This window comes from Coccinella septempunctata, chromosome 4 (genome assembly GCF_907165205.1).
Source record: "Coccinella septempunctata chromosome 4, icCocSept1.1, whole genome shotgun sequence".
Classification (NCBI taxonomy): domain Eukaryota; kingdom Metazoa; phylum Arthropoda; class Insecta; order Coleoptera; family Coccinellidae; genus Coccinella; species Coccinella septempunctata.
The window spans coordinates 8,167,429-8,636,579 of NC_058192.1; the positions used below are offsets into that span (position 1 = coordinate 8,167,429).

A 469,151-nucleotide genomic window follows, 5' to 3' on the forward strand; every position below is an offset into this window, starting at 1 on the left:
CTACAGATAATGCTGGACACCTATTAACATATACACGAAGCTTTAGGCCTTAGACTCAATATCGACAAAACCAAAATCCAAAAGTCCGCCAGCAGAAAGCCTTTAGACACATATTAGCTTGGAGAATGAAACTCTAGAACAGGTCGAGCAGTTCAAATACTTGGGAAGCTTCATAAATGCTAGGGCTAACCTAGACACGGAAATACACAACCGTATCAATTCGGCATTACGGGCATTCTGGAAGCTATAGGTCAGAGTGTTTCAAAATCACGACCTCAATCTGAAGACCAAGACAGCTGTTTACAAAGCAGTTGTCCTTCCTACGCTTCTTTACGGAAGCGAAAGCTGGACGCCCTACTGGCGGCATACAGCTTGAACAAACGCAACAACGTCATCTGAGACAGATGCACATCAGATAGTTCCAGAAGTTTCGAATGCAGAAGTGTTGCAACGCGCGAGTTGTACAACAATTGAGACTCAAGTAACGAGGGCCCGACTCAGATGGAGCGCCAATTTCTGAGGATGCAAGGTACAAGACTCCCCAAAATAGCTCTGTGGCGAATTGACTGTGGTAGCCCGGAAACCAGGAGGTCAGTATAAGCGATGTAAGGATACACTACATACTACATATATCCGTAAAATCAGTTAATGCCAATCATAACTGGGAACAACTAGCGTTAGACATAACAGGTCACAGTGGAGGTCTATGTACAGCGTTGGCCAGATGTGTGGAATGATCTGTTGGTCACGGTTGGGTCTCTTCAGTCACAGGAGGGCACACAGTCGCAATTAGCCCTAAAAAATTATAAATCTGTTCTTTTTGTATGTCTTTTTTCAGATTTATTCCCGGAAACGGGATACAGAAATGAATAAATGAATGTATTATGTACAAAATAGCCCATAACCGCTAGTGTAGGCAGACCAAAGATTACCTACTGCGATAAACAATGAAAAAACAACAAATTGAAATCTGGAAGGACATGAAATTATCTTCTTATCGTTATAAGTACTGCTGGACACTTAAACCATGAGTACAATAGGTGATTTAGTACAAGTGAAACCGTTATCCGGTATAACTGAGTTCAGTTCCCTTCTTATTGAAACATCTATCATCGGAACGTTTCAGAACGTAGAAAACTAGATAAAAATTCCTCATTCCCATGCCAATACGAAACTCTCGTAACGGTGTTTTTATGATCGAATTGCTTCAATAAAGTTACTTCAGTTTTTATATATGCCAAACGCGCAAGGTACAGAGACCGCAAGGAATCCATATGGGTATAATATACCAGAATTAACATTAAAAATGTATTTCCACAATAGGAGCCTTACAGCGATAAGCTGGAATAATGACGGTATGATAGATCAATTCACCTCAACGGAACAATTTCACAATTACAGATTTTCCCATTTAAGCTTCACAATGCTCATTGCAGATATCATATCGAGGCATTTCGAAATAGCTGCATATGATCATAATGCTTAATAAGGTGTTTCAATTAGGAGCAGAACAATAAAGGGGGCAGTAATGCGCATAAAAATAGAGACTTTCTGTTGATGATTGTATTGAACACCTGTGTTATGTACACAGATATGGAGAGATGAAGGATTTATCGGAATTTTCATTTCAGTTTCAAGTAAGAAGGTATTTATAATACAGTCAGCTTTTACAGTAGCTTTTTAGGGAATTTTTTCATATCATAAGAGGGTCACAAAACAGGTAAGAAAAGTTACAGGTTACAGAAAAAGGTATTAATATGATAAATAATAATACTGTTAATAAGAATAAAAATGAGAACATTAGTGGTGAATTATGACAATTTTGTAAGAGAAAATGCATGAATAATTGAAAAACCACCTAATCATATTGAAGAACCAATCTATAAAAAGTCCTACTCAACATCCACAGCCTCAGAGAACATGAATTTATTGACCATAAGATGCTGGGGTTGTCTGAAAATGGAACTTTCTTTCCTCTTCTTTCATCTTGCAGTTTTGTAGCTTCACCAAGGTAATCAGCAGATTTTGTTTTGTCTTGTTAGCTGTAGATACCCTGGAACTAACTTTGAGAAGCACCAGATGCAAAGTCCCTTAGGAACACGCTCTTCTGAAGCAACTTATTATATCTTATATACTCTGTATTTATTTGACAGCTTCACAAGAAGCAAGGCAAGGTGAAAAATTAGACATTTGAAGCTATTTTTCAATAACTGAACAATTCTTATGTGAAACTTTTTATAGATAAGTTTTTTGCAGACAAATCTTTTCGATGAAAGAGTGGTACCTATATCAGTTTCATAAGTTCGAAATATTAACACTATGTTTGAAATTTACGGACTTTCAAACCCAATTAGTGATTTATCACATCAGAAACACTCCGAGCTCATTCTCTATTTTATTGGACTTCAGACTACAAGACGATTTCAATTATAAGATATAGGTATAATTCAGGTAATTTATTCAATTATAATATAATTGTGATCGTAAAAACATGAGTTTGAAGAATTTGAATATTGAAAAATTATTAATTCACGTTATTATTGTTGTTTATAACAGTATTCTTCAATTAAGGTGCAATAAAGGAAAGTTTGATAATAGAATTCAAAAAAACGAATAGAGGTTTTGATGCTCATAAGTTGGCAGATAGTTTTAAGTGATGAAGAGTTGCCATTGAATCGTTTGTTATTTTATATAGGTATATTTTATTCATACAAAATGAGAACTCCGAGATAAAGTTCGAATATTTGGATTATTCACAACTTAATAAAAATTGATGGCACTATAAGTTCAGTGATCTTGATCCAAAGTGGCTTAGTACCTATATATTGAATTATTCATTTTTTTAACGCGTAACAATTGTATCTAGAATTTTTGTTTATATTTTCATCAACAAGGCAATAATCTCAGTATGGATGTGGGTATTCCATTCCAAAAGATACCTGCTTGGTATTCCTCTCCTAAGTCGTATCCCCATGATGTATACACTCCAACGAAATCATTCATGTCATAATTTGTACCGGTTTTTACCATCAAAGAGCTCAGTTTTTATGAATTAATCGTCAACGAAATATAAATTCTTATGACGTCAAAAAAGATCATAACATAAGTCGGAGACGCATATCCTAAACGAATACTTTTTCATCGGCCCGATAAGATCATCAAATTAGTATTAAGGGGACCTCCAAGTCTCCGCTATGCAGTTACTTAAGTCTTCTTCACACGTTAATGTGTTTAAATAATCTTTTGTCCGGCTCGAAGGACCAAAAAAGGCATATCTATTTCTGTGGTTCGGCTGGCGGGGATGTCCTGCTGCAGTCCTCGCTTTGTTAAAACGTCTGATATTTCAGTGACGTGGCGATGCAACAACTTGACAGGTTTATTGCGTCGACCGAACATCATTTAAATTCGACCGTTGTGTCATCTTCTGCTCACTCCATTTTACATTCCGCCTCGACAGTCTTTCATTGGTCAAATATGTCGCTTTTATTTGAATACTTCCCGAGAGAATTCAAAGTAGAATCGGCTATTCTAGCAGTGTTTTCGAGATCCAACAGTAAAAAATTGAAATGGTCTGGAAATTATAATATATATCATAATTTTTGCGTGTTCGATTTTTGCTGGGTATCTTCAATAAGAATTGAGAGAAAGAGCTACCAGGCCTTCTATGTTGTGAATAAGTGGAAGCTGCAAAAATATGCTTACTAAGATGATGCCGGTTTAGGAGTCGATATTGCTCAATAGCTTCTCCTCCACGACGTTATTCCAAGAACTCTAAATCGCAAAAAGTCCATTATTATAAAGCAAACGATCTTCCAGTCTTCAAGTTCCGCATGAGAATGAGCACCTGGGCAATCAACAAATAAAATAGCACAACAGAACGAGAATCTGAAATAATTCTCATCTGTTAATTAAACAAAGTGACCATAATCGTATGTAACGTTATGAAATAAAATATGTCCCCGTTCTCTCCTTTTTGGTACGCGAATTAAACGTCGAAGAAAAGGAATAAAAAGAGATAATTGCTAACGAGGTCTTCGGCGAATAAAGGAAACAAGCCATTGCATCTTTCTGTATATGTACATTAATTATAAATCTCATAAAGTTGCTTGATTTAGAATGAACGCGACTCGATTCAATAGTTTTTAGGAATCTTCAAACAGTGGCGACGAGGTTGAGGACGCAGTGTCCGAGAATTTATGTACTGGGTGAGTAATGGAGTAAACTGAGGTTGATACAGGATGGACCATGAGGATTTACGCATCAAATTCCTCGATTATCACTTATCCAAGTTCTCAAGAATGTAAAAGTTAATACAAATCCTTGATCACAGAAAATGGAGTGATATAGATAGGTGTACAGGGTGGGCAAAATCTACAGAGGAGTTCTCGAGAACTTTAAGAGCTAGAAGAAAACGGATGACATATTTCCGAGCTTTTTTTCAGAGAAACAAAGAATGATGAATACCGTAGCCTCCTACGATTCTTCGTTGTTGAGTTATTAGCCAAAAATGAGATTTTGACGATTTCGAAATGTTCTCATAACTTTTTTGTCTTTGAAGTTACAGATCTGAAACTTGAACCCTCTCATGTACTGAGAATCCAGAATCGTATAAAAGTGCCTGCAGATGGTTAAAGTTTCAGATCTGTAACTTCAAAGATAAAAAAATTATGAGCTATTTTCGAAATCGTCAAAATCTCATTTTTTTTTTGGTAATAACTCAAAAGCGAAGAATTGTAGGAGGCTACGGTTTTCATCATTCTTTGTTTCTCTGAAAACAAACTCTGAAAAGAGTTTGGAAATGTGTACAGCCTGTACAGGGAGAGCAGAATTCGTTGTCTACAGAGGGGATCTCCAGAACTATAGAAGCTATAAGAAAATAGATAAATTTTATCGAAAATGGCAGTTTCCCAATTTTTTTCCAGAACGCAAAATCATTTTCTTCCCACATACCATATGTGCAAGAAGTTTCGCTTTTTATTTGAAAGCTAATAAGAATTAATCAATATTTCATTTTATTTTTCTCTTTCTTGTGTTCGGAGTTTTTCACCTAATGTTTGATTGACATTCTGTCCAGACATCACAACACCTTATAAAATGTTCAGTTTCAAATACAATTAATTGAAAACATACATAGTGCTATCACACATAAAATACAATGAAAAACAATTCAATTAAATTTCAATATGATAAAATCATAATTCAACACCATGAAGGATTCAAGCCACTTTGAATAAACGAAAGATTCAACTGTTTTCATCAAGAGTGTGAGCAGAGGCTGCTCAAAAAAAAATGAATGAAAGTCCAACACCATTTTTTAAAAAAAATTTTTTGCAACTATTCATTTATACCCTGTATAAGAGGTAAGATATGATTTCTGGGGATAATATGACTGAAATATGGACATACTTATTTGCGTTAGTTTCTGATTGTTAGAATCCAGATATTGAAGAGCAAAAACTGAAATTAAAAATGTTTTACCTTAGAAATTAAAAAAAGGTTTTCATCATCATGATTTTGAATCCGTTTTCACGGTATAATCTTGAATTCTTGGAGCAGATTTTGCTGATAGTATTTTGAGCTTTTCAATCATACAACGAACCTATGATAATTAAATAAAATTTTTTGATATTCAATAAAAACATACCAATAAAAATTATTACAGCACTTAAAATATAACGCATGATTATCACCATAAAAATGAGGAACCGAATCAAATTTCAAACCATATGTTCGTGAGTAAACCGAAGCAATATTGTTATGGGAGATCGCAGAGACTTGTCGACCAATCCAAAATGGCAATTTCATCTCAAGCGAACACTATCCTCGCGATCGCCGTAGTTTATTACACCGATTATAAAATAATTTTTGTCCGATGTTTCTCATCCACGATTCAATTTTCGGGACGGAGAGAGGACATTAAAATAATTTTAATACCGGCCCAGAGCCATAAAAAATTGAAGAAAAAAGCCGAACAAGCGGAGAACTGGTTGATATGTTTATATCAAGGGGACACGGGACATTTTTCAGGTTCAAAACCGTCCCACGGAGGAAATTTGAAACTGTTAAAAGTGCTTTTTCGGCTCATTATTAACCGTCGCCCAAAAACAGAGTAAAACAAAGGGTTCATATAAGTTTATTAGGGTCCGCAGTCATAAATTAACATTGATTAGGATTTTGTGTGATTATATCTGATTGTGCGATGAAAGACACATAAATAATGGCCAATATAGGTGGATTTACCTGCTCTGGGAGTTGACTCTCAGAGGAAGACGCTGCCTCGCTCGTTCTTGAGAATGGAGGTGGCTTGCGATTGCATTGATGTATTGGAAAAGGGGTTCTGGCCCTCATTTGCATGATCTACTCACAGATGCAACGATATTTATTAACTGATCCGCTGCAAATTGAAAAAAATTGACCGTGGGCCTTCGGGAATACAGATTTGGGTCCATCCCTCAATCATTAACTTGGAATGATCTTGAATTCAGATCAGAAATGGATGAATGTTTTTATGGACGCTAAAATATATATATATATACTCTATTCACTTTTATTTTAGCACTCGGTTGGCCATGGAAATTCGACACATTTCACTCTGTATAGTACGAAAATGTGGGATTATGAAGCTTGTCAAAATATTTTTGGGTTTTAAATCAACGGTATGTCGCCCGTTCTACGTAAAAGTTTCTGTTATCTATTACGTATTTTATCACAATGTCGAATCTCTTCGGAAAATATGGGACAAACATAATTGACGTTTTTACAAACTGATTGAAGGCATACCAAATCCAGTTATTTGCATGGAAAATATAAGAGGTCAGTATAATATCATAGTATGGGCTAGCTTGAGGAGAGTAAATGTTCGTTATCTTCTCTGGCCAAAGCTTGAATACGTTACATCAGTTGTAGATTTCAAAGATATTAACCCGAAGATGAAATGCATATGATGCAGTGGTTGGGAATAGGTATCTCCCGAAGGAATTAACAGATAATTACAAGAATGTTAAATTCTTCAACAAAAATCATCTTGCATCAACATAAGTAAAAGGAATTAAAGGAAGTTTCACGTCAAGATGAACTTCACCTTTGAACAAACATTTCACATGAATAAACAAATTAACAGGACAACTGGCACATATTTGTGGCTGATGTTCCTCTTAATACAGTGATAGAATAATAATATTTAGGTTTTTATTGTTACCTTAAGATATTTACAATGTATAAGACGAGTCAAATGAAAAATAGATAAATCAATTTTCGGGAATTTATTCTACGATGACATTCTTCGAAAATCCTATAGTAAACTTTTCGCATCAATTCACTCAAACATAAAATTCTCAAATACCACCACTTTTTTGGGTCTCCCAATAGAAGGAAATTCTTTGTCATCCTCTTCATTCATAATCTTTCTGATTGTGAAAATATTCAGCTGAAATATAAGTCGTTTAGATTCAGATGGAACATTATATAAATTCTCTTACATTGAGTATGTTCGCTACCGTCTGACGTACTGTGGATTTTAGAATATCAGGGTATAACTATTTGAATGAGCGGACCTGAATTCTAAATAGCACTTCCTGAAACCCCGTCTCTTTTTTCAATCACTTTCAGCATTTTCGTAATAAAAATTGATATTAGTTGTGGCAACGGCGTTATGACATTAACGACATTTCATGAGTGCCAACCTTACTCCGTTCTAGTTACAAAAACTTGAGAAAATTATTTCATGACCAACCGACTGCTAAAATAAATGTGAATGGAGTATAGTTTTTTTAGGTCTATTCAAAAATTTACCAGAAATTGTAATTTCGATAAGTTGTCCCTACAATGAGGCCATTCCCTTTGTCGAAGACAACATAAAGAGTTAAAATTAAATGATCTATGTGCACGTCAAACGGATGAATGCTCAAGATATCATTCGAATGCCCCTGGTCGTAAATAATAACGTTTCACAGCGTACCTTGGAAGTGTTAGGAAGGATGATCTGGATCTTAAGAGATAGAGAGCAACCCTTTTACGCCCTACTGGGCCGTATAAATGACCGACGAGCAAGTGTCAACTGGGTGGAAAATATATTTACCTTTTTCGTAGAAACGTGCAAAGTTTGCCCTATAAAGAATTTGCAAAAGTAGGACGAACGGACAAAGGGGGCAAATGTACCATGGACCGTATTTATGACACCATAAGAAAAATGTTATTATGTTGAAAAGGGTTACGAAACAAAGGATTGTTTCGTCCTTCAGTATTTCGTCTTTGAAGAATCATGATGCACCTATACATTAATTTCATTATGTTGCATTATTCCAGATCTGCCAGAAAAATCCCAATTGTGGAGAATAAAATAGAAAAAGAGCAATAGAGTATGAATAACAGTAACATAGAATTCTCTGTCTATCCGTTTGATCAATCACTGATTCTTTTTCTAGGCCTACCAGAGTTAGGCACTTTTTATACATAGACTAGTATTTTTAACAAAGGGAAAGCGAAACATATGAAGCTTTTTCTCTTATTAAATCTTATTCAACTCAAGTTATTTCAAAGTTGAAAATTCTATACCGAAATGCAACAAAAATTTCTCATAGCAAGGTCCTTTTATCTTTCGTGGTGTATTCAAGATTGTGATATTTCGCAACGTTTCACAATTTTTCACTCAAAACAAGAGGATATGTTGAAAACAACAATCCTAAAAGTGCAGGTATCTAATCCAAAGAATATGGTGAAAATGACCAACGTTTGCAGAGTTATAAATACTCTGCGGCTGTAATTTTTGATAATTTATCACAGCACAGAACTTTTTCTTCGCGCTCATAAATATAGAGTCGGACTGTCCTCAGTAACACTTAGGCGATTACGCCCTCTTCAATTCAATAGCGGAACGACCATACAGGAATCTAGTGTCATCTAAGGAAGTGGACTGTTATTCGTTATACTCAACCTTAATCAATATACATAAATAAGGACTTATCCCTACTGAACAATAGTCCGTTGCATGATTCTTCACCACCGAAATGTACAGTACACAACATCTCATCGTTTTGACCCCATTACACCGACTACAGCCAGCTGAATCGTTTCTGAAACATCTCGCACTATTATTGACCCCATCAGTAATCCCCAATGTACGCAAAGCATTATGATTGAGATTATGACAGCATCCGAAGGATTAAATTTGCCATTTTTGAGCGTGCCAAGTACATTTCGATGTTCTTATTTAATCCCCACTGTCCTATCGGAGCGTATATTTGTTATCACTGGCATCAGCATAATCTCCATTATTCCAAATGGGGACAGAAGCCGCTGTGGATTTTACCGATGTTTACTTATGTTATATCCGAACTTATGTACTGGATAGATGGACGCAGGTTTCGGCAGGTGTGGTGGTTCCCATCAGGATTCTGGGTGGATAATAGAAACGATTTTCCGGCATATTCGTGCAGAACGTATTTTTGATAGTCACAGTTATACTCAGACCTATACGACAATCTGAGACACAAGAACTTGATATTTAATGATCGAATAAGCGGACAAACCTGACATGGAAATCCAGCAGGATGAAAATTAATAGACTAAACTCGAAATAAACCTATATGAGTAGTAGGAGAAGGAATACATATGAAATGAGTAAAAATTACTCAACTCAAGAGAGAAAAAAAATTTGAGCAGGGTCGATTAGGTTTAGGAAAGGAAGTTACAGAGAGGCACTCTGTTTTTTCAAATGGCAACGTTTACTTTTTGGGCCAGATATAGATAGACTTTCAACTGCTGAACCCTGAAAGGACTGAACTTATTAAAGTCGAATCTCATCACAGGGAAAAGATGTATCAGCTGTGGCTTTACTCCTTTGATGATCTCTACAATACCTACATGAATTATAGGTGGTTCCGAACACAATAACCTTGTAGAAATTCGACTAGGTGCTAAAATTGATTTCACAAGGAGGAAACATGGATTTGAGCCAGAGGAAATGAAGGAAATTCATTCCAGAAAAAATTTTTGTATATGAAGGGTGGGTCTTTGACTAATACAAATATTTCAACAGTCGATTCTTGAGGTCAAAAGAAACACTTTTTTCCTTTACCATTTTTTCCAGTTCAAAAGATACAGGCTGTTGAAAAACCATAAAAAAATATTTTTAGTTCTATCTCACAAACGGTTTTATCGACTGAAATCGATTTCAGCATATACCTAGTTTTTTATTTATTTGATGAATCTTTTTCGAACACAGAATATCACCCACGTCTTCCAGTTTTCTCATTATGACCATTACTTAACACAAAAATACCAAAAATTCAAAGAACCCAACACTTGAAACTAAGTTGGACGCTATCTATTGAATATTTGAACGTCTTGTAAAATATGTAATCTCCATATTTTCTCGTATAATGCGCCGTTTTCGAGTAATTTTTTGATCAAAAATTGAAAAGCATCTGAAAAATTTGAAAAATTGGGTACTTTGGCTGATTACAACTCTGTTAAAAAAATCCACTGTTGGGTAGTGTCACAGATTTAGCTGGTTATTCTGAAGGTAATTTTGTTCATCCAAGGGTGGCACATAGCTCATTAAGAAAACTCAAAATGGCTATATCTTTTTATCAAGGCCGATTAGGAAAAAATGGTATTTGAAAAAAGCGTTACTTTTGACCTCAAATATCTACTGTTGAAATATTTGTACGAGTCAAAGACTAACCCTGTATAAGTAGATATACTGCCACATTTGACACAAGAAGAACACCTAGTATCTAATACCTGGAAATTTAATATTTTAATGTTTGCCAAGCTATGGATTCAAAAACAATTCAATGCAAACATCAAAATGCGTTGGCACATGCTTCAAATGAGAGGATATAACAATCTTGTCAACTGTTAAGCTGCGTTTACATTAGAGATTAGTATTTTTTATAATCGAGTTCTCGATAAGATTCAATATGTTACGTGAAATGAAATTTTGTGTTGAGAAACTTAAATTGTTTAAGAAAAAAACAGTAGGCAATTGAATATGTTCAAGATTTCCAATTCGTATAGAAAAAATGGATCATTGTACACCACCACCAACACCAAACAGATTTTTCCCCTCATATCCATGAAAACAATTGCAAATCCTTCAAAACGTCATTCCACCCCTATTGCCATTTAATTTCTGTATGGCGTTTCCTGAAAAACTTATACTTGCGGAAATATCAAGATGGCCTCTTTTTGGTGGGCCACCCGGTATATCTTTGGTTAAAAGCAAGATTTCGAATGCTAGAAGATAAAAATATTTCTTCGCAGAAATGGAGTGAAGCAGAACCTGCTCCTCAGAAGCTCCCAAACCCCACGTCATAACTCCAGCATCATCCTCGAGAAAGGTAGCTGATGTTTACTAATAACCGCGCATCCCCATTGTTCCGATCTTGTCCCGAGATCGCGTAAATAATCCCAGAAGGCGGCTCAGAGTTATGAGCCCGCTTTTCGGCACCGCGAACATAGAATAATATTTCCATAGAGGAATATTGTTTGTCCCGACGTCAGCGCTTATCCCGCTCTCCTTTGACGGGCGACGACCGGGAACGACCGCTGCCCATTTATTAGGGCATATCCAGTTGTCCATCGGCATGTTAGGCTCACAATTTCAGCTTTTCAGCCATCATACAGGAACATTTGCATGTCTAGCAAACGTCGCGCGTGACAGATTTATTGGAGGCATAGAACTCGGACTGTTGAATCGGATGAGCAGATTCGATGGATATTAAAAGGAGAGATCAGGATTCCTTCATCCTTTATTGCATTGTTGGTTTTGAGGGGCTGTCAGATTGCATGTGGGGATATAGATTTGTAGCGAGCTATTCAGCGGGGTTCGGAATGTTGGTTACTGGTGAAGTTCAATATCGATCAGCCGTGTGGATGTGGCGGATAGGAAAGAAGCTTCCCTACCAATTGAAGAAACAGTGGATCCTATACTTCAACTACTTCCAGTAATAGCTTGTATTGAATCAGTTGAATAATTATCACCTAGGAGGTTTGAAACTAAACTATATATATGCAATTATATAATTGAATTGATTTTCAACGTTATTTTTGTACAATTGAATCGACAGAGAGCAGATTCACGAAGATATGTATATGCTTAATAACCTAGGTGATCAATGTCCTTTGTTTGCGACCGTGAAAAATTGGACTGCAAGCTTCAAAAGAGGTGAATTTTCCATTGAAGATGATGACCGATCGGGAAGGCCAGTTTCTGTGTCAGTCCCCGAAAATATCGATGCAGTTCATGACATGATTTTATCAGAACGTTGAATTGGGCTGAAGCGGATATCTGAAGCACTGAATATGTCATACGAACAAGTTCATCATATAATTCACGTCAATTTGGATATGAGAAAAATTGCTGCTAAATGGATCCCCAAATGTTTGAATGTTGACCTACAGCGTGCAAGAGTAGAAACATTGCGTTCGATCTGTGCTCGATTTGAAAACGATGTATAGATTTCTTAAAGCTTAAACCGAATTGTTACTATGGATGAGACTTGAGTACATTTCTACGATCCAGAAACAAAGCAACAATCGATGGAATGGCGACATTCTGGTTCTCCACGACCAAGAAGTTTCGTGTCCAAAAACTGCTGAAAAAGTTCTTGCTTCAGTTTTTTGGGATTGCCATGGTGTAATCATGATTGATTTTTTGGATAAGGGTAGAACAATAAAAGGAGATAAAATATTTTGACATTGAAATTTTGTTTGGTTCTATAGTAGGCTAAGAAGTTTTCAATAGGTATATCCTCGTAAATCAAAACTGAAAGATTCTTTGGATTTGATATTTTAAGGCATCTGTCATCAGCATATATCTGATACCCGCAAAATCTGTTATGCTGGCTTGGTAGTTTCATCGAATTCGAAAGATAACCACAAATTGTACAGAATATCAACCTTCAAAATCCCATAACCTACTTGACAACGAATTTTTCGAACGCACGCTATTCGGTGAATGATTGACACTATAGAAACTGCTCGATTCTTCCTATCAACCTATAAAAAATGAGTACAGTTTGATGAAATCAGCATCAATTATATAGTTTCTTCTTCCACAAGGCTGAATTAATGATGTTGTTTCACCTAATAAGATAAAATGCACTTAGTTTGGATCTAATTACCTATTAACCGTAGGCTATCCAGTTACCTACTAAATGCTTCATCTTATACAATACAACATCACAATTCACTACATGGTGTTATATCCAATTTTCCAATTCTAAGTAGTTAGAACTTCTTAGTCGGCAGAAATCTATGATATTATATCTATTTAGTTGAAGTAAAGTAACTTTCTTTGTTCATAAGTTTTTAATGAGGAACGGTTAGATAAAAAGATTTCAATGTTATTTGCTTATAGGACTGATAATATTTGACGTTAGGTTTGGTTCTTCCACTCAAGTGAAAGAAAAAAATATTCATTGAATGAAAAAAATTATGAGGTTTTTATTGTTGCTTGAGGGTAAGACAGTGAATAAGCACACATAAACAATCCGATCTATTTTTCTTCAATTCTTATTGAGCAAAAATATCCCCATCACTTGAAACATTTACGTTTGGATCAGGTTAGAATCAATCTGAATCCTTTCTCCTTCAGTTTTCCCCTCGAAATGAATGCACGAAAGGAAATGACGAATGGATATATTCAAGAAAACACATTTTATAACTAATCAATCGTTCTCGTCCAAGGAGCATGCTGTAAAACGCAACAAATCCTATCCCAATGGCGATAAAAACGAAGCGCACTTATTGGTCCTTCGAGCCGGATAGAGCAAGGAAACACCATCCCCCTCATTCATCATCTATGAATATCATAACCGCGATAACAAACGGGCGTAATATCGCCTGAGTTGATTTATGAATACCTCGGCCGAACTCTAAACCACGCTTCGCCCGTGAATGAGTACGCGCTCCTCCCCACCACTCAGGTAAATCCATTTGGGGGCGGGGCCTCCTCTCGCCACCAAACTGGAATACACAGTCATTTAGTCAATTTCCAAGCGTAGCGGCAACAACGTCACTTGACGCGTCGTATAAACAAAACAAAGTGCGATTAACTACCGAACCACAGAACCCGGAGGAACTGTGTCTTCTTGAGATTTTCTTGGACTTGACATGTCGCGAAACTAACCAGCGGTGTCCAGTACGCGGGATATCCACACGATTTTGCTTTCTTACAGACTTGCGTCGACCCGCGAAGGGTTGTTTCGACGCAACCGCCCTTCGGAGTCCCCCCTACGTCGACGTCGCGGTGGCAGAAGGCACCGTGGCGCCGTGCGGTGCGTATCAGAGGCAGCGTCTGCTCGTAATTCAGCTCTTGCGGTATGAAGAATGAGTGTTTGGTTGAGTTGAGGTGACTTGTGCGAAAAAGATTCGCTTTGTGGTGCTAAGGTGAGAGGGTGATGTCTCGCAGGAAGCAGGCCAGGCCCATAAGGGTGCTCGAAGACGAGGATGGACCACAGGCAGGCCCTTACCCCTCTACAGACCTCGGTAAGTCGAGGATCTGACTCTACTCTAATCCGGATTTCACATGGTCTTGACTCTTGACATTCCGACACTTGCCATGAACTTGCAACTTGGACTGGTAGATCAGTTTCTTGAACCTACCCGAATTTCGACGCCTAGGCAGACTTTGACATCTTCAAAAATCGCTCCAAACGTTCAATTAATTCATTTTTGATGTAGTCAATTTTTGGTCCAGCACAAAGTGTTGATCTTTCACCAACGAGATTTTGGTACATATTTTTGGCATCACTTGGGCATCAGACCAGAAATCATACTTTTTCACATTCGATCCTGTCTTCCAAGATGTTCAGTTGCTTTTCAAAGTGAACACCAAAGCCATAACTTATAGATCCTTAACTTTCTCCAGTAGCAAGAAAGGAGCTTATCTCCCACAAAACCCACGATTCCACTCAGATCAATCTGGGGCATTAAAGATCGAACGAATTGTATTCGAGCCGTGGTTCTTGAGAAATTTTGCGCGTTTTCATAAACAACGCAAAGCGAAAGGGATTTAAATATGATCTCTTTCGTGATCGGCAAGGCTAATGGTCCAGAACTACGGGCATATTATAGTGCTCGATTCGATGATAGCTGGAAATTATGCTCACGATTAGTGTTTATCAAACACTAGATGTAATATAATATGCATGGGTTGCCGAGGGATTAAGAATCTAGATAAAAATATGAGAGAATCTCAGTGTACACCTGGTTAGATGAAGGCGGTATTTCTGGTTACGGTTTATGTTTAAGAGCGATGAGGCACGATCATTTTTCGAGTTGTATCTCTGTTTCGGATCAGTTCTTTTTTTTCTGGACGTGGAGAATGAACATCTGTTTAATCCCAAATACTATAGATGGTCTCATTCAAATTGTTGAAAATGCTTTTGATAATGAAGATAAGAATTTTTATATGAGAAGTCAGAATGTCTATTCTGCCGATAATGTTCCATTATTTCCTTAGAGTTGTTTGCATATTTCTACTCGAAATCATCTTTGTTTCAATTTATCATTTTGTTAGTAATTTAAAGAATTACATTTCCTCAGTGTTGAAGACATGAATTGATGAATTCCCAAAATCTTCAGACAGTTGTTATCATGTAACTCTTAATGTCTTCGTTATTTTCTTCATTTGCTCATTTCAACTCTTTCAATCAGGAACATTCATGGTTTATCATTGATGGTTATTTGTTAAGCTTAATAATTTCATCAGGCAATTTCGTTCAATATTCACCATCTAAATTTATAATTTATTTTTGGTGCAGAAATTCCGAGGATCACCAAATTTTGTTCTTTATTATCAACATCGCGCCCATAAAGACAGTATTCATACATTATTTATTCATTTATATCCGATTTTATATCGTAGAAATTCACAGTACAAGACCACAGAAAGATATATTTTGGGATTTTTCCAAGTATAAATTGAAATTTGTTTTATATACTATACAAGGAATCGTGTAAATGATGCTTTCAAACCTGAAGTATCACACCACCAACTTTTAGAGAGCAAAATGTAGATTCCCAATTTCAAAAACAATTAGGATTTGCAACGTTCTTTCTGAAAGAATTGAAAATATTGATTGTTGTCAATTTAGATTGATTTCTTAAGTGCTTGGTTTGGATTTTGTATTTAAATTTATATAACCATTGAAAATACATAGCAGGTACATATACTTATGCCTATACCCACTATCATCAATTTATAATTCAAGCTCCTGTATTGTTTTGTATCAAGGTTCAAATTCGTTGTTAATTTTCGGATTAATTTTTAATGCCTAGGTTAAAGAGTTATTGTTAATCATCGACATTAAATAAAAGCTACTTATCTATCACCTTGTGGTTCAAGAATTTTCGGAGTGTCCTCATATTAGAGATAGATTTTCGCACAATATTGAATATGAATGAAAATTGTAATACTCCTTGTCACAACAGAGGAAATAATTTGTCAAGCACGTCCACCGTTGACCTTGACGGTCCCATCTTTCAATCCATGAATCGGGAACGAAAGTCCATTGTAACAAATTCCTCTTCTATTCATTCGAATCTGCTTCCTGATGAAATTGATCTACATATTTTCCGCCGATGGGTGTCCTTAGAGAATTGATAATTGCATCATGTTTACATCCTTATGAATTATTGAGTTTGGGCAGTCAGTGAACTGAATATTTTCAGTCGACATCAGTTCGATATGGATTGCTCTCTGCATATTGATTTTTTCAATGTACTGTTTATGGGTCATGAATCTGCCGTTATTGGCCGTGTATTTAGTTCTTCTTTTTATACAGGAATTCACAGAACAATTCAGAAATTTTTTTATTATATTTTCATTTATTCGTTCTTAATTTTTTTTCTTGTATATTGATGAAAAGGTTTTTTATGTTGTATCAGTATCCATTTTCTTATATTCGAAATGAATAATGTTTTATCTATCTATTGATGGAATTTGATGTCTAATCATTGTATGAGGAGTCGAAAATATTGCTTTTTCTCAGCGTCCATTTGCTAAAATCTTTTTCCAAATTTTCCACATATGAAGAATTTGATAGAATGTTAAAAATCAATGATCTGAGAGCCATATAGGTACCAAATATGTGATGGGATTCTAACAAGGATGTTAACATCTATTACTCAATAACAACTGGAGCAAAAGTCATCCAGTTGTGAGCTTAATACTGAGTGTTAGAGGAGAACAAGTTTATGTTTAATTACTTAATTTTTCAACCTTGAAAGTCACTGGAAAACAGTTTAAAAAACGAATAAGATCGTTGTGAGTAGCATAGTTTTCTCAATTTTTTTTTCGAAATCCACTTATCATCTGGTCTAAAAATATAAACACACATTTCAAGATTTCAAAGCTACAGTATGGCTTTTGTACTATTTTCTTGATCATCTTTAAGTTATGGACATCATCAATTATTTCACGTCAATAAATTATGGACATTCTTGAATTCTTTATCACTGAAAAATAACGGACAGACGTCTGTTCCATCAAGAAGTGATTCCGTGGCATAATTGAACTCCATAACGAAATACAGCAGAAGTCGCTGCTTCTTTGGACATAATCGCCATCATATTTATGTCAGAGCTTATGATCATCATGCGACGGCTCTGCGATATGAAGATGGGGCATAACGCAGTTTTTATCGTGGGGAATTATAAATATATTATAGGCCGTAAATTGTTCGTAATTTGTTCTCATTGCCGCAATTTTGAGCAGTTTTATCCGAGCTGCGGTCTGAGGCATGCGGAAAATTCAAATCCTCCTCTTTCGGTGTCAAGTTCAAAGGCGCCGCCTCGCTTCGCAGTGCCGCGATCGCTTGTGATCTATCATAAGTTCTGATGGGTGGAAATCCAGTTAATTTTTCACCAGGGATGAATAGAAGGGAAATCTTCGAAAGAGATTCGATTACAGGCAATTTCAGTTTCGGGAGACAATTTAACTCGTTTTAATTTTTTTTTGGGTCTTCTATTAGTTCATTGCTTCTTAAAATGAAACTTTCAAAAAAAATTGAAGCTTTACAAGAGTATAGTAAAATGCTTCAGTTTATTCTGAATTTTTTTATAGCATTTTTATGAGGAATCCAATTGAATGGAGGTTGTTTTACAAGGAAGTATTCTCATTCGTTATTTTCTATCCAGTTTTAAACAGTTCAAGTAGCAAGATGTAAATATTTTTTCTACATCTGAAAAAAATTTAATTCTAATGAACTCTTACATCGAGGTACCGCCTACTTCTTAGATCTCGCAATGTTCTCAAAAAGCTTTTTGGAGTGTTGATTCGAAAATTCCTACTTACATAGTACATAATTTTTTTTTCGATTTTTTCCTTCTCCTATTTCTTTCAGGTAGATTTTCCTTTATGTACCATAAAAAGTTCTAGGCCAATCAAAGGACATTGTGTTTTTTTCCTGGCAAGTGAATTGACCTTTTTGTTTCCTTCCTTTGAATATATGAGCAATACATGTTTAGATATCAGATAATATACAGGGTGATTTTTTGACTCGTAGAAATATTTTAACAGTAGATTCTTGAGGTCAAAATAAACACTTTTTTACCTTACTATTTTTTCCGAATCGGCTCGGTTTAAAAGATACAGGTTGTTCAAAAACCATAAAAAAATGTTATTTTTAGTTCTATCTCACAAACGGTTTTATCGAATGAAATGAATTTCGGAATATAGTTTTTCATTTATTTGATGAATCATTTTCGAACACATGATATCACCCACGTCTTCCAGTTTTCTCATTATGACCATTACGTACCATTAAAATACCAAAAATTCAAAGAACCCAACTTTCGAAATTAAGTTGGACTCTATCTGATGAATATATGAAGGTTTTGTAAAATAAAAGTATTCTTCATATTTTCTCGTATAATGCGCCGTTTTCGAGTAATTTGATGTTCAAAAATTGAAAAGTATCTGTGAAATTGGAAAAATTGGGTACTTTGGCTGAATGCAACTCTGTTTAAAAGATCCTCAGATGTGTAGTGTCACAGATTTAGCTAGTTTTTCTGAAGGTAATTTTGTGTTTCTAGGGGTGGCACAGCTCATTATGAAAACTTCAAATAGCTGTATCTTTTTATCAGGGTCGAATCGAAAAAAATGGTATAGAAAAAGAGTGTTTGTTTTGCCCCCAAGAATCTACTGTTGAAATATTTTGTCAAAGACTCACCCTGTATGAGCGCTTATAGGTGGAGATATTTCTTCCAGCTTCAAATTTAGAGCGATTTCCAATGGAGCACATTTGTCAGGTGATTAATGAGAATGATATTCTCTGGTACCATCCACCAGAGACATATTTCTCCGTTCTAAACTGACCGCATGATCGAAGGTTCCCACGCATCCAACTCCTATAAATAATATGAAATGGACCTTCAGATTTCATCTCCATTCATTCACCAGCACCGACTCAGTCATTCCGTTGGTCGGCATTCCTGAAATGCATAAAACGGACGAGAAAAAAAATAAAGCGACCAAACCTATCCTCATTATATCATTTAATAAGTCCAAAATCCGTCAAGATCCAGCGTTTCTGGCCGCGAATCCCGATAATTTCTTTCGATTTTTTTTTATTTTTAAAACGGGCAGTCGAGTGACCTATGGTCGACGGCAAGGTCCTGCGTTTGTTTATTTTACGCCGGTCCGACTCATAGCCTTCTTGACATAAAGAGATTATCGTTTTCGAACAGCCGCGACGACGTTTATCTATTAAAAATGACAGATTTACTGGTGTCCATTACCGGTGTGCCTGTGTGTGTGTGTGTTGTCCGTAATAACGAACAGGTTTCGCCGTTTGCGCCCACTTGATCTTACCAGTTTAGTCAGCGACACTTCTCCGGCGTTATATCGAAGTCGGCGCTCTTCGATTCTTTTGTTTTTTTCGTTATTTTTCCAGGTATTCGCGCCGAAATTGGACGCGGTATGCCTCGGGAATTTTTGGTTGTACGGACCTGTATGCTATAGATCTGTTATTCTTCATCTATTGAAACTGACCCCATCTTGGACCTGGCAGAAATTGTGGAATTTTCATCGTCTCTATCATAATATTTCTCGAAATTAGATTGATAAATCTATAGTCATTCGGGGCAACTGTGAACACTTTTGCCTTTTTTTCTAATCTATAAAAAAACATCAAAAAGCAAACAAACAAAAACGTTTTTTTTCCGCAAAAAAAAATTTAATAGTGAAAGTCGGAGTGCGTTCACATGCCCCGTATCGCGGGTAAGTGTGCGCACCCTCACGGGGTAAGTGAACGCAGTGCTTAGTGAACCACACAATCAAAACAAATTACAAAATAATGTCATCAAAATGTTAGAATATTAGAGAAATGTTTTTTATTGTCAATACAGAAGCGCCTTTTAGAAGAACTGCATTATTGTTCCTGCCACCATTCCTGGTGAACACAACAGTTGATACATTCCCCTGTTGGTGGCTCTTCATATTTTTCTGAACAAATAGGACAATATTGATCGAGTCTTAACCAAGAAAATCAACAATGTCATAATTTATTCCTCACTGAACTAATGCCCATATAATGAATCTATGCGCACACTTACCCGCGCACACTTTCCCCAGTAAGCCAAAATTTGAATTGACGTTCTTATAGAGTTGAGCAGCTGAAGGAACCTAAAATTTTTTATCATATGTTTAGATTAATATGCGCATGATCGAATAAAATATTGTTTAACACTGTCGGACTCGGAACTTGGACCTGGTAGAATTTGCAGAGATGCTAAAAATTAACAAGAAAACTAGTGAATTTTATTGATTGCAAATAAAAAGTTAACGAAACGTCGCACGGCGCATTCCTATGAAAAACTAATTTGGTGATTCTGCGCCCTTGCTTCACCCAAATGAACCCCTCTTTCATACATTGCATAGTTGAGATATACGCACTGCGCACACTTACCCTCTGCGCTCAGTTACCCCGAATGATTCTATTCTATAGATCGGTAATTCTTCTTCTTTGAAACTGACCCCATCTTGGACCTGACAGAAATTGTGAAATTTTCATCGTCTCTATCAGAATATTTCTCGAAATTAGATTGATTAATAAGTGTCTCTAACAGCAAAGAACTTCATCTATGAACTGACAAGTGACAACCTCCTAATTAAGAGAAAACGTAGGGCGTCAAAAATATTAGCTCAGTACTTTGGCCCCCCAACTAGATTGCGAATTTAGGGGGCTGTTACTCTGAAAAAGGGAGCCTACTTGCTAAAATCAAAAACAGGGGTAGATATATCCTCATTTTGCCACGAAAATCTGTGACGGAATTTTGTTGCATTAATTTTGGGACACCCAGTCATATGTGATGAACCAGTGGTGTCTTATCCCCCAAAGATATAAGTAAAGAGGCATTGGGGGTCTGACCCGATGTGGACAGTCCAATTTTTTCGACATAATGAACCAGATTTCACTGGCTAAAAATTGCCTGAAACTAGTCTGTCCCGTACAGCATTCTTCCATAGCCGACTTGATCTCGGGGGCAAAAATCAAACGAATAAATATTTCGCGATTATCTTGTATTTCCATACATTAAAAATTTTTTTCATAATCACTCGCAATCGTGAAATATTATAATATTCTTCGACGGCCTTCGGATGTCGAAAATTTATCTACTTGATTGGGGCTACTGATGCTCGTCACTCAACCAATAATTAATTAATTATATTGATTGAATTCAACAATATTTCCCCTTATCGAAGGACACCAGGAAAACGTATTATGACGTTACTCAATATTCGATTCTGATCGTTTCGCATATCGACTGTTATGAATTTTTACACATTGGTCCATCTATAATTTATGCGTGAGAGTGTAAGATTTGAAATTCGCATATTATGGCGAAAATCCAAAAAAAATTCCACGTGTTCCTAAGGACTTTTATCTTATTCTTCGTCTGATCTGATTGGGATTTCTGGTTCTATAACTAGCATTGCTAAGGCTTCCTCCCTAGAACAAAAACTCGATTTCGAATATCTCGATTTTTTGGATCAAAAATGAGCAAAAAGTTAGACCCCCCTAAAATGACCTATTTTCTACTCTGTCTGAAAATCAGTATGTTCTATCACTGTCTCAGGATATGAAGTGCATCTCACTCTAAAGATGACATTCGAAAAATTGCCAAAAAGTTGGGTTCAGTTAAAACTTCCTCAAGACCGAACGGTTGTGCCGATATGGATGAAGTTCTCAGATTTTTTACTAGAAGAGTTGCTCTTTCAGAATATGTATCACGTTCAGATCTACGATAATTTTCCTAGAAGTTAAATTACTCTAAAGATGACCTTCGAAAAATTCCCAAAAAGTTGGGATCAGTTAAAACTTCCTCAAGACCGAACGGTTGTGCCGACATGGATGAAGTTCTCAGATTTTTTACTAGAAGAGTTGCTCTTTCAGAATATGTATCACGTTCAGATCTACGATAATTTTCCTAGAAGTTAAATGACTCTAAAGATGACCTTCGAAAAATTCCCAAAAAGTTGGGTTCAGTTAAAACTTCCTCAAGACCGAACGGTTGTGCCGACATGGATGAAGTTCTCAGATTTTTTACTAGAAGAGTTGCTCTTTCAGAATATGTATCACGTTCAGATCTACGATAATTTTCCTGAAAATAAATTACTCTAAAAATGACCTTCGAAAAATTCCCAAAAAGTTGGGTTCAATTAAAACTTCCTCAAGAACGAACAGTTGTGCCGACATGGATGAAGTTCTCAGATTTTTTACTAGAAGAGTTGCTCTTTCAGAATATGTATCACGTTCAGATCTACGATAATTTTCCTAGAAGTTAAATTACTCTAAAGATGACCTTCGAAAAATTCCCAAAAAGTTGGGCTCAGTTAAAACTCCCTCAAGAACGAACAGTTGTGCCGACTTGGATGAAGTTCTCAGATTTTTTACTAGGAAAGTTGCTCTTTCAGAATATGTGTCACGTTCAGATCTACGATAATTTTCCTGAAAGATAAATTACTCTAAAGATGACCTTCGAAAAATTCCCAAAAAGTTGAGTTCAGTTAAAACTTCCTCAAGACCGAACGGTTGTGCCGACATGGATGAAGTTCTCAGATTCTCCTGAAATAAATTGATGGCAGGTCATTGATCCTCAGTTGTTGAGCAGTGTATGCAGATACATTGTGATGATGTGAAGAAATGGAAGGTATAGGTACCAACCACCCCTGTGGAGATAACCTCCGTCAGTCGCCATTTTGTTCATCCGTTAACCCTTTCTGGAATAATAATCTCATTAGAAGGGGTGACGTTCGAACCAGGCCAAGCGTAAGAAACTGCAGGGTGAAAGGGGCCACAGGGCCCGAGGGGTGTGCATATCTTTGATCCCGACACAGCGTTGGTCAAACTAAACACATGTAATAATAACCCCCAAACGCAATTAATCGGGTGGTAGCTACTTTGATATTTGATTTTTGCGACCGGTATATATAGAAACGACGCACCGCTCGAAATTTCACCCCTCCGTTTGGGGTTTGGAGCGTCGAATCGTTTACTTTCATCGTTGGAAATTAAATTTCGGAATGGCGCTGCCAGAGTTTAAACGCTCGAGACTAAAGGGCTTATTAATTTTACATCGTTGCGTTGAATTGAATATGGCGCGTCTCTTTCTTGCACTCGCCCCCTGCAGTAGTAGACATCGGAAGAAGTGGCATAAACCTGCGGGTACGATTCATGCTATCAATCTTTGAGATTTCTCAGGGTGGAGAATAAATAAGCGGGAGATCGAAAGTTTTGCTTCAATTTGTTCAGGGAGTAATTCTATAAAGAAGAAAGGGAGATGATGACCATCTTTAGATATTCTCAAATTGAAATTATTTCGTGGAATTTAAATGAAAAGTTAAGTAAAAATAAAAAAGTAATACGAGGTACGAGGATATATGGAAAATTCTTACTAAAAAACCAAACAAAATTTCAATGTCAAAATATTCCATTACTCAACATATTCTCCTCTTAATTGGATACATTTATCACAGCGAACCTGAAACGTCTCTAGACCTTTCAAAAAAAAATGTTTCTTCCTGCTCTGCAAACCAGACCTCCACAGCTTTTATTATCTCAACGTTGGGAGAAAATTTACGATCTTTTAAATTTTTTTTCAGTTGAGGAAAGAGATGATCGTCGGATACAGCCAAATCTGGTGAATAAGGGGGGTGTTCTAGTAATTCAAACCCTAAATCACGAATTTTTTGCGTGGCAACATGAGATTTGTGTGCATGGGCGTTGTCCTGCAAAAACAAAACACCTTTGGATAGCTTTCCACGTCTTTTCTCTTTAATTTTTTACCGTAGAGTGGTCAGTAGTGCCGAATAGTAATCTCCGGTTATTGTTCTACCCATATCCAAAAAAATCAATCATAATTACTCAGTGGTAATCCCAAAAAACTGAAGCAAGAACTTTTCCAGCAGATTTTTTGACACGAAACTTCTTAGGTCTTGGAGAACCAGAGTGTCGCCATTCCATCGATTGTTGCTTTGTTTCTGGATCGCAGAAATGTACCCAAGTCTCATCCATAGAAACAATTCGGTTTAAGAAGTCTACATCGTAAATCGAGCACAGATCGAATGCACGCTTTTGGTCAACATTCAAACATTTGGGGATCCATTTTGCAGCAATTTTTCTCATATCCAAATTGACGTGAACTGTATATGATGAACGTGTTCGTATGAAATATTCAGTGCTTCAGATATCCGTTTTAGCCCAATTCGACTGTCCGATAAAATCATGTCTTGAACTGTATCGATATTTTCGGGGACTGACACAGAAACTGGCCTTCCCGATCGGTCATCATCTTCAATGGAAAATTTACCTCTTTGAAGCTTGCAGTCCAATGTTTCACGGTCGCATACGAAGGACATTGATCACCAAGGGTATTAAGCATATCTTCGTTAATCTGATTACCTTTTAACCCTTTTAAATACAAGTACCTGATGATGGCTCGATACTCCAGATTTTCGATTTCACAATTTCGTTGGACATCTTCTTTATTTTACATTATTGCGTCTCTATGGTTTACTTTTTGTTCGTTGCTATGGTAACGCAATATTTTTTCATGCATGGAACTGGTCTAGGCTAACTAGAGATCAATACATCCTCGTATATTATGAAGAAACATATTTGCATTAGATATGTATAGGAGCATGCACACAAAATTTCATATAAAAAAGGAACAAGCAGTAATCTTTGAGAAAATTGAAACAAGGCACGAAAAAAATATAAAACATAGAACAACTTTGAAAAAAAAAACGACTGTATAGACTGGCAACTCATTGAACAAGAATTTGAAGAGAAATGACCTCAGAGACTGTCCTTGTGGGACACCGACATCATTGGGAAACTCTTGAGGATTAGGTAGAGTCGATCAACTAAAATAATGATTCATAGAGTTCCAAAGAAGTATTTAGTAAAAAAAATAAGGACAAAATGATACAATACAGCCTGTGTGTGTTAACAGAGTTTCGGGATGGATTAATGGGACCGATGACCTTGTCCCTTATTCGGGAAATATTCTGACATGTCCGGACCACCACAAGAGGTCTCCTCGTCAAGGAAAAAACCAACATGTCGCCCGATAAAAACTCGACACGTTACGGGATCAAAAACGCCGCAATACAATTATGAATGCCAATATATCCAGAAATTGACAACAAATTATGGTCCTTTGTGATGCTGCGGCCCGATCGTCTCGGAACCGGTAGCCGAGGCCAGTTATGATTTGACGTGCAGGCTACACGAGGAGCTGTCGCAGGGGCATTCTCGCAGAGTTTTTCTTGACAGATTGGCATCTTCGCGATGACAAACGCAATTAGCAATGGTGGGATTCGTTGCCATCTATCGTTTGATACGTGCACGAAGGCTTTCTGTCAATTAGTTAGCTGGAAAACTGACTGTTACGTCTTTTGCTGCAGGAAATGATTGAGAAGTCATCCATGTAGAAACAGAACATGCTGAAAGTGTGTCCACAAGAAGGTAGACGTAATTCAGTCTACCTTGCCTAAGATCCATTATATTGATCAAACGAAACTGCAGACGGTTTCAGGATTATTTGAAAGAAACGGTTGGATAGTTCAGAGATATTCTCGGTTTTCAGCGCCATCTATCTGCACCTGCTGATAATCTGTAACAACCATCGATTCCACATGCACAGCTCAAAAGTGCACATTTATTCTTGGCTAGCTAACGAGTCTGGATTTCCTATTCCAAGCATCTTTGAAAACTCCAACTACGAACAATATAAATAATCCTTCAAATGTCTACCTCTATGCGACGGAGGATTCAAACTACCACTCAATGTTGCATAAATCATGAAATGAATTGTGTGGGTTCCTCCAAATGAATGATTATGCATTGAAGCCCCCAAATGTTCTCATGATTATAAATGACGTATAATCTACTCTGCTGAATTAATGATTATCATTGCGGAGACACGTAATTGTTCTTATATACATAATTTGGACAGAGTGACCCAACTTTTGAATATAAATCAATAGATAAATATGTATAATAGGCTTTGTTGAGCCCTAATTTGTTTTGTTTTACATACGCTGCAATGATAAACGGTGGCACGCAAGACTTGGCACTCGAGTCTCTGTCCTTTCGGGAACAACGATAAAAAGTTTCGTTATTTATTCGGAAACGTCAGGAAGTTTATCTTTCGTGGCAAAGATTCATGGGAAATAACAGAAATGGCCGATTTGGTATGAGTTATTCCTAAAGGTTCATTATTAACTACCTGGAAGGTTCCTCTACAGTGTTTCTCTTTTGGTTTCTTTTTTTCCAGAAACTCTTTCTTATAGATTTTCCTATACCACAGAAAGGTTCTGGGCCAGCAAGTGGCATTTTTGTGCTCTCTTCCTGAGTTCAGTGCTTTGATAGCAGCGTGGCTACCAGAATGGATAACTATGTCACATCCTTGATAGTTTCTTTCCAGGTTTATGTCCACGTATCTTTTGATTGCTAGTATTTCTTCCCGAAAAACACTCCAGCAGTAGCCTGAAAAAACTATAGACTTGGTGCTTGCCTCGTATATTGCAGTGACAGCTCCTTCGTGGTTTTTGAACCATCAGTATACCATTTAATGGTATCAACTTTGAAATTCTGGGTATTGTATTCTTTTTCCCATTCTTCCCTTGTACAAAGCATCGTGTTAAAGTTCTTCAAAAAACCCCTAGTAAAAAATTATTCATCTGTGGGATCCACGAGCACAGAATAGTCACACTTGATGACGTTCTTTACAAATAAACGTCAGTTTAAAAAAAGTGAAATGTCACAATATTCTGTGGTCAGATATTCACACGTAGGTATTTTCTTGTTGTTTCAAGACTTCTCTATATAGTTCAAACTGGCCAATTCTCAGGAAGCCTGAAAAAAGCGGAATACCTTCGGTCTTTAACTAATGACTCATAGAAATATCTCGATAGGAGTCACATCCATTGAGAAACGCGTCTTCCTCATAGATACCTCCGACTAGATAGAGAATGGCAGGCTGCAAACTGCTTTTTGTAACTGACAAGTCCCCGAGTATTCGCAACATCGGTCCCTGTTAACAAGCAGCCATTTGATTAGAATTGCGCTGGAATCGTTCAAGATTTATGTCATCGAACCCGTACTATTAAATCTAAATAGACGGCATAAGTTTATTAATTGAAAATTATTACCTTATTTCACGGTAGATGGAAATGTTAAACGCGCCGTATATAAGGCCCTTATTTATAGGTTGCCGTTTAATTTATGCCGTAAAAATTCGACTTTTGCTTCCTGCGTCGATCGTCAACTCGTGTATGTTAATGTTAATGATCGACGTTGTTATTGCGTTGAAATAATAAAAGTTATCAGTTTGATAAGTTGGTGGTTTGTGCCGGGGTAATTGAGCGTTAAAACGTCCAAGGTATTATACCCGCAGCACATCGTCCTAATTCAATTTAGATACGTCTGTCGGTCACAGGACACTCCCTGGATTTTATCAGCGATAAATTTTAATTTGGCTCCCATAAAAAATATGTGACCATGTCGTACAAATTAGGACCGCATCGCACAACTCTGTATCACGAGAATATTTTATCAATGAGCTGAGGGTAGTATATTTCCGAAATCTTTGGGGTATAAGATGGTCTTAACAGCACAATTTTTCAGTATTCATTTCAAATTTCATCACATATTCGATAAATGTACCTATATACTGCTGAAGGTCGGTTACCTATACAAAGGGTGTAAATGAAAAGTTACGAAAAAATTTAATTGGCGATTCGTTGTCAAAAATAGTGGGAATTTGTCATATAGAATGACATTTCTGTCAGTTTTCTGGTTTCTAAGAAAAAATCGCTTTTTATGGTGCCACCTTTAAGGAGCAACTATCGATTTACACTCTATGGCAGGAAATGCCTGATTCCTGAGAGCAAATACTTATTACAAACTCGAACTCTGCCACATGTTCAAACTTGCAAAGCCATTCATAGCTTCTACAGAGGATAATACTGATAATTTCCAGTTCTACTTCATTCTTCCTCAAAAAAAAAATTGGTCCAATTTTTAGCACCTCACAAGAACACCTGTTTTTTCTGAGAACTCTCCATTCTGTTTGCATTTAATGTACGAAAAAATCTACCGTGGATAATTTTATGCCGAAGTTAACCTCACAACGGGGATTTCTACAAATCGTAAATTATAACAGTGTTTACGTTTTATGACAGGTTCCAACACCACCAACAATATTCCCATTGTTTGTCGCTATACGCAGGAGAAATTTGACCATTATCGTCTACGCACAATGAGGGGACCTCCATAAAATACCAACAATTTGTAGAAATATTCGCATTCATATTCCATCCACGTTTCACTACGACCTGAAATTATGGAACAGGTGTCCTTATTCTACCAAAATTGTGATTTTGTGAATGGGGAACCAGCGTGAAGGGTAACATACAATTTGGAATATGATACAACAGCTCGAAAAACTCTTTCTCCATGATAGTGGTGTGAATTGTAGAAAATGACACTGAAACATTTCATATTTTAGTTACTCGAAATACTTATATCAAATAAAAAGGAAACATATCAAAAAGAAGATCAAATATTTAACATAATGCAATAAATCAATTCAACAATGATTCAAAGACAGTATGTATAGCTCTAAAACCATCTTGAACTTCATGAATGGGGTATTTATTAGCCAGATTTTCACATTTTCAAGATCAAAACCAGGAACTCTATTCGAAGGATCAGTGACTAGATCTTCGTTGGAAATAATGATGTATGTAAGTATTCATTCAAACTGTCAAATGTCCTTGTTCCTTCATTTCAAATTGGGAAAAGAGTTGGGCCACAAAGGTTTACGCCACTTCAGTATAGGATATAACTGGAAATGAATCAGGAAAGGAGTGAAATTTATTCCAAGAATTCCTAACTGTAGTTTAGCAGCAGAAAAACTGAAGCTACATCCTTTCTTGAGATTCCTACTATACGAATTCATAATTGCACCATTTCATGACCAAAAATTTTCGTGGACCAAATAATGAGGATTATACTCGAGCTATTAGCGACCCCATTCAGATTTTATCAGACGTAAAGTAGCGTGCGACATTCCTAACAAACTACTGGTGGGTACACGGTTCACTGGATAAAGGCTAAGAACGCCTTATTGGTTTTGTTAGGTAGTTTTGTCATCGTACATTCGATATTTTGCGACTATAAAGATGACAATGCCGTCACAATATCCCGCATAAAGGACTGGAGGAATAGTTTGCTCCGGTGTTCCCTTTCGAGGGCCAAGCCTCGATGTCATAATAGGATGCGGCAGTTGTCTTCTATTCTACTTCTGGAGGATATATTGAAATGCGTTTTCAGATCCTGTTTGAACATTGAGAAATATAATAAAATGTCAATGATATCCTATATACGGAGAAGTCACGGTGCTTTATATCTTGTTTGTGAATGTTGAGGGTATATTTGCCATTCAATGGGAGGAAGATGAGTTTCTTCCAATAGCTCTCTGTTATTCGAGAATATCAAGGAGAATGTGGAAGCCGAGGTGGAAGCATAACAACTGGATTTTTGGATGTATCGAGATTCATGGAATAAATTATTTATTTTCCACTGAAAACAGTCTTTCACTGATTAAAATTGGACAACCAAATGGTCTATTCGAGAGATAACTTTCCTGACTTCCCCAAAATTTTCTTCATTTCCTTAATGTTGCCTCAATTTCTTCTAATTTTCCTTCATTGTCAAGTCAATTCCTTTTCCCTACATATCTACCTATATGAATTAACTAGGAAATCTCAGGCAGAATAAGTGAAAGATTCGTCAGGCTGTATTGTTAGAAAGAATAAGCTCATACAACTCAACGTTTAGACAAAGAACATCAACGTTCAAAAGTGCACAGTCCCCTCGACAACGATTTTATAACGCACGTTATATCCACCTGAACGCCAATTCGAATATTTGAAAGTTTCATACCCTTTCTCATTGAAATACTAGATGATCCTATAAAATTTTTGCTGTGTGTACTTTTTTCCGAATTTCCTTCAATTGAGTCAAATATCTGCCTTAGCAGTAACATCCCCATCAGTCTAATATCTAATATACCCACGTCTCACCTTCCGCATAGCTTCTGTCCACAATTTCATCCCCCCTACGCTCGGAAAATCCCTTATACCAATATTTCCCACCGTCTACGTGCCTCCAAAGATAGCTGCGGCCTTATGAAGGGAAATATTAGCAGGCTGGCTAGACGCCAGAGGCGTTTTGAATTTCATATTTGCAAAGTTAACATTGGTTCACCACCTCCCCACAAAGCGGCGTCTCGACGCTCTCTGTAACGCCCCGCCATGGCGCAAACAATGAAAAAAAATCGTTTACTATGATGGACTTAATATTCTCTTGTTGGGGGTTCGGAAAATTGAAATGAAAATTCAGGGTTCACGTGAAAGGAATGATTTTTTTATTATTACATTTGGAGGACGCTGAAGAAGTTTCGAATAATGGAGAATAAATGAAAGCTACAACTTTCTATTACTGCTCGAAAAAGTTGCTTTCGCTATTGATTCGATAATTTTGGTACATATTCAAGACACTTGTAACAGTTAACAGTGTTTGGGATAAAAATATCAGTATTCCAAAGTTTGCAACCCCTATTAAGACCTAATTATAACGAGTTTGAAGAAAAATGCAGATTCAATTTTATGGAACCAAAAATGAAGAAAGGTTTCTGTATCCAAAGCTTGTCGGTTCTATTTCGAAACACCCAGTATATTCATTCAATTCCTTGTGGAAACTGGAAACCCCGAATGTAAAATGATGAACCAATTTGGGTTTCTTGTACAACTAAATTGCCTTTCACTGTTTGGTTCCCTGTGGTTATAAATCCGTACCACGAATGCAGAAGTTTATTTGAAGCAATTCGATGACAGCTGGATTTATTTCATCGTGAACTGTACCTACGCAGGACCTTTGTGTCTGCTGAGAGATTATCCAAGTGCTGCGTTCATAATATTGAATAAATACGCCTCTTTTAGGGTCGTGTTCCTATTGTGGAAGGGGATTAATTTTTTGTACGAGTTTTGATTTAAATTGTGCATCGTTCGGAGTCACGCTGGGAGAAAATCCATAACGGATATTTTGACACATTATTACGGACAAATCGGTAGAAATATTCGTCTAATTTAATCAGCAGCAGCTGAACTGGAAAGGAATGAATGGTTTTAAACGTTATATAGGAGAACAGAATGAAAAAAATCATCTATTATAGGCACATCTTAGTAAATTGACATTCAAAATGTAAAAAAATTTAGACACATCTATTCTGTATTTCAGATCTCATCAGGTTGAAGTATTTCAACAGTAATTCCGGACACCCTGTATACCCAATATTCAAAATTCGATTAATAACCTCAGAATGCCCCCTTCGACGACGATACCATCGGTCTGAGCTGTCTAAATATTTAATCAGTACAAGCTGGCATACATGCTTCGAACAAAATGATAAATTAATATGTTTGTACTAAAGACCTTTGCGGCTCCAGAGATTTGTGGTATTCACAGGCAATATTCCATAGCTTCCATAATCCATTTATCACGGGAGTGGTACTATTTGTTAGAGATGTGTTATGTGTTCCAGCCCCAGCTCAGGAGAATAATTAATTATTTTAGCGCTTCTGAGCTCAAAGGAGCACTCATCTCAAGGCTGGAGAGATTGATCTTAATAATGGGTATCATACAAGGCAGAATCATTCAGCTTCTCAACATTGGTTTATGGGTTTGTTTCACTATGCAGAAAAAAATCAAAGTTGAGTTGAATTGTTGGCTGATATTAACAACTGGAACATTGGCCTTTAATCTTGTGTGTTCTCTCTACCTGTAACGCCTTCTCTACTTGAAATTTAATGGATTCGCATTCGAGTTAGGGGGATGATAACTCCGTCATCTTGAATATCTAATGTGGGCGATTTTTGGTGGAATGACTGAAATGGATTGGTTGTGTGACAACCTTCCTTATTAAAAAAAAGCAGCTGTGCAAAAATGTCGTTAATACGTTAATGTCATAACGCCGTTGCCACAACTTGTATCAATTTTTATTACGAAAAACATAGATAAACGAAAATGCCGAAACTGATTGAAAAAAGAGACAGGGTTTCAGGAAATGCTATTTAGAATTCAGGCCCGCTCGTTCAAATAGTTATACCCTGAAATTCTAAAATCCACAATACGTCAGACGGTAGCGAACATATTCAATGTAAGAGAATTTATATAATGTTTCATCTGAATCTAAACGACTTATATTTCAGCTGAATATTTCCACAATCAGAAAGATTGTGAATGAAGAGGATGACAAAGAATTTTCTTCTATTGGGAGACCCAAAAAAGTGGTGGCATTTGGGAACTTTATGTTTGAGTGAATTAATGCGAAAAGTTTACTACAGGATTTTCGATGAATGTCATCGTAGAATGAGTTCCCTAAAATTGATTCTTCTCTTTTTCATTTGACTTGTCCTATACATTGTAAATGTCTTAAGGTACCAATAAATACCAAATTATTATTATTATATCAATATATTAAGATGAACAGCCACAAATATGCGCCAGTTGTTCTGTTAATTGTTTATTCGTGTGAAATTTTTGTTCAAAGGTGAAGTTCATCTTGACTTGAAACTTCTTTTAATTCCTTTCACTTATATTGATGCAAGATGATTTTTGTTGAAGAATTCAACTTTCTTGTAATTATCTGTTAATTCCTTCGGGAGATACCCATTCCCAACCACTGCATTATATGCATTTCATCTTCGGGTCAATATTTTTGAAATCTACAACTGATGTAATGTATTCAAACTTCAGCCAAAGAAGATAACGAACATTAACTCTCCTCAAGCTAGTGCATATTATGATATTATACTGATCTCTTGTATTTTCCATGCAAATAACTGGATTTGGTATGCCTTCAATCAGTTTGTATAAACTTCAATTATGTTCGTCACATATTTTCCTAAGAGATTCGACATTGTGATAAAATACGTAATAACAGGAACTTTTACGTAGAACGGGCAACATAGCGTTGATTTAAAACCCAAAAATGTTTTGACAAGCTTCATACCTCCACATTTTCGTATTATACAGAGTGAAACGTGTCAAATTTCCATGGCCAACCGAGTGCTAAAATAAAATTGAATGGAGTATATTCAATAACTGCTTCTGCTGCTTATTCGGGCGTTTGCCAATTCAACGCGTCCGTTTACACAAAACTAATGATCGATTTCGTTATCTACCTCCCATTTTCGAGTATTTCGGACCGGCTGACTCCTGACAGAAATAAAAATTCCCCGCCAATTCCAGAAGGGCAATTACAAAAAAGCTACCTCTTTAAGGAGCCCCGGATCGCTCATGGAAGCATTTGTACTTGGGCATAAACCTCTCCGAGACAACTTCCAAAATTGTTTTGAGATAGCATTGCTTTCGAATTATATACCGGACTTGATTGAACGCGGCCATAATGCGACCATTAGTATTCCGCCATCTCATTTAGTGAACTGCTTCTGAAAATCGGGGACCACCGCCTGAATGAGTTGTCAATACCGAGTTGTCCAATTAATTTTGACGGGACCAGTCTCGGCTACCGGCGATTTTCGTAGTTTGACTTCAATTATTCTCGATTGTATTTATACCTTGTTTGTAGAATGATGGTCAGAAGATTTGATTCTTTTTAATCGGATTGTTGAAGTACAGGATGCGCAAAATTCGTTGTCTACTGAGAGGATCTCGAGAACTATAGCAGCTAGAAGAAAACGGATGACACATTTCCGAGAATGGTGAAAACCGCAGCCTCCTACGAGGCTTCTGAGTTTGACAATTTCGTAAAGTTCTCATAACATTTTTGTCTTTGAAGTTCCAAATTTGAAACTTGAACCTTCTACAGGCATTTTTACATAGAATCCACTGATGAGCTCAAAATATTTTTTCATTTCGAATCATTAGGTGAACTTTTATTTTTTTAAATGCAAACTTTTATCGAATTTGTTATTTTTAAAGTGGAAAAAATCTTTTGTCAGTAGATTCTACGTATGAAAGTGCCTAAGAAGGTTCAAATTTCAGATCTGTAACTTCGAAGACAAAAAAGTTATGAGAACTTTTCGGATTCGTGAAAATCTCAATTTTTGTTTATAACTCGAAATCTAAAAATGATAGGCCGATTCTGTTTTCAGATTTGGATTAGTCATGATAAAAGAGCTCGAGAATGTGTCATACGTTTCCTTCTAGCTGCTATAGTTCTCGAGATCCCCTCAGTAGACAACGAATTTTGCCCACCCTGTACTTACATCCTAATACTCGCACAAATAAAAATTATGTTAATTTTGATATTGAGCATCAAGATTAGGCTAATTTAAATCAGCTGATTTTTTTTTGTTTCAAATCATGATTTAAATCAATTGTTTTTTCCTCTTATACGGTGTGTCAATTTGGCAATATCTCCGCCACCATGCAAAAAGAGGTAGGACATTTTATACAGGGTAAGTTTTGACTCGTACAAATATTTCAAAAATAGATTGTTGAGGTCAAAAGAAACTTTTTTCCCATACAATTTCTTTCCATTTTTTTCAAAAATGCCTATCTGAAATTCTGAAAGAAACACTCAATAAACAAATTGGTCGATAACTACTAGGATAAGAAGAATGGATTCCACTAAATGTCAATGTTTTCGATATAGAATCATCTTCTACCTTTTTGACACATTTTGCGAAAATACCCTGTACATATATGGCTTGTATTCAATTATCGAGACCCAATCAGTACCAAGCTCTTACTTACGTTTTGGAATTGATGGTAATTTTCTCATGAGCACTCCATCGATAATGATATAGTGCGGATTAGAAAAAATATGAACGATTTAATATATTATGTTCTGAAGAATTGAATCTTGAATGAAAGCATTCAGTTTTTGCTCTCGAAGGAAGTCATCATCCGTAGTTCCAAGGTTCAGGGGCTCAATTTGCATAAAGTGTAACCAAACGTATACGCGCATATATATTTTATCGACATATCCGATCTGATCTCATTACGCTGAAACTTTCCATATGAATGGAAAAAGGGGACCTGAATAGAAGACATAAATATTGAATCTTTAGATGGCAGAGCGAGCACCGATCATACCATTCCATAAATCTTATTTTATTAATAGAATTTCATAGGAAAATACGTCCGCTGATACATTTGATTCGGCTCTGCGATATTTTCAATCAGGATCTCTCACCCCATTGACTCCCAGAGTGAATCCCATTGTTTCACGGTCGATGGAGATATTGAAAGGAATTAAGGATACTTTGGAACTTTCCCACTGAATCTATCCCGAGAGAGAGATATGGAAATTTGGCAAGACATTATTGTAGACCTTATCAGTACAACCAACAATTGATTTTTCAGTTTTGTGATAATTATTCTGGCACATTTGATACTATGGCTTTGTTTGAGTACAAATAGTATTCTTTCCATTTTTTCTGGGTAAGTGAAGTAAACTTCTTTCTGTACTCGATATCGACTCGAATTGATTTGATATGATACGAGACCTAAAATTAGAAACCCACAAACAATAACCTCTGCCAATGTTTTGTCTATTTCCGACTTCTGATCAATGTTCCTAAAAAATGAGGAAATAGGGGCCCCAAAGACAGCAGTTGTTCCGGAATCCTACCCCTGTGTTATTTTCGTCTAATTGTTTCCGTCTTTGTGGAATTCGTTTGTCTGAAAAACAGTAGACGCCGTAAAATAATTCACATTTTTTTCGATGACACGAGATACTGTGTAAATCCAGATGATGCCTCGGTTTTTGGTAACATATGGCACTTTATAAATCCGTATTCCCTGCCACCCCGGCACGAGCCACTAGTGTCTGGTGTAATATTTCTAAATATCCTTGACAATGTACACACGGAGTTGACTTTCGTATGGGGGACTGAACACGTGATTCATATTAGTAAATATGGTATTTTAAACGCCTATTTATCTTACGGTTTCGTACTCGAGTGAGTCCATGTTAATACGAGCTCTCAAATTGGCTGACAAGTTTCATTAATATCGGGGAAATTATTTTTTTACGACTCAATTCCAGGGAGGTCTCTGTCACTCGGTCTTTTTCAAGCCTCTGGCGAATCTCTGTATCTCGTTGAGTACGTGTCAGATGGACCAGGCCGTTCATAAATCATAATTATGACAACCTCTCTAGTACCCCTCAAAACATTCCTTTCCTGCCTCTTGAAAAATGTTATCAGTTTCTCAGATACCATTTGTATCTTTTCCATGTAATTTTGGGTAAAAGATGATCTCCACACGATCGAAATATGGAACTAAAACTTCGACATTCGTAATATGAATTGATTGGCGATGGTTAGGAAACGATTCTATGGATGCGGACATATGAAAGACTTATAATTTGGCAAGGGGTGTAGGCACTGCTTAATTCTTACAGCCGCATGAGACCCTCTCCATAAAGTCCGATCCACAATACCAGCCATACCGGTATCGATGTTCATCGAGCATAAAATCCCTTCGAATCATTTTCGAATCGACAAAATAGAAAATTGTCCTCCGTAATCCCACTACAACAGAGCCTAATTAAATCCATTTGCACTGATGCGATGCACATTGTCGTGCGAAAGGAGCTTTAGTGAATTTTGATCGAGGATGAAAAGAGCGATATAACATCTCTATCTGCAACAATAGCGTCACAATGTAAACACTATGACAAGCTGCTAATATGGGACGGAGGATGGGAATATATGTCGTCGGCCCCTACCGCTTGCTCGATTTTCCACAAGGTGGATCCAACCGGATTCTGTAACGAATGCACCCCATATCTCATATGTCCCTAAAGGTTGATGGTGATCTATTATAATATAACCTTATAAAACTGTGTCAGACTCATTTTTCTTGTTTTTGGAATAGGAAAGTTATTCAGAAATTAGGTTGGATCACCCAGTATAGATACGTCGATCAAATAGTGGACTCGAATGAGTGAATTCTCAAATCAATATCTCATACAATGAATTTATTATTGATTTTATATTTTTAGAATACATATGTATGTTTTTCATGAAAATGTCCTATTGAAGTGCATATAGCTGCAAATCTACTATTCTGCAAGTTTAAGAATAAGGCACTTAGAATCAATGAATGTGAGTAAAATGATTTCGACCGAAACTAATGAATAAAAACTGTTTTAACGCCCTAATACAAAATTATCTCTTCGACTCGTCGGCGCATTCACCATTTTGCACCCTGGCAATTTTCCACTTTTTCTCGAAATCCAAAAGAGTTTTTTCATTAAAAGTTTATGCCATTAATTGTTCAACTCTTTGGATGAATTTATCAAGCTCTTCATTGATGGAAATTGCAAATTAACTTCAGAAAAGGTCGAGAATATCGGACTTATTATGTACTTGATTAACATTGTTTCGTACTCAATTAACATTCGTTGTATTCGAGTTATTCAGTATATTTTTCATCTTTTGCCTGATTCTCAACAATTTATTCTATTTTCTGAAGTGGGGAATCGTATGTCATTGCTGTCACCCAGCTTTTTCTGAAAAAAAAAACATCAAGTGGACTTATATAAAATAACCTTTATTTTTTTACTCCAAACGAAGTACTTTTGGTCGTAGGTGGGGTACTACATTCTGTACCTACTCACTAGATAGTGAATATATCAAGAGAATTCAATGTATCAGTTGGTGAATTAAAATTTACCTAAGCAGAAGAGGTAAAAATGCAGGAGGAGGCATTTCTTCAAGAAAGATGGGGTCAAATATGCACAACTTCTAAGATGTAAAACTATTCTCACGTTTTCTCTAATTAAATTGAAAGAAAGAGTGATTTCTATGAAATTTTCGGTGTGTTTATAGCCTTTCATTGGTTTCTACTATTTCAGTTTGGGAGCATTAGACCAGGGGTAACTTTTTTATCAACAAACTGTCGAAGGTTTCGAAGAATGCCACCTTCATCTGAACCTTTAAGAACGTTTCAGCTTTCATATCCAAAGAACCAGCAAGTGAAAATGGTCTGAAATAATGTAACAATATTCTTGCTTATCTTTCCCTCTCTGACCAAACCTAACACAGCTCTACGACCCCTTATTACAGACCCTTCCTCGCGTCTCCGGCAAATTTCACGGGTCGCAAATTTCCAATAAGCGTTTTTTTGGCCGCGTAGCGTCGTTGTCAGGCGACACCGACATATGTCGCTCGACGCTTTACTAATATTAGTATTCCCCGTATGCGCCCCGGTAAGTAACCCAAGGCCTCGGAAGATATACGGGCCCACCTGCGTGGTAGACTGATGTCCCACCGCATGGGCTCTCTATTAGTGACATTCGGAGTGAATGCTCGTCCTCCCGTCCAACGGGGAACCGAATTGAATTGATAAGGATGTTCGATTCAATAAAATGGTAATATGAGTACTGGACAAAGACCCATTGAGCGTAATTTGTCGTTGGATTGTTCTTGGAAATGAGGACGGATACCGATAGAATCGCTTTATTATAATAAGTGGAATAAATTATAACGTTATGATTGGTGGTCTTTGTTTCAACGATGTGGGTTCGGTGGAAACCATTCAATGGGAATAAATCAAGAGCAACTGGTTGAAGACAATCATTTTTACATGTAAGGTATACATTTTCCGAAGAATTCGTTAAGAAACTACAGAGTGAAACAAGCCAGTGAACCAAAAAGCGCCTATATAAAACCTTCAAAATAACAAAATTATCATCCCTTGAAGTCGAATTCGATTCAATGATATGCAGCGCACGGATCTGTTCAAGAGAAAGTCTTTCAGCTTTCTTCATCAGTTATGAATAGGACAGTCGAATCGCGGAGGTATACTCCATTCACTTTTATTTTAGCACTCGGTTGGCCATGGAAATTTGACACATTTCACTCTGTATAGAACGATAATGTGGAGTTTTGACGCTTGTCAAAACATTTTTGGGTTTTAAATCAACGCTCCCGAAGGAATTAACAGATAATTACAAGAATATTAAATTCCTCAACAAAAATTATCTTGCATCAATATAAGTAAAAGGAATTAAAGGAAGTTTCAAGTCAAGATGAACTTCACCTTTGCACAAAACTTTCACATGAATAAACAATTAACAGGACAACTGGCGCGTATTTGTGGCTGTTCATCTTAATACATTGATATAATTATAATAATTTGGTATTTATTGGTGTACCAATGTAAATGTCTTAAGGTATACCTTAAGGACAATTCAAATGGAAAATAGTAAAATCAATTTTCGGGAACTTATTCTACGATGACATTAATCGAAAATACTGTAGTAAACTTTTCGCATTAATTCACTCAAACATAAAATTCTCAAATGCCACCACTTTTTTGGGTCTCCCAATAGAAGGAAATTCTTTGTCATCCTCTACATTCACAATCTTTCTGATTGTGGAAATATTCAGCTGAGATATAAGTCGTTTAGATTCAGATGAAACATTATATAAATTCTCTTACATTGAAAAAATATGTTCGCTACCGTCTGATTATGGATTTTAGAATATCAGGGTATAACTATTTGAATGAGCGGACCTGAATTATAAATAGCACTTCCTGAAACCCTGTCTTCTTTTTCAATCCATATAAAATCGGTCTGGTTCTGACACCTTCCTCACATTAATTCCGTCAGTAAAAAAAATGCATCGGTTGAAATCCATGTTTCACTTGAGGGAAACAGTGCAACTTCACGTAAAATTTTAATATTCTTTAATGGGGCTCTCCAAAATCTGGATATCCTGGAAGTGAGATGTTTATCTGAAGTAGCTATACAACTTTGCGCTTCAATGTTTTGAATACAAAAGCACAGCTGCTCGATGTCTTATCTGAGCCATCTTGTCTCTTCAGCAGATGTCAAAGGGCAACACAGTTATGAAATAGAATGGTACATCAAATACTTTCAAGGATGATAGTGAAAAATTGTCATCCACTGATCAAGGACTACATTATTGAAATTATAATACTTGAATTCCACCCTCGTGATATCATCGAAAAATTGTTGCAACGTTATATGAACAACAGTTTGCAAAATTCCTGATATAATCATGAGTCTACAAACGAAAATGATCAATAATACCTCTATTGAGTCATCGACCGCTCGATGCCAAATATAACAAACCAATATCGCGAATTACACGGATAGCTAGGGGGTGAAAAATCTCATATGCTGTTATGTTATGACCAACAGTCAATACAGGTCGCATTATTATGTTTGCATGAGGGCAAGCCTTCTCAATTCCACTCAAGGGATTGTCCACCCCCAACAAGTTATATTGCGCTCGTAAAAACCCGTTTTGTATTGTATTTTTCCGATTTTGCACGGGATATTTTACTACCCAGATATTTTACGATTCTCAATTTATAACTTTAAGAACTGGAGGTTAGTCGAAATAGCGAAGGTCAATTTTTTACGTTGAGAAATTATTCCAATTCTCGGGGTATCAAATTTGGGCCAAAGCTTGACTTTCAATTTAAAACAGTCTCTTAAGTTCGCGACGAAGTAGCTGGAAAAAGAATGTTCGAAATTGAGGGGAGACTGTACTAAGTGACTTATGTCCATAATAACCCCTAATTAATGACTTCGCAAACAGAAAACTAATAGACTCCATGACAAGAATGATGAGAGACAAGCGATTCGAAACGAATATTAAAAATGACATACCGAACTGCTGCCAAGTCTGGGGGCAGAGTATATAAAATATCGTTTTGCAGAAACGCAGGCTGTCATATCGTTGAAGTTGAATAAGAGGCAGAAGACTTGTAAATCGCCCTCTTTTTTAAAGTTAATGAGGTGTGGATGATCGCTTGCTACCGTAGACACCCGATCTAAATTATAAATAAGGCTGTGACAGAGTCTGTTGGACAAATGAGCTCCACTGACAGAAATGACAGCACGACGGTTGCAGGAATGAAAGAAATTTCCTCCTGATGACCATTGTTCTGTTCCTTGCGGGTTTGCTGATCTGCTAATCCATGGACATTCTTAGTTTGTTAGTCTAATTTCACTTTATCTGAGTAAATATCGAAATATGGCTACTGACCAAAAGATATATCTAAGTCAATGAGTGCAGCATTTCGTACTATACTTTCTGGATATTTTATTGCACATCCAAATGATGAATGTATTTAACTTGTCAATGCTTGTTTTATCCCATCTAATTATACGTTTTTGTTACAGGTAAGAGTCCTATTCCAATACACGCTCTAGAAATCCATTCGATTGGGTGAGTGCCGGTTTGAAACTGAGTTTTTTTTATTTCCTCTACTATTTGTGTCCCACTTAAAACCGTAAACAATAAGATAATGCCTCCGACTATATAATAGCCGGTTATATGGTTTTTAAATCCTTCCAGATCTATCGGCGAAATAGTAAATGATTCGAATCAGTGGAACGAGTTCATTGTTACCAACGAAAATAGACTTGGCATGGACTTGTCACTAGAGCGTTGGGATTTTTGGCCAGTAAATCAGAGTTCCCTAGTTGTTCGATGATTGAGAAGAATTTGAGGAATTTTTCGAAATGACAGGATATTTTAGTCGGGGGTGACGAACTCCGATGAAAATATGCATAAAGCTTCAACAAAACTGTGACAAAAGTTGATGAATATTGAGTATACAGACTGCTCTCTCGATTTTATTTGTTTCATTTGTTTCTCTTAATACTTTCGGTCTATTCTTACAGTAGATTCTTGAGGTCAAAAGAAACGCTTTTTTCCTTCACCATTTTTTCCGGATCAGCTCGGTTTAAAGGATACAGGCTGTTGAAAAACCATAAAAAAAATTTAATGTTGTTAATGATGAAATGAGTTTCGGAATATAGTTTTTCATTCATTTGATGAATCTTTTTCGAAAACAAGATATCACCCACGTCTTCAAGTTTTCTCATTATGACCATTACGTACCACAAAAATGCCAAAATTTCAAAGAACCCAACCCTTGAATCTAATTTGGACGCTATCTAGTGAATATTTGAACGTTTTGTAAAATTGAAGTATTCTTCATATTTTCTCGTAAAATGCGCCGTTTTCGAGTAATCTGATATTTAAAAACTAAAAAATATCTGTGAAATTTGAAAAATTTTGGTACTTTGGCTGAATACAACGCTGTTTGAAATATCCACAGATTTAGCTAGTTATTCTGAAGGTAATTTTGTCTCTCCAGGGGTGGCACAGCTCATTATGAAAACTTAAAACGGCTATATTCCTTTATCATGGCCGAATTGGAAAAAATGGTATAGGAAAAAAGTGACCTCATGAATCTACTGTTAAAATATTTGAACTAGTCAAAGACTGACCTTTATATCGATATCAAATATGCATAGTTAGGCACCGATTAAACATAAGAGAATGCGCAGGAGTGATACAGTCAAAAGCTTGCCTACTTTTGACCATCTTCATCTTGGACAACTTTGGGCATTCAGCATTCCGCATGAAACACCCTGTATATATCGATATCATCATCAAAAATCCGCGGAAATCCGATTAATGCTAAGCCCCTAATGAAATTTCAATTAGCGTAAAAATCGAATTCCGAAATGATATTTTGCACCGGCTGAAACGGCCATAGGAAATGCAAGAGATTGATATAAAGCCTTTAATGAATTCAATTTCAATTTGGCTGCGCGTTATATCGAGCTGATATAAATTCATGCCGCTACGAGGGGAACATTTCGAATTGAATGATGAAAATTATAGGAAAAGGAAGGATATGAATTTATACGATTCCGACATGATTAAATTCTTCTCTAATTTCCTGGAAATCTTTATGGGCCCTTTGTACGAATTTCCTTACGATAACGAATTATCTGATTGAACTCGAGGGGTCGCAGGATATTCGAATTGATGATTTGGAAGACTCAAAAATGGATTCTGATTCCGAAATTTCATTCCAGTCAAAAGTGCAAAAGACACGAACTTACAATGTTGGTACTACAATAATTCAATAATAATTGTAGGTGCATTTCGAAATTATACAATTATCATTATTTTGGAAAAACATACTCGGTTGATGTCCTGAAATACTACCTACTTTTACTTGTACTTTTCGAATACATTATCGTTTAAATGAGTAACTAATGAGGATAAGGCTTCATTTACGAAGCTAATGGAATTTTTTCACACATTTTAAAATCGAGTTAGACCCAAAGTAGTTTTCAAGAAAAAAATCGAAGCATCATTCAAACTTTCAATGGGTTACATACTATCTATGGCAATTTCATCAAACCTCTTCATTCTATTTTCATTTTTTGATATATCTGGAACAATTTTAGATTCATAGGAGGAAAACCATTGTAGATGTTTGGGTTATTGGTAAACTCATGAATCAATAACATCCTGTATGTTTCCTCCCCCTGAGCAGTCTAGGTGATTTTGTCTGAGCATCATAATAAGTCAATCACACATCAGTTATGCCGTGTGTATTTCAGGAACTCCCATAGATAAATTCTAATTAACGTCCAGTCTTTCGATTGATATAATACTCGATTTCTGGAAAAATATCGGCTATCTAACAATACAACAATATTTCATTACCATTAATTATGTATGCCACTACCTGTTGGTGGAAATAAATAATTACACAGCGAATTATGAAGGTACAGAACAAAGTTCGAACATTAGTTGGTAATACATAATGATATACCTTTTAATATGCATTTCTTTCTCTCGTCATTCCATAGTGCAAATATCATTATTTATTCTTTATGGCCATAAAAATTCTTGGAACGTATTGCAAGTAGCATTCGCTTTGAGTAAGCATGTAATTAATTCAATTAGATAGAAGCTATTCAGTTTTTTCCCATCAGTGTATGGCACAACTCAAATCATTTTGTTCGAATGTAATGTTTTCGAAATACTGAGAACAATTCGAAATGATGTATAACTCGATAAGGGTTATCTTCAGTACGAAGGAAGAATTATTGTTTCGATTTGTTTCCGTCGATTCTTTGTAATCCCAGGTTTTCTGTTGTTCGTGTAGAACAGGTAAACCAATAAAATGTCGTAATATAACAGTGATATTACGTGACGTGGGAAAATCATAAAATAATTCAATTTCAAGATAGAGCTGTTTATGGCATAATTCCTTTCGCGCCCATTTACAATACTTTTTTAATACTTTTGGTCACGACACAGTTCTGTGGGAGGTAGGGCACGCTACCTTATTGTCATTTTCCGTATAACCCCAAGAGTTACTCAGGGGTGAAGTGTTGGAGCTCTAATTTATACCTACTGTATGAGTGCATAATTCTTGCCTGGTGATTGAAGTCACCAATTTGATCCAGAGTTAATATGATTTTGTCTTCCTAAATCAATCAATCGAGAATTGTACCTAGAAGAATAGTTACATAATTTTCTCCATTTGTTTTTCGTAATACACTCCAACAAAACTCCGGTGAGAGTTGAAAAATCAGTTGAAATTCGATGATTTCGTGTGGGTACAAAATTTTGACAAGTTGATTAATGATACCAGTGGTCCTACGAACTTATTCTTTAAGGCTTGAAGATGATTTAGTGCCCGATATAATCGGTATTGTTGTCCCACCCCACGAGAATCTTCAAATCTGCACCTGTTCCCTTTTCTTAATGCTTACGGACAAATGGATCCATCTAGATTTAGCAATATTTCACCTTCAAATGAATACCTTTTAAATAAAGCATATGCAGAGCTGATTTCCATAATATACTCTGCTCAGCCTCAGGCGTAAGCGTGTTCATGATTAATCAACAAACTCCCCGTGGGAGTCATGTTCTGCAGGTGCCTTACCTTCTAATGAGTTCGAGCTCCAAAACGTTTCACTCCAGAAACGAATATAGGAGACATGAGACCTCAGGGATAATCAAAAATTTAGCCGAAAATTTAGTCAGCGTAACCCCTAGGAAATGTTCAATGGATTTATTAATTATGTTTAAAATTAATTCGTTGAACAGCATCAAGAATACGTAGCCAATTTTAAGAAATATTTGTTTGAGTAGTAGTCGAAAAACACATCGGTATGCCATTCTTCCGTGGAAATCCCAACAGTCAGTTCCACGCAAGTATAATTGGTTTATTTTCATAGGAACGAACTGTATATAAAACATAAATGTAGCCTTTTAATCCGCATAATCCAAATTTAGTTTAATAGATCCATAAATCCGGACAATAAAATGAAATTAACACATGTTGGGCATCAATTCGAACAGGCATCAATTTATATTTCATAGAAACGCCATATCGTTCGTAATTCGAAACTGTAAATACACCGTGTATGTGTTTGTGTGTGTGTGCAAGTTGGAGCTTGTTATCGATCCCATCGCCGAAAACAAAACATGATCAAAACGCGACTCTGCATACACCTACGGATGAATATTTAATAAAAATGGTGTATTTCAGTAGTGTCTGAAAATGGAAATGGACGTCCATTAGGTAATTAACCTCACAAACGATGATTTACAAACAGTATTAAGCGAAGAACCGCAGTGTCATCAATTATTGTGATATAAGCCATAATTACAACAGAACCCATTAATAACTTGTAGTTATACTCGGAAAATACCCTTTATTCATTAAGTGGCACCCCTTGAGGCAAGGTTCATTCTACCAGCATGCTGATACTTAGATAAATAATCTTTTTCTACTTACATATTTCCTTTTCGTCAATTTTCCAATATTGCCCTCTGAAAAATCCCCGTGGAAATGAAAAAATCATCAATTGTATTGAGTACTACCGTGGTGGATTTTATTTGGCACCTTTTCATTGAAAAAGTCATGTTTTTACCTCGAACATGATTTGTCTAGCTCTTGGAAATATTCTTCCATTGCAGAATATCCTCTGACCTAACGTCAATTCATGCTTCAAAGCGAATTTACGAACCGACACATCCTTCTAGGCAGCCTAATATTTCTTAACACCTTCCTCAGTGATACAAGAAGGTATTGCATCTGTGAAGATAATTAGTTAGCCCAAAAGATTTATCCTGCGTCAGAATAACCCACGCAGAACTGAGATCCAGATTATATCTTCGTTATAAAGTGTGGGGCATATTTAGAACAGTTTCCAGATCTTATCAGAGATGAGAGGGGTCTTCTATCTGGTAATGGATAGGAAAACACTATGCTTCAATGTAGACGCATTAGTATTAAGCTATATAAATAGCCGGCATGTCATTCAAGTTGTGTACCTCGGGAGGTGAATGGGGTATATTGAAGATGTAGATGGGCATCGAAATAACTGGAGTAGGTCCTTTAGTTATTGCACACATGAGTTGCCCTCACTGGGCTTTGAACTCATTGTGTATTGTGAGCTCAGTTTTGTACTTGATAACCCGATGATCATTGGTTCCAGATGCATGATCCTACTGGCATTCAAGAGAGTCTAGAATGAAAAATACCCGGCGATAACATCCCGAAGAACTTCATGAAATATTTCAGCGGTTAATCACTAGTCTATTTCACGATCAACCATGAAGTCTGTTTATTTGCATTCCATTCCATGAGTAACAGAATCATTTCCGATTTCATCTTCCTACGGATGATAATGGGAAAAGGAGAATCGTGCGAGTATAGTGCGATGTGAAAATAGATTTCTCGCAAATACGACATAAAGCAGGAGTTGACGCGTGGACCTGCTGATTATCATGATTAATTCAAGCGTTGGTGACGTCTAGATGAAAGTTTTAAAACGTTGAAGGGTTTGATTACCTCCGCTAGAACTTTGCGAGTGTCAAAACTTGAATTGAGAAGATGAGGCTGAATATTTCATCTTTAACGTGTCGGTTGTCGTTGTATGCTTTTGTTCTACTTGCACCAACAAGTGAATTATTCAGTTTCGTGAATTAGCAGGGATAATATGAATATTAATGAAGTCTACGTCTAGGTCAACGGTAGATCAGAGATGCAAACGGTTGGAAAGCACTCACAAATATGGGCAATATCGTTGATTATTTATTAAATCGATATTCGATGGCAGCATCTGAAATTTATACTTTGCTAAGTAGGGCCTCAATGGTATGGCCGATGTGCTCATATACTTATCCTGCACTTTTATTTCATTCGTATAGTCCTAATATGTGTAGGGAAGTGATCAACATTATTGGTTGTACATGATCTAGAATGTTTTAGATGACAGTAAGAGTAACATGTATCATCATTATCATCATCATTATCATAGCAACGAACAATAACTTATTAAAAGTGTCATTGTGAAGTTTGAGGTCAAAAAAGTAAACCAGAGTTACTCAATGAATTAAAAGAAATTGTGAAAATCGAAAAATTGGAGTATCGAGCCATCATCAAGTACCGTATTTAAGGGTTAAGAGGTAAACAGATTTACGAAGATATGCTCAATACCCTTGGTGATCAATGTCCTTCGTATGCGACCGTGAAAAATTGGACTGCAAGCTTCAAAAGAGGTAAATTTTCCATTGAAGATGATGACCGATCGGGAAGGCCAGTTTCTGTGTCAGTCCCCGAAAATATCGATGCAGTTCATGACATGATTTTATCAGACCGTCGAATTGGGCTTAAACGGATATCTGAAGCACTGAATATTTCATACGAACGCGTTCATCATATAGTTTACGTAAATTTGGACATGAGAAAAATTGCTGCAAAACGGATCCCCAAATGTTTGAATGTTGACCAAAAGCGTGCAAGGGTAGAAGAATCGCGTTCGATCTGTGCTCGATTTGAAAACTATGTAGACTTCTTAAACCGAATTGTTACTATGGATGAGACTTGGGTACATGTCTACGATCCAGAAACGAAACAACAATCGATGGAATGACGACACTCTGGTTCTCCAAGACCTAAGAAGTTTCGTGTCCAAAAATCTGATGGAAAAGTTCTTGCTTCAGTTTTTTGGGATTGCCATGAACATGATTGATTTTTTGGATAAGGGTAAAACAATAACCGGAGATTACTGTTCGACAATACTGACACTCTACGGGAAAAAATTAAAAAGAAAAGACGCGGAAAGCTATCCAAAGGTGTTTTGCTTTTGCAGGACAACGCCCCTGCACACAAATCTCATGTTGCAATGCAAAAAATTTTATAGCAAGCTAAAATTTTTTCAATATATCCTCGTACCTCATATAAAACATTCATTTCATAGAGGTTGGAATGGATCATAATTAATTTTCCAGTATACGATGAAAAGTTCGAAATAGAATTTGAAAATTTTCAATTCATCAGACGAATTCTTCTGTAAATTTGAGCACTTAAGGATGGTTTCGACAGTCTGACAATGTTTTCTTTCCTATCACTGAAATACTGGAGTTATTGCTGAAAAGAACTGACTATACGCGAGGTCCATTGAAGATCCTGAAGAGGTATTTCAGACATTGAACTGTCACATTGAAAATGAGAGTCTCAAGTTGGGCATAATCCAGTAGTTTAGATAAGTACTTGACTGAGTAAATGAATTTCTTAGCAAACAAACGATCTTCTTTCGAGGAAAAAATGCAGATAATGATCAGGACACCCTGGTACGAATCCCAAAGAATTTAATTCCTAAATTGATTCAGTTAAGAGAATTTCGAAATATCAATCTTCCCGACACTACAACCGATAATCCTTTCTGCAATTAAACGAGGAATCTTGTCCAAACACTTCCGCCCGAGCCTCTTATAAAGCCGTAAACGCCAGCAAGTGACCATTCGTCGAATTTATTCCGTTTTAGATGCCACACATTCGGAGATACCTTTATTTTTTCACCTGCCCCCCTCGCTCGAGATCAGCTGCGTTACGGCAAAGTCAGTTGCTCATTTGAATACCTACAAATACTCCCCCGCTCGCTGCGTTTCCGTCGACGTCTCCCGCACCTGTCGCCCTGTATCGATGTCGAAGTCAAATAAGAAAAACACCCCCCTACATGGGTAACCCCAATTAGGCGGACTCACCCTTTCGCATGAACCCGACGACAGGCCGATAGGAACGGGATAGGATGGATGGTTTTGGCCGGCGGACGGGCATTAGCATTTTTTCCGAAGCGAAAATGAATTATGGGCCTAGTGATAGTGTCACTTCCTGAGAGATGATTCCTTGCGCCCGCCTGTCGGCGGTAACGGTGGTCGCCGGGGGTGCATCCGGAGAGGAAGGAACAAAGGTGGTTGTGTATTTGGAATGTTAAAAAGTGGAGTCCATTTATTTCAGCAATAGCATTACGTCACGTGTCACGAACCGTATCCTATTGGTATCAGCGGAGGATCTGCTAATAAGTGAGCTTAGAGCCCCATAAGCTTGGTTTTCATCCAGTCGAAAAATCTTTCACAATTTACCCAAAAAGATGGAGTCAGTCAAAAATCGTCAAGACGGAAGGGTTGCTCTTTCGGAATATTCATCACTCAAGATCTGCGATGATTTTTCTGGAAGTTACACGTGTAGAAATTTGACCTTCGAAAAATTTCCAAAATGATGGGGTCAGTTGAAAAAAATCGTCAAGACCGGTTGCACCGAGCTCGATGAAGGTTCGAGATTCATTACAAGAAGAGTTGCTCTTTCAGAATATGTATCACATTTCTATCTACGGTTATTTTTATCGAGAGATAAACCTCTCGCAAGCTGACCTTCCAAAAATCCTGAAAAAGCTGGGTTCAGTTAAAAATTCGTCAAGACCGAACGGTTGTTCCGAGATGGATGAAATTCTCAGATTTATTACAAATAGAGTTGCTCTTTCAGAATATGTATCACATGTCTATCTACGATTACTTTTCTTGAGAGATAAATGACTCGAAAGCTGACCTTCGAAAAATCCTGAAAAAGATGGGTTCAGTTAAAAATTCGTCAAGACCGAACGGTTGTTCCGAGATGGATGAAATTCTCAGATTTATTACAAATAGAGTTGCTCTTTCAGAATATGTATCACATGTCTATCTACGATTACTTTTCTTGAGAGATAAATGACTCGAAAGCTGACCTTCGAAAAATCCTGAAAAAGATGGGTTCAGTTAAAAATTCGTCAAGACCGAACGGTTGTACTGAGATGGATAAAATTCTCAGATTTATTACAAAAAGAGTTGCTCTTTCAGAATATGTATCACATCTCCATCTACGGTTACTTTTATTGAGAGATAAATGACTCGAAAGCTGACCTTCCAAAAATCCTGAAAAAGCTGGGTTCAGTTAAAAATTCGTCAAGACCGAACGGTTGTTCCGAGATGGATGAAATTCTCAGATTTATTACAAAAAGAGTTGCTCTTTCAGAATATGTATCACATGTCTATCTACGATTACTTTTCTTGAGAGATAAATGACTCGAAAGCTGACCTTCGAAAAATCCTGAAAAAGATGGGTTCAGTTAAAAATTCGTCAAGACCGAACGGTTGTACTGAGATGGATGAAATTCTCAGATTTATTACAAAAAGAGTTGCTCTTTCAGAATATGTATCACATCTCCATCTACGGTTACTTTTATTGAGAGATAAATGTCTCGAAAGCTGACCTTCCAAAAATCCTGAAAAAGCTGGGTTCAGTTAAAAATTCGTCAAGACCGAACGGTTGTTCCGAGATGGATGAAATTCTCAGATTTATTACAAATAGAGTTGCTCTTTCAGAATATGTATCACATGTCTATCTACGATTACTTTTCTTGAGAGATAAATGACTCGAAAGCTGACCTTCGAAAAATCCTGAAAAAGATGGGTTCAGTTAAAAATTCGTCAAGACCGAATGGTTGTACTGAGATGGATGAAATTCTCAGATTTATTACAAATAGAGTTGCTCTTTCAGAATATGTATCACATCCCCATCTACGGTTACTTTTATTGAGAGATAAATGACTCGAAAGCTGACCTTCGAAAAATCCTGAAAATGCTGGGTTCAGTTAAAAATTCGTCAAGACTGAACGGTTGTGCCGAAATGGATAAAATTTTCAGATTTATCACAAAAACAGTTGCTCTTTCAGAATATGTATCACATTTCTATCTACTGTTAATTTTGTCGAGAGATAAACGTCTCGCAATCTGACCTTCCAAAAATCCTGAAAAAGATGGGTTCAGTTAAAAATTCGTCAAGACCGAACGGTTGTGCCGAGATGGATGAAATTCTCAGATTTATTACAAAAAGAGTTGCTCTTTCAGAATATGTATCACCTTTCCATCTACGGTTACTTTTATTGGGAGATAAATGACTCGAAAGCTGACCTTCGAAAAATCCTGAATAAGATGAGTTCAGTTAAAAATTCGTCATGACCGAACGGTTGTGGCGAGACGGATGAAATTCTCAGATTTATCACAAAAAGAGTTGCTCTTTTAGAATATGTATCACTTTTCTATCTACGGTTACTTTTATCCAGAGATAAACCTCTCGAAAGCTGACCTTCCAAAAATCCTGAAAAAGCTGGGTTCAGTTAAAAATTCGTCAAGTCCGAACGGTTGTGCCGAGATTATATTCATCACATTTAGATCAACGATGAGTTTATGACACTAGTAGGATGACCTGAATCGAATTTTTGGATGAAGCCTGTTTTCATATTTCTGGATATGTCAACTCTCAAAATGCAAGAACGAGGAGTCGCCACAAACCATTTTTTCCTTAGAAAATTGCAGTTTGTTGTGCTTTCAGTCAGATGCGAACAACTGTATGACCCATTTTGAATGAAACTTCAACTGCAGAACGTTTAAAAAAAACTTAACAGGTTTTCAATATCTGAATTGAATTAAATCAGTCAAATTGAACTACAATTGAGTTGAATAATGTGAATGCTTGTAAACTGTAGAAAATAATATGTTGAGAGATTGCCTGCAACGAAGTTATTTATAGGCTAATGCTTCCTCTCATCAAATACTGTTGATTATATCGCCATCGTCGATTTTTTGGCTGGGTTGGACCACATCTCGTTACCTCCAGGTCTTCGAATGGCGCAAAAGGCCTCGTGCATTCGAGAGGTATCACGAAATATCCAAAAAATTCTATAAATTCGCACTAGAACCGGTTTCGCGAATCCGATAATAAAAGGAGTTATGACCACCATTAATTTTATTTCGCTTTATCTCCGAATCCTGTCAGGCTTCGTTCACATTAACGTCATAGTTAATTATCGAATTATTTCATTTCGTGTTTGTTACCATAAACCATAATTTCGACTCTTCATCCGTCATGATCCTGCAGTCGTTAACTGACCGCTGATAACTCTGGAGATGATCTCGATAGTGGCTTCAAGGGAATGCGAAATTTATAGGTTAGTCATGAAGGGACAGTTTTCTTGAGTGATGCTCATTTCGTCCAATATACAAGACAAGCCTTAACGAGCCAAATTCTGTTTGAAAACTGTTGCTTCATGTTCAATTCGTTTTTCATTGATTACCGGATGAGCATGCTCATCTACAGATGACAAGAAGGCCACTTCAGGTAACAATTCGTACCCTGATTTACATCGGAACATTTCTAACCCTTTTTTCTGAGACCCAGATATCCGTGATTCGAAGAAATTAATTTTTGAACGTATCGGCTCGTTTACTTTCATCGTTTCGTTAAGATGAATGGAAAATATTTTAATGCGTTAAAATATAATTTCTGAGATCGCTTCTTTTTCTGTTTCTCCCCTCGAATTCCTTCCAATTAGTGAGAAAAAGTATCGGAAAGAGGAATTTTATGGCTTCGAAATGATAATTCGAGGATTGGTGGTCGTTATTTATATATGAGGAGTTTTATTGTATGTGATAGTGTGGACACTGGACGGTGTCGTTCTCTGGGGCAGGTAGTATTTTCGGGCAATCCTAGATTTTTTTTTAGTTAACTGAGACAAACACACCCGACGTTCAAGAAAAGATATATTCAATGCATCCTTGTCGATCAGAAAGGTTCGATATATCTTCGATGAGGTTCGTTATTGGGATTGGGGATTAAAATTGAGACTGGGGACGTTAAATTTCTGGATAAAATCACGGAAGAAGTCTTCTTATTCTACACAAAAACAACATTGTATGTTCGCCCATCTTTCAGTGGCAATTAAAGAATCATATGGCTACCAAGCAAGATCGTAAATTAAAAGGAACGATTTATGAAAATAACAAATCCGACAGCATGCTTCCATACACTCTGACTAAATAAAAGAGTCCTTTGCTTAGTGGAGTGTTTATTACTTTCATTTAAAATGTTAACGGCATCTCAACAATCTTCTGGATAAATATTTATTATGAGTGCGAAGAGTTGATCCGTTGTTCCCTTCACGAAACTATAAAATATATTTTATTGTCGCATGTCCGGAGTTTCAGTAGATGCCCAGCATATGGCCTGTGTTGTCATAATTTTAATGGATTTGCCAGGATGGGGCGCTTCGGCCTCATCTTCTTCGATACATATCCTCGGAAACCATCCATAGAAATAAAAGTGACGTAAGACATGTGACATGTGACACATGACAAATGACACGTGGAAACAAAAAATACCTTGACGACACCATCAGCATGGTGTACCTGAAAAGCCATTGTATAATCATTATTCAACCTGGTCCGGCACTGTACCTCGATTCTCATCCGATTGGTTTGATTTAAAACCATAGGCCTGCAAGCCGTCAAAATACCCAACATGTGTCGACGAACAATTTTCCATTTAGCTACTATTTAACGACGATTTGAGACGACACACTGGAAATAAGAAAAATGCGGTTGTTCAACTCCTAGATGACGGATCCGGAGCCAATTAAAATCTTATAAATAAAAGAGTGTGCTGATGATAGCTTCGAGATGTGGCACACAAGCACCAGGATTTCTAGGAGGTGTCTTCTTACATATCCGATCGATTTTATTGCTGATTTGATAGTCATCGATTCGAGATTGAAGGCGAATTGGAAATTTATATTATGTCATAATTAAATGAAGATATTTCCTTTTTAGGAATTGGATATCAGCATTTGACAGACAGTTTCCTACTCATTTAAGTTCTCCTGGTTTCGATGGAAAGAAAAACTGAAAGAAGTTTTTGAATCGATTATGAAACTGTCTGTTAATATTGTAACTACCAGTTGGATATTTGTTTTATGGATGTACTGGATCCACATCGAAGTTTTCCGCTATTCTACAATATTTTGTACCTGAGAAAAAGTTTGACAGTTCATGCTTGAACTTGCAGACTTCTTTTGTATGTTCCAAAAAGGATTGTTTGTTGATCAGAGTCGATAATACTGATAGATATCGTCTTAGCAATGGATTCATCCCTAGAAACACCACTAAATCAAACAGTAGGCAGATGACCTTATTTTTTGTGCAATGAAATGAAGAAAATTTCGAAGATATATCTCTTTCATTAACGAAAACGCGGAAAAAGTTCCACTTATCTCAAAAGCTATGCTCCTTCACGAAATATTGATGGTTTTTGGAGAAGGAATCAGCAGATGGTAAAGGAAAAAGTGTTTCTTTTTACCCCAACTACTCTTAAAACATTCTTGAGGTAAAAAAAAACACTTTTTTTCTATACCATGTTTTGACTTTTCAAGTTGTCCTATTAAAAACAAAATTACCTTCAGAATAACTAACTAAATCTGTGACACTACACATATGTGGATCTTTTAAACAGAGTTGTACTCAGCCAAAGTACCCAAGTTTTCAAATTTCACAGATACTTTTTAATTTTTGAACATCAAATTACTGGAAAACGGCGCATTATACGAAAAAATATGAAGAATACTCTTATTTTACAAAACGTTCACATATTCATTAGATGGCGTCTAACTTAATTTCAAGAGCTGGGTTCTTTGAATTTTTGGTATTTTTATGGTGCATAATGGTCATAATGAGAAAACTAGTAGACGTGGGCGATATCTTGTGTTCGAAAAAGATTCATCAACTTAATGAAAAACTATATTCTGAAATTCATTCCATTCGATAAAACCGTTTGTAAGATAGAACTGAAAATAACATTTTTTCATGGTTTTTCAACAGCCTGTATCTTTTGAAGCGAGCCTATTCCGAAAAAATGGTAAGGGAAAAAAGTGTTTCTTTTGACCTTAAGAACTTATTGTAAAAATATTTGTACGGTTCAAAGACTTGCATTACACGTTGCATCATCATCAAAACTCGGCCGATATGAAAGACACAAGCTTTCGTGTAACATCCAATCTATACCACGATTATCTCGCATGTTATTCTGCAAGAAACCGTAAAACGGTGCGGAGGTCAATTCTAAAACTCAAACGACGAGCTCACAGTCTAAAACCTAGTGTAATACCAGCTAATTCCATCAAAAAGAAGCGCCAAACCCGCCGACAACGAAGCCGTTCCGCTTTCTCGCGCGTTTTCTTCTCGGATGTCCCCCAGTCGGGCCGTTTCTCTCCAAGTGGCTTTAATTGAATTGTGTGTTTAATCTTACATTTCGCAGTTGTGCAAAATCGCAATTTCGTGACGTCCGAGTATCGAAGAAGGCGCATGTGAACCCGGGTCCACGGTTCGCCTAATGGAGTTCGTGCCTGTACGTCGATTGCATCACGGTGTCATTTGTTGTTTATTTATGACGTTTCCGCGGTGAAGTAGTGCTCGGTCACCATAGAAATATAAGCTAGATGGTTGATAAAAAAGTAACGAAGACGGAGGAGATCTTCGGATCTGCCGTCAGTCGGACTGTGGAAGCGTTAACGGCAAGATCGTTTTGGGCGATACTGATGCGCTGATGACTTGGTGGTGGGTAATTTGAGGGAATTATGGTCGGGAGATGAGCTTCCAACTGCCAGCAGTTGCTAGCTAAAATCTCCATCACTTCTATCGAAGGGTAGCAGAGTTCTACGTCAATGCCAACTTTGAAGTGGGTATGACTGCCAAGTAGCATACGGAGGTTGATGCAGCTGCTGAGGAAACTCGTGAACTAGTGCCCAGATTGGTCCAAAATAGAAAGAGAGAGAGAGATCTAAGGATGTATATAACCCTTAGAATAATCGTTTTCAACGCTCCAAGCCAAAATTTTGGCGACAAATAACAGAACTCTGCCTACCTAGACAAAATCAATGGAGAGAAGAGTGAGAACTTTGATTGCCACAAATAGTAAGGAGTTCTTGAGGCAGCATCAGTTGAACTCGTGATCCTGCAAGCGCCTCACTGTGTTTGACTGGGATCTTCATATAGTTATGCTTCTAATTCTTTGCCTTCAAGTTCTTTTGGCCGCCTAAAGAGAGGCTTGTCTAAAAAACGCCGAAATAACTATCCTTGAAACGTCGAGAGTATTCTTCAACATATCTGTTGGAGCATTGTCATTATAAACTATTACAACTATTTGATGTATTCCACATATTCAACTATGTAAAAACAAGGTTCTTGCATAGGTATAATTGAACTGAATGTAATGACTGATGGCGAATCAGTCAGCCAAATCTGCTGCCACTATGAGATTTATTACAGTCAAAGCCTGATCACTAGTTCGAAAGTTTTGCACAAATTTTCAGTATAATCAGCAAATCCTCTACCCTAATTTTTTATGGATCCTACCTCCTCTTCCCGCTGCTAATTAAACTATAGTTTGAGTAGCCCGTGGTCGTTTTTGCGCGCCGCCTCTATCAGACAAATTGATCCCGCGACCTAATGGGATTTTATGATCTACGCCGCTACGCCAACATTGGGCGGAAAATTCATTAGAAAATCCCCTTTCCAACTCGGATTCCTGGCCTCATCAATTAAAGTTTATATAGCTAGATGTCCGTGCTCCGCAGTGCGAACTAAACGACGATATCACACGCAGTTAAGGTTTTACGTTCAGATTACACTAATTTCGTAATTTCCACCGACCTGCTGAATTATTGAGGTTCGTAATGGCGCCAGAGGCACAGAGATGAACTCTCTCCGATGGAGGCGGAAACGAAAGTGGCACTACTTTCCGCAACATTTCTGTGGTTTCGTTGACGTTGTCTTGAAATGAAGGTTATTCGTTTCGATATTCAGCAGTGCAGTGGCGATATTTGACATATGTCAAATTTTTCATCCAACGAGATTAATGGTGGTATTCTGCTTTTATCTGTAAGCCAATCTGTAACTTTTCATTAGCTTACAGAAAAATTGCAATTCTGGACGTTTTTAGTGATCTGTAGCTTACAGGAAACCGTAACTATTTACGATAAGTAACACTGTTACGTACAGGAACATTTCCAGAATGGCTTTATTTACGAATCTGACAATCGGAAACTGACAGATCGATCGTAAGCTACAGATTACGTTTGCTACAAGTTACGTTTGTAACAGCCGAGAATTCTCTACCAAATTTTGCTAAGAAAACGGCAGAGATTATTTTGTATGCAACTGAACAGTGAATTCTACCGAAAGTGCGTATGTAACGGTAAAGAATTCACGGCCCATGAATTCTCGAGTAAATTCTCTAGAGAATTCTCGGCTGTTACAAACGGGCTTTACAGTTAAAAAGCAGAATACGACCGTATTTCATGGAAATTCTATGATCAAACGTAGATAAGAATGTTTTCTTCGTTTTAAGGAACGGAATGATAATTTTCAGTAGTTTTGTCACTTTTTTTTTGAAAATCTCGAAAACTATTCGATTTAGCGCAAATGTTGTTTCATATGAAAATAATCTATATTAAATAACGGACAAAAATGGTTCTACACATAATCTTACTAGAGTGGACAGTTTTAGAGTTACAGGGACTATAAAAGTAATGATTTTAGGTAGGATTCAGAGAAACCTACGCGAACTTTTTCTGAACAATGCGCACTTGTTTCCAAAAAAACGTTCAAAAGATATCTGCATAATGTCAATTGCGAAGAAAATATCTATCACTCCGGAACCATTAGTTCGATTTTGCCCACTAAAGAACAGTCGTATTCTCTACCTTAAAAAACTTGAATCCCTCTGGAAGCTGTCTGCTGCAGGGCAAATGGTCAGAAATAAATGAGAAAATTACAGGCATCCTGGAAGAATGATAAACCCTCTCGTTCCTAGACACAAGCGCGCAAAAACCGCATAATTTAATGCGCCGCGCGCCGATGAAAATCTCCATCTTGATCCGTTCAGCAACTTCTGAATGTAAGTGACGTAGAGGCAATACCGAATTTTGTATTCCATATGCAAATTCGACTCGGTCCGTAATCAAAAAACCTCATCTGATATATTGCCACGGAAGTTCCGCCATAATCCCTACTCCATAAGCGTGACCGCGTAAACTAAAACCCGAGAAAAATGGCTCAATTTGTAGTGGTTTCTGGCCTTAATTGGAACCAACCGGGGGGGAAAATTTGTACACAGGAAATAATTCTGATATCAATGGAATTACGTGAACAAACAACATTCCATTCTTATGTCGGAAATGTATGGGTGGGATCCACGATTTCATAAACGGGAGAAAAGTGCGCTCAGATATGGCAGACATTTTAATTAGGACCGTTTTCAAACAGACCGAAACGTTTCCACTTTGTATTGTAATATAATTAGATATTTGTTTAATTGAACTTACGTTAACAATGCCAGTATGAGAGCAGACGAATTTGATGGCGAACGAAATCATCGTGCGGGCACAGGGCCGTACTCGAAAATTGTTCGACATGTGGAATGTATCTGACTACTCTGTCAGCGTTAGAAATACTACAAAAACGTAAAAAAAAACGATACGGTGCATTCAGAAACAATAATTTTCCATTTCTTCTGTACAAATCAATCAAAAGTGTAATTACTACAGTGGACAATATTTATTTTTTTCTAAAAACATTGTCACACTGTACGAGGATATATTAATATCTAGTTAGACTAGACCAGTTCCATGCATTAAAAAAAAGATTGCGTTACCATAGCAACGAACAATAACTCATTAGAAGTGTCAGTGTGAAGTTTGAGGTCAAAAAACTAAACCAGACTTACGCAATAAATTAAAGGAAAGAAGATGTCCACCGAAATTGTGAAAATCGGAAAATTGGAGTATCGAGCCATCATCAAGTATGCGACTGTGAAAAATTGGACTGCAAGCTTTAAATGAGGTAAATTTTCCTTTGAAGATGATGATCATTCGGGAAGGCCAGTTTCTGTGTCAGTCACCGAAAATATCGATGCAGTTCATGACACGATTTTATAAGAACGTCAATTTGGGCTAAAACGGATATCTGAAGCACTGAATGTTTCATACGAACGCGTTCATCATATAGTTCAAGTCAATTTGGACGTGAGAAAAACTGCTGCGAAATGGATCCCCAAATGTTTGAATGTTGAACAAAAGCGTGCAAGGGTAGAAGCATCGCGTTCGATTTGTGCTCAATTTGAAAACGATGTAGACTTCTTGAACCGAATTGTCACTATGTATGAGACTTGGGTACATTTCTACGATCCAGAAACAAAGCCACAATCGATGGAATGGCGACACTCTGGTTCTCCAAGACCTAAGAAGTTTCGTATCCAAAAATCTGTTGGAAAAGTTCTTGCTACAGTATTTTGGGATTGCCATTTTCGCATTTTGAGCCGAAAATGGTCTCAATTCTCCGCTTTTATATCCCAAAAAACGTCAAAAGTCCAGTAACTTTTACTCGGAATTCCAGTTTCACTGAAAATGCAGAATTCGGATACCGTAACTCACGTCCAATTAGCAAAAAACTACCAGCAGGAAATCTCATATCGATGGGTCTTAAATCCAAGACGCGCACTTGTCACTTTCAGCCATCAGACTGTTCCTCGATTCTCAGTTCCATTTTCTGTCTCTTCGATTGATTCCATCTCAACTCTGCCATCAGTTCTGCACGGTTATTATACTATTGTTCCTTCCATCTATATGCAAATAAATGAAATCGTGGAGACGCTTTTCGTTCTTGTCGTGGATCTTATGCTCACTTTACGCTGAAACAGGATTGTCTATGGATCATTTAAAATATTCATTTTCAGTTTCACGCAACGAAAAGAGAAATAAGGCTGACAATAACATGGAGCAAAATATGGGAATTTTCTGTGGTTTAACTGTTTGTGATTCCACAATGACATAGGTCTGACGTTTATTGATTAATTTAGAATGGTAATTATAGTTTGCGAAAGTTCAAAAAGATAAAGTTCTCATTTCGATAATCTCCTACAACAAATAGACTCTAGAACCGTCATAATATCCGATGTAACATGGTAAATCCCAAGCTTGTCAGTGTCAACTGTCTCGAAAGTGACCCCTTTGAATTTCCATAATATCGTAGTCGACTTGTCCAGAATGACAGTGATAATTTTTTGTATGGCTGCAATCTGACATCAGCCGCGTTTTAAGGTCTTCCCCAACTCTGATTTCACACAATTTTCATATCGAATTAAAATGACGCGCATTTCATGGTTTTCGTAGCAATCGTCCACGTCCAAATGACATCTGAAATTAATCGGGAAACCATATTCTGTTAGGGGGAAAATTACTGGGATAAAAAGTGAGACGTTTTATTTCGAATGACGGTTTTCAGAAACTCTATAGGCATTTGTATTGATTAAGTGCGAAATAATAATGATGAATTTAACAAACTTAATTATATTTCCTAACTCGATTTTTCTCTGATTTTGAATTTTTTGTTTCAGGTTAGTATGGAATCCTTCTTCTGCTTCTGGAATCATCGGTAAAGGAATATTTGGGGGGCCCAGGATACTAAATCTTGAGCGTCGTGGAGCAAGGTCAATGTAGAACCCTAACTATAACTATCCTCCTGATTTTAAATCATTTCCGAAATCGAAATTTCGATATGTTTCACGCACAATATCCCGATGTTACAAATTCCTCCTGGTTTTAATAAATTAAACTAATCAAACTGATGAATATGCAACGGCAGCTCTGCAAATATACCTATGAAACGAATATTGAATACGTGAATCCATCATGAACGGTCTATGCTAATTTTCGTTTGTGTGAAGCTAATCACGTTCATTCACGACACGATATGCGTATATCAATTACCCGTTACGTCAAAAATGATGTCTGTCAGTTCAGGGGGCCATGGGAACCTGATGGTTTTTGGGAGTGACTTCCCAGAATTCAGTAACGAAAGAATGCGGATGGAGAACGCCTGGTTACCCTCCATAAATCGAACATTGATCCATATTGGTTCGTTACAAACTAGACGCACAAGGAGAAGTTGATTTTGGCATTAAATTCTTCAACATAGAAGTGGAGTTTGACATTTCGGAAAAAATGAGATCACTCACTTAAAAAATCGTCAAGACTAAACGGTTTGACTGAGGTGGATGAAATTTTGAGAATTCCTACTTCAAGAATTTGCCTTTCAGAGTGTGTAAAACACTAAGCTCTACGATGATTTTACTGGGAGATACGCTTCTCAGAAGTTGACCCTCGAAAAATTCCGAAAAAGTTGGGGTCACTTAAAAATTTGTCAAGGCCAAACGATTGCACTGAGGAAGATGAAATTTCGAGATTTGTTACTAGAAGAGTTGCCCTTTCACAATATCGCATTATTTTTCAAGATGATTCTTCTGGGACGTTCCAGATCAGTGCATGTTTCTCATCATTTGAGAGATTTCCATTCATAATCCAATGTTTCGAGGATAGAAATAAACACTCTGTATATTTTCTTCCTGCTATAATACATTTGTCAGAAGTACCACTAGGTATTCCACGAACACCGTCGATCTTCAAAGTCGAGGCTAATAAAAAACGTGCCAGTTTTGCAGAAGGAGACCAAGAACCCATCCGCAGTAGATAGATGGAGCTGAATTCTTCTCCCGTAAAACGTTAAACCACGACAACGTTATCAGACAAGAAGTACGAAAGCTACAGCTCGCATATTTCGAATCAATTAACGACATTTACAATTACAAACTTCTAATCTGTTACAAATAAGGCAGCACAAAGTCAGTTGTGGGTACCCACTCTCCTATCTCGAACTAACGACTCTTTTTTCCGCGCAGCCTCTTAACAAACGAGTCTTTGTTAATTAGCTAAGTGATTTCGAATAGACTGCCTCAGGCCGGACGGTAGAAGAAGCTCTACTTGGAGGCGAGATGTCTCGATGGATATAACCAGGCGCGGTGGTGACCTTTCTTATTGAGTTGTCATTTTTCTGGTTCCGCAATAAATCGTGGGCTTGCAATTGTGGAAACTGAATTCAAACCCATTTAATTAGCACGCCTGTAAAGCCATCATCTATCTCTCAACGGACTGATGTCCAAAAGGCGACAACCTTGAGGAATACTTCGCATTCTGACCATTTCGCACTCTTACCAGGAAGTCTACACAACAATGAACCTCTCCCGCTGCTCGGTCGTTTAATGATCCATTTTTACCCTTTTCAAGATCACCCTTTATAGGGCAAAAACCAAGATTTCTCCGAACCCATAAATTACGAGACAGCGATACTGTTCCAAACAGACCATGAAAATCGTATTCAAAACTATAATCGACATAAAGGGGTCAGTTTTTCTGAACGCTCTGGAATTTCGTACCCAAAGGTTTGAGCTCCTGTTGAGTCGTTTCATTGCTTTTTGGACAAAAAATTAACGATGCCATCCGGTGGATTTTGGCATGAGTCGTATTTTTCGCCCATTGTGCGTCGAAGATAAAATATATGCTGCTCATTCTGGATCATGTATTTGGTACATTTGTTTTGAGATAGGTAATTATGGGAATTCTTCATGTGAAAATTACCTTTTACACTGGACCACTATCTTTCTATCCCTAGCTGAAAAGCAAGAGCTGGAAGCTCAGTACTTTTGAGGTCATTTGAATTTTGATTATACAGGGTGGTCCTGATCGTAACCAAGAAATTTTAACCACGTATTCTACATCAAAAATAAGCCCTAGTTTGTCATATAAACATATGTCGAGAAATGTTTCCTTTCCGAGATACGGGGTGTTGAAATTATAGAAAAAAAAAATGTTTTTTATTAATAACTCTCACACTGCTTGAAATATTTCTATGAAATTTGAGAAATAGGTTTTGAGCGTCAAGGAGCACTTTTTGCATAATATCATTTCTTTTTTATTCTACCAATGGCGTCCGTACTGCAGCGAGAATGAATATTTTCAGATAAAAAAATGATACAACATTGGTTTTTCCGACAATAAAAATTACTATTTAAATTCCTATTTAATTTGGAGCAAATTCGGTCTCTTGACTTTTTGCTGTAAGAGGCACCGTTTCCGGTGAAAAAAATAAAACACATTCTCATGCATGAAGAAATCGCCAAAATTTGATATGGTAGGTACATAATAATAATAAGATTATTTTTGCTGTATCAAATTGTGGCGATTTCTTTATGCATGAGAATGTGTTTTATTTTTTTAACCGGAAACGGTGCCTCGTACAGCAAAAAGTCAAGAGACCGAATTTGCTCCAAATTAAATAGGAATTAAAATAGTAATTTTTATTGTCGGAAAAACCAGTGTCGTATCATTTTTTTATCTGAAAATATCTTTCTCGCTGCAGTACGGACGCCACTGGTAGAATAAAAAAGAAATAATATTATGCAAAAAGTGCTCTTTGACGCTCAAAACCTATTTCTCAAATTTCATAAAAATATTTCAAGCTGTGTGAGAGTTATTGATAAGAAACACTTTTTTTCTATAATTTCAATACCCCGTATCTCGGAGAGGAAACATTTCTCGACATATGTTTATATGACAAACTTGGGCTTATTTTTGATGTAGAATACGTGGTTAAAATTTCTCGGTTACGATCTGGACCACCCTGTATACGGGTAATCTAAGTACCTACTTCATTAATGAAAGTGTTTAATAATTAATTTTCTTAATGAATAGTCGACTTATTAGTCTTTGATCTGAATGGACTCAGAGTGTTCGAAAATCTATATTTTTGCAGCAGTTGTGCAATAGTTTAATTTGGGGCCCTTACTTTTGCTTTTATATTTTTTCATTTTGGTTTGAAGAGATCTCTGAAGTGTCTGACTCTGTTCGTTTTTGTTTCTGTCATTTATGTCGAAATGTAAAACTATTTTCAATTTTCCATCCAATATCTAGTAGTCATACTAACCCTTATTTTATGTTTCAGAATTCAACCCTGAAGTAATTTTCGACGGCATGCTAGCAATGCATCCAAATTGTATAAAAATATGATTTTTTTTAAGTTGAAATATTTGATGACAAAAATTTTGATCAGAGGCATTCTGCGATCAATCATCCTTTCCGAATTGATCGAAAAACTTCCTGAAACATTGCTGTGTACGCGCATCGTCCGAATCAGCCGTGAACCAACCCTGTATGAAAAATGGGGTAGTAGCGTGAGCCATAAAACTCGGGACCTTCTAAAAGATGAGTTTGCACCTGTTTATTGCCCCAACTTTACGACACCTCCACCTCTTTCTATTGTTGCCAGGAAGATTTTTTTTCGAATTCCGGAAAACATTGAAAAGCACTACCCTCTTGTGCATCAGTCTACCAATGCAAGGGTTGTAAATTTCGTAGGTCATTTTTTGTCCGAATCCTGAACGTTAATGGTCGTCTTTCATTTTCGAATTCTTAATAAAACGGGAAGGTGTTCTTGGGGATGCGTGAAATCTTCGAATTTCACATCGATAGATATGTAGAAGTTGCCTGAATGGAATTGCTAATAAATCAGTGGGACTTTGATGGATGTGTGAAGGGATACAAAGTTGTTAAGGTTCACATGTTCTTATTATTGTAGAAACCCAGCACTATAGGTATTATACATATACAGTGTGTCACGTTAAAGAAACTCTCTCATAAAAAAAAATTTTTTTTGAATTGAATTCAATAATTATCTATTACAAACTTTTACAAAATGAGAAAAAGACCTGAAAAACTGATAATTACGAAAGTAAAAATTTATGGTGGCCTTCAGAACCTCCTATATATGTGTTTTTTATAAAATTATCTCCACTTTTCAGATGAATAATCATTTCAAAAGGAATAAATCAATTCCTAGAAGTTGTTTTTCGATACATGCTAGTAATTCCATTGTAGCTGAACAGGAGTCGCCTGCAGTGAGTTTGGGAGTGGTTTACTGGTTTCGATGAAGGGGCAGCCAATCGTTAATAAAGCCATAATTTTCTGATATCGTAATAAAGTGTGCCAAGCCCACCTATCGTGAGCACTTCTCGATTAATTAATACATTTATCAAGTGGGAAACAGCCAGTAGGCAGAAATCTGCTCTAGCGATATTAGAGACTCCATTTCTCCATTCAAATCAGAAAAATCGAAAAAAATTTCGACTACGTAAAGAGTTTTGTGTATAAATTTTGTTAGTTTGTGCACAAAACTGTTGAAAACCATGAATATAAAATTGAGAACTGGGGAACTGACTCTCTTTGAATCCAGTGACTCAATTCACAACTTAATCAATTTTCCAGTGAACGTGCTCATTGAATCCGTCAATTCTGCGGTTTAAGACCCCAAATCGATTGAAATATTGGCCTTCGTCATCTTCCTACGATGATTTTGACGAAATAGATCGAGAACCAAGTGAACCGTTCTTTAAAAAACTCACGCTGTAACCTGCCTATAGTGAAAAACACGGAACGAGGGACAGCTCTGTCACTTTTATGAAGTGGTGATCGAGTTCTTGTATAAAAATCAATTTGAGTGGTTTCTAGAATGATACGACACTACTGACGAGGGTTCATTGAGCGCAATCGACTTGGAAACCGGAATATAAGTATTTATTGACGAAATAAAGAATTGAAAATGACGTCCAAGACGGGATCTTGGAAGAAGACGTATAAAATGAAATTCCCTCATAATTGTCCCAGACATAAACAATATAAATATGCTGTTAGCGGAAAAGACTGTTCTTATCTGCATAGAAATAGTTTGGTTGGAAGGTAGTTATTTCATTCTGCGGTAATTTGTTGCCTTCGAGATGCATCCCATGTGCAAATAGGAATAAATATCTGTTTGAGTATTGGCACTTTTAATCCTGACTACTTGAATTGAATAGCCGATGAATAGATTTATCTCGTTATCAAAGGAATAATCTGGTCTGCTGTAATTTCTATTGGCTTAGCAACTTCTATAATATTAATTTTTTCCATACAAAGTACGAGGATATATTGAAAAATTCCTAGGCTATTATAGAACCAAATAAATTTCAATGTCAAAATTTTTTATTACTCAAGAATATCTCCTCTTAATTGGATACATTTATTAAAACGAACACGCAACGTCTGTAGACCTTTAAAAAAAAATGTTTCTTCTTGCTCTGTAAACCAGACCTCCACAGCTTCCATTACCTTCTGGTTGAGGAAAAAATTAACGACCTTTTAAACTTTTTTTCAGTTGAGGAAAGAGATGATAGTCGGATGGAGCCAAATCTGGTGAATAAGGGGGGTGTTCTAGTAATTCAAACCCTAAATCACGATTTTTTTGCATGGCAACATGAGATTTGTGTGCAGGGGCATTGTCCTGCAAAAACAAAACACCTTCGGATAGCTTTCCGCGTCTTTTCCCTTTAATTTTTTCCTGCAGAGTGGTCAGTATTGTCGAATAGTAATCTCCAGTTATTGTTCTACCCTTATCCAAAAAATCAATTATGATTACTCCATGGCAATCCCAAAAAACTGAAGCAAGAACTTTTCCAGCAGATTTTTGGACTCCAAACTTCTTAGGTCTTGGAGAACCAGAGTGTCGCCATTCCATCGATTGTTGGTTTCTGGATCGTAGAAATGTACCCAAGTCTCATCTATACTAACAATTTGGTTTAAGAAGTGTACATCGTTTTTAAATCGTGCACAGGTCGAACGCGATGCTTCTACCCTTGCACGCTTTTGGTCAACATTCAAACATTTGGGGATCCATTTTGCAGCAATTTTTCTCATGTCCAAATTGACGTGAACTATATGATGAACGCGTTCGTATGAAATATTCAGTGCTTCAGATATCCGTTTTAGCCCAATTCGACGGTCTGATAAAATCATGTCATGAACTGCATCGATATTTTCCGTGACTGACACAGAAACTGGCCTTCCCGATCGGTCATCATCTTCAATGGAAAATTCACCTCTTTTGAAGCTTGGAGTACAATTTTTCACGGTCGCATATGAAGGATCACCAAGGGTATTAAGCATATCTTCGTAAATCTGCTTACCTCTTAACCCTTTTAAATACAGGTACTTGATGATGGCTCGATACTCCAATTTTTCGATTTTCACAATTTCATTGAACATCTTCTTTCTTTTGATTCATTACGTAACTCTGGTTTACTTTTTTGACCTCAAACTCACACTGACACTTCTAATGAGTTATTGTTCGTTGCTATGGTAACGCAATATTTTTTCTATGCATGGAACTGGTCTAGGCTAACTAGATATCAATACATCCTCGTACAAGGTATTAGCACTGGACGATGAAGCATCCAGGTGGTGAATTTCGGTCATTTCAAACAAGGGCGGATCCAGGATTTTTTTCTGGGGGGGGCACAACGGGCAGACGAGCAAAAAAATCAACAGTAACTGTGAGAAATTTTTAAGAGTTCAAGTATGCATAGAAAGATCCGTCCTGGGGGGGGCACGTGCCCCCGTGCCCCCCCCCTAAATCCGCCCTTGATTTCAAAGGATCTCCAAGAATACTTAGTCGGTGAAAATCAGGGTTCAACACACAGGGCACATGAAGAAAGGCCCGCAAATTGATTCTAACACGTTGAACAGGGTGATATACTACGTGGACGTGAAGAATACGCTGGAGAAGGAAGGACGCATTGTTGTGACTTTCGGAATGATTTGCCGGTAAACAAACACGACATTCTTCGGCTAATTTTAGTGGGTATCGCCAGGATTTCCACACGTGCCGTGCATTTGTGACTATCTGTTAACGCCAGACGACGTGGCTAGACCCGACTCCCCCGTGAGGGCGAGAAAGGTGAGGCCTTGCCAGCCCTGTGTGGTCACCTGGGGGAAACCCGTATGTAACCGAGGTTTGCGTTGGGATTACGCCAAGTTTGATGCGAATTTCGAACCTGAGATGCTGTGGAAGGTGCATTGGTTATCAGTACCTGAAATAGAATTTTACGATTGATGTTTTTTGCCTAAATCAGCCCATTGAAGTAATTGATAAAAAATTATTTATTCAATAAGATAAAAAACACTTCTATTTGAAAATTTATGGAACTTGAAGTAAGATTCGCAGGAATAACAATAAAATCACCATGAAATACAAAGAGAGGTCTATGTCTTTCGTTTGATTCTATTCTTATACAGGGTGTCCCAAAACTAGTGAATCAAACGTCACACCACGATAGAGTAGATCAAATACTATCGAATGACACCAATATTACTTGAGTAAGGCCAACTTGTGATTAAGGATAGCGTTTTTCTCCCATATTATCACCCCTATAGAGGGGGTTCATTCTGAGTAATAAAAATCATGTAGGAAAAACAATTGTTTTAATTTACATTTACTCAAGTTATCGATTAACTACTTAAACAGATTCAGCTAGTTATTCTGAAGGTAATTTTTTTTCGAGGGGTGACATAGCTCATTATGAAAACTTAAAATGGCTATATCATTTTTTCAGCGCCGAATCGGAAAAAATGGCATAGGAAAAAAGTGTTTCTTCTGACTTCAAGAAACTACTGTTAAAATATTTGTTCGAGTCAAAGACTCACCCTGTATAGAAGATGAAATTCTGCCATTGTTTGTCTTAATAATCTCTACTTGTCTTGATGCAAACACGATATTATCAATAATTTATCGATATCTCAGACATTCTTAGAGAACTGTTGGAAATAGTTATTTCGCGTGTTATTTTGAGCATTTTTTTAAGGTTCTTCATCACCAGGTTGTAATAATGTTCAATGAATTTCATTTTGGGGAACAAGAAGGCTAAACTACTTTCGAACTTGCGAAAAAAGCTACTCAAAATGTGAATTATAGGGTGTTGCACCAAATCCACATAACTCTGATCATTTTTACCTTGTTGCACAGAGCAACGTAGCTTGTTACCGTTTCATAGATCAATTTTAGTGTGTCTGGATAGCTGTTGAATTGTTATTGGGCTTACAATCATGAAGTCAAGAAATTGCCTGATGATATCAATTACTGAAGTAGTAATTATACGTGTTGTATAGTTTTTGCTATGAGAATTCATTAGAAACTCCTATGGCGAAATGTGGGTTCATATGTTTACATCTATATATGTTGTAGGTTGTTAGAGGTGCTGCTGGAATCGGAGCTTACGGCACACTCAGGCGTTTTTCCAATGGGAATTCATTTCTGGACACTTAGGTTCCATCTTGTACACGGTGTCCCCTGTAAGATCGGTGCTCAGGGCAAGTGTTAATTAACAGCCATAAATAAGCAGTAAAACACGGTACGAATTGACGTGTACGCCATAGTTAGCCGTAAAAACAACGAGATCAGTGAATATTACGAGCAATTCTGATGGGCATTCGACACACCGAAGGGCGCAATCTATATGCTAATGACGTAATGTCATTGACTGCTGCCTGGACAGCTCGAGAGGTTAACTTGGCACGACTAATCGAACGTCCAGAAATTTTCTTAGACCCCGGCCCGTTTTGCCAATTCCTGAACGGAGTATGGCAGCGGGTTAACTGCCTAATTGAATATTTATCTTTTCGGATGGTCGTTGCTCTCGAGTTCAAATTTCACACCTTGTTATACGATAATTGAAAAGAGGGGTTACCACACGTGATCCCCGCAATGCGTCATGCCCAAGCTGCCAAATATGCATGTCCGCTATGTGCTCAATAAAAAAAAAATGAGAGCACCGAGACGTTCAGATGGAGAGGTTTTAAAATAGATTATACATATTGGAGTAGGTCTAGGAGGCTGGCAGTGTGGCTACTCATAACTCCAATCGACAGAAAAAATTTGATCCGCAACGAAGGACCATAAAATACCTGATATTTGAAGAAGTGGCTGCCACTTTAGTATATTCAATTTGGTTTGTTGAGAATGAAAACGAAGATTTATCACACCTGCTCTCATGTTCTCTTTTCCATGACCTAAAATGAGGTAAACACCTCAATATTCAACACCCTGTGTTTCAAAGGTTGCTGGGAAGCAAAAGCATTTATATGTCAAATTGCAAAGTGAATGAAGAATATACTATCACGTTTGTTTGATATTTAAGTGCTACTTGCATTGTTGAAATCAGGATGGAAGTTCATCTTGAGCTATTTTCATGTTATCAATCACATGAATCCTGCAGACAATTTCTTCATATCCTTTAATGCCTGAAACACTTGTAATATCGGGGGAAATAAGGATTTCCTTCAAGGATGAAATAAGGACAATAATTCGATTCGAAATGTGCTTGTGAGAAAGAGTACTTTCAACGACAATGCAGCGATTCTAGACAGACCAATTTTCAGCTGAACCTTCGGGCAATGGCACTCTCCAGTTTGCCGATAGCCGTCTGTCATTCATAAAAATGAAATCAGTCGTTTCTTCTCAACAAAAAACGATCAGGCGAAACAGTTCGAATGGGCTTTTTCTCAATTTTACCGTTAGCAAAAATCGACTAATGACAGGTTGACTTTTTCACGTCTTCCGGCCGTGTATTTAGTCATCCTTGTCACCTTTCCCGAATAATTATAGCCTCCGCTGACACTCTTTGAAATATGAACCGCGCATTGTCATCCACTCACGCCAAAAATGAGCAACTACCACTTAACCTATTCCGACTATCCAGGAACGGCGGTTATGGCAATTTAAAAGAGATTAAAATTCTCTCTCGGAACGATCTCTCGTTCCAGATGTGTGAAATACCGAAATGTTCGGGGGTGCTCGAATTGACAGATCCTCGTGAAAAGCGTGGGTGACAAAAGAAGGCGCAGCTGTCTGACATGTGTCCGAGGCCTACCTTGATGGACAGTGGTCGCACGCGTCGTATTTCTCTTCATCGCAGCCACCCCCGCTTCTACAAAGGATCCGAATTTTAGTTCCGGATAATAATCGTGGACTATGACCCCGCAATTGTGTAGAGGTGTTATTTATTTCGTTCGCTGTAGATTTGCGCGTTATTAATGTTGATTTTGAGGACGCCTGAATGGACGTCTTAATGAAGGGATTAGATTGCTGCTCGGGTTGGTGTTCGAGCGAGGGGTGCCTTGTGATAGCTTTCGTTATAACTGTAGATCACAGTCAACATTTCAACTCCATAGTCGTTCTTCTTTTACATTCCTGAGCCAAAATGTAACATCACTCTCAAACAACGAATGTCACTCAGAAGAACACACCCAAAGACTCATATTGTAAGAAACTCTCCGATAAATTCTTCGGATGGTGGTAACAATTAAAATCCTTACATTATGTGCCAGTCCGGCATGAGCTGTTAACACGCTGAAATATCTATTGTGTAGGGTTATTTACCAGCTAGATGGGGATTTATACTACCACGGCTAATGCATGCAGTTTGTAGATTCAACGTTATTAATATTTATTGCCCCAGAGCCAAGGTGAGCTCGCTTTATGAACCATCTTCGTTGTATAAAATGCCAGAGAAAGCTTTTGACGCAAGCCGACGTTTGAGGCTACTAGAAATTTAACTACACAAAAAACAACGCTCTGTTAGTGAAGAATTCGTAACTCGTGGCCAATCAGTAATAGTCCATTATAGTCCAGTCAAAAAGTCAAAAAAAAGGGCAGAGTTTTCATCGATTCCCAACAAACTCGATGTTGGTGAAGATCTTCAATACGTCATTACAAATACTAGGTCTAAGTCTCCTTCAAATCCAGTTGTGCCTTGTTTTTTATCAGATATTAAAGGTCGCCTATTTTGGTTTTTCGCTTTTATCTCTGTAATAGTGAAAGCAACTGGAAAAATCCAGTTTGTTGTGAATTAATGCAAACTGGAATGTATATTTTCCTTGACTGATTAGGGGGTACGTGCTTCTTAAGAGTGATGTAATTTAAAGCCCAGAAAAAACAAGTATGGCTTCGTTTTTTTTATATGGTCTACTTGAGGCACCAAATCAGATGATGAAGGGCTAGGAGCTCTGATCAATCATCAGTATCTTGTTTGGTTATGACATCTTTCGAAAATTCTCAAGCCTCAGCTATTTTGCTCGTGTTACGCCACTGCATCGTCCACAATTACCATCTTCCTCGCTTTTCTAGCAGACCAGCCTGTCTCTTATTTGTAAACATTCATTAATTCTGGTTTTATTTGTGCCCTGAAATATAACTGCCGTCTTGGCTTATTAGTAAGCAGTTAAACTAATGAAGTAATATTCCTCGAGATATTCTTCAGCTTGGAGCTCTCACTTCTCAGGGCAAATGGACTTATAAAATGATCTCGTACGTATGATTATGTATTGATAATACAGATTTTACGAGGTCGCTCTGGAAGCATGACAGAAGAGGAATGTATTGAAATTATTTTCTTGTTAATGTTATTGTAGTGCGGGTATGGAGAACGATTTGATTTAGAGCAGGTTTTTCGATAAGTTCAATTTATTCCGAGGTTGCTGGACAGACAGACTGTCTGGATTTCTTTTGTCGATCCAGGATACACAAGCGGTACTATCACTGATGAGTTTCCAATACATCGTGAATACAATGGAGGAAAATTTAGACAGATATATGAATCTTCTACACCAGCTCGTAAAAATCGATCAGTATAATAATATACAGGGTGATTCTTTGATTCGTACAAATATTTCAACAGTAGATAATTGAGGTCGAAAGAAACACTTTTTTCTTATACCATTTTTTCCGAATCGGCTCGGTTTAGAAGATACAGGCTGTTGTAAAACCATAAAATATGTGATTTTTAGTTCTATCTCACAAACGGTTTTATCGAATGAAATGAATTTCGGAACATATTTTTTAATTCATTTGATGAATCTTTTTCGAATACAAGATATCACACACGTCTTCCAGTTTTCTCAATATGACCATTACCATAAATAAAAATACCAAAAATTCAAAGAACCCAACTATTAAAACTAAGTTGGACGTTATCTAATGAATATTTGAACGTTTTGTAAAATAAAAGTATTCCTTATATTTTCTCGTATAATGCGCCGTTTTCGAGTAAGTTAAGTTCAAAAATTCAAAACGTTCGGTAAAATATGAAAAATTGGGTACTTTGGCTGAATACAACTCTGTTTAAAAGATCCACAGATGTGAAGTGTCACAGGTTTAGCTAGTTATTGTGAAGACTTAGAACGGCTAGAGTCATTCGGGGCAACTGTGCGCACTTTTGCCTTTCAAGCCATACCCTGTTTCAAATGTTGAAGCTAGGAAAATTAAAACATATTCGTGAGATAGAGAATTTTCTAATCTATAAAAAAACATCAAAAAGCAAACAAACAAAAATGTTTTCTTTCCGCAAAGAAGAATTTAGTAGAGAAAGTCGGAGTGCGTTCACTTGCCCCGTATTGCGGGTAAGTGTGCGCACCCTCACGGGGTAAGTGAACGCAGTGCTCAGTGAACCACACATTCAAAACAAATTACAAAATAATGTCATCAAAATGTTACAATATTAGAGAAATGCTGTTTATTGTCAATACAGAAGCGCCATTTTATAAGCACTGCATTATTGTTCGTGTCACAATTCCTGGTGAACACAACACTTGATACATTCCTCTGTTGGCGGCTCTTCATATTTTTCTGAACAAATAGGACAATACTGATCGAGTCTTAACCAAGAAAATCAACAATGTCATAATTTATTCCTCACTGAACTAATGCCCTTATAATGAATCTATGCGCACACTTACCCGCGCACACTTTCCCCAGTAGGCCAAAATTTGAATTGACGTTCTTGTAGAGTTAAGCAGCTAAGAGAACCCAAAATTTTTAATTATACAATTAGATTAATATGAGCATGATAAAATAAAAAATTGTTTAACACTGAGGGACTCGGAACTTGGACCTGGCAGAATTTGCAGAGATGCTAAAAATTAACAAGAAAACTAGTGAATTTGATTGATAGCAAATAAAAAGTTAAAGAAACGTGGCACGGCGCACTCCTATGAAAAACTGATATGGCGATTCTGCGCCCTTGCTTCACCCAAATAAACCCCTCTTTCATACAGTGCATAGTCGAGATATACGCAATGCGCACACTTACCCACTGCGCTCAGTTACCCCGAATGACTCTATATCTTTTTATCAGGGCCGAATCAGAAAAATTGGTATGAGAACGAAGTGTTTCTTTTGACCTCAAGAATCTACTGTTAGAATATTTGTACGAGTCAGAGACTCACCCTGTATGCTCGTACACACGTTGTTAATGGTTGAATTATTGTGTTTACTTCATTTTGTACGCATTCAGACGTAAAATCCAGTGAAGTGTCAACATCTACGTAGTGCCCAATTCCAAAGAACAACATTTGATGGACAACGTTGAGTTTTCCTCCATACTTTATACTATAGAAGCACAATTCTTTCAAAAAGAGCACAACTATTCTATTCGTCATGTCACCAACTATTTCCGATCACTCGAATTTTGACAGTAGCTGGCCAAAATTATGCACAACTAGACCAAGAAGAACTTCTGTTATTTTTATGGGGAATTTTTATGATTTCGATGTGCTGTTAAAAAAATGCTGGAATTTAATAAATTTGCAGCCGTTTTTTGTCGAGAAAGTACCACCCACCTTTCTTTGCAAGGAGAAAATTGGGTAAAAACTGTCTCTCAAACTTCGCGACCCTGCCACAAGATTCCTGAACGTACGGTGCCTACGAACAGTCCCGCTCTGCATCTACCGCACCGAATCTCCAACGCTGGAATTAGCCTATCAATAATTTCCAACAAATTCCCGTCGGGGAATCAGCAGGAGAATTTATTTATCTCGGCGCGTCCATTGGACACCACTTCTGCAAGCGCGCTATCGGTTCTTGTAAAATGCGGGCATTACAATGGCAAGGATCGTTATCCAGCGCTGTTCCATCGATAGCTGCGATTCTCTACGACGCCGTTATGGCCGGATCGTGCATAGAAGACTTGTAAACTGCCCACTCGCCCCAGAAAATCTATGCGATTATACGGCCGGATGATTCCTCTTTGAGTTTTCGGTGTAGCCACTTCAAAGATGCAGATGAGGGGGATGCGGATGCAGATTCGTATTCGCGCCGGTTCGGTACCGGCGTGTGTGTGGATTTTCTGGGGCCTTATTGGTTTCTTTCGAGAATCCGAGGCTTGGTCGCGTCTTGTTTGATCATGCCTGAACGCATTTGGCTTGTATGCGTATCATAGGAGAATTTGTGGCAGGAGGAGGCTGAAAAATTAGGCTAGCACCTTAGACTCTTTTGTCTAAGGCTAGCACTGACGTGGAGTCAGGAGCTTCTGCGGCCTGTCAAAATTAAGAATCAGGACCTTGAACCATCTAGATATTGACCCTATTCATAGCTGCTTAGTACAAATGAAGATTGAAAAAGGGAACCCAACCCCCCAACCTCAAAAGAAGCACCATGAAAAGTTATACAAATGGTTTTAAAATTTGAAACAACAGGAATTGGCGCTGGATGTTTCAGTGTTGGCATCAAATGCTCGCAAGCCTCAGGCCGCTGTCTTTCTAATCGTTATTCAGGCAGAAATGTTTGAAACTGTCATAAATAAGACATAGCAATACATTATGATAGTCTAGAACATATCAAAGTATGGGATTGCCGAAGAAACTCAATGAAATAGGCAAGAATAACAAGGTATTCCTGGTCACTCGGGGACCAAAGGCATTGGAGAGGCCAATAAAGGAGTACCGAACCTCTTTGGGGTATAGAAAAAAGTACCTAGAAGAAAGAGATTCTAAAGGTTAAAAAATAAACACTATGGTGGTATCTTCCAAGGCTAGATCATTTGGAAAAATTCCTCTAGAACTTCAGCACTGATAGATTTAAGGAGTATCTGGATCTTGGCAACAGTATGCTGCAAGCTCACCTCCTGGATTACTTAATCCTTACTGGATTAAGTAATCCAGATTACTTAATCCTTACTGGATTAAGTAATCCAGATTAGGTACTTAATCCTTACTGGATTAAGTAATCCAGTACTGTAACCCTTACTGGATTAAGTAATCCAGTAAGATCAGAACTGCCATTGCAACAAACGCAAAAAATGCCTTGTTGTTGAAACTTGCAGAAGCGAGAGGAAAACATCCTTGAATCTCTTCAAGGGCAAGCTGTTGACGACGTAGTAGCGGAAACAGCTTCGATGGAGGCACAATAGATCTTCAGTTTGAAATGGTACTTAAAATCTACAGTCTACAATCCACCACCAATTCAACTTTATCAATTTTCTTTTCCACGGAGGACCAAAAATTCAAGATATGTACCTACAGCTATGAGTAGAAGACATGATATCATACATTAAGATTCATCATTAGAAGCTGTTTTCAATTCGTGTAGAACTTCGCAGGATATGTCAATTCTTAATTGAATGAATTACAATTCTACTGTTTTTCCAAATGTAACATGTTGATCTCCAAACCATGTACCCTTTTGTCATAGTTTTCTTCTTTGAATGATCATTTCATTCTCGCTCTTTTCTACAATTTTTGCTTCATTTTTCTTAATTTCACAATAAATCTTCTCTACAGGTTGACACGTACAAATATGTCAATAGTAGATTCTTGAGGTCGAAAGAAACACTTTTTTGTTCCACCATTTCTTTCGAATCGGCTCGGTTTGAAAAGATACAGACTGTTGAAAAACTATAAAAAATGTTATTTTATGTTCTATCTCACTAACGATTTCATTGAATGAAAAGAATTTCGGAATATAGTTTTTCATTTATTTCATATATTTTGAACATAAGATGATACCCACATCTTCCAGTTTTCTTATTATGACCATTACGTACAATAAAAATACCAAAAATTCAAAGAACCCAAGTCTTGAAACTAGTATTGAATGCTATCTTCTGAATATTTGAACGTTTTGTAAAATAAGAGTATTCCTCATACTTTCTCGTATAATACGCAGTTTTCGAGTTATTCGATGTTCAAAAATTAAAAAGTATCTGTGAAATTTGAAAAATTGGGTGTTTTTGCTGAATTCAACTCTGTTTAAAAGATCCACAGATGTGTAGTATCATAGATTTAGCTAGTTATTCTGAAGGTAATTTTGTTATTCCAGGGGTGGCACAGCTCATTATGCAAACTCAAAATGGCTATATCTTTTTATCAGAGCCGAATCGAAAAAAATGGTTTAGGAAAAAAATGTTTCTTTTGACCTCAAGAATCTACTGTTGAAATATTCTTACTGGTCAAAGACCCACCCTGTTTCGCTACAGAACTCCAATCATAAATTTTTTTATGATACCGTAGAAAAATTCTACCAGGATACACCAGCTTTATCCTTGTCATTTTCTATCGGTAGATTAGCCATAAGGAGTTACCTACACCGGGTCCATGCGAACCCCACAAAATCCGAAAAAGTACGCGTAAGTCACATATCCGAATAGCAAACCGGCGTTCTCATTAGCGCGCACAGCCGACCAATCAACCGGTTCGATTAAACCCCATTTAAACGCCACGATCACGATAATCGTCCGCATTTAACGCATTTGTACCGTTTAATTTTAATTGTAGATGATCCTTGTCGTTCACCACAATCGGCAGGCGAAAAAAAACCGATCGGTCCTGTCCGCGACAAACGCGCCAAGCTTGAAAATGTAATCGGGAGATATGAGCCTTGTAGATCGTAAGTCTTCCACGGTGGTCACCGGACCGCAGTACGGTGGAGAAAAAGTCGGGCGGGGGGTAGGTGGTGGCGGCTGCACCTCCGTATTTTAATTTTAATTAAACCTACTGTTGGATCGTTAAATGTGTGTCTGTCCCCGGTGTGTATGTGTGTGCCTGTATCGATCAGGTATTGAGATTACCTTGAGACGGTGCGTTGCCATTGCTGACGACCTCTTGTGGTCTTCTGTTGTCGGATGGATTCATGAACACTTTCACTGACACCTCGCAGCGACCAGTACAGCTCGCCGCGTGATCGCCTGTCCAGACGGTTGATCCTTGTTGGGTTGGCTGCTTGTATTTGAGGTATGCAAAGTTGGCACTTCGATGCGTGTTTCACGATGTAACTCAACAGTATGCGAAGTTCTTCTGACAATTCGGCCATTAAAATCCAAATATAGATTTCCATGGGAACTCAAAACATTGTCCCAATCCACTGACATATGGAAATGAACTGAGAAATATCAGCATCAAATTGGCTACTTTATAGAAAGAGAGAAATGATCGTCAGGCCAATACCTGCCTCTTTTCTGTTGCCATGGACCGTAGTGTGGACCAATCAAAATTCAAGAAAATGACCACTAGCTGGCCTGATAATCAGTTTATCCCTGTCACTTTTCCTGACCGTATTTCAGGAAATGTTCAGTCCATTTCTCTGTGTCTATGTTCCATCATAGTTTCTCGAGTCTCGTGGTGACTTCAAATCAATCGATGCGATTCTAGGTCATGAAGTATGGCTCTAGGCCTTCTTGTTCATTGAAAAACGGAAAGCTAACTCTAAGCACCCTAATTTTCTGAGCTGGAGCAGGAATATAACAACCATTGAAGAGTTGAGATAAGAAAAAATGAGGAAGAATTTAGTGAAGTAAGTGGATCTTGTAGCCTATTCGAATTCATGACCAAGGCTGTTCCATATTAGAGCTGCAATGTTGTCTACAGCTCCAGTTATACATATAGAGTTATAATGAACTCCAGTACCTGGAATGGCTTCCAGGAGGTTATACCCTTCCTTCTTTCTAGACCAAAGCATCTCTTGCGTTGACTATCAATGGCGAGGCATTGTTTCCCCATCAGGTGACCTGAATTACTGAATTTCATCCTTCTCTCCACAGAATGTACACACGTCAATTTTTGATACAGGTCATTAGATGCTTCATGAGGCGAAAATGTCCTGTAATATGAAGTATAAAGGTGCAGCATATTCTTGTAAAGATCCAGATACCTACTTTTTAGATCTCGTAGAGCTACAGGTCTCAAGGAACATACAGATCCTCTCGAGTTGATAACTAGTAGGTACTTGGCTCTAAAATAACGCTCTGAAAATTCTTGGCCATGGCATTTTATCTCAGATTACCCACATAATTTTCTTCGTTTTTCATCCCCAAATGATGAAGCAGTAATGTCCTGCTATTCTGGTGAAAATTTTGATAGTGTTGCTCTTCTTAAACGGCATCTTTTTTGCTCTTGAGTGGAGCAAAAGATATCCGGAAGGCTGATAGGTCCATACAAATTGATATTCAGTATATTCATCTGAAGAATTTGGTGATTTACCTCTGGTGAAAAATAGCAATGTAGCTCCTCAAAATGGCCAAAATTTCATGGTCAGCCATATGTTATTGAGAAGGGTGTCAGGTGTCATACAAGGTATTATTTGATTCAATCGTAAACCTTTGCAGAAGAATATTAAACATAACCAAATTCCTTGTTCTGTAGGTAGGTACCTATATAAATATCCATTTCGTATCTCCCTCGAACCTCCAAATAACCACGATCGCAGCTTGCAGCAACTTTTGGTCCCCCAAAAAGAAGAAGCAAGGGCCGACGTCGATGTGAAATACCGACGACCAATGGTACCACCATCCTCCCGACCGAGGCCGTGTACCAATGGTACATCCCATACGTCTTGCTCATACGAGCTGGTTAAGTGACACACAGCTATTTTATGCGACCACCGGATGAGAAATGGCCTTTCTCATTGGCTTAATAAACGAGTTATGATGTTTCGAGATTGGCCGTACCTTCCCGCGCGCACCGCCCTCTTGCGGGCATGTACGCAAGTGGTTTTATTGGCGTGACTGCAGGTAGATCGAGGACCGAGAACACCTCAATAAATAGAGTTGAGAATGAAAATAGACCGTACCGAGGTACCGACTGGTAATGAAGTACTCCGGCCAGCCATGGGAACCAGTTTGGGACGATAACATGGCGGTTGGAAGGGTCCAGACCGGTCCCCAGACAAAGAGATCTTGATTAAATTCAAATGATGAGCAAGTAAATCTTCGGTGTGAATATCTCGCTTATGAACTGTATGCGGACGGGTCGTATGGACTGCTAGATGGGCCAGACTTCGTGCTGCCATAACTTCTGGCATCATCTGCATAACCAGATCTAATGGGTGCATAGCCACTTGAATCGAATCATGTAAGATCAGAAGTGGACTAAACTACTGTTTCTTCCATGACAATGGAAGGCTCCTATTCAACAACTTTCTTTATTTGATTTCCGTCATCTTCAGATTATTTCCTAGTTGCCATGAAACTTCTCTTTCTAGTCTTTCTGTTGTCAAATCATACTGTCTTCTGATATTTTCTGTCTTTTGATGATTGTTCTAGTTATCCGTCCTATCCATCCTTATAGTAGCTCTGGAAGACCTTAATATGTCTCTATTTCCTTAGAAGCCTCAAGGGGAAGTTCACCCAAAGTCGCCATTCCATCGATTGTTGCTTTGTTTCTGGTCCTGGATCGTAGAAATGTACCCAAGACTCATCCATAGCAACAATTCGGTTTACGAAGTCTACATCGTTTTCAAATCGAGCACAGATCGAACGCCATGCTTCTACCCTTGCACGCTTTAGGTCAACAGTCAAACATTTAGGGATCCATTTTGCAGCAATTTTTCTCATTTCGTAATTGATGTGAACTATATGATGAACGCGTTCGTATGAAACATTCAGTGCTGAAGATATACGTTTTTGCCCAATTCGACGGTCTGATAAAATCATGTCATGAACTGCATCGATATTTTCGGGGACTGACACAGAAACTGGCCTTCCCGATAGGTCATCATCTTCAATTGAAAATTTACTTCTTTTGTAGCTTGGAGTCCAATTTTTCACGGTCGCATACGAAGGACGTTGATCACCAAGGGCATTAAGCATATCTTTGTAAATCTGCTTACCTCTTAACCCTTTTGAATACAGGTACTTGATGATGGCTCGATACTCCAATTTTTCGATTTTCACAATTTCGTTGGACATCTTCTTTCATTCAATTTATTGCGTAACTCTGGTTTACTTTATTGACCTCAAACTTCACACTGACACTTCTAATGAGTTATTGTTCGTTGCTATAGTAACGTAATATTTTTTTTTGTCCATGAAACATTTTCATTATTTGAAAGACCCACACAATTTTTTGACAAGGATTCACCCCTTTTTTCTGCAGCTATTCATTTCATCCCTGCATATTCTATACTGAGTGTTCGCTCACAATAACCATATGACATTATTTTCGTTGAAAAAGAGCTGAAAATTCGCTTTCACTTTTTCTCCCCATAAATGTTACATTCATCAATTTAAGAACATAATCTACCTTTTTTTCAGTACTTTATCGCATCATAAATCCATATTCTTGGAAATCTCACAGTCCCGACACCGAGTGGCTGGTTTATAAATCAGCGATTTAAAAATAGCCAAAAACCCAGTCCTTACCCAACGTTGCTCCTGTAGATGCAACCTAGAGCCTTGTTTATTTTAATGAGAGAAGACATGTTTCATTTATTTCCCTATTTTTCTATTTTCGAGCCGGGCCAAATATTTATGTACAGACGCATAAAGCGGTCGGAAAAAATTCAATTATTGTACTAATCGAATTGCTTCCGGTCCACAGACACGTTCCATCTCGTATTCACGGGAACTGAAAAAATATTGGGGTGATGTCTAACAGCGCCAAGGGATGTGAACTTTCTCCTCGAAAAATGGGAATTGGAATATTTCTCCGCTCCTCAGGTATGCGGGGTTTATGTTTTTTCATTTCTATTTATTCCCCTCAGTTCCGTTGTTTGCTTGCTTTTTTCCTTTGATGTGAATCATATTGGTATTTAATGATGCAATGTTCTTGAGTTAACTGGTGAAATTACCAGAAGAAAAGCTTAAATTTTCTGAAATACTTGGACAATTTTAGTAAAATTATCACATTCTCATTCTGATTCGATTCCAAAAATTGATAGAACCTTTTAAGGTTCGCCTTTCGCATTTACATAAAGTTTAACATGCTGGCAAAATTTTTGTTCATTTTGTTTTCTCTCTCATCTTTCTCTGTAAGAAAGCAAACGAATTGAGAATTTCGGTATTATTTATACCACTCATAATAAGGTTCCCCTTTTCGTATCTAGCAATTACTCAAGAATACTTTTTGCAGAGTGACTCTCACTTGAAAGTTCATATATCTCTTTATATTTAACATTCCTCTCAACTATACCATGTCCAATTTATTCATTGCTTACAGGCGAAACAGATTTCAAAGTATTCTCTAGTAGTTTATGATGGTGAAGAGTAAGTAAGGAGCAGTCCAATATTGTTGGCCCAGCTATGAGGAAATAACAGAATTACAGTAAGCAAAAACCTCTTCACTTAACGAAGGGTTATAGGAAAGAAACAATATCATTTGTGACTCCTAGGCAGAAATTTTCCCATCTTCTGGGACACTAAACGAGGCGATTCATTTTTCTCATTTTCCTGCAATTTCCTGTATAATCCTTGTTGATAATCACGCAATTATAAGCACATCGCATCAGCTCAATCTTAATCCGTTATAGATAAAAGCGGCCATTATTCAAGACCCTATTCCGAGCTGCTCCTGTCTTAATACCCATTCCTCTTAATTCTCGTTAACAATAAAAATTAATTTTACTAAACGGCCATAATGAACAAACTTCATTCAACTGCGCCAAGACTGATGGCTCGCATTTAAAACGTTACCTTTTGCGAGCACATTCAGACCGTGAATAATAATGCCAGATTGGGAATTGTGATCCACAGATCTGCAGAGGATCAACTTCAATACTGCATTTATTACACTGTTAAATCCGTAGTCGACATTGGAATAATCATTTTACCAGACGTTTATTCCTTGTACTGATTAGATTTATATTGCGTTCCTTTTTAGATAAGACGTTAATTTCGTTTAATGACACGTCCATCTATAAACGTTAAGGTTGTAATGTCCGCTACTGTTTCCAAAGATGTAGATTCATTATGTTTTATATGCCCCCCTTTTGGGAGGCTAAAAATTGTTTTGGAGCTTTCCGATAAACAATCGTTAAAACGTTGAGAAGTATACTGAATCAAGGGTCTCTTAGAGTCATACTGGGGATTTCATCTGACATCAGTATTCATAAATTATACTACTCAACTTCCATCAATTTATTTCAGAAATATTCAGATAGAAAAAAATTTCACAGGAGCCAAAAGTCTCTGAATCGATTTTTTCAATGATTGTCAATTTCAATCGAACTTATGCGTTCAAACTGGGAATAAGCAATTGCAGCAACAAATGACACGTGGTTTTTTATGCCACTATATGCAGCCTATTACATTTTTACTCCATTTACATTCATTTTAGCTGTCAGTTGGTCATGAAATAATTTTCTCAAGTTTTTGTAACTAGAACGAAATAAGGTTGGCACTTATGAAATGTCGTTAATGTCATCATAGATAACCTGAATGTCATAACGCCGTTGCCACAACTAATATCAATTTTTATTACGAAAATGCCGAAAGTGATTGATAAAAGAGACAGGGTTTCAGGAAGTGCTATTTAGAATTCAGGTCCGCTCATTCAAATAGTTATACCCTCATATTCTAAAATCCACAATACGTCAGACGGTAGCGAACATATTCAATGTAAGAGAATTTATAAACCCACATTTTCGCACTATACAGAGTGAAATGTGTCAAATTTCCATGGCCAACCGAGTGCTTTTATAGAAGTAAATGTAGTATAGGTACTGAAGCTTTTGAATAATCTGAAGTAAAAATTGAAGAGATTTTGGGGACGACGAGTCAATCTCAACAATATTATGTATTTCGGGTTTTCGGGAACAAGACTCTATGTTCGATATCTGAGGACAAAATTGAAAATAAACAATCTTTCAATTTCCAGAAATCCACCGCGGATTTTTCCAGCCCCAGATAAATTGCCTTACTTTTCGGCAAAAACTCGCATGGGACAACATCTCTCCAACTTTCCTCCCCCAATTCGAACTCTGCGATATGGGAGATATTTCCTCCATTTCCTTGTCACCGTCTGTTTGTGTCGGAGCATGTTACATGCACGGGGTATATATATGTTTGTTTTGAAGGCATAAACTGCATAGATATAGTCGAATATTCCCCCCAGAGAGAGACTCCGCTCCCTTTTCCGTTCGTATTCGGTGATTTTGCGGATGTAGCCAACAAGGCCGAAACGTGAATATTGGAGAGACTCGCTATTTTATTCAGATTGGGGATACCGCGGAAGTTTGGAATTTTTATTATTTCGCAGAGACGCGGATGGGACTGTAAAGATGCCTTCCCGATTTGCTCGCTCTTGAATTTTTCAAATTTCGTTCTAGGCTCGGAAAATACGCTGCTCAACGACTGATAGGGATCACGTATGAAATTCGTGGCTTTTAATTTATCTGAAAAATCGGTTATACTTGTGTTCTTCTAGGAAAAACAGTTGCTTTTGTCATTACCTGTTTATTTTTTCACTTCATCAAATTCTTGTCCCTGAAATAGGTACCTATACCTACTCCATTCACTTTTATCCTAGCAGTCGGTTGGCCATGGAAATTTGACACATTTCACTCTGTATAGTACGAAAATGTGGGGTTATGACGCTTGTCAAAACATTTTTTGGTTTTAAATCAACGCTATGTTGCCGTTCTACGTAGAAGTTTCTGATATTACGTATTTTATCACAATGCCGAATCTCTTCGGAAAATATGCGACGAACATAATTGAAGTTTATACAAACTGATTGAAGGCATACCAAATCCAGTTATTTGCATGGAAAATACAAGAGATCAGTGTAATATCATAATATGCACTAGCTTGAGGAGAGTTAATGTTCGTTATCTTCTTTGGCTGAAGTTTGAATACGTTAAATCAGTTGTAGATTTCAAAAATATTAACCCGAAGATGAAATGCTTATGATGCAGTGGTTGGAATGGGTATCTCCTGAAGGAATTAACAGATATTCACAAGAATGTTAAATTCTTCAACAAAATTCATCTTGCATCAATATAAGTAAAAGGACTTAAAAGAAGTTTCAAGTCAAGATGAACTTCACCTTTGAACAAAAATTTCACATGAATAAACAATCAACAGGACAACTGGCGCGTATTTGTGGCTGTTCATCTTAATACATTGATATAATAATAATAATTAGGTGTTTATTGGTACCTTAAGACATTTACAATGTATAGGATAAGTCAAATGAAAAATAGAAAAATCAATTTTCGGGAACTTATTCTACGAGGACATTAATCGAAAATCATGTAGTAAACTTTTGGCATTAATTCACTCAAACATAAAATTCTCAAAAGCCACCACTTTTTTGGGTCTCCCAATAAAAGGAAATTCTTTGTCATCCTCTTCATTCATAATCTTTCTTGATTGTGGAAATATTCAGCTGAAATATAAGTCGTTTAGATTCAGATGAAACGCTACCGTCTGACGTATTGGGGATTTTAGAATATCAGGGTATAACTATTTGAATGAGCGGACCTGAATTCCAAATAGCACTTCCTGAACCCTGTCTCTTTTTTCAATCACTTTCGGCATTTTCGTAATAAAAATTGATATTAGTTGTGGCAACGGCGTAATGACATTAACGACATTTCACGAGTGCCAACCTTACTGCGTTCTAGTTACAAAAACTTGAGAAAATTATTTCATGGCCAACCGACTGCTAAAATAAATGAGTGGATGAATAGTGGAGAAATTGAAAATTTCACCATAGAGAAATGTGTTACATCAGGTCCAGCCTGAGCTACTCTACCCTGATGAAAAAGACAAAGCTTGCGAACTCTTCAGTCGATTTACAGTAGCAGATGTATTTTTCTTCGCGTTCTTGTAGATTCCCCCAGCGAACTTTGCCAGGAGCATCGGAGATTTAACATTGTTTTACGTTAATTTGGAATCGCTGTGTCGTTAGTGTCAAGGTAATTCAAGCAGTCGTCATAAATAGACTTCAAGGCACGTGCGTTTTGGTAGGAATAGGGTTGTGATATATTTAACCGTGGGGCGAGGTTGACAGGCAAATGTTTCTGGTAGTCTCGTGCTTGGCTTCCGTTTCCCTAAAGCTGGAAACAGCCTGTTATCATATGCGGGGATGAAGATGTGATGGGTAGATGAACCCGAGGATACAGTGGTGGGACCTGACTCTGGGCTAGAGACAGTCGATACAATAAGGCACATACTTCGAAAAGCGTTCCTGGTTTTGATCTTCTCAGGGAAATATAATGTACCTATCCTAAATCTTTCATTTACGTTGCAATAGATGGAATTCAGTTGAAACCCTTGTTGTGAATGCAATAAATGGTTGAGAATCAACCAATTTCTAAATTTCAGGATGGTTTCAAGGCTATACATGCAGTTTCCGAATCAATTTTTAGATTGGGTTGATATATCAAATTTTATTTTACATTTTTCTGCTCTTGTTTTCTTTCAATTTCAGATGAGTGTTTCTAGTGACTTCTAGACTTCTAGAAAACTGTGGATTCTTTTTTTTTTCTATAGATTAATCAATTTTTCCAGCTCGAAATGGCCTGCAATGTCAGATATAGAATATCTTATTTCGTGAACAGTCTCGACTCTTCGTGATCGAGTCGCACGCCAATGGGGTTAAATCTCATCCGAATTCCAGCTTCCGTCTTCAAATTTCGTCGCCCATTATTATTACCAGTCTGGATGCGCCCCCCCTGTCCTCACCCCGAATTACCCCAAAATCGAGGGGGTTTTGTTTATGAAATATATCCGCGTTCAGCTGAAGACTCGCAGACGTTCTCGATCATTTCGCTTCTTAAATAAACTTCGTCGCACCACCGGATACGATATTATAAAACGGGCTTCCCATATTGTATTTCCATTGAAGCCTTTCGTTCAGCCGGTATTTTAATTTCGCGAACATTATATTATCTGCATTACTGCTTGATATGATCCCGATACGACGAGGGGTCAGCGGAGGTTACCTGCGATCCTGTGACGGCGCGGACCCCTTGACAGACCATTCGCACGCTTGTCAATGCTCGGTTTCTTCGGGCTCAGAATACGATGTACTGAAAAATGTTTTTTTTAGGTTCGTCGTCGGAATTATTACCAAGTTTTATTCTTACTGCCCTTCTAAAGAGTACAGGGTGAGTCTTTGACGTTGCCACGTTTATATTTTTCGTTTTTTCTAACTGAAAAGTTGATATCACTCACCTGTCATCTTCGACGTCGCTGTCAAAGAGAGGCTGCTCGTGTCCGGCTGTGAATTCCCTGAAATCCGCCTATCTGTATGGAATACCTCGACGAGAGGCACGTGAAAATTCCAGAGGAGTTGTGCGGGGTAGACGTGTGCGAAATGATCGCGATATGGAACATGCAAAGGCGAGTTAACAGCTCGTTGCATATCTGGGATTGCGAATAACGCGTATTAAAGGCCCAGGCAGGTTGAGGCGAAACGAACTGGCGTATCTGGTCCGCACAGTGGCGTAGATCATGGGTCAACTCGTGCTCTAAAAATCAGTTTTAGGTGCCATAATGGTCTTTATGGTGATAGGTGAGGCAGAGGTGAGGCAGTGTGTCAGATATATGGAATATCCTGTTTCATCTTACTTCTTCAGTCATTTTTTTTTCATCATTTGCATGCACAAGGATTTGACTTGCTCCTTAGGAACATAGGCTGAGATGCAAGCCTGAGGGGTTCCTTGTCTAGATTAGTCTGCTTCTTTTAAACCTGGGAAACGAAAATGATCAAAACATTCACTTCTACCTACTAATATCACCAGGGCTGTTATGGAAAACGATTAATAGCACTTATTTCATTCAGCCAACTCCAAATTAAAGGAGTAGGGGAAAGTGGGGGAATTGGGAACACTTAATTTCAAGCGCTGAAAAATCATACAAAAAATCAATAGATATTTAAAACTTCCATTAAAAAATGAACTCTGCTTATTTATGTACTAATCGGAAACAAAAAAACTATATAAAATCAACGTTTCCTAAAAAATATCAACGAAAACAAAAAATACTATCGTTTCTATTTACCCGACACCCTATGGGGTAATTGTGAACAGTCCCGAGAGGCAAATAAGAATGAAATGGGATAATTAGAAATGGCACATATCACAAAAGTATCAACTATCCACTGCTTGTTTCTCTCAGTTGCAGCTCAGCCTAACGTAAGCTTTTCGTTTCTTGAATCTTTGAACACACAGCAGGGATATTCACTTTTATATTTCGTTTCGGTCTTCTTTTTATAATTTCTTGGTATCTAGATACAACACAATTCAACGTTAAAATATTTTTGAACTATCAACCAGAGCAGCACAAAAGTGATTGGAAACGCAAGGGATATAAGGGCCGTTCCCAATTACCCACCTGATATCGTTTCTAATTACCCCAAGTTATCAATAGAATTAAAAATGGCTGGCATTCACTTATCCATTTTCTTTCAACTTCAAATCACGTAGGTTTAGAAAACATATAGTACCAGTATGGAATCAACAAAATATGGCACATCTAAATTTCAAAATAAGATAGTTACATCTGTTATAACACACGAAAAAATTATAGTTGAAATGCGAAAACAATTTTTCGACTCGCCGTTACAAGAAATATGCAACTCATCGTCGCAACTTTTGACATAAGCCCTGAGAATCGCTAGATGCATCCGTTGAAAATGTTGAAGACAGGGTCGCACATGAGGAAGTATTTTTTATCTAGCTGTTCCCAATTACCCGCCGTTCCCAATTACCCCACTCTCCCCTAATGCTAATATGTATGTATATTACTCAATTATTTCAGTATCATAAAAAGTAGAAACTTTCTTCCTGGTATTTCTCGTATTTCACTTTACATGTCATTGTGTACATCACTGTTTTTTCATTTTCCCATTAATTATGAATGCACACTCAGTTCCAATCAAGGGAATAGATAAAGCACAATGTTTGAATGGCACCTGAATAACCAATTAAATGAACCAATGAATACGAAGTCGATTCACATCATCGGCCAGTTGCTACTAATTAAAAGTGCTGTTGAAAACAAGAGATCCATAATATAGAGTTTTGATTCCTTAAAATTGAAAACAATAATGTATTTCGTGACGTTTTCTCTGATGAAATTTTGCCGTATCTTAGTATATATTCTTGTTTAGAAAGAGGTAACTTTGATACGGTGATTAGTATACAACATAATTTCATTAAAATCAAGAACGAGTGAACTTTCTGCTTTATACCCGAAATGACATACTGGAGTTCAGGTAGCAGGGGTCAATCAGAAGGCAGATGCTACTTGTGACGACCCCACCCTATATTTATTAGATACGACAAAAATTGATCTCACTTTTGGTTTACGTGACAGTTGCGCAACTGACCGGCTATTAAATGGCATACTCCCCCACTCATGATGATTTATTGCGATGCATTATCTTACGGCAATAAATTTTGTCCATTCTGTTGTCGAATAAAGATCAATTCCCTACTGCACACGAGGGTCCAACCCTGAAATTAGGCCATTAAGATATAACTTTGGACTTTTCAACTCCGAAACTTGCAGTGGAAAATAATGGTCGGATCATTCCTACGACCAAACTCCAATAATTTCAGACTTTGTTTTCTGAATGGAAACTATTATTTTTTGATGCAACCGATCAATTTAATTATGAAATTATGTATGTATGTACGTTAGAATGGATGTTAGAAATTAAATTGCCTCCATTATTCATTAATTAACTCGGAATTATGCGGACAACACTTAACTAACAATAAATCCTTTTATCGATTGGGAATAACTTGAAAAATGGAATCCATTCTTAATTATCAAGGCAAATCAGTCTATTTCGAATTGAATTAATTGTATTGTTGGATATTATGTATAAATTTCGCATTGTTCAGTCAGAATACCATAATTATTCCATTACTAGTAAAGGAATAAACATACTGGTAATTTGGGCTCAAAATTCGAAAATTTATCACATTTTTCAAAAGTACCACTCTCTTATTTGTAGAAATAAAGGCTCCAAAAGCGCTTTGATGAATCGATTAAGAATGAATGTCTCTCGATGAATCGCTGGAAGACCAGCATCCCATTCACGTATCACGCCCAGCAAAACGACAAAAGCGGCACAATGAAAAAATTGGACGACAAGGACCCATAATGGCACAAATAAAGGACATTTTCTGGGGGTTATTAATAGCCGGGGCACTTTTCCACGTAATAATAAGTGAGGGTAAGGCCATTTAACGGTGCAACGAAGCGTGTGCACGGTAAGATGCGAGAGACGACAAATCCAGTGGTGTATTTCCTTTCATGCCGCAACAAATTCATGTCTCCAGGACCTTTTATACGAATTCTATGCAACGCTATGTAATCCTAGAACTTTATCCATTCTACCTGACCGCATAAGCGAAGATATCGAATGCAGGCCAATATTTGAAGACAAACAGCGTCTATATTTATGTCATTGTAATGTCATCGTTGCCGGTATTGTGCTCTGAATATCTACTTGACAAATATTCCAGGTAGTTAGGACGGTAGCTGCAGATGGGTGAAGTATAGATGCCTCGCGGTGATAAGGCGTAATTTTCATGGTTTTGGGTAAAGGTATTCCGTAAAAGATACCTTACATCCGCTGACTCGATTTTGAACATCCAGATCTTAGTCCAAGATGTTGCATGATACAGACGACAATTTATCGAATTTCAGTTTTGAAATAACGGAAAATTCAACACAAAGGATAATTTTTCTGAAAAAAAATTAATTCGAAATTAAAAGGAAAAGACTTCAAAAGATTCTGAATCAGATGAAAAGTATAATACTGTACTTTATCCATCATTAAGAAAAGATCATTTCTATATGTATCTCACCCTATTTACATCATCTACATCAACTCCTGACTTTTAATATTGATATACAGAGTGTTCCTAGAGGAGCTGTACATATTCTTATCAGAGATAGAGTAAGACTAGCTGGGTACGGATTGACTATAAAAAATTAATTTCTGGCTTCTCCTGAAAAGCTACAGGGTGATTTTCGAAATTCTAAATTCTGAGACAATCATCAAAGCCAAACTTATCGACGGAATTTATTGAAACTTGGGAGGTTATCGACACAAGCTGAGATTGAGTCAGGGAGATATCAATTATTTCAATAACTGATTAATCCTCATTCAAAGTGTTCAGGGTGAAAACACCACTTTGTATTTCGAATTTCAAATAGCTGTTTCGATATTAAGAAAGAACCTAAATTAAGCTTTCATGCGTGGTACAACTCAAAGTTGTGACATCTATAATTCTTTTTTCGTGAATTTTTGAAATTGGACAAAGTTCGAAAAATTTAATTTATTATCAGAAACCTCAAGGATCTCCGCTATCAACATCAATATATAAATTTTACTGTTATGATGTGTCCATCAATCCATCTAGGAAACAATATGTACTACAATTTGCTGACGACACAACACTGATAGTACATGAAAAATCATTGCAAAGTTGCATACAAAGCCTGCAAGAACAAGTAAATACCGTCACACTATGGTTCCACAAATGGAGGTTGAAACCAAATCCAACTAAGTCCCAGTTTATCATCTTTGATCACATAATCAACCCAAATTCACCAACTATTAATATCAATGGAGTTAACATAAGACCTTCGCCGACTATAAAATATTTGGGTGTTCAAATAGACAATAGATACAATTTTAATGCCCACACAAAGATGATAAAGAAAAAGACTATCTCCAGAGCCACATATTTTGCTAAAATGACATATAAGAAGCAAGGAATCAACATCTACAATGCAGCAAAAAGACCATTTGTAGGCCATTGATTGAATATGCTCACCCAATATACGCAAACTGCAAATCCAGAGCAATAAAAAATCTGCAAGTTGCAGAGACAACAGCCCTAAGAAAGATAACACGAATGCGACACCCAAACAATGTTCTCCATAATCCACCGAATCAACTCTTATACGAAAAGACAGGAATTGAACCAATAAATGAAAGAATCAAGAGACTCAATATGAAGTTTCATTCTAAACTGATAGAACAGCATGATATAATTATACAATACCACGATGATGGAACGAATAGGACTAAACGAAAACATCCCACACAGACTCTTCTGAAAATGTTGAATACCAACTAAATAATTATTGTATTGTATTTTATATAAAAAAAAAATGATAAATAAAACTGTAAATTTAAAAGGCTGAAGGACCCTAGGTCGATGGCCATTTGTTTAAAGACAATAAAGAACTGTTATATTATATATATATATATATCAGAAACAGAACTGAAACGTGGAAGTATTCGTGAAAAATCATTTGGATAGTCAGGAGCTTTAATGAACACATTTATCAAAGAAATAGAAACAAATGAAAAACATCGAAAAACAATTTTTGCTCGTGGCATTTTCGAATTGCTCTCACAAAATATTTCCATTTTTGGAAAAAGGTACCTACATTTTATCTTCATTCTTCTCCAGAAGACGCAGATGCCACCATCCACTCTTTATGTATTCATTATGTCCGTCTTATCTCAATTCTATCACCAAGAGCCTACCTTTTTTTGTGTATTCTCGCTCTCAGGCCGCATCATAAATATAAACTAATATCGGCCATTAACAGTATCCAATTATGAAATTCCACGATAAAATGGAGCTCGTTAAATCATTCAAATTCCCATAACAAAGAGCCCAGTCCGATCTGGTATCCTTTATCGGAAATTTTTCAACCTAGGCCAACGATACCTTGAGATTTGTTTGGGAAAGTGTATAGATGAGATTCGATAGGATCTCACCCGATAAAAATAAATCAAGGATTCGGCACTCGTGAAACGGTAAGCGTAGGACGTTGATCGAATTATAAATAATTCTTGATTAGTTCGATTGGAATCGATACCAGTAGATAGTGTGAGTTACCGAAGAACATTACAAATTTGGAAGAAACACTCTTCTTCATAGTGGGCATCGCCAAGAAGTGATTTCAGTATTTCATGACAAGACAAGAAAATTTATGTGAATACCAAGATTTTTGGTCGAGAAAACAAAAAATCTCGAAATATCTTGTCTAACCATGAATGAGCTGAAATGTGTGAACAAAATAACATATTTTAACATGAGAAACCTACTTATTTCTATTTATTGCACACATTTTTTGCTAGATAAATATAAATTGAAAAGAATTAATGATAATCTTGTTGAAACTCTAATTGTAATCTAGTTTTACAATTTTTACTTTCAGGCATACGTTTTTTATGAAAACATGGTGAGATTTTGGCTTACCTTTTTATTATTTTCGCTGTTGTTACTTGTGTCCACCTCAGAATTTCGAAAGAACAACAGAATTTCTTTCTGTTAGTATTGCCCCTAGTAGCTCTACCACTATCTTGCATTGGCGAATGCTGCTGCTTTGTCCTTTTAAGGAAAAACTTTCGCAGCTATGGTTTCAGATTCAGATTTCTCATTTTCAGTTTTCACTCGAATTAGTTGATTTAGCTTAAGTTTCACTGATCCTTTTATATTTTTACTTAAACTTACGTTTCTCTCTATTCCTTGTTAGTGAAGATTCTTAATCAAAATCGGATACAAATGGCTCAGCAGACGTTCTGTTTACTGAAGAGTCAATGTCACTTATGGTAACATTGACTGTTCACCAATTTGTCATAATCAAGAGTAAGTATAGAAAGAAGTTGCAATTCAGTCGATTCAAAAGGTGATGACGTAGAAGGTGGCAAACTAAAGTACAATCGACAGAACTAGGTCTGTGACGATAGATAATAGTAATAAAACAAGTTTAAAAGTGTGTTATGCATGAAAAGCAATGAAAAATTCGCCGGGGAATCACCATTTACTGTGTCACTGGTTAATCAAGAAATTTCAACATCTTGAAGACAAGACAAGATTCAGAACGTCAAAAAGATGTCAAGATAAGATTTTTGTTTATTTCTTGACCTTTTCTCAAGACAAGATAAGAAGTCAATCATCAAGACAAGAATTCTTGTTATAATTTGTTTGAAGCGTTGTTTGATGGATATAATTTACAGTGGGAGCAGTTGATCAAAGACAGTTTTGTTGTTGTGAATATATGCCTTATTCACCCTGTAGGTGGATATCATGCTGACATTAGAGGTGAACACCACCAAAATTTTTCCAATGGACCTTTCGCTCTCATAGAATGTTTGCTAAATTTCATTTCTGTCACAATTGCGGTTTCTCAGAAAAAAATCAAAATTTCTTCAGAGGTGGCGTCTTCAGTAAAGAGGGGCTGATCAAAAAAAATCCTTTTATATGAAAGACCCACACTATTTTTTAACAAGGAATCACCATTCAAATTAGTTTGAGAAGCTCGTCGTTATACAGGGTGCGCGATAGATAATAGGCCCCATCCTATCTCTCGCATTCACTCCGTCATGCATACCTACCTATAGGGGTGCACGGGATCAAAAGAAGTACTTCGTGACCATCAATTTACATTTCAGTGTTACATACCATATTCGGTCTCGCTCGGCCAGTCTCCATTGTTGCAGGGATGTGTTACATTTATATTTACACCTCTACATTGCTTTGTTATAAGCAATTTATTACATTATTGTAATATAATGCAGTGAGCTCCGGTTTACCGTAGAATTATCACCCAGAGTGCAGTAATTTTTACGCCCATTATATTCTAATAAAATCGAGGAATGGGGTTTGAGTGCTCGAAAGTTTTTTAGCTTCGAGCTTTGTATGCGAACTCGATTTATTCGAGATAAGCGAAGAAATTGTATTATGAGCTGGATGTCACCTTTCAACAATTGATTTCGATGAAGCTGACCTTCTCTGTCGGTAATATATTATTACCTCTTTCTAATGTAAGATCATAGTGGCCTGGCTGCCATCAAACGCATCCACCCCGTAACTCACAACCCGCCAATATCCCACCACCATAAGTCCATTTAATTAAGCAGAAATTAGCCCATATATCATGGCATACCTGGACCCAGCCTGCCCATAAATACGTCCCGTTGAAATTTGCTGAATCCCAACCTGTTAACTCAACCTGTCGCATCCGTCTAAGTTATACAGCAACTGCACTGGCTGCAACAAGCCAGCGATTTAATATGCAAGAAAAATAAATCTCCAATGCACTGCCTTCCCGAGGCCTTATAATTAGTGGTTTTTAAACAATGCCCCGGGTTTTATTCTCTCTGTCTTTCACTCTCCCATATTTATTTCCTTCATCCGCCATATTGTTGTGGACTTATTCTTTTGTTGGCGAGTACTGTCGTTCCTCTCGATCGGATTTTGTTCTGTCGGACCACGTCAATTTATTGCGCATCTTTGGGCGATGTCAGGTTCGTGTTTTTTTAAAGATCGCTGACGTTTTGTGGGAGTTATCCTTGGGGTCTTTCGAGTGGTTGAAATATTGAAGGTTCTCCTTATTCTAATAACTCTTGTCTATTTCAACATGAAATACCTATTTCTAACTATTGCACACAGTTTTTGTTAGAAAAATTCAAATAGAAAATAATTAATGATACCTAATCTTGTTGAAACTTTAATTGGAATCTACATTTGCGAACTTTACTTTCAGGCATATACCTTTTCATATTTATGAAAACATGGTATAATTTTGGCTCTTTTATTACTTTTGCCGTTGGTACTTATGTCCACCTAATTTTCGAAAGAATAACAGAATATATTTCTGTAAGTGTTGCCACCAGTATTAGTCGAAGTCGCTTTAGTTTTACTGATCATTTTATATTTTCATTAAATTGCTTGTTAGTGAATATTCTGAGTCTGAATCAGAGACAAATACCTCAGCGGACGTTCTGTTTACTGAAGAGTCATTGTCACTAATGGTGAAATAAGACTATACCATTAACCGTATAAATAAAGATTTCAAATAACTACAACTTTTGTGCCAAAACGCAGTTATTATTTAAATTGCACAAAGCATTTCTCCTAGCAGTTTTTTCACATGATTTTCCACTATGGTTCTGAGACGAAGTTACCGCAAGGAAAACGACCAATAGAGGAAAGACGACAAGCATATCTAATCGATTCCCAGACTGTGCATTGACCGCTTTTCGCTAGCTTGTTTGAGCAGGCAAACAAGCAACCACGAAATCGGTTCTCCAAACATTATAATAAATGTGGAGCATCCCATAAAGGGGAAAACCGTGTAGGTACTTTATAGTTTAATGCAGGATTGCGGAATATATCTTGGTAACTTTTGCTCACCATTCCTAAGGACACAATATCTAATATAAGGTATAATAAGGTCCCCATGCAGCCGAATGGCTCTATAATTCGGGATTAAACTCACAAAATATTAAACGGATTTTTATGCGGTTTTCTCCAAATGATAGAATGATTCATGAGGAAGGTTTAGGTGTATAATTTGTTGAGGTTTTTTCCCGGGTTTTGTATGAATCGATTGAGATATGACCCTTAGATTTTTTAAAATGTCGTTATCCAACCGTTCCTTTTTGACTTTGATGGTCCGCCACGAGTAAACTATAAGAGATAGAGAAAAATGGTCAACTACAACTTTGTAGCGCACGAAAAGTTCTACAAAAAAGTCCGCGATGTCTCATATCTAACTTTCAAGGATAACCCATAATAATCAGTTTAACATTGTGAATTCATTTCAAAATATTGTTCCATTTGGAGAGATCTTTTGACTATCATCGAATCAATTCATATAGGAATGAGTATGACCATCATTTTCGGCATTTATTCCTGATGGAAAATGCCCTTTACAGCATATTCTTTCAACGAACATTTCGCGAGATATGGCAGGTTGAAGAATGGCAATTTTAGGCGAGAAATGATATTCATCGCTTTGCACCTTAATGTAAGGGGTGAGGTATTATGGTGCATCATAGAATCTGCGTCTGCGTGAATCGGCATCGAATCGAAAAGTTAAGCTAGTATTTTCACGGTAGATCAAATTGTGTCATAAGATTGGAAACAATTTATCGAATACCTACTGTTTATTTTTTATTTTGAGGTTTGTGGTTGTCGTGGACATTGGTCCTGATTCTTAGACCCTCAACACTAAATAGTGAGTCTCGAACAACCAGCCAGATCGAAACTGTTGTGAATCATTCATCGTCCAATAAAAAGCGTCGACGGTGAGACGAAGACACTATGAACAACCGTATTAAATTCCTCCGTACGAGAAGCAACGACTTCCAATAAGTAACAACTAAGAGTCTCGCAAATCGATACTGTCGTTTCTCGTTTCGCTCTCGAAGAGTCCGTCTCTGTTACTTTTTAGGTTATGTGTGCACAAAGGGACGTGAACATTTATCGATATGGAAAGGGGCGGAGTCATAACCTATATCAAGGCGGAGATTATAAGCGTACAACAAGTCACTTTTATTTATGAAGATATTGCTCCTCCTACCTGTCATAATCGGTATAGCGTTTGGTCCTTCGACTCTTCATCATCTTTGCGCCTGCTCTGTTCCACTTCTTTCCCCTTAATATCGTCATCCCCACCAGGTTTTCATAACTCACTAATAAAGGAACCTATAACCGGGTATTCATATTTCGACCATTCGTGGAGCAGGTTCTTCGGCGCATAACTTGGCGACGAAGAGGGGCACCTCTCCCTTCTAATTCGAGTGAGAGAGTCATGCGTTATGATGTATATTCATATTCAGTTTGTGTTGGGTTTCCGGCGTGAGTGGAACGTTTAGGTTAGGAATATGTGTTGTGACCTTGCCGATATGGGAATACGTTGCTAGTGGTTACAGTGACGGTGTGCATCATGTGGCTCAATTTGTTGTGGTTGCTTAGAGGTTAGAGTCGATTGATTTTTGTTTGAAGACTAAGAAAAATTTTGAAATCGTCTTTATCTCTTTGGTTTGTTTTTCCCACGTTTCGGACGTACACTTGCCGTCTTCAGGGTGGGCTTCCATTTTTTAATTTTCTAATGAGCTGGTAATGAATCTATTGGACAATGGCTTATATGGCTGAAATTTTCAGGGTAGGGTGGGGGACGAAACGCTTTCCCTACTGAAAACTGATAGATAAGTTTAGATGATTTGGTTGATGATGGTTGATGGTATTCCTAATTTATTGTCTGAATTTTATTTATTTCCCCCTACCCTTACGCGTACCTGCCATTGCTGATATCTACTTGAGACCTTCGCAGGTTTACCTACAGAAATTTCAAAAAAACTGATTTTTGACTAGTGTAGAAAACAATAGATGAAATAATCCATAATTGATTCACTCTTGACTTTGCTAACCATCGTGTTAGTAGTACATAGCTAGGGAAGATGAATTGTGTGTCCTATTCTGCTTGGCAAGATGTTTCATCCTCTTCAAAGGCAGCAAGGCTCATCGTTGTAGGCAAGAAAGCACGAATATTAATTATGTACATTTCTAGCCTATCATAATTTCCATAAATATGTAAATTAATGAAGACAGGGAAGCGTTTATTACAATTCGTATTTGACGGATTCGTTACTATAAACTTTGAGAGTTTGTTTTCAAGGGTTAATACTGTATCCAAAATATAATGGATAAAAAAGAAGATATTGAACATGGCACCTCAAAATTTCAGCCTTCTCTGGTCAAAAGACTACGAGCGGCCACTGATCAGAGGCCAGCTTGCCTCAGAAGTCTAGGAAGATTCTTCCATAGTGAATCTGAACCTTTATAGGTATATGATACCATCTGGGGTCATATTTGTGAATAACCTTAGGCAATCGAAAAGTTGGTGAACATACTCTACTCAATAAATACGAAAAACGAAACGAAAAACAACACAAAATCAAATGATATACATATAATCAAGAATCGACGCAAAGAACGATAATAATATCTGTCTATTTTTTTTGCAGACGGACCCAAACTCCTACCAGGCTTACCGAAAGTCCTCATGTGTCAACGATGTCAGGAGCAATTCACAGAAATCCAGGAATACCTAACGCACAAGGAAGAATGCGACAGAAAAGCGGTGAAACACGATGATCCCGCCCATTCGGACCCTGAAGACATGGTGGTGTCCGAAGATGACGAGGAGGAAGAGGAAAACGGCGGTAAGAAGTTGGAGAGGATGAGGAGGCACAGACAGGACGCAGCCAACAACAACAGCGTGGAGGAAAACTCCCCGTCTCCCCCAGAAGAAAATACACCTCCCATCGCCTTCCCCTTCGCTCCTGCAGTAGCCGGGCATGTTACTCTGGAAGCCCTACAGAACACCAAAGTGGCTGTGGCGCAGTTTGCCGCCACCGCTATGGCCAACAATCCGGATAACGAGGCGGCCATGCAAGAATTGGCCGTCTTACAATCCACCCTGTTCACTTTGCAACACCAGCAGGTTCTCCAGTTGCAACTGATCAACCAGTTACAGAGCCAACTGCAGATCGATAGACCGAAAACTGTTGACAGTCCGGTGTCGTCGCCGCCTAGTGAACACGAACGCGTGAAGAGCGAACCTCCGCCGTCTCCCCCAGAACCGGAGAAATCCAGGGAACCGTCTCCGATGCCGGTGGAACAGCCACCAGTTTCCCAGCCGCTCCAAGCCTCCAGTATGATGACGGAGAAGATGACTGAGGCGATCGCCAACCAGCCGCTGCCGCCACAGATACAGCCTCCGATGTGTTCCATATCCTCATCGCTCGCGTCTTCGATCATCACCCATAATAACGAACCCCCACCGTCGCTTGACGAGCCTAACACCCTGGAGATGTTACAGAAGAGAGCACAAGAAGTATTGGACAACGCGAGCCAAGGGCTTTTGGCCACGAACCTGGCCGACGAACTCGCGTTCAGGAAGAGCAAAGGGTCTTTATCGCCTTACGATTCAAAGGGAAGAAACGAGCCGTTCTTCAAGCATCGGTGTAGATATTGTGGTAAAGTTTTCGGTTCAGATTCAGCGCTACAAATACATATCCGATCCCATACGGGAGAAAGACCCTACAAGTGCAACGTTTGCGGTAGTCGGTTCACCACCAAAGGTAACCTTAAAGTTCATTTCCAAAGACACAGTGCCAAGTTTCCTCATATCAAGATGAATCCGAATCCTGTACCGGAGCATCTAGACAAATATCATCCTCCCCTCTTAGCGCAGCTTGGTCAACAACCAGCTTTATCCCCGGGAGGACCAAATCATCCACCACATTTGGGTTTTCCTCCCGCACATCCGTTTCCCCCTAGTACTCTGCCTTTATACAGACCTCCAATCCCTCCGCCCGAGATGATAAGCGCCAGTAGACTGTTACCGTCACCTCAAAGACCTCAGGATCCGCACAGACTCTTCCCGCCTCATCCGTTATTCCTGAAGAGGGAAGAGCAAGAAGCCCCGGAAAATCTATCCAAACCCCCAAGATCTCCATCACCTCCGAGAAACTCATCAAACACGGAGCCTCGAAATCCCGAAAAAGAGGACGCTGATCATCAAAATGATAACGAGAACGACGATTTTGCGTCGAAAAAAGAAACGAACGAAGCCGAAAACGAAACTGAGCACCAAGATATGAGGTTTCCCTCGCCAGGGGCTTACGATGACTGTAGTTCAGATAGCGACAACGAGGAAATGAGAGAGAGGAGAAGTCCATCAGCTGATGAAAACAACGTCAATATGCAGGATGAACCAGAGAACCTTTCCCATAGAGCGAGCAACAGCATGTCCGTTCCTCTGAGCATAAGCACAGGTCAAAGGTTACCAGGCAACTTTTCGTTTGGGCAGGGAAATTCACCACCGAGCAGTGCGTCATCCGGGAGCTTAGGGCATTTTCCAACAACTCCCTTAGCGGATATCACCAAGGATCCAGCTATATACACTAACTTATTACCCAGACCAGGTAGTAACGATAACTCTTGGGAAAGTTTGATAGAGGTTACGAAAACTTCCGAAACCAGCAAATTACAACAGTTGGTGGATAACATAGAGCATAAACTGTCGGATCCAAACCAATGCGTGATTTGCCATAGGGTGTTGTCTTGTAAGAGCGCGCTGCAGATGCATTATAGAACGCATACGGGCGAACGACCTTTCAGATGTAAAATCTGCGGTAGAGCCTTCACCACCAAGGGCAACCTCAAAACGCACATGGGGGTACACAGGGCCAAACCGCCGATGAGAGTGCTCCACCAATGTCCAGTATGTCACAAAAAGTACACGAACGCTTTAGTCTTACAACAACATATCCGTTTACACACCGGCGAACCCACTGATCTCACCCCAGAGCAGATTCAAGCTGCTGAAGTTAAGGATTTCCCATCGCCGGGTGCTTTCCCCAACCTGCCCAACCCTATGAACCCCTTTATGAGTCAAGGTTTCAACGTTCCTGGCTTGTCGCCACTTGGTCACATGCCGCTCAACATGAAATACGAGGTTAAACACGAGAAAGAAGGAAGATCTGAGCATGAGAGCATGGATGATGATGATTACGACGATGATGACATGAGCAACTTCGATCAGAATATGAGCCAGTTCAGTTCACCTCCACCGGGTGATGTCCAGCAGAACCAAAACGTACCTACAAGCATCGCCATGGCTTCCAACCTTTCCACGAGCGGTCTGAGCATGTCTGCCGAGGATTTGTGTTCCAACAGGACCACAAATTCCACCCCCATGCAGAACGGGGAGAAGTCTCCGATGCAGTCTGGAGTTCAGAGTCCGGGAAGTGCGTCGCCCAACCAACAAGCTCCAAACACACCCGTCCACCAGGTAAGATCGCATCTTCGAGGTGTCTCCGACGTTTCTAACTGTCTTTGTTTCAGATTCCAAGACCTCCATCGTCTCAGCAAGCGCCCAGTCCGGCGCCCTCTGATTGCAACTCTTTGGGTGCTCTAGATCTCACACCACGTACAAACCAACCACTCATCACAAGTCCTGGACCGAGTCCTGGTCCAGCGCCGTCGATATTTTCCGCATTTGGACTTCTCCCTCCGGGCCAGAACAGCAGTCCGCTGATGTCATCGGCTTTATCCTCTCTAACATCTTCAGTTCTCACGTCTACAGCGTTCAGCCCTCTGAGACTCGCGGTAGGACCACCAGGTAAATTTGCAATTCACGCTCTTTATGGTATCTTGTATTCCATGCTGAAGGTCTTGATTTCAAATCTGAAGGGTACAACCCAAATTTGCAGAACTCTTGTTCAACTAAGATATAAAAAGTTTCTAAATTGCTGGGAAGTCGAAGCATTGCTGGAATGTTGTATAAGAAATAGAGCGTTGAAAAAACCATTTTTACACATGTGTTCTACCTTCTAGGCCGTGGGAATACAACCTGCAACTTGTGCTTCAAGACCTTCGCTTGCAATTCAGCGTTGGAGATCCACTTCAGGAGTCACACGAAAGAGCGTCCGTTCAAGTGTTCCGTCTGTGATAGAGGGTTCTCAACAAAGGTGAGTTTGCTTCTTGGCTTCAATTTCCATTAAGTACCTTCATTCGATCACCGAGAAAGCTCTACAGTCGTTCGTGGTATTCGAATTTATCGAACCAAGCTCCCAAATAATGGACCACTATCGAGATAAGACAGTCTATATGCTTGACCACCGTAACCTATACGCGATTAAACAACTATTTCGATCAATAAATTTTTTTGACGATTTATCTGGGTTCACAGACAAAATGTGGGACGTCTGAGGACCAATTAGTCGACTCTGTCGAACTTGGAAATATTCGAATATTGTTCCGGTGAATTTATGGACTGATGCATCAACAGGATACTTTGTTTATCGTTTCGGAAAGGGAAAGAATAGATAAAAGCGGTATTCTCAATCAAAAATAGACCACTTAGACATCGACATAAGTTATTGCTGGCCAGGTGCCAACGTGTTTAATCTGCTATACGGCGACAAGTCTATTGTGTCTGAAAATAGCTGGCTCATTTCTGAATTCAATCATCTCAGTTCTGTTGTCTCGTGAATGCTTAATGACATAGAGCTTAGGCATCTGAACTTTTCTTTCGACGCCGGGTTCGAGCGATGCCAATGTGTACAATCGAACTAACCAAATACATTTGGAGCTGGTGCGGCTAAAAATACGGGATTGTCGTCTCAGAATGTTCAACTTTGCCTCTGTCCTGAGAAGCGGCAGTCGGCAGTTCGGAAAACAATTTTTTTGGTCATTATTCCTAATTATAAAGCCGAGACGTGTGGTTCACAGAACCAACAGAAGATCCCCTTTTCTGGATAACTATTCGAGTACCTTATGCATAATATTGCACTTTTTCCTGAATCAAATAGTTATTTTTGCGGTTTAAATACAAATTTTATGTTATACTACACTTTATTCTTAAATTGACTAGGAGCTTCTCTTGTATCATCTCAATTTCGAATTCAGACCCACATAGTAAACTTCATACAAAATTTCCTACATGAAAATTGTATTGGGAATAGTTAAACTCTTGTGGAGCCACCATAGGCGTCGATAACTTAACCTCAATTACCATCCCCGTTATCGACACCTTTGGGGACCTATGACTTCCAGTCGAAGAACCTTTGAAAGGCTGTTTAACGATTATGAAGCTGAATCTACCTGGAAGTTAGATCAACTAGCTGAAATCTGTCGTTTAGTCGTGTGCATCTGTTTAGATGCACTCACAGAATAAATAACACTAGTTTTCAAAAATTCGCATTCGAATATGGCATCATGACCTGAATTCCAAAATGAGAAAAAATCATTGTTCACCGAGTCTCCAACCTCTATGATGTTGTGATACTAAACGTGTATATTTCAGGAACCCTGCATGTGCAGGCAGGGGCGTATCCAGGATGAAGCAGAAGGGGCAGAAAGTAAACGAAAATCTGCCCATCACAAGTCCATACATCCTTCAGTTTTTCCGCTACCCATGACACCTGGATACGCCTCAAATTGGATGCATATGGCGGTAAGCCCGCCAAATATCAATTCCAACATCAAGGATAATTTCTCTATTTTCACAGGGAAACATGAAACAGCACATGCTCACCCACAAGATCAGGGACATGCCCCAGCACATGTTCGAGAACAAGCCGCAGACGATGAAGGAGGACTCCATGCCCTCTTCTCCTCAAGTACTGTCTTCGCGGGAGGTTCCACCTCCTCCACCTCCACCGGTGAAGCAGGAGCAGCACGTCAATCCTCCTGAACATATCGAGCAACCCCCACAGCAGCAGCCAGTCAAGAGGGAGCCTTCTGAAGCTGAGCTACCCCTGCCGAAGAGGCCACCAAGTGAGTTTGAATGAATTTTAGGGTCTACGCCCTGGTTCAACATCTGAAGAAATGGAACCGTTTTGGTTGAGAATTATTCCAAATTTAACTTTTGAGTTTCAAAAAATTGAGATATTGAAAGTGCCTTCAAGAAGCATTTACCTACAATCAGCATCATTAAACGATTCATTCAAGTGTAAAGGACTTGTTTCTCTGCTATCTTTTGATTGATATCTAGAGAAACTGTATTTATTGGTCCATTTTTGTTGTTTGAAGAAAACTCTGTTGATAGAAAGTGTGCATCCACAAAATATAAACATAAATCTCCAGTCGAAAAATAATGAATACAGTTCAAGGTAGGGCCAAAATAAAATGTATTGGAAGAAACGGAAGTCAAGAAGTCCAAGAAGAAGTAGAATTGTCCACTGTATCAAATGAAGTTCGAAATGATTTGAGACATGATAATAGAATTGCAAGAATAAGAGGCACTCTTTGAAGGTGCCTCTTCGATAAGTATAGGATGATCTTAGATTAGGTTTGATCCCAATCTCTGGTAAACTTCAATGTCGTTTGATTTTGATCAATTCAGGGTATGCAGAGTATAAACAGTCTAGTTGAAAAACTGTTGAACCAAATGGGGCGAACATAACATGAGGTTACTTTCAAAATTTCAATCATGTCTTACCATTTTTGCGATCATGAACCAGATGGCGGTGTAAATACCAGAGAGGGCGATTTTTAACAATATCGTCATCGCTTGCACTAACTTTGCTAAAGGTTGAGGGTTCATGTGTGCCTTGTGTGTTTTCGCAGGCTTGCAGTCTAACAAGCATTTATGTCACGTGTGCAATAAGAACTTCAGCTCCAGTTCGGCGTTGCAGATACATATGAGGACCCACACAGGAGACAAGCCGTTCAGATGTAGCGTATGTCAGAAGGCTTTCACAACCAAAGGAAATCTCAAGGTAAGCAACTTAATGCTTGATGCTTAACTAATGCGACTAACTTGGCTATCATCCTCTGAGATAATTTAACATTGAATTCATGGAAAAGTCTGATAAGGAAATGATTGGCATCGCTATCAGCGGTTTTTGATTGTTGCTGTATCTGGATGAGGCTTTGGAAGTTTATTTTTGCTTATGGCTTGCTCTTTTTCAGGTTCACATGGGTACCCACATGTGGAGCAACGGCGCGTCGCGACGCGGTCGTCGCATGTCCCTAGACCTCCCACCCATACCCATGACGCCAAAGGATTCAGAATTTCTACAGCGGAGGCCAGATCTTTTCTATCCGTATCTACCGGCGCCATTCCTTAACGGCATGCAAAAGGTTAGTTAAATTCTTCAAATTTTTCAGTACAAGGGCTCCAAATTTGGCAATCTTCAATTGTTCACCTCAAAATGAAACGTTGAAAACCTAACCGAAGCCTTCTCTTCCAGCTTAACGAGATGTCGGTGGTTCAGAATAACCAGAATGGTCTCAATTTGGCCGCCAAATACGGTAACCTCCTGAACTTCGGCTACCCTCCGCCAGAGCCCCTCAGATCTCAGAGCGGGTCCCCGGAAAGGGGCCCGGAAAGGCCGCCGAGTAGGGAGGGCCCGGAGTCCCGGAGCCTGTGGGACCTGCACTTCGAGCGGAAGGCAGCGAGCGAGAGTTCCAGGGATGATCTCCTGCCAGCCTCCAGAGAAGGTTTGGCCGCGTAGGCAGAACTAGCCGTTCCTAAATAAACTAGTCTTCAAACGGATTTGGGGCAATGATTACTGTGATATATCAATCAGCAACACTGTGCGACAATTAGCTTTTAAGTTTTTCCGCGTGGGAAAGGATTCATCGTCATTCGTTTCGATCTGCCCAATATATCATTTTTCAAAGTGGAGATATTTTTGGAATTTGGGAATCCCCGCGGGAAAAACATCCTCTGTTTTGTGTCCACCATAGTGTGCTGTTCTTAGAGTTACTCTTAGGCCTATACTTTGTATGATACTGAATAGCTAAATGTAAAATGTACATTAAAAATAGACTTAGAACCGTATAAATATCGTTCGCTGTGTTAAGGAGTGCATAAAGGGCGCCAGTAATTAGCTTTACACTTTGTAAATAAAAAAGAATGCAGGATATCTGATGCACTGTACTATTATCAAACTTAAATGTTGTCTATGTGAAAAATGGACATTTATCAAGGACGTGCGGTTATAGTTTGTAAATATCACAATGTATATGAGACTGTTTAATATTAATTGATGTATGCTTGACAAGAACCTTCTTCCCCAAGTACAAACAGATCCCCTCTCATCTCGATATATTTCTATAAATCCTACATACTCTGCTCGATTTACAGCCGGATCTGAGGCGATCTCATCTCAAATGATTAACCTATTTATCACGATGAAAATATATCAGTGACATCGAACAGAGCATGTATGACCAGTAAAATATCGAATTGTGTAAATGTAAGTAAATCTGAGATGTTTTTATTTAAGAATGAATGTACAAATATTTGTAACTGGTAAGTTGAATTATCTATATGTATTTATAAACTCGTAAATGCCAGTTAAACTCTGTTTAATTATAAAATAAATATTTATCACAGATACTTGACTTTTGATGTTCTAACCCAAGGTGATCGATTTTCCAGATATAAATATGAGAATTAATGATTTGTATTAATTTCGAAATACGCAACTGGATGAGAAGGAAGCAGTAGGAGTAGTTTTGAATCTCGAATTGAAAGCTAGAAACTGTTGCTCTTACCTGTGCGAACACGTGTTTGGGATTTTTCAATATCTTCCGTTTTTTTTGACAGATATTTCCGCGTTTATATCAAAATAAAAGAAACGAATTTCTTATATCACCTTTATTTCCATACCTCTATGAGTCAAGTACCCAAAAAACTTCACAATAAAATAACAGAAATGTAAACAGTCAATTACGAAACTTGATTCAATTGGGACATCAAATAATGGAATATCCCTAATATCAAGAAGGAAAAAGACAAAGGAAACCAGCCAGCTTTCAACCAAGCCCAAAATGTTAACCTGCAAAAAAAGTTCAGAACAATAATTTAACATATAATAAAGGTAAAGAAAGAACAGATCTTTTCATAATTTTTAATACTGAAGTTTTGGAATCGACGAAGACACAAAAATGCATTTTATGTTTTGAGACTTGTAGATTTCAGAATTCATAGAGGACATATACAAGAAAAGTCCAAAAATTTAACCTAGAAATCGATTTGTTGTAGTGTTATTTTGCGTTTCTTTTCTTCCCAGAAAAGGATACCTCCCGGTAAGAGGTAGGTATCTACATCTACTCACTCCAGAGAAGAGTTAAGAGTTATAATTCTTCGAGATTAGACATAGGTTTAGCGCAGGAAATGGGGAGCAAGAGTACATCAAAAATACATACTCGTAATCCTTTTCTGGTTCCATGTAAGGACTGGGTAGATCCATCAATCCAGATCTCACAATAATAACAGGTTTCAAAGGTCGATCTTCAACATCTCTTTTTACGTGTTCGATTATGTGGACTACTTCTTGACCTTTCACCACCTCAAAAAACAAGTTAAGATATTTACCATTCAAATACATATTTTTCTCCTTACTTTGCCGAATACCACATGTTGTCCATCCAACCATGGGGTGGCCATGGTGGTAATGAAAAACTGACATCCGTTAGTGTTTGGACCAGTATTTGCCATACTGATCATTCCAGGGCCGGAGTGCTTTATTATGAAATTTTCGTCCTCAAATGTGTTGCCATATACGCTTATTGTACCTGATCCATTTCCGAAAACAATATCACCTCCTACGATCATAAAATCATATAATTTTCGAAGCGCACTCACACAAAAATGTCTAATTAAATGTTATTACTACCTTGTATCATAAATCGGTCGATAACACGGTGAAATGGCGAGTTTTCATAAGTTTTTCCTTTAATTCCTTGCATTGCAATTGTTTTGAAGTTGAAAACTGTTTTTGGCACAATTTCACCAAATAGTCCGATTAAAATCCTACCTATAGATTTGTTGTCATGTTCGATATCAAAAAAGACTTGTTCAGTCACCTTGTATTCTTGTCCCTGAAAAATTGTGAACATATATAGGAATCCAAAAAAAAAATATTATAACATAATTAGGTACATAATATATTGTTTTTTTATTATAGACATACCTCAACAATAGCGTCAATAAACAAAATTATGACCAAAATACATGATTTTGAAGCGAACATGTTGTATTATGAACCAATGAAATAATCCTAAGAATCAATACATAACTAATCTAATAAAAAATCTTGCGTTTGTGACACGTTTCTTGTTCTGGTATGTTGTATTTAATTTCTTCTCTGATACCTATATGGGGAGGCTTCAATTATCAATTAATAATTTGGAAGATTAAGTATAAAAGAATATTATTACTCTTTATATTCAAAAGGTTGTGTTCTCAAGAGAATCATTCATTAAATTTTAAATTTGTAATGAAATTTCGAAACTAGGTCTTCTATACTCGAGAAACTGAACTAATAATTCAAATTTGCTAGAATTCGTTCTTTAGCTTTGAGATTTTAGTAGAAACCTTGTTGAAATAATCAGCAGTTCACTTTCAATTCAACAGATGGCTGACCAGTCATTAAGTGAAAGTTTATTTTTTATTATGATTTAAGTTAGGTTATGATATTTGACGTTTTCATTTTCTTAACAAAAAAATTTACATGCAAAAGTAACAATGAACGAAGAAATCGAGGAAACAGAATTTTATCAACAGGATTTCACCACTGCTTCTGAATGGGAAATATTTATTTCACGTATAGAAGAAATTATCAATCAGTGGAGGGTAGACGATTTGAAAGAAACACAAAATAAAGAGTGCATATGGATAACAAAATCTGAAAAACTTATGTTTGCTGATGTGGAATTCGAATTCTTGTATTATGAGAAAGTCAAAAAAACTGAACCTCCCTGTGAAGACACGAGCAATAGAAAGGAAAGATTCAAAATTGAGAATTCTATAGATTTAAGACATGAATTCCACTTATTTGATGAAAGTTTATGCCACTCTCATTCCCTAATATATACTTGGTATGGAGTTGAGAAATATTTCGTTTTAACAACCACTGGTAACATTGAAATAAATTCAGAAAGCAAAATAAAAGTTTTGTTGAGCTCCTTAGTAATTGCAGTTAGCAATTTAAATTGTCATATACCAGCGTTTGTACAGATTAGAGAAAAATGGCAACGCTTATATTTAGGAGTACATCAAAATGAACGATTCAGAACAAATTTCTCAATGGTTCACTTAAAAAGAATCCCACTAAACTGTCGGTATCTTTCAGATCTGATTCAAATGTTCTTACAGAAAGTTAAAATTTCCCATGTTACCAATACAGTCTGTTGTGGAACTCAATTCACTTATGATTTGACAGATTTTGGGAGTAGTGTTTGGAAACAGGATATTTTCTCACTTGATAATGATAATTTAGATGTGAAATCTTTATATCGTTTGCCATTTGGTGTTGCTGTAGATCCAATAGCTACATTGAAATTAAAAGGCTCATGGTTGAAGCAGCCAAGCACTGCTATTGGAGAATATCAATTTCGTTCAGTATTTGAAGGAGACAGAGCGAAAAATTGGTCCATTTTAGTAGAAGATGCCGAACCACCTGTTTGCCTTTTGTCTGACTGCTTGAATGATTATGTCAATTCACTGAAGAATAACTCAACCATTCAAGATATCCTGGCAGAACTCAGCTTTGATTCCTTGGTAGAAACAAAATCTTCAACTATTTCATCAATTTTAGGAAGAGCTGCTAGGAATTCACTATCAGGAGCTCAAAAGTTAACGAGTACTATTCCAGAAAATGTGTTGGTCGCTATTTTGTATTATCTATTTCCGGATGCAGATACAAGAGAGTCAGAACCAAGTTATCCTTATGATAAAAAGGGCGAGAATAACTTAGATGAGTCAAAAGTAAGTATCCACTTAGCATACATTTTTTTTCAACACATATAGGAATTTTCAAATGTTCCTCAGTGTAGTACTTATCATTCAAGTACCTTTACTTCTTGATTTCAGAAATTCCTCAATGTCAACAAGGAATGCAAAGGATTTAAAACCTGTCCTTCTGATTCCCTCCTATGGAGGTTTTGCATTATTTCAGCAGGCTTATTGAATTCTTCTGGATTTAGAGCTTTTGCACAAATATGGAATGAATTCATTCAGGAAATGAGGTATAGATGGGAGATGAATATCTTCATACCAGGGTAAGTGAATAATTAAATCAATACATAAACTTTTTATTTACATTTTATAAGTTTATGGGGAAGGTAGAATGGAACAATGTAATGCTGTTATCTTATTAAATAGAGATTAATATGGTATTCTTTTTGGTATACCTTTCAATACTGCATATTCACAAAATGTATCTTATGTAGGTGCTTATTTTATCTATGAAAGTGTCTGACTGAAACAAAAAATTTGCTTGGTTGCATCATTTAATGTTTCAATATTTAATTCAGATGAACAACATCTTGTCCATCTGAAATTTATTACTTACTGCTCCAATATCAAGTGTACATAAACATATAATTTTTTCAGTCACTTTCAAGAAAATGCCTAAGAAAAATTATGATTCAGACTTGATAGTGGAGCAGCTAGAAATAAAATTTCGTTTTGAAAATTAAGAAAGCAACTGCACAATGAGTATTATTTCGTTTACCTAGAATCTACTATATACAAAAACAATACTTATGATATGAAAATTTTAAAGTTAATTTTCTCAGTTTAAATTAATTAAGAGTATACAAAACAATAATTTAAGTTACTCAAATTCACAAATACTATTGTGAAATATCATTAAGTATTAGAACCCTCAATGATATAACTGAACTATACCCTATAATAATCAGTCAAATTTACAATACCAACAAAGGTATTTTCATTTGAATAAATATTTTGAATTGAATTCTATTCCAGCCTCCTTCAACTTGAAGAAAACAGACGTATTGTGCAATTAAAACTCGAAGTTCATGATAACCCCATGATTTTTTCAAAGGAATTTTCCCAATGTTTATTGTTATCACATCACATTCTGGTTTTATTTTTTTTATTAACTTCTCCATTATGCCATATCCTTCCATTCAAAGTGGAACAAGTCCATTTCTTGTCGTTGGATTTCTGGCCATGTATATTTCCATATCGTGATCTGTCCAGTTGTCCGAGTTATCACAATAGTTGTTCAGCGTGTGAGTTGATCCAGCGATGCTGTATCTGCTGCTCGGCCGATTGTGGTCTCTGGACCTAGACCTAGGTCTCGATCTCCTAGTCGACGAAGCTACCGATTGAGCTGGACCCAACCTAGTGGATAATCTATCAGATTGCATGGCTAGAGATTGACGGGACTGGCGTAGATCTAAAATATAGGGGTGTTAGTAACACAATTGTGCATGAATGGTATGTGAAGTGGCAGGTTATTCAATTAATTGATGAAATGATTGATTATTCAGACGAGTTAAATATCAATGTAATACCTGAATGAAAACGGTATATGGAGGTACTTAATGGTTCAATAAACTATTACAATATTACAGTATAAATTGTCGGCAATGCAGGATTTATGTATATGTAAGTTATACAAGATTAAGTTTGGGGCCTTGAACAAATTGTTCTTTGTCTTTATAAACTCTGAATCCGATCATTGCGCCTGCATATGTTATTTCACTCATTTAATGTATTTTGGAGGTTTGGTGTGGAGAATTGAAGATAAAATGAGCTTTTACAGAAAAATGATACGAAGGATTGAATGACATGTAAAATGTAAAAATCTGGCATGAATTCATTATTCTTATGGACATAAAAATCATGAAGTAATAATAATATTGATGTAGGAGAAGGAACAGACATTTCATGCATTTGAATGAATTATACGAAATATAAAGAACCACTTATTGAAGATGAAGAATAACATATACAATAGATTCGACACTAATGCTATATTACAATGCAATATACTGAGGATTTTCTCTGCTACTGATGCTTCAATATATATCTAGGTATAGTTTATTTACAAGAATTCAGATTATCCTTCATGCAATTGATGATGTTTGTCGATATACACTCCAGTATGCACCAAGGTGAAAAAAGTTAGTAAGTAATATTTAACAGAGCCAAAACACAAAGTCTACTCAGAACGTTATCAGGATATCCCAGTTCTGAACAACGGATATTAGTCAATTAATAGTAGATTTCAAGCCCCGCCTTTTTGAAGCCGTTCCCGCTTTTCTCACCTTGCCTTGAGGACAACAAATTATTGGGAAATGCGTTTGCGGTCAGGTACCTTCCCGAGTGATTCGAGAAGCTGTGCTGGGACTGTCCATCGGCTATGGACCTCGGTTTATTACCTTTGTTGCTAAAGTGCGATCTCATGTCATCTGGGATCAGCGATGGGGTCTGGTCAACTGAGAACATACGTGGTCGATGGGCGCTGTGCGTGCTGTATCCAGATACTTGATCCCAATCCTTCAACACAAACAAGGACGTTCGTCAAGAGTCAGAATTTTACGAGTTTCCTCAATATACTCACCTTGCTGTTATTGTAAGCGTTCAACGCGGCTAAGGACGACAGCGGACCACCTGGACTAGCTCCCTGTCCCATTCCTGTGCAACAGTTCACGGGAAGACCGGCCATTGGCAGCCCGTTTTTCAATCCCATCTTGTGCTGATGCAGTTCGTGCAACTTCCTGGAACGTCTTCTGGATGCCGCCACGAATATGATGATGGCCACGACTATCGTGCCGCAGATGGCGGCACTGGCAGCTATTGTTATCTTGTCCATGTTGGAAGACGCCGACGATACGGTCCTGACTTCTCGGCATTGCGAGTACGGCACTGTTTCGGGAGTTACGTTTATGTCTTCTAGGGATACCACGCAGACAATTATGCATTCCTAGGAAGAAAGTGTCCATTTGTTATTTTCGTGAAACGTGTCAACTTAAAACTGGAGACCCCAAGGAACACAAAGAGCCCCTCCGCATCTACCTGCGCCCACCACAGCCCGAGCAATGACCCTTCAAAACTAGAAGCGCTCTGCCGAACCTGTGGTACTAGCCAAATTATACGCAATTGTGAAATATTGAATTCACGGTACACCTGACTGATTGCTACTTAGATCACAAAGTTGACCACTGCGAATTCAAGCAAAGCGTCGTAAATTCTAAGATGCTCAATAATCAATATATGGGTAAGGCCGTCGACAGATCTAATACGGTCTATTCCTTCTTCAAATTGAAAATTTTTCGTATTGAAATTTCAAATTTTGCAATTCGTTATCTTCTCACGAAAGTTAGGAAATATCCCCGATGGGAATATATTTCCTTTCGCTGTTATTTTCACACGGTAGAGCACCCTAGAATTGGATTAGGTCACTAGTTTATTAAACTACATGATATAATTCAATTTACCCACACTTTGGCACCACATTCATGTGTCTCATTGTTTAAACTCTCTGTCCGGATTGCTAAATTGGATCAGGTTAAATAATACCATGGGAATTTCGGTTGATCCCATTGAAAGAGACACTTTTCTCGTGAAATTGAGGCGGCTACATAACGTATATTGTTTTCGATGTGAGAAGATTGAGTTTTTCAATACGGAAATGTTACTATTTCTTTCAGGCTGCTGTCACATACTTAGAGACTGCTATAACATTAGCAGTGTTATGAAATGACAATGATTGATGCACTTTTTTGGTTTATTATTGCCAAGTGAGATAGCATTAGGTTTTTGTACCAATTTCATTGATTTATCTTCTGTAGTTTCTCTTAGAAACCAGGAGATTGCCTCATTTCAAAGACCGAATAATCAACTAGATAGGAATGTGGAAATGTTATTAAAGCTTTCAAATGAAGATGAAGAAAAGGCTCTACCTTTACTAACTAACAATGATCAAACATTCACATACCTGGGAAGGCACATTCTTGATTTTGAACTCCCTCTCGCTGGCCTCTAAAGGCGGCCCTTGCTTGAAACTCTTGTCGCCGAACAGCCTGTAAACCACCCTGAAGCCGAGTATGTTGGCAGTGTCCGATCCCCACTGGATTATCACTGAATTATCTTGCCTGAAGGCGGTTTTCACCAGCACTTCCTTGGATTCATCAGCTTTGTTTCGCTGTGCGTAATTCTTGATCAAGGAAGGCCTTTGCGTCCAAGGCGTAACCGTCGTCTTTACTTTGGGTTTTTGCGTCGAGTGTTTAGGGGTGGTAATTTTCGAGGTCGTTGATGTGGTCGTTGTACTGGTTGATGCTGTGCTGGTCGCTTTCGATGTGGTCTGCGTGGTGGTAGTAACAGTTGTTGAGGTGATTATTTTCGGTGGTTTTTTCGTTGTCGTTGTCGATGTTGTGGTTACTTTTGGAGGTGGGTCAGGTGCTGATAAATTAACATCGTCCAATTCTGCACTGACTACAGTTGCCACTCCCATATTTTCTTTTCTATCTTCGGTGGTTGTGCATAGTTCTTCAGGTTGGATGCTATAGAAACCTCTGTCTCTGAATCGTGGTGGACTTCCGCAAAATTGTGGATTCCTTTCCCTGCTCGTCACTTGAAGGTCGCCCTCGCGTATCCACTTGATCACCCACGCTAATTTACAGTCGCAATGCAGGAAACGACCTCCCAAACTGAGACCTCTCAACGTTTTATTCAGATGCGATAGGGATTGGTAAGGTATAGTTACGAGAGGATTTCCATCTAGTGCTAGAAGGGTTATCGAAGGATTTCCCTTGAAAGCATCATGAGGTAGATCTGTTAGAAGGTTGAATCCTATATCTAGAACTCTGAGTTCGTTCAAGCTACTCAAAGCAGCCGTTGGAAAGTCTGGTAGGAGATTGTTTAAGAGACTTAGTGAACTCAAAGTTTTCCTAACACCTTTGAAGGCGTTTTCGCCCATATGTTGGATAAGATTTCGTTCCAAATTGATGGCGGTTAGAGATTTCAACCCTTCGAATGCGTTTTCGTTGTTCTGCCCTCCCAATTCTATCAGACTGTTTTGCGATAAGTCGAGGAACGCTAAGGTTCTCATCCCTTGTATAGCTTTCGGCACTTCTTTCTGCTTCGTTCCTTTCAGGTTTAGATTCTTCAAGCATCCCTCTAGACCGCTTAGGGCGTTTTCTTCGAGGGTAACGTTGTTATCGGCCAGTTTTAAGGTCGCCAGTCTGGTCAAATTTTGAAAAGCGTAGGGTGGTACCCTGGTTATTCTATTGTGCGAGAAGTCGAGAAGTGTGAGAGTCTTGAGCGACCTAAGGCTCTCGACTGGGACCTCGCCTATGTCGTTATCCTGCAAGTTCAGGTTCTTCAGGTGACGCTCTTGACCCTTGAAGGCGTCGCTCTCGATAGTCTTGATCTTGCATCCCGATAATTGTATGTTCTGTATCTTCAGGTTCACGAATATGTTATCTTTCAGCGACGTTATGGTCGAATTATTGACGTACAGCAGATCGAGAGGTGTGTCTGTCGCGTATTTGTGTAACGATGTCAGTAATTTTTGCCAGTCCACCATATCGCATTGGACGGACAATTCGTGACCGAGATTGTAGCTGCACAGGCAGGAGGATTGCAGGTCCGGGACCTCCAATTGCCAGGGGCACTGGGCTGCGGTAATGACCATCAGCATCGCTGATGCCAGCCATAGGATGAAGATTCTGCTTCTCATGACCTGAAACGGAGGAAAGTCGTTGAGGTAATTGGTTCTGTTGAACAAATACATCACATGTTCCAAGAAGTGGGTGGGGTTGTTTGGCATAGATTGAATATATTGAAAACTGTTCCCGAGTTTGGTCTCGTCAAATGTAACATCATCAATCACTTTCAACGAAATTTAGGTTGTGTTTTGAACGAATCGCATATCTGGAAAATGAAAAGTAGCTCAATCTTATACCCCAGAAACAAATGGTCAACAGTTTGCAAGATCCTTCAAGACGTTAGTTTTCAAAATGATCTGATCAATATTCATGGAGACTTTGGAAAAAATATATTATGATACAAGTGTAGTTTTGGAGCACGCACAAGCGGTTTGCAACGTTGCATGTGCCATATATTTGAATACATCTAATCAGGTATGTGATGGCTCTTTTATATCACTTGTCTTGTTGACATGGATATAGCAATTGTCCTTTACAAGCTTATCTGACTGTTCATATGGGTGTAGAACTCTCGCTTTTAAGGGTTATGTATAAGCCAAGGAGACTACCTGACCATTCTGTATTACAGGTACTTATGTATAGAAGGGCGTAGGGTTCATTAGTATTCCGCTTGAATCTGAAAAAGCGTTGTTTTCCCATTACAAAAGAGCACTATTGTTCGTTGAAGCTTATCGTACCGTTGACCTCAACGGAAGTTGAAAGTGATGTAGCGCCTACAAGTGGCTCTCACAGAATTTGAGAATGGTTTTGGTGGGATTTAATGGGTTTGTGAATTTTTTTTTGTAGTCTGTCCGTCTATCCTTTCATTTATTCGTACTACAAGAAATATTTGTTTTTTTTTTCACGTATCTACTCAGTATTTGTAACTTAAGTGAGATAAAAATTAGATCACCCAAGAATACTTTGAACACTTCGATGAATTTTTGTATAACAATGTCTGGTTTCACAAAGCTTCAGTTTTATCCATCCAGATTCCAGAAGATGATCAAGTTATCATCGACAAACGTTCATTCATGGAGATGCAGTTGGTATTTTACAGTTTTCCAAATAACAAAAGGTATAACATTTAATTTCTCTCCCTCCATCAATGAATTGTTTTTTTCTCAGTTGAAACCAATGAAATTAGAAATATCATCAGTTTTCGACAAGCCCACGAGTGGTCATGACCCTGTAACCCCCCTATTGAGAGATTAACTTATAGGTATACTCATCATCTATGATTCAAAACTTTGTGTTCAGTGAACGTACCTAAATTTACATTTCATTTCATCAATATGTGGCAAAAGGGAGCTCATCCAAATTAATGGATTGTGAATTTATACGTATGCAATTAATTAATTCTGAAAAAAATCACTAAAACTAATGTTAATTTAATCTTCGTCCTTTAATTCTATGGTGATTGCAGCAATTTCCTAACTCATCTTTCGAAAATAGGTCTCGACATCGAGAATGATTTCAATGATTAAAGTTGGACAGCGCTTGTACCAAGTTTCTTTATTAGCCTTCAAATTGTTGATAATTTTCTCATTATTCATGCCGTGAATGATTGTAGCTCTGAGAGAGAAATTGACAATTGGGTTAATTATTGGACAGAGGTTCTTTCTGATTCATTCATCTCCTGGAATGTGAAAATGCAAGAATACAAGGATCTGGAATCAGAATCTTCCTGCGAGGTTTAAAATCTTTGGTCTTGGAGAACAGTTATAAGCCACCCTGAAATTTTGTCATTCAGTATGTGCTAACCATGTTGCTAATTACTGGTAGATCTTGAATTCTGAGAATTTATTCGACTCTTATTCACTGCAGGTTCGCTATCATCCATGACAGATTTTTGAATAAGTTGAAAATCTTTATTTTTCTCATTTACTATTCCCATTGATGTGACATATGGCAGAAAATGCAAAGTTTTTGTGCTTTTCTTTGAAGATGCTTCACTATGTTTCATTAAAGCTTCAGAAGAATGTAGAACATCTATTCAATTTATAAAATATGAATATCCTATAAAGTTTATATCATATGTTTGTGTGGCAACCTGAACCAAGCGAAACAATACTTCGCTTTCATCGGTTTTTTCAAAATTTTTTCCACCATCCAGCGTCTACTTCACAGGTCCAAGAAAAACGGCCACCAACAATGTTTTTTATGGTAATAAGCCGAAGGAGCTCCATTTCAATGTTGCATGTACAATTCTTCTATTGTGCCCGAGAACAATCGGTCAAAAACCGAAAGTAAATCGAGAAATAAATACTTTCCAATCGACTCATTGTAACAATGGGATTTCAATTTTAATAAAACTGAATCGAATTATCGGAAAGTATCTATTTAGCAGTGGGAAAACCGCATCAGTATCGTCTAGAGAACTTTTTCATGCGCTGATTAATCCGAGTCATCTCACGTTGGCCATTTCAAGTTACAGTTATTGTACTAATTTCACGCTTATGCTTTTCCTTTCGTGAGAGCATTCTGGACCTGTATGGAAGATCGATGTGTTCAACGCAAAACATCAGTTCTTTGGAAAGCGCATAATTCAGGGAGAAGTTTTTCAAAAAACTTTCTTCTTGTGGAACGAATTCAACTCTATACAAGGATATATTGAAAAATTCTCAGCCTACTATAGAACCAAACAAAAGTTCAATGTCAAAATATTTTATTACTCAACATATTCTCCTCTTAATTGGATACATTTATTACAGCGAACCTGCAACGTCTCTAGACCTTCAAAAAAAATGTTTCTTCTTGCCCTGCAAACCAGACCTCCACAGCTTTTATAACCTCCTCGTTGGAAAAAAAATTTACGACCTTTTAAACTTTTTTTCAGTTGAGGAAAGATATGATAGTTGGATGGAGCCAAATCTGGTAATAAGGGGGTGTTCTAGTAATTCAAACCCTAAATCATGAATTTTTTGCATGGTAACATGAGATTTGTGTGAAGGGGCGTTGTCCTGCAGAAACAAAACACCTTTGGATAGCTTTCCGCTTCTTTTCTCTTTGATTTTTTTCGGTAGAGTGGTCAGTAATGTCGAATAGTAATCCCCTGTTATTGTTCTACCCTTATCCAAAAAATCAATCATGATTACTCCATGGCAATCCCAAAAAACTGAAGCAAGAACTTTTCCAGCAGATTTTTGGACACGAATCTTCTTAGGTCTTGGAGAACCAGAGCGTTGCCATTCCATCGATTGATGCTTTGTTTCTGGATCGTAGAAATGTACCCAAGTCTCATCCATAGTAACAATTCGGTTCTAGAAATGTACATCGTTTTAAAATCGAGCACAGATCGAACGTGATGCTTCTACCCTTGCACGCTTTTGGTCAACATTCAAACATTTGGGGATCCATTTTGCAGCAATTTTTCTCATGTCCAAATTGACGTGAACTATACGATGAACGCGTTCGTATGAAATATTCAGTGCTTCAGATATCCGTTTTAGCCCAATTAGACGATCTGATGAAATCATGTCATGAACTGCATCGATATTTTCGGGGACTGACACAGAAACTGGCCTTTCCGATCGGTCATCATCTTCCTTCTTTACCTCTTTTGCAGCTTGCAGTCCAATTTTTCACGGTCGCATACGAAGGACATTGATCACCAAGGGTATTAAGCAAATCTTCGTAAATCTGCTTACCTCTTAACCCTTCTAAATACAGGTACTTGATGATGGCTCGATACTCCAATTTTTCGATTTTCACAATTTCGGTGGACATTTTCTTTCTTTCAATTCATTGAGTAACTCTGGTTTACTTTTTTGACCTCAAACTTCACACTGACACTTCTAATGAGTTATTGTTCGTTTCTATGGTAACGCAATATTTTTTTTGCATGTAACTGTTCTAGGCTGACTAGACATCAATACAAATCGTAGATTTTTGCTCGAAAATGGCCATGGCTGTAATCCTGGCAGTGATGATGAAATCATTGCGTCCTTATTTCATCTCCCAGCAAAACAAAAACCAGCAGATTTCGATAACCATCTCTTTCTCACACGTAGTCCAGCGATCAACTCGCTAAGTGACAAATAATTCGAAACGGCATTACAAAAATCCTCTTAATAGCCGAAAAGACAAAGTCGACAACTTCGTAATTCACTTCGACATCTCGCCAAGTTCCCATCATTAATTATAATGAAATTTCCGAACAAAAGTTTTCACCTGGACATTTTCTTCATTGTTCTTCATTGTGGAAAGCGTATTTCCCTGGGAACGTGGCCGGTGCAATTCTGAATTGAAGATGTGAACTATTCTTCTTTGCCTCATAGGGCGTGGAAGAATTATTGAGCAAGATCAAATTGCTTCTTAGTTATGGTTTACGTAATAATAATCGAGGATACATTTTAAACTAGTTCCTGCTTGCGATCTGTTATTAAATCGGTCTCAAGAAGTTGATGACTCCTTTGTAGGTACTTTATAATTATTTCATTCTGGTACCTGACGCTTCAATTCTGACCAGTTTGTTGCTTGGTGCAATACCAAGCGTCTAAATGTTAGCTTGAACACTTAGAAACAAAGCTTGCTGCTTGACAACGCACCCTGATAAATTTATCAGTCTTCTACAAATAAAACATTTACCGTTTACCGAAATTGAACACAGGAAATTTGTAGATGCAGCGAATTTTTTCAGTGCTGAAAGAACGGCCAAAATAAATCAGAACCTGCCTTAGAGGTTTCTAGAATAGCCGCATGGCATTTTTCCCGAGGATAAACCAGGCATGCAGGCAGCCATTACCAGTTTGTCACGGACGTATTTCGAAATTCACAGGAAGTCGTGAACATGTAGAGCACGTAATGTCGAGTTCGAGGTTGCTTTTACAGTCTTTGAAAGCTGATGTCGAATCGACGTTTTACGCGGATTGGAAGAATCTTGCATTATCCGATTCGATTCAGCCGGGAGCCGTTAAAACAAGAAATGTTCTATAATCTGGAGGAGACGGATGAGAAGGTCATTCGATATCCTTATAGGAGTACAGTAGTAACTCGAAAAACACCAGAGCTTCACTCCTAACAGGCAGGATGTTCGAAGATGCTGGAAGGTCTTCATAGGAGCAGTGAGCTAAACTACTGAAGAAATTTCTGTAGTATAAATCACACCATTACAAGTTAATGAATCTTTCTATGAATATCATAGTATCATCTGCGAAAATTTCAACCCCTATCCTACCATTTTCAAAGACCACAATGAAAAGAAGTTGCCCCAGAGCTGTTCCTTGTGTAATTCCATATAAGAATCTGAAATATGCCACGCAGTTACGATCTAAATATTCTAAACTATCTTCGATTTTCTCAGTGGAAGAGTTTTGGATTTTGGTGGGTCTTCGTCACGTACGAATATTTTAAAAGTAGATTCTTGAGGTCAAAAGATACACTTTTTTTACCATTTTCCGAATCGGTTTGTTCAAAAGATACAGACTGTTGAAAAACCATAGAAAAATGTTATTTTTACTTCTCGCAAACGGTTTTATCGAATGAAATGAATTTCGGAATATAGTTTTTCATTTCTTTCGAACTCAAGATATCACATACGTCTTCAGTTTTCTTCCAGTTTTCTCATTATGACCATTACGTATACTCCATTCACATTTATTTCAGCAGTCGGTTGGCCATTAAATAATTTTCTTAAGTTTTTGTAACTAGAACGGAGTAAGGTTGGCACTCATGAAATGTCGTTAATGTCATAACGCCGTTGCCACAACTGATTTCCAATTTTATTACGAAAATGCCGAAAGTGATTGAAAAAAGAGACAGGGTTTCAGGTGTGCTATTTAGAATTCAGGTCCGCTCATTCAAATAATTATATCCTGATTTTCTAAAATCCACAATACGTCAGACGGTAGCGAACATGTTCAATGTAAGTATTTATATAATGTTTCATCTGAATCTAAACGACTTATATTTCAGCTGAATATTTCCACAATCAGAAAGATTGTGAAAAAGGGGGTGACAAAGAATTTCCTTCTATTGGGAGACCCCAAAAAGTGGTGTCATTTGAGAATTTTATGTTTGAGTGAATTAATGCGAAAAGTTTACTACAGGATTTTAGATGAATGCCATCGTAGATTAAGTTCCCGAAAATAGATTTTTCTATTTTTCATTTGACTTGTCCTATACATTGTAAATGTCTTAAGGTACCAATAAATACCCATATTCAAATTTCAGCCAAAGAAGATAACGAACATTAACTCTCCTCAAGCTTGTGCATATTATGATATTATACTGATCTCTTGTATTTTCCATGCAAATAACTGGATTTGATATGCCTTCAATCAGTTTGTTTAAACTAATTATGTACGTCCCATATTTTCCGAAGAGATTCCACATTGTGATAAAATACGTAATAACAGATACTTTCACGTAGAACGGGTAACATAGCGTTGATTGAAAACCCAAAAATGTTTTGACAAGCTTCATGACCCCACATTTTCGTCCTATACAGAGTGAAATGTGTCAAATTTCCATGGCCAACCGAGTGCTATAATAAAAGTGAATGGAGTATGCTATAAAAATACCAAATTTTCAAAGAACCCAACTCTTGGAACTAAATTGAGCTCTATCCAATGAATATTTGAACGTTTTGTAAGATTTAAGTATTCTTCATATTTTCTCGTATTAAGCCCATTTGCAACAGCCGAGAATTCTCTGGAGAATTCTCTACAAAATTCTCGCAAGAAAACGGCAGAGATTATTTTGTACGCAACTGGACAGAGAATTCTACCGAAAGTGCGTATGTAACGGTACATTGGGCTTGTTCGTAGAGTGGTTTGCAACGGTTGTGAACTGTACAGAGCAAGCGCAAATAGATTTTCGCTACCCTAAAATGAAATTGCGCTTGCTCTGTACAGTTCACAACCGTTGCAAACCACTCTGCGAACAAACCTATAATTCACGGCGCATGAAATCTCGAGTAAATTTTCTAGACAATAATTCTCGGCTGTTGCAAACGGGCTTAATACGCCGTTTTCGAGTAATTTGATGTTCAAAAAAAAAAATATCTGTGAAATTTGAGAAATTGGGTACTTTGGATGAATGCCAATGATGTGTTGTGTTAAAATATTTGTACGAGTCAAAGACTCAAGCTTTACCAGTTTAAGGAATACTCATCGAGTGTAGGCAATATTTTTTATGAACATTATATAAATTTTCATATTGCATTACCGAATCCACTTCACAGTCCTGAAATTTTGAAGAAATCCTTCAACAATTTCTTCACTAGAAACATCTTAACGAAACCGATTAACAAGATTAACGTGAATTTACATTCAATTAGGAAGAGTACCGGATAATGCTCGCGAGCACGAACAAGCCAAATTAGCGTCAGTAATTCGTACTCACGAGAGGCCCGATAACCAGTATAATAATAAAATCGTCGTCGAATCCTTACCTCTGATTTCACTAGCACTAATTCGTCCTACTTTGTCGTGATCTGGGCTATGACAGGTCCATTCCTATGACGCAAGGAACTGCATCCAGTATAACACCGTCTGCGAGGATGCTGACGAACGGTTCATCTGCCGTCGAAGACGACGGTGAAGGTCTCTGGGCCAGGTTAACTTATCGGTATCCGTTGCTCGGAGCACTAGGTGAGATTAATCCGTTATTGTTGCTGGAATGCTGGAATCAGAGAAAAACGTCGTCAAAATATGGGTGCTGCGGAGTAGAGGATGTTGGAAATGCCGTAGGTTTTAGTTGGCGCATCGATAAATCTTCTGCTTGAGGTTTAATCGAGATGCTGAAATGTCAAAGTCGCGGAAAAAGTTTCGTTATTAGTATTCATGCAAGAGCGATCCCATACTTCGCTCATAAAAATTGCGCTACACACCTTGATTGATTCTATCTGAATGCATCTCTTATCGAAATATCATATGGTGAGGTATATGCATTATAACTCCTCATAAATTTATACTAGATTGCATTGTTAAGATGTGAGTAGGAAATTCCTTAATAATACGCTGGTTCCATAAGATGTACAAAAAATACAAGAATCCAGATCAATCCCCTTTGTAATACAGAACCCTTCATGTGATATCCGATCATACTTCGTTGTGGTATAAAATTTTATCGTATTGCTTCATCGAAATATTGTTCTCTTCACACCAGACTACAACTTTGGCTTCCAATATCTTGAAAAAATTCGGTATTTTGGTGTGAGCTTCGAGGTTGGTAGGAAAATTGAAAAAACACAAGAAATGTTGAAACAGGAGCTAGAAAGATCGAGCTACGGACCATAATCTGAATTTGGTATAGCAGAAGATGGTAGGAAACGATCACACTTCCAGAATCTGATGTCTACAACTGCAGAGTGGCAGGAATCATTCAGTGTGTCTGCGAATCTACAGAAGATAGCCTAGGTGGTTCTGCTCTAATAGAAAGGGTAGAGTTCGCTATGAGTGCATCGGAAACCACTCGATATTCCGCTTATGGAAAAAATATCTGGGCATAATCCTGGCTAAAGAGCTTAAGTGTAACTCCCATGTGGATAAAACCATCCACAAAGCCAGACAATCCTCTGGGCCTGTCAAAGAATTCGTGGAAAAAACCTTGTCTCGGTGGTTTGGCAGATAGTCACTCACTGTAGCATTGCCTAGTAGTCCTGCATAAAGCCCCAACTAACCCAAAACAAACTTGCTAGACTCCAAAGAACAGAATGCCTCTAGATTTTGTAGGCATTACGATCTAACCCAACTGCATTTATGGAGATGCTATTAGATCTACCCCCTTCACATTTTTTTGTGAGGGGAGGAGAAACTAACAACTCACAGGCTCTGCAACCTAACCTTGAATGATGCTGACAAATCTTGATATTATTTCCAAGGAACTGCAACGAACAGAGAAATAAACTCGAAATTATGTTGTCCAGATTGTTGCTGTGAAAGAAATGCCATGCAAGACCAGAACTTATTCTCAGTAGGTTTTCTAGAAAACTCCTCGATTAAGATAGCCAAAGTGAGAGCAGTCCAGGATCGAATAAAGTAAGGTAGATTGACACTGATGTCGGAGTTTGTTTTTCATAATTCTATTATATTAGCTGGATAACAAAAACGAACAATACTGATACCATTAGTATGATCTGCCTTAGATCGCACAAATAATGTATTGTATTCGCTAAATATATGGCTATTTTCGATGAGCATGAGACGTCAAGAAGGTTACACGGATGGTAAACACAGTTTCCAACAATCACACTTGAAGTTTATTATCTCTCATTATGTCACATGAATGAACTGTATCATTAGGCCATCTTCCAATTCTCATCACGATTATATTTTCGAGTTTGCTCAGCAGATATAACAATTAAATCTTGGAAGGAAATTGGTGGCACGCTTGGAATTCCATCATTAATAACAATTATTTCATTTTCTTGGAGGAATTAGGTTGATATGGTGTCCATTCTTCATTCATAAGCTGCTGGATCTCATGATAGTGATTGAAATACGAGGATTCGATAATGATCAAAGTTTTAGAGCTCCTGAATTTGAGACATTTGTATACCGAGTATATTCTTTTGTTAAGGGGTGATTTCTTGTCAAAAAATGTGGTGGATCTTTCATATGAACTTTTTTGAGCAGCTCTTCTGACACAGCAACCTTATAATGACACGTGAAAGCAATTCTTAATGTTTTCCTTTTAGAAACTAGAAAACTGATTAAATTGAATTGTAATTCCCGAAAATTATTGCATAAACTGATATGACGCCCCCAATCTTAGACAAAAATGCTGCTGTGAAATCCCACTGAAAGTGTTTGTGCTAATATTCGAAGTTTGTCATTTGGAACATACCTATATCATAACATGGAAGCTTACGCTTCCGAAGAAAGCTAGCTAAAATAATAGCGACTAATGTTCGTCATATGAGACAATGTGCTCTGGACTGTTAAATCACCTAATCTCATTTGAACCACCTCGAGTTCACATAAATTCGTTTGGGAGTACAAATGCGATTTTACTTCACTTTCTAGTGTTGCATTTTCTCCGATTCTTCGTTTTTCCCATGCCAAATTGTCGCTAAACGGTTCAATTAGTAGCGGATATTTATTCATCTCTCGTGAGAACTTCATTTGTCGATTCACGTGACGTGGATGCAAAAATGTAGCAGAAAAATTTCTAGTTGTTAGACCAAAGAGATAAAAGTACACAATTCGAGTATGATTGAAACATTTTCTTGAAGGTTTATCAATATTAATTAATAATCATAAAAATATTCTTCTATGAAGGGAGAGACAAATCAGTGTGGTATTAAAAAAAGATCACAACGTGTGTGGACGGTGTGAACTATATAATAGATTCGTATATTCACGGTAAATCTCTGGTGTTAATGAGGTAAAAGTTAATACTGACTTGATGCAAATTCAGAAGTTTCCTGTTCTACAATGAGAAGGTACTACGTTAATAAAATCATGATTTCTAACCAGAGCAATTTCACTTGCTTCATGCACTTGCAGTTGAGTGTGAAAACCATTCGAAATCCTCTGGAAACATATGCTTATAGTTTGACATGGGATCTCAATTAATGTGATGTCTCTTGAAGTTGTTGCGGAACTTCGAAAGACCTAACTTTGAACATCCAGCATAATTAGATATAACCATTTATCTTATTTTTCCTCCAGAGAATTGGACTACATTGTGCGTCATTCTTCAATGTAATCGAGGTGGTTTTTTTGGTTTAAGTTCATTGATAATCTTGGCCGAACAATAGTTTCGTTTTCCTGATGAATCTGAAAAACCTGTACGTTTTGTCGTTTCTCTATTCATATAATCAATCTGAAGTACCAATCATCGAGTTCTTTTCTACGAGGTTATTACCTACTTCATTTCAAATGGGGACAACAACACCGGACCAAAATTATCTCATAAAGAAATATAAAATCGTGTTGTTTTCTATCGGCATCACATAATTATAACGTTTTGTCCTTTGTCATTGAACTACTTAACTTTCTTTCACGCCATTCTCAGGTATGTGCGAATTACACCTCAAGCTACATGTCATTTTTTTCGAATTACATCATCCTATATGTGTTACACCTGAGTCAAATCCTAACGTATTGAGAACCATACCACGCCCCAATGAGATATCTATGAGTTGGCCAAGATATCAATAAGTGTGTTAAGTTGTAAAAGAATTATATCATCTCTGTTTCGTAGACTTCGTGAGAAAAGTCTAATGCTTTGGATGGCAAAGAGATGGCGGTTGAAATTGATGTTGAGAAATTTCTGTCAAATCTATGCTTGTATCGATTGTTGTGGCAATATTCCTAAGGTGAACACCTTGCTCAATTCTAGATATATTGGTTTTCTGGACTGTTAATTATTGGAATGCTTTGGGTACTCGACAAGAATCGTCTAATAGATCTCTTGTTCCATCACGATGTATTGTGTTTCTCGCAATTAACTAGTTTACTTTCACTTTCATTTGATCTTTGTGGACGACATTGACATTGAAACCGTTTTGCGTTGGTTTTTATTGATGTTCCTGGTGGCCTTGCTGGAAGGAAAACCGATTGACATTGTTTACAACCTACATATGTTGAAGAAATGGCAAACTGAACGACATACAATGGAAAAATTCAAACGAGTATGTATGACAGGCGAATTTTCTTTCGGTACCTAGTTTTTCCACCAAATAAACTTTTTTTTCATGGTTCTAGGTTTGCATAGATCGTTGAATTGATGCAGGAACTCAAAAGGTTCAATCGAGCCTAAAATCCATTCCCTTCATAATTCAGAATCTTTGTTAGTGCACCATCACAGCAATTTGTGAAACGTACCAAATTTTCTATTTGTTGACTTCCATTTTCAACACCCTGTAACTTACAACTGAATAGTTCAAATAGAAAACAGCGAGAGAAGAGAAATTCACGAGATATCCATCACTACATCTACCTGAAATTATTGAAACATGTTTCAAAAGGAAATTGTGTTTTTCCGAAGAGAAAACACAAGATGTTTCAGTATATTCCATTTTTGGCGGGCAGTTTGGGCGTCCATCCTCCCCCACAAGCGGAATCGAGTGGCCATCTCTGGCGGACGCCTTCAGGTTCAACAATCCACGGTCAAGAGTGCCATCTTGCTTCCTTCCCGTGCCGCAGGAGTGAAGCCAAGGTGAACTGCAGGAACGTTGGCTGCGGATTGCATTTTTCTGGCATGAGGTCGGCTCTCCTTCGCCTGTACCTACTCCCCTACGTCTTTCACTTCTTCGAATTGTGCAAAACCCCGCGCGGCCAGGCGATCGGTCACGTTTTAATGGGGAATTAGCATTTCTAATCCGCTAACGCGTCCTCCGAATTATGGTTGATTTTTTTTTTCGTTGACGTCCTAAGTATATGCCTCATTTGAAACGGTCTGTGAGATTGCGAAATGTAGTAATACGCGTATATAAGGTGAGTCTTTGAGTCGTCGTACAAATATCTCAACAGTAGATTCCTGAGGTCGAAAGAAAAAATTTTTTCCTATACCATTTTTCTCGATTCGGCCCTGATAAAAAGATATAGCCATTTTAAGTTTTCATCATGATCTGTGCCACCCTTGGAAACACAAAATTACCTTCAGAATAACTAGCTTAATCTGTGACACTACACATCTAAGGATCTTTCAAACAGAGTTGTATTCAGCCAAAGTATCAAATTTTTCAGATTTCACAGATACTTTTTAATTTTTCAACATCAAAATACTCGAAAACGGCGCATTATACGAGATAATATGGAAATAAGGATATTTTTATTTTACAAAACGTTCAAATATTCATTATATAGCGCCCAATTTAGTTTCAAGAGTTGGGTTCTTTGAATTTTTGGTATTTTCATGGTACTCAATGGTCAAATAAATGAAAAACTACATTCCGAAATTCATTTCATTCGTTAGAACCGTTTGTGAGGTAGATCTAAAAATATGTAACATTTTTTTACGATTTTTCACTAGCCTGTGTCTTTTAACGTGTGTCTGAGCCGATTCGGAAAAAATGGTAAGGGTAAAAAGTGTTTTTTTTGACCTCAAGAAGCAATTTTAAAACTATTTGTACAAGTCAAAGACTTACCCTCTATACCGGGTGTCCCAGAGCTTTTAGGCCAGCAGATATCTCAGTTACCTGCGGAAAAAAAAATTGAAAAAAATACTTGTCGTAGGAGACCATACGCTCTTTCATGCAGCATAGCAAAATCCACCCCCTGACAAACAACCCCTGAGAAACAACCCCTAACTTTTGTTTTTCAAATGGCACCCCCATGTTTGTTTGGCTTCAACTGACAGCTCTTTTTAATTCTCAATCAATGATATATCATAATATGTAGTTGTAAAGATAGTCACTCGATAAAATAGAATTCGTTAGTGGGTACTGTTAATTGGACTGATCGAATTAGTCCACATTGTAGAGACAAGAAAAAGTGGATGTTGAAAAAAAAGAGTCAATAAAATGTTAGAACTTTTTGTGCTTTGTTTTATTCCTACGGTATCGGAATCTTTATTATAATGTTGCAGTAACAATACAGCTGAGCGTATAAATTCGTATTTCATTTGTATTTTTATTTTCCATAATTCTGCATGCCATTCTAGCTACCATGATACATCATTGAATGAGAAATGAAAAAAACTGTAAGTTGAAGCACAACAAACATGGGGGTGCCATTTGAAAAACAAAAGTTAGGGGTGGTTTCTCGGGGGTTGTTTGTCAGGGGGTGGATTTTGCTATGCTGCATGAAAGAGCGTATGGTCTCCTACGACAAGTATTTTTTTCAATTGTTTTTTTCCGCAGGTAACTGAGATATTTGCTGGCCTAAAAGCTATGGGACACCCGGTATATTTATGTTCGTTGATTTCGCAATTGTAGTGTAGAAGACCCACCATGATGATAAGGTCTCCTCGGTGCCTATTTTACCAAAATAGAATACTCCAATGAAACAATTTTACCAGTGGTAATCAAAAAATGGTGCAATTATGCTAGATAATGTATGGGAAGTAGATTGTGTAGATCGACTCCATCCTTCTTGCGGATGGAGATCCATGATTTAAGCTATCTATTGCAGATCTCACATTCCTGTTCTTTAACTCAAGTGAAGTTTCCCATCATGGCGTTATCGGTGTACAGGGTGGGCAAAATTCGATGGGAGTGAATGACAGCTCTGTGACCATAAGAGATAGGGAAAAATTGATGGCCTGAAAAAAAACTTTGACTGCGTCACTGAATTCTACATAAAAAAGTGTCTCTAGAAGGTTGCATTTATTCCTCGATATCATTGAAGCTTTATGAAACAGAGGCATCAATTCAAAGAGCCGAAAAATTAGTTTTCACTTATAACTCGAAAACAAAAGAAGATAAAGGTATCTTTTGGAAATATACATAGGTCGGAAACGTGCCATCCATTTTTCCGTAGCTCTTACTTTTGAAGAGCTGCCATTCATTCCCATCAAACTTTGCCCACCCTGTACGTTCCCAAGCCAAAAATCCTCAAGCATAGGGACTTCAACCTTTGCGGTTTCGCCATCATAGACAAATAGGTGAACCTCATACGGTCTTCGTTCATATCCTCGCTCTAACGGTCACGCTGTAATAAATTCACTGCACTAGAACTTGCCATTACTCTCAGGTTCGGCTAAATGTGCTGTTGGAAATTAATAATAATTATCATTGTTGTTACGAACTCAGAAATGATCGTTTATGGTCTTTGAAAGTGTTTCTAATCCGCTTTGGGCGGTCTTTGTTTTAATTAGTTTTCTGCAGCCATATACGCTTGCCGCAATATCAAATAGCAATTGGATCAAGTGGTGTGGTCAACAGCCTTGCAGATGCAATTGATTTTGAATGTGTTGCTGTCAGCGCATTCCCGGGGTTTATTCAACTATGATGTATGCGTACATGTTGGCGGTTTTTGTGGTTTTGCATAAGTTGCAAGTGGAGTATTACGATAGGCGAAATTTGTGGAGCTTGTGTATGAGAATGATACACTGGGTGGAGTTGAAATTGTACCCATTTGTCATGAAGTGTGATTAAAGTCAAGGCTTTTTCTCAGAAACCAGTGGGGGTTGGGGATAACTCGATGAGATTCGATGCAAAACTCATCTAATATCCAACAACACAGCTTTCATAACTTGGCTTGATTTGACCAAGGGTAAAGGGTAGAAAATTGAGGAGTGAATCATAGAAGTTCATATCTTTGGAAATATGTTATGACATTTTGTTTCTGCCTCTAGATTTTAAAGGGAGATCTATTGTGACCCCCATCAGATCACTTTTTGCTGCTTTGTCGTCTACATCTGGTTTCTCATGAACTCCAATATCTACACATACTAGCTCATCTCGAAAATGCACTGTTTAGCAATACTGGACTCGTTGAGCTTGTGCAATTAGCTGTACACCTTCAGTGCCAGACGTCGTAAAAAGAATATTGTGCTCGATTCAATTTGCAATTCTGAAACCAATGCAATTTCTTGTATTTATATTTGTTATTGACCGTAACATGAATTCCTAACGGGTATGCGAGTGTTAATGAGTCTTATACTGTTGACAATTAGAATACCTGCTCATGAAAACTTTCCATTAAAGGTCAGCTCTTGCTGTGGCATTAGGAATGCAGAATATATTGAATTGGTCATCTTATTCGATATAATTCGTTGAGAAATCTGAAATATAGTTTTAGATTTGGCATGGAATGCTTGACTGTCCAAATCCAGCACTATTTCTTGTGATGCTCATCGGAAAATAGCCAAATCAGGTAAATTTTATTTCCATTCTTATGGAAGCTCTTACCCTGAATAACTAGGCAGCTATTTGGAAACAAATGGAGAAGAATCTTGGTGCCCTTGAATGAGTTCTTTGCCTTTTCATTATTATGAGTAATTTTGAAGCAAATAACGAGGTATCTACTGATTTTCGATTATTTTTATGTCTTTAGGAAATCGATTGAAGAAATTAGCGCTCGTCATTGAGTTTCTAGTTATTTCGAAAACGAACTGCGGAAACTATGTCACTGTTTCCTTTGATCCAAGACAAACGATCTCCGATATTTTTCCCACAGATTCTCAACTTTTTTCTCGACGTTATTGATTGTGTCCTCAACTTTTCTCTTGGCAGTTATCGGTGAAATTAAACATTTAACTGAGTGTTCGATCTTCGATTCATCGAAACCATTACATTCTCTCGACACTAACGATTTCCTTTAGAGGAATGAGTGTAGGTTCGCAACATGGCCTTAAGGTTGCAATAGTCGCAAGATGATTCCCAGCATCCATGATTCATGCAAGATTATATAGAGATGATGATTCGATTTAGGTTTCCCAGATAGTTTGAGACATTCCGAGGATTTTAGGAAATATGTTTGTGTTTTACTTAGCCTTGCTCATCTTACTCTAGACATGATAACCATCTCGATCAAATTATCATATTTCAACCATTCTTTATTTTACTGTCGCACATAAGTTGCATCGAAGTTGCTTCCGTCTGAAGCTATCTAGATCATCGTTGATGAACACGCTGTTCTAACTGAACTGTTTGTATCATCGATCTCCTTGTTATCATAATGCTATATTTTGCTTACGGTTTCTGAAGACAGGAAGTTCTTGATTCGTATGGTTTACGCTCGAACGTTCATTTTGTAGAAATTGCAAATATACGCACTTAGAGGAAGCGGAAAATGAATTACTTTTCCCGTTTGTTTGGTTTCGAATCATTCATTTCTGCATAGTTCTCTCAGGTAATGTTTTATTTGAAGCTTTAAATGCTGCAGAGGTGTAAGTGCTATGAATTTTCATCTGAGCCTCATATGCGATTGATTTAGCCATAGGCGATGATGAAATCATAGAGCTCTCACATGAGACAAACTCTAGCTAGAAGAATATTGCCTCAAAAAATCTAAATATACTGCAGGGTGCAAAACAGGTAGCACTTTTTCGAGTTTTTTTTCAGAGGAACAAAGAATGGTGTTAGCTTTCTACGAAGCTTCGTTTCTGAGGAATTAACTAAAATTGGGATTTTGAAGATTTCGAAAAGTTCACATGAATTTTTTGTCTTTGAAGTTCTGAAACTTGTATCTTTTACAGGCATTTTTTACGTAGAATCCACTGGCATTCTGCAAAAATTTCTTTTCTTTTTATTTTTCAAATTTTTTATCACGTTCAGAAGAACTCAGGGAACATGTGAATATTTTTGAAATCTGCGATTTGTTTCCAGTTCAAAGGTGACAAACTCAAACATAGTTCTGATTGAAAAATAAAAACTGAAATCGAAAAGACCAAAAAATTTTTAAGAATGACTGTGGATTCTACGTATAGGAAAGGGCTTCTGGAAGGCCTTTAAGTTTCAGATCTTCAACTTCAACGACGAATTTTCCGAAATCATGAAAATTTTCGTTTTACTCCAAAAAGAAGAAATGTGGCTACGGTTTTCAACATCCTTTTTTTCTCTGAAAAAGTTTCATCTGTTTAGATCTAGCTATTGCAATTTTCAAGATTCCCTCTAATGAAATTGCATCATTAACTACACATTCTTCGAAATCATAAATCTCAGGGATAACATCCAAATCGACGAAGTCTTGTACAGCTGAAGGTCTTCGAACTTCTGTTTCAGATGACGAAATGAGAATTTTTTCACCTATTGTAAACCACGTCTTCGAATCGACAATCTGTTACGCGGTTTCGTTGCCAGCTATCAATACAATTTCCCATCTACTACATCTGTTTCGTCGGAGAAGATACAGTTTCGATACCGTACAATAACTGTTCGACGTCTTTATGGTCACACCGCTGTCTTATATCTGGAACCTGTTCCTGTAATTCACCTTCCATGAAGATTGACAAACGACGTGTGACATAGTTAGGGAGAACGATCCAAAGGGTAAAGGCGATCGGCTTGGTGCTGATTCATTTTAATCGGAGAGCAAGATTGGGGCATCTTTGATCTACATACACTTGTTGAAAATAAGTAATTGTTGGATCACTGATATCGGGCATCATTGTGATCGATATCAAGTCATGGTAATACAGTTCTTTCCTCCAACACTGAATGATATTGATGTGGCCGATATGTGCTGGAAAAAGAAGGTCCAAAACGACATATAGCCCAAGAAACTCAATTGCTACATGACACATCTTCGTCGTGTATGTTTCGGTGATGAGAATTAGCTCCTTAGAGCGTGTGATTTCACACCATTATATTTCTATGGAATTATTATAAGTCAAAGGTCTACTTCTTAATCGCCATTACATTACAGGTGTAAATTAAGCGCTGCATCATCATTATGAAGACTGAGCACTTTGCCTTTTTATCCTTATCACGAATTATGTATATCGTAAATTGAAAAATAGGTACCCAATTCTCACCCAATGGTTTCATCGGGTTCCCACAAAAAACTTTCGATCGAAAATCGTCATGTTCCACATCATCGGTCAACTTATCCTTCGCATAGAGTTCTCAGCGATGATGGGCTAGTAAAAGTCCATTCTTCGTTACACCGGAAACTTTTAGAACTCTTCCGTCCGGATGAATCTATGTCAACATCGCAATTAAACTATTTCGATCAACTTGTAGTCGGCGAAGAAATTGGTTTCTAAAGAGACTGGTGTAGGGTTATCGATAGATACTTATGAGAACGTGCGTTGAACGATTTAAATGGATCTTTTTATCTTTTTTGTCGTGGTTTTGGGAGATTAGTTTGCTGGAGCATCAACTGGTACCGATTTGGTGAATGCTTCAATTTGGGTTTTTTGGGATCCAATGAGGACAGTTTATGTGGCAGGTAATCGTCTAAATCGAAAACTATCTAAACGATTTGTCTAATGATTTAGTGCAACTAAAGGATAGAGATGCTATCAAACTTTGACTTGGACATTCTTATACCGATTGAGGTTAGATTCAGGAACACTCTCTTTGAACTCTTTAGCATTTCCCTGAATTTCACCACATCTTCACAATATAGATGAGCTAATCCTGCCAGATTTGATCACGATAGCTTCGAAATTACGACCACACACTGACAGAAAACAGTTTCAAACGAATTTTTAATCTATACAGGGTGAGCCTTTGACTCGTACAATTATTGTAACAGTAGATTCTTGAGGTAAAAGAAAACACTTTTTTCCTGTATCATTTTTTCCGAATCGGCTCGGTTTAATAGATACAGGCTGGTAAAAAACCATTTAAAAAATTGTTATTTTTTGTTCTATCTCACGAACGTTTTCAACGAATTAAATGTTTTTCGGTATTTAGTTTTTCATTTGTTTGATGAATCTTTTTCGAACACAAGATATCACCCACGTCTTACAGTTTTCTCATTTTGACTTTACGCACCATAAAAATACCAAAAACTCAAAGAAGCTAACTCTTGAAACTATGTTGCACGCTATCTAATGAATATTTGAACGTTTTGAATTGAAAAATTGGGTATATATATTCTTTTGAATGTCAGCAATACATTTTTAGTTATCAAACAATATAGCATATAGCATATGTATGAGTTTTAGCAAAGGTTAGTGTAACGGGGTACCATACAATTTAGAGTATGATACAAGAGCTTAGAGAAAAACCTCACTAAAAAAACCCTGTCTCCCCGTGAGAAGTGTAGTGAATACAAATTTGTTTACAGAATAAGGTTTAAATACTGAAGGGCTTCCTTTCCATTGACATAAAAATTTCTTTATCCTCTTTCTATTTCGAAATAATATCTGAAACAAAGAAACAGAGCAGAAAACGAGAAAAAAGGCGAATAATAAAGCCTTCATTCAAGCTTATTTCAAGACTTGATGATGACTGAAGAAAAAAATAAATAATCATAGGTACACAACTTGTTTTTCAATTGCATTGGGAGGAATATCATCTCTGCGTCAAAAATCTTCTGCTGATCTTGGTGGAGGATCACCCTCGTCGTTAGAAATGCCTTCAGTACTCAAATTAATAATAGCTAAATCTTACTTTTGACTGGGAGGGCCTTTCGACCAGGTCCAGTCTTCCAAGTGATGATTCTTCTATTCTTCAGTTGTTCGAGGAACGCTACAGGACCCTTATATTGGGGAATCATCTCCCATAGATATACCAGTGGTTATTCAGTAGAAAATTGAAAAAAGAGGGAAGGAATTGAAAAAACTTCTGATACTTTATTGACAATTTGTACTTTGGCTGAATACAACTCTGTTTAAAAGATCCACAGATGTATAGTCTCACAGATTTAGCTAGTTATTCTGAGGGTAATTTTGTTTATCCAGAGGCGGCATAGCACATTATGAAAACTTTAAACGGCCATATATTTTTATCAGGGCCGAATGGGAAAAAATGGTATTGGAAAAAAGTGTTTCTTTTGACTTCAAGAATCTCTTGTTGAAATATTTGTACGAGTCAAAGACTCGCACTGGGTTTTCGATCATTTTTTTTCCAAAATCAAAGGTGGCACATAAAAGGCAACCACAAGGCCACAAACCCACGCACCATATCATGGGTGAGTCTAACCTCGACTAGGAGACCCCTAAAGAAGTGAAACAAAACGTCTGATCGATCCCTCGCGGAAATACCTCTTCCGATGAACACCTGTGCTCGATCCAAAAAAAAAAAGTGCGTCCAAAATATGCGGTCATCGTTCCGCAAAATCAGGTTACGGAGGGCAAGGATGCATTTCGCATGTATAATATCCGAAATACTTCCACTTGACTCGGATCTGGGTTCGATTTCGTATTCCGAGCGGTGGCCCTGGCCGCGGGCAACTTAACCAGCACGTTCGTTGACTCTTAACGGGTCCAAGCCGAATTTGATCGGCGAGCTGCCCGGCTCGACGGTACCCGCGGCCATTTAAACCGAACGCTGTATGTGGCTTAGATCAGCGGCGTACGTGACCGTCCATGTGTGTATGCCAGCATTAGAAGATCCACGATCCGCGTAGTTTGGACCTAAATACAGGGAGTACCGTGGATCAATGGAGTGCCGGAATAGAATGATCATTAATGAAGCACTCGAAGGTCTGTGCTAAAAGCTCCACAAAGTCTTGTTGCTCTAGGTATGTAAGTTCGGTCATATTCAGCTCTTCTAGATGTTTGGAGCTCTAAAATACAGGGTGAGTCTTTGACTCGTACAAATATCTTAACAGTAGATTCTTGATGTCAAAAGAAACACTTTTTCCAAATACAATTTTTCCCGATTTGGCCCTGATAAAAAGATATATCCGTTTTATGTTTTCGTAATGAGCTGTGCCACCCCTGTAAAAACATAATAACCTTCAGAATAACTAGCTAAATCTGTGACACTACACATCTCTGGATCTTTTAAACAGAGTTTCATTCAGCCAAAGTACCAAATTTTTTAAGTTTCACAGATAGGGGAGACTGGGGAGGGTTGATACGTTTTTGGAATATTTATTTTTGTAAAATGAATTATATGAAGAAACAGGACTTTTATAACATTATATAATTCTTCGATTAATCGTTCAACGAAATAAATATAGAATTCTCAAAATATAAACATCCTATTCTGTACAAAACGTTTAACACAAAAACATGCAAACTGTCTCAAGCCTCCCCACATATGGGAGGATTGATACGGTGTACTGGGAGGCATGAGACACATAAACTGAAAATATAAGCCCCATTGTAATCACTTGCAAATGTCACATATAAACATTTTTGTGCCATTTCTAACACGGTCACATTCTTCGTGGCACCATTGCGAGCACACCTGACGCCTGATCCAGAATTACTAGATCAGTAGGTAGGTCAGCAATGATTCTGGTTTGCTTTGGTCCCGTAGGTGCAGAAACATGTTCAGAAGGTAGGTTGGATGGTAAAAACGCCTTTATGTAGGCCTGTCCAACCAGCTCCGGAATATTTTTTAAAGATGATACATGTATCAGACCTCCCAACCCTAAATGTCTCAAACCTCCCTGAAAGCAAGTTTTAAAGTAATTTATGTTTTCATTTTATACCCTTACATTTTGGCAACCTAATAAAACAGTAAATTGAGTAGGTTTATGCATATTTCCCAGTCAAATGTTTGTTTATGCCGAAAAATTAATGCATGATCATAAAATCCTTAGGTAACGTGAGTAAATACTTACAATTTCTCACCTCGAAACACTCTTTGTTGAATATTTCACGAACTACTGTTAGCCTTACAGATTAAGGTCATGTAGTGCTTTCTGCAGGAGAATAGTGTTCACCAGTATATTACTTTTGAAAACGGCTTCAGACCGCGGATATAAGCCTGTATCAAGCCTCCCCATGTATCAATGCTCCCTAGTCTCCCCTACTTTTTGATTTTTACATCAAAGCACTCGAAAACGGTGCATTTTACGTGAAAATATGAGGAATACTTTTATTTTATACAACGTTCATATATTCATTAGATGGAGTCCAACCTAGTTCCAAGAGCTGGGTTCTGTGAATTTGTGGTATTTTTATGGTACGTAATGGTCATAATGAGAAGACTTGAAGACGTGGGTGATATCTTGTGTTCGAATAAGATTCATCAAATATGTGAAAAACTACATTCCAAAATTCATTTCATTCGATAAAACCATTTGTGAGAACTGAAAATAACATTTTTTATTGTTTTTCAACAGCCTGTATCTTTCAAACCGAGCCGATTCGGAACAAATGGTACAGGAAAAAAGTGTTTCTTTTGACCTCAAGAATCTGCTATCAAAACATTAGTACGAGTCAAAGACTCACCCTGTATACCCGTAGAATTCAGCTATTCGGCGACAGTGAAAAATCAGTTGAAGAGTCCTATTCTGGAAGGCGTGAAGTGGGTGCTGCAACAACCCCAAATATATAAGCAGCATTTCCAAGTTGGAGGGTGAAAATATTGGCGAGCTCTAAACAAAAATCCCAGCTTGTTTTCAGCTGCAATTGCGAAGTCCAGAGTTGTTACTAAATAAACAAATATACGTAGAAAAAACGTTAAATTTTTCAAGTAACACCATTGTTATTTATCGTTGAATAAACGGCAAAATGTAGTTTCATCCTAGTTTGAAATCAACTTTGCTTCCTCACGTTGATTCTAGGTTTGTTACACGCAACAAATATCCTCTTTGTAACCAAAATTCTACGGAAATGTAACGTTGGAAGTCATTTTCGAAATTACCTTTTTACGAATTACGAATTTTAGACTTTAATACAATGTATCTTAGTCTTGTCAGCTAAGGTTATTAACCATCAATTTGTCCATTCATCCTGGTCCACTCTTCTATAAACATAAACGATCAATTTTAGTGTCCATTGTCATACGTTTGATGTAACTATGATTAGGTAGGTATTCTGTTTTGAACACCTATCATGAGATATTCCGCCACGCCACTGCCTTATGTTTTCCCCGTGTCCATTCCCCAGAACTCGATCTGTTCATTCATGATGGGATGATTCATTTTCTCCGATTTCGGACGAGAAGTGGGCCAATATATTCTGAAAGCAGGCTATGTGTGCGCACATACCAATTTTCTTCTCGATTACCGCGAGCTCCCTCGGACTTCACACTCGAAAATTATTATTCGACGATGAATAAAACAATAGACAACAGTACACCGTCGAAAAACGGCGGATGGTTTGTTGGCCTCACTGTCCTTCATCTCCGCTCAACATTCTTCTTCGAAATTCTCGACCGATTTCACCTGTTGGATATGGGTCAGCGTCCGTAGTGAACATAACAATATTCAAGTGCCTGGTGTATCGGCAAGAGAGGTTACGTTGACCTGTAGATTGAGCGAAACTTAAGAATTAATTCAACCTTATTATACCCATGGGTATGAACAAAAAGAAGACCTAAGAGGGGTTCGAATTTTTGGATCAAACGATCGTATTACTTTTCTCTGATCTGGGTCAGAAAGTAGGTATAGCAGGGAATGTCTTAAACCTTGTATAGCCGAAGATCCAGGTGTTAAATATTTTCTGGCTGGGAATATGTGCCTTCCATGTTTTTCCTAAGATACTGTCGAATTGACTGTCAAGTCAGGTCTGTTCTAGAGTCTTCACTCTGGGTATGGTGTCTCGAATTAAAGCCCTATGAAAAACCTTTTTTTGTGAAAGGCTCAATCTGTTCAGACATCAACTGGAAATTGAGTTTTAAGCCCCAAAATAATGCCTTAATGGTATCTCCAGTTGCCAATCGATGTCCCGATTCTCAGAGGTGAATATCTTTCGTTTCCATAGTTTATCATCGCCAGTAATTATACAAATTACTCCAGTGCTTCAAACATATCATCATCGAATCGGTAAAAGGGATATACAACGTGAAACAATGACAAACGAAATGGAAAAATGGTCAGACGTCATTGAAGTATTCGACGTGGGAGATCGAACAATGCCGTTGATTTCGGATTGTGTGAAAACAATAAATAAAAGACCCATCTTCATTCTCCACGTCCGTAACCTTTAAAGGATGCACCTCTCCACGTTCACCTACGGGTAATGCCTTAGCCCTGTTAGCCAATTGTTATTATTTATTACCCAATGGCCATATTTCTTCGATAGAATTACCTCTCGCTCCATCTGATTTATTGGAAGTTAACCGGAGTCGTCTTCTGCACACGGTTACCGGATGCTTAATCGGATCTTGACGACCGAACCGAACGAATGCTAGGATTTTTGAGGGATGCTAAGCTTGAAAAGAAACAAAGGGGGATAGCTGGAAATCATCCCCTTTCATAAACGAGTAATGTAGATTGAAAAAGCTAATAGATTTCGATTACGCAGGTTTCATTACGAAACTACAAGGTGTCCCAAAAATGTTTCAATCAAGAAAAGTTACCCCCGTCCTTTTCTACCTAAATTCAGCTTCATCTAGTATAATTGTGGATTACCCATGCAGGCAATGAAAAACGAGTCGCTGTACACATAAAAGTCGGTTGTCTGGTTGGGAGTTGATGCTGCTCATATCACGATGATGTATCCTCAGTAATAATTCTTTATGGCTAGACTCGTTGCTGTAGAATGTTAGTTGTTAGTTGGAGGAATTTAAGGCGTTTCGAGGGTCATTGGGCATGTGTTATTTTAGTATATAGTTTATCTTTGAATGGATTATGATGAGTTTTTATATGAACGCCGTTTATTTTCAGTTATAGGATTCCTTTTTAATAACGTGATTTTATTGGCTTGAAGTTGTGTTGAAAGGATTTCAATAATCGATTTGAGTCAAAAGTCATTCTGTCTGCGAATATTTTGTTGGTTCGATGGAATGTTTGAAAATCCAGGATTTTCCTGGAATCTGCAAATATGATGTGGAAGAAATGTTGAGGGAAAATTTTCACTAACTGAACTTGCAGTGATTTAAAAATGCATTGCTACTTCATTTTGTAGTTCGATTCTTCCCTAAATTCACTGATTGAATTTTGGATTGAAGAGTTCTTTTCTTGCTCTGTCTGTTTTACTTTCCATTACGTCAATTTGAAACAAAGTCAAAGTAAAGATTAGGGAAATTTGAGGAGGCTGACAATAGTTGTTGTAGAGAAGGAATGTTGATGTTTCTTCTGGTTTTGAATTAACATTTTATACAAGGAAATTCCCAATTGCCGAAAAGAAGTTTCTCTTGATCGAGAATGATAACTGAAGTTAGTAACTTTATTTTCTCAATTATTCCTAGTATTGGATATGGTTCTGCTAGATTTTCATTTAATTTTCATACAAGATTAGATTCTGTTCAAAGCATTCATCATTATCAAACCATAAATTAAAATTCAACCTTTTACGTTATTTGATGGTCCTCAGAACACAATTATGAGGTAATTTGGATCTTCGTTAATCCTGATGGAAAATAATTAAGTAAGATAACATTAAAAATTGCAGCATCCAAGTTAACAACCATTTTCTTCATAAATAAGCATCTAGTCCTTGCAAAAACCTTTCTGAATGGACAAATAGTTCTTACAATTCTATCAAACTAACATTCATTGGGTCAGAAGTACGACCCGAAGAAAAATTTCAAGAATGGTGTATAACAATGGAGGAGTCTCAGAATTATAAACCAATTAACATTTCGGTTCCCGAAATTCATACATAAGTTATTAGAGGTTACAAAAGTGTCGGCGGTAGCATTAGCATTAATTACCGTTAAAGTTAGCTGCTTTTCTAACATAACATAATGCAAATGCCGAATCCGTTATATCAGATATGGAGAATCCGATTTATATTACGAAATTTCTTATGTTTGACCCAAAAAGCGAACGATGAATTTTTACGATCGCGGCAATCCTACCTCAACTTATGGATTTCGATCAATTAGCGAGAAGAGTCACGGTCACGTGATTTTTTATCGGGTTCTTTATAATTGGGCGTACCGAGGAATGCAACTGCGTGAAATTGGGCAGGAAGCATTGAGAATTGTTTCTAATTCACCTCAACAGATAATGGGTTAGTTTTACGTACGCGATGAGAATTCTTGAGATGTCCGATTTAATTGGATTTCTGTGATTTCGAATCTTGGACGAGGTCTGGCAGTTTGAGGTCTTGAAAGAAGTGCTAAATTTGAAACTGAAGATGCGAAAATTCAACCTTGTTTAAGACGAATTCAATAAGTTTAACCATCTGGTCCCTGTAATGAAAAAGAGTAGATGAAAAACCCTATCCAAGGCCAAATCATCCTGAAGTTCTATCCATTTCTGACACAAAAAATTCAAAACAACTCAACTATCCTTCACCCCTAGCAAAGGGTGCATGAAAAACTCCTCAATTAAACATGAAGTCACGTTATTCAAAATGGAAATTGTCTGTCCCAGCATTTTTCTACAAGATAGTAATTACCGAAGCTTAAATAGATCACACGATTTTCACAAAAAAAGAGATTTTAAACCACGACACGTTTTTCGCTCTCACAATAAGATCTACAGTTGGGTGAAGGTAAACTGAAATATTTGATACTACCTAAAGATGCTATTGTGATAGCTGAACAAATGTCGTGGTGTATAAAATTATTTTTGTGCAAATCGTATGATCTGTTTTCAGTTCAGTTCAATTTCAGAAGAAAAAAACATGTATACTCCATTCATATTTATTTTAACAGTCGGTTGGCCATGAAATAATTTTCTCAAGTTTTTGTAACTAGAACGGAGTAAGGTTAATTAATATCAATTTTTATTACCGAAAGTGATTGAAAAAAAAAGAGACAGGGTTTCAGGAAGTGCTATTTAGAATTCAGGTCCGCTCATTCAAATAGTTATACCTGATATTCTTAAATCCACAATACGTCAGACGGTAGCGAACATATTCAATGTGAGAGAATTTATTTAATGTTTCATCTGAATCTAAACGACAGCTGAATATTTCCACAATCAGAAAGATTGTGAATGAAGGGGATGACAAAGAATTTTCTTCTATTGGGAGACCCAAAAAAGTGGTGGGCGTTTGAGAATTTTATGTTTGAGTGAATTAATGCGAAAAGTTTACTACAGGATTTTCGATGAATGTCATCGTAGAATAAGTTCCCGAAAATTGATTTTTCTATTTTTCATTTGACTTGTTATACACATTATAAATGTCTTAAGGTACCAATGAATACCTAGTTATTATTATTATATCAATGTATTAAGATGAACAGCCACCAATACGCGCCATTTGTCCTATTAATTGTTTATTCTTGTGAATTTTTTGTTCAAAGTTAATCTTGACTTGAAACTTCTTTTAATTCCTTCTACTTATATTGGTGCGAGATGATTTTTGTTTCAAGAATTTGACATTCTTGTAATTATCTGTGAATTCCCATTCCAACCACTTCATCATAAGCATTTCATCCTCGGGTTAATATTTTCGAAATCTACAACTGATGTAACGTATTCAAACTTTAGCCAAAGAAGATAACGAACATTAACTCTCCTCAAGCTAGTGCATATTATGATATTATACTGATCTCTTCTATTTTCCATGCAAATAACTGGATTTGGTATGCCTTCAATCAGTTTGTATATACATCAATTATGTTCGTCACATATTTTCCGAAGAGATTCGACATTGTGATGAAATACGTAATAACAGAAACTTTTACGCAGAACGGGCAACATAGCGTTGATTTAAAACCCAAAATTTTTTCGACAAGCTTCATAACCCCACATTTTCGTACTATACAGAGTGAAATGTGTCAAATTTCCATGGCCAACCGAGTTCTAAAAGAAAAGTGAATGGAGTATAGGTATATTACGATACGTCACTGTTTTCTAGCAGACCTGGATACACGATATTTTGGTCCCTATCTCAATAGCTCAAATAGTTTTAATATCAGTCCTGATTGAGAATAAAAAAAAAACAATACAATAAAAACAACACAAAAATTGCAGCAAGTTTTTCCCATAAGATATCGATCAAATCAAAATGAGATTTTTGGAGTTGTTCGTAATGAAAAAAATTTCAGCATGAGCTTCTGGAACTGTAATCTTTTCTTGCCTTTAAGCGCCAAAACAGCGCAAACGAGTATCCACCTTTTTCACCCCTCACCAACACTACCCCAAACTCACCTCAGATGGCTTTGGATAAATCCGCTTATAACTCAGAACGAAAGGAAAATCCGAAGTCAGGTCATGACCACAGGTTATAGGCACGTAAACGTAGGCACGGTTACTCGCGACAACCTCACAGCGAAGACTACACAAGAATTGTGAGTACCGGTACCGATTGCGAGCACGGATGAGTGGTACTACTCAGGTGGACTGCTGGTACTAACGCGGCTTCTTACTAGATATCTGCACGGATTATTGGATCCTACCTTCCCTCGTCATCCACCGTCTTAAGACGGTCGTGGAATGCTCGTTGTTGTGGTCCATCCCATCGTTTGGATCGTAATTAAGATGCTAATAACGTCTGAGGCGTTGGGGCGCTTGTTCAAATGGTGCCTTTCGATGGTTGGTGTCGGATATTGAGAGAGAAAAGGATCGGTTTGGTGTGTAAGTTACAGGAGGATCGGAATTTTATTATTTTTGCGAGAATTACGTCCAAAAGTTTCTTGTCACTTCTCCCCTTAGCTATCCCGAAAGTATTGCACAAGTTAGGAGAGCCCTATTTTTTATTTTGGCCAGGAGGCCCCTTATTTTGGTCCCAAATGTAGTCGTTTCTTTTTACCTCGCTTTTGTTGTAAGGCAAGGAAGTGTTCTATTGATAAAAGTTGCAATAAGTTGAATGATGCTCTCATCTTGAATTAGACCACTTCAGAAGTTATTATAAATCAGATCTCGAAAATTATTACGATTTGAAAGGGGGGTTTTCTTATTGGAAACAAGGACAATCACAGAAGAAATTATATTTGGTAGACCAAAGATGACTATAATATACAGAACAGTACAATTCACCTCTATAAATTTGAGTTTTTTTAACAGATCTCGATCATACATCAAAAGCTAACATCAGTCATCAGCTTTTGATGTATGTTCGAAATCTGTTAAAGAAACTCGAATTTATAGAGGTGAATTGTACCGTAGTGTTCTGTATATTATAGTCATCTTTGGTCTTTTTTAGGCCTGATGAAGTAGATGAAAGTCTACGAAACGTAGCCAAATATAATTAAAGAGTTCTTCTGTGTTTGTCCTTGTTCCCACTAGGGAAACATTTCCAATTCACCCTGAATAATACTAGCAGTAAAACGGAATATCGGAATTGAAGAAATTCATCACTTTTTTCAATATTTCTCTGCTGTTAGTGCTAATTTCAGTATCCACCTTTCCCTGGGATAGAAAATTGTAATTTTTTAACTATGGCTAGTGGCACTAACATCAGCGCCTTTATTTGAATCGTTGAAAAAATATCTTGAACCAATTCGGGAATTTGTAGAGCTAGAATTTTGAGGTTGATCTTGTTAGCCTAGATTACTTTCAAATTCTCTGAGCGCACACTTCTTCCGAAACAATCGTTACGTCCAAATCGAAATGAATTAATTGGTCGAGGAAAATTATAAATTATTTATCACGTAGTAGTTAAATACCTAACTGTAATCCGTTGCTCATATATTGTGATGGTTGTTCGCTTGACCCCATAACGAAATTCAAAAGTAATCGGTTCAATCCGACTCAGATTCATTTTTGGAGCACTCGATCGTTTAAAGGTGTAACTATACCAGGAATGTGGACAACAGTCCTTATATGAAAAATTCAGTCCGGCCCTGATGATGAACATCGAATACCAATTGATTGCAGGGATCATATAGCAATAGTAGATAAGCTCTACTGTATTTCCATGATGTTCATCGATATTTTCGATTGCATTCATTTTTTTCACTTTCATCCATCGTTTTACTCGAATATCAAGTTGGCAGAAAAAAATGCGAATTCGGATTTGATTAATCCGCTTATTTACGTTTTTGTTCCACAGACGAATTATAAATTTTCCAGATTCTAACTGATTATTACTGCTGAATATGAATTTTGTACATCGTGCCCAAAAAATTCTAATAATTTAAAGGAATACATGATTCTACAGACCTCTCAAATTATAACAGAATTTGATCAAAATAATAATAAAAATAATCTCCTTTCCTGGAAGTTTTCAGGATAAGGTCTTGCAAATCGAATAATATTTGACCGCAGGTTTCTTGAACATCGTGGAAGCTATCTTCACCTTCAGATTCATTCAAATTTGGAAAACAGCCTATATATCAGAATTTGGCACTCCTAGACATGGAGGTTTTTAGTGATCCTCTAGATGTTCTCTGTCTCCCATGAAAATGTTCCCCATCTTATCCGGTTCATCCTGTATTTACTCTAAAGTAATTATTCAAAGGAAATTGTATTCTCGAAATGCCTTCAATGTATTATGACACTTCCCTCATGTCGCAATGTTATCAAGAGGCAGCGTGGCCGAGCGGTCTAAGGCGCTGGTTTTAGGCACCAGTCCGAAAGGGCGTGGGTTCGAATCCCACCGCTGTCAAAAAGTTTTACATTTAAACTGTTTCAACTTCGTTAATCCCGATTGTTCGACTTAGATTCTATCGTAGCTTTCATGCTTATACGATTATATACCTGCCCTAGGGTAGAAATAATATATACTAGGTTTCCAGTCAGTCAACTGAAAATTTTCCAGGAGTTTCATTTTCATCAGTGACTGAATATTACAGGGGGACTTCTTGCATCTGGTTGTTATTTTTTGCAAAGGTAGGAATTACCTTTTTGCAATAGTATTTCAGCTATACAAAGTGGGCATACAGAAGGTGTACCACAAGGATCTGTCCATGGGCTGTAGCGCAAGTGTAAATAATTTAAAAGGGTCAATTCTAATAGAGCTCAATTGATTCAGGGTGATTGGTGTTGCATTCCGAGCTTGCGTTTACAGCTAACCATTCAAGTTTTTGCTCTGTGGATATTGGTCAATTGACGCATCATATCGAAAGTCTTTTATCGATCAGAGAAGAAGGAAAATGGATGTTTCAGTATCAGATATTGAACTACATAAAAGATGATCGTCATTATGTATTTGGTATTGTTTACTTTGAAGGCGCATTTGAGGTTTTTCCTTGGGAAAAAGGCATCATTTACAAATCTTTCATGCAATTGGTAGCTTTTCTATGAACTGTCCCCATTTTATCATCTAACCAGTAGTTTTTTGAGTTTGCAACCAGCTCAACCATCTTTTCTTTTCCAGATTGTCTCGAGATAATCCGGATTTGCGTACGTGCCTTCTCCATCAAAAACTCCAGATGCTGAACTGCTGCATCGAAAGGAAAAAATCGCGCGAAGATTCCCAGAAAGAGCTAGACTTCGATTCCGCTGAAGGTTCATCATCCGACGAAGAGTTCTTCGACTGCGCGGAGAAGCCTGTCGAGGAAGTCAAGAAGATGCAACCTGTCGGCAGACTGGGCAAATACGAAGGCCTGAAACTGATAGAAACCGGGGAGTTCTTGTATATCCCGATCACCCAGGAACCAGTCCCCAAAACGGAAGATCAGCTGGACGAAGACGCAGACGTCCTGCTCAAACTAGGTTCTGACGCTCAAGGATCCGAGATGCGAGCCAAGCTGATGAGCGCGTCTCTCCTATCCGACATGGAGGCCTTCAAAGCTGCAAATCCGGGCGCCATTTTGGAAGACTTCGTTAGGTGGTATTCTCCCAGAGACTGGACCGAAGCAGACGAAGAGGATCAGTGGGGCCAGAAGAAGGGCGAACTGAGTAAAAGAATGCTCATCGAAGACAACATCTGGGCGCAGACGTGGAAAACGGCCAAACCTGTACCTGCCAACAAACAGAAACTACTCTTCTTAGATACCACAGAAGCGGAAAAAGTCATGCATTTCCTCGAGTCCAGGACGCTCCAACAAGTTATAGAACTATTGATTCCGATAATGTTGCAGGTTGCTGTTTATAGACTAGCGGAAGAAATCCTTCCTTTCGAAGTGGAGCTGCCCGATGGTTTGGAAAGGTTGCGGAACGTGATCAAACTAGCGGAGAGGATGACTAGAGAAAGTAACATTTCACCGCGTAAAATCGAGGGCATCGCCCAAGAGATGGCGCAGCTAGAATTGGACATATCGAAGATACACTCTTTGTCCTATAAGCTCAACCCTACCGGTGCTGATTCCAAGGAGACGAGGGAGCTCCTGAGGGATTTGGTCAAGAGAAAAGAAGTTCCCGTCGAGAAAAAGTCTGCAATAGGAGAGCGTTTAACCAAGTTATTTTATGAGGCTCAACAGAGGGCTAATCTGGTTAAAGAAGAACTGCCTGAGGAGGAAGCAACACCGTTCTCTACAGACAGATATCCGCATCCGTCTATGCGAGAATTTGTCCTGTGTGTTAACACTAGAAAACCGGAATTTTATTCCTCGTATTGTCCTCAATACTTGAGGGCCATACAAACGAACGAAGGAATGAGGTTAGCCGGGGCTTTCAGCGAGGACATTTGTTTCTTCTGAAAATAGGATAGCTGCTATATCGAAATGTATTCATATGCTTTATTTTTTATTGATATTTTAATTTGTGATGTGCGTTTGTTTTTTACATCGAATTATTGTGAATTGATTGTCTTGGTGAGGGTTCTCAACTTGTTGCAATGTAGAAATAATATTTTTGGATTGAAATTATCTCGTTATCGTATCATATTTATAGTGTATAGTGTTGAAATTTTATAAATGAGAATTCGAAAGTAAAGTCTTTTTGTAGTTTTTCTACCCTATTTTTGATGATGGAACATTGCCTTCTGTATTCAATTGGAGATTTCAAAAAGTCATGAAAAGCAAAGGCGACCTTGCCAAAACCATTTACCAACTCCTATTCTTAAGGCTGCTAAAATGCCAAAGAGTGAATTGTAAGAATCAGGAACTGCTATTACTTACAAATAGTAACTGATCTCATTGGCCTGAAAATATTTGAAAAAAGTCATAATTCGAATTCATCAAGTTTAATCATTTAATCCATAAAATAAAAAATCCCATCAATGACATCTTCAGCAGAAAAGGGCTATCCTTTTCTGGAACAAAAAGTTATGGTTGCTATTCGAAAAACTCAACTACCCCTGTTGATTGAGGTGCACAACAACCTCCTCAATTATAAACATGAAAAGGGTTGTTAATTGGAATGAAAATTGACCTGTTCCAGTATTTTTCTACAAAAGAGTAAATGACGAAGGTGAGGGTGTATTACTTTTTACTCACTGTATATTCTTCGAAGAAAGGAAGAAACATAAAAAGAGTGGTCTCAAATTCACTTTGCGCCTATCTCCTTATATACACCACTTTGAGAGGGTAGGATGTAAAAACTTTTCTACTTTAATTGTTCTGCGTCGGTTTTTCGAGGTGTTCTTTCATATAAAACACATTTGAGATGCTCTCTGAAAATATCACATCGATATAGGGGAATATGAAAAAAGAAGAGGTTTAAGATATTCAAAGCAAAATATGTTTTTTTATTTGATTCCCTTTCTTTAAGGATATCTAGGAATAACCATATATTCTGAGCAAATATATGGAATTTCTTTCTGATTTATATACTGTAGACTCAAAGTTTTCCAAACAGTTCTGAATCTGATTGAATATAGAAAGTATTAATTCACAGAAGGGTCCACATTTCACATGCAAACCTTCCATGTTGATTGGTCAAAAAAGATGAGGATTTTTCCAGGAAAAAGATTCGTTTCTCGAAATAATTTGTCCAGAAAGAAGCAATGCCCATATTCGAAGTAAATTCTGATGTCCAGTTTTCATCGGGAAGACTTTTCAAAAGGCTCCATCACATCATGGAAATGTTTCCTGAATGTACGCATCAGTATCCTGAATAAACATATCATCCCTCGCTGGAAACCCGTGTAAAGTGGACTTGATACTCATGCACATATCTGTACACAGTGTTTGAACATCTCTGTTTCTGACAAACCAAGGACTCGTAAAAACTTTCGTCTGCTACTCCTCTTGTTTGAATAACTGCCAGACCGTTTGTTTGTCGAGCAAAAATATGAATTTCTGGAATTCACGTCAGTATCAACCCTCGATGCAACATTTCGATTGTAATCAAATCAGAAGGCTAATAAGTGATAACATTACACGAAACATGTTATTTCAATATAGCGTCAAATCTTCCACAGTTACATTTCATTTCTAAGGGTTATTATATCCTTCTTGTCTATTCTCTTTTCGACTACACTACCATTGAATCCTGCTATAGATTCTTTTAATAGTGATTGCATGAACCACCTACTGGAGACCTGAAAACCAGCTCTCATTTCCTTTCCATACCAATCATCTCATTCATGTGCGAAAACAAACAATTGTCAAAGATTATTAGTTGGAAAACTATTATTAGAAACTTATTATGATCCTAAGAGTTTGTTTTTATAACAACGGTTTCATGACCTCCAAATAAAGTTGATCTTTTCGAAAGAGCTTCATATACATACTTTGAATATTCTACATTATTTTGGCATATATTTCAAGGGCTAAATACCTGAGAATACAGTCGATAACTCTCAGTAATTTAAAGATATGAAAATTTTCAAATAACCTGAACTATCCTGTGAAGAAGAAATTCCTAGATGAATAAATGAAACGTTGTGTAATATTTCAATACTATAGGCACTGATCCTTATTCTCCGCCAGATTGAGACAGCTAACAGACTCCGAACGAAGACTTCAGTAAATCAGCTCAGAAAATATGCAAATATAAAGCGGGGCTTCGATGCATCCTTACGTGAAAATTACTTTTCCGAGCGCACGTAAAGAAGGGGAACATTTGCAGACGGTGATACAAAATTGAATATTTCAAGGGTATACTGCTGGAAATGTATACTTCCCCGAGTAAAATAAGAGCGTTTTCGGCTGTTCTGCCAAGAAGAAAACGGAAAATTCGCCATCCAGCAGCCATGGCAACGTTGCCTGTGCGCGCTTCAGATTTCCCAGATGATCGCATTCTTGCCTCAGTCCGCGGTTTTGTACCTCCCCGCTATGCAGTTCTGAGTTTTCCAGCTCCCGAGCAAGTTTTCGCACGTTTTATCTGATCGACTGTATGCATCCTGGATAATATGTTCTGTTAGTGGAAAAATTGGTTCTGTGTCATCTCGATATGTGAGTATACCCTTTAAAAAAGCTCTATTATTACAGATATAATTACTTGATTGGTTGGCTATAATATAAAGTAAATTTTGAAATCAAGAAAATTCTTTATGAAATTCATATCCAGCATTAAATTCAGAAAAATTAGTTAGGATTGTTCGAATGCAGCTGGAGGAATTTTTTGATTTTGAACGATAAAAATGGAATTAGAATAAAAACGAAGCAAATATTATTATGTTTAAGGATTATACTCCCAACTCTTTCTGAGTTTTCTATACAGAGTGTGAATGAATTGTTCGAAAATAATTCAAGGGATAATTCCTTGTCAAAAAAAAGTGTGGGTCTTCCATATAATTTTTTCAAGCAGCCCCTGCTAAGATACAGTTCCCTAAAGAAAACAGGAAAGTGACAGAAATGAAATCAAGAAAATATTCCATGGAAGCAGAAATCAATCAGAGAAATTTGGTGCTGTTCACCTATAATTGCAAGGAGTAGGAAAAACCACCATTGAAAAATATTACTTTTTGATAACTTTTTTTGAATTTTGAACAAATAAGGTTTCCTGTAATTTCTTGCTTGAATAACCAACAAGTAGTGAGTCGTATAGGCTAGAATTATCTTCGAATTTTCATGGAGTTCGGTCTTGACGAATTTTTAAGCGACCCTATCTTTTTTGGAATTTTTCGAAGGTCAAATTTTGACACGCGTATCTATCAGAAAAATGATAGTAGATCTAAATGTCATACATATTCTTGAAGAGCAACTCTTCTTGTAATAAATCTCGAAACTTCATCGAGTTCAGTGCAACCCTTCGATCAGGACGATTATTCAACTGACCATATCTATTTGGGAATTTTTCGACGGTGAAATTTTGACACGCGTATCTTTCAGAAAAATCATCGTAAATCTCAGTGGGATGTGGGATACATATTCTGAAAGAGCGACTCTTTTAGCAATGAATCTCCTGATTCAAGAAGAAATAAAAGATCCACAACTCATGTTTCGTGCTCAGAGACAAATATATTTTATGCCTTAAAACTCCAAATAGATATTATTACAAATATCTCGTCCGACTGTGAGAATGAAATACCATTCTTCTCGAATAATGGAAGATATCGTATCCAACAAACTAGCATTGTCAAATTTATCGGTCAATCTCCTCTGGATGAATGCGGGGGCAAATGCTGCGGAAGCACATGGAAATGAAGCAATAACCAGAAACAAGAAGCACATAAAGAGGACTGATGCTGATTCCTATAAGACCATATCAGTTTCAATAACCCCTATTCGCCAAGCGAAGATATAGTGAAACATCCAAGAATTTTTTCATTGGAAAATTCACGACCGAAAAAAAGGCTTACATGGAGAGAGATTTTCATTATTACCATGCACAATGTCGTTGAAATTTATGGATGGAACGGGAACGAACATGAAATTCGCTTAGATCCTTGTGCGTGGGCTGCGAAACCCCAAATTTCTGTTGTTGACGGTATCGAGTAGGGTGGGAATAAAGTCATTTATTACGTTCATATTTCAAGAGAACGGTGGGGGGAGTTTTAGATCCGAAATAATACGGAGGATTCTACAGCCAACCCGAATGCAATGCCCTCACAATCTCTCCTTTTCTCTCTGTGTTTTTTTCTAATTAGACAGGGTGTCCCAGACCTTTTGAGCACTCTAAAAGAATACCAGAAAAATCTGTCCCCCCCCCGAAAATGTCTTTTTCTTTCGAAATAACGATTTTTTTAACACCAAGTTACGTTTCTGAGGATCACGGTAACAAATGTATAGAATATATCAGCTTTTTCATGCTAAAATATTCTTCAAAGAGTACTCCAATAGAAATGCCAAAAATCGTATCAATATCTATTGTCATTATAAGGAAAAAACGTATCTTCAATTTATTCACAAAATGTGATCATGTGATCATCCATTTTGTCAATGTTTTCGTGAGAAAATATATATGGAAGCCTTACTGGTCAACTATTCAAAAAATATGCGGCCTTAATCCAGATTTCAAAATGGTACGATGCTGCGTCATAACTTCTGTCTTTCACTTGATTATTTTTCGAATTTTGTATTGGATGGATTATTTCTCTAGTTGTGATTGATGTTTTTCTATTGTCCTTTTCTTGTTACGATAAAGGCATACCCCACTTATACCTCTACTCAATCATTAGAAGGAATAAAAATCAATTAGAAGGATAGCCTTGTCTATACTGAAAAAAACAAGAGGAATCCATTCGATTAATTGGACAGCACTTTGAAGAAACTAGACACTGTTGAAGGATGTGTACACAATGAAAGAAAACAAGAGGTGAATGGTTGTTGACAGTATGGATTGAACAAGCTCGAATGACGAGTGGACAGATATTTCTACCTTTTCAGGAGGTATAGGTTTGCGTCAGGAACTTGAAATGCCCTTTTGCTTGAATTCTACAAGAAACTGCATCGATGGAATTTTGCGAGATTAATTTCGTATCGGCTAAAATCCTAGTAAATCCTCCATTCCTTATTCCCATATTTCTCACTGTTGAGAACGAGTATTAAGTTTTCCTATTCTTTTCTCCAATAAAACTCAAAAAGAAACATACTCCATCCTTTCCAAATCATCTAGTTCTAATCTGCCCGCTAGAGTTCCTTATTTTTACTTCAATAAAGCAGATCGTAACATCGAAGGAAATATAGCTAATAAAGCGTTGCTGAATGACATCCACATCAACAAGCTGAACTTTCTCCGATATTAATTTTATATGTTTTTTACGAGCTTCCCAGCTGGACAGTCGAATTCTACAAGGCCCTGATCTGTCAATTCGGTTAGTGAAACTGTGGATGATAAGACGCATCTGGCATTCAATAACCCGAATGGGCAGACATTAATAACACTTTCTTCGCAAGGACTATCAGGATACGTCATTACTTCGAGTCCTCTAGCGAACACATATTCCGAACAAATATCAAAATATAAGCAAAAGATTGCCATGTCAGTTAGTAGTGGAAGGACGTTACACAGCTTTCCTCCTAGGTGTGCTACATTGAATTCTCTCAATATCTCTGCGAAGATAAATAACAGTTTTTGCCACAACAGCCCCAGAGCAAAATAGCTATTATTTTTTGTTTGTATAATTGTGGAATTTAAAAAAACTTCCCAAATAGCCCTGATTTGCAAGATTATCATGCAAATCCATATCAGTGTATCCGCTCTTATCCTTCAAACGAAGCTGTTTGCGAAGTATATAATCTAGTGATCTCTCTGACAGGGTAGGGAAAATTTCTCTCATAAAGACTCGAGGAAGTGAAGCGACATGTTCATAACATTATGGATCTGGAAAACATTGTTACCCACCCTACCTAATAATAGGCCCAACATGTCCTCTAATCTCTAATATACTTATCCAATATTGAAATCACTCAATAATTATTATTATTATTAGCGTTTGACATCTCCTGAATACCGTTAATTTGTCTCGAAACAATACTCATTCCAAACGTGTCAGCAATAGTGTACAATATGGTAAGGTACCTATTGAGATTCAAGACAAATAACAATTAGCATATTACGTCGATCTACGGTGCCCATGATTGTTGACTCGAATCTAAATTAAGATTCATTGTAAGAAATATCCGAGGATTGTATTTTACGTCCATGGGTGTACAGTCTTCTTTTGATGTTAAAAATATACGGTTTGGTCGATGTGTTACTTTTTAAGTTCGGTGGCAATCAAACTCTCATTCAAAACTGGCGAATGCACAATAATAGTGTTGTGGAGCATTTTGGATGTTGGACATATATATTTATGTAAGTCCGGTAATATGATGATCTGAATTTGAATACCAAGAATGTCTATGAGTTATTCCTCGTAATTTTTATGAAGGAAGAATGTATCAGTTTTTAAAAGAAGGCTAAAATACTAATATCCTCACATTTCCTATTGTTTGGTTGAGTAATGTCTCTTCTGTTTTCAAAATCTATACTCTATCATCTTTTTTTCAGCAGAGAATCACAATCAACCAACTTAGAATGAGAGAATAAGGTGAAAGTTCACATATCTAAGGTGGTAGAATACAGGAATACAGGTTTATATCGACCAATGATATTTTCCTCTTCAATGGCCGAGTAGCTGCATATTCATGAAGAATCATGTAATATTCAGTTCATCGGATACACGTCTGATGCAGAAATTAGGGTGGTTTCTTGAGTATGCAAATAACTTGCCTTTCGGAGAGGGAACTTTGGGAGGTTAGAATAGAAAATAATTGTTTAGGATAACGCCAGAAAAGGTCGCAATTTGAAACTTTTTCCCAACGATATATTCCCTTCAGTCTCCTCGAGAAAATTCTTGAATTCTTGAGTTATAAATGAGAGAAGCATAAGGGTATACTGAAGCTGAAAATGAACATACTTCGCAAGTACCTACTTTTGTTTATGCCAGTGAACATTTCGATTTATTTTGATAACATAATATTAAATCTAAGGACACCATAATGATTTAAAATAGAAAAAAGTTTTTTTGGGCTTTTAGAGATATACCTACAGCAGCATCTGATGAATATTTTGATGTCAAAATTGAATAACTGAATGACTGCAAACAAAATAAGTGAATCTTTGCATATATGAGAAGAATTAAGATGAAAATTGATTAGGTAATGTGAAAAAACCTGAAGCAATCAACTAATTTTTTCCTTTTTCAATTCTTTTCGGGAAATATTACGAACTGTAAAGATTTAAAGCCATGAGTTTCTCAGGTATTATTCTGCAGAAATTACCACGTGAAACTCTTTCAATTCTCATTGTGAGAGCTCAGATTTACCGAGGAAATAAATTCAAAGCTCGATATCAAAATTTAAGGAGCAATAATTCTCCTCCGAGTTGAACGTATCAAAATTGAAATTCGAGTAGTATTGGTTTTTCATTTCAGTAGAGGTGTTATTTATTTACTGGCATAGCAGCCCAGGAAAGCGGATTTATAGCATCATATCGGGTTTATTTTCACCATTCAGTATAATGTATCAAATCCGGTGATATTCATGCGCTGTTATGAAGAAATATATTTGTATGGCTGTATCAAACAGCATCAATCTTTCTTTCCTGAGAATATTTTCATATCTTCGCCATTCCCATTGGAGTAAGACGGAAATATATACTGCGATTCAGCACACCAAAACACCCTATAGTTATTCTCACTTCCGAGAATCATTTTCGTCTGAAAATACGTCCACATATTGTAAAGGTTTCAATTGTTCCTGCTGCAGTAAGAATTCACTTGAGCTTTATAGCAGCACCAACATCTACTTTACCCTTGAAGAATGGCCTTTTCTCAGGTCCTGAAAGTTTTACTGCAATTATTCTTGAGTGCGACTATTGTTTCGATGCTAAATTAAAAGGGCTCAGTCGAGGCACTCGTACGTTGTTTCCCGTAGAATCTTGAACAGAAGATCATCTTGCGAATTTTACTGCTCTTTATGAATGATGAAAACATACGACTGATATATATATCATTCTCACTATGGATGTGACATAGCAGGAAGGGAAAACCGTAAGGCAACAAATTGGTAATTGCAATCCCATCAGTATGAACTATGACATCTTCTTATCTAGAAGCTCACAATCTGTAAGGGTGTAAGGTACCTTGGAAATTGGGACTCGCTTGCTGCGATGCCAAGAATGTCACTCAAGGTTGGAACTAAATAATTCTCTGGCCCTCCTTCAAGTCGATTTAGTTCCGAACAATATACATAATTCAAATACATACATTACTGCAGTCGTATCTGAAACTCCCAGTGAATTAGTGTCATTTGCATAGAGACGTCTTAATGATTTTCCTGAAATTCATACCTAAAATAACTGAATATTCCCAAATTGATCATTATCCAATAACTCCTTCCTCACTCCGCAGAGAAATCAGGAATATTTAATCAAAAATCAGATAATAAAACTGAAAAAAATTTGAAACTATCAACATCTACGCTCTGATTTTTGTCCGACAAAATAACCTTGAAAATTGCCATGAATTCCTCTGGTGAAATTACCAAGATCGCTACACCGACCATTCTGTTTATTCATAAGACTGAAGACTTTTCTTAGGAAATCACGTGTGTTAACCCCTCATTTCTTTTCTAACTTCCTGAAATATAAATACTTCTGATCGTTTCACCCCTGCAGCTATGTCATGGAATGTGAAAATGACGGAAATGAAGGTAATTGAGATTCACGTCACGTACAAAAAGTTTAACGAAGTATTCTCGACACTTGTGATAAACCCGACCCATCCCTTTCAAGTTCTGAAGTAGGTCGAAAGGGGGCTCTTTCTATTAGGATATTAGGAGAATCTTTACAAACTCGTGAATATCAAACATGAGACAGTTAGTGACGTGTAGAGATTGTGATTAAGTAAGGGAGGTTGGGTTGGCTCTTGAACAAATCTACCTGCTACAAGCCAGTGTCATGCTCATCAGCATATTCTCTCTAACAAATCCATGAGCCATCTTTCTGTTTTGTGTTTCTTAGTAAGGACTGAAATGAAAACGAAGCTGATATCTGATGCATCAGCCTTTCAACAATCCCTCCACATACAAATCCCTCTCACGAGAAGACCCGAAGAAGAAGAAAACTGGGACCCTACAGCAGCTTACGTCTTTTTTTAATAAGTTATGGGAGAGCACGTAGACCGTTGAACTTTTTATTCAGCCTTCACCCTGTTGAATTACAATTCAACAGAATGGAATCCGACTATCGTGAAAAGGGAGACCGTTGAGGTTCCGTATATATGAATGCCCTAATTCCGTATCTCTCTGCTGATATTTGGGTATCTGCAATATTGGCGCAACCTTTTCGCAGTTTGGCCATGACGAAGGACGTTTAATCGATAGGAAAGCTCATCTGGAATGTTGATGTCAGTTTTAGAAGGTCGTTCATGATGAGTAAATATCGAGAGGTCGAAAAAATTCTTCTTTAAATGGGCGCTTGAAGCTTGACCATAATAGCTATCAGATTTATGATGTTGAATCACGAATAGTAGCGAAAAAGTTCATGGGGTAACTCCCAGTCAAAAATAGCCTAGACATGGCACCTGCGAAAAGTGAAATTAAGCAGACATTCTATGGGTCGAGAATGCTATAAAAATACTTTGGTGGTGTTCCCCTATAATGTCAGCATGATATCCGCCTACTAGGACACCTTATTTGTTCAGTAGCATCAAGCTATCAAAATTAATTTATCGATAGTATAATATGAATAAGTAAGAAAGTGTCTTTCCAGAAAAATTATTCTTTCAGGAGCTATCTTTAAGGGGATGTTACTGACAATATAAGCAGGCCCGCCTTCAAATTCTTTCGGAACTTTTCCTTTACATCCTGTATATCGTTACGTATTAAAACCAGAATAAGGAATTCCCTCAAGATGTTTTTTAGGAGATTCCTTATATCTATAAATAAAAGACGCATGTCATTGCTTGCTGCGAAGAAAACAGCGAACAACAAGTGAATTACGCCTCACTTCGGAAAAGTCGAGATAATGGCTTCATTACACGAACACAAAGACTCGTGAAAGAAAATGGCTCGGGGATGAAAAACAAATAACATAGGCGATGTTTCTTCGTATATTCCAAGTTTAATGCGAAATAAACATCCTTTGTTGGAAGGGTGGATGTCAGTATCACCGTTAGGAGATCCTTAATCGAAATTTGATTCACACTGAAATCAGTATTCGAACGAAGGATCTCTAGTGGAAACTATAAGGCTTATTTTAGCTTCCATCTTCATGAAAATGGGCACTGCTGAGAAAATACTCTGCGTTCAAATATTTTTTCGTCAAGTTGGATATGGAATTTTGAGTCAGATTAGAGAAATGTAAGCATTCACAGACGATTGGTAAAATTCTTGAATGAATCGTGGTATTATGTACATTTTTGGTATTTTCAATTAAGTTCTACTGATTTAAGTAATATGAATGAATCACAGTAAGAATCGTAATGTGATCAATTTGGTGAGTGGATGAAGTATTACCAATATTTTTTTTGATCAAAATGAGGTTCTTTCACAACACACTAGATCAAACACTCTAGCATGATTCCTGAAAAACAAAGAGAGATGATTGTTCAACTTCTGATAATAAAAAACAAACAACATATTCTGAAAGATCAACTCTTAGTGATAAATCTCGAAATTTCATCAATTCATCGGTCTTGACGAATTTTCGACTGATCCATCTTTTTGGCAATTTTCCGAAGGTCAATATTCGACACGAGCATCTCCCACAAAAATAAGATGTAATATATCTAAATGTGACACACTAGACTGATCAGTAGATCAGTACAGTAATCAAATTTGCATCCCTAATTGATGGCATTAGTTCCTAATCTGATGTCGGAATGAATGCCAGATTCATGCAAATTTCGTCAGATTCCGCCCTAATCCATTCAAAATTATAAGATTATGGAACTACAATTCGACTGTGGCTATATCAGCAACCTTCACACTTCTGAAAAAAAACCATATCAACTAAAGATACTCTGGTTTTGTTAACTGATCTAAATAAACATCTTGAAGCGAAGATTCGTGGAATAAATTGATGAAAGTTCAGCTATCCCGATCAATTGTTGAATAACCTAGCTTCGATGCGTTGATTGTGCTGCAAGATGGCGAATGCGCTGGTCAAATTGCACGAAATGTTTTCTCATACCATTGATTCAGTTTTGATAAGAAATGACGGAAGTTCCTGTTTGTAGGAAATGTTTTCTGATTGATTCAGTTTTAATTGGAAAGGATAGAAGGCTACTTGATCTTGGCTCAGAGTGAGAAACAGTAAATTCTCATCTCTTCTGTAGAAAATACAGGAACAGGTCCATTTTGTTTTTAAATGCAACTTTTCATGTTTAATTGAGGTTTTTTCAACCTCTAAGGCAGGTGGAGGGTAGTTTTTCAAAATGACGAACCGCAAATGTGACCTGGATACCTGAAAGCTCGATTATTCAGGCAGATCGAACTCTTTTTTACTTTCACACTGGAGGAAACAGAGAAACCGAAATGAAGTCTGCTTCATCCGTCATCCTCGTTAGTTGACAACTCCTGAATCACCAGGCAGGCTCAGAAAAAATTCTCTTTCCTCACTTCCCCATTTCTCTGTTCGACCCCTTTGAAAACGAGGAACGTCTCGCTTGGGGGGATGCTTGGGGTGTCTACGACTATGTTTTCCCTTAGCTGGGCACCCACACGTTTCAGAAGCGCTGAACCCTGAGTTTACTTTCAATTATATTGATTGATTCCGACCCAAGGAGCACTTTATCAAATCTACGCCAGTTTGATGTGTGCCTACTATCAGTTTGTGGTCGATAATGGGGCTGGATTGAATTATATTGTTCCGTCTTATTATGACAGAATCGGCTATTTAGATAATTAGATAACGACCCTACACATTGTCCGGGGAAGGACAAGGTATCCAATGTTGCAGCCCTTGTCAATGGATCGGTTTGCGCTGTATTGTCCATTGTTTATCTGGGGCAGATTCCAATGGGGGATGGGCGAATATGAAAATCGATGTAGTCACAAAGCCAGTTGACCGATAGCGGGAAAAACCTTTCATTAGAAGCCATGTTTATTGGAAATTTTTCTTTATTTAGGACCCGATGGAACTGGGTCAGTTCCCATCTCAGTATAGCTTATAATTCAGAAATAATGGCCCTGGAACAAAGCTCAATCAATGCTTTTGTTCATGGCAGTTCATTTTTCTCTTGGTTGGAAACTATTACAGAAAATTTTCAGGGAGTAAAGGAGCAAAACCTTTTCCAAATAATTCCATCAAATATTCAGTTGGCATATAGAGTTTCAACATGTAGCATTTAGCATAAACTGCTCGTCGAAAGTTAAGGAAATTTGGGTTTATTTGGGTTTTTTATTCAGCCCTTATTCCGTTTTTTCACCAGTTTATTACCGACTGCTAGAGAAAACCATTCTCTATAGAAATATAGATTTTTCGGTATAAAAATTTTCAGGGTTACATTGCAGGCCATTGCATGGAAAAAAACTTCCAAGAATATGGTAACTTTTCGCTGTGAATCTCAGCAAAACCAACTTTTCTCTTAAACAACCGTTTCACGTTCTCCATCCGACTAATTAAGACCTCTAACGTCAAGCAAACAACTTTACGAAAAGGGAAAACTACAAGTTGGATCCAACGAACAATACTACGTTGGCGTGGAGTGAGCAATCAGTAGCCACAATGTTGTTTTCCACAAACTGACTACATTTTCAGCAAATATTTCGTCTTTCCTGATGAGGTACACTCTGAACTAACTTGAAGACAAACTTTGTTCCTCCCCTTGGAGAAAACAGTTTTTTATGAGGAATTATGAATGAGGGAACATTGGTTGCGAAGCACTCTAGGGATGCAGGCTTCTCTATGGCAGGTATTTCAAGGAATTTTCCTTGAAAATCATTTGTGATACTGATGTAGAAACAGAGCAAAAAACAAAGCATTGCAGTTTTAGTGATAGTATAATCCTTCAAATATGCAGAGAATCATCCTGTCATATGTTTCTTCATCATGAAATACGAAATTGAACAATAAACTTCAAATTCAACAGTTGTTGACAGAGTGTAGCAAACTTGTGAAACAATCAGTCCAACGTTTGGGTTATTTTCATCACAGCCGTATATCAAGAGCGTGTTTCTCCTTTTCTGATTTCCAAATGGATAACGTATTCATAAGCTAACGCGAGCACTCAACCCTAAGAAGGCAAATTTGCATTCCTGCTCAAAAGCCTGTTATGTCCGGCTTGGACTCGAAACTGAAGGATCCTAAAACGGGCATCGTAGTAGTGGAGAGCATTCAGTTTAAATATAGTAAATGTTAAGGCCTTTAACATAAAGACGAGATCTTGATTCGAACATGCTCAAAATTCCTGAATGAAACTTCAGATCAGGATATGTGTAAATTTTTGATCTGAAATAACACTTGTCTATTAAAAATTTACGATAGGAACAATTTTCCTTTTTTATAAGACGTCGAATTCTGTCTTTTCTTTCCAGATTACGAATGTAACAGGTCCAGGTCACATAAAAAATCTCATCATTTATTCCGTAGCCCATAAAAATCAGTTGCAACTGCGTCTTCATTGTCCTTCGCACGACTAGTGAAATATACATCTGATCCCACTGAAATACTCCACTTTCCTCTGCCTTGAAATCACGCTTCACTAGATTGCCTGATTGAGCCTCCGGAAAACAAAGGCTCTTTGTTCTTCCCCAACCAGGGCTGTTGGGAAACTCTGGGGAAAATGTTCAACCTCTGAATTTCATGTAAACGAGTGGGGGAAGAATGGGGAGGTCCAGTATGGTTGGGTCAGGAATCGCGAAAGCCAATTTAGATGGTGAAAATGATATCTTGCCACTGTTGTCCATCACAGGATGGAAACATCGGGCAACGATCGGAAATACCAACATTTTACCAGCTGGAATAATAACGGACGGTTTGTGTATTCTAGAGTTTTTGGGGAACTGGAGTTGATGAGTGTTTTTCTAGTTGAGCGCAATTTTTGTAAAAAAACTAGTATGGATAGTTTATCAGTTCTAGTCTCTCCACATTTCAGAAATACATACATTCTTACAATTATTTTTTATGTATCGATAACGATTTTTGACGTGTTTGAACCATATACTTATACATGCAGCATCAAAAAACCTGTAAAGCCCTCTACTATTTCTAAACTCTTCGCTAAAAACTGGAAATTCTTGACTGTCTTACATTCACACCTGTACAGCATGAAGAATCTCTGTGCCAGTGGCATACTGATGAAGAATAATACCTTGAAAATCCAACTTGCCCAAGTATTATAATATCGAAATTTCAACTAGTCAAACTCAGGCCATTTTCAAACTGCCCCACTTATTTGCTGCTGAGTTTATATTTGTTTTCTCAATATATCAATTCAAACTTTAAAAAATTTATCTATCATGAATAATTCCTGATATGTAATTCTCTCCACATATGATGGAACTCTGGAACCCTTTTATCCTCATGAAGTATTGAAGTAATTTTTCCACGAGATTTAATGTTATAGAGAAGATGGAATTGGGATAGCATAACCAAGTATATGTTGAGTGCATCATTTCATAAAAATCCTGAATGTCTGATGGAAATATGCATTCCTGACAGGCGCCGTAGGATACCCACTTCATGGATGGAAAAATTTGCATTATCGTCTGACTAGATTGTTCGGTGGTAACGAATTTTGTCGTTTATATATCCATTCTGTGTACCTGGTGAAATAAATTTATAAGAATAATCAACTACACCTCATTATTCAATCGACATGTACCAAAAAATCAAGTATTTCGTGAGATTGAGGATTACACTCAATCCCATTCTAAGTGAAGTATGAAATATCGGTTTGCTTGTGATTCCATCTCATCTGAACGATTTTATGAAAGCAGCCACAGATTTTCAATCAAAAATTATGTTTAAGACATATACTGGTTCGACGAAAATTTTATTTTTAGGAACCTCGAACCTCGCCAATAATGTAATCAAACCCTGTTTGTTGAGAACTCTCAACGACTCAGTTTTAATTGAAAACCTTACAAGCATCTCTTCGAGTTGACGCAAGCAAATTAACAATTTTCAATTCGATTCAACGTTTTTATGGTTCATTTATTTGGATTCTCGGAAAGGAAAGTTGTTAGATCAATCATTTTATATAATAGGCCTTTGATCCAAACTTTTTCGAACTCCTTCTGTGTCAATTTGGTATCATGACGGTGTTTTTGCATTTATTATATAACTATTGAAGTTTGTGATGGTCATAGTGAGGATTCTTGAGATTTGGAGGACAGTGTTGTATGTTTTTTAATCCGAATTGGAAATTATCTTTCATTTCATCTACAGACCACCGCTTTACCAACTGACCTTTCGAAGGTTGATGATTAAACTTATTATCTTACCATATAAAGTATTGAGTGGTTCATTCTTAGATATACTCAATCCAGAATCAAAAAATTGATCCTTCGAGCCGGATTTGAACCAGCGACCTATGGATACCTAAGTTAAAGTCAATCCTCTACAGTCCACCAAGTCAAGTCAAAAATAGTTTATTGAATGTTCATGTGTACAATTCTACAATCTACAGTCCACCGCTCTACCAACTGAGCTATCGAAGGTTGATGATTAAACTTATTATCTTACCATTTGAAGTATTGAGTGTTTCATTCTTAAATATATTCAATCGAGTATCAAAAGATTGATCCTTCGAGCCGGATTTGAACCAGCGACCTATGGATACCTACGTTAAAGTCAATCCTCTACAGTCCACCGCTCTACCAACTGAGCTATCGAAGGTTGATGATTGAACTTATTCTCTTACCATATAAAGTATTGAGTGGTTCATTCTTAGATATATACAATCGAGTATCAAAAGATTGATCCTTCGAGCCGGATTTGAACCAGCGACCTATGGATACCTACGTTAAAGTCAATCCTCTACAGTCCACCGCTCTACCAACTGAGCTATCGAAGGTTGATGATTAAGATTATGATCTTACTATATAAAGTATTGAGTGGTTCATTCTAAGATATATTCAATCGAGAATCAAAAGATTGATCCTTCGAGCCGGATTTGAACCAGCGACCTATGGATACCTACGTTGAGGTCAATCCTCTACAGTCCACCGCTCTACCAACTGAGCTATCGAAGGTTGATGATTAAACTTATTATCTTACCATATAAAGTATTGAGTGGTTCATTCTTAGATATATACAATCGAGTATCAAAAGATTGATCCTTCGAGCCGGATTTGAACCAGCGACCTATGGATACCTACGTTAAAGTCAATCCTCTACAGTCCACCGCTCTACCAACTGAGCTATCGAAGGTTGATGATTAAACATATTATCTTACCATATAAAGTATTCATTGGTTCATTCTAAGATATATTCAATCGAGAATCAAAAGATTGATCCTTCGAGCCGGATTTGAACCAGCGACCTATGGATACCTAAGTTAAAGTCAATCCTCTACAGTCCACCGCTCTACCAACTGAGCTATCGAAGGTTGATGATTAAACTTATTATCTTACCATATAAAGTTTTGAGTGGTTCAATCTTTGATATATTCAATCGAGAATCAAAAGATTGATCCTTCGAGCCGGATTTGAACCAGCGACCTACGGATACCTAAGTTAAAGTCAATCCTCTACAGTCCACCGCTCTACCAACTGAGCTATCGAAGGTTGATGACTAAACTTATTATATTACCATATAAAGTATTGAGTGGTTCATTCTTAGATATATTCAATCGAGAATCCAAATATTGATCCTTCGAGCCGGATTTGAACCAACGACCTATGGATACCTACGTTAAAGTCAATCCTCTACAGTCCACCGCTCTACCAACTGAGCTATCGAAGGTTGATGATTAAACATATTATCTTACCATATAAAGTATTCATTGGTTCATTCTAAGATATATTCAATCGAGAAGCAAAATATTGATCCTTCGAGCCGGATTTGAACCAGCGACCTATGGATACCTAAGTTAAAGTCAATCCTCTACAGTCCACCGCTCTACCAACTGAGCTATCGAAGGTTGATGATTAAACTTATAATCTTACCATATAAAGTTTCGAGTGGTTCATTCTTTGATATATTCGATCGAGAATCAAAAGATTGATCCTTCGAGCCGGATTTGAACCAGCGACCTATGGATACCTAAGTTAAAGTCAACCCTCTACAGTCCACCGCTCTACCAACTGAGCTATCGAAGGTTGATGATTAAACACATTATCTTACCATATAAAGTATTCATTGGTTCATTCTAAGATATATTCAATCGAGAATCAAAAGATTGATCCTTCGAGCCGGATTTGAACCAGCGACCTATGGATACCTACGTTAAAGTCAATCCTCTACAGTCCACCGCTCTACCAACTGAGCTATCGAAGGTTGATGATTAAACTCATTATCTTACCATATAAAGTATTCAGCGGTTCATTCTAAGATATATACAATCGAGAATCAAAAGATTGATCCTTCGAGCCGGATTTGAACCAGCGACCTATGGATACCTACGTTAAAGTCAATCCTCTACAGTCCACCGCTCTACCAACTGAGCTATCGAAGGTTGATATTTTCTTAACATTCTTCAATTCACAAGTCTCTCGATATTTATATTCAGTAAAATTTACTTTCACTCGCATCCAAACCAAACGAGACCGAGAGATTTCATGCGGAGATATTAATCAACGTATCGCATTAAGTTCATTCGCATCTTAGGCAAGTTCGACCCGAATTTATATCTGTCGTAGTTACGAAAAACAGGTTTTTAATGACCGATTTCTGAGTATTGTTGAAAACACGAATCAATAATTTTCCAAAAGTCGATTGAAAATGGATACCTACTCTGCAAAGGTCAGTTAATCCCTAAAATTATGAAACAAACTCCATCGCACCTGGGTGTAGTAATTAAACTGTATTATACTCAATGAAATATTAAGTTCAACCAACTATAATGATGAAAGCTTTCAAGCCAGGATATTATTCGAATATTAGAAGTTTCCGTGCTTCAAAGCCTGGATCTTTTCAATGTTTATATAATCTTAGACCGAGCAGGATTATGACAATATAATATACATATATTTCAAGTGAAAATGTAGCACTTTCGAAAGTACTATTCTCTGTATGATGATGAATAACTATTAGTGAACCAATTCTTTTATTTTTTCAGGTTCCTCATAGAGGCCATGTCGTTCTACTTCGAATAATGACGTTATGAACGAAGCCCTACTATTCCTCCTTCTTCTCTTGAATCCTGCCTTCACAACATCCACTAGAAATGACACTTGTCAGATTAAGTTCGTCTCCAGACAGACCCCGTCATCCGGACTGACTTTCGATGCATCGCAAGTAACCTACGAGATCTATCATAAGGTGAGAAAAATCAGTCAAAATTTGAAGTTTCTCAGCTTACTAGACGCAGTATATTGCAAATCATCCAGCCTATATGCTGATAAAGAAATTCACTCAATTGTACTTATGCATTTCCAAATCCAAAGCTCCCTAATCATTTTTTCAGGTTGTGAACAACAATTTATTCAAATTCGCCAACATCTCACGGGACATCATAACCCGAAGAAAAGAAGTCGTCGGTGTCATAATAACCAAAACGAAAGAGTATAACTTGGCCTTGAACATCTCGGGGAGGCTCAAGGTCTTCCCCAATCGAACCTCGGAAACCGAAGGCTTCTGGAGAAGCTTCTCTGAGAGCAAAACAGGTTGGACCCCACTTTTCATGGACTGTTACTTCTTCCGGAGCCAGTGGTTTTACGGGTACGTCTTGAAAACGTCAGATATCAGCATTGGACTATTCGTGAGGGTTATCCTGAATCCCTGTGATGAGAGCCTGGAAGGAATCCTGCCAAAGCATAGATGTCACAATGAGTCGACCACGGTAAGCGATCGCATCTTCGATAATCATACACTGCGCAAAAAATTAACGCACAGTCTGAAAATCTCAATTTTAATGAAAGTTAACTCTACATTGACTTTATAACTTATTTTTTATGTTCTCTCGGGAAGGTTTTGAACGAAACAAGACACATTAAATGGAAGAAAAATTCAGAATTTCACCGAATCTTATGTGAAAGAAGAGAAATGAACAATTTTCAAAATACTGAAATGCTGATAAGTGATTTAATACTTGGTATTTCCACCCCTTGCGTTAATCACAGCTCGGCAACGACGATTCATACTCAAAATGAATGATCTTAAAATGTTCTGATCTATTCCTTCACAGATTTCTCCGAGTTGGAATCCTAAGTCATTAAGAGTAGCTGGATGATTTTCTGAACTTCTCAGCCTTCTATTGAGGTTGTCCCAAACCTGCTCAATCGGATTGAGATCTGGACTTCTTGCTGGCCATTCCATTCGAGAGACTTCAACCTCTTCAAGGTACTCCTGAACGATGCGCGCACGATGGGGTCTGGCATTATCGTCCATAAAAATGAAATTTTCACCAATGTATGGGGCAAATAGCACTACATGCTCTTCAAGAATGTTTCTTATATACTCATCAGTATTCATAGCTCCATTGTCAACGACCACTAGGTCTGTGCGAGCAGTCGAAGATATTCCACCCCATACCATAATCGATCCTCCCCCGAAACCAGTAGTATTCAGGAAATTGCACTGAGCATATCTTTCATGTGTACGTCTGTATACAAGGGAACGTCGATCACAATGGTGGAGGCAGAATCTAGACTCATCTGTGAAGAGAACTCTTTCCCAATCGGCCTCTTCCCAATGGATATGCTCTCTCGCAAAATCCAAACGCGCCCTTCGATGGGCTGGGGTAAGAGCTGGGCCTCTTGCCGCGACACGGGGCCTTAAATCATATTCTCTGAGGCCTGAGGCGATTTCTTATTGTCTGAGTGCTAATTTGCACCTAATGAGTTTGTTCAAACTGAATTTGAAGGAGGCGAGCGGTTGCCAACCGTTTTCTCAACGAAGAAACTCTCAAGTAACGTTCTTGAATGGCAGTTGTTACCCGTGGTCTACCCTGTCCTGCTCTTCGGACATTCATACCTGTCTTCCTGAATCGCTGCAACATTCTGGACACACTTGTATGGGAAACTCCAAACCTTTCTGCAATTCTTGTGTATTTCCACCCTTCTTCTCGCAAAACTACCGCTTGGGCACATTCCTCTTGGGTCAAATTGCGTGTTTCGCGTTGCATAGCGATCGAGTGTAGAAAATCAAACGAAAGAAAAACTATTGATCACTAGAATTGATCGAGAGCAACTGATTTTAGAATGGAGCCAATACATTCAAAATCTGATAATATCATCTTTCTTTATTCCTGCTGGGAAAAAACATCTGTATTGAAAAAAACCGTTGAAAGTGGATAACATATGCATGCATAATTCTGATAAAAATAATTATCATTGAGAACACCTTCAGTTGTAGAATAAATTTGAGATTTCCATAATGTGCGTTAATTTTTTGCGCAGTGTATATTTCATACATAGGCAGAACAAATCTAAAAATGAGTCCAGAAATATCAGCAACTTTACCACAAAACGATGCTTCGTTTATGTTGTATTCTTCAAGACCTCCATATTCTGAATTTTCCTTCTTTCCTAAGGAATACAACCTGTTGCTTCATCCTTCAATTTCACTCCCGGAAAAGATACAGATAATTCATTTTCCGCTGTGTCTTCCCCGGGAAGCAAACCTCGATTTCAATCAAAGTAGACACAGTTTTCTCACGGACACAAATTCGTTAAATCTCCTTCGTTTTCAGTGTGAACCAATTCCGAGCGAGGAAGAGCAAGAGGGGGAAGAGGGCTACAGATGCATTTGTCGCCCAGGCTACTTCAATCCTCAGCCTACGAATCAGAGCTGGAGAGAATTCAGAAATGCTGATGTCGACAGAGAAGTGGCTGATTCGATAGATCCTTTGCGGTGAGTGTAAAGTCGATGTAGAATAGTGGAATCCAACTGAGATGGTGAAAATGTTGTTAGCTATCTGAGGTAGTCAAAAGGGTCACTTTTAACTCAATTAGTTTAATATAATCTGGAATCTTTCATTTTCTTTAGAAAACCCCTTTTTTCCAATGCAAACACTACCATTTTCATCTCAATACTTGCAGACACAATTTGTCTTGAAATTAATTGTATTATTCAGTTGTGAATATCATTTTGGACCCTAGTCTTTCGTTGGTTTCATCCTGCATCCTCAAAAGAACCTACAATTTCACGAATTATCAGAGAGGTGGGTGGTGCTTCAAAACAGGTCAATAGATCTATATCCTCTCGTATTTTTCGAGTTCCTTCTCCCAATATTTCCATACCTAAAGCACCAAACTCTTTGGAAACTCATCCCTCCTCCAGTTGAGTGCGATCCAATCCCACTGCACATCCACAACATCAAATCAAATAGGCGATATCGAGGATTCATATTTACCCACAACTCGCATTGAAATTTGCCAACTTTCGTAAATACGTTGTGCAAATAAACCAAACAGTATCGGCTCCGTTTGAAACTTGGGTCTTCATGCTTGCTGCAAACCAATTATGGTCCGAAATTCACTGGAAGGTTCTGTGAAAGCCACCCCCCCTCAAACAGCAATTAACGTAAGGTAGGAAGGTGAGCCACAACTCGTTGACAAAGTGAAATCCAGCTGCAGAATATAGCGGATGGCAGTTAGCTTCGAGTTAACGTATTGATTCCTAGTTCGGAACTGAATTGATTGCTGGGGATTCTATAGGGATATCGTATTTCGCTAATTGCTATCGAATTATCTGGATCCTTTGTGTAGGTGCAACATCAAAGAATTTCTCGTAATTCTTGCCGTTTATTGAAACCGATTTGCTATCATCAGATTAGATTTAGAGTAGTCGTTTTCTTTCAGCTTCTGAGCAAATTTTATATTTTACTGACGATCCAAGAAATTTGTTAGTTCTTCAGAAGAACTAACAGAACTGCTTTTTGAGGTACAATACGATGTTGAGTTATCAACCTGACACACGCTGAATATACAGGGTGTCTGTAAACAAATGAGAAGGACTTATACTTCATTCAAATTTATTTTAGCAGTCGGTTGGCCATGAAATAATTTTCTCAAGTTTTTGTAACTAGAACGAAGTTAGGTTGGCACTCATGAAATGTCGTTAATGTCATAACGCCGTTGCCAAAACTAATATCAATTTTTATTACGAAAATGCCGAAAGTGATTGAAAAAAGAGACAGGGTTTCAGGAAGTGCTATTTAGAATTCTGGTCCGCTCATTCAAATAGTCATACCCTGATATTCTAAAATCCACAATACGTCAGACGGTAGCGAACATATTCAATGTAAGAGAATTTATATGATGTTTCATCTGAATCTAAACGACATATATTTCAGCTGGATATTTCCACAATCAGAAGGATTGTGAATGAAGAGGATGATAAAGAATTTCCTTCTATTGGGAGACCCAAAAAAGTGGTGGCATTTGAGAATTTTATGTTTGAGTGAATTAATGAGAAAAGTTTACTTTCGATTTTCGATAAATGTCATCGGAGAATAAGTTCTCTAAAATGGATTTTTCTATTTTTCATTTGACTTGTCCTATACAATGTAAATGTCTTAAGGTACTAATAAATACCTATAATTATTATTATTACATCAATGTATTAAGATGAATAGCTACAAATACGCGCAAGTTGCCCTGTTACTTGTTTATTCATGTGAAATTTTTGTTCAAAGGTGAAGTTCATCTTAACTTGAAACTTCCTTCAATTCCTTTTACTTCCATTGATGCAAGATGATTTTTGTTGAAGAATTTAACATTCTTGTAATTATCTGTTAATTGCTTCGGGAGATACCCATTCCCAACCACTGCATCAAATGCTTTTCATCTTCGAGTTATTATTTTTGAAATCTACAAATGATGTAAGCCAAAGAAGATAACGAACATTAACTCTCCTCAAGCTAGTACATATTATGATATACTGATCTCTTGTATTTTCCATGCAAATAACTGGATTTGGTATGCCTTCAATCAGTTTGTATAAACTTCAATTACATATTTTCCGAAGAGATTCGACATTGTGATAAAATACGTAATAACAGAAACTTTTACGTAGAACGGGCAACATAGCGTTGATTTAAAACCCAAAAATGTTTTGACAAGCTTCATAACCCCACATTTTCGTACTATACCGAGTGAAATGTGTCAAATTTCCATGGCCAACCGACTGCTAAAATAAAAGTGAATGAAGTATAGGTAGATGATTCCTCGATGAAAATAAGCAGGGGTAGTTCCTATAATTTTTTTTTCGAAATCGGTCTCCCTTCCAAGATACAGCCTTTGGAAGGCGATGACGAGTAACATCTACTTAGTGCTTCATATTATGTATAGTTTTATGACTCAGTGTTTTTTAGAACCCTTGAAAAAAATCAAAAACTGTCATCGTCTTCCAGAGGCTGTATTTTGAGAGGGAGGTCGATTTCAAAAACAAATTATAGGAACTACCCCTGCTTATTTCCATCGAGGAATCATCTCTCTGAGTCCTTCACATTTGTTTACAGACACCCTGTATTTTACTTGAAGTGCAGTTATCAGATTTTTTTTTCTAAAGTTTTCTTTCGGAAAACGAGCGAATGTACCAAATTTAAATTCTCTATTCGAAATATTCGTGTCTCAAAATGAAATAAGCGAGAGTGTAAAATTTTAGGGGTGCAATAATTTTCTTTCGTGCTTGATTCCGAAAGTTCATCTGATACTTGAGTTAATTTATTGCGCTTAAAAATTTTCTTCAACTACCTTCAATTAATTCTTAATATCTCCCTCCTTCAAGATTCCCCATCACATTGTTCATTCTTCTGGTTCTCAAATTTTATGGCCCGAGTTACAATAAGGGCGGGAATATTACTCCATAAAACTCATTTACGGGGTCGTTATTTCTCACCGATTTCACCACATCAAATTCCTTCGGGATTCTCACATAATATCCATAGAAACTAAGAGAGATGAAATTGTTATATAGGTACGTCTGCGGAAAATCCTATTTCACGCGCAACTGGAGTGAATTTTGAATGACCGATGAAAGATCGTCTCAAATTTGAAACGATTTTTCTCAATATAAATTTGATTCTAGTCGTTTTTTAAACATCTGTATACCTTGTGGTGAACTCCATTTTCAGTTGAGTCAGTTATCCTGTAAAGAACCACGTCGATTGAGACTAACTTTTACTTCCCAGTTTTCATCTGCAAGAACCAAACTTAATCCAATTTTTGCCGACTCGCTGGAATTTTTCTATCGGGGGATCTGCAGTGCGATCTCCCCAACGAGGTTCCTGACATTCTAATTATGTTTGTGTCCCCATCCTCCTTCTCTCAAACGAGTTGAAAAAGACCCGTAAACTTCTAAAACATGCGTTTAACTTTGGCGTTCACGTTATCAACTTTCCACGGCTTGTGATCGATCCGAAGTTTTTCTTCAAAGGAGGTATTGTTAAGTTATAAAAAAGAACGGCTTCTGATTGTTCTTTCCACTTGAATACTTTGCAACAATATTCCTTCGAATTCAAGCTAGTGGACATTTCATTTCGAAGGAAGTTTTCCAATTTATTTTCCATAGAGCAATTGTCCTTAAAGAGTTTTAAGGTTTCATTAAATTTGAGACATTAACCAATATATTTTATCATTTTTATCAGGTATCTCTGGTATCAAATAAGTAAAAACAATCAAAGTAAGAATTTTGGCTTCCAGATTGGAATTCGTGTAAACTCTAATTATTGATCATTCATTAAAGATTCCTGGATTTGATCTTACATCTTACATTGTATGAAATTGTACTATATCAGGTAAAAAGTATCGACTGTCTGCTTATACTCAGATTGGGGGTTTTGACTGCAATCCCAAATAACCCCCAATCTGATTGTACTATATCTTCAGATCTTGGGTTTAATTCATGTCTGCACCGATAGATTTCACTGAAATCTGACCTTAAGTGCCTTCAAGTGAGTCGCTGCAAACAGGCATAAGTCACATAGTCGAAAAAAATGCCTAAGAAGCTTTCAAGTATTCATGAATATATTAAACCTTTTGTTCCAGCAGATGCATACAGCAACAGTCTTCACTAACGTGTAATGTAACGAATGGACCATGTTTAGTATCTGCCGATGTTTTCCTGAAAACCATCATTTTTTCCATCCACTTAGGCTGCATGGCGATTACTGTTATCCTTGGTATATTAGTCTTCAAACATCGAAAAGCGAAAGTGAGTATTTTTACATATTTTTAGGTTAAAATCACATCAAGTTGAAGGGAATTTTTCGCGAAAAATCTACTGGTGATGCTCGCTTTGTCAAATTTTCGATTAATTCGCTCCAGCCAGTGTTTTATGAAACATATCATTAAAAGTTCATTGTGATGGCGCAGTTTCATTCTCGACTCCGCCAAACATCGTTTTCACCCTGAAAATCCACATGCAAACGAGTTTCTTCATAACGATGAATGCGACTGTCATAACTCACACTTCAGAGGCGATTTTATATTCATATTACATTTCGTATCATTCTCTTTTCAGGCAATTTCGACTGGTATGTGGACCATATTAGAGATCATCCTGCTTGGGGCCTGCATTTTGTATTCAACTGTGAGTATTGAGATAACGAAGAAAGTTATATTGAATAATTTTTCGCGAAACGCATTTCTTGAATGAGAGAACCAATGAAAATGACAGACACAATGATATGACCTTTGTTTTTCTTACAAAACCGTATAATGAAATAGTTAACACATTTATTATCCAAGATATATCGACTCAGTTATAAGATTTTCACTATGATGACAACCTCGACCAAGGAAATATAAGATAGTCAAATAGGTCAAGTTATTTCCATTTATCGATTCATACGTCAAAAACGAGGGATGATACACAAAAATTTCGAGTTACCAGATGTTGAGAAGTATTTTTTCCCATATCTAACGATTTTCACTTGTCAATAAGGGTGAATAATTCAAACATGAATTGCATCGACTTACCATCGGTGGGTTTGTTTGAAAGGATAATATTTGAAGAAGCGGTAGATCGATATTTAACTTGTAATTACGAGAGGCTAAACATGGCTCAATTGACAGAGCGGGACGAATTGTTTTAACTGGGTTAAGTTTGCTCAAGTTGCGTTTTGTTGACCGATTTGGACAGGAATATCAACCTTCGTCAAAACACAATGAACACTGTTCGATTAATATTTGTCAATTATGTGATTTGAAGCGCAAATTATAGCTGATACTCGATATTGCTCTTAGTTGGAAAGTTTTACCTACGACTCTACAGCAAATTTAGCATAAGGACCATAAGCTACCATAAAAAATGTTGTTTCTTGCTGACTTTGTGTGGGGTGCGCCAATAAACCTGAATATCAAGTCAATGCAAAATCATTTTGAATAATAAGGCATATATTCATGATGAATAATAAGAAAAATAAGAAGAATTGCTGCAAAACTCAATCATCATTGTTTCCACATCTTGTAGTTACTTGATGCAGTTTTTGGCAGAAATTATCGTGGCTTATCTATTCATGACATGATTAATGATTCCTTATGAAGGGCGCAATAGGAAAATGTGTAGCATTTTTATTTCTAACGACAGAAAATTCATGCATGCCATTAACGCAGAATAGGCTCCAAAATGTACCAAAATTTTATCAATGAATCATAGGCATGCAAACGTCGTGGATGCTCTGCTCTTTGGCTATTTTTCTTCCTTATCATTGGCCAGGCCACCTTCCCATATTGAATGAAAGGAACATTAAATTATTTTTTATGTAACTCCCAATGAATCCAACAGTTTCATATCAAACTTTGACACAGCTTGATCAAATGCAATCTCCTTCGATCATCGATTGACCGAGCTTATTTCCATGTTTGCCAACTGCACACTGACACACACAGGGGATCTATATTCCTCTTGAAACAATCAGATTCAAAATAGCAACCAGCGGCATACATCCTTCTATCAAGTTTATACCAATTAACATTCCAAATCCCGAAATATTCAAATGTAATATACCAACGTTCCGGTCATAACAAAGGAACCCCTATTTTCCGGTTTCATTTCAACCTAATAAGCTTAGGCTTGCCTGGAAATGTATATTGTATTCAGTGTAATTTGAAACACATCAAACGCTCTACGTTGCAGGATTATAACTGAACAATTGGAATGCGGAATGTATGTTTGTCATCCGAAGTGAGGCTCCAAAACATTGTATGCTTAAAAAGATTAATATAGTTGGAAATGGGCACCATCAACAGCTCTGATCATTTAGATTTACAGCATTTCTGCTCTAAATACTTGTGTATCCAACAATGAACAAATATTTGGTCTATATTTCTTGGAGATTCCACACAAACATTTTTCAAAGTTTCTCTTTGGGTAAGAATATTTTTTTTTTTTTTTTGATGTAGCAGGGGGAAAATCTGCAAGACAGACGAACCACCCTCATCTCCTGAGGGGGAACAGTGTGGGGTTTCTCACTCTCCTGAGCTCGAGACCCACTAAAAACCCTACTGCTTCTTGAATTTTGGTTCCGGGCATTTGCCTATAAACCGTTCATCTCTTGATCGGTTTTCTTCTCGCACACTATCGTGCTGGGATTTATGTGTTTATCCTCTATTGGATTAACACTTTATTGAATTTTTTCAATAAGTTTCTGTTGTTATTTTAATCTCTTTTTAATTGATCTCTTGGTCTCCTTCGGTAAATTCGCATTCTCCTTTTGTCTTCCTCTAGGTCGTAGTCCACTAGTCTCCTGAGTTCTTGATTCGGATGGTTTTTCGCTGTTTCGAATAATTTCTCTGCTTTTCTGTTCATGAATTCCGTTATGGTTTCCCATTTCAGGTCCTTATAAATCTGTCTATTCCTGACAAACCAAGGTGCATCTATTGCACATCGTAGCAGCTTGTTTTCAGTGGCCTGAATTCTTTTGATATGGCTCTTTGCCGCGAAACCCCAGGCAACTGATCCATAGGTCAGTTGAGGCCTAGCAACGGCTTTGATTATCTTAAGTTTTGTCTCTTTCGACATGTGGCTTCTTCTTCCTATCAGAGGATAGAGTCTATTCATCGCTGCTTTCGTTTTGTCGATTACTTGTTTGATATGACTTTTCCAAGTAAGTCCTTTGTCAAGCGTTATTCCTAAATATTTGGCTTCATTTTTCCAGTCGATTTCTTCGCCGTCAACATCCAGTTTCGTTGTGGGTCGCAGTCTTCTCTTCTGTAGTAATATTGCTTGGCTCTTTTGTCCATTGAGCTTGATTTTCCACTTTATGCACCAGTCATTTGTTTCGTCAATCGACTCTTGTAGAACTCGTTCTATTATTTCAGGGTTTCGGTGTCGAGTTGCTATGCCTGTGTCGTCAGCATATAACGTTAGCATGGTTCTTGGATTTTTCGGAATATCGTGGATGTATATGTTGTACAGAAGTGGCCCAAGTACTGATCCTTGGGGTACTCCAGCCTCTATATCTCTTGTTGAGGAGCATTCTCCTCCCACGGGTAAGAATAACTTCTTCTGTTCTAACTGTATCCCTTTTTTCGAATTACGTATTCATCCTATCCAATAACGCCAACCTTAAGCGTAAATTTCATTAATGTACATCCCCACAATTCGCAGTTTACGTTTACAGTCGCAAATAACACAGCAAAATGGGGATATAATTTGGAGGAGAGCAAAATTATCATCATTCCAGTATCCTGCAATAATAGGTGGAAGGAGCAGTGACAGTAATCTCGTAAAATCTGATTTATTCAAACAGCGGATTAAATTTTTGAATTTATCGCTAGCCATTTGGGCGAATATGAGATGACCTAAGCGAAAAAGTAATCCAAATGGTATGAGGGTTGATATTTTTCATGGTGGGTGGAAAAACCCTCTTCGATTCTTTTTTGGATGAATAAACTACAAAAAACGTATCACGCAGAAAAGTACACAAAAGTATCGATTTTTTTTTAAATATTTTATACCCCTTCGCTAACGAGTCGAACATTATAAAATAAATTTTCAAATGCTTCACGAAAATTAAGTTTCCCGATTCGGCACTATTATGTTTAATTTTTTTTTATCGGAAACCTATGTCACCCTGAACGGAGAAAGGAAGTCTGTATACTCTTATTTCAAATGTAAACATCATTTAGACAATTTGCAGAAATTACAAACCGACGCGAACTCAATGTAAACTCTTTCATATGAATTATTATGTGACGTAGATATTCTTTAAAGCCCAAATCGACGTCCTGATTAAATAATTCATGAATTGCACGGGTATTTTCGCTGAGGGAGGGATACAGAACCTGCCCTGCTCCATCGATGAACCTCTTCAATGAAATGTTCACCTCTTTTGAAGCTTCCAATACAATTTTTCATGGTCCTTTACGAAGGATATTGATCGCCAACGGTATTAAGCATACTCTGGGGAATCTGCTTATATTCGACGGTGTCTTGTTACTTCAATTTTAAGATTTTCACATTTCGTTCAACATCCCTTAATTCAAACAGCATTTCGTAGATCTGGTTCTGTATTTGGATGCAAATCTTCACTGTAACACTTCTAATAAGTTGCTATGTGATAACAATAAACAGCTCGTAAATACTTGATATGTTCTCTTCCTGTTTTTCACTAATTTATTGAGAACATCCCTCTCAATTTGATGTTAACGTTGTTCAAAAACAAGTTAGTGAAAATTCGATTTTTCATTGCGTTGAAGCGTTTGTTCCTATTGATCCTCTTCACTCTTCACTGAAGAAGAAATCATTATTATGTGCATTTCTGCATCAATATCCTTTTTCGATATCTCAAGGAAGGGTCTCTGAAATGAAGAATTCAACAATGGATTCCCCAGCCCCCCTTCATCGCAAGCCCATGCACAATGATTTCTCGATGCGGAAACTTCCTTCGATAAAAACCCGATTACCGTGGAAAAGCGACATCTGTATTGTAAGGGGTAATTCCTCCCCACAATTTCTCAGATGAGAAATGAAGTTGGAAAAGTTTTGATAGGAACACCCTTTCCTCTACTCCCAAGTTTCTGAGATTGGGTTCTCCACGGTAAGCTTTTGTTCGAGTGTTTTATGGACTTTCTAATTTACGGCCACCTCGATTCTGTGCCGTTGTCATAACTATCTCATTGTTGATAGAAATCGAATTGGACTTTAACAAATATTGTTTCGGTTGCTGTTGCTGGGAAAGTTGAGCGATCTAATTGAAACTGCGTAACAGAGGGGCGTGGAAATTTGGGGCTTAGGAAACACCTAGAGAGGAAACGATGGTGTGAAAATATTCTTGAACCAACCTTCATATGAATTCCTAGAAGAGAAAGTTCGAAAAGATGAAAATTGCTATAGTGTATTCACTTTTATTTTAGCAGTCGGTTGGCCTTAGAAATTCGACACATTTCACTCTGTATAGTACGAAAATGTGGGGTTATGACGCTTGTCAAAACATTTTTGGGTTTTATCAACGCTATGTTGCCCATTCTACGTGAAAGTTTCTGTTTTCACGAATTTTATCACAATGTCGAATCTCTTCAGAAAATATGTGACGAACATAATTGAAGTTTATACAAACTGATTGAAGGCATACCAAATCCATTTATTTGCATGGAAAATACAAGAGATCAGTATAATATCATAATATGCACTAGCTTGAGGAGAGTTAATGTTCGTTATCTTCTTTGGCTAAAGTTTGAATACATCAATACTGAATACATCAGTTGTAGATTAAAAAAATATTAACCCGAAGATGAAATGCATATGATGCAGTGGTTAGGAATGGGGATCTCCCGAAGGAAATAACAGATAATTACAAGAATGTTAAATTCTTTAACAAAAATCATCTTGCATCAATATAAGTAGGTAAAAGGAATTGAGGGAAGTTTCAGGTCAAGATGAACTTCACCTTTGAACAAAAATTTCACATGAATAAACAATGAACAGAACAACTGGCGCGTATTTGTGGCTGTTCATCTTAATACATTGATATAATAATAATAATTAGGAATTTATTGGTACCTTAAGACATTTACAATATATAGGACAAGTCAAATGAAAAATAGAAAAATCAATTTTCGGGAACTTATACTACGATGACATTAATCGAAAATCCTGTAGTAAACTTTTTGCATTAATTCACTCAAACATAAAATTCTCAAATGCCACCCACCACTTTTTGGGTCTCCCAATAGTAGGAAATTCTTTGTCATCCTCTTCATTCACAATCTTTCCGAGTGTGGAAATATTCAGCTGAAATATAAGTCGTTTGGATTCAGATGAAACATTACATTAATTATCTCAAATTGAATATGTTCGCTACCGTCTGACGTGTTGTGGATTTTAGAATATCAGGGTATAACTATTTGAATGAGCGGACCTGAATTCTAAATAGCACTTCCTAAAACCCTGTCTCTTTTTTCACTTTCGGCATTTTCGTAATAAAAATTGATATTAATTGTAGCAACGGCGTTATGACACTAACGACATTTTATGAGTGCCATCCTTACTCCGTTCTTGTTACAAAAACTTGAGAAAATTATTTCATGGCCAACAGACTGCTAAAATAAATGTGAATGGAGTATATATATTTTCATCAGGGACGAATCGGAAAAAATGGTATAGGAAAAAAGTGTTTCTCTTGACCTCAAGAATCTACTATTGCAATATTTGTAAGAGTCAATCACTCACCATGTATAATATACATATTATCCGGCATATTATCATGAGAAAAAAATTCGATGGTGTATTTTTGTTCTCAATTTGAGTTAGAAAAAATTTGGAATATTAAAAATTATAATTTTCCTTCCTTATTATGCGCCACTTACCTACTAGTTTGAAAATTTTAAGAATCTCGATTTATTTTTCAGATATTAGTGAAATTCTTCGAGCCATCCGTGATACAGTGCTTCCTGGAACCCTGGGCCCGAGAAATGGGATTCATAATATGCTACGGAGCCATCATCCTCAAACTCTACCACCATCTAATCGAGTTCCGCACAAGGAAGGCTCACAGATGGGTGGTCAAAGACACAGACCTCCTCAAATACCTTCTGATCATGACGTTTTCGGTTTTCGCATACATGGCTGCCTTCACCGCGTTCATGCTGAACTTCAGACAGGAAAATTATGATCTGCTCGTGGAGGAAACAATCTCGGAGAGCGTATCCAAGTATCAAACCTGCAAACCGCTCCTGTGGGATTTTGTGACCGAGGCCGGCGAGCTCATAATATTGATATTCGGGATACATCTCAGTTACGCCACAAGGAACGCAAGGACTCAATTTCACGTGAGTTTGCTTTGGAAATTTGCTGTAAACCGGTGGTTTTCACGGTGGGCTGACGTATTTTAAACAGACACGAATCTGTAAACATTATTTTCTAAAGAGTTGAAAACCTTCATTCAATCCTTGGGTCTCAATTCAATCAAGCGTATACTTCGAAGAAAATACTTTTCTTATTGTAGGAAATATGAGTTGGTTGAGACAAAAATCATCAGCCTCTTAAATTCTGCATCACACCTCACATAATTTAATCTCTGTGAATGGAGTATTCGAAAATGCCTCCTGAGGAATCTGTGAGCTATATAAATCTTTTATTGAGAATATCCTCAAAAATGCCGATTGGAGGAGAATGCACATCGGGATATTTCAGCGATTGAATTCTCGCATTTTCAATTCACGTTCCACGCCAATGTAATTCCTGATTCAGGGGAGACATTTTCTCGCCATCCGTGAAAATGATAAAGAAAGAACAAATTGGAAAAGTTTCCGACTCTGGTTATGGCTTAATTGAAAACTTATCGAGAGAACAGCGTAGAAGGCATACGTAATTCGAAAGAGGCAATCAATTCTCGAGATTTTTTTCGTAGTTTGAAGAATTGAAGATTATCGATATGAATTCCAGTCGAAGAAAAATTGAAGTTTTCATTGGAAGCATCAGAGTTTGGTGATTTCGATGTTTAATTCAAAAAATAAGCCAAATACAGCAGGTGTATTCCCCACCTATTCATAGATCTGATACTAGACTTGCACTAGTAAAAGCTTAATCCTTTTGACACTTTCTAATTAGGCTAATAGTCCTTCCTATAAACGATAATGTAAATCATAAAATGTAAATCAAAAAAGTCTTGTAAATACAAGACCTTTTTCATCATATTTTTGGTATAAACACCAGTTGTTCTGTGGAGACACATCATATCGAAACCTTCATTCAACGATAAATCACTCAGGATTACCTAATCCCTCATACCCCACAGGCTGTTAGAGTAGCAAACAAGGTGTAATCCAAATCCTCCCCATCAATAAGTACGCGGGATTTAGTCCCTCCGTCTCAAAATTTCCATCTTAGATCGTATTCCGGAAAGAGAACAGATATCCTGATGCGGTCCACATCTTGAAGAGGGAATTTTATTTATCCTTCTTCGCATATCTACCCGCATCCACTTGTTCTGGTAGATATAGAGTTAAGGGTTGAAAGGAGCGTATCATGTTTTCGGTATATCCTTAACATTTATCGTATGATATCCCACGACATTATTGGAAAAGGGGATGAATATATTGGATGGATGTGACACAGTCGACTGCTGTTTTCGTTTGAAATCTTGAGAGCTTTTTGTCGAAAAATATACAAAAAGACGTGACAAGACAGGCCCAGAAGAGGTTCATAAGTAAAATCTTATATGGAAAACTAACGAAGTAATTGTGATGGACGAGTTGGGAAGAATTAAGATCCATTATAGGAGTTTTCAACCCCTATATCGTGGTAATTTTTCACAACCACGGACACAATGAGGATTTAAGCAGTAAGTTGCAAGTAGTGAGTCGCTTTCACTATCAATTATAAGTGAACAGAGATGGATTCGAATTAATGATTTCTCGAAAACTGATTGAGTCGGAAGCTTGCACTGAAAAATATCATATTCAATAGATAACATGGGAATACACTTTCAAAATCATTAAATGTTTCTTGCCCACTGTTTTCATGTTTTCATTTTGAGATATGCAGGTTCAAACAAAGTTCTACCTTATTATATCCAACATCCTTCAATGAAGGAATGAAAAAGCCCATATTTGTGAAAACATCCCTTGTAATGTTTCATTTGCTATTCGAAATCAAAATTATTTCAATTGATAAGACACTGTGGAAAATTAAGTTTCTTGCTCAAATACAGAGGATTATTTTTCAAAGCAATAAAGCAAGATTCAATACAATATTTTGAATACTGATTACCACTCACACACTGTCCATTTATGGAGAGGAATAATAGATCTTTACTTCATAACCCTTAAAAACCCAGATTACTGTTGTGACTCCAAAACCTCTTACTGCTCGAAATATTTCACCACAATAATGCTGCATGGATCATAGCTCTTAGAGTTAGGACGCCAGAGAGAAACCCTAAACAGTTGGAAACAGAAACAGCACGTGTTCATATTCATCCTGGCTTGATATTCGAGAAACCTTAACCCACCCTCATCTCGAAGATTAATCTAACTTTTGTTCCTGCAGAAAACATTTCCGTTTGCAGATAGCGTTTTAGTAAGAACACACAATTATCCCGGTGAGAACGATAATCCAAATTAATTTGAAACGCGGGAAATCTAGGTAAGTCTATTAACTCCCAAAATAACTCCGGTTTTCCAGCCTCGAGCTCGACTTGTCTCGTAATAACAATAATCACCTCCAATCTAGAGGGAAAATCACATTTTCTACCCGCGCTTATTCGACTAGGCGTTGATGCGTGTTCAAATTTTGAGTGGGGACCACCAGTTTCATTATCAATTATTATCTGGTTTCTTCAAAACTTACCAGACAGCCTGAAGACCCTAGAAAGGGAAAGGAAAACACGTAATGACAAATTTGATGAAATTAATACCATAAATCTTTACATGCGTCAAGTTTCCTCCAAGAGATAAGGACTACAACAAAGCACCAAATCATCTAGCTCCACGAGGAAACCTCTAACAATAGAACAGAAAGCAACAAGATACAAGCAGAATCTTCATTGTTAGCTCATGAATTATCCAAGTATGACAGCAATATCGGGATAGAAAACTTGTAACTGTTGAGTGGTCAGATAACAGAGAACACAAAAGTGTTTTGTTGGCCAGTTTGTAGTCCATTTTAAGCTTCCTCTAGTTTCCAGGGACTGAACGCTCTTGAAGTCTCGGTCAAGGGCGTTTTATCACTGTTCCTGTGTCAGCCACAATTTGTTCTTGTTCAATGGCAATTAGGGAGAGTTTGCTGTCCAGTAAAGTGGAATAAGTTCCTGTGCTGTTTACTACATCGAATAAAGTGTGGCAAGAAATTGTCACCGAGGATTTTACGGAACGTTCTTTCTCATTATGTGGTGGTCAGTATTTATATCGTCTGCCGCATCTGCTACAGACTTTCTTTCTCTCAAGTGAAACAATTATTTGAAAAATTTTTGAGGGTACAGAGTTTTCAGCAATTTATAGAAGAAACCAATTGATTTCCAGAAAATATCAACTTATTCATATTTCAATAGAAGTACAAATGATTCATTACGAGGATGATACCTTAATACCTTTGGTGATCAATGTCTTTCGTATGCGACCGTGAAAAATTGGACTGCAAGCTTTAAAAGAGGTAAATTTTCCATTGAAGATGATGACCGATCAGGAAGGCTAGTTTCTGTGTCAGTCCCCGAAAATATCGTGGCTGTTCATCACATGATTTTATTAGACCGTCGAATTGGGCTAAAACGGATATCTGAAGAACGCGTTCATCATATAGTTCACGTCAATTTGGACATGAGAAAAATTGCCGCAAAAAGGATCCCCAAATGTTTGAATGTTGACCAAAAGCGTGCAAGGGTAGAAGCATCGCGTTGGATCTGTGCTCGATTTGAAAACGATTTATACTTCTTAAACCGAATTTTCACTACGGATGAAACTTGTGTACATTTCTACGATCCAGAAACAAAGCAACAATCGATGGAATGGCGACACTCTGTTTCTCCAAAACCTAAGAAATTTCGTCTCCAAAAATCTGCTGGAAAAGTTCTTGCTTCAGTTTTTTGGGATTACCATGGAGTAATCATGATTGATATTTTGGATAAGGGTAGAACCATGACCGGAGATTACTATTCGACATTACTGACCACAATACGGGAAAAAATTAAAGAGAAAGACGCGGAAAGCTATCCAAACGTATTTTGTTTTTGCAGGACAACGCCCCTGCGCACAATTCTCATGTTGCCATGCAAAAAATTCGTGATTTAGGGTTTGAATTACTAGGACACCCCCCTTATTCACCAGATTTGGCTACATCCGACTATCATCTCTTTCATCAACTCAAAAAAAGTTCAATAATAAATTTTCTTCTAACGAGGAGGTTATAAAAGCTATGGAGGTCTGGTTCGCAGAGCAAGAAGAAACATTTTTTTTTAGAAATGTCTAGAGACGTTGCAGGTTCGCTGTAATAAATATATCCAATTATGAGGAGAATACGTTGAGTAATAAAATATTTTGACATTGAAATTTTGTTTGGTTCCATTGTAGGCTAAGCATTTTTCAATATATCCTCGTATCTACCCTATCGGAGTGCCTAATGTGAATCAGAGCACTGAATTATTGCATTAGAGAGTAGTGTTGAACTGGATTGTGGAAAAGCTAATGGCATAATAGAAACGGAAGTGAACGAAATATGATTTTAGCTGGAGAACAGCTCATATAGCGACTTGAAATTAGATTATTGATTCCATCTACTGATTATGTCGACAACAATATTAATTAAAGCATGAAATTGGAATTAGGAAGGAACGAACACGTTGCTGATCCCAGTGTTCCATCCATGGTATATTCCGTAATGCTGCCTGAAAATTCCAGGAATGAATAAATGTGTGATATCGGGTATGAGAGTGAGAATACGAATTCTTTTCATTTTCAAATTTTCATACCTCAAAATGAGTTCATCGAAACCAAGAGCTCGGAAAATAGTACCTATTTTCCATTAGGACACTCCTTTTCTTCTAAAAAATGGTAGGAAAAAGCTATAAGGCGTTCTGGTGTACATAATGAATCACTTTGAACAATATTTTCTTGTGAATCCTTATTCAAGATTGAGAGTTGAATTTTTCAGACGATGTGAACAATTCTGTTGCACTTAATTCAAGATATACTTGATTATACCGAGGAGCCTATGTTCCCTGTCGCTTGCAGTGTACCTTTTGTTTTCCCTCCATCCAAGCTCACTAAAACAACAGTGCCCCTGTGTTCGAACATAGGTATGAATTTGATGAACATTATAAATTTCGCAATTTCCATCAGTTCGCAAATTACACCTCGGATACGATACCCGTAGACGTGACGTCCCCCGAAACTAATTAACTCACAGGGATGCTATATAATAAGGACCTGAATTTTGCAGCAATTATAAATCCCCAAGCAGGCAGCAACCTTGGGACTTGGGAGCGTGGGTACTTAGCAGATTGCTGCATCGCTAAAATTGAAATGCCACCGAAATTTGCCAGAGCACTCGCTCGTTCGAAACGTTTTCATATTATCTTGATATTGTATTTCCTTTTTATTGTGGGATGCCAGCACCACCGAATCACAATCTCGGTGGTTGTGGCTTGAAATTAAAGAATTTTGAGTGCGAGGTTCACTTCAGGTTTCAATTCATTTGTTCGATGCAAACGCGACATTTCTCTACAATTGCCTGCGCATTCGCCATTTTGTAAAACAAATTGTACAAAGTTGATCGAAAATGAAGAGCAATATTACTAAAGATGAAAATCAAATGCCTTTTGCTTTTCAAAGTGCAATAGTACTCTTCGCAGGTTTTTTTTTTAATAAGGTAAATTCAATCCAATCGGCCTAAATACCGAGAAATATGTGTTTGTTAAATGACTTACGATCGGAATCACTTGATCGGTTTTTCAACTCTGTGACGCTTAATTTTTGGATGATATACCAAGAGTACCTATCTTTTGCCAAGAAAAAACTTCGAAGAATAGGTATAACCATAAATCATGTAGGAAAAAGTTAACTCTTATGTCTTTTCTGATTGTAGAATCCGTGATAATTATCAGACAACGACCACTTATTTTCGATTCATCCTGTATATCACTAATTCGAAATATCTTGACTTTGTGGTTTGTATGGCACATGGCAAATAGAGACCTCATCTGAAAGTTCACAATATACATTGAGCAGCTTGCTTTCGCCATTTCGCTCTACCTAATTCTACATTTCCTCCTCTTCCTAATATATCGAGTGAAGTATAGAAATACTAATATTTCGTAGGAAAGGATTAGTTTTTCTCGTCTGAAACACTGATAATGTTAAGTTCATCAAGAACTCCGGAGTCAGTTTCCTAATTTAACTGTAATTATAAATGCTGGCGCATTCGGCAGTTTGCAACTTTCACTCTCTTCAAGTTTTATAAAGAAACCTATTTCAATTTGGCAAAAAAAGTTATGTGCGATGAAGTCAAGGGTAGATCATATTATTTGAATCGTATGAAATATCCCTGAAAATGGTAATAGTCTTCCGAATCTATTTGAGCGAGAGTTAATAAAAATTTCACCCTTTTTAAAATCTTTGGATGTTCGATGTTGATTCGAGTGATATATTTCGCAACAGTTGCCGAGGAAATATAGATACGAATAAGACAAAAAAAAATGAATCTTCACTTCGAAATCTATTGGGTTCAATGCGGACGCAGCTGGAACTAACGAGAGCCTTTCCCTTGAATAATTGAGATTGGTTCCCAACAAATTCATTGCTATTTAAACGTATCACATGTGGAATGAATTCCTGCACAGAACATCGTTCTGAATTGCAGATGTACGTTCATGTTTCATACGATGTGGAATGTTTTATGTGTTTGATTATGCAACACTCGTCTGAACTGGTAACATCACTTTTTCATTAAATTCTGTTCCGAAATGCCGCAAAAGCACCCTGTAAATACCAAGAGTAGTATTTTCCAAGCAAACTTGAAGGTTTCCAATTATTCAGACTCAGCAATCCGTATTAAATTCCGAATCGTCCATCAAGAGTCTCCGATATAATTGAATCTTTCTCGACCATAAAGCTGAAAGTATCAGATTATCTGTGAGGTAAGGAAATGTGCTACCCTTTCTATATCGAAGAAAGTTTGTGAATGGCTCACAAATTAGGAAGTTTTAATTCAATTACCAATTTCCTCCAGATTGTTACCACCATCTAGTCTAGAATTGGAAACGTAGTTCAGAGGAGAGTAGATGAAGTGAAGAATTCATTTCTTGGAGAGAATAATCTCATTTATACTTAGGTCTAACGTGGATCAAAATGAATCATGATATCTCTGAATTTATAAATTGAAAAACCCTTCAATTGATCCCTATGCTAGATGAATTCAACTCTCCTTTTTTTTTCAGGAGAGGAACTTCTTGTGTGCTGCCATCAGTCTTGAATTAGCAGTCAGCACAATTTTCTACGTAAGCCGAATATTAATACTGCCAGGTTTGCACCCAGACTACATTTTGATAGTGTGTTGCGTGAGGATCCAACTATCAACCACAGTGACATTATTGCTAGTTTTTCTTCCGAAGTTCTGGTACCAGCAGAAGCAAGTAAGAAGCCTCGGTCAGGAGTATTCTTGCAGAGTGGATGCTTTTAAGGTAGGTGCACAGATTTTTTGATTATGAAATGTGCAATTGTGGTTTTCATTTCATTAAAGCTGGTATGTTTCCTGAACTAGGCATGAAAAATATTCTTCATCGAACTTGATATTTCGATTTTCAAGATACATTACAGCTGGATTTCCATCTAACCCAGTTTCAAATAAATCGATTAAAACTGTATCGAATAGGCGGTAGAGCGTGAAGAGATAAAAGTTCTATACGAAATGTGCAGAATCATCGAATAGGACCGGTGAAAGATCCATTAATCAACTTCTTAATTTATCGATTTCAGCCGTTGAAAAGGCAGAAAATGAATGAGAAAGGTGGGCTGAGCGGGTTTCCAGAGAAATTCTTCAGGCTATGATTTATGAAGCCGAATTTTCATCTCGAAAACAATGTGTGTGATAGATTCATCTCCTGTATTGTTAGATTTTTGAATAGAAAAGAAATGCTGCTATTGGAAGAGATAACATGTGCTCTTTGGACTGAGACATCATCTGTAGATTGGAGCGAGTCACTGTTATAAGCTATTTTGAAAAATAATCTCACATTCTTTTCCCCAGTTTATTATCGATTGAAAAAATAACTAAAAGAAGTAGCAAAAAGACATCGATTTGAGTTTCACTTAAACACATTCCTTGCATGTTTCGACATCACAACATCCTGTTCAGTTCATAGTCACTTAAACCAATACAGCCATGTCATCCTGCAAAACTACAATTTGTTGCATTTTTATTACAATTCATTACACCACGTCCGAAGTTAGTCTTACCATTTGGTGCAGGTTCAGAGGTTTTGTCTGAAGATACACCACTCACTTGTAACTTTTGAAGTGATTTTGATAGTGAAAATAACTCAATTCAATGTGATATTAAATATAAATCTCTTCCTCGTTTCAATAATCGCGAGATCAGCTGAATTTCATTGTTCAGTTTGGTTTTGGATACCTAGTGAAATTATAGTTTATATGCCTGAAATTGAATCAGTGAATTCCAAAACCTTCGAACACACCAAAAACGTGTAATGATGAACATGTGGGAATATGTAAATTCATCTCTAATAACACGTTCCAAGCATTGCCCAAAGAACAATAATTCACACACAGATTCGTGACTTCGTGAGAAACCTTCATGTTTGTACTGTTATTTTATGAACCGACTGTTTGGGTCTGGTATCATTTGTGATACTAATTGAATTACTATGCCATTCGGCCAAGTCGTGAATATTTGGCTCTAATCGTTCCATCAGTTTTCGTTGAATTATAGAGAACACAGAATATTTTGATAGCGTGATGCGAGGATGTATCGAAATTGCTACTCTACTGAAGGAAAAAGCGAAATATTTCATTATTCGACAAACTTTTTCTCAATAATATAGAACCTACAGAGCCGCACAATACTATTAAATGGTATACTGGTGGTAGATTTTTTCTTTATCTGTGGAACTGGCTCTTTTTGGTCCAATCAAAATCATGTCATGTTTTCTTATAATCTTTATCTTTTATTTTAATTCGTTGGCATTGACTGATGGCGAACTGGAAAATTAAACCGATTTTTCACGCATTTCATTGATCAACATCAGAGATGAAGGTCAAACGAGGAAAAACGGATAATCCAGACTACGAAAAAAAAATCCAATACTGATCTCACTCCAAAGGCATCCAATTAATCCCAGTTTAGTAAGAAAATAAACCAAGACTCATCAATCACAATTTAATCTATCACTATTCCATTAATGAAGTATACATCACCAGGATCCCGCGTTATTTAGGGCTGTTTTTTAACTAACTTTCCGTATGAATCACCCTGTTCCGGAAAGAGCTACTCTTTCGGTCCAATCATGACGCAATCTTGATAATCGCCTACCCGCCCCCCCATTCTGCACTATTCACGGAGACGCCAATGATGAATTGCCCCGGACCCGTTAGCCTCCCCAGTTCGAGTTACGCGAAATCTTCCAGAACTTCCCAAGGTCGCCGTCCGGATGATTAGGGGTTGAAATTCCATTTTCTGGATCTCTCCCTCCTATACCGTCGAATTCAATTTGTTCCGCGATGTTTTTCGGTCTTATTTAATTATGTCCGACAGGACAAGGGGATATAGGTTTCTGTTAAATTTTCACGAAACCCACCGTTTTCAGAATCGGAATTTGGAAACGGACACTTTTCGAAACCGCAATACTTGTCATTGTTGATTGAAAATATTGTGTATTTTATATTTTATTTCATTTACCCATCGATAACTTACATGGGATGTCAAAAAACAATATGAAAATTGAAAAAAGAAACAAAATAGAAGACCATCGAACCAACAAAGTACAAAGGATTCACAAACAAAAATACGAATAGAACAGTAACAGTTTAAAATTCAGCAAACTCTTCTACTGTATATAAAGTTCTTTGGAGGAGTAACTCTTTAACTCTCCTCTTGAAGTGCGTTTAACGACTTCAGCTGTGCTCGAGATTTTAGCACATAAGCAATATTTACTCAAACGGGGCAACAATATGCAGCAGCAGAAAAAAACTTTCGATGAGTAGTTGCAGCAGCACCCTATGAAGTACCATATGGTTTATGCAGGATACTATTCCTTGTTTTCAGCTTCAAAATGTACTTTGAATTTCAGCCTTTTCTAAGGAAGATCCACATAATTTTCCATCAATCATTTCAGATATATTCAAAATTTTTCCCTTTTTTTCTTCCAGGACATCAACGCCCATGGACCGTTGACTAGTCACAATAGCGATGTAGAAGTGGGAGAGATCACGTTGGCTGACATGTCCCCTGATGACATAAGAGCGGAACTCAAGAGACTCTATCTTCAGCTGGAGATTTTCAAGAGCAAGACCATATGCAGGGACAATCCTCACATATCCAAGAGAAGAGGAGGCAGGAAAGCTGCCCATAGAAGATTCAGTTTACAGGTAACGTACAATATTGATATAATAATAACCACATTTTAATCGTCTTTCTCTATCGACTGAAAAAATGCAGGTCGCGTGCTATTCAAAGATTTCTATCCACAGTTGGAATGTGTTCCTGAAAATCACAAGGTGTATGATCATACTACCTTTGATAGAAAGAAATTCATTTCAGTTAATGAGGCTGAAAAAATTCCTTAGAACAGCTAAGGTTTCTCTAGTCGCGTTCTGTTTACACCCTCTTTTTGAAAACAACTGCCAGACCATTCATCCAGATTTAATTAAGCCATGAAAAGCCTACTTATTATGAAGTTCTTCGTCGAATTTTCATGGAAGAAAATTGGTTCAACAATTCGCCAGGGAGAATGAAAGCAAACTTCAATTTCCTGAGAAATTAGTGGTGTCTCAATGAAAAATATTCAGGTATTCTCCACGTTTTCATATTTAATGAATTGACATATCCGGAAATTTGAAACCAGAATGCTGAAGAAGAAATTGATTCAGGTTGTCGATAAATTTGGTGAGCAACCATCAGCCTCTTAAATTTTTTCATAGCTTCGATGGTGATCTATCTGGCTTCAAGGAGATTACGTTCTCACTCCTCCAAGTTTCTCAATGCTGAGGCATTTCGTCAACAGGTGCTCCAGAGTTAGTAGCTAGTTCATTCATTGCTGCATCCCGTTACCGAGAATGAATCGGCAAAAAGACACACAAAAAACTATTGGTGCTATCAGACTATAATTTCTTAGGGCTAATTGCGACTGTATGCCCTCCTGTGACTGAAGAGACCTAACCGTAACCTACAGATCCTTCCACACTCCGGGCATGGATAGTCACCAACCAGATCTGGCCGCCGCTGTATTCTTCTCGAGTCTCCATTATAACTGTGGACCAAAGATCTCCACTGTGATCTGTCTAAAGCTAGTTATGCCCAGTTATGATTGGCGTTAACTGATTTTAGGGATTGATGCAGTTTATCCTTAAACCGCTTATACTGGTTTCCGAGCTCCCTCTGTGAATTCGACATACAGAGCTATTTTGGGTAGTCTTGTGCCTTGCATCCTCAGAATGTGGCCGCTCCATCTGAGTCGGGCCCTCGTTACTTGAGTCTCAATTGTTGTACAACTCGCGCGTTGCAAGACTTCTGCATTTGAAACTTTGTGGAACCATCTGATGTGTATTATTTGTCTTAGATGACCTTGTTGTGTTTGTTCAAGCTGTTTAGTATGTCGCCTGTAGGGCGTCCAGCTTTCGCTTCCGTAAAGAAACGTTGGGAGGACCACTGCTTTGTAAACAGTTGTCTTGGTCTTCAGATTGAGGTCGTGATTTTGAAACGCTCTGTCCTTCAGCTTCCAGAATGCTCGTGATGCCGAATTGATACGGTTGTGTATTTCCGTGTCTAAGTTAGCCCTAGTGTTTATGAAGCTTCCCAAGTATTTGAACTTCTTGACCTGTTCTAGAGTTTCATCCTCTAAGCTGATATTTGTAAGGAATCTAGTATGTAATGAGGTGTAGCATATGGGTCCACCAGAAATTAACTAGAAGAGTTACAATGGGGAAGAGGTAGAATCTGAAGCCAGCACAGATAAAGGAGTTCAATAAAATTGTAAAACTGGGGGTTGAGCTGTATAGACGACTTAAAGGCGAGAACAACTCTGAAGGAGGTACACTAAAACTGAAGATTGCAGTACAATGCAACGCTCCCTAAAATCTACGTCTACGTCTGATATTTCACTTTTAATCTGTAATATCATGGTACAATAGAAGCCAAGAAGTACCTACCCCTATATAAGCACAAAATATCAACGTTCAAAATTCCATGAACGGCCCTGTAAACCGTACAGGCAAACCCAGTTAAGTCACAGGTATTCTATTCGCCGATCATAACTCACAATAATGCAGAAATCGAAACTTACGACTGCACCGGCGGTGAACGATAAATTTGATCACGAATTTTCCACGTTCGTGCATATTCTGCCCCGGATATTGCCGTCGGCCCTCCGAGTTCCTGCCGCCAAGTCGACAGAATCCAACAAATCCCCCGTGGATTTGTCGAAAACTCCGCTCAATTCGGAAACATTGATCCTGCGGCACATTGATTCATGTATTCGCATAGTAATGAACCCCACAATGCCATTCTGAGATATTGCTCGTTACGTCTGTTGAGCTTCAACGGTTGCTTTCCTCGAAAATCCGTCATATTCGTTATGCCGGCTCGTTCCCGTCGACTATATGGAGGGATGGATCATCCCCCCCAGAGATCTGGAACGTGGGCTTCTTCACGCTTGTTTGTTTCCGAAAGCGCTTCGACTTACTACGGTTATTTTTCCCAATTGATAGCGATCACTGACCTACCATCAATTTATTTCAGAAATATTCCTTTCAAGATGTTTATTTTGATCAGATACCAGAGTATAGTCAGTTGATATTCTTGTTCTCTCAGAAATAATGAAAGAATAAAGAGTTTCATAAAAAAATTCAATTTTAAATATGAGAAATTCTATATTTGAACAACGAAAAAAAATTAAATGAAGAATGAATTGATTGTCTCGGTATAAATATCTGCATATGTATATTTCACCCCCAGTAAAAACCCCTTCTCCTCTCCCCAGAATTGTAGTGGATTGTGAGGGATGAAACTGTTTACAAAAAACTGAAATATTTGATATTTAAAGGACAATATTGATTCTTTTTTCGGAGAAAAAGAAAATCCAGGGATTCTTCTACAAGTTACCAGAAAATTTCATCTGAAATGAAGAAAAAACAAAAGCAGAAAATGTGAGAAAATAAAATGTAGTTCTTTATGTCAGATTCACCTAAAATTCACAACCCAATTCAACAAAGATTCGGAAACTGCATGTATCTATAGCCCTGAAACCATCCTGAAATTCAAATGGGACGATGATTAACCAGAAGATTTATGGTTTCTTCTGGTTACCCGCATTCATAACTGGTGCTCTCAACTGAATTCCATCGGAAAAGCATTATATTGCAACGTCCGTGACCTGTTCTTATACAATGCAGAATATACCATATTTTCCTTGGAGAATCAAAACCTATTCGAGGAATCACTAACCAATTCTTGGTTGAAAATAGTGTTCGTATTCCATTTAGACTGCCAAATGGTCCCTTACATTCGAATTAAGAAAAGTATTAAGTGAATTCAGTCTTGGAATCGTATTTTGTGGCATATAGGAATTGAAAATGAGTCGAGAAAAGAGTGAAATTTATTTCACGAATTTATAACTGCAATTTCTTCACGAATATGAGGAGGTACAATGATTGAAATAACTGGTACCCGTGGAATAGGGGAAGTTCTAATAGTTCCAGTAGGAAGATTTAGCTGTGTATCAATGCACATGACCCAAATGGGGCAGCAATATTCAGCAGCCGAAAAAAACAAAGCTAGGGCTGCTGTTCGAAGAGTATGTAGTTGCATCAGCACCTCATGAGGTATCAGCTAGTTTATACAGGATATTATTCCTAGTTTTCAACTTCAAACAAAAATTTTCCAAATTGGCTCTGAAATTCAGCGAGGAATCTAGCTTAACTCCTAGATATTTCAGATAGATATATGTTCCAATATATATGTTTCAATCTGAAGATTAAGACAGCTGTTTACAAAGCAGTGGTTCTCCCAACGCTTCATTACGGAAAGCTGGACGCCCTACAGGCGACATATTAAACAGCTTGAACAAACATAACAACGTCATCTAAGACAAATAATGCTCATCAGATGGTTCCACGAAGTTTCGAATGAAGAAGTCTTGCAACGCGCGAGTTGTACAACAATTGAAACTCAAGTAACGAGGGCCCGACTCAGATGGAGCGGCCACATTCTGAGGATGCTAGACACTCTCCTAAATAGCTCTGTATGGCAAATTCACTGAGGGAGCTCGGAAACCAGGAGGCCAGTATAAGCGGTTTAAGGATATACTACATCAATCCCTAAAATCAGTTAATGCCAATCATAACTGGGAACAACTAGCGTTAGACAGGTCACAGTGGAGGTTCTTTGGTACACTAATGGAGATCTGGCCAGATATAGTTGTTGACTATCCATGCCCGGAGTGTGGAAGGATCTGTAGGTCAAGGTTGGGGTCTCTTCATTCACAGAAGGGCACACAGTCGCAATTAGCCCTAAAAAAGTATAAGTCTGTTCGCACCGTTTTTTTTTGTCTTTTGGTAGATTCATTCCCGGGATGCAGCAATGAATGAATGCATGTACCAAAAAAAATAGCTCGTTCTTTGAAACACAGTGCAGGAATCATCGAAATGAGCGAAACATATAATCTCTTTCCAACTGTTAATGACGAAAGATCACGCATATTGGTGCCTCTATGACCGATGTTAATATTATGAATCTTCCACATTTTTCTCCTATTGTAATAGCAGAGATGCTCGCCTGAGTGGCTAATTAAACGGTATGAACGAATTTCTGAGGAATCAGGAAATGCACTCTGTACGTTATAAATCATTGCTAGTATATTATGTACCGTTCTTTCAGACCCATTGTTATTCATCTCAATCTTTCACGCTCAACTGAAAAGTCATCATTATATAACTGAAAAAATAGGTAATGAAATTTCGAAGATGAACGTTTTTATTATCACATGCAACATTGACCTGTTGAGAATTGCTTCTTAACATTCCTTTCGCTACAAACATATTGACTGCTTAAACTGTACAAGACTACAGACTATCTTTCGCAAGAGTTTAGGCATCCTTGAAAAATTAAGAGACCACGCACTTTAGGTGAATGAAAAAAGGCTTTCGGGTAATTTTCCAGAATTTTGACTTCTCGAGCAAAAGTGTTCAAAGGCATGAATGAATCGTATAACTAGTGTTTTGAGATACAGAGTACCTATAGGCACTTTTGATAGGGTAGTCAAAATCTAGAACGTATCAAAAATTCAGGAAATTTTTTCGAAGGCCATTTTCCATTGAAATGGTGCTTGGTCCTTTGAATCAACTATTATTGGTGGTTCCAGTTCACTTAGTATTTTCTGTTAGGCCTTTCAAGTGACTCAGTAGTCAATAGGTAATAAATTTATAGACTATCTTCATCTTCACAAAGTATTATTGGTTCAGAATTAAAATTTGACGTTAAAAGAGGCCCCTTTTTAATGGTGGCATGCAATAGAAAGGTATGTTAGTCACAAACTTCGTTCTCCTTCTGATTGAAATAGTGTATTCTATCTATCTTGAAGGAGAAATGTAGTTGGCTGATAACCCACTTACAAAAGCAGGAACGAATTGAATTTTTTCAGTCGAAGAGAACTACCGAGTCGTTCATTTTTCAAACCATTAAACTCATTATTTCATTCAATGCCTGCAGAAAAAAGGGAGCAGAGAGAAGGTAAGTTGGAATTAGTACAATTGAAACAGAACCGTAACAAGGAGGACTGAACCGAATATTAACATGTGGAAGAAATATAACTGAGAGATGAGTAATTTGGGGGGTGAATCCTTGTCAGAAAATAGGGAGAATCTTCCATATCAAATTATTTTGAGCAGCATCCTTAAAATGACGCCAGAAAAGCCATTCTTAATTTTTTTCTTGACAAAGAAAATGAGCACATTCTATGGTAGTGAGGGAGCAATAAATAAAATTTGGTGGTATATTACGAGGAGAAAAAGTAACTGGTAGAAGAAAGAATAAACATATAGAGATAGAGAAGGTCTTTCAGCTTCTGTCAAAAATAAATTCAACACTATCTTGAAAATTTAAACTATTCGGATTTCAACTGTCTGGAAGATAACCCCAATCATAATTTTTCTCATACAATTGAAAAGGATGCAAGAAATCCTTCTCTTGTTTCTGGTGTTAATTTCAGTGCAAGTTTCGTACAGAAATTCTAGCATGATATGATTCTCGGACTTATGCCTTACTTTTTCCATACCATGAATATAAAGCCACGAACCTTTTCGTTCAATGCATGTTTGAATGTGAAATTGTTTCTATCCTCGTCACCTTGTTACGATCCTGTTTCCTTGAGCTTGGAGAGCTGTCACATAACGCACGAATTCTTCTCGTAATTCACTAGTGTTTGCCTTCCATAACGAAGCTGATAAATGTCTGCCGAAAAATTGAATTTTATAACCGGATCATGTCCCTTTTCTGTCTCCCGTTCATTATTCCAGATGATAAATATTCGAAATTCGATTGCGAATTGTACGTGGATTTGGTCGTGGTTTTTTTAGACTTATTCGAATATCCGATGCCCCCTTCTATATGCTAATTCAAGTCACAATGCATTTTGATTCATTCATTTTTCAGTGAGTCTTTGTTGTAACGCAATATATGTTTCTGTGTATCGGTATGACCGTATATACAGGGTGATTCCGGGGGATTTTTCTGGTTTATGTGCTCATAAAGTAATTTTCTTTAATGAATCATTTTATTCAGGGTATGAGCAATGGATTTCTTCTTTGATGAAACTGAAACACAACTTAGTACCAGCTTTGCATGTTGCATCCTTTGACGATACAGCTTTACTACCCACTTCAGAATATTTCCATTGCATTGGAACTAAATTTCGATATCGATATTGTTCTTATTTTAAAAATTATTTCTAGGAAAACCACAGATGTACCAAAAAAATTCCAGATATCTACTGGAATGATGACTCATTATGGTTTCGTTTTTCAACCCAACGAGATAGAGGAAAATGCATGGCACATTACGGTCTTCTTTTTTCGAGAAACTAATAATGCCATCAACTGCATTACTCTATCTTCTTTTGTTTTCGAGTTATAGGTCAAAATTGAAATTTCAACTTTGGTCATTACCTCCGTTTCTGTTTAAGCTAGGATGTTGAAATGAAAACATTACACAGACACTTTTTTATAGCAATACAGTGGCGTACTATGAATTTTTCCAACAGGTCTATTTGCTGAGCTAGAAAATAAAGATGTATTTTTTTCTTATGAAAACAGTAGTTTAAAATGACTTAGAAAGACTGAGGGTGATGTATAATATATTTTTGAAACGGTAAAAATGGCGATTCTTTCTAAGTCATTTTAAACTACTGTTTTCATAAGAAAAAACACAACTTTATGTTATAGCTCAGCAAATAAACCTGTATAAAAAAATCATAGTACGCCACTGGATTGCTATCATGAAAGTGTCGGAGAAAATGACCAAAGTTGAAATCGCCCAAATTTAAATTTTGGCCTTTAACTCAAAAACAAAAGAAGATAGAGGAATGCATTTGATGGCATTATCAGTTTCTCGAAAAAAGACGACATGAATGGTACATTCATTTTTCTCTATCTCGTTGGGTTAAAAATTTGTAGTTCAGGTATCACCAATTTTGCCCACCCTGTACAGGGTACTTTGCACAAATCAACTGAAATTATATCAATAACAGCTCGGTATTTTGAAGAACGTTTAGAAATATTGAATTTACTCTTTCATATTGTACTACACTGAAAATTTCATCAAAATTGAATGATTCATACCAAAGTTATTGATAAAAGTGAAATCGGTCGAATCGGACAAATCACTCTGTAGAGTCTCGATAGGGGTCCCCAGCCATAAACCAAACATCACCCGGTTTATAGGCACAACTTTGAATCCAAAAATATTTTTACCACATAGGAAACTCTCTATTTATATTTATTAATCTCCACAACATTGAAGGATCCACAATATGGAAAACATACTTACAAAATTGAATAAAATTGATAATTCTTTTTCGATTGAATCTTTTCCTTTAAGTTTTCTCCCAATGAACTGCTCTCTATTGTGAGTATTCGATAAAAAAAACGCAAAACGGTTATTCTGACCAAATAACGGCTCTCAATTTCCAATCACAATGAAAGATTGATTTCACATCTACATACATACACTATATCACACTAGTAACAAGTATGTAATGAGTACCTTCTTTGGAAAAGTAATGTTACTAATAAGTTTCTAAATGATTAAACCAAAACACCGTTTCCGCATTGATAACCACAAAAGAAGAGAATTGATTCAACCAATAATTGACGATTATGCGTGAGTATAGTGTTGACCACTACTCTACTAGAATTAAACAGAACCAATTGACCAATTTTCAGGCGTTTTAACTGAGGGAAAAAAATGAATATTTTCTGGTCGATCCGATATTGTCGATACAGTTAACTCATTGAGGTTTATTAGAATAATGTTCAACCAAATAATATGTGGGCATAAATACGATTCGATTTGATTAGCAACTTGCTATGTTGTCAATGGTCATGATCAAATTGAAAAACATAAAATCAGGTTCAACATACGGGCTTAATTATAAAGTTGACGTCTTGCTGAGGAGCATATAATACATCTTTAACATTTATGATCATTAAAAATTAAATAATCGAATAGATAATTTCACAAACATATATATCAGTTTCGTTTTGCATTCATTCTTGATTTTTAACTGCATAGCGCTTTCAGCTTTCCGTGTATTTATTGACTGAATGTTTGACTTTTTGTTCGATGACCAATTTTTCTTCGTCAAATTATTGTTTTTTTCCCCGTGCATAAACAGTATTGATTGTATAGAATAGAATTTGTTGCGGCATGATGAAACTGGTTGTGTTAACTGAAAACTGGGTGTAACATTTCAGGCAGCTCAGCGTTCAGAGACTTCTTCTTCTTCCTCGACTAGGACGAAACGTTGGTCATCGGTTAAAACCGTAAAACAGCGTTCTACAGAAAGTCAAGTATTTAGTTTAACTGTCTCTGGCCATGAGACCCTCTGCTCAAAATCTTCAGTATGTTAACCGTAAGTCTGTACCTTACGGATTCAACAGCATGTTTAGTTAGGTATTCCTTAATGAATGTTATTATTTCGATCGATGTCTACTTCTGAAAACAATGCACAGAAATCGTATTCATCAGCTCATATTTTTTCAATTCGTCCAAAGAAGAAAATAATATTTTTTATTCCTGATTTGCACCTGGTTTCTGAAGGTCAAATGGTTCGCATGTTTTTTTATTTGTGAGCTTTTCCCCACTCAGGATCGATCTGTGAAATTCCTACCAAAATAAAATGGAACATGTTGTCTATTTACAGAATCTTCACAGCAAAAAATTCAACAGACAAGAAGATTCAACAACTGAAGCTGAACCATCTAGAACACCAGAAGATTCTGTTTGTAGTACAGAAGGTCCAAGTGGTATCTACCAGGAGTTATTGTTATCCACAAATTGACTCGAGCAGTAGATGATAAACATCTAAAGTGTCAAATAATTTAGGGAGTTTCGTGATATCAGAAATTGAAAGTACTCGTTCTTAATTTAACATGGAGATTTTGGAACGAATCATTTTTTTCTCCAAGAAATCTTGTACACTGTTCAATCCAATAAAGTTTCAATGAAATCAAAAATTGTATGTATTTTTTGTTGAGTTATAGGAGCATTCACTAAAACGAAATTTTCATTTTATATGCTTCATTTTCATGTTTGAGCTATAGAACAATCATTACATTCATCCATCATTGTTTATATTCACAAATTGTGTCTAAAACTTTCAATTCTCTGAATTTTTCAAGCTACAATTTCTCTTCCTTAATAAATACTTCCTCTACTAGAATGTACCTGTAGATGAACCTATTAGGTTATCTTGTTGTAATGAATAGTTGAGTGAGAAATTTTGTACAAATTGTGAACGAGCGTATTCAAATCAAATTTTTTCTTTCCTTCCGATGAGTTTCACTCGCTTCACCTCAAATGCTCGTAGATAATTCGATATACTGAAATCAAATGTAGATAATGAATATCATGAAAATTTATAGTACATTATGGAATATTTGTATACATTTTCAAGTGGCATATACTTATATGAAGAAGTTTTCGAAAACATTTCGTTCTAAGTTCAACATGTTGATATTGAAAATAAAGTGTTGACAAACATGGCAGTTTTTAATTACTATTTTCATCTGAAATTGAACAAATTGAGTGGTATAGGTATGTTACCGTGAGTTCTCCAAATTTATACGGACAGTCAACATATATGAGTTATACTCGTTTGGAATAAATCCGCAGAAATAATCACAAAAGAACATGATTTGAAATGGAAATAAGCCTGATTTGCTGGTAACGATTGGGACACCCACATGGGTGCCCGTTGGTGGTACAGTTTGTTTGCGAACTGAAGCGGAATAGGAATGATTAATACAACCCACAGTCCTGACCTAGTTCACTGATTTTACCTCATTATCCCACTACATATATAGCTGAAAGCTATATCTTGACATGAATAGAGAGTTTTCCACTGCTCTCCCAATTCGGAAAGCTATACTGAGTGACTGAGAAAACAAAACACCCGGAATTGATAAATTCATTACAGGAAGAATTTCTAGGAATATACAGGGTGAGTCTTTGACTCGTACAAGTTTTTAGCAGTAGATTCTTGAGGTCAAAAGAAACACTTTTTTCCAATATCAGTTTTTTCGATTAGGCCCTGATAAAAATATATAGCCATTTTAAATTTGGAAAAACAAAATAACCTTCAGAATAACTAGCTAAATCTTTGACATTACAGATCTGTGAATCTTTTAAACAGAGTTGTATATAGTCATTATCCCAATTTTTCAAATTTTACAGATACTTCTCAATTTTTGAACATCAAATTACTCGAAAACGTCGCATTTTACGAGAAAGTATGAAAAATACTTTTTTTTTATAAAACCTTCGAATATTCATTAGATAGCGTCAAATTTGGCTTCAAGAGTTGGGTTCTTGAATTTCTGGTATTTTTATGGTACGTAATAGTCATAATGAGAAAACTGGAAGACGTGGGTGATATCTTGTGTTCGAAAAAGATTAATCAAATAAATGAAAAACCATATTCCGAAAACAGTCTTTTTCATTGACAGAACGAATAACAGTAATTCTATTATTCTTCAAAAATAACTATTGTGGAACAGTACAGCAGATTTATCATCGAATTATCAGAATAAATGATTGAAAATTCGATTAATTTACACACCTATACTCCATTCACTTTTATTTTAGCAGTCGGTTGGCCATGGAAACTTGACACTTTTCACTCTGTATAGTACGAAAATGTGGAGTTATGAAGCTTGCCAAAACATTTTTGGGTTTTAAATCAACGCTATGTTGCCCGTTCTACGTAAAAGTTTCTGTTATTACGTATTTTATCACAATGTCGAATCTCTTCAGAAAATATGTGACGAACATAATTGAAGTTTATATAAAATGATTGAAGGCATACCAAATCCAGTTATTTGCATGAAAAATACAAGAGATCAGTATAATATCATAATATGCACTAGCTTGAGGAGAGTTAATGTTCGTTATCTTCTTTGGCTTAAATCATTTGAATATTTCAAAAATATTAACCCGAAGATGAAATGCATATGATGCAGTGGTTGGGAATGGGTTTCTCCCGAAGGAATTAACAGATAATTACAAGAATGTTAAATTCTTCAACAAAAATCATTAGGCAACTTATATTCTCCGATGACATTAATCGAAAAACCTGTAGTAAACTTTTCGCATTAATTCACTCAAACATAAAATTCTCAAATGCCACCACTTTTTTGGGTCTCCCAATAGAAGGAAATTCTTTGTCATCCCCTTCATTCACAATCCTTCTGGTTGTGGAAATATCCAGCTGAAATATAAGTCGTTTAGATTCAGGTGAAACATTATATAAATTCTCTTACATTGAATATGTTCGCTACCGTCTGACGTATTGTGGATTTCAGAATATCAGGGTATAACTATTTGGAAGAGCGGACCTGAATTCTAAATAGCACTGCCTGAAATCCTGTCTCTTTTTTCAATCACTTTCGGCATTTTCGTAATAAAAATTGATATAAGTTGTGGCAACGGCGTTATGACATTAACGACATTTCATGAGTGCCAACCTAACTTCGTTCTAGTTACAAGAAAATTATTTCATGGCCAACCGACTGCTAAAATAAATTTGAATGAAGTATACAAACCATGCTTCAAGGGAAAAAAGTTCGTTTAAAATTGAAATTTGAATATTTCGAAAACAAATGAACCGAATGAAAAAATATTAACTATGCTGAACAGAGAATAAGAAGGCCTTTCAAATGAGGTATCACTTAGTTCATCTTCTCTATTCAAAATATAAGGGTTGGGGTTGTAACACTAAGGGTTGAAGTGATATCTACTGTTTCGAATTTGATCCCTCTAGATTAAAAAATCGACAGTTTTCAAATGAACATCTACTTTCTCCCAAAAACTGCTGTATGAACTCAATGAAATTGAAATTTGGTGCCAAAATATAGATCACAATCTGGCAACGGTTATCCAAGTTTTTCGCCCCCATCTGGGCATATTGCTGAGACTGCTGATGATGGCTTTAAATGCATCATCGCTTATTTTATTACCTTACGTTTCGTCGCAATCTTTTCCAGTATGAAAAGGCTCTGGTTGCTACTAAACCTTGAAAAAAAAACGGTACCCGTAACTGGAATCAGAAGCGATAAAATAACCGAATGATACAGATTCCTCAAACAAGCCCGGTGATTTCCATCAGCATTTCGCATATATAATCGGCTCATTCTTGCAATGCACTGCTACGTGATGTGATAGCTCCGATAAAAAAAAGTTGGGGACATCGAATGACGTCAGACACAATTTAAGAGAGCACTGACCCCGCCAACTATAAGGATAAAGTCTTCGGAGAAGAACTGCAATATACCTCCGGCGGGTTTCGTTTTGGTCTCAGTAGGCTCCGGCGTTAAAGTCTCCGAAGCACTCTTCGATTCCGCATGGGATATTAGCCAACCGCGGCTTGTTTGTGCTCGTACGTCGAACATCGAAGAGCGGCGTGCTTACGATATATTGCTACCATCAAACAGTATATCTTTCTTTTTCCGCCAATTGTCCTCGTATTAAATTCCCTGTGATATGTACAGATAGTTTCTGGACCAATTTATAATTTTTTTTTTAATTTTTCGAAAAATGTGCTGTGAGATGTATCGGTTCGTTTTTTTAACACTGACGATCGCTGTTATTTCAGCTAAAGATGAATCAGGTAGGTTCTCAAATCTTCCAAACTGTGACATGCTCTTTTTATCCAGTAAAATAAGTTCAAAATGAAGAAACGCAAAAGGGAAATTAAATCAGATATGAAGAAAAAACTGCTTCGAAATTTTGAAACATCAGTTGGTTATGGCCATTTTTGACAAGGCCATAAAAAAAAATTTTTAATTCCATACAAAATTTGTCCTTGAATCGTTATGAAATTTTCATCCTCAACAAAAAGATTTTCAAACTGAGTCTATCCTGTAAAGCATCTCAGTCAGACAACAAAAACGTCATATGATCATGAATTTATACTTGTCCTTTGACAATTGATCAAAATCATAGGATAGGATAATTAATTCAATGTAAGGAAGAAGAAAATTCGGTACTCATTCGGAAATTATTTTTATGAGCTTTATTCTTTTTCCTTACTAATTTTTTCCTCAGATCCTTTATCGTACCTCTTTATATTATAAGTTCAATAATTTCAAAATACAGTACAATCGCGATACTGTGAACACTCGCTCGTTAGAACGGCTCAATAGCGTGAACAACATTGTTTCTGCCAAAAAGGGTGCAAACTAAGATTTCACAATTTTTTCAACCATTGTAAATCTTCTATAAGAATGTATTTTAGTTTTATTAGATAATAAATCTGTATAGCGATATATTTTAGAGTTAGTATTTCAGTGACCTCCGGTAACATGAACAACCTCTATTGTGTGAACAACCCTGGTTTTATTCTGTTCACGTTATCGCGATTGTACTGTACTTAAAAAAGAAAATTTTCATTATAAACAAAATCTGTTTTTTCAACCGTTTTGCTTATTCCATCCCTCCTAATTAAATTTCGAATATTTGGGTTATACCGCGAGGCTTTATTAAATAATAATATGAAACTCGAATATATTCATAAAGTCATCACACTAACTTCCGAATATACGAGTAAATATCACAAATCAGTGTGCGGATTTATGAATTCATGCAGGTCCAGTAGGTAATCCAACTTCTGCAGCTGAAAACCGCATTAGAACTCAAACCTAATTTGAAATTCATCGATATATTGCTACCATCAAACGATATATCTTTTTTTTTCCGCCAATTGTCCTCGAATTAAATTCCCTGTGATATGTACAGATAGTTTCTGGAACAATTTATTATTTTTTTTTATTTTTCGAAAAATGTGCTGTGAGATGTATCGGTTTGTTTTTTTAACACTGACGATCGCTGTTATTTCAGCTAAAGATGAATCAGGTAGGTTTTCAAATCTTCCAAACTGTGACATGCTCTTTTTATCCATTAAAATAAGTTCAAAATGAAGAAACACAAAATGGAAATTAAATCAGATATGAATTAAAAAACTGCTTCAAAATTTTGAAACATCAGTTGGTTATGGCCATTTTTGACAAAGCCATAAAAAAATTTTGCTAATTCCATACAAAATTTGTCCTTGAATCGTTATGAAATTTTCATCCTCAACAAAAAGATTTTCAAACTGAGTCTATCCTGTAAAGCATCTCAGTCAGACAACAAAAACGTCATATGATCATGAATTTATACTTGTCCTTTGACAGTTGATCAAAATCATAGGATAGGATAGGTAATTAATTCAATGGAAGGAAGGAGAAAATTTTTATCGTACTTATTTATATTACCTATTAGTTCAATAATTTCAAAATACATAAAAAATGAAAATTTTTATTATAAACAAAATCTGTTTTTTAATCGTTTTGCTGATTCCATCCCTCCTAATTAAATTTCCAGTATTTGGGTTATACCGCGAGGCTTTATTATGATACTCTATTATATTCATAAGGTCATCACACTAACTTCCGAATATACGAGTATATATCACAAATCAGTGTGCGGATTTATGAATTCATGCATGTCCAGTAGGTTATCCAACTTCTGCAGCTGAAAACCGCATTAGGACTGAAACCTATTTTAAAATTCATCGATGAAAATTATGTTCATTCACATTTTTATTCAGTTGAAAGAAACGAGTGAAGCCTTCTTCGAAATACCTGAAGAAATGAAGCACCAAATCTTTTTGTTCGATAAAAACCAACCGGCATTGGAGGATAATTAGTGGAAAAAGCTCTCTTCTGAAGCTTTATGATTGCTTGTAATTATCTTGCAGAGCTTCCCGACCTGAGGTTCAAATAAAACACTTATATTTCTTATTACCTCATTAGTTTTCTCAATGGGATTTTCAATATCATGGATTGTATTTGTATGAAGAAGGTAGAGGCGCTTAAGGGTAGCACAGCAGTTTTATTATGATGCAAGATGATTAAATATATCAAACCTCGACTGTTGAAAGAACAGTTAATTAATTAATAAGCTAAATAGAACCACTTAAACAATTCACAAAACTTGAAAACATTGGCATGAAGGAAATTATATAGGTTTTATACACACTTATGCGAAAGCTCTCTTATATGAAAAGTTATCATAAATTCAAATGGAATTTTATGTTCGGAATAACTGCAGGATAAGTTCACAACATTGGTTACACTCGTTATAAATCCCCCAGTATAGAGCTAAACCACGATTAAAGAAGATAATGGGATCCACTTTGTAGACCACTAACCACAAAGTCGTTACGAAATAACTTCATACTCAGGTGCTCATGTGAATGTGGCTTGAAAACAAATAGAAAATAGAGCTTGAATATTGCTCAACGTATAATGTTCTAACTCGAAATCGAAACGTTGATGATAGAGCAATTTATATTTAACGGTCAATATTCACGAACAGTAATCATAGTATTTTTTGGCCCGCATGAAAATCTAACAAATCAACTTTGCTGACGAAGTTTTTGTCTTTATTCACTTTTTATTTGTTATTCAGTTTTTCACTGAAGTTCTCCATATATATTACCTTTGAAATACTTTCGCATTATAAAAATAACTTCTTGGCTTGATTGTGAATGATTATCCGTTTCCTGCTACAGTTCCAGAGGAATGAGAGGAATTAAATTCAACCCAAATCCGTCACTTTTAATCAGGTTCATCTACACAACAAAACTTTCCAAACTCGTTCGAGAAAGTGCCAAAAATTACTTCAGAATGGTTTCACCAGAATGCATCGGATAATTTGCGATAACAAACATTGAAATCCAACCTGTATAAACTCTGAAGCATAACAAAATTACCGCTGAGCAATCGACCACCGTGAAAATTCAATTCATCAAGAGACAAGGTCGTGATGTATCCGTCAGATTTGTTATAATTCAGAAAGCCGAAACAATGGAGCCTGTTCCTGTTTGGTACGTTGGAAGTTTGCATTCAGGCTGTTAGGTCAGGTTTTTATGAATACTTCTCAAATGGTCTCCCATTGAGATCTAATGGTCGTGGATTTGAATATTTGTGGTGAAATTCCTGTCGTTCCTACTATCTAGAGTTAGAGTGAGAAATTCAGCACAAAATGCTCTCTCTATAGGAAAAGAAATCAGAGAGATCGATCATCTGAAATTAGAGAAGTTTTTAATGAATGAATGTGAATCAGCTCCTCCTGATTTGCTTAGCAAACTATATTACTTCAAAAATGTACCTACAGCGTACAGCAAATTTTAATCTCACTTTAAAACTCCTTCAATACAACAAAAATCTTCATTATTTAGTAACGGGAAGCAACCAAGTTTAATAACATCATAAAGAGTATAGAAATAATAAACTATAAAACTGTTTTTTCATAGTAATCAATTTCCTTTCTCCTTAATAATAATTACAATCAGGATATTGGTCATGCATTCACTTCAAGTAATTTAAAATGCACTCTTTTATGACTACACGGTCAGAAAAAGATTAACTCAGGTTCATTTTGAAAATATATCATTTCCCCTTTGTAGAACAATATTAATTAGGTGAATAACTAGGGCATAAAATTTGGGTGGTTTTAATATCTCACCTAATGAGCCTTTGTAGCTATACATATGCTTGGTACGGCCTGTTATTAGAATGTTCTTTACTGGGAAAACAACGGATTTTGCCATTTGAGGCAATCATTGTACAAATTATGACGTATCATTGCATGTTCAGTACCAAGTGGGGTGAATGTGCATAGGACTCATTTCAGAAACCGTTTAAATTAGATAAAAAAAAGAACCCTTTTTAAGAGAGTAAGAAAATCCATAGTACGTATATCATTGCTTAGAGTCCATAAATTAACAAAACCTAGAACCTAGAACTTACCATAGGAAAGCTAAAAACAAATGAATTGTTAGTATTTTCTTCATAATTCTTAATACCTCAAGATATTTTACTACCAATTACAAAGCATACAATTGAGAATATACTGCAGAAAGTGTAATAATTTCTTCAGATGGAAATGCTATCCGTTTCCCAATTTGGCCATAGCTCATCTGCGAAGATTTCCATGAACTATGATCCGGATTGGGTTCCTAGGAAATAAGCGAGCTGAATGATAACTTAACACATATGGTCATTGACTTCTGAAAAAGGAATGACAATAATTAGCTCCTAGGTTCTTGAATAGAAAGAGTTCAACCAGTTTTTTATAGGAGTTTGGATGAAGAGTTCGACACACTGCTAACCAACAACGGAGAGAAGAGCGCTTTGTAGAATAGGAAATGACGATAGAAGATGGATCAGATAAATTTTGAATTGAATCGAATTTATACGGTGTTCGGATGAAATAATGATAGTATTAAGATGTGGTCTATGGAGAATGGTTTCGTTTGTTCTCGGGTAGGATAAATAGGATCAGAAAATGTTCGAAAAGCGGAACAAAACCATAATCTCACTATGGATTTCCCTCCTACCATTAAATCCTTTCATATTCTGAGGATTAGATAAATATCAGAATCAATAGATTCAGCACTTATGTACTACCTTTATTTGAATAATTGGAATCCAAATGTATTAAATGGAATCATTTTGAGCTTTATAAAAGTTGATAAATGTGAGATGGAAAAAAATCATACAGCATGAGTATTATCTGGTTTATATGTAGATGATGAGAAGCTATATACAGTCAATGGAAAGTAAACTAGATCAGTAAGGAAGCTTAAAGCTCTAATGCATTCGGATATTTCATAACAAAAACATAATATGTTTCGATACTCATTTCCTTTCCAATATATCGAATGCTTCTCTGATTCGAAACGTGTTTTCATGTTACTTCATTAATTTTATTCTAGTATATAAACGTAGATCCCATCATCGGGAAATCTTTAAGGATCTAAAGATGTAATTAATTCATTCGAATAACCATTCAAATGATTCTGCATTTTGTACTCCAACTATTTTTTTTATTGTGATTTGTATGAATACAAGTATGAGAAAACGTTGCAATTATTTGGGTTTTCCCATTCATGATATTTTTAGCTCAGTAAAATATCTTTCTATTAGTGGCATTGCAATTTCACTTCCATGAATTGAACCTGCAAATTTCTTTATGTATCTGAAATAAACCATAATAGCAAATCACCAAACCCTAACTTTTTGCGCTGTCGCTAAAACTCAATTTTTTTCATGAACAAAACAAAAGCAGCCCTCTGACCCCCATATGGGGAAAAACAGTTTTTCACGGTTCAGTAGAGCCAGTGCAATCAATAAATTCCCATGTCATTCTTCTAAATTTCAAATCATTCGACCGTGTATGTGTTTAAAATGTATGATTCTGGATTCCACACATTGACGGTGCCTTTATTGGCTGATATAAATCTCGTTTTGACGGATGATGTACTCTCGATGAATATAAATGGGGGTTTATATATACAGATGTGACAAACGTGCCTCCTAGCGTGGAGTTTTTGCATAACTGCATGGCCTATAATATCTGGGAGAATGCTCCAGGATTTCGAACACTTTTTCAAATGAAAAAGTCAACCAGTTCCATAATCAACTGAAGTCAATTTTATTCTGAAGCTTCAGAGAAACCAAAGTTGAAATTCTCATTTCCCAAAAAAAATTAGATACTACTGCATATCTATTGGTGTATTCCATGAAGAATATTAGGTATATCGAAGAAAAATCAATTCATTTGCTTTTCATTCACAGAGCCCAATAGCTCTACTATGAGATGTTTCAAGATTATTTCTTCATTCTGTGACACCCTACGTATTTCGACTAATCAGAAATCATTAATTCCAGAAATAAAAAATCTCATAGGAGAACCAGACTATAGACAGGTGCGTCTTCATTGGGAAACAGATAAATCTGTTTCTCCAGAAAAATTCGAAGTGAAATATTGCGAACTTCAGTCCTGGGGACCTCAGAGATGCAGGATGCAAGACGTTTCACAGCCTGACGATAACGAAATCGACTACAATGAGAATTTGCTTTCCTACAACGCTGACATCAAGGGACTCAGGATGGCAACTACCTATTCCTTCGAGATACGAAATAGTAAAGATGTCAGGGAGAGGGAAGACAGATCTCAGGGAAGCGGGAAAAACCAGAATGTCATAGTTATACCGACCAAAGGATGTGAGTATCAAAACCGAAAAAAATTACCGACGTAAATTTCTTCCAAGAAAAATTTCCAGATAATCTGAATTGGCGAAATTCTTGCTTCTTGATCATTCTAATCTTATTCTCTGCCTTGTCTTATATCTAATTTGCAAACAATTGAACAACTTTCAGAGCCGCTTCACACAACAATATGGCTGTTTAAGCCGTATTATATTCGGAATAAAAAATTAGATCTCCTCATAATGCATGACTAAAATGTTATAGCTCTTAGAATATTCAATGGTTCTACCGTAAACAAAGAACTCTTTGTATAACTCATAATAACCTGTTGTTTCGAATTTTTTCCGGTTTGTATTTTCATAATATTCAAACGAAGAAACCGCATAATTTAAAATTTCCCTGAAACCACCCATGGATGGAATAAAATTCTTGCTCCTCTGAATATATAGGTGAATTTGCATAGTTTTCGCATCACTTTATTATTCACTTAATTGAATAACGTTGTTGCAATTAAAAGTGCATTAAACTGATAAAGCTTTCATCTTACATAATGTATAGGCCAGGAACCTTTAATGGATGTGTCAATTGGTTCGAAGACAATAGGTTATTCTTGATATGAGAGTGAAAAAATCAGTCACCACAATGTTTCATTACTTTCGAGTAATGTCAGTAAAAACCTTTGACATTTGAATCAGCCAAACAATGCGGATACATGAGAATATCTCATAATTTATCGATTGTTCTACTGCCAGCTTTGTCATTCGACAGTGTTTTAATTAGGAGAGAGATTTTTATCTTACTGTTTCCTCATATTCTTCTCGAGGGGGATGTCTATCTTCCTTATTTGTATCTATGAATCTCATGAAGTCAGATCGTAGATGGTGTTGTTTTTACGTCTGTAAATAATGATCTCGAGAAAATTTTAGAGAGAGTTGAAATTATCTGTTCTCTGTTAGATTTTAATAAAGTTTAATTCGTGGAAATATTAAACCGAACGGCGTATTGAAGCATCAGAGATATTCGCTGAAATGAATTAATGAATATGTACTTGCTGGGGAACGTGTTTATCCAGAAGCTCTTCATGACCGTCCTTGATTAACTGTTGTTAAATAGTTGGTTAGAGCAAATATATGAATTTTTCGTCGAGCACAGCAAAAAGGTATACTTGACCCAATAATCATGAGTGGAATGTAATGATGTGTTTACTTCTGTATAATAATGATAACGGAATACGAGAAGAGCATTAGTAGGTTAACAGATGTTCCTTTAATTTAACTATTTAATACTCCTACAGATTGATTGAACGGATTCGTGAATACATTATGATCTTGCGCTACCACTAATGAGAATTGAAGGAAGAGAAATCATTTCAAAACGGGTTCCAGAGGATTATGACAATTACTCATCAATATAGAAGTCCATGTATTACTACATATTTAAATTAGTAGGGTCAAATTCTCAATACTGCTACTGATACACTACACTTCACTTTAGAATGATGGATATAGTGACAAATTATCTGCAGTTTTTACAGTGACAGACTGTTTCTAGTCATCGTTACAGAATATATACAGTCGAATAGGCAGAATATTTCCAGTTACTTTGACGGAATAGTGCCAAACTGTCGTGTTTGATGGACCTGCTTAAGTCGTCGAGAATCGATAGAGGCAAATACTAGGTATATTATATTAGCATTTTTATGCTATTAAACTTAATCTTTGTTATCGTTTCCGTTCGAGCTTCTGGGTGAATTCATTAAATCAATTAAATATGATTGGTTTGGACACCTGCTTCAATTAGAGGTGTAACAATGTATCTCGATATTCCTACTTTTGCATACTGCCAGTATCGCTTGTATAGAGGTTTTTAAGACCTGTCAGGCCATTCCGCCTTTGCCTGCATGTGTAATTATGGCTAACAGCTAACTGTAAGCACTTATCAGACATCAGTGTGAAGAGGAGTACTTGACTTATTTCGAATAAACGTTTTCTAACAGTTTCTGCAGGATAATATGAATAATTTAGACATGCTTCGCTGTTGTCCGATAAAAATGCACTTTAATCGTTAGTATGCCCGAATGTGATGTTGTCTGGAATTTGATGGTCGTAGTCACGAGGAATACTGGATCTCACGCTTGGTATTAAGCTCGCAGCAATTTGTATCACGCACTCGCCATAGATCATGGTGGGTTTTTTTTATAAAAAACTAAATCAACGCTTTGTTGGGCATGATGGTTGCTGACCAAGGCTCTGGAGAAAATATAAAAACCGTTCTTAGACGGATATTCTTCTTTTGGTCTGCCATGAGAATATGTTTCAGTGCACGAAGAGTGCTACGAAAAGTTATCTTGACTCCCTTAACTGTCATACAAAACGCTTCAAGCCATGACTAATCGTTATTATTTCCTTCCCAACGACTTCGCAATTCATGAAAACATCCTCGAATTTCGTAAATCGATGAATTAATCGGTATCTAGGGTAAATAGCTTCACGTTCATCCAAATAACGTTCTGAATAAGTCACATATTAACCGAAAGAGTTTAGGGGCTCTCTGGTTTGATGGGAGAAAACCAGAGAAAGCATGAGACAACAGAAGTTTCGAAAACTTGGCCCTCTACTATACCAGAGTAGTGTTTGCCACTTCAACAAAAAAACTACTAGAAAAATTGGGTTGGGTGCCTTTGGAATAAGTTCAATTTTCAATAATCCTGGGTAATGGATTTAGTGAGAAAAGAATTTCTTATGAGCCTCAAAATTCTGAGCTCATTGAGTATGAATCCAGTGACAACTTGATGATTTAGAGGGACCATACATAAGGTGACCGAACTTCAAACCTTCAGATATAGCCTTTAAACACGATATACTGATATAGATTCAAGATTTTGAGGTGGGTTGCATTGCAATGCAACTACATAGCTCAAAGCATTTTTTCGTTGGGTAGAAATAGCGAGCCATTCTATCACCAGGTGATCAGCTTCCTCCCCACAGCACTGCACTCGTCAGTTTCTGCTAGATCCATTCTCATTAAATGCTTCCTGAGGCTACAATGCCCTGTGAGGAGGTGGTAAGGAGGTGTACCATATTCTTCTTGAGATCCAGATACTTCTCAGATCTCGCAGTGTTAAAGTTCACAAGGAACTTTTTGAAATGTCTTGAAAGATTCCTCCAGAATAATTCTCTTTCAGTTTTTTCCTTCTCTTGGCACTCTTTCTTATAGGTACCTACATTTTCCTATTGCAATGAAAGGAGCTTAACTTTTCCTGGCAAGTGTATTGGCTTCTGCAATTCCAAGTGACCAGAAACCTAGGCTTAATACTTAGGCATTTGATACTCAGTGTTTCTTTTGAGGGTTTTGGGAGGTTGGTCCCTTTTCTGATCTTCCTTTCTGCATTATCATGCAAATACAACGTAAATCTTAAAAATCATGCTGTAGAGGCACGTTGGTAGGTTTTGCTTTTCTAACAAGTTGTATTCTTCTTCGTTACTTCGAATTTCACTCAACATCGCCAATTAGGTGGATCTTCCAAGATCCTCCAAGAAAGTCCAACTACCACAAATTATCTCTATTTCTTCATCATTTCTCATAGTTCAATGTAAGTACCAGTTAGTCGGCGATTTACTGTTGGCCGGTTGCCTCGGGCGATGTACGAGCCGCCCGTACTTTTTTCAAAGTACCCAGGCTCCAAGTAATGATGCATGCATACAAGTAGACTTCTTAGCATATCTGAGCACATTCCATATAGGAAATTGAGGTAGCTAATCATATCGGGACATGGGATCGATCTTGAACTCCGAGTTGGCGGAAGAGATAGTACCTAAGAAGTAATTAGATTTTTTTGTATGCGAATGGTGTCAGTGGAGTTCCCTATTGATGAAGACCAGAAGCATGCTCTCCTCCATTTAACGATAACGGGACACAAGCTGGCTGAAGGCGCCTCGATCATAATCGGATGCTGGTAGGCGAAAGGAAAGAGCTCCATCAAAAAAAAATGCCATGCAAAAAACGATACATCCGTTCGTTCGCCTTGGTCAAAGCCACCATGATTATAATTAATAGGTGAGGTAGGAGATCGATTAAAAGTAGGATGAATCTGAGCCTTTCTTATAGCGTTCTTATCGATGTGTCTATTCCAAACAAACAAAAATTATGTATGGCTAGATAGCCATGAGTGGTGAACGTAGATTGTTCCTTTATTGCATATAAGTTGAGATGTTTGTAGCGGTTCTTTCGTTAGGTCACAGATGAATATGCACTAATGAATTGAACAATTGGTATTCTAAAAGATATTGACGATCGATCTACTTGAATGGTGCTCGAAAAGGCCATATATTGGCTAGATTATTACACCCAATTTTTCAACACAACATATTAGGAATCAGGATTTTGCTCGAATGGTCGCAATACGGATATCATTTAATTTATGCCATAATATAGATTCTCATTTTCTATTGACTCCAGGCTGCAGATTTGTGTCACTCTAGAACCATTCTATTCGGCAGACAATGAAATGTAATGAGGTTATTCTATCCAGAAGTGCTCACCTCGTAATGTTCATTCCATTCGAAATGTGGAATATAATTAGAATGAAGGTATAATTGAATGATTCGCGAAGAGTTAAGCACCATGAAATCATCCTGCAGATATGAATGGAAATAGATGTCGGTTAATGTTGATACGAGTACGTACTCTCACAATCATCTTCTGCTTGGATGATAATTAATCGACTTAATTTTGCTGTAGCTGGTATTACGAACTTGACAGATAATGCAAGGATAAACTCCATAAAAACTCATTTTAATATTAGGTATTGTTGGAATAAGGGAATCATTTCTGTTCTAAATGAATACGTTGTTGATTCCAGGCACCAGGATATGAATTTAAATTGTTCACCCATTAGTATATCCATACAGATCAGAACATTTCTCTGTTGAGATCAAAAATACTTTTTATTTTCATTTGGTCTCAACTTCTTCTTTAACTTTTGTGAAATTGGAACGTCTAAAAGCATGTTTTGAATTCCTGAAAGTAAGTTTTGCCTCTTGGACCTCTCTAACGAATATTACTATTTCAGTTTCAGCCAGAGCTACCCAGTGTCTCTCTCACGCAAGTGAAATAGAAGTGTCAACTGGCCCTTACTTCGCGGGAAGGATAGCAGTGGAAGCTGCAGACGGTGAAAGATGTGCTCTAGATGGAGACCCAAAAAGTCCCAGAGACAGCTACACCCTAAGGATCAACCACGACGAGTGTGGCAGCAAGGTCAACGAAACCACTGTGGCCACCTTCGTCATCGTTCAGGAGAACCTGCCCATTTTAACACACAGCACTAGGAGGTTCTTGGTTATATGTTCTTATCAGCCGGAGACTTTAACAGTTAGAGCTGGACTGAGCCTCCCTACCAACAATAAGGGTCAGGCGCAGTTGTCGGCAGTTAATGTGGATGATGAAAACGACCATGTAGGAAGGAGGGGGAGGAATTTCAGGGTTGGGAGAGCGTATTCTGAACCTCAAGCTCTCGGTGAGTTGCCCTTCGTCAAATTATGTACTAGATAGTGCTTTACCGTACTTGCGAAAAAGCTCTACAGTAATTTTTTCGGAAGATACGCCTTGGGAATGAACCGATGGCATAGCATATACAGTATACAAAGTAACTATACATTCGCTATTTCGAGAGTGTCTTACCAAATTTTTTTTTCAGTGAAAGAGAAGAACGGACAACTTGAATACATACCAAGCAACAACATCGTACCCATGTTCGTTATGTGCCTACTCTCCATAGCTGTTCTGATCGGAATTGTGGTAACAGTGTACAAGATATCCATGAGGAATCAGAGATGTTTCGATGACGTTTCAGTCAGCGGATTCTCTGTGAGCACAGTCGGAAGCTGTAGCACTTTGGCTGGATCAATTCCGGAAAGGGAATGTTCCAGAATTTCTGTTTGACTCAGAATTACTGCGCCCTATTGCGTTAACTGAAGAGACACACCAAGCAGATCTTTTCAAGTTCTTGAGAGGATTTTGTTGAATATATCTAGATATAAGTATTTCCTTTTAGAAATGATGCGGTCCATCGTTTCGCAACAAAGTCTGTTTTCGATATAAGTCCCGAATGTCAATTGCGTATCCCTTCTCATATACTAGGCGTTTACAGAAATTCGTGTCAGCTAAACAAGAACAACTGGCTTGCATTTCGATTAACGCTAGGTATAGTATGCAATTGTTTAGTCTTAAGTACTACTTGACTATGTGATTCTATTAGATAGAAATAAAAATATTTAGTGAAAAATATAACTTTTTTTGCCATTGCACCAATTTCCTAGTAGAATTTTAACAATTCCTAATTCTCTCCCACAAAGTTCATTTTTTCAGGAAAATGAATGAGAATTTTAATATGGCATAATTAAATTACAAGTAAATAAAACAATTAGAGGAGAATTTTAGAAAAAATTCAATAAATTTCTTTTTTCTTTTATTCAATACTCTTATCTTTCAATATCAACAACAAACAGTTCGTCATTTATATCCTCACATATCCCTTGAATTCAGAGATGCTGTTTCCCTCCAATTCATGTAATCTTGAAAAGCAGTCTGTACCTCTCGAGGATAAAAAATTCTGGAGATTTGCTAGAACAAATAATATGAGCGAATAATTTGGAAAGTGCCACAAAACATCATATGTGATATTTCCTGTCATATGAGACCATTTTCTGCGAAGTTATTTGATATATACCCATACATAGTTGAAGAATGAAGCTCACCCCTTTCCTATGTTCAGAAACACATGCGTATATTGCATGAGATATCACCGGTATCCACACAACAACCAAATACACAACGAAAGCAAAAATATCATAACCATCAACACCAATTTGACAGTATTCAAAACAGGTTACAGCCAAAACGATCTGAAATGAAGAAAAATCAAAAAAATTAGATTATTTGTTCGAGACCCACATCTACAATCGAGAATCTATTCTCCGGTATCAACATTCAAGAAAAACTTCACAGTTTTAACACAGTAGAATGTGCTTTATTGATATTTTGGTGAAAACCCATTAACTCAAATCTCTTCAGCAATTTACTGAACAGCATTAATAAAAAGATTGAAATATCTTACCAAATAAATGAAAGGAGTGATGTACCAAATTATTCTATACCACCAGTTGGGTTTGCAACCAATCATGAACTCCACATCTTCGCAAAAGTTGCGCATTCTATATATAAAAACCACAGCCATAGTTTCCAATATTACCAACGTTAAAACGGAAAAAACCGTGAATATATTCGTTGCTCCCCAGTATAGCAGTCTGATACCATGCTGAAAATTGGATGATTTCGATATTTACAACCTATTAGAGAAAAACTACACTGAAGAGACCAACCTCACTGAACATGCCAATGGCTATGAAGAATTGCCCAATGCAGAGAGCAAATATAATCCTGGTGTTATACTTGGGGTTAATATCCCATTTCGAGTATAAAAGCTGCACCAACAATTCTGAGTATTTCACCTGAAATTTGCATGAGAGATGGAAGGGATTCGGATTTGTTGTTGAATTAATGGTAGGGAAGGTTCAACTCTGCACACAAACGATGTTATATGGAATTACTCAGTATTTTATTGTTTTTCTGAGATTTTCACTTGCACATGAAAGAATCCTTTTTTACTGCTTGAAATATTAGGTCCTTTCGTTTGCATAAAAAGTGTAGCACTTTCTACACTCGATTTTAGTGTGGGTTGAATAGTCTGTTGAGCTGGAACTATCGTTAGTATTTTCAGGGAAAAGGGAAGTGAAATAAAATATTCCCACAGAATATCACAGTTTTTATTCAACCCAACTTTTATGAGGGTTGCCCTGAAGAGTAAAATATGTGCAATGTCGTTTTAACAAAAACGAATTTGTTTCGCCCTAATGTGCGGTCACTGTTGACGTCCGGAATGCAGGCTCGGGATGCAGGTCAAGTGTCGCCCTGATAATTGTTGCCAGATGTGTTGGGACCGCAGGTCTTCGAGTAGCTGGAGTGGTTTTAAGAAAAACCTTTTTTGTGCAGGCTTGGAATGCGGAAGCGATATGCGTAATTTTCTTAGCTGGTGGTCGTCTGTCTCGATCGCTGAGTGTGAGTGTGAATGAATTTTGCTTTCCATATGGGTTCTTTTTATACCATTTTAGGAACATTTTCTCTGCACCAATGAAATTGTACGACGAAGGAGGAGTGGTTTCCTATGTTTCTCCGTTTTGATTTTCTCGTCGAATTTGTTGTAGGAATTCGGCATGTGAATTTATTTTCGAGGAAATTATTACATTTCCTACACACTCCCCCACCAGTGACGAAGTTACGAAACATATTGTAGAAATCTCTTGGGAAAATGAACTCTTCTGCCTGATCTAGTAGTTGTTCTTTCCTGGGCTGGAGTTTGATCTTCTCTATCGGGTTCTACAGGGTGTTCTTGCATCGGCTGGTTCTTCCTATCGTCGTCCGCGATGACGTAGGCTGGTTTTAACCTGTCGATTGTCACTGTCGTTTCCTTGCCGTTTATTTTTATTACGAAGTGTTTTGGACTTCGACTCAACACTTCGTATGGTCCGTCGTAGGGGTTTTGCAGGCCTTTCTTCGGACCATCATGCCGGACGAAAACGTAAGGTGAAGTTACCAAGTCCTTGAATATAAAGCTGGTCCGCTCTACGTGGTGGCTTCCATCAGTGGGCCTTATTTCTCGCATTTGTTGCCTCAGGTTCACTATGAAGTCGGATGTGTTCTCGCTGTCATCCGTACTTCTGGAATCCATGAACTCTCCAGGCAATCTGAGTGGCTCTCCATAAACTAGTTCTGCTGCCGTTGCTTTTAGGTCTTCTCGCCAGGCTGCTCGCATTCCGAGGAGGACGGTTGGGAGTGTTTCGGTCCATCGGTCGTTCTGGTGGCATTTTATTGCTGCCTTAAGTTGTCGATGGATTCTCTCCACCATGCCGTTTGCTGCTGGGTGATAGGCGGTAGTTCGGATATGATTCGTGCCAGTCAACTTATTTAATTCGTTGAACAGGCTCGACTCGAATTGTCTTCCCTGATCAGTGGTGATCCGAAGTGGAGTACCGAACCTCGCTATCCAGTTTGTGTAAAATTCTCTGGCGATGGTTTTGGAGTGGGATGGCTTCTGGCCATCTAGTGAATCGGTCGACGCAAGTGAGGCAGTATCGGTAGCCCTCAGAGTGTGGCATGGTGATGATGTCCATGTGCACGTGGTCGAATCGACGTGTTGGTGGCATGAAAGTACCTAGTGGAGCATTGACGTGGCGAGTGACTTTGGCTCGCTGACACTCTATACAGCTGCGGGACCATTTTCTGCAGTCTGCGTTGATTGAAGGCCATACGAAACGTTGTTTGACCATTTTGATGGATGCATTCACTCCGGGATGTGCCAGTCTGTGAATGGTATCGAAGGCTGCTCTGCGGAATGATTTGGTGAGAAATGGACGTGCCTGAGGTGTGGATGTATCACAGTACACAGCGATTTCTGACCCATGTGGTTTCATCTTCCGTAGCAGCAATCCTGTGTCACCTTGAAGATATCTCTGCAGTTCGTTGTCATCTTCTTGCGATGTGGCCAATGCTGCATAGTCCAAGATTGGAGTCACTTCGTCTACTCTTGAAAGGGCATCAGCGACGACATTCTGCAATCCTGGTACGTAGCGTATGTCGGTGGAGAATTGCGATATATTATTCAGATGGCGGAACTGTCTGGGCGAGCACTTCTCTGGCTTCTGCTTGAAGGCATACGTCAATGGCTTGTGATCCGTGAAAATGGTAAAGTTTCGGGCCTCTACCATGTGTCTGAAGTGTTTGATGGCTAGGTAGATGGCTAGCAGTTCACGGTCGTATGCTCCATAACGAGTCTCTGGTGGTGACAGTTTCTTGGAGAAGAATGCCAGTGGTTGCCATTCGCTGTTGACCAACTGTTGTAGAGTAGCTCCTACTGCAGTGTCTGACGCGTCGGTTACTAAGGCTAGAGGAGCGGCGTCCTTGGGATGCGCAAGCAAGGCTGAAGCTAGCATCTTCTTCCCTTCTTCAAAGGCTGCAGTGGCTTCTGGGGTCCATGATATCTTCGCCTTTCCTTTCAGTTTTGGCACAAGCAGGTCGTGGAGAGGTCCAAGTGTCTGTGATGCTCGGGGTATGAAACGACGATAGAAGTTTATCATACCCAGGAATCTTCGAAGGTCTTTGGCGGTTGTTGGTTGACTGTACCCCAGTATGTCTTGGATTCTGTGTGGCAGTGGTCTTGTTCCATCGGTAGAGACGAGGTAACCAAGGAACTTTACTTCTGGTTGTCCAAAGATACACTTGGCTGGGTTGAGGACGATGGAGTAGTTGCGGAACCTCTCGAAGATGATCCGAAGATGTTCCATGTGTTCTTCTTCCGACGATGAGGCGATTAGTACGTCATCAATGTAGCAGAAGCAGAAGTCCAGTCCTTGTAGAACCTCATCGATGAATCTTTGGAAAGTCTGTGCTGCGTTCCGTAGTCCAAACGTCATGACTGGGAACTCGAACAGTCCAAATGGCGTCGTGATGGCGGTCTTGGGAACATCTTCTTCGGCCAAGGGAATCTGGTTGTATGCCCTCACTAGATCGAGGGTTGAGAAAATTTTCTTCCCCTGGAGGATATGGGCGTAGTCCTGGATGTGTCTCACGGGATACTGATCGGGGACAGTCCGGGCGTTTAGGGCACGGTAGTCTCCACACGGTCTCCATTCTTCAGAACCTTTCTTTGGTGCGAGATGCAGTGGGGATGACCATGGACTCTTGGATGGACGGGCGATTCCTAGTCGTAGCATGGCTTCGAACTCCTTTTTGGCTGCTTTGTACTTATCTGGTGCCAAACGTCGTGGTCTCGAAGCTACTGGTGGTCCAGGCATCGTCTTGATGTGATGCCTCGTGTTGTGCCTGATGCGTCCTGGTGCTCCTGCAGGTCTGGTGATCTCTGGAAAATGCGTTAGTAGATCATGATACCTGGAGGATCCGTTGACAGTCTTGACTTCTGGGATGGAGCACTCAGCCACTTCTCCTTGGGTAGTGAGTTGGGTGGTTCCGTCCAAAAGTCTTCGGTTCCTCACGTCCACTAGCAGGTTGTAAAAACTCAAGAAGTCGACGCCGATGATGGGTTTTGATACGTCTGCTATGACGAACCTCCATGTGAAATCTCGGCGTAGTCCTAGGTTCAGCGTGAGGGTGGTTGTACCGTACGTGGCGATGGGTGTCCCATTGGCTGCTGAAAGGACGTAGTCGGACTTCTCTCGTCTGCCAGTGACTGCGCTGCGTGGGAAGACGCACAGGTCTGCTCCAGTGTCGACCAGGAACTGCAACTTGGAGTCCTGATCCGTGATGAACAAGCGGCGCGTCGTTGGGCTGGGATCACTGGCCGCTTCTAGTGAAGGCCCCCTTCGTTTCCCGAGGTGTAGTTGCAGGGCTGCACGCACTTCGTGGACCTGGCTCCAAATCTCGTATGGTACCAGCAGTGTCCGTCAGTTGGCGATCGTCTGCGACTCTGGCTTCTTCGACGGTCGTGGGAACGGCTTCGGCTACCATCTCTCTTGGGTCGCTCTCGGTGGTGTGCTGCCAGCTCTGCCCGCAGGGTTGCTATCTCCAGGTTCAGTCCTAAGAACATCTGCTCCAGCTTCCTATCGATGATGGCCTCTATGTTGGTTGTCTCTGCTCTCTGGTGGACGGGTCGGGAGGCTTCCATTATATGGTCTGCATGGGTTGCCAACTCTTCGAGATTTTTGTCCTTGATGATGGCCAATGACACCTGGACACACTTGGGTAGCCGGCTCATCCACAGGGATTTCATCAGGGCATCTGGGACGGTTCGATCTGCGAGTCCCTGTAAATGTCGAAGGAATTGTGATGGCTTACGATCTCCCATTTCCTCTCGTTCCAGTAGGCGGCGGGTCTTCTCTTCTTGGGAGGCACTCAGACGTCGCACCAGCTCCATCTTCAATTTCTCGTAGGCCCCGTTGGTAGGTGGATTCATGATTATGTCCTTAACCTCGGCGGCAAATTTTGCTGGCAGGGCTCCTACGATGTAGCCAAACTTAGTCCGGTCTTGTGTCACTCCGGAGCAAAGAAAACTTCCTTCAGCCATGGCAAACCATAGTTCGGGATCGGTGGCTACAAATTCTGGGATCCGAACGGCGACTCTTGAGACCTGGGCTGCTTGTTGTTCCATTTTTCTTCGGGGCTTCTTTTCGATCACGTCGGGGTCACCAATTTGTGGGTTGAATAGTCTGTTGAGCTGGAACTATCGTTAGTATTTTCAGGGAAAAGGGAAGTGAAATAAAATATTCCCACAGAATATCACAGTTTTTATTCAACCCAACTTTTATGAGGGTTGCCCTGAAGAGTAAAATATGTGCAATGTCGTTTTAACAAAAACGAATTTGTTTCGCCCTAATGTGCGGTCACTGTTGACGTCCGGAATGCAGGCTCGGGATGCAGGTCAAGTGTCGCCCTGATAATTGTTGCCAGATGTGTTGGGACCGCAGGTCTTCGAGTAGCTGGAGTGGTTTTAAGAAAAACCTTTTTTGTGCAGGCTTGGAATGCGGAAGCGATATGCGTAATTTTCTTAGCTGGTGGTCGTCTGTCTCGATCGCTGAGTGTGAGTGTGAATGAATTTTGCTTTCCATATGGGTTCTTTTTATACCATTTTAGGAACATTTTCTCTGCACCAATGAAATTGTACGACGAAGGAGGAGTGGTTTCCTATGTTTCTCCGTTTTGATTTTCTCGTCGAATTTGTTGTAGGAATTCGGCATGTGAATTTATTTTCGAGGAAATTATTACATTTCCTACATTAGTATTCGTTTGCTGATTGAATTTACACCAGTGTAGAGGAGGTTTAGTTTATCTACATCTCCTTTTGACTATGAGTAGATAAACTCATGTAAATCAAATCGAGTGTAGAAAAGTGTTCCACTTTTTATGCAAACGAAAGGACCTATTTTAATTGATAATATAGTACTTTATAATACTCTCAATTTTAATCGAAAATGATCCTCAACTTGGTGAAAGAATCACAAAAACAAGATTGCATGTATGCGTTAATTTGAGCAAATTACCTTGTTCTTTGTTAAAAACGTTAAAAACTTCTGATTTCATTTTTATATTGAAACGAAAGCATAATTTTATGTTCAAATAACGGTATTCCTTTAAATTACAAAACAAAACTTACTGAAACGTAAAATCCTGCAGAGAAAAATGCTCCATAAAATAGAAATATGTTCAAATTCTTGTATCCCGTTGGCAGTCTTATGAAAAGTTTGGATAGGAGTGTATGAACGTAGTATTCTGAAAACAGAATTCGAATCCTGCTCAAACAAATACCTTCGAAAGTAGGTATTTCATCAGGCAGTTTAACAAGAAAAGTAAAATTTGGGTATTATGGTATTAACTGGTTTAGTTTCTATCAGAGAGGAAAATTTGTGAACATCCATCGAGTAACTAGAACTCCAGGTACTTCCACTCGTTTGACCTAGTCTGTCTGAGCAGAAATTAGACAGATTCGTGAATTGCATCAGCCCTTTTTTCTACTAATTTATTAAAATGAATCTTTTACACTTTCCTTTTGTAGTAGCTTCAGCGCAATTTTTTTCAGACAAGTGAAGGTTTAAATTACGACAATATTTCACCTTTCCAGCTCTTCGTAGTTACCTTGTCCCTCCAAAACAGCAGGAGAGTATCCTAGTTCATGGCCGTAAACACCAACTGCAGCAAAAACTATCCACGTCATAATGCAAGTAGCTACCAAGGTACACAAGGTAACAGTGACGGCATCGATATTTATTGGGGTTCTGAAAGTGGTATAAGAACCAAAATTTATCAGGGGCCCCATACCCAACCCTAACGTAATGAGAACCTGCTGGAACGCGTGAAGATACAGCTGAAATCGGTGAAATTTTAAAAGAAAAGGCCGTTAAAGTTTCAAAGTGTGTCAAATTACTTTATAGGAATTGAAATTCGACCAAGGCGGGGATAGAAGGCGTATTATTCCATCTGGTGCTCCTGGTACTGTTGTAGCTGCTATCAAGGTGACGGTCAGTACAATAATCGTACCTACGTAAACTGTCATCGTGAACTAAAAAAAAAATATGACTTTGATTTCGGTTGGTTGGATCGATGAAGACTCACGTGTTTCTTCACAGTGTATTCGTTGGCCGTGTACACCCAGATCATCAACCAGAAGACGAAAATTATGCACAGATTCCTGGCGTTGAACGAGCAGTTCAGATCATCGCTGACCATAACAACTTCGTTTCTGAAAATGTTGATGACGCCCCAAGGGGAAAATTTCATCAATGCGATTTCATTTCGAAAATTTTCCACTTCGAATTGGCCCACGAAGGCAAAAACCTGAACTCTACGATTGGGATTTCATACAAATCACCTATGATAGTTTACTCACAAGAAATGCAAATTCTCTAAACTGTTGGTCCGATTCTCGTAAAAACACATCTCACCATAATGGTCCCTGGTGGACAGTGGAGCTCTTGTACGGACGAAGGAGAAGAAATATATAAAATTGAATATGTTGATCATATCAAAAACATGAATAACAGTATTACTGTAGAAAACCATCGAGCAGCTTATACCTGCAATAAAAGATTAACCATAAGCAGGATAAAAAATTGGCCAACCGGCACTTAGCATTCTATTTCGAACAACAGAGCTTTAATACTCATACAATATAGACAATATGGAATAAAACTCACCTTCAGCTACGGGAATGATGTGAAAAACTTTCATCAACCCTTTATTTGTATATTGTCCGATTGCGACTTCGAAAAACAGTAGTGGAATGCCAAAAATTACACTTAAAATTATGTAGACGTAAAAGAAAGCACCTGAAATAGTAATAAAAATGATTTCTCTGGATTAGAACTGCCTCATACAGAGAGGAAGTTCTGGCACTCAGGAGTACAAAAAAAACATAATTTTAAATCATCGCTTCCATTCAAATATAATTAATTTCGCTCAGACTCTATAAATGAAGACATCTTCGTGTGATGATAAAAATCAAAAAATCTAAATTTACCTTCTCCATATCTCATGGCTTGCGTTGGAAATCTCCATAAATTTCCTATATTGAGACAATAAAGTAATGTTGCAAATACAAACTCTGCTCTGCTACTCCAAAAGTCGCCAAAATCCTGAGAAGAACCCGACAAGTTATAAAAGAAGCGACGCTTTAGGTACTTCCTATGGTATAATTCCTAGAGTTTAAAAAATTAGTAAAGAAGCCGCTGGCTGACAAGGTTAAACCAAATAAAAAGAAAACACGATTTTTCCGCCAAAAGTAAAATAACTGCATTACGTTAATCGTTTCTCATTAAGAAAATATGCCTGCTTTCTCAATGTCTCTACCTGGTCAATTCTCGCACATTCATTTTCTCATGATAACGAAATTATGGAATGGTATCAATTTGTGCTTCTGGTAATGAGTGAACCGCACATTTAGGCTTTGTCGCATCCACCATTAATTTCTTTTTGATGAACCAGAATTGAGATTAATGCATTAATATTAAGAATATATAATCTTCTTGATATGAACCATAATTTGGGTATTGAATTCAATAGATTTCAAAGAGATTAATTTGAATGACGAATGGTAGTCATTCAAAACCTTAAAAATTATAGACTCACGTTCAATGTGATAAGATCTCCCATTCGGGAACCTGTAGCAGGGGACTGAAATAAAATCGATGAGAGCAAAAATACAAAATTAATAGTTCACCTACTTCTCGAGGATCCAGTATAGTTACATGAGAACGACCGTCAGCAGATTCTCTTTGAGAAATTGATTGAGCAGCATTCGCTGCAGTTGCATTATCTTTTTTCTTCCAGAATACCATTTTCAACTAGTATCATTATAATTCAAAGTATCACCCTTATTTTTGAATGCTTTGATGCCACTGTGACATTTGCATTACAAATATTGATATTTGTTCATTTTGTTCCTATCAATCCCGTGTCTCTTACTAAAAATACAGTTTTTCCATGCTGGTTAAAAGAAAAGCCATAGGGGCTATTATGGATTGATCAACACCGATAGTTCTATGGTGCGGATTTTAACACATGCGAACGACTTTGTTTATTTCAACGGAAAATTGTAACGGTCATAATTCACAAATCCTTTTCAAATCTGTCTCTTCAGTCCTTTTTACAATTTCTACAATAGGATACACTAGTTGACTGTGCCCTGTGGCAACTAGTGGACAATATTTCGTTCTCGAATCCAAAGGAACAATATGGGCTCTTCAGAAAGCAAACTGAAATCTATCGATGGAAAAGCTGGAAAAGTAAAGACTCCGACTAATAGTCCTCCGTCCACGCCAATTAAATGCATTAATTCAAATTCTGAGGATGTTTCTCGCCTAGACCCCAGGTCACCAAGTGACGATATTTTTCGAACACCCATAGAGGTAAGTTTCAAAACTTAACAAATCGTTTAATAATTTTCGTGTTTTTTCACCTGGCCTATCTATTGCCTTCCTTGGTACTGTGGTTCTTCTTCCTCTACTTTACAAATATTTTTGAGTTGATGGAAGTTCCCAATCTTTCAGATACCGATACAGACAAATGACAAAGCCATGTCACACTTGAAACATGTCGTAGATCCCCGTTCACCAACTGATCAATTCGAAAGAACTCCAATCATTATCAAGGATAATCAATCCAAATGTCCAAAAAAACTGCATAATAAAATACTAGACAATGCTCGAAGAAACATTAGTTACTCTCCTACTCTGTCAAGCAAAAATAAAAAAGACTGTGATTCTGCTCCAGTATCGCCTCCAAAGCTCATTAGTAGTGTTCCAACATTCAAAAAATGTAATGAGAAAAGAAAATCTTTTGTGGGATTATTGGAGACGAATATTGATTTCACAGAAACAAATTTGGATGATTTTGTTAAAAATAAGTCATTAGATAAGAGTTTGACTATAAGCATCAATGAAATTCCTATGTGTGATATTGTTGAACATAAGAATTGTGATCCAAGATCTCCAAGTAAAGATATTCTCAGAACACCCATACAGATAGTTCAAAAGATTGGTGAAGTTGATTTCAACAATACGACTGATCAGTGCCAACTGAAAGAAGTTGCAGATACTGTAGAATGTGACAATTCTGAATCACTTCTGAAACTGGCTGGTGAGAATAACCAACTACAAAACACCGAAGAAGTAGAGGTTCATCCTCACAATATAGAGGCAATAGACGTGGCAATTGAAGAAAATGTAGCTCCTCAACTGAGTGATGCAAATCCTAAAGATGCTAATATTTCTGAAAATGTGAATGAAATGCCTCAATTAGAAATTGAGTCACTAACCACAAATGCAGCTAATACTGAGCAAATAATGGCTGATATAGTTGAAGATCTTATCGGAAATATTTCTGTTCTCACCACTGAGGACACCAAAACAGTTCCTCATATTGATAATAATGATTCAAAGGAACCAATCATTGATTTGACTGCTGATGTTCAAGAGTTTGATAAGAAATTGACAAAAATAATTCATGAGAATAATGAAAATTTCTCCTTCAAAAAAATAATTTCAAAAGAATATTTGAACGATAAAAATCAATCAAAAAAACGTACTCCCATGAAAGATAGAAATCAAATCTCTGAACCAAAAAGAAATAAACTCAAAGTTAGTGATAAACCTACAAAACTCAATTATGATATTAGTAAAATCCCTGTCTTCCGAGACAAAAAAGGACTTAAGACTAAGGTACAATGTGAGAACACTCCGCCAACTGATAGTACCATTAGGAGACGGAAGAAATCTCATCAACCAAAGTGGGACTCCGACAAAACGTTGGTCATATAAACTGATTTTGAACTAGTTCAGATTTTAGAATTGTTTTTGTTGATGTACCTACTTGTGTTATGATCATAACCAATTTTGAAGATGTGAATAGATTTTAACTTGCCATTGATTCAGTTACCTGATAACTTCTAGGTGTTTTGGATGTAATTAGATGAGGGAATATCTTTGTACATATGACTATTTATTGAGCTTGACTTTCTTTCACTTTCAAAATCTCAATGAATCAAATGGAATACGATAATTGTCTTCAAAGTTTATACCTATTAGTAAACTTCATTCTTGTTAATTTTCTTATGTTCCTCTTTCTATGAATAAAAATGTTTTATAAAAAGAATAGCTATAGTTCTTGACTTCCATTTATATATTGTTCATTTTGATTATTCTAAAACCTGTAGAGCTCTTTTAATGTGGGATAAATTGTCCAATTGTGGACTATAAAAGTGATTTAATATATCTCTAAATTTTTATTTTGTTTTACAACATTGACTAGGTGGCACTGACCAATTATAATGGTAGAAATTCCTCTTAAGATGTGGACTAGAGCATAACACTTTATGCGACTTTATATTTGAGATCATTTCTTGCATTTTCTCTGGTTGAATATTATGAGAAATGAGGAAAAAGTTCTGGCATCCTCTTGATGTCCATTCTGTATCAAATCTAATGTCATGAATCCGTAGTATATTATCAATAGGAGACAACCAAAATCCCACACTCACATCCTCAGCATTGAACAGCCTGAAAAGGTCCAATTTACTTATAAATTGGTGGGCAAAACTTGCTTTGGATGAAGATATATCAGATTTACAGAAATAATTCATAAGCATATTGATTTTACTTGAAGCCTACCTCAAGTAATCAGCATTTTTTGCAATATAAGTTATGAGTCTCTTCGAAAGAATATAACCACCACCTAAAGCATATAGAATATATTTATCACAGGCAATCCAATTTTGATCTTTCCATTTCCCTTTTCTCATCATAGTTGCCCTCCCATCGAAATATCCCCAATAAAGTGAAAGGTTATTTTTCGTTTCATTGGAGTTGATTTGCAGATTGATTCGAAGATATGGAGAATTATTTTGAGCAGACATCTTCTGGACACTTGATAATTTTGTTTTCAAATATAAAAGTTCAATATGTTTTAGCTCATGGATGAAATTATCCAAACGAACAAAACTATCATCATCACATTTCAAAACATATTTGAATCCCAAGCCATAATCATATTGCTCATTCAACCATTCGAAGCTCTTCAGTACTTTCAATGTTAAATTTGCATAACTGTCTTGAATAGGGATGAACAATATATCGTTATATTCATATTGCTCCTTCTCTATTTCCTTCAGTTGATCTTTGTTCAGGGCCAAATGGCCTATCGCGAAAAAATGTTTCACTTTGAATTTTTTGCTATCCCTAATGTTTTCCTGATCTGGGGGAATTAACGATAACCAGGTTTTACGAATTACTTTTCTTCTTTCAATGTTATTAGGTGCAGATAAGATCAGGATTATCAGCTCGGGATTTTTTAATTTGGAATTCTTCATTATGTTGAATTCTCTATCAGAATCTTCTATTCTACAAGTTCTATCTATGGGCATAATACTGAAGGAAAACATACAACCAAGAAGGAATGCGAATGCAAAACACAAATGAAGTTTGAAGCGATTCAGATGAGATATTTTCTTTAATGTTGTAGTTTGTCCCATTTTCTTTCCGTTCTTAAACTATGACTTATAGGTAATTAAAAAATGTCTAATTATTTTGTGCTTCATCGCTTCGCTGAGTTTAAATGTGAGGTTATTTGTTTGTAAACATTCCCCACAGAATAATCAACATCTACCAAGGTCTATGGAGAGTATAGAGATACTTTCTTCTTCTTCGGTTCTAAGCCAATCATTGTCGAGGTAGTGCCGGCAGTGGCCACTGGCCAAACGTGTTCTCTAGACATGAAGATTATACACTATAGTATAACATATACTTATAGTATAATCTCCTCTGTGTGGGGGTCTATTTTTGAGGGAATGAGTATAAAAGGCATTAGCAATGGTGGAATCTCCCCCAAAAGTCGGTGTGTATGTATAATGAATGCTTTCCGAAAGAGCTCTACCTACTCCCCCTTTGCAAAAATAGTTCAATAATCAAAAAGGGTCTACAATCTTTGTCTATAATGACGAATTTGTTCTTTTCAACTTCAGCTGAAGGGTCTTGGATGATGGAGAAGAATGTCTTCGAAATGTTGAAGCAAAGATTCCTCTATAAAATAAAAGCAGAGCCAAAGTCTCCGATAAAAGCCAATTAGCAAAGGGAAACTTTTTAAAAGCGCATGCTTTTATATTTTATGAACGTCACATTTATAACCTTATTTCAACCTTCAGTTTCGTTTTGTTCATACGTGGTTTTGTCACGTTTTTGCCAAGATTAGAAACTAATTTTTTTTGGTATATCCATTGGACTGCTTTGTGAGTAAAGCTGATTTACTTGGTGACTAATAACCGGTAGTTAACACTTTCCTCTCATTTCCATTCGTTGAATTCGCATTCCTGAAAAGCCTTAATTCATTCTTGGTGAAATCCACCTTCATAAACCAACTACTACCCTTCGGCTTTGAATGCTTCATCAATACTACCAGATATTACGCTCATTTCATTGACTTATAAGAATGATGTAAAATTGCACAACTTGTAGTAAATCGATGATGCACTTCTGCTGCTATATCCACCCAATCATGATCGCCTAGCTTTCGAGATTTTCGGCTTCCTTCATTTCCTCATTGACTGCACTGTAATTTCTTTACGCTAGTTCTAGATTTTGGAGGAGGTTCCCCATTACCTGCTTCTTTGTTTTTCAAGGAATCACCCGCCATATTCAGTTTTTCTATTAGACACACAATGTCACTCAGTTCTATTTGAAAGATTTTAGGAAACCTCATCGGTGAAGATATACTTTACACGATAATTCTAGCTGTTAACCCAGATAAGATAAGATTAGAGGTGGTCATTCAGGTCATCGGATCTCTTTTGTGCGTAACCACAATGTTAACGAGTAAAGAAACCTATTTCCTGAGCAAAACTAATGAATCTGGGAGGCAAGCTGTGCAGAACAGTATGCATAACTCCTTATTATGTATTCACAGTACCTATCAAAAATTCTAAATTTGAAAAATTATGAAATTCTACGAAACACCGAAATTTATAGTTTTATTCGCCCTCAGTACAAAGTATGGCCTCCACTTGCATCAATACCTGCTTGGCATCTTCTCTGTGTAGAGAATACCACGAAGGTATTGTGAAAATCCTACTCATTTTGTTGCCAAAGTTGTATTTGGTGCCAATCGTGCTCGATTGGTCAGGGGATTTTGAAGGTAATCCTTGATGTGGAATACCTTGTTTTTTCGCTGATAGCTGCGCGAAGTTGTGGGACTACTCCATGAAGAAATGCAGAGTTCATGGCTCTTAATAAAAACTTATCTATTATTATCAAGCCTATCTGATGGGATCAAATAAATATATGTATTATAGAGAATCACTCTAGTTTTGTCGCCCTCATCACTCTGAATCATAGACCTTTTTGAGCTTCGCAGTAGAGCATTTTTCCGAAAAGCATGCTAAATGTTATACCTAACCCTAGTGGAGCTTTTGGATTGCGTAGTGCCACTTAGTTTGAATATAGCAAATTGTGATTCTTTTATGCAGTTACAATCTACCCAAATTCTGGCCAGAGAAGGAGTTTGGGGGTTACTAGTTTGGTGGAAGAAAACTTCTGAAAAAATACGTATATATTGCATTTACGCCTTTCGCATTACACAATCTTACTGCCTTGAACCACAATGTCTTTTGAGAAAGTAACACACGTTATATTCGATATGGATGGATTATTAATAGAATCAGAGTCGATCTACAACAAAATTTTATCAGAAATTGCCGCCAGTTTCGGTAAGGTCTACGATTTACAACTGAAACTGAGAATTTTGGGTACACCAGAACCGGAAACTGCTCGAATTGCCATCGAGGCATTGAATTTACCCATAACAAGAGATGAATTTCTGAAGGTATATCGTCAAAGGGTCGACGAAGAATTGACCAATCCTGTACTTATGCCCGGTGCTCAAAGGTTGGTTGAACATCTCCACAAACATAAGGTTCCCATCGCTGTCGCAACTTCATCTGCTGAGGATTCTATGAAAATAAAAACGCAACACCACAAGAAGCTTTTTTCGCTGTTTCATCACATCGTGTGTGGAAGTACAGATCCTGAAGTGAAGCATGGAAAACCTGCTCCGGACATATTTTTGGTCTGCGCCTCTAGGTTTCCAGATAAACCAGATCCGTCATCGTGTCTCGTGCTGGAAGATGCCCCCAACGGCGTAAGGGGAGCAAGAGCAGCTGGGATGCAGGCAGTTCTTGTTCCAAACGAGGATGTCTTGGAGGAGTTGAGAAAACCAGCCACCTTAGTATTGAAATCTTTACTAGATTTCAAACCGGAATTGTTTGGTTTGCCTCCTTTTAACGATTGCAATTAATGTGATATTAAATTTTCCCTCGAAAAATGCTTTAGGAAATTTTTATTCCATACTTAATTTAGCAAATGAAGACGATGTTCTCACTTTTCAATTAACGGTTATTGTTTGGCTATGAATTTTACTACGTACTCTTCAATATACCTACGTGATTCAATATCATTCGACAGTATTCATTATAGAAGATATAGGCCGCAAGATATCGACAAATATTCATCGATATTACCGATGCTTCCTTTTGCAAAGATGTTATCTATTAATTGTATGCTTGTCTTAGAAAAGTTCCTCCATTAAAAAAAAGTTACGTTCCATAACTGAAGAAACATTGTCAGAGCCTTTTCAATCGTATTACGTTTATAGAATGCAAATGATATTTTCTATATATTATATTTCAAGTCTATTGTCGCCTATTTTCAATATTTTCATGATGTATCAATTAGTTAAATTTAAATTTTTTTGGTTGTTTTTTAAATTTGTTTCAAACATCAAACATTGCATGTACTTCGTCTATTAATTGTTGTAATACCATGACTGATGTTGAATATTGGATCATCAAAAAATATTTTTTCATCATTTGAATGAAAGTGTACACCTTTTGTTAATTTAAAAATCTTCGCGTGGAATACGATGTACGAATATTAAGGGTTGTAGGGTCCACGTTCAAGAGAGTAACTGTATACTTTTTAATGTGGAATTGCTGATAATCTTATACCTATTGTGTACTTACTTTGTTTCAATTTTTTGATATTATTTTGTGTGTTGTTGATTCTGATTTTTTCTGTTTGTTATGTTTAGTTAGAGAAAAACAACCACTAAATTCTAGCTTTGTCCATAAAATTTTATTGGATAATGTTCCTACTAGCGTAATGTAAACGATATAAACGAATATTTTTTTTAGTGGAATTTAATAGAGGTTTAATTTTCATATAATTGTTTATTTATTTATAAATATATTTTATCATTACATGTTGTGTCCCAAAATACTTTATATTCAATAGATGTCTTTATAGACCACACCCTCCTAACAATGTAAGAATTATGTCTGTGATTCTTTCTCCATTCGAAAATAAATTTCATTCAGATATATCTGAAAATTTGAGATGTAACAAGATATTTAAAATTTAAACAATATCTGACAATTTGCCTTAATCTAAAAATTCAAAAGAAAATTAATTCTAACCAATAGTTATTTTTCATGTTCCTAATAATAATTTGATTTATAAAAATCAGTAGTCGAGATGTCACATGGTTCATTAAGTAATATCATACTTTTTGTTGTTGATCGATAGGCTGGTCGATATGGCATGCTACTACTGACTTAAAATTTGAGGATTCTTTTTGAAAAATATCAGTTTCGGAAATTTGAAAGGGGGGAAATCAAAGTCTCATGGAAATTATATTTTTATTTTAATATATAGATATTTCAAAACTCCAATAATGTACAAAAAATATCTGTGTAATTAAATAATGTTTGTCTGTCAATTTGTTCCTTTAAAATTTAATGGGAGGGGTGTAATTGACAATAATGAAGTATGAATGCTAGTAACTAGTAATAAATGTCTAGGAACCGTCCTAGCAACAGTAACATGGCGCTTGCCTATCACAATCTCCAACAACTAGCTTTCCAAATAACGTATTTTAAATTATGTATAAAATATTAACAGTTAGTATATCCTGGTAATGCGTAGCTTGAACATTCACAAAAGGAAGACAACACTAACATATTCAAATCATAAACGAGCGCAAATCTTTTCCTTTCAACGCGCTAAATAATCATTGGTCTGAACATCAGGGCGAGGCATCAATCAACTTTGGTATTTATAGCAGATTTACATATTTCATACATTGACTTAAATTACAAAAAATAGATCATTCTGTTTCAGTTAATAATAGGGATATCACACATTTCAACAAATATCTCTTAAAACCACCACCTGATGCTAAGTTTGTAGTCGCGAGTTAAGTAAGTATTATTCCATTTATTTATAATAAGTGAATATTCGTCGTTTAAAGCTCAAAAAATTACAACCGCCAATTCATTGGTCCCATACCATTTTTAAACATTTCCGCGCAACATTCTACTATATCCATTATTTAGATTCATAATTATGAAGAATAATTTGAATAACTTTAATTTTGTACATTTTTTTGAATATTGTGAACATAGTTTTATTTTCGTTCATTTTGAAAACTGAGTGAAGCGGTTGTATACCAGACTTATGAACTAGGTCAATGAAATTTCCTGGAATTTAATTATACTTTCTTTGACAAATATCTTTTATAATTTAATCTCTTATCCATCTTTATTTTATAATCTTAAGCGAAATATTATTTCAACAGTATATAATGAGGCTCTCATTAGAAAAAATTTACATGGCGCATCTGGCAGCAGCAGTACTGTCATCGGGTTCATCACAAATAATCCCTATTATTTGTAATTGTAATTATCAATCCTATTTACAGTTAATTATTTCATTATATTCATATACCTGTGCATCGCCGTGACATTTCGACCAAATATCGAATTCTAAATCAAATTTATAAACAACTCCAATAATAAAATATAACATATATATATATAAATATAAACAATGAGTCCTTATTATATTTACAATTGCACATGCTGCGCACTACCCACTTCAAATGAACAAGCAACGTAGTAATGCACTTTGATACAGCTAACCTGTCAAAATTTACAGCCTGGTGGTACAGAACCGATGAGGTACCTAGTAGTGTATATTTCTATCTTTATTTACAACTGGCAGTCGCTCGATAATAATTTCTGCAGTAGCGGTGCTGAAGATTTATGATCACCTTGCAGAGCCTCTTCCATAGTATTCTGTAATGGAGAAATCGAAAATGTTTTAGTTGTTGAATAACCACGTGCTGAGGCTTTTAATGTAACACATAAGGGCAACATGCAGAGCTACATTAGTAAGGCAAGCGGGACAAGCGTAAGTCGACAGGTGTGTGGCTTACCCTGGAGGTTGCCTGCTGTGGAGACAGTGAGCCCATGTCTGAACCCAGAGCACACCAGAGCTTCGGGCTATCACTCGCACCTGTACGCAACAAGGACATCATTTTATGCTATCCCTACAGGTCTACCACCACTGCGACATTATCAATTAACCCAGTAGCAAAAATCATTTTTTCCAAGTGGAAAAATTACGAAAATTAAGATACTCGTGTGTAGTAGGCTACTGAATACATTATCCTCCGCAGAAGTGGTAATTCCTGTCCCTAAATGTTTAGTGGACAAAACACACAAGGATAAAATGAATGCAAGCGTAAAATAATACCCATTAAGAATAGTATGCAATTTCCATTTATGAATTATTCAAAAAAGGTTGGAGGATTTCCCCTTTTGGATTTCAAATGCCACTCTGTAAGAGGTAGCATTTTTGCTTGCCTTAACCTAGGTTAAATACAGGTTGGGGTAAATTTGTGTAATGTACAAATTTCGTAAACGCCTCATTTAATAATGGAGGGTGACACAAAAGATACGTTCAATTGAAAATTCAGATGTGATCACATGATGGCTAATATCGAGCAACGGAACTTTTGAGTCACCTTGTAGAGTACCTATAGATCCCCGACCAATGACCACATGCAGTATAAACGACTACAAAGTTAATCGAATGATCAGCTTGAAGAAATTTATACTGTTTCCCCTAATGAGTAAATGTGAAATAAGTGTCGCTGGATGTTGGGAGTATCATTTAAAATTTTCGAACTCTGTATAAAAACGTCATTTTAACATTGGACAGAATTAATTTTTTTATTGTTAAGGATGATTCTGCTGATACTAGCCACAGTCTATGTGAAATATGTACCCCAAAGTGAGTCGCCGATATGGTCATGATCCATAACATGTCAACATTCGCGAAGAGCACATGATATGTCACACGAAGCGACAGATAGCTTCTTGATAAAAAAATCTCATAACGACTAATAACGATAACACCGAAATTCATGTGGATAATTGGGAGTGTGGAAGAATAAGTGGGAGAAATGCTACATACCACTTTCGTAAGTCAGTCCAAGAACCTCCAGATCAGCAACCTGCTGTTGTTGAGTGAGTATCTGCTGCTGAGGGGCTTGCCGGTTCTGCTGCGGCGCCTGTCCTTGTGTTCTGGCTCCTACAACTGCACGCAATTCCTGCCTTACAAATTCTGAAGTAGGTCCACTCCCCGACACACCTATCAGGGGTTAACATATTAAGCTCACAACATCGCCCGCAAACATGCTATGATTGATGATTGTTGATGAATGTTGCCCAACAACTGTACTTTTTGAATGACAAAGCTACTTTTACATAAAGTAGGTAATTCTTGTTTGAAATTCCACTTTTGGTGGTTTGCCTCTATCTATAACATATCTATGTTTCTAGCAACCCGATACTTAATTGTTCAGCAACATTCAACCAATTCCATTGAAGTTATTGTGCATGTAAGTCTCCCTATTACCTATCAGATAGAAGGCTACACTGATTCAGATGAGAAGGAAATGTCTGATACCTTGCCTCCGATTGGTGACTCCTTGGAATGACATATAAAACAACTGATAACCTCCAAATCCTAACAAATGCATCAACTAACATGCACATAACTATGGATACATGAAATACTAATTTTATCTAAACATAAACATGATCTATGAAGTTTTAGACACGTATAAGCGAAAACCATATGACAGCATGTCGAACAAAAAAAAAAACAATGCGAAAATAAAATTGTGGAAAAAGCTCAGAACACAACATATAAAGCACACACATAAAATAGCATGGAGAGCTTGCAGATGTCGGATGAAAATGGCGATATATTTTTTCGTTGGTAGGTATAAGGGATAGAAGGAAATGCAGCCGGTGTGGATCAAGGATTCCCCCGTAGGATATTTTAGCACAGCCTATGGGCGAGCACATGTAATGTTTATGAGTGTTAGACACAGGGCGTTTGTGCCAATGAGTGCTTGTGATGATCCAAATCTTCAGAACGTATGAACCTTTGCACTAAAAAACTATTTTCAATTGAATTAAAATGTTTGAAGAACATTCAGATTTCTTGGTATTCCATCGAAGTATTGTTGATCGATTCAAAATGACCTAATTGAAAAAAATCAAGCACTACTTCCCAGGTTTCCAAATTTCAACATATTCTTTTATAACCCTGTTTTTGCTAAACGAGATGCTCCCTTTTAAGTCTATCGTGTATTGAAGTATTGAATGTACATCGATGGAATACTACAAATGAATGAAAAAATTTTCTGTAAGTTCTGGAGATTTTCCATGGGTGTTCGGATGATTCTGCCCGTATTTGGCCGTTGACTTACCGGGGTGGAGGTGAGGGGGGGCTCGACCTCGGTCGGCTCCATTGTACGCTAAATGTAAACCCGTCTGATCATAACAGTATTGGGCATCTTGTTGGTACATCATGGGGTGATGAGATGGCGGTTGTGGGGGGATAGAGGAATAGGGATGGGGGTGATGATCTGCCCTGCCATATGGCCGGGGGGAGCCCAGGCCACCTGTAACATACGCCACCCTCTCAGAAACTCTCGGCTACTAAGTCCAATCTTCAATTTCTTTTCTATCCTCAAGATTAGCTTCCTCAATTACTCAATATGAAATAACGTCGGTTGAAATTCCCGATCATTATTTTAAAGAAATACTACAAAAATTATCACTTATATCATCAGGTTCACCCAGAGTTTTCAATAATGTCGATATAGTTTTAGTTCAGCTGTGATGACAGGCTAGTTGAAATGACAAAAGCATCCAGTTTGGTGCGTTCAAATAGAAATCAGGTTAGTCCAAGTTATCCTTGGAGTACACCTGCGTCAGGTAACTCTTCAAAAAGAAAGCATAAAATAATCTACCATGCACCGTAAAATCACATTTTCTAATGAGAAAATCGTCTACTAATGCATGGGCAGAGCAAAATCCAAAACCATGCTTCAACCTGACGCCATAATGAAAAAAAATTGTTAAAATAGTAAAATCGAGTCGAGGACACTCTAAAGAATCGTAAAGGAAAATAAACGAAACAAAACTATGCGTGAAACTTCACGTACTTCAAAGACCTCACTAGAGTGGAAAACTTCTAAATTCACAAACAAATCGGTGCACAAAATGAAAGCTTACCTGGAAGGTGAGTAGTGGCAGTTGGTGTGTTATTAGTACGTTGCACTCCTCTCAGGTACTGGTTTGGGGTGAAGACAGAATTGGGCGAGGTAGGTGGAGGGAAAGAGTCTGTTGAAAAGGGCGAGTGCCTGTTCCCTGGACTGTTCATAGTCCTCTGTTGAGGTGCTCTCTGCGAAAAGCAAACATATTAGAAAAATAAATATTTTAAGCTTATTCTTCATGTATTTCAATCTTGTATGGGTACTTACTGTGAGCTGGGCGTTGAGCATTGGATTTTGAGCAGCCAATCTTGCCTGCTGTGCCCAATTAGCATTCGGAGCTGTCCCTTGTGGGTAGGCTTGCCTAGGCGAGTGTTGCTGATTGAAAGCTGACTGAGGTGATAATCTGGCAGTATTCTGTTGGAAATTCCCTGCAGTACTCTGCTGGAAATTCTGCTGAATCGGTGAAGTGAGTTGTGAATGCGGCGAAAACTGCTGCTGGTTGCTCACTCTTGATGCCTGAGTGATTTGGTTGTAGTTTGGTGATGACTGAGGCTCTGGAATACTCGATGAACGTTGCAGGGTTACGTTTGGTGCGACAGTGTTGTTCAATAAACTATCAATGTTTTGAATGCCGCTGTTGATTTCAGCTGCAGTTGCGTTGGGCGGTATGAGTAACTGTTGTTGCTGCTGTTGTTGCAGTAATCGTTTCTTTTCCTGTTGTTGAGCCATCGCCTTACGTTGCTGATGTATCAAAAGCTGCTGAGGATTGATAGCAGTGCCGCCAAGTGGATAATTGGGGTTTCTTACCACTCTCTGACCAATTTTGTAGCCCTGCTGTGGGTAATTGGGAGGAGGGGGGAAACCTCTATTTTGACTGTTTTGATTCGATAGCTGAAATTCGAAAAAACGTATTATCACTGTACCAATGTTCACAGAGCATTTTTATTACCGTAACAGATGAGTAAGCTGGGGGCGTTCCAGATATTGAAACGTTAGGCGATGCTGGCTTCTTCATCAAACTTTCCATTTGCATCAGCGAGTTTTGGATGATGTTGATGGCCATTTTCTCGCTTATTTCCGAATTCTGATAGCTGTTATGCTGAGGGTCCAATTCCAAAATCTGCATGATACTATCAGGTACAATATCCATAACCTGAAAAGGATAATTTTATTTAAAAATCTATCGATTCATCGATCTGAGGGATCTCGCGTACCTGATCAAGAATTTCAGATAGATCTGGATCGTTTGAGCTCTGGATATTGTTGTTTTCGGACCAAGAGTTGTTGTTGTCCAGAGAAGAGGCATTGTTGGGAGATGTGTAACAACCACCGGAAAGTGCCTGAGATAATCTGTTGTCGTTTCGTTGTTGCATGTTGTTCTGAGGGGATAACATGGCGTTGAGGTAGCTGGTTTGTGGGCGGCTAGGCATTCTTGTCAGTCTATTATTCATCATTTGTTGTTGCTGAACTTGCTGTTGCAGCTGTTGTTGTACTTGTTGAACTTGCTGTTGCTGGAGAGTTTGCGAATTCACTGTCCTGTTGTTCAAGTTTTTCGTCAAATTGGGATCGACTATTTTGGGCAGTTTTTCTTGGGGTGTTGCGTGAAGAACGCTGGCAGGTATTGGTGGGATAGGTTGTGGAGGGTTGGGTGACTGCTTTGCCAGTAGAGATACCAGCATGCGATTCCTTCTGCATAACTCACTGCCAGATGATGTTACCTGAAATAACCAATACACATGTAGGGACCCAGAAAGTATAAGAAGAGGAATTTGAAGGAGAATGTTCAAACTTACCGCTCCATCTGAATTGCTCCTTTTGCTAGCGCTATCCTCTCCGTCGCTTGGTCTCTTCCTTGATCCAGGAGGAGAGGGAGAACTTGTGAATCCCAAACTCCTGAGGAGTGTATCATCATGGGACTGATCTTTCTTGTCGTCACCCTCATCATTCCTCTCTGTTTTAAGCAAATGCTCTAGCAATTCACTCTTCTTCTTCACGCCACTGCGAGCTTCGAGATCATCGTCATCGCTTTTATCGTTAAGTAGCTACGAAAAGTAAAATTTTTCATTTAATAAAAAACATTATTGCCCATTTTATGTTGCTCTGATTTTCTGTTTCTAGAATGTCTAAAATTTTTTCGTTTTGCAAGAAACGCTACTACTTTCGAAGGATATTCCGAAAAATTATTGTTCTATTACAGTTTCATCGATTCATTGTAGTCATATATTTATTTTTCGAATAACTTTTTTCAGTACCTCATCCTGAATGACATCACATCATTGCTCATTTACAACCTCATCAGAAGGAGTAGATCGGAGCTGATCAGATGGATAATATTTTCAGAGCTGATAGAGTTCAATATTCAAGGGAATTCTGGGATCAATGCAGCAAAAAATTGCAGAAAAATTCGTGCGAATATTTTAATCTATAAAGTGAAGTTCCTGATGATATATATTCATTTTATTTCAGTGGAAATTAGCACTTACGGATACTGTTAGTGTTATATCCATTTTATCAGATAATTATTATTTATTTCCAAAGTCTAGAGATATTACAAGTATCAAAGACAAATATAGGAGAAATCCTTCTAATTTATCCAAGATAAAAATACATGATTCAGGCTCATGAACAGCTGCAATGAAAATTTTTTCCATATGAATTGAAATATTTTTTTATATTTTATAAATGTGGAAAAATATTGAGTATTTGATGTTAATTAGATTATGATGTATATTTTGCATGCATATACTATCAGTATTTCTTCAATTTATTTTGAATTCTCAATTTACCCTATCGAAAAACGTATAGGCAGTGTCATTCACATCATACAGCATCTTTCGAGAATTTAAGAAGTCTCCTTTCCTATGGTCACTTCCTTTAACAGCTTCTCAACAAATCTTTCGCTGCAAAAATTTCATTTGTATGAACCCTCTGAATAATCATAATTGATATCCAAGTTAGTAACGAATGCTGATAGAAGTTTGGTTAAACCACGGTGCATGAAGAAAGAAGGAGTAAAAATGTGCATAATATTAGATGAAATCAGATCAAACGACAAAAATCGTTGGGACAAGTATGTAACTATTACGGTTTTCTTGAAATCGTCAAATTCGTGACTTTCACTTACACAAACGTTATAATTATATATTCTTCGAAATGGTTCGGTATAACCTTAAAGATTCGAACACGATTTACATAATACGTGTTTCTCTAATATACACACAATGTTTTTGAACGCGATTTATGTTGCTTAATTTCGATTCAATTCATTGGAACTTCATTTGTATAAACTATGTGGACATATTAAGTATTCAATATAGACGTGATTTAATGATGGACTGTCTTACCAAGGTAGTAAACGACCGAGTGAAAAGCAATGGTTAGCTAGGATTCCTATAAATTTTCGATTCCCTAGCGTAACCAAAAATCGAACTGAATATTTGAATTTATTGGGCTTGAAATGATTTATTTTTCACAGATAAATCTTCATCAGGTAATCTGTGGATGTATCGGAACATGATGGTTTAATATCAGTTGTGTTTATTTTGGTAAACATATTTGTTTTCTCAGTATTGTTTTGTAGATTATCACAGCTTTTCACTTAATTTTGTGCCCATTCTGTTCTTTCTTTCACTAGTTTTCGAACTACATAGGTTATAACTAGGCCCTTGTGAATTATATAAATATTCGCGATTTTACCGATGTATTATCACTGTTGGTCAGATTAGTTGTATTATGATTATTAGATGACGCTGAAATTCTATTTATTGATTTCTCTTAGTGTGTGTGTGGGGGAGTATGGAGAAAATGAAGAAATAAAAATAGAACTATGAAATTTTCGAAACATGCAAACCTTAGATGGATATTATTCGAATAGTTGTATCATAATGATGGTGAAGATAACCCAAGCGGGGATACATGTTGTATTCATACACCAGTATTAACCGAATTGAAGAAATGGCGTTTTTACAATCGGGAAAGATATTAGTAAATATTGAAGAACATGAGGCATGGTATGATTCAGAGTTATGCGATTAGGAATGAAATGAAAAGGGTGAGATGCTAGAACACATCGAATTAGTAACAAAACCGAATCACTCACCACCATATTTCCTTGATGCTGAAAAACAGTATCTCTAGTTTCACGCACACTATCACTTCTATGAACCGACATTAACTAACCCGTTTCGAACTTATTATCAGATAAGTATGCACTTCAGACTACACATAGGTGATATAGAAAGACAGGACGCCCAGGCGATAACGTCATAGCAAGACTGGGTACGCTATGCACTAAAATAATATTCTTCGGCTTCAGTACTTAGTACCTAAGGGTCGAGACTCAGGTAGAAAAGGGACTACACCGCCTGCGCTCGATTGGGGTGCAATAGACAACTACGATGCCAATGCCAATACCTACAATAACCCACGACATACTACTTATTTTCGAAATTGACTTGTATCACAAACAATCCGAAGGTTTCTGTTAACTTTATGACCCCCTCCCTTTCTACGCACGTCCGATTATGATGAGGAGCAATTGTAAATCATCTTTATTTGGGGAGTTTTCAGTTACAACGTGTCGGGGATGGTTTATGACTGTGACTTAGGAGGACGAAGGCACGTAGGCAATAAAGCGGTCTGCTCCTTTTCCACCAGATTTGGGAAGTACCGACTTGACTACGTTAGGGATTTGGTTTCGTTTACTCTCATTTATCAGCATTGGAGATGGGCTACGATATGCGGTATCTCTACAAAATTGATTAATCATCTTTGGGTTCGAATTCTGAGTTTTTCATTACCAACGCCATCGTTTGGAGATTTTTCGTGCGTGTATCGAGTATTTGTGACGTCAGCAAGATAAAAAATGAGAGAAATGGGTAGTTTAACTGAAAATTTATCATCATATCGGACTAAATTTATATTCTTCTAATTGTATCACATCTGAACTAAAAATAATGTAGAATTATCACAATATACAGGGTGTTAATGAATATTGGTGATTTTTCGTCAAAAATAGTTTGGGTTTTTTATATTTATATTGGCAGCATCTGCTATCATTGCAATTCGTAAGAAGATAATTTGGGCCTTTACTACTCACGCTACGTACCTGTTGATAATTTTTTTCTCAGATAACGCTACTTTCAGCGAAAAATTACAAGAGACCTTATTTGTTCCAGATGAATCATGCTATCAGAAATAAATTTTTCAATGGAATAATATGAATATTCTGGCATTGGTAAGAGGTGTAGACAGGGAGAGAGAGATTCGTCGGTTCTTCAGTGAATATGAACAAGGAAAAAAGTTTCCAGCGGAACAAATTTAAGGGGTGGCTTTTTATATCTTTTGCAATTGTAGAAAACACCACCCAATTTTTTTATTGTCTTCTAGCTCCCTTAGAATGTCTACTCAATTTCGTTTCTGTCAGTATTTTCTAAGTAAACTACTTTGATGTCGAAAATAGGGTTGTTAACTCTGTATTAAAATTAAAATCTTTCAGTCTCGAATGCGATTTTTGTGCAGGAATAAAAAAAAATTCCTGCTCATTGTGGTTCAGTGGAGCTATGGCATAAAAATTTATGGCAAATATGCCAGAGTGGTGAGGTATTGAGATCTAGCGATTCTGTAGAACAGTTCCATCTTGTTGAAAAAAATGATACCAACTGACGTGAAGTCGGGAACTTCTGCCCATTTATTCAAATCCATAACTAGAGCGGTCATCCATTCGGATAATGAAATCTCCAATACTTTTTGGCTAATAAAAAATTAATTTTCGTATTGGTTTTTTAATGAATCATGAAAACTAATTCAGATGCCTATAATTTTAGTTCTTCTGATATCTGATGTAAGAAGATACGGCTTCTTGTTCAATTAAATTATCATCTATGAATATCGGTACCACTGCAGAAAAATCAAGAATACAGGGTGTCCTATTAGAATTTTATGGAGAAATAATAATTCGATCTCTTCCAAATCTTGTATGAAGATATAAGTCAGAACTTAATCACTGAAATATTTTCAAATACCAATGACTTCCCTTTGTACCGGAAATGGCACCAAATTTCTCATTACAAATGGAACACCCTATATATTATGACAATATCACAAATGGAGGCTTGTAGAAGACTGAGGCTTCCATAAAAGCGCAACGCACAAGCTCAGATCTGTTTATTGTGCTTTGTTACCGAAAAGATATTCTACGTCGTTATGTAGAGAAAATTACTTTTTGATATACAGAAAGATCAAATGTGTCTCAAAATTTTTTCGGAATATCCTGAAATGCAAAATTTGCATGGAAGAATAAACGGACAATCAGAACAACTCAAGTTGGTAGAAAAAAAAATAAATAAAAGCGACTTACTTCGAGCAACATTGCGTTGTTCCTTCCCGCAGTCATGGAGTTCGAATTTTTGGCTAACTCCGCAGTTCCAGAGGTGCCCGGCATCGCTCCCCTGCTCACCAAGCCCCTGGGACTGGTCCTGTTGTCGTTCCTGCAATCGTCGTCATCCTGCTGATTCAACAGACCCTTCAATATGCGATTCTTGTTCCTGCTGTCGTTATCGTTAGCAGAATCTACAACAGGCGTGTTCGGAGGTTTAGACAATAAAGATCTCAGTTTGGTGGAGTTGGACATCATACTCGTAGCCTCCTCCAACACATTCACTTTGGAATCTTTCTGCTCTTCCATCGCGTAATTTTGTTCGGTTATGGGGCTGAAGGAGAAGTTGTTGTTGTAGGAGTTTGCCGGAGTCGGCGGGTTCGGAATGGTGGGGCTGGGCTGAGCCACGAAGCTCGCCATGGGGCTCTGAGCCAAGGAGGTGACGGGGCTGAAGGCAGGGTTGCTCGGGGGTCGAGGTGTGGGCGTGGAGACCGGCGTGTTGCTCTGTCTAGATTCAGGCCTAGGCTCTTGCCAGCTGGTGGAGTCCAGCTCCCACGTGGAGGATGGGAACATGTCGAAATTGAAGTCGTTATCGATGTTGAAGGTGGTGTAGGTGGCCGAGGTGGTGTTCAGGAGGGTGTTGGTGGATGAGGTGGTGGAGTTATCTGAGCCAACTCCAACGGGGGCAGTGTTTCTTGATCCGTTCACCGCGCTGGTCATGAGGGGGCCACCGAGGCTGCTGTTGCTGTTGCCACCACCTGGATCTGATGGTCCTAGAGAGTCGCTCTCTCTGCAAAAGAAGAAATCGTGATATTATGCTGGTCTAGTTGATCCTACAAAGCGCACAGTAGATGGAGATGAAACTTAGAACTTGAATAGTCATATTTAGATCAACTCTGTTATCACCACAGACGAACAAAGAACTTAAAACAAAAACGAACAAATGGACAGGCTGACATCGCTTGTTCCTTGACTAAGGAATTCACGTAGAAATAGTGTTGTGAAGTTAACGGAGTTCCTTTTAGTATTTAGTTACTCGTGAACAATACAAGATCTAAAGCACAAAGGGAAAATGTTTCAAATTTGGGAAACACAACCATAGATAACAGTTTTCACGTGATCACCATCTGCCAGTAGAGCTAATTTTGACATAAACGAACTACACAAATACCGTGATACAAAATTTTCTCTACTCCGAAACCCATGATGTAGAAAGTATTCGACTGTGTAACATCCAAGCGAGGTGTAGAATATTCAAAGAATATCGTTCACAGTAAATATTAAAATTTTGTAACATGCGTGAAAGTAGCTGCGGTATGACCATCATTTTCACTTCATCGGTCTTCCGAATGAACATGCGTGTGAAAATTTGGTGAGGTCCATTATTTAACAATGATCAGTAACCTGAAAACATCAAGAATATCATACTGGGCGGAACATGTAATCAAAAGTAGGAAAAATGAGTTGACGATCAGGCAACATCGCACAGGACGATTTTCACCAACAAGAAGTGGCTGAGAACGGGGGTTCTAGGAGCAGATGGTGAAATCTGTTAACATCTGGATAGCGTCCCTTTTTGAGCTCAAAGTATGGCGTAATGACTTTTGTAAATAACTTGAGATTTCGTTGTTTATATCCCTCTACAGGGTGAGTCTTTGACGCATACAAATATTTCAACAGTAGATTCTTCAGGAAGAAAGAAACACTTTTTTCCGATTCGGCCCTGATAAAAATATACAGCCATTTTAAGTTTTCATAATGGGCTATGCCACCCCTGAAGAAACAAAATTCTCTTCAGAATAACAAGCTAAATCTATGACATTACACATCTGTAATCTGCACATCTTTTATACAGAGTTGCATTCAGCCAAAGTGCCCAATTTTCCGAATATCACAGCTATTTTTTATTTTTGAACATCAAATTACTCGAAAACGGCGCATTATACGAGAAAATATGGGGACTATTTTTATTTTACAAAATGTTCAAATATTCATTAGACAGCGTCCAACTTAGTTTCAAGAGTTGGGTTCTTTGAATTTTTGGTATTTTTATGGTACGTAATGGTCATAAGGAGAATACTGGAAAATATGGGTGATATCTTGTGTTCGAAAAAGATTAATCAAATAAATGAACAACTACATTCCGAAATCCATTGGATTCGATTAAACGGTTTGCGAGATAGAACTAAAATTAATTTTTTTTATAGTTTTTCAACACCCTGTATCTTTTAAACCGAGCCGATTCGAAAAAAATGGTATGGGAAAAAAGTGCTTCTTTTGACTTCAAGAACCTACTGTTGAAATATTTGGACGAGTCAGAGACTCACCCTGTATAGTGAGAACAACGCAACATGCACGTACTATATCAAAAAATATTTGATAGACTCGGGATCTAGTTAGCTCCAAGATATGACCTTATATGGGCATCTTCGATCACTTCGGTTAACTTCGGATAATTTCAGAGAGCGGCGTTCATAGAAATGGATTCCAGAAATATTCAACTCTACTCAATTGATCTGAACATAGAAAAAACCCCTTAGTTATACTTTTTTGTGCATCTCAATCTTTCAAAAAATTTATAATTGATCATATAAAAATGGAATATAGGAATATTTGACGGAAAAATTTCAACATAATCTATACGATTTGATAAAACTTCATATAAAAATTTTTTACAGTTCACTTATTCAATTAAATTAGTTTTCAGATGATCCACCTTCGGTTTTCTAGTGCTGCTTGTAGAATCTGAATCCGCGAGTCCAATGTCAGCTTGAAACGTGGGTGGATTGAAAAACAAAATATTAAACAATATTGTGTATTCTACAAGACCTTGCTCATTTGCTGACATCGATGCGCGATCATCTAACTGTCTAACAGATTGGATTTTGCATTTCATCATGAAATGCACCGATTCGAGAATGAAGAACGAATTTATTAGAGATGATTGTCTCAGGTTTCGTAATGAAAGAGACAGGGGTGGATCTAGGACAGAAAAGTACCTACATATGATTTCACATATTATGAATTCGAAAAGAAACGGTAGTTGAATTTAACTGGTTTTAGGATGAAAATTGAAAGAAAATGGGAAAACTGTGATCTACAATCTTACACCTCAGATGGAACATTAATAAAATGGCACATTTGAACATTATTTGAAGTTCACGAGTGCGTAATTTCTTCAAGAAGCACTATCGGATTTCGAAACCTGAGATGGAACCAAACCTAGCAACAGTAACGGCCGATGCGAAGCGTTTATTGTAGGTACCTTCTCAATGAGCCCCTTTATTATGGAACACGTCACTCAAAAACAAATTTCACCACAATGCTCGAATAGAAAATCTCAGTAAGATCGACAAACAAAAAGATTTCTTACTTTGCCGGTAGAGCGAACAGGACTGATTTCTACCGATTCAGCCCGATAGCTTATCACAGATTAGGTTATTCTATCCAGTTGGAGATTATCTGAGCTCATGTTGATATAAATTTTCAATCGAGATTCCTCGATAATAAAAAAACGGACGATCACGGAAAACAGCCACAAAATTTGAATTTGTTCGAAAGTTTCTACACCAACTGAACAAGCGGGCTGACTAATAGCTGACGCAGTAATTAGATAGTAATTTTCTGAACGACCTAACGTTCACTGGGAGCTATTACAGAAAGATAACTATTTATGACAAAACGAATGATCGAAAGGTACTCAGGTATTTTTTCAAGGCACAAATAGGTACACTTCCGGTTGCAATTTAGGAGAACTGCCCTTTGTTGCATGATATCAGGTATGACAGAAGTGTTCAATATTCAGAAATAGTGCTTAAACATTGCGAGCCAGAATTTTTTTATCATGTATCTGAGTGACAAAATTTAATGAAAAAAGTTGATATCAACCAATCAAAGTTTCCCTTTTACTTAATCGAATTCTCTGCATTGGAAACTATGTAAAACCACTCTAATTTTCGGCAAAAATCTTCAAAATAATGGAAAGATATAAATGCTGTAAATAAATAACTTCGAAAAAATTTAAGAGTTGATTCCTGAAAACCAGAAAACTGATAAAAATCAAATTGAGCAGGCATTCAGTGGCAGCTGTATAAATAAATGATTCTGCCTTATAATTAAACTGGCCGAAACACCACTGAATTAGAGTAAATTATAATTTATTCTAAAAAATAAAGAAATAATTAAAATAGCCAAAGACAACTTTGTTAAACAGGATGGAAAGATCAATAGCAAATACTATAGATGAAACCAACAAGTAAAATCGGTGATGACCGATCAAAAATTAGTAGATTGCGGGAATTCGAACAAGCCTATAATATTTTATGTATCTACGATAAATTATCATGAGAAACAACAAGACTTGACGGAACTTCATGAAATAAACCGATCAAATCATTGAAATTGAATGAAAAAAATAATAAATTTTACTCAAATAATAAAATAATGAAAGTGAATTAAGATTAACAAAACAAAGTGTGAATAAGAAATTTAACCTGATTAAAATGATATCTTACCCAAGAATTGTGTGAGTGGCCATCACAAAATCGGATTCTGAAGCGTGCGAACTCGTTTTGAACAATTTGGATTTCGTTTGCACTTGAATGAACTTGTCGGGCCCGAACTGCAGTCTATAGAGCACGCTGGGCGCCTGTCCGGTAGTGAGAGTCTCTTTCAAATGAGAGACGAGCTTGTGGACGTCCTGAGGTGCGACCAACTCTTTAAAAACCCTATTTGTCAGATCTTTACTAATGAATTGGCAATGGGCAGGCGACACCCCCGAGGTGTCTACGCCAATGATTTTACCCGACGTGTCGAGCTTCGTAGTGAATTGCTCTACGTCGGTGATAGTCTTATCTTTGTGGGATATTCTGCTGGCCACGCACAGTAGGCAAGGTCCGTTATCACCCCCTTCTTCGTCACCAAGCGCCAGCTGATCCACCAGCGGGGCACTCAAAATATTCATCCACTCGTACTGGCAGAGGCGCTGTTGTTTCTCCTCCACAGTTTCGTCTACGTCTTCCAGCGGCTTGACCAAGAGCCTTATGGTGAACGATCGCGATTTGTTAGTCAGCTCGTTGCCCCATGCTATAGACATGGGCAGCAAACTCGAACTGAACTTGGCATGATCTCCATGGTGGATGAAATTGTAGATGCTTTTACCGAGAATGTCTTCTTTAGTGAACTTTATATAGTTTGTTACGTTTTCCGTCACTTGCTCTACCCTCCCTTCACTGTTCACCACGAAAAGGAACCCTTCTAAAGCTTCCAGAAGGAGGGGTCCGAACACCTCGTTCGATAAGATGGTTGGCCTCGACGATGACACTTCACCCTGCTGCACGGGGTCAGAAGACTGGACTGCGTTCTCTTGTTGCTTTATGTTACGTATTTGGTTGACGGTTTCTTGTAAGATGGCGCACTTATCCGGCTTTACCGACAGCGAGCTCATGTCCGCGAAGTTGGCTGAGATCAGTTCTGCTAGTTCCTCTATGTAGATGTTCTCTTGTTCGCGACGACGCTTCTCATTATTACACTTATTACTGAAACAAAAGGGAAAAATTTAGTTTTCTGCCTTCTAGGTTCCTTCGAAACAAAATTAGAATGAATCATCACAATTTGATCTTGGAGGATATGAGATATAGCCATAAAAAATCCATAGGGGCTAAATCAGGATAGCAACAAGGCCAATACTTGCCCCTTCTCTTCGACATCCATTTTTGAGGGAAAATTTCTAGTCGCTTCAAAATTGGGAATACTAGAAAGAATTTTCCACATAAAGTGAGTATGTAGCACCTATTTTGTATTCATCATATTGATATCTGTTGAAATATTCATGAAAGATGTTGTAAATCGTTGAGTTATTGCAATTTTCGGAGTTGGCATTGGACACAGTTTCAAAATTACAAAAATTCCAAATATTTAATGATTCCAGTTTTCGTATAAATTCCATTTTTTCTTCAATAGTGTTGGAAATGTTATCTATCCATAAATGTTCGCAGTGAAGTGATCAAAGATGAACAAAGAGCAAATGACTCATGGACTGAGAAATCACAAGGTGAATGCAGGAATTCACGTGAACAAATATTTATATTATTCTCAACAAATATAATGAAAAAATATAAATTTGCAACAGAAAAATTATATTAGGGAGTGAACATGTGAACCAAAGATGATTATAAAAAATGTTTTAAATTGAAATCCACAAAAAACTATTCAGAAGGAGGAATATCCTGCAATCATCGAAAGTCTCACCTCATTTCTTGATATAATCACTACACTATGACAATGAAGTTGGTACTGATATGAGTTAAACTTGCTATGAGACATGTGGAATATGTTGAAGTACACAGAATGCTTACCTAAGCATATTGTCGATCAGTCGCATCCTATTCTATAGAATAGTGTGGGTAGACTCAATTGTATTACGTTATTTAAATGAACTAGTTATAATATTGTCATGTACCTTTCTGAAAGTTGAATTATACGTACGTGAACTATTTTTACACATTTTCGACTGAATTTTTAGAAAAAGAAGTGTATAACTTGAACCTATCTGAATATTTCAGCATAACGTAATTGCTTGAATATTTTAAAAGGTCCTCAATACTTTTTCATCGAAATTTGTATCTGAAGTTGGACCTGACAAATAAAACAAAGGTGTGAATGCAGTATATCATATAAATGTGTAGCCCATGTGTAGCTACAACTCCAAGAAGAATTGTTCAAACATATAAAATCATATGGAATATAGACTCACATCCTAATGTAGCTATAATTCTTGAATGCAATTGAGAGTTTCAAATCCATTTTCGATTTTTATTGGTATCTTGTTTTTTTTGTGATTTTGGGATTAATAAAAAAAATATACACTATCGAAGCGTATCCAATCTTGTTTCGTAATAGTTCGAAGTTATACTTTTTCCTCTCTGTAATTCCAGGCCATGCAATGATTTCTAACACTACCAGCAGCCGACTTTGCGTTTGATATAAACCATTAACTGTGGTTTCGAGTAGTTATTTTCCAACTGTAATATCTTTTCGTGGCTTTGAAAGATAATCATTTCATTTTTAATTCGATTTTAATAGAAGGCCAATGTTATGGTTGCGCCATAATAAGAATCTTCTGCAGATAAATGTCTTCTCGAGAATAACTGTTTGCTTCATTCGGATCCACAAACGGGTTATTTGAAAGCTTAATCATTGTGTTTATGATAGTTAAATGAATTTCTTCGAAGACCCTATTTTTATGCAAAAAACCAAGGTCGATGCGAGCTTTGGATAACAACAAATTATCGAGATTCATCTCGTAGATTTCACTTGTGAAGGAAAAAAGTTTCTTACCGACAAATTTGAGGGGTGACCTTTTCTATTTATGTATTTCAATTATAGGTATACACCACCAAAATTTACTTCTTCTTGTTTTCTCGCCCTTCTTGTTTTCTCGCCCCAATATAATGTGTGCTTAATTTAATTTGTTTTCCTTTTCAGACTGATTTTCAGGTGTTATCTTCAGGAAGCTCTATCTGAGCAGAAAAAAGTTGAAATGAAAGAACCACACTATTTTGCTATTGTTACTAGAGGCATACTTCACGAAGGATGGTGTACTCTCGGGTGTATTTACGACGTGGCTCTTTTTTGGATGTGCGGCGGTTAAAATGAGGCATATTTTCAGTGATTAAGCTCATCATTTCGTGGAGTCAAATCGAGTTGCATTTTTTCCTTTCACCTCCAAAAGAATCCAAGATACGGAATGAATCGTAGGGAAGGTCACAGTTCCACTCTTGTACGTACTTGGGAGAACATTAAGAAGAAACCAGTTTTCTCTCACCAACGTTTCTGCAGCTTTGCCACACCTCCATTACAATTCGGTAAAAATACCTGAGATTTTCCAAAGGATAAACAGAATTAAGTTGGAAATACCGATACTGAAAGCCGCTAATTGAAGGAATATGAACGTTGTTACAGAAAATAAGGTAGAATATATACGAGGGCACTTTTTTGAAAACAGATTTTATCTCAAATCTGATCCAATCTTCATATATCGTTAAAGTCGATTCACACTGACACTTGATGAATTGAAACTCCCATTTTTGCTTGTTTTATTCATGTTGAAACGTGAATAATTATTGATGATTGTAGGTTTCGTTTTTTTCCTCCAAATCCAACAAAACTATAGGATATTTGAGTCGTACCTTTGCCTCAACTACGGCTAAATAATGCTCAATTACAGGAATACATTGAAAAAAGATTTAAATTACGTTGAAAAATTTATATTTATATATATTAATTTAGGTTAACACCACTAGAGAAATTTGTGTGAAATTGAACAGAATGCAGGACTTCGTAACAGTGCATGCTTCAGGCTGAAGGTAGATTAACACCAGTGGCGTAGAGACAGGCAATCCCTGAAATTTTGAATGAAATATGTGTTGTGCCTATCCTTTCTCATTTCTTACAATTGTTTGTTGTATTTTAGAAAATCAGTAGCCCTTTCCATTTTTTGTGGGACACGTCGTTTCCAGTTTAAAAAAATTGAATGCCCTTTTCGGTTTTTCAATTTCTTTTACTCGAGATTAAGGGCAAGATGAACTTTTCCAATAAGAATATTTTCTCTTACCATATATTTTTCTATATTTTTGCTAGAGTAATCGTCTTGAGTTTTCATAGAGCCTTCGGAAATTCACCAACAACATAAAATAACTAGTAAAACTACTAAAAATAGATATTTCTGAAAGAAAACGGGATATTTGAACTGGATACTTTAACAAATCCATATTGATTCCTAGCAAATTCTTCATTCAGAAAGCGTTCTTACAGAAAATTAAATAAAATTTGGAAAAGAGCAACGCAGATAAACAAGCACAAAACTATGAAGATGTTTGCACAAGAAATATAATGAAATGAGAAATAAGTATCACGACAGAAGATGGCCAACATTCTTCTTCTTATTCGAAGGCTGATCAAATATCTTTCGATCAATGAATATTCGTTTTTCTCAACCCCAAATATAAGAGTTGAATACAAAATTTTTTAATCAATGAAGGTTTGCTTAAATATTTCAAAAAGGGCTTTTTTGTTTGATTGAAATGTCACGACAGAGTAGGTAGTCATTTTTTACAAAAACTGATCAAACTATGTGGAATCTGGAAATATTGCTGACCATATCACTCTAAACCCAATCCTTTGGTGTTCAGAGTTGAATATTTCGATAACCAATAAACAGATTTCATTGGTTTCCGCAAGGGGGAAAAGATCTTGGGGGATTTTCCCAAATTATATTTCGAAATTCCCATGATTCTATAAATTCAGAAGGCAGCGGTATCCAGAAGTTTTCGGTATCGTGGCAGCGTTGCTCTTCTCCGATGGTGTTTGAATGCCACCACACGTTGAGAGGCTGGCTTGTCATCGCCGTCGGCTGCTTCTTTCTTATGACCATGACGTAAGGTATCATGACCCACATATCCGGTGTAAAGGAAGCCCGCGTTGTGCAAGCTAGCGCCAAAGTCAGTTTTCTTCTTCGTTGAAATAAATAAAGCGGCGAATGGAAGTTTCTATACGGATAGTTTTACCGTTACAGTGGAGTCTTACACGAATGCTGTTTTGAATTTTTAATGCGACGTACGGAAAGTAGAAGAAGCGGCTTCTCGAACGAGGTACGTCGTTAATTGATGATTAGCGTGACGCCAATGGACGTTGGATTGAAGATTGGCTTGGTGGAGAAGCCCTGAGACTATAGGAGAAGGGTTTATTGGGAATCCCAGGGTGGGATGAAAATTCTAGATGCAGTGGTATTTTTGACCTTAGGCTGAAGGGGGACAACTCCCTTCATCAGACCAAAGCACCTTCTCTCCCACTCCAACTGTATCAGCTGATAGGATACATGAGTCCCAATATTTATCTCAACACGTATCGAAAATATCTAGAAATTTGTTATTTATTTGGGATACATTCAACGCCCTGTATCTTGAAGACGAAGCAGTTCCAAACAAGGTCTGATAAAGGCCTGATAGAACTTTTCGACTCAAAACTACAGGGTGGGCAAAATTCGTTGTCTACTGAGGGGATCTCGAGAACTAACGTCCAGTTTCATATTTCATAATCGAATTTAACGTCACCTTAAGCTTAAAGTCATTTACGTCCAGTTTCATAATCAAATTTAAAGTCAATTCCTGTCTGCATGCCGCTAAACCTTTCATTTCATTATATTTTCAGACACTAAACTATCATCATAAAGTCAATTAAGTTTAAAGCTTCCTTTACTGTCATTTTTAGTAGGGTTACGTCCAGTTTCATAATAAAATTTAAAATCACTTTAAGTTTAAAGCTTCCTTTACTGTCATTTTTAGTAGGGTTAAAGGAAGCTTTAAAATTAAAGCGACTTTAGGTTTGATTATGAAACCGGCCGTTAAAGGAAGCTTCAAAATTAAAGGGACTTTAGGTTTGATTATGAAACCGGCTGTAAAGCAGCTAGAAGAAAACGGATGACACATTCTCGAGCTATTTTTTCATGACTAATCCAAATCTGAAAACAATCGGCCCATCGTTTTTAGATTTCGAGATGTAAACAAAAATTGAGATTTTAACAATGCCGAAACGTTCTCATAACTTTTTTGTCTCTGATGTTACAGATCTGAAACTTGAACCTCCTAAGGCACTTTTACGCGTGGAATATACTGACGAAAGATTTTTTTCCAATTCAAAAATCACAAATTCAATAAAAGTTTGCATTATAAAAAACGAATATTCGCCTAATGATTTGAAATGAAAAAATATTTTGAGCTCGTCAGTGGATTCTACGTAAAAAAGTATCTGTAGAAGGTTCATGTTTCAGATTTGTAACTTCAAAGACAAAAAAGTTATGAGAACTTCACGAAATTGTCAAAGTCAAAAACGTATCGTTGTTTCTTCGAAAAAGAGCTCGGAAATGTGTCATCCCTTTTCTTCTAGCTGCTATAGTTCTCGAGATCCCCACAGTAGACAACGAATTTTGCCCACCCTGTACAATATCCTGAATTTGTTCGCAATTTTTACGAAATTATCCTGAATAGTTCACCATGTTTTTTAAATTTAAAAAAAAGAGAATGGGAATTGAGGCTGTAGTATTATTGGTCTTAAAGAATATTACACAGAAAAACCGATGGATTTAATTTATTTTCATGTATCTATGCACAAATGCAACGTGTTAAGAGACCAAACCTAACGCTCTCACACTAGTCCTGTAAGTTCTAATAACTTTTCCATTTGCGCCTCATAACTCATCCTTTAACGATCCAACAAAAAAAGCAATGAGACTTTTTTCCTGCCTCCATTGTCCGTTAACACGCATGTGATACAGATATCCCAGAAAAACAGCGCTACGCTAGAATTTTCCACGTAATAACAGCGAGTCGGAGCAAAAGTATTTCTGCAATTAAGCAAAACGTTTCGTGGAAGTAACTTCACGCCATAAAGGTCCATTATCTTGGAAGCGCATCTTTCTAAATGAATAAAATTCTTTCAGTCAGCGAACTGCCGCACTTCAACGGGTATTATGACAGGGTTATTCTGCTAGATGAGCGTATTCTGACGGGCCTGCTCTTTTGCAAGGGGGTTTGAGGAACCCTTCAACAGACTGTTTCGATGTAATCCTATTTGTTTTGTCATCTGGCTGTGAGATGTCACGTTTGTGCACACGTTAACACCCCACAGATTTGACTGTGAAAGTTTCGGTCGTTTATTGAAATAGCTACAAAGATATTACCAGAAAAAGAACGAGAATTGGTCCATTACAGAGCCCCATTGAAGGATTGTTGATTCTTTTCTCGCTAAGGTGGCACAACTTTCATTTATGTATGTTCACGTAGTTTGGGCTTCGTCTCTCCTTTTTTCTTGGCTTGTTTTCAGTGATCTACTTTCGATTTCAACAAAGCTCAGCAATGTTTCAAATTTTGCATGAAAATTCGCCCTCCAAGGTTTTCGAATAGAAAAATAAATCGAGTACCAACACATTATTAAAAAGATTTGGCACTTCTTGCCTCTCCTATGTTGAGAATTTTAGGGGAGTTTTTAAAAACGATATCGTTCCATGACACCAATAAGTTTTTTTGAATATTCTAACCCATACCTACGAATTTCATCTTCAGGCACCCTTTCATTTTCAATCTTGTTCATTTTCCCCACAATGTCTAATTAAAATAATTATTGAACACTAAAGACAAATGGATTCAAAGCGTACTCTGTTGTTTCGCTAGTTAGTTTCATTAAAGCGATAACCATAAATAATTCGAAACATAATAACAAACACCTGTTGACCGGTTTGAACCGATTTCTTCAGTTCAAGGTGTTGGATGATTTGATGGGATTGCTGATGGTTCACAGACCAGGTGATAAATATTAATAGAGGTTTAGAAATAAAGTTCATTCATTAGTCAAATTGCTAATATCTACGTCACTGGAAAAATCTACATTCGATTGCATAATCTCATCGGACCTTTTTTCAGTTGAACAACTCAGAAATTTACTTGAAACATACTACTACCCCTGTAGGGTTAGGATTATCCGATATTCACATATCTCTTTAAAATTGGAGCGACTCTTTTACAAGTATGATTATTGGGTTAAAAACTGTTGACCTCACTTGAAGAGAAATAAAAAAATTTTAGTATATTTTGAAGGATACCGAAGGCAAACTGGAGAAATGAATCTATGTATTTCTTTATGTTTCAAGTGAATATTATCTACGGGTAAGTAACGACGCCAAATTTACAGCTTTTTCTGTTTCCAGCCATTAGCCTGTTGTAATTTTCGATAATATTCGTCACTTTCACATTTTTCGTTTGGTGAAGCTTATCTTCATTTATCCACGTTTATCGCATAACAATAAAAGTCTATTATTTTGGTAGTTTCGAAAATAATGATATTACTATTATACTTTTTTCAAATTGTCCCAAATGAAACTGAGAAATGTATTGATTAGAAAACCATTGTATTAAGAAGGAGCTTCTTTCATCGCAGGTCTTCTTTTATGTTGAATGATGTCATGATCATTAAGTTGTTTGGGTTGTGATGAGACAAATATAAATCTTATTGTTCCGAACCGAATTACTAAATTGAAGCACTGAATTCTCCGTAATCTATTTTAGGAATATTAATAATTGAACCTGATGAAGAAATCGAATAATATTCCCTAACGATGTAGGTACTGATTGATTGGAAATATGCAACAATAGCTTGGACAGATGATTCATTCTAATTCTGTTTGTGTTTTGCTTCTTTGAAACAAATTACATACATACTAACTCATGCAGAATAACTTTCTTACATTTGAGCCTGAGGTTTAGTTTCAGACTTTTTCCTCCTCTTATTAGCTCCAGACAATGAGTTCATCTTAGCCCAACCGGGATCTTGGAGCTCACATGGACCGAGCCTGGAAAAAACAGAAAATTGTAGTTTCAATTTATAATAAAGAGATGCAAGCTTCAGTCTCAATATCTCTCATTCGATATCGAATGATAGAGAAATCTCAACGTGGAAGATTCGCTTTAGTTGAAGGAGTGATTGTGTTAACTTTCTATTTTTTAATTATTACACCATCAAGGTCATATAACTATTTCGATATTAGGTACTCCCCTGGTAGAACCACCGCGTAAATTAATGGAATTATTTATTACTTGCTGTAGACTGGATTCTATGTATAAGAAACTAACTTAAATCGAATGGAAAATAATGAAAAAAGAACTTGAAGGATTCTCACGTATCTACACAAATAATGCGACAACTGACAAAGGTGATGCAACTCATTAAAGAGCCTTAATAATGCGACCGCTTAACCTATATATCTTTTTGAAACAAAGGAATTATAATGAAACGAAAATAATAGATCTGTACTGTCATGTCGTGACGAAACAAAGGGAATAACTTTGTTTATGTAGGTATATGTTATCTCTGCATTATCAATAAATTTCAATGTAACACCACTCATATTGATCAACATGAGCTGAGGCAGGGAGGTGAATAGAATTTGGGTAAATTATTCCCAGTTGTTGAACCCGTTTCGGAATATTTAAGGCATGGATCATTTGAAATTCAAGCGAAAACTATTCGACACGATTATGTATGTATTTGGTCGATTATTTCATCGGAATAACAAATCTCCGATACATTCCTAGAAGTAAGAAAGCACTACTAGTACTTAAAACTCAACGAGCAAAAACTAAAACACGACGAATCAAAACAAACAGTGACGCATCATTTTCGTGTTTGTCTGATTCAACAGAGGATCTAATCATCTTCTATGGTAATCATCATAATGTCCAAAATAGTTATGGCAAATGAGACGTCCTTTTAATGGGTTTTTAGATAGACCCCTTTGTCACACAGGCCTGAGGTTGTTTTGTCGACCTTGAACAACTGAAATAGGACAGTTTTTTGCCCCAACTGAAATCTGTGATAACTGTTTTTGTGTATACAAGGTGTGAAGGAATAGTTGCAGTTTTCAAGTGCCATATTTAGGGAGGTTTTTTATATATAAAGACCCTCACTATTTTTTATGAGGAATCCTTCTCAAACATTCATTCACACTCAGTATATCAAAGCACTAAGTATAATACTTAAATGCAAATATTATTTCTATCCTCCATTTCAAAATAAGAAAAAAACATCGATTGAAGGATTTTATTCTCGGAAATAGGTATGAGGTATGTATTTGCATTTTTTGGAAGATATTTAAGGAATTTCTCTCCCAACGTGAGGAATGCATGTAGAGAATTATTTGTAGAAAAAAACACTTTCATTGTACTGTGAAAGATTGATGAAATATAACGAGCTATTTCAGAAATTGAATAGCGAAACGAACAATCAACTACAAAAGTGCTTGTGCATGACTGACCACGAATCATAAAAATGATCTGAAACGAACATTTCTACGAATAAAATCAGGCAGAAGTTTTAACATGGCATCTGCAATACATATAGTCGTACTCACTTAACAGCTAGAGTCATTCGGGGTAACTGAGCGCGGTGGGTAAGTGTGCGCAGTGCGTATATCTCGACTATGCAATGTATGAAAGAGGGGTTCATTTGGGTGAAGCAAGGGCGCAGAATCGCCATATTAGTTTTTCATAGGAGTGCGCCGTGCCACGTTTCTTTGATTTTTTATTTGCAATCAATCAAATTCACTAGTTTCCTTGTTAATTTTTAGCATCTCTGCACATTCTGCCAGGTCCAAGTTCCGAGTCCCTCAGTGTTAAACAATATTTTATTCGATCATGGGCATATTAATCTAAATATATAATAAAAAAAATTTAGGTTCTCTTAGCTGCTCAACTCTATAAGAACGTCAATTCAAATTTTGGCTTACTGGGGAAAGTGTGCGCGGGTAAGTGTGCGCATAGATTCATTATATGGGCATTAGTTCAGTGAGGAATGAATTATGACATTGTTGATTTTCTTGGTTAAGACTCGATCAATATTGTCCTATTTGTTCAGAAAAATATGAAGAGCCACCAACAGGGAAATGTATCAAGTGTTGTGTTCACCAAGAATTGTGGCACGAACAATAATGCACTGCTTGTAAAAAGGCGCTTGTGTATTGACAATAAACAGCATTTCTCTAATATTGTAACATTTTGATGACATTATTTTGTAATTTGTTTTGATTGTGTGGTTCACTAAGAACTGCGTTCACTTACCCCGTGAGGGTGCGCACACTTACCCGCAATACGGGGCATATGAACGCACTCCGACTTTCTCTATTAAATTCTTTTTTGCGGAAAGAAAACGTTTTTGTTTGTTTGCTTTTTGATGTTTTCTTATAGATTAGAAAATTCTCTATCTCATGAATATGTTATATGTTTTAATTTTCCTAGCTTCAACATTTGAAACAGGGTATGGCTTGAAAGGCAAAAGTGCGCACAGTTGCCCCGAATGACTCTACATATTATGATCAGAAACCAATAGGAACTTGATTTCCATACAAGTAAATTCGAACGCTAAGGAAGTCTCGCAGATTGTTCTAGTATTGATCGAAATTACAATTACACAATTATTATTATCTATACCTGGGTAAATAAAGAAAAATTTCGAACCAAAGTTCAGTTTTGAAAGTCCGTTCATTAAAAAAAACCCTTCTGCAGAGTTGAAATTTTATCGATATGTTCATGGTGGAAGTGAAAGGCGCTAGCATAGCACAGGGCTTTCATTTGCATAGAAACCTGGACAAGGAAAGCGACTGCACTTTCGCTTTTTCTGGAAAATCAATATTGCGCATATGACGTCATGCCGCAGAAAGCAAACTACAGGGACATGCGGCCGGGGCCGGATGCGACAAAAAATACTGGAATTTGGGGAAAACAGAGTGCCCAGCCAATTTTGGACGGGGGTGAGGAATTAATTTGGGGTTCCTCGACTTGAGTGTCTCGGGGGAGACTTATGGATCACATACGAGCGCCGCGATGTTGCCGGTTGTTTGTACAATCCGGCACGGTAAACTTTACCGGACTAACTTACTTCCTTAGGAAGGTGAATCTTATGAGGTGTGTACCTTGGCACCTTTCCATGTCTTGGGAGTATGGCTCGGTGTTACTGGGACTTTTATTGTACTTCATCCCCCTAGCATCTATCTATACCTCTCAATAAACTTTCCCAATATATAGGTTCTTTCAATCGGAATATGATGAGGCATGCATTGTATGTCTTATAAAAAAATTTTCCTCTTTCTGATGATCTTCAGCTATTTCCATCCAGTATACTCATAATAACACCTCTCATTGGTATTGAAGTAAATCAATAACTTATTTTTTATGGATCTCAGCTGCCTCAGATACCTGAATAATGTTATCAGATGAGGATATTGAGATAAATATGGGTCAAACATTTCCCCACATAATTTTATTGTTTTCACTTCAATACACCGAGATTGGAAAGATATTTGAAATGATGTGTGTAGTCTCCCCTCAAACAAATATAGATGGAACTAGAATCTGAATTATATGATTTTCAAACCCTGGTGAAAAAATTTTGAAGATTTACATTCACATAAATCTAGAAATGCAGTCATTTAATCGAAATGTTTAACAAAATTGTGCAATTCTAAATCAAATAAGAGATAACCTTGTTCCACCAATATTCTTTTCTCAATAAATATTCTGCTGTAAGTTCCCAATTCACCGATATAACATATTTTGGGCATAAAAAAATTGTCAAACGCAATACCGAGATTCTCTGTGAGTAGATGGGTTTGTCGAATCGTAAAAACATCGTAATTTGGAAAGTTACTCAATGTAGGATGTCCAAAATAACATATGCAGAAGAATTTAGTCGGTCAAACAGGTTTCAGGTAACTCCTAACAGGTGACCGCTCAATTTCACATGAAACTAGTGACAAAATATTACCTTGTAATAATCTCACAACACTGATTCACGAAGAATCACTTGAATACTCGACGAAAAGTCAATACCGATCAACATGCTTTGGTGTTTCTCAATAACATCGACTCACTTGGAGTATTACTTGTGGCAAAAATAAAAAATGGGCCCCTCATAATTTTTCCGCAATTCTATAAGAGATAAAACTATTTCCTGAAGAGAAATGCACTTTTATCAAGAAACCAGAGGTTATATCGATTAAAAATACATTTCTGACATAGTTATAAGTCAATATAAAACGTCGTTTTTGAGCATAAATTGATTCAACAATACATTGGTGATATTTTTTCGATTGAACATATCATCTTTCATTCAGTATTCTGTCTAAATATGAAAATATCAATGGGATTGGTTCAGAAACATAATGCAAAATAATGTTCATTCAGAGGGATGTTTTATGATGTATCAATTCTTTTTTCAGCTTGAATCGACAAGGGACATATGGCAAACAACAATCTGTCAATTTTTCACGAAAATTCAATTGCAGAAATCGAAAGAGCAGAAAAACCATCTTGCTACAATACTTTTTATTGTCTTTCTCAGCCTCTTGACAGTCCAAAAACGCAAATGAAACTCGCTATCTTACGTTTCGGTTTTTCTCAAGATCTTCCACATAAATCCAAATGAGTAAGAACCAGTTCCTATATTTGATAAAGAAAAGTATATTATCCAATTTTCGAAAAAAAAAACGTTAATTGGCAACATTGCAATGAAAAACCGCCGGGGAATCAATACCGAGAAAGTGGAAGGTGGAGGCGTCTAGCCGTCGACACGCAACAGGCTGCCGCGCGTGCGTTTTTCTGACCAGCGTCACTGTACGCCGCGCCGCCTTGCAAGAAGACGTCCAGCCCTGCCGCTGCCGCTCATTCGGTTGAGGCAGGTCGGAGACGTGTTCCCAGCTACAGCTGGGAGCATCAGACATGCCAAGAAGGGGACCAGGGAGAATCCCTTCCCGGGGATGCTAGCTACCCTTAGTTGTGCCGGTAAAAAGGGCCCGCATATTCTAGACCCTACACGAACGCTGGAAGAATACGCCCGTTTATTTAGAAATTTGGTAAAACGTTTCCATCGATAATCCTCAATTCGAGCAGAATGCTAATGAAGAGGGTATAGGGGATTTTAGCCACCTGAAATAGCAGGACCCTTAAATAGTATCTGAATGGCATTAATTTGGGGTACCAACACGTGAGGTTTATTGTGAATGAGTTCCATTCGTCTAAAATGGAATAACTATCCCTGTAAATTATTTCATTCAGACTTGTGGAGTGAAGGACATGGCGAGGATGTAGGGGAAAAACCCTTAACATTCTCAATAGAACCATACATTGCCTAAGCTGTTCTGTAATTGAAAAATATTGGGAATTAGTGGATATTCTTAGAAGGACCTTTCACAAGATGGAAAGGTGTGAGAGCTTTAACACAGTGACTATGATCTCCACTGCCCTATTAAAGCTCCAATGGTGTCTTCTGATCTTACTTGACTTGGCATACCATACTGTTGCCCCATGAGTGATTATGACGTACATATATCGCAGAATTTTTTGATTGAACCCCCAAGTTATACACCGACAGCAACCTGTCTCTTCAAGAAAGGAAGTTTGAGATCTAATTGCAGAGTTCATTGAGGATAGTAGTAAAATATACCTAACATTCTGGAAGACCACAAAAATTGGTCACCATTTATTTCTAGAGTTGATTGTCATTTGTAATTTCAATTATCGTGTTCTGAATTCAGTTTTATTATTCAATCAAAATTGCACTCCCAACGTAACCTCCACATTCGGCACACATAAAATTCTGGAAATACAATCACCTATTTCTATCTTTATCAACTACATCATCGGAATGCTCAATATTAAGTGTGGTCAGTCCGAACGAATTTTCATCGTAAAATTACATCCTGCATTTCCTGCATTCCTGCCACGAATAATACACCAATCTGACGTCATGGGAGTAAAAACCCAATAAAATACGGTCGTCAAAACTGGAATCGCTGTTGGACAACAATAGAAAATAATTTTCTAAAAAGTAATAAGGCGGACATAAAACTAGCCAATAAAATACGAAAAAAGTCGAAACTAGAAACGCCAATGCATCCGACCTAGCTGGAAACGTTCTATGTTTGTTTCCGCAGGTTTATGGCCGTCTCTATTTTTATCCAGATTCCCCTGTCGTCGTTAAGAGTCTTTTCTGAATTCTAACCGGCGACTTTCACAACTTGCGAGCTGTGACATATCGGAATGCTTGGGAGAAGACTAGAGTTCACTTAAACGTTTAAAACGAGCCTTAGTTAAAAGTGCTTTAGAGATAATGTAGGAAAAAATCGAACAGTTTTAAGTTCTATTAGGGGAAAAAAATCTAGATTCTTTAGGGGAATCTGTAACTTGGAGAGAAATTAGAAATTGTTGCACAGCAAGTTTGAGAAAGGAAATCCAAATGTGGCCAAATAACTTGTTTTTCTAAGACCTTCAGAAGTTTTTAAATCAATGATATTCTCGAAAACTGCAGATGGTAAAAGATTTGGAAGTTTAGACCCAAAAACCTGACATTTTCCTTTCTTCAAATGTGCCATACGACCATTCTTCTTCGTGTTTAAGCCTATTGCAAAACATTTAACCCTTCAGAATGTTCTTCGATCCTTCAATTCAATTTGAAGTGTTAAATTTCACGACCGTTGGAGAAGAGGCAAGATAATACAAATTTTTGGAGAAACATTACGTCATAATAGTTGCTTGAATCAATTGAGATAACAGGATTCTTGCATTTTGAAATATCTTCGTTTAATTATTAATTTTTTTAATTTTCTAATAACTATCATGATTGATAACTGTTCTGCCATAAAATGAGGAAATCGTTTTCCAGAGCCGAATCAGTTCTTTTCATAATCTCAAAAACGCCTATATGTTTTTACCCTTATCCGAAAAAGGCTGCCTTTGTAATTTTTATATTATACAAAGAGCAGACAAACTACAAACCGTTAACAATCATCACAAAATCAGAGGCAAGACTTCCGATTGCAAATTCGACAAATAACCCTCAATGTCAATAACTCGATAAAAGTGGCAGTCTCAATCTATTGCCTATTGCGACTGTAAAACGTGCAAGCACAGGAGGCACGCGATCCAATCCAGTCGACAGCACTATAGTAGCCTTGGCAATTTGCGAATAACATTAATGAACTCCCATATCGTGGCAGATCTCATAAATACTAACCGACACGGCTCCCTGGTCGTTATCAGAATAGTTTGGCGATAAAACAGAGCCAACATCACGTTTGGTTTTGTTTCTTCTAGCCCACGAATATCAGGAAATTTGGGAGAAATTGAAAAAAATTGCAAACTGAAAATTATGGAAAATTCCCTATACGAATTGAATGGAGGGCAATCTTTGATTTTCTGAATGTGGACTACGCCACATGAAATACACCGAGTCTATTTTAATCTGACACTTTCGTGTATGTTTGTTGATGTTTTCAGAATTCAGATGCGCTGATGTCATACGCAGATCCCCCTATATACAAAGCTAATTTTTGGTATAGGCTATCCTAGGAGTGTAGAGCTACCCAACAATGAAAACTGATCAAGAATAAAAAAGAAGCTTCCAATTTTTCTTTCAGAAAAACTCCTCAGATATAAATTGAAGATGAAAATATTCAACTCGAACTGTTCTTGAAGTAAACCCATGAACGTTGATTTTTTTTTTCTGTAAAAAGACCTCGAAAGAAACGTTTCTGAAACACTTTCATTCGATTAATGTTTCTTCAATAGTATTGGAGAAATTTATTGTTCAGACCGAGTGAAGCAAGACCTCCTTCTAGACCATTGTCTGATACTACTGAAAATTCCAATACACGTAACAACGCTATGAATGGACATAATTATCAATAATTATTAATAATAATCGATACAATTATTCCACTACACGTCACAACTCGGTTTGATCGTTGCATGAAACATGTCATATTAAAAGTGACATTTCATAATCGATCAGCAATAGAAGCTGAAACTCGTTTATGTTTTATTTTTGGAAAATTTTCTGCCTTGGTGTGAGTGTAGGAGCACGCTTTTCTGTTTCATATTGGCACTAAAATGTATCGGTGAAATTTCATTAGGCATATTCATCTGGAAATTGATAGTCTAATTCTTGATATGAAGCCATATCAAAAGAGAAAAAGCTTTAAAGGATGACTAAACTGACTGATGATGGACAAAACATTGAGGAATTTCAGCAAACTTTGAAATGGTCATATATGTTTGTGTATTCTTGTATTAAATCACGAGAAATCATGTCAAGCATCTTCAGAAAGTAATAATTATGTTATTTAAATACTAGAGATATCTGAAAATTTCATGAGAATAGATAATTACACCAAAACAATCGTGCTGCATATACATAACTGTTTGAACCTACGAAAAAAGCAATATTTCATGAAGCAATCATAAGGAGACAACTAACAAGCCATTAAAACCCATGAAATTTGCTGGCGAATAATTTCAGTCCTACCTCTTCACCTCAAATACATTAATTCAGTCAGCAGCGCACATATGAGCTTGCCACATAGTCAAACCTTGAGTGAAAAAAATATATTTGATAACTCTGATGAGGAGATTTCCCAATCAACTTAATTGCTCCACGTACAAGGATTACTAAATGGATTCGCATTAGCATTTCATGAATGAATTTTTTTTTAATTGCACGATCATATTGTTGTGGAAATCCGGATTTTTTATATAAACAATGGGGCTTTGAATTCAAAATGAGCGGCTCATTAAGAGGAGGAGTATACTATTAAAACGAGAACATTGATTCATTAAATGTTGTGGTATCACGATATGTACGGTTTCAGTTTCATATTATTTTTTGTGTTTACTTTTCCATCAAATTTTTTACGTATACACATTCTATGTGTGTGGGCTATTCTTGTTCAAGTGTTTATTATGATTTAACAATGAATTAGATTCTACCTCTCCAATTTCATTTCATTTCAGTATTGGACATTACAATAAAGTTATGAATTGAGAAAAGAATCGATAAATAATTATACGATTTGAAAAGCAATTGATATAATCAAATTCCGTTGCTGTAGTTTACTCACAATAAAACACACAATAATGAATGTACTCACGCTCGCTCGGAACATAAATTCAATATAACATAATGTTGTATTTTTTCGATAATTTGTACACAACTGAATTGAAATTTATCTCGAGCATTCGGAGCACCACAATTGGGCGATAGCGATAATGTGGGATCATTACTTTGTCCATTAGATACAAAACAAGGATATTGTGCGTCGCGATACCGATATGATTGACATGTTACTTCCGATGAAACCGACTTCTCGAAAGTAACCGAATTCTTCCTTATCATCGAAGATGATTCGTCGTTGAAACGAAGTTGTGCTGAGATACGCCACGAAAATGATTGAAAAGTCAGCAATAAACTCTGCTCGAAATTTTGTACTGGTAACCTAACCTAACTCATCCTCGTTTCAAAATTTTTGCCTGTTTGTCTATTTGTAAGGGGTAATCTACAGATTGGCTCAACTGATTCTCACGGGACTTTGACTGTTGGAAAGAAAACTCCCCAACGATGGTTTTTGACTTTATTCAAAATTTCAACTTTCTTCTATTCCGCCGCCATCTTGGAAAAAGTGAATGAAGAAGTAAAGAACACGTAAATATCTCGTTGGGAACAAAACAACGCAGAAATATCATTTCTCAAGGGAAAGACCTCCAATCGAAACTTAGTGAGAAGGATAATATACAGGGTGTGAAAGAATAGTTGCGTACAAATTTAAGGGGGTATTCCTCGTCAAAAAATAGTGTGGATCTTTATAATTTTTTTTGAGTAAATCCCTGGGCTGAAGTGCTAGAAGTCCAAAATCTGTAATATACAGGGTGATTCCATATGAACTAGGTGATGTATATTCTTCCTTGGGTTTTCACTATAAACTTTTCATAATAACGAATTGAAAGTGTTCTTCTGGAAGATGGAACAATCTAGAAGCGGATTTATCTGCTGAGCTCGGAGAACGATTCAAAAGTTAGCGGCGAAACTCGTTGAACTAGTTTATGCTCAACGACCATGAATATGCAAGGAAATATAAATGCATCACACGATCTGACGAAACAAGGTTGCCAGATCTCATTCGGGGAACTTCTCTCGTTTGAAATATATGGAATGGTACCTGAAATTCCCATGCAATTCGAGGTATACACACAAACATGAAAATAGGATCAGCGCACCCAAAATATTCGGCCTTGTGCGTCCCTGGTGCAATGCTCCGGACTTAATTCGTTGACCTATGTGAGTATCCTTCGCAAATAATCCATTTTTCTTACATAAAATGTCAGCCACGTAATTCTTGCACTGAGCTGTATCGGTTAGTGGCGAATTATTTCAAATTGTAATCGTTTAATTAGGGTAGACATTGATATATGATTAAACATTTATTGATATCACAGCTACCTTCTCGAATTATCTCGATTAAATTGATGGCAGAATGAGAAAACAAGGTGTTGAACGTTGAACTCGAAGTTAATGGGTGTGGATGAACCTTTATATTCGAGAAAAAAATTGCGCAGGCGAACTGAAAGAGCGAGATTCCACAAATGTTCGGCTTGATATGCTAGCAAAGGCCACATTGCTACATTCTTAGGTTGTTTCTCGATATTCGATAAAAAATAGTATGGGTACTGCTTAACAAACACGAAATTTTAACCCTTATTATATATATATTTAGTGGAAGAACCTCCACCAAGGAACAGCTCAGAATAATTCAAAGCCAACTGCGACGCTATACAATCATTTATTAAGCCATTTTGTGATCTGCTCTTATTCAAATTTTTTTTTGTTGGGATGGAAATGAAAAATATGATCGCCCCATCATTTTTTTTATGAATTGATTGTGGATCATACCATTGAGAAATGTCCTCACGAATTGCTCACTAAAATGTTCAACAATAAAAGGCACAATTTGTCATTTTCACTTTTACCTAATGCTTCTATATTGAACATTGTAGGTACACTGCTGAAGAAAACTGGTGATCTGCCTTCCTTTCTTGTTATTTGTGTAGGAAGTTGTGTTATGACCAAAAATGCAGTTATGACTCCATTACCGTAACGGGTAAGGCAATGAAATCGGGAACAATATACCAGCAAATCACCAACCCATGATCAATCACATGAACCCATTATTAATATAGACGATAAAAAAGGTTTTTTCTTCATTTATTTAAGAGTTACTGGAAAATCGAGATGAGTGTGACCATAAATATCTTAAGAGTTTTTTTTAATCTAAGAAAATTTTTTCTGCACAATTTTGGTTTCAATATTTTCGTTTATCCCACTATTTTTGGGTTGTGAACGAAAATTTCTTATTCACTGAATAGTTTAAATGCAGGAGAAAAGTTTTGAAATTCAGCCTTCTCATAAATCAATTGTTTTATTTGACTGCAGAAATTCAGACTTTCGTTATAACATTCTTGTTCCTCCTTTTTGTTTTTCTGAAAAGATTTTCAACTTTGGGTGAAATAAAATGCAACGTCTGATTCCCCGAATCTTTAAAAGTTTTCATGTTCAGGTGAGTATATAAAAAAACGAAAAAAGAACACATGTATACGTAGCCCATTCTTTTTATTTAACAATCGAAAGAAGTTGGCAAAAAAATCGACTAACTCTTTGACAGATTGGCACACATACATTCAGAAACGTCATCCCTATTCGAAAAAACTCAAAATCTGGCTCAACAGAATAAGGAAACCGTTGTTTCCACCGGATAAAAACCCATCGAGCTCCATTCCGGTAGTTATAAATTTAATAACCGACAACGCAGCATTCTAAAACGTGGAACGTTGTGTACGAAGATGGTAAGGTGTCAGGGAAAAAGTATTATAGTCTCCGTAGAAGGCATTCAATTACACAGACCTTATGGAATCGTAAACGAAAAGTGGTCTATTAGTTTTTTATTATTTTACCTGGTAAAGGCGAGCACTACGGAGAACCTGAATTTTTTTTTGAAGCGGTAGGATCAATTACTTGCCAAGCAGCTTGAAATTTGGAGGCTCTTAGGAAATTGAGAAAATTCCGGCTGCCTGATATAAAGAATTTGTTATTCAATTATTTTTGCCCATTTAGTGATCTTAATCAATTGAACACCAAGCTCTACGAAGTAATTTTCTCTGAAATATCATATTTTCCTCCGAAAATTTGATTTCCATTTGACGATGATACACAGGGTGTCCCAGAATCGGAAATTAGAATATGTTTTTTCGAAAAATAGAGCTGCCGCCTTCAAAAGTTATAACCCTTCAGATTTTGTTCCTTTCCTACCTCAGTAAAAATAATGAAATTAGGTATGACTCATTGTACTCAGCAGCTCAAGATAAAAAAATACAATCATTTGCGTCTGAAACTGTTATCAACACTCAACAAGCACACTCAAATTCATTCAGTAATCAGCAATCAGTTTTGACTGTTATAGCAATTTTCGAACAGTTTTATTCGGAAATAGTGCATTCCATCGAGAAAAGTATTATTTTAGTATAGAAAATTGGGTTTTCGGAAAGAGTTGTTGAGGAATATACTGGATTTATTCCAAGTTAGAGACTGAATGTAGTGAATGATTGCGAAATTCTCGGCATTTTCAGAAAATTTTGTTATTATTCAAGAACATGTTGATGGAATTATTATCTGCTCATCCTTGTCAGATGAATTTCCATGTTGCGTTTCTAATTAAAAATGCAACCTCATTTGAATCAATTTTTAGTGTCAATAAAAACCGTTTTGAATAATTCATGAATAATAATAACTGAAATAATTCACCACCTATCAATTACAAGTACGACGATAAAAATCAATGGACCAACAATGAATGCGGCTGGTACCTCTCTTTTCTTGAACGTATAGGGCCTCTAGTGGAGTTTGTAATTTCGATGCGGTTGAAATATATTTATATACACGTAGAGAAGTTAATTAATGGCCAGAATGCAGGACTAAAGTATTATCATTTCCTTATAATTATGCTTGTAGGGGAGCTTCATAATACTGAATCATAAAAATCAGCATATTGAGGTTACCATTATTAAATGAACCCATTATATTGTAATATATGGTAATAAACGGAAAAACTGAAATTAATAATAGGTTTTATTGAACGAGTCTTGAAAATATCAAGCGGTGGTGGGGGAAAACCCAACGAGACACCTGCTTTCAGCCAAGAAAAAACGAACTCTCTCATAGAATGGAACGCACAATTAAGGAATTCATTTTTCAATCAGGTTTTTTATACAAGTTGAACAATTTACTGATTTTTTGTGTGAACGTAATTTTTCCCTAACTTGTTATAAATAATAATTGTTATTACGGAGATATGGAAGCTCACAAAATTAATTCAATCTTCTCAATTCTCTATCCGTTCACGATGATTATGTTCATACTGTTTGAAACAAACGGAACTAGAAATGTCTTGTTTACTCACTCCTACTCGGTAATTCAGGTTGTTTATTTTGGCTTTTATTATCACTCGAAATGGTTATCCCTCTTGTGACAGACATACCTGGAACAATTCAAAAGTTATAGTGATTTATGACATACAGATCGTCTGTCAAAAAATTGTTTGGGCTACATGGATAGTTCTACAGAATTCTACAGCGAGCATACATCTTTGGAGCACAGTATATAATCTAGCTTTAGAATCTACTGAATTGATATCGAAACCAATGCCTTTGGACATAAGATGCTTGAGACCCTTTCAGAAAGTGAAGATCAACAAATAGGCAACTAATATTTCGAGAATTGGAAGTTCGTTGATGATATTGGTTTCTTTTAGGATAATTTTCAGATGAGTGGTGTTATAGGCTCACCCTGTAAACCTACTCCGCAGTTTTGTTTTGCAGTTATTACTCAGCTGATAGAGTGAATAATAATGATGAATCCTCATTGTGAAATTGGAAATTCTGATACAAATACCGAGAATTTTATTCTGTTCATTCTTTGTCATGGACACGAAGGGAGATATTTAATATTCCGAATATTTCATGATTTCCACAGATTCGATGGAGTACAAATATGAACGTTATCCTTATTACAACTCCTGCCAAATTAGACCAGAGATGTAATATTGAAATAATAACGGAATTCTCTATTCGCAACGTTGGAATTTAATAACGCTGAAATATTTGGCAGGTGAATCAGGGATTCGTTGGAAATATGTCCGATTCATGGTAATAACGAGAGTGAAAGCGGCGTTATGAAACATTCTTCGTACGAAATTCGGCTTCCTCTTCAATCACCTTGTCTGATTGTCTAAGGATCCTGGTGCCTATAATCTATCCGCTTGAAGCATTCCGCACTAGAACAAAAGGCGGGTTATTCGCTGAATCCGCTTTTTTTGCTACGCCTTTCCGCGAAACCGAAACAGAAAAACTAATCAGCTCCTTTGTAGATCTGCATTCTTTCCTACCGGCCGGGACGCCTGTACCTACAGGAATTTTTCAAGTCGTCGGACTTCTTTTGTATGGTTGTCGTTCGTGATTTTCGGCGATTATTTCTGTTGGGGATTTTTACGGAAAGAATGTGTTTTTTTTTGGTTCTACAGTTCTGTTTTCTACCTCTTTCAGTCACATTTAGCGTCTATTACAAAGACATTTAATTAATAATTAATCGATGAAAGAAACCACCTTCCATTTTACGCCTCAATCGATTGCATTATAAACGGACTGTATCATTTTCAGTCCAGTGCTAATTGAGTTGCAAGAAATTAACCAGTTTTAGAGACCAATGCGCAGGGCAAGGTCTGATCCTTATTTTTAGTAATCGAACTTGTCGCGTGAAAACAAAAACGACTTGTACGCAGATAAAAAGTATTTATATTTAACCAGGAGAAATCAAGCGCTCATTAGAAAAGCGTTCTTCGATGGGCTGTTGCAACGAGAAAGTCAATTTGCCTGTGACTACGGACATTTCTCTTTTAATTGCGACTGGAAAGGATGGCTGTGCGTTTTTTTTTCGATCACAAGTCAAAAATCGAGAATTTATCGCGTGTTTGTAGTTTTTTGAAATGGTTCGTTCAAATGAACTGATAAATGTAGAGTACCCCCAAATTTTGCAAGAAATTCGAATGACCAACTGCTTCTAATCGATTTCTAAGGACTTTTTGAACTTATAGCTACTAGAAATTGACAATAATTGAAATGGGCCGGCAATAAGTACATAAGGAGCAATACATGAAGGCAGTCAAATGAGCAAAACTGAAGAAACGAGAATCCTGTTGAACCAAATACGTTGTACCTATGATCATCGATTTAAAAAATCAGCGTGAGAAACTCCGCACGAACAAACACCGAAATAAAGGTCTGTTTGCCCGAAAACGTCGATAGGGAAAGGATGTTAGTCCTGGGTCAACGTACAAACATTCTAACGGGTCACTGTCCTATCGAGAAAAAACAGAAACGGAATATATTTTGGCATACAATACGTGCATGCCCACCTATTTGCACTTTTAAATCACCTTTTGGGAAGAAGAGAGCGTAATGATGAAGTTGGCAACGATTCCGAATTCTCAGAAATGTTTACGAGTTTTTTGGCCACCGAAAGTTCACAGCGATTACGGTGAACCGATCGATAATGAACTGTTTTACTGTTCCCATGTGGCCCCAGTCAGACATGTCGGGAAATTTGTTCTATTGACTAATACACAGCTCAAAAATTGAAGTGGATGATTGGCATACATATAATAGCTACAACATGTATAAGGGGAAATAAAAGTGTGCAGGTTAACTTGCCTGCAAAATAGAAACAGTGACAGCTTTATTGCGACAAGATAATAAAGATGGTATCTGATGGAGCTTAAAAAATGTGTTACAAACATTTATTCTCTTAAAAAAAATTGTCTCGAAATCCTTCTTGGAATATTATTTATAAAGGGACGCATTCAAATGTAAAATAGCTACTGTAATAAAATATTTTATTGAGGATACGAAATTAACCACTATCCATGAAATCGATCGAATTCAAACTTTTCCTGACCTATCTTATCGCCAGGTAAAATTTAGAAAACGCATTAAATCCAAATCGGATAGGTGTATATAAAGCCGTAATAAAACAACATGCTAGTTATCCACCGGATACGAGAAAAGGCTACAAAGTTGCCGTAAAATTGTTTCAATAAAGCCCAGGCTGTTAAGTTTTTACAGTGGCATTGACTTGGCATTTGATTAGTTATGGAGTTTTTGATCATTTTCATAACAATAACAGTCCATTGTTGGTGGAAATGACCTGTTCTGATTACATACAGTGTATACGACGATTAGATTGAGATTATAATTCAGTTCGTTATGCCACATTCTGGAAGTTTTTCGAAGTGTGGGGAAATTGAGGAGAATTTTAAATTTTGCATAATTAAAGGACATTGAACGTTACTGGATTTATAGGTTGAGTCCTGAAGAATTATGCATTAATTTAACAGTGGAAACACTCCTTTGTTCAGGATATTTTCCATGATTTGACATATTGGGCATCCACGTTGGTTACTTAGGTTACATTGTGATTTGTGAAGGCATTTAATAAAAAACGCTACTGGGTAACTACCATATATAATATTTTAGTCGATTAAGATGGAAATACAACGATTTCAGCCAAAACCTAGAATAATAGTTGTCGTTTAGCATCTGCAGAAGTGTCTGCTCTAGTAGCAAGAGTATGCAACAGCTTCTTACTGGATCTCTTACAGAGCATTATCGCTCCAGAAAGCACAAAAGATCTCAAAGTAGCAGTGTAACGCCCCCATTAAAATCTAGAGTGTAGCATGTTATTTCCGTAAGAATTTTAATCCGTTTAGTGTAGCCAGAAGCTAGGAAAAGCCTGGACAGTAAAGCCTTCCTTTATTTTTCGAAATTCTATGAAAATAATAATGATTGTTTGTTTTCGAAAGTTTATTGTTGAAAAAATTCAATGTTGTTGCTATAAATATCCTGTGATTTTCGTTATGAAACGTACAATGTTACTTCAGCCATCTACGCATAGACCTAGATGTAATTAGTTTCAACATCACCGCATATTAACCGTGAGAGAATGTTTTTATTGTAATACTTCTCACATCAACCATAAGCGTATACAACAAACATCGAGATAATAATGATATCAGTGAAAAAATCGGAATATCCAAATGAACACTCGATCCTGCTTTGTTAGCTGGCGGAGATAAGGTCGAAATTAAGCCAATTTTAATTTGAAGGTACCGTTAAAACGAGCCACTAGATCAGGCCTGTCCAAGTGGCCCTGCCTTCCGCTTCTATCCTTCTTGGCCGTTCTCTAAATGGAAATGACGATTTTATGTGTGTGTGGTCTTCAGGTTTGGCCAACCGAATGGAATCCTGCCAGTTCGTCGCTCAATTCGATTCTCTGGCGATAAAACTTGTTTGGCCCATATCCACCTATGCCTAAGCGTCGACTGAAATCGGTTCCGAATTTTGTCTGTGCACGGCGACTGCATGATGAAGGATGAAGCCGTTACTGGGTTTTATGCATTACTTGCAGTCGTATCACGAATTGAATGAGGAGGGAGGCAATTTTATTTTAGAATATCGAAGGAAAACCAGCAAACATCAGATGAACCACATAAGTGTCACCTGTGTGCGGAGCATAAGTGTCACCTATGTGACGATCGATCGATGATCAGAGGAAATTTACACCGCTCACAGAGCGGGAGCGTTTTACATCGAAGGGGGACACAAAACGGCGTATTCATTCTTTGTATGTCGTTATACACCTTTAGGAATTTTCAACTCCAAGTATTGACACAATTTGACCAAAGATTGACTGATTACTAACTCATTCTAAGATTTTCAGTTACTCAACCAAATGCTTCATCAATGATTCGCTGAAACCTTGTCCGACATTTGTGACATCCGGTTAAACTTCTTGCTGAAGTGGTGACTCTTTCAGGAAGATAGATAAAACTCCTGTCGTAACCGTTATATTTCTAATAAATTCGTATATATCTAAAAATTGCACATTCCAACTCGATTATTCTTAGGTTTTTGGCTTGAGTCATGTGACGAGTATAACAATAAAAATTTTAGTACAAGTTTGAGATAACTTTCATTTTTTATTATAACAAAACAATAAAAATATGAGTAACTCTTCTAAAGTTCTCTTTCATCTTCTTTTTCATGACGTCAAATTTGGAAATCCTTTTCTTCACAAAATTTCGAAATCTTCCATGAAAATCTGAGACTTTTCTTCAAGGTCGCCATTTCTTCTGCTTCGAGTTTTTCTTTATGAAACAATTTTTTTAGGGTCGTGCCGTTTTGGTAATTTTGAAAAAATTTCGGAATTTTCTTGCAGGGCTCCAATTAATATCCATTCTGTTCTTCTGAAAAAATTTCTTGCCAAGCTCCGCTACCCACCTTGTGGTATAAAAATCCGGAAAGAAAGAAACGTCAAAGTTTTCTTCGAAGGTTGGTGAAACGTTCAAATACTGAGCACTATGTTCGAGCATTATAAAGTTGGACACACTCTGTGAAGTATCCAATCAAACATCTATCAACTGAAGACACAGTTAACTTTACCGGTTATAACACACTTAAGTAATCCAAAGGAGAACACTGCTTCGACACATGGCCGCACGAAGCATCGCTATTACGCACCAGTCGATCATTCAACAACACTGGAAAGTTTAACAGTAATATCATAACTAGTTTCATTTTTATTCCACGACACGGTAATGTTATTGTCACTCGACGGCTATGTTCACGCACGGTTCTGCAGAACGTAGGCGACTAGCTCCAGCCAGAGAGGAAAAGTCGGCTTCCACCACCGGGTCCTGCTGCGAGTGCGTCTACAACCTTCCTCTGCGGATGCCGGCGACTCAATGGCAACAGCAACGTCTACGTAGTGCGCGAGGATTTCAATTTGGGTTAGTAGGTCGCTATGACGCCTTCCTTCGATGTTTGCCGAGTATCGCAGCACCAGACCAACGCTTTTCATCAAAACGGCAAGGCTATCTCAAAAATAAATTTTTTCCACTCGCACTGACCTTCCTGCCGGTCGATTTTGCAGAATGTCGCGAAAATATGGCGAATTTCGACGGCACAGACCTTGCTTCCTCGTTTGGTCGGACGAACGTTAGCAGAGCGAGAGTGGGGAGAGCGAGGATCCTTCTGAACTGTTGCCCAACACACTCGGCGGAATTGGAGAAGGAAATCTTGTTGAATCATGAAGATTACGAAAGTTTCACGTCATGTTTTCTCTAATTGCCCTTCGTGTTATGTGATGGTTTTCATAAACATTCACGTGATGGTCTTCGTGAAGGTCTTGACCAACTCCATGCTGGAAATCCCGTTCTATCATGTGACTAATCACTGCTTGGATCAAGAACTTCACTTGGGACTGAAAGCGGCCACCCTCACATGGTGAAATATGTTCTCCATAACTAGAAAACCGCCTCATTTCCTGGAAACCTTATTTTGGAAGGTTTGGACCACCTAACCAAGGAAATACCTAATTGTTCTGCAAGCTTCTAATATTTTCTCCTTAGGAAGAGTTGGGTATGACCTGGCTACAGCTGGCATCACCTCCTTCAAGAGACTACAGAATCTTTCACGTTGGTATCAGAATATACTACCCAGAATAGCTCCTGTACATGGTTATTCTAATGACTGCAGATCATTATGAGTTATGACAGGGTAGCCAATCAATTGTGCTACTCTGTTTTGAATCGAGACGGTTTGCAGAGAGTGTTTTGGTGACGAATTCCAAAGACCAGAACAACATTCGTGTACTAAACTGACTTGGAGGTGCTAGTCCATAACTAGGTTTGGTACCTGGAACTTGGTCTTACAGTTGTTTGCTTGTGGTGGACGTTGCGATTACACTCAAATCTCACATGTCTTTCACTGATGAAGGAAGACATCAAGAGCTATTCGATGGGCCAAAAACTACCAAGAACACTATTAGAAATCAAGCTTAATCTGAGGGCCTTCCCTGAGATGTAGCCTTCTCAGATTGGGAAGACAGGCAGGAAGAAAGGTCGATATGCTTTTGGATTATTGCTTCAGTAGTTTTGGAGCTATTGAGTATGATGTTGAATTCGTTGTAGTCGAACTTGCATTCACCAACTTCATTTTTGAATACGTTAACTGATTCCTCATCATTGTTGAACCTGCTTCATTCACACTTCTATGTGTTGAAGCCACTTGTCGATTGTCTCTCGTAAAGATGTTGAATATAGGCATAGGCATGCCCCCCCCCCCCCCAACAAATTCGAAATGAAATCGTGAGTAGAAACTAACCAAAGAGGTTCATTAATTTCGAAAAATTAGTTTGCACTGATTTTCCACTTCTATAGCTTTACTTTAGCGCTCGGAAAATTTCAATCAGGTTGAAAATCCCCAGATAGAAGTCAGACCTAAGTTCTGCTAGAGGTACCAAATGCTAATTGCTTCAAACCCCATCTGAAAACGCACAGATGCACCGAACAAAATAAATAATCGAAAAGAATAAGACAAATTAAAAACCAACAGGCAAACTGCTTTACCCGAAGACGAGTCTTCTGAATTCATTGGCATGAATTAACAACAAGCATCGCCAAATTTGGCAGTAGGCATTCCTAATTAGTGTCAACCTATCTCAAAAAGAAACCGAGTATCAGCCTCAGTTCTGGTACTTCTCGTTACTAAATTATTAATGGTCCCTGTTACACGGGAAATTTGCAGGCTACGCCGACTAAGATAACTCCGAAATTAATTACTCTGGAATTGTGGGACGAATTCAAAACAGGCGTTTAGATTGTATAAACATATATCTGGAAAGTTTGTTGGACTAAACACATAAGGAACGAGAAGGTTTTCGCAGATTGGACACGGATTTTGAAACTGCTATAGTAGTTTTCTTCAAGAAGTTCATTTATACGTATATTTTTATGTGTTATACGTTTAAACACAAAACATAAAGATTAATTTAGTTGTGATCCCTATTAAGTAAGTTCATAATTGGGTATACTGAAACAAAAACGTGTAACAATATTTAGGTCGATTATAGATAACCCCACATTTGGGAATATTCCGCAATATGCTTCCTCTTCTCGAAGTTGCCAGATTCAATCCTGTACAAATTTAAACAGTTTAGAGGATCAGTTATTCGTTATATAATATGACTTTCTACTTGAATTAATTCAATGCCATCAATATCCTCACTGATAAAGTAATGTAAGTCAGTAGTTGCAATGTTAACGTGCCAATGTCATCGAGCCAATTAGGAAAGGGGCCCTGATTATAGTGGGCCGTCGTAATAGAATAGAACCACTAATTGGGAGACGGCATACCATCTCAGAAATCACCATATGAATAGATTGAATCAGCATCTAGGATGAGCATTTTTATTACGAGCTGTATATACAATTTTTTTGATCGGAGCGTCAGTATGCTATCGCCTTTAGACGACTTGTGGAGAGACTCATTTGTATGAACGTGAATGATGAAATTTGCTGCACGTGGTTAGTAGAACTTAAAACTAAGAAACTAGAGAACCAGAGTTTAACCTACTTACAAGAGTCGGGTTTGAAAAATGTCATTTCCGAGATGAAAATCTAAACGAACGGAGATAGGCTTTCGAAATTGCTTGCAATAGATTCAGCGTGTTCGAAAACCTATATTTTCATACCGAACTTCTCAATATCTGACACTGTTCAGGAGAAAATAATTTTTTTTGTTTTTCCAGTTTTCATTTTCGAGTTGACTTCGAAGAGCTCTCTGGAGTGCAATTCTCTATGGAATCATCAACTGTTTGATTTTCTAGAATCTTCAAAACGAATTCTATGCACTCCATATCCTAAGACAGTAATAGGACATCCTGATTTTCAGACAGAGTATCAAATAGGTCATTTCAGGGGGGTCTAACCCCTTGCTCATTTTTGACCCAAAAAATCGAGATTTTCGAAATCGAGTTTTTGTGCTAGGGTGGAAGCCTAGGCAACGCTGATTATATAATTGAAAATCCCAATTGGATCTGTCGAATATAACGGGAGATATCGCAGATTGAAAATTGGCAATTTTCGAAAAATGCCATTTCCAAGATGAAAATCTAAACGAACGGAGATAGGTTCTCGAAATTGCTTGCAATAGATTCAGCGTGTTCGAAAACCTATATTTTCATACCAAACTTCTCAATATCTGACACTGTTCAGGAGAAAATAATTTTTTTTGTTTTTCCACTTTTCATTTTCGAGTTGACTTCGAAGAGCTCTCTGGAGTGCAATTCTCTATGGAATCATCAACTGTTTGGTTTTCTAGAATCTTCAAAACGAATTCTATGCACTCCATATCCTAAGACAGTAATAGAACTTCCTGATTTTTAGGCAGAGTAGCAAATAGGTGATTTTAGGGGGGTCTAACCCCTTGCTCATTTTTGACCCAAAAAATCGAGATTTTCGAAATCGAGTTTTTGTGCTAGGGTGGAAGCCTAGGCAACGCTGATTATATAACTGAAAATCCCAATTGGATCTGTCGAATATAACGGGAGATATCGCAGATTGAAAATTGGCAATTTTCGAAAAATGCCATTTCCAAGATGAAAATCTAAACGAACGGAGATAGGTTCTCGAAATTGCTCGCAATAGATTCAGCGTGTTCGAAAACCTATATTTCCATACCAAACTTCTCAATATCTGACACTGTTCAGGAGAAAATATTTTTTTTTGTTTTTCCACTTTTCATTTTCGAGTTGACTTCGAAGAGCTCTCTGGAGTGCAATTCTCTATTGAATCATCAACTGTTTGGTTTTCTAGAATCTTTGAAACGAATTCTATGCACTCCATATCCTAAGACAGTAATAGAACTTCCTGATTTTTAGGCAGAGTAGCAAATAGGTGATTTTAGGGGGGTCTAACCCCTTGCTCATTTTTGACCCAAAAAATCGAGATTTTCGGAATCGAGTTTTTGTGCTAGGGTGGAAGCCTAGGCAACGCTGATTATATAACTGAAAATCCCAATTGGATCTGTCGAATATAACGGGAGATATCGCAGATTGAAAATTGGCCATTTTTGAAAAATGCCATTTCCAAGATGAAAATCTAAACGAACGGAGAAAGGTTCTCGAAATTGCTTGCAATAGCTTCAGCGTGTTCGAAAACCTATATTTCCATACCAAACTTCTCAATATCTGTCACTGTTCAGGAGAAAATAATTTTTTTTGTTTTTCCACTTTTCATTTTCGAGTTGACTTCGAAGAGCTCTCTGGAGTGCAATTCTCTATTGAATCATCAACTGTTTAGTTTTCTAGAATCTTCAAAACGAATTCTATGCACTCCATATCCTAAGACAGTAATAGAACTTCCTGATTTTTAGGCAGAGTAGCAAATAGGTGATTTTAGGGGGGTCTAACCCCTTGCTCATTTTTGACCCAAAAAATCGAGATTTTCGAAATCGAGTTTTTGTGCTAGGGTGGAAGCCTAGGCAACGCTGATGATATAACTGAAAATCCCAATTGGATCTGTCGAATATAACGGGAGATATCGCAGATTGAAAATTGGCAATTTTTGAAAAATGCCATTTCCAAGATGAAAATCTAAACGAACGGAGATAGGTTCTCGAAATTGCTTGCAATAGATTCAGCGTGTTCGAAAACCTATATTTCCATACCAAACTTCTCAATATCTGTCACTGTTCAGGAGAAAATAATTTTTTTTGTTTTTCCACTTTTCATTTTCGAGTTGACTTCGAAGAGCTCTCTGGAGTGCAATTCTCTATTGAATCATCAACTGTTTAGTTTTCTAGAATCTTCAAAACGAATTCTATGCACTCCATATCCTAAGACAGTAATAGAACTTCCTGATTTTTAGGCAGAGTAGCAAATAGGTGATTTTAGGGGGGTCTAACCCCTTGCTCATTTTTGACCCAAAAAATCGAGATTTTCGAAATCGAGTTTTTGTGCTAGGGTGGAAGCCTAGGCAACGCTGATGATATAACTGAAAATCCCAATTGGATCTGTCGAATATAACGGGAGATATCGCAGATTGAAAATTGGCAATTTTTGAAAAATGCCATTTCCAAGATGAAAATCTAAACGAACGGAGATAGATTCTCGAAATTGCTTGCAATAGATTCAGCGTGTTCGAAAACCTATATTTCCATACCAAACTTCTCAATATCTGACACTGTTCAGGAGAAAATAATTTTTTTTGTTTTTCCACTTTTCATTTTCGAGTTGACTTCGAAGAGCTCTCTGGAGTGCAATTCTCTATTGAATCATCAACTGTTTGGTTTTCTAGAATCTTCAAAACGAATTCTATGCACTCCATATCCTAAGACAGTAATAGAACTTCCTGATTTTTAGGCAGAGTAGCAAATAGGTCATTTAAGGGGGGTCTAACCCCTTGCTCATTTTTGACCCGAAAAATCGAGATTTTCGAAATCGAGTTTTTGTGCTAGGGTGGAAGCCGAGGCAACGCTGATTATATAACTGAAAATCCCAATTGGATCTGTCGAATATAACGGGAGATATCGCAGATTGAAAATTGGCAATTTTTGAAAAATGCCATTTCCAAGATGAAAATCTAAACGAACGGAGAAAGGTTCTCGAAATTGCTCGCAATAGATTCAGCGTGTTCGAAAACCTATATTTCCATACCAAACTTCTCAATATCTGACACTGTTCAGGAGAAAATAATTTTTTTTGTTTTTCCACTTTTCATTTTCGAGTTGACTTCGAAGAGCTCTCTGGAGTGCAATTCTCTATTGAATCATCAACTATTTGGTTTTCTAGAATCTTCAAAACCAATTATCTGCACTCCATATCCTAAGACAGTAATAGGACATCCTGATTTTCAGACAGAGTATCAAATAGGTGATTTTAGGGGGTTCTGACCCCTTGCTCATTTTTGACCCAAAAAATCGAGATTTTCGAAATCGAGTTTTTGTGCTAGGATGGAAGCCTAGGCAACGCTGATTATATAACTGAAAATCCCAATTGGATCTGTCGAATATAACGGGAGATATCGCAGATTGAAAATTGGCAATTTTTGAAAAATGCCATTTCCGAGATGAAAATCTAAACGAACGGAGATAGGTTCTCGAAATTGCTTGCAATAGATTCAGCGTGTTCGAAAACCTATATTTCCATACCAAACTTCTCAATATCTGACACTGTTCAGGAGAAAATAATTTTTTTTGTTTTTCTACTTTTCATTTTCGAGTTGACTTCGAAGAGCTCTCTGGAGTGCAATTCTCTATTGAATCATCAACTATTTGGTTTTCTAGAATCTTCAAAACCAATTATCTGCACTCCATATCCTAAGACAGTAATAGGACATCCTGATTTTCAGACAGAGTATCAAATAGGTGATTTTAGGGGGTTCTGACCCCTTGCTCATTTTTGACCCAAAAAATCGAGATTTTCGAAATCGAGTTTTTGTGCTAGGGTGGAAGCCTAGGCAACGCTGATTATATAACTGAAAATCCCAATTGGATCTGTCGAATATAACGGGAGATATCGCAGATTGAAAATTGGCAATTTTTGAAAAATGCCATTTCCAAGATGAAAATCTAAACGAACGGAGAAAGGTTCTCGAAATTGCTCGCAATAGATTCAGCGTGTTCGAAAACCTATATTTCCATACCAAACTTCTCAATATCTGACACTGTTCAGGAGAAAATAATTTTTTTTGTTTTTCCACTTTTCATTTTCGAGTTGACTTCGAAGAGCTCTCTGGAGTGCAATTCTCTATTGAATCATCAACTGTTTGGTTTTCTAGAATCTTCAAAACGAATTCTATGCACTCCATATCCTAAGACAGTAATAGAACTTCCTGATTTTTAGGCAGAGTAGCAAATAGGTGATTTTAGGGGGGTCTAACCCCTTGCTCATTTTTGACCCAAAAAATCGAGATTTTCGAAATCGAGTTTTTGTGCTAGGGTGGAAGCTTAGGCAAAGCTGATTATATAACTGAAAATCCCAATTGGATCTGTCGAATATAACGGGAGATATCGCAGATTGAAAATTGGCAATTTTTGAAAAATGCCTTTTCCAAGATGAAAATCTAAACGAATGGAGATAGGTTCTCGAAATTGCTTGCAATAGATTCAGCGTGTTCGAAAACCTATATTTCCATACCAAACTTCTCAATATCTGACACTGTTCAGGAGAAAATATTTTTTTTTGTTTTTCCACTTTTCATTTTCGAGTTGACTTCGAAGAGCTCTCTGGAGTGCAATTCTCTATTGAATCATCAACTGTTTGGTTTTTTAGAATCTTCAAAACGAATTCTATGCACTCCATATCCTAAGAGAGTAATAGAACTTCCTGATTTTTAGCCAGAGTAGCAAATAGGTGATTTTAGGGGGGTCTAACCCCTTGCTCATTTTTGACCCAAAAAATCGAGATTTTCGAAATCGAGTTTTTGTGCTAGGGTGGAAGCCTAGGCAAAGCTGATTATATAACTGAAAATCCCAATTGGATCTGTCGAATATAACGGGAGATATCGCAGATTGAAAATTGGCAATTTTTGAAAAATGCCATTTCCAAGATGAAAATCGAAACGAACGGAGATAGGTTCTCGAAATTGCTTGCAATAGATTCAGCGTGTTCGAAAACCTATATTTCCATACCAAACTTCTCAATATCTGACACTGTTCAGGAGAAAATAATTTTTTTTGTTTTTCCACTTTTCATTTTCGAGTTGACTTCGAAGAGCTCTCTGGAGTGCAATTCTCTATTGAATCATCAACTGTTTGGTTTTCTAGAATCTTTAAAACCAATTATATGCACTCCATATCCTAAGACAGTAATAGGACATCCTGATTTTCAGACAGAGTATCAAATAGGTCATTTCAGGGGGGTCTAACCCCTTGCTCATTTTTGACCCAAAAAATCGAGATTTTCGAAATCGAGTTTTTGTGCTAGGGTGGAAGCCTAGGCAACGCTGATTATATAATTGAAAATCCCAATTGGATCTGTCGAATATAACGGGAGATATCGCAGATTGAAAATTGGCAATTTTCGAAAAATGCCATTTCCAAGATGAAAATCTAAACGAACGGAGATAGGTTCTCGAAATTGCTTGCAATAGATTCAGCGTGTTCGAAAACCTATATTTTCATACCAAACTTCTCAATATCTGACACTGTTCAGGAGAAAATAATTTTTTTTGTTTTTCCACTTTTCATTTTCGAGTTGACTTCGAAGAGCTCTCTGGAGTGCAATTCTCTATGGAATCATCAACTGTTTGGTTTTCTAGAATCTTCAAAACGAATTCTATGCACTCCATATCCTAAGACAGTAATAAAACTTCCTGATTTTTAGGCAGAGTAGCAAATAGGTGATTTTAGGGGGGTCTAACCCCTTGCTCATTTTTGACCCAAAAAATCGAGATTTTCGAAATCGAGTTTTTGTGCTAGGGTGGAAGCCTAGGCAACGCTGATTATATAACTGAAAATCCCAATTGGATCTGTCGAATATAACGGGAGATATCGCAGATTGAAAATTGGCAATTTTCGAAAAATGCCATTTCCAAGATGAAAATCTAAACGAACGGAGATAGGTTCTCGAAATTGCTCGCAATAGATTCAGCGTGTTCGAAAACCTATATTTCCATACCAAACTTCTCAATATCTGACACTGTTCAGGAGAAAATATTTTTTTTTGTTTTTCCACTTTTCATTTTCGAGTTGACTTCGAAGAGCTCTCTGGAGTGCAATTCTCTATTGAATCATCAACTGTTTGGTTTTCTAGAATCTTTGAAACGAATTCTATGCACTCCATATCCTAAGACAGTAATAGAACTTCCTGATTTTTAGGCAGAGTAGCAAATAGGTGATTTTAGGGGCGTCTAACCCCTTGCTCATTTTTGACCCAAAAAATCGAGATTTTCGGAATCGAGTTTTTGTGCTAGGGTGGAAGCCTAGGCAACGCTGATTATATAACTGAAAATCCCAATTGGATCTGTCGAATATAACGGGAGATATCGCAGATTGAAAATTGGCCATTTTTGAAAAATGCCATTTCCAAGATGAAAATCTAAACGAACGGAGAAAGGTTCTCGAAATTGCTTGCAATAGCTTCAGCGTGTTCGAAAACCTATATTTCCATACCAAACTTCTCAATATCTGTCACTGTTCAGGAGAAAATAATTTTTTTTGTTTTTCCACTTTTCATTTTCGAGTTGACTTCGAAGAGCTCTCTGGAGTGCAATTCTCTATTGAATCATCAACTGTTTAGTTTTCTAGAATCTTCAAAACGAATTCTATGCACTCCATATCCTAAGACAGTAATAGAACTTCCTGATTTTTAGGCAGAGTAGCAAATAGGTGATTTTAGGGGGGTCTAACCCCTTGCTCATTTTTGACCCAAAAAATCGAGATTTTCGGAATCGAGTTTTTGTGCTAGGGTGGAAGCCTAGGCAACGCTGATTATATAACTGAAAATCCCAATTGGATCTGTCGAATATAACGGGAGATATCGCAGATTGAAAATTGGCAATTTTCGAAAAATGCCATTTCCAAGATGAAAATCTAAACGAACGGAGATAGGTTCTCGAAATTGCTCGCAATAGATTCAGCGTGTTCGAAAACCTATATTTCCATACCAAACTTCTCAATATCTGACACTGTTCAGGAGAAAATATTTTTTTTTGTTTTTCCACTTTTCATTTTCGAGTTGACTTCGAAGAGCTCTCTGGAGTGCAATTCTCTATTGAATCATCAACTGTTTGGTTTTCTAGAATCTTTGAAACGAATTCTATGCACTCCATATCCTAAGATAGTAATAGAACTTCCTGATTTTTAGGCAGAGTAGCAAATAGGTGATTTTAGGGGGGTCTAACCCCTTGCTCATTTTTGACCCAAAAAATCGAGATTTTCGGAATCGAGTTTTTGTGCTAGGGTGGAAGCCTAGGCAAAGCTGATTATATAACTGAAAATCCCAATTGGATCTGTCGAATATAACGGGAGATATCGCAGATTGAAAATTGGCAATTTTTGAAAAATGCCATTTCCAAGATGAAAATCGAAACGAACGGAGATAGGTTCTCGAAATTGCTTGCAATAGATTCAGCGTGTTCGAAAACCTATATTTCCATACCAAACTTCTCAATATCTGACACTGTTCAGGAGAAAATAATTTTTTTTGTTTTTCCACTTTTCATTTTCGAGTTGACTTCGAAGAGCTCTCTGGAGTGCAATTCTCTATTGAATCATCAACTGTTTGGTTTTCTAGAATCTTTAAAACCAATTATATGCACTCCATATCCTAAGACAGTAATAGGACATCCTGATTTTCAGACAGAGTATCAAATAGGTCATTTCAGGGGGTTCTAACCCCTTGCTCATTTTTGACCCAAAAAATCGAGATTTTCGAAATCGAGTTTTTGTGCTAGGGTGGAATCCTAGGCAACGCTGATTATATAACTGAAAATCCCAATTGGATCTGTCGAATATAACGGGAGATATCGCAGATTGAAAATTGGCAATTTTTGAAAAATGCCATTTCCAAGATGAAAATCTAAACGAACGGAGATAGGTTCTCGAAATTGCTTGCAATAGATTCAGCGTGTTCGAAAACCTATATTTCCATACCAAACTCCTCAATATCTGACACTGTTCAGGAGAAAATAATTTTTTTTTGTTTTTCCACTTTTTATTTTCGAGTTGACTTCGAAGAGCTCTCTGGAGTGCAATTCTCTATTGAATCATCAACTGTTTGGTTTTCTAGAATCTTCAAAACGAATTCTATGCACTCCATATCCTAAGACAGTAATAGAACTTCCTGATTTTTAGGCAGAGTAGCAAATAGGTGATTTTAGAGGGGTCTAACCCCTTGCTCATTTTTGACCCAAAAAATCGAGATTTTCGAAATCGAGTTTTTGTGCTAGGGTGGAAGCCTAGGCAAAGCTGATTATATAACTGAAAATCCCAATTGGATCTGTCGAATATAACGGGAGATATCGCAGATTGAAAATTGGCAATTTTTGAAAAATGCCATTTCCAAGATGAAAATCGAAACGAACGGAGATAGGTTCTCGAAATTGCTTGCAATAGATTCAGCGTGTTCGAAAACCTATATTTCCATACCAAACTTCTCAATATCTGACACTGTTCAGGAGAAAATAATTTTTTTTGTTTTTCCACTTTTCATTTTCGAGTTGACTTCGAAGAGCTCTCTGGAGTGCAATTCTCTATTGAATCATCAACTGTTTGGTTTTCTAGAATCTTTAAAACCAATTATCTGCACTCCATATCCTAAGACAGTAATAGGACATCCTGATTTTCAGACAGAGTATCAAATAGGTCATTTCAGGGGGGTCTAACCCCTTGCTCATTTTTGACCCAAAAAATCGAGATTTTCGAAATCGAGTTTTTGTGCTAGGGTGGAAGCCTAGGCAACGCTGATTATATAATTGAAAATCCCAATTGGATCTGTCGAATATAACGGGAGATATCGCAGATTGAAAATTGGCAATTTTTGAAAAATGCCATTTCCAAGATGAAAATCTAAAGGAACGGAGATAGGTTCTCGAAATTGCTTGCAATAGATTCAGCGTGTTTGAAAACAAATATTTCCATACCAAATGTCCGAATATTTGGCACTGTATTTAAGTGATTCCATCTTTTTGGAATTATTTCGATAGTCACCGTTCAAGTAGTTTTTCTTTCAAGAAAAATAACCGTAGATGGAAATGTGATACATATTCTGAAAGAGCAAGTCTTCTTGTTGAAAATCTGAAAATTTTATCGAGCTCGATGAAGCCGTTCGGTCTTGACGATCATTTGAGTGATTCCATTTTTTTGGAAATTTTTCGATAGTCACCGTTAGAGTAGTTTTTCTCTCAATAAAAATAACCGTTGATGGAAATGTGATACATATTCTGAAATAGCAACTCTTCTAGTTAAAAATCTGAAAATTTTATCGAGCTCGATGAAGCCGTTCGGTTTTGACGATTATTTAAGTGATTCAATATTTTTCGATAGTCACCGTTAGAATAGTTTCTATCTCAATAAAAATAACCGCAGATGGAAATGGAAAAATTGGGTACTTTGGCTGAACACATCTCTGTTTAAAAGATCCACAGATGAGTAGTGTCACAGATTTAGCTAGTTATTCTGAAGGTAATTTTATTCCTCCAGGGGGTAGCACATCTCATTATGAAAACTTGAAACGGCTATAATTTTTTCCAGTGCCAAATCTAAAAAAATGGTAAAGGAAAAAGTGTTTCTTTCGATCTCAAGAATCTACTGTTGAAATATTTGTACGAGCAAAAGACTCACGAATAAGTTACGACAAAAGCAACGGTATGACAAATGATAAAGAGTGACAAGTTTCAATTGGTCGGGACAGCCTGTATACAATCGTAAAGTCTTGCTTTACAGCGGGACCTTGATCCGTGGGGCAATCATCCATGTTATTAATGCAAATCGAACAACATATTTCTCCATCTGCAATCAAAATCGGCTCAGAGGTATTACCGCAAATACAGTTCCAATCCGATCAGGTGGGAAATGTTGATGATTCAGATCCGCGATTTCCAAAGCAATTAGAAATCCGCGCGGCCGACCAAACAGAGTCGAACGCGTGTCAGTAGTACCAATGTTATTGTGTCAAGGCTCGGTCGGGGATCCTCGATGCAATTTTCGAGCGACTGATAGGGGAAAGACAAGGTTCTAGATAGTTGTTTATCGCCGATGACGGAAAATATGAGGGTGAGCACTCATGTGTGCGGAACGTCGACGAAGCGCCGCGCGTCCATCGTTTGAAATATGTGCCAAGATGGCGACTAGACGTGAGAATGTGGGTCTGGGAGATCTGGAGGCCGTCTCTGATCCCATTAAGAGCCGTTTTGCATATGTCACATCGGAAGGAGCTATATTAACACATAGTATTATTACTGAAAAGGGGATGTATAAGGGAGGATATGATTTATATCCTTGGGAACATGTTCGAACTGGCAAGAACTAAAGGTCCCTCTGTACCACGTTGTGACACAGAGATGAATTGGTGTTGAATTGTTGGGAAAGGAAGAATTGGCTGCTGAATATTTCTATGTTCGATTGCCCATGACAGAGTTGGCTATTTTCCTAGATTTCAAAACATATGTCATTGAAATCCTTATGACTCAAATATGCCGCAAAATATTTTTTTGCCTACATTCACTTACGAAAATTCGGAGTTCAGAAGTGCTCTCACAATCCGAAAACGCCCAGCGAGTCAATAATGGTCATAAAAGTTTCTGATCACCATAGACTTAATAAATATTAAGTTTGGAGATCACATTTCACAAGGAAAACAAACGACAGAAAATGTCATCGGTTTTAAGAATAGATACAGATTACAGATGAAATTTTTCATGATGTGTGGATACAGAATTTTATAATCTTCTTGGTCGATTCCACTGTTGTCGAATTAACAAATACTAATACTTTCCAAGAGACTGACAATATTCACAGCGGTCCTTTGAAAATGCAAAAAAAAAACGTTACTTGTACATACTCGAGCGTGTCAGATTTTCATTTCATTCTCGGTGTTGCAGAAGTATTGACCCATTAATCTGACACTTATCAGGGGGGTTTTCTTAAGCTGACAGTTTGAAGTTGATAACAATGCTTTTTTTTCAAATATCTCCCTTCCTGTACCTCTAATCTTTTCTGTAATCATTATGAAAGTTGTAGATAATAAAATTCTATACAACTTTTGTCTGAAGCAATTTTTCATACCCTAAACCGTTTTCGAGCTAGAGGGCGATAAGTGTGAGGAGCTAAGACGCACATGCACACCCAGTGTACATTCATCGCCATACATCTCAAAAACGTTCCAACGTAAAAAAAATTGCTTCGGTCAACATTTGTGAAGAATGTTATGCTCTACAACTTTTATAATGAATGCGAAAACAATTTAAAGCCCAGGAGAGGAGATAATTCAAAAAAACTGATTTTTGTGACCTTTAAGGCCAATTTTTATTGTTTCGGCTTGCTGAAACTGCCAGATTATGTTTTTTCCGTTATTCTTGAACCATCAGCTTCAAAATAAGATAAAGGCCACCACCCTCGAGAATATAGATACACGTGACGCTTTTTCTGAAACTTTGGCGCCCTCCCACACATTTTCGTCAAGCCTAAATTGCCAGACTAAGAGAATATATACTTTTTAACGTGTAATTAACCACATATATCTTAATCTGACAAGCTCGAATATGTACAATGATCGTTTTTTTACTATTCTGACAGGCTGTCCTAGACTGGTCTAATTCTTGGTAGAGGTATTGTACAGGGACCAAGGTATCTCCCCTTATATTAATCCTATTAATTTCCCTCTTGGGTTCCCCAACTATTACAGGCTCACCAATAATTCTCGATGCTCGACAAATTCTAACACAACGGTAATTTCTTTCGATTTAATTCGGTCGTTTCCCTGAGCGAACCATATAAAGATCACGGTTGCATGCAGAATCTCACTAACACTTCGTTAGTAACTAGCGTTCGCCATGAAATCGAATTGCCACCATATCTGGAAAGAGGAAGATGCGATATGACGACATGTGCACATTATCGCTCGCAAGAACTGACGACTGGAAATTCTCTGGAAATAACACCGTATTCCGTATGCCGGGACATGTTTTCGCCGACTAAGCCGCCTGGATTCGGGTCAATTCTTCCACAAATTGTCTCGCCGAAGCTGCAACACGTTCCGGCATTCAGGGGGTCTTATAAACTGTTTGCGGATCGCGAATTGCCCGAATAAGTTGTAATGCGCTCCGCGGAAATGTAGGCCAATATATAAAAGCGAGATCAACATGAAAATAATCGGATATTGCCGTGAAAATGCCGCTCGCCAACGGCTTATTTGCATGTTCTGCCAATGTTCACTCGACATTCGAATCGGCAGAACCATTCATTTGCCCGCGACGCCTCCATTGTACGTGCCGGTATGATGTCACGTTTTCCCATGTTTTTTTTTGTCGCAATAGCCCATTCGCTCCAGTTTATGTTTCGTTGTATAATTGAGCGGCGAATTCATGTTCCAGAAGCGTTGGAAAACCGAATGAAAACGCGATCAATGAAAATATTCGATATTTTCGACGTTCGAGGTGAAGCAGAATTATTCAGAATACGATTGTCCTCAATAGATATCAGGTGACACAATTCCTTCTTTTTTAGGTGATGATCTCAGATGAGATTAGAAGAGAAATACTTTTTAGTTTTGTATTTGTGGCTTGTGATCGGTTATTTCCGGTTTAGCTCACTCAGTGGTCAAAAGGATATTGACGCTTCACAATAGTTATTATTTATTTTCAAGGTACTCATAACGATGGTACTGTAGCTTCTAGTGCACCATCTGTAGACTTTTTTGGGTGATTACTAATCACCCAAAAAAGTCTACAGATGGTGCACTAGAAGCTACAGTACCTGATTACAAAGTGTCACCTATCTTTTGCCTGAATTTCCAATCCTATCAAGAAGATTTGCCGAGGATGCTGCATCAAAATGGATACTAGAAGATGATTTTTGTTGAATATGTCTGATTATGTTTTCACTAAACACCATTTGCATCAGGTTTTAGGTTTCTGCTTTGATGGGAAAGAATGTGCGACTAAAATTCCTCAAATACAGGGTGTTTTCAAAGGTGAGGCTTTTTTTTCGACAGAAGATAGAACTCATCAAAATAAGTCGTTTAACCAAAAATTGTCTATATAAAATATCTGAGATGGCTGAGATACAACCCCTAGAATTTCGACAAAATTTCATTGAATTTCAAGTACGGGACTGTGGAAGGCGACTCCGGCATCGCAAAAACGAAACAAAACATAAACATATGGCTGGACAATGAATGGTTCAGTACCAAGTTCATCGGATTAGATGCATCAGGTCACTTCTGAGAGAATCATAACTGTTGTATCGTGCAATTTAGGGTGAAAAAAAAATGTAGAAAATCGAGGCAGTTTCTTGAAAGTGCTTAGTTAGTTATGTTGAAAAAGTGCTATGATGTTACTCCATTTCATCCCATTTTTACGACGATTGTTGGAATGTTCGAACAAGAAGATTGTGATGCCCATTGTGAAAAAATTCGTGAATAATTTAGACGAATTTAATTGGTGAGATTTTGAAGAATTATTCTATTTTTTTACTCTTATGTTCAGTTGGTATCGAAACGGGCCATTTCATAAAATCGTGTAAGTTACTAAAAAATAATGAGAACAATTCGGCAATCCTAAGTTTTTTCATTACCACTTAAATATCGAACGAGCCAATATCCTAAACGAAACTACATGGTCGAATCAGGAGATACGTTGTTTCCCACTGCTTTGCGATAATCCATCTAACCAACGGTCTAGGGTCGTATTAGGATCTATTTCAGTAACGGTTTTCAATTTTTCTTTCAACTTTGTCATTTTGAAAGTTTTGTATAGGTGATTTTTGGTGAAACGATTTATTTCGAATAGTTCTACCTTCTCTTGAAAAAAAAAACCTCACCTTCAAATACACCCTGTAAAAGGGGAACTTTATGATGATAAAGCTCCAACTGATGAATAGTGTAGGGAAATCTTTCGATGTTTCAAGAATGGTGATTTCAGCATTAAAGATATAGGCATCTCCTTGGACAAAACTCGAAGGCAAAGAATTGAGGCATCACTTGAAGCATTTAAAAAGTCAAAACCAAGGGGCTCTCATTTTGTGTGACCATAAGAAAACCAAACGAAATAATTTGTACATCGAAGAAACATCAGTCTTTCCCAATTTCTTGCCTCCACTACCGTTTGCACTATTTCTAAAAAAAAAACCTCTTGCGGCTAACCTGCGGTATCGTGCTTCATTCTGATCGCTTCACTGACGACACAGCCACACTGGCAACCGGCCTCAAGGCCGATATACCCAGTGCACCACATAACAGTTTCAGCATTCTTCAGCCGAAACGTTTCCGGCTAAGGAATATCTCGAAAGGAGCTTTGACGTTTCTAATTAGAGGATAATTAGCTGAAGGAAGGAAGAAGCTTTGGTTGTCTTTCGAATACAGGTCGTAATAACTCATGTAGACGTCGATAACAGGGATAATAGGACCTTTGATTTGCTGGATAGATACATATAGTCGTTGAAACATATGCAGTTGAGTAGAAAAAGAAAGAATATCACAAAATTCAAGGAATGAGTAATACAGTAATGAAAAACTAGATTTTTTAGAACTTAATTCAAAGAGGGAGCTAATTACTCGAAACATTTCCAAAATTGGGTATCTACTAGTCGCACAATACTTGTCTCCTGATCGGCGAATCACTCTGATGTGGACCTAGCCTTAGAACAAGGCTTAAGGCCGATTCCAAAGCTACTTCGAGAACCGATCAATTCGACCGATTGTGAAATAAGTTTCACCAGCAACGTCGAAAAATGAAAACGCGTTTTTCGAGCGCAATAAAACTATGCCCGAGAATGTCACCAGAAATTAACCAATAATACACTCTCGTTTCATTGTGTAACGTGTCATAATCGTCCATTACCGCTAAGCGCGCATACATAATGTTACCTTTGAATTCAGTGTCAATAGTAGCGGAAAGAGAAAGCTTTTGTTTCAACATCGATCGGTCAAGTTGTACGCTTTGAGTCGGGCTTTGAAATTTCGGATCTATACGCTTGTATACTACGAGCCAACCAGCTGACATTGTAACTACTGACACTCTAACTGGAACACCCGTTTCTTTCTGTTTCTTCATCTTGAGAGCATGATTGGTGTTTGCTAAACACTCGATTCGAATCTGTACTTTCCAAATAACATCGTCATCCTCAATAAATGTTTATAACTACTGGTTGCTTCAAATTTCCAAGAAGAACTTCCCCAAATATGTTGATATAAGCGATTTCCAATTAATATTGAAACAGATACTACTTCTTCAGACTTGCACCTTCAACTGTATAAAAACTAAACACTCAATTAATCAAAAATCGAAATGAATACTCGGCAAATCATCAGAAGGGTTTGTGCAACTGATGACTTTAACTCAGTAAGTTGGACATGGAAGCTGTAACCCTCAGTGAATGTATTTGAAATGTCTTGTGGATGGAATGTACCAGATTCTGAGATTGTAGAAGAACAAACCTGAAGAGTGAAAATTGGGTCATTCCAAAGCTTCATTGTCCTTCATGTATCCTGAGAAGCCGATGCAATCAGTATACTGCCGTATTATTCGATAATAATGCATAATACAAAAACGTACCTAGCATTATTAGCCCACTTCGCTGAACTATTCAATGAACAACAACAAATTAAGACAACATCAATAGGAAATTGCAGAGGAATTGAGGAAATTCCCTGCTTATAAGTATTATAATTCTCCGATAACAACCTTCGCTTCTTCTACACAACATTGATATTATCTAGTTTCTGCTTCACGCATTTAACGGGATTTATCGAAAAACAGGTTTCTGTGATAACTGTTACTTCTATTCTCGACTGTCAAGATCGTGTTTCTATCCACTTTTATTGAAAAGAAACCACGAGTGAAATTGGAAGACATGAAATGGATATCAGTAGCAGGAGTAGTAGTAAATACTCGGCTGGGAGCTGTTAAGTATCACTTAGCTAGGGCGCTTTTTATTCCTCAAACCGTTCAACCATTCCGTGAGAATCTCATTCTTCACCAACAACCAGAAAACGAAAAATTTTGAACTCCTAATTACTGAAAATCTGAAAAATGTGTTTGAAAAATCGGGATAAAAAAATCCATAATAATTGACAAAAAAAATGCAACATTCGAGGATGTATTGATATCTAGTTAGCCTAGACCAGTTCCATGCATACATACAAAAATATTGCGTTACCATATCTACGAACAATAACTCATTAGAAGTTTGAGGTCAAAAAAGTAAACCAGAGTTACGCAATAAATTGAAAGAAAGAAGATGTCCACCGAAATTGTTAACATCGAAAAATTGGAGTATCAAGCCATTATCAAGTGCCTGTATTTAAAAGAGTTAAGAGGTAAGTAGATTTACGAAGATATGCTTAATACCATTGGTGATCAATGTCCTTCGTATGCGACCGTGAAAAAGGGTAGAAGCATCCCGTTCGATCTGTACTCGATTTGAAAACGATGTAGACTTCTTGAACCGAATTGTTACTATGGATCAGACTTGGGTACATTTCGACGATCCAAAAACAAAGCAACAATCGATGGAATGGCGACACTCTGGTCCTCCAAGACCTAAGAAATTTCATGTCCAAAAATCTGCTGGAAAAGTTCTTGCTTCAGTTTTTTGGGATTGCTATGGAATAATCATGATTGATTTTTTGGATAAGGGTAGAATAATATCCGGAGATTACTATTCGACATTACTGACCACTCTACGCGAAAAAATTAAAGAGAAAAGACGCGTAAAGCTATCCAAAGGTGTTTTGTTTTTGCAGAACAACGCCCCTGCACACAAATCTCATGTTGCCATGCATAAAATTCGTGATTTAAGGTTTGAATTACTAGAACACCCTCCTTGTTCACTAGATTTGGCTCCATCCGACTATCATCTCTTTCCTCAACTGAAAAAAAGTTTGAAAGGTCGTAAATTTTCTTCCAACTAGGAGATAATTGAAGCTGTGGAAGTCTGGTTTGTAGAGCAAGAAGAATCATTTTTTTTGAAAGGTCTAGAGACGTTGCAGGTTCGCTGTAATAAATGTACCCAATTGAGAGGAGAATATATGTTGAGTAATAAAATATTTTGACATTGAAATTTTGTTTGGTTCTATAGTAGGTTAACAATTCATCAATATATCCTCGTATCTACGAATCAAAACATACTTCTTCAATCCATATTCAAAATTAGAAATAAAAGGTCAAGATCTGAGATTTGGAAACAATAAAGGACTTCGAGAATGATGAAGGTCTCTGTTAAAGAATAAATAGTAGAATTCCTGATCATACACGAGTAAAACTTATTATAGAATATTGCAATAGTTTTGTCTATGAATATTGGATGAAAATAATTCCTGCATGCGCTGAATTTCCTGTACTGAATTATATACTGTATCAAACAGTAATAAATTACTGTGGAACAGAATAGTGAAGCTTTATTTCATTCCAAAGGCTGAATTTATGGACAACTGTTTGTCGTAAGCGGAGGAATGAAACGTTTTATTTATGAACATTGAAATGCAGAATTCCTAGCAGTCTATGCACAATATTTCATATTTCTGGAGTAGGTACCCACATTACATGAAAATATATATTAATAACTCCAACTATACGAAAGCTTACTCGGCTAAGTGAATGCAAATATTGATTTTTCCCGAGAATCGTATAATGTTGACTCGCTGAAATATACTTATACGATCCTTCTTTTTGTATTGCTCACATTGACGCTTAGGAATGCTCGCAATAACACCACGATCGGAGTGGAAATCTAAGCATTTTCCGGATTAAATTACGAGAGGACCTCATTGAGGAACACGAGCTGATTCGTTCGGATGAAATATTCGGGAAGTTTCTTTATAACTGGAAGAAGTTCAGTTGGACAGTGCAAGTTTGGCCGTTTCAATTTCCAGACTGCATTTCCTGATCATATCTTCAATGGCTTTCGGTTATGCTTCGGATGTTATGAGTTTGAGGACTTGGATGTGTTTTCAAGAGTGGGAATCTTGTAATTGGGTATCTTTCATATTTATGGTTATTCGCGGATTTGACTTTAGTCGTTCGAATAAGATATTAACCATTTATTTCTGGAAATGTTCGAGGGAACAAACATCGAAGTTGGTCTATAAATTTGAGATCAAAATTCGCTTATTTTACCGAAGTGGTGAGGTCATTTACGTAAAGGACATTCATTCTATCGAAATTCCACTTCGGTTTGGCAATTTTGGATACTTGAAGACTTAAAAATATGGTACTATAAAATGAGGCAGAAAAGTAACATTTTCAACAAGTCGGTAATTTCTTGAGAGTGGCTAAATTTTCAGTGTACAATCACAAAAATATAATATTGCAAATGAATCAATGGCGTCGCAAAAAATGAGCCGTCGAAGAATTTCCTTTCTTCTCATAATCTGATACCTTCCGAGGCAAATGAATGCAACTTTTGCGATAAAAATAATCGCATATCCGAAGCATTGACCTTAATGATGTTTATGAACTGATAAACTTTTTGTTTTCTTCCAATCATTATCGCCATAATCCGAGCTGATTATTCGTTTGTCCTTCCAAAGCTTGCCCTTTACAACTTTTATCCATAAAAACCACCATGTGGTTATGGATATTTTCAGGGCCGATTATACATACTTCTATTTTGTATTTCGCACATGTCGGAGAATTCAGATTATTTTTCAGATAGATGGAATTTTTATATCAGGAAATAGATGATTTTGCTGGCCACCATGGTATGCATGTAGTACATAAAATTGATAAATTGATCACTAATCACTAAGACTAACAATAATCAACTTACTGATAACAAAAATTCTGAACTTTCAGAACATTAAAGCAATATTGAAATCGTGTTCTTCATTGAGTTCATTTGTCAACTGTCAACCGCCAACAAGTGTCAAGTCAAACTCTTGCATACATACCATTGCGCACGAAATTCAAATATTGTCTAGTTTTATTGTTTATTCCAGTTTTTCAGGCATTTTCCGAATTTTTCTACATAGTATGAGGAAGGTTCCAAAGAAAAAATAAATAAAATCGGTTCAGCTCATTTTACGTCAAGCCATGACACCACAAAGCAGGGCTCCATTTTTATTTATAACAAGATTTGTCAGATTTTTGGACACGAAACTTCTTAGGTCTTGGAGAACCAGAATGTCGCCATTCCATCGATTGTTGCTTTGTTTCTAGATCGTAGAAATGTACCCAAGTCTCCTTCATAGTAACAATTAGGTTTAAGAAGTCTTCATCGTTTTCAAATCGAGCACAGATCCAACGCGATGCTTCTACCCTTGTACGCTTTTGGTCAACATTCAAACATTTGGGGATCCATTTTGCAGCAATTTTTCTCATGTCCAAATTGACGTGAACTATATGATGAACGCGTTCGTATGAAGTATTCAGTGCTTCAGATATCCGTTTTAGTCCAAGACGGTCTGATAAAATCATGTCATGAACTGCATCGATATTTTCGGGGACTGACACAGAAACTGGCCTTCCCGATCGGTTATCATCTTCAATGGAAAATTTACCTCTTTTGAAGCTTGCAGTCCAATTTTTCACAGGCGCATACGAAGGACATTGATCACCAAGGGTATTAAGCCTATCTTCGTACATCTGCTTACCTCTTAACCCTTTTAAATACAGGTATTTGATGATGGCTCGATACTCCAATTTTTCGATTCTCACAATTTCGGTGGACATCTTTCTTTTAATTTATTGCGTAACTCTGGTTTACTTTTCTGACCTCAAACTTCACACTGAAACTTCTAATGAGTTATTGTTCGTTGCTATGGTAACCTAATATTTTTATGCATGGAACTGGTCTGGGCTAACTAGACATCAATACATCCTCATAGATATAAACTGCATTTGGACATAGAACGACTTCACGAATCCTTTCTTTCTGTGAGATACCAGATAACTTGTATAATTTTAGTCGTATGTATATTTTTGTACGCCATAACTCGGGCTACGCCAGAAATAATGAGCGTTCATCCCAAATAATGCCTCCAACGAGATAATAAAGTAGTATTTCAAACCATGTTGCGCGTGCAATTGAGCTCAAGGATTTGGAATAATTAGTTTCGGGTTTCCTGATCGATATCTGGCGAGCCATGAAAGAAAATTACATAAGAGGTGTACACAAGAATTCGAACTAGTCGGAACTCGTGATTCATTTGTCTCTATATACTGTAGCTCTTCGGATTGGTAAGTCACGAATATCTGCCAACCGCCTTTGCGGTCAAACCGAATGAAGTATGACGCGGCAAACTTATTTCATTTGCTGCCTCAAAACGAAGCCGTCGTATTTCAAAATTGCCCTCTCTGGCTCTTGGCCGCCCGTCGCTTTACAATATTAATGAAGGATATAATGAAAAATGAACGAATGAATTATTGTTACTGGATAGATGGGAAGGAATTAAGAGACCGTGCCGTAACCGTCATATTCTGCTTACATACGCTGTTAGTGGAATCGGCTACACTTTACTGAGAAAAGTTTGAATTAAGATTAATTTGTTCAGACATAAATAATAATCCCGCGACTGTGGAAAAAAGACGGTGATCAATCATTCAATTTTTCTTCATCGCAGACTGTTCTTTTTTTCTTGCTATCTGCTGCAAATGGACTGCTTGTGTCGCGAAAATTGTCATCTAAGATCCATCATCTTTATCTTATTTAGTTACTTTGTGAGCTTCTGCACTCTACTTTCCTGATGTTGACTGCATGTGTATCAAATTAGGTACACACAAGTGAACCATAATTCTTTGGGAAAGAAAAAAATAATGCTCATATTATACAGCTTTCCTACATCACCCAATAAGTCCATGTCTGACACATATAAGGCAACATCGTTAATAGACCCACGTCATTAATGGGCAGTAATGACATTCAACTTGTCAAAATTTCATGGCATTCTGACAGCTGTATTTTGGAGGCTACAGTCGTATTAGTGACCTAAGTTTGGTTAATTTCAAGAATCCCTTTCGTGAAATTGATTGTATTACTCAGAACAATTCGAAATGAGGATTCAAATATTCGTGCAGGAAAATTGTCCTTCTCTATGTGTTAGGCAGTGTATTCATTCTATTATTTTACGATCACCATTAAATTGGAAGATTTATCGGTTGTTGATTGAATAGGCCGATGATAAAGTGGAAGTTAACATAAATGAGATAACCGTGTCAGGATTGATGGATATTTATGTTTTCGAAGGAGTTTTACTCACTATATCTTTTAGTTCCACACAGGATTTGTGACATCGTACATACCTGAAACAAACAAAACTTACATTGAAGTTTGAAGTAGAAGTAAGGCAAAAAATAAGTGTCGTTTAATTTGCTTTCAAGTTCCTCACAAAGAAAATAGATACTCTATGAGTAAGAATAACTAAGGCAAGCCTCTTTTACAGAAAAATAAAATGAGTAACTATAGAGAATGACGAGCTACAAATGACATTTGCAGAATGTTTTTCTTGCACCATTAATGCAAACCATACTAGTGAGAATTGAAATTTGAGCATCAAAACTTGTTTTGGCTTATTACACAGGAGAAATTTCTGCAAACCAATAAACAGTTGGGAAAGAAGATTGTACTGTGGCTGTAGAAAAATATAGGTAATCAACATTCTCTGTTATTCAAATCCGTGAAAATATGATGATAATATTCAATATTCGTCCATTTCAGTTTCAATTTGGTGTTCGAAAAAATAATCATTATTTTACGACCTCGATCGTCCATCATTCTATAAATGCAAGAGACACCATCTTGTCCCATTTACCTAGTACTTGAGTATGCTATAGAGAATCTTTGGTAACGGTACAATACAGACGCATGATATTGAGGCAGTAGTTTAATACGTGGAATATGTAAATGGAAAACAGTAAATTCCGGAATGAAACATGTCCCACTGCGAACTCCGCATATATACCGGGAAATTTTACTTTCTTACATCGACTACGAAGTCTTCCATAATGAGCATGAATAATATTCGAATGTGAAATGAAAACCACAGAAAATAATTCATTCGTGACAAGTGTCATGCTTAATTATAATTTCCAGTTATTTTTTGGTATTTATATGGTTATGTCTGAAACCTACAACCCTCAAAAAGCTGAAATGTGCACCAAAAAAATCTGATGACCACTGACCAAAAAAATTGGTACAGACGAGGGAAACTGGCCCCTTACAAACTACCCTGATGAATGGACTGTAGACTCGAAGATACTCTATATCTGTATCATCTTTCATTTCGGAAAAGGAAGCAAGAAAAACGAAGATGAATGAATGGTATCCTGGCTTATGAATCAATTAATTTCCAATTCCTTTATCAACAAAGGTGGACAGTTGGTAGTCCCTATACAAGATTCGTTTTCAACAATTTGATCCGACCCAAAAATCCTAAGATAACAGGATTTATTTCACTCGTTCATTCGTTCGGAGCACTTCATTAATTTAATGTTGAGATCTCGAATAGAAAAGTCGGTTTCGAAAAATTTATATTATCAGCTCACTGTCAGTAAACAAGATACTAAATAACTTTATCAAACCAGAATATATCCAATCGCAGTTGATTCGAAACCAGTTTCCATTTTAATGAATCAGTCTTGCATTCCCACAAAGTGTGAATGGGTTAGATGTTCTCCAATGGAATTCCATTTGGAGGGAATATAATCTGGAATTTCCCTAGAAACAATCCAGAAGGGGTTTCGGCTTAAATGAATCTCTGTTTATACGAAACTTTCAGGTGTTTTGTGAACTGAGGTCCTGCAGGCATTTTGGTCTTTTATTTTTACTCTCTCTCCTAAATTGTCCAAGATTACTCAATTATTTATAAGGTTGGGTATTGTTTGTAAGGAAATAATTTTAAAAAATTCAAAATATTCTCAACTTTTTCCAATACGTGATTCTTTTGATGTGGTAATATTTATGAAAATTAAATTATTTCAGGATCAATTATCCTGTACGTAAATAGTATTCGAGATTCACAAAATGGATATGATGCTGCTTTATGTGTAAACGGAAAAATAATGTCAATAATTTCCTGATTAAGTGAAAGGAAGACCCTTTTTGGGTGACTTGACTACTATACGCTCGGCTTTCACGAAACCAGTTTGTCGTGAGCGACAGAGATCACATAATGGACGTGAAACGTGTAGGTTTATGAAATATGAAAATTACACGAGACTAAATAACGTTACATAATAAACTGCCTCGTCTAATTTCCGGCCAGAGGGTTTGAAGTGTCTATTTTAAACCCAGATTGGGGAATAATTCACTTCGCACAAGATTCACCTCCATCATTATTGATTCCGGTCGTTTCGAGCGACAACCTGGTATTATAGAAGTACAGGTGGATACGGAAAAGTGGTTTGTAGATTTTGAACTCGGTTGAGAATTCGATAAATCATAGAAAAAAGGTACCCATGGGCAGACACAATAATATTCTTCTCTACGAAGGATTACGAAGGATATCTTCATGAAAGTAAAATCAAATGGGAAGGAAATAAATTTTGCAGATGTTAATTCCATACTTCGGTGGAAAAATTTGAAATGAGGAGGATTTCGATGAAAAATCAAATCAAAATTCGTCATATTTCTTGAATACCCTGTATTGACTGTAACGACAGTGAGAAATATATCTATTATATACACTGCGCAAAATAATTAACGCGCTTTCTAAAATCTCAATTTCAATGAAAGTTAACTCTACATTGACTTTCTAACTTATTTTTTATGTTCTCTCCGGAAGGTTTTGAACGAAACAAGACACATTAAATGGAAGAAAAATTCAGGATTTCACCGAATCTTATGTGAAAGAAGAGAAATGAACAATTTTCAAAATACTGAAATGCTGATAAGTGATTTAATACTTGGTATTTCCACCCCTTGCGTTAATTACAGCTCGGCAACGACGGTTCATACTCAAAATGAGTGATCTTTAAATGTTCTGATCGAATCCTTCCCAGATTTCTCCGAGTTGGATTCCTAAGTCATTAAGAGTAGCTGGATGATTTTCTGATTCTCAGCCTTCTACTGAGGTTGTCCCAAACCTGCTCAATCGGATTGAGATCTGGACTTCTTGCTGGCCATTCCATTCGAGAGACTTCAACCTCTTCAAGGTACTCCTGAACGATGCGCGCACGATGGGGTCTGGCATTATCGTCCATAAAAATGAAATTTTCACCAATGTATGGGGCAAATGGCACTATATGCTCTTCAAGAAAGTTCCTTATATACTTATCAGCATTCGAAGCTCCATTATCAACGACCACTAGGTCTGTGCGAGCAGTCAAAGATTTTCCACCCCATACCATAATCGATCCTCCCTCGAAACCAGTAGTATTCAGGAAATTGCACTGAGTATATCTTCCATGTGGACGTCTGTATACTAGGCAAGGTCGATCACAATGGTAGAGGCAGAATTTAGACTCATCTTTCAAGAGAACTCTTTCCCAATCGGCCTCTTCCCAATGGATATGCTCTCTCGCAAAATCCAAACGCGCCCTTCGATGGGCTGGGGTAATAGCTGGGCCTCTTGCCGCGACACGAGGCCTCAAATCATATTCTCTGAGGCGATTACTTATTGTCTGAGTGCTAATTTGCACCTCATGAGTTTGCACAAGCTGAATTTGAAGGAGGCGAGCGGTTGAAACCGTTATCTCAACGAAGAAACTCCCAAGTAACGTTCTTGAATGGCAGTTGTTACCCGTGGTCTACCCTGTCCTGGTCTTCGGACATTCATACCTGTGTCCCTGAATCGCTGCAACATTCTGGACACACTTGTATGGGAAACTCCAAACCTTTCTGCAATTCTTGTGTATGTCCACCCTTCTTCTCGCAAAACTACCGCTTGGGCACATTCCTCTTGGGTCAAATTGCGTGTTTCGCTTTACATAGCGATCGAGTGTAGAAAATCAAACGAAAAAAAAACTATTGATCACCAGAATTGATCGAGAACAACTGATTTTAGAATGGAGCCAATACATTCAAAATCTGATAATATCATCTTTTTTTATTCCTGCTTGGAAAAAACATCTGTATTGAAGAAAACCGTTGAAAGTGGATAACATATGCAGGCATAATTCTGATAAAAATAATTATCCTTGAGAACACCTTCAGTTGTAGAATACATTTGAGATTTCCATAATGTGCGTATATTTTTTTGCGCAGTGTATTATATCTCAATAAACGAAAGAAGATATCCTTCCGCAATTTAGTTTGCACAGTAAGCTAGCGAAATATTCAAAATTTGCCTATGACGTTTTCAAAAAATCAGTAAGTCCAACAAAAAACTCCAAAGGACTTTTTCCGATCGCCCTGTCTGTATTTTCCCATCTTTTAATTTGTTCGGAAAAACTGAGTACAAGTTAATTTCGGTATGAATTCAGTGAGAAATTTCGAATTACCCTTGCGTACTTTTATGCCCGTATCTCTCTTTGTGTGCACTTTTTCTGTCGAATCATGTTTTCAATTATCTCTCCCGCTAAATGAAAGTTCGCGAAACACAGCCCCGAGGAAAAAAGTGGCCGAGGTACTCGTAAAATACGCGAGCCGAGAGATGTCAGATATTCGGCCCATTTCAGATGCGAAATGGATGTCGGATCGGGGATTTCAAAGATCATTAAGTTGGCAACATGTAATAAAATCCATTACCCAAACGCTTCTTCAGCTCCTCAATAACCCTCTCTGTTTCGAAAGAACTCGCTTCTAGTGTACGGACGGATGTGGCGGAATTGTCTTTTTCAGTTTCACCGCTATCGTAATCATTAGGGAATGAATAGGCACTCATCTTTGTCATTTCGAACCGACTTCATTAGGTCCACGTATGCTGTAGGGGCTTCTACTCTCTAGTTACAGAAGGAAAGTGCACATTTTCAAGTGGTTTTATGTGCTCAACACATTTTTTCAAAATCTACTGAATCTGTGATATGTCCTTTCAGATTTTATAGCTTGTTATTATTATCCTGCAGCTCAAACTGTAAAATTGAATTCCAGATTGATGGCGAGAGTCTGTGAAAGCTGGCTTATTTGGTATACTCCTATGTTTAGGGCTTGTATAGGCCGATTGTGGATGACACAAGGAAATAACGACATATGTTTTTGTTAAATTCACAAGGAAACATCTTTCTCAACGAATTATATGAAATTTTTTAGATGAGGTTAGATTATAATTGAGACTAATTCATAGACTGTGATTCATATTGGTCTCTTCATTAGCGAACTAAGGCTATACGTCTATGGCCAGTAAAAGCTTGGGAAGCAATCCATTCAAAGAGCTTTCAATAAGCTTCGATATAATTCCAGAGGTGATAACCCCTTCTGCGTTCACAATTCAATCAGTTTGACTGAGCTGTAATCAGAGACTTTGGCTCCGATGGATATTGACCAACTTCTTTGGAGAAGGGGAAATGGAATCCATAGGGACCATCTAATGATTTATGTCGAGGTGTTTCACGATGAGACCGTGCCAGACAGTTTAGTTTAAATGGATCCAGGGAGAGGCTTAGACGAAGTGACGTCGTTTACGGGCGCACAGATTGGAAGGAATTCAAACGAAATGGAAAACTGGAAGTGCTTTCTATTTTTCACGTCGAATAACGGTTCAGCACGAAACTCTCCAGAACTTAGAACATCAATTCATATGGATTCAGTAATTAAAAGAGAGTTGGGCAGGCTATTCTGCTAACCAACCGAAAAACGTCAAGATAAAACAAGAAATTTTCATGATATAGTAATTGCCTTGCAAAAAATACCCTGAAAATCTGTAAATTCTCCTGTAAACCTCATCTACCACCAGATTCATAATCAACTTTGAAGTCGTTGACGTGAAGTTACTTGAAAGTCCTTCTAGTTCAAATCTACTGAAAAAAGAAACTAAGGTAAGCTCTGAAGTTGAAGGGACTTCAAGATCTTGAAAATTCAAGTTTTCAAAGCTTTTAATATATCTAGCTCAACCTAGTCTTCTGTATTTTCATTGAAGACATTTGGTACATTGTGGTACAAGAATGTGACTTCCTCTCATCATTTAATCAATTTCTAACATCAAAGGAAAAAAGCATTCTAATAAATTCTGACATGAATTATTCAGGCTTGTCTGAAATGTATTGTGTTCAGAACACAGGAACCGTGTGAGTAAACGTTGTGAATAAATAAAATCATCAAGTCCTATCTTCTCACGTTTATCGTCACCACCTGTGCAAATATCTGCAAGATTATCATCTGGTCATGCTGGTATATCCCGAGCATGGACATAGTCTTCAAGATAAGCGCTGAAAGAGAGCTACAGTAAATATGCATATATGTATATGAGCTTATTCTTTCTGCGATAAGGGGAAATTATGGGGGGATGATAGAAGAGACATTTCCATATCAGAAAATAAGACAGGGATTCTTGTAAATTCGATACAGGGTCGTAGCGAGGCTGGCAACTCCAAGACCTTTCCATTACTTTGAATAAACTGCCCACAATAACATGTGTTATTTCAGGAAAAACTAGGATTTTTCAAGTTGTTCTAAGCACATCTTTTCAAACTTCTTCAGAGTGCTGGAACTTGAGGAGCAATATATAGACCATTCTGTAATCCAAATACACTGCGCAAAAAAATTAACGCACATTCTGAAAATCTCAATTTTAATGAAAGTTAACTCTACATTGACTTTATAACTTATTTTTTATGTTCTCTCGGGAAGGTTTTGAACGAAACAAGACACATCAAATAAAAGAAAATTTCAGGATTTCACCGAATCTTATGCGGAAGAAGAGAAATGAACAATTTTCAAAATACTGAAATGCTGATAAGTGATTTAGTACTTGGTATCTCCACCCCTTGCGTTAATTACAGCTCGGCAACGACGGTTCATACTCAAAATGGGTGATCTTAAAATGTTCTGATCTAATCCTTCCTAGATTTCTCCGAGTTGGATTCCTAAGTCATTAAGAGTAGCTGGATGATTTTCTGAATTTCTCAGCCTTCTGTTGAGGTTGTCCCAAACCTGCTCAATCGGATTGAGATCTGGACTTCTTGCTGGCCATTCCATACGAGAGACTTCAACCTCTTCAAGGTACTCCTGAACGATGCGCGCACGATGGGGTCTGGCATTATCGTCCATAAAAATGACATTTTCACCAATGTATGGGGCAAATGGCACTACATGCTCTTCAAGAATGTTCCTTATATACATATCAGCATTCATAGCTCCATTATCAACGACCACAAGGTCTGTGCGAGCAGTCAAAGATATTCTACCCCATACCATAATCGATCCTCCCCCGAAACCAGTAGTATTCAGGAAATTGCACTGAGCATATCTTTCATGTGGACGTCTGTATACAAGGGAACGTCGATCGCAAGGGTAGAGGCAGAATCTGTCTCTTGCCGCGACACGAGGCCTTAAATCACATTCTCTGAGGCGATTTCTTATTGTCTGAGTGCTAATACGCTTCTCATGAGTTTGCTCAAGATGAATTTGAAGGAGGCGAGCGGTTGCAAACCGTTGTCTCAACGAAGAAACTCTCAAGTAACGTTCTTGAATGGCAGTTGTTACCCGTGGTTTACCCTGTCCTGGTCTTCGGACATTCATACCTGTCTCCCTGAATCGCTGCAACACTCTGGACACACTTGTATGGGAAACTCCAAACCTTTCTGCAATTCTTGTGTATGTCCACCCTTCTTCTCGCAAAACTACCGCTTGGGCACATTCCTCTTGGGTCAAATTGCGTGTTTCGCGTTGCATAGCGATCGAGTGTAGAAAATCAAACGAAAGAAAAACTATTGATCACTAGAATTGATCGAGAACAATTGATTTTAGAATGGAGCCAATACATTCAAAATCTGATAATATCATCTTTTTTTATTCCTGCTGGGAAAAAACATCTGTATTGAAGAAAACCGTTGAAAGTGGATAACATATGCAGGCATAATTCTGATAAAAATATTATAATTATCATTGAGAACACCTCCACTTGTAGAATAAATTTGAGATTTCCATAATGTGCGTAAATTTTTTTGCGCAGTGTAATTTCATCACGGCGCACAATCCATCCTTTTCATCTCGATCATATATTCGAAGCGGCTTGGACCAAAACCGTACGATCAAAGGACATCGATTAATAACAATCTCCATACTCTTTAAAGCTCACCTCGATGACTGAAAAGGATCCAGTTAAACCTCCATAACAATCACGGAACGTTTCTCATGTTTCGCTAGCTATTATGTGTTTTTTCGAGTTGTCTGAGTGCTTTGAGAGCCACTGAATTAGTAAATCTATCAGCACTGGGTCGACGTTAATGGGCTTACGAATATATATGTGTGCACGAAAATTGACTAGCGTCCAAAGTCGTTTGCAGTAATTGATGTGTTTGGAATCGCGAACAAGGAGACTGCGAAAAACTGGAAGAAACCGAAAGTGTTGCTGCATCTGCCGGCTCAATAGCGCCTTCCTTTCATTACTCCTGTTATACGAGGTGATTCATTGGTAAATGGGTGAAAGGTAAGGGTATATGGGGGACACTGGGGTGACTTCGATAAACCTAAGTGTCTATCTCCCTTTATGATCTAGATACAGAGTTTCTTATTGATTTTTCAATTCCTTCAATTACCTATAACTCTTGAGCCATCCTATATAGGGTGAGTCTTTGGCTCGTACAAATATTTCAACAGTAGATTCTTGAGGTCAAAAGAAACACTTATATAGCCATTTCAAGTTTCCACAATGAGCTGTGCCAACAACTTTTAAACAGAGTTGTGTTCAGCCAAAGTACCCAATTTTTCGAATTTCAAAGAAAATTTTCGATTTTTGAACATCAAACTACTCGAAAATGGAGCATTATGCGAGAAAATATGAAGGATACTTTTATTTCACAAAACGTTCAAATATTCATTAGATAGCGTCCAACTTGGTTTCAAGAGTTGGGTTCTTTGAATTTTAGGGTTTTTACGGTACGTAATGGTCATAATGAGAAAACTGGAAGACGCAGGTGATATCTTGTGTTCGAAAAAGATTCATCGAATAAATGAAAAACAATATACCGAAATTCATTTCATTCGATGAGACCGTTTGTGGGATAGAACTAAAAATAACTTTTTTTCAATGGTTTTTCAACAGCCTGTCACATACATTCGAATTAAAAAAAGGGTTGGTCATAAGGGTTTACGCGACTTCAATCTTGGAATCGTATTTTGTGGAATATAGGATAGATTTGGAGACGAGTCAGGAAAGGAGTGAAATTTATTACAAGAATTTTTAACTGCAGTCTGTCTACGAATATGGGAAGGTGCAATGTTTGAAAGAACTGGTAACCATTGAATATGAATAGGTGAAGATCTAATAGTTCCACTAATAATTCTCATAGAAAGATTTAGCTGCACATCAATGTTTTGCACATGAGCACTATTAACCCAAACAGGATAACAATATTCAGCAGCCAAAAAAACTAGAGTTAGGGCTGCCGTTCGAAGAGTTGCTGCGTCAGCACTCCATAAAGTACCAGCTAGTTTATGCAGGATATTATTCTTAGTTCTCAACTTCAGACTCAACCTCTCCTAATGGACTTCGAAATTAAGCGAGGAATCTAGCTTTAAATTCCTAGATATACAAATGGGGGATGAACTACAGGAATGGATGGATTATTCATCTTAGAGTCATTCGGGGTAACTGAGCGCAGTGGGTAAGTGTACGCAGTGCTTATATCTCGACTATGCAATGTATGAAAGAGGGGTTCATTTGGGTGAAGCAAGGGCGCAAAATCGCCATATTAGTTTTTCATAGTAGTGCGCCGTGCCACGTTTTTTTAACTTTTTATTTGCAATCAATCAAATTCACTAGTTTTCTTGTTAATTTTCAGCATCTCTGCACATTCTGCCAGGTCCAAGTTCCGAGTCCCTCAGTGTTAAACAATATTTCATTCGATCATGGGCGTATTAATCTGAATATATAATAAAAAATTTTAGGTTCTCTCAGCTGCTCAACTTTATAAGAACGTCAATTCAAATTTTGGCTTACTGGGGAAAGTGTGCGCGGGTAAGTGTGCGCATAGATTCATTATATGGGCATTAGCTCAGTGAGGAATAAATTATGACATTGTTGAGTTTCTTGGTTAAGACTCGATCAATATTGTCCCATTTGTTCAGAAAAATATGAAGAGCCACCAACAGGGAAATGTATCAAGTGTTGTGTTCACCAAGAATTGTGGCACGAACAATAATGCAGTGCTTATAAAAAGTCGCTTCTGTATTAACAATAAACAGCATTTCTTCAATATTGTAACATTTTGATGACATTATTTTGTAATTTGTTTTGATTGTGTGGTTCACTAAGCACTGCGTTCACTTACCCCGTGAGGGTGCGCACACTTACCTGCAATACGGGACATGTGAACGCACTCCGACTTTCTCTATTAAATTCTTTTTTGCGGAAAGAAAACATTTTTGTTTTTTGTTTGTTTGCTTTTTGATGTTTTCTTCTAGATTAGAAAATTGTCTATCTTATGAATATGTTTTAATTTTTCTAGCTTCAACATTTGAAACAGGGTATGGCTTGAAAGGCAAAAGTGCGCACAGTTGCCCCGAATGACTCTATATAGCTTCATTTTCAGTGAGAGAAATATTTGAATCAGGGGTTCAAACCAATAGTATACTTTGAGCTTGTTTTTGTTTTGTAATAACATCGACGACATTTATTTTTTAGCTCTTAGGTTCAGCTAGAAGTAGTCTCATGATATTGTGCCAAAATCTGTTTGAAATCAATTCAAGAACCACTAGATTTCGTTGACGGTTCGAGGCAGGCTAATCAGCCTGCTGAACAAATAGTTTCACCAATCTGTCGTCTCGATTCTGAAACCCGATGATTTCAGCCCTTGTCCTTTCAATCAGATTATCAATCAAACATCCTGCGGTGTCGAATTCACCGCAAAAGGTCGAGAGGAATCGACGAACTCCATCCAGGAGTCACTGAACTTCACCCAGATAACGCCGCATTGGGGCGCCGATATCCCAATCTTGCACATCTCTACGTCCCTGGTTCCAAGAAGGAATGATCGATCTCCATCCCCTCAGCAGTCAGTGGCGATATCGAACGGCAACGGCCGTGAGGCAGGTTATGCAAGGGTCAAGTTCAGACGCCGCCTATCGGCAACCCTTGTTCGCTACCTCCGAACGCGCCGTTACGCAAGAGAAAAGAGAATACAGCGCCTTCGCTACGAAACAGAAGTGGAATCGTTGCGGTATCCACGAAACTGCGAACGACCCTCGCTGTGATCGATTCATATCTTGAAAAATTCTTAGCCTACTCTAGAACCAAATTAAATTTCAATGTCAAAATATTTTATTACTCAACATATTCTCCTCTTGATTGGATACATTAATTACAGCGAACCTGCAACGTCTCTAGACCTTTCAAAAAAAATGTTTCTCCTTGCTCTGCAAACCAGACCTCCACAGCTTTCATACCTCTTCGTGGAAAGAAAATTTACGACCTTTTAAACTTTTTTTCAGTTGAGGAAAGAGATGATAGTCGGATGGAGCCAAATCTGGTGAATAAGGGGGGTGTTCTAGTAATTCAAACTCTAAATCACGAATTTTTTGCATGGCGACATGAGATTTGTGTGCAGGGACGTTGTCCTGCAAGAACAAAACACCTTTGGATAGCTTTCCGCGTCTTTTCTTTTTAATTCTTTCCTGTAGACTGGTCAGTAATGCCGAATAGTAATATTCAGTTATTGTTCTACTCTTATCCAAAAAATCAATCATGATTACTCCATGGCAATCCCAAAAAAATGAAGCAAGAACTTTTCCAGCAGATTTTTGGACACGAAACTTCTTAGGTCTTGCAGAACCAGAGTGTTGCCATTCCATCGATTGTTGCTTTGTTTCTGGATCGTAGAAATGTACCCAAGTCTCATCCATGGTAACAATTCGGTGTAAGAAGTCTACATCGTTTTCAAATCGGGCACAGATCGAACGCGATGCTTCTACCTTTGCAAGCTTTTGGTCAACATTCAAACATTTAGGGATCCATTTTGCAGCAATTTTTCTCAGGTTTAAATTGACGTGAACTATATGATGAACGCGTTCGTATGGAATATTCAGTGCTTCAGACATCCGTTTCAGCCCAATTCGACTGATAAAATCATGTCATGAACTGCATCGATATTTTCGGGGACTGACACAGAAACTGGCCTTCCTGATCGGTCATCATCTTCAATGGAAAATTTACCTCTTTTGAAGCTTGCAGTTCAATTTTTCACTGCCGCATACGAAGGACATTAATCACCAAGGGTATTAAGCATATCTTCGTAAATCTGCTTACCTCCTAACCCTTTTAAATACTTGATGATGGCTGGATACTCCAATTTTTCGATTTTTCGATTTCGGTGGACATCTTCTTCTTTTAATTTATTGCGTAACTCTGGTTTACTTTTTTGACCTCAAACTTCACACTGACACTTCTAATGAGTTATTGTTCGTTGGTATGGTAACGCAATATTTTTTTTTATGCATGGAACTGGTCTAGGCTAACAAGATATCAATACATCCTCGTATATAAAGGAGCAGTAGATGTAGAGTTTCCCAAATTCGTGTCCAGCGAGAAACATACTAAGTTGACGCAGACCGACGCCACGTTACTCACGAATCTGGGGAACTGTTTTCCATAGACCCTAGCATACTGACAGAATTCTACAGGGTGAGAGACGTAGCCCTGTGGCAAGCGTTCATGATTTGCAGTGTCCACTCCTTCCAACAGATCTGAATCAGTCTGAATGGAATACGTGCACTATTTTCAATAACCAAAAATTAGCTGGTGATCCCTCGGATCTCTTGGTTTTGATCTTCCCAGGAAAATATGGTGGACCTACTCTGGATCGTCTTGGACGTAGCAATAGTATGCTCTTCCCATGGAATTCAGTTGAAAGTCCTAGTTGTGAATGCGGGGAACCAGAAGAAAGTAGTTCACTCTACAAATATAAGTGAACCAGTCGACACTCATACTCGTCGATTATCAAAAGAGCAGCCATATCTGGACTTGTCAGTAGAGAGCTATCGGCTATCGCCATAATGTTGAAGTCTTTACAACTCGACGCTCAGTTCAGAAAGCCCATCCTTGTCGTGGAGGTTTGGCAGGAATTTGTTTCGATGACATAACTGATTTATTGGTACTCCCGGGTTTTCGTTGAATTTATTCTGCTTCGAAACTTTTTTGGTTTCTGAAATCTCATTTGGGGAGCAGTTTATTAATTACACCTTCAATCCAAACAAGATTTTTTTAATTTTCTCCCCAAACTCTACGAATTCCAGGCGTATTAACAGATTATACCCAAACGAAGTTACCAGACCGTGTTTCGAATTTTCCTACGCGTTCTCGTCGGATATTCCAGTCAGCTTGTTAGGGTAGTCCGATAAAATTTTGCGTGTCTGCTTGGCTCCAGCGTGTACGGGGTAGGCGGGACCGATGGGCGTCGGTTCGATGGAATTGTGCGTCTTGACAACCAGAACTCTAGCGTCTAGGGAACGTGGAGACGCGTCGGGCCTAGATGCAAGGCAGCCAAAATCAATTGGGCCTCTGTTCGTTACGTCACAAGGCATATTTTTCATGTTGGTGGCACTGCTGCCGTTATTAACGACAGTTTCGAGTTGTTTCTTGAGCGAAAGAAACTATAAAATATTCCCACTATCCAAATGCAGTAGAATTGTCCCTCTATTAGGTAATGCGAGCTAGTCATGAACCAGGAAATTTTTTTTATTCATTTGCAGTATTCGTTTCTCACCTTCCACTTCTTGTACATAGTTTCCGAATGAACTTTCCATCATTTTTTAGAGCTAAGGAATTTAAATCAGAAGAGTAAAGAATGGTTTCTGAAGATCACACAGTTTTTGAAACCGGAGAAAGATGGGGTCACTTAAGAATTAGTCAAGACCAAACGGTTGCACCGTAGTCGATGAAACTTCGTGATTTATTACTAGAAGAGTTGCTCTTCCAAAATATGTATCACTATAAGACCTACGACGATTCTTCTGGGAGTCGAGAGCCTTTGAAAAACTACGTAAAAGATGGGATCCTCGATGGGATCACTTAAGAATGCGTCAAGGGCAAACGGTTGCACCGAAGTCGATGAAATTTCGTGATTTGTTACTAGAAGAGTTGCTCTTCAAAAATATGTATCACTTCTAGCCCTACAACGATTCTTCTGGGAGTCGAAAGCCATTGAAAAACTACGTATAAGATGGGATCCTCGATGGAATCACTTCAGAATTCGTCAAGACCAAACAGTGGCACTGCGATCGATAAAGCTCAGTTATTCATTACTAGAAGATATGCTCTTTCAGAGCTGTGAGGTGTCAAAAATGGAAATTTTTCATATATACGTATTCTTCGATCAAATTGAAAGTGCAGGAGATATTTTGTTCAAATATCCATTAAGTTGATCCTCAGAAAAAAATATAGCTCGAATAAAGAGTATCCTACTACATCAAGACTACTAAAATATTACAAAATGCTTTAAAAAGAGCCAGTGTTGGATTTGGAGCTCAAGTCTAACAATACCTTTCTTGAAATCACTCCAAGTTTTCAGAGAATGTGGTTTTCAACTGCAATTTTGCATCTTGCGCAAAGTTATGGTGGTTTTAAGGGTAGAATACCTAAAAATACTACTACAAATACTAGAAAGGTGTTTTTCGAATAATGAGTGAATATCAGCATATAGAAATTCAACCAAATATCTCTGGCGCTTTCAATCTCATCAATGAGAAGTTGAGAGAAGTTTCCATTTTCGATACTCCATATCTTAGAAGGGTGAATTTTGAAACCCAAATTTCTCCACGAAATACTAATTTTTTCCAATAACAGGAATCACCTTCTGCATTTTCGCCACATCTTGAGAGAACATCCTGACTCCATGTGCTGAATTGATCAAAAACCCTCATCAAATGCTGACAAATTCGATCTTTATGTATCATAAAATACGTACAGCACTTTGATGAGTTCAAATAGATCCAGTAGAATGTTCCTTTCGTGCTTTTGATGCAATGAATGGCGGCGCAATTCTACGTTTCCAACCGAAGCTATTCGTTCCTTTGAAGTAGGAATCGTTCAGGAATGAAAAAAATTGCATTTCACCTGCATCTGGCTTCAGATCTCAGAAACACGAGGCAGGTGGGCGAAAACCTATGTCTGTTTTATCAGGAGTCTGTAGTGAAGTATCAGCAAGTTAACGAAAACTTCTGTGTATTTCTTTTTCAGCACTGAATGTTGCTCAGTTTTTCTGTTTTATCACCTGCAGTTGACACGAGTGTTCAAGGTTTTATTGTGTATTCTGGACTTCAAAGATAAATAAAATACACAGAGATCAGGAAAAAAATTTTCTTGCAGATAAAGGGTGTTCTGGGAGACACAGGAGAAGCAGGTAGATGTCTGCTATCTTCTCCGAGAAGCGCCAGTGTAAGATGTAAATTCATCCACCGTTGAAACACTAACGCTTTTCCAAACGATGCATTGTATAATTTGCAACAAAATTTCGTATTCGTTCAACTTGAAAACAATAACCCATCGCGAATACAAATGGTAGTTTAGTCCTCCCACAATCGAATGATCATTTCCGAATGAATTCGAAATTAATTTCAAAAATAATCTCGGACGACAAATTCCATTTTTGCATTGTTCCGACCGCTTGTAGCTGAATCTCTGTTGACGAGCACGTAGTTAGCGATCATAAATTATTCATAGATTTCAGGAACATCATGTTTATTACGCCACATTGAAATAAAACTGGTGTCGACAAGTAGGTAACTGATTTCTGAGTAGAAACAAATTGTTTTGAAGACGCTGAAGATAAACAGAGAAGCCAACAATATATTCCATGTTAAAAAACGGACACAGGATAGAAAATTAGGAGGAATATATTACCTTCATGGTGAACAAATGGATTGAAAGCATACGGTGACTTAAACCATAATATTGAGAGATTTCCTTTTTCTACATTTCTCACAGCATAAGCACAAAATGATCAAAAAAAAAGAAACTGGAAAATTTCAACTCGTTTGTAGACTGAAAAATAAGGAATAAACTGGAAATTTAAAGTGTGAAGCTACTTTCAAGCGACGAAAAATACTTAAGCATGCTGGTTCAATTCTGAAAAAAGCTATCCTTGTGCCCAATCTCTATTGTTTACTGAACTAAAGTTCTCTTTACTCTATATACAAACAGGGTGCATATAAATGAAAATTTGGATGAGGAGGCAACATACATAAATAATTAATAATTAATGACCATTGGCCGGCACTTCTGGAAGTCCGGTCTATTCAAATGCTAATTCCAAACACAAGCTCATTGAGGCAGTTGTTACAAACGTTCTAAGCTTTCAAAATTTCTTACGAGCGTGACACAAATACAAACAAGACCGTGGAGTGGAATATCGAAAACGACACACGGTGAGGAGTATCCGAAGAATACCCAATAACCTAATGCAACAATAGAAAAGGATCCTTCCAACCTCATTAAAAAACACAAAGAGATTCATTGAAAAATTCCAAAAGGGACCTCGATCAATGATGTAATAGGAAGATCAGAGTGCGGCTTTTCGATAAATCTTCTGATCAACCCAAAGTTTACTTACTATTTCAACGGAGGAAGTTGGTCGGTAATTCCTTGAAACGAATTACTATGGCAATTTTTTGGTTGAGAGCAGAGTAATTATTTGAGTGAGTTGTATAATTTACGAAATCAGCATTGTGTGATGTGGCTTACGGTGATGGAACGAACGTGTATTAGCCTTCAAGGAATTATGAAGATTGTGAAGTGATGATTGTCTTTTATGTTTTATCAGGTGCTTAACATTGAGCAAGAATTTGAGCTGCAGTTATAGCTACAATTATTATGGGTAGGTATGGAAATAAATTACAGCACAGTACCCCACAGAACGTCGACTATTCTTTAACGATTTTTTCATCTATTTGTGTAAAATATACATACAGGATGAGCCTGTGACTGGTATAAATATTTTAACAGTAGATTCTTGATGTCAAAAGAAACACTATTATCCTTTACCATTTTTTCCGACTCAGCTCGGTTTAAAAGATACAGGCTGTTGAAAAATCATTAAATAATGATATTTTTAGTTCTATCTCACGAACGGTATTGAATAAAATGAATTTTCAAATATACAATATCTTTTTATCAGGACAGAATCGGAAAAAATGGTAGATATAGGAAAAAAGGGTTTCTTTTAACCTCAAGAATCAACTGTTGAAATATTTGTACTAGTCGAAGACTCACCCTGTATTATATTCATTTGATGCAGAGATTATGTTTTTTTGTCTTTGAATGTGCCGGACATTCACTTTGATACAAGTATGTAATCCACTTTACTTTAGGTTTATTTCTGGAGCGTTTCTCTAACAGACAAATTTCATGACGACCCAGTAAAATTGGTCTCTTTGCCTCATTTTCATCACGAACAGAGACCGAAGTACAGTTTGAATGGAATCATCCATCTGACAAAGCTTCAAGGGTAGACTCTACTCGTGCTTGTATCCGTAGCGAAAATTTCTGTCGTTGTTCCAACTAATTACTCTGCACGAAGACTACGCTATGTCGGTGTTTGCGCAATGGTCTATGAAAGAGACGCCTTGAAAAAGCGTCTTATCCACTCATTAAAACAGCACATATTAATTAATGACTGCCGGGACCTTCCGCTACAACTAATTAGGAGTAGGTTTTATCACCGGCCGAAAATGGTTCTAATGAACAACGTCTCTTGACGAGGCCCTTGGAATTGAAAGGAACGCTAACTTATGTGGAAATCGCAGCGTCGTCCATGATTTTTAACTAGCAGAAAACTTATTAGACGGTCTGAAATTGGACGACCTGGAAAGTCTTGGCGAAAAGTTAATACTACGAAAAAAGTCCAAGATATCCTAATTCAACATCTTTACTTTATATCCCTGCTTATACAGGGTGAGTCTTTGCCTCGTACAAAGATTTTAACAGTAGATTCTTGTGGTCAGAAGAAATGCTTTTTTCCTATACCATTTTTTCCGATTCGGCCCTGATAAAAATATATAGCCATTTTAAGTTTTCATAATGAGTTGTGCCACCCCTGAAAAAACGAAATTACCTTCAAAATAGCTAGCTAAATCTGTGACATTGCACATCTGTGCATCTTTTAAACAGAGTTGTATTCAGCCAAAGTACCTAATTTTTCGATATTTTTTAATTTTTGAACATCAAATTACTCGAAAACGGCGCATTATACGAGAAAATATGAAGAATACTTTTATTTTACAAAACGTTGAAATATTCATTAGATAAAGTCATTCGGGGCAACTGTGCGCACTTTTGCCTTTCAAGCCATACCCTGTTTCAAATGTTGAAGCTAGGAAAATTAAAACATATTCATAAGATAGAGAATTTTCTGATCTATACAAAAACATCAAAAAGCAAACAAACAAAAACGTTTTTTTTCCGCAAAAAAAAATTTTATATTGAAAGTCGGAGTGCGTTCACATGCCCCGTATTGCGGGTAAGTGTGCGCACCCTCACGGGGTAAGTGAACGCAGTGCTTAGTGAACCACACAATCAAAACAAATTACAAAATAATGTCATCAAAATGTTACAATATTAGAGAAATGCTATTTATTGCCAATACAGAAGCGCCTTTTACAAGCACTGCATTATTGTTCGTGCCACCATTCCTGGTGAACACAACACCTGATACAATTCCCTGTTGGTGGCTCTTCATATTTTTCTGAACAAATAGGACAATATTGATCGAGTCTTAACCAAGAAAATCAACAATGTCGTAATTTATTCCTCACTGAACTAATGCCCATATTATGAATCTATGCGCACACTTACCCGCGCACACTTTCCCCAGTAAGCCAAAATTCGAATTGACGTTCTTATAGAGTTGAGCAGCTAAAAGAACCTAAAATTTTTTATTATATATTTAGATTAATATGCGCACGATCGAATAAAATATTGTTTAACACTGTCGGACTGCGCTCAGTTTCACCGAATGACTCTAATGGTCATAATGAGAAAACTGGTAGACGTGGGTGATATCTTGTGTTCGAAACAGATTAATCAAATCAATGAAAAACTATATTCCGTAATTCATTTTATTCGATAAAACCGTTTGTGAGATAGAACTAAAAATAACATTTTTTAAGGTTTTTCAACAGCCTGTATCTTTTAAACCGTGCCGATTCGAGAAAAATGGTAAAGGAATATAGTGTTTCTTTCGACCTCAAGAATAAGAATCTACTGTTGAAACGAGTTGAGGACTCACTCTGTATATCTCATCTTTATATCAAAATACAAAAACCTATGAGTCGAATCCAACCCTGAAACTACTGGAAATTCGGTTGGCTTTTCCTGCACTGTTTGCTCATCGAAAAACCATGAGCCATTCGGAAAGACATGTCGAATGATTTATGACTGTCAATTCCACTATTATTAGTAATCGATTTGCGTTGAAATGTTGGTTGTTGTGGCTCTATTTCGGTGCTTTTTCACAGTCTCGTAGACTTCATATCCGCTCACTCTAGGACATAAAATATATAAATATTCCTTAGCCTGTGCCTTATACTGCTTGAAATGCTTCCAGATAAGCGACCTAATTTGTCAGGCGGTAGCGTTATAAAAACTAGTATTAGCATATCAGCCTCCTATGACTTAATAAATCATACTCCAAGGGCGATACAAAAGCGATGAATTATGTAGACGAACATGCAGCTCGGATTCACCCATCTCGAAGGCAGCTCATGCAATCTAACTTTAGATACGTCAATTTAATTGCGACTAAAGATAAAGCAAACAAAGAAGTTTGAATTGCAAAAGCGAAGATAATTCTGCACGTTGAAGGGCATTCATTATAGAATCGCTGTTGTGTGCGTTGGTTTTCCGGAAAATTGTTCCTTAGGAGATAATACAACCTTGGATACCAAATTATCGTCTTGATTTTTTTTCTAGTCGCCAATGAACGAATTTTCTTCTCCGAATACTTTAAAGGCCTATTCGGATTTCTGTTTTGAAGTTTATGTAGCTCTACGATTAAACCAAAACTCTGAATGAATCCAAATACACAAAGATGATATTATCAGATTTTGAATGTATTGGCTCCATTCTAAAATCAGTTGTTCTCGATCAATTCTAGTGATCAATAGTTTTTCTTTCGTTTGATTTTCTACACTCGATCGCTATGCAACGCGAAACACGCAATTTGACCCAAGAGGAATGTGCCCAAGCGGTAGTTTTGCGAGAAGAAGGGTGGACATACACAAGAATTGCAGAAAGGTTTGGAGTTTCTCATAAAAGAGTGTCCAGAATGTTGCAGCGATTCTGGGAGACAGGTATGACTGTCCGAAGACCAGGACAGGGTAGACCACGGGAACAACTGCCATTCAAGAACGTTACTTGAGAGTTTCTTCGTTGAGACAACGGTTTGCAACCGCTAGCCTCCTTCAAATTCAGCTTGAGCAAACTCATGAGGTGCAAATTAGCACTCAGACAATAAGAAATCGCCTCAGAGAATATGATTTGAGGCCTCGTGTCGCGGCAAGAGGCCCAGCTCTTACCCCAGCCCATCGAAGGGCGCGTTTGGATTTTGCGAGAGAGCATATTGCGAAGAGGCCGATTGGGAAAGAGTTCTCTTCACAGATGAGTCTAGATTCTGCCTCTACCATTGCGATCGACGTTCCCTTGTATACAGACGTCCACATGAAAGATATGCTCAGTGCAATTTCCTGAATACTACTGGTTTCGGGGGAGAATCGATTATGGTATGGGGTGGAATATCTTTGACCGCTCGCACAGACCTAGTGGTCGTTGATAATGGAGCTATGAAAGCTGATAAGTATATAAGGAACATTCTTGAAGAGCATGTAGTGCCATTTGCCCCATACATTGGTGAAAATTTCATTTTTATGGACGATAATGCCAGACCCCATCGTGCGCGCATCGTTCAGGAGTACCTTGAAGAGGTTGAAGTCTCTCGAATGGAATGGCCAGCAAGAAGTCCAGATCCCAATCCGATTGAGCAGGTTTGGGACAACCTCAATAGAAGGCTGAGAAGTTCAGAAAATCATTCAGCTACTCTTAATGACTTAGGAATCCAACTCGGAGAAATCTGGGAAGGATTAGATCAGAACATTTTAAGATCACTCATTTTGAGTATGAACCGTCGTTGCCGAGCTGTAATTAACGCAAGGGGTGGAAAACCAAGTATTAAATCACTTATCAGCATTTCAGTATTTTGAAAATTGTTCATTTCTCTTCTTTCACATAAGATTCGGTGAAATCCTGAATGTTTCTTCCATTTAATGTGTCTTGTTTCGTTCAAAACCTTCCCGAGAGAAGATAAAAAATAAGTTATAAAGTCAATGTAGAGTTAACGTTCATTAAAATTGAGATTTTCAGAATGTGCGTTCATTTTTTTGCGCAGTGTATTTGATATTCGAACAGTAGCAACAGATACTGAGCAGCTAAATAGAGAGACATGTATATCCTTGTGATTTTCTCAAAGGAGTTTTTGCAGTGGTTATTCGATCCAGAATTGAAGTATCGCTCGCACAATTCTCCTCTTATCGAATTTTGAACTGAAAATTCACACGGGGATGTGGGATACTGAATTTTTGAAGTTGTTCCCGTTCTGTGTCATCCCATTGTTATCTGCACAGATGTGGGTCTCGAAAAACCAGTTCGGACATGGATCAATGCTTCCGTTCGCGATAAATCCGTTTCGACTGGATCTCCACACAAGAAAAATAGCGAACATCCAAGGGGTGTTTTGCAAATCCACCCTTTCAAGTACTGGACATTGTGAGTATGAATAGATTTGCGAATATGAATATATATCATCCTTTATACGGAATTCGCATAGGTATTTGTGGGTACCTTTGGGAACCAATGCTGAACGTATTTCCCAGATGTTTTTCATGAAAAAAAATTACTCGTTCAGACCAAATACTAATACTATAGATTTCCCATACCTTTGAAATGGTTTCATCCTTGTAGTCAAAATAACATACCTGAAAAAGAAAATTTCGAATGAGGAGAAGTTGATACACGATACAGGATATACAGGGTATCAATAAAAAGTTGCGAAAAATTAAAGGGATGATTTCTTGAAAAATCGAGAGCGAGAAAAAAATTTTGGTGGTGTTCCCTCGCCAGCAAGGTAAATGTAAGTTTAAATTCCATTTTTCAATGGTTGGAAAAATTGGAAAAACAATTATTTCATTGAAAAGTATTTTTTGTTTTATTATTCTGATATCAATAATAATTACCACGATCTTTTTGGATACATCGGAAAAGAGAAATAAGTACTGATTTTTCATTCTGAATACGAACGACTTTTGAAGAGAAATTCTTTGCTGGCCTGAAGCCACAGTTCACAATGAAACAATGATTGTTAATATCATTTCTGTATGTGAGTGATTCACAGAAACCTATATAAAAACCGGTTCGCTGCCGCAGCAAACGTGTTCTGTTACTTCTTGTAATGATGTGGAGGAAAGAAATAGCATTTTGGCTCGTACAAGACGAAATGAAGGACAACTTTAGGTTGATGATGAGGAATCGCATAATTCAGGGTATTGCTCGAGTATAATTGGGAGAGAAAGAGATATATTCAACTATAAAATAATGTACAATTACCGAAAAATTCAGCCCTGTTTTTTGGGGAAATCTAATATCGTTGAGAAGTTTCATTTTGATTCCAAAGAACGATAAACGAAAAAATCGACAAACAACTCAGGAATCTGAACGAAGTGTTTCGGCAATCGAAATAGACCGGCGTTGCCTAATGTATTTTTCGTGTAGATATAAATATAATCGGCCTGTTTACACTCTTGGTAACATGGTTTCCGAGTTTTCACTCCCCTCAGACCATGTGGGTTGGTGAAAAACATCTCCGGCCAAACGAAATCTGGAGTGAAATATTTCTTCTGAACGTATGTGAAATCAGAATCTTTGAAGCCTGGAAAATTTTTAGGGCAACTGTTTTTCGAATTGTTGGAATTACAGTTTTTTTTCTTTCAATTAGGTAGGCTTATCAGTTCCGATAAATCGTTCCTACGTATTGTTTACTAACGGAACTCAAAATGACAGAATAAAATTCAACTGTGTCGACATTGCCTTGAATAATAATCACCTCCATTTCCTTTTCAACGAAAATGTGAATCATTTCTGTTGTTCCATACACACAAGATTCATTGGATCACAATAAAGGACTTTCGATTCGAGGTAACAATTACCCACATTTGAAAGTGAAATTTTCGAAGTTCAAGAAGGACGCCTATTTTGGTTGAAACTACCACAAACCGTTAACAGTCATTGAAATCACAATGACTCGAGTTCGAGCTTGTGAAGACTATCGTTCTTCTTTCTTGGAGTTTCCTCTTTCAGAAATGATTCTTTATTTATATTGTTCTATATTCGTGTGAACAATTTTAGTAACCTGCATCCAACTTATGTCTTTTTCAAAATTCAAAGGCTGCTCCTTATCTGCAGAGACTAAAACCATAATAAGTTTTCCTTATTTTCCATCTTTATGAGTCATTTTCAATAGCGTCATCAAATCCTCGTTGGGTTAATATAAAACTTAACCTCGAAGTTTATTTTTCACTTATAAAAATGAAAAGACATTAGGTGCTAGACCTAGACAGCGAATGACCTATTATTTCAATGTTTTGGGCATTCAAGTAGGTACACTCATTTGTTCCAGCAGCAGTGTGAGCTCGAGCGTTATTTTGGACGTTTTTCTGAGGCAGACAAAGTGTAGTGTTTGTCTATCCTCCAGTTCAGTAATTGAAACAAGGAGGGACCAGTTATGTCATTTAGTTCATTTCAATGCACATTCTTTCAGGTAATTCCATGCTCGAAATTGAAAAAAATCATAGCTTGATCCCCTTTTTCGAATCTATTTTTCGTATTTAGATAGTGTTCAAGAATAAGTAAGAGCTATTTACTTTTACCGTTATGGAAACTGACTTCATTTTGAAGTCTGTGGTTATTTGTGTCCCTATTTGAAAAAAAATTAGACATCTCCCTTACTACTGCTGCAACTCCTAGGTATTAAGCCATTTTTTGTCTGAATTCCTTTTAAGGCATAAATAATAATAATAATTTTGAATTATATGCCTCTGATCATCTGTTGTGGTGCTTTCTGGTAACCAACTCATTCACTTCGGGCGACAGTTTATAAAAACCTTATCGAACCTAGTTTTCAAACTCTCACAGTTAAGTATTTTCATTTTGTCCGAAAAAGTGTTAGTCTTATCCAACTTATAGGTCTCATAAGCTACATTATGGAATCATAAAGAGAGTTCCATGTAGTAGGAAAGGGATACACGCTATACAGGGCGAGTCTTTGACTTGTACAAATATTTTAACAGTAGATTTTTGAGGTCGAAAGAACCACTTTTTTACCTTACCATTTTTTTCGAATCGGTTCGGTTTAAAAGATGAAGGCTGTTTAAAAACCGTGAAAAAATGGTATTTTTAGTTGTATCTTCCAAAAGGTTTTATCGAATGAAATGACTTATTTGATGAATCTTTTTCGAACACAAGATATCACCTACGTCTTTCAGTGGTCTCAATATGACCATTACGTACCATAAAAATACCAAAAATTTGAAGAACTCGACTCTTGAAACTAAGTTGGACGCTATCTTATAAATATTTGAAAGTTTTGTAAAATAAAACTATTCATTATATTTTCTCGTATAATGAGCTGTTTTCGAGTAATTTGATGTTCAAAAATGAAAAAGTATCTGTGATATTCGGAAAATTGGGTACTTTGGGTGAATGCCACTATGTTTACAAGATCCACGGATGTGTAGTGTCACAGATTTAGCCAGTTATTCTGAAGGTAATTTTGTTTTTTTATTGATGGCACAGCTCATCATGAAAACTTAAATGGCTATATATTTTTATCAGGACAGAATCGGAAAAAATGGTATAGGAAAAGTGTTTTTTTTTGACGTCAAGAATCTACTGTAATATTTGTACGAGTCAAAGACTCACCCAGTATATAAACGCATTTTGAAGTCATAAGTATCGAAATACAAAAAAGTTCAGCATCAGGTGTTTGAAATACCAATTACGAATGACATTTTCGTCACAATACAAATATCAAATATGTATTCTCATTTAAATTACAAGTAATTGAAATACTGATACCCAATCTATCCATCAGCCACCTACCATCGATTTCCCCTAACTACATCCCTCGTAGATGATTAATAGATTTTCTTTCCTTCGAAATCGATAACGATTTGTTCATGTACAGGGTGGGCAAAATTCGTTGTCTACTAAGAGGATCCCGAGAACTACAGCAGCTAAAAGAAAATGGATGACACATTTCCGAACTCTTTTTCGGAGAAACAAAGAATGGTGAAAACCGCAGCCTCCTACGATACTTCGTTTTTGAGTTTCACACTTTCATAAAGTTCTCAAAACTTTTTTGTCTTTGAAGTTAGAAATCTGAAACTTGAACCTTATACAGGCACTTTTTTACGTAGAATCCACTGATGACCACAAAAATTTTTTTATTTCGAATTATTAAGTGAACTTTAATTTTTTTAAATGCAAGCTTTCATTGAATTTGTTATTTTTGAATTGGAAAAAAATCTTTTGTCAGTAGATTCTACGTATGAAAGTGTCTAAGAAGATTCAAGTTTCGGATCTGTAACTTCAAAGACAAAAAAGTTGTGGGAACTTTTCGGAATCGTCAGAATATCAATTTTTGTTTATAACTCGAAATCTAAAAATGATAGGCCGTTTCTGTTTTCAGATTTGGTTTAGTCAGGAAAAAGAGCTAAAGAATGTGCCATCCGCTTTCTTCTAGCTGCTATAGTTCTCGAGATCCCCTCAGTAGACAACGAATTTTGCCCACCCTGTACTTCTTCAACAGTTACTCGACACTTACATCTTGCAAGATATTCGGGGTGGCGTTGAATTCTTCCGAATTTACGGATTTCTTCTATTCCTTCATGGCAGAATCTCCCTCTGACTGCCATTTAGGATACCAGACCTCCTTTGTCCGGCAAATCCTGTCTATCAGCGTCACTCTCAAATCTCTTCCTCACGAACTTCCTGACACACCTGCCTCTCCATTACAGGTAACCACCACCAACAAACAACACGACACAAACCTGCCCGGCAGATGTTAGATCACCTTGGATTTCTTGGGGTTCCAGCTCACCGATGGCCTGCCGCGAAATCAGATACGCTACCCGATATTCGATCTAGCTTAGACAATAATTCCGTACATATACGAGAGCTTAGAAATCCACCGGTGCACCCGTCTTCATTTCCTGCCATTTGTTGCCGGGCCCGAAAACGGGCTCTGCCAGCCCAGCCAGGATCGTCGCCGGTCGTTTTTCATTCGGCGAATTTGTTTAATTACCATGCAGTCCACATTTTTATGGATTCGCAGAAATTCCGTGTGGGACATGGGGAGTCCGGGCAATCATTTGCCGCTGCGATAGATAATCTCATGCTGGGAAGTCAAGTTGAATATCCGGAGAATGCATCGATGATCTACAGGATCTTTGTCCGAGCTGTCTTTACGACTCCTGGATGTCCAAGACTGTGGGACGCGGTTTTTTATCGCTGAAGGTGGAGGTGATACACCAGGATTAGTCACATACCAAAAAAAGTTGGTTAAACTTGGCGCTTCCGAATTTATCTCCTATGACTCCCTTTTATTCGCAGAAGCATACTGAACGCCTCTTTTGTTATGAGATATGGAAGGAACAACCTCCCTTCTTCTCTCTTAATGCATCCCTGAAGGCGAAAATCATCGAAATACAGCTACTAGATCTAATCAAGACACACAATCTTTTCACATAACAGATCACCGTTCAAATCGTATTGTCAGCACGAAAGTTTGTCAAGCTACGAACAAAGATTATAGAGTAGAAAGATAGGAAACGAAGCGACTAGAGTGATGTGAGCGCCATCTGTGTTTCAAATGTGTTTTTAAGGCCCTAAGACTGGTTAAAATTTTAATTCGAGGGACATATGAAATTTTGCAAGATGTCAAAGTCAGATGGCCATTTTGATCAAACCGGTTTTGAATGTTTTGATTCTCGTATCCATAGACAACCTCGCCTTTTGTTTTTCGAGCCCGTTCTAGTTGCTGATTGTTGTCTAATTCCTTGGCGAAAACCTCAGAATATCGTTCGAAAATTATTGTATTGTATCAATTTGTATATTGTGTCATAAAGACGGGCTTGAATACAAGGCTTGTATACCTCTGTAAGGTTTTTTTCAATTGTGGTTCTGAAAATTTTGTGAATAATATGTAAGTAACGGAAATATGTATCCTATGACGGTAAATTGAATATTGGTTCATATCTATTCCTGATATAAATTGTAAAAATTCAACTCAGTTTATTAATTCGAAACTTTTTCACAGAAAAAACACCTTTCACGTAACTATAGCAGATAACCATGTACTCTTGTATCCAAGTCAGAGCTCTATTCGTTGTCCATAATTTCAAATTTTTGTAAATTTTTTATAGATTGCAAATAAAAATTTATCACATCCAACAGCGTATTTCATTGATACCAATCGATTCCAAACAATGTTCAGATGAAAACTAACATCCTGGTCACAAAACAAAACCATCCTTTCGTTTTGTCGCTCAAGATGTTTGTTTTCTGGTCTCAACAAGGTCAATATTGAAATTGAATACAAGGAATAGAATTCGAATTTCGCGCCCCTCAATTATAAAAGAGAAAACTGTTATTAAACAGTTTTTCTGTATTGATAATACGTTTTCAGCGCCATCTCATTGTCAAATGTGTTTTCACTGGCCAAAATGTAGTCGGTTTTTATAATAGTACTAGCGATATGAGGGCGTTTCCTATCTTTCTACTCTATAATCTTTGGCTACGAATAGAGATAACCAGGAAAACACAACGAAGTGTTCAACTATCTTTATCCTATCTCTGTGAAGGCGTTGTTTCATGGGAGTGTATTCGTGATGATACAAAACCACCATATATAAAAAAGGGATATCGATAAAACATTACAACTTTGCACTGCTTTTAACTGCGTTCAAATTTTACACTTATGCTCTGGAGTCAAACTTCATAAGTGTAAAGTATTCTTTTGATCTGTGGAGTTGACAGTTAAGCCAAGAAAATGCATCGACCTTTCCATGGATGAAGGAAGCAATAAGATTTCATTTTTCAATATTGGGTGGTAAACTATTTCGTATGATACAAAACCCTTCTAAAAATTGGTACAAATCGACCTCTAGATCATGTAAAATCTTGAAATAATACACTAGAGAAAGACAGGTGAATGTGAGATGTTCGAATAACTTTTTCTCTTGCGGGAATTAGATACCCTGGATTCAACCCCCTTCAAGTCAACTTACGCTTTGATCTATCTATCTATTCAAGGCTTACCAGTTTTTATAACGTCAAAACATGATTATCTACCCCACTAATCCATGGAATATAGAATGAAATGGGACTAAGTCATATTCAAGAAGTTCCAAGTTCGGACGTTAAGAAATCTCCCAAGAGATAAAGGTTCAGAGAATTTTAATCGTAACACAGAAAAATTGACTGTCAAAAAGACCTAGTTACACGTTTCAGTTGACAGGTTGAAACACCCTGTATATAAAAACACCAAATCTGGTATTCGACGATCTAAAAGAGCCTTTCCTTCTTATAAATACCTAATTTATATGACTATACCATTATAAATTATAGCTGCTGTAACCTTGGATGAACAAACCATTGGGCAATTCCTTGGAGAAAGCTGATCCACTGATCAGCATTCTCCTGCTACTTCTAGATATTTTCCACACGCACCTCTCTATTGCGTTGAGTAATAATGAAGGAAGCTTCACATATTATTTCATAAATGAAGAACCAGTAGGATACTAATTTTTTAATTTATTCAACTTCAACTTCATTTCTGAAAATAACAATGCTTAATTATTCACATGATGGTCCATTGACGGTCATATTGAATTTCAGCTATATTTTGAACCATTCCCAATTATAATAGATCAGAGAATAGACACGGTAAAAAAAAAAATTGACTTGGCAACGATCTTCTCCTGCAGATATTTGGAAGAATATGTACACTTTAGGTACATCCCTAATGGAATATAAACTTCTTAGTTGATGAGAATAAAAGTGAAAGGAATAACTCCTCCAGTTCAAGGTCCAATAAAAGCAATCACATTCACTATTCGTACATTATTATCATCGGATCAACTAATGCTACTTGTTTTTCGTTGATTAAACTATAGGGTATATGGTTTACCGTTTGTTACGTGTATTATTAGTGGCTCAACTAATGACGCTTTAAGCATAATGATAATTGTGCGCTGTTGTTGAGCATAGTTGCACATAAGTGAGGGTTCATTAACAGGTTGTTCGAATTTATAGGGGCTTATAATGATGATGGCTACCATACTAGTTCGTCGGCTTAAGAAAAAAGTTGCAGAAGTATACCAGATAGAACACGATACATAGTCGTACATCACATATTGTCATCTGACCCGATTTTTCATTTCAATCATAACAACGAACGGTTTTTCAATCGTGAAAATAGTTTTCAGCCAAAATGTTAATAATTTCCTAAAATTGAAGGGAATCCAGATACTTCGTCAATAATTCTATTGAAGTGTCAGTATCGCATTCACCATTTTGCAAACCAGCAGCTTGTTAGTGTGAAATCGACTAGAAAAGTGTTAGAATGATGTGGATATTTTTTTCCTGAGATCGCTTTAATACTAAAGGAATTAGCTGCAATCTTCGATGTCCTTCACGAACTATCAAATAAGTGATACAAGGCGAAATTATCGGTAATGTCCAGCGATAAGTATCACCAAGAACAATTTCCATTTACGAACGCCAAAAAAATGTTGATGATCATTAAGGTTGCAACGGCGTTCTTAAAAAATGTAAACCACGTTCTTGCATCGTAATTATAGTGATTGGGGAAGGTACTGCCCAGCCTTATCGCAACCAAATTGTCTGAAATATTTTCCGATTCCAAGACCAACACCTCATAATGGCCAATAAAGAAGTCTGTATGGGTGAGGCTGAAAAAGGATGAATAAATGCGTGGAGAAATGTGAAAGGGCGGATTGAGAAATTGATTTGCGAGGAGTTTCAGGTGCAGAAAGTATTTTTAGACTTCTGCAGCCTGCAGCTTCTAATGAACTCCAGTATCTGAGTGGCTTCAAAGAGGCTACCTCCTCACTCCTGCAACTTTCTCGTCTAAACTAAGCATTTTTTGAGTTGCTTTGGTTACAGATACTTAGATCTCGAAGTACACTGCGCAAAAAAATTAACGCACATTATGGAAATCTCGAATTTATTCTACAACTGAAGGTGTTCTCAATGGTAATTCTTTTTATCAGAATTATGCATGCATATGTTATCCACTTTCAACGGTTTTTTTTCAATACAGATGTTTTTTCCCAGCAGGAATAGAAAAAGATGATATTATCAGATTTTGAATGTATTGGCTCCATTCTAAAATCAGTTGTTCTCGATCAATTCTAGTGATCAATAGTTTTTCTTTCGTTTGATTTTCTTCTACACTCGATCGCTATGCAACGCGAAACACGCAATTTGACCCAAGAGGAATGTGCCCAAGCGGTAGTTTTGCGAGAAGAAGGGTGGACATACACAAGAATTGCAGAAATGTTTGGAGTTTCCCATACAAGTGTGTCCAGAATGTTGCAGCGATTCAGGGAGACAGGTATGAATGTCCGAAGACCAGGACAGGGTAGACCACGGGTAACAACTGCCATTCAAGAACGTTACTTGAGAGTTTCTTCGTTGAGACAACGGTTTGCAACCGCTCGCCTCCTTCAAATTCAGCGTGAGCAAACTCATGGGGTGCAAATTAGCACTGAGACAATAAGAAATCGCCTCAGAGAATATGATTTAAGGCCTCGTGTCGCGGCAAGAGGCCCAGCTCTTACCCCAGCCCATCGAAGGGCGCGTTTGGATATTGCGAGAGAGCATATCCATTGGGAAGAGGCTGATTGGGAAAGAGTTCTCTTCACAGATGAGTCTAAATTCTGCCTCTACCATTGTGATCGACGTTCCCTTGTATACAGACGTCCACATGAAAGATATGCTCAGTGCAATTTCCTGAATGATACTATTAAATCACTAATCAGCTTTTCAGTATTTTGAAAATTGTTCATTTCTCTTCTTTCACATAAGATTCGGTGAAATCCTGAATTTTTCTTCCATTTAATGTATCTTGTTTCGTTCAAAACCCTCCCGAGAGAACATAAAAAATAAGTTATAAAGTCAACGTAGAGTTAACTTTCATTAAAATTGAGATTTTCAGAATGTGCGTTAATTTTCTTGCGCAGTGTATTAAAATTTCCAGGTAACTTTTCGAAGTATTTTAAGGAGATCTTCTTCTCCTGAAACTCTTTCTTATAGGTACCACAGAAAGTTTAGGAAGAAATTGAAGGAACATGTGGGTAGAACCCTCAATCCTTCAAAAAAACTAATCGGGGTGTTGAAATTTTCATCTTACGCATGTGGGAGGTTTCATTCTGGCTTAGAATGAATTGATATTCTCAACTGCACTAATTGTCGAGATTATACAGTATTGATGTATTCAAACTAATTAATGATCTCTTATATGGCTTCGCTGAATACGGAGAAGCGAAAAAAGCTAATTAGATGGAAGCACCATATGGTGGATAGAATTCCACTTGGGCATGGATAAGAGGGACTACGATGACAGAAGAGGAGGTGTATGAATTCATATCGGGCAAGGATGAGGGTAATCTAAGCAATTTATTTCTACCTAATGTCAGACCTCACACGATATTCAATACGAATTTCAGTAGACTGTAGTCCATTCTTTGACTTCGATGCTGAATTTTTCTGCAACTAATGAAAAGATTCAGGTGAGTTCATTCAGGGTTAGTTTTTAATCTCAAATTAATATCTTATTAACAAAAGCTTCTGCAGCTTCAATTAATGATACTGGTCAAGTATTTCCTTTTTTTTTGAATGATTTGATCTGATCAAGAAATTTTAAAAACGATTTAGTTTTCTGTGACATTTGGATCGTTTTCTATTGAAACCAAAGGAAGTTATGGTAGAGGACAGTTGTCTCACTAGTTTACCTTCAGATAATCTTGAGAATACACAAGAATATGAGCTAAATCAGAGTTTTGGACGAATCGTCTTCTTATTATGAAGAAAACCAAGCTATGAAGAAGTTGGTCCAGACGTCTGTAGGACCAAGATCATTACTAAACGCCCATTAAATAACTCGGTGTAACCAACTTTATACCAATTCGTATCGATTACGAAACAACCGATGTTGGATAACCAATTTTGGTAGGAACTAGACGGTCGATATTCCCTAGGTATACTTTATTGCAGCATTAAACTTGAATCGTTTCAACTACGTTTTTATTCCGCTAGCTAAACGGCCGGGATTGTTCTAATCATCGAGCTTTATCCAGCTCGTAAATTTCAATGGTGCAATCTAACGAATATCAACGGATTTCAGGCTCCAATCCGGGTATTTTACTGGTGCCTTGATGACACGTGATGGGTATATGAACTGTAGATCATAAAAATTCGAGTAGGAGAAAGTGAACTTCCGGTTTGAGTTGATTCTGACGAAGTTTTATCTGATTTTTTGGTCATTATTGAACCTTTGGGAATAAACACTTTGAAGGTGGGGTAGGTAGAGTTCAAGGAATCAAATAAAACACACTGAAAACTCATGATTGAAAAGTAAAAAAGGCATTAAACCTCACGTAATACGTACATTGCTTATTGCATTGCTAGTATGATACATACAGGGTGTCTGTAAAGAAATGCGAAGGACTTAGGGAGATGATTCCTCGATGAAAATAAGCAGGGGTAGTTCCTATACATTTTTTTCGAAATCGACCTCCCTTTCAAGATATGTATAGCCTTTGGAAGGCGATGACGAGTTGACAGTTTTTAATTTTTTTTACGGGTTCTAAAGAACACTGAGTCATAAAACTATACAATTGAATGGAAAACCATAAGAGAATATTATTTTTCAAAACTCTTTCCCACGAAAACAATTTTTGAAGGAAAATCATAAGGGGTTGTTATTTTCAACCCCTAATAATAAAGTTAGGAGATCTTAAAAAATTGTGTGAGCAACATCTACTTAGTGCTTCATGTTATGTATAGTGTTATGACTCAGTGTTTTTAAGAACCCGTAAAAAAAATTAAAAACTGTCAACTCGTCATCGCCTTCCAAAGGCTGTATCTTGGAAGGGAGGTCGATTTCGAAAAAAATTTATAGGAACTACCCCTGCTTAATTTCATCGAGGAATCATCTGCCTAAGTCCTTCGCATTTGTTTAGAGACACCCTGCATGAAATTTCTTATTGCATAAGCCCGACTATTGATTATATTAAATTAAAAAATCCAGCAGTAATAATGCTTCTGCACACTTTCAAGAGAATCTTCCTCACCGAGAAGAACGAATTCACTTCTACCATCGTCTACTGACTAACTGCAGATAGGAAGCTGATGTAGGTTATAGCCAATTCGATCACAATTTACAAGAATGACTTAGCGAATTAGAAGGTTAATTTCCTGAGTATTGAACTAATCGTGAAATATTCCGAATGATGACAGGTTAATTTTGTGCTTCCTTCTTTGTCCCTGTATAAACATTCAGGTGAGACACTTTGGATGAAATTGAGATTGTTAGCTGAATAAGGTCAGAATCTTATTGGTCTTATTTTCAAGAATTTCGTGCTGATATTTAGTGGACTAAATCATGGCCGAGCAGCTATTGATAGATAATTGAGTTGATATAAGGTTGTAGACAGGGTATGCTCTACAATGTCATGAAAAGATTTGATTCGAATTGGTCCAACCCTTTTTCTAAAATCGATCTATCACTGAAATATCCTTTTGTACTGGAGGTATTGAACTGAATTTTTCAAAACACATTTCAACATCGAAGACATGCTACTGCTCCAATTTGGCTCGAATTGATCCAACACTCTTATCGTCTCATACTTTGTCGAATCGACCATCGAAAACATTGAACTGGAAGTCAGGACTGAAATTCTCTTCAATCTCAATTGGGATTGGGATTGGATATGTTTAAGAAATTTTAAAAAAATTCATTTTACTACCCGAAGATCATTTTTTACTATCGGTTAACACACTGAAGGAATCTGTTAATGTCACAACTGGAGTCGTGTATCTAATCTCATTCGAATACGTCGATTTCAATTAATTTCCATACGTCACAAACGTCAATAACCATCAAGATCATAAATATTTTCCTTAATTAGGTTGCCAAGTTTTTGAATCGATTATCAGTCGTACATAATTGAGTGAATATTATTAATTTATTCCATTATCTGTGTTCACTGTCATTCCCTATCCACCAGCGAATAAATACAAACTATCTTTGCGCTCTGCTGTTGGAGCACTTTCATCACATCCCACACGCTGATAAACTTAAGACAACAAATCAAAGTTATTTGTGCATTAGCTATGAGCCAGTAAACATTTCAATATCCTACCATTCGCAGTTAGATAATAAATCGTAATTAGCGAGTTGTAGAGGTGCAAATTGTCGGTGCAAATTGAATTGTTCCACAATGCGAGAGAGGCATTAAAGATAGACTTTCACGTTGTAAATTTTGATAATCATCATTTGCTTTAATGGTGGAAATTGGTTTTGTCAATAACCGAAAATTGATGTCGCGTAGGTGATGTTTCTATGGAAGAAATCAAGTCACAGCTCCGAACGTGGATGTATTCGCTTGTTTTAAGCGATCGTAACTATACTACATTCACATTTATTTTAGCAGTCGGCCATGAAATAATTTTCTCAAGTTTTTGTAACTAGAACGGAGTAAGGTTGGTACTCATGAAATGTCGTTAATGTCATAACGCCGTTGTCACAACTTATATCAATTTTTATTACGAAAATGCCGAAAGTGATTGAAAAAAATGATAGGGTTTCAGGAAGTGCTATTTAGAATTCAGGTCCGCTCATTCAAATAGTTATACCCTGATATTCTAAAATCCACAATACGTCAGACGGTAGCGAACATATTCAATGTAAGAGAATTTATATGATGTTTCATCTGAATCTAAACGACTTCTATTTCAGCTGAATATTTTCACAAGCAGAAAGATTGTGAATGAAGGAGATGACAAAGATTATTCTTCTTTTGGGAGACCCCAAAAAGTGGTGGCATTCGAGAATTTTATGTTTGAATGAATTAATGCGAAAAGTTTACTACAGGATTTTCGATGAATGTCATCGTAGAATAAGTAATTGATTTTTCCATTTTTCATTTGACTTGTCCTATACATTGTAAGGTTATTCAAGGTACCAATAGATACCTAATTATTATTATTATATCAATGTATTAAGTTGAACAGCCACAAATACGCGCCAGTTATCCTGTTGATTGTTTATTCATGTGAAATTTTTGTTCAAAGGTGGAGTTCATCTTGACTTGAAACTTCCTTTAATTCCTGTTACTTATGATTTTTGTTAAAAAATTTAACATTCTTGTAATTATCTGTTAATTCCTTCGGGAGATAACCATTCCCAACCACTGCATCATATGCATTTCATCTTCGGATTTATATATTTTTGAAATCCACAACTGATGCAACGTATTCAAACATTAGCCAAAGAAGATAACGAACATTAACTCTCCTCAAGCTAGTGCATATTATGATATTATACAAATCTCTTGTATTTTCCATGCAAATAACTGGATTTGGTATGCCTTCAATCAGTTTGTATGAACTTCAATTATGTTCGTCACATATTTTCCGAAGAGATTCGACATTATGATAAAATACGTAATAACAGAAACTTTTACATAAAACGGGCAACATAGCGTTGATTTAAAACCCAAAAATGTTTTGACAAGTTCCATAACCCCACATTTTCGTACTATATGAGTGAAATGTGTCAAATTTCTATGGCCAACCGAGAGCTAAAATAAAAGTGAATGGAGTATAGTCTAAACAAGTGTTTTCATTTAACCCATAATAACCTAGTGTTACACATATGTAACGCATATTTCACTGGCAAATCTATTTTATTTCTCAGTAACTGTAGCTATTAGCGTTACATATATGCATGTAACTCCATTTTTCTAGAACAAAAGCCATACAATATTCAAACAGAAATTGAGTCGTTTTTGTCTTGTACACTCTATAAAGAATGTTCATTTAATTAAAATGGCATTTTTATGGAAAAAAAAACTCAGGTTATGGAGGGTTAATTCGATTCTGTCGACCCACAGAGATATCTTTCGTTTCAATAGCACACTCTGTATATCGGCGCTTCAGTGTGATATTCTTGTAACGCAACAGAAACACAAGATACATTTCTTCTCCGTAGATACTCTGTGAAATCACTTGGATTACTTTGTCACGAATAAAAAGGACAGTGGGAATCGGCTAACTGATGGATTTGCGGACACAAATCAATTTCGCATCCCCCAGATTTAATTTGGACTGGCGAGGGTCGAGGAAAACCCTTCCGGCAACGAACAAAACGAGCAAATTTCCTTTCGAATTTCGGACTATCAATAAGCCCAATCAAACATGACGACTGGAAATCGGCAACACGTGTTAAATTTTCTCGATTTCATCTCCCATGTCTTTCGGATAGATACATAATCAAGGTTCCTTTTTACTCAGGAGCCAGATTAAATCGGTCTTACTTCCTTCGAATCGCTTCGCAGAGTTTGAGGCACGTGCTCAAGCCCAGAAGTAGGGGCTTACGGTTTGTTTGATCTATAATGTTGGAGAGAGCTCCTCTTGTATTGGCGGTGGGGGTCGCTATTCGCAAATTTTCGATACGTGTATTTTTTCCTGTGGGAACATTATTGGATTCGCTGTTTGGTTTTTGTTTATTCACGATCGAAAAATGGTGATTTTCAATTTGTGGAAATGAAAATATTGGACAAAACTCCGCCAATTGAGTGAAGATAATATAAAAAATGATTTCAATTATGGATTCCAATCTGAGTGAGGAATTCCTGCGAATCTTTGTATTTTCCTGAACGCCATGACTAAATGAGAAAATATACAGGGTGAGTCTTTGATTCGTGCGAATATTTTAACAGTAAGTATTCCACTTTTAGCTTTCAGTGGAAAATTTCGAAAAACTTGGTCAACTTTGAGGAGCTGTAGCGGCCAGAAAAAGAAACTTTGACATATGCTGATTTTTTTTATGATAGATGGATCCTTTGCAAATAGAAAATTCTAGTTTTCATTCGTCTTGCTCGAATAGTTCAGATTTTATGATTTTTTACGCGAAGGTCCTAATTTTCTAATTTTTCATCATCATTTTTGAAGAAAAATATATACGAATTGGTCGACAGTATGAATTTGATTCCAATCGGAGACTAAAAATATTTTTCAAAAAAATCGCAATTTTTCCATACATATGCATGGAAAAATTCGAAAAATTTTCGATCTCCCCAATGTCCACCAAAACTTGAGTATTTAATGAATCGAGGGCGTAGATCACGAATATGCAGCCAGAATTTTGCTGAAAGAAATAGTTTTCAAGTTATGGTCGATGAAAAATTCGAAATTTGGAACAGTTGAGATTTTATGATTTTTTCCGCGAAGGTCCAAATTTTCTAATTTTTCATCGACCATAACTTGAAAAATAAATTTTCTTAAAAATATCTGTTTACATATTCGTTTTCCTCGCCCTCGAATTAGTCGACAGTATGAATTTGATTCTAATCGGAGACCAAAAATATTTTTCGAAAAAATCGCAATTTTTCCATACATCTGCATGAAAAAATTCGAAAAATTTTCGATCACCCCAATGTCCACCAAAACTTGAGTATTTAATGAATCGAGGGCGTAGATCATGAATATGCAAACAGAATTTTGCTGAAAGAATTAGTTCTCAAGTTATGGTCGATGGAAAGTTCGAAATTTAGAACCTTCGAGGAAAAAATTTTAAAATCTGAACTATTCACGGTAGTTGGATGAAAATTAGATGTTTTCATTCGCAAAGGAATTAACTATCACCAAAAAAATCAGCATATGTCAGCAGTCTTTTTTCTGGCTGCTACAGCTCCTCAAAGTTGACCAATTTTTTCGAAATTTTTCACTAAAAGTGATTTATTTCCTAAAATACTAATCCTGAGAATAATCTAACTGCATATTCGTAATCAACGACCTCGAATCATTCGAAAAAATGACCCGGGTCAAAATATTTGTACGAGTCAGAGTATTGATCAAAGCAAAAAACTCACTAATAAAAAGATAACAATACAAGCCTTCATTTTGACTTTTTGACCACAACAACAAATCAAGTGAAACAAATAATTCCTTCTTATATCCCTGATTATATTCCAGAAGATTTCGACTCCGAACCAGTCTCACGAAATTGAAATAAAGACCAATGCTCAATGCCCTGTTATCGACATCTCGAAAGGATAAACAAATTACCACCATTACCCCATGTGGATCGACAAATTGGACCTGTTGAATACGGTATCTATGGGACATATCGTAATTCCATTGAACAAGACGAGGTAATTTTTGAGATGGAGGAAACGATAGAGGTTTATTAGGTAGCGCCTGCAACGGCAATTGTGTCTCATTACACGAGATAATATCAAGCGAGTCCATGTAAATTTACATACATAAAACGCTTCAGTTACCGTTGCCGTCAATGTTACAGGATGATAGGTTTATGTTGGAGGTATCTTACAGCTCCCTGGAAGTTTTACTGGGTTCTTTCTTTTAGTGGGGAAGCCCATGAGGGAAATTCGAGATTTACTCGAGCGTGTCAGATAAGGGGAGATACCTTGGACCCTCTACCAATAATTGAGTACCTCTACAAATATTTCAATAGTAGATTCTTGAGGTCAAAAGAAACACTTTTTTCGTTTACCATTTTTTTTCAAAACAGCTCGGTTTGAAAGATACAGGCTGTTGAAAAACTATAAAAAATTATATTTTTAGTTCCCTCACAAACGGTTTCATCGAATGAAGTGAATTTCGGAATATAGTTTTTCATTTATTTGATGAATCTTTTTCGAACACAAGATATCACCCACGTCTTCCAGTTTTCTCCTTTTGACCATCAAATATCATAAAAATACCAAATATTCAAAGAACCCAACTCTTGAAACTAAGTTGGACACTATCTATTGAATACTTGAACGTTTTGTAAAATAAAAGTATTCTTCATATTTTCTCGTAAAATGCGCCGTTTTCGAGTAATTTGATGTTCAACAATGAAAAAGTAACTGTGAAATTTGAAAAATTGGACACTTTAACTGAATACAACTCTGTTTAAAAGATCCACAGATGTGTAGTGTCACAGATTTAGCTAGTTATTCTGAATTTTGTTTTTTTAGGGGTGGCACAGCTCATTATGAAAACTTAAAATGGAAAAAAATGGTATAGGAAAATAGTTTGATATAAAGATATGACCAAAAGAATGAGTTAGATGAACGGGTAAACATTCAGATTTCTGATATTCAAAATAGAAAAGATGGAAACTTTTGAAACAGTCTCAAAATTTCGGAATTTCCTCAACTTCCACAGAGCACTATACTCGTATATCACTTCACGATAAGATAAAATGGAAAGCAAATGGCAAAAAGTGATCGTTCGGTTAAAATCGATTTTCCATCATTGTTAAGCATCTAGAGCCTTCAAAATCATGAGAGGGTATGGCTGTTCCATTCGAATTCGGCGATAAGCAGCTTACCAAATCGAAAAGGTATATTCAGGTGTAAAATCGAAATTTCCATCTTGCATGGGGATCAACAGAATACTGGATTTTTATCGGAGGTTTCAGGGTTTTATTTCAGTTTAAGCGGCCTATATGGGCTGATAGCGGCGCGTCAGTTCTCCGTTTATTATGCAGAGAATCCAGAAGTGAAAAAAATATTTATATCGATCAAGGTGCTATTCATACAATAAAGATTTTATGATGTTAAGTGTGAGCTTTCTTTATTACCTATAAATTCTCCACCTTGGTGAACAACCTCGGGTATGGAATCGAACTCGAGAATGGTTTCCTTGGAGAATTGGGAAATTTCACAGATTGGATTTCTCAATATTCTAAATGCCGAATATTGAATTCATTTATTGTTCGTCTACTCGTCTTCACGATATAGTTGAGATCATAAAAAGATGATGTGGATAAATAATTATAAAATTTAATTCAGATACATACAACATTGACAAAAATCACCAAATCTGAACTGTCTGCTGATTAAGAGTTTAGAAAAATGGATACATACTGTCATCTTCATTAAGAGAGTTGAAAGAGTGAATTGCGATGATCTTATTACCTGTCAGGTGAAGAATATAGTGTCAAAAATATCGACATCTTTGAAATGAACCAGAAACAAATTGTTCTTCTCATTTCCTCATTTTATTTGTTCGCTTGTTCCGAATAACCAGACAGTTTTCATTCAGCCCTGTCCAAACGCCAGTGATATACGAATTTCACATCGGAAATGAAATACAAATAGAGTCATTCGGGGCAACTGTGCGCACTTTTGCCTTTCAAGCCATACCCTGTTTCAAATGTTGAAGCTAGGAAAATTAAAACATATTCATAAGATAGAGAATTTTCTAATCGATAAGAAAACATCAAAAAGCAAACAAACAAAAACGTTTTCTTTCCGCAAAAAAAAATTCAATTGAGTAAGTCGGAGTGCGTTCACATGCCCCGTATTGCGGGTAAGTGTGCGCACCCTCACGGGGTAAATGAACGCAGTGCTTAGTGAACCACACAATCAAAACAAATTACAAAATAATGTCATCAAAATGTTACAATATTAGAGAAATGCTGTTTATTGTCAATACAGAAGCGCCTTTTTACAAGCAGTGCATTATTGTTCGTGCCACAATTCTTGGTGAACAAAACACTTGATACATTCCCCTGTTGGTGGCTCTTCATATTTTTCTGAACAAATAGGACAATATTGATCGAGTCTTAACCAAGAAAATCAACAATGTCATAATTTATTCCTCACTGAACTAATGCCCATATAATGAATCTGTGCGCACACTTACCCGCACACACTTTCCCCAGTAAGCCAAAATTTGAATTGACGTTCTTATAGAGTTGAGCAGCTAAGAGAACCTAAAATTTTTCATTATATATTCAGATTAATATGCCCATGATCGAATAAAATATTGTTTAACACTGTCGGACTCGGAACTTGGACCTGGCAGAATTTGCAGAGATACTAAAAATTAACAAGAAAACTAGTGAATTTGATTGATTGCAAATAAAAAGTTAACGAAACGTCACACGGCGCACTCCTATGAAAAACTAATTTGGCGATTCTGCGTCCTTGCTTCACCCAAATGAACCCCTCTTTCATACATTGCATAGTCGAGATATACGCACTGCGCACACTTACCCACTGCGCTCAGTTACCCCGAATGACTCTACCTATTTTCTGAGAATTTCTGGTTAGATTTTCGAGGATCAATATCTGAGGGTATTTTTCTCAAACGTGATTGATATTATTTCTCCCATAACGTATTTTCTGTCAATCACGAAATCTTATAAGCCGAAACAATGCGCTCTTAGCCCCAACTCTTTATATTCCGAGCACAATTGGATTAATTGAGATCAAAGTATACACATAGTCAGCGTGTCGCGTTTGAATAGGATCTTTGTTAATCCATTATTACAACCAGTGTATGCAATGCTTCGGTCTCACGTTTATTCATCGACTTGTACTGTTAATTGAGCCATTGTTTTCGCTTCAAACGGAGCAGTCGTCAATGTTTTGGGGAGGAGCATTTGACAATATTTTGTACGTTCTGAAATTCAGGATACCAGCATACTTTTATTGGTAGGCAATGGAGCGGAAGAAATAGCTGAAACTCTGATTGTACTTTGCATAATCAGTCAGCTATTCATATGGTAAGTTGTGCATCTGTTGAATGGCAGGGGATATTCATGAATAGTTATTGAGTAAGACAGATTTTTTTGATTGAATGTCTCAAAAATTGAGATAACACTGAATATCTTGAACGGCTTGCACTTTTTTACCTGGAGCGTCTAGACTTTAGGACCACCGGACGCTTTAAGCATTCTTTTGATTCACGGTACAAAAAAATAGGCTAATAAGATAGCATAGAACTTCTAATCAACTGATTCTGTACGTATGAGAAGGATATATCAATCAAGTCATTTATTCTGAATTTTCGAAAGATTATCATCGGAAATGTTGAACCAATACATGGAGTAATTGGGCACGAATTTCATGGGAAACCTCCCATATACGCGAGTAACGGGACGCTGGTTTGTTTCGCTGCGTTGCGTCCAAAAAATTCAAACTAGGGGCCCCACCCACATATCCAGCGCCGTCAGTTTTTGCCGAAAAAAGGCTTAATCACAAGTCGCAATTCCGAATAACGGTAACGATTCACACCAGTCGCCAGTGTGCACACCCGAATCACGATCTACAACGCTGAAGAAAATTTATAATGGCGGGTAATGCGACTGACAGAGATTAACACCGATTCTTGGAGTGGCTTCCTATCCACGTTAAATCGACAAATGAGATGGGCGTGATGCCTCGTCATTCAGAATCAGGGTATAATCCGTCCAGAAAGAGCTGTTCTTTGTAATCGATGGAGCCCTGATGGGTGTATTATTGTAATTATATCATATAGTTGAGGAGCGACAGTGTTAGAAGCGGTTTATCTAAATCACACCCCTCTCGAGGAAATGAAGATTTTTTTCTTAGAACAACTACTTGTGCTTTGGCAATGATCCAAGTCTTCACTATACCTACAGGGTGAATCTTGGACTTGAACGCACAGCTTTGACTCGAACAAATATTTTAACAGTAGATTCACGCAATTTGACCCAAGAGGAATGTGCCCAAGCGGTAGTTTTGCGAGAAGAAGGGTGGACATACACAAGAATTGCAGAAAGGTTTGGAGTTTCCCATACAAGTGTGTCCAGAATGTTGCAGCGATTCAGGGAGATAGGTATGAATGTCCGAAGATCAGGACAGGGTAGACCACGGGTAACAACTGCCATTCAAGAACGTTACTTGAGAGTTTTTTCGTTGAGACAACGGTTTGCAACCGCTCGCCTCCTTCAAATTCAGCTTGAGCAAACTCATGAGCTACAAATAAGCACTCAGACAATAAGAAATCGACTCAGAGAATATGATTTAAGGCCTCGTGTCGCGGCAAGAGGCCCAGCTCTTACCCCAGCCCATCGAAGGGCGCGTTTGGATTTTGCGAGAGAGCATATCCATTGGGAAGAGGCCGATTGGGAAAGAGTTCTCTTCACAGACGAGTCTAGATTCTGCCTCTACCATTGTGATCGACGTTCCCTTGTGTACAGACGTCCACATGAAAGATATGCTCAGTGCAATTTCCTAAATACTACTGGTTTCGGGGGAGGATCGATTATGGTATGGGGTGGAATATCTTTGACTGCTCGCACAGACCTACTGTTCGTTGATAATGGAGCTATGAATGCTGATAAGTATATAAGAAACATTCTCGAAGAGCATGTAGTGCCATTTGCCCCATACATTGGTGAAAATTTCATTTTTATGGACGATAATGCCAGACCCCATCGTGCGCGCATCGTTCAGGAGTACCTTGAAGAGGTTGATGTCTCTTGAATGGAATGGCCAGCAAGAAGTCCAGATCTCAATCAAATTGAGCAGGTTTGGGACAACCTCAATAGAAGGCTGAGAAGTTCAGAAAAGCATCCAGCTACTCTTAATGACTTAGGAATCCAACTCGGAGAAATCTGGGAAGGATTAGATCAGAACATTTTAAGATCACTCATTTTGAATATGAACCGTCGTTGCCGAGCTGTAATTAACCCAAGTATTAAATCACGTATCAGCATTACACTATTTTGAAAATTGTTCATTTCTCTTCTTTCACATAAGATTCGGTGAAATACTGAATTTTTCTTCCATTCAATGTGTCTTGTTTCGTTCAAAACCTTCCCGAGAGAACATGAAATATAAGTTATAAAGTCAATGTAGCCAGGCGCTATGTACCACAGCAGTCTCTTTTTTTCTGTTGATATTATTTTTCTGTTTCCTCAATTATGATGTTGTATCCATTCTTGAAGGTTCTGTGACGAATAAATCTGAAAAATCTTACTGGTCTCAAAACTACCCAAGATATGTTCCAAGTTTTACAGTATCACCCTGAGTACCTCTTCGAAAATCCCTCCAAATCGATCGGTTTCCTTTTCCAAACAACAAATTTCGCTGATGCAGCATCCGGGCCCGGTCGGCAGAGTAATCTGATCGGGAATTCATTGGTATATTTCATTTTCCGAAACGCAACTGTACCCCCCGACTAGAATGTTCACTTAGTTAATTACTTCCACTTCAGAAACACTCGCTTCTACTTCGGGCGCTTGCTTCAGGTTTTAATGGATCAAATTCAATTTTCCGTATAATGGCCTCTAAATGACGGGAGTTTCGGAAAATTGCTCTGCGGTTGGTCCGCACAGGAGGCTGGGAATTGATTGTGCGATGCGTTCGTATCGAAACAATGATTATCGATAATAGCCGTTTTAATTATACTGAGTGACAGAAGGAAATGGGGGAGTATGTAAGACAAGCTTGCCTTCGAATGCACCAAAAGGCAGGAAAATTTTTTTTAAGAATTCTTATGTATATAGGTTGTTCTATGAGAACAAGATCGATTGACAAGGATTGACTCTGTCAAAATTGCGACCATTCATAGCATTTTTCCCCTACCGCCTGTTTCCTTAGCCCTCAGAAAAACGTTCCGTTTGCTAAATAGTTCGTTGGTTTGAAAATTATTCTATACAAATGAACTCGTATGAATATTTTAACAGTAGATTCTTGAGGTCAAGAGAAACACTTTTTTCCTTTACCATTTTTTCCGAAACGGCTCGGTTCAAAAGATACAGGCTGTTGAAAATCCATAAAAAAAAATATTTTCATTTATATCTCACAAACGGTTTTATCGAATGAAATGGATTTCGGAATACAGATTTTCATTTATTTGATGAATCTTTTTCAAACGCAAGATATAACCCACGTCTTCCAGATTCCTCATAATGACCATTACGTACAATAAAAATACAAAAAATCCAAAGAACCCAACACTTGAAACTAAATTGGAAGCTATCTACTGAATATTAGAACGTTCTGTAAAATAAAAGTTTCCTCATATTTTCTCTAGTCCAAAAAACCCATATTGATAGGTCTAATCAATTCCATAACCGAGATGCAGGGTGCTTCATATATTCACCTAAAATTTCAATTTCTCATAACTTTTGAACAAACCAGTATGGTCGGTTGATATTTGGAATATATGATTCACTTGCACAGGTCGATAGATTCACATTTAAATCTCCAAAAAATTCCAGGTCCGTAATTGAAAAATATGGGACATCTTCCAAGCTGGGATTCAACACACTGTATATCAAAATTTCTGGATTTGATGGAGATATTTGAAAAAAACAGAAAATTTTCAATGAGATTCAGTAGATCTCTCACGTCATTTTGCTCAAAGGAAACTTCAGGGAAAGCAAAGTGAGAAATGTTTTCTTTGCTTATTTTGGTTACAAATCGTTCTAAGACCTTTGTAAATGAATCATATATTCCAACTATCAACCGACTATACTGGTTGGTTCAAAAGTTATGAGAAATTCAAATTTTAGGTGAATACATGAAGCACCCTGTATCTCGATTATGGAATTGATTAGACCTATCTAATATGGGTTTTTGGACTAGCCTAGGGTAGCTCTAACTCAGGTTACCGTATGTCCATTTACCAATGAAACACCCTGTATAATTTCACTTCAGAGGAGTACCAAAATATTGATGCTATGTTGTTTTCCGGGTATGAGTTGCCACATAAGGTTGTTCAAGTTGCGAGGTACTTTCTTGAAACAAATTGAAGACTCTCAGGAGCTGCTATTAATAGTACACCATTTAGTTCCTTACTAAGTGGTTACATTGTGAATAGCTTGATGCAAATGAGGATAGTAGCAGACGCCGCAGACCTACGATAAGCTTGCAATTTGCGACGTTATCTGAACGGGAAGTTCTGTGAATCCGCTATATCAATTTACCTAGAATAATCTCATGATCATTTGTACCGATATTACCTATCGTGGAAGCGAAAGCTCTGTCCATCCATTCTGCTATAATTTTGATGACGTTAGATGGTTTTCCTTTCCGTCTCTTACGATTGAAGGGTTCTTCATCAATCAACCTTATTCCAAGTGATATCCAACGGAAGCTTTATATACAGAATGAAGGAAATGTGAGAATCTAACGAAAAACGACAGGATTCTCGTCTAATCCGTCAAAACACACTTTTCAAAATCATGTTTTGAACTATGACACGTAGATTTTGTTGAGCGTTTAATTCCAAATGAATCAAATCAGTTGGTTTAGTCCAGAAACGAAAACTATACTTTGGTTATTCGTGAGTGAACTTTGCGTGCAGTCTCGTAATTACGAGGATTGGAATGATTTAAAACAGATTGGGATATGGATTAACGTCGATTAGCTTTGGTTTAATTTTAGTAGAGACAGGTTATCATCTAATCGATAGTTCATAGTTCTCAAACTTTCGCTATTTCCAATTAAAAAAACCATGCGATAGAAAGACAAACTTCTCTAACAGATAATTTTTTCATGTTAGGTTCTGTAATGGACAAATTCAAGCAAATTTTTGGGTAAATTCTTCATGCGTTCATTCACAATATACATCAGTAGAAAACGCAAAAGTTCAAAACAAAACCGTTATCGATTTCAGTGAAAAAATAAAGTTAATTTCCGATGTGTTTGTGCCATGTCGCGTGCCATAAACAATTTACAATACCCTATCAAGAGAAATGAACCGGCGGCACTCTTGCTAACAGAATTATTCTCTGACGTCATGGTAATAATATCAGTGATAGATCTAATTATATCTGTGTACACAATGTATTTGACTATGGGGTAGACAAATGAGGTTGTACGATTGATGTTGATAAAAACCGTAGTTTGGGTAATGTGTTTTTATGGATGGAGAAGGAATACAACGAAATTTATTCATTTTATTGTCCACGTAAAAAATGGATGCTTATTTGAAACTCTCCATTTTACGAAAATATATTACAGATATACCTAATTCTGACCCTACCAATTTTTGCCCTTGGCAAACAAGCATTCCCCATTGTTATATACAAATGGGATGCGTCCAGTGTTTTTCACATCGAAAGGGGTTAACATAAAAAAACAAGTAACACATGCAAACATTCGCTTTTATTTTTCGGGCAATAATATAGCCATATTTTCCATGTTAAATACCCTGATACCCGATAAGGGAATTAATTTATTATGCACATTTTAATTATCGAGATTGGTATAGGGTCTAAAACAGCCCAATTTATTGAAATGATAACGATCTGATAAATCTACATACAGACTGAATAATATCTTTTGAACCCCCGTGTTCTGGAATTGAAAATATCATTGTGGATATGGCATTATGAGGAAATGTATCTACATTGAATTTTTTGTTGTTTCGACAATAGCAAAAGAATAAATTAAGATCAGAAATAATCAGGCTTTTTGTTCAAGTATCGGTTTTTGAAAAAACAAACGATGATCAGAATGTGAAGAAATAAGCGGCTGAACATCGAATACGTATTTGGAATTGTTATCATTATTTTTGTGCGCGTTTGTTTCTTCGATAGACATTGTCATAGATATATCTTAGGTCGAAAACAAAGAGAATATAACAGTCTGTTGAGCCTTCAGAGGTAGGGAGAATATAACACTCCGATAGATCAACCAATTATAAACAGGCAATTATAGTAGGAAATGCTCTCGAGTTCACATTCCTCAATCAAAAACTTTATTATCAATGGATCTGGTTTAACTAGAGGTTGTGAAATCGAAGTAGGAAATGTATCCATTAATTAAGCCCATCAGTATTCCACTGGAAATTTTCAAGGAAATTTATGCTGAGAATAAAAGACAAATTGCTAGGTTCATAACATATAACGCTGGAAGTATATGCGGAGGTTGAACTTCTTTTTAGAATTCTGGTGACAAGCAAAATATCCGAGAAATCGAAGAAAAGATTTTCGCTAATTAAGCCTTTATCTTAGACCTTATCTATTACTTCCATACACCTGTGCAATTCTAAAGGTGTGTCAAGCCATTATGAATTATAAAGTGTCAAATCTATCTTACGCCTAGTATACAACAGATATACCGCATTCTGCAGCTCCAATACAATACTACTTATTCATTTTCTGTCAGACAATAAATATTCATCCTCTAGTGCAGATGAACATGTGAGATTCGTGTGTTTCTTAGTAGGAAACACATTATGCCATTGTTTTAATTACGTTCGATTCCTAGGGCACATGTTCATGTTTGTCTGACAGTTGCGATAAAGCCGACAATATTTCAGGATTTATTGTTTTGCTTTAAATTCTGCACTCCCAAGACATTGCCTCTATTGTTTCTGAGGGTTGATGCTTATCATAATGAGTTATCGATAACTGTACTTCATGCTATAAAAAACCAGGACCCCTGTACTATGTCACAGCATCTTTGCGACTCCACAACTGACGTACATCAGATGCAGATTGCAGAGTCAAACTAGTGGACCATATGGACTCAATTCAAGTAGATCGTTGTAGATTATTGAGGACGCAACTTATACGCCTTCCGTGTATATTGAAATATTATGAAAAAAAATCCTTTCGAGGCGTTCTACAGAGTGTCCATCATTTCCTCTATAACGCAACTATTGCACCATTTGCGTCCAATCGAAATTGTAATTACGAAATGGCAATGTAATTTCCCGTGATGGCAGGTCCGTACCGTTCATTATTCTATTTAAATGAATAAATTACCCTGCACTTGAAACGTTAGGTACTTATCTCCGCGTCTAACGCGCCTGAGTTCAAAGGTAATAAGCTTCTTTGGTCACGGTACTTGATCTTGAATACAAGACCGGGATTTGCCAGGCTGTTCGGCGATAATTATAGATCAGAGCCAAGAGGACCACTTTCCTAGAGCCAATTTTCAGCGAGCTTGTGTCTAAACTACATTTCAAGGTTGGTAGGATATGACCGCCGAATGAAATTGGGTATAGAAAAAATAAATTGGTTAGAAGGCAAGTTCGTTCTGGTGAGACGGTTTTGTTTTGGTTTGGCGATAAATGCGAGCTTTTATTTGTGAAATGTGGTAACCGAATGACAATAATGCACGTAATGAACGATAAATCACGAAATGAATGAATGGTCTTATTGAGAGAATAAATTCTTTCAATGAATCGATATCGACCTGGTGTTAAAATTGACTTAATTTGCTCAATGATTTTCTCACAACTCCTGGGCGAATATCTATGAAATATATCGTAATAACAATGGGTTGGGAAGAAAATATCCATTGTGACATCGTTATTCATAAATATGAATGAATAAAAATTTATTGCCCTCCTGGGAATATCGAATAATGGAATGAAATAAGAATTGTTACCAATTAATCATGCCTACTTCGAAAACCATTCATCAGGCAGTAGCAGATTATCAATTTTTCCCATAATAGTAGACTTATACTGTCACAATTAAAAAAATATCTATCACAACTTAATGGATCTGAGCACTTGAAAAGAGCTTAGATAGAATTAAATAGTTAGGCTGATACTTTTGAACAATAAACTTGAATTTCTAGGAGAGTTTCTCAAAAAAACATAAGTTTTCCAATGGTATTATATTGAATTTGCGTAAATTTCAAATAATGGAAATAGTGGAAGTGGAGCAGGAAATGTAGCAAAATCTGTGTACTCAATATTTCACGATATAAACTAGTGGCTTTGCAAACACCCAACATGACAACCTGAAGAATTTTGAAGTGTTTAATACTGAAATTCGAAAATTTCGTTGAAATTTCAAGTCTAATTGCGAGTAAGTAGTGCGGAATTCTTTTGAAGTATCTCTCAATTACCAAACGAAGGGAGAGACAGAATTAACTGATAGCTGGGTTTCATATTACTGTTAACCATACTTGTACAAAAAGGTGTGAGTGGGTGATTAATTAGCATATTCATTTGGTCATACCCAGCGTTCACTTACATTTGTCCAAATATAGATCTGTATCAAGTCGATGTTGATTTGAAGGTTCTGAGTGAACCAGGTGTAGCTGCGAACTTTTATATGATCAATTCTGTGTTTTTACGTGAATTGGAAGCGTTTTACTATGCTCCAAAAACTGAGTAGAATTTTGAAGTCTACTGGTAAAAAAGGATCAAGTATGTGTGTCTTCAATTGATAAGAACTCGTTCAGTCAGTGGGAAAATAATACAGTTGGCGAGGTTTGATTTCTAAAGTAGTTAGTGTCTAGGTTTTTAGTATTTTTGTCTAGAGATCGTCATAGAATCGTCGAAAAATTCCCATCACTTTTATAGATTGGCATTATGCGGAACGCCGATTTGGAAGAAGCGGAAATGACATGAATTCCCGACGAATTGTGCTCCCACCAATATTTTGTATTGTCCCCCCGGATTCCGAGGACTTGGTATCTTCAATTTCATCAGGAAAGCTCCGCAAATTCGCCCCTTCTCAGACTAGTTTCGATAACGGCGCATTCCTCTGAAATTGCAGGCTTCCATGTCTTCTTCTGGCGCCAGATGATCTTATCACGTTGCTTATAGTGGCTGCAATCGAGAAATAAGCCCGACTTACCCTAGATTCGGCGGTATTCCTACGTTGGCAGCAATGCCCCGGAATTCCGACATGCATGCATAAGTAATGCAGTAGGAGGATGAAGATCATGTCAATTTTCCTATGCGAGTTCCATCACGGCCGTCTATAGAGAGATGGATAGTTTGAGAAGGCTGTGGTGAACGAGAAAAATTCGATGCATGGCAAAATACTCGAATAAATATGGTCCTAGTGTTCGCAAAATTAATGGTGTTTTCAAAAGGATTTTCTTTCTTGATCAGCGATTCTCAAAGTGGGATTTCAGGTTTATTGAAGGGGTTTTATGATGAAGTTCATGCTTTGACTTGCATTATTTTACTGTATCTGACACAGTATCTCTATGAAACTATACTGACGTTAAATACCAATTTCTCGGCCTACCTATGAGTCTCCATGAGATTTCCATCAATCCCAATCATTTTCCTCCTGTCATATTTTCCTTGTGTTCAATCACCTGAAGTATCCTTGAGGAAACTTATCGATCACCTCATAAATAATGCGTCACCTATAGCGTGTCTCGAATAAATTGATTCCAATTACCAAAAGTTTCTGCACTCGGTGAATTCCACGAAGAATTATACATCGAACTTCGACAATAATTTTCGAAGGAAATTCAGCCACCGTCGAATAACGATCAACTTTACGTCAAGAATGGAAACTTCTCAGCTCCGAAGTTAAGAAAAAAGTTCGCGGAATCGAACATCTTCAGACGATTTTAACGGAAATGGATCCATCATTAGTATTTGACTTCGCGAGAAGTTGATTCTTGAAGGTATCGAAGTTTGTGTTTTTTCGAAAAATGTTATTCGATTGGTATCACCATTAAGTGGTATTCCAATGAGCCATGATACTTTTGGAATTGACCTTTCAAAATTTGTGTCCTTGTACTTCATAGCCATTATTGAAACTTTGAAAATGATCGAAAAACCTTCGGATAGCTCATTCGATGATACTCCCTTCAAAACAACAAAAAGAACTTATAAAACGTCTTTCCCATTTCATTTTTCTGATGGACTTGGATAGTTTGGTTCAGAGTTTCAGTAGGGCGCTTACTAGGGCCATAATTTTATTGACAATTACGTCAAATCATTGAGAAAAACATCGATGGCATCTATGGCTTGCAATTTGCAAGACACAACTAAAACATCGATTGCTGAGGAGTTAAAATATTCTCGAAACCGTAGTCTTCAAGTGTTTATTGATTATGTCTGATTCTCTGGAATAACCAAGATCTAACTCTCAACATGTCGAGAGACAGGAAATTATTATTATTTCTTGATAAACCTGCGCGAAGCCATGTTACGCGTGAAACTATATCAATGGTTTCTTAATCACACAAGCTCATTCACAGCCGAAAGCAATATTTCCTTCGACTCATTGTGGTTAATAGATGGAGATACGTTCCCACGTTGTACCATGGTGTGCATACGCAATGGGTGTGTCGGACTTGAGGCTAGCATTATTTGTGTACAGTTAGAGACGACAGATTATTTTCAATATGTACCCATACACCCGACTGTGAGCCTGGGGCTAGGATTTTCTGCAATAATTGTGATTTGTGCACGACAGGGAAACAGAATCAGTCGGAATAAGTAATAAGTGTGATTTGAGGCCCATAAATGGTGGTTCGTCTGCGTTTGTGGGTGTCGTGAAACAAATTACCGGATGACAATGACCTAAATTCCAATCCAATGAAGTATAATCGCGAAAAGTACCTCAGACTTAATGTAATGAGCATTTATTTATTTAATCTGATATAAGATAGATAACTCGTTGTGTTTGCATATATGTCTGCATCCTTACTCAACTTATGGTTTGTGATTATTTTATCAAGTTACTAAATTTTTATTGAAATAGTATATTCTACAGTTTAAGTCTTATTTATTAAGAAAACAAGAACCCGAATCTATTCTGTCATATTTGAGGTCTTCGGGGACATCCAGACAAAAATCTGTCTTCGAACCCACAAGTGCCTCAACTCATTTTCAGTTATTACACCATTAACCTGTTTGCGCTCTATTTCACAGACCCTGAAATTTGTTCATATTTCAGTTTATATTTGACAGAATCTACAACGAGGGCCATAAAGGCGTCGAACGATGTATCAAAATCTTATATTAACCAGCTCGGAAAATTTATGAGGCATAAAAATCCCATTTCCAACAAGGCGAATGGGTGCATAAGAATCAAACGGAGTTGATGAAGGGGATCTCCAAGTGTCTATCGTATGATCGACAATAACTGACTCTCGGTTCGAAATATACAGTGAATGATAAATTTTCACAAAGAAAGTGAAGATACCGCGAATTTTACATGTGATTCGGAAAAACTGGTTGAGCTAAGCTCATGCAGTGAAAAGTGACCTATTGAGTATATCATTTCAGCAGTCTGGCCTGAATACTTTCGAAAAAATGATAAAAACCTAATCGGAACACAAAGTTTGTAGGATGTTTGCCTGATTTTCGTACCGAATTTAATCAAGATTCACAATGAAAATCTCCACACAATCGTCTTAGAGACTGCTGGTTTCAAATCTCTTCAGAAAATTAAGTTATTCGTATGAATTCCTTACCAAGACTGAAAATCTTCTTCACTCACCTGAAACAAAAAGAAAACCGATAAGTTGGATTCAAAAATAGTTATAGAAGTGAATTAACGAATGAAATATAATATTGAGAAATATTCAAGATGGGTATTTTATCACGAGAAAACAGTTATTATACCTAAATCTACCTTCTGCAGAATACATCGGAAACCGTTTTCATAAGGCTTATCCTCTTATAATTAACTAATAAATTTTTCCTTACGAACCATAACGCCATATCAACTTCCAATCCCTGTTTTATTATCATACCATCATTACAGACGATGCACTTTTTCAAGTCTAGCTACAAGAAATGCATTTTGCGGTCGACACATTGTATCTAATCAGGTTTGATTCATTATTGGAGCATTATAAGCATATTTTAACGACATATAGTAGAGCAAGCTGACAGTGTAGTGTAATAACAAGAGAACTTCCTGTTGATAAGGAATCTAAGTCTAGTGGACGTGAATTAAATATTGATTAAAGGATATTTTAGGAGGTGCTTGCAGAAGCGTTTCTCACTGACAATTTTCATAATTATTCCTTGTATTTCAGATATTGAGGGAGAAAACCAATAAAAAGTTATAGGAAGGACCTAAACTTGGCCTTAATTTCCGATGTAGGTCCGGTAGTTTACAGAAGAAGAAGACTCATAACGCATGCAAGATAAGGGGTGAAAAGAAGTAAAAAAATTAAAAACGTTTACAAATGTAACAAAATTATTACAGTAATCAAATACCTAGTGTTGAATTGTGGTCAATGATCGCCATCGCACTGATAAATGTTGTACCTGCACCCATCGTAAATGTCCCATCAACGACAAGTTCTAGTTGAATTGAAATCGTTACAGGTGATGTCAGAAAGGCAATACTTAATAACCCGGAAGAAATAGAATGCTACTGACAGCTGCATCATCTCTTGTTACCGAGATATAAAAAATGAACCAATCAGAAACAGTTCTTGGAGATAACTGTTTATGAATTTGGAGCAGGAAGAGGTTAAGTAGGAATAATGGAGCTTCCTGTATCTTCTATATCATATGATAAAAGGTGTATTCATCTCTTGAACACAGGCAAGCTCTAATTCATGTGGAATTCATTCTTCTCTCTTCGCAAAATTATTAAAAGTATTCACAAATGGTGAAGAATTTTCTTTCAGAAAATTGGGTTTTAGAATATACGATAAGTTCGGTCCGTTTTTATGGCCAAAAATGGATTAACCTCAGAATAAAATGAATGAGCAGATCATCTGAAGCATAATCCATCGCTGGCTGCTAATTTTTTTAACTTCTCCGGCATTTTTCGAAAAAACTGTTTGTTGAGTCAGCCTACATGATCCCACAAACGGCCCTTGCGTTTGTCTTTTTTTGGCTGTCGAGAGAAAGAGAGATCTTCAAAGCTGAAATTATAATTCTTGGAACGTCGAAAACATTCCCTACAGCCTCCTACAAATGCTGTTTGGTTAACACGTAATCTAACAAAGTCAAAAAGTAAAAATCAAGGTTGGAATTCGAAGCGTTATGAACTGAATATTACAGCGTGAGTGTCTGACTCGTACAAATATTTTAACAGTAGATTCTTGAGATCAAAAGAAACACTTTTCTATAGCATATTCCGATTCGGGCCTGATAAAAAGATACAGAGATTTCAAGTTTCATAATGGGCTGTGCCACCCCTGGAAAAACAAAATTACCTTCAGAATATCTAGCTGAATCTGTGACACTACACATCTGTGGATCTTTTAATAGAGTTGTATTCAGCTAAAGTACCCAATTCTTCAAATTTCACAGATACTCAGATATGAGGAATAATCTTATTTTATAAAACGTCAAATATTGTGGTGTGATATCTTGTGTTCGAAAAAGATTCATCGAATAAATGAAAAACTATATTCCGAAATTCATTTCATTCGACAAAACCGTTTGTAAGAATTAAAAAAAACTTTTTTTTATGGTTTTTCAACAGCCTGTATCTTTCAAACTGAGCAGATTCGAAAAAAATGGTATGGGAAAAATATGTTTCTTTCGACCTCGAAAATCAACTGTTAAAGTGTTTGTATGAGTCAAAGGCTCACCCTGTATAGACTATCTGAAACCTGAAACAACCAAAATCAGCACTATGAGACAAAGAATAGTCGAAGTAATTTTCTTAAATTGACCTAAATAAAGTCGTTCCAGCTTAGATCTGTTTTTTCGCCTCCTCTTGTCGAATTACCCTTCGGCTAAGAAAATTGACTAAATATTTTGGTGAAGATGAACCTATATGGGCGGTGTCTGACAGCTCAAAATGCTCAAAGTTGTTAATTGCCAGTTAGTGAACGCACCCTTACGTTAGGATTTGGGTTCACGTTCAATCTATCCCAGTGAATGGGTTTGATAGGTTTTAATTACTACGATAAAATGAACCTCGTGTTCGATTTGTCGTCAATCTTGTAATACCAGACCGACATTCGGAATTAATCACTTTTCCATGCCGTTTTCCCGTATTTACCGGAAATCGGGCTCTAATGGAATTCGACTATTTGTCCCAGCAAACTTAAATGAGAGAGAGGCCCGAAAAAGCTCGGACAGGATTGTTCCAGGAAAACAATTCAAAACCGCATCGCTTCAATTATTTATATGCACGAGGATATATTGAAGAATTCTTAGCCTACTATAGAACCAAACTAAATTTCAATGTCAAAATATTTTATTACTCAACATGTTCTCCTCTTATTTGTATAAATTTATTACAGCGAACCTGTCACGTCTCTAGACCTTTCAAAAAACATGTTTCTTCTTGCTCTGCAAACCAGACCTCAACAGCTTTCATTATCTAATAGTTGGAAGAAAATTTACGACCTTTTAAATTTTTTTCAGTTGAGATAAGAGATGATAGTCGGATGGAGCCAAATCTGGTAAATAACGGGGGTGTTCTAGTAATTCAAATCCTAAATCACGAATTTTTTGCATGGCAACGTGAGATTTTTGTGCAGGAGCGTTGTCCTGCAAAAACAAACCACCTTTGGATAGCTTTCCGCGTCTTTACTCTTTTATTTTTTCCCGTAGAGTGGCCAGTGATATCGAATAGTAATCTCTGGTTATTGCTCTACACTTATCCAAAAAATCAATCATGATTACTCCATGGTAATCGTAAAAAACTGAAGCAAGAACATTTCCAGCAGATTTTTGGACACGAAACTTCTTAAGTCTTGGAGAACCAGAGTGTCGCCATTCCATCGATTGTTGCTTTGTATCTGGATCGTAGAAATGTACCCAAGTCTCATCCATAGTAACAATTCGGTTTAAGAAGTCTTCATCGTTTTCAAATCGAGCACAGATCGAACGCGATGCTTCTACCCTTGCACGCTTTTGGTCAACATTCAAACATTTGGGGATCCATTTTGCAGCAATTTTTCTCATGTCCAAATCGACGTGAACTATATGATGAACGCGTTCCTATGAGATATTCAGTGCTTCAGATATCCGTTTTAGCCCAATTCAACGGTCTGATAAAATCATGTCATGAACTGCATGGATATTTTCGTGCACTGACACAGAAACTGGCCTTCCCGATCAGTCATCATCTTCAATGGAAAATTTACCTCTCTTGAAGCTTGCAGTCCAATTTTTCACGGTCGCATACGAAGGACATTGATCACCATTGATCAATACATCCTCGTATCACCAGTTTGGGGTTTCTTTTTCGTTTTCAATCATCCTGTACATTATAAGGATTTTCCTCATTAAAATGACTTTTTTCTCATTCTAATGAGTCTCATTTCTGTAATCTCAAATTCTATAATTTCGAAATGATAGATCCTAATAGATGAACTCTCGAAAATGCACCTCACTCTGATCGGTGCTTCCTAAAGAAACATGTCCACCTACGCGCTTTCATATTATATACAAGGGTATAGATACATATTCATCATTCATCTTCTACACCGCAAACTCTGTCAATCCAAAGGTTATGATTAATGCATCCGAATCGAGATATGATATTAATTCAGTCCCGTCCCTTGTACAGAATCTTCGCGAATTGAAGTTGAAAGAAGTTGTACGCCCTCGCGGCATCTCTCAGGTGCATGTGCAATGCATCAACCGCATCTTATATGGCGAGCGGTGACGATTTTGTTAATTTCTTGCAAATTCATCAGTCTCTGTCAGACGATGTTCAAAATACGGCTTGACGTGTGACATGAAAAGGATGAAATTAATCCTTGATATTGAGTTGTATTCGGAGTTAAACTCGAATATAATGAGGTGGGATTTGAAATGACACACGTAGGTGGCTACTTCAATGGAATACCAGACGCCGGCGTATGCACAAAGAGGACTTTTGGCTGCTGCAACAAGAGTTTTTAGAGGTAAAAAGGTACTGGTTTGGTCCTTTCTGCTGGGCTCTCAGAATACATTAAAAGAGATACCCAAGTAACTCTATAACAAAAGAGTCTGTTTGTGGATCAATTGCTCAACTTGATCAGGCTACAAAGTGGATTTGACATTAGAAAATTGGACCATACAATATAATAGCAACGCAGATGGGATATCTCTGGCGTATATTAAGTTTTACTGAATAAAATGCAGAATAGAACTGTATAGGTTAAAGGTACTGTCAAAAATACGCACATACTGTTTGTACACCTTTTCTTAATATTACAAATATGTAATTGCATTCAGCAGTTTCTCTGGACCAGGTGGGAGTGAAGTCTAGATTGACTAGAAGGCTACTAACACAGTAATGCTGAATCGAATGCGATGAATATTTTTTGTAATCAATGAGAATCTTACTAACATTACTCTATTGTCAGGAGAGTCAGCAAAAATTTAGGATAAAGAGACTGAAGAGGAGAGCCCTTTGACGTAGGCCACTTTTCATGGTTATGATGGTTTTAACTAGAGATCATGTTTTGAAAATCGTTGTTTATTGAATTCCTCAAGAGTTTATAAGTCTTCTTCAGTTTCTCGGATCACTCTACGGGTGGTTTGAAAGATATTGCAATTATTTGAATATGATGTTAAAAAAAGGCCAATAAGTCCATGCATGCCCTGAACTTTTTTGTCTCTTTGATTGCCCAATGTGACTGTAGCAGGACTTTATTTCAGGCTTAGAATGAAGAGTGTTAAAACACATGTTAAGCCTAAAATGTTTCCATAAACATAAATTCTTGACATATTTCTAACAAATTATAAATTGAATCCCAAAAAATCGGGAAGAAAGCAACTCTGGAGTTTGGGTTACCGAATATCCAATTTTATTCATCTCAGGCGATGCCGTCCATCATGCCGTCGTCGATATGTTGGCTGTCAAGCAAGAGGATGAGCGCAGGTTGGTTTGGGGGCCAGTGGGACAGAGCTGGGGCTCTGTGGGGGGGACGCTGGGATCACTAGCCGCGCCAAGGCCAAGGCTGACTAACCAAACGGCAGAGCAGCTTTCCTCTGGACAGGAACGTCGTCGGTTCGAAACCAGCTGTCTTGTATTGTTTGCGGGACGTCATAAGCCAATTTTATCAACGTGATGGATTGTTTGGCGTTCCCGTTTATTATGGGAATCCCAGCAATCTCTTCCAATATGATGAAATATGTCTGCCAATTTGGTCCTGTCGAATAACGATCCGGATCGATTCTCCTCAGGTTCGAGATTCCTCGACTGAAGAACTATACGCTGCTTTATTGGTCCTTGGGTCTCACAATGATTGATACCTAATCTTCAGGGACCCACTCTGAGACGAGTAGGTCTACCAGGACTATCACAGGCCATTGAAAACAGCGGCTCTGTAGGTCAGCAGAACCGAATTGTATAACATATTGACAACTCCTAAGATCAAATTCAAAACCGTATCGTTTCAACCTTTAGTGTTACAAAACCCTATATATAACTCCTATATTTTCAGTAGGGAAGATGTGGTGAGTGGTACCTCATTTGAAGGGCTTTTCTATTCTGAATTGAGCATATATATTTTTTTTTCATTCAATATATTCGTTTTACGAGCTTAAGATCGAGATCTCAAGTATCTGATATCGAATGTTGTGTGGAAAACGCTCTCAAACGGATCTAATGGTTTGGGACCATTGAAAGTGGTCCAACATCCAAAAGAAATGTGCTAGGGGCATGAAATTACCAAATTAGGTTAAGGACAATCGAATTGATGCTCAGTGACAGTCCATTGAATCTTTTTTCTTATCAATCAGTTTCAGGAACCATCATAGGTGATAGAAAACCTTTTAAATCACTAGAAATATTTCCTACAATGGAATCTGTGAATCAATCATGTGACATGTGACCATCAATCTTGTTTCGTGCGAAATATTGCCCAATATAGGAGGAAATGAAGTGGGCTGGGGTCAGGATTGATCGAGGATCCTGCCCCATACACTAATAAATAGCACACACATGGCACCTGTGACTCGAAATAAACCTCAGGTATGTCTACGAACGTCAGTTTGATCCAACTTTTCCCAATTTGTTCGTCCACAGATATAAACACGCTGGTTGATTTATCTTATAAATTAACCCGACTTGTTCTTGAATGAAAAAATGAGTTGATGTTACAATAATCGTCACAATCTGAAAAGAAAATGGGTCAAGAAACTCTCAATATTTTCTGCTATTCATTACCATGGAAATCCTATACATACGTGAAAAATTGACGGGGTTATCCGAACAAATAAAAGAATACCTAATTGAATGGGGTTATCGGACAATAAAGAAGACTTCTCTCCAGAATTAACTGGAGGTTATCAACTACTCCGAATTTGTACTATGCCCAGAAGAAAAAATTTAATTTTTCTAGGATTACACAGCCATCTCAACATAATATAGCATATAGGGAGACAACTACTTCAAAGAAATGATTTGAAGTAGAGATTAGACTGCCAACATTCACATACAAATTCACTATTCATTTCTCAAAAGTCGACCTTTGATATCCAAAATTTAGCGAATTTTTATCAGACATATACTAGACGAAAAAAAAATTCTTCGGAATGATTAAGAAACCATCATAAGTGATGATAATCGCCAGTAGTACTCGAAGGAGGTACAACACCGCATTTCGCTTTGCATACAACCATTTGAATCGGCTGGATACGACAAGGAATGTGACATAAATTTGTCAAACAAGCGCGTGCCTCAGATAAAACCATACGTAACGCCTTCGTCTAATGTCTGGTAGTAGAATTCCGCCAGACCACCTCAGAGGTTCACTTCTCACGTCAAGAAGTCGCACGAACGGGGAACAAGAATATTAACGAAGAAGTGAGGCTGTAAACATGTCATCTCAAGTGGTGCAATTCGGGCTTCGTTCTGAGTAAAATGACCAAAACAGCGAGAGTCCAGTTTGGTATTTGCACAGCTAACCACATCGGCACAAGCTGAATAGAGTAGTAATGATCCTGCTCCTAATAAATGTTTAAATAAATGACATGCAATCATCCTAATCTAACTCATTAATTTTCTACTTAATTTTCTACAGCAAAGAAAATCTTGGTAGTAGGATTCACTGAGCAATTTCCATACTGCGGTTTATTCTATCCTATGTCTCGCTAGCAATCCTTCTTGTTAATATCAAGCCGAAAATGAAAGTGAAAATGGGTCTACCATCACCTGACCAGGATAGCGCAAAAAATAGCAGTGGGACACACCTGGTGCTGAACATTTCTCGGAATATCTGTTAATTGGTGTGGGCCTCTGACGCCAATAGTGTTTCGCTTTCCAAATTATTCTCAGACTAGAATCGTTTCCATATTTCAAAACGGCTCGACGACGGTTTTCTTTGATGTGGAAATCCGAAAATTGGAACAGATGTTCCAGTGGCAAAAACGAGAGCTGAAAATGTGGATTTCGATTTCTTTCAACATCTGTTTTACAGCCAATTATTCGAATTTCGTTTGCGTCGTGTAGAAAGATCGCAGATTCGAAAGAAATTACAAAATGAACAGAAACAGACAGCCACACATGCCGTTGAAATGAAAAAAGGCTTGCCCTTCACTTTGAAAGTTCATAATAACGAACTTGGGCCTAGCATTCTAGTTTGATGTACTGGATGCTGTTTTGATCTGTTCAGGGAGGAACAGAAGGAAGAACTGGGACACCCTAGTGTGAAATTTTTTTAAATAACTCACCACTTAAATTGGCTTAAATTGCTAGGACTTTGGACAAATTTATTCACTGTAAATTACAAAAAATGAGGTTAAATGGTCCTCGAAACGTTTTTTAACTGGCAGTGAACAAAATTGTCCACATTTCTGGCAATCGTTTGAGTATAGTTCAAAGTTGTGACCATTATTTTGATGTGCGTCTAGTCTTAACTTAAGCACAAATGGAGATAAAATAAAGTATGTACAAGCAATAATACTTGAGCTCAAAAAAATTGGACAACCAATACAATACAATTAATTCTTCTACATCGCTTTAATAATGAACCAAACATAAATGTTTTCTGAAGATAACTATTGCAGAAACATCTCCTCTTATGGATTATAATTCACTGCCATCTAGATCCCTTCAGGGGTTAACTGCTAGAGAAGGCAGTGTAGTACATATATATGGATATGATTAGATATGAAGATCCCCTGACCTACATAAAATAGAGCACGCTTTAAACCAATTACAGAGCCTTTGATACCCACAGACCATAGCCAGAAACGCTTGAACAGGTCTGAGGCCTTTTCCCACAACTTTGGCAAAAAAATACCGAATTGACCTAAACTTACTCAATAGCTTGTTGGAAAGCATGCAAAGAAGATGCCGCGCAGTTATTGATGCACGTGGAGGTCTTAATTCTTAATTCTACATTTACTGCGAAATTTCGAGGAAATTTCGACAACTCCTTCACAATTTACAAATAACGAACATAAGCTTGAATCAGGAGGAATTAACCATCAGTATAAAATTTAGTGATGATCCGCAAATCCTCACTGATGCATTAAAATTTCATAATGAAATTTTCCACGTGCTTACATAACCAATTTCTAATAACGATATATAATTTCAATCAGTTTATAACGAAGCAGGATCTCCTCCCTGGTGAATCGATTCCATTTAAACTTCGTTAAACCAGAATGGAGTAGGTGTAAACACCGAACTCTGATTCGAATCCAGATATACACCAAGTAATTACCTAGTGGGGCATTAATGTTCGGCTGATTCAATCAGCTCAACCAGAGTTCTGTGGGATAATTTGAAACAATACATGTTTCTATGCTCTCAAGATTCCAATCGAGGTGATTTGTTGTACATGCACTCGTATAACGTTATTTATGTACATGATTCGCAATATTTGTAATGGATTGGGTGAGATCACGATTTTTAAGGGTATCACAAGGAAGTACACCATGAAGGTATCTGGCATTTCCTTAAGCCTTCCGAGGGAATCAGCGTGTTTGACCACCACCAGTTCTTTGGATTATTTGGAGCTGTACAGGATGCAAATCACTCCACAAATTGTGATGGCTTTACGATCGGTAATTGCATATTTCTAGCAAAGATTGGAAGGTCTCCCAACAGCCAGACATTCCTCTAACCCAAATATGCGCCTGTCGGCGATCATACGTCAAAAACGTGAATTTAAGACCTCGTAAATCAAAGTACACCAATCATTATGTCATGCGATGGTTAACTTTATTGCTATATTAGACCAAAGATGGGATTAGCTGCATTTCCTACTTCGCCAAATTGACCAAGCATGGGGAAGATAAAGATGCACGAGTTTCATTAAGTTGAAAATTTTTCTGATTTACTTAGTTTGATGACTTTCTTGTCGGTGCTTAAAATGCAGCATAATGCGGGATTATTTATTGATCATGAATTTTCCATTAAGTGTACAGACTAGGTTTTATGAATACTCATTATTCCATAAAGTCGCATGACTATGGAGATTATGTTGAACTGCATTGTCATCCAATTCATTGGTTGTATGTCATCAATGCTGCCACTCAGTGCACTCGGATATTATGAGAATTGCATTTATATTCAACGAAATGAATAATATTCAGGGAGATATTTTAAATGCAGGAGGCAAGATACTCCTAAGCACAACGTGGTTCAGAATCAAAACACCATCACTTATCTATGTTATAATGTGTATAAATCAGGTATTCCACACAATACCTGGCATTGTATAGAATGCCCAAGGCGTCCAGGCAATGTTTTGACTATGTTCTTCTCCATTAGATACATACTTTGCCTAGATATTGCATACCATACCCAGGGATTGTATAGAATATCTGTTAGACCGACAGCAATGTGTAGAATAAGTTGAATTTGGTCCATTTCTCAATGTTATGTAAATAATTACCCACCTTGGACCAATTTGTGGAAGAAAATTCATATGAACTTAGATTTGAGATACGAGAATCCCTGTGACGTGTCCTCTGATTGAACAATCCCATCAGAGCATCGAGAAACTCAGATGTCGGCGAAATAATCGTTAGATTCATCTCATCTCATCACCGATCATTACGTCAATGCAAGTGGGATAATTTTAACTGTGTTGGCAGGCACGGAGCGAGCATATTTAATAGATTCAACGGCGTCATAATAGACGTGGAAGTACCTCTTCCAACACGTTCATATTGACATATCTGTTTTATGAATTTATATAGAAAGAAGCGCATAGACTGCTAAAAATACATGCATGTTGGACAGGTCAGGTTCATAACTCACGCGGACTGGTCTATTCGAGGCTGAAACCAAACCGCAAGGCTATAGGTAGCTCGGTCTGCACGAGTAGAATTAGAATCTCTTATCCTTGAATATATGAGGAAACTGTTTATGTATAACATCCATATTAGATTGGATGCTCCGATTATGAATAAAATATTATTCGAATACGATAAATCCTGTGAAAATTCTAGAGCCAAAGGGCATTTGATAAGTTTAAAGAAACAAAACCAAGTGATGCTGGATCAAATTTTCATCTTAGGTTTTTTTATAATAGGTAAAAAAAGATGATGTCAGTTGAAAATTCGTCAAGACCGAACGGTTGCTTCGAGATAGCTGTGGTTCTCAGATTTACTACTAGAAGAGTTGCTTCTTCGGAACGTGCATAGTTTTCCGATCTTTGATGATTTTTCTGGAAGATCAACTTTGGGGAGCAACAGTAGCCAGAAAAAAAGCACTGGGCATATGCTGATGTTTCTGCATATAGAATGAACCTTTGCGATTAGAAAAGTCTAACTTTCATCCTCCTACCATGAACAGTTTAGACTTTATGATTTTTTCCGCGAAGGTCCAACATTTCCAATTTTCCATCGCCCATAACTCGAAAAATAATCCCTTCAGCAAAATTCTGTTTGCATATTCGTGATCTACACCCTCGATTTAGTACATAGTCCAATTTTGGTGGAAATCGGGAAGATCGAAAAATTTTCAATTTTTTCCATACATATGTATGGAAAAAATTTTTTGAAAAATATTTTTGGCCTCCGATCGAAACCAAATTTATAGTGTTGACTAATTCGAGGGCGTAGATAACGAATATGCAAAAATAAATTTGCTAAAATGATTATTTTTCAAGTTATGGTCGATGGAACATTCGAAATATTGAACCTTCGGGGAAAAAATCATAAAATGTAAACTGTTCACGGTAGGTGAATGAAAGTTGAACTTTTCAATTCGCAAAGGATCAATTTATCACCAAAAAAATCATCATATGTTCAATGCTTTGTTTCTGGTTTCTAGAGCTCCTCAAAGTTGACAAATTCCTTCAAAATTTTAAACTAATTTGGAACTATTAATAATTTTTTTTCAGTAGAAGCTGTGTTTTACTTTACTAGGTTCAGCTCTTCAGCTGGTCCTTGTATTTGTTGGAAAAATTATATTAGAAAAATTATGAAACTGAGTTATACACAGAGAAAGGGTGAGCGTTTCATTTGATGAGAGAAATCTTAAGATTGGACTAGTATATTAACCTGCAGTTCTCTCACTTCAATTCTCATTAGTTCCTATACATATCAGTTGACCATCATAATCTCTAGCACAAAAAAGTGCTTTTAGAAGGATAATTATTACTTTCCTAATGGTAAGTATGTATAAATATCATCAGCTTATCTAGAGAATATTTCATTTTCCACAAAAAGCGTCGCTATCTCCAACCCTAGGAATCTCCGTGAAAGGAAAAATGAATCAAAACGAATTAAATATAATCTGGTATGTCGTAACAACCATATTCCGGTCGGGTTACACATGATTAGTCGAAATTGTCATTTGAAGAACCGGTCTAGGTATCGCAACCATTTTAATGCATGGGAAGACAGACAATCGTCTCAGGAAATTTTTTTAGCGCTCATTGTTCCACGCCATTACACAGATTGATGAAAAGAATCATATTATGTTCATAATGGCTATGTAAACGCGTATGCAATAGGTTGTCGAGTTCTTTAATTGACTGAATTGAGAATGAATGGTTGTTTCAGTCTTAAATCTTGTAGATATCACTCACGATTAATTGTTGAATGCGTAATAACATAGCGCGAAAAATTCCATACTGAATTTGACTTTTATTGCTTTCTACTTTCTGCATTTCTCGGATTCCTGTTCATGTTAGTCTCAATAGAACACTTATTTGGATAGATATAAGGTCAAAACACGACAATTTTCACTGTTTCACATATAGGTATTGCTTTATCATTTCAGATCGAGCAAAGAACAAAAATCATCTAGTTCCCAACTGTGAGAGGTCTGCTTTTCAAAGTTTTGAACATTGTAGGAAAAACTGGACCAGAAATTCGACATAATATATGTTCATCTGTAACATCAATGGAAGTTCGAAATATAAGTTACGGTATATTACATTTCATTCTTTCTGAGGTGCGAAGACCTTGCTTCAGGTTGGTTAATTAATTTTTTCTTACAATTTGGATTTTACTGTTCTTGAAAAAAGATACCAAAAAAGGATGAAAAAATTGGGTATTACAGAAGTACTCAATTAGACTCGATAATAAGACAGCGCAGTAGAAAAAATTTAATAACCGAGTCTCTAATGACAGAAAAAACCTCAGCATATTTAAAATCAAACATTCTGGACATAATTGGTTAATAATATAGTCAGGAGAGTTATATCTTCCGACGTTCGTAGTAGCATAATATATAAAACATGCATGACTTTTGGCTGTTTCGAAATCGGTGAAAAGGAAACGGAAAAAATTATAATAAAAATTTCGGCACACTTCAAAGGATCGAGTTTTGTGGCTCATAACTAATGCAATGTTGGAGCAGGTAGAACCAGTTCTAGAGGCTCTAATGAAACATTTGATAGCAGGTCGAAGAATGAACAAGTGTGCCTTATTTGAATATTGAATGTCTTCCAAATAACTCGAATTATTCGAACTTGCTGTTTCCTCGGCAGTTTGACATTTCATTCAGAATCTAGTTAGAGTAATAAAAAAGTTAGAGTGGAGTTGGAAGCACCGCTTACTGCGATATGCAAATTCAATGTTCAGTAATTTCGTTTGATCCAATGAAATAGTGTTTTTATTATTTTGTTCATTAGTTTGCAGACAAAACTGTGTCGATTAAACGGTACATATGTGTATCTCGGATCTAAAGTCTGGATCGTATAGATTTTTGAAATTCAAAACGGGTACAGACCGCACATATATCATTTCCAACATTGTAAGTGAATACATGGCAGGGTATACCTACTGCTTCTGAAATAACGTTGTAACATTGATGGATGGAAATTCCCAAATATCAAATATCTGTCAAGATTATTTTCAGCATAATTTATTGCTCTTACTCGATATAGCTACAGTGCAATAAAGCTGTAGGCAATGATTGTAATATGACAGATACAATGAGTCGTATGCAAGGAGAAGAGTATTTCCATTTACTTTAATACGTTCTTTGTCAGTTGTTTATAAAATGTATCTATGAGTTCATTTCAATAAACTGAAGTAAAAGTATTGACTACTTCTTTATGTATATGGTCCTATCTCTTCAGATAATTCAGTGTACAATGATGTAAACAACTCATGTCTCTAAAATATCATCAGTCATTGTACGTTTTCAATAATTTCACTTGGATAACAATGAGGTGGACAAGAAAATCGTAGTGCTAGGCCAGTACAACGATTCACATTAATGTCCCCATTCCACATAATGCTCAAAAATAACAACAGTTCTATGGTCAATTGAACAGTGATGCAATAATAGAAGATAATGATCCCCCGTCTCGTGTTCTATCACGAAAAATGATGTGTTAGGTCCAAAAACCTATGAATTATTCATGGTGAAACAAATTTTATTCGGACGTAAGAAAGGAGGACTATTTGTGAGGATTCCATTATCCTTGTATCGCTGAATAATACCTATACTTCTTTCAGATTCCAATTGCATCGATAAATTTTTATTGCCGAGATTATCACTTTTGTAAATGGCTGATTATAAACAGTTTTTATGGCTCATAATTCCAGGTTCGGAAATTAATCCAAGACTAAGGTTATTTTAAAGTCGATATCATTGTGAATCAAGAGTCACAAGAATGGTAGTTTCTCTTTTACTGCGCATTGGAAAATCAAAAGTGTCGCAGGCATCTGCGAATTATAATCGTATGTATAATTCCAATAGGGTGAAACATTCCACGTATTCGTGAAATCTACCCTGAAGAACTGAACACAATGACAAGTGATGTGAAATAATCTTCCAGAACACCTATTTCATTGGGATAGTTTTTTTTTCTGGAAATATCTCACATTTGAAGTTTACGGCCCATAAATCAGTTGAGTCATAAATGAAGAACGGATTCGAAAATTACAGTTGATGTAAGTATCGATTTTAGCGTGACCGCCAGCTCCAAATTCAAAATTTCACATTTTGAAGGGAACTAATTGATTAAAAACGAATACAGCGAGCAAATGTTTCGGGCCTTGATATTTTGCCATCTCATTATTTCAATATGGGAAACGGCGTATCAAAACCATCGGGGCTAATCCTAAAACCTCGTAAAACCAATTTAACTTGAATCGGAAATGCGCTACGATTATATTCCCATGTAATTCAAGCGCGAAGTTAAAGTGATGTGTATATTCAATATAGCTAATTGCGAAGTTGAAAGGTCAAGCACGTTTCCAATAAGTTTGGCGATGCCTTTCGCAGGTTATTTAATGCTCGTGCGATGAATTCGCGTAGATCATTGATAGAAATCATTTTTTCGTTTTGAGGTGCGGACAGAACCGACTCCAGTAGAATTTTGTTTGTACAAAGGGTTGGTAACGTTTTATGAGGACGAACAGGGAATCAAGCACTCTCATTTTATTATCAGAGCGTATTATTTATTGTTTTACACCTGGATCAGCGGGTTCAAATCATCCATTTTAACTGTCAATTGAAAATTCCTGTTTAAATACAAGAGAAGTGCAAAATTCATAAGATTTTCAAGTTGTTCACATTTTCATTGTCAATTTCTAAAAGCCTTCTTTCAAAGTATGTTTCAAGACTCTTTCAAGTATTTTGCCATATCCGCATTTACTGTATCTGGACTGATAAAATATTCTAAAATTCTCAGCTAAAAGAAGCACTCAAGGATTCTTGAATTTTTCACAAATATTGATAGATAAGGTTTTGAATAACCCGTAAAAAACTAGATGCAAACAAGAATATGAACAGATGAGCTAAATTGGATCATAAACGAAAAAGCTTTGTTAGATCTAACCAAAATTCAATGTAACTGAATAAGCATGAGACTTTATAAAACAATTGATTTGTATGGAATGCCAACAGAACAGAATATATTTGGCAGCTGAACATGTCAAAAGGTGAATGAAGATGAAGCAATTTTGAAAGAGGCGTTCAATATATACCTCCAGAGTCTTGGATTGTATCTTGATTAATCCCAAATCAAATAGAAAGAAAAATGTTTGCCTGTAGTGAGCATTTTCAGATGGTAATCTTTCGTACCAAATTTTATGGGGTTATCTCCAGATTGATGAGATGTTTTAGTTCCTTCTTGAAATAAACATTGTCGAAATTCCAGAAAAATATCATTGAAAATAATGAATGAACAAAATTGTTTTACTAGATTATAGAAACCTACTGTAGGAGGCTCGTCCTGTGTATTTAAATTTCACGAGAGTGCTTTGACCTCATTTGCTCCAAAATAACGATTTTCCGAAAAAAAAATACACTTTTATATGAATTCAAGCAAATATGGAATAATTAAAAAAATCCAACTCCTCATCAGATACTCGTGAATAAAATTATTTCGGTATCACGATGAGAAACTCTCAAAAAGCGCCACGGCACAGGTACTTGTTTATGAAACGTTAAGAGAGCGTCCAGAGTCGATGTCCCCTGCGCCATGACAGCTCAGAAAGTACAAAACCCTTATCCAATTTGGGCGAACGGATAATGAACTTGAAACTGTTGTGGGATTTGTATCCCAAGTTCGTTGACCGATTTCAGCGTCGAGTGTCATTTGGGTGATATCGCGATAGATTGTTCCTTGAATTTTCGAGTCCGGTCGCCAAACTTGACGATCTGACAGTTGCAACTGGCTGATACCTCCTGATTCGAGATCCGAGCCCAGATCATTTCCAGAATATTCAACCAATGGCAAAAAAAGGATTTGATATGTCATTCCTCTGTCCGAAAAAATTCGTGAATCGATTATTAGGTATAAACAAGCTGTCTAGCAGAGGTACCATTTAGGTAGATTCGCATTTCGCAGGTAGACTCGGACTAGGCGAATCCAATGCACTAGCTGCGTCAGCGTACAACGGCCGATAAAAAAAATTCGTTATCAAGTAGGCCATGGAATTTGGGAGTCGGTACCATTGATACCATTTTGTTTTAGTCCTTGATGACAACTGACAGTAAGCTTTTGGAATCTTGGAAGAATCTAACAGTATTTCTTTTTCAAAAGTTTGTTTAGATACGTCGAAATACAGGTTAATGGCATTGCTATGTTCATTATATTATATATTTCTCGAATTTCAAGAAAAAAACTTCAACTCTAGATTTACGTGTAGCAAAATTTTGTCTTAGCGAATATATTCACTTCTTCTTGGTCTACCTCTTGAAAAGGGTACCTATACCAATAGTTTCAAAATAAAAACAAGATCTTATTCTGGAACTGTCATCGCAAGTTATTGCATTTATGGATTTATTGACATCCGGGAAGATATGATTGGCGTCAGAACAATTTTCTTCGCATTTTATAAGGTCGACATTCAAAAGAAGTCTAAATGTGTTCACCCCTCGGTTCAACCAAATGGATCACAGCAGATTCAAGCATATCGATATGTTTACGACATTTACCGCTAGCTATAGGTTTATCTTTGTTGAAAAAAATACTAGCAGATCCTTGGAAAAAAACATAAATCCAACTCATGGTAAAAGTAAGAGCTGAGCACGACACTCAAGTATATAAGAAGCTATTCCACAAGTCCACAAGAACTCTTTATTGAACTGTTAGGTCAATACCTCCATGATTGCTTTTATCGAGATTCTGTACACAACTCTTCAGCTCACACGTGATGATCTTTACCAGGCTCATTGCCTAGTTCATTGCTGATTGATGAATTTTCATCTGTCGTCAGCCACCATTCACACATGTTGTGAATAACAGTAAATGCTGATCTTCAAAGCCGATTAATTAAGCAATACAATGCACCGCAAGAAGCATATGGCGTGACACATATATTTTGCCCTAATGATGATTTATTTTGTCTGCACGATCTTTAGGTCATCTTCTATAAGCTCCGACATCCTCATCGGGTAGAGAACACGACATTTGATCAACTCACCCTGCATTTTCAGACGGTCCGGCAGGAAAACCAACATCTGTGGGCGCAGCAGCTGGCGGCACATAGTCGAGCCTATCCAGAGAACCAAGAAGAACGGATGAATCGCCAAGAGGAAATTCCTGCGAGAGCAGATCCACAGTATCCGAAAAGGAGGCGTTGTCCACAGCCTCTCTTCCCCACGAGTAAAACAGCTTGAAGGCTTTTTAGAACCACAAATATGAAGAATCAACTGACTAAGTCAGTTACGGTTGAACTGGAGGAAACGCACAAAGACATGACAAGAACGTCATTGTACTCACAAAAAGTGGCGAAGAACTGTTGTCACAAGTACCTTATCACAGGTATCACTTTTTATGTCACAGTTTTTCTTATATTCAGCTGAATATTCACTGTAAGGAATGTCAAGGCGTCAGTAAAATTTGATAATGTTGATGAACTCGTGATTAGGATGAAATGAAGGTTAGGAATGGGAGATTCTAAGGCATTGTTATATAATAAGAGATACAAAGAAGTGTAATAGAGTTTATTCTAGGTTTTACGGTGATAACTCAACTTCAAAAGGTTCGAGAAATGAAAATTTCCTATTTTTCTGGTTCTCATTACTAGGAATGATGGAACCAAGCATGACAACTGACCCTTCTCATTCCAAAAATGCTGATGTTAAGCCTTATCTTCGTTCAGTAAACGAACGCCTTGGAATGCATGCTGTTGACTACCGAAAATGTATTAGTAGCGAATAAATGAAAGTGAGAAGCTTTTTGCGCTGAATCTATTTCTTGGCAGCCACCGAGGATGTGGAATATGGACGCGAACATTGTCCGCCTCGCAGTTTGAAAATTCCTGATGAAAATACCGCGTACGAAGAATGACGACCGCGAGATCCAGTTGGTGACAGAGTGCTTACAGTGAACATTCAACTAGTTTAATCCTGTTCAAGAGGAACACAGAGAGGTTCACACACTGAACACCGACGACTGATGAGTCTTCTGAAAACTTTCAGACAGCACAAAGGTTGCACTTCTCAGTTTATGTCTTCGGCAAGAAAACTTTTCTGCCAGAAACTAGATATGAGTTGTCGAAGAAACGCGTTTCGGCCTTTTTAACGTTGAATCGTCACGAATAGGCGCTGTGGAACGGAAAATGAGTTGAGAACTTCCCGCTACGCCAGCTTGGTGTAGACTGATATTTAGAAGTTGTATCGTGGCGCGCCGCTAGAGGGCCCCCTGGAAGTATATGGTGTTCTCGAACGTCTAGATATACAATGACGACCGCTGCACCAACTTGGATAAACCGAGGAATGTTTATCTTTCGTAATGTGTTATAGACACAAACTAAGAGCTATGACGTAGCGTTGCAACTTGTGAAAACAATAGTGGGAAGTTGGTCAAGTCTATGACGGCTTAGTTGTGATGTAGGAGAAGAAATTTCGGTAAATCTATGGTTACTGTCAAAATCTATGAGCGAAGATTCTGTGATATATGGATCGTCAGATTGGTCCTTCCCACCGGATCGCAGGAGGATTCAGTGCTCGACGATGAAACTTCATATCCACTAAATCAAAAGCCTTCTAAGTCAAAAGTATTTGGACAATGAGTGTCTCAACTTTGTACATCCTCGCATTATATTCATAACTTATTACAAAGAAATATGCATTCAGAGTCTACATGAATGTTTCTAGGAATGCCAGAGCATGTAAATTTTGATGTCCATAGATGCTTATGTGATTTACAGGTTTATAACATAAAAAACACTGTCAACCTTGCATAGGATATCTGCAGAAGAATTTTCAATGTATCATTGAATTTGCAAAGAAATATTTGAAAGATACTACAATGAAGAATATCTGTAGACTGAAGAAAGGGATCAAGTAGGTATTTCCTGTGGACAGTTACAATCAGCAGATCAGATCTGGTATCTAGAAGCATGCAGCTTCTAGATTTTGTTCAGAGAACTGATCTGGAGCGAGGAAATAACCTCCTTGAATCCATTCTATTGAAAGTCTGGAACTGGAAGAAGAGCAGCAGATGACTTAGTGACAAGAACATCTCTGACTGGTGGCACAATAGATCTTATAATGTCCCAGTGCAACCACTTCTTAAATAGACGAACTACAATCCACAGGATATCTGGACCAAATATGCATAAGATATCTGTAGACTGAAGAGAGGGATCAAGTAAGTATTTTCTGTGGACAGTTACACTCAACAGATCAGATACCAGCCCATGCAGCTTCTAGATTTTGTTCAGAGAACTGATCTGACACTTGTGGATTGAGGAGCGAGGAAATAACCTCCTTGAATCCATTTTATTAAAAGTCTGGAACTGGAAGAAGAGCTGTAGATGACGTAGTGACAAGAACATCTCTGACTGGTGGCACAATAGATCTTATAATGTCCCAGTGCAATGCAACCACTCCTTAAATAGACAAACTACAATCCACAGGATATCTGGACCAAATATGCATAAGATATCTGTAGACTGAAGAGAGGGATCAAGTAGGTATTTTCTGTGGACAGTTACAGTCAACAGATCAGATACCCTCTCATGCAGCTTCTAGAGTTTGTTCAGAGAACTGATCTGACACTTGTAGGTTGAGGAGCGAGGAAATAACCTCCTTGAATCAATTCTATTAAAAGTCTGGAACTGGAAGAAGAGCTGTAGATGACGTAGTGACAAGAACATCTCTGACTGGTGGCACAATAGATCTTATAATGTCCCTGTGCAATGCAACCACTCCTTAAATAGTCAAACTACAATCCACAGGATATCTGGACCAAATATGCATAAGATATCTGTAGACTGAAGAAAGGGATCAAGTAGGTATTTCCTGTGGAGAGTTACAATCAGCAGATCAGATACCAGCTCATGCAGCTTTTGTTTTTGTTTTTTGATTTTGTTCAGAGAACTGATCTGACACTTGTGGGTTGAGGAGCGAGGAAATAACCTCCTTGAATCCATTCTATTAAAAGTCTGGAACTGGAAGAAGAGCAGTAGATGACTTAGTGACAAGAACATCTCTGACTGTTGGCACAATAGATCTTATAATGTCCCAGTGCAATGCAACCACTCCTTAAGTAGACAAACTACAATCCACAGGATATCTGGACCAAATATGCATAAGATATCTGTAGACTGAAGAGAGGGATCAAGTAGGTATTTTCTGTGGACAGTTACAGTCAACAGATCAGATACCAGCTCATGCAGCTTCTAGATTTTGTTCAGAGAAATGATCTGACACTTGTGGGTCAGGATCGAGGAAATAACCTCCTTGAATCCATTCCATTGAAAGTCTGGACCTGGAGGAAGAGCTGTAGATGACGTAGTGACAAGAACACCTCTGACTGGTGGCACAATAGATCTTATAATGTCCCAGTGCAATGCAACCACTCCTTAAATAGACAAACTACAATCCACAGGATATCTGGACCAAATATGCATAAGATATCTGTAGACTGAAGAGAGGGATCAAGTAAGTATTTTCTGTGGACAGTTACAGTCAACAGATCAGATACCAGCTCATGCAGCTTCTAGATTTTATTCAGAGAACTGATCTGACACTTGTGGGTTGAGGAGCGAAGAAATAACCTCCTTGAATCCATTCTATTGAAAGTCTGGAACTGGAAGAAGAGCTGTAGATGACTTAGTGACAAGAACATCTCTTACTGGTGGCACAATAGATCTTATAATGTCCCAGTGCAATGCAACCACTCCTTAAATAGACAAACTACAATCCACAGGATATCTGGACCAAATATGCATAAGATATCTGTAGACTGAAGAGAGGGATCAAGTAGGTATTTTCTGTGGACAGTTACTGTCAACAGATCAGATACCAGCTCATGCAGTTTCTAGATTTTGTTCAGAGAACTGATCTGACACTTGTGGGTTGAGGAGCGAGGAAATAACCTCCTTGAATCCATTCTATTGAAAGTCTGGAACTGGAAGAAGAGCTGTAGATGACTTAGTGACAAAAACATCTCTGACTGGTGGCACAATAGATCTTATAATGTCCCAGTGCAATGCAACCACTCCTTAAATAGACAAACTACAATCCACAGGATATCTGGACCAAATATGCATAAGATATCTGTAGACTGAAGAGAGGGATCAAGTAAGTATTTTCTGTGGACAGTTACAGTCAACAGATCAGATACCAGCTCATGCAGCTTCTAGATTTTATTCAGAGAACTGATCTGACACTTGTGGGTTGAGGAGCGAGGAAATAACCTCCTTGAATCCATTCTATTGAAAGTCTGGAACTGAAAGAAGAGCTGTAGATGACTTAGAGACAAGAACATCTCTGACTGGTGGCACAATAGATCTTATAATGTCCCAGTGCAATGCAACCACTCCTTAAATAGACAAACTACAATCCACAGGATATCTGGACCAAATATGCATAAGATATCTGTAGACTGAAGAGAGGGATCAAGTAAGTATTTTCTGTGGACAGTTACAGTCAACAGATCAGATACCAGCTCATGCAGCTTCTAGATTTTGTTCAGAGAACTGATCTGACACTTGTGGGTTGAGGAGCGAGAAAATAACCTTCTTGAATCCATTCTATTAAAAGTCTGGAATTGGAAGAAGAGATGACGTAGTGACAAGAACATATCTGACTGGTGGCACAATAGATCTTATAATGTCCCAGTGCAGTGCAACCACTCCTTAAATAGACAAATTACAATCCACAGGTTATCTAGACCAATTATGCATGAGATATCTGGATCTACCGATGGTGACTCAAAATCAGTCTCCTGGAAATATTACGAGAAGGAAAAAATGCCGAAAAAACGTCGTTTTATAGGTTAGTCGATTTCAATTTTCTACAATTGAGGGAACCCATTCGCAACGCATCGAAATTTCACCAAAACCTTAACCCAGTTTCTTCGGGATTTAATTCCAACATTGTTCGAGTGTGTCGTAAGAGTTGTGGAAATTTTTATATTTGTGCAATACTTTTAATGGCATATTCAGCTCGGTGAGATTGTCTCTGTACGAGCTGACGTTTACGGAATTCAAATATGCATGAAATGGATCTGTCATTCGCTAAAACCAGAATGTCTTAGAGGATTGTTATCCAAGGGGCAATTTGTGGCTGAATCTGAATGTTATTTGTCTTATGATGATAGAATCTGAAGAGAATGTAGGAACGAGTCAGTTTTCACTTGATGGAAATTCATTGGTGTTCAAGATTGATACTTTCTGAATATGTTACCAAGAAAATTCTTCTGAATCAACATATACCAGAGGTCTCTTTTGTTCAATATCTTCGAGTGAATTCGGAAACTTCAATATTCACTTCCATTAGCAGGGCTGGTATAGGTATCTAAGTGCTAAGTGTATTTCAAGATGTAAGCAATGCCTAATGGAATTTATTAATCCGGTCCTGACCACGCACTCATTTTTTCTGTCTTTCATCGCGTTATTCAATCACTCCAACCCACAGATACAATTGAAGAATACCGAGAAAAAAGTACCTAATGAAAGGCTGATATCCATTTTTGTCAACGCCAATTACAACGATCTGGAGATAGAAAGAACACATGTGCTTAATAGCAGCTGACACATATCCCTCCTAATAAAGCGTTTTTCAAATGAGGGAACACCTGCAAGCTCTATCTTCTCATCAACCCTTTGGAGCAGGTATTTCAGAAATGAGTTACTCGTTGTGAGAGAGGCCAGAAGAGTTGTATGCATCTTTCATGCAATCATTCTATTTTTGATTAAATTTTTTTCAGAACATGCAAATCCGTGAAAATCCCAGAAAATCTATACTCAAATTTATTAGCACTTAACTCCAGCGGACTCCATCATTAAAATTGGACCGAAAAGCTAATAAAATCACATCTGATATCCGGAGCAAATGCTGCGATAATTATTCGAATTGAATGAAATGTTCGAATTGCTACTTTATTACGTACAGAATAGTTTCCTGAATACAGAAATATGCCCGAAGTATATTCAATTACACGCGTATTAATCCGTGAATTGAGTAGTTAAAATTTTATTATCCCATTTTGGTTGCAGTTATCAGATCAGCCTATGTCTGTGCATGGAGTGGAATTCGATATTTATGTTTATTTCATATCCCATGGTAACAGATACAGGTGAAATGGAATCAGTAGTCCCAGTAACAGACTAACAGCATATATTATGAAATATTGTTTTATTATTTCCAATAATTGAGTGGAACAGGATATCAAAAAAGAAGCATACATTCTCTAAAATTTATAAGGCTACTTATCCCGAATTTTTTGTCATGATTTACGATTCACTGAAGGTTTATCGTTGGAAATAATGAGCTATAGCATGGAGCCTAGTCGACATCATAATAAGCAACCTGAAATTATCACATATTCAAAACCACAACATTCAATTTACAGGCCCATTTAATCAATCGAAACACCTCGACATTCTAATAATTGTCATCCGCAATAATCCGATTGATTATCATGGAAGATCTGTTTAATTTCCGTTGTGATGTTGGATACCTAATTATTTATGAACAGCCCACAGCAATAATATCTTGCAGGGACAACATAGGTTTGATGAACTGGAAATATTGCAGCAATACCCATGGTTTCACCTGACAAAACAGGCATATTGTACAAATCCATCAGGAAAACGAAGCCAATTTTCCAATTCCAGATTTCCCAGCTATGCTACACACCCAAAAGTTGATTAATAATGACACCGATAAACATTTCAGATCAATTTGATTTCGTGGATTGCGTCTCATAGATTTTTTCGATATGCCGAGAATAAATGAAGAGTCATATGGGTTTCAAACAAACAGTGTGAGTAAACGAATCGCTCGAATCCACATAGATTGCACTTTTTCTGTTCAATTTGTTGTTTATCTGTTTCCACGAATGCTGAGCTTATCCGCTGAGGGGAAACTATTTATTTGGATCGAAACTCGGCTCTGTATACAAGATCCGAGGAGTAATACGAGTTCAATTGTCTGTGTGAGACATATACAGTGAGTTCTTCATCCTCAGCAAAAACAGTGTTGTGTTTACATTGAGCATTTTTTCTCCTCATTTTTTCATCATCGGGAACATATTCACTATGATGAGTAGAAATAAAGATTGGCAAAGGAAACTCACTAACAAATCCTCAAAATTAAATGGTAGATACCTATACAGATGGTTCGTAAACCACGACAGTGACTGATGTAGGAGATGTTCACTATCGCTAGGTACTATCCAAGAGTCTTTCAGGCAGAAATATTCGAAAAGAAAGATATTTGGGATGAGGAAGTTGCCAGATACTGGATTTCATTAGAACTCTACAACTGAACAATAGATCTTGGGGTGGCATTGCAACGCAAAAAAAACCTACAATTTGCCATGCAGAATTAAATTAATTTTATTGCCATATGGATCTCGATGTTTTGAATCATTTAGCTATTTGTCTGCAGCTTCTTCCTATTTCCCATTATAAATGCTCAAACTTCCCAGTAGACAATTCAAATTTGCTCTTAAATTGCTTCGGTAATCCCTGGATATGGGAAAAACCACGCAGATATCTAGTATTCATTAATAATTGATGCGTATCTGGGTCATGAAAACAACTCACCTGGTTGGTCCAGATTGGCCTGGATCCAACTAACAAAATTGTTTCGGATTCTGCGACATCCGCAACTAGACTGTTTACTCGAAGATTCGATAGAGAGGGGTATAAATTTGACTTAATAGTTAGGTAGTTTTGACTCTATGGCAGCGAGAAGACAACCGAAAAAAAATTCTTTCATCCCATTTCTCTTACCTTACACTTAAGGAGGAAAAAACAGTAATTGTCCTTACCTGAAACAAATGAGATAAATTGAGTCAAATCAATGACAGAATAGCTGAAATTGGATGGTGCTTTTCGAATTCGAAATTATGAGGGGTACATACAGCTACATCCTTTAATATGATGCAAAGATACCTACAAATTTTGTACATTTGTTTATTACTTGATCCCCTTTTCAAACAAGTACCTCGTCACCACTTACACAGGCTTTTAAATGCGGTAATACTGGAATTACCCTTTCTTCACTCCATTGATTCGCCCTACCTTCTAGTTGGGGAGCCGAAGAGGGAAATTCGGGATTTACTCGAGCGTGTCAGATTAATAGGTATAAGGAGACATACCTTGGACCCTGTAGAGTACCTCTACCAAAAATTAGACCTGTATATAGGAGGAATGGGCAAGTTTCCCAAAACTCCAAAACCGAATTTCAGATTATTTATGGAAAGCCTTTTCTACTAATTATCCAACACGTAAAAGATTCGCTTCAAAATTCAGATATTTCAGAAATACACCCTTCGAAACTTCGACTATGTGAAAGCTTGTGACGTAGAATGCCTTTATTAAAGTATAGTAATTTTTGTTAATTCGACAACACTGGAACCGATCAAGAAGATATCCACAGATTACAAAAAATTGTTTCTGTAATCTGTGTCTTTACCTTCTTAAAACCGATGACATTTTGTGTCATTGTGTGTTTTTCTTGTCAAATGTGAATAATGTGATCATCAAACTTGATATTTATTATATCTGTGGTGATCAGAAAACTTTCATGACCATTACTGACACAAATGGGCGTTGCCGGATTGTAAAATTGACGTAGAATGTTCACAAGAGCACTTCTGAAATCAGAATTTTCGTAATGGAATACAGACAAAATGCAATATGTTAAAATTCGAAAAAAATATATTTCGAGATATTTGAGTTATAAGGATTTTTATGACATATATTTTGAAATTTAGGAAAATACCCCATTGTCTAGGACAGCCTGTCAGAATAGTAAAAAAAAACGATCATTGTACATACTCGAGCGGGTCAGATTAAGATATATGTGGTTGATTACACTTTGAAAAGTATATATTCTCTTAATCTGACAATTTAAGCGTGTCGAAAATGTGTGGGAGGGCACCAAAGTTGCAAAAAAAAAGTCACATTCTCGAGCGCGGTGGCGTTTTTTCTTATTTTGAAGCTATTGATTCAAGAATAACGGAAAAAATATAATCTCACAGTTTCAGCAAGCAGAAACAATAAAAATTGGCCATAAAGGTCACAAAAATCTGTTTATTTGAATTATCTCCTTCCCTGGGCTTCAAATCTTTTTCGCATTCATTATAAAAGTTGTAGAGCATAACATTTTCTACAAATTTTGTCAAAAGCAATTTTTTCTACGTTCAAACGTTTTTGAGATATATGGCGATTAATGCGAGGTGTTTAGCGATACATGCTGAAGCGAAAATTGACTCGTTGGAAAATAGTACATTCTACGGTTCAGGCACCTAGAATTTTCGTGACTAATTTCGAAATTCTCATCATAGAAATACCTTTGTATTTTGACAATTGTAGATTAGACCGGGATTCTATACTTCATTCAACTTTATTTTAGCAAATCTGTTATCCATCCTGTTCATTGGAGTTTGATAGATAATGAAAAAGACGAAGTTTTCGTGTCTGCTCCAAATTCTTTATTAAAAATTGCTGCATATGTTTCGGCCCTTACAAAATTAGGGCCATCTTCAGGCATCTGCAGACGAATACAAAGATGTATGAAAACAGCAATAAAATAAAAGACAGCAATTTTATTTTAGCAGTCGGTTGGCCATGGAAATTTGACACATTTCACTCTGTATAGTACGAAAATGTGGGGTTATGAAGCTTGTCAAAACATTTTTGGGTTTTAAATCAACGCCATGTTGCCCGTTCTACGTAAAAGTTTCTGTTATTACGTATTTTATCACAATGTCGAATCTCTTCGGAAAATATGTGACCAACATAATTGAAGTTTATACAAACTGATTGAAGGCATACCAAATCCAGTTATTTGCATGGAAAATACAAGAGATCAGTATAATATCATAATAAGCACTAGCTTCAGGAGAGTTAATGTTCGTTATCTTCTTTGGCTTACATCATTTGTAGATTTCAAAAATATTAACCCGAAGATGAAATGCATATGATGCAGTGGTTGGGAATAGGTATCTCCCGAAGGGATAAACAGATAATTACAAGAATGTTAAATTCTTCAACAAAAATCATCTTGCATCAATATAAGTAAAAGGAGTTGAAGGAAGTTTCAAGTTAAGATGCAACTTCACCGTTGAACAAAAATTTCTCATGAATAAACAAGTAACAGGGCAACTTGCGCGTGTTTGTGGCTATTCATCTTAATACATTGATGTAATTATAATAATTAGGTATTTATTAGTACCTTAAGACATTTACATTGTATAGGACAAGTCAAATAAAAAATAGAAAAATCCATTTTAGGCAACTTATTCTCCGATGGCATTTATCGAAAATCCTGTAGTAAACTTTTCGCATTAATTCACTCAAACATAAAATTCCCAAATGCCACCACTTTTTTGGGTCTCCCAATAGAAGGAAATTCTTTGTCATACTCTTCATGCAGAATCTTTCTGATTGTGGAAATATTCAGCTGAAATATAAGTCTTTTAGATTCAGATGAAACATTATATAAATTCTCTTACATTGAATATGTTCGCTATCGTCTGACGTATTGTGGATTTTAGAATATCAGGGTATAACTATTTGAATGAGCGGACCTGAATTCTAAATAGCACTTCCTGAAACCCTGTCTCTTTTTTCAATCACTTTTGGCATTTTCGAATTTTCGTAATAAAAATTGATATTAGTTGTGGCAACGGCGTTATGACATTAACGACATTTCATGAGTGCCAACCTAACTTCGTTCTAGTTACAAAAACTTGAGAAAATTATTTCATGGCCAACCGACTGCTAAAATAAATTTGAATGAAGTATACATTGACCTTGCCCTTCCGCATGTGTGGCTAAGCTTCTCGTACTTATAGCCCTCTAACTCGAGAACGGTTGAGAGTATGTAAAATTGCTGTGTAGAATTTTATTATCTACAACTTTCATAATAAATACAAAAACGATTAGAGGTACAGGGAGAGAAATATTCGAAAAAAAGGGATTTTTATCATCTTCAAAGTGTCAGATTAAGAACACCCCTCCTAATTAGTGTCAGATTATTGGGTCAACACGTCCACAACACCCAGATTAACCATCTGTATGAAAATCTGACGCGATCGAGTATGTACAAGTACCGATTTTTGTTTACATTTTCAAAGGCCCACTGTGACCTTGCGTCACGTCCAAATTGTCAGTCCCTTGAAAAGTAGCTTCTTTTGGGTCCAATTAACATATCCTCCAAAAATCTGACACGCTGGAAATTGTTTTTTACCATTTTCAACTCTTCCGTACGGCCAGTCCCACCGCGCAAACTGTCAGATAAGCATGAATTCATTATCAGAGACACGTAGAGCATATACAGTATCTTAATCTGACACGCTCGAGTATGTACACCTGACGATTTTTTTTTTTTACATCTTTGAGATCCTGCAGACGCTTTCCCCACCGCTGAAAGTGCATACATCATAGAACCTTTTTTCTTTCAACCATCTAATCTTCAAAATCCACTAGGTCTCCACGACGCTCGAGTAAATCCCGATATAGCATCGTCGGCTCCCCAACTATTCTTATTTAGGTTTAATTTCGGTTAAAAAATATTGACTTATCATCGAAACCTTCTTTGCATCCTACTTTAATTCACATAGTCTCCTACCACCTTCGGTGAATATTCACTTTTCCGTGACAAAACCCCAATCCTGAGGCTGCTGTATCCCTAAAATTAGCGAGCTAATTTAGAGCTTCTAATGCGTAAAATTCCATCGGCGTAGCTAAGGTTGCGCTCGTCTCTTGCTTACCAAACAACATTATCCCGGATAAATTGAGTTCCCAGGAATCAAAACCCGTGACGCGAAGTTTCCGATGTCGACAAAATAATTATGCCCTATGTTCGTTCGAAGTTCGAATATACAAAACCAATTCCGACTGAATCAACTTCGTTAATTAAGTTCGGAATGATATTGTATCAATACAAGGACCGGATTATTCGTGAGCGATATCAGGATTGAAGAGCGCGATGAAAACAAGCATGTACGCACAAGTTGGGGAAACTTTCATACCATCATGCGGTGAAAATTCAACCGGAGCTTTTCATGTTTGTTTTCCCGAGGGAAAGCTTCGTAAGGAGGGTTGCTTTTTTTGGCTCATTCATTTAAGATTGACTAAAAACCAATTAGTTTCGGGATGTTCGTTTCTTGATTGAACGCATACGAGATGAAAGAAAGAGGTTATACAGAAAATAATATTTGACCTCCTAAAGCTCAGTTTTGGAATTCCAGAATATCATCGAATTGTCACTTCTAAATGTTTAATTTGATTTTCTTTACTTCTGTGGTCTAAATCGATCAATACCACAACAATTGACTAAGGCAAGATGTGCCGGAGTGTGTACTCATTAAAAATTACTAAATCCTTTCAAATATTTCATGTTGTCGGTACATTTTACGCAGTAAAAATGAAAAATAAGGCACAAAAACCATATCCTTGGTATTTACCTACTATTTCGTTAAAAAAATCTCGAATAGGGCAATTTTTGTGATTTTTTTGTGAAAGATTTCATCTGAAATGTAGGAGTTGGTCATGTACCAACCTAGAGTTGAGGGGTAGTTGAGTTTTTTAAATTGCTCCCTAACTTTATGTGCCAGAAATTGATAGACCATTTGTTGCTGAGTATGATTTCATCATTGATGTTTTTTTTTTTTAGTGAGTGGCTGCTTTTTTTTAATCGTAAAATTGGAGTATCGAGCGATCATCAAGTTCCTGTATTTGAAAGGGTTAAGATATGCTTAATATCCTTGGTGATCAATGTCCTTCGTGTGCGACCGTGAAAAATTGGACTGCAAGCTTCAAAAGAGGTAAATTTTCCATTGAAGATGATGACAGATCGAGAAGGCCAGTTTCTGTGTCAGTCCCCAAAAATATCGATGCAGTTCATGACATGATTTTATCAGACCGTCAAATTGGGCTAAAACGGATAACTGAAGCACTGAATATTTCATCATATAGTTCACGTCAATTTGGACATGAGAAAAATTGCTGCAAAATGGATTCCCAAATGTTTGAATGTTGACCAAAAGGCATGCAAGGGTAGAAGCATCGCGTTCGATCTGTGCTCGATTTGAAAACGATGTAGACTTCTTAAACCGAATTTTTAGTATGGATGAGACTTGGGTACATTTCTACGATCCAGAAACAAAGCAACAATCGATGGAATGGCGACACTCTGGTTCTCCAAGACCTAAGAAGTTTCGTGTCCAAAAATCTGCTGGAACAGTTCTTGCTTCAGTTTTTTGGCTATTTTTGGCTGGATTCACCCCACAAATTTTTCCATTTATACCCTGTATATATTTTCAGTCGGCGTTTATTGCGGAGAATAATCATCAGCAGAATCCTACAATCCAGTGCATATTTTCCAGTGTATGAAGAAATCAATGAACAATTTATCGCCACACCCTTGAAAATGGATTGAGTCATTTATCATCACATTGTAGCAGATCGATGAGAGCGTGGGTTATTAAATTCCTCCATGGAAAAATTACGAATCGCAGGCTTATATACCGCAGTCATTCCACTTAGATATGGAATAATTACCTGATAATAATGGTTATATTTTCATCCTCATGAAATATGGCTTCACAAAGCTTTTGGTTCGATTGTTCACTCAGACGGTCTTTTTGAGGGGTTTATGAGGTCGTACACGTGGATTTATCGACAGAGCGATTTGAAAATTATCATTTTCGTTATTTGAAATTGAACGACTGATGTTCAATATTGGCAAGTTACATCAAATAACACATTTATGGGAATATGTGTGGATCAGAGGTTATTTGAAAGGAAATTAATATCACATAGATGCTGTACATAGGAGAGGCTCTCCTGCTAGATGCATATCTCTAGGAATTGCATGATTTTTATTGAAAATGAAAGGGTAAATGGTTCCTCAAGGTACACATAGGGTGTCATTCAGTCTATATTCAAAGTAAAATGGAAGGAGCGAATAGAACGAGAGGGATAACATTCCCAAAATATTTCACACAGATTTCTGTATGTTTTATGAGTTTTATGATACCAGGGGCATTTTAAGTTCGTAAGCCAGGTGTATATTACCTATATAATATTGTATCGAATAAAGGATGAGTGCATGGTGATTCAGAAATGTCTGCGTGGCTGAACTCCTTGATTTCCATTACAGAAATGGGTATATTATTGAATTCACTGAAGCATTTCGTGAAAGTTTTTCTCCTGTGTAAACTATCTTGATTTATTATTCAACTAGTAAGCCTTCGAGTATGAGGGTACGTGTCTTTCCGAAAAACTGCTATTGCAACTTTGTCACGTTCCGGTGCTCAACTCCAAACAGGGGATATGAAGGATTAACTCGAAATGGTCGGTGAGTAAGGCCTTAATTTTAGTGCAGTAATGAATCCACACAAAAAATATATTTACATATAATTTCAAAATCGTGAATTTGAACAAAGAATCAATTTTTCCATTCAGATTTATTTGTTCCATCTTGCTACCCATGAACAGAGAAATTCGATTTTAAACAAATTTTTCGAGGAAAACACGAGGATGTATTGATATCTAGTTAGACTAGACTAGTTCCATCCATAACAAAAATATTGCGTTACCATATCGAAGAACAATAACTCATTAGAAGTGTCAGTGTGAAGTTTGAAGTCAAAAAGGTAAACCAGAGTCACGCAATAAATTAAAAGAAAGAAGATGTCTACCGAAATTGAGAAAATCGAAAAATTGGAGTATGGAGCCATCATCAAGTACCTGTATTCAAATGGGTCAAGAGGTAAGCAGATTTACGAAGATATGCTTTATACCCTTGGTGATCAATGTCCTTCGTATGCGACCGTGAAAAATTGGACTGCAAAATTCAAAAGAGGTAAATTTTCCATTGAAGATGATTACCGATCGGGAAGGCCAGTTTTTGTGTCAGTTCCCGAAAATATCGATGCAGTTCATGACATGATTTTATCAGATTGCCGAAGCACCGAATATTTTATACGAACGCTTTCATCATATAGTTCACGTCAATTTGGACATGAGAAAAATTGCTGCAAAATGGATCTTTAAATGTTTGAATGTTGACCAAAAGCGTGCAAGGGTAGAAGCATCGCGTTCGATCTGTGCTCGATTTGAAAACGATGTAGACTTCTTAAACCGAATTGTTACTATGGATGAGACTTTTGTACATTTCTAGGATCCAGAAACAAAGCAACAATCGATGAAATAGCAACACTCTGGTTCTACAAGATCTTAGAAGTTTCGTGTCCAAAAATCTGCTGGAAAAGCTTTTGCTTCAGTTTTTTGGGACTGCCATGGTGTTATCATGATTGATTTTTTGGATGAGGGTAGAACAATAAACGGAGATTGCTATTCGACATTACTGACCACTCTACTGGAAAAAATCAAATAGAATATAGTTTTATTCTATAGTAGGCTAAGAATTTTTCAATATATCCTCGTATTTCACTTAATAAAATATTCACTAAACTTTATTCTATATAAGTAGATGATACCCAGCTCGATTTCCTCCCATCTCAAGCAGAAACAACCATTTCCTATTGAAATTAACAGAATTTTTCCAGAGCGCCCCATAAAGGTATTGTGTCCTAAACATATTGTGTTCGATATCGTGTCATTCGAAGCTAAAAACCCACGACCAGTTCACGGCGAAAGAATTTGGCAACAAAGGACACTTGAAATATGGCCAAGTATCCTTCATATTTCAGAGCAACACATGCGACATCGTAATAATCACGATGCATGAGCGAACTCCATAATGGAGCATCAAGACAGAGACAATTAGGTCTGATCTTGACCAAGCCATTCGTGCTGGTACAATGCAATATGGCGAATAATCCGAGAGGTGAGATAGATGCAATAAAACTGGGGCAATATCATGAAAGCAGGTCATATAAAAGAGTGAAAGTCATGACCGTCCTTTTCCTGCCTTGAATGCAGGCTCTGGCTGTCTCCCTCACTCTCACTATTTGCCTTACATAACTAGCTAGTGAGATGACATTCGTTCGGTCCAGGCTCATCTCTCCCGCATTGAATTGGAGCAGTGGTCTACCAACTTCATTAATGTGACTCATTGTGGATTTTACCGTCATTTATTCGACCTGTTAGGGTGTCTTGGAAAATGATGAGCTGAACAGGTTTCCTTATTCTATATAGTGTGAGTTTTGACACAAGGTTAGCCTCATCCAATAAAACACCTTATTCCTGGTATTTTCTGTTTTTACTGTATGGAAGCTATCATTTGTGAATAAACTGTTAAATCTGTACACAAAAATCAGAGGGAAAACGTACAAAATGGATTTGAAAATTCATCGTTCTAACTTCAAGGAGGAAAATACTGTTCTTGTGAAGATATGTCGATAATCAATTCCATTGCCTTTATCGATTTTCCCTCGAGTATCATAGCTATGCGGGTCACACGCCTAATTTACTGTACCCTCATAGAAGTTCTCTGTACTGCCTCATCTATAAACAATTTGCATTATATCTTAGCGCTAATAATAATCTCATACTCATACTCAAATCAAAAGGTCTTCGAACCCTCATTCTGTGGCATATGTTGCATAGATATGCAACAAGGGATCTGAATGTAGATATGGACACTTTAGTAATTTCAACAAATAGGTTGCGATGGAAGGATTGCATTATTGTGAGACGCCGAGGCAAGTCAGAACAGTACGAGGAAAACCCTGGATAGAATATAAAGGCTAGTCTGTTTTTGCAGCTGTGAGAATCAGCCTAGAGCCCTTGAATCTATACTGGCGCAACTAAACATATTCTTTGTATTGTAAACCATTGTGTTAGTATGATTGATAAAATAATATCTTTACCTGTCAATTGCCTCAGTCACTTAGTTTAAGCTGGCAGTCGAACTTCTATAGATGATGTCCCATCTTTAACTTTCCTAGAAGTGGTAAGAAAACATGTCTAAGTTCAGTTGCCTAAAAATTTCGCCAATGTTTTGAATACATCCAATTCATGAGAAATTCCAATTCGAGGAGGAAAAGGTGTGATTTTTGGAAGTTGCTTCCTTCTATCTTACTTTATTAGATATAATGAAAAATGGTGGAATAAAGAGAAACAATAATTCTTCTAGAGGTTCTGGAAAATGTGTTAAATTCTTGCGTTACGATTAGACATTTCAAACACCGCAAACTAGCCATGTTACATCTGTAAAATCTCGTTATCGTTATTCTAATAAACTAAGATAACTTGTCAGGAACATAGGTATTCTTATGTTGTCGTGAAACAATCAGAGGGAATAACAGAATAATTGAATTGGACAGGTTTGCTCTTTATGTAAAAATTATTGTTATGTTATTAAATACATAGAGTTGATTATCAGTTATTAAGTGAATGATAAACCAACTAACACTAATATTTTCCTTTCATAGTTCTATGCTTCTATGATTAACCGCATGAATATAAAATCCAATCAAGATAATAATAAACTGAACACCTTGACAATAACTAGATGTTGTTCCGAGTATGAGGAAGTTTAACGAATGTTATTTGTAATAGAATGACTGAATCATATCATAATTATACGCGAAAGGTAGCAAATATTATACAATTATCAATCATATTCATTTGCCCGATTTGATATAGCCATTCTATCGATTTTTCAGTGTAGCTATTCGCTGGGGAATCAGGCAAAACACACTGTTACCTACAGCTCTCCTACACTTGAAAATTCAGCCGGTTTATCGATTGGTAGTTTCCGTGAGTAGAAAACATTCTGCTTTCTAGGTTGCGACGGAATGTTAAATAGCTGGAATTCGACTGGGCTGAATCGATACATAAAGGATTGCAACATTTTGGACGAGAAAAGACTGAAAACTGATTCTGTATGTTAGAAACCAATTTTATCCCAAGACTTTGCTCTCTGCCAGAGCACTTTTGGTTCTCGCTCATCGCAGTTCGATTCAGATTCTTACAAACATCGACAACTGATTACTGACGCATGTAGGACTCACAAAGTCACAAAAATGACAGGGAATATGGAGTTTAGTCTAATTTATATTGTTGTATGGAACTTAAATCAAAATTTGAAAAACTCTTAGAAGAAAGTTTTCAGAACCTTGGTTGAAAGAATTTAAGACCTTCATGAAATGTTTCCTTATCGTGTAACCTGAAGATTTGAAAAAAAATTAATGAAAAAGGTCGCAACTCTGCCTTTCTGACAACTACTATCTCTAGTTCCTCGAAACTATGGATACCTTTCTTCTCACTCCACAATCGATGTGATAATTCCAAGATTTCATTTTTCAAATGTCTCAAGTCAAAGATTTCCCTTTCAAGTGGAACAAAATTCTGAATCGTCAGAACACGTGTCTGACCAATATCGTTATAGCCGTTTGTGGTAAATTTGTATTCCAATTTTTATCTCAGAAGCTCGTCTTAGTAATTAAAAACTCATTCGGAACTTGTTTAATATCTGAAATTCCTTGTTATTGAATGAGAATGAGAATGAAATGAACTGAATCAGGGAAGTTTGGCATAATTGAAAGTTATAAGAATTGGTGCCTTGCGACGTTCACATTGAAGCAGTGAACTGAGGAAATCAGTCTATGAGAGTTGACTGGCATCAGAAATATTTCAAGCAATTGCCATCTCATGAGTGAAATAAATTTCCACCGTATAGCTGAAATTATTTTAGATGCCAGTTTCTTTTTCAGAAGTGGAAATCACAATACGAAACTGCTGGTGAAAAATTCCAATATATTCTCATATTCCGTATAGGATTCATATTACATCAAGACACTTGACTGTAATTCAATTGATATAAATAATTTGACGTAGTCTTCGTTTTCCACATGATGGCATCATTTGAGACAATGAGGAAAATATAGATACAATTATTTTATTCGAGAGATTTTGAACGATCTAATAAGTAGTTTCTTTTTTAATTAATACACTTCTCATATTCCATTCGAAGTATTGAGAGTGTCATCTCAATCTACCCCATCTTCTGAGAAGATACGACACCATGCTGTATTATATTGAGTGACTGAAATATGGTACAAAATTTTGTAAATATATTCAACCAGGAACTATTTACAAGTATTCAACTCAAGAGTCAAAATATGGTTTCAGATGTTCATTTTCAACCTCAAAACCAAGTATAGGAAGGCTGCCTTTTCCATCTAGTCAAAATCTAATGTCTCTTCATAATTTATATTAATTTTTTTGTTGTGTACGTTTCTATTCAAAACTATCGATGACACAGAGATTCAATATGATGGCGCTGCCTGACGGTAATGAATGCATAAATAGAGCAGTCTGTTGATTAGTTTTGGAAAAATATCTATTGCACGGGCGTTATACGAAATATACAGAGTGAGTCTTCGACTCTCACAAATATTTTAACAGTAGATTCCTGGGGTCAAAAGACTTTTTTCCTCAACCATTTTCTGTCGGCCCTGATAAAAAGATGGTCATAACGAGAAAACTGGAAGACGTGGGTGATATCTTGTCTTCGAAGAAGATTCATCGAATGAATGAAAAAATATATTCCGAAATTCATTTCATTCGATAAAACCGTTTGTGAGAGAATTGAAAATATGTAACATTCTTCAAGATTTTTCAACAGCCTGTATCTTTCAAACCGAGCCGATTCAGAAAAAATGGTAAAGGAAAATAGTGTTCCTTTTGACCTCAAGAATCTACTGTTAAAATATTTGTACGATTCAAAGACTCACCCTGTATAGACACTTGCCTGTACAGGAAAATGGTTTTGTGGTCTGAACGTCTAGAGATTGAGAACATTAGCCGAATAAAACAAGTTTTTTTTAATACTGAAGCAACTCGATCTTCAGTGAATCAATAAGAAGAGACACATGGTTTTCGTCTCAATCGGATCGTTTCGAAAAGAACACATAATGAACATCCCGAGCATAATCTTCATCGATTGACAGGTGTTCGAGCCTCTTCTGCCATTCTGTAGCAGCTCTTTGTTCTCCCCGTAAACAGCTGCGACATGATCAGTCAAGACGGTAATGAGTCCGTCATTACCGACATAATTTGATCGCGAATCGAGCTGCAAAGTTCCGCCGGCGACCGCCATCTTGTACGCGATGCCTCAAAATTATACATACACAGAGTACTCCGTCGGCGGAAATGTTCTAAAACCGAAAGTTTCATTCATTCGGTCGAGCGAATCCGCAATCAAATGCGAAGGTCGTGGCTTTCGTTTGTTGCTACATTGTTCTCTTTTAAAGAGGAAGAATCAGGCGTGGTTCGCAGTAGTTGGGATGCAGGATCCGTGATACTTGTTTGAGAGCATAGATCATCCCTTGAAAATTTCTCCCAAGATTCAATTTGTTTTCTAGCGTTACAGGTTACAAAACAGGAGGTTTTAGCTACAATCGTAAGGCATCTTTAGATGCGAAGTCCTTGAAAGTTGCACTACGACCTTATCAGAGCTGTTTCCTCTGCAACTACATCTAAATCTCGACCTCCAGTTGTAAAATTCTAATGAGCTATGTTAGGGTAGGACGCGTAGGCTAATAAGGGCGAGGCATTCCGTAACCAGGTGATACCCTGTAGGTCGTTTTAGGGGTTTAACGTGGTTAATGAGTAAAATTTGATCCTTCGTGATAAAACTTAGCCCGTCTGCGATATTTCAAATGGCTTTATGCGATCCCCTGACCCCTAACGTTTTGTCTCCGGAATTCTGTTTCGAATTCAGGGAAAGATGTCCCTATTTCTAAAAAAAGGAATAATTACGAGGATGTATTGATATCTAGTTAGAGACTAGACCAGTTCCATGCATAAAAAATATTGCGTTACCATAGCAACGAACAATAACTCATTAGAAGTGTCAGTGTGAAGTTTGAGGTCAAAAAAGTAAACTTTAGTTAAGCAATAAATTAAAAGAAAGAAACCGAAATTGTGAAAATCGGAAAATTGGAGTACGAACCATCATCAAATACCTTTAAAAAGGTTAAGAGGTAAGCAGATTTACGAAGATATGCTTAATACCCTTGGTTATCAATGTCCTTCGTATGCGACCGTGAAAAATTGGACTGCAACTTCAAAAGAGGTAAATTTTCCCTTGAAGATGATGACCGATCGGGAAGGCCAGTTTCTGTGTCAGTCCCCGTAAATATCGATGCAGTTCATGACCTGATTGCATCAGAACGTCGAATTGGGCTAGAACGGATATCTGAATATTTCATACGAACTCGTTCATCATATAGTTCACGTCAATTTGGACATGAGAAAAATTGCTGCAAAATGGATCCCCAAATGCTTGAATGTTGACCAGAAGCGTCCAAGGGTAGAAGCATCGTGTTCGATCTGTGTTCGATTTGAAAACGATCTAGACTTCTTAAACCGAATTGTTACTATGGATGAGACTTGGGTACATTTCTACGATCCAGAAACAAAGTAACAATCAATGGAATAGCGATACTCTGGTTCTCCAAGACCTAAGAAGTTTCGTGTCCAAAAATCTGCTGGAAAAGTTCTTGCTTCAGTTTTTTGGGATTGGCATGGAGTAATCATGATTGATTTTTTGGATAAGGGTAGAACAATAACCGGAGATTACTATTCGACATTACTGACCACTCCACGGGAAAAAATTGAAGAGAAAAGACGCGGAAAGCTATCCAAAGATGTTTTGTTTTTGCAGGGCAACGCCTCTGCACAAAAATCTCATTTTTTCTTTTGAATTTCATTCTTGTATAGGTGCTTCTTCCCTGGCCATTGTATGTACAGCCATTGTATTGTATGTACAGTTGTTCTGAGTACGGTTCTGGAGTAAGTGGGATCAGATCGACAATGTTCAGAGTCTACCAGAGAAAAGTTTTAGTAGGTAGGGTTCTATCGTATAGCGTCTAGTCGTTCAGTTCAAACTAACAGAACAGCAACAATTCTTTGTTGTAGGAGACATTTTCGTAAATATAGTCTATACATTTGTTGATGTAAGGATTTTTTCAAGTCAAAACGGCATTTCTTGTTATTTGTTACTTCTGTCATTATAGATTCGCTTTCTGTTGCTATATTTTCCATTTTATTTATATCAATATTGCATTTCTGATAGGAAAATAAATAATTTCAACTTCTTTTCATTAAATAAAAAGGAGAAATCGACCTCGAATTATTTCAATAGAATATAGATAAAAATATATACTTCCATTGTGAATCCTCTGCCAAGACGACGTCACTGTATCAATATTAGCATTTCCTCCTATCTCGAAATTCATGGCAATAACCTTCATTTTTATCGGTTGTCCACCCTGCTAAACTAGATCCCAGTCAAACATTGATAATGAATTTGCCCTTTTCATCATTAATTATTGTCATTTACGATAAGTTCTCACAAACGCAATATATTCGATAAAAAAAGAATTATAAACTTGCAGTAGTAGTTCAAACTCTCGAACTGAATTTTTTCCTGCATTCGTATTTAATTTCCCATCACAAGTTTTCTATAGAAGATGCAATATATCATATTATGCATATATAATATGACACATCGAACAGTTGCAACATTAAATCGATATAGAAATGTCTCTCCTTTTCATTATTGGAAAACATATTTTTTAAGTTAAAAATCAAATGTTCATCTTATGGGTGAAACTCCTTGAATGGTGTGTCCGAAATTTTTTGGGAAGTACAATTTAATGATAGACGATAGACCAATAAGAATATCTTCGTGGTCAGTCGATGTCATTAAAATTCCATTTAAGCCGGCTTGTTGACGTGACTATCATGATTTTTACGGAAATGCGGCGATGAATAACAATACGGTAAATTCCCAGAATTTCTCGGGCTATTTTCGACATTTTCCAGGAATCAAAAACCGAAAACCATCGGTGCAAAACTAGTCTAGACTGAGTAGGAAAAACGATTTCGAACAATAAAAACCAAGATGGCATCAGCAGAGCGAGGTGTGCTCGAAACCCATCATTAAAAAAATGAAATAACACAATACGATGGACTAATTACAAACCGAGGTAGATTAGAGAATTTACATAATTGCTGAGGCAAAAATTACACTAATCATTCAGGGGTCTTTGTTGAGTTTAATCCGATGAGTAACACAGATAGGTTTCGTTTATGTTTATGCCACTTGAATCTATTTAATGTGCGGCTTTTCAATCCAATTTTTTCACATCGATAATTCGTCTGACTATCAAACCTAATTACCAGCATTTCCACTGTAATTGAGATCGGGCGATAGTTATTTGCAATAATTTAGCCGTGTATGAACCTCTCTTAACGTTCGTAAGAATGGACAGATAGAAAACGAATTTGGTCGATCTCAGGATGAGGTATTTTCCCACTAAACTTTGTATATATAAACTCAAAATACATCAAAAATTTGAGAGTGAAACCTGAGTTGAAGTAGTAACAAAATATATGAAATCAGGAGCGTTATGCGGCTTTGTATTTGCCTCCAAAATTTCATAAATATCATCATTTTCGTTAAAAATAATTACTTGGTTCCAAATTTTATCCCTATTGCCTTTTCGAAGATTTTTCCTTATTGTTTTGGGATGAAACGAATAAAATTGTTTGATATATGAGATCATATCGAAAACCTGTATTATTCTCAATCAAGCCATAAACGCAGGGTGTAAATGAAGAGTTGAAAAATTTAAGAGGTGATTCTTCAAAAATTTTTCTGTCAGCTTTTCAGCACTCCAAAAATGTTGATAGTGTTCCCCTACAATTGCCTCAATTCCCTCAATTCGTTTTACAAAACTATTCATTCACAACCCGTATGTTTATTCCGTGTATAAACTGAAATATAAGCCTGAAACGTCAGATTTTGATCCAGCCTATGTTTCTCCCTCAATTCCGAACATTTCAGTACGAATTCAGCTCAGCTGCTAGAAACACTTCGAACTAAAGGCATAAAAGAGCTCCAAACTTCATTCCTAATTCAATAACCACGTCAATTTTCCTCACATAACCCGATTTAATAATCTAATCAACTGCAAATGTGATTTCGGACACCACGCATTTGTCAGTCGCTACATTGCCGTTTAAGTTGATTGTCGGAACTACCAACAAAACGTAATCTCAAAGGAATATCTGTTAGCTACGCGTCTGTTTTTCCTTGAAGAGCACAACATTGGCCTTTCGGAAATTGAGTCTTGTGTCCAAGGCGATATTTCATTTGACCCTCGAAGGATAGATTTGATGGAGAAGTCCCCTGGGAAGAAGCTGGATAAAATGTTATGCTGTAATGCATATGTCGAATGTGCTAAATCGATCAATATGATGTAGGTAAAGGGTTTTTCCTTGAAGACACGAGATACAAACACCCTTAGTGTTCTGCTCATTTCATTCTTCAGTAGATAGGATATATTTGTCCTGATTTTCCATATTCAAAAAGACATAACTTTTATTCCACCATGGCAGAGAAAAAATTGTTTCACCCAAATAAACGAAATATTTTAAGGATCCCTTATCCTTTCAATCGAATAGTTAAAACTACAGTTGCACAACGAGCTTGTGCTGATCGATACCTTACTGCTTGTAATAATGCAATTTCAAAATAATTGGATGAGTATAAACTCTAGAAGTTAATCTCCAAAGTATACTTATTGGGTTACCGTTTTAAACCAGGATTTGGACCTTGCGTGAAGTAATATTTTCACTCGGGTGATTCAACACCACTCTATCAGTTTCACATGGAATGAAGCCTTCGCGTAGATGAGTAACATGACTCAACCTAACGTTAGCATCGACCTTTCATTCATAAATCGAAACTGAAACAAATAGGAAACATCACAGAAATCATTTCGAATGAAAATCATCAATTCGATGAGTTCTTTGAATTTGGTCATTTTACAAAGCACCTCAATCTTTCTTCGCGCATCATCATGAAAATTATTCAGAAGAGTAATTCTCACGAGCAAATAATAAACTGCCAGAGTTGTCCTGTCATTCCGTTGACGTAGCTTTCGATATTGATTCATCCAATTCGGAATACTACCACCTACAGTTTCCTTCTCCATTGTTATCCCACGAAAGCAATCAAAGAAAGTGTATACATCGACTAATGCACTCTTATCTTCAGGAAACCTTTTAAGAAAACATCTCCTTTCTGTTATTTCATTGTCAGATGAAATCGAATGAAAGCTCACCGATTGCAACGGATATTGTGGCGAAGAAAAGCGTTCGATGTTGTAAGGATACAAGCTCTTCACCTTAAATTGGCTACCATGGGTGATGATCGATTTTATCGTATGGTGGGAGCCTAGAAACTCAAGGCACGATTCATATTTTCAACCATTATGTTGAAATCTGATTATCAGGGTGAGTCTTTAACTCGTACAAATATTTCAACGGTAGATTCTTGAGGTCAAAAGGACCACTTTTTTCTCATACCATTTTTTCCGATTCAGCCTTGATGAAAAGATACAGCCATTTTAAGTTTTCATAATGAGCTATGCCGCCTCTGGAAATACAAAATTTCCTTCAAAACAACAAGCTCAATTTATGACACCACACATCTGTGGATCTTTTAAACAGAGTTGTATTCAGCCAAAGTAACCACTTTTTCAAATTTCACAGATACTTTTTTAACATCAAATTACTCAAAAACAGTGCATTATATGAGAAAATATGAAGAATACTTTTATTTCACAAAACGTTCAAATATTCATCAGATAGCGTCCAACTCAGTTTCAAGAGTTGGGTTCTCTGAATTTTTGGTATGTTTATGGTACGTAATGGTAATAATGAGAAAACTGGAAAACGTGGGTGATATCTTGTGTTCGAAAAATATTCATCAAATAAATGAAAAACTATATTCCGAAATTCATTTCACTCAATAAAACCGTTTGTGAGATAAAACTAAAATTAACATTTTCCTATGGTTTTCCAACAGCCTGTATCTTTTAAACCGAGCCGATTCGAAAAAAATGGTATTGGAAAAAAGTGTTTCTTTTGATCCCAAGAATCTACTGGTAAAATATTTGTACCAGTCAAAGACTCACCGAGTATAGGAGGTAAATGAATAGTGGCAAATATATTAAATAGGTGTGATTCTCTGTTAAAAAATAGTGTGAGTCTATCATATAATTTTTTTTGGGCAGCCCTTGGTGGAATCAAAACTTTTTTTTTTTTATTTGGTGGCATTGAAATTTGAAACGAAATTAAACAGGGTGTGCGGGGAGAGTACATACTCTTTCGAGTGATAGAGTAGGAATATCTGTCCTATTTATATGAATAAATTGAATTTTTCGAACTTTGTCCAATCTCAAAAATCCATAAGAAAAGAATTGTAGAAGTGACAACTTTGTGTGATACCTTTTATTGAAGCTTAATTTCTGTTCTTTCTAACAAGCGAAACAATTATTTGAAATTAGAAATACAAAGTGATATTTTCACCCTGAACACTTTGAAGGAGGATTAATGAGCCCGGTCCTGGAATTTCGAAATAATTGATATCTCTCTGACTCGATCCCAGCATGTGTCAATAACCTTCCAAGTTTCAATAAATTCCGACGTTTGGCTTTGATGATGGGCTCAGTATTTCCACGAGTTTCGAAAATCACCCTGTAGCTTTCTGGGGAGATCCAGAAATTATTTTTTTATAGTCAATCCGTACTCAGCTAAGATAAGTGTATGTACAGTTTCTCCCGGGACACCCTGTATAATTATCATTTTCCCGTTGAGTGATTGAGGATAAAACATCAATAATAATCATATCAGTCCACGAGCTAAATCAATCGTCATTTTAAACTGATTCGATTCTCGTCTACAGAAGCGTGAAACATCCAAATCGAATATGTATGATATGAAAAATTCCCCATGAATTGAAAATCAGGTAATATCGAATGTAGGAAGACAGCGAGATCGCTGAGTTAGCACCCTACGGATCCTTGAGTGTGGCATCGGTGTATGAGGGGTAATAACCGGTGAAGGACCCTAGCAAGGCCGATGCGCTGGCCACAGCTTTCTGTCTCAATATTTCGCGATTTCGGTACCTTGACTGTTGTTACACACTCGGGATTGTAGTAGGAAGGTTTTATCTCGAACGACGTTCTGCGGATATTTAGAGATGAGCGAGTTGGGTCCAGAATGCGTGGGTGGAAATAGGAATTTTTTCGATTTATGAGCATTATGCGTTTCTGATCATGAATCATGAAGCACGAACATGAACTCCACTGTTAAGTGACAGTTAATCATCCATTTTGAACATAATCTTCTATTTATCGAGAAGACAGTTGTGTTCATCGATCAAACAAAAAATAACACAGTAGGAATTATGTTGAGATATCAGTTAAGTCGAAACCTATATCAATTTCCTATGGGCAGAATGATGAATGAGAACTGATGAAGAAAAATGATAATGCCTCAAGAAAGCCAACTATTCGTTAGCATACTCAAATTTTGCATAAAAAAGTCATACTGGAGGAATAGTATTGGGAGGATATTGACTACCAAAAATCTCTTTTATTACCTCAAACATGAAATAACCGATGAATAATTATATTAAACCCTATATTGCATGAATATGTTCATTTCATCTTAAGTATGGTTTAATCAAACGTAACCAAATGAAATACTTCAAATATGGGATATTTTCCACTTGTGAGAACTTAGTTGATCAAAACTTCAATTGGAATCGAATATGAATACCCTATAGTGTGTATTTTCTTCGTGCATGGAGTAGGTCAATATCCAGATAGGGAGAAGTGGGTACATATTTGAGAATTATAATTGGAATGTTAAAATAACTTCTGAGCCTATCGGAGTGAGGATCAGTTGTTTGACTTGAGTTTTCTTCTTGGTTTGCTGAGGCCATATTAGAATCTTGATGGAATGAACATACTCGCACACTTCCCAATCATAACATCATTCTATGATGGGTATTCGTTGAATAAATTTGTTCTCTACCAACCGAATGAAGTGGAAATGATGAACTGTGTTGGTAATTTGGTTTTCGAGGCTGAAATTGTGAAGAAATTCGAAAAATCCCTGGATATAAATATGTATTGGCAAACACCTACTTTCATTTATAAAGGGTGGCCCATTTAAAAATTGGAATTTAATTTTGCTATAAAAAAAAAACTGCTCAATATTTTTCAATGGTTGAACATTTATTTAAAAGGTTGGTTCATGACATTTATTTATGAAAAATAATTTCGGCCAAATGACCACCACGGCTGACTTGGCAGTAGCCTATTCGTTCCACCCAATTTTTTAATACATTTTCGATTGTTTGGGGCTCTATTTCACCAATAGCAGCTTGAATTTCGGTCTTGAGGTCTTGAATTGTTTCTGGATTGTTGGCGTAACACTTATCTTTCACCGCTCCCCAAAGATAATAATCCAATGGCGTCAGATCGCAGCTTCTTGGTGGCCAATTCACATCAGCATTTCTGCTGATTATTCGATTTCCGAAAATGCGGCGTAAAACATCGATTGTGGCGTGTGCTGTATGGCTCGTTGCACCGTCCTGTTGAAACCAAACATCGTCCAAGTCGTCAGCTTCAATTTCTTGAAAGAACCAATCGTTCAACATTGCGCGGTAGCGCTCGGCATTGACGGTTACGGCGATTTCTGCTTCATTTTCAAAGAAAAATGGACCGATGATGCCGCCAGACCAAAGTCCGCACCAAACAGTCACTCGTTGTGGGTGCATTGGCTTCTCTATGACGACGTGCGGGTTTTCTGTGCCCCAGATGCGACAATTTTACTTATTAACATAACCACCGAGGTGTAAATGAGCTTCGTCCGAAAAGACGATTTTTCGATAAAATTCGTTATCCTCCGCCAAACAATTTTCCGCCCAATTTGCGAACCGTAGACGACTCGGATGGTCAATTGGCTTTAGCTGTTGCACCAATTGAACTTTATACGGCTTCATGGCAAGATCTTTACGCAAAATTCGCATCAAAGAAGTGCGTGAAATGTCCAATTGTTGAGAACGATGGCGAACTGATGTTGATGGTTGTTCACGCACACTTTCAGCCACAGCAGCAATATTTTCGGTTGAACGGACCGGACGTGTACGTACACGTGTTGGTTTATCCACCAACATTCCGGTTTCACGAACACGCTTCACAAATTGATCCACAAATTGGGTTTTTGGAACATTTTTTTTGTCGAATTTTTTTCTTAAATTTCTCACAGTTTGAGTAGAAGACTCACCACTTTGGAAATAAGTTTTTAATATTTCCCAACTTTCTTCAAGCGAATAGCGTCCCATTTCGTAAACTTCAAACTTTCAACTTAATATTAGTCACGTCAAAAAGAATAGTTGACGTTTATAAAGTCAAATAATCGGTAGTTCAAATTCCAAACACTAGATGGACCACCCTTTACAGTATATACAAAAATCAAGCATTCAACTACCATCTCATCTTTGAAACTACTGAACATGAAACTTAAAAAAAAAAAACTTCAGTCTAAAATTGGCCAAGAAAAAGCAAATATTCGTGAGTACAAATAGGTTGAAATAAAGTCTCACACACATGTTGTGAAGTAAGGAAGGATGAGTATGTATTTTAGTATTGCAGTGACAGTGTTGATAAAAAAAAACTTTTGATTTCAATTCGACGCTGAACATTTCCATGTGTCTCAGTCAGGAAACTGCCTTGTCGTTTTAAGAGGGGTTGTGTGATGCTTTCACAAGCAATCTACCTGCCTTCAAGTTTGGGTACACCTGGTTCGAAATTAGATATTCACGTAGGTTTAGGAGCTGGTGTCGTCTGGTATGCTATAGAAGGTATTATTAGGAAGCGTCTCAGACAGAGACCGCTATTATGTAATAGCCTGGTTTCATACAGACATCTAGAGAGCATTCCGGTAATGATACGGTCGAATGTCGAATTATCTACGTATAATATCTCATTAAATCGGCTTCGAAAACTCATTGGGGAGCTATCAGACGAACCGGATGATCTGGAGTGATCGGAGACAGTTATCCCTACTCGTGTTTTTGCACCGATACAATTTTTAACGAGCGAAACGAGCTAAATTTGAATATTGGATAAAACGCGTTAGTTTAGACAATATTGGGCATTTTGACATCTTTGGACAAGAAAATCTTATGAATGGTATTCGAAATACATCGAGTCAAAGCTGAAAAGTTGAGCATTCTGCTTAGATTTTCTAGAATTGATAAAGGTCCTTGTATAGCGCGAATACAACCCCTCAATGATTGTATGATGCCACGATGATCCTTTAATCTTTATAATTTTTTAATGAAGCCATTATTCGTCATGAGGACCATATTTTGTTTGTGTAATACGCCAAACATACGCCTCTCTACATGGTACGAACAGCAATACTGAAAATCTGATTCAAGTTCAAAGAGTGAGATTTCCCTCGAATATACACTTCAATATTTTGAGCAGTGTATAATGATCAATATCCTCCAATTATGAGGAAATATTGCGCAAGAAACGAAGTGGCGAGTCGCTCGTTCAAACTGATTGATTCCATCATCGCAAAGAACAACAGTTCTGTACGTGTCCAAAATGTTTTATTGCCAGCCTGTGAACGAACGTAACTTTCCCCACAGTCGATTTGTTCTTTTCATACTCGAAAGAAAAAACGCGCAAGGTATCGGTCCATGGAACCAGCGGGGAGTTGAATAAAACGGATATGGTCAGGATATTCACACAGGAATTTCAGCCACAATTAATAGCTTCACTTTATTAGCTGCTTCGCTATTTAAGGATAGGCACAATGAGGATAGAATTTCATGCAGTGCAATATAGCATTCTTAAGATGGTACGAAGGGGAATTACTTCCCTTTGAGCTTTCTTGAAGCGATGGAAATGTACCTGTTTTTTCAGTGGTGATTGTGCTTCAGATAATCAGTCAAACTCAGACGAAATGATTGCATTGCATGCCCGAAAACCACCTCAGTTATATGTTCAAGATACAGAGGCTTCAACATGATGTGCGTCATAACAATTTTTGATGAAGTTGAGGTTCATTCTCGTTGCAATACCCAAGAGAGCTACGATGTCTTTTGGTCAGCTGACTCTTGTACTCACTCGAATCTGTTTTAGTTCTAATTTAGTGTAAAATCATCCAGAAGTTGTAGTTTGGTGAAGGGCTTCATTTCACTGAGACCTTATAAGGTTTATTGTATCCCCCATCAGAGCTGTTCTCACAACTGCACCCTTATTCCTCCAATAACTTTCCCGTACAAGACATTCCTTGCGCAGGCTTGCTATGGAGGAGTTTCCTCCTCTTTCTCACAGAATCCACACTTGTCAGTTTTTGATAAGCCCATTCATATGCTTTCTATATAAGGCTACAATTTCTTGCGAAGAGGCGTAACTTGGTCTTACTCTGATCTAAACACTTTTTGGATATTGGTGTTCCATGTGGTCCAGGAATGATCCATTCCTGGCAGATTCCTCCAGAGTGTTTCCCTTTTGGTTTTCTCCTTCTCCATGAACTCTTACCTACACATTTTCCTGTAAGAAGCGTTTAAGCTCTCTTTCTGGCGTTTCCTTTGATTCCAGAGTGACCAGCAACCAGCAACCCAGATAAGAGAAACCTTTTTGTTCTTGTCTATTTCATTAAATATCCTTCTTTCCTTCCTATATTAAACAGCTTGAACAAACGCAACAACGTCATCTACAACGGATAATGCTTATCAAATGGTTCCACAAAGTTTCGAATGCAGAAGTCTTGCAAAGCGCGAGTTGTACAACAATTGAGACTCAAGTAACGAGGGCCCGACTCAGATGGAGCGGCCACATTCCGAGGATGCAAGACACAATACTCCCCAAAATAGCTCTGTATGGCGAATTGACAGAGGGAGCCCGGAAACCAGTAGATATACGCGGTTTAAGGATACACTACATCAATCCCTAAAATCAGTTAATGCCAATCATAACTGGGAACAACTAGCGTTAGACAGGTCACAGTGGAGGTCTATGGTGCACAGTTAAAATGGAGACTCGAGAAGAATACAGTGGCGGCCAGATTTGGTTGGTGACTATCCATGCCCGGAGTGTGGAAGGATCTGTAGGTTACGGCTGGGTCTCTTCAGTCACAGGAGGGCACACAGTCGCAATTAGCCCTAAGGAAATATAAATCTGTTCTTTTTTTCTTTTTTTTATGTCTTTTTGTAGATTTATTCCCAGTTACGGGATACAGCAATGAATGAATGAATGAATTAGCTTTGAGTCGATGATATAGGAGTTCAGTAATTTGATAGCAGCTTGACTATCAGAATGGATCACTATGTCAAATCTTTGATAGTTTCTTCTCAAGTTTGTGACTACGCATCTTTCTAGTGCAAGCATTTCTGCTTTAGGAACACTAGAGGATTAGCTTAACTGCGTAACAATAGTACACACTTGGTGCCAGCCCCTATCGTGGTTCTTGAACCATCAGTATGCCATTTAATGGTATCAACTTTGAAATTCTAAGTATTGCATTCTTTTTCCCATTATCCCCTTTTGAAAGCATCGTATTAAAGTTCTTCTCAATGCTGTGATTTCTTGCCATCCAAAAGTTACATCCTGATATTTGATAATATACAACTGAGACAGTTTGGTTAAATTAATACACTCTTTTCCTCTGTTACTTTCGTGCGACGCTCTGTTGGAATCCCTCCCTGGACTTTCGATTTCACCATTGCGTAAGGCTGTACGATGTCCATCGCTTAGGTCACGGAGTGTACCTAGGTAATAATCGATTTGCACCTGACTCACCTAGGTACAGAACTGTGTTACTACGCACAAGTTCACGCCGACAACGCAAACGCAGACAGCTCCTCCGGTATATACGGCGCTCAATTCAGTACCACGAAGATGTGGATGGTAGGTGAGTGTACCATCCTGACATACCTACCCACATTCCGGCAGTCTTACTAACATATCTACCTGGTTTGATCTCCGTGGCTTGGCCCACGTTTTCATTCAATTAATTTATGGTCTCGCAGTAATTTTCTCTTGGTTATTGCAAGTCTCGAACACCAATTTGGTTTATTACCCCCGCGAGGACAGATAGATGGATGTGGAGGATTTATTTTATGTTGGGCTGAAATTAGCTGCTTCTAACGGCGACCGACTGACAGAGGGAGAGAATTAGAAGTAGTTCTGAGATCACCATCAATATTCTATTCAGTCAAGTTCACCGCACAAGGAAGTGATTTCTTGTCCGGAAACATCAATATTTCGTGGAGAATTATGATGATGGTGGGTTAAAAAGGGACACAAGTTGTTGACGAACACAAGCATATATATACTGCTCCACAAAAGCTAAGGAAATTTTGTCACCGGTTCAAAAGTTGCCGATTCTACTCCACCAAGTGTTCATTTATGAGAAATAAATGGTTTACTCTCTTGTATCTGAATGTTTTTTTGACCCTCATTTGGTAACTTTTTCAGTTTCAGACAAGTTTTTGTCTTTTGCGTTTTCAACAATTTTGCATCAGTTATTGTTTTACGTTCTTTTATATTATACAATAGACTTGGATGGAAAAACTGAAAATTTGTTTTGTAATGCTCAGACGTAAACGTAGTGCCGATTAAGCCAAAAGACTATTGGTATAACCGTAATCAGAGAGATGTTGCGAATTTTTTCGAGTTAGTGAAAGCGTAGCTTACAGGACCATCGATATCGAGAAACTGGAAACGTTCTGAGGAGTAGACGGTCAAGATCTACTATTTCTACACAAGATCGGTTTCTGACTGTAAAGAGCCTTGTCGAATCATGCAACAGCTGCTTTTGAACGCTTCTGGTGTTTTGGTTTCAAATGAAACAGTTCGTCGAAAACTTCGGATGTTATTTTCCATGGAGGTCTGTATTCTTCTCAGATGAATCTAGATATAGACGATTTTCGTATAGTCGGCGTGTTCGTTTGATGCGGTACTTCGCCACTGGAAGACTGGAACTATTCGTCAAAGATCCAGAAATGGTTGACCACGTGCTACAACGCCCGTAGAAGACCATTTTTCAATTATTTCGGTGGCAACACAGCTTCTCAGCTCCTTAGGAATGGCTACTTCTTCGAGATGCCACTGGTACTTCAATTACCCAAACCACAGTCAGAACTAGTCCCCTGGCAATGTAGATGTGGCTATCTTTCTGACAGCCATCGAGTACTAGTGTAGTCATGTCTGTGGTCACTGTTCAAAAAGTACATTCCCTTTGAGAGGCACAATTATGGTTTGTGGTGGAATTTGTTTCGATGACAGGACTGATTTCCTGATTTCCTATTGTGAACTCACAGATATACGTTGATGATGTTATCAACGAAGAAGTACCACAATTTTACGCGGAGAAAAATGCTCTCCCGCATGGATTCTACCTGGTGATTGAGGAAACCATCATATGCCACATCTAGCATAGCCTCGAAGATCTCGAAGCATGTTTGGGATCAATCACAAATACCCTCTGATGCCCACAGATCACAGACGAAAGAGCTTTGACATCAGGTTCAGCAGTAGTTTCGCAATAACTTTGAGGTCATGCAGAGAAGATAGACTTATTGGTGCACGTGGTTGTTATACTTTGTAGTGAGGGTGAAAAGAACTACTTATGAATTCTGGTCTTTCAGAAAATTTCGAACTAGAACTTAATTTTTCTTCGTTAGTTTCGAACGTCACTTGTTGATATGGCAGCAGTTTTTTATTGAATTGCATGAATTCATTTCCGTTTCATCATATTTGTAAATTCTGATGATTCCGAAGGTTTATTACCTATATCCAAAAGTGGACCAAAATTCGTACAAACTGAAGAATTAGTGACGTATACAGAAATCAGAAAAGACCAATCCAATGATGTCGCAAGAGAGAAGGATCTTTCAAAGCGCTGTATAGAACCGTGACGCCAAAGCCTGACCTGCCCCAACTCGGCACATGAAAATGGGAAATTGAAAACGAAACTGCTTTCCCATTTTCATCTCGACTCTAAACGAAAACGAAACGAGGTCACGTTCTTATGAATTTTCACTCGTTACAGTGGTCTCCGAAGGTCATCATCGGCTTCTATGATTCTGAAATTACATGAATCATGCATTTATGGCGTCCTCGACGGCAGACAGAGGTGAATATTCGCTGGCGCGTATACATGACCGGTAGCTTGAAAAAGCATAAATGGTATATTTATTGGGAGGAAACGCCAAGTCGCGAAGGAGGTTCAGCAACTGCTGCCAAAATTTCACTCGATGTGAATTGGGATTTTTTCCACCTTGGTGGCGGAATTGCTCAAGGCAAGGACTTGCATCGTTCTTCAGTCTCAAACTTTGGACGTCAAAGATCGAGAACTGGGACGAAAGGCTACATGAGCCAACTGAACATCCATGATTTCTCTGCTGTTTGTAAGTTAGGTAAGTCCAGCGAAGTAACTGTATTCTCAGGATAGGATGTTGGTTATTGTTTCAAAATGAACTAAATTCGATTTAATTTTACTTTTAAGTACAAGATACTTTTCGTACATGGAAAAATGATCTCACCGTGGTATTTTGATATCTACCAGGTTTCCGAGAAACATCTCAAAGTGTTAAATAATTCCCTCTTGTACAGAATTGTTTACCCGTCTAGATCCTCAAAAAATTACCGAGATAACCCAAATTCAGCTCAGATCTCACAGCCTCCTAGTGCGAAACTGAGAAGGCTCGAAAAGAACGAACATAATCCGAGTCAATTCATGTCGAAACAAGCTGAAATCATCTCCTCATCCATAATTGGGAATTCACGAAGACCCCCTCTGTTGGAAGCGCCAAAAAGATCAATTCCTCCCTGTAACCACACAGCCGAGGAAAAGACGGCTGTCGTTAGGGACTCGGATCACCATGGTAATAACCACAGCCGTTCCTGGGAAGATAAACAGTCTGTGCATATGTGAAAATCGTCAAATTTCCACATGCTCCTCAGATTTCAACGAGTCCATGCGATTGAGGGATGTACACCAGAGAAAAACGATCATAAGTTTTCTACCCTATCGTCTCTATCCATGTGTTCAGTCTCAACAATTGTAATTTGCGTATTTTGAATGTTGACATCACCAAAACTCTCACACTCAAAGAATTCTTGACCCTACTCTTTTCACGTGCCAAAACAATATGGAAAACCAAATTGTCCTTCACTTGACATTTCCACAGAGTTTTCTCCTGCGGCATCAACTATGATCGAGGCGAAACGCCCTCTCTGATCTTAAAAAATTATTTTAAATCTGGGCTACCATGTTCTACCCACTGAAGCGCGATAAAAAGAACTTTATCTGCTGATTTGTTTTCATATACCAAAAACAAATAGAATGCAGGTCGCATTGAGATCTTGACACCATTTTTTATACGTCATAATGCTTACACAATGAGCAATTACACTTATTAATCTCTTTCTTGTCTTTTATATTGGGTCTTGGTCTGGTGCTCTTGCTGTATCTTGCTTACTTCGGGAATTTCTACAAAAACAATCTTTGGAAAGTTGTTTCGACCTTTACATTCGTTCGATTTTTCTTCATGAAAGCTTATTTCTTCCTATGCACTCATATAATTACTATCAATAACTTTTCATATCTATTTTATGAACAAATCCATCAGATTATTTTGGGCTATGCGATCCTGAAGCATTTTCGTCAAGGCCAAGGTGGAACAACCTCTTATGTCCATCACTTTTGGTGAATATGTAGAAATGTCGATGGTACCTAAGTGATGCCAGTTTGTTTCCCAACACTAAAAATAGAAACTTGTTTCTAAAACTGAAGAAGAATAAGACTAACCAAATAACAATATATATTTGTTAATTAAAAAATTTTGACACAAAGGTAACATAATTTTATGATAGGAGTGTTACAAATGATCGATGGGACTCGAAAAGTTCACTTGTCAATATCAAGCGTGCTCCGTCTCAGTTGCACTTAGGCTAGAATACTTCAAAACTGATCTAACCTAACTCTTCGTTCATAACTTCAACTCTTGGACATTTGGCTTTTTCGTAGGCTAGAATGTTACATAACCATGCTGAGCATATTAAAACTAGGGTTATTACCTGTACTGAAATATTTCATAATGAAACGTCTCCTAAAATGTCTTCACAGTCATATTCAAGCCAAACATTCATTCAAGGTCCTTTGATATACTCAGTCCAAAACACAACCGATATAGAGCTGGAAAATCTGTTCCACTGCACACACAGTCACTGGTGCACACAAAAACATATATCGATATCTTCCAAATTATCGTTTGTCATCAGATTAGTCGATAAATAACGTAAAATCGTGAAAAATAGCGAACGTACAAGTAAAGGTTGTTTTCAACATGGCCGCTTACAAAACTCGGCTATTTCACAAGGATTTGTTGACCCTGGCGTGAATATCGCTTTCATTGGTCGTAGCAACGCGCTTTAGAATCCCATTGGCGGAATTCAAGGTCAGGGGCAAAACATGGGCCTGCACCTGTCACCTCGATTTTGGAAGTCTTGATTCCATTTCAATCATTGACATTATTCAATTTAAGGAATACATAAGTTTACTTCTTGTGATAAGATCTTGTCCAGAAGAATCCGACATCAACCAAACGGAAAAAGCATAGATAAGGCGTCTGTTGATCTATTGTAGTGACATCTGGAACCTTGATGGGAAATAAATATTCGCTAAATTGGGTAATATCTATTCGCCTTTCCTAAATCTTTATTGTTATCAGCTTAATTCATTTATTGCGTCCATGGTACAGCTCATTTTATCTTAAAGTCATTCCGTTGCTCTATGCTTTGATTGACAACCCTGAGCTCGGTCTAAAGCTGGATTCAGCAATGTGGCGCCATCTTTAAAATCACACGCTCACTGAAATCCAGCATACGGGCCATCAAGAGGTATCTGTGTACATGGAGCTTTAGTTGGAGAAAATGTTTATCGATTTCCATGTTACAGATGGTTTCTAGACTTTGGCAGCCAAGTCTTTTTGACATCCAGATGTCGTGAGATACTTTTCTATGGGTCGATTGACCTTAATCTTCTCTAGAATCCGTTTAACTTAGGTATTTGAATATTTTTTCAGAAATATGATATGTTTTCGCAAATTAACCTATTTTAGAGCCCGATTTATAGTTTCGCAGTCTTCTTAAACTTCTCATTTGTGCCTACATTCGCCCAATCGTTGTTTTTAGTCCAGATCAGCTTGATCTGTGGTCAAACCGAGCAGTTTTACCAATATTTGAAGCATCAGTGATACTTTCAAGGCTAAATTATCCATTAACTAGAGCAATTTGATTTGGACTGATAAATATTGCGCTTTGGATTCAGCGCCTACATATCTATACTATATCTATATCTATCTAATAACTTATTGGCCATGCATGTTCATCTCAACAATCGATTTTCTTTATTTGTACTACTTTTTTGAAGTTAAGTTGCCTAATGAAATGAAATATGGTCGATTAAAAAGTAGGAATAAGTTTTAAAAATGAAATATTCTTTCTGAATCGACTGCCATTTTGAGAGGCCATATTCGAAACGAAATATGCACAATATTTCCAATATTTAGATATTATTGTATTTTTTCTACTTTGTATCCATAACTCTTATATGGATAGATGAAATTTAAGCCTTTGATCATAAGGATTCATACAATTAAAATATACGTTATACATTTGAGAAGAAAAACACAACATCAGCATATTTATCTTTATTCGAAATCAGAACATTTCGTTTCAGGTCGTCCTAATTAACATGAGTAAATTCCTATATAAATTAAACAATATGCTTCTATATAATTTCTTATCACTTCCATTCTTTCTGCCAATGACGTTCGATGGAAGAAATCCATACCAACACAAGCAGAAGAAACGATGGAGTCTTTCAAACGTATCAACTACAACTATCATTAATATCACAAACATTGATTGACAATAATGAGTAACATATTCGAATATTTTCTACTTAAGGGATATTCTGAAGAAAAAAATAGAAATCGTGAAATATGAAAAACGGAAATTTAAAGGTATCTTTGACGAAAAAAATACCATAAATGTTTTCAATCTCGATCTGAACACTACAAAATGTCATGAAAACTTGCTATGGCGTGACAGGGTACCACAAAGTTACAAAAAGTATTAAAAGGTAGTATTGAATAACAATATCTAATCGATAAACATCCGAGTACATGGGGAATACGTATATCAAATGTTTCGGGGGATACTGCGTTCGAATAATATGTTTCAGATGGCTTTGGATTATGACTAGGTGCGACATCTTGCGGGATGATTACTTCAATCTCATCTCAGGATGGTTCATTCCTAGGGTGCGCAGCGATCGTTTGTCCACTCTCTGGATGTCGCTATAAGATCGTTCTGGAAAAAAGAAACAAAAATAATATCATACTAAATTTATGCTATGATTATTGTCCATTTGATGAAAGTGGACACATCGATTTTTTATTCCAAAAACAACTTCTAAGATCAAATTTCAAACCGTATCGCTTCAACCCTTAGTGTTACAATCCCCGAATTGTATTTTAGAAGCTGTTCCCCTTCAATCAAAAAGACCAGCATTTTTATATATAATTCGAATCTGCCGGTCTACAGAGAAGCTATTTCAGTGAGACACGCTGTATATTTTAGTTAAAGATAAAGTATAACATTGATTCTGTCCATAAACATATAGAAAACATTTCTGTTAACAAAAATACATTGAGAAATGTAACTGGATGTATACGAATGGCTAGAAAATGCCGATCAGCACACCACAACTGCTGTGAAATATGGTGTACTGTCGAAAATATATCCTGTTCCGACTATCACAGCTCATCGATCCTGTTTGTGTATAAAAAGAGCGCACTGATTGCCAGCCTACGCTTGTTAAACCCCATTTTATCGAATTACTGCTATTGTTTGATACTGCGAATGATTCAATACTGCCAATATTTTCCCCGCTTTTCGACGCAACAAATCATGGAAACATGATATTTCAACGAATAATTCACAAATCATCTTACCCAAGTAAGATTCAATTTGCTGGATGAAAATTCAGAAAACTTTATTGATTTGAAGTAAATATTGTCTTTAGGTGAGAGTATGTCGGTTTCTTTTTTCTTAAACATCTGTATCTAGAGTTTTTTACTCATTTACTTCGAGAAAAGCGTAAATAAAGGCATAAGACAACAAGATGTCTATTAAAAAAATATATAACCATACTAAGAGTGGATAAAAAGTAACGCACAAAATTCATATCCTAGGTACCTAGTAACTAGTAACTAATGTAGAAAAGTGCTGTTACATGTCGATTTCATTTTGAATTACGAAATTTTTTGTGTGCTTTTCCTACACCCTCCATGAGGAGTGGAGTGTTGAAAAGGCAACTTTTTGTGTCAGAATTAGATAGACTTATTGATGCTGAAGATGATTTGGACAATGACGAATTCTGATTACTCACTGTGTATATGTCCTTCTACGACATCTTCACATAAATGAGATATTATACAGTTATGATATGGATTTCGTAATAAAGAAAAAATCGATAAAAAATTTAAGAAAAGATGAAATCTTTAGAGCACAATTCCATCTGCACCATTTGATTTAGAGATGCCAAACTTCCTGTGGCTCACCTCTGTATTTGATGAAATGACATGGTCTCTCTTCCATTTTCGGCTGACATCTCTTGGTAGAGTTGACTGGTGTGCTGTCTCGCGTTGATCTGAAGGATCCTGATGGTCGCAACGAGGGTGGTTGAATGCACAGAACGTCTTTGCTAAGTCTATAGGATGTAACAGACGGCGCTTCTAGAGTACTGTCATCGTAGGTATTGATGTCAATATCAGTGAGCACTGCAAAGAATGTTAAGAATGTTAAAAGTTATCACTGAGGGAAAGTTTGAATTTATGATATGGGTATGGGTATATACTCAAATACATTGTTATGGATCAGTCATCATTTACATAATTCATTATCTAACATAGAAGAAGCGCTCTGAAGAATTAGGATTATATCACCCATTATATGGTGATAAGATCGGAATGTTCCTTTTATAATGGTAGTTTCATCAATAAATCTTAATAAGTCCTTATAAAAAGGAAAATCAGCATATGTATTTCACACATTAGTTCATCATTTTCGAAGCTTCTTCGCATCTATAGACCCCTATTTAACACTTCAGTATATTATGTAGAAATATTCATTATATGAAAATTGAGAAGCCTAGAGCTACATAAAATGAAGAGTACTCCCTCGAGTTATATGGCCCGCATACATATGTCCACGAGGTATTATTCTCTCTATGTTTTTGTTCTGAATTTTCGACCTTTATGCATATCAACCTAGAAATTTTCCTGATCAGTGGGAAGAAATGTGAGCATATCTTCACTTTCAAATATCTGATGTGTACTCTACGAGGTATTGCAGAATAAATTTCGCTGTTAATTACTTATTTGATGTAATAAAAGATTACGACATGGCGCACCCACATTGCTTCAAGACTTATTACACCTCCTGTATCCATAAATTAGGATAAAAGATAAACAACCTTACGGTAATTTAAATATCACCTGTTGAACTTGGAATTTTTCAAGTGTTGTGTCATCGGACAAGTCGTCAATCTGGATCTTTCTCTGTATGAAATTGAAATATTTTGGAAGGAATGAAGAATTTCTACTTCGTTCTTTATCATTGGGGATGTAAGTACTATTATAATATACAAGGTGAATCTTAATTGTCGAGCAATATATTTCTTAGGATGATAAAACATCAGAATGTGTGTATTATGGTACCTCCTTCAGAAGTAATGTAAGAGAAACTTAGGTCCTTTTCGATTCACTTTGGATTTAGGGAAATTCGTTGTCAAAAAGACCTCGACCGATGAGGTTCTGTGAAATTTAAACTATTTTCAACTTCTACAGTTATCAAAACTGTTTTACATAATATAATACACCGCAGTCTACGCCTAAAATTGCTTTTGCCCGTAAATTAATTTGATTGAATAGTGAATGAGATCAGTGCAGTGTTCTTGGACTGAGTTCTAGATACTGGCGTTGTTCAAATTTCACATGATTCATTCAGCCCAAATATTTGTGGTCGACAAAGTAGTACAGTAAATTGTCTGAGTCATTCTCGAATTATTCCCATTTTGTAGTACTGTAAAAGTGAAGTGAAATATTGCAAGGAAAGAATGGATAATGTTCTGAAATCGAATGCCTTCAAAAGAATTGTTATGCAGTAGTTTTATAAATCTGTATGTTTGTCTTTGTACTCAATAATGAAAACTACTTCAAAAATAATCATGTTATTGAGTCCAGTAGCGTAGAAAAGGAAAAAAGCTCTAGAACAATTTAAATCTCAACTGATTAGCTGAAATATAAGTAAAACAGAACGTAAGCTCGAAGGTTCCTTCATTCTTACGAAAAAAACAATGCTCCGAAGAATTTTCAATCAAAAAATAAGTTTTCAACCTTAACATACGCAAAACAATACACAAAAAGGAGGAGAACTGTGTACAACTAACAGCTGAAGAAAATTCAAAGATTTTCTCTTTCAGTAGGTTAGAAGATTCAATTCTGTAAAATTGCGGATAAGTATCTATGTTACGTCTGGCAGATCTAAGCTTTTTCCCATTCCCAGAGGACGTATACAGTTATGATTCGGTTTTCTTACTTTCTTCATGCTAGTTATCGAGGAAATGACCGGAAAAATGGCGTCGTTATATGAATTATTCATTGGATTCAACCGCTTTTATAAATCTGAGGCCATCTTTTCGAACGCTGTTTCCGCCGTACAATCAGTAGGTACCTATCTATATCTGGCAGCAATGATTTATCAGGATTATTACTTGATATTCAGAATCGGCAATCGATAAGTGTCGTGCTAATAGAGGTATAAAAACTTAGTTTGAATTAATTCCCGATCTTTAGAAAGAGGTATTGGAGAGGTTATTCTGGTCAACGTAAATGAACCGTTGATTTCAAATAAAATCGAATTCTTCGTTATTTTGATTCATTAAACGGAGGATATATATGGCAAATAAGCTCTTGAAATGAGTATCTGAAGGTTTTTACAAAGGCTCATTCCATCGAGAAGAAGCTGGCCATTGTTTCAGTCTTATTTGGCCTCGTCAGAGCAGCACAACTCATACCTCGATGAAAATTTGACGCCAGCAAACGCTATGGTGGTCGACTAAACCCTAGCGCCACCTGCCAGGAAACTCAATTGTATTATTTAAAAGCAAGATGAAATCTTTCCTGGTAACTTCATCACTTATGATTTTCCTTCGTTTCTACTGCCTACTAACTGATGATGGATCATTTCATTTTTATTGTAATTTGAAATTGAATTTCCTATGAAGTAAACAGACTCAATGATTTCCCCTGTAGCACCACTTCTTCGCTTACCTTGATATTCTGCAGGTTTCTATAGAACCAAAATCAAGAAGATTTTGAATAACGAAATCATTACATTAAAAAAAATTGACCCATATCTAAAACGAATGACGATTTCGGTCTATGCTACTAGTCCCTAGGGAGATATCCACCGCACCACATCCCCTGGAGTAGATCCTACCTCTCAGCGGAGCTTGGAGGTTATTTCCAGCATCTCGTCCGAGATTTCGCCGTCCCCAGCGTCGCTTTTGGATTTGCGAGAAGATAAATATTCCACGAGAATTTGCGACCAATAAATTTCTAACGATCGGAATCCCCGTGCGACCCGCAACGCGATTCCATAATCGAATATTCATTTCGCGACTAGCTTCCTGACGCCCATCTTTTCCGCCATCCCTTGACGTCTGATCTGCGACATTTTCAATTTTAACTGGGCGGCCGACGACGTTGACAAAACGGATTACCGCGTTCGGGATCTGTTCGATTTTTAGACGGCGATTTATCGGATTCGGAGACGGATAAGTGGATGGGATCGTTGACGGATTCGTTCGACAGCCAGAACCAAGACTCACACTTAACGGGCAATTTTGACAGGGTTCAGTTTCAAAATTACGGGATTGCAGGGTTGGGAAACTAAGCACGGCGTCGGGAAACGGTTCTCTACTACGTTTTCTGCTTCCAGCGTGTTTGCACGCCAGCCAAAATCGTACTCCCATCGAAGAGAAACGAGAAAAGACAAGGAATAAGGGCGACCAATTGTTCACGACTCTAATTTCGGCTTCCAACAACTCATTAGGATAGTTAAAAAGACACACAAGTTTACCACTCGCGTTTCTGCTTCCAACAGATTTTCACGCCAGCCAGAAAGTCGTACTCCCAGAAGTGGTAGGAACTAGATAGGATAAAGGGTTGAAACAGAGGTTCCCAATTGAAATTGCTGACTGCTGTCTAACCTATAGACTCTGTGGACGGAAGTTGTCTCGAGCGGTTTCTCTGGCACTAGTTACTTATTGAGCGCATAAAGTTACCGTGGGGTACCTCAGATTAGACTTTTGAAAAGTAATTTCAAGAATCACTCGAATATGGCCACTAAATAGGGAATCACTACTGATTTACGAATCAAATACTCAGCTGGATGAGCGGGGGGACATCTCTTTTTGTACTCATTGGTGGGGGTGGAAACGGAATGTCTCCCATGTGCCGAAAATCGATAAAATTCGCATCGATGAAGCTGTTTCGACTGCTTATCCGTACCAGCTTTCGAAAATTCGGTTATTTTCGAATTCAGGATGTTTTTCAAGGTGCTACATTGTTTTTCAGCACTCGAGAAGGCATAAAAACGGTTTTCAACTATGTAGGAATCCTGAATTGAAATTAAAAGTACGCAAGTTGAAACCAAACGGAAAAAATAAATTCTCGAATTACTCTGAAATGAGGGTGCGTTTTTGTAAGAAAAAAATGAAACTTCATTACAACTGCCTGGGATAAAAGAATCGCATACCACCCCCACAGCCCAAGAACAGCGAAAAATCAGTTCACATTTCCCACCATTCATTATCTCTCTCTTGAATGCTCCATCATTTAAAAGCACAATACAATCGATGCCGCAGAAGTGCATGAATATTGATTCCATCCCAACCAATCCAGGCAATTCCAAATTCTAGAAGAAAAACACGAAAGTCTTACGAACCGCATCTCGTACTGAATTCCAATTAGCGAACTTTCGTGACAATACATACTTCATAGAAATTCTTGCCGATTAAATTAAAGCGATGAAGGATTCGTTCGAATTTCATCGATTAGAACGAAAACGACCATTGAGAAAGAAATTGCACGATTCAGTAATTAGATTCGATAGATATTGCAGGCAATTGGCCAGTCCAACTGTTTCGTTTCGTATCTGGAAGTGGAAGAAAATGGGTGGAACCAGACCGAGCGGATGCAAGTTGACGGAATTTTGATTTCCATTCGCGATGTCGTAAATGTAAAAGAGGTTCTGTTATGTGGAACTGAACGGATTTACGTGATTTTCCCTGTGAAATTATGAGGAATAGGTACCAAATGTGATATTAAAATGAAAGCCTCTATAGATTCTTATGACTAAAGAGTATAAAGGAAATGAAATTGTTTTTTCAAAGTTTGAAATAATCTTATATTTCTAAATCAATTCTGATCGAAGGGATACAAGTGTGTAACAGCAAAAATTTCAAATTCCGTTTTAAAATTCCCTCTGAAGTCAAATATGTTTCTCACTCGAATGTTTTCTATCTTTATTCGATGGAACATAAGGAATGCAGACTTATTTCCGGATATTCCCTCTCTGGAATACTCCATACAATTACAAAAGCTCTCGGAAGATGAAAATTCTGAATTAAACTTTACTTATTCAAGACTGGAAGTTTTTTATACTACTTTATTCAGAGTGATCTTACCAGTGCTCTGAGGGGTTGATTTGTATTTTAACCTGGAAGAGTGGAAACCTTTGGGAGATAGGAAAATGGACTAGATCCTAGATCCAGGAAATATTGAGATGTAGACATCTGCTTCGATGTTGTTTATTTGTTAGTTGTCTTGTATTACAGTATCAAAGTAATCTCAATAGCAAGGGGTAATGAGGATTTTCTGGCTTAGGATTAGGACGAGATTGCATCGAATATAACATGAAGGTTCAATCTCAATTTCGATATCAAAAGCTGATATTTTGAGTATCACTCCTTCAAAAGAATTTAACTGTCCAACTTTCGATATTTTGGTTAATTTATGGTAAAATAGCTGGAATATGCAGAAAAAATTGTAATTTAGAGTAAAATTACAGCGTCATATGGTGCAGCATAGGAGAGAAAACTTCTGAACAAATAGAAACTCATCGTTACAGAACGAACATAAAAATTAACGTGTATTTATGTGAAATCCAACCTCGCCTTTGCATCGGATAATTGAGTCGTTCCTTCAAATGATAATATGTTCTTATTCCTCACAGCTTTCACAGCCCGAACATCACAGAACGAACGATTCGAATTCAAAGCGAAACTCCTTGTCTTTTTTATTAAGGAAATAAGTCTCGGAGTTGGAATCAAATAGGGTGAATCAATTAAGAGAGCTTTCAAGTTATTCTGGTTCATTTTAATTGAATCGAGGCTTTCCTGGATGGAAGAAGAAGAAAAAACTTGTTGAGAAAGGGGACGCGTGGAAATGGGATGATTGAAATTAGCGTGCACGGCCACAGTTCCTCCTTTGAAGCTGCTGAACTTCTGAAGAAGCGGAAAATTTTCATAATGATGTCTCTGGCTTGCACTATGGGAGGTTTGTGGGATGGAAGTTCTTCCAGTTCGATATAGAATTTGAGGGCTAGATACTACAGCATAAAACTACGTTTCAGCTCATTAAAATAAGAACCTGTACAGGCACAGAAAAAAATTATAACTCGCTGCAGGAATTTCAGTGTAGTTTATGGATTTTGGCTAGAAAAAGATTTTCATTGCTTCAGCAAATCTAATTTTTAGTGTTTTCGATCTACGATACAGCAAATTCCGAGTTTTTCTGTCAGACTTCTACCCTAGAAAAATAAATCCTTTTCATGTCAGTTAACCGGAATATCCTTAAACTCTGTCTATAAAAGCGCAATTTCCACTGACATATATGGCGCAACTTCACAGGAAAAACCAGAAATGGCAGGCCGACAAGCGGTGCAGAAAACATACTTACGTTTGTGGTCGGACTTAAAGAACGAAGTCCCTGTGGATTTTCTTTTCCGTTTATATTTCGAGCGATTTACCACGTCATGTTTGCCGGATGAATAAAAACCCCGAGTGTTGTTAACAGCGAAAAAAAGTGAGATTAATAAATAAAGAGAAACTGGAGAAAATAGAGAATTGCTGCGTATTACTTTAATGGAGCAGCTGTTGTTTGATGAATGGTACATGGCTCTAGCAAAACTGCATGCACGATGAAGAGGAGAACAGAGGGATAGAAATATTCTGAGAATTACTAATTGGCTGGCATGGTTCTGTTAATTAGGTGTGCGAAATATTGCAATGCCGGATGAATTTATTATTTGTCTTCTGAATTCGACGCTCTAGTGCATCATCGAAAGCGATGTGGTCTGGATTGAGTTTGTTCTACGAAAGCACCTTTACATTCACGTGGAGGTAATTTTATTTGGAAATAAAGAAGCTTCTTCAAAATATTTCTTTCATTCAAATCATTATGGAAGTCTTTCCTTTGAAGGAACGAAAATTCAGGTAGTTGTTATAGTTTTTCAGAAATGTATGGCGATTAAAATTTTATAAGTTTTACATATGTTGGTAGAGGAGACCAGGGATGAAAGTAACAATTTTTCTCGTAATATCTCGAAGACCTTTAGCACTATGAAGGTTCTAATAAGATCACATAATGCTTTGGCCTTTCAACACTACACTTTTCCTCCCTTTTCAATACAGGTCTGCCCCCCTTACGAAAGGGGTCAAGCTATTGCTTCATATTTCTTGATGTATTCGGCAATTCGAAACTCGAAACACTTTAATGAATGGCCCAGGAACGTCCCAGGGTGAAATATCACGTTAATAATGAAGCAACATCAAGGAGCATCGGTTCGAGAAGGGTTGTTTGGGGATGAAGCAAAACCCTTGAGTGAGCTTTCGGCAATGGACCAAGTTGTAATTTCCTGGGGAATTCGGTAAGAATGCGGGGAGCCTGGTTGATCGTGTGAGAAAACGGGAAGTTACGGATCTTATCAAAGGCATTTCGCTCTTGATCAACACTGGTAGAAATCGTTGTTAGCATTCTGAATGGAATTGTACGGTTAGAATACGAATACTATCGTATTTGTGACTACAAAGCTTATCCAGAATGGATAATATGGTCGCAAAAATGAGTAAATCCAAAATATGATGCCTTGAGTGTTACAAGTAACTATAGAAAGGTATCTACATTAAATACTACAAAACAGACGATTAAAATTTCCCTCGAATCAATAACTTATGTATAAATGTCAGTTAAACCTAGCAATTATGAATTATTGTCAGTTAGAATTGGCAGTTATGGATTTTTGTCAGTTAGAACTGGCACTTATGTATAATTGGCAAATACACTGCGCAAAAAAATTAACGCACGTTATGGAAATCTCAAATTTATTCTACAACTGAAAGTGTTCTCAATGATAATTATTTTATCAGAATTATGCATGCATATGTTATCCACTTTCAACGGTTTTCTTCAATACAGATGTTTTTTCCCAGCAGGAATAAAAAAAGATGATATTATCAGATTTTGAATGTATTGGCTCCACTCTAAAATCAGTTGTTCTCGATCAATTCTAGTTTGATTTATTACACTCGATCGCTATGCAACGCGAAACACGCAATTTGACCCAAGAGGAATGTGCCCAAGCGGTAGTTTTGCGAGAAGAAGGGTGGACATACACAAGAATTGCAGAAAGGTTTGGAGTTTCCCATACTACAAGTGTGTCCAGAATGTTGCAGCGATTCAGGGAGACAGGTATGAATGTCCGAAGACCAGGACAGGGTAGACCACGGGTAACAACTGCCATTCAAGAACGTTACTTGAGAGTTTCTTCGTTGAGACAACGGTTTGCAACCGCTCGCCTCCTTCAAATTCAGCTTGAGCAAACTCATGAGATGCAAATTAGCACTCAGACAATAAGAAATCGCCTCAGAGAATATGATTTGAGGCCTCGTGTCGCGGCAAGAGGCCCAGCTCTTACCCCAGCCCATCGAAGGGCGCCTTTGGATTTTGCGAGAGAGCATATAAATTGGGAACAGGCAAGGAAAGATTTCTCTTCACAGATGAGTCTAGATTCTGCCTCTACCATTGTGATCGACGTTTCCTTGTATACAGACGTCCACATGAAAGATATGCAATTTCCTGAATACTACTGGTTTCGGGGGAGGATCGATTATGGTATGGGGTGGAATATCTTTCACTGCTCGCACAGACCTAGTGGTCGTTGACAATGCAGCTATGAATGCTGATAAGTATATAAGAGACATTTTTGAAGAGCATGTAGTGCCATTTGCCCCATACATTGGTGAAAATTTCATTTTTATGGACGATAATGCCAGACCCCAGCGTACGCGCATCGTTCAGGAGTACCTTGAAGAGGTTGAAGTCTCTCGAATGGAATGGCCAGCAAGAAGTCCAGATCTCAATCCGATTGAGCAGGTTTGGGACAACCTCAAGGCTGAGAAGTTCAGAAAATCATCCAGCTACTCTTAATGACTTAGGAATCCAACTCTGAGAAATCTGGGAAGGATTAGATCAGAACATTTTAAGATCACTCATTTTGAGTATGAACCGTCGTTGCCGAACTGTAATTAACGCAAGGGGTGGAAATACCAAGAATTAAATCACTTATCAGCATTTCAGTATTTTGAGAATTGTTCATTTCTCTTCTTTCACATAAGATTCGGTGAAATCCTGAATTTTTTTTTCCATTTAATGTGTCTTGTTTCTTTCAAAATCTTCCCGAGAGAACATAAAAAATAAGTTATAAAGTCAATGTAGAGTTAACTTTCATTAAAATTGAGATTTTCAGAATGTGCGTTAATTTTTTTGCGCAGTTTATAATATTTTTTCTGAGCTCAGAGCTTTCGATCATCACCTATATTCAGAATAGATGAGGTTATCCTGCCATTCCACAGGCAGAATCCACAAGTGAAACCGTCCGCGAAGGGTAAGGGTGTCCTAAATAGAATTTTCGGTTATGTACATTCATTCTGGCAAAGATGAAACGTTATTTGATTTATTGTTCCGCCATTGCTGTCGAACACTCAGGAAATGATGTGAAAGCCATTTTGGGGTCTCAGAATGTATGAGCCTCAAAACGACGGTTTCACGTGAGTCGATTCAACAATGGCGTTCCGGAGACACTTTTGTTACAACAGATTCTGGAGATGATGAATGAAACGACGAACGAAATACTTTCCATTTAAGTGGGGAATGTTGAGGAAATGACATCGGGAGATTTTTCTGAATAATTGGCCCATTTTTCGATGGAAAATGAGGAGAAGTTTCAGCCGCTTTCGTTGGTTGCACTATCTGGTGAAATCTGGTAATAGTCATCGCCATTTCCAACAATTTTGATATGAAATTCCAAAAAAGTGAACTTTTGAAATCAATAGGGATTCTTCATGGTTTTCGAGCCGAAATTCAAAAAAGAAAGAGATGATTTTCACTAGGAAAGAGTTTCTGCACCTCATATGCTCGGCTACACGTGTTTATATGTACAGGGATGCCATTATAATATTATATTTGTACGAATAATCATCGTAATTAGAATTCAGAGGATTCAAGGGTAATTCCACCAAAACTACTTTTAAATTTGTAAATATTCCCAAGGAGATTTCACGGAAACAAATGCTATGTCAGATTTCACCCCTCAACCTATCATTTTACCAGCCCCCACCAAGTATGTAATTCTCATATTTCGCGGAACTCGTACAAAAGCTGTAAATATTTCTTACACTCTCATGTTCTATTCATAAAAGTGGAAGGGTGGAGATATGACGATAATATTTCGAGCCATTACTCGAATAAAAACCAAGGCATCCCCAGAGAACCCTTTGTCTTGGGGGATGATAATTTGGGTTTCTTTCCCTACTCTTCACTCTCGTCCAGTTTCATCAAATGTCGCTGTCAGGCATTTTCCTGCGGTTGTTGTTTCCCTTGTTCATGGCGCTTCGTTTATGCATTTTCATTTTCTCTTCTTCGAGGTGAAAGCTTGAGAACACCGAAAATTCGAGGACGTTAGAAATCCACGTCAAAATTATGTTACTTTGTTCCGGTTCTCGAACAGTGAAACTTTGAATTTCCGGTGACATGTAAAATCAGTTGTATATCTCTATTTATAATGTTATCACCAAATATTATAGAGTAGAAAGATGGGAAAAGAAGCGACTAAAGTGATGCGAGCGCCATCGGTGTTTCGAATGTGTTACTTAGACCCTAAGACTGTTTTTGAATGTTTCGTCGCTCAGGATGTTTGTTTTCTTGCCTCTACAAAGTCCAGGACTGAAATTTCGCTCCCTTTAATTATAAAAAATAACACTGTGATTACAGTTTTTCTGTAATGACAGTACGTTTTCAGCGCCATCTCATTGTCAAATGTGTTTTCACCGATCAAAATGTAGTTGCTTTTCAGTACTAGAGATATGAGGGCGTTTCCTATCTTTCTCCTCTAAAATCTTTGGAAATCATTTGGAATTTTGGTTATATTTCACTGCAATTAATATCATTCTATGGTTTCCGGAAAAAATTAATAAAAGTCATGCACAGAGATACTGGAGATGAACGGACGTTGTTCGTTGACCAAAGGATCTCCATAAAGGAAGACGATTGAGAAATATTTCAGAAAAACAATAGTGGGTCTTGTTTCGAAATGTTTTTTTTTGCCATCCTGTATTATTTGAAGTATGGTGAAGAATGTAACAAAGCAATTTGAAAAAAAAAGGTACAATCCATTCGTGAAAATTGTATCGCTTTCATCAGCACCCAGTTTGACTATGAACCTTGAAAAATCTACATTTCACAGCCCTTTTAATTATGCACAATCTCGATTTAGCTGCATAAAAAGACGAATTCTTCGGAAACGAATGAGAAATTTCATGCAAAGTGGATCTATCGATCTTTCCAGATGGAGGGAGACGACTTGTTTCTCCATGACGCTCTGATTTGAAGCAACAGCTAGACCAGGCACCATATGGTGCATATCGGGATTTAGGGGTGAATAATTCTGGGGAAAAAATGAATTATTCAGTTATGAAATGAATAATTCGTCACATTTCGAAAGCCCCTATTCTCTAGTAAATCGGAGTTCGTAGAAACGCAAATAGGAAGGAAATGATCCATTCTGAGCGGACTGATAGGTGCAATTCCATTTTTCGAATGGAGCGGAATTGTGAAAGGATTGAAAATAAATTAATTACCATTGTTACCTGACTGGAAATATTTTTCACGGAAAAAAGGGGATTCAATTAATTGAAATTCAATTTCGGTGTGTAAACAGACAATGCAGTTTTGATTTTAACAACTGTTGTTCATCCAATGAAAGTCTAGTATGGAAGTAAATATTCCGAGGACACATTTCATATTTAGGTCACAGCTGAACTGGATTGATAATGAATTCATTAAATCAGAGCCAATAAACAACATTCGGATGAGCTTGGTTAGAAGTTTTACAACAAATAATATCAATGACAAAGGCTTATTGGAGTACACGATCTTTTGGCAATATTTTCTTTGTTTAGAGTGTTTTTATCGGTTTTTATCTCATCTGCTAGATTTCAAGGGACATCATTGTCATGAAATGAGGACTTCCAATATAAATTTTACACATAACCCTCACAATTCGATATTTGGACCCGAATACCTGGTTTGCAGAGACGAACGCCTTCATTCTAAGGCCAACCTAACAAGATTAATTCGTTAAATTTCATCACCATACCAATTTGATTGATCACTACTTTCTTTAAAGAATACAGGACATTTCATGTCGTTTTTCTCAATCGATTCTCGGATGGAAGATGATCCTCTAATAAAGTTTGATGTTTTGCTACATTATCGGTTTAGAACGCCTACCCTTATAATTGTGGAGCACACAATTGCTCAGTTGGATCGTATTATTTCAAGAGTGCTCCACTATTCTGTTTTGCAGTCATTCCCTTATGGAAATTTCTAACAAATATTTGCTCGTTAATGAATTCAGTACTTCACTGCGAGGTGACAATTAACAATGTATGAACTTACTTTGCATTTAATTGTTTTGGTTCTACCTACGATGTGAAATGAGCACAAGTAGTAGTAGTTCAATTCTGCTGTGTCAAATTTCGTTGTTGAAAATATTCGTAGATGCAAAAATAGAGAGATTCAAGGGGTGATTTCTTTTCAAAAAATAGTATAGGTCTTATAATTTTTTTCCAGCAGTCCCTACTTAAATACAACTCCCAAAAGATGTATGACCCTGTACATCAACTTTTGGCAGTTGTAGCTTGTTAATCCTCCTCGAACACGATCGTGTCCAAAATTCAATTTGTTTTTTCGATCATGGTAATGGACCTAATGTAAATATTTTGTCAACTCACGTGATAGCCTGTTATCCAGTGAGGGATGGTCCCACTCAGCCTCCCTCGGAGTCCAATCTCTTTTCCGCAAAAAGCTGCTATAGTCTTCTTGGTTCCTTGTGCTGACAGTGTCTGTGGATACCCGAGCGGTTGCTAGAACAAATAAAAGAAATGTAAATATATCAAATTAAATTGAAAGCCAGATGGTTCAAATCGTAATATTTGTTTGAATTCATCAAGGGGAAGAGACATCGTTTCAGACAGGGATGAGATGGTTTTTCTTTCTTTGTGGGGGGGAGCATCAATTATGTTGATTCGGACTAATTGAACAATTCACACTGTGATTCTGATGAAACAGTAACTTTGTCATTCTCAAAATTTCTATTGCATATGGCACAAATATTCGTTATACGAGGATGTATTGATATCCAGTTAGCCTAGACCAGTTCTATGCATAAAAAAATATTGCGTTACCATAGCAACGAACAATAACTCATTAGAAATGTCAGTGTGAAGTTTGAGGTCAAAAAAGTAAACCAGACTTACGCAATAAATCGAAAGAAAGAAGATGTCCACCGGAATTGTGAAAATCGAAAAATTGGAGTATCGAGCCATCATCAAGTACCTGTATTTAAAAGGGTTAAGAGGTAAGCAGATTTACGAAGATATGCTTAATACCCTTGGTGATCAATGTCCTTCGTATGCGACCGTGAAAAATTGGACTGCAAGCTTCAAAAGAGGTAAATTTTCCATTGAAGATGATGACAGATCGGGAAGGCCAGTTCATGACATGATTTTATCAGACCGTCGAATTGGGCTAAAACGGATATCTGAAGCACTGAATATTTCATACGAACGCGTTCATCATATAGTTCACGTCAATTTAGACATGAGAAAAATTGCTGCAAAATGGATCCCCAAAGGTTTGAATGTTGACCAAAAGCGTGCAAGGGTAGAAGCATCGCGTTCGATCTGTGCTCGATTTGAAAACAATGTAGAGTTCTTAAACCGAATTGATACTATGGATGAGACTTGGGTACATTTCTACGATACAGAAAAAAAGCAACAATCGATGGAATGGCGACACTCTGGTTCTCCAAGACCTAAGAAACTTCGTTTCCGAAAATCTGCTGGAAAAGTTCTTGCTTCATTTTTTTGAGATTGCCATGGAGTAATCATGATTGACGTTTTGGATAAGGGTAGAACAATAACCGGAGATTAATATTCGACATTACTGACCACTCTACGGAAAAAAAGGAAAGAGGCGGAAAGCTATCCGAAGGTGTTTCGTTTTTGCACACAAATCTCATGTTGCCATGCAAAAAATTCGTGATTTAGGGATTGAATTTCTAGAACACCCCCCTCATTCACCAGATTGGTGGATCTCCTGGCTTACTAGTTATGAATGAATTATTTTCAATTATTTCGAACTTATCCATCAGGAAACATGATATAATTTCCTACATGAAAATCACGATGCCATTATAAAGGTCCAAAATCCTGTTCGTTTATCGAACAGGCCTTGTTATCCTGCTGGTGGATATAGGCCAGGACGGCAAAAGGAAGAGAATCCAATGATAATAGATTTACCAGTGGGATGTAACAAAACGTGGCCGGGGTCAATCTAATATTCATACCCCATTTTTCAGGGAAACGGCAATAGGAGAGAACCGATGATGACACAATTCCGATAGACGTCCAACATTGCCTCTCGAACCCCCAATCGCCTGCCGTAAGCAAGTTAAATTCGTGAAGTTGAGGGCGGAAGGTCAATAAAACGGTTGAAACTGTCTTATAACGACGTTCTTTATTAGGGAGCAATTGCTCCGAAGGGTTTTTCCGAAGGAAACTGAAGAGAGAGACAAAATCGATACGGTACAGCAACAACATACTAAGAGAACCGTTCAACTTAATTCTAATTCGGTTTCGAAGGTTCACTTGGAGGGTTCGATTCGATTATTGGCGATAAGAAAGAAACTTTTTTATGAAGGAGGCTGCGGACTGCTCTCTGTGACAGGAATTTTTCTTGAATACAACCCCGGGGGTTTCAATGAAAGGGGGAATTCATTACTAATTTTCGTGAACTGAATGTTTCGACGTATTTTTAAGTGAAATTTAGTAGGAAATGAAATTTTTAAAATTTAAACATATTCTGAAAGAGACTGTACAGGGTGGGCACAATTCGTTGTCTACTGAGGGGATCTCGAGAACTATAAGAGCTAGAAGGAAACGGATGACACATTTCCGAGCTCTTTTTCAGAGAATGGTGAAAACCGTAGCCTCCTATGATCCTTCGTTTTTGAGATATCAGCAAAAAATTAGATTTTGACGTTCCGAAAAGTTCTCATAACTTTTTTATCTTTGAAGGTACAGATCTGAAACTTGAACCTTCTTAGGCACCTACATACGTAGAACCTACTAACAAAAGATTTTTTTTCCAATTCAAAAATAACGCATTCAATAAAAGTTTGCATTTAAAAAAACGAATGTTCGCCTAATGATTCGAAATGAAAAAATATTTTGAACTCGTCAATGGATTCTACGCTGTAGAAGGTTCAAGTTTCAGATCAGTAACTTCAAAGACAAAAAAAATTATGAGAACTTTTCCAAATAGTAAAAATCTCATTTTTTGCTAATAACTCAGAAACGAAGAATCGTAGAAGGCTGCAGTTTTCACCATTCTTTGTTTCTCTGGAAAAGAGCTCAGAAATGTGTCATCCGTTTTCTCCTAGCTCTCAAAGTTCCCGAGATCTGTACAGCATGTTTCCAAAAGAATGCAAATTGCGCCCCATATCTGCTGTCATAATGACACATGACACATTGATTCTGTCATGACAGATAGAAATAGCAATAGAAATAGAAATAGCATTTATTGATCCAAAAGACACAAACATTGATGTGTATAGGACAAGTCATATATGCATATACATAAATAGAACAATAATGAATATACGAAAGAACATAAAAGTTCTATGAAAGAAAAATAAATAAACTAATACATACATTAGTACATATAAAAAAGACAGGTTAAATACAAATGACATTACATAGATTCAATGAGAGTAGCTCAAATTGGTGTCAGTCATAAATTCATCTATGGAATAATAAGCCTTTAAAACCAATAGCTCCTTTAGATACTTCTTAAATGATTTAAAGTTTAAGTCCTGCACAACTCTAGGAAGATGATTAAAAAATTGGATGCCCTGGTATTTAACATACATTTCAAATTTATTCGTTCTATGCTTTGGAATACTCAACAGGTTGGAAGACCTGGTTGCATAATTATGATAGGATGAGTTTTTATTTATACTTGCAAAATTATTCTTGATAAACAAAAGAACATTCAAAATATAAATACACGGAAAAGTTAAAATTTTGTGTTTTATAAAGATGGGTTTACAGGAGTCCAAACGTTGTAACCCAAATATGTTGCGTAATACACGCTTCTGTGCAATCAAAATTCTCCTGCTTTGCACCGCATTACCCCAGAGTATCACGTTGTAAGAGAGATGGGTATAGACCATACTGTAGTAAACACTCAGAACTACATCAAGAGGCAAGGTATGTTTTACTCGAGAGATAGCATAGTTAGCACAATTGATTTTTTTGCTCACGTGATCGATATGAGCATCCCACTTCAGGTTGTGTTCCAAAAACACGCCCAAAAACTTGACAGTGCTTGCAGAGCTCCTGCATTGATTATTATCAGAATTAATACGCAGGACATGTTCATTTCGTAAGTTGAAGTGCACGAAATCAGTTTTGTCAAGATTAAGTACTAGGCCATTGGATTGACACCATGATTTAAATTTTTCCATAAAATATTGCACTTTCAATCTAAGTTCCTCAAGTGATCGCGCAAAAACCAGTAGTGATGCATCATCTGCAAACAAAGTCAAAATACCGGAATCAAAACAATCCGCCAAATCGTTTACAAACAACAAAAACAGCAATGGGCCCAGCACGGAACCCTGAGGAACACCCATGTTCACGCCCAGGCATCGCCACAATACATCACGGATCCTCACGCATATACTCCTATCAAGCAGGAAATCCATCAGCCACTCCAAGAACACACCCCTGAATCCAATATTATACAATTTGGTCTTCATGTATTTCAGATCAAGAATGTCAAATGCATGTGATAAATCAAAAAATATGACCACCACTAACAACCCTTCGTCCAGAAGTCTATAAACATCACCAAGAAGATTACATGCAGCAGACTGAGTTGAACGGCCTTTACGAAAGCCGTATTGAGAGTCGGAGATTAAATTGAATGTCCCCAAAAATTCATCCATCCTGCCATGTGCCAATTTTTCAAAAATTTTGGAGAAGATGCTCAGCAGAGCAATCGGCCTATAATTTACAATACTGAGAGGATCGCCTTTCTTATAGACAGGTATGATAATTCCTGTCTTCAAAATACTAGGGAATTTACCCTGTAGAACCGACAGATTGAATAAGTCAGCCAGATATTCAGATATATCCTCAGCAATATATTTAATAACCTTAGTAGAGATGCCATCAATCCCAGCGCTTTTCCCATTCTTGAGTTGATCTATTACAAGCAGAACATCCTGTTTCGTCACAGGCTTGAAGAAAAATGTAGATGGCATTATATTAGACGCAGTACAATTCAAGGATTCAGAGGTGCCAAAGTTCTCACGTACAATCTCATCAGCAACACCGGCAAAATAATCACAGATAGGTGACATATGGGGGTTAGTACACATGGAGTTTATAGGATAGAACAGTGCTACCTCATTTTATGATACTTATACGAAAGTAGTCTATCCAAAACTTGTCAATGTTTGATACGCATTGTGGTCTGGGGTAGTCATTGAGCCCTTTCAATTCTTCGAATACGAGCCAGAGGTATAATGTCATGTCACCTTAGAGGTGAATGTTATCGTGCTATGACAAAACAGTAACAGGTGAGATTCACTTTTCTGTGATCTCTCCAATGAGCCTACACATGATGTATCCATTTGAAAAACGAAAGGTGGATGGGGTTCGTCTTAGGGATTGAAGAAAAATATTCAATTTTTTTTCCAGAAAATGAGAGTAATTAAAAATCAACTGACCGGTGTCAGCGTTTTCATTTTGACTCATTGCTTGAAGAAATATCAATTTTATGCTAGACTTATGCCCAGCCCTGTTTAATTGCAGAAACTTCTTATAAATGTTAAACTATGCGAGTGAAAATAATAACAATTTACGAGCACTCTGAAGTTAATTGAAAATTTTCATCAGTGTATATTTCTTCATTCATTACTCGAGTCTGAACCCAGAGAAACTTCGTTATCCTGGAATTCTAGACGCATGTTATGTTTCATAAAGGCCAATTCGAGTTTCATCAGTTGAAATCCTTGTCTCTGGGACTGCTGGAATCCTCCTACGGGAACAATCGAGCAGTTTGAACGTTCTCCAGAGAATCCCTCTATCTCCCGTAGATGAAGTAGTCACAAAATATCAAGGCGTCCACATCGGTACAACAAGAATGGCTTGGAATTCCGCTTATTCGCGCAAAAATCCGTGAATGTGGGATAAAAGGAACAAAGGGACGGCTGATCTGCACATCCCGAATTATCAGGCCCACCAGGAATGCTGTCCGAAGGGGGGGTTGGAACAAAGGACCTCCAATTCTCGTGAAACTTTAACTATGACGGTTATTTCACCCTGAACGAAGATTCACCTGGATCCAGCTTATAGACTTTATAGAGCTACGGAAATGGAGAAAAAAGCAGACTATGCGTTTCATAACTATCGAGAAATTTCGTGCAGGTTGGTCAGCAGTTCTCCAAGGAGAGAACGACGAGCAGAAATATCCCGATTTCGTGAAGGAAGGGTATAAAAATATCTTATTTATCGTAGTAAAATCTTGAGATGACTTCCAGATGCCTAGAAGTCATCCCTGCAGATGATTTCCTGAAGAGAATGCCATAATACCTCAAAGAAACTGGTCAGGGGCAACAGCATAACTCTCATACAGATTTCGGCAGAATCCGAACTCTTTTGTAAGTCTCTCGAAAAGTAGCTTCCTTTGGGTCCAATCAACATATCCTCTAAAAATCTGACACGCTCTAAAAGAATGTTTTTCACCATTTTCAACTCTTCCGTACGGCCAGTCCCACCGCGCAAACTGTCAGATTAACATCAACACGTAGGGTAATCAGTATCTTAATCTGACACGGTCGAGTATGTACCTACACCAGCACTAGACGATTTTTTTACATCTTTGAAAACTCTCCCCACCGCTGAGAGTGCCTATATCATAAAACCTTTTTTTCTTTCTACCAACTAATCTTCAAAATCTACTAGGTCTCCACGACGCTCATCGACCCTATCTTGATGTAATCAATTCTGAATCAATTTCTGCAACAGCCAATCGGAAGAGAAAACAAAGCAAGCCTCAAACGTGTTTAGCCTTAATGAGTTTATGATTTTTATGTATAATAGCAGAATTTACTGAGCAGGAATTGAATATAATGATGATTGTGCCACGAACAGTAAACTTTTAGTGATGGAGAGACAAACAGAAGGATTTAAAACTTGTGTTTCTCGTGTGTCTGAATTGGAAATAAGTATCTCCTAGATTTCTCTTCAATATTCAATGGTATAGAACACAACAATTCATACTGCAACATACGGTGTTTAGTAGTAGATAGGAAAATACTCGAACACACTTGGTTTTGACGTTTTGCTACAAGATATCAAGAATGAAATTTTATCGAGAATTCTCCGACATCTGAGTGCTTTCAGATGTGAATTATGGTACCCAATGAAAGAAGTTGTCCTTAATGTTCTCCAAATAACCAGTGGTATTCCAAACCACTGCGTCCTCAATCAATATATCGTTTCACAATTGGTGTGATTAGTGGTAAGCCATGTGCAGTTGAGCATATTCGTTGCTAGCTAATTACGCAAATTTTCGTCAGTACTGAGAGGAAATGGCGACTCGATTAGCAATCAAGCTTAAGGTAATCGGGCCATTGTCAATTAACGCAAAAAATATTCCTTCAGATCCTGTAGTGATATTGTTGGGAGTGAAATGAAAACATCAAGCAATCTTTCCAGTGGGAATTTTTCGAAGGTCGACTTGCGAGTAGTTTTTCTTCCAGGAAAATTATCGTAGATATAAATGTGATACATATTGTGAAAGAGCAACACTTCTAGTAATAAATTTGAGAATCTCATCCACCTCAGCATAACCCTTCGATCTTGAGGAAGTTTTAACTGAACCCAACCTTTTGGGAATTTTCCGAAGGTCAACTTGCGATTAGTTTTTCTTCCAGGAAAATCATCGTAGATATTAATGTGATACATATTCTGAAAGAGCAACACTTCTAGTAATAAATTTGAGAATTTCATTCATCTTGACGCAACCGTTCGGTCTTGACGAATTATCAAGTGAAATTTGCAATTTTTGAAGAATGCCATTTCCAAGATGAAAATCTGAACGAAGGGAGATAGGTTTCCGACTCGCAATAGATTCAGCGTGGTCGAAAACATATATTTTCATACCAAAATTTCGAATATCTGACACTGTTCAGGAGAAAATATATTTTTTTGTCTTTCCAATTTTCATTTTCGAGTGAACTTCGAAGAGCTTTCTGGAGTGCAATGCTCTATTGAATCATCAACTCTTTGGTTTTCTAGAATCTTCAGAACAACTTCAATGCACTCCAGATTATTTCTGTTTATAGAGGAAATACTCACGAATTTTCTGCCTATTCGTTAACCAATCATCCAAGGAAGGCGTAATATTATTATTGTCCCTAGGTCGGCCGTCATGCGAATGCCTCAAGGCTCTCCTCCTCTCCTTGCTCGTCAACGTGCATTCCTCCAAATATTCGAACCATTCTTCGAGTCCCTCAGTCGCCCTCAGAAATATTTTGCCGTCTCTGCCGAAATTGAGGACGACAGCGCTGTAAGTCTTTTTATTCTCCCATTCTACCTTTTCGACATCCACTAATTTTATTTTCAACAAGAATTGTCCCATCTCTGATATGCGTTCGGACCCCGACGCTCTCCTGAAGCAGTGGAGGTAGTCTCTCGTCAGGATGAAATAGCGCTCTTTCCATCTGCTGAAAAGCCGGTCTCTTTGGTGCCAAAGCAGACCTTTTTTGATGGCGTGCACCGTCTCCTTGTCGAACATGGGCGCTAGAAGGCTCTGAAACAAAAGACGAGATATCAGCCATCTATACTATAATACACGTGGGTAGATTCAGAAGTTTTGCATCATTTTATTCTCATATTAAGGAATTCTTCAACATCACCAATTTTTTGGAAGAAGGGCACTCAGGAATCCCTTCAGAACTTCACAGAACCTTGTTCAAAGGCGCAATGCTTAATTTTCTTCAGAAGCATATTACTTATCTGCTGAGGAGTAAAGATAGGCGTCTCCGATGCTTTTTCTTGAGAAGAGCCCTCTCAAGTAGCATCATAAAGAAAAATTCCTCGAAACTCAGGAAGTGAATGCATTTCAATTGGTGAGCAGTGTATGTTCCAGTCACCCTGAGTAAAAGCTCATATTTCAGGAGACCGACAATATTCCACGCAACGAGAGCAAACAACCTCTTCATATTCCCATTTGGGCGCGACTATTTCAACGCTCACATGAATCTCTATCAGCAGGGCATAATGATTTCATTAAAAGAATCCTACGATATGGAGATAAATAATCACCGTTGACGTTTTGTCCTTACTAATTGGAAAAAAGTAATAATTAAGTCCACGATCGCGGCACACGAGCTGCTGATTCGTAAAGGGAATTTTCACAGCTATTAATCAGAGTTGTTCGTAATTATTCCGGTCATTATCCAGCTTCTTTCTCGTTCGACGGTGATCTCATGCTCTCCTTCCACCGCACCGGGTTCAAAATTTATCATTGCAGTATTCTCATTGTGTGGTGGATATTTATAGGCGTCGTCAAATAAGATAATTGTCCCTTACATTGTAAATATCGTGACTTTTATGTCTAGGAGTGAAAAAACCCGAGTCAATGAATGAGCGAACACTAGAAAACAAGTTTTAACCTCTGCCTGCTTTCATTGAAGCCCCATAGCTAATATATTACTATAGGCTGTAGAAAGTCCAGGCTCTTCTAGCCTTATGATAAGTTGGCAGAAATGGAATATGTATCAAGAATTGAATCGGCATAATTCTAGACTCTCGTTTGAGGTTACTGCCAATTTTCCTTATATATGTTTCTTCAATCCTTCTGCTAGCTTTACCGTCAAGCTAACAGACCAAACTTGAAAAAAGAAGCCCAGGACAAATCCACCTGAACATGGAAGTGAAAGTCGGACAATACACTTACCAAGAAAGGAGTACTAACTCCATTTATTGGTATAGGTAAGAGAGAAAAGAGTTTCAGGAGAAGGAAAAACGAGAAGCAATGAATCTTTCTGGGTTGGATCATTCCAAAAGAAAGTTCCTCCGAGACTTTAATATTGCGATATCTAAGAAGTATTTAGATCTTAGCATATATGTATACGATACACTAGCAGAAAACGCCAACCCAAAAAATGGCTTAAGATTGCAGTGCAAAGAAACTGCCCCTTCAAATACATATTATAAACTCATTTTGTGTTTCCGTTCCATTCGCTTGAGATATTTCAGGTTGGGATAGTTCAAGATTGCTTACAGACCAAAAAAGCTCTGTACCCTCACAAATCTTTTTGATCGTTGGAATTGCTTTGAAGACTTATAACGAATCGTGGCTCTATAGCTATATTGCAATACCTCACAATAACCAGCCAAGCATGAGAATGCCTTGAAGAAGCAGCGATTCATTATTACAGTCCACAGGGTAAAAAGGGAATTTTCTCGAGGACTGAAATTAATGGATAGCGAATATTCGAGAAATATACAAACCTAAAGGTATCATTACTTCCTCAAACAACCGTTAAAAGTAGTTGATAATGCGAGTTGTTATAACAGTTAAATGCAGGGAATAACAATTAAAATGATACGAAATAATCGTAATTATTCACAGGGTTAACTGTACAGAAGTCCTGTGGTACAGATATAATGATTATGCTTTACCCTATTAAATATTTTCTAGGCTCTAATACAGAACTGTTCTTGTTTAACTGTTTATGATATGAAAACGAAGTATATTCTATACTTCAAATTTCATAACCGATATTTTAATGAAGTTATTACTGCTTTATGGATCGTCAATTGATATCCTACAGAGAAATTAATTCAGATCAAACGGTTTTCAATGTTAGCCTAAGTATGATATCACGTTTACTCTCACTCTATTTTGCCAGTGGAACTGTTCGTTGAAGTCTAATAAATGGTAGTTCACACCTGCAAAGTCAGCAAAATACATTACAGAGGGATTCCAAAATAAACAAGCTACAGGTCTTGTTTTACTAGACGCCGCCAGAGCATTCGACAGAGTATGGCATGAAGGATTAATATATAAGATGAGATGTGCTAGATATTCGTTCAAAATATGCAAGTTGGTCCGGAATTATCTCAAACATAGAAGATTTTACGTGAAAGTGGAAGGAGAATGCTCTTCAACAAGAGATAAAGAGGCTGGAGTACCCCAAGGGTCAGTACTTGGACCACTTCTGTACAACATATACATTCACGATATTCCGAAGAATCCAAGAACCATGCTAACGTTATATGCTGACACAGGCATGGCAACTCGACACCGCAACCTAGAAGTAATAGAACGAGTACTACAAGAAACGATTGACGAAACAAATGACTGGTGCATAAAGTGGAAAATCAAGCTCAATGGACAAAAGAGCCAAGCAATATTACTACAGAAGAGAAGACTGCGACCCACCACGAATCTAGAAGTTGAAGGCGAAGAAATCGACTGGAAAAATGAAGCCAAAAATTTAGGAATAACGCTGGACAAAGGACTGAAGGTTTTTTAGTGGGTCTCGAGCTCAGGAGAGTGAGAATCCCCACACTCGTTCTAACATCAGGACGCTTGTTAAAGTAGCGTCTATCAATAATAACCTTTCCTGAGCACAATTTTGCGTGAAATTCAATTCAGCGCTGCTTAGCTCCCATTGGTGGTGAGCCGAGTTTTTTTTTTTTTTTTGGCCATTGTGGGACAAAGACAAACTAAGGAAAGCTCCTGAGAAGAGGGTTAGAGGTTACTTCGAATTTCTTTCACATTTCTCTTAAAAAAATCAACATAGTTTTAATTGCAATCGTCGAATGACTTATGCCTGAGCTCCAAACCATCAAATGAGCCTCTTCCTCGAATTCAATTATCGCGGACGCGTTAAATATTGGATTGCCCTCCCATCTACAAAGTTCGCGAAAGCGGTATTCCTGATGCTTATACCGTCATAACTCAATCTGCCCCAAGGAACATACTTCAGAATTCGGAATACGACATGATTTATAAATGGGAAAGTAGATGGGTTTCTTGATGAAAATGAAAAAGAAACATTCAATGATGTATACTCGAAACGAACAATCTCGTTGGAGAACTTATGTACTGTCTGAAGTTTCGGCTATAATTTCATTAGCATCAGTTTAATGCACCGAATATGCTGGGCTTCGCTCTTGCTCTAAAAGCCCTTCCTTGTATAGGTGAGTTCGGTATTCCGATGTCTGGGATTTGTTAGAAGCTTGATGAAGAACATGATTGGAGCAGACATAGACAAAATCTAGAATGGGTATAACCAGAATAAAAATCTGATCCGAAGAAAACGTATTCCAAAGTTCACTATTCCAAATTGAACTTGAAGAAAATATCATATACGAGGATATATTGAAAAATTCTTAGCCTACTCTAAAACCAAACAAAATTTCAATGTCAAAATATTTTGTTACTCAACATATTCCCCTCTTAATTGGACACATTTATTACAGCGAATCTGCAAACCTTTCAAAAAAAATGTTTCTTCTTGCTCTGCAAACCAGACCTCCACAGCTTTTATAACCTCCTCGTTGGAAGAAAATTTACGACCTTTTAAACTTTTTTTTCAGTTGAGTAAAGAGATGATAGTCGGATGGAACCAAATCTGGTGAATAAGGGAGGTGTTCTAGTAATTCAAATCCTAAATCCCGAATTTTTTGCATGTAAACATGAGATTTGTGTGCAGGGGCGTTATCCAGCAAAAACAAAACAACTCTGGATAGCTTTCCGCGTCTTTTCTCTTTAATTTTCTTCCGTAGAGTGGTCAGTAATGTCGAATAGTAATATCCGGTTATTGTTCTACCCTTATCCAAAAAATCAGTCATGATTACTCCATGGCAATCCCAAAAAACTGAAGCAAGAACTTTTCCAGCAGATTTTTGGACACGAAACTTTTTAGGTCTTGGAGAACCAGAATGTCGCCATTCCATCGATTGTTGCTTTGTTTCTGGATCGTAGAAATGTACCCAAGTCTCATCCATAGTAACAATTCGGTTTAAGAAGTCTACATCGTTTTTAAATCGAGCACAGATCGAACGCGATGCTTTCTACCCTTGCACGCTTATATGATGAACGCGTTCGTATGAAATATGTTCATTGCTTCAGATATCCGTTTTAGCCCAATTCGAGTGTCGCCATATTGTCTAGGAATACGGTTACCTCAGTTTTTAGCTCTACGATGATTTCTTTTGGGAGATTCCGAAAAATATGGGGTCAGTTAAGAATTCGTCAAGACCAATCGGTTGCATCGAGGTCGATGAAATTTCTAAATTTATTACTAGAAGAGTTGCCCTTCCAGAATACTCAACACATTAAGGCTAGATTTTCATCGCATCCACCCTATATCCAATGTAGATAAACAAAATGTGCACATATCAGAGACAAATAATAACTTATCTTGCATGCGTCTTCATTCATATTCCATTGTATTCTTCCAGTAATGACTGTACTTTATGTTTGGAATAATTGTGCGTCATACCATGGGCATAATTCGTACCTCGCTATAATTGCGCCAGAGAATCAGAGCCGTGGGTGTACACATTTCTATAACTACACTAATCGTGCGAATATGCGCGATGTATATGTATGAATTCACCCGAGCTGTTCGAATTCAGTGCATGAGGGATACTCTGTTGTGTTTTACCAAAAAAGATGGGCGAAGAACCAACATTTGATTAAGTAAATTTGAGATGTGTTACACTACACTGTACTGATGAGGGACAATAATTCCTTGGAACCCGTATACAGCAGTTGACCAAAGCATTATTCGTAAGGCTTACCTCAACAGATCTCATTTTCCACATAAACAGTCAACACAGGACACCAACATGACTGAATATCAACCCTTTTTGAGTATCAGTGAAAGGGTGGGAATATAGTTGTTGCCAACCGTTTTTGGGTTGGAGTGAAAGGGGAGGAATAGATTTTCACAAAATTATGTTCTTGAACAATGTCTTGCAGTCTTCGAAGTATAATTGCTACAGCTAATCAGAAAACAGCCACATATTTCTGAGGCTGTCACTGAATGTTATCTAGCACTGAGAATATAAAATACCCACTGGTATCTATCCCCATTTCATCTTGTCTTGTGTGATCAGTGATTATAAACGGTTTTTCAGAAGGTTTAACCGTTTACCCTGGAAATCGAGAAATGTTTTCTCGAAAACAACATCAGCTGGATCTGCCTCGGGTTCAAAAACGAAGGTGAAAGAACATTTTGCACCGGATGTATGGGCGAACGCCACTGTCAGCAATGAATTCTCCTTATAATAGCATCGGAGGTAATAACTGGCATCATGCTCCACACAGGAAGTATTGTTTTAGCATTATAAATGGTTCCCAATGGCTTAAAAACTTATCAGCATTCAGTTGCCGTAGTAATTGGCAACCTGCCCGAGGTGGTATAAGAAATTCGCATTTGTCATAATTGAGGAATGGCTCACACTCCCATATAGACTCATGTATGTTTATTAGGAGGAACTTGATTAACCAATTTGGGTTATACAATGGAATTAATGAATAATGGTTATGGTTAAAAGGCTTTCGCTATCGGGCCAGTCGGAGAGAAATTAATGGGCGGAAGGATTTTGCATTTTTCAGAAAGGTTTTCCAATAACTGAGCACCTACCCTCCCTTATTTTATGTAAATGATATGTCTACTAGTCAGATCTGTAGAAGTCAGTAAACATGGGCTTTTCTCACCAGGAATATAATGAGCAAAATGTCTTGAGTTACTTTTTTACAAACACAATTTTTGCCTGAAAATGCAGTAGTCTTTCAGCTGCCTATATGTCCAAAAATGTCGAAAAATGCATAAGCAACGTTCGTCCAACAATTAACATAAGTTTGGATTTTCGGTCCATATATTCGGATCTAATAGTAAACAATCTGTGTCAGAGAGCTATGAACTTCCTTCCGCTGATGTTTCTTATCGAAATTATTTGATAACTGGACGGTCAGCCGGCTTCCTTTGGTCTAAAATCCTCTTTGACGGAACGTGTGCAACGAGTGATTGATGCAATTAAGCCTTCCACTTTCAGGAAAATGGTCAGATGTTATCAGTGAGCCGTAGGTTAAGTATACACAAGGAATAGTCATTTCATAACGCTGAATTTCTCAATACCCACTGAAAGCAGACGGTCACACCGAAATGCATCTTAATTATTCTCAAATTCCCTTCCATAAGCAATGTAACTTCAGAAATAAATGAGCTAGGGACTTGAAATTTCAGGGTAGGTTGATGGTCACGTTTCTGATGTATAGGAAGCCAAAACAAAAACATTTGGGATTAGTCTAACGGGAATAGATCATTCCAAAAAGTTCTTTCACCGATTGTGTCACATTTTATACCTCAAAGCATCATGCTCATTTAATATTTCATATCAAAATACTATACTTCCCCAAAATATAAGTACATATAGTATAACAAGCGCCGGAAGGACAAGCCTCATAACGTTTTTCGTCCGCACCAAGAATATTTTGGTGACTTACTCTCTTCCGACTAACAGTTTAAAATTTATGAATGCATACTTGTCGCTGTATGACTAACAAAGTCATCATATTCATTAACAAGTCGAATGATGATACAGCGGGTACTTATTTAGATGCGTAGAACGTTCAAGGAATGTGTGTCTAACGCCAGAAAACGCCTCATCGTCCATGGGATATTTAGCTACAGGCCTACTGTACATGGAATTTGTTATGAGATTTTTTATTACCGGTTATGTAACATCTATTGCTCGAAGGATTTTTTCTCACACTTCATTTGTATGCGGTAATAGTTCTTTCACTTATTTGACTATCGTCACCAAAACAGCAAGGACGAATAGAAAGAGTGTCGAGAACAATTATTATGGATTCGCCAAAAATTAATATCTCAAGAAGAACCTGCATAGCTACATATTACCCACATGCCTATATGATTCACTCCTTTTCTTCTTATCAGAATATAATCGGAAAAATTGGTAAAGAAAAAAGGGTGCATAAAATTTTGTATAACAAGAGATGCAGAAATTATTCTGATTACAACAATCTTAAAAGTAACGATGTATTCTATTAGTAATCTAGAAGCTGATGTTGTTAGTGGTTGATTTTGTTTGGGAAATTATCAAATTTCCAGCGATTGATTGGCGTTACATAGTTGCACATTGTTACACGTTGCATTGTACCATTTGCACCCGGCTTCATGTGTAACTAGTGTACAATACACTCCTTCAGAAAACATACATGTCAGCAGCAGAAATAGAAGGGAATAATTCTGTTAAAATCATGCATTTGAAGTCGCATCGGCGGATTTCTAATAAAGTTACCCATTCATGCGCGCATTTTCGAGAATATCTCTTGATTAAATCGTATCTCGCTCAACAAATCTTTCCCGTTTCGTCTTCCAATAGAAATCATCAGATCGCGATGGCTGAAAGGTCACTGCGAGCCGATACGGCCATCGCCTGTTCAAATCTATATATGTATGTACTGCACCAGAGATTAGTAATATGTTCCACAATGGATAAATCGTTCAATTTATCTCGACGAAGGATGAATCTCCTGCATAAGCGGCTTTTGTTCATCGGAATGAGTAAAATGTAAATTTCCTAATTGAAAGTATCCACCGAAACAATGCTCCGTGGTAATTTGGATCGAGATGAGGAATCGATGATGCAGAGAATGAAAGAAGAGTGTTCTTGGAAGGATGGGTTTGGTTCATGGAGGGTTGAAGTTTTGGGTGTGGATATTTTTCATCAACTATCATGAAAAGGGCTTATCCTGAACTGATCCTTTTTTCACTTTTCACAACATTTGTGCTATTGAAATAGTTTTTGCAAACTGAAACTTGTTGAATGATTAAAAAATTGGATGTCAACCATAACTAATCATTTATTCGTTCTTTATTAGTTCAAAATCAATCAAGCTATCAAAAATGAATTTTTCAATGGTGTAATATGAATAAGGAAAAATGTTTCATGGGAAACAAATTTTAGGGGTGGTTATTTCTACCCCATGCAATTATGGGGACGTATGGGGAGCCTTCTGGCTCCTAAAGAATGTCTGCTCATTTCTGTCAGTTTTTTGGTTTCTGTGAAAAATATGGAAAATTGCTTTTCAGGTGCCATTCAAATGGAGCTACAAAGGGTGAGTCTTTGTCTCGTACAAATATTTCAACAGTAGATTCTTGATGTCGAAAGATACCCTTTTTTCATATACCGTTTTTTCCGAATCGGCTCGGTTTAAAAGATACAGGCTGTTGAAAAACCATAAAAAATGTTATTTCTAGTTTTATCTAACAAACGGATTCATCGAATGAAATGAATTTCGGAATGTAGTTTTTTATTTATTTGATGAATCTTTTTCGAACACAAGATATCATCCACGTCTTCCAGTTTTCTCATTATTATCATTATAGGAGAAAAGTATTCCTTTTGACCTCAAGAATCTACTGTTGAAAAAGTTGTACTAGTCAAAGACCCACCCTGTATAAGCAACAGAGAGCTGCTCGAAAAAAGTGAGGTGCTACCTGTATCAGGTATCAGGTGAAATGCTAAGTGAAAAGATAATAGTCTTTCTTATGAAAATAATCATGAAAGCGAATAAAACTTTCTAATTCAGGCTCCAGTTATCTCAAAAATGAATCTGAAATTATTATCATATTATGTTCATATGGAATTTTTGATCTGAAATCAGGCATAAACTGATCTCATTAAATGTCGACAACCAAATGAAGACATTCGATACAAAATTCAAAACCTGCAAGCCAAACAAATAACAAATATTACATAAATCAACCCATAAATAGCCCTTCGAAGATGACGCCTATCGCAGTGCGTCAAACGCCCAAACAAAAAAAATTTCCACTATTTGCCGGAAAATCCTATCGATCTTAGGACGAAAATAATCCCAGTTCCGATAGGCCCCGAGCCAAGTGTGCTAACATTCAGCATGCACGGATGTTTTGGACTAGTTCTTGGCACAATACCTACACTCGACCAAGGAGAAATTCTAACAAATTAATTATACAGATGCCAACTCATTCGTGACTAACTGAACCAACTTGACAAATAGGGCGACGAAAATCAACTTGCCGATTTCCGAAGGCGTGATTTTGGCAATCAATCATTTTCGCCACCCGGTACAGGGTGGAATCTATTTTTCGTTGCCTCTGAAAAAACGATCATATTTATCGAGATATAAACTGACGAAGTATTGGGCTGGAAACGAATGGGGAGAAAAAATTATCAAGAAGGAAGGATAAAGGCCAAGTTTTGTTGAAAAAAATCGACAGAACATTCCCTAACCATATGTGGCCTCATTTAGGCGTATAAAAAGTTTCTGCTTCACTGATGTGTAATTAAAACAAGTCATTGAATCGATTACTACGCGTGTTCAGATTAGAGCAAATACAATACCCCATGAATTGAAGAGCTTGAGCAAAAGATGCAAGCCCAAAAATCTCATATGCTTGTGTTTTTCTGCTGCTTAGATAATCTGAAACATTGTTCAGTTCATCTTAGTGGATGCTCTTCTTTTCGAAACAATAATATACACTGCGCAAAAAAATTAACGCACATTCTGAAAATCTCAATTTTAATGAAAGTTAACTCTACATTGACTTTATAACTTATTTTTTATGTTCTCTCGGGAAGGTTTTGAACGAAACAAGACACATTAAATGGAAGAAAAATTCAGGATTTCACCGAATCTAATGTGAAAGATGAGAAATGCACAATTTTCAAAATACTGAAATGCTGATAAGTGATTTAATACTTGGTATTTCCACCCCTTGCGTTAATTACAGCTCGGCAACGACGGTTCATACTCAAAATGAGTGATCTTAGAATGTTCTGATCTAATCCTTCCCAGATTTCTCCGAGTTGGACTCCTAAGTCATTAAGAGTAGCTGGATGATTTTTCTGAACTTCTCAGCCTTCTATTGAGGTTGTCCCAAACCTGCTCAATCGGATTGAGATCTGGACTTCTTGCTGGCCATTCCATTCGAGAGACTTCAACCTCTTCAAGGTACTCCTGAACGATGCGCGCACGATGGGGTCTGGCATTATCGTCCATAAAAATGAAATTTTCACCAATGTATGGGGCAAATGGCAGTACATGCTCTTCAAGAATGTTCCTTATATACTTATCAGCATTCATAGCTCCATTATCAACGACCACTAAGTCTATGCGAGCAGGAAATTGCACCGAGCATATCTTTCATGTGGACGTCTGTACACAAGGGAACGTCGATCACAATGGTAGAGGCAGAATCTAGACTCATCTGTGAAGAGAACTCTTTCCCAATCGGCCTCTTCCCAATGGATATGCTCTCTTGCAAAATCCAAACGCGCCCTTCGATGGGCTGGGGTAAGAGCTGGGCTTCTTGCCGCGATTTCTTATTGTCTGAGTGCTAATTTGCACCTCATGAGTTTGCTCAAGCTGAATTTGAAGGAGGCGAGCGGTTGCAAACCGTTGTCTCAACGAAGAAACTCTCAAGTAATGTTCTTGAAAGGCAGTTGTTACCCGTGGTCTACCCAGTCCTGGTCTTCGGACATTCATACCTGTCTCCCTGAATCGCTGCAACATTCTGGACACACTTGTATGGGAAACTCCAAACCTTTCTGCAATTCTTGTGTATGTCCACCCTTCTTTTCGCAAAACTACCGCTTGGGCAAATTCCTCTTGGGTCAGATTGCGTGTTTCGCGTTGCATAGCGATCGAGTGTAGAAAATCAAACGAAAGAAAAACTATTGATCACTAGAATTGATCGAGAACAACTGATTTTAGAATGGAGCCAATACATTCAAAATCTGATAATATCATCTTTTTTTATTCCTGCTGGGAAAAAACATCTGTATTGAAGAAAACCGTTGAGAGTGAATAACATATGCATGCATAATTCTGATAAAAATAATTATCATTGAGAACACCTTTAGTTGTAGAATAAATTTGAGATTTCCATAATGTGCGTTAGTTTTTGCTCAGTGTATAATGAATAAATAATCAGTTATCTTCATTTTCTTTCATTCTCCTTCCTTAACGTGTGCAGACGATAAACCACTCCCCCACAAAGACAACTGCAATTGCCGATACAAATTCCTCGGCTTCTCCCAAATCAAGCGTCCGGGAAAACCCGATTTCCCCCATTTCACTCTGGCTAATGAAAGGGCCCTCCATCAAAATCGGGTTGACGACAGTTACACCGTTGCTAATGAATCGTTAGAAGAAGAAAAATCGGAGAAGGATGAATGGATGGTATCCCCCAAGAGTGTCTCTAATTGTATTTGCCATCGTTGGCACAAAGGACCTAAATTATTAACGCCAACTTCCGGAATTAATAGCTTTCAAGGATGCAACTCCCGACTGTCGAAAAGTGGTACCTACTTAATGAAATATTTTCAATGATTAAAATCGAATATCTGGACTTCCGATTCCTCACTAAGTGAAGTTAAATTCAATTCTTTCTGCAATCTCAATACCATGTAGAATCTCAAATGCAGAATAGTTCAAAGTTGATATATTTCAGGCACTCCTGTCAATTTTAAAAATAAATCAATGTTGTATGCTCATTCCAGAGTATATATCCAGTTCTAAATAATACAAAACTTTGTTTTCACCATGTTGTGTCCAAATAAATTCAATTATGTACTTATACGAATTTTCCCCCAACCGAAAACAATAGGTGAACATGAGAATTGGACATCGATTGCGTGTTATTCTTGTCCAACTAATTCAATCAAAGTTTCTTGATTCCTCTTGGGTAATTCCATTCCGAAGTAACATAAAAAAACAAAACTTTCGCCCAATAAACCGCACCAAGTTCGTATTTGATCCCTTTACCACAAGAATTCCCTTCAATTCGTTTTTCTGACCAAGACGTACAATCTATGTGATCCAAGAAAACACGGAAATGATTTATCGTAGCAATTCTTCTCGTACCAAAAACAGCTGTTTCGGTATTATCCAATCGGAGTGAGATTCTAAAGTTCAATGATATTTGATTCAAATGTCTCATTACCCAACTATTGAAAATAATGTTATCCAATTCAGAGATAACACAATAGAAGTAACTACCAATTTATTTGTATTAGAAGACAGGAGACCCTGATCTCTATATCAAAATTATGGTAATATCTACGAATGTTAGATTGAAATGTCGCAGATTTCTTGTTGTTTGTTGTATCATAGTAACACTTTTCGTTTCAACGTTTGCATGTCCATATTTCATAACGTAACTTTGAACTTCACGATTCAAACATTCGAACGAAATGTCTAGATACCCAAAATAATTTTCCTGAATTTCCTTCAATAAAATAATTCTATATTCACGATTGTATACCAAAACAATAATTCAATGAAATTATATAGAAGAAGCACTCAATTATAGATAGAAAATACACTAGATAGAATTCATATTTTCGACCCCATCCAATTATTCTTAGGAGCCAAATTGTCATGAATCGGAAATCATTGAAGATAGCTATGACTCATCAACACTTATTTTTATTAACTGTGTGGGAATAAAAGCTCCTGAACACATGCTGAGATTATTCTCCAGCTACAATTCAACACAAGTATGACTGACAAATTGTTTTCAATTCAGGGCTAATAGAAAGATAGATTGATTTCAAGCTATTCGTGTGAAGTTAAAATAGAGAACTAATAATCTTATATTTATAGTATCCATAGATTATGTGGATATTTTAATGGTTTGTACAAATTATAGCGATTATCACTGATGGAAAATCATCAAGCAATGTTTTTCATTACAGGTCCCTTAATCCATTGATTGGTATAACAATATCCACAAAGTAAATAAGCGTTGACGACACTACAAGGAGAAGAAAACAAAATAATTGATTTCTCAATGATTGTAATAACATCAAATCGAATATAGTTGAAACAACTATAAAACTGCATTGAAAGTTCATTACTCCTTCACAATGTTTTCATTCAATGACAAAATTAAATCTGCAGAAACGCTGACGAAGAATTATCGATCAGGTGATTTTATGGCAATCGATTGTTAGTGGTGACGACACACTATGAAAATTTGGGTGATCGAGAGGACAGAACCATGTTCAAATACATGGGTGTAACTGGAATTCAGTATTCATTGAAGAAAAGCCTTTTTTACTCGTTCTTAGGAAGTCGCATCTGTATAAAGTTTTACCAATTTCAATAGCTAGATTCAACAGTGGAAATAACTAATCAATACCAATATGGATGCTGTATGAATCCATCGAGATAGTTCAGATGTTAACCAACCCTACTGTTGAATTATCACTGGGGTGTTCTTAGAAGATTACCATATTTTCATCATGATTATTCAGGAAACGTTTCAGTTAACCTATCGCTCCTGAAGCATGATCCCAGAAACGCTCCAATGGAAACACCAAATTGTCCTCAGCTCTCACTTAACCACGACAAAACAGTGATGAACAACAAGAACATCGTTCGGTTTCAGAATTTTTGCGAGCGTTTTCTTTTGATAGCCGTTCCGTTGTGAATAATAAATATACAGAGGAGGGTCAATGTTCGTGGAAAAAGGTAGTTATATAGAAATTTCATTCAGGAGCAAGTTGAATTTTTTTGTTCAGGCAGGAAAAACGTAATAATCTACCTATCGTGAGGAGTTGCATTGTCTCGGTTGGATTTTTTCTGTCAGGCAGTAGAAGATTGTCAAGAAATCATCATGAGAAAAGTCGAACAATATGATATAATGGTTCTTTATTATTCTCACAACGAGCAGATCTGGTGGAGGGACATATTTCTTTCATCAAATCGCAAGTATATCTAAATCTCGATACACAGAGTGAGTAATAACTAACTCATATCTTCTGTATTCACTATTTTGGAGTAAAATGCTCGAACAGGCCAGTTTTCAGGAATTTTGTTTGCCTAACTTTTCATGTATAATTGAGGAGTCTTTCGTGGACCTTCAAAGGTAGGGTAGATAAGATTTATTAAATGGAAACTCTTACATATCATGTCAGAAATGATTGGGTCATTGATGGGTTTTCCATCATCCTTTTTTTCATTACAGGATGAATGTCGCATGTCAACGAGTCGAAAAAAGTTCTATTTGTGACAAATGTGAGGTGCTATGTCGATATTTTCATACCTCCACAATTTCCGGTGCAATTAGACGACCATGTACGACAAAATCACATTTTTTGGGGAGGAAAGCACGACTAAGCAGTGAAAGTGTCTGTTTCTCTCATAGAACGGAAGTGGCCATCTGTTTCTTCAGACTATAGAGCAACGAACCTCCTAAACCACTAATTAATGGCGGAAAAGAATGAATTTGAAAGAAAGTGTTAAAATTTCGCACCGGTAATGAACAAGATCGTAATCCAAGTTAGACTACATCAGCAAGGTTTCATAATCGCTCAAGATTAGTGATTATTGTGAAATATACAGATACATCCTTCGCAGAATGGACGTTACTCATCAAATTGACATACATAATTCCATGTTAATCTTCGAGATACAGTACTCAGTTGTAGCTGAACAAAAATTATGAAAGAAAAACCCCACTTTGTGTAATTTATACCGAAGAAATTGTTGGTCAGAGAGAGAGAAACTACATAGGGAGAAAAATCACTTAACATGTATTGATTTTTAACAATATAATATCGGAATCTTGACGCCAGACTATTGAAAACTTTAGGTATTGCTTAGATAAAGAATAACGGAACCCATCCTAAATGCTATCAGAACATACAGAGTATCTTCAAAACAATTTTCATCTATGTACTTCATTTTCTAACAAATTTGGATATACTGTGTTATTATGAATGAAAACCTAGGTAAATGGTAAATATGAGCATAGTCCATAATCTCTTTAACAGAAACAAATATGAAGTCATCTGAAAGCAGTCTGCAAGGATAAAAACTTTATGTTATTATCAATTCCATATGAAATCGGGCACAAATCAAATTATGCATACCTATACTCTATTTGAATTCTGAAATTTCGTTCTTAAGGTCAAAAGTTGGCAAGAATAAATGAATAATAAGTAAGCATTTTGTTAAAACAAGACATGGCTGAGAAGACGCCTAGAATTTCAATAATTCCAAGACAAATAAATCCATCAGACGAAATATTTCTTCTCGTGAAGGCAGGCGACAAAAACAAATGGATCATTGCTCCACAATTTCATCAGTCAACCTCTAATCAATAGTAACAGTTGACCAACAAGCTCTGACACAAAAACTAAGAATTCGACATTGACTATCGCAATATTTTGAGAGTAGAACTTCGGAATGTTTTACACGAAGGATTTCGTCTATATTGACGTTAATTATTCCACGTAAACGGAACACACGACGACGATCTGTTTCTTTAAATTCTCACTCAGGTCAAAATGACTAAGAAACAAGGAGTGGGTACATGTAATTTGCATTCTATGCAAATTTGTGACGAACAAGAGAGATTAACGTGTGGATTTCACCCAAAATATTCCGCAAACGTAGACGATGAGTAAAAAGGTTTGATTCACGATCCTATTGACCACAACTTCTAACCAAGTCGTTCATCTCCTGGTCTATTATACTCTCAGACTGCAAGTAAACTATTGCAACTGGGTCTTACAAGATGAAACTCAAATCGATGGGCCAAAAACCCAGATCACAAAAGTGTTTAATTCCCATCCAAAGACAACTGATGCGCAGAAACTTTCCAACTATGGTGACTCTAAAAAGAGTCGTTTATGAATATTCGAATAAAAATGACCCTCGAAAAATCTGCATTCGTCCATCTTTTTTTCATTATCCGTGTTAAATATTACTTCCGACGATAATAAAAACCAGCTAAAATTTAGTCGATAACCTTCCACATTATCTGCAATTTCCTCTCAGATAAGTTAATAGATTACCAAGGAGCAAGAGCCATTTTAAATTCAGAACCTGATTTAATCCAAGGGCCCCATATGACATTCGAAATGGCACAGAAGATGGTAGGAAACCATAACTCACCTGTTCGCTCTCTGCGACAACCAAAATCGGATGAAAATGAAGTCCGTGAACTCAAATACGACTAGTAGTGTCCTACTTTTTGAGTAATCCGATCGTCCTTGCTTCTAAAGGTTGACTACAAGCGACGCTTGCTTATCTTCATTTTCATTTCACAGCCAGGAATTTCTGAGGAGTTACTAGTAAGTGCTTCAAAATACACTGCGCGAAAAAATTAACACACATTATGGAAATCTCAAATTTATTCTACAACTGAAGGTGTTCTCAATGATAATTATTCTTATCAGAATCATGCATGCATATGTTATCCACCTTCAACGGTTTTCTTCAATACAGATGTTTTTTCCCAGCAGGAATAAAAAAAGATGATATTATCAGATTTTGAATGTATTGGCTCCATTCTAAAATCAGTTGTTCTCGATCAATTCTAGTGATCAATAGTTTTTCTTTCGTTTGATTTTCTACACTCGATCGCTATGCAACGCGAAACACGCAATTTGACCCAAGAGGAATGTGCCCAAGCGGTGGTTTTGCGAGAAGAAGGGTGGACATACACAAGAATTGCAGAAAGGTTTGGAGTTTCCCATACAAGTGTGTCCAGAATGTTGCAGCGATTCAGGGAGACAGGTATGAATGTCCGAAGACCAGGACAGGGTAGACCACGGGTAACAACTGCCATTCAAGAACGTTACTTGAAAGTTTCTTCGTTGAGACAACGGTTTGCAACCGCTCGCCTCCTTCAAATTCAGCTTGAGCAAACTCATGAGGTGCAAATTAGCACTCAGACAATAAGAAATCGCCTCAGAGAATATAATTTAAGGCCTCGTGTCGCGGCAAGAGGCCCAGCTCTTACCCCAGCCCATCGAAGGGCGCGTTTGGATTTTGCGAGAGAACATATCCATTGGGAAGAGGTCGATTGGGAAAGAGTTCTCTTCACAGATGAGTCTAGATTCTGCCTCTACCATTGTGATCGACGTTCCCTTGTATACAGATGTCCACATGAAAGATATGCTCAGTGCAATTTCCTGAATACTACTGATTTCGGGGGAGGATCGATTATGGTATGGGGTGGAATATCTTTGACTGCTCGCACAGACCTAGTGGTCGTTGATAATGGAGCTATGAATCCTGATAAGTATATAAGTAACATTCTTGAAGAGCATGTAGTGCCATACATTGGTGAAAATTTCATTTTTATGGACGATAATGCCAGACCCCATCGTTCAGGAGTACCTTGAAGAGGTTGAAGTCTCTCGAATGGAATGGCCAGAAAGAAGTCCAGATCTCATTCCGATTGAGCAGGTTTGGGACAACCTCAATAGACGGCTGAGAAGTTCAGAAAATCATCCAGCTACTCTTTATGACTTAGGAATCCAACTCGGAGAATTAGGGAAGTTTTGAAATTTTGAGACTCTCTCAAAAGTTTCCATTTTTCACAGTTTCAGGTGAAAATTTGTGACTGAAAAAACCTTGTTATCCTTGCCTATTCCATTGAAGTTGTTCGTTACAACAGGAAAAATGCAGATTTTGGAATGATGAATATGAATTTATAGTTATTTTCTTTCAAATGCTGTGTGAGAGCGAATGCAAAACTCTAATCGAATCTATTACAACTTTCAACTCCAATCATCTCGTAATATGAATCAGTGGTCCATTAATTACATCATAATTACTGTTACCTCCAGCTGTCAGGTAATTTCTAACGAAATACTTGCATGATTAATCAATCTAACCAATCGGATTTTCAGGAAATAATAAATTTGCAGTGGGAAAAAATTTCTGATGAAAAACTGAAGGACACCCGAGATGTTGTCTTCTTTATGAATCAGAAAATTAACCTCACAGGCATTTCATTTCTCCCGAATAAATACAAAAAGCTTGTATTTCTTCACATCCTACATGAAATCACAATTCCCAATCAAACGCTTGATTTCTGAGTGATCTCTCCATGATCTAAACAAACATGCATAAATCTCGTTGTGAAAAAGCATAAAAGTCACGGTCCTCTGAATTTTTATTTGAAAAAACGAGCTTTTTATACGAAACTCCGCATTCATTATATTCAGATTATAATTGTTCAGTCTCTGTGTTGCTGTCTTGTCACCTTCAAGTACTCCTTTACCACATGTTAGTCATTCTTCCCCGTCTAAACGCGTAAAACCCATATATCATATCATAACTATTTCCTCCATATTTTTATTCCTTGTGACGCCTCCTCGATACTTAGTTGCATAATGTGTCATCACAAATAACAAGAATGTTAATGCCAGAATACGAAATTAACATATAAAATATTTTGAGCCTTATGTCAACACAGTTAATAGATCCTTTCCGCTGAGAGCTATTTCAACCCGTCACTTCAAAGATGAAATAGGCGAACTTTATTATTTCTGAAGACGATTCGATTTCAAAGGGAGAAATAAGAAACAAAATGTTGGCTCTTTAATTTCAACATTTGTATAGAACTCAGATCAATAAAAAACATCTGATCTGAGGTAAAGAAGCATCGCGTTCGATCTGTGCTCGATTTGAAAACGATGTAGACTCCTTATGCCGAATTGTTACCATGGATGAGATTTGGGTACATTTCTACGATCCAGAAACAATGCAACAATCGATGGAATGGCGAGACTGTGGTTCTCCAAGACCTAAGAAGTTTCGTGTCCAAAAATCTGCTGGAAAAGTTCTTGCTTCAGTTTTTTGGTATTGTCATGGAGTAATCATGATTGATTTTTTGGATAAGGGTAGAACAATAACCGGAGATAACTATTCGACATAACTGACCACTCTACGGGAAAAATTAAAGATAAAAGACGCGGAAAGCTATCCAAAGGTGTTTTGTTTTTGCAGGACAACGCCCCTGCACGCAAATCTCATGTTGCCATGCTAAAAATTAGTGATTTAGCGTTTGAATTACTAGAACACCCCCCTTATTCACCAGATTTGGCTCCATGAGACTATCATCTCTTTCCTCAACTGAAAAAAAGTTTAAAAGGTCGTTAATTTTCTTTCAACGAGGAAGCAATAAAAGCTGTGAAGGTCTGGTTTGCAGAGCAAGAAAAAACATTTTTTTTTGGAAGTTCTAGAGACGTTGCAGGTTCGCTGTAATAAATGTATTCAATTAAGAGGAGAATATATTGAGTAATAAAATATTTGGACATTGAAATTCTGTTTGGTTCTATAGTAGGCTAAGAATTTTTCAATATATCCTCATATCTAGTAGTGAAGCCTTCTCAAGGATTGTCTTTTTGATGTATGAATAGCAATATTAATATTAATTTAGTAATACCTCCGTTAACCTGAATTATTGTGATGAGGAAATACTTATAGTGGTAAAAACCTCATCTTTCTCTTCTTAGTGCATAGGACATGCTCCAACACATAATCAATTTTTCCTTTTTCGTACAGATATATGAATACACAATTGGAAACAATAAATTTTATTTTTTCAATCAACGAATGAATAAAACTATGGATGTATTCGATACTATCAGTGATCTATTACAGCATTCATTGGGAAAAATGAATAATGAAAGAGAAGGTGTAACAGGCGATTTCATTTCAATTGTATCATTTATATTCGTTCACAAAACATTCCCACATATGGTTTCAGTATTGCCGAATGTTTATCGAACGTAAAATATTATATGGACTCTCTGGAACACTATATCGATATTTTTTCCGTTCTTGAACGGTATTGATTATTTGGCGCCTCATCTGTCATAAAAGTTGCGATATAATAATCGCCGATATTTAGATATAATATTGAAGTACGCACTACACAGATAACATTATTGCATAACGGACAAGACTGCTAAGAATACACATTCGAGATAATTCCTAAGCGGAAATTAGTTATGGAATGAGGTTTAACACTGATCGATAAGGGCAATTTATGTAGTCTCGGCTTGGGAAGGTCGAGACTATCCCATAAGTCGCACCAGAATAATTATCTTTGTGTACAAATACGATCGATATTCGATTGCAAACATTGAGGACTTTTCTATATTCGCAGCGGTTTCTGCTCATTCAGGCACGTGCATTTCATTCATAACAGTTTTATGTTCAACTGCGAAGAAAATTGTCAAATTCAGATCGAACTTGTGGTATTTTTTAATGAAATACCACTCTTGGGCGTTAAAACCCAACGATTCCTATGTTAAGAACCTCAAACAATAACTCATTTGAGACTCCCAGCTTCATATGTTGAAAAATGCAGTAAATTTCATGGAACTTCACGAAAAACCAGGCAATGGTTCAAAGAAATCTGCAATTTCATTGATATCGAACGAATGATCTGCATTTTATATTGGATTATTCATAAAGTTTCTAATTCACCCTTCTGAATTTGAGTATAGCTTCAAACAGTTGAAATTGTGTCGTTCAATGAAATTACACTTGATGTATCTGCATAATTCAATGGATTATATCCTGGGAAATTTCATTACCCGAACAGGTCTGTGCCATAAAACGTACTTCAAGGCAACTAAATCGAAAATTTTCCGAAGAAAATGAGTCATGGACGCGAAGCATAAATTGCAACAATTTCCAAGTACCGTTATGCCGAGCACACAACCAATTATTTATTATGTTCATAAAAAACTTTCTACTACCCATAATTTTCAGCGCTTTGAACACGACATCAACTCACTTGCTTACCTCAAGTTAGCAGCTTGTAGCCGGCATTTTAAACATTTAAACTCAGCAAGATTAGGATTTAGATTCAGAAGCTTCGATCTATAGATATTTGGTCCTCCGCAGGTTTGATGATTGATGAGACACACTTTTTTTTCAATATACACTGCGCAAAAAAATTAACGCACATTCTGAAAATCTCAATTTTAATGAAAGTTAACTCTACATTGACTTTATAACTTATTTTTTTTGTTCTCTCGGGAAGGTTTTGAACGAAACAAGACACATTAAATGGAAGAAAAATTCAGGATTTCACCGAATCTTACGTGAAAGAAGAGAAATGAACAATTTTCAAAATACTGAAATGCTGATAAGTGATTTAATACTTGGTAATCCTTCCCAGATTTCTCCGAGTTGGATTCCTAAGTCATTAAGAGTAGCTGGATGATTTTCTGAACTTCTCAGCCTTCTATTGAGGTTATCCCAAACCTGTTCAATCGGATTGAGATCTGGACTTCTTGCTGGCCATTCCATTCGAGAGACTTCAGCCTCTTCAAGGTACTCCTGAACGATGCGCGCACGATGAGGTCTGGCATTATCGTCCATAAAAATGAAATTTTCACCAATGTATGGGGCAAATGGCACTACATGCTCTTCAAGAATGTTCCTTACTCCTTATCAGCATTCATAGCTCCATTATCAACGACCACTAGGTCTGTGCGAGCAGTCAAAGATATTCCACCCCATACCATAATCGATCATCCCCCGAAACCAGTAGTATTTAGGGAATTGCACTGAGCATATCTTTTATGTGGATGTCTGTATACAATAGAACGTCGATCACAATGGTAGAGGCAGAATCTAGACTCATCTGTGAAGAGAACTCTTTCCCAATCGGCCTCTTCCCAATGGATATGCTCTCTCGCAAAATCCAAACGCGCCCTTCGATGGGCTGGGGTAAGAGCTGGGCCTCTTGCCGCGACACGGTAATTAATTTGCACCTCATGAGTTTGCTCAAGCTGAATTTGAAGGAGGCGAACGGTTGCAAACCGTTGTCTCAACGAAGAAACTCTCAAGTAACATTCTTGAATGGCAGTTGTTACCCGTAGTCTACCCTGTCCTGGTCTTCGGACATTCATACCTGTCTCCCTGAATCGCTGCAACATTCTGGACACACTTGTATGGGAAACTCCAAACCTTTCTGCAATTGTTGTGTATGTCCACCCTTCTTCTCGCAAAACTACCGCTTGGGCATATTCCTCTTGGGAGTGTAGAAAATCAAACGAAAGAAAAACTATTGATCACTAGAATTGATCGAGAACAACTGATTTTAGAATGGAGATAATACATTCAAAATCTGATAATATCATCTTTTTTTATTCCTGCTGGGAAAAAACATCTGTATTGAAGAAAACCGTTGAAAGTGGATAATATATGCATGTATTATTCTGATGAAAATAATTATCATTGAGAAAACCTTCAGTTGTAGAATGAATTTGATTTTGCGCAGTGTATAAGGAGGAAATGAAGCATTCAACGCATAAAGCATTAAAATGTTTTGGAAAATATTAACAGAAGTTTGGTAAATTAATTTCGACGAAAATTCCAGCCTACACGACCCCTCAAATTTTTTCGCAACTGTTCATTTACACTCTGTAAACTGACAAAAATGACAGAAATGTCCCCCATTTCTGAACGAACTTAGCCATTGGAACACGAGAAACGCCAGATCTAAAGAAATCTCCCAGTCATATGAATAGAAAGTTTCCATCAGATGAAACAATAAATATTCAAAGGGGTGGTAGGACTAGGGGTGGGGCTTTTTGAGAGCGTTAATGGTCGTTCAAACTTTGATGTTGGCTGGGGAGATAGGCCATGAATGTATACGGTGAGGTGTGAAGTTGAACTTTGTTAGAAAGCCATTCCGCTATTTTCGAGTCGCAGCGTATATACCTGAATTTCAATTCTACTTCTCGTGATGGATTTTCCAGGAATAAATTGGAAATATACGGATTCATTCCCGCGAAATGATCCGGGAAATTGCATCCATCGTTACAGCTTCCGAAAAGCAGGATATGAAACTGCACAAGTCGGATACATTTCACCTGGAGCAGATACTTTTAATTTGGGAAATTATTTAGGAGAACAAGAATCAATCAAAGTATATATGACAATATTTTTTATCAGAAACAAATAGCAACTACACTGAGCAAAAAAATTAACGCACATTATGGAAATCTCAAATTGATTCTACAACTGAATGTGTTCTCAATGATAATTATTTTTATCAGAATTATGCATGCATATGTTATCTACTTTCAACGGTTTTCTTCAATACAGATGTTTTTTCCCAGCAGGAATAAAAAAAGATGATATTATCAGATTTTGAATGTATTGGCTCCATTCTAAAATCAGTTGTTCTCTTGTATACAGACGTCCACATGAAAGATATGCTCAGTGCAATTTCCTGAATACTACTGGTTTCGGGGGAGGATCGATTATGGTATGGGGTGGAATATCTTTGACACAGATCTAGTGGTCGTTGATAATGGAGCTATGAATGCTGATAAGTATATAAGGAATATTCTTGAAGAGTATGTAGTGCCATTTGCCCCATACATTGGTGAAAATTTAATTTTTATGGACGATAATGCCCGACCCCATCGTGCGCGCATCGTTCAGGAGTACCTTGAAGAGTTTGAAGTCTCTCGAATGGAATGGCCAGCAAGAAGTCCAGATCTCAATCCGATTGAGCAGGTTTGGCCTCAATAGAAGGCTGAGAAGTTCGAAAAATCATCCAGCTACTCTTAATGAATCCAACTCGGAGAAATCTGGGAAGGATTAGATCAGAACATTTTATGATCACTCATTTTGAGTATGAACCGTCGTTGCCGAGCTGTAATTAACGCAAGGGGTGGAAATACCAAGTATTAAATCACTTATCAGCATTTCAGTATTTTGAAAATTGTTCATTTCTGTTCTTTCACATAAGATTCGATGAAATCCTGAATTTTTCTTAGATTTAATGTGTCTTGTTTCGTTCAAAACCTTTCCGAGAGAACATAAAAAATAAGTTATAAAGTCAATGTAGAGTTAACTTTCATTAAAATTGAGATTTTCAGAATGTGCGTTAATTTTTGGCGCAGTGTATTTCTGAAATAAAGTGACTTCTTTTATTTGTTGGACGGAATTTTTTCTTCTTAAAAGATTAAAAGTGAGAGTTCTAGTGTTTGCTATAGGTACATCTATGAGAGAATGTCGGGAACCATTCAATACATCAAAAGGAATCAGTCGAAGGACAAAATTTTGATGGATTCATCACGAGTATGAAAAGCAATCTGTTCTTTTCACAAATATTCAATAAGAACCCAAATCCGACATTACTTAAGTATTCCTGTCGACATAAATCTTGAACGCATTTACTTTCATTCGCACGAAAGAGACTAAAATTAAAATACCCATTTAATTACGGAAAGAGATGTTGATGTCCGCATCTGTTAATGCGATAGAGATAACGAGGGAGGAATAATTTCATTTCGCATTTATGAACAGAATAAAAATATTATATTCATTAAGATGCAATCAGCTAACGAGCAAGGTATGAATTCTTGAAAGTATTCAGCGTCAACTTGTTTAATGATCACCTGATACGCATCCTTAGAAATAAAAGTTTTCTAGCTATGAGTTATCGGAGTAGTAATCGAGTCAACAATACCTACTCGCTATTGAACCAGATGTTTTCTAATTTAAACTTTCTAGTGCTTATTGACCTGCATGTTGAACCGTCCTATTAAGTCACTCTGAGGAGGTATGCCCTATTATTAGCCAAGTTATGTATTGTGTTGTTGTTATCATGATGGAATTAACTTGGTTCTACCCCTACGAAGAATGCAACTCGAATAAATCTCTAGGGAAATGACATTTTCCATATTTTAGCCGAACATGTTGAATTCGAATAAAACTTGGCTAGAGTTTACACTCTTTCGCAATGAACATATGGAGTATTTGTCAAAAAAAGTTAGAAATTTGAACATTCAACATTATGAGTAGAGTTATCATGAAAAGCATTTTCTAATTCATCGGAAACTGAATTATACGATTATAAAATTGAAATCCTGAAATTTCTGTGATCTTTGTTCAGAAGAGAAAGAAATATTTGTGTCACATCCCACACTAAGACACATGAGTTGTATCTACATTTTCTTTTAGTTTCGCTAAGAATACCATGGTATTTCTAGTTATCAACTTATTTGGCGATCTATAACGTAGAGGTATTTAGTGCGAAAGTATCACTTCTTTTTGCTCTTCATACACTTTCACTTGCCATATTCCGAACTCGTTTTCTACATCGAATAATTCCATAATGATAACAAACGGAGTTAATTCTAGACTTATCTCAGATTCCATCATAACAGAAAGTTAATTCTGATTGTGGAGCAATTAATTTTCAGAATCGTTTTCTGTAATTCCTCAATTCATTCAATGAACCAGCTTCTATACCGATTGCAGTGATTGTATTTGAGTAAACACAACCTATTTGGTATCATTTGAAAGTATAATTTTGAAAGAGCTTCTTATGCTTCATTGTAATCACCAATTAACTGACTTTCACGGTTCATATTTCAACTCCAGTACGTGTTTTTTTTTTTCAAGAGTTTCAAGGAATATTTTCGGACTAACACATAAGTAAACTCATAATTTGTAGAGGTTTATTGTTTCAAAATAGTGAGCCAGGCAACCATATCGTAACTCATAATCTAAAATTACCAATGATGTGTACTCTGTAAAAATCCGAAAATAAATACCTTAGAGAAGTTACTCAAAATCAGAAATGCTTCTCAAAGTTAATCTAGAGTAATTGTCACTGTACCTAATCTAAAATAGTTCTTAAAACGATCGAATCAATATCATAAAACGACGACGAACAAGGGAAAGTCTAATGAACAAAACTCATTTGAGTTGGTAATTGCTTCAATATTTTTTAATGCATTTTTTACGAATCCCCATGAAATATATATTCAATCCAATGAAATTAGTGAGGCAACTGATGAGGGAGTAGTATTTGGTACAAATAATTTTCGAGTGAATGTGGAGTTCAAGGGAGATTTACTTCAACTTTTTTCATCAGATCTTTATAATTTTGTGGTGAGGTAAAACCAATGATTCTTGAACAATTCTACTTTGGAAACTAATCGATCAATTTCCGAAATATCCTTTGTCTCGATTGTATAAAAAAGAGTGTTATTCACCGAAACCGCACTTCCAATATTTCAATTTTTTCTCCACTGCGAATTGGCAAGATGTGTGGAATCCAAGGAATGATTTAGAGAGTACAGAGCCCAGTTAAAGACACGTCTAGACATAAAAAAACGTCCCAGTTTACCCATAAAACTCTTTTTTGTTATCTATACAACATTGCGAAAGCCTTGGCTAGTAATTTTGCGGTTTGAAAGTGCGCAATGAATCAAGAGAGACTTAGCAGATAATGCTGAAAATTTCATCGCTGGCTGGGCCCACTACAGGTACCCGCATCAACAAAATTTATAGTCCAAAAACTTTTGAGTCATAATTATTTAAGGATTTTGGGCGAGACAAACTATTATCTATTTACATTGTTGTGATTCGTGTGTGTTCATATGTTCCACGAATATAAATTACAATATGTGTGAGTAAACATCACTGAATATTGAAGAGTATGACGAACAGGGTTTTCTCAGTTATTTGTAATAATTGTTCAGTGTGGCTGTTGAATTACTACGAGGAGATTTATGAATCTACGAGTGAATCATTCATGAAGTAATCTACTAGAGTAATCGTATCTGAGGGACATTATCTTCGTGAGCTAACAGTTCCATTCTTTGCTCAGATTCAATTCTTTTTTCCTACAGGACTTTGCCTCTATTTTTTTTCCTTATCTCGGAAATGAAAATCGGAATAATTCACTTGCTACAGCTTTTTAAAGAGAATGAATCTGCAGCAAAAATATTTCACAACATAACTTCAACATGCTGAAAAAGAACCCAGATTTCAAGAACAATATGCGGAACTATCCGAGTATTATAACAATTGCATTTGAGTTTCATCATTTTTTTCTGGTCAAGTTCTAGTGTGATGTATTTTGAGCAATTTTCAGCGCTCATCGATTGAAACCAGAAGAGAGCAGTCGCTTCCATAGTCTTCTACCTTTTTTTCTTTACCAAATATCGCTGATTGATGTGAATTTGAATAATATGCAGAATTCGATCAATTAAATGGAGTTTCTGATGAGAAAAATGAACCAGTTTCATTTTTTTTCCTTGCGCCAAGGAACGAGTGGATCATAGTTCACAAATTTCTGTAACTTTCGGTTTTTGATCCAAGAATGGTCTCAAACTACTGGGTTGTCTAATTGATGATGATTCGTGGTCGACCATTTTACAATGAGCACTTGTGCACAATTTGTCGGGATTATATGCCTTATAAGTTAAAAAAAAATATAGTTTCTGTGTCTCAGAAAGTCACGTACTTATTTCCTGCTTAATAGGATATATTTTTTTGGATATATCGATACATTTTCGCCAAAATATCGTAAGACTCCGTTACTTGCTTTGTGACTTACGATATTTTGGCAGAAATGTGTCGATATGCTCGGATATATGTAATGGGAGTCAAGCAGCGTTGGGTGAGACTAGTACCTGGATGGCAGACCAAATAGTTATGAATTTTTAGAAGCGCGCAAAAGTGCTTTTTTTCATCTGCTTTCCTCATTTTTTATAGGTAGAATGGGACAATTTAAAGGTTAGATTCGGTTCGAGCAAGCTGGGAGAGTGTGAAACAATTTCTCCTATAAAAGTAGGTATCGATCGCAGGTAAAATTGAATGGATGAAACTCGAGATGGAAGAATAGGTTGATAGAAAAGGGTAGTACGTACAGTAATACAATCTTCCAGGTATTCAAAACAAATTATTTGGTACTCTCAAACTGAAATTTTCTGAAATTGAAAATGACTCCATTACCATGCGATTTATCTTGATTTTTTCATTAGAGCTAAGTGAAAAATCAAACTTATTGGCAGCTTAACTACTGCTGCTACGATACATTGAAGAAAAAGTAGGTTAAAAACAAAAACACTTATGTTTGAACTGAAACTACATAGTGGTAATAAAATAAAAGTAGAATTTCTTGTGTTATGAAAACTGTAAGAACATCTCAAACGTTGTGAAGATATGATTGCTACTATTGAAGCGAAAAACTGTGCCTAAACGATCAGCTTGTTGAAAATCTGTTATTGTCAAGAGCCGACTCGTTAAAAGGTCACTCTTTGTATTCTCCAAGCCTCGATCCTTACAGTTACCACTTCCTTGTCGGTTCACCGTTGACCACCGGAAGTCAAGTACACCGAAGTGAGCTTCGTAGAATCTGCAAACCGGAATGGCATCGAAGGCAATAAACTTTCGATTGTCGTCCGCGCAGAACAACCGTTTGAACGTTGGGAAATTGAGAAAAACTGTACACCAACCTGTCCCAAGAGAGACCTAGGAGGTCTCAGCGTTTCCTCCTCCTGCCTTATCATGGCCCTCCGCACCCTAGCCAACAGCGGGGAATCCTTCAGGCTGACCGGCTGGTCGGTGGCGGACGTACCCCTGCTCATCTCACCCTGCACCCACATATTGTTCACCAAGAGCCCTTCTGGCACGGGACTTCGCACTGTTCACACTCGGTCTTGTCGGATCTGTCACGCTGACGAACGCTCGTGCTCGCCTACCATGTGCGCGCGTCTTCTCCGACGAGGTCTCGAAGCTCGCCTCGCTGAAGTTTCAGGAGGACTGCTCGGATTCTCGCAATATTTTCCCGTTTGAACGACCGGGTGAAATCGGTGGGAGGAGACGTATGCGCTCACGGTTCTTCGATGAATTTGCCTTCGAAATGCATCCTCATCTTGTGCGATAACCCCGGTGCACGACGAGGAGCATTGGCTGTGTGGTTTACCGTTTCGCCTGGAGTGGATCTACCTCCAATACATATGTAAATTTTATCGGGAACTTATCCAACAGCTAAAACTGGCAGAAAAACTTCGGAAATCGCTGACGTAGAATCCGCTTGTGCAAATTCACAATCAAGTGGCCACCCATCCAGGTATTGAACTCGTCCAACGCTGCTTGATTCATCTACGTCAAATTTCGTTTTCTTACTATACTGCATTCACTTTTATTTTAGCACTTGGTTGGCCATGGAAATTTGACACATTTCACTCTGTATAGTACGGAAATGTGGGTTTATGAAGCTTGTCAAAACATTTTTGGCTTTTAAATCAACGCTATGTTGCCCGTTCTACGTAAAAGTTTCTGTTATTACGTACTTTATCACAATGTCGAATCTCTTCGGAAAATATGTGACGAACATAATTGAAGTTTATACAAACTGATTGAAGGCATACCAAATCCAGTAATTTGCATGGAAAACACAAGAGATCAGTATAATATCATAATATGCACTAGTTTGAGGAGAGTTAATGTTCGTTATCTTCTTTGGCTTACATCATTTGTAGATTTCAAAAATATTAACCCGAAGATGAAATGCATATGATGCAGTATAGTTGGGAATGGGTGTCTCCCGAAGGAATTAACAGATAATTACAAGAAGGTTAAATTCTTCAACAAAAATCATCTTGCATCAATATAAGTAAAAGGAATTGAAGGAAGTTTCGAGTTAAGATGAACGTCAACTTTGAACAAAAATTTCACATGAATAAACAAGTAACAGGGCAACTTGTGCATATTTGTGGCTATTCATCTTAATACATTGATGTAATAATAATAATTAGGTATTTATTAGTACCTTAAGACATTTACATTGTATAGGACAAGTCAAATGAAAAATAGAAAAATCCATTTCAGGGAACTTATTCTCCGATGACATTTATCGAAAATCCTATAGTAAACTTTTCGCATTAATTCACTCAAACATAAAATTCTCAAATGCCACCACTTTTTTGGGTCTCCCAAGAGAAGGAAATTCTTTGTCATCCTCTTCATTCACAATCTTTCTGATTGAGGAAATATTCAGCTGAAATATAAGTCTTTTAGATTCAGATGAAGCATTATATAAATTCTCTTACATTGAATATGTTCGCTACCGTCTGACGTATTGTGGATTTTAGAATATCAGGGTATAACTATTTGAATGAGCGGACCTGAATTCTAAATAGCACTTCCTGAAACCCTGTCTCTTTTTTCAATCACTTTCGACATTTTCGAATTTTCGTAATAAAAATTTATATTAGTTGTGGCAACGGCGTTATGACATTGACGACATTTCATGAGTGCCAACCTAACTTCGTTCTAGTTACAAAAACTTGAGAAAATTATTTCATGGCCAACCGACTGCTAAAATAAATTTGAATGAAGTATATTTCCAAGTAAAACCACCCGACTATGTGGCACTTCTGCAGTTTTTCAAACGCAACTCATTGAATCTATTGTGATTTAAAAAAACTGTAGGTACATTTCACACAAAGTTCTGATACAAAAACAAATTAAACTGAAAATGGAGAATTTATTTTCCCTTTACCATTCTTAGGCAGCCAAGTGGCCAACAGTCAATGTTTGCACAATTTTGAATTGAATTTCATTAGTAGAGATCGAACCTTCGATTTCAATTGAAATTTTAACTTATTTTCAGAGAGAAATAAAGCGAAAATCTGTAGAAATTTTTATGGGGACATATCAAAGAAAAAATCAATAGATCTAAACATTTGATCCTCAGAAATCAAGATGCTTGTGATACCAGGAGACAACAACTAGATATTATAAGAGTTTTTCAATTAATAATAGGATTAACAAATGGTTGAAGGAGGAACAAGCAATTTTGAACCAAAATTATTAGAATCACGAGGATATATTGAAAAATTCTTAGCCTACTATAGGACCAAACGAATTTTCAATGTCCAAATATTTTATTACTCAACGTATTCTCCTCTTAATTGGATACATTCATTACAGCGAACCTGCAACGTCTCTAGACCTTCAAAAAAATTTTTCTTCTTGCTCTGCAAACCAGACCTCCACAGCTTTTATCACCTCTTCGTTGGAAGAAAATTTACGACCATTTAAACTTTTTTTCAGTTGAGGAAAGAGATGATAGACGGATGGAGCCAAATCTGGTGAATAACGGGGGTGTTCTAGTAATTCAAACCCTAAATCACTAATATTTTGCATTCCAACATGATATTCGTCTGCAGGGGCGTTGTCCTGCAAAAACAAAACACCTTTGGATGGCTTTCCGTGTCTTTTCTCTGTAATTTTTCCCGTAGAGTGGTCAAGATTGTCGAATAGTAATCTCCGGTTATTGTTCTACCCTTATCCAAAAAATCAATCATGATTACTCCATGGCAATCCCAAAAAACTAAAGCAAGGACTTTTTCAACAGATTTTTGGACACGAAACTTCTTAGGTCTTGGAGAACCATAGTATCGCCATTCCATCGATTGTTGCTTTGTTTCTGGATCGTAGAAATGTACCCAAGTCTCATCCATAGTAACAATTCGGTTAAAGGAGTCTACATCGTTTTCAAATCGAGCACAGATCGAACGCGATGATTCTACCCTTGCACGCTTTTGGTCAACATTCAAACATTCAACATTTTGCAGCAATTTTTCTCATGTCCAACCGAATTGTTCATATCCAAACACTACTTGACTTGGTAAAAAATGTTTTAGGTTCCTCAGAAACCAGAAAGGAGGACTATACTTTATGAACAGCTAGATAGAAGATGAGATCTGATTAGCATAATCATTTTTTAATCCACCCAACCTGCACTCGAAGAATGGAAAACACGAATTCGCTTCAACTGGTGAAGAACTGGGTCGACTAATGAATAAGTAAGCAAGAAACGACGTGAAAATCGATAGGAAAATTATACCGTAAAATCAGACTCCATGTAATCTCCAAACCGTTGAGTGAACTTCCTTTAGCCACTCTACGGAAGAATTCGCATCGGATTCGTATGGCGGACAGTTACATGGACGGTAAAAACGTATCTTGTCGGAGAACCAATCATAAGAGTGTCCTTACTCTGATATTTCTACAATGGGAACATCTGATTGAAGAGACAAAAAGAGGAAAGTAATGTAGAATCTGGTTTTGTCTGGGTCTACGTATTGTCCAATCTCCTGCATTGTTGAAAGATTCGCTGGTAGTATATTTGTGGTGAAATATAGGTACAGAAGAACTACCTACAATTCAGAAATTAACGCCTAATGGTTCATCGAATATTCATCTTAAAAAACTTTTTCTACTACCGGTAGATTCGGGTGACTTGGGACAGTCCTGTAACTTGGGACAATTACCCCCTTGCAGATTTCTTTGTTTCTTACCATTTATGAATGAAGGGACAAACTTATAAGATTGTGTAGCGTCTTTTCGGTTAGTTTAACAATTAATTACTGTTGAGATTGCCGTGACCAGAGCGTTTGAATTGACAGGAAAAATTAACGAATTCAGGAGAGTCAAAGCGCGTTTTTTTATGGCCCTTATACCATCTAGTGTACTGTACATGTGTTTCACTTTGTGCAAGTGTATTTTTTTTCTGGATACGTGGGATATTGGGATATTAGATATGTCATGAAACAAGACACCTATTTCATTTGAGAGTTGAGAAATCAATAGATTTCAACTTGTGTCCCAAGCCTCCCAAATCGGTGGGGACAAGTATATTTTATTTATTTTTTCAAAATTTATATCCGAATTGTGAATCATGGTATAAATCCTAATCAACAGTCTGAGTGATTAAGCATATTCGAACCTCTTTTTCAGATAAAAATAGGTCACCGTTTTGAAAATATGACAAGTTGAATTCAACAATCGTCCCAAGTCACCCGAATCTACGGCACAGAAAGAAAAATTACTCTTTCTGAAATTTGTTCTTTTACAATGATCAAATGAGGACTAATACGTGATAATCCATGGTGGTTAACACAAGGACTCTTATACAGGCCGTCCCAATAATTTGTTGACTTTTGTTTCGTCACGTACCCAGTATATCTGAACATTTCAGACCAGACAGAACCATTTGTAACCGCTTAGTTAATTGTGGTCCATTCGAAATATCCCTTTGCAGGTTACCCTTCACGACGGGTGTCTCCGTGAGAAACCTCTCGATGTTTTGCAATTCATTTCGAACACGAAAGAACGTTTCGCCTATTGTTTGAGAAATGGAGGTAATGTAGTGTACAAATTATGACAGGAAACACTTGTCTAATGCAACCAAGATAATGAAGAATGGATATCGAAATTTGACGTATTTGAAAGCAACATGTAAGCTTTCATTCCTAGAATTTCTTTGGAAGGAGACAATGGAACACGAAATGAGAATTCAGAGGCACCGAATTCCTATAGATACATATCATTTATCCACATATTTTTTAATCTACTCCGAAGTACAAATATCAAAAACAACTCCATCAAAAACAACCCCACAGCTATTGTTTATTGCTTTTTCAGTTTCATCCTTTAATCAGTTGAGTTTTATTTCAACATCAAAATTGCCTAGTGAACCATTTATTGATATCTTCTCTATAACAATATTGTTTTCATGATGAGTCTGCTTAAGAAAATACCCCTCAACTTTTCTTTCATTAAGTTAACATCGGGAAGCCAATATATCCTAATCTGCCGAAGAAATATATCCTTATCTGCTGAAGAAATTCCTCTAATAACATTAGATCAACCCACTTAATGAATTTACGATCTCAGCCGAGATAATCTGGATTTCTTAATCAAATATAAAATTGCTAACTTTCATTTATAACGAGTGAATGCAGAAGAACGCGCTGAAACATAAAATATCTTGGTAATCTCATCAGACATCGGACTTCACTGATTAGTTGTATTCTTTTTCCACATCCTGCACAAAAATTTGTTGTGTAAATACACTTTCCTGCTCTGGTATTAACGAAGAAACAAGCTTGCAAAATATACGAACCAGCAAAAGTAATAAGATTTATATTTGGCCGTTTGCTATTCATCTAATCCTTCCATCAATTGAACACAAGTTTCGGTCAATAGGGAATTCTCCTTCAATTTGGGTTATCACTGCATATGCAGGTTTAAACTGAATAATTACGAGTTTCATTAATGATTTTTTCAAATGCACCGCGAAAACTATTCAAAATCATTCTTCAAATATGGGGTTTTAAAATTTAAATCGCTTGGTTTCAAGTTAACGATTTGGCAACAGCTCCTACTAGAAAATAAAATGAACAATGTCCTATCAGATTGTTTATAAAATAACAGCTGTTTATTTACAGGTGCCTACTAACTGGCGAGCCTCAACTGCAACCGGCTATAAAAATCACATAAAATTTTACGGCTTTCTTGTTCGTTAGACATCTCTGTCTATCTCATCAAGATAAAGTATTTGTTGTCCTTTATTATCAAGGCATATTTCAGTCGATGTTGCCAACTTGTGAAATTGAATTGAAACGCTTTGAATTTTAAATACCCATTTTTATTTTTCATTTTTAAGTGCTTAAAATATTTTTTTTTTCTGGGAAACGGTTGAAATGGTTATTTCAGAATGTGACGTTTCATAGGTATTTCATAAAAAATTCATCATTTTCGTCAGAAGGAGTATTCCCTATTGTGTAGCCTCAATCGCCTAATCATATTCCAAGGATATTTTTTGAAAATTTTATCGAGACCTGTAAGCATAAACGTCTAGACAAAACCGAAATCCCTCTGAACGTGAATGATTCAGTCCAACACGAATTTTACTTCAATTTTCATCCGGGATGGTGCAAGCACTAATTCATGCAATTTCCCACAGCCCCTTTGTGAATGACAGATTTAATTACTTCAAAACCTGGAA

At 37.1% G+C, this 469,151-nt stretch overlaps 12 protein-coding genes, 1 long non-coding RNA gene and 13 other non-coding genes across 56 annotated transcripts; 7 read left to right on the forward strand and 19 right to left on the reverse strand.

Annotated features, from left to right (window-relative positions):
- The first annotated feature begins 14,011 nt into the window (after positions 1-14,011).
- LOC123311432 (homeotic protein spalt-major-like) lies at positions 14,012-107,016 on the forward strand. 5 transcript variants are annotated; one of them, XM_044895378.1, is made up of 9 exons: positions 14,012-14,493; positions 99,124-101,957; positions 102,011-102,287; positions 102,503-102,636; positions 103,974-104,123; positions 104,179-104,446; positions 105,239-105,390; positions 105,584-105,754; positions 105,865-107,016. In XM_044895378.1, exons 1-9 carry the CDS (start codon positions 14,406-14,408, stop codon positions 106,126-106,128), a joined length of 4,338 nt encoding a protein of 1,445 aa, XP_044751313.1. In that variant the 5' UTR covers positions 14,012-14,405; the 3' UTR covers positions 106,129-107,016. The 5 variants fall into 5 exon arrangements, with proteins under 5 accessions (XP_044751313.1, XP_044751315.1, XP_044751316.1 ...); XM_044895379.1 differs by lacking the exon at positions 14,012-14,493 and adding an exon at positions 97,841-98,073; XM_044895380.1 differs by lacking the exon at positions 103,974-104,123.
- A 248-nt stretch (positions 107,017-107,264) lies between these two features.
- On the reverse strand, positions 107,265-108,758 carry LOC123311061 (peptidyl-prolyl cis-trans isomerase-like). Its single transcript, XM_044894821.1, has 5 exons — positions 108,598-108,758; positions 108,301-108,505; positions 108,027-108,229; positions 107,831-107,973; positions 107,265-107,460 (listed from the first exon to the last, which is right to left on the reverse strand). Exons 1-5 carry the CDS (start codon positions 108,655-108,657, stop codon positions 107,352-107,354), a joined length of 720 nt encoding a protein of 239 aa, XP_044750756.1. The 5' UTR covers positions 108,658-108,758; the 3' UTR covers positions 107,265-107,351.
- Positions 108,759-109,094: 336 nt separating this feature from the next.
- On the forward strand, positions 109,095-149,110 carry LOC123311058 (rab3 GTPase-activating protein catalytic subunit). The gene is made up of 3 exons (XM_044894816.1): positions 109,095-110,393; positions 110,499-110,686; positions 147,608-149,110. The coding sequence occupies exons 1-3, from the start codon at positions 109,152-109,154 to the stop codon at positions 148,869-148,871; spliced, it is 2,694 nt and encodes an 897-aa protein (XP_044750751.1). The 5' UTR covers positions 109,095-109,151; the 3' UTR covers positions 148,872-149,110.
- Positions 110,704-144,790, reverse strand: LOC123311059 (leucine-rich repeat-containing protein 4C). Of its 4 annotated transcripts, none has more exons than XM_044894818.1 (6): positions 144,499-144,787; positions 123,489-123,718; positions 114,382-116,127; positions 113,005-113,367; positions 112,823-112,940; positions 110,704-111,834 (listed from the first exon to the last, which is right to left on the reverse strand). In XM_044894818.1, the coding sequence occupies exons 3-6, from the start codon at positions 116,122-116,124 to the stop codon at positions 111,563-111,565; spliced, it is 2,496 nt and encodes an 831-aa protein (XP_044750753.1). In that variant the 5' UTR covers positions 116,125-116,127; positions 123,489-123,718; positions 144,499-144,787; the 3' UTR covers positions 110,704-111,562. The 4 variants fall into 4 exon arrangements, with proteins under 4 accessions (XP_044750753.1, XP_044750752.1, XP_044750755.1 ...); XM_044894817.1 differs by having other exon boundaries at positions 112,709-112,940; XM_044894820.1 differs by having other exon boundaries at positions 111,624-111,779; positions 144,499-144,790.
- On the forward strand, positions 146,817-146,896 carry Trnal-uag. Its single transcript has one exon. It is a non-coding gene; the product is annotated as a tRNA-Leu (tRNA).
- Positions 149,111-151,373: 2,263 nt separating the features above from the next.
- LOC123311988 (probable G-protein coupled receptor 158) lies at positions 151,374-201,462 on the forward strand. Of its 6 annotated transcripts, XM_044896146.1 has the most exons (13): positions 155,170-155,224; positions 155,270-155,298; positions 167,213-167,415; positions 167,561-167,935; positions 169,787-169,947; positions 174,087-174,252; positions 174,562-174,630; positions 180,894-181,313; positions 188,414-188,656; positions 191,361-191,579; positions 196,915-196,935; positions 200,175-200,332; positions 200,624-200,762. In XM_044896146.1, the coding sequence occupies exons 3-12, from the start codon at positions 167,257-167,259 to the stop codon at positions 200,328-200,330; spliced, it is 1,989 nt and encodes a 662-aa protein (XP_044752081.1). In that variant the 5' UTR covers positions 155,170-155,224; positions 155,270-155,298; positions 167,213-167,256; the 3' UTR covers positions 200,331-200,332; positions 200,624-200,762. The 6 variants fall into 6 exon arrangements, with proteins under 6 accessions (XP_044752080.1, XP_044752083.1, XP_044752084.1 ...); XM_044896145.1 differs by lacking the exons at positions 155,170-155,224; positions 155,270-155,298 and adding an exon at positions 151,374-151,511; XM_044896148.1 differs by having other exon boundaries at positions 155,146-155,298; positions 174,090-174,252.
- Trnay-gua lies at positions 164,495-164,651 on the reverse strand. Its single transcript has 2 exons — positions 164,615-164,651; positions 164,495-164,530 (listed from the first exon to the last, which is right to left on the reverse strand). It is a non-coding gene; the product is annotated as a tRNA-Tyr (tRNA).
- Positions 164,736-164,829, reverse strand: Trnay-gua. The gene is made up of 2 exons: positions 164,793-164,829; positions 164,736-164,771 (listed from the first exon to the last, which is right to left on the reverse strand). It is a non-coding gene; the product is annotated as a tRNA-Tyr (tRNA).
- Trnay-gua lies at positions 164,914-165,007 on the reverse strand. The gene is made up of 2 exons: positions 164,971-165,007; positions 164,914-164,949 (listed from the first exon to the last, which is right to left on the reverse strand). It is a non-coding gene; the product is annotated as a tRNA-Tyr (tRNA).
- Positions 165,092-165,185, reverse strand: Trnay-gua. Its single transcript has 2 exons — positions 165,149-165,185; positions 165,092-165,127 (listed from the first exon to the last, which is right to left on the reverse strand). It is a non-coding gene; the product is annotated as a tRNA-Tyr (tRNA).
- Trnay-gua lies at positions 165,270-165,363 on the reverse strand. Its single transcript has 2 exons — positions 165,327-165,363; positions 165,270-165,305 (listed from the first exon to the last, which is right to left on the reverse strand). It is a non-coding gene; the product is annotated as a tRNA-Tyr (tRNA).
- Trnay-gua lies at positions 165,448-165,541 on the reverse strand. Its single transcript has 2 exons — positions 165,505-165,541; positions 165,448-165,483 (listed from the first exon to the last, which is right to left on the reverse strand). It is a non-coding gene; the product is annotated as a tRNA-Tyr (tRNA).
- Trnay-gua lies at positions 165,626-165,719 on the reverse strand. Its single transcript has 2 exons — positions 165,683-165,719; positions 165,626-165,661 (listed from the first exon to the last, which is right to left on the reverse strand). It is a non-coding gene; the product is annotated as a tRNA-Tyr (tRNA).
- On the reverse strand, positions 165,804-165,897 carry Trnay-gua. The gene is made up of 2 exons: positions 165,861-165,897; positions 165,804-165,839 (listed from the first exon to the last, which is right to left on the reverse strand). It is a non-coding gene; the product is annotated as a tRNA-Tyr (tRNA).
- Trnay-gua lies at positions 165,982-166,075 on the reverse strand. The gene is made up of 2 exons: positions 166,039-166,075; positions 165,982-166,017 (listed from the first exon to the last, which is right to left on the reverse strand). It is a non-coding gene; the product is annotated as a tRNA-Tyr (tRNA).
- Positions 166,160-166,253, reverse strand: Trnay-gua. The gene is made up of 2 exons: positions 166,217-166,253; positions 166,160-166,195 (listed from the first exon to the last, which is right to left on the reverse strand). It is a non-coding gene; the product is annotated as a tRNA-Tyr (tRNA).
- On the reverse strand, positions 166,338-166,431 carry Trnay-gua. Its single transcript has 2 exons — positions 166,395-166,431; positions 166,338-166,373 (listed from the first exon to the last, which is right to left on the reverse strand). It is a non-coding gene; the product is annotated as a tRNA-Tyr (tRNA).
- Positions 166,516-166,609, reverse strand: Trnay-gua. The gene is made up of 2 exons: positions 166,573-166,609; positions 166,516-166,551 (listed from the first exon to the last, which is right to left on the reverse strand). It is a non-coding gene; the product is annotated as a tRNA-Tyr (tRNA).
- LOC123311991 lies at positions 201,250-211,684 on the reverse strand. Its single transcript, XR_006537566.1, has 2 exons — positions 211,564-211,684; positions 201,250-201,302 (listed from the first exon to the last, which is right to left on the reverse strand). It is a non-coding gene; the product is annotated as an uncharacterized LOC123311991 (long non-coding RNA).
- On the forward strand, positions 204,260-217,288 carry LOC123311990. Of its 2 annotated transcripts, none has more exons than XM_044896152.1 (4): positions 204,260-204,586; positions 210,696-211,031; positions 216,088-216,531; positions 216,712-217,288. In XM_044896152.1, exons 1-4 carry the CDS (start codon positions 204,514-204,516, stop codon positions 216,954-216,956), a joined length of 1,098 nt encoding a protein of 365 aa, XP_044752087.1. In that variant the 5' UTR covers positions 204,260-204,513; the 3' UTR covers positions 216,957-217,288. The 2 variants fall into 2 exon arrangements, with proteins under 2 accessions (XP_044752087.1, XP_044752086.1); XM_044896151.1 differs by lacking the exon at positions 204,260-204,586 and adding an exon at positions 205,637-205,830 and having other exon boundaries at positions 216,712-217,287.
- A 197-nt stretch (positions 217,289-217,485) lies between these two features.
- LOC123312326 (sodium-dependent proline transporter-like) lies at positions 217,486-226,987 on the reverse strand. 3 transcript variants are annotated; one of them, XM_044896695.1, is made up of 13 exons: positions 226,799-226,987; positions 226,704-226,748; positions 226,096-226,210; positions 225,773-225,904; positions 225,466-225,652; positions 225,192-225,318; positions 225,004-225,138; positions 224,715-224,943; positions 224,236-224,351; positions 218,396-218,524; positions 218,131-218,331; positions 217,772-217,918; positions 217,486-217,637 (listed from the first exon to the last, which is right to left on the reverse strand). In XM_044896695.1, exons 1-13 carry the CDS (start codon positions 226,910-226,912, stop codon positions 217,539-217,541), a joined length of 1,776 nt encoding a protein of 591 aa, XP_044752630.1. In that variant the 5' UTR covers positions 226,913-226,987; the 3' UTR covers positions 217,486-217,538. The 3 variants fall into 3 exon arrangements, with proteins under 3 accessions (XP_044752630.1, XP_044752629.1, XP_044752631.1); XM_044896694.1 differs by having other exon boundaries at positions 226,096-226,273; XM_044896696.1 differs by lacking the exon at positions 217,486-217,637 and having other exon boundaries at positions 217,782-217,918; positions 218,156-218,331; positions 226,096-226,273.
- Positions 226,988-227,129: 142 nt separating this feature from the next.
- Positions 227,130-229,226, forward strand: LOC123311550. Its single transcript, XM_044895586.1, has 2 exons — positions 227,130-227,482; positions 227,624-229,226. The coding sequence occupies exons 1-2, from the start codon at positions 227,309-227,311 to the stop codon at positions 228,890-228,892; spliced, it is 1,443 nt and encodes a 480-aa protein (XP_044751521.1). The 5' UTR covers positions 227,130-227,308; the 3' UTR covers positions 228,893-229,226.
- A 117-nt stretch (positions 229,227-229,343) lies between these two features.
- Positions 229,344-230,709, reverse strand: LOC123311551 (beta-1,3-galactosyltransferase 6). The gene is made up of 2 exons (XM_044895587.1): positions 229,742-230,709; positions 229,344-229,630 (listed from the first exon to the last, which is right to left on the reverse strand). The coding sequence occupies exons 1-2, from the start codon at positions 230,599-230,601 to the stop codon at positions 229,357-229,359; spliced, it is 1,134 nt and encodes a 377-aa protein (XP_044751522.1). The 5' UTR covers positions 230,602-230,709; the 3' UTR covers positions 229,344-229,356.
- A 489-nt stretch (positions 230,710-231,198) lies between these two features.
- LOC123311089 (probable pseudouridine-5'-phosphatase) lies at positions 231,199-233,473 on the forward strand. The gene is made up of 2 exons (XM_044894865.1): positions 231,199-231,354; positions 232,588-233,473. The coding sequence occupies exon 2, from the start codon at positions 232,722-232,724 to the stop codon at positions 233,412-233,414; it is 693 nt and encodes a 230-aa protein (XP_044750800.1). The 5' UTR covers positions 231,199-231,354; positions 232,588-232,721; the 3' UTR covers positions 233,415-233,473.
- Positions 233,474-234,801: 1,328 nt separating this feature from the next.
- On the reverse strand, positions 234,802-410,198 carry LOC123312191 (nuclear receptor coactivator 2). 16 transcript variants are annotated; one of them, XM_044896467.1, is made up of 14 exons: positions 409,914-410,198; positions 389,805-389,878; positions 259,205-259,309; positions 250,422-251,444; positions 245,890-246,697; positions 241,325-241,573; positions 240,746-241,249; positions 240,481-240,684; positions 239,799-240,422; positions 239,551-239,719; positions 238,740-238,934; positions 237,434-237,610; positions 236,391-236,470; positions 234,802-236,250 (listed from the first exon to the last, which is right to left on the reverse strand). In XM_044896467.1, the coding sequence occupies exons 3-14, from the start codon at positions 259,267-259,269 to the stop codon at positions 236,164-236,166; spliced, it is 4,185 nt and encodes a 1,394-aa protein (XP_044752402.1). In that variant the 5' UTR covers positions 259,270-259,309; positions 389,805-389,878; positions 409,914-410,198; the 3' UTR covers positions 234,802-236,163. The 16 variants fall into 16 exon arrangements, with proteins under 16 accessions (XP_044752402.1, XP_044752403.1, XP_044752404.1 ...); XM_044896468.1 differs by lacking the exons at positions 389,805-389,878; positions 409,914-410,198 and adding exons at positions 372,973-373,361; positions 373,877-374,142; XM_044896469.1 differs by lacking the exons at positions 389,805-389,878; positions 409,914-410,198 and adding exons at positions 272,789-272,866; positions 277,719-277,854.
- Positions 410,199-411,532: 1,334 nt separating this feature from the next.
- Positions 411,533-463,232, reverse strand: LOC123311767. Its single transcript, XM_044895852.1, has 5 exons — positions 462,805-463,232; positions 434,023-434,476; positions 426,322-426,453; positions 413,465-413,683; positions 411,533-412,211 (listed from the first exon to the last, which is right to left on the reverse strand). The coding sequence occupies exons 1-5, from the start codon at positions 462,952-462,954 to the stop codon at positions 412,126-412,128; spliced, it is 1,041 nt and encodes a 346-aa protein (XP_044751787.1). The 5' UTR covers positions 462,955-463,232; the 3' UTR covers positions 411,533-412,125.
- Positions 463,233-469,151: the final 5,919 nt, after the last annotated feature.

Coding starts and splice junctions, on each gene's coding strand:
- LOC123311432 (XM_044895378.1), top strand. CDS start 14,406: ATGTCTCGCAGGAAGCAGGCCAGGCCCATAAGGGTGCTCGAAGACGAG. Junction 14,494..99,123: donor TTACCCCTCTACAGACCTCG/GTAAGTCGAGGA, acceptor TTTTTTTTGCAG/ACGGACCCAAACTCCTACCA. Junction 104,447..105,238: donor CCTGCCGAAGAGGCCACCAA/GTGAGTTTGAAT, acceptor GTGTTTTCGCAG/GCTTGCAGTCTAACAAGCAT.
- LOC123311061 (XM_044894821.1), bottom strand. CDS start 108,657: ATGTTCGCTTCAAAATCATGTATTTTGGTCATAATTTTGTTTATTGAC. Junction 108,506..108,597: donor TTATTGACGCTATTGTTGAG/GTATGTCTATAA, acceptor ACAATTTTTCAG/GGACAAGAATACAAGGTGAC. Junction 107,461..107,830: donor GAACCAGAAAAGGATTACGA/GTATGTATTTTT, acceptor CTTTTTTTGCAG/GTTAACATTTTGGGCTTGGT.
- LOC123311058 (XM_044894816.1), top strand. CDS start 109,152: ATGAACGAAGAAATCGAGGAAACAGAATTTTATCAACAGGATTTCACC. Junction 110,394..110,498: donor ATAACTTAGATGAGTCAAAA/GTAAGTATCCAC, acceptor TCTTGATTTCAG/AAATTCCTCAATGTCAACAA. Junction 110,687..147,607: donor ATGAATATCTTCATACCAGG/GTAAGTGAATAA, acceptor TTTCTTTTCCAG/ATTGTCTCGAGATAATCCGG.
- LOC123311059 (XM_044894817.1), bottom strand. CDS start 116,124: ATGAGAAGCAGAATCTTCATCCTATGGCTGGCATCAGCGATGCTGATG. Junction 113,368..114,381: donor TCAAGAATGTGCCTTCCCAG/GTATGTGAATGT, acceptor CTTTCTTCCTAG/GAATGCATAATTGTCTGCGT. Junction 111,835..112,708: donor TTTGTTGTCCTCAAGGCAAG/GTGAGAAAAGCG, acceptor CCTATATTTTAG/ATCTACGCCAGTCCCGTCAA.
- LOC123311988 (XM_044896145.1), top strand. CDS start 167,257: ATGAACGAAGCCCTACTATTCCTCCTTCTTCTCTTGAATCCTGCCTTC. Junction 167,936..169,786: donor GTCACAATGAGTCGACCACG/GTAAGCGATCGC, acceptor CTTCGTTTTCAG/TGTGAACCAATTCCGAGCGA. Junction 191,580..196,914: donor ATAGAAGATTCAGTTTACAG/GTAACGTACAAT, acceptor CAATGCCTGCAG/AAAAAAGGGAGCAGAGAGAA.
- LOC123311990 (XM_044896152.1), top strand. CDS start 204,514: ATGTGCTGTGAGATGTATCGGTTCGTTTTTTTAACACTGACGATCGCT. Junction 211,032..216,087: donor AGTTATACCGACCAAAGGAT/GTGAGTATCAAA, acceptor TTACTATTTCAG/TTTCAGCCAGAGCTACCCAG. Junction 216,532..216,711: donor TTCTGAACCTCAAGCTCTCG/GTGAGTTGCCCT, acceptor TTTTTTTTTCAG/TGAAAGAGAAGAACGGACAA.
- LOC123312326 (XM_044896694.1), bottom strand. CDS start 226,912: ATGGTATTCTGGAAGAAAAAAGATAATGCAACTGCAGCGAATGCTGCT. Junction 225,905..226,095: donor AGCCATGAGATATGGAGAAG/GTAAATTTAGAT, acceptor TTACTATTTCAG/GTGCTTTCTTTTACGTCTAC. Junction 218,332..218,395: donor CCATTGGCATGTTCAGTGAG/GTTGGTCTCTTC, acceptor TCCAATTTTCAG/CATGGTATCAGACTGCTATA.
- LOC123311550 (XM_044895586.1), top strand. CDS start 227,309: ATGGGCTCTTCAGAAAGCAAACTGAAATCTATCGATGGAAAAGCTGGA. Junction 227,483..227,623: donor TTTTTCGAACACCCATAGAG/GTAAGTTTCAAA, acceptor CCAATCTTTCAG/ATACCGATACAGACAAATGA.
- LOC123311551 (XM_044895587.1), bottom strand. CDS start 230,601: ATGGGACAAACTACAACATTAAAGAAAATATCTCATCTGAATCGCTTC. Junction 229,631..229,741: donor AAAAATGCTGATTACTTGAG/GTAGGCTTCAAG, acceptor GGACCTTTTCAG/GCTGTTCAATGCTGAGGATG.
- LOC123311089 (XM_044894865.1), top strand. CDS start 232,722: ATGTCTTTTGAGAAAGTAACACACGTTATATTCGATATGGATGGATTA.
- LOC123312191 (XM_044896458.1), bottom strand. CDS start 268,677: ATGATAAGGAAGAATTCGGTTACTTTCGAGAAGTCGGTTTCATCGGAA. Junction 251,445..259,204: donor ACTAAACCTCAGGCTCAAAT/GTAAGAAAGTTA, acceptor CTTTTGTTTCAG/TAATAAGTGTAATAATGAGA. Junction 238,935..239,550: donor TGCCACTACTCACCTTCCAG/GTAAGCTTTCAT, acceptor CGTATGTTACAG/GTGGCCTGGGCTCCCCCCGG.
- LOC123311767 (XM_044895852.1), bottom strand. CDS start 462,954: ATGTGGGTGCAGGGTGAGATGAGCAGGGGTACGTCCGCCACCGACCAG. Junction 434,477..462,804: donor CTAGGTCTCTCTTGGGACAG/GTTGGTGTACAG, acceptor CTTTTGTTTCAG/AGCCTTCTAGCGCCCATGTT. Junction 413,684..426,321: donor ACTGGATAACAGGCTATCAC/GTGAGTTGACAA, acceptor CATTCTTTGCAG/TGCTCACTGATATTGACATC.